Source organism: Trichogramma pretiosum, unplaced genomic scaffold, assembly GCF_000599845.2.
Source record: "Trichogramma pretiosum strain Unisexual culture from Peru unplaced genomic scaffold, Tpre_2.0 scaffold22, whole genome shotgun sequence".
Lineage (NCBI taxonomy): Eukaryota > Metazoa > Arthropoda > Insecta > Hymenoptera > Trichogrammatidae > Trichogramma > Trichogramma pretiosum.
Window position 1 is genome coordinate 1,154,778 of NW_019640932.1, and position 560,248 is coordinate 1,715,025.

The following is a 560,248-nucleotide window of genomic DNA, read 5'->3' on the forward strand; positions in this document are numbered from 1 at the left end:
CGAAGTGGTCATCTGGACGTGCGATTGCGCGACGCTTACATATACCGCGAGCAGATGACAATTTATATCATGTGTATTTATAGGCGTCGTAATATTTAAAACGAGCGAATAAAATGATCAAAGGCAATCGAAGCAGCGGTCGAAACGACTCCACTACATTTCGTCGCGCGCGACAAACTTCTTTATTGTCTCCACGCTACACAGCTGCAGAGAGCCCTTTACATTTGGGAATATAAAAGCCGCGTGCGCTCGCCAGGCCAGCCTGCGCTGCAGGCGTGAGTTTCTGGAGTTTTAAAGTGCCTTTTTCCTTCTCTTTTATGCACACGAGTGCGCATCGCGCCAGGAATAAAGTAACTTACCCGAGCTATATATAATACCAGGCTTCAAGAGTTCGTAGATCTCTACGTATAACATGTACCTGCGGCTCGGGCTTTTGCTTATAAGTAGCAAATGTGCGGCCTCTATAGCATCGCCTTCACCGAATGTTCTGTTTTTTGTTTTTGTTTTTTAAACTTTCATCGAGTACTCAGCAGTGCACGAGTAATCCGTCTCGATGCCTGGAAACTCGATGCACAGGGCTAATTATTTCGGGTGAATTTTTTCGTTGCCCATCGAGCGCAAAAGCTCGAGAATATAGAGTTTTGCAAAAATCGCTCGGTGACACACTTTATAAATATCGTCCGTTACTGACCGTACGTAGCGTTTAATTCGCTGCACGAACTGCTGCTGTGACTTCTCTCGTGCTAGCGCTGACAAAACTTTATTTGCGAGCTGCAATCTGCGAAACAAAAATTTAAATGCAACATCCTCTGCTGTTAATGCTGCGAGAGCAGGGCTAGTTGTGGAAAACGTGACTTTTCTGCCCGCTTGCGTCCAATCATATATAATGTGCCTACCCGGGTTTACTGTAATTAATGGAAATTCAAAAAAACAAATTACGAGTATCGTAGGCCTACGATGAGGAGCGTGTGCGATTGCATATATACGCACCCGCAAGCACGTACGTACACAACGATCAACTTGATCAGCGGACGGTGAACAGATACAGACACAGAGATGCGAGAGTTGGAGAGCTTTGAGTGTAGAGAACTGCACACAAGAGAGAGAGAGAGAGAGAGAAGCAGAGGTAGAGGGTGGCATTATCATTGGTGCGCGCTACAAACATTGTTCGCGCTTATAGCCTATGGAATGCAATCAAAGGTGCGCTTTATTGCATAAGGAGATTAACTCGAGTCTGCTCTGGTATGCCTTTCGTGCGCTGCTGCGTTTCATGCAGCATGTATGAAGCTCGATCTTTGTCACGGCGACAACATGACACAGCCGAGGCGCGCAACCGGGTGACGTTTTAACTATTTACTGTTTTATCGCGGCGACGAGTCAGAGTTGTCGTGAGAGGCGAGATGAATAACGCGTCTGGGTCTATTTTTTTTCAATCTCATTGTCGGTGCATTTTTATGCGAGCTCTTTTCGACATATGCTGTGCAGCTGGTACATCATAGATGTTGGTGAAAATAAATTTTCGTTTCATGAGGTACGAAATATTTCCAAGGGGGAAAACTGTGATGCAACTCCATCTCTCCCAAGCTCGAGAAAGCTTGCACGCTATTTAAAAACTTACCGATCAGAAGTTCGATCCTATAATCTCTCTCTCTCTCTCAAAGCATACTGACTTACGTTTAATAAAACTGAATTATTCTGCAGGTAATCGGAATCTTCCTTATGGGTAAGATCAAAGAAGCGAACGCTCATTTACGGAGTCGGAAATTTTATTATAAACTTCATATTCCTTATGTACATGTTAAATAATTATCTATTTATTTTAAAATAACTCATACTCGCTTAGATTTTAATGATTAAAAATGCCAATTTTTGTTTAAAGCCCGTAATCTTAGAAATAAAAAAGTACTTTATTTAATAACGGTATATAATTAAATATTTCATCCAACACTGTTAGTGATTGTTCGTAAAGATAGGCAAGTTGTGTAATATATAATAATAATAAACAATGTAAAATAGTTAAACTAATGTAATGGTAATCAAATACTTTTGAATGATACTTTTTTGTCATGTTCTTAGCCGTTGTAAACAATTTTACTTCATTTTCAATAAGAAAACTAGTTTGATTTATAATACTCTCGATGTGTAAGACGTAAAATTGTACATTAACTCGAAATTTTTTAAATTTTAATAAAACAAGGGCAAATTGTTACAGAAATATTTCAACTCTACAACAAAAGTAAAGTATTCGCCTTGTACTTCACATACAATTTATAGAATGTTTAGGAAAATATATAATCATTATGATGATCGCAAATGATGAAACTAAAAATGCGTTTAAACAAAGCTGCGCATGAATAATGACCACTTACAATGAAAGGAAATAAATAAAATCCTTACTTTACTAATAAAATGTCGATCAATTATTTAACCTGTAACTATACACAATTGATACGTAAATTTTTTTCATGTCTGATTGAACATCATCTCATTGTTGCGTATATTTGTATATAATGTCGATGAACAAAGTTTCTGTTACATATTACTCAATAAATTAACATCAAAGATATCAAAAAGATGCATAAAGCAGAAACGTTAGAAACAGCTTAAAGTTAAATACGTATTTTACAAAATTAAAGTACCTAATCTCAAATGTAGGTAAGGCATACTTGACACAATTGTGCGATCATGAAAAAAATCATATTTTCAAATGAAAATTTATCGCCATTAAGGGATTAAACATTGAAAGATACATTAAATCTGGGCCGTTCATGGGGCTATTACTTCTTACTCAATACTAAGATACAAATAATTGCAATGAAATTAGAAGTCAATTTCAATTATATAAATATAATTGTAAAATCACAATCATTATCGTTCATTCAGTAGATACAGAAATATATTTCTTCCGTAACACACAAATATTCAATTTTATGATACACATATATTTATATATTTACATATATAAATATTTTTGCAGTCAAATTAATTTATATCGCCTGATAAACAATCTTTCATCGAAATTGCATTGCATTTAAAAAATGTATAGTGTGTATTTGGAGATTGCAGGATAAGTAATATATTTAAATCAAATCGTTATCATATTCATATATTCTTCGGTATAAGAATAATTTTTTTTAAATTACAAGGTAAAAACGTGGTAAATGTAGATTTGTATAAGCTCAATGGTTATAATATATATATATATTAAGCTGTATGGCTCAATAAGTTCAGGGGTTTGAATGTGAAAATGAGAAATTAATATTAATTTTAGTGATTAAGTTACGTCAAATTATTTTCTACAAAATAATTTTTCCGTTTCATGAACCAACTTTGATAGTTTTATCTAAGCGGATATCGAAAAATTTTAAGGTAAAATTTCCATAAAATAAAAGATACTATATGTATTTTAATATGTACAAACTTTATGTTTTTTAACTGAAAAATTTAGAGTCTATAGGCTTTCAAATCAACTTACAGCTTTCGAAGAAGGCACATTGTAATTATCCGATTAAAAGTACAAAATTGAACTGAATTAAAAATCGACCTATCCTGCAAACTTATTGTGTTTGTAAACAACAAAATGTCCTTAAATGATAATTTACATAAGGACGCACCACTTTTTAGCTGGGTCTACAGCTTCAACTGGAGCTGATTCAATACTTTGTTTTTCGATTTTACAATTGAAGGGTGAAGAAACTTGCGCTGGCTTTCTCGGACTAAATGGATATTTGAGAAGCTCGAAAGACTTATTCAAAAAACTGCCGTTAGAATCAGCGTTCTCAATTTTTGGCTTTTTGGAGCTTGGTAATTCATGCACCATCTTGCGTTTTCGGTCAATCGGTGTTCCATTAAGCAACGATGCAGCTTCTCTGGAGTACGCTCTACGCTCGCGAGGCGTTTTATTGTCAAGTGTGGTAGCATCTTCAGCCAAGGAGATATTTGAGGTATTCACAAATAGTGAGCTGTTTACTGGCGAGTCACGCATGTTTCGCATGCGAGATAGAGACCTCCTTCCAGATATTGTCCGAAGAGTTTGACTGAATGTTTCATCCTTGTGTTTGTATTCAGGAGCCTTTGGTTCCTCACTTTTCTTTTCTTCATCTTTCTTGTCTTCTTCCTTCTTTTCTTCCTGTAATTGATAAAAAATAGAGTATTCTCCAAAATTTTCGAAAAGATTGAAAGTTACAAAAGTTAAAGAAAAAAGTGGGAAAATTAAATAAAACAAAAATTCGTACACTTGGACTCAAGTTCTCCTTTGGACTGGTTTCGCGTTTTTTTACATTGTTTATACATTCCCTTAGCTACATTTAAAAATATATTAATGGATTATAATATTTAAATTACCCTAGTATTAGTATTTTTAAATAAAATTTTTAAATTTTGATGATAGAACAAAAAATTCTTACCTCTGGATCTTTCAGGCAATCTTTCAAATTAACTTGCATATCTTTCAATTCTATTTTAGGAACCTCTTGATTCTCGTCATTTTTTGAAATTTCTTCTGATTTGGTTTGTTCAGATGTTGTAGAATCAACTTTAACAGGGGATTCACTACTTGTTTCAATCTGAGTTTTTTGTGGTTCTGCTTTTTCCACTGACTCAGTAGTTTCAGCTGATTCTGTGGGCTTATTTGGTCTGTCTTCTTTACCACAAGCGTCATCAACTTCTAGCTGTAAAGCAAAATCTTCTTCAGCCATGTGGAAGCTGTCAGCATTCATTGATTGATTTATTGAATCTTCATTTCCATTTTGAGTGCCATTTCCATTTCCTTTCTCATTATTAGTGATCATTTCTTCTAATGCACCGTTACTACCATTTAAGCTATTTGTACTCCCATTTTCTGATTGAATAGTTTCATAAGTACTGCTTATATCAATTTCTGGGTATTTCATTTCAATTTTTTCAATTGAGTCTTTATCAAACTTGTTATTTCTTTCCAAGTTATCAGTTTCTGGCTTCATTTTGAGTTCTAAATTCTTAACTTTAATGGTGCTGATTGTTTTTGATCCTTTGTTTGAATTTGTTTTGTTTGCACGACTTGGGGATTGGCTCAACCCAACATTAGGTGTTGCTTGAGATTTAGTCTAAAAAATTAAAAATGTTTGTTAGATGACTTTGAACTTAAATTACTCTTTGATAAAGTAACACTTTTTTATGCATGAAATTTGGAACTCTCATATAAAACATGAAAATAGCAAACATGTTTTATAATTTCAGTTAATAAAACAGTTTGTTTTAATTGAAAATTAATACTAGAAGATAAGAATTTTAAAATTTTTTTTATAAAATCAGACTGTGATTTTGATCAAGTTTGAAGTGAGATAAAATATTCCATTTTTATTTAAAGCCAAGTTTCATGGAAAATTAATTTTAATTTCACCTTAGTACTGCTTGTTTTGGTGGATGATGGCTGTTTAGTGGCACTTCCACTAGCTTTTAATCTGCAACAAGAATATTAAAATCAAATTAGTACATCTTGCTCATTGATTAAAAGAAAAGCATTTCGTTGATTTAACCAAAGATAAAAATAACCAGAGGTAATGAGAGGCATTAAATACACAATTCTTTATTAAATTTAAAAGTTTCAAATGAAAATGAATGTTGAGAAAATATTGTATGTCATTAAGTCTTTTCAATAAAACGTCAATTGCTCAAGTTTTAAAAAAGACTTGTTACACAATCTTTTTAGAGAAAACATAAATAAACATTAAATAAAATCATTAATCACAAAACCACAATAATGAACACAAGTTATTACATTAAAAAAAACAACATTAAAAAACACACTGGATACATTGATTGGACTTGGTAATTGACTAATTGAAGGAACAAACCTGCTTGAGGTAACAGACTCTGCTTCTGGAGAGAGATGTGAGGGTATGCTGGTTGATTTGTTTCTGCGAACAGATTTTAGCCTCTCATTGCCCCCAGTGCCCGAACCATTCTTAGCTGTAGTTTTACCCATGATTATGCAGGATTGATTGCAAAGCTGTGTTACGAATTATGAAATGTTTTAATAATTTAAAAAAATTTGATGGACTTTACCGATCATAAAGCAATCTTTACAAAGTTTTCAACTTTAATGCAGTTATGCAAAAGTAGACTATTGTATTAGTTACTTGATCTTGGCAAGATAGAAAGAGAGGGAGAGAAAGAGACAGACAATAATACCGACAGACAAAAAGTTGAGCATCTTGGTGTGATTTCAATACTTGATACTTGATATATGTTATGCATTCAATGCATAAAGCAAAAAATTATGCACATAACATTTAAAGCATCCGCGCAAACCGGTGGATTATTTACAATGACCCTGGAGATTATTCCGCGTCTGTGGTGCGGGCAAAAGAAAAAAACCGCGTTTCAAGTCACTGGGGGGATATCGTATTCTCGGAAAAGAAGTGCCAAGAGCAGACTATTGTCCTCGCCCGAGTGTATGTATTGCTTCTTCAAGTGATGAAGCCTATGAATGTACGAACGGTATATCCATCCGAAAAAAAATCAATAATTGCCATTACGTTATTTTTGCAGGTAAGCGAAAGTATAGATAAAACAGAGAAGAAAATAATGTTAGTTTTTGTAGTAGACCCACAAGAGGAATGTGGGTAGGATGTGTGTATAACATAAGCTTACGAGAGTAGTAAAGTTCAAAAAACTCACGTCGAGCAGAATAGAGGGAGTGAAAGCCGAAAAAAAATTTCACAAGTTGGAGGGAGAAGTATTAAGTATCACACCATGCCACCGAAATAACGATCATCGTACTCGAATAACACAGTTTTATAGAATTAATATAATATGAGCGCGACGTATGGCTCCAATCTTCACGCAGGCCATATAAAGATAACAATAATTAGAGTATATCAAAGCGTATATATGATATAGAGTATGTACAGTGAAGAGCCGAGCCAAGTACGCAACTACGTCGGGAGTTCGTCGATTAAGTACCACGGCTTGGCCGGCTCGCAAACTCGTTCATATTTATAAGTCTCAAGGAATGCGCCTTTAACGGCACTCGCACTCTCACATATATACTTGCTACACCCATACGCATCACATAAATTTATATTAGTTACAATATTCTTCCATATACGCAAATATTAAAAGCCAAGTGAAACAAGTCGAGAGAAGAGCATGGATAGATATCGGCATACCTTACAATACACATACACACACGAAGCACAGGAGAGGATTCGACTACGACTACGAGATCTCTCCTGGCGAGTATTATAAACTATAAATGCCGCGTTTTATTATAAACACGCTGCACACTGCAGCAGTAGCAGACTGGACAGTGGAGTTACGTTTTAATTATACACCGGCTATATAAGTCCGTTTGGTGCCTAAGAGACACAAAGAAGAGCACGACGCGCGCGCTGGGCCGTCGCAGTACACCATACACGCGATTTTTTACTCCTATTTTCTCTTTCTCTCTTCCTCTCCATACCCTACAGCTAGTAACTACTATATACGCAGAGAGACACGTCGTATATATATATATAGAGATAGTGTGTATATGGATGCACATACGACATGAAATTGCTTACTCGTATGTGTGCGACCATGTGTGTATATAGACGTGCGTCAATGCGTATACACATACATAGATATTATATATATTCTATACGTGCGTGCAATGTAAGTGGATACGTACGCTTGGATAATTACTCTCTGTGGGAAAGAGACGCTCTTGCAGCCTATGTGTGCACAAAAAGCGAGACAAACGCCAGTAGCGCAGATATTTACGATGCTTCCGTAAAATCCGTGCCGTTCCACTTTCTATCTTCTCCCGCTGGGCAGTGGTTGAACAGAAAAAACGTCACACTTGTGGCTGTCTCGCGCGCGATTTATATAGAAATATAAGCGAGCGACGATCGACACTCGACAGGCACTCCCTAAATTCTTGATGTTCACTGCCTAAATACTGCGCTACACAGGATCCACGTGTACGATATGTACTCACACTCTGCGTGCGCGCGACTGCGAAGGGTCTTTTTTCTCTCGCCAAAAGAGAGAGTTCACTTGTGGTACATATACGTGTAGGCAAGTTCAGCGAGATGTGTCTTCTCTATATAATACGCGTATTATAAAAGCGCGCGACTATGTGTGGTACTGTGTCCTTGAATGTGGACGGAACGAGACTGCGAAGTGCGCGATGCGGCAACTGCGGCCGGCCTCACAAGTACTCGCCGTTTCTTCTCTCTCTCTCTCTCTTCGTATGCCGCTCGGTATATGCGAACTGCGAAGCGTTGATACCGGATGCCGAGTAGATGCTCATGTAGGTTAGAATCGAGCCCCTGTAGCGAGGACAACCGGCGAGCAAAAGTTTTACTCGCGTCGTAACTCGTACTAAACGATACAAATAAACGCGCCCTGCATACCTACGTTGCGTCTTTGTTGCACTCGTGTGTCGCCATGCGAGGCCCGAGAATAGCGTACTTTTATTACGACCAAGTTATGAGTACTGCCAACTTGGAGTCGACAAAAAAGGGTGACTCAATAATCATCGAGTTGTTCTCTTATTTTGATTATTTTATAAATTCAAACGGACTATTTTCACAAACAGTCAATTTTTAATAAAAAAAACAATTGAAAACAATTGATTTTTTTCACTCTTCAACGAATAGATTCGTCGTTTGTTTACACAATGGTAAATCGGTGAGTGACATTGATACTTGGAAATTCATCATGTAGAGGGAACTACTGCCTATGTCTCTTTGCTGATAAGGCAGTTTGCGCGATATTTAAATGCCCTGTCAAAGAATAAAAAATGTTGGCGTTTACTACCAAGCTGTAAAAAATATAATCTTCAAGAATTTCACGTGTTTCCGACAAATTGTTTGAACCTGCCAAGAAGACCTTGTATGTTTCGCTGTTTAACCGGCTGCAAGAAATTGATAAGGTTTCATTTATAAGATCGCTTACACACTCATGAGATAAGTTCAGTCAATAATTAGCTGCAAATGTTATCGAACGTCCCAATAATGATTGTCATTAGCCGCGCATCACCGTACGACACGAATGACCAGTTGGACGCTCTATAGCAGCTGCAAGAAAATTTAATTCATTCGTCGGTGGAAATGTAACTCTCGCGCGAGATGTGCTCCTCTTACAGCAAGAAATATTACATTATCGGAAGCTGTGCTGTATAGTATCCACTATAACAAAGCATTACATTTAGATGATCCACGCCCACATATTTCCAATTGTTATATGTATGATATATTTAAGAGCATTTGCTCGTTCTCCCCAGTGACCTCGTGATCCTTCCTTCAAATATAAGTACACCTATGTGCGCGCGAATGATTGGACCTATGCAACGGATTATATAGTTATACATGGTGTATTAGCTTTTATCGAGTAAAATATACATATCATATACTCGCCTCTGCACATATACGAAAGTGCAGAATACACAAATTGCCCGTCTCGACCGATGCTTTTGTGTGCAAACATGGCCGCGCGAGAATATTTAGATTATCTCGTTAACAGAGCATTGTATACCAACAGCGCGAGACGCGCTCCAATTCGGGCTTGTTGATTTGCGAAGCAGACGAAAATTCAAGACTCGCAGGCTCGAGATTTGCACCGTCTACCTTGTCCATCGGACTGTGCGAATCGAGGCTTCAACAACACGCTCTCGAGGTCAACTTGTGTTCATTAGAAAACTCGATAGGTGTCTAGTTGCTCTTGCTAACGCTGCTCTGCTGCAGACCCTTCTTCCATCCTCCCCAGTCCTCGCATCGAGTGCATCAAAACATTGTGCCAGACAACTATACTGCTGTATACTCACTCGCTGTAGAATTTACCTATAGTTAGTTACTTTCTGACACCTAACCTCGAAAGTCTGCTGGCTTATTTGTGAGTTGTCTGTCAAAAAATAACAGATCAATCGTAAACGTCACGCTTGGGTCTTGTAGTAGTGCTTCTTGACGCAAAGTTTTACACGCATGGACACGAAATTATGTAGTGCGGGAAAAAAATTCGAACTATTGCCGAATAGGCTCGGACAAATACAGCAGTCGAGGGCAAAATCAAAGCGCAGATTATATTTTGATTTTTAAATCCTATTCTTAATCATTAAAAATGCCAAAACTTCGGGCGGAGCAAAATCGACGCAGAGCCGCTGCACAAGCTAGACAATCCTTTAGCAATATGTATATAAGGAACAGAGAACTCGGGATGAGTCCTAGCTTAGGTCAAAATGACATGTTTCACAAAACATTGTATACCTCTGTTGAACGAGTCAAAACTTGGGATAATTCCAGTGCTGGGCACGGAGCTGTTTTCAATTTAGAATACTCACCCGATGGGCAAGTTAAAAATTTTTACAAAAGGTTTTATTTTATCTGTAATGGCAAAAATGATTAATCTACATCATTTTTTTATACAGATCACTTCTACTAGCTGCATGCGAGAAGAAAAGTGTTTTAATGTTTGATCCCTTAAGTAGAAGATTAATACACTCTATCAACGAAGCACATGATGATTGTGTCAATGGAGCTAGGTAAAAATTTATCAATATCATTACAAATAATACAGTAAATTTTATTAACAATCTTTAACCATTTATTTTAACATAGATTTTTAGATCAAAGAATGTTTGCAACGTGTTCAGATGATAGCACAGTAGCTTTATGGGATGCAAGGAATTTAAAAAATAAAATACGTAAGTTACAAGGCCATTCAAACTGGGTCAAAAACATTGAATACATCCCAAAAGATAAGCTGCTTTTAACAAGTGGTTTTGATGGAGTTATATTTTCATGGGACATCAATAAGTATGTTACTGATGATCAATTTGAGTTTCAATTTAATAAGTTAAAAAATAATTATTTTATATTGTATAGTTTGACTGAAGATAGTTGCTTATCAACTAAAGTTTTCCAAACAAATGGATTGATGCGGTCCAGATTGACTCCAGATGCTACCAAAATGCTGATCTGCACCACTTCTGGATATTTAATAGTTATACATGATTTGAATCTAAGTACATTAAATCAAGATTTACATGGATTTAAGGTAATTTATAAAACTAATAAAAACACTAAAAAGTCATATAATATTAAATACATCTAATGTATAAATTTATAATATTGTTGGATAATTTTTTTAGCCAAATTTGTATAGACTTATGCAATTATCACAAACTACGATTCCTGTGGCTGCTAGTTTCACTCATTTGTTTTCCAACAATCGTACTCAAAATCGCCTTGAATTCGTCACAGATTTTCCGTCAGGGGACGATGCTGAAGTAATATCTAGTTTACAAGTACATCCACATGGTTGGTGTGCATTGTCCAGGAACGTCAGCTCTCAGGAAAGATCAGAGGTAATTTATGTGGAATGAATATTTGGTTTGCTTATATATATAATTTTAACAATCGTGTTCAACTTTATTTTGCAGTGGACTTGTATTCACGATATACAAGAGCGATCTACTTCGAACTTTTCCAATGGTTCACGAGACTTGGATAACTACAAAGACGATATGGATGTAATGGACGAAGATGTCTCATCACCTGCCAGTTCATCATCCCGATTCACTAATGATTTTTCTGTTGAAGAATTAGACGACAGTGTTTCGCAACAACCGTCTCGTTCTGGAATAACTTCGTCTTTCGTTATCGATACTGCTCACGGAACTCATATCGTTAGAGCAATTGATCCAAATGAAGTTGGATTTAGCTCGTCGGATGCTGGTCAACCAAATTTACCATCACGTATGAGTAATTGGCAATCTCATCAGAGACGAAATACCAGGTCGAGCACGGCAAATCAAAGACGATCAAGGACATCAGACTTTGGTAACGTCGTCGAAGTAGGCGAGTCTGGAGATCCTGCGTTTACAGTTCGGGGACATTTGAATGAACGTTTCGACGACGACGATGATGATCCAGACAGCCGCCCAAGTAATAAAATTATTAAACGGGATAATTAAAAAATCTTTATTTTAAATTACATTATTTATCGATGATTATAATTATTATTTTAGGAAGGAGACGTTCAGGACAACGACGCAATTCTCAGGGCGCTGATGAAACATCAGATAATGTCGGAGGAAGACGTCGTAATAGCTTGACGGAAAACCGCAGAATATCGTCTGGTAATGTTGAATTGCATGTAAATTCAGCCGATGTTTGGGAAGCATTGGTAGCCATACGAGAGGCAAGACTGAGACGCGAAAACGAACGAGAATTTCATCACGAAGATGGTAGAAACAATCAGTGGACAAATAGAGCCAACGGCATCAGCGTTCATATACCACGAACTTCTCACACAGTACTTAGCACTTACAATTAAATAATATATTATTTTGACAATCTTCAGAAGATAATTAAATGAGCGTTTTTGTTAAAATTTTAGGTAGTTATTGTGGGCGATAGGCGACCCCAAAATCATAATCGCCATGGACCATCCATGACGTACGCCATTCCAAGAAACCACCGAATTCACCAAAACACGCGTCGTCTCACTCATTACATCGAAGAGCCAAACGTTGGTTCGGGTTACATAAAGGAACTGTGCTTCTCATCCGATGGTCGACTGATTTGCTCGCCATACGGTAAAGGACTTCGTCTTCTCGCTTTCTCGAACGAATGCCAAGAATTGTCGGACTGCGTTCCTAACCATGGCGAGTCAGTACCGCTCCATGAAGTTGCTTCAAGTTACAGTCACGACAGCATCGTTACGAGTACCAAATTTTCGCCCAGACACTGCCTTCTTGTTTCTGGATGTCTTGGTGGTCGAATAGTCTGGTATCAACCATTGCTATAAAGACCTACTCAGCATCGATCTATTATTTTGTTTCCCTTTCTCATTTCTTTAAGAAAACGTTAAATGGATTTTGTAAATAGAACGTTGGCCGGATTTTGTACGTAAAAAGAGTTTTGATATAGCGACTTTGTAGCTAAATGTAAATCGACGAGATGTTATAATTTGTTGTTGACAAATGTTTTTTTTTTCAATTTTTTAGAGTTGTAATTAAATAAGATTTCTTAAATCATTGTTCAGTGATTTAATAATCGTAGAAAGAATACGATAAGATGTCAAGCGTTGTTCGTTCTCATTATGATGGGAATACTTTGTAAAATTGTAGCGTTTTCCCGAGCAGGAAAATATCGTTCAATAGTTTTAGCAGTCCGTATTATCAATGAAAATGACTTTTAATCTCATATTTTGAAAAGACTTAACAATTCATTATTTTCAAATAATAAGTCACAAAAATTCAAAAAATGATGTTTCAAAAATTAAATTATCGATACTATTTCAGTCAATCAATAAGAAAATTTAATATTTATTTAAATGTAGTAATTATTTTCAATACTGAAAATCAATACCAAACAAAAAATGTATATTATATCTAATTTTCACACAATAATTAATAAAGTTCCAAATGTTGCATTAGTAAATATGGTCTTCATTATAACACAAAAACAATAAACCCAAATTACAGCATTAGATCCTAACAGAACATACGCGTGACGTAATCTTCTCAATCCGTGCCACATTGGAAAATTTGTCTGTAGGAATTTCTCTCATTACTGCACACGACCATCCCTCTATTCACAGATGATAAATTCCCCCACTACTCTCTCATCCCTTAACTTCAAGTTCTATTTGAGCTCTTTTGCAAAGGCTTTAATTAGACTCCGTGGATAGCAATGCGCACACATACTTGGCACTTATCAGAAAATTGATTATTGATCATTAGTACACAGAACCTTAACGGTGTATATAGATTCGTCCTAATTTCAAAGGCAATTTCATCCAAGGCTACAGATTAACAATTTCATTTTTTTCTTGCACATATTTAAAAAAAAAAATTGTAATTCAATTAATGTCGATTAAAAGCATGCAAAATACATTTCTGTGGCAGTTTTCTCGTGAAATTATTTCGATTCCATTGAACAGACGAGTTCAATGTATATTTTAATAATGTCATGTACTCTGTCATACTTATACTACTAGAGCATGTGCATCAGATTTATTCTGTATATTGTTACAAGCATCTAATGTTCTTTGCATTTTATTAACTTGTAGCTGGTAAAAGATGTCGGGAGGGAGAAATTGTTCATAACAATTGATAATTGAATTTTTCGTTTGCCTTATTCAAAAACGTTGTATTTTTTTTTAAAGAAAACGTCATAATTATTAAGGCGCACTGTAACCAAGGTGACAAGGAGCAAGGCGAGTTTCTTTATGCGAGAACAAAGCGAAGGAGGTACTCGAATCAGCGAGACACCGATTTTCTCACTACGATGTCTGCATGCGGAACATCTTCGGCGTCATGCATGGCGTCTGGAGTACGAACATCAAAGGGGTTGGCACCTTTTACACCGACAGATATATGTATACGTATACATGAAACTCTCGAGTCTCATAACGCCAGGTCTTGTACGAGTGTCGGGCGACTTGCGGCTCGCTCGCGTGTTTGTATAACAATGGCTCTGCAAGAGATGTACGGAGAAAGATATTGGAGACTTGGTATGCTGCTTGGTAGCTCTTCAGTACATACGTATACACCAATGTAGATGAATTTGCGAATAATGAATCAATGCAAAGTTTTAGGATAATCAGTATTTTTATTAACAGTACGAATTTTTGCATTTACGTATGTACACTTGTGACAGTTATGCAAACTTAATAATTATTCGATTACATGATATTGTTATCGTTAAATGACCCAAAGTGTCATTGTTATTATGCCTATGCGATATAACTCATCTTTAAAATAACTATTTTGTACGTTACTCAAAGTTTAAAAATATCCTCAAGTTTTATTATTTTATTCTTGCACAAAAAAGATTATGATTGCTTTAAAAAAAAAACTTAAAAATTACAGGAAAATCAGACTTAATAAAAAGTATCATTACTTACTACGAGGTAATTGAATATAACAGCTCGAGTCTCGTCATGATTTTCAAGAAATTGTATAAAACCCCTATCGGTGAATAAAATCAGTAAAAGTTATCCCGTAAGTTTCAATAGTTTTTCAGCAATTCGTATTGATTTCATTGAATCTAACTTTTTCATCGGTGTTTCGTCGAAGAAAAAAAAAATTGAATTATCAATGGCGTTATAATTTTCGCCAATGTCCAACATTCAAAAACAATTCGCACTCGCCGCGGCGGCGCCTGTTCCGGTCTCAGAAAAAGCTCAAAAGCACAAAATCCCAAGAGCAAAAATGTTTAGAGCGCAAAGTAGAGGATAACGGTCAGAGCGATGTACTCGATGTTAGCTATGATGATTTCGGCGGTGCTGCTCGGCTGGGACTGTTGCTCTTTGGATTCGGATTGGCCGTGATCGTGATCCTCGCGATGCTGATGGCTGTGGTCATTTTGAGCGTCTCTCTTGGGTCTCGAAGCCGATTCCTGACTCGATCTCTCCGTGGTTAACGACTTATCTCCGTAGCTGCTCTTAGCGAAAGTCGCCAGAGTCGGTAGAAAAGGTTCCCGAGCGAAAATCTGCTCTCCGTCGTCTGATTTTCCCATGGATTTGCTCTTTTTCTTCGTCTCTTTCTTGTCCACGCTCTTTTCCGCGGACGGCGGAACGTAGACTGGCCCGAGAGTTTCGCCGATCTGTTCGCTGGCCGAAGGCGTCTCGTCGCGGAACATCAGCTCGGGCCTTTTATTTTGCTCGTGCAGCTCGGCTGTAGGTAATTTCTTGAATATGGGCTTGAAGCCACGCTCGATGACGATGCTCGACGGATCGAAACCCATGTTCTTGGTCGGAATGACGAGCGGCCTTTTGAGCTCGCCGGTCAAGCCCTCGTCCTTGATCTCGATCTTCATTTTCTGTGGCACTAGTGCAGGCACCGCTGCTGGAATCTCGACCTTGACGAGTTTCGTGGGCTTGTAATAGATCTTGGGCTTGCTCAAGGTTTGCATGCGCGACACGACGGGAACGGGCGACTTGTAGACGGCTTTCTTGCGCTCGTACGCCACCGCGGGCTTGGGAATGTAGGGCATGGAGGGCAGGGCGATCGGCGCCAGCATGGGCCTCTTCATGGACGGTTGAAAGTAAATGGGGTACTGCCTCTTTTTGCTCATCAGGATGAATTGAGGTGCCGTTGCTGGCTGCTGGCGCAACATCGGCGTTTGGCTCTTGGTCACGACGAGATTCTGCGAGCTAGCTGCTGGTGCTGGTCTTGCGCTGATGTACGATTCCGAAGTAAGTTCTGGACTCTTGCCTACTGCCAATTGTTGTTGTTGCTGTTGATATTGCTGCTGCTGCTGCTGCTGATCTGTAATAATTTTAGAGTGTTGTGATTCGGAGGCAATTTCTGTAACCGAGGCCGGCTCCGTAGCCGTTTCGGCGTTAATGATCATCTCGGGCGCTGCGCTAGACGGCGGCGCAGGCGGCTGCGGTGGCTGCTCCGATTGATGAAACACATGCTGATAGAGTTGATGCTGATGAAGTTGATGATGATGATGAGGCGCGTGATGATGAAGCAACTGATTACGGGGATCGGACGCGGGACTGTTAGCCATGACGTACTTGACGGCCAGGTATTTCAGCGGGGAGCGACGTTGCAATTTGTCAGCGTTAATTGTTAGTTGCGGATGATGATGATGAAGATGATGATTATGATGCATGTGATGATAGTTATTATGATTATTGTTATTGAGGCTGTTGCCTCCCATGTAGTAATAGAAGGCGTCTAAGAACGAGGAGGGATGGCTATGATGCTGCAGCTGCAACTGCGGCTGGTAATGATGAAGATGATGATGTTTATAAGGACCTGCTACTAGTTTGCTCGCGGGGTTAGAGCGATGAATATTGTGATGATATGGCGCGAGCAGATGGTGACCGCGCAACGCATAATCCCGGCCCAGTCCAGGATAATCCTGCTCCAGGCCTGCGAACCTCGCGTAATCCGCAGGCGAGGCTTGCGCGGGCGCAGTTACCTTGCTCGGCGCGCCGTGGACGCTCGCCTCGGTGTCCAGGTCGGCGGCTGCGGCCCGGCTCCGATCGGGCTCCGCGAACACCTCGTGCTGCTCGCTGGCCGCCGCCGAGGCCCGATCGAGGCTCTCGCAGCTGTCGTGCACGTGGATCTTCCAGCCCAGGTAGCGATGGGTGTAGCACTGCGCAGAAATTACCCCAACGTTTCAACGAATACGACTCTTAACGTTGCCTGGCTGGAATAATATGTAATATTTGAAAGCTCACGTGATAGTAAACGGTGTCCGGGGTATTCTCGTCGGGGGTCCAAGTGACGAATCCAGGCTCACCGGAGTCGCAGACCAGTGTCAAGGTGCGCTGATAGGCGCCGAAGGAGTTGAAGGCGTCGGCGAGCGGTTGATTCTGGTCCGGAGTCCATTGGCACAAGCGTCCGACTCCAGTGGGTCGTATGGTGCCGCGATGCGTCACGACTCCCGCGTACACGCTCACGTTCTGTTCAACATATTTTTCCGTAAAATTAATTATTCAACGATCGATCGAGTCAAGTCGAAAAGCGTACCGCTTTTTCTTCCGGAGTCTTGTGCTGATAACCTCCGACGGGATCGTCGGTGATGTAGAACGGATGATAGCGGGCCGGATTGGAGGGATTGTCGCCGCCCTCGACGACGAACGTGTACGTCTTGTTGCGCACCACGTGAATCTCCGGGATGAGCAGGCCGTTGATGTACCAGGAGATGCCCCAGCCGACGTGGCCGGTGATGGCCGGATAGCCGTGCTTACCGCCGGTGGGTCCCATCTGCGCGTAAAACACTCCGTCCTCGGGCTCGAAGCACTGGATCGGCGGTATTTCCCAGGCGTTGTCGGTGGGCGCCGGTGCCGGGGTCGCCGGGAATCTCGACGGTCTCACGGTCGTTGGGGTGACTTTCTGTTGATTCACCTGCTGAATAATACATTTTCAATTATTTTCGCCAAAAATCACTGCCAATGTAATTGGAAAAGAGCTTTTTCCTAGAGTCTCTTAAATGACTAAACAAGAAAGTCGTAGCAAACATCCTATGTGACACGTCCAGCTAGCATCCAAATACTCAAAGTAACTCGATCGAGTCAGGTATTTGTATTTTTGAGAATCCATATTTTTGAGTATTCGAATTTCATCAAGTTCATTCTAAACCCATGTTAAATTTGAAGGAGTGACAATCGTAACAAGACAAATAATAGCTAGTAAATCATAATAAGTATAATAGTTAGTAAAGTGACAAAAAGCATTCTACAAAACGTCAGTACACAAACAGTACACTACTCGAGTCAGAAATACCCTCGTAACAAAATTACATCGCACGTTGAATCCGTCAATGAATTTTCTTATTTTTGTTACAAAAAAAAAAGAAATTTGGACCTATCATAGAGTTTATTCGAAGAGAGAGAGAGAGCAAAAATATTTGAACCAAGTGAATTTATAACAAACCTCTTCTGTGCTCTTTTGGTCTCTCAAGCGTTGATGCTGCCTCCTTCTGGCTTGCTGTCTGGGAGGTTGAGCTTGCTGCTGTTGCGGCTGCTCCTGTGCAACTTCATCCTGATGCCTGGCCTGATGATTATTACTCGGCTGCTCGGCGACTCGCTCGCGCTGTTGGAGATCCGAACTCTTGGGCTTGGCGTTGTTATTGCTTTGCTGCTCTTGAAGCTCCGGCAGAGGACAATTCCAGGACGGTGGACGGCCAAAATCGATGAACTGATTGCCCTTGAGGTAGTTGCTGTGGAAGCTCACCTCCTGCTTGTCGTTGAGCGGTCCGATAGCCCAAATGACGGCCTGCGATCCGTTGGTGAAAATCTGTCGATCTAGCTCGTCGCTGGCCTTGAGCGGTCGTTGGTACGTGACTATGCTGAAGCCGTTGACTATGGCGGCGTTGAGCATACGCACAGAATTGGTATTTTCCTTTTTTCGTCGACGGAAAGAGAGAAAATGCATTTATAAATGTAACGTTTGAAATGAAATTCCTCAAACGATTTTTCGCTTGCGTAAGTTTATGTATGCAGCAAAGGGAGAGAGAGAGGTAAATTCCGTAAATTCAGCGAAATATTCCATTTCAATTATCGCGGTCAAGAATAAATGTGTAATATCGCATTACAAGCTCATTTCGATTCCCACCGCGAGCGAGCCAAAAGTAACATCCCAATTATTTGCTTAATGATTACAAAGGCTGATATAAACGCAAACGAATGAAATTTCGTTTCAACAAATTGCAACTTTCATCTCGATTTCCAAAAAAGGGAGAAAAAAAAAATAAACGAAACAATTTCAATGATTATATGATGTACATATGCGCGCATTGTTCGAAAGGGTTCGAAAGTTTATATAAAGATGTCGGAGCGACTCACCTGGATTTTAACATCGGGACAGCTGCCACGACCTCCGGAGCATTGAGACTTGGCGTCGAGATAGTAGTCGATCGCGTAGCCCTGAATGGTGCGCTTGTCGACCCAAGCGACGACGATGTCGCCGCCGACCATGACGCTGCGCTGCTGATCGCCGGACAAGCCGAAGGACATGTACTCGTTGTCGGCTGAGAGCATAATCAGTTTTCAACTTTAAGTTTTTCATCTCGATTCATTCGTGTATTATACCTATCGTAGGCGAGATAACCCAGTTTTCTCGTGACGCGCGATTATCGGCATTCGAGAGGAAATCGTCCACGTACATAAACGCGTATCGCCTGTACGTATAAACCATTAGAGTCAATGACGATACGCGTGTACGTCGATCGGATGAATTTTCTCCTTATTTTCAATCCATTCGAAATGGAGCTCGAGAGAGAAAAATTAGCTGCGTGCACGCGCATGAATAAGCGCGGCGAGGATCGAATCTGCAAAGGTGAAAGTGTCGCGAGGCATACGCGCGTCCGTGGCCTATACATCTTTTTCTTCCTCTCTTTCTTCCTCGAAGCAACGCACGTGCGCCTCGGTGTGTGTTTATACATCGTGTGTGTACGAAAACCGGACGTTTACATTATCGCGTGCACGCGTATAGGCGCACTTTTGCACGTGCCAGTCTGCGCTCTGGACACGTTCGATATAATATGTGTACATGTATAAAGGCGCAAGAGGCTGTGCTACGCCTTTCTCTTCATCGTTACACTGAATATGCGCGCACAAACACACACTCGCACGCATTTCGCAACTGCACCTCTCCCGACGTCTCTCGCGCGTACGTGTCTATACCGATTAACTGCGAGAAGCTCTCGGGTATAAGTGGCTCCGCGTATATCGCCAACTTTGCGCGCGAATGTCTGCCGCCGCGATGGTAATTGCGATTGCCTTTCGAGCATTGTTATAAGCGAGATTTCAGACGCGCGGAGTTTCCATTCGTACAATGCAAATCGCCTTTTTTATTCGCAACCCAATTTCTCACGAATACTTCTTGCGCTTGATTTGAAAAATCATAATCGTTGGATAAACGTAGATTCGCACGCGAATAGCCATTTCGATTATTTGAAAATTCTTAAAATTAAAAAGCATCGAGTCTAGCGTCGGATGTTTCGTAGATTATTCGCAGCAAAACTGTTGCAACCTTCTGATGACTATTAATGGCTTGCGTATGCGAACGCTTAGTTTTCATTTTTTTTTTTCAAAGTCAAGAATCGTAAATAATGATTTTTCGCATAAAACACGTTTCGCCGAGGATGATTTATAAGGAAGTTTTTCCCTCCAAATGAAGACTAAAAAGGAACAAAAATGACGCGCGAGAGAGCCCTGACAGATGCATTATGATTAATATGTACGGCAGTTACTGGCGTTCTCTAAATAGATGTAAGCTCGAAGCGAGAAATGGCTGCGCGCCGGATAAAAGCTTTAGCTATCGAGATTATCGAGTAATCCGATTAAAATTTCGACCGACGTAATTTCTCGCGATGGATATAGTCGAGTTTCCAAATCAAAGGATATCGGGGCGCGACGTACGGATGCTAATTTTTGTCGGGCATCGATATTTTCGCGATGCAGTCGCGTTCGGTTAAAAAAAGTTCTCGAGCTATAATGGACCATCGGAGAAGAAAGAGAAAAGATAAGGCGAAAATACAACGAAAATTCCATCGCGAATGTCAATATCGTGGCGCGAAGTTTCTAAGGACTGCAAAGGCAAGAGCTGTGCAGCTCCGGCGCGACGCTGGCAGCCTGAAAAACGACGACTCGGTATATACAGCGATATAGATCGCGTCGACGTAGTCGGAAGGATGCATTATACACGCGTGCATAGCTCGGGCTATATAGATGCATAAAGCATAGCAGGAATTAAGGAACAAGCGGGTGCGCGCGCGCCGCCACACCACCGCCGCGAATTCTGCTCTGGATGCATACGGAATACAGATATATGCATTATAAAGTTCGGGTGTAGTATAGTAGCAGCAGCAACTCATGACTGGAGCTGTGCAGAAGAGGAGCGCGAATCGGCTTACGTAACGGAACGAAACGATGACGCGGCGTGCAGAAATCGATATGCGGCGAAAGTCATGCAGCTGTATATATATATATCATGCAACTGTATATACGCGTATATAAAAGGTTCCTGCGTGCAGCATATACAGCTCTGGGTACGTACGTAGCAAGCGATGTGTATTATATACAGAGGCAGCAGCCGCAAGTTTGTGCCTCGCGAGGCAACGAGTGCTATATGTATACGATATAGTACTGCTCGCCAATTCTGTTGCTCTCTGCACTGCCATTGTGTGAGTGTGTCTATGCTTCTGTATACAGCACGTGTGCGCGGGCACGATATACTCGCATCAATTCCCCAGCGGTGCATGTGTACGTACGTACGTTTGCCAGCTTCGAAGGTCGCTCGCGCGTCTCGAGGTCCAATTTTTTTCGCCCTCGTCTCTTTTTGCTTTTTTACTTTTTCATGTTTTCCAATGTACGCGTTACATATAGAGACTCGTGCGCACGGGGTTGCTCTACAAAAACGCGAGCTTTTCATGGATACAATACAACGGCTCTGGCAGATCCGACGCTATTTATTGGGCCCGAGTCGAAAAATTGCGTGAAACTATTTATCGTGCTCCGATGCAGTTTTTTTTCTCTAATATCGTAAATACGGTCGCGAGAATCTCTAGCTGATACGATAATGTTTGATATTCTCGAGAAATTTTTTAATTCGATCGAGCGTGTCCGATGTGTGTGTGTGTGTTCGTTAGACGCTATCGTGCGCAGATATATCTCGTTTAATTATCAAACGAAAGTATATAAAGTATAGCAGAGCGGCAACATCGATCTCCTCGACGGTCCATTCTCGATGTATATATTCTTTTCACTTCTTGGGCTGTGGCATTTTACTCTATATACATTTACCGATATACATGGCCTCGAGGCTGCGCGCATAATAATGTACCAACGAAAATGTTTATAAACAAGTGAAATCTATTTATAAATGATTCATCATTATTTATACGCAGAGCGAGTCGCGTGCATGCTGCACTCGGAGAAAGTATCTTTCTCAATTCGAGTATGTGTGTGTGTATGTTTGCCTCGTTGTGTATACATCACGGGGCTTCGAGCCAATGGTACACGTGAAAATAATAAGAAAGCCATTATCATTGGCATTATCATAGAGTTAGCGGGACGCATGGATGCTTCTTTCTTTTCTTTGCTCTCGACAATTAAAGCTCGGCGCAGCACGTCTTGTTTCGCGAGCGCGGGCCCGCTGCTGCTGCTCGTTGTGCGAGGGGCGGCGCAACTCGAATGCAACTGCTGTGCGCAGCGATTATCGCGCTGGTTTTTCTCAATAAATACGTGCGTTTTTCTCGATACATTATATGTTATAAATTACCCTGTAATAACAACGTAAATTCCTAAGCGCGAGCTTTGGCCGATGCGGCTGCTGCTGCGTTATCGCTCGTAACGGATCGAGCAACGCTTGGGTAATTCTTAATAACCCCAAGTGCATATAGCAGAGGCTTTAATAGATATATCACGCAATATATATAGATCGGACCGGCGAAAATAGGTCATCTGATAAGTTGGAAAACAACTATTATTTCAGTTGCCTATACGTGTGTGTATGTCTATGCGTGCGAGGATGAAATTCGAGCGCGAGCTTATGGATGATTCAATATCTTGGCAAAGTTCGAAAATCGTAATGCTTGAGCGCGCGCGAACAACGTGACGCTGTCGTGCTTATATATACATAAAGATATCGCGTCGTTTATTATTGTTCACATAAAGACTCACCAAGTTTGCCGACCAGCTGCACGACGATGCTGTCCCCGGCCACGGCCCAGCGTACCTCGAACGACAGCCTATCGTCGAGTACCTCGCAGTTGAGCTTCGACTGGAACAAGAGCAACGAAGGACACATCTTTGAGTATGACGCACGTGTATGGTATATAAACACATGGCAGTGAGAGAAAAAAAGTTGGTTGCATTATGGATGTGCGCTCAAGGCGCCGTAGTATATAGGGCCAGCGAAGACGAAACTTGGCCAATTAGATCTCTCGCAGGCCAAACTTATATAAATGTCTCGGAGGGTTCGTAATTGTAGTTGCGGCCCCGGCGCGTATTATGTACGCTCCGTTATGCATCCCCCATCCATATGAACCCGCGTAAAAAAAATTTCATTGGGAAAGCTTTGTCAAAGTTTGGATGTGGCCGAGGTTTGCCAAAGTTCCGAAATGAGAATCACAGGATACATTTCGACCCACACGAGAAAGTGCGGAAAACTTGGCCAAAAATGGGAGTCACGTGTGGAAAACTTTGCCAAACATTGGAGTCTGTTGTGGAAAACTTGTCCAAACGTTGGAGTCAGATGTGGAAAACTTTGCCGAAAATTGGTGTCAAATTTTTCTACTTTTTGTACTGGCGTGGTGGGCAAAATTTTAGAAGTGTATGCTGCAATTCTCAATTTCGCTTATCGATAAATTCGAGGATTTTTACGAAAAGCAATTTTTTACGTAGCAAGGATTTTTACGATCGAGCAAAGTATTTCCGCGATGCATCAAACTCGCAAGCAAACTACCACCTTATTAGATTCACGCGGAATATTTGTTACAGTCACACATACGCATAGGGTAAATAATTTCGCGCGCGCGCCTCCAACTTAGCAATTTTTTACACTTGCACATTGCACTTTTTTACGCGAGCGAGCAGAATCTTGACGAACTGTGGTAATTTTATAAAATCACGCGACGACTTGCTCCATCGAATCTCTTACATTTAATAACATACATTCCTCATAAATTTATTAGGAGGAAATTTATTATGTTTTATTTATTAACCACGCTCTCTTCTGCTGCTAAAAAATACGGAGGTTAAACTAACTGTTTGACAGACTCATCGATCGCTTGGCTCAGCAACGATCGATTTACATAAACAAAAGAACTAGATGCCTAGCAATTAATCGTTGCTAGGCCAAGCGATCGATGAGTCTGTCAAACAGTTAGTTTAACCTCCGTATTTTTTAGCAGCAGAAGAGAGCGTGGTTAATAAATAAAACATAATAAATTTCCTCCTAATAAATTTATGAGGAATGTATGTTATTAAATGTAAGAGATTCGATGGAGCAAGTCGTCGCGTGATTTTATAAAATTACCACAGTTCGTCAAGATTCTGCTCGCTCGCGTAAAAAAGTGCAATGTGCAAGTGTAAAAAATTGCTAAGTTGGAGGCGCGCGCGCGAAATTATTTACCCTATGCGTATGTGTGACTGTAACAAATATTCCGCGTGAATCTAATAAGGTGGTAGTTTGCTTGCGAGTTTGATGCATCGCGGAAATACTTTGCTCGATCGTAAAAATCCTTGCTACGTAAAAAATTGCTTTTCGTAAAAATCCTCGAATTTATCGATAAGCGAAATTGAGAATTGCAGCATACACTTCTAAAATTTTGCCCACCACGCCAGTACAAAAAGTAGAAAAATTTGACACCAATTTTCGGCAAAGTTTTCCACATCTGACTCCAACGTTTGGACAAGTTTTCCACAACAGACTCCAATGTTTGGCAAAGTTTTCCACACGTGACTCCCATTTTTGGCCAAGTTTTCCGCACTTTCTCGTGTGGGTCGAAATGTATCCTGCGATTCTCATTTCGGAACTTTGGCAAACCTCGGCCACATCCAAACTTTGACAAAGCTTTCCCAATGAAATTTTTTTTACGCGGGGAACCAAGGTGCTATGTGCACTTTACGCTACCTATACGATATATAAACAGGGGCTTCGATTTTCATGCGAACACGTATACGTGTACGATGCCGACAGCCGACGAGAAGAGGTTACATCCAGCTGGGTGAAATGGAGCTTGTTGTTCCAGAGCACATGCTGTAGCAGTTGATATATCTGCGAGCGCGTATACGCGTCTATATACGTGTATAAACACGTATGTGCATGTTGCACGTTGTATGCAGTGCAGAAGCTGCCGGAGGATATGTACCTCGAGCTTTTGCTGCGCTTCTTGTTTAATGAAGTTTTGGTCGAGGGAGGTATAGAGAAAAGGTAAGCGATAAAGTCGTTTGTTTGGATTTTGTCTCTCGAGTTATTATTTATTACTTTTTTTTTCTTCATATGACGACGATATTTCGTATACAAGATTTCCATCATTCAATGTGTATATAATGATCGTATAACATGTGTACAATGATAATGTACAAAAATATCTTTCATGTATATATTGCGTCTATCTACTTTGGGGAAGACACGACGCGGCCCCTGGAATATTGCGGAGCTCGAGCGCGAGACGCTCCAACGGCGCGTCGATGTATTATCTATTATGGCTACTTAATCAATCTCACTACTATTATATGAGAAAACAATATTATGAGCAACAAAATGAACGGTGGGGTTATTTATTATATTGTTAGTTTTTTCTTTTTCTATATTTATGTTCCATAAAGAGCTTTGTTATTTCAGCACTGGCCTTTCGTACCTTTTTGCAAGGTCACAATCACAAACGTATACATAAATATACGAACTACATAAGTTGTACAAGGTATATATTGTTTTGTTCGTCGCGCGCAGTGTATAATGTATATGTATGACGCGTCTCTCTCTCTATCTCTCTCTCTCTCAACGTTAATCCAATAATCGATTTCTCTTATCACTATACGAGGGTGAGCCCATGCGAGAGCGAGCTTGGCCTAGGATCGATAATTAATCCCTCGAACGAGTCACCTATCGACGCTCCAATACCAGCTACTAGGCATCTATAATGTATCTCTCGCTCGGTTGGCGCGCCCCCGTGTATTAGTTGTCCTCGTGCACGCGGCGCGGCGGCCACCACGCGTATACACGGCAGCGCGCGCCAATGTGTACGAAAAGCTTTTAGCCCGAGCTATCCTACCCGCGTAGTTATACGTACGTATGTATCGGTCATTGGTGCACACTGGCCGAGCGAGCGAGCGAGCGAGCTGCAGCAGGCCACGTTCCACCATTATTATTACGTCGTACTTTCGGAGCTTTTTCCAAATAATCAACTTTGCCCCCTCTCGCTCCCACTTGGCCTCATACAGACGCACACTTGGACATGTTCATAAAACACACTGCAGCAGCTGCATAAGTACGAGCTATGGCTTTTCTCGTTATTTATATATTCATTATTACTTTCCATGCTGCTGCAAAGCGCATTTTTGAGTATTAATGGACTTTATAAATAATACTGATGTATAATACTGTGTAATGGGGCAAAACGTGTATGTTGTTATGTTAAATATACCACGACGTGCAGCACAGCTGGTTCACGATTCGCGTTATATTCCGAAATTAACGAAAAACAAAAGCTGTCTCGAAAAAGTACGGCCGATGAAACGACGAGAAACGTGTATACTTGCAAGTCGTTCTACCTAGGAAGACACGTAGTGCACGTATTTGTATGTACATGCGTGTGTGAGTTTGTGTGCGTGTGAGTGTGCATGCGCGGTGAGCTATGAGAAACTCCACCGACACTTGCTCGTTTTTGTCCTCCACTCCCCCGCAGAAAGTCCTATTAATAATCAGAGCTGAATTCTGCGGTTTCTGATGTATACAGCTTTTTGTCAGGCGCTAACGCGCGCAAACGCAACACACATACACCCCACTAAAAAGTTTGCTGCACGAGATGCATGTTTCATGGCTGCGAAGAGAATAAAAAATTATTCCAACAAGCATGAAACGCGATGTATAATCCTGTGGTTTTGTCACGCGTAAGGATTTGCTGCGCTTCCAAGCTCTGCTTTTTTGATTAATTATAAGGTTCGAAGCTGCAGCGAGCTGGACAAGAATTTTTACCACGGACAATGAAGCGAATGAAAAATTTGATTGATTGCGAGAAATTTTGGAAAAAATGCATCGCCCTTCGTTACTTGCGTAAAGCAACTTTACAAAAAATTCGTGAGTTACGCGGGAGCTTTTTCAGAGTTACAAAAAGTCCGAGAAAGTGCGCACGATTCGTGTTTGTGCGTGGATAAACAAGGCAAGATTTTCAAAGAATTTTATAATTGGAGCTTGCGCGCGCGCACCAAAGTAGCATTTAAATAAAGATTTGAAAAATAGCACGTAGCGGTGTTTTTTTCACGTTGCGCGAACGACTTTCTGTGTGAGTGGCTCATCGCGTTAACGCGTCGCTGCGAAGCTAAGCACACACTGTACAGTGCACACACGCCAAGAAGAAAGTGAGGATTTTTTACGACATACATGTTTTTTTACAGGTACGCACGCACCGCCGCGCGAAATAGGATTATAAAGCTGGAGATCGAGATGATCGCTGTCTGAAATTTTTCATCAATAAAAAATTTAATCCGTGAGAAAAAAAAGAACTGAAGGGCCACAAATGCGGTGTCGGAGTATTGGCAAAAGAAAAAGGGAAACAAAAAGAAAATGAGTACCGCAGAGAGGAGCGAAACTTTTCGCGCGCGCTAACACGTGTGTGAGGGTGTGTAAATACTCGATTCTTTTTTCTTCCTCTTGCTTTCTACGGCCGACTTTTCGTACGACGAAAAAAGTTAAAGTGTAGCGACACTTTTTTGCTCGGGCGTACAGTTGATGCAGAAGAAAGAGCTGAGCAGTGGTTGCAGCAGCAGCAGCGAGAACGGGCAGAGTTTTAGAAAATTGGATGTGCTCTCGAGAGCGCGCGCACCAAGGACCGATTGGATCAGCTGCCGCGAAATTCTCCCCCGGAAAATAGATTGCTCGGCTTGCTGTACGGATTGGCCCCCTCCCGCACCACCAGCCTGTATAAGAAGAATTGCCTTGAATGCCAAACAAGCTGGTGCGCCAGCTGCCACCTATACAGATATATTTGTATGGTTTTTCGCGCGCGTATACGCGATTTATCCGCGTACACAGCGGTGAAGTTGAAATTTTAAGGTAAATGCTTTCGCCACTTATTCGGGTCGAGAAAAGGCGAACCGGGCTACCTGCGAAGTATGCTGCACGTCTATTGTCGTTTCGGCGCATGTTTAAGAAAAAAATGTAAATATTAATGTTGAGATTAAAGTGTATCCTCGAAAATCTCCGGTATATATGTATACATAATTTATCCAGTACGGTAATAATGACGATAATACTACAAAAGGAGACGTTGGTCTGTCTCGTCCTATTACGTGGCTATATATAACTAAGGATGGGATTCCCTGTGGATCTAACGTTGCCCTATTCTATACATATACGATAGGCTAAGGCTAAACTAAGAGCGCGCGAGCGAGCGAGCGATCCGAGTCAGTGCTAATACTGAAGACGATAAGCTGTTTGTTGTTGAGGTCTGGCCGCGTTGGCTGGCTGCTGCTGCTGAAAGCGGAATCTCGCCCGAGCTTGTCGAGAAATAGTCGTCGCGGGGCTCGCCGCCGCCGCCGCCGCCGCCGCTGCTGCTGCACCGGATCGTCGCTGATAATCTCCCTGGTAATCGCCGTCGTCTTGAACGTTGGCGCGCAGCTGATGATGCTGAGCGGTATAATCGAGCGCCGGCACGATTTGCACTGACTGGCGACGCTGCAACTGGGGACGGTAAGTGGTCGGCCGTTGGTACTGTTGATATTGTTGCTGCTGTTGCAATAGTAGTTGTTGTTGCTGTTGTTGTTGTTGTTGTTGTTGTTGTTGGGATTGAGTCGACAAGTCCTGTCCCTGCCCTCCGCGCGCAACGGTCTGCAACACAAGGACAGAGACAGAGCTTTGTTAGTTTGCGTGCTTATTTTCATTTGGCGGTGGCGAATTTATGTGTAATATATATGGCGAGCATTAGTAGATGGTGTGAATGATTCGCGTGAGAACAGCAGCTCAGTCAGTAGTATGTAGCTTGTTATTCATAGATATGGATTAATCGATCGCGTAAAAATCACTGCGCCTAATCAAATATTGACTTACATCGATTGGCACTTCCACGATGCAGGGATCTTTTTTTAGTCAACGAGTCGAATGAGCGACGATATGTTTTGTCACTTTATCCAGACATTTTCCACGCGTTTATGAATATATTGTACCGTTCAACGTAGATCTGCGAGGAAGTTGCATTGTTATCCTACGTAGCGGTATCGTTGCGTCCAGATTTTCATGGGAAAAATGTTTTTCGAGCGAGTCGTGTAAACTCTTCACTTTTTGTAGCACAAATACTTTGCGGGTAATTAAGCCGGGAGAGTGGACGCGTAAATCGTACGCTCTTATTTGTACGATATTAGGTCAGATTTTCTCACGAGCATATTATATCTATGGGCGTGAAAGTCGAGAGCCCAATGAAGGGTGAACATCTAATTTTGTTTTCATTTGCCGCGCGGACATTGCGCGACGCGAAAAGTCGGCGGTGATCAGCGTGCGGTATGTAGTGCAAGTAAAACTCGAGCGCGAGCAACTTTTACGCACAATCGTCGAGCTAAATTAAAAACAATTAAGCGCAAGCAGAACAATTATTACAATTGACAAATTCCATTGTTCGCTGGAAAGTTGCTGACAAAAGTCAAGAAAAGCAAAAACTCTAGTGCCCATAATAACCATTTAGATTGAAAAAAGTTTCAGCTGCAACCACTGGGTACACCGCTCACATGATTAAGAACATAAATTTAATGTAGAACGAAAAATCGAATCAATGAACGTACATACACACATACACACACATGCAACTCATAGAAAGAGGGAGGGAGAGAGAGAGAGAGAGAGAAAAAAGAGAAATCGAAACTATGTATACGCGTGTAGTCTTGCTTACACAAAATTTATGTCTTGGAGCATTGCGAAGAAAAAAATCTCGAGCATGAATACGAAAAACGAAATTTATTTCAACTTTCCAGTGTGGGCAAGCGAAGGAAAAAAAATTACAAGGTCCAAATCGAAATGAGAGCTTGACATAGCTCTGCGAATAGCATTCCCTCCATTCGCAAAGCTATGCACAGTATAAGCGACAGTCAACAGAATTTCTCGTATGCATACGCGGCGAATCTGAATTATTAGACGTATGCACTCAACGGGTGCGCGTTAACGTTTTTTTCTGAGTTGTCGTAGCATTTGAAGCGTGTAAAAAAAGATGTTAAATGCAGAAATTTCTGGACGCTGTACTGGTAAATATTTGTCTTCTTGTAAAGTCCAAGGAAAATCTTGTTGTTATTTTTGTACAAGCACAGCGATGCTTTCTTTGCCGTGAGGAGAAAAAAAAACACAAATAATTCCGATTGAAGATGTAATAGCAACTAGTTCAATTTCTCTCTTGTTCGCCCGATAGGATCCTTCCACCTGCTTATATATGCACAAAGCATTATCTTTGATACCGACGCGCCATCCGCTAAATAATAAGAAAAGGGAGACCGGGATGAGAAATGCCTTCGGCTGCGACTGCCGAGTGCATCCATCGCACAAAGGGAAAAGGCGCCATGCCGCAGCTGTGTTTGTATCCAGTGTTGATTAGCCATTTTCTGGGTTTCTGCACTTTGAGAGCTGCTATCCGCTCTAGCTGTATATAATAAATACCTCTGTGTACGTGTTTATTCAGCCGTATGTGAAACGAGTACAGTGTGCGTATACGAGCTTGTAGTACCTGCCTGTGACATTTTCATCAAACGTCATAATTTCCCAAGGAATCAGATGGGTATTTACCAAATATTTGCGCGAGCGAGCTAGTGCTGTACCCTACGCGTGTATTTCGCGCGTTAATTAATTATTAAAACTAATATTGCTTTCGACACAATGATGGGCTTGCGATGTTGCGCACCCGTCGATCGCTGCGCTCTACGCGATATTCTCTCGCTTTGATTAGCTGCGATTCGCCGGCGCAGTAATAATGTCTATTTACGTTATACAGACACGAGGATCAACATATAGGCGCGCTAAGCTACCGTATTTGCCGCTGTGTAATTTTTAACTGTCAAACATTCGTAACCTGTGTCAATGCGACTCGTGTCAACAGTAATGAGAGAGCGAACGAGTCGCAGAGATAACAAGTATACCCAAAATTAATTGGTATTTTCATTTACGTAAATTGACGCGAATCCGAGTACTTTTGAATGCAACGAGCTTTTCGAAAATTCAAGAGAGCGAGAAAATTGCGGAGATAGTCAACGAATAAATATTCATTGATTATTTTTTCGCGTCATTTTATGAAAATTCGATTGATTCAGCGTGTCGCATCGAAGTTGCTAAAATTGCACGAGTTATGAGAAGTAAAAGAATAAAGCCGATGTATCGCAAAAGCAAGATGTGATGATTATAATCTATTTCTATATGCCTGTTGTGGCAAACTCACCTGAGGCGAGACGCCGAGCATCTTGAGCGAGGGCGGCACATTGAGACTGTGCGGAATCTTGACGTGGCCGAAATCGACGGCGAAGGCCTCGCACCAAACGCCAAAGTGTCCGATCTGATGCACGGTCAGATCATCGGGCAGCGACAGGACGATGGTTTTGTGGTCGTAGCGGCGTAGCGGCCCTACCTCGCCGTTCTCGTTGGGCAACTTGATCCCTTGGGGCGTCGGCGATAAACCAGCACCGACCCAGAACTTGGCGTCTGTTTGGAAAATAGTCGGATGCACGATGTTATTAATCGAATTATCGCTTGACATTTATCACGTTGTAACAAAAAAGCCAAAAGTAAAATACAGTGTGAGGAGTATATTAAAAATGTGCCACTATTGTATAAAGTGAAAAAAAAAGAGACTCACCAGGTGCCTCGCCATCGTAAGTAAAGCTTGGGATAAGGAGTGTTTGTGCATCAACGATAACCACAGGCTCGGAGCTAACCCCGTGTATGCCGCTCAGCTGGCCAAGTTTTTGCGGCCTTGGATAATCGAAGTTGCGGGGGATCTTCACGTCGCCAAAGTTCACCTGTAACGCAGCGGGATAAAGCAATGATTATACAGCGTACGCGCCGAGTCTTTTCATCTCCGGCTCGCGTGCTTGACGTTTTCGTATAATTTATTTCAATTTACAGGCGCAATATATTTTCATTTGGTTTAGCGCGCATTTTCAGCTACGCGAACGCGCGTGGGCCGAGGCAGTTTTTCGAAAAAATGCAACTTCCTTAATAGCGCGTTAATACTTCAAAGTCGTATATGTATTATATAAGTCACAAGAGGATGCATATGACATATACATAACGTGTACGTGCACTTAGCAAAGGCACACGAGCACACTAGCCTCGGGAAATTAAAAAGTTTTTTTTCCGCAGCGACAATATGAGTCGAGTCTTTAACGTCCACTTCGTTATACGCGTCGAGTTTGTATATGTACCCGTTACGGCATATATAAGAGCCAGCTTGCAAACTGCACACTGTTATATACACCTATTATGTTTAGCCCGAGATGCTTTTCGAGATGAAAAAATAAAAGCGCTACGAAACTTGCACGCTTATCGTCTCGCTGTGACTCGACTTCTTTTACTTCGCTTAACCGTCTCCCCCTCTTCTCTTATACTTCCATTCGCGCGCGCATACTTAGAAGCGTTTAGATTTTATCGAGTGTTGAGCTTTTCTCTGTACACTTTTCATCGATCATTTTACTTTTTATTTTTTTTTTTCGTGCACGTAAATGTTCGCGTATGTATAAAAATGTAACGAGCGAGACGTGTAACGTCAAAACGAAGCGGAATATGTAAAACTGGTAAATGGCTTGTACTTGTAATGATAATCTCATACTCACAGCGTAATCATCGCAATAAACGGAGAACCATTTGATGTTGGCCAAGGTCTTTCCCTCGGGTAACATCAACGTTATGTCTTTCTTTCTGTATCTTCTCAAAAGGTCGAACCTGTAGCGTATAGCGATATACTCATGAAATTAAAATGTTTTTTTCAACCATCTTTTATTTCTTATCTTTTTATTAATTTGTTTTGTTAACTTAAATTAGTCGGAAAAGCTCTCTTTCTATATGTTAAAAAATAGTGTAAGATCTTGAGTCAAGAAAGAATTAAGAGTTCTTGGGCTTAAAAGGACAATACGAAGTGGACACGATAAAGTTTAATTGTTAACGATCATTTTTTTACTAAATAAATTCAAGCAAATCATCATTTTAACACACTTTTAATAGGTCATTTTCACAGTCGCTAGTGGTCACCTAACTGATTTGCCTGGAGGTAAAATAAAGTAGGTGTTACGGCTTACATAAATGAGAGACCTTCTTTTTAGTTGTTTTTAATTCTCTACTTTTGAAATGTATAAAGTCAATCATGATTATTCAATCTTTACCATAATCTTTTTAAAATTCGTGCTTTGTCTTTTATAATTGTTTTAAGTTTGCCACTTATTTGTATCAAAAAATTGTCAAAAAAGTTAATTAATGGTCATGTATTTTAAAACAATTCATATGATAATGTTTTGGTTGTAATGACATTATTAATGTTTACCATTTCTACCAGGTTTAAAAAAACTTTTTATCGGATAATTTACTTACGTTCCACGTTCGTCTCGTACTTTGAAACCATTGGTTCCGACGGATTTTGAATGTCCAGCATAGAACCATGCGGCTGAAAATGATCAAAAGTAACTTTCATGAGAACTTTCGTTCTGATGTTTAAAAACAATTATAAAATTCTCGGAAGGTGATATATTTTGGCGCTCAATATCATATATGTGATCTCGCTTTTATTTCTTTCGGCAAAAACGAAAGTTACTCGTCCAAAATCGTAAACAAGTTATACACGCGTATGCGTCATCTTCTCGCACAATCGGCGCGCGTGAATAAAAACTGAGTGAAAAAAACAAAACTAAAAAAAAAAAAAAAAAAAAACAAAAACAAAAACTTTCAAAAATTTAAGCATTGCTATAAACTATCGTGCGCGAGAAATAAACGAAAAGTCTACGGTCACGCTAAGCACGTCGACGCTGTTTTTTTTTATCGGTAAGATGCATTTACAAGCTAGTTATGTGTCTCGTTGGCGAACACGTGTACGATATATGCTATATATATAGCAGTTTATACGTGCACGCGCACTTTTTACGATACACACACGGCGAATTAAAAGCGCGGCGAAAGTTTAGCGAGCCAATCGGTGCAGTCAGTGGCAGTAGCAGCAGCAGCAGCAGCAGCAGCAGAGTCGCCTTTGCAGTTTTTGCTTTACAGTTAGAAGACCAAAGTGTCTTGTAAGTGTATAGATATACATAAACACAGTCGCGATGAAAGTTGTGTACAGAGCTCGCTATATAATATAATTTTTTTCTCTCGAGACATGCACACCCATTCACACGCGCGCGAGGCGTTGGCTATTTACGTACTCCATATATATTTAGCGGCAGTGTCTCGGTATCGAGCCGCGAAAAAAAGGGTTTCACTAATACGTATACGTGCATAAATCGGCGCGATGCGATTTTTAATGGGAGGAAATTCCTGTGCGAGCGCGCGCGTGGCGACGGCAATGCATCGCCGGCTGCCGCCGCGCCGATATATATGTATGCATGCGAGGAGTTTCTCTTCTAAGCCATAGCTAGTCCAAGTAGTTTACGTTGTACGTATATTGGATCAAGGTCAGGGGCGTTGGTTCGGTTTGGTGCTGCTGCTGCTGCTGCGCTCGCGTTTTCAGTACGTATACGTATATCTCATATATTATATGCGCACGCTCTCGATGCGACGTAAACTGCGAGCGTTAGCCCGCGCGCGCAATTCCTCTTATCGACGAGAGCGAGTACGTACGCGGATGGATCAGCTGCACGCAGATCCGCGAGGAATTTCGCGAGAGAAAGTTGCGCTGCAGTTAAACGTACACTTACAGGTGCGTTTATATTTTCGTATACCGCGCGCTCACGATGCCAAATATTATATACTTTAGTCAGACGTTACCTGGTCCTTCGCCGTCGTAGGTGAAGTCCTTGATGAATAGCGTCCTCGCGTCGACGGCGTAGACTTCGCCGCTAACCCCGTGCTCGAGCTCCGAAAGCTTGCCAATGAGCTTCCCATAGTAGGCCGACGAGGCGGCTGCGACTTCGCTGCATTGTTCTGTAATTATCAAACAATATATACATTGTGTATGGCTCAGGCGTCTCTAATATATCCTGCGCAATTTTTCCTTATTTATTTTTCTCTCTCTCTCCATTTTTCTATCCTATTACTACGATTTTATCGGTTAAAATAACACGCTAATGTACTTTTGCTTATGGGTGCATTATAAACATTGTTTATATAAGCACAGCTATAACGCAGCCGGCAACAACTTGATGATGGCTCGGACTGCAACATCGCTCAGCGATGCATCGCACGCGCATATAAACGAACTGAGAAATTTATTGTATACCACACGATTTTGTAATTATTTTTCTCTCTCTCTCTCATTTTATACGCTCCTTTTACCTGCGCCGTGTTTTGATATTCGAATGCCGATAGCGCCGTTCATCGAGATTCGCATTTTATTTAAATTACCTGGCTATTAGCTTTATGTATAATTATATCAAATAATGAGGATGTCGTTATAATCGCCCGCGATTTGTACGTATATTCGTTTTCTATTGAGACATTTTGCGCTTATTGCGATTACAGGCGCGCTTATTAATCGATGTCGAGTGTAGGCATGATATAACCACGCGTGCATGTGTGTGTGTGTGTGTGTGTGAGAGTGTGTGGTTCGCAATGTATTAAAGTGGGTTTGAAAAACGACGAGCACAGCTTACAACCAGGCGCAGAGAACGAGAATTGGAGTTCTCGTTACGTCCGACGCGAGATATGGATGCGGATAAAAGGAGAAAGGAGAGAGAGAGAGAGACGACGACGACGAGAATATCACGGGATGAATGAGGGATGAGATACGCGTCGGCATTTGAAAGGAATAAGAGAGAAAGAGAAAGAGATATGGGCAGGACGCGAGCTGTGGCGAGGGTTAATATAAACCCGCAGGTCGGCTGCGGGGTATACGACGAGAAAAGCCATCTTCGCCGAGCGCGCGCGCATATCCGTGGATTGCGAGAGATGAATTTCAATGTTGCAGCTCTCTTTCTGCCTTAGCCTAGCCCGCTGCAGACTTCTCTGCAGCCGTGCGCCAGCTTTTATTAATATCGCCTCGCCGCGAATAAGCCACTGTACCCCGAGAGTCGGTGTAATGGCATTGCTATTGTTCACCCTGCAGCAGCAGCAGCAGCAGCAGCAGCAGCAGCATTAACAGCACACGAGCTGCTGTGCGTGCGATAGTGCAATTGAGGGAAAAAGTACACAGACACGTACATACATGTGCACTAACGAATTTTCGGAGCAGCGAGTTATACCTCGAGCAAGTAATGCGCCGGCGGCGAGATTAATGTACGCCCGCGCGCGAGCGCATGTATACGCGGGTAGCTAAATTGCTACCTCAAATAAAACCAGATCAGGATGATCTTATCTATATAGAGCCATTTGTTAAGGTATTCTAAAAGGCACGTGTTTACAGCGGAATAATAAGGCGCGCACTGCCAGCTCGTTATTTATTTATCCCAACGTCGGCTATAGATATATGTAATAAACACTATCTAATGTCGACGAGCCATTGATGCCGTCGAAGCGGCCACGACTCCCCGCGGAGCGCGCCAGAGCTCTTTTGGGGGCTTTCTTTTCGTGTTTTGCACTCGATACACTGCTCGTTACCCTACATTTTACTTTTACACGCGCGCGCACATGCAGTACGCATATTTTTTGATTTTACCAATCGATAAAGAGCTTAAAAAGAGAAAATTATCCCTTTTTCTCCATTGTCTTTTTTCTTTCTCGAAATTTCGCTGATATATTAGCAGTTTGTCGAGTTGACCATTCCTAATTCATAAGTATTTATTTATTAAACCAAATTAGTTGGAGATTAACATTTTGGATCTTACAAGCTAAACTGGATAAAATGCGAAATCATACAATGACATTTAGGCAGCTACATAATTTCTGCTAGAATTACTCAATATTAATGAGGGCCTGATGATTAAAAAAATGGCTATTTAAAATGTTTCAAAATGCGTTCTCGTAAATTGGTTTGTTTTGGCGATTATTTTGTGACATTTATGTTTAAAATATTATCCATATTTTAAATTTCTTGAAAATGAAAATTTCAAAGCTTAGCATACAAGTATTAACGGTAATGTTAAAAAATGCAATATAACATGATCAAATTAGTTAACGTTTAAAAAGTAAAAAATTACTATTGAAAGTGCGTTTTAATATAGCTAATTAGCAATATTAATTAATTCATAATCTAATTAGCAAGAATTTTTATTGTCAAAAAACAGGTATGAAATTGCTTAAAACCGAGGAGCAATAAATGTTCATTTAATATATAATGAATCGTTACACTTTTGGTTATAGTATATGTCCGGTTCTAATGGCTCTTTTATGCCCAAGAATTCATTCGTTGGTTAAAAATTGGCTATAAAATGTTGAGAATTTCTAACAAGGCTAAGTCGGTTATTTATCCAAAAACAAATCATTTGAGTTAATGCAATTGCAGAATGCAACCTTGGCATAACAGCTACTCTAGATTGGTTCATTTTCCATCGCATATCCGCTTTGATTTCTACGCGCGTACTGTGCGACGTATCGATCCTTATAATACAAGATTGAAGAGGAGGCCGCTCAACGTACATATCGCCGAAGATCGGAACCGTTACAATTTATACACAACAAGTATTTTAGAGTATATGTATAGCAGGTATAAGATTTTGACGAACCGTAAGATCGAGCGAGACATTGACAAATGGCGACGATTATATCCGTAACAAACGACGCGATTCACGTGCGCCTATACCCGTGACTATAGCGTAAGCGAATGCGACAGGTAGCACAGCGAGACAACAAATGCAATTTGCGAAATCATCTCGCATAGGCACATCATTAAGTCGAGCCGGTGTTGTGCGGCGCTCCATGATTGATTCATCGGCTTAACTGTACATCGCGTACACTACAGACTCGAACGATATCGCGGACAAAAGTACGCGCCAAGTATTATTACGTATATGTATCGAATTATCCGTACGGCTACTACTTGCCGCTGCCACATGCATACATAGGGATCTCGTTACGGGGCTCGGACAGTCCATGTACGAATATCAACATCCACACCACGTGCTCGCGTGGAAGTTATAATGATCGATCGGGCGCCATGCTATATACAACTACGCACGCACCTGGCGATCTCGCGAGCCGAGCTACTCACCGCGAGCCTCCATAACTATCGATGCGTTTCTGCGCCGAGCGTATAATACGCGAGGAAACCGTAAATCCAAACGGTACGAATTAGCGCTCGGTATACGCGCCTCTCGTTATTACCTTGGCTATGGACGAAATGTATCCCCACCTCTATATGTATATAATGCAAAGATATATGGGCGAGCGCGGAGCTAGTATAATGCGAATCAAACTGCTACTGCCGCTGCGATCCTCATCTTCGAACTATATAGTCGCGCGCTCCGGAATGCCAATTGGGTATTTGCATTGGCCGCGAAATCGCGTATGTGTACGTATGATACGTGCGAGAGCCTCGCATCGCGCAGTTGACCGAGCGATCGATTTTCAATAGCTCCTCGAGCCTCTTGTTTTTCCGCTAAATACCCATGCGAATGTCATTATTTATAAGCGATCGCTGCGGCCGATAATTAGTCCGCGACACTCGTGCAATACACGTAGACAAAAAAAGATGAGGCAAACTCGCAATCGAATCTTCCAACTGTCCAATAAAATCGTTTTAAAGTAGTACGCGTGTACATCGGCTATAAGCGCACATTGCCGATGTAAAATTTATCCATCGTTAGTTTCGTCACGCGTGCAGTGCGTGCATATTATAAAAAAAAGCCTCTATCGAAAGGACGCTCGCGTCCCTGAGATATTAGCGAGCGGCCGATCGTCTATATAACTGGATGTATGTATAGTTATTGTAAAGAACTCGCGTATATATAATACATTACAAAGCTCGTGAAGCGTCTTGGCTTATAATTGCCGAGCGAGTGTCATCGAACCCGCTCCTCATCAGCATTGGACTGCCTCGTGTCGTACATAATAGCGAGAGCTGACGCGCTTTTATACCGCCGCGTCAAAGAGAAAGCGCCAGCTCGCTGCGGTGATTCGCGCGCACTCTTCGCGTCTATGTAATACATACACATATACGTACATAATATATAGAGTCCTCTCATTTGTACGCGCTTAAAGCCATTATAATATTATAAGAGAGAGAATCCTTTATACACGCGCGTGTGTGTATGTGTGTGTGTGTGTGTGAGTGCAGTGCGTCGTCGGGATCGCGAGAGGAGAGCCTCATATCCTATGTTGCAATTGGAAAAGAGATCCAGCGGCGGCGAGACAACGACCACGACGACGCGATGACTCAATACCTTTTGTTGCTGCAGATCCTTTTTCTCCGCGAGATAATGCGCTCGCTGCACTAGTCTATGTGTCTATACTATAAAACGTGTGCATATATATACGTGCGAATAAGGCCGTTTAACATCTCGCGAGCCGCTACCATGTAGCTGAGCAAATATTCCGCCAGGATTATACAAGTATATTTTCATGTATATTATATACATTTGTGCAATGACTCTCGAGGTGTGTTTCTTTTCTATGAAGCAGATGATTGATAAACCGCGACCGATTCAACGCGGTCTTAATCGCGTGTCTACACCTGCCGTCGACGCCGCCACCGCCACTTTCCATCCTTTTCAGCGTTAAATGACTCCGACTGCGGAGCTACTCTAAAGGATTCGCATGAAATTAACTGCGAACCGTTGAAATCTCTTTTCGAGTCAGCTCCTGACGATTATCTCTTTTTCTCTCTCTCTCTCTCTCTCACTCACTCGCTTGACGCATTTGTCAATCAGCAACATTGTACATCTCGCACGCGTTGCGTAAAATTAGAGTTTTAACCGCAAAATCGCGCAAAACCGCACCAAGACTCACTGCAGCGATTCCTCAAATTATTATTACACACATACTAGTTCGCTGGCTCGCATCTCAGCATCGAAAGCAACGACTCGTGCGCTCGTTGCCTTACTCCTCTTAAAAACGCATTACATGTATACGCAAGAGGCGAGAGAAATGGAAGATAACGGACGTGGCCGGACCCCGCGAGCAGCAGCTCGAGCTTCTGTGTCTGTAGGATAGATAGCAGCAAAGTTAATCAGCACGCGGCACGTGCGCCAGATCGTTTGCCTTCACGCTCTTATAACAATTCCTCGTTATGGATGTTGCGCGCATACACAATACAACAGAATGCAGCCACAGCAACGTCAACCGTACTCGCGCGAGGCTTTGCCCAAATTTAACGCTCATTTGCGCCCAATAACGCTTTCAATTTATTCATTTGTTTATTTTTTTTTTTTTGCTTTTTTTTTTTTTTGACAACAATTCGAAACAATATTAATCAACCAATTTATCTTCGGTGACGCTTTGTTTAGTTTCCTGCAGTGTACTTCATGTATATATAGCTCTTTCACTGTGACAGTGACAACTGACCGGGCGTAGACGAAAAAATATCCCCGAAAAAACTTATAGCTGGGCTATTTTACGCGAACAACGAGTTCAAAACGTGATTAATATGACTTTTTCGTGACACTTTTGTTGGAAAAAAAAAATTCCGCTGGAAAAAAAAAAAAAAAAAAAATATAATTAAAGAATCAAAGATTTCTCGTTTCAGACAAGGTGTCAACATTATAAAAATAAAAAAACATTTATGTGAATTAAACTCCACTTTAGATTTCGAAAATTAAACGACAGATATTGGTTGATTTTGCTAAAATTACACCCGATTACAGCATTATTTAGAAAACTTCAGAGGATCGGATGCTGCTACTGCACTGCATGTTAAATAAAGAATGAAAATCCAATAGTGTGGTTTAACAGACTAGCCAATTGAAATTAAAGGTCCTTTACCTCACATTCTAAAATCTGATTAGTAATTTTTTGAAATTTTCAACGTTTTTTTTACTGAATAATAACCTCCATCTAACATAAATTAAGAAAAATGAAAAAGGAAGCAAACTAATTTGTGTCCAGAGATGGTTGCTTAAAGATAATGATTTGAAAACTCAAGTTTCGAGGATGAATGTAAAAATGAGTCTTGAAAAAATTCACCCTCATTTTCTTGCACTTTACATCCATCAAATGCCATTCCTTTCTTATCCTTCGATCATCTTGCCGGCACTCCGAGCCCACTCTAAAATAGCTTTCCAACGTATAGAAGCGCTCATGAGCACTTGACAAAAGCGACGATTTGCCCGCAGAAGATGAGAATTTTTTTGTCGCAACTGTTCGGCCGAGCGCGAATAAAGTATATAATATCGCATAGAACCAAAGCAGAAAGAGTGGAATAAACAAAATGAGCCTAAATTGCTGGGCGCTTTATTGCGCTATCGCAGTAACGTGCGCGCGCGTGGGCACTTGAAAAAGCCACACGTGAGCCGCAAAGTGTGCAAATTACGAGACGTCGATGATAAGGTAATTACGAGAAAAAAAAATGTCAACGCGACTTATCGATTGAGCAAACGTGCTCCTTCTTAACGCAGTGGTTTTCAGCTACCGTATACAACTATAATCATTATGATGATCCTCCGCTTTATCTGTGTCGTCGCAAATCTATCATTTTTCTTAACTAGTACTTTCGTAAGTAAATATTGCGTCTAGCTGAATACGAAAAAAATGCTTATTCATCGTTTTTCTCCATATAATTTATTATATGAATAGTTTTTTTTGGAAATTAATTATTTTGAAGAGGATATTATTTTGTTTTTTAAATCTTCTCAAAATTATGTAAACTTTCATCATTTTTTATTGTTCACTCTTGATAGTTTTGTTTATAGTTTTTGACCATTTACTCGTAATAATTACGATTTTCAATCCGACACGATAAATTCGATTAACGTAACGAAATCAATCATCTTGCGTTGAAATAAATGAGGTAAGAGATTGATTTCAGATTTTTTTATGTAATTAGGTCATTCGCGGGTTATTTCATTCGAAGATTAATATTGCATTTTTTTAAATTAAACTTTGTCAAAACGTCGTTTGATCTTTATACATGCAAACTCGTTTGAAGTCATTTTCCTTGCGATCTCGCTTGGAAGAAAAAGTCGTCAAACATAATATGTAACAGGTTATTTATTTTTCAGCCGGATCAGTTATACTTTTTCTTTTAAAAATCATATGATTACATGGCTGAAGCAAGTACTTTAATCCTCGAGGAACACAGACCACAAAAACCATTGCGAACGCACGAATTAAATTCATAACTTTTACATAAACGACGAAAATGACTGGTTTCACTGTCATTTTTTAAAGCAAGTGACTTTGAAAGTAAACGGCTCTTCCTTATTTATCTATGTTTCTGCGCCATAAACTTATGTAAGTTCAATAACATTCATCCAATATAGTTATATTATAAAACTTTCTTTATTGTTAGTAATAAAATTTGACAATTTTTGATATTGCAAATTGTTAGCTCTTTTCGACAAAACATTCTAGCAAAATAAAAATAAAGAAATAAATATATGAAAACGCATAATTAGTTCAAAATCACAGATGAAAAAAAACGGAAAATGTTTTAGTGAACTATTGCACTCACGATTAAATACAGCAACGAAAATTGTAAAGAGCACCAGGCCGGAGTAGCACCAAACCGGTGAAGGTGATCGCTTCATGGTGTCTCCTTGGTCACTGTCGCTGCTACCGAGTACCGCGTATTCTCCTGGGACCTGTCTCCCTACCTTTCTCTCTCTCTCTCTCTCTCTCTCTCTCTCTCTCTCTCTCCGCGTGTGTATCATGGCAAACACGGGGGCCTCCTGCCCTCTTTCTTTTCTCGCGTAAGCGTCTCGCAGAATCCTCTGCGCTATACGCTCTCTTTTGCCTGCCCGCGTATCTCCGTGAATACTTTATAATGCGTACTTGTGTGCGTGTATGTATCTTTCTCCATGATTCGCACGTAATTCGAGTTTATAGATATTTACACGCAGAAGTTTACACGACTGAAATGTTTCCTTTGTAAACATTTGTAATGCTTGACAATGGAGGAGGGAATTTGGTAACGCTTTTTTTTTAAATATGTACAGTTCTTTCCAGTTGTTCAAACTTTGATAAAAATAATATGTATTTTTCTTTCAAGGCTAATCTAGCGATATTTTGATAGCTTGACGCTTTCGAGAGAAAGATATTTTTCCGAAAAAAAAGAGAGAGAGGCATAAAATTTTGTAGAACTCAGCCTCTTTTTCAATAATAATTTTCATTTAAGTAGCATATGTATCCTGTCGATAATTGCGGTGTTATTTGTGACGAGCGCAGCGAGAATGAAAAAAGGCGTACAGCCGTGAAAACATGAAAGTAGCAAGATCCATTTTTTTTCTCAATTTTTTCGCCGAAATGAAGGAGATGCATAATTTGCCGTGCGTCTATAATGCTTCAACAAGAAAGTAAACGGCCTTGCCTGATGCAACACAGCAGCAGATAGCTGCACGCGCGCTGCATCTGCATAGAAACTTTGCATTATACGGGCCGTTTTTGCGCAGAAACGAGGAAGTGCCGGTACGAAAAAAAGTCGTTCTGCTTGATCGTATAATGCCGTAATACTTTGTTTTATATACAGATGAATCGAGCAGCCGCTGTTCTTACCGCGTGCATGTACAGAAAAACTGTTTTGTTGCTTTAGGTCAGTAGGCGATTCTTATACGTGCTCGACTTTTATTGCACCACTTTATTTCGCTCGACGAAACAAGCTAGGAATATTTTTTGACTCAATCAATGGCTGAGATTCTCCTCGTTATACAGACTTTAAAATGTAATATCAGGTTATTTTGCATAACTTGTTTTTTTTCGCAATACGTATTATAGCGCACGTGTCGAGAAAAAAATAAATAAATAAATAACGATCCAATCGCGCGAGCCCGTATAATAGACATCATCATGTGCCACCCGCGCGCATGTCTATATTTGCACGATAACACGCTAGCAGCGTCCAATTCATCTCTCGCTCGGGCACGAAGCGTATCATCTGAAATCATAATCTCGCGTGTTACACGCGCGCATCACTTTCGAGCTGCGTTGCTGGTAGGGTTCACCCACTTGCCCAGCGATCCCAAACGTAACTGCACCATCATCATCATTCATTAAAGCCCTACCGATGCGTAATATGAAATTCTGCACGGAGAGCCGTTTACGGAGGCGTTAACTTTTACTTTTGTCGACGAAAAAAAGCGAAAGTTCGTAATGTGTGCGGGATGGATCGGTAAAAGAGCCTTGAATCCATGTCAGTGAGTTTATAGTATTATGATGCTCTTACACTCAGCTTCAACGCGACGAGCAAAGTACAAAATACAAATAACACGTCAAGGATAATTCATATAGTTGCATTTTTTGTAATTATTGCATGATAAATTGCATCTCAAAAGGCGCACCAGTAAATAATGACAACTGCGAATTTTCTCTTTCCAATTCACAACTTTGGTTTGTTACGATAAATGACTTATTACTCGACGTAACTTTAATTGATCGTTCCGAATCCGAAGAAATCGCAGACCGATAGGCCTCGCGTTGACGAATCTATAGCTAAATTATGTTCACAGAAATTCGTGGAAACCCCAAATTTTATTAAAATTTTAAATTTTTATAAAAAATTTCATTATTATTGGTGAAGAAGTTGTCACTGTAAAAAAATAAAAAAGATTGCTGATGTTGCCATTTACATATTTTAACAAACATCTTCACAATGTCAAATATTTGTTGACTATTAGTAAACGTGATTATTGAGTTAAAACTTGTAAAAAATTTTTTTTTTCAATACTTACTCTTGTACCTTTTCTAGTTTAAATATTATAGTCATCTCGTAATTTTTTTCTTAGGTTTCTTGCGTACTTTGCGTACTTAAAGAAATAGAAGTACCTTAAACTTAATTCTTTTAATTTTTAATTCTAAAAAGTACTTTTCATTATATATATTTTTTTTTTTTTTTTTATGTTTTGCATGTTACATTTTTCTTTATTTTATGACAATGATCGGCACTTCATATTGAAAATAAATTTTTTCTCTGTTGACTAAGTATATTGTTAAAAATTTACCTCAATGATTTTAAAATAAAATTCGGAACTGAAGTTAGTATGAAAAAAATTGAGGATTTATAAAAACTCTTGTTACATAGGGAACTTCAATAACATCACAATAAAAAAAACTCCTGTCGATGTGTCGTTAAGGGCTGGCCTCCGTGGAGAAGGCAATGAAGAGGAGGCCAATGCAATACGATGACACACAATAACGATATACAACGAAAAAGCTCTAAACGAACTCGTCATCTCTCGAGTCTGGAAATTCGCGCGCTCTGCTTCCGTCATTTGATTGAAACTCGATGAAAAGAGTGGGGGGAGTAAAAGTTTTACCATGTTCCTGGGTTATCTGCAAAACTACTCGTCCCGTATATATGTGCATAATACATACGTATGCATACGCGTGGATACAAAGCACAGACCACTGATTGTCAGAACTGAGCTGCTTTTTTGAATTGACATTCGTAAGAGAAACAAGTGAGTGGAAGAGAGCGGGATCCAGGGTTGTGGATAGCTAATTAAATTAGATACAACTTTTATTTCGAATTTCATTAATTTTTCCATTAAATCAGTGCTGATTCATGTAAAAAGGGGGTATTCTAATTGGTTCAATTTTGAGTTTAGAAAAAATATGTATTTTGAAATTCCGATACTCGAAACAAAAAGTTAAACTCAACAATGAATAGTACAGTACCGATTCAAATATTAAAACTCCGTCCTGTGTAAAAAAATGGGAAAACTATTGTAAATCTTATCAATTGAAGTGAAGCAATATGATTCCTACAAATTTCGATGAAGTTTTTATATCATGCATTTTTTGGGTAAATCATACTGTGTGGCTGATAATATGGGGATAGCTCAATCGTAATTTTAAAAATAGGCTCATTTAGATCATGCAATGACGATTAACTTATGAAGGCTGAAACAGAAATAAAACGGATTTTTTAAAATTTTATTCTATTATTTGTTTTTCAGTAATTTCTAGATATGCATTTTGTAAATATACATTCACTTAAAAGACTCAAATACCATACACTCGAAGTTAATTTATTTTACGTAAAACGTTTCCAGGGCTAATGAGATTTTTTTCAAAAAATGCAACCTCTGAGAAATTTTGATTTGTCTTAATGTCGTAATTGAAAAGTTGATCGCCAATTTTACTTACTTTAAATCGTTACATCAGTATGCAATTATCGAAACACAGGGTACTAGCAAGAAATCATTCAGGATGAAATTTTTTTTATCCTTTTGCGCAGCAGTTACGTGGTTCGAATAAGATTTATTCAATCATATAAAATGCTCTGCTGTTGTTAGTTACACTTATTGTCATAGCAATAAGTATTTGTGGCTTAATTATACAACTACGCGATAAGACTGAAAGTAAAAAAGTTAATAATTGAGGTTCGCAATAATAGAGATTCTTATTTTTTTCATTTCACTCAATCTCAATTTTAGCTGCGCACAATGAACAAAAACTTTAAATATTTAGTTAAAACAATAGAATTTAAAAAATTTCCATTAAATAATTTGATTCCACCACAAAAAATCTTTAAAATGCACATTTTAAATATTCTAAATCTCATAAAATTAAGGATATAATGTTAATTCAGTTAACCATGCCTGTAATGGGTCGCTCTCCCATATTTATTTAATTTCACATCATGTAATACTTTCATAAAACTACTGTCGAGCCGTTTGTAATTTTAATTACTTACCTAAAAACCACGATACCCCAAAATACACAATTACGAAAGAAAATTACTACTCTAATTTCAAGTCCCTCGCAAAAATTTGTATGTTAGTAAGTAATTGGAAATTTATTAATTCTGAAACAATTGAAAAAATTGCTTTCTTGAGACAAAAAAATAAACCATTTTATACATTAAATAAATTTTATTTAAGAGCTCTCTCAATGTTAAATATATGTCAGAACACATTAAACGGCTTTATCTTAGATTCGTGAACATTCATCATCAAACGTCGATCGAACCGACGAAGGTAACAATACAAATGGCAACGCGAACAGATGCGCTCTCGAGTCAACAGGGTTCAAGTGAAAGTACTAAATATTGGTTAAAGCGAATGCGTCAATACAGGATAAGAATCTTCGCACTTGCAGAAACGATTGTACACTATGCAGTAACAGACGACTTATAAAAGAATGTGCAACTAAAAAAGAGAGAGGTGCGCAACTTTGTAAGGTCTTCCATGTGCGAGTAAACTGCAATTGTACTTGTCCGCACAGCTGTATATACACTAGGGTGTCCGTTATTTCCCGACTTTTTTGTATTGCTGCTCCCCCACTTAGATCTCTTCTATTTGATAAGACAATGAGAAAGCTGAGTTACACAGCTAAAAAAAATGGTTTTAAGGTGGCCTCAAAGCGGCTTAAAGCTTACATGTATTTTGAATGGGAAAAACTTAAAAATTTGATTCTTAGCAATGAAAATAATGTAAAAATTTTTAAAAATTTTCTAACCTATGTATTTTATGTATTTTGTAACGGGAAATCTATTAGTGACCTTGAATTTGATCTTGAACATAACGTCAAAGCTACAGTGAACCAACACGGGTTTTTTTAACGTTCCCCATTTTCGGGATGGTAGTTTGACTCGTACCTGTGGAAGAAAGCATTGTGCAAAAGCATTGTCCGAGTAACCCCAAGTAACCCAAGTAACCCAAGTAACCCAAGTAACCCAAGTAACCCAAGTAACCTAAGTAACCGAAGTAACCCAAGTAACCCAACTGATCGAGGAGAGACTAATATACCGTTTTTATTGCAAAAAATGATGTTGGGATGTTAGTTCGACTTGTACCTGTGGAAGAAAGCATTCTTGGCCGAGTAACCCAAGTAACCCGCTTAACCCAAGTAACCCAACTGATCGAGGAGAGACTTAAATATACAATTTTTATTTCCAAAAATGATTTTGGGATGGTAATTTGACTTGTACCTGTTGAAAAGATCATTTTCTGCTAAGTAACCCAAGTAACTCAAGTAACCGAAGTAACTCAAGTAACTCAATTAACTCAAGTAACCCAAGTAATCGAGGAGAGACTAATAAACAATTTTTATTTCCGAAAATGATGTTGGATTATAGTTTGACTTGTAATGGGCGAATACAGCATTCTTGGCCGAGTTAGCAAGTGCACGACTCGAAAATTAGTCGACTTTTTGTCATCGGGCGATAAACCAATGACACATACTCAATGCAACCTCTGTTACACTCTTGGATGGTTATGATCTCCTGATCAAGATTCGTGAGTGTAACGGTACGTTTCCGGCTTTAGCACCGCTTTTAACACCGGTTTCGGCCCCGGTCTCAGCACCGGTGTTGCCCTGGGGTCTATACCGGTGTTCGCACCGGTGTTACCCTGGGTGCTCACCGTGGTATGGACCCCGGCAAGTACCACGGAATCCGGAGTTTCGGACTCGTGCTTCCTCTCATTTCAGTTCGCCCCAGCATGCGTGAGATGGCGCTACATGAGACGCAATGTCTCGAGTTTGTTTAATTTCAGGAGAAGACGCGGGTGATTGATTGAGCACGGTCGAAAAAACAATCCTAGCCATTGACATTAAGCAAAATTAATTACCACAGTAGCTAAAAAGCAAGGTGAGAGTTACATACTGTTTCACGATAAAAAGGCCAAAAGGAAAAAACATTCGAAATTAGCGAAATCTTTAATCGCGAGAATGCCCCCGCTCGCGGGAGGTTAGAAAGCCCAACGGAGACGGCATACGCTATGAACAGCAACAACGATAGGAAACAGCTAAAATGACCCTGTTTTGAGTTGAACCAAGATGAATTAAACAAAACAGTGACACTGATAAATAACAACAAGAAAAAAAAGGGCGAGGACATGAATAATCGTACAACAACCAACCAAGGTATGCAAAACAGCCAAGACATGAGCGTCGTTCCGCTCTTCAACGCGAATGACGCCGGCCCATACGCGGTATGGATTAGGTCAAAAATACAAGATAAAGAACTATCTGCGCTCAAAGTAAGCCTTGTTTTGTACAAACTAGCATATACAAGCATTGAAAGCTGCACCAAGAAAATAAAGTCAAACGTCGTAGTTATGCTGAAAGACATTCAAAAAGCCAATAAGCTTATAAGGGACCCTAACCTTACCGCCAAAAACTTAGAAAGTTTCAAGCCCAAAGTCGACAGAAATCACGCAAGGCCGCGTAGACGTTGACACAGAAGTCGAAGTCTTACTAGAAAATTTACAGTATGCAAACAGATTCAAACTTATTGACTTTAAAAGATTGAACAAGAGAAGTCGAACCCCTAAAGGTGAGGAGGACAAGTGGATACCAAGCAGATCAATCCTGCTAACTTTTGAAGGGCAAACTCTCCCACGAGAAGTCTTCATTGCTAAAGTGAAATTTGTTACTGAGCCATACGTGGCTAGACCAATGCAATGCTACAGTTGCTTTAAGTTTGGCCACAAAAGACAAGAGTGCAGAGGCATAGCTAAATGCGCCACATGCAGCTGCAACAAGCATGAAAGCGAATGCACTGTGACTGTTCCTAAGTGCGTTAACTGCCCAGAAGGCACAAACAGCCATAAAAGCACTGACAAGAGATGTGAAATGTATAGAAGGCATACAGAGGTTCAAGTATTAATGGCCTATGAAGACTTGTCATACAGAGAAGCCAGAAATAAAGTATTCGGTGACATCTACTCTCATCAAAGAACAACTGACAACTTTCCAAAATTAAAAGAAAAAGCTCTGAATAGAGCACGAGGAATAAACATAAATAAGAAAAGCTTTACAATAGCAGCAGCAAGTCCAGCGACACTGACCAACCTAAATACAGAATCAAACACTAAAACCAGCACAAAACAAGATAAACATGGGTTCCACCAATATACCCATACGAAATACTGTCAATACAAGTCAGGAAAAGATTGCAGACATCAAGCAAGAAAAACTTCCACTTGAAACGAAAAACATGAAAAACAGAAATGTCAACATGAACTTCACTTCTCCTCAAAATACACCGTTTCCTACACCCACGAGGAAACCAGGCTTTTATTGCAACTAGAAAGAAAAACTACAATACACAAATCTCAACGAACTCAGCAAATTTAATAGCAATATCAACCAAATGGACACATACGACGAAGAGAGTACACTACAAGGAGCACAGAGCATGCTGCGCTTATCTCAAAGCAACGAAGCCCTGAATACCGTTCTGCTCGACTTTGATCCACACTTCAAAGAACAGGAGTATTAAACTAGTCATAGTTTATGAATCAATTCTTAAATTTTACTTATATTTATTTAATTTTAATGAATATCTCATCACCTTTATCCCGAAAAGCAGTAATAAATGCAAATCTAGGCCCATTGCTTTAGCTTCCTGCCCTTTAAAAGTGCTTGAAAAAATAATTAACAATAGGCTCCTATACTGCGTTGAAAACCAAAATCTCTTGTCAAAATCCCAGTTTGGTTTCAGAAAAAGCAGGTCCTGCTTAGACAACTTGAGTATCCTGGTGAATTATACACAGAAAGCCTTCTTCGAAGGCCAACGTGTTGTAGCAGTCTTTCTAGATATCAAGGGAGCCTATAATTATGTAGTACCAGAACTGCTAATCAAGGACCTTGCTCGATTAAACATACCTCTAGAATATCTAAAATTGTTCCAACAGTTATTGTGCAAAAGAACTTTGATTCCGACAAACCTGGCAAACCCAGAAGTAACAGAGATAGAAACTAATAAGGGTCTCCCGCAGGGATCCTTCCTGAGCCCTATATTATGGTCCATTTACACAAGCATTATTAAGAAATCCCTCAGTGACGCAGTGGAAATTCTGGAATTTGCTGACGACCTTGTGATTTTTGTAAAAACTCACGATTTACACAAGTGCCACGGAGTAATGGAAACCGTAATTAATGACCTTAACACGGGCTTAAAAATCAAAAACTTGACGCTTACGCCCGAGAAGTGCGAATTGATGATCTTTAGCCAAAAAAATTTTAATAACAGCACACTATCCTTGAAAATAAACGACACCGTGCTTAAGGGGACCGACCTGTGTTAAAAGCTTAAATTCAAAAAATAGCTATATAAATCGAAATAGTGGAAATTTTTTTTTGTGATCGTAAAATATGTTTATTAGACACCTGATTGACCAAAAAAAACTTCTATCCAAGCTCTGAAATGCCAATTACGCTTATTTTTTCATAATACTAAATATTATAATAGGATTCACTTGCCACGCGATTCTGACGTGAGCTTTTCATCAATATTGATCTATGGGGTCTCAAAATCTTCAGAAAAGTACCCTCATCCACTTAAGCGGAGCAGAATTTGAAAAAAAAAGTTTGTTTTTCTTCCAAGAGCTTTAATATGGCTGCTAGTGTTGATAAAATACTAATTTTCTCAAAAATTGGCACATTTTGACGTGTATATAAAGTTGTATGCAATTTTTCAAAATTCTGCTCCGCTTAGGTGGACGAGAGTACTTTTCTGAAGATTTTGAGACCCCATAGATCAATATTGATGAAAAACTCTTTTCAAGATCATGCGGCAAGTGATTTATAACACAATATTTCGTCTTATGAAAAAAGTGATGTAATTGGTATTTCAGAGCTTGGGTAGAAGTTGTTTTCGGTCATTCTGGTGTAGAATGAACATATTTTACTATCACAAAAAAAAAATTTCCACTATTTCGATTCATATAGCTATTTTTAGCTGAAGCTGAATTTAAGCTTTCAACACAGGTCGGTCCCCTTAAACCAAAAAATAGAGTAAAATTCTTGGGTATGCATTTAGACAAACAACTAACTTGGAACTATCACATTAAAAAAACTAAAGAAAACTGCCTCAAAGCCCTTAATATTATCAAATGCCTTAGGGAAATCTATTGGGGTGCAAGCCCCTCTACTCTCCTCATGATATACAAGTCAATGATTCTTGCTAAAATCGAGTCCGGAGGCTTTTCAATATCCCCTTGCCAAGACGATAAACTATATGAACTACAAAAAATACAAAACGCGGCCCTAAGAACTGCACTAGGTTGCATGAACAGCACCCCAATAAATGTACTACACGCCGAAGCAAAAATCCCACTCTTAGAAACCAGACTAGACTACCTGTGCTATAGATACATTCTTAAAAATATGACCATAAGAAACAGCCCCGTACTTAAAAATATTGAGGAATTAAAAGACGCAGCAGAAAATCCAATATACCAACATAACTATAAAAAATCGAGAATCATTACCTGCTTTGAAAACTGCTGGTACTATAAAGGACAAATTTTCCAAAGTAATAAATACCACAGATTCGAAACCCCCTTTAAAACATTATTTTATAAAGCACGATGCAACACGTCCTATGGTAGGAAATTACAAAATCAAAAAGACCCAAATGAGCAATTCTGCGCGAAATTCCCTCCCTCCGATAAGACCACTGACATATATACTGACGGTTCGAGAATATTACGAGATGATGAAGCTGAACCACACTTTGGGTGCACTATTTGGAGCGAAAACGCGTTTTTCCAGACTGCTAAGAGACTCCCAGACAGGTCTTCGATATTCACTGCCGAGAGCTCGGCTGTGCTACTTGCCTTGGAAAAAATAGATGAATGGCATGGGTCTAACGACAGGGAACAAATGTCTTATAGAATATTTTTGGACTCATTGAGTAATTTGACCGCGTTAAACTCAATTCACTGGTTGAACTATGAATCACCTTTGATAGAAAAAATAAAAAACAAAATTATCGAACTGTCAGGGAAAGGTATAGAAGTCGATCTGCTCTGGATTCCAGCTCACGTAGGGCTGACCGGGAATGAACAAGCCGATACGAATGCCAAAGAAGCAACAAACGCGAACTTCATAACTAACATTGTTCTTCCGATAACAGATCTATTTTATGAATTTAAGCAAGTTTGCTATAAAAATAATAATACGTGTCTCATTAAAAGCGGAGAGACCAAAGGAAGCGCGTACTTCCAAACCTTCTTTAAAGAATCACATAAAACGTGGTTCAATGATTTAAATAAACACAGAAAAGTAATTTCAACAATAAATAGAATAAGAAGCGGGCATAACTGTACGAAAAGCCACCTACATAAAATAAAAATTAAAAATGACACCTTATGTCGTCGCCCCAGCGCAGGAAGGTATCTATTTCCAAGCTGCAGCAAGAAGGATACTTACTCGCGCGCAGAGGCAAAAAGGTATCTAACTCGAGCGCAGCGGCAAAAAGGTATCTAATTCGAGCGAGAAGCAAAAAAGGAGCTTATTCAAACGAAGTGGCAAGAAAGTTTTGACGCGCTGAATTTAGGTTGGCAACGGAGCCGTAAATGATAAAATTTTGTTTCAACATTCAACATTCAACGTTTAATTCAAAGCTATATGTAAAGCCGATAACTTCTACTCCTCTCAGAACATAGAAAGTTCTCCATAAGAGGCATATTGAGTCGAAATCGCGGCGAGATTGATTTGTTTGCTCGCATTACAAATGAATGAAAATCATTACACTAGCTCACTTGTTTTTTCTCTTTTTTGCTCTAATACAAAGCACAATTTTATCATTTACGGCTCCGTTGCCAACCTAAATTCAGCGCGTCAAAATTTTCTTGCCACTTCGTTTGAATAAGCTACTTTTTTGCTTCTCGCTCGAATTAGATACCTTTTTGCCTCTGCGCTCGAGTTAGATACCTTTTTGCCTCTGCGCGCGAGTAAGTATCCTTCTTGCTACAGCTTGGAAATAGATACCTTCCTGCGCTGGGGCGACGATGTTAGTGTGAAAGAGAAGAAGAAACTGTCGAACACATTTTCTGGCAATGTCATTTGCACGACGAAGAACGAGTAAAAATGCTCAAAAAACTTAGAAAATTGCAGCCTTACGGTCCGTACTCCATCATAGCTTTAATAAGTCAAATCAACCAAAATGTAATTTATATAATCTCTGAATTCATTATTAATAGTGAACTCAATATTTGAATTTAGTAGTAAGAAATGAAACAAACGCATTGTCAACGGTTGGTAAAACAGCTTCGAACGAAAATATTTACTGATAATAATTTCACCAAATATTTATATACCAAATATTTAATTTAATTTAAGCTTATATGTACAAATACAGTAAAATCTCCCAATAGCGGACACCCAAAAAACCTGGAAAAGTGTCCGCTATTGGGAAGTGTCCGCTATTAAGAAGAGAAGGAGGGGGGGGGGGGGTTATTANTTTACTTTTATTGTTTTAATATAAAACAATAAAATCAAAAATAAAACAATAATATTATTTAATATTAATTTAAAAAATCTGTGATATTTGTTTGGATACATTTTCTCTTTTTTAACATATCTTCTAGCAATGTATCCATTTTTATGCTCGCCTCGACTCCTTCTGCACACCCCGCCTTCAGGAAAAAATGTCTCAGCATTTCTGCGTGGTGAAATGCATCCTTCAAGCATACATTTTTTATTTGAGGCTCTTCAACTTCGTTATCATCAATTAAAGAAATATCGTCACTTTCTTCGCTTAATGCATTCAAAACAATATCACGTACACAATATTAATCGATTCATCTGCAGTTTCAAGATTTGAATCTACTGTCAAAAAATTGTCTGAGTGTACTTCAAATGGTCGTTAAAGTTCTGCAAATTCTTCTAGCTCTGCGAGCTCAGGTTCAACAAAACAATTACGCACTGTCTCTTTTTTTATATCATTCACAGATGCAATTATCCATTTTATTGCATCTAGAATTGTGATTTTGGCGTTTGTTACTTTCTCAGAATCATAATCGGAATCATTATCAATAAATTTTAGGAGATGTTTTAATAATCGACGTCTATAATTGACTTTAAAATTTTTCATGATGCCTTGGTCAAGCGGTTGAGAGACACTCGTCGTGTTAGGTGGAAGAAAAATAATTTTTACATTTGTTAGCTGCATACTATCAGGGTGAGGGCCAGCATTGTCCATGAACAAAATAACTTTTCGCTTGGCATCTCGCATTTTTTGATCAAAGCTTTCTAAAGAATCCTGCATAATTATTCGAGTCATCCAAGCCTTTTTGTTATTTTCCCATCTCATCTTCAACTAAATAACGTATACTAATGTATACTAAATAACATTGTAAAGATAGGCTGTTATGTATCAAACAAAGGCCACAATAAAACGAATTCAAAAAAAAATCGAGTTTGTTTACCGGCTCGAGACTCGAATTTATCGAAAACGTATGGAGGTTAGATAGATATTGCGATAGATATTGCTGCGTCTGATTGAATTTTCTCAGCTAATATGGAAAGTTGAGCCACAAGCAATAGTACTTGAACGGCTGTGTCTATTTGCACTCCAGATCTGGGGATTTTTTTTCTGGAGTGCGAATAAGTAAAAAATCTCGAAAAATTGATGTACTTATAAAAAGAGAATATAAGATTAAGCATATACTTTTTAGAAATTAAAAACTCATTTAACCCACTACAGAATCAAAATTAATCGCCCATTACTACTTTGACACTTTTCTTAACCTTCAAAGTTCGTGGCTAACTGAACTGTTACAACCTGCTTGGATTGTTACTTGGGACAATAGTCTATAGCCAACTTTACAGTATATACGCGTAGGAAAGAAATAATGCCGCTTAATTCAAATAAACTGTACCCTGCTATATTGGCAACAATTAATTGGTATAAAAGTTTTTTTATCAGAAGGTGAAATAGGTTCATATTAATTAAAAACAAAAATATGTGTTTAGATTGTACATTTTAATATTCATAACAATACATATTTGAAAGAGAGTATTACATGTTATGTGATGTAACTGATAAATACATAATAATAGAAAATATTAAAATTGGTGATAAAAAGAAATTGAATATAAGAATAATGTACTTGCTTAACTACTTTTGGTGATGATTAATTACTCGAACTAATATCTGCATTTTATGCAAAAAAATACAAAACTTGGTAATAAATAACATAAATGTAAGGAATATCGATGTAGTTGCTTAACTACTTTAAAAAATAGTGATTAATTACTCGAAACTAATGTTTGCATTTTAAGCAAAAGAAAGGGAAACGTTCGTCCAGACGTTTCTTTTCTGATAACCCCTGACATGGATAATGATACCAAAGAAGACATTGGTCGCAACAAACCCTGTATTTTGTAGCCAAATCAGAGGTACACAGTGCACACGTCCACTCTACGCTAGCCTCGTTCTCGCGGCCATGTTGAACAACTGTTACCAATTTCGAATAAGCTTCTCTAGTTAAAAAGGGTTCAATGTATTTTAAATCAACTTCTGGATCAAAAAGGTAACAAGGTAGATCATTGATTTCAAAATCTTCTTCGGAAATCAAATTATTACCAAGAGCTTCAACTTTGAAAAATTTTTCGGAAACAAATAATTTTAAAATAGTGATAGCTTTCATGCCGTCGTCTTTTAGATCTGTAAACTTTTGACACTTGAATCGCCCTTTCTTCAACCCCGAAACAGTCGGATTCAAACCCGGAGGCCGACCTATGCCTTTAGTTAAAGGAAGCAATTGAGCTGATGAACAAGATTCATTTTGATCGGTAACGAGAGAGAGAGAGTTGATCTATAACTGGCAGACGTTGGGGCATTAACAACAGAATTCTTATGTTGCGGTTTGGGTTCAGTTTCAACGTTCGGTTCATCTAAATTAAATAAAAGTGAACTAGAGGGCATTGCAGATAAAAGTGATTTGGAGTGATTCTTTTCGGTTGAGTTTTCTTTATTAACGATGAATTCACCATTATTTTCGTCAATAAAATCGTCATCTTCGCCAAATGACATTTCTGGGGAACTTTAAGCCTCCATATTAAACTTCAATGTGATTGAAGAACGGTTGGCTTAAATACTTTATGTTGTGATCGAAAATAATCCCTAGTCCAACGTTTATCACAAAGTTTGGGCAAATAAAAGGATACCTTTGAAAGCTGCCTAATTTTAAAAATATGCTTGCAGGACAATTTCAATGAAATTGATTTACGACATGAAAAAGATGTTGCCGTAACTGAGTATTTGAAATCTGGGAAAGACACAGAATCAATAATAGACGGAGATGAATCAACCGATAATTGTACAATCTAAGGTTGCTTAATTAAATCGATTTGAGCGCAAACTAGATCGTATGCATACTGCGATCTACAAGAAAGAATCTCTAAAAAAGAACATGCCTTGCCGACCTGGCCAACCTCCTCCGAAGCCATTTCAATGGCAAGAAGAGATGCCCTTCCTGGACAACAATCTTTTTGTTGATAGTTGCAGGTAACATGACCGAGGAGGAAGTGAAAACGACGAGACATAAATCACCACCATCATCTGTAAGTGAAAATCTATCACCATCCCGGGAACTACAAGTGACTGCGAAAGATTTAAGCGCAACAGAATCAGAGTGGAATTTTCTAAAAAGTCTGTTATTCGATATGAACCTCATAGCCGGGAATAAGGATAAGCAAGAATTTCGCCTCAGAGCTATGTATCTGTTATACACTTATTGTATCAAGGACGCGCAAAATGACAACGAAAGTGAGGCCGGAGCCTCCTTAGACGACCTCAATGATCCACCACTTCCAAACAACCCTTCAATCGGAGAATCATCTCTATTCAACTTCAACAGAGTTCCATTCAACAGTTCTCTCCAGGATCCAGAAAAAAATTAAAGTTTCATGATAACTCAGCTATTCCAAACTTAACCTCATTTTGCTGTACCAGAAAGGGCGACTCACGGCTCGGAAAAGGGGGCATAAATGTGAACTTAGTACAGTGCTATAAAATGTTGTACGATACTCGTGCCATGGGGACACTTTTCGGCCCAGCTATAAAGACCCTTGCTGGGCTTGGGTCTAAACTACGCCGTGCCAAAAAGTGTTACTTATGGCACTTGTATCGTAAATAACTATTCGTACACGAAATTTTGTGTACTAAAAATTTTTCGGAAAATTACGTCCATTAACTTATTTCGAAAATTTCAATTTTCGTACCCGAAGAATTTTTCGGAAAATTACGTAAATGAACTTATCCCGGAAATTTTAATTTTCGTACACGAAAATTTCCAATTTTCTGAGTTTTACATTAAATATTTCGTAAATGAAAAAAATTTCGTATTCTATTTTCCCCTGAATAGCCTTTTCGTTTAATAAATTACTATTACAAAGCCATCAGCGTCAAAAGTATTTTTTCGTCCACCTTAATGTTTATACATGATATGTATAAGACTTGAAGAAATTTCGATCTAGAGCAAGCTTCAATAGTCGGCCGCACCGGTAAGGTTATATTGTTGTTTCGCGGATTTATCACGGTTAAACTCAATGGTCGGAGTTGCGATATTGCCGTTAGGGCGCCGTTACTGTTATTGTTTCGAAAGTATCGGGACTTATGTACGATTTTATTTTATGCATGGGAACGTTTTGAATCCATGTTATGAAGAAACTAATAAAGTTCGAATTTTAAATTAGAAGCTTTTTCCCGTAGTATCATACCCACAAAGTATTTTCCCAATTCCTATTCAATAAGTACACATTAATTGAGAGAAATAGAACTGTATGATTTAAGTAGATAATCTAATATAAATTAAAAATGTATGCATATGGTATCAAATAATCCAGAATCATATGGGTAATTTAAATTTTCAGATATGCTTGTATTTTGTGCAAATACAACAATTATTTTCTCGTCAAAGCCATGACATTATATACACGCAATAACAACAGACGGTTGGATATCTCGTTATTGTCGAAATTACGATTAGCATGCGCGTGAGTGTTCGTAAGAGATTGACCTTCTCACTGACTTCCCAACGCAGATGAGATCGCGGAAATGACTTCACGTTTGCCAATGCTATACCATCTCGGTTTGTTTGTTCTGTGCTATCTCTGCGCTGCGTTAGCATCCTGAATAAGCATCGTATTCTATTCGAATTATTTGCTTTTTGTGTACTTCCACTTTTGTTTTGACAAATGTTGATTGTTAAAAGCACGAGTGCAACTGGATCCAAAACTATACAAGGCCCAGCGAATGTTTCATTAACAACTGGACACGATGAACAATTGGAACACGTGTCATATTTGGTGTCTTACTAGAACTTCATCTGAATAAAAAATTAAGATTTTATGTATTATAAATGTTAAAAACAGCAGTTATTGATAAAATTCATCTAAAATGCATTATTTTAGTTAAAACATTAAATCACCTAATTGAGTGGAGGGATAGGGTCGATTGAATTTCGAGCATCATTTAAACAATTTTTTTAATATATATAAAGTAGGGTTATTTATAAATTATATACATAATAAATAGTTATCTGAAGAACATTCAGTTAAATTTTTCAGTCTAAAATAACGAAAAATAAGCTTGCTCCAGCAAATTTTCTCTCACAACTGAATAAAAAAGATCTATATAGCGGTGCCCACAATAGCTAAAAATCCTCTCGACCGATCCTCTTCAAATTTTTCCCACTTTTATCGTTAACCGTTTTTAGAAAATTGGACGTCAAACGGTACCTTATTACGTCGCATTAATTACCAATAATGCAGATTTATAAATGAAGGTACTCTTCATCCAGTGATAGAGGTTTAAAGTGGCATTACCGTATTTAAAGTACTTGAAAATTGTAGGCTTAACTTTTTTGATACAATTAAATTGTCATTTTCAGTTGATTTAGAATGCAATCGATAATAGCGATTTTTTAGTCATTATGTAAATGGTGATTGGCTCTATTCGGGTATGTTGAAACCACGAGAAGAAAAATAATGATTATCGTCATGGTATCAAGTCGAAAAATTAACAAGTTACCGCATCGATACGCACATAATCGCGCCTCGGTAATAAAAGTTTGATCTTATACCGAGCAGTCTGTCGCTTTGCATAAATCGAGGGATAAATATTGTTGGCGTCGTCGCGCACTATGAATTGTGCATGTCCCTATTCCTCGTAGTCAGCGCCACATCAGGAATATCTTATATGGATCCTCATTTGCATGCTAATACATATATAGTTATACGGAGCCGAGTTGAATTTTTTAAACTGTGTGGGCTGCTGCTGCCACTGCTTTTTCGTTGATTCTTGACGTGTCATCATCTGCGGTGCGCACGTATTACGCAAACATGAAAAAAGTTCGACTCGAAAGCAGCTCGTTTTCTTTCGATCATAGCGAGAGCACGTTCGGGGAGGCCTGCGAAAAGGGTTGCGAGACCGCACGCTGGATACAGAAGGATTTAAAAAAGACGCTTATACAGTGCCATGAATACTTTATGCAACGAAAAGCCTGACATGTAACTCCTGACAACATTTTTACATTATTTACGTTTTGAATATTGTATCGGGATTAAATTTTGCCCTCGCGCTACGTTATCTTCAAAAGGAATATTAATCAGTGAAAAACGCTAGATTGAGTCAAAGGTAGTTTTAATGCGGTAATTTGCTCTGAAAATCATGTAAATCCGCAATTGATTTCATTCTATGAATAAATAAAACCTGCACACGAGATAAGGCTCTTGCGTATGCAGTTTTAATGACTTCACGGTACGAAAAAATGGATAAATATCAAAACAAAATAGAAAAAAAGGCAAAAAAGGTGTAAATAGTGTGAAAATTGATTGCCATTGGTATGGCCTCTAACTGACCTCGACGTCAGACCAGTTGGCGACGGTCATTACTAACTTTTATAGCTGGTAAGTTGCGCGTGAAAAGTCACCGGTGCGCCGTTAACGATTACTTGTAAAATCGCGTGCAAGTACAAAGGGTAGCCTATCGATAGGCCGTCAAAGTTTGTTGTTAATAATATTTCATAAAATGATGATCGATATTGATTATTTCAATTTCAACAACCGGTATGTGGATGCCCGAAGAAAAAGCAAACGTTTAATTAACGCCGTTAAAAAAAACATTGTTATTTATTTTCGTATTTAGGTCGTATCCATTATTTTAATTTCAGTAATTTTTTTACGTGCGATCGACGCAACCTTTAAGTCGACTAACGTTGAAGGTTATTCGTGTAATCAGAAATCCTCAACGTTCGTTAGTTAAGAGTTTGTGGATCATGCTGGTACATTTTTTTATACAATTTACGAGTCGAAAATTTTCAAAAATAACGTCGTGTAAACTAAAAAAGGTCGTCTATTACATCAAGGAGAATACGTTTTATGTCACGTGAAAAATAAAAATTCCAGTCACATGAAAAAATTGCGCGTGTCAAGAAATTTATCTTCATGCCGCATATAAAAAGAAGTTCAGTTTTCATGGCACAAAAGGAAATTTTTACCTCGTGCAATTTTTTTATCAAGTGACACGAATTTTCACTTTGCGTGTAACAAGAAACGCATTTGAGTCGATTGATGAATTTTTCTTCCCCACAGTGTGTTGTTTGTAGAGAATTTGGTTCCCACGAGAATTCACTCTTCAGTATAATTTTATTCTCAAAGCGAGAGAAAGAGAATTTAAGAAAATACCAAATTTGAAGTTAAAGGGAAAATTTGCAAGCTAATATTTTCCGACATTAACTGAATATTTTTCTAATAAATCACATGAGTGTCTGCAAAATTGGAGTCATCTACAATCAAGCCTTCTGAAAAATATTTTAAAATTCTCAGAAAATTTGTATCTAAAAATTTTATTTCTACGTCAGTTTTCGGTATCCCCTTGTATGTCATAACGACGAAGATTTACCGTCGCTGACAAGTTCATGCCACGAAATCTGAATATTCGATCAAGTACCGCAAAACCACATTTACAGAAAGGGCTCCCTTGATAATGCTAGTGCAACTTGCGTATACGTATCCGATGGTACACGTATACACCGGAACATGTTAGCTAACTCTCATTTTGGTCAATTTAAATAGTTACTTATAAGTCTGCGCCACCAATACGGCAGTCGGCGGTGCCCAAGTCAGTCTGAAATTCAATTTTACCAGTTTTCGCATTCATAATTCTGAATCCAGTAGTCTTTTGAGCGCAGCGCTCGTGTCACATGTTATATATTACTCCGCATTCATGCCGTTCTCTTGCTCAACCGTCGTCGTCCCTGTGCTCGAGAGTCGCTTTTAGAGAGCTTTACAATTTTCTGCCCGGTAGTCACACACAACCTGCATGCACACGCACACACGCTACATAGGTAGACTTGCGGCTGGCCATGTCACTCTCGCTTCGAGGAAGAAACATGCCTCGGAATAAAGAAGGGTTTTTTTATCTCGGGTTACAAACGAGTCGCAGCTGTGCTTCAATTTAAAGGACAAGATTACATATCGTGTTATATATACCCGCAGACCGATTGGCAATTTGCAATGCCACGCGCGCCACGATCTCGACTAGTTATTACCTTGTACTCGACGTGCGCATATGTATAAACATGCAAGAGCTTGGACTGTGTGTAGGTAGCTGCGTAGATGAAATTCTCGTCTCGACAATTCTACATGTTCGTAGTTCGTACTTCCGAGAATATATACCTTTAACGAAGCTTTGTGGAAGATTCAGGATCGATTTTATTCCTGCACTGACGAGACATTCCGTAAATTATTTAACGAATCGGACGAATCTAAAATTAGCGCAGCAATATTTGATTTTCCGCATTAAAATTTTAAATTATCGTTCCTATTATTATTAGATCTGCTCGTCAGAAATAAGAATCAAGAGTTGAGAGGATGCGCAGACTACTCTCTCGGTCATGAAATCTTTTTCTACGAGCACATATACCCTCGGCTTATTTACTGGTCTTAGCTCGTTTTTCATGCTGATCTGAATTATCGGCTCATCCCTCGGTGATTCTTCACTACGTCGCGTATAATAGTTCGTCGAGCATCAAGTCAAAGGAATTCTAAGCTGAGAGATGCTCTCTCTGACATAGATAATGCTTATTCTCGCCGTGGTGGTGAGCTATATTAATGAGCAAAGCTGCGAGCTGGGATGGTCCCTGCATAACTCTTCGCGTGTATATTACGGAATTTCAGCTTACGGACTGAGGTGTACCGTCATTTTCTTTTCACAAATATTTAGTTGATGAATATATCTCTGGCTACTCGTAATAGATATATCTCTAACATTATCATTCAATCAAAAGGCATCATCGGTTATATTTTCTCAAATTTAAAAATTGTTTATAAAATTACTCAGCAGTAATTACACGAGTAATCAATATTTACAAGATTTCAATTAAATTTTTCAATTTGAGTTGAAGACCCCAATATTTAAATTGTCCTACTACTTAATTAATTTAATGAATTCTGTTTTTCGCAAGTTTCTCCATGATGAGTAATGTCGGCGTCTACGCTCGGAACAGACATCAGTCGCTGCTTTACAAAACAAGAATATAGCGTCTAATATACGTATATAGTTATGCGGTGGGCGAGTAGCAAAGTAAATTAGCATTTCGGAGCGTTTGTGTAGCAAGAGTTTGGCTAAACTAGGTCTTAGTCGTCGTCGCTGCCTCTGGTAAGGAGCTATATAAGCGTACTGTAATGATGATGGCAATGACGATGAGTTGCTTTATCGTGCCCCAACTTTTGCATATAATTTCAATGGCTATAACAAAACACGTGAGGCTGCTTACTTATCTGGAAGTGAATCGAAATATCGTGTGCTATAAAATCGGACGTGAATTGAAGGATTTTCTCGGTTGCTACTACTTAATCTTTTGCGAAAAAAACTTCTCCCTGTATCGACAGTTTTACGTGTCATATATTTATGACTCAATTCAATTCGTAGGAGCAATTGAATTTTGCGACATATATGTACGTATCAAATCGAAGCACTCACAAATCCCAGTAAAGGTACTTATTCGTGCTTATTGCCTAGATATAAGACACGTTGCAACATTTTTTTCAATACGTTACATGATATTTTTTATAAACCCGTATAGCTTTTTACACACGCATGTGTGCGTATACCTGTGACAAAATAAAATCAAAGTGAAAAAAAGCATTAAAAAAGAAGGAAGAAAATAAAATAGTGTCCGGGGAAAAGTTATAACTCGACGCCTCATGCTCATCACCGCGCTCATAATGTGGCGCGTCGATATACGGCTTTCTACCTCGCTGCGGCGGTATAGCACAGCGTATGGTACGTCGCAAGCCCTGTACCCATCCGCGCTCAGCTATACTTTTCTTTTTCTCCACGTCAAACCTCGGGGTATATACATCACTAACGCCTTGTAAAATCTCTCGTAAGCTGCTACAGTTCTTTTTCAGCTTCACGTATGACTTTTTTCTGCTGCATACGTGTCATGTACGTAAGCGAGTATATTGCTTCCCCTATAAGAAATCATCATTTTTAATTATATAATTTAAAATATACTTTTTGGGTTGAATCAAGATAATTTTACGTAAAAACATTGATCAGCGTTCCTGCAATCAGGGCGCCAGAAAATTTTCCAATTTAACGTTGCCTGTTTCACCAACTCTAAAGCTCTCTTGCTCGTATGTAGCCACACATAAAAGGCCGCTGCCAATTCATTTGCAAAAAGCTTCCTCCTAATATCATTCTACTTCTTATTTTCATGTATTAACGCTGATTGAAACTAACCAATCCCTTATTTGGAAACAAAACAATATTTTAAACTCAACTTTTTGACTATTTATCTTTTTTTTAATGATTTCCTTTTGATCAATGGATTATTAATTTTCTATTTAAATTGATAAAAAAGCAATGTGCAAAGAGTACATTGCATCTGAGACAGTTACTTGGAGTCACATAGTGGTTATAATAAATAATTTCCTCCCCTAATGCTCTTGAGGGGGAAAAAATGATGAAATAATGACAATGAGTGTCTCACATAGCTGCGTGATTAAATACGCCAGGCCTTTCGGCGATCAAAGTGTTGTTAACAGAAGCTCTACTCCCACATTACACTGAAAAAAATCTTAGAGGCAAGTCCAACAAAAGTGGACTGCCGGATCAGAAAGAGATATTTTGCTGCCACAGCAAAAAATTTAGCAAAATTTAGCATTGAAATAAAACCCAATATAATTTTGCTGTGGCAGCAAAATATCTTTTTCTGATCCGGCTGTCCACTTTGGTTGGACTTACCTCTAAGATTTTTTTCAGTGTAGGTAGTCGGAAAACGCTGTGCCATACTAGGGACTACTTCGCAAAACGGAATGAAAAAACAAACAAACATACAGACGTATATTTATTGGGAATTCAATCTAGTTCAAGAATCTGTAAACGAAATTGTCCTACGATTCTTGATTAAAAAACACGTTTTCGAACCAATCGCAGAGCTTTCTCTATGCAAAGAAGCAAAAAAGCTCGGGAAAAAAGCCAGCCAACGGCTCGTCTTACAGCGCGCGTGGCAACGCCCGCGCTTATATTATTATATCCCACACAGCTGGCCACGTGTGTTTGTGCTTTACACGAGACCCGAGCGTCGGAGCTGCACACAGGGGCAGAGCGTGTGCAGCGGTGTCTTAGATTCTCGGGCTCTCGGTGAAACACGCGTGAGGATGGAAACACGCACGTGTGTCTTTGCTTGTCTTTTGTGAATGTAAGCGCGCGCGCGTGTACACGGACGTGTATGTAGGTGTGTTTACCAGGCTTTCACTCGGCAGCTATATACCTTGTGTCACCGACGTTACTTGTTTACTCGTCTCAATGACTCTTGACCTCGCGCACGTATCGCTGCTACGTACACCAGTGACAGGGGTGCGCGGATGTTCACATGCACGTATGTGTGTATGTCAACGTAACACGTATCGTGGTACATGTAAAGCTCTCGCTCTCTAAGCGCAGAGTTATTTTGCCTTGCTACTGTCACTGCTTGACTATAATGTGTGGCTTGAATTTCGAGAAAGATGAGCAGCACGACGACGACGACGACGACGACGACTACGACGACGATGATGATGACAATTTGTTATACAGCGTAGTTACAAAGCTCCTCGACTCCGAGCTACTGGGAGCTTAAAAATTAAAAGCACACGCCGGCACAGGTTTGACGACGTAAAAGTGGAATATACTTTACTTTTGGCTTTCCCTCGATGAAGATGTATTAAATTTATATGTATTATATAGCTCGCGCAATGCAAAGTCTGCCAAGGAGGAGGACGTAATTATGCGCTCTTTTTTTCTCCATAGTGAGCTACAATATGCAGGGCTGTGAGTGTATAACTATGATGAAAAATCTTATAAATTAATCCTAAGTCTAGTAATAATAAAGTAGCTTCAAAAGACAAGCGCTAAGTACACAAAAAAGCCAGAGATCTAACAACGTCTGTTTCCAAGATTTAAATATCCTGTCCTTCAAAAGCTCCTCTCTTTCCGACCCCCCCCCTCCTTCTCTTCCTCTTCTTTTTTTTCTACATAAATCCTTGGCGAAATTCCTCAATTCCAATTCCAGGAGAATACCATTTGGCAACGGCAGCTGGAGTAGCAGTGACAGTGGCACACACAGGAAAGAAAAGAATAGAGAGCTTTTGTCAAGTGTACCTCGAATGAGAGATCCTTGGGCGTGTAAATAAACGTGGCGCAAAAGAGAGAAGAAGAAGAAGAAGAAGGAGGAGGAGGGAGAGGGTTGAGGGGGGAAAGGACCCATTGGATAGTGTGATAGAGATCTGTAAGAGCGGGGAGGGAAATGAGGAGAGAGGCTCGAGTGCACTCCGGTGTACGATCGATTTCGTTAGACGAATCTCCCATTCAATCCAGCCGCAGTTACAAAGCTCGGAAATTGCGTAATTTCCTCCCGCCTCTTCTACCAGTATTTCTCTTTTACTAGTCCGAGTGTTGGCGTGTGCATTATAAGAGAGTCGAGAGAGGGCTTATATACCTGACTCGTGCAGCAAGTGTATTGTACGTTTGCATGTCCGTGACTTCCATCCTTCTGTGTCTCGATCCTGTTGTGTATATGGCATGCTCATCCGTTTGTTTTAACTGATTTAACTGCTGCAGCTGCTGTTGCAGCTTCCAGAGTCGACCGTGACGTATGAGCGATATGCTCGCCCAGAAGGTTTTCCCTTCTCACAGCTCGCGAGCGTACACACATATTGTAACGTGCCCACGAATTATCGATCTCGCTTACTCCGCAGCTTTCTAACTTTTTATTTATATATGCTTCTGATTAATGAAGAGAAGCCCATCACGATGAACTGATTGTAATATTTTCGATGTGTAATACGCTCTCTCTCAACTCACGTGTAGCAAGCTTTTTTACATACATTTTTAAAGTATGCCGTCATTCAGTGCGATGTAAACGCACGAATCTATAAAGATTTTATAGAGTCAATGATTGAAAGCTTTAGAAACGATCGCGCTTATAAACCCTCGTTCGTAATGCTATATATGTATCATGAATCATTGACTTCAAAATCCATACAACACTGACTTATAAATTTGTTGCCCAGCATGCTATTCAAAACAATAAGTAATCTCTTATATTTTATATTTCATTCTGCTTTTGAATGATTTCGTTTTTGTTTTATTATAAGTTTTGCACAATGTTGAAATTTAAAAATAAATATTTTCTTCTGAATGAGGTGATTTCAGAGTAAGAACTCGATTAAAACTGAACTCTATTGTGAAAAATAAACATCAAGAGCAGGATTATGCCTATGAACAGTAACCGATGACCTTTAGTGTCTCGCAGTGTGGCAGCTTTCAGTCGATACCGGTAGAATTAGTAGATATATTAGTGAACAACAGCGTAAAGTTAACATGCGTCTCGCCCATAAAAAGTCGATGTCTATATCGACGAGATACCTTGACTGGTCTGCATTTCCTAATGAAAAAAGTCACTAGGTCGTAAAAAGCTCGTAAAAAGCTTGGGCAGGCGCCCGAGAAGCCAGGGATCTTTTACGAGGACCCCTCAATAGCTCTAGTCAAGCGAGACTTTGCTGCGCTAAATCAAAGATCGAGAATCGATGCACCAGTAGAGTATTTCGTGCAAATTTTCAACTTGGCAAGAATTTTTTCTAAGCCCAAATAAGTGTCGAGATAATTAAATTCACGAGGAGCCTTACCGCTAATTGGCTTACAGGTCAGTTTACGAGTCAAGTTCACGCACGTGACTCTGCAAGCTCAGAAAAAAAAGAAGACGAATTTGCAAATCGTTGGATTTGTAAATCTACAAGCTGCACGGGGTTTTATTGCATCGAGAGTTGGCATGTCTTATATCTCGTGAACGCGTGTAAATCATTGAAGCGTCGAAACGAATGGCAATTGACGAGTCCTCTCGCAAGCTCGGATGAGCCGAAAATGTCGAAAAGACGGATAGTAATATTAGCCGTGCGCACGGCAGTACATCGATGATCGCAGCAGCAGCAGTAGCAGCATGGAAGAACGTGCGAACTCGCCGGGTCACCGATATACATTCACACAGTGGCAAGCATGCTCGTCTCCACACGCAGACGCACGTATACGTACATGCATGTTAGCTACTGCTGCTGCTGCTGCTGCTGCTGCTGCTGCTGCTGGTTTCGCGCGGGGGCGCATGCAAAGCTCGAAGGGTGCACACACGCTTACAGCACATTATACACATAAACACACACACGAAGGGAGCGAGAGAGAGAGAGAGAGAGAGAGAGAAGCGCCAGAAAGAAAGAGCCAAGAACCAGCTGACACGGGTCTGCTCGGCTTTCGCCCCGCCCCTCTTTTGGGAAAGGGAGATAGAGTTACAGGGCGAAAAAGCGAGAAAGAGCGAGCTGAATATATACGTAAATGTGTGTGTGTGTGTGTGCGCGCGTGTATAAGCTCGCAGTCGTATTGGTGAGAGAGAGAGAGAGAGGCGCGCGCGCAACCCCTGCCTGCGCGTGCCGATCGATCGTCGGTCGGTCTCTGTCTCTCTCTCGCTCCTTCTCTCTCGTGCTCTCTATACAGTTACTGGCACTGCTGCTGCTGCTGCTGCCAGCAAAACGCGAGCGGCTATCGCAAAAGAGAGACAGAGAAACTACACACTGACGGCGCTGCAGCAGCCAGCCAGCCAGCCAGCCAGCAGCCAACCAACCAACCAACCAACCAGCCAGCAAGCTCGCTCGCTCGCTCGGCTCGACTCGACCGTCTGGCTGACTGTTACTGCTGCCTCTGCTGCTTATGCCTCTCTCAGTACACGACGACCGTTCGCCGCGTCAGACACACATTTAGCCGCCGAAAGTATATATCACGCCGCTTCTCTCTCTGTATATCCATTGCATTGTCGTATTCACTCGTCCGACTCCCGCACGACGAGCGACGACGACGTTGACGACGGCCCTCTCAGCCTCGCTTCACGTCCTGCGTACCCAACGTATATATAGCACATTCATATATCTATATTCGTATATCTATAGGTAGCTAACGAGCGACAGTGACACAAACCACTTCGTCGATCGCACACCTTCTATACGCTCACAAACACACGCACATACACACAAATCGAGAACACACGAATTAAGCTACAGACAGATATTTACAGACACAGAACGAGAGACAGGGAGTAAATAAAAGCGAGCTTTCCTCATTTTTTCCTCTCTTCTTTTTCATCGTCTCTCTTTCTGCAAAACTTCAATATCTGTCTGTCTTATTTCTATAATCTTCTTCGTACTCTAAATACGTTGGAGTCACAGGCGCAGATTCACACTGTATTTGTCATTTTTGTAGTATCGCGCGCTCGAGTTTCATTGAGAGCACTCGCTGCTCGTCGTTTCTTTCGTATAGCCTCTCGCCGTCATCAGCGTCGCACGTGTTGATTGCGCCCGAGCAGTAAGTGTGGCACAATGTGGGTGGGTGTATACGTGCGTGTGTCTCCGCCGTGAGGATCGTCAAGAATCGACTTGTGTGCGCGTCCGTTTTTTGTCGTCTGCAATCGGATATCGAGCAGTTTATCGAGAAGATAGAACGAAAGAGGGATAGGGAGAGAAAGAGAGATAGAGAGTTGAGGTTAGAGCCGAAGCTTGTGTGATAATACTGGTCTATGCGCGTGTACGTGCGAGCTTCGGTGCGTGAAGCTCTACGCGCACCGATACATGAATACGCACACTCGTATAGGCGCCGCGCGAGTGCAGTGTGCGTTCGTATAGCGAGAGAGAGAGAGCATAGCCATAGGTCGTTTGACCTCTGCTCCTATCTCTCTCTCTCTCTCTCTCTCTCTCTTTCACCCCCCGTTGTCGACGACGACAAAGTCTACGTGGGCGCCCTCTATAAACACACACCTTCGCGCTCGTGCCTGTATACACCTGCGGTATATATACACCTGCCCACTGCTATGCATCCCCGCAGTCGCGCCAGCTTACTCGTCTAGTATCGTTCTGTTGTTGTATTACATTCGAAGTAAAGTTAAGATCGTGCTCGATCCGACGAGTCGTCTGGCTAACGTCTGCTCGAGAGAGAGTCGCGCGAGTAGCTCCATACAAAAGTGAATCTGCTTCTGCGACACACAAATAGAAGAACAAAAAAAAAAGAAAAAAAAGAGAAAAGCACAATTTTCTTGCGCACACAGATACGGAGGAGTCACAGGGACCCATCCTACCTACTACTACTACTTCAGCGAATATTTAAAGTGAGATCGTGGTGAGAACGTGGTAGTATACACGTACGAACAATATAACGCCGCTGCACACGCGTTTATATATAATCCAGTATATATAAAAGGCGCGCGCGCGCGAGCCCGATACGCACGCGGTTGCTGCAATATCACCGTCACGCTCGCCCGCTAGCAAGCTCTAGCACGAGAGCTCCGCTGCCAGTGCTCAAAGGAGCTTGCAACACTCGCCTTCGACGAGTATTCTGCTTTAAGGTGAGTGTTTGTTGTTGTTGTTGTTGTTGTTGTTGTTGTTGTTGTTGTTTTCGTCGACGTGATCTTTACTGAAAACACTTTCTTTACTTTATAAAAGACTCTTTCTCTTCTTTACTGTTCCTTTTCATTTTTGACTCTTCAAAATATTATTCGAGCTTTAGATATATATACAATGTACTCGTGCAACCATTATGAATCCAAACTCTCTTCGGAAGCTCGTGCATATACGCGTGTGTGCGCCTGCCAACTCTCGCGCACACAGACACACGATCGGAGCTTATACAAACGCGCGTGTATTTGTACGCGAGAGTTCAGGGAGCGCGAGCGCGTCGTTGCAGCATTCGTATGCAACGCTTCGGTGCAGCTGCCGCTATATACGCGAAAAGCGTAACTTTGAAAAAGCGCACAAATTATTGACCTAGTACGTGCACTCGATTCGGATGCACCCCTCCGCGCTCACCCCCGCGTGGCCCGTCCCTACCGCCCCCGCGCGGCAGCAGCGTAGTAGAAGCAAATTAGAGAGACGCGCTATATATGTGACGGTGTGCAAATACGGCCATCGTTACGAAAACTCATGTTACTCTCATGTAAATATGCGCCTGTATTTGGCTTTTATATAGTTACTTTCTCCCCTTTGCCTCTCTCTCTGTCTCTCTCGCTCTTTATCTCGCCTCCATACAAGTGCTTGCGTATTATACGTATGTGCAAACATTTTATCCAATAACTCCAGCTGTTGCTATTTATCTCATGTTAACGAATATGCATATAAATTATTCACCGGTCCGTGCGAGCGTTACATGCGCGACGAGGACGTTTTATTTATTTTTTTTTTCAAGCCCGCGTTTGAAAGCATTAGCGCTTGCAGCTATTAATTTATTACATTTCATTTCGAGTTGATTGATCTCAGTTTCAAGTTTCTTAATATATCACTTTTATCGAAGAACGAAATTACCAAAAAAAGCTTTTCCTATTATATTATAACGATTCGCAAGATAAATATTTCAATAATTTTGTCGAGACAAACGAGGATGTATTTGTAAAATCAGAGAAAATCCCGCCACGTATGAAATTCTACCTCGTGCAAAGCTCGGTGGCAGCGCACTTGTACGTAGATGATTAATTTGCAGCGTCGTTAAATCTGAAATTCATATTTGTACTACGGCATCCGTTGATCTTCTCAGCTTCTTATGCTACCAACCTGCGCGGTGCACAATTCGTCCTGTGTGTAACGTACGGTTGCCATCCGATAATAGTGATTAATTAGCCAGGAAGTCGCGCTTAGAAATTGCACAGATCCGCGCGCGTGTTATACGTATATATAATAATGAATGAGACATTCTTCCTGCAACGTCTCTGTGGCGTCTGGATCGTTTCAATTTCCGCTAGTATAAGCAGGAGAGAACAGCTCTATACATACAACACAAGGCACTGCTGCTGCTGCTGCCAGCACGCATTTTCGAGAACGCGATTTCGCTTGAACAGTGAACTTTGAAAAAAGCCGCTATTAAAGGTTAGGTCTGTTTATGCCTCGTTGTGTGTATATGTGCTTTCTGACTTGACAGTGGGAGAGAGAGAGAGCAAGAGGGAGAGAGAGAGAGAGCATATAAGCCCCCACCTCTAGATCGCGCCGGCGCCAGGTTTCATCGATTTCGTTTGCTCACCTTCGCAGGTGCAGCAGCAGCAGCAGCAGCAGTAACAGTGAAGCACACCGGTGGAGATGCGCGCGCCGCCCCGCATAGCTCCTCTGCTTACTTGCAGAGCTTTTTCTCTCTCTCACTCCAACTTTCACTGATGTATACATGCAAGACTCTTTTCGCGCGTTGCATACGAGCGACAATTTTTTTGCTCTTTCTCTCTCCTTTTATTCGCCTTCCCTTGAACAATCGTGCGGGATTATGTGAGTGTGTGTATCGATCGCGACACGCACGTACAAAATTTCGCGCTCCATCTCTCTTTACTCTATTTCAAAGTAACTCGGCTCGTCGTTGACCATACGCTACGTGTATAGCACGCGACGTAGACCGCAGCTCGCTTTTAATCACGATAAAAGGATCCTCGTGATAAGGATTGATAAGAGCAGCGTACAGCACCCACGCATCGCTGGTCATTATTTCTAACCAAGTTATAAGTTCTCCTTCCTCGCATCCATTAGTTTATATATATCTATCCATTAATTTCGCTTCTAAAATTTCAATCTCGTCGAGGTGCTACGTCGAGTTTCTTATTTTCCAACTATTTTACAAATCTACTGGTCTGCGGTGGCTCTAGTACAGCGAAGAGAGGGAATATTTTTAAGAAGTTTTCGTTCCGAGTTATTTCCCTAGCGATATTACACACTGAAGGCGAGCATAAAACTTGTTTTGCAAAATTGTTGCCCACCTTTTTTTCTATCCCTTTAAAAATGTTTATAGTTGTGCGATACATAAAATACGCCAAAGTACACCACTAGATATTGTATTTCTCTAGAGCTTTCGGATGAGTTGATAACTTAACGCTACCTTGAAGTTCTAGATATGTCGGATGATGGAAGGTCATTAAATAAGTAGTTATTGTAATGTATCAATAAGATCTCAAGCGTGAAGAATGTATTTTAAAACGATGATTTTTACTGCAAAAAATAGCTTCAATATTTTTTGCACAAGTTATGAGCTTTACAATTTGTTTTTTTTTTTTCTAAAATCGATAATCATTTCAGTCAAAGTTGTCACACTCCCTGATTTCCGCACTGTAACCTAATCGATGAATCTTCAAACTATTAAACGTTCGGCTTTGATTCTTGGTCTGAGCCTAACTCGTTTCTACTTGTTGGCATTTCATGCATTCGTCCGCAAACGAACTTCGAACTTGGAAAAAGAAGTTGGAATTTTTTAATAAGACTGGCTCGAGTATTTTAGCACCCATACGCAGACTCGCGTGGCGAAATATTCGCTGCACATTTTGTTCACGCTGTCGCCGTCGGGGCGTACATATATAAGGGCTGGGCGAAAGAGACGGAACGGAGTAATTTGTTAGCACCCCGTTTCCTTTTGGCTGCCGCCGCCGCAGCGCGTGCGGTTTTCTCGTTTCAGTCTGGTACCTTCGTTTTGTTTTTCGGTAGTAAGGCCTGCCTCGCGCGAATAAGACCGAGCGAGAGTAGTAAATAAGAGTCCAGCTCGCTTTATTACACTGGCGAACGCGCGCGTCTGCAAACGCGTATACAAGCAGTCGACTGCTCTCTTAAAATTGCACGCTTATATATTTTTTAACAACGTTCGCTTCTGCTCCTCGTTGTCTCTCGCGACTTGTGTTATTGATCGGAATGTGTCTTTCAATTTGCCAAATGGAGCACTCGAGTATCTGTGTCAGATTTCCATTAAGTCCGAGACAGCGACGCACTCGGCGCGGTATAATATGTTTTATATTTGCCACGCGCTGTACACATCGGTGCGGGCAAGATGATTCGTAAGGTCCGAAACTTGCAAACAGCATAACGCTGCTTAATATTTGATAGTCGAAACTCTATCCGGAGGTTCGAGTCGCGCTGCTGACCTTGGCTTTTCTAACTAGCCAACCGGCTTATCGATTTTATACTGCCTCTGCTCTGCAAGCGCGTATATAACGTGTACTCGTGTGTATCCGGAGGGATAATCGAGGTTAAGTGTGCTACTCTTCTCGCGCATATACCCCAACCTTTCGCCTGCTTTTTGCGAAATTTTTTTTCCCAGGCCACGATCTGTTTCGGCTGTTTGCATTATTTGAGGTCACGTCCTGAGGCCGTCGCAGCCACCAACGATGATGCCGCCGCCACCACCGCTGCCGTCGCTCAGGCTGCTTAATGTTCGGATAATGAAAAAGCGGACGTTGCTGACAACGTCAGCGCGAACTTTTTCCTTTTTTTTCTTTCTTTTTTTTTTTAATATAGACACACTCTGCAGTGTGTTTTGTCTGGAATGTCGAGCAAAAAACTTTCGAGCTATTCGCAATTTCAAGTATTTTCGATAAAGTTGTTGGATAATTTCCCTCGAATTTAATATCGAAGAAAAAGAGATGACTCGCGATCATTTTTTGCGCTCGCGCGTGAAGCATGGTTTTTAATTAAAAATTTTAATTCGCAAAAGCATTAAGAGTAATTAAAACGTAAGAATGCCACACGTTTTTCAAATTTTGTATATATGCGCGCGCGGCCGGGGCTCGGCTAACCCAGAAAATCTCGAGAATCACATTTTCCGTCGCACTACAAGGGAAATACACGCGAAGCTTGAAAGGCTTAGTAGGATCGCTAATGACTTCTAGTGCATGATGCACTCTCCGCTTATGAAAGGTCGCGCTCTACGACGTCAATCGGCAACAAAGCGAGAAACTTTTTTTTTACGAAAACGCGAACTAACGTGTAGCTTTCTTTTATTTTGTGACGTTTCTCTCTCGCGCGCTCGTTTCTTCGACGCAGAAAAGTTTCCCAGACACGCACATTTCATTTCCTCACCGGACAATTTGTTGCTACCGTCTCGGTAAAAAAATGGGGAAAATTAAAAAAATAAAAAATTATTCAATGCCTGAATAAGTGCTGCATAGTTCCGGCAACGAAACCATTAAGGGCAGCTCGAAATTATTATTTCAGCGACTCGTTGCGCTGCGTATACGCGGAAATTTTATTACCCTTAATGAACACGGCTTTATATCATGTTCAAAATGTTCAAAATTTCGAGAAAAAACGGTGTACAGGTACTGAAATTAATTCTTGAACAGTAATGTAGCTGAATATTATATCAAAGAGGCCGTTTTCATTACAATTAAAATGAATCGAATGGTGACTAACGGTTATTTTCCGATGCCAAACAAGCGCGAAAACAAAGCTCGTATACACATAAATCCCACTGGGTCCGAGAAAAGAACCAAATAGCATCGCCGAGTGCACATATATCTTTGGACAAATACACCGAGAAGCAAGGTGGATACTGGTTACTTGCTCCCTTACAAGCCAGCTCTCGCACGATACCCACACATGCACACACGTTCGGATGACGAAACGAGTAATTAACAAGTGTGCGTGTTCGTATGGATTCGATGGACGCGCTGCTCGTTGAAATTGGTGACTTATCAGCTGGATACTATGTGATACCCTCTTGACGATCCGCTCGATAGTAGGGCTGCTGCGAGCAAGAAAATACGAGTACTATTCAATCTCATTTCTTGCACGTACACGCGTACAAGTGGCCTCACTAAAGAAAATCTTGGTCATGAAATGCTGATCGAATTAGCTTGTAATAAAAAATGAATCAATGTATGATATAAATTTTTATCGAGAGCCTTAACGCGTTGATTATCGCTCGGGATTCAGCAGCATCATTAGCTGGGGCGCACAGCTATACGTATACAGATACTCACACAGAAATGGCTGTTATGTTGGAAGTGAAGTCCGTGACCTTCGATCGACTTGGCTCGGTCAGTGGAGCGATGCTAGCGCGCGCAAGGCTGTCCGCATTTCTTATTCACAAACAAGTCGGAGCCTAGCTCGTCGACTCGCTGTTTGTATGTGTGTGCGCGCGTGTGTGTAAGTATGCAGTACGCGCCGCCACTCATCTCTGTTTATAGCTATATAGATGACTGATGTATTTGTGTCGCTTCGCTTGTCGGGCTTCCTTGCGCGTTAGCTCACAGGGGCTGCAACGAATTAGCTGCAACCGAGCTACATAACAGCCCTTTTTTTTGTCAATCTCGTGATCTCGCAAGCTGGTGAAAATAAGGATTTTCTGATTATGTGATATCAATAGTTTTGAGAAGAGGCTACGTTTCATCCCTCCGCTACTATGAACTCAAAATTTTATTATTTTTGTTGAAATAAATCTCTAAACATTAATAATTTCCTAATGACTCAAATTCGAACATTCAAAATGTTTCAAAATACGTAATTATTAATTGGCTTGTTTTTGATGATTTTTCTATTCAAATAATATTAAACACACTTCACTTTTGATTAGTATGTGTCCAGTTCTAATGGCCCTTTTATGTTTAAAAAACTTTTTCGTTAGTCATAAAATGTTGAACATTTCTACCAGGGATTATTTTTTAGCTTGTAAACCATTTAGAATTAAATTTAGTATTTATAAATAAACTTTCAAGTCGAAGCATAATAATTTTTTTTAAAAAAAGGGACGATGGAGTTCTCTTTAATTCATTAGCAAAGGTAGTTTTTTAACTGTTTAAAATTTTGTTCACATTTTTCAAACTTAAATCGGAAAAGGTATTATTTCGTTGACCAGTAAAGTAAAATTGGTTCTTAAGAAATCAAAGTCGAAAAACTGTAAGAATATGTAGCCAGCCCGAAGTAATTGGTTGTTATATACCGCGTCGCATCCGTATCATGAAGTTTTACCGAGCTCGAGAGCTTGCAGGAAAAGTGTGGTGAGCTGAAATAAGAGAAAATAGACAGAAAAGAAAACGAAGGTATATCTGAAATGTCAGGTATAGTCGCTATTCGGTATAATCGATCATTTCGTGGCTTTGTTGACGTTTACTTTACCTATATTATCCATCATTTTACTTTTATTCTACATCTCTTGTTTGTTTTGCTCTCCGAGATATCTATCCTACTTAAGTCGATAGTAGTAGAGTGCTTCTAATATTGTTGAAAAAAAGCTGCCGATTTTTCCGAATGAATGGATTTAGCGCCAAAACCATGACTATGATAATCATCCCCGATAACTTTGAACGAAAAATAGATTGGGTCGATTGAGTAAATGTTTTTTATCTAAAAATTAATGATTGCATTTTTTTGTTTCAGGTGAGCTTTCTATTTCCAATTCATTTAATCTATGGCTTGTAAGTGCTTTTTTATGTTTTAAATTTCTGCACAAAGTAGGAACTACAATTTCGAAACTTTCCTATACGTAAATCTGTGTGAAGCTATTTATTTTTATCTATATTTACATTGTACGCCGTTCAATTAGATATACTATGAATCTTCAATTTGAAAATAAAAGTAAAATAATGGTCCTCATATCTTACTTATCTACTAAGTTCATTTTACGTTTTAGCGATTTGAAATTTCCCTTTAAAATGCAAAACGTTCGGGAAAGAAAAAGAGTCAGATAAAAAGAAAGGCCAATCTGAGAAAGCGTTCCAATGCCAATAATACGAGTCCTTGTTTTTCACTTTGTCCCTTTTTTCATTACCTACTTTAATTCCTTTTCCCAGACATTGGAAAAGAAATAGAAAAAGTAAGATCGAGTGCGAAGCCGTTCGAAGGAAATAAAGAAATGCAAAAGACAAATGTGAAATTCAGTATATCGTATACACACCGTGTGAAAGTATGTACATGTATGTACGTATGTGTACGCGTGAGTTTGTGTGTGCGCAAAAAAGAAGCTGTTCGATTTCCGTGGTAGAAATTCTATTTGCGAGCCAGATTATTGTTAGTTCAGGCGAGATGCGAGACGGTCGTCAGTGTTGACTACTATATATTACATGGTGCTTATGCATCCCAGGAATATTGATTCTTTCTTTAGCCAACGCAGCGCCATATTTTGCGATTGCGAGAAAATTAAACGATATGAAGATTCATAGTATGTATAGAATTTCATTCCATCGCAATGTTTAGACGGACAGAATGCTTCATTAATGCACTAGTATAATAGGACGTCGAACTCATCGAGATAAAATTTATCTGCTCGAGCAATTGGTTATAATCTACACTGGAAATGATGTAATGAAATGCGCTGCATATCGAAACGTTTACGTATTACGTTATCGAAACGATGATGGACAATAAATATGATTAAAATATCAAAGTTGCATTTATATTGCATTTTAGTTTTCGAAACGTTTTAATTCCATTTTAACTCAATCATGATTAATCTAATAAGATTTAAAAAAATATAAGACGTTTCTCTTTCTGTCCGATCCATCTTGCATTGCTAAGTTCACAAACGCGGTTTATCTACATCGGTTAGCATCGAGGCGGCGATACAAAAAGGCAGACACTCGATCTCGTTTTAATCATTCACCGGAGATTGCCTACAAATAGTATACCCGATACAATCCGTTACGTTACGGCCTTTCTCTCCTCTTTTTATTTTTTAGAGCTTGCCCTGGTTTTTTCGCCCGCCCGATCAGTGATATTCAATTGAGTAGTCAAAATTATACAACCCATTGCACGAAGAGAAAAGAGAAAATCATGATAAGGCGCGTGTATACGCACGATGGCGGGGTACGGAAACGTTAATTAAAGTCAGTATCGCAAGATGACAAACGCACATATAATACAGCTGTGTTTGTAATCGAGTCGAGGCACGAAAGCTGTTTCATCAATACGATTTAGGGACTATTTCTAATTAGAGTCGTTCTACGAGAAGCAATGACATTAAAATTTAGCCAGAAAAATGAATGAGCCCGTGTGGGTGTGCACGACTGTTTCCATTTAATTCATAGTTGAGCATTCAAGAATAGACGAATTGAAATATTTCCTGCTGGTGGTAGTGCATCGTATCCAGCAGCAGCGCTACTATATTTTTAATGAATATTCATCGTTTCGCGATATTGTACTGTTTTGTTCTGCTCCTGGTGCCGAATCGCTACAGCTATACATAGGCGCGCGCGCGCGAGGCGGTTTGTTTCATGTTGTGCGAAAACTTCCAAACCAGTCATTGTATTACATTACAAATGCATTTTTATTCGTTAGGGATGCAGTATACGTGCGTGAGTGGGCATTCGTCTCTGACCATTTATTATAGCAAGCGTCGTTAGCACGTACCGTTCGTTTTCGCTATATACACGTAACTTGCGAGGCACTGTGCAGAGTATACGTGCAAATTTGAGATTGTTTATAACTCGATGATACGATAAAAAATTTTACACAGTTCTCGCGTAGTTTTGGTTTTTGCCAAGCGAAAGGTGGGGGAAATTACAAAGAAGAAATCGGAATCTTAATTAATCCGCGATGAAGAGTAATTAGTTCCCCTGATTGCGAAGCAGTTGTCTAGATTGTTCGCTTTTAGCCCTGGGCTTTTAGTCGATAGTCACCGTCCAAGAAAATCGGTCAGCTTGTATTTACAGGCATCACTTTTTTGCTCTTGATAAACAGAGACCAAGTTTAAACAAAAGTTAAAAATACAACGAAAAATGCGTGAAAGTCCGAGATCAAAAGCGTGTACATACGAATTTTCGTGACAGAGACACGTGTAGCTAGATCAGAACTTGAATTTTCTCCGTCGGAAAAGCGAATTTGTTCTCATGGGAATTAGTAATCAATTTAGCTGAAAAGGAATATCACTTATTACTTTTTTTTTAATGCTTTGTGTTGTCGCGTCAACAAAGGTCGTTTACGTCACCGCTAGAAAAATATGACAAAGAAATGAAATACCTTAAAAAACGAAAATATTGTCTAAGCGGACAAGCTTGTGTTTGTGACCCATCCTTTGATCTTTTTATCCGTACATACGTTAAAAGTTTGACTTCAAACGCAGGAATTTTATTAAAACGTCAAAACTATGACTTTCCAAAAATTAGCGACTGCTTTCCTCGCAAATTCTAATTCACGTTATAATTTTTTTAAACCTCTAATTATCCTTCTTGCATTAAGATAAACATTAGAAAATTACTCGTTTCATATTTTTCGATGGGTTTTCACTGGAATTCACAGTCTGTTTTAACGCGTGAAAACTTATCCTTTCAAGACGTCGTAAATCCGAGGCACTGAATTTACGCGTGACCCACATTTAAGGGATGGAATCCTATTTAGACATCATTTGCGTCTATCAAACTAAAAACATTTTGAGCATGTAAGCAGTTACGAGTCCGCATACGACGTACGGAATTCGCATGGCTTCGAAAATTCTGAGATCAAAATTTATGTTACAGTGTTGCAGTCGATGAAATGATAAAAATATTAAATTAAAAATAAATAAACAATTTTGTGTCTTGAGATATATAATTTGATTCAATCTCAAGTAATTTTCAATTGTTGCTTGTGAAAAACTTTTAAAAGTTGCAAATTTGAAAAAGTAATGAAGCATGGGAACGTTTTTGATAGTTGAGAGGCACAAAATTCTTGAATGCACAAAGAAAATAGTCTTTGCATAATGTTAACACTAAAATAAAATTATAGTACGTAAATTTAAAGTTTCACGTTGGCTCATTACGACAAAAAAGTTTTATGTGTCGCTGGATTATTCTCGCACGTATAAGTCTAATCTGTTGCCTATAAAAATATTAATAAAAAAGTTAAAAATTCAATAAAGAATTAAAATTGAAGTCTATGAATCAAAAAAATTCTCAATTATACTTTTATAGATTAAAGAAAAGGAAAAGAAATATTTGCGCGCGTTTCAAGGAATGTTTAAGCACCTGGAGCGCGCAATGGAAAAAGTTTGGACAAAGTCTATATCTCTGCTGAAGCGACTTCTCGATAAAAAATGATAACTCTTTATTTCAATTAGAATATAAACGGAGATAAAACTCGAAATGGGGGGAATGGGGCAAAAGAAGCGCACGCGGTACAAAACGAAGACCACAAACTCGGTTCGGCACAGGGTAGGGATAAAATAGTTTTTTCTGTTACTCGTTTTTCTTCCTTTTTTCTTTCTCAAACGCTATTTATCTCTCGAATACATAAGAGGACAAGGGAGAAAGAGAGAGAGATAGAGAGAGAGAGAGAGAGAGAGAGAGAGAGAGAGAGAGAGAGAGAGAGTGAGGGAGAGAGAGAGGGAGAGAAGGTAGCTAAAAACTTTTCTCATCACCACCACGTGCTAGTCTCCTTCTTTTCGCTTATTTCCTCATTCGCGTGGTTTGTGTGTATGGGTCGCTGCTGTTGCAAGGGTATGTGTAATATAGCAACTACTGGTGCGTGCGACGACACGCTTGTAGCCGGAGCCCACACAGCACCCAACATAACGAATTTATTATGCGAAAGTGTCTGACGCCAGAGCAAGTTTTTCCATCTTCTTGTTTTCATCCAAATCTACTTGGTATGTTACAACTGCCTTCGCGTGGATTTTCATAATATCATTAGCGCAGTTATGCGACTTTAGTGAAATCATTTGTCAAGCTGCGGCTGCGTGGGTTCACCATTGAAATAATTTTTATGCTTTAATAAAAGTTATTATTTTTACAACGCGACTCGTGCAAAATTATAGAAATATCTAAAATTCAGATCAAATGCCGAGTATAATGTGCGAGCATCAAATATTCATCGTCCATGTCTCGCTTACACCTTGCACATGAAAGTGTAATAGGAAAGGTCACGAGTTTCTCTTTTTGTAAATAATGCACTGCAATACTAAACTCGCAGCGACGCAGTATTTTGACCACGCGCTACCCAACTGCACATGAGAAATTGTGCAAAAGGCTTTGATTGATGACGCGGCGCGCGAGCTCTGTTCTGAATTATTTCTCGCTTTTGCTTTGCAGCGTCGCGCAACATAATTTCGTCAAAGTTTTTTCCTGCACACGAGCGATCCGGTATAGCGTGAAATTTTCAAGCTCTTTTCAAAATACCAAGGACGGAGAAAGTATTTTTCAAAAGGCTCTTGAGACTCGAAAATCGCGAAAAAAGCTCGGTTGCTGCTGCTGTAATCTTCTCCCGCTTTTCGAGGATCGATAGTACACACAAACAACGAGTTTCCAGCGGAAAAGCATCTTCGAGTTCTTCTTCGAGGCAAAATGTGTGAACTCGGAAGAAAGGAAGGGTAAAAAAAAAATTCGGCTCGAGAGTGTATGTGTGTACGAAACGTGCGCTCGCCGTAACGTGCCGCCTCCTCGTATCAAAATATTGTACCATTCCGCCCGGCAAAGTAACTCGGCTATACTATCTGCAAAGTCGAGGGCGCGCGCACAGCTGCGCACTAACGCGTCTCTGCAAGGCACACAATCACTCTGGCACACATACACACATACACACACATACTTAGAACGTCAGCAAGAGATCGGATTTTCCGATGCGAGAAGCTTCTCCTCCCCCCCGAACCTCCAGCTCCGCGGCATGAAAGAAAGGTTTTAGATTTCGGAATATCGCTTGTTTGCGGAGCACTGCGCAAAGGCGTGTATAAGACTACAAAAACTAACAGCTGCTATACGCTCCGCGATGACTTTGCTCCGTGCGGGCTTTTGTTTTGATTTCTCGCGTCACAGTACGGGTATTATGCTTTCATCAAAAACTTGAGCTTCTATGTATACGATGGGGAATATAGGGAAAAGCAAAACCTTCGCGATTTCCGCTCCGAGTCAAGTACCCAATCATGCCAAGCGATGCTGCTGCTGCTATGAGAGTATGCCCTATTAGCTGATAATACATAAGACCATGACAAGTAGACACTGTAGTAAAAAGAGAGAGAGAAAAGAAAAAATTGCAGAGAATCTGAAAGCTCCGAATTACTCTAGAGACTTTTATAAAAGTGGAAGAACTTTGGAAAAAATATCAGTTCTCAGCCGTTGCACAAGCTTTGCTTTTTCCTTCTCTTCTCCTCTTTTTTTGCCGTATATAATTGACCGATTGCAACGTCGGCTGATTGATGCGGGTTGATACTGATTATCTGCAAGAGAAGCCGCTTCATTAGTGTACCTCCCACTCACGGCTAATTGCGTCGTACGATTTAGACTCCTCTTACTCTCTCTCTCTCTATCTCTTTCTCTCTTTTACTTGCCGTCTCTATACCCGATTAATTATGAACACGCCACGCACATTCTCAGCGACGAAGCTTTATTATTATTCGCCGCAATTAATTATTTTTTACGTCCCCTTAATGCTTTTTATTTTGATTTCCTTTAATAATGAAAGCCAATGGTCCAGGGATAAACGAAGAACGTACCACTAAGCCTGTGCTATATGCCCCTGGTGTACGTCGAGCTAGATCTTCTTACGGGCTCACTAATGCAGGACATTTAAACGCTAATTACGTTAGCGCTACCTTTTAATAACAGAATCTGAAATATTTCCGCTCGCTACCATCCCTTTCTTTCTCGCTCTCTTTTTCTGAGGCTCCGTCTCTCTAAGCGAAACGAAGTAAGATTCGAGCTTGGCGCAGGTATCTGGAGTGTAAAATTAAATAAGCGTTAATTAGATTTCTATGGCGTGCTGAGTACAATGGAGTACACATCTCCCGTTGAGTAAAAGTTCGATACACATAGACCTTTATATATAGCGGCTGTGCGAGAGATGCTTGGGTCGATGCAGTACAAGCTTGGCAATTAACAAAAGGCTTGATTTCTCTTGGGAGAGGTTTCAATAAAAGAAAGGAGGAAACAGTAAAGAACAAAAGAAGTAAATTATGAAAGAAAATACGCTCAGCTATATAACATTGTCAACTCTATATGTGTGTGCGCGCGCGCATGTGTGTATATGTGTTCGCAAGCTCTTGAAATATCTATATGTAGCATGCTCATCCTCGATCCGGTTAATTGATTTTTTCAAACCATTTGCTTCGTGACCCTGCGCGCGTCGATAAGGCAATTAATTTTTTTATGGTTAATTTGTGTCCTCGTATATGTGCATCAATATCGTACATACGGTCAATAACAGTAATGCATTGCGGAAAATTGAAGTCAAGTATATTTACCTGAAGATGCATATCCGTAATACCCAATTTGATCAATTCTCATTCCGTATACTTGACGAGAAAAATAAAATAAATGAGATACATTTCAGCAGACTTAGCTTCTTTAGTATTTTCCTGAAAATTGGAAAGGGTGAAATCACTGTGTGATTCAAACTAGCTACACACACGTTTTCACAAACAAATAAACACGTACACTGCACTCACACTCAGACTGAACCAATGCCACTGCTACGAGACCGAGTGCGGGAAGAAAAGAGAAAGAAGTAGGGTTGCAAGCTCATCGATTTATCTGCGGTGAGAGCTTTTTTCAGGATTCACCCGAATTTCGGTCAGTTGCAATTTGCGATTTCGGTATACCTCTTCCGATTTAACTACCCTTAACATTCGTTACGTGGGTGATGTTAGGGCGGATTTAAACTTTGTTTCTAATGCCTATTAGAATAATCCTCATGGATCAAAACTTATACCAAACTTTTCCGATGTTCTAATGTTTCTGCAATGGGAAAGTGCATAACTTCAACCTCGTGATAGATAAATATGAAAACTCACGCGTTGTTGTGTATGAACTGAAAGTTTATCTCTTCCTCTCTACGTTTTTTCACAGAATTTTCATCGTTTATTCTCATTTCTTATTTTGTCGTTTGTAGAGTTTTGTTGTATTATTCACCACTGGACTTTTCGTTCCCAAAATGGCTCCAGCTTATTCTCTGAACATATCATTTTTAGAGTTCCAAAAGACCCGCCCTTTTCAAATCCCCTTAAATTTTCACCATTCTCAAATTTCGACTTGACTGATACGTATTCGAAAAGTAACTGCCGAATGGAACTCGTTTACTTTGTACACATCATACATTTTCTCAACTCGGTGAATGGGAAGTTATTAATTTTTTTCTAATGTGAATTCTGTGGGTGGAAACTATGCACATAGCGAATGCGATAAAATTCATCGAGGCGAGCTTTCATTTTTTTCACGCGTTTTCATCGACTACTATTTCAACGTAATAAATATTCGACGTTGGAACAAATGCGCGTTTGTATTCAAGCGTACAGCAAGTCTTTTTTGAAGAGAGAGAGAGAGAGAGAGAGAGAGAGAGAGAGAGAGAGAAGAGAGTCGGATCGAGAGGTATAGGTCCTCCATTGTGGTCGGGTTATTAACTGCGTAATCGGACTAAACCACTGCGTTGTTTGTACGTGCATGAGGGGGTAGTGGTGGTGCGTTCTGACTGAAGCCAGTCTAGTCCCCACACGCGAAGGGGAGGTCGTATTTTCAATGGGCAAATGTAGATATACGTGATACGCCTGCACAAGCGATGTTGATGAGGTCGGATGATGAGCTTGCTGCGAGCTGCTGCGCAACGCGCATATATTCCATCTCTAGTAGGATAGATATCCTCGTCCTAACAAAGAGCTCGAGCTCTTTCCCTCCCTCTGACTCTGTGTCTCGATAATTTTCAAATGTTCCGACTGTTGTATGTGCGAAACAATCGCAGTGCAATGCGGGCTTTGCTCGAAGTAAAAGTTCGGCGAGTGTTTTTTGCTCGTTACAAGACGCTCGGCTCGTTCTCGTAATAATTCATATATAAGAGGGCGTGAGAGATAGCCGATATTCCCCGAAGCGGAATTAGCTGGTCTCCGTGGTTTATTATAAGCTGGAGTTCGGCTTTTCATCCCGCGTCCGAACAATATCGTTATTGTTTACTCGTCGATAACAAAGACTGCTTGTCACCGATTGATACGTCTGGCCTCCCTTCTCTCCTCTCTTTCATTCCGCATTGAAGCATCATTGATTCGTGAGACTATTGCAGCTTTTCATCGCAGAAAGCGACGACGGAAAAAGGGGAACCGCAAGCGCGATTTCAAGTGAAAAAACTAAATACTCGTCGGATTATTATATTGCAAAAAGACCTATTAAACCGGCAACACGTGTGCAACTCGCACTAAAATTTTCAGTTCGAGTGTTGCAAATTTAATATGGTGTGAGTTTCCAAGTGAAAAGTATACTTTATGAATATTCGCTTTTAATATTGCAAAACTTTTTAATTATCCCCAAAGTATTTTTTTTGTTGAAAAGAGAAGACCTAAACATATTTTCACAATTTTAGTGAAGCAATTTTTTTAAAATATTTTTATTATTTTATGAATATTTTTAAGTAGCTCTATTATAAAGACCCGAGGGCAATTGAATATTTAAAGAGCTGCATATTCATATAAAAACACTCCTTGATTCTTAAAACAAGGTTACTCCGAAAAAAAAGAAAAAAGATCAATTCATTCGAAACTCAGCCAGCAGCAGCGTCAGGCAGTAGTCGAAAAATAAAGAAGGAATGTACAGGCTCGAAGCCATTCATTTTTACTTGTCCTTAATGTATATATACTCGCGCGCCCACCCCTTGCCCTGACCTTCTTCCTCGCTTGAATGCACACGTGCGCTTTACTACTATCTCTCGAAAAACGTCGGTGAGCGTGGCACTTGCTTACATGTGTGTTTTACTGATTTCCTACGAAAAAAAAGATGAAATAAAAAAAAACATCCCACTGCCATGAAGGAAGGTACATATTGAAAGTGGCACCTAATATGAGCAATCCAGATGAAAAAAAAAGTATATCACTCTTGTATTGCACAATAAAAAATAGCAAATTTATGATTACGAAGGATTGCATAAATTTGAACATTTTTATTTGAAATTAATAAAAAGATCTAATAAAAGTTATTTGAATGAAAAACCTATCTTTTTGAAAGCTGCTATACTACTACTTGAAAACTTATAAGTGCAAATACAGATGCTCAGTCTTCGCGAAATTGGTGCAGTCTCTAAATTTTTTTATACTTTTTTTACCTTCAAACTCTAACAAGTTGGCATTATTTAGCTCTCAGAATGTTAGCCGTTGTATAAAAACGTTGATCTGTTGACCCAAATTATTCGGCGATTATTTTTCCTCGGAACATCGTAACCGCGCTCGCGCAACAAAAGGCAGGAAAACCATTCGAGCAGCGAATTGATCAGAAGCTCAAAAGCCCCGATCAATTTGGTCGAGAGAAAAAAAAGAGCAAATGATTTCGGTTTCTCTTTTTTTTTTGCTTTTTACTTTTCATTTCTTGCTCGAGCGAGTAGTAGACACTTATTGCTCTTTAACTGTAGCCTTTCGAGCAGCCATCACTATATTTTAAGCAATCGTGGAAAAAAATTACGATCAGCTCTCAGCAGCCCAACATGCTATAGGGCAATTTTAACCGACGACTGTTGAGCGGAAAAAATTGCCTCTTCGACGCGTCCGTGTCTTTATGATTGCTGCTCTGGGATAACACGACCAGAGACATATTCTCTAAGTAAATTGCCTCGTAAGTTGACGTCGCAGCGACGGGGGGTGGTTGCAGACGTTGTAAAAAATACGGCCTGGACTAATAATTTTTAATCATTGTCTAAGCGTTTCGCGAATGTGACGCAATCTGTGTTTCTTCACTACCCTGCTAAGGTGAATGATTAAATGGAGTACTTAAGCGAATACAACGTACTCGATTGTACTTTACTAAAAGCAAGATACTTTTGAATAAGTAATGTTCTTTCATTAGCGCTAAGTATGCTCTTGAAGAAAGTTGGTTATAGCTTGTACAAAAGTCAGCATAATAACGATAATTTCGGAGCTCGAGTCTTATAAACTGCCGGGGCTCCGTCAAAAGCCCATCTAATAAAGTTTCGAAGGCGAATATTAGCGTTCGCGCGTGATTCAAAGACTTGCGGCCCAAGTATATATGTATGCATTTCTTTTTCAAATTTCTACTCCATTTTGCGCACAAAGATAAAAATTGTTCAATCTGCAATTTTCGTTCGATTGCCGCCGTATAATCGGCGCCGCTGCTACTCTATACTAGATTACTTCTACCGTAGCGTCTGTCGTCGCGTCGCGCTGATGTACTGCACGTCTTATAAGTCGCGCGCCGGTTTGAGTAATGGTCCGAAAAAAGGCACTTTCGGCTATTAGAGAGGCCTTGCCACTCGTTGCTTTATAGGTGTATATATATAAAAGCGAGGCAGAAAACGACTTGCGCCATTATCGAAGATCGATCAGCTTATGTACGTGATGGACTCTATGAAGACGCACAACCTAAGATGTCTCTCGATTCTCTACGAGCGTGCGTGAACATTTTTGCGCCGTGCCGACTACGAAAAGGGGGCGAGGGGGCTCTCTCTCGTCGAATTTTCATGCAACTTTTTTTTACGACTCAATTCTTCCTATATCTCGTGCGCAACAATAAAAACTTTTTCTCTTTTCCTACCTGTGAATTACGTACAGCAAGACGTAAACTGAATTATTTAATACAACATTCAATTGCGAGCTGGCTGGCGCTTGCTTGGTAGCAGTGGCAGTGAAAACCTTATTTTAACGAGAGCTTAGAATCGCGATGAAGTATCCAGTCATGCATTTATCATGCGGCTGCAGCGAGAAAGCTCCAGTACATTTGTGTGCCTGTTTTCTCTCTCTTTCATCCTCTCTCACTCCGGGCGAATATGACCTACGCAGCATAATTTGACAGACTCACGTGAGCGCGCATAATTAACCACCCACGAACGCTCGAGTGCATCATGCAGTCGAAGAGTGGCAAACGCAGCGCGAAAACTTCCACTACTGTGTACTGTATAATACGTACGTATGTACGTATATGTGGTGGCCTAGCCGCAGCAGCGAATTGCTGAACTTAATTGGTTTGCTAAAACGGATAGTAGAGTAACATTTTTGAATTCTGTAATGTTAGCACTACGGAGCTCTTTCGCAAATAAAATTCGCACTCGCTCCTGGATTGTTATAATTTTTTTCCCCGCATTTCAACCGTATACGTACATCGTTCCAAGATTTTCCGAATGGATGGAATAACGGCTCTGTGTGTTTTATCGCGGAAAAATAGCATTCGAATTGTAATCTAGCCTCGGAAGACTCGTGATGTACTGAGTGCAGAACAAATAAAGGGGAGAATCTACGTACTTGGACTTGACGCAGTAGAATGGCCATTTTCTTTTCCCAATCAAATATTCTCCGCATAAAAGTATGATATTTTTACGAATTCGAGATCGTCAATCTTCAATTAATAATTTTATTCAAGTTGAGAAAAGTAAAGAAATATACTTGCGGAAAAGGTCAGAAAAAATTAAAATGAAAATTCATGCTAGTCGTTAAAATAATATTGTGCCACCACACAGCGTAACTATTCATAGAATATGAAAATTTAGCTTCATTATCCTTTTTATTTTTTTCCCCAACATTTTTCACGCGTTTTCTCGTTTTTGTAATTCGTTATAACGCGCGATTTTTCCTGAAATAGAGTGGCATAAAGGTGAAAATAAAATAATATAACCGTGGAGGCATCCTGCGTGTAACACGCAAGACGCAAACCTCAGAGAATAAAAATTTCGCCAATTTTTCACTCAGCCCTTGAATATTTTAGTTTGTTAGTTAAATGTTCTAAATTATATTCTGAAAAAAACTTTATTCTTGCATATGTAAGACGAGGATAAGTAAATTATTTATTATTATGTTCATGCCCCGCTCAAACTTAGATATATATATTATATAATAATATTAAACTTGGCTAAAGTTCGTGATGAACGTCAATGTAATCAGAGGTCCTGAAAACAGAAGTCAAACTCCGAACAAACCTGACAATCAAGCCCGGGTCGTGTGCTCCCAAGCATCGGTTCAATCCAAATCGGCGCAGTGAAACTCGAAGCGATCCCGGGGTATGGTACGTAGCATCGTCTCTGTCGATTCACCGTGTGTATATATATAAGAACGGCCATTTCTCAAAGTAAAAAGCTTTGGCCGTTAACCCGTTTGGTAAATCGGTCACGTACGTATATCCAACGTGGAAATTATATCTTCGAGGCGACGTCTCAACCTTTGACTCTGTTTCGAAGCAGTTGCCGAGGAAACGTTTTTCATACGATATTCGTCCACTCACCTGTTTGCGTCTTGATTTATGTATGCTTCATAATCTCCTTGAGCCATGAAAATTGTATATTTTTTTGCGAGCTTTTTTCAAACCACTGCTTATCTTTTGAATCCTGCTTCACAAAAGATTAAGACTCAACAGTATCCCCTCTTTTATTTCAAGACTTTTCTCTAATTTTGGCATATTCTAAATATGAGGTAGTCGATTTGTCTTTTATAGCTACTGATTGGTTGGGATTTTAGTTTGATTAGGATAATTATATAATAATACAATGATTATAGACAAATTCCGTGACAGAAGTGTGCAATTTATATTTTATTAGGCATTTTGAAGTTCCTTTCGTTGGAGGACACGGATTTATAAGTGAATCTGCATTAGAATTGCTGAATTATCACGAGGAAATACGCACTTGAATGAATGGTCTAAGTGTGAGAAATGGGGTCGCAAGGGATAATTAGATTTATCGAGCCAAGAATTTGAGGCACTTTCAGTTTAAATTGAAAGTGTAAAAGAGCGTTATATCATTTTTATGCTTACTCATACATATCGATTTCAAGGTGTTCACTGGGTGATAAAATGACTAACAAGAATTGTAACTTTTTTTGTTTCAGGTAAGATCGAGTTCATTTTTGCCATTATATTTTCACATAAATATCAAAGCTGATCCGAGTTGGTAAGTGCTCATTTAGTATTATCCATCGTTCCAATAGCTTTGAAAACATTGAGAGACCATTGTAAGAGCAGTTTTTGTTGTATAGATCTACAGTCCTTTCATAATAACAAACTAGCGTTGTTTACGTAAAAATATTTTTAATTTTAAAAAATCGTTGAGGTCCAAAGCTTTAATCATTTTCGGCAAACATCCTGCATTATCCTTATCGCTCGATTTTAATTGACTATCTCTGTGATTTGAATTCCTCTTTATTTCTGCCTACTCCGAATTCATCAATTTGTCCAAAGCGAATCCCTATACTTCTGCCTTATGTCAATATTTCCACGCGCGCGCGCGAGAAACTTCCTCCCGAGCGGTATAGGTTCCATTAAAACAAAGACCAGCCAGCTGTGCGGTACGCACTCCTCGGCGCAGTGCCGCGCGGTAACGTAATACGATATTATAGTGATGTGTATACCTATGCGAATAAAACGCAAATAGTTTCATGTAGACTAGTAGTCGCTCGGTACTGTGCAGCAAGCAACTTTGGCTACCGGAATGCATTCAATAATTCAAGCCACACTCGTGCAGCTTCCAGCTGCAGCTGCGCACGAGCTCTGTGTATGCTTAGAGAAATATGCAATTTCGTTATGTGTGTGCTTCAGCCTCTCGTCTCGCGAGAAGTAGCAGTTGAACGTCTGCTTTAGTTCACTACGAGAAAAAAGAACAAGAAGTAGCAGAAGGAGCTGCGTTAACCATACGATCTTTGACATCGAAATAAGAGAGGGAAAATGTATCCTTAGTCGAAATAAAACTGCTACTGCGCAGAGATAAAACTGGGTTAACGCTTTTTAAAAATATTTTATACCCACGTCGTTTTTAAGAAAAGAGTAGAATTGCAAACGGATGATAAAGTAAGTTAATGATGTACAAGTGGATGAAGTAAGGGAATAATACTATAGAAATATTAAAAGATCTCAGAGGTCATCTTTGAGGTTTTATTTCTTTACGAACTTAAAATCAGAATTTCCGATTTTTCCTTGTGTAGGAAGTAAACGCGAAGAAACAAATGTTTCGTAACAGCTTGAATCGCTCAAAAGCAATAATGAGAACAGAAAAGGAGACTGTTTAACGCTAAAGAATCTACGAGTAAAATAAAACTGTTCAAGTACTGCCTTTAAAGAATGATCGGATGATGCAGGGTGAGGCTAAGGTAGAGTTATAGTAGAGTTAGTCTATAAGCTCCTGCATCTTTAGGCTAAAGCTTGGTTAGGTGTAGCAAAGGATTATTGGATGCGTCAGAATGCCTCGTTATATATAAGTAGAGTCAGTATAACGTACGAAAGCGCCACATCCCAATGTGAGTGCTAATCTTTCGAGATGATGTTTTTTTTTAGACTTTTAGAGACGAAATAAATGTATACATTTAGAAGAAGACTTTATATAGTTGTTGCGGCATTGATAATAGACAAGTGTGAGTGCGTCGAGTGTGTGTACGCTCGTGTGGAAAAAGCAGAAGGGTGAGCAAGGATAAGCGCCTGCGCGGAAAGCAACGTCAATTACAAAACGAAGCGCAAGCACGCGACGAGTGCATTGGCAAAATTGAAACAATGTCTGCGCGCACATTCGAGCACACAGTCTCGAGTCTCACTCCCTCCTTGACTTCCTCAACGATGAGTCTATATTGCTAAACAAAACAACACAGCTTTCACGTATACATAGTACGTTTGTGTGTATGTGTGCGTGCATAAGCGCGCAATTCGAGGCTGCTGCCACTTTATCTTATCGCTGAGCTTTCGAGCTTGCATCTGCTTGTATGCCGCTGTATGTATAAGCTTCTGCTACCCGATAGCGAGTGCGTGATAACAGCTGCTGCATGTATCGCGCTTGCATTAACACGCGGATGCACTCTGTCACTAACACTGCCTTAAAAATGGCTAAATACGTTACATTATACGGGACATAATAGCGCTGTAATCAAGAAAAGCGAAACTGCGCGTTCATACGATACTAGACGACACGGATTTCGTAATTTTAATCAACCCCTTTCCTTATTAATTAATCCTATGAATTTTCCGAACATTACTATGCTTATGTGAGTAAATATTTAAAGCCTTACGTCATCCTAAAGATTGCTATTAAATGCATAGAGTCGTTAAATAATAATGTGTGACCTCGCAAATCTTTTATCAAATAAACATTCATATATCAGAAAAGATTTATTTGCAAGCATAATGCATAATTCGAAATCATTATTTACATCCGAAAAAATGAACTTCAATGAAGTTCGAGCATTATAGAAATTCGTTACAGCAATGTGACTAAGCTAAAGCGTTATAATGTATCTCAACGACGAAACTTTATTTCACTAAGCCATTCGCCTAATCGAAACTATTTCGATTAGCGTGTCGTTAAGCAACTATCGCATCGGTAGTTGTATTCGCGGTTATTAGTTGTTCATTACCCATCAGCCCGCGTGATGAGAATTTGAAAAGCTCGTTTCCCCATTATATAACTTACCGACTGGTAAGAATATTTTTTTAATAGCTCAGAGAAAACTCAATTAAGTTTGAACAAAATGAAAATTACTGCACAAATATCCACCGCGTGCGAGCTGTATAATAACACGGAAAAAGCTAGTAAAAAGTTTCTAGTACATATATATTTCCAGATGGAAGTCTGCGCGAACCTTTTGCAAATTAAGATCGTACCTTTGCGAGATTTCCAAACAGAGCGACGCAATTTAATTCTTGAAATTTTTAACGCTCGCGCACTTCGTATTATATAATATATATTTCTGACGAAAGCTTAACCGATGTAAAAACTTATAAAGCGAGGCCGTTCACGATAGTGCATGGTCGAGTTGTCAAGGAAAATTAATTAAGACGAAAGTTCAGGACTTCTAGAGGCACTTGACGTTATATCCGCAACCTTTAAAAAGTCTGACAACTGTAAGCCCAAATGCAAGTAGCTTACTTTGTTGAATTGTATACATTTTGATCAGCAGATGAAACGAATGGAAATGGAGAAGAGTAGAGCGAAGAAATTGTGTCTGGAGTGTGCATGAGCTAGTTTTAGAGTAAGATGATTATTTCAAAACTGCTAGTCTTCAAACTCTTGGGATTGACATTTTGTAATTATTAAGAAAGTAATAATTAGTTTTGTTAGTTTTAGAGAAAATCTGAAAAATAAGAGTTATAAGATATAATGATTTACGATATTGAAGATTTGTCTACGAGACTTGTACGTCTCATCATTTGTAACTTATGAATGTCAATTTCTTTTAGGTAAATTAAAAAACAATTGAGTTATTTATTACAAAAAAAACTTTTGTAAAAAATGAATCGAAGAAATTTTTCTCATAAATATGAGCGGTTTTAAATATCGCTATTATTTGTTTGATAAAAAGTTACAACCAATGTACACTGACTGAATAAAAACTTTTTTTTTTTTGACTTTTTACCTTTAAATCAAAGATTTATGTAGATTTAACAATTTATCTTTTTTACTTATTACTTTCAATGTAAAAAAATTACGCATAAAAACTTATGCTCAGTGTCAAATACTTTGCAACTATTTTATCTGCACAAATGCTTTCATAGTATCATTCAAATGTCTGACTAAAACGAAGCTCAACTTAATTTTTTGAAAATTTGTTCAATATGGTAAACGGTATCATCATCAAAATTTTTGCTCAACATTAGTAATGGCTAGATGATCAAAAGAGATCAATGACATGTTTTAAAATACATTTCTATTAATTGGCTTGTTTTTTAAAAATTTTCTAAAACATTTTTAACGATCTAAAAATGATTAACTGTTTCGAAGAATTTGGAACAGCTGTCAACGACTTTGAGTACAATAATTCAAGCATCCACTAGTAGGTGGCGAGTACATTCAATTCTATAAATCTTTAATTTGAAAAGTCAAAATAATCGTATAAGTCAAACTACGTCCAGTCCAGTTTTAATGAATTTTTTATGTTCAAGAAACTTTTTCTTTTGCCAAAAACTAGTCATAAAATGTTGAGCATTTTTACCTGAGGTATATTCACGTATAATTAACAAATTAATTCTCATGATGAATTTTTAATTATAAAACCTTCAATTTATAAACTGAATTGCTAAGAAACTTATATCGTCGCCCCAGCGCAGGAAGGTATCTATTTCCAAGCTGTAGCAAGAAGGATACTTACTCGCGCGCAGAGGCAAAAAGGTATCTAACTCAAGCGCAGCGGCAGAAAGGTATGTAATTCAAGCGTAGAAGCAAAAAAGTAGCTAATTCAAACGAAGTGACAAGAAAGTTTTGACGCGCTGAATTTAGGTTGGCAACGGAGCCGTAAATGATAAAATTTTGTTTCAACATTCAACATTTAATTCAAAGCTATGTAAAGCCGATAACTTCTACTTTCCTTTCAGAACATACAAAGTTCTCCATAAGTGGCAAATTGAGTCGAAATCATGGTGAGATTGATTTGTTTGCTCGCATTACAAATGGATGAAAATCATTACACTAGCTCAATCGTTTTTTTCTCTTTTTTGCTCTAATACAAAACAAAATTTTATCATTTACGGCTGCGTTGCCAACCTAAATTCAGCGCGTCAAAACTTTCTTGACACTTCGTTTGAATAAGCTACCTTTTTGCTTCTGCGCTCGAGTCAGATATCCTTTTGCCGCTGCGATCGAGTTAGATACCTTTTTGCCTCTGCGCGCGAGTAAGTATCCTTCTTGCTACAGCTTGGAAATAGATACCTTCCTGCGCTAGGGCGACGATATAAGCATAAACAATATAAAACTCATTCAGTTTGTATATTATAAATGAGAATAGCAGTTATAGACGAGTAGCCGCCAGTCTAAGTCCGTTTTCTAAACTTTTAGAAAATCGCTTGGCTATATACTGTAGTCACTTAAAAATTCACAATGGCCTTTACAGAAGCAGTTGTATTGTTATCATTACAGATATGATGACGAACTTTAGAGTTCGAGGAGGCTCTAGTTATACAATCGGTAGCTGCTCAGATAAATTTGAGCTCCATGGAGAGCCCCATGATGTTGCAGCAGCATTCGCACTGAGATGGAGGTGAAGCTTTAAAGAAATCAAATTAGGTGCGAGAGACGTCTGAGCCACGCCGAGCTTTCCTCGTTTACTTCCTTCCTGCCTGATTATTCGCAAACGTTTAGCTCCTCTCTTGCTTTTCGCATTCGTGTATCTACGTGTGTTTTGCGTCTTAAGAATTAATTGTGCCAATTATTGTTGGCTTCAAGTTATATAGGTGATGATTCAGCCTCCTCCTCCTGCCTCATTGAGATGACGCGCGACCTGAATGTTTTCTTAATTTCATTCGTTCATTCCACTCACAAAAGTCATAAATACAATACATTCAAGTTTAACTCGGTGCAACTTTGCCAGCTGAATAAACAGAATCTTTTGAGCGCGCGTCGAATCAGTCGGCTTTTTTGCCCTCGTGACACGTGGCTGCAAGGTCGCCGCTTGCCTGCAGCTGGCCAGCGTAGTGTGCACCGCACTCCAAAAAGAATAATTCAATTAGATCGGAGTCTCTGAACGCGACTTGCCTCTGGCTTTCTCTTTCTTCGTCCGACATCAGGACGGAGTTTATACTCTGCTACGGGAAACTTGGACGCGACCGAAGCTGTGCGCAGTGCAGCACCAAGGAGTTGTGTGATTGCATTATTCGATCGACCATTGCCACCGACTATATACAGATACAAGGTGGAACTCATTTACCAAGTGGCGGTGCCCTAGAAAATCAGTAGCTCGATTATTGCTCATATATACATATAGAGAGGCACACTTTAAATGGATCCCCGTCGATTATGTATTATACAATACGAGCGGCAATCAATTAAGTTCGTCAAAGTTGTCGTTGCATCATTATTATTACTATATACAATTCGTCTCTTCATTCATCTAATGCCCGTCTTAGACTGTTATGTCAATTTTAATGCTCGTGCTCATCGGCTTCCTCGAGCACGAGTCCGCGTTATACGTAGCACGAGCGCACTAATGTCTTTTGGTCTTAAAGCTCGAGCATATTGGTCAGAGCCGCTGCGCAGTACACACTTGTTTGCCGTAAGATTCCGCAGGTATTAACTCGTCGACGGTCTCGGGCTCTTATACTTGCGTACGTATACGCAGCCGCTGCGTCAAGTCGACGATATATGTTTGTGAATACGCGAACGAGGATTAATTACTTTCTGACCTCTACAGGATTACCGTTCGTATTCTCTTGCACAGATCTCTCTCTCTCTCTCTCTCTCTCTCTCTCTCTGTATACTTACTTTTGTCATTGTTTTTTCAGCTCTGGGTAGCTCACGCGCGTCACTTCTCGTTTTGTGCAAGCGAAATTTTTAATTGCCGTGGCACCTGTAAGACTCGAGACTCTTCTGCTACGCGAGACAGAGCGATGAAAGCCGTGGATAATTTTGTTATTATTATCTCACGGCTAAAGCTGATTATACTTCGCTTTCGCTTTTATGTCGGTCAATAATTCATATGCCACGAGAGCTTGCGAGAGAGATAATAGATGTTTTTATACCTTGTATACTCTACATTTGAGAGTTGAATAGTTTTGAATAAGCCGAATAATCACGTATTCCTTTTGTGTCCATGACAAGTGCGTAACTTTTCGTTAATATGGTAGCCGAAAAATCTGACAATCGCGAAAGCTCGCACTTAATAGCGCGCACCTATCCACGCTTCGTATATAGTATACCGCTATACTCCGAGCGAGAGAAGAGCACACGATAAAGCAGTCATTGTCGTGCGCAGGCCGAGTTATATTGCGATGGGCGGCCTCGCGAATCACTGTCGTACGTCGTAATAAGCCATATATGCATAATCCGGGCTAGCCCGGCTTTCATACAGTTTAATCCGAAAGTCTCGTACACTCGTGAGTTTCATTAGCTTTCGAAAGCCGAGCGGCAAAGCGTTATTCACATATATATATACGTGTGCACGTTTTTCTTATACGAGCTTTCATGCCCGCGCATATTACCTGCATGATAATTTTGCGAATTACTCTATACGTATACGCGCGCACGCGTATGTGTGTATATAGTCGAGTCATTACGCGGTAAAGATTTTACGTTTCGCGCCCCGAATATAGAGATATCAAATATTATATACGTACGTTTCGCGGCGGCGGCAAAGCTCGAATCGAATATAACGAGCGCGCGAGCTGCAGCTGCGACTAATAAGTATCGATCGATCTCGGCTTATAGCGCGCCACCGTTGAAACTCTCCCCGTGCCTCGAACCTGGTCAATTATTATTTATGAGCGCTGCATCACAAATTAAAAGTTGAACTATATAAGGAACGAAAGGGAGAGAGAGAGAAGAGCTTTCAAGAACAAAGTTGACGTTGATAGATGCCGCGGTAATTCTGCGTCGCGAAGATGCAAATAAGCGCCTGCTTCCTTCTTCATCGTCATCTTCGTCGTCGTCTTCGTCGTCGTCGTCTTCATCTTCTCCCTCTTCTTCTCTCGCTCTCGCTATGAATTATTATTTACATCTGTTACAGTTCGCGAGTCACTAGCTCGCGAGTTAGCTCACGTGGTCTCTTTATATACGTGGGCGTCAAAAAGTCAACGATAAGTTTTGAATACTTTTCAAATTAGCCGCAATCTTTTGACAAACAGCAAAGAGAGTGGTAAATACAGGGGAAAATAATTTTGAACTTCACTTACGCAGCGAGCTAGTAGCCGTCCCGGAAGAGTGAAGTTGAACTTCCTTATCGAGCACCGAACAGACTCTCCCGCGCCACAGCAAACTTGAAAAATCGCGTGCGCCAGAGCTGCAGGAACATTTTCAGTAGCTTTTCATAGTAAAATTTCGAGAAATGTGGGTCTGCGCTCGCTCCAAGTTTGCTAATAGCCATATCCCGTGTCTTTGACTTTTGAATGCAGTATATCGCTTCGACTCGAGCGAAAGTTTCATTAGTCAAGCGCAGGGATCTTCTTGTCACGCAGCAACGTACCCTTCGAGGCATAATATATTTCAAATGTGACTTTAGTTGTAATAAGAAAAGAAAGAAGAAACAGAAAGTTCAGGTCCTACACCATCAAATTTGTCCAAGTAGCATAAATAGGCTGATTGAAGTACCGCGAAAATGCTCCGAGTTGCACTGTAAAGCTTCAACACCTGGACAATTCTGAATGTCACCGCATTCAAAATTCCTTTCACTCGCTCGAAGTATACGCAGTCTGTACTCGGCGTACGTAGCACTCTAGGCCAGGCCTTACAGTAATAGTAGATAGTTTCGTGCGCCAAAGTCAAACATGAGCGTAACCGAAACTCAAGTTGCGACTGGGCGCTGCAGACGTATCTTTAATTATCTCTCGGCGCACGGCGAGGACCTAAAAGTTTGGCTGAGCCATGCACTCTCTCGTGCAGGTCGCGAGTCGAGGCGTGCATCATAAGCCCGCAGAGACAGAGGAACAAGGAGCTGACTCATACACACAACTGAGGTCGTTAATATATATACTGTGAGAGCCACAGAGAAAGAGAGAGAGAGAGAGAGAGAGCACATAGCTGACTCTTTACGGTTAAACGTCGCTAGTGAATCTGTGCGGGGTGGTCTCGAGTTGTATGCGAATGCTAAATGCATACACGCATTTCCGAGTGCACACGTGAACACATAACCACGAATGCGCGCACGTCATGATTTTGTGGTCAAGGACTTAATCAAAGAAGTGCTTTGATTCGACTCGTCCAGCTCTATACGTGTACGCCTGATGATAATAACTGTTTGACGAGACTTTAGCTGCGTATACATAGCCGCGCATTAAACCAGCGCTATACTTAGCTCGGTTTATATATCATCGCGATCGTTGCCGCGCTGCTAGCTTATCAGCTATATTACCTGTCAGTGCCACTGCGCGAAATCGCGCCAACGATTTATTTTATCTCCTCGTTATGCATACGTATTTATTACCGCCCAACTCGGGACTCTGGGCGGAATCGCGCGGATAAGAATTAACGCATTAGTCGTTGCGCGGCCAACTTGTAATTGGTCTGCACGAGCATACACGGATTAATCGTACGAAATCATCTCTCATTACTGAGAGAGTGAGAGAGAGAGAGAAAGAGAGAGAGAGAAAAGAGAGAGAGAAAAGAGAGAAGGAAAATCTATAATTTTTTGGCGAGATGTATCTGAGGCGATCGAGATAAGAAGAGAGCCGCCAGCTTTTCAATTTATGCATCCCTGATGCGATTTCGTTTTCGTGTTTTGTACACTTTTCAAGGGATTTCGAAACCGTCGACGTTGCTGAGCGAGGGAGAAAATTTCATCGAAATAACGATGGTTGACAAAGGAGCGAGGAAAACAATTTTTTCGCGTTCAATAGAAATAGTTATTCTGAAATAATCGAAAAGGATCGAGCAGCTGTGGCGTTTCACAATCGACTCGGTACACACACGTAGTTTCTTTTTTTTTTTTTTTTTTTTGAACAACGAACAAAAACTTTTGAATCTCAATGCTATTGTTTTGTTGTCAACTGTCTGTTATGCTTTCATCGGAATGTGAAAATATATATGGGGTTTCATATCGTAAAATGCAACTGGGAAAAACATTCTTTATTTTTTATGCTGCAAGCTCGACATAAAATTGAGCACAAATTTATTGCAAATTTCGTTGATTACTTAATCAATTATCTAACTTTAAATGCACAGCTATTTATAACCAACGAATTTCTTTACTTGCATAATAGTTTTCGAGGTATTTTGAATTGATAAATGTGATAAAAATTTTCAAGTATGAAGTTATGACCACTGGCTCCGGTAATTGCTCATTTTGGTCTGGGATGATGCAAAGGATTACACCTAGAGTTGGCCCACTGGCGCTAAATTTTCAATTAATTTCTGCAGTCGCGAAAATTCAAAAGGCAAACAATTGAATCTCGTTTTATTAAGTAATAATTAAGGCTCCCACGTTATTATTTACCGAATGACAATTATTGCGCCGCACGAGCACAGCCATTTCCATCGCAATTGAATTTCAATTTAACATTAGTTCACGTATTGTTTGCAATGAGCTACGAGAGAATTTCCTATAGTATAGGGTACAATAAACTGGCAGCGAAGCTCGCGCCAGCGCGGGTATTTGTGCCCACGTCTGATGTACAGGAATAATGCAAATGAAACTCGAATGCTATATAGGAATCGATGTTGGATTCATTAACGTTGGAGTCAAGATTCGAATAAGGTATTTTTTCCAGAACGACTACATTCGCATCCAATTTGTCATTTTTATCGGAGAATGATATGCTATTATAATCATGCATTGCTTATGTTGCCAGCAAATTAAAATGTATTTCTATTTTGTATTTTTATCGATAAAAATATTTTTTTTTTTTTTAAGTTTTCCGATAGAGCTCTGATTCTTAATGGATTACTACGTTTTACGTGAAGCTGAGTATTTGCGAAGTACTTTTTCGTGCGGAAACAGGTATATGAATATCAGATTCTCAACAGTAAAAATATTTTAGCAATTTCACCTAATGCCTCATAGCTCCAAGATGAAATTGATAACTTTTTCACGCACTATGCTTTAATAACGTACGATGCATAAAAAAGTGATTCCCTTTTGATTCCCTTTTGATTCGTGGCCCCATCATTACACGTTGAAGTCGAGATAATCACACTTGTAATCTATAAATTTAATTAGTCGACTAATACCTACCTACCGCCTCGAACTCGCACTCGCTCTCTCTCTTGTTTTGTGTTTAACAAGTTAATTAAGGGCGCTGATTAATTGTCGCGCACAATCGATCGTAGTACGTACAACGCAAAGCAGCTCGCGCGCGTCGTTAAATCGAATGACAAACTCGTTCGCGTGTAAGCTCTCGTTCTTTTATTTTACTCTTTATTTTCGTTTTTGTTTTTCACGCTCGAATATTGTTGAGCGTTTCGTTTAATACTGCAGAAACTGCGGATGAACTGCTCGTAATGTCAGCAAGATTCGTTATTATATATATTATATATACTTGGCTCTTGCGTTGTAATTAATACAAGGCTTGCGAACTATTGTTAGGAATTTAATTAGAGAGAAGCTCGGTGAAATGAGGCAAACGCGTTCGATGGATACAACAGCATAGCAGCAGCCGCGATAATGTGTCGAAAACTGGATAATATTGTTACTGATTATTTATGTCGCAAGATAACCAATGAAAAAATGCAGCTGCAAGCTCATTTTTTCAGCACTCTAGTCGTATTATACGCGTAAAGAAAAGCTCCTCGCTAATATCGAGAGTCTCGCACGCGTTTCGAGATATCACCTGCGGAACGTTATGTATGCACGTCAAAGCTTTGAAGCAGGCATTATCTCGCGGCAGTTATCTCAAACTTTGACTTCATTTCATTCGCTGCGCGGCGCACTGTCTCTTCAAGCATATAACAACACACAGCACCGAGGCAGAGTGAATATATAGCAGCCACGGTGGCAATAGCTCTCCGTATCAGTCATGCTGTATATATATAGTACGTATATAAGTTGCCACCACCGCAACATCCGCAACTTTTACGGTTGCGCGTTTGATGCCGATTGTAAAGCTACGCTTTTACGAGCGCAAAACGCCGAGCACAGCGCGGCGCGTTGGCTATGTAACGTCCGCCAGTGGTGCAGGCGCAGGCAGTAGTAGCAATTTTTACGCTTACTTCCCTTTGAAAAAGACTAGCGGCAGCAGTTCGAGTGGTGGTGGCGAGACAGAACGGCGCATCCCTGCGAATTGTTTGATCGTTACAAACACGTAATTCAAAGTAGCGAACTGAGCTGCAGTCAACTGTAATACCGTTTTCTTTTTTTCGTTGCCGAGCCGCACCTCCATTTTTTTTCTCTCAAACTCTAGCTTTGCTTTATTTCATCTCTCTCTCTTTCTCTCTCTTTGCTGCATGAGTAGTTTTGCTTGCACCTGTTTGCTAGCCTGGCTCTGTGTGTGAGTTACGTATTTATTATACCTGTTAAGCCGAGAAGTTGGCGCTTCTAGAATCACGCGTTGCGACCCGACAGTATAGCAGCAACAGCAGCAGCAGCAGCGGCAGCGGCAGCGGCAGCAACAGCAGCCGTATTATAATTCATGTTCCGTTCTCAGGTGGCACTCGAGTAATTAATGTAATTATGCCATGTAAGAAGGGCTTCTGTACGAACTCACCTTCATATTTTGTCTAAGCAATTTTCTATTTAACTATTGTTTCGCATTCTTGCACCACAGATAATAGGCGCGAAAGCCGACAAAGCGCAACTTTGATCACATCTGCGCAGAAAAGAAGCTACACTTAAAAGTTGAATTAATTCGTACCGGAACAAGAAGCTTTTATAGGATATTTTCATGATTCACGTCGAGATATGGTAGACTTGAACGACATTACGTAATATCGATGTGGAACGTGTGCATACCGCGTCGGTCAATCGGTACTCAACTCTAGCGTATATATATCTGAAATGACCTTACAGAAGCTATGCTTATCGATAATTCGGGTAATTGAGTGAAATGAGCTGACGCACGTGCGGTGATCGTGTCAAATGCCGATTGTCTCGTAGTTGCGGACTGTCGCTGCGCAGTTGCAGTATACTCCTCTGTATAATCAATGCTTGTGTAGCTGTGTGTGTGTATAATTCATGCGAGGATTCGTTAAAAATAAAAAAAAATGCAACATGTAATGAGAGCATTGTTTTATGAATTGCAAATGTTGTGAGCATGCTTCATTTAAATTTTTTTATTTCAATATTGAATATTGACCAATCAAAAAAAGTAACCTCGACAGAATTTAAGGATTAATGACAAAAAATAAAAAAAAGCCACAAACGAACAAAGTATTACCCCGATGAATTTGTAATCCGACGCAGTTGTATCCAAGCGACGTGACTTTGCATTCAAGTACGGAATTGATGATGTCCATTTTGCGGTTAAATTCAAAGGGGAAGAATCCATGTGTTGCCGCTATAGAGGATCATTTTCGCAACTCGATTTGTGCCATTGAATATTCAGCATCGCATAACCGAGCTCGCTACATCGAAAGAATATAGCTGTCTAACCAACAGAATATATCCATCCAATTTATCCGATTCACCACCGCTGCAAATATTTATTCGCAGTGAATAGCAAATTTAATTCGACAAAGATCTCGGTGCGCCGCGAAAGCATCGCGCGGTTACATACATACATATATAATATACATAGAAAAATATATAAATAAATCGCGGGAATGGAGCCGGGCGCGTGCAATACAGTTTAAGTGAGAAAGCGAAGGCATTAACTTTTTTATCATCCTGTAAGAATCACTGAGCTCTTTAAGAATCGTAGACCCGCGCCGCGCGCTCGTCGGAGGTTGACACCGTCTAAGCTGCCGGAGTTACACCGCGGAAAATCGAATTTCCACTCGACCTTTTTCAAAAGCTTTCCTGCATCGCTTCTTTTTTCTCTCTCTCTCTCTCTCTCTCTCTCTCTCTCTCTTTCTCTTTTAGCTCCGGTATATATATACACGCGAGTAAGCTCGTCTGCGCTTGACCCTTTTCACCGACTCTTCTTTGCCGCGCGCGCTATCTTCCTCTCTTTCTTCTTACACTTTCGCCTTTATTTTATGCACGTTTGCGCGCGCGCACGCGTATTCCCCCCGGAGCCCGAGCGAGAAATCTTTCGCGCGCTCTCTACTCCGGCAAAGCTCGTCTGATTCGATTTTCAATTTTATTTTGTAAATAACAGCGGCAGTAGGAACGGCGTCGGTAAATGCATCTTTGCAGCTCATTTGCGATTACGAAAAGAGGAAAAAACGTCCTGGTCGCCGTTCGCGCGGCGTTTACTCACAGCGTAACCGAGCCGCGCACCTCTACTTTAAGTAGCTAAGACGGCCGCGCGCGCAGCTAATGCGCATTTAATGACGAGGTCTATATACGGGTAGGTAGCCACACTCTGGCGGTGGCTGCGGATGAGCATAAATGTTTTGCTCTGCTGGCTTGTGCCACCGAGCTCGAATCGTAACTTTTCTCTCCAGCGTATAATGAACTTGTTGACTTTTATGCACTTTTATGGTTTTACCGCACGTAATGGGCGCCCGAGTCACCACGAAATCCTTGCCTGCTTAAAGTTAAATTTAAATTATAAAGTTTGAATCGATCGAGCTTCCGTAATAATTGAAAGTTTCGATAAGATATCATTGACTGAAGCTGTACACTATGTGTTCCAAATTAAAATGAAGCCATTTACTTTTCAACCTAGCGTAAAACATCCTGCGCGTAGTTATTTAATGGAAAATTAAGTAAACCAATACTCGAAATGGAAAATTTACATTATCAAGTCCATAAAACGTTCTGTGCTTCTCTTTAATCAGAATATACAGGCTGCGTAGGGAGTGGAGCGAAGCGCGAAAAAGTGGCTCTTGAACAAGGCAGCAGCAGCAGCAGCAGCAGAATTTCACAAGAATATTTACGAAGGAACGAGTGCCAGTGCAAAGTGAATGCACGTAACGAAAACACGAAAAAAAAGTCCGAGTAACTTAATTGTGTTATAGAGAGAGAGAAAGAGTGAACAAGAGAGGAAGAGATGTTTAAGTGAATCGCTAATGACATCAAGTAAAGTGTTGCACCATAGCGCAGCGCCAAAGCAGCGCACAAGAGAGATGAATTAATGGTTCTGGACTTTACTCCCGCGCGCTGCTACGTTACGCAAATGGCATATATCGGCTTTTGGGAATGACTGCCGTATATATGCACACGACGACACCGTCCCTCGAGTCTTTACCCTTGCGTACATATATAAATGCACGCAAATACATACAACATGCACATACGCGTATACATACACACGCACACACACATACACGTTAGAATTAAGGATGTTAAGTATGAAGTCTTTGACAGAGCCATGCTGCAGCCGCTCGATAATCTGCTTTCCTTTAGCAGCTTCTCGTATAAATATATACACACTGGCGCTCGAGTTTCTGCCTCGCAAGAACATACTGGTGGAGGCTATATCCTTTATGTGTATACATGCATAGTAGCTATTTTACGTGCCACGTAGCGGGTCAAACGAAATACTGTTGGCAAGACGGAGGACTTTTGGCGCGTCGAGCGTATACTCTTGAACCTGCGCGTATTTGGTCTTGATACACCTAATTTCAATTTAACCCCCTCAAGTAAAGAACAACGACTTTGGAGAATAAGATCGACTAGTAAAAGTCGCAACGAACTCGATTTTTTCGAGTTTATTATTGGAAAAGATGTTGATGATTTGTGACGATTTGCACACGCTTCTCAACACTTTATTTTTATAGATGATGAAAATAAATTTTTTTAGCCATGGCTACAAGAACAAAGAGCAACGCGATTGTAACTTTGAAGAGGCATTTTTAACTTGTACCTTTATGTAGATTGGGTGAAAAATACTCGTATGTATCGGACAGCAGAAAACAAATGGCTTCTATAGGATTTGACACGGATAAAATGTGTGTATGTGAAATAGGCACGGGTCAATAACTCGTAAAAAATAGGTTTTTCGTGCTCTCTTCTCCGTGCGAAGAGGCGTGAGAACGTGTCATGATAAAAACCGATGGTTCAGGGGTAGTAAGCGATGATTGTATCATTCTGTGATTTTCTTGTATCAAAAATAAAATAGAACAACACAGTTAGGTGTTGTTATCGAATGAAAGCTTCTGTATTTGAAATAAAATCAATTTGAATGAATGTTTTCTTCTAGGTTTCGACTGCATAATTTTTTAATAAATTTTTTACTTGTTATAATTCTTTATTTAAAAAAAAGTATATATTGCATCGTGGTGATGATTTCATAACTTGGGAAAAATTTAAATAAAAATGTCTTCTCGAGTAACAGTTTAAGTAAAAAATTGCAAATTTTGAAGATATGATATTCAAATTGTCGGGACTGATGTCTGATACGCAATATGAGACCGTTTCTTATATGCAGTAAAATTATGAAACAATATCTCATTTTTCAAGATTTTGTCGCTTCAAGGCTACCCATGTGCGAGCCTGTATATGCGCAGTATACGCTCGCGTACGAGAATATTAATTCTCGAGAAAAAGAAAATGCTCGACGCGCAGTCGAGTGCATGACTGAGCTATTTTTGTCACGTACGTGTACATTACTTGCATGCTTGTCAACTTAGCACACACATGCACACACACATGCACAAAAATATTGCTTATCTAGTTTTTTTTCCTTCTACCTGTTTCGCAACAAGCTTGTAGAAAAACCGAACGTGCCCGATATTGTGTAGAGCTTTCGCGAGCTGAAATATTGAAACCATCCAATGAAATCTAATTGGATGATGAAATATTTATATATTTACTGTAGGTGTTGCTGTCGCTGATCTGTACAGTGCAGCTTTAAATCTACTCGTTGAATTAAACATCCCTGAGCTTTTCTCGTCGTGCACAGAAACGAGTGTGTAGCACAAAAAAAAAAGGAAAACGGAAAAAAGGTCGAGAAAGAAAAATAGAGGAAAATAATCTTACCAAATAAAAAAGCGTGTCGTAAAAGCAATGAAGCCACGTATTATCTAATCTGCATATTTAAAATTGCTCGCGAGACTCCTGCTCTGCGTCATCAATGTCGTGCGCGCGCGCGCGAGAAGCACCAATTTTCCCGGACACTGAGCCGCCTGCGGGCCGTAAAAAAAAGGAGAATAAGAAAGAAACACTGCTGCATACACACAGACACATACACATGGACGGACGGACGGAGAAAATATATATTCGCGCGCGCATAGTGGAGCAGAGGAGCTAGTGTAATCCACGTCAAGAGAGTACTATATAAAATCGACCGGCGCGTAAAAAACTCTCGGCAAATATAATGTATAGAGTCATGAATTTCACTACTTTAAACTTGACTTATTTTTATATAAACTTTTAACTTTATAACTCCACTTGAATGTCGCAGCAGATTTCATACCACATATTCTAGAAAATTGTATTATTTGTTGTTTTTAATTACTCAGCATGTGCTAATTGAGCACGTGTTGGGTTTACAATGTTGAAAATTAAGTTTAAGAAGAGTTTTAGAGACAATAAAAAGTAAAGGATTCTTTTTAATTAGGAATTGGATCGATGTATATTCGCAGTGTATCATCAAAATGATAATATCCACCAAATCATTTGAATCCTTGAACAAGGTAGTTTTGAACATGTGGTCTGTCGCGGACATGAATGGTCGAGTATTAAGTACAACTCTATGAGCGATTGTAATCCAAGCCAGCTGAACTTATACAGCTATCTCCAAGGAAGGTCTAAAATTGAATTTTCTGAATAAGCGATAAAGAATTAAATTTAGTTTAAAAATGTATCGAAAATAGAGGGCTTATGAGAAGTTGGAAGAAACACATTGTTTATTGAAGTTTTTTTTTAAATCAATACACTCAAAAATCAAATCTTTAATTAAATCACATAGTTCTGAGTTCTCGAATAGACTGCAGATAGAGCGAATTGCACTAACAGGTTTTTTTATTACCAGTTCGAGCAAAGCTGGAATTTCATTACGGGAAATTGAATGAATTTATCCAGGCTTTTGATAAATAGCGCGAGAGCTTAAAATAACCCTTTGTGCGCTGTGATAAAACTTAAATATAATTTATTTTCCCTTTTTTGAGCTATTCAATGCTAACTTTCATACAGATTAAAAATTGGTAACCTCAATAAAATGTTTAAGTAGTCATAACTGACTAATACTTGTATAGAATGGCATTGTGTTCAAGTTACATATAATATACTTATTCAACTGTTAGTGCATTCGGAAAAAATGAAATAATCGCTTTGGAGAAATAAAAAATACGTTCATTCAACTTTGAGAAAGATCACATTGAAAGAAAAGACTTTGCTGGAATTTCCCTCGAGGCTCGTCTTGTACACGGAGTAATGGTTAATTGTTGAGAAAGTACGCAAGGTGTTATCGATTATCATAGAAAGGCTTTTGACTTGTCATGCCTTTTATCTCAATGTTTAATAAAAGCTGAGCCCGCAGGGACTTAAGATAACTACAATAGACGACGATCCTTCATCCTTTCATTTTTAACAGATATGACCATTTTGATACATTGTATGAGTGATTCTTTTTAAGTAAAAAATTATGCATTTTTGAGCTTTAACAAATGTCATTTATCTGTTTCAGGTAAGCCCTCGCTTTATGACACTTGTATTTTGAAACGCTGCTTTTTCAAACAAAGGTAGGGAATCATTCGTAGATTTTTACACAATTTTTCAAATGATTTCTATGCTTTTAAGCATGCAAAAATAAAGGGTGGGTTCGGACTTGTGCGACATGGGTCCATTACTGCGTTCATTTATAAATGAAACCAGAAAACGAGGTTATAAGATATTATTAGAGACGCATATAAAAGGTCGAGCGATATAGTAGAGAACTTTTTACGCAGGATAATAATTTTTTCCACGTACAAAATGCAGTTTCCAGCCCCTTGCGGAATCATAATTGAAACGAATGAGCGCGCGGAACGAGAGAAACTGAAGATCTCTTGCGCGCGCGCTCTCTCTCTCTCTCTCTCTGTCAACTACTTTTTTATTGGCGATGATTCTTACGCATGTAAAATTCAAACTGTTACACCTAAGTGACTTATATACATTTTATTTTACAGACAACGATGAGCGAAAAAAAGTCAAGTGCACTAGAATTTGGGAGGGCTATTTGCTTGTCACGCGAGAGTTTCGGTAAAATGGAAATTCTGCGCGTTCCCAAGTGGCCCCTTCCGAACGATGAACGCCTCAGTTTCTTGGTCTTGCAAACAACATATCAGTCTAAATGTAGATTAAGCTCTCGGCATCAACATGCACAAATATGCAAGTAACTGCAGATATTTATGTTTCGGTTGCGTTGCGTTGTTTGGGTACGTGTGTTTATGTCCCATTGTCTTCTTCAGCACTTCATTAACTTAAAGTTCTGCGAGTTAAAACAGGACAACGCATCTAAAGGAATTCTGCAGGCAGAAAGTTCACAGTTGCGTTCGCATATAAATTTATGTGACGAACTCGTGGCACCCCCAGTTTCTCTCTTCTTATTCACTATCTCTTTCTATCTTTCCGATATTCGGGCTACTTTTTAAAACGCGAATTGATTAGTTTCAGTTGAAAAACTTTGTGTGAAAAGTTGGCTTTAGAATATCAAAGTTGAGTTGTATATATGTGAGTTTGTGTGTGTACCGGTGGTGGATTTAACTCTCGAGGATGTTCATATCGATTATGTAAATTTGTTTTCTTTTACGAAAAAATTTACTGAATTTGCGGCCAACAAGTGAAATCCGTTTATGCTGCTTTTCAATATTATTGCTCGACTCTCTGATATCAATCAATTATCATTAGACTGTAATAGTTATTAATTATTCAGATTGATAATATTACTAATAGATATTCACATAAATGAATTATTCACTTTTAATATTGCTTGAAAAATAACCCAATAATGATTTTTGTTAAAAATTTTGTATAAAAAGTACTGATAAAGAATCAACGAGCTTTTTTCTAAATGACGTCACTTTACTAGTTTCACACGGTGATCTTCTTTCCTCTTTCCGTGTCTCTGTTTTTTCCAGTAGAGAATCGATGTTGCCTCGTTTGAACGAAAGCGCCTCGAGTCTTCTTGTTTTTCTTAAAGTAGCTTTTTCACTCAACGCCATTCTCTTCCTCTTCGAGGCACTTGGAAAATGTTATTATTTATCATTGCTCGATTTTTCTTTTCGACGAAAAAGTACGATGCTGGATAAATCTCATTTTCCTTTGGTACAATTTATATCGGGTGGTGTATCGTAGACAATTTAAACGAATTCGGCGCCAAATTTTCCCGTAGCTTTTCGAAAATCCGAGCATGCTCTTCGCATATAAGCAACGTGTATATACCATAAAGCTCCGTACAATGTCCGAGTTCTGTCCGTCTGGTTGAGCAAAGAGAAAAAAAAGTATGAAAATCGCTTGTATGCAACTTCAACTTTGCATTGCACGCGAGAAAAGGCCATTGTCGCGTGGCCTTGCACACAAAAGTAAGCACATAATGCCAGACCAGCACACGCACTCACACACATACATGCATACATAGACACACGAGCGTTGGCTCGCTCGCGCGCATATACCAGTGCGAAGGTTGGCATCGATTGGCCATCGGATACAGTTATATACCCTGTATTGTAGCTACCAGCTGACAGTCGCGCGCTGCTACCGCACACATATACACACGAAGCTATGTATATCAAAGCGAGAATTGGGTTAAATGTGCACACACTGGACGAATACGCATGTATATAGTGGATATGTAGATACGCATTAGCTCTCGTGTATAATCGCGCGTGGCACGAGGATTTCTTTGGTCTCGGTCTGTATCATTACGTTTAATACGTGCTGTAATAACAATGTTCAACTGCAGCGCGCGTTAACGTGCGTCCCCACATACATGCGCCGTTTGGTCGCGCGGCGGGCCGGGTTCGAGCCCGCTCCAGCGCCTCGCGCTTCTCTCTCTCTCTCTCTCTCTCTCTCTCTCTCTCTCTCGCTCGATCGATCCGGCCGCATGTATTTATGCATGCGCGCAACCGCTTCCGCGGCTTCCCTATGTAACGCGCGCATACACACGTGAATACTTTTTGTAAAGCGACAACGACGAAAGTTGATGATAATATCTAGACGCATTTTATATAAGCCAGGAAAATCATTCTGAAATTTTTATCTTTAAATAAATATATATCAAGTCACGGAATAGGTGTTCCCTGCTTTACATTTATCGATTTTCGCGTGCAGTTGATAAATGTCGATCTCGATCTCCGACAAACAATCATAATGTGCCTGCTGCAGAACTTCGTTGTTTAATTTTCAGCATTATATACGACTGTAGCTCGGCGCGAATCAATAGCCATCGACGTACAAACGCGAACGAATATACATGTATACGTGCACGGATATCCAACAACGATCCTCGAAACTGCCACCGCCCTTCGCCATTATATTAAATTCTGACCATGGGGTTGACTCGCGCGCATATATAGAGAGCCAGCTCGACTCGTCACTTTGCTGATAAGTCATCCACCCATTGTCAAGCCTCGAGCTTAAGCTGTCGGTGACACTTTCCTTTGAATTCGCTGCTCGGCCGTATTATGTATATATAACAATGCAACCCTGTGAGCTGCAGCGCTCGCTGAATTGATTTTTTTCCTTTCATTTTCGGCTTCAACTTTGCTCTCTCTCTCTCTCTCTCTCTCTCTCTCTCTCTCTCTCTCTCTCTCTCTCTCTCTGCGTGTATAATAGAGAGTCTTGGGCGTAATACACTGCGAGCGAGCGCGAAAACGTCCATCGCGAGATTTCATTTGCAAAATGATAAAGAAAGCGACCGAGATTTATCGAGTTCATTTAAAAAAAAGCTCCTCTGCACGGTACAAGCTGCGTATAATAAACACGACCAGCCCGTAGCCCGTCTCATTTCCTCGCAACATCCTGCGCGCACGACCAAATATTTTATCAAATGCAAAAATGTATTTCAGAGCTCAATGACACACGGAAAAATGCATATTATTTTCAACAACGTTATAGATATCGGCGTACATGTATACATGCAAAGTGAATTTCAATTTACCGTGAGTGTTTATGTGTGTGTATGTGTGTACATGTCCAACTGTAAATTCTGAACAAGCTATTCACTGTATAGTTGAACATTTTCCCGAGCAATGAATCATTTAATCCACTTGTCGATGGCTGAGTGCCAAGACACAGCTTCTTCCTTTGTTCGCATGCGTGATTCAATTTTTTTTTCTGCAACGTGAATGTTCTTGCCATCAAGCGGTCATTGCCAATTTTTTTATTTTTTCTCGTTCGCGCGCGCGAACAATGGCTAACGGCTGAGAGAGCGAGAGCGAGTCGACAAACAGCAGATTCGTTATGCGAACCGCCGACACGGAAACTAACGCAAGTTTTATCTTTTTTCCCGTGTTTTCTCGATGAAAAATTTGAATGTTTTGTTGCTGCCTTTTTCCGTTGCCACCGTTGTTATACTCTTGAAACAGTGATACGCGTGTGCACACGTGCTGTATATGTTTTTGGTATCGATCACGCGCTTGCAGTATAGCCTCTCCCCCCCCCCCTCCCTTCATGCAACCCCCCAACCCTCTCCCACCTCCTGATAGATGGAATTGGAGCCGAAAGGCTAAAAGTGATATTAATAGTTTGAAAGCTCTCAACTTCGTAAACGTATACGAACTATCCGCACGCACACGCAGCTTCTGGCGACAGACACAGAGAGATGTATGTATACCAGCTTGCTGTTTACTCTATTACCGACTTTCTCACTCTATTGTACTCGGCCAATTAGTTGAAAAATATAATTTTGAGTTTTTTTCTGCCTGGTTTTATATTAGAAATGTTTGCCCCTCTCCCACTTTAAGCGTTGCAACAAATGAAAGTTATATAACTTTGCCGATCCCGAGGCGTAGAATTTCTTGCGCCGTGAATGCGTGGCAGCTCCTTGTACGTGTTTGATGAATATATCATCCACTACTGAACTTTGCTTTTGAATATAATCAGTCCTCCCTCGAACTTTTTAATTAAATTTATAAACACGTACTCTCTATGAAGTTCGCAATTCAAGATCGATAAATTATCATAACAATGTTTCTTTCGTTTAAATATTATCTCAGCTAGGAAAAAATTGGAACCATGCATATTGCAGTGTAGTGGTATATAAACATAAAATGAAAATATCTCACACCAAGACAATTTCCATTGTACATGTCAGCGTGTGAGTTGGAATCGAGTGCGATATTGCACGAAAATAATTGAAATGAGAACAAGAACGTCGAAGAAAAGGGACAACGGTATTCATTTTCACGTAATAAGAAATATAACGCGTTTAAACATTTTTTTTATGCCTCACTAGCACAATATAGACTTTGTTCTTCATTTTATAGCAAAGAATACTTGCGTAAATACTTGTTGGATTTATATTCTGCTTTAGCGAGATTTTTTTTTCTATACCTTTGAAATATGCCCTATCTTGTCGTGTACTTTTTTAATCTTAACGTAACTTCAACATTTCTCCGCTAAATTTTGTTTACAAGCTAATATATTTGACGTTTGCAACGGAGGAAAAAGTAACCCTTTGAAAAGTGACTCGACAAAGGCCAAGAAAAATAACGGATCATTTTTGGAAAAAGTGCAGCACATACACAGTGAATAGCTGCGCGGAAATTGAGAACATCGGTAAAACGAGCGTGTAGTGTCTCTGTATGTCCCAGGCCAGCGACCGAAAAGAGATTCCTTCGGAAATACGCGCACGTATGTCACTTTAAGTTTCAGCGCGCGTGTAAAGTACGGCAGCGGCGGCGGCGGCGTCGGCGGCTCCGGGCGCAAGAAACACGACACGTTTCGTATATACGTCGATACTCCTCCTCTCTTGTATATATATACGTATACAGGAATATATATGTATTATATATTCCTGGAGTGCTGCGTCATATACTTTCGCGCGAATGCCGAGAAGATGACTCTTATTTGGATCTCGCTCGTAAAGTCACTTTACTGCGCACATCACGTACATAGATATATGTATATGCACTTTATAATATAATAACGTCTATAACACAGCGCCTGATGCATCCTCGCGCGCGAAAAAACATAGTTGAAATCGGATTTTTTTTATGGATATCGATTCTGCCTCGTGTGTATGTGCGCACGCGTGGTTGAAGCGCTTTTAAAAAAGAAAAATTATATTTGAATTATACAAAGTTGCTCGGCTCTTGTTTTTTCCAATAATCGTTTGTCGATAATTATCTCTCGTCTAATTTCAACGGCCATACAGTCTGACGTATTTCCCATTCTCATGATGCACTTTTCTCCCGAGCTCACAATTTCCATCTCGTCTACGGCGTGCATGAAATGAATATCTTCAAACCCGTACTTAGCCGTAGCCGTAACGGCAGCAGCTGATGCTTCGAGTGTATAATTCAACTTTCTTCCCTCATCTTCTTTTTGTTTTTTCTGTTCTGACGCCTCTGAGGCGATTCCTCGTCATCTAGATGTGCTACTTTTAATTCTTTTGAGAGCTCGGCATCGGGGTGGTTTTGCTTTTACATCGGCAAATTGCGCGCGATGAGACGTAGTATAGTGACACTTTGCCGGGCGTGAAAATTCTTGGGTCAATTCTTATCTTCTCTTGCAACTCGCTCTCTTAATGCATACCTAAGAAAGATCATTCTCCATTATATTCAAGTAAAATATTTCTCCTCGTATCCGTACATCTGCTACCCGCCGATGGATATAATTCTCTTGCTGCTTTGTTTCAGTTAAAAAGTTCATTGAGAAATTTGCATCGAATTTTTTTATGGCTGCCCTCGGTGGCAATTATTATCGAACAAATTTATTCGAAGAGCAGTGCCAGCGAGATAGTTTGAGCGCGTATTTCAAGTGTCTCGAGTGACTTCTATTGCTGCGGAAATTTAATACCAAGCAAATATCCTGAAACTCGGTAAAGCGTACACGCGGCAACGGCTAGTGAATTTCGAACAAACCACATCGATTTCCAAAATGACCCTTACTCTCGTTCCTGACTCACTCTCTCTCTCTCTCTCTCTCTCTCTCTCTCTCTCTCTCTCTCTCTCCCTCTATCTCAACTTTTGCGGTGCTGAGAATCCTGCCGCATCTGAAGGGCTTTTATTCCTTGAGAGTTTGCAACGGAAGTGTTTTCCCCGTCAAGATCAAATTTCTAAGTTCGCTTCAGACAAGAGAGCTTTGTGTGCTTTGAATATATATCCCGGTAGAAAGAATCGTGTTGTTGGTAACGCAATATTGAGCTTTTTAGATTCAGCGCAAGCGTCGGGAAATTTTCACGAACAGCTCCGAAACGAGTTATTTGTCAGGTCGATATACGTCATTGTCGAGGTGCATCGATTAGCCGAAATGGACGGGTGCAGAAATACACTGCTATCGATAAAAAGCATTCGACGTGGGGACATCGAAGCATTAAATATTTAATGTGCACGCAAATCAATGTATATATACACATACAGTCTGGCCTCGTCGTTCTTTTTTCCGACCTTCACCTTCTTTCTTATAAATATTATTTACTCGAATCCATATCAGAAACTGCATTGAGCTTGATTCGAATACAGGTAAGTTTACTGCGTCAAGCTGAAAAGTACCTTGACAAAACCACTTTCCTCTTCGAAATTTTGAAAAAAAATCAGTTGTTAAAAATATTTATTTCGGTATTAATCAAAAGTAGAGGAAGTTTTTTCTTTTTCATAAAAAAAATTCAATCTCATATAGAAGCAATAAAGAATTAATGTGGAATTCTTTAAATTTCATCAGTTGCATCAATTTTCATTTGTGTATATCAAGTGTCTATTTGTGAATTGTAAAACTTTAATTAAATTAAATTTTTAATTATCAATTCTACAACATTATTATTAATTCTTATTCTTAGAAATGAATCTTACTGCGGCACATCTGATACTAATAGTTATAATAAAGAGCAATATAGATTGAGTGATATTCCAAAACTGCGCTTTACTTATACAATTATTTTTACTTGACTGCTTGCATATTTATATAAACTGGTACTCGCCACCTAGTGTTTGAGGCTGGCATTAATTATGATTTAATTTTCTTAAATTTTTGGAACGTCCAAAAAGTAAATTTCCAATCAAAATGTTAATATTCGATTATGAAATTAATTTTTTTTTAATTCTTTTTTGCATTAACAGTAATATAACATGCGACTGGATTTTATCCATTCCTGGTACGATTTAAATACAGAAATTAGTCAGTACTTATATATTAATTTTTAATACGATTTTCAAACTTTTACAAGGTTTCTTGTAAAAGTATCGTAAATGAAATTCAGTATCGGTTACTTTAATTTAACTTTAATTTTACATTATGTATTTAATGTACATATAAATGAGATGAATCCTCGATGCATCTTCTTAATCGAATCACAAGTAAATTTATTTTTGATTCTTTGCTAAACGTATCAGACAGGCGAAAATTGAAAAAAAAAGAGATAAAGTCACAAGCAACATACATATAAAAAGAATCGTCCTTTGCGCTTATTTTTGACGCAATGTAGGTCGGACATTAGTTGTACCAGAGGCGTTTTCATTTGTTATACATATATATGAAGCATCGATTGGTCTGGCCGTATACGCTAATTCGACTCGTGCAATCGATTCTCGCTGGCACAAGGTCCGGCGGCGGCGGCGGCGGCGGCGCGCGTTTAATATTTTGGCGGCCCGCGCCCTCTTTTACAGCGCGCCAGCGAGCGAGCATCAAGGTCTAGGTTGCTCCGAATATATATAACTACCGTGTGGTGTATACTGTGCCTTGTTGCGAAGTTATATATACATATAGATTTTATTCCGACGCCTCGTGTGCGGTCGCGGCGCATTTTTCACGATCGTGTAGCATTTGGTTCGATAAACGTATGTACAGATCGCAGGCTTGCTGCTCGCTTTGTACATTTGTAATATATATTTTATTTACGATGAAAGGTCCAAATGATTGCTCAAATGAGCTTGGTAAAATTTAATTTGAATCCATTAGAGTCGGTGAAGCTGCGCGACAAGCTCTCGAGAGGGTGACCTATTTCATAATATATTTCCATTATCAGCTGTCTCGTTTATTAACTATAAGCGATGAACGCGTTGCCCCGCGTATCGCGTACCGTTGCTATTGACGTAGCAGTCGATGCCAATGCCGCTGCAATATTACATTTTCTCTACGCGCTATATACATATTCGCCTTTACCTGTATATATGCATATACATATAGTCGAGAGTGTGCGAAAACCACCAGTACAGCTAGTAGTACTTTGGAGCAGGGCGAGCGCGCACGATGGCATTTTTCAACCGTGCGTTCGACATGCAAATTTCACGACTTTATCCCTTGGGGATGGCTGCTATATAGATATGTGTGTTATATATACGTATAAAAGCGATATCTCTTTCCCGGGGAACGCCGAATCCTTCTTTCCGCGCGAATATCACGATTTATCGCTCATCTCGAAAAGCACACCACACACTCGCACACACGTATAAAGCTTGCGGCCTTAGCGTGCTGTGCTAGCTCTGGCGTGACTAACGACGCGATGATCGCCCGATGAAGATTAAGAAGCAAATGCGCGCCGTGATTTGCGGGTGACCGCGAGAGCTGCTCTATTCGTTATATTTACGTTTTGTTCGTGTACAAAATTTGCGACGCATTGGCTGCTCCTTACCTTTTTCACGAACGATCAAACGTAAAAAAACATGTCCTTCGAAACAAGATTTTAAAAGTTTCCAGAAACATACGAGAGTCTTTATGAGTTTTGACACATTCACGACATCTGGGGGAAGCTCTTTTATCGCCATGCACTGTCAGATATGATATGTATCGTAATTGACTCTCCGTAATGTAGCGCCTCTCTCTCTCTCTCTCTCTCCGCTACGAGCTCTCTGTACATGACTAGCCATATACGTATAGTTTAACTTCTATATCGGGCTTGAAGCGCTCCACACCAGCGTCATGTGCAGAACGCAAAGTAGTTCAAAATTTGATTTCTGGCCCGAACTAAGTGGTCATATGATACGCGCACACATTTCCCCCTTTTGAGCTGAAGAGATTCGCTGTAACGCGCGGCCACTGGATTCATATTGATTATGCTGGTACATCGTGTGCATTTAAAAATTTTGACAAACCCCTCATCCCTAAAACCCTCTTCAATTCAGCACGAGTGTAGTAGCGCTCTTCCTCGAAAGCCCGTAATTAAACTCGACGCTTCATCTAGATATCGAGTACATGGCTATATAACAGCTTGCATTCGTGTAAACGAATTTCGATCAACACACCCGTTTTAGTTCGTAATTTTCTCGCGCTACACTCGCAGTGCACACATTCTCGCCGACATAAAGACGTTCGAGTGCAGAAGCACGTATTGTATTCTCATTTTCGAATCTTCATCGATCCTTTATTTTGATCAACTACGTGTGCTCGCGCCCATATACCCACTTGGACAAGCAGCGTAGTCCGATGGGGATTGGTCAAATCGGAAAATCAAATATAGGATCCGAGCTCCCATCAGCCCGGCCTAATGGCTTCTTTTCTTCCCATTATTTCACGATACAGAGGAACTTTTTCGTACTTTGCTCGGAAAAAGTTGAAGCTCAAGCTCACTTGTGTTTCGTGGGTGGGGCGTGCAACACCACACATAGTACCGCACGTACAGTAACACGTATGTACAAACTCAAAGCTTTGCAGCAGAAATCAATTAAGTTTACCGCGCACACACACAGGTCGTCGATGTGTGCCGACGACGACAAGGATGTGTGCATTTAGGGCCAGCATATACACACACACACACGCACGAAAAAGCCATTAGTCAGTGTCAGGCGATAAGTGCGTCAGAAGCACTTCGATCTTCGTTGTTATCTTGGGGTATGGGCAGCTGTATAGGCTAGTACATAGGGACTGACCTCAAGTCATGTAGCCAGCCGGGGCTCTCGCTCTCGATACACGCTCTCTCGCTTTATGTAAGCGCAAGCGAGGAAGAGACGAAGAGGGATGAGATGCTTCGGACGGACTAAAGCTTTGAAAAATGAAGTTGTCTCTCTCAACTGTATGGACTCTCTTGCTCTCTCTCTCTCTCTCTCTCTCTCTCTCTCTTTTGAGCTGGTGGATCGGGTTTTTATGTGGCAAGAAATGTTGTTCTATAAGAGAGCCGTGATATTTGTATCATAAATCCCCAAAAACAACTGGATTATCAATCATCCTCGTGATTGGGCTTGGGCGCGCGTCCGAGCCAAACCCTTTAATCACTGCCTGTGCGGTTCATTTTATGCGGCGCGTGGGCTAGCTTCGACGCGGCGCGGCTGGCCGGCCAGCAGTAGTTTAGGCACGCCAACGCGTTTTGAATATGCATGCACAGCAGCAGCGATACGTTGAATATTAATGCGCAAAAGTATAATACGCAGCCCACTCGCATACACGTATGGAAACGTCGAAGCGAGTCATGACTTTTTCTTTCCTCGCACTCGGTGTATAATAATAAGCTTCGATATTTTTCAATGTTATTATCCAAGCAACAGCTATGTAATATACATATTATCATAATATTTCTGCGATTTTGAAGCGAATGCACGTACATACGTGATCGCGTACGCGTAGCTACGAATTAATTTGCATTTAGCGCGTATACGGTCGAGTAAAAGTTGGGCGATCGCTCGTGAAAGACTGTTTACCGTAATTGGTCGTGTGTGCACGTGTGAGAAAGAGAAACTCTTTCTTCTTTTTTTAAAGAAAGCAATTAGCCGACTTGGAACTTACGGATAGTTTTTATTGGAATTTCGGCAGTGCTTTTTTTCTAAACTTTGCTCGAGTTGATCAGGCGCGAGAGTTTAACGAGTGAGAATTGTCGGTGTATAAGCTAAATAAAGAAAATCATCGGCTCGCGACTTTTCGTTGGGATAACCAGTCCTAGAATTTTACGAAGGTATACTTTTCGTTACAAAATATAATTTACATACATAAAAAAAATATTGAAGGATGAATGATGCATGAAAAATAGCATCTTATATACACGAGCTGAATAAAAATATCGAGCCTTTTTTTTCTGGCATGCGCAGTAAGAAAGAAACGATGAAAATAATCGTTATAGTGTTCCAGAACATCATCTCGATCAATTTATCATTTCCTATGCCTCACTTGACTGATCGGCCTTTTTTGTCTAGCTTGTTTTTTCTTCTAATATTCAACGGGCTCGCCAGTAATGAGCTGACAAAAGAATAATTTGTTTAAATTTTACGCAATCAATCTCAGTGCGATAAAAGACTACCGTGTTATATATATGCCCTCTGAATCGCGGATTAATTGACCGTAATGTGCTATTATATTCCGATCACTCTCATAAATCTGTGACTTTTGCGTCTAACAAACGGGAGACTGAAAAAAGTAGACACATTGAATCTATAAAAATCTTCCATATGAAACATTATTAGTATAAAAAGTAGAAAAGAGAATTTTATCATGAATTTTCTTATGACATTTTCAAACCAAAAACTGTTCAATTTTGTGAATTTTCAAAGTAATTTTTAATAAACCTCACTATTTTTCCTAAATTTTTTTGCAGTTTCACATCATTCATTCAATCTTTTATTCGATACATTTTTATATAGACCTTACCTATCATATAATTCATCTGAAATACAATTGCACATTGGCTGGCACACAGTCTGGCATTTCGTGACTTTCACATCTGGCTTTCAATTTTCTTTTTCCGCCTAGCGTCTTTTTGTCGCTTTGGGAAAATTATAAAAGCTGAAAGGAGCGATGAGTGCGCCTCGTCACCCCCTTACTCGTCATTAATTTCAGCCTACGGCGTGTCTGCTTCCGTCTTGATGTCTATCCTCGCGAAACCGCAATTTTGCTTGGAATATTTTTTGCCTCCTTGATTTTGCAACGCTGCGTCTCGTGTAATATTTCTTGGAGCATATCTCTTTTGTATTTCTGAGATAAATATTGAAAAGTTTCTCTCAAAAATATCCGTCTTGTTTCTGATATTTCATTCAAAAATCTAGTCCTTGAACTGACTCTCGGCAAGAAAATGACCACCCTATGAATGAAACATATGCATCTAGCCTGGAAGAAAATATTCATGCACGCGAGAGTAGTTACTCATTGGATTTGGAATTAAAATACGAGACAAGGTCGAAATAATCGTGCTCGTGTGCTCTCATGGGTATACGCAAGCTTAGGTTTCTAATTTTAGCTCTTTTTTACTGGGCTTAAAAACGCACGTGCACATTCATCCGGTTCCTCTCGGAGCGACTTCGGAAAATGCGGAAAAAACTCATAGCAGCAGCAATTAAGTCTGCGGAGCTCTCTTTCTCCTACTCGTGCGTTTTTTCTCTCTCTTCTGTGCATAGAATGTACAAAGGACGGAAAAAGCAACTAAACACAAAGAGGTTTTCGCTAGTATCCTCCCGAGCAGATGTTCGTTTTTTATTTATTTTTTTTTTTTTTTACATTTTTCATCCCGTGTCCTTCGCTTCTGTTTCGGACTCCACTTTGTCTCGCGGTCGGGACGGAATACGCGAATATGCGTGTGTGTGCGTACGCGCGTGGCATGAACTTTCGCGGCACAAGACAAAGCCGTCACTCTGGTGGTAGTAGTCGCAGGATGCAACTTTGAATAGCAAAAGAGATAGAGAGAGTGAGAGAGTAAAAAAAAATGAGCACGAAGACTTCTTATCCAGTAGCGCTAATGAATTTTCATACGGGTCGAGAGTAAACCAAGCTGCACGCGCGCTCCGTCAGAGTCAAAAAGTTTCAACATTTTTGAATGATTTTTTCTCTTTCTTTTTTTCGATTTTAAAATACGCCTGACGCTTCGTCGCTCATAAATACTTGCTCCGCTGTGCAAACGGGAAAAAAAGAAAAATGTAAAAAGACTGTTCAGTCCCGCATTTTGTTTGGTCGTTCTATTGTTGATATAAAATGCAGAGCCTATTGACGTTGGAGAATAATCAACATTGGAGATAAACAAAAACAATTGAACTTTGTTTCAGTAGTTTTTCGACTGTCGGAATTACTCTACAAATTAAAATTACTCATAAGAGCGCGAGAAAAAATGTTTAATGTACATAGTCAGCAGTTGATGCAATAGAACATGAGCATTACATAAGACAAAAAGTTCTCTAACGAAGACTGAGCGATTTGACGAGTTACGACGCCCTGAGGGAAAAGGTGGTAATTGTTACAAAAAGAAAAAAAAACGGAACGGAAAAAGGAAAAAGACAGTTGTTACAAACAAAGGAAGTTGGCCAAAGTTCAGCAGTGTCTCAGCTAATCCAAACGAGGATGGGTTATTGCTTTGACATACTTTTTAAAATTTGTTTAATCAAACGAAAGTTTACAACAACAACAAAAAAACGAAGCCACAAGAATACTAAATATGGAAAACCAGCCAAAAATCCACATTCGTCTCTAGTGTTTTGTACATACAATTTCGTTTACTCTAGTTTGCTGCTGCTCATAAAGGAAGTAAAAGTGTGCACGAGGCCCGTGCACTCCTTTACGGCTCCGAGATATTCGCATGCGAAATACTTTTTTGAATTTCGTCGGAACCAAAAGAGCTGGCCAGAGAGCGAGAGAAAGAGGAAAAGAGATACGTATATACGGTTGCATTCAGCTTGTCGTCGACATCTCGTGAATTCAGCTTTCAATTGAAATCCTGCTTTTTCAAGAGCATCCCGCATACACAGGCACACACTTGTACCGGTCAGCCGCGTTCGGGTTGTATCTTTCTTATAATATAGTCTTGTCATTTTGTATGATACAGCGTAGAATTCCTGGGTCACATATCGGGTTTCCTTTAGCTTTTTGTTTCGCTTTGTTTGGATAACTTTGAAATTCGTGTTTTTTATACTAACAATTGACGAGCGATGTTACTCACGCTGAAATTACTTTTAAAATCGAGATTAAAATAGGGAGCAGTTGTTTCCTCGTAAACAAATCAATTCTTCCAATCTTGAGAATAAAAAAAATAAAACACGAAATATTACATATATCTCGGACAAATCAAATTTAATTTGGGAATGAAGTACGCTTGGATTCGAAGAAATATCTAGTTGTTTGTTTTTAACTCTTTCTGCACTGGACTTGAAGCAAAGCCGAGGCATAATTCAAAACTCATTCTTGGGGAGATATACTCGAGCTTTCCTGTTCAAATTGTTTCAAGTAGCAAAGAGGATGCCGAGGTAGTATAGCATATAAAACTAAAGGCACGTGACCAAATCTACCAGGAAAAAAAGACAACGAGAGAAGAACATAGATGAAGAGAAAGAGAAAGGGTTTCTCGGCAAGAATTCAAGAATTTTCGGAGGCAATGTTACTTCTGATGACTTTTATCCAGGGAGGGATCCAGAGTTTTGAAATTGTTTTAGAAATATTTTATTGGAAAATTCATTGTAGAGATACTAACATTATCGAGTTTCAGGTGGTTATTTCTAGTTTTAATTATGCGATGATTGCCACAAAAAACTATACATATAGCTATAATAAAAAAAAAGTTTTTTCAGACATTCAAATTTTAATACCTACATGCACGAATGTGTGTAGCTTAGAGCTAAAACAGCACGAGGCATGCAATTAAAAACGAGCACTGAATTAAAAACGACCAAGCTCTATATATGAAAAGTTTCTTTTCGAAAAAAAAAGAGAAAAGAAAAGAAAAGAAAAAAAACTGTCATCGCAATTCCCAATCTAAAGCGTGCGTAGGTATTTTCTTTCCTAGTCAGCTATTATGTTTTTCTCGTATTTTTCGCGCGCGGGGCTCACCTCTACCTATAGTAGCGGAATTCCCCGGGGAGTAGCTGAGTTATTACACCTAGCCGCGTGCGCGCGCGCGAGCGAGCGAGCACTATTGTTGCGACAAGCCGCGACGCAGCTTTCCGGAGTTTCTCTTACCTTAAAGCCCGTTGTCCCCACCCCTCCTCTCTCGTCTCGACTTCCGGATCTTCCTGTTTTTTTTTTTTTTTTGCTTTCTCTCTCTTTCTCTCTCGCTCGCTCTGCCATCCCTTTTCGTGCGCGTTCACCGTTCTTTTCTTCCATTCAGTATATGCGGCCTGCACTATACATACTGCACTCGAATAAAGCTTGCTATAGAAGCTAACTTTATTTCATCATTTTTTTCCTTTTTTTTAGTCTTGAAAGTTTTTTAAGTTTTTGCAGACTGCAGTGTAGGAAAATTCTTGTAAAAAAAGACCAATAGTCTCAGTTTGTCCGATACTATACCAAATTGCTCCGATAGGACTGATATACTTTTCCCTACCTTTGTCATGATCTTTTCATTGTGAAATTGTATCCTCGTGTGAGTGTGCAGGGCCAGGACATTCTGAGGGCTAAAAGTTGCAGAGCTGGTAAAAAATGTTTTAAAATTTCCATGGCTACTGGGCGGAAGTTTGGTTGCACCTGTAGCCAGTTGGGCCACGCGCACACACACACACATATAGAAGACTCGTTATCGATACGGTAACTTCTGCAATATTCCGTGGTCGAGGCCGCCGCCGCCACTGCCACCGACGCCCCGCGCTCGCTGCAACTTTCAAACGATCAGGAAGATGTGTAATATACGTGTGCACCGAGTCCAAACCCCCGCACTCGCGCACAGACATACGGCTGCTGCAAGTCTTGGTTGGGATTATTTGCAACGTCGTTTAAAAGTTGCACTTCCACCTGAGGGAAATAATTCATCTCTGTAAATATGTACGCGTGAACTTTTCTTTCTCGTTAGTTATCTCGCGGCTAGTTTTTAGTCAGTTTCTACTTTTTTTTGGATAATGAATTAAAAAGTTAGTTTGTCGAAGTGTCCTCGGTGTTGATCCTTTTTTTTGTAAATAAACTGTAAAATCAGGATTTAACTAATCACTCCTCATCGACCTTGTGTGAAGCAAAAAAAATATCGAAGCGTGAAAAATACTCAAGCGTCGAGATACAAATTTGCAAGATAAATCGAGCGTAAATTCATCGATTTACATAGGTTACGAAATAATATCAGTCAAAATAAAGACGGATTTGCACAGCCACTGCTACTACTACTAACGCGAGTAAATTAATGAAAATGACATTTTACGCTTGACCGAACTCGACCGACAGCTCTCGGCGTCACGCGAGGCAGTGAAAATATTTGCATATTGTAAAGTTGTGCGACGCGCTTGCGTGCCATATATAGTTATATTACGCGCGTCGAACATTTCAGAAACATCCCGACACGTTCCGTAGGAGGTAATGAATTCGCTACGCTTTTCAATAAAATACTCGTTTCGCAGACTCTACTTGTAGCGAGCACACGTGCCAAGCACACGAATATTTTGCAAGTATACGATTCGCGAAGCACTACGACGACGACGTTATAATACAGCTCCAGTTTGACTATTGATTGTCCACCGGAGATCGATCGATCGAACTCAAAGGCAGCCAACAATTACGTTCAATTCTCTGCGACGTCCTCTTCAAGTTGGAGAAATGAAATTCCGACTTTTATATTGCTCGGGTTTACTTTGACCTTCGTACCAGTTTGCGGATACTTTGCGCTCGGCTTCAAAGTATGGACTCGAGCTTTTTTTTTCTCTCTCTCATTCCTCTCCCAGCGAAGTTTTGTGTATCAAGCGTCCTCGTGGCGCTTGTGCAGGCCGCCAAGTTTCGGAGCACAAAAAAAGTTTAATTAAATTCATGACTCGAGGGCGAAAGCGGAAAGCTCGAGCCCTGTCAATCATCGCACAACTTTTCTTCTCGCTGGTGCGCATCATGGGGTATAGTGTACAGGAAGAAGGAGGATGTGGAGAGTCGCTTATTATTGTAATACGCGCGGGCCGCATTGGTGTAACTGACAAGTTCATTGTGGGATAATTGCGCGGGCTATATACGATCCGCGCGCGCCAACGCAGCCTCCCCGACGACGACTATTGTAACGTGGAGGTCGAGGTGGAGCTAATAATAGCGAGAAAATCAATAAGTCTCAATTCGCATTATACGTGTGCTCTGCATCTGATTCCTTTTATGTCGCATCATCTTCCTTCTCAGGTCTTTTAATTTTTCTCTCGTCCCGAGCGCATAGCTATGTATAATGCGTTTGTAAATGAGAATAATTATTTCTACACAGGGTCACGTAAAATCGAAACGCGCAGGAATCGATACGTGCCTCTCGCTGCTTCAATTTTCTTTTTCTGTTTTTTTTTTCGTTCGCAACGCTAATGTCATGGCTTCTCCATCGAGTGTCGACGATTAAACTTTCATGGATTCTTTCAAGATCAAAAATAGAATTAACGCGCGCGCACTCATCGTCTCTATACACATATATATATATGAGCAGTTTTTTCATATATGTACAACTTTTGTGCGGGGGGTTCTCGGATCTGCCCCAAAATTTAGTATGTTATTTGGGTATGTGAAAATAGCCTTCAGGTAAATTTTTAGCCCTCTAGGGGCCTTAGGGCCCAAATTTGGGCCCCTCGAAGGTCCAAAAATAGCCGTTTTTACCTATTTTTGCGTATTATTCAAATATTTGTAACTCGGGCACCGGTGCATATTTTTTAACTCTGAGGGTCGCATTTTTTAGGTCAAGACATGTACTTTTCGTAAAAAAATTATGTAGAGCTCGATAGACCAACCCCCGGTTATGGGGGGGCAATGAAGGGGGATGAAAAATCGCAAAATTGACGTTTTTTAGCTTTTTTTGAATTGATGCAGAAGGCGACTGGATTGACGTATTTACTTTTGCAACGTCTCATTTTAAAGGTATTTTTATTACCTTTAAATTGCCGTGCGCAGAATTAAGATTGGTTCAAAAACGACGGAGATAGAGCTGTTTAAAGGTGTCAACATTATGAAAAAAGGCGTTTTTTCGAGATTTCGATAAGCTGTAACTTTTTTCTAGTAACATGAATCTCTTTGAAATTTTATGTGAAAGTAGTTGATTACATGTAGTTTGAAGCCATGTAGGTAAGGATCTTGGTATTTGCCTCTATAACCGAAAACGAGGCCCCCGAAATCCGGCACTTTAGCCCTTATATAGGCAAAATACATGTTAAATTGGGCGGCAAAACTATTTGGTAACTCCTGAAATTATCGCAAAATAAACATAAAAAAAAAATCAAAAACCCCATATTAAACGTATTTTTCGACGAGGAATCCAATGGTAACCTCGAATTTGACCTTGAACATAACCTCTAAACTATAGCGAACCAAAATTGATTTTTCGCACGGTGACCCCCTTTTTTTATTTCAGATTTGAAAAGAGCGGAAAATTTCACGTTCAAATACATATTTCGTTTTTTTTTTCAAGGTAATTTTAAGGGCCCCACAGATCAAGAATAAACTCTTTGGCTGAGTTTAATATTAGTTTTAATGGAGCCTTCATTTTCAAACTGTGGGGCCCTTAAAATTACCTTGAAAAAAAAAACGAAATATGTATTTGAACGTGAAATTTTCCGCTCTTTTCAAATCTGAAATAAAAAAAGGGGGTCACCGTGCGAAAAATCAATTTTGGTTCGCTATAGTTTAGAGGTTATGTTCAAGGTCAAATTCGAGGTTACCATTGGATTCCTCGTCGAAAAATACGTTTAATATGGGGTTTTTGATTTTTTTTTTATGTTTATTTTGCGATAATTTCAGGAGTTACCAAATAGTTTTGCCGCCCAATTTAACATGTATTTTGCCTATATAAGGGCTAAAGTGCCGGATTTCGGGGGCCTCGTTTTCGGTTATAGAGGCAAATACCAAGATCCTTACCTACATGGCTTCAAACTACATGTAATCAACTACTTTCACATAAAATTTCAAAGAGATTCATGTTACTAGAAAAAAGTTACAGCTTATCGAAATCTCGAAAAAACGCCTTTTTTCATAATGTTGACACCTTTAAACAGCTCTATCTCCGTCGTTTTTGAACCAATCTTAATTCTGCGCACGGCAATTTAAAGGTAATAAAAATACCTTTAAAATGAGACGTTGCAAAAGTAAATACGTCAATCCAGTCGCCTTCTGCATCAATTCAAAAAAAGCTAAAAAACGTCAATTTTGCGATTTTTCATCCCCCTTCATTGCCCCCCCATAACCGGGGGTTGGTCTATCGAGCTCTACATAATTTTTTTACGAAAAGTACATGTCTTGACCTAAAAAATGCGACCCTCAGAGTTAAAAAATATGCACCGGTGCCCGAGTTACAAATATTTGAATAATACGCAAAAATAGGTAAAAACGGCTATTTTTGGACCTTCGAGGGGCCCAAATTTGGGCCCTAAGGCCCCTAGAGGGCTAAAAATTTACCTGAAGGCTATTTTCACATACCCAAATAACATACTAAATTTTGGGGCAGATCCGAGAACCCCCCGCACAAAAGTTGTACATATATGAAAAAACTGCTCATATATATATATATATAATGCATTATTGCTCGAGCTGCTGCATTACACCAATAATCGATGGATTACAGCACACTTCGATAATTCGCGCGAACGAGGCAGAAAAAGCAACTCTCGAGCTATATAGTCGCGAGGCGCGTTTCTCCTTGCTGTAGGTGCTATGCATGTATATATTTTCAGCGAGGCAAGCTCCAAGGTCTAATTTGATCATCTTTTCAGCTGCAGCTGCATTTAGCATCGCGAAGCGCGGCGTTGTAAACGCACGAGAAGCTTGCGCAGCTAGCGAGCGAGCAAGCGTGGCATGTGCAAATGAATTTTGCATACCCATTACATGCAGATGCAGAAACGGGGCTTTCATGTAATTGCGCATCAAGGCAAAGTAGTTTTTTTTGCTGATTGTCGATCGATCACAACTTCTCTTTCCTTTTCACGGTGAACTCGTGGAAAAAAGACTACGTAACTTGCGACGACGTCAGGAGAGCTGCTTCAAACAGCCATTAGTAGCGTACACTTGCTCATTGAGAATATCGACGATAGTCGCGCGCGAATAAATCTGCAAAAAAAAAAAAAAGTAATGAAAGATGATCGTTGCTCTACTACCTTCATGAGTTTTTCATTTGTCATTCGGAATGGAGACGAATGTCTCCCGCTCTATACGGAAGACGCGCACGGATGTTTTTAGTCCTCGTTTGGATCATTTCACGCTGCATTACGATATCGCGCAGTATGTCGCCGGTTTTTTTCTACATACGCGTGCCGATGGGTGCCTCGATTCAAAGGCGATAACAGCTGTCATCGTAACCAGCGAGAGATTTATCTTGCGCCCTTGTGGCATATATAAATATACTCGCATAGAACACGGAGGTGAGCTTCTTTGGCATATGTAGACAAAGAAAAGTAAAGCAAAAGAAATTTCAACGACTCAATACGCGAATGTCTCGTGCAGCGTGGAATAAAAAGTAAACATTTTCGTTATATACACGGGGAGAGGGTAAGGATAAAAAATGATTCAATATCCCTTCGTGAAAGTTGCAAGCTTACATCATGCTTGACCTGATTGATTGTATTAAGTTTCCGATCCAGTTCGAGAAGCATTTTATCAAAGTCTCAGAAAGATCCTTCTCTTGAAGCGGAAAATCGGCGCCAGGCCCCTCCTCCTCCTCCAAACTCTTGCGACTGTACTAACTCGATGTATAGCCGCGTTATATACATGTTGATACACAAAAAAAAAAAATAAAAAAAAATGTAATACGATTGGAACGAGAAAATTGCTCTACATTTTGTCCTCGTTCTTCTCTTGAAATTCAGATTAGTCAATAGAATTGCTAGCTCGCTTTATGGACGTACACATATATTTTTAGCGAAGCAAGGCAATAGAAAGAGAGAGAGAGAGAGAAAAAGCCGTGAGCACTATAGGAGCTGGCTGTGATGTTAAATACACTGCATTTCGCAAGAGAGCGGGGTAAACATATCAGAGAAATTATGCGTTTTATCGATAGCTGCGGCGCACGAGCTGGCAATAATGCATTCGAAATGGTTATCAGATGCGATATTAGTAATCATATGAGAGGTAGACTTAATGAACGGTGCATCAAGATCGAGTCTGCGCGGATCGACTAGCTCGGCGGAATATAGCTGAAGAGGAGAGAGAGAATGATGCAGCAGATAGATGCGGCCGATAATATTATTATCACTAGTGTAAGCAAATCAGATCCCCGAGTTCAGCCTTGATTGCCTTTCATTTGCTTGAGAGCTGCCGTTAGGTTAAAGTGCTAGCGCATGTTGTATTTAGAGCTTGCGGTTTTTAGAAAATGAATATCGCTTTTCCAATACCTCCCTACTTTCCTCGCACCTCGTCTCTCTCTCTCTCTCTCTCTTTCTCTCTTGTGTTCTCCGAGACTTTTTAATACTCGAGACAGACGCCTGGCACATTCCTTTTTTCGCTATCCTTTCTATTTCGAATCGGTTCGAATTATGATAAATTTTATGATAATAAGGTGAACATTTTTCAATTATACGACGCTGTCATGGGCTTTTCGGTATTGCACTGGCTTTCGAACAAAACGAACGTTTACTCTTGAAACACGATTAACCATTTTCTTGGGTCCTAGTTTCGATCTCTTGGCACGCTTACCGTGGGCAGACTTAATTGAAAAGAGTGCGGCTCGTGAAACGCCGACCTCTTTCACTTGCACCCTACCATAGAGTAATAGTAGTAGTATAGATATACGCAAACATAAAATCGATGTTTGGGTAATTATTTTTCTCGCTTTACCCTCGTCCAATGCAGCATCAGCGACAGCACTCCGATTTCCAGCGAGCCCTCGAGCGTTCCTTTCGTTACATTATATGTACTTACACTTTAATCTTCCTTTCTTTTTTCCACATTGTCCAGCCCATAACGGTTGGTAAGGAAAGTTGATCATTCGAGATAATTTGAAATGGGTTTCTAGAAGCTTTTAATAAAGATGCGACTTATCATTATGATCAAATTATCAAGATCTTCGACGTGAGACTTGAAATCGTAGCGATAGAAGTGGTAGATAGAAATGAAAAAATATATCATACCAGATATCGAAAAGAAGATTCATGAAAAACATGCCATACATTTGAAATAAAAAAAGAGTTAGTCGTGCTACCGTTCAATAGACTTTTTCAATCTGTCGTCGCGGCTATGATATCGCGTTTCTTCCACTTACGCACTTCTGTATAAAAAATCAGCCTTTATTTTCACGCCTCGAGAATGCAGGGCGACCGCAGAGTGCAGCGCAGTAGTATAACGCATCGACATCAGCTACACGCACTTTACAAAGAGTACGCGCAGTGACAGGACAGATGCGACACGGTGCATGCGCGTGAATTTGCCCTTTGAATTATAAATTTGTCATGCATTTTACACGATTAAACAGCGATGAAAAACTTCGCTTCCATAGCAGCCAGGCTATTAATCATCTTATCGCCCGCAGCACACACTCCAAGTGCACTATGCGCGCCAGAGATTTATTCGACGGATAAAAATGTATAAATCAAATAAACATTTTGAGCAGATCTCACCAATAGTAAAGTACCTCGTGCATGATAAAAACACGTAGCGCAGGTAGAGGTAGTAAAATTTCAATATATGTTTAATTTAACTCCAATCTACGGTTACAGCGTGGTGCACATTATCGAATCAAGGGATACAAAACACACAATGATAAGAGCAGTACGTATGGAACATAATAACAAAGCAACGGCCCACAATACGAATATAAGCGTCACGATAAATGCAATTGACCTTCTCGCGCCCAGCAACCTTTGCATTAATTCCTTCTTACTTTGTTTTCCTTTTTTTACATCGAACGCCCCCGAAAAAATAGCTGCTCGTGGCAGAAAAGCCGCCCTCGTCGTGGGTTTTCAAGTATACAAAGCGCGGCGCGTCTCGTGTGTACGACGGCTGCATGTACGTGGCCCGTTGCCGCGCGCGCGCTTCGACTCCCGCGGCCCGATCGATGGAGGCGACGACGAAGCTTGTGTGCTTCGGCTTAACTTTTTGTGCCGCCCGCGCCTATATAGCAGGCATGTAATGTTTATAGGTCAAGTTTGAGAGATGGCGTCAATGTCGGCCCGAGATTTCTTTGACTCTCTCGCAGTGCGGTTTTGTTCGCGTGGCCGTTGCAGCAAGGATGAGACGATTCGCTCCACGCGCTTGAATTTAATAGCTCGTGGGAGGAGAGTCATTTTTTCGTACATGTGGATGTTGGGTGCGCGTGTACTAATTATTTTTAAGCTGCGAATGCCAAATCAAACCAGATGTCGACTCAGCTTGTTTAATTGGACGTATGCCTTTGTAGGCTTTGCCTTGTACGAGCGTGGACGCGAAAAACTCTGCTAGTAGAAATCGTCTTGTTTTACATTTGATGAGAGAAAAATAGGATATGTTTTATCAAAAGAACTCATGAAAAAAAAAACAACATCGATTTGCTTTATGTATGAAATACAGCTCACTACTTAGCGAGTATAATGTAAACACATCTCATTTATAAGAGAATTGGAAGAAAAATCTCGTTTGAGCGAATAGCATCGTAACTTGGCGAAAGTAAATTTTTTACGGAAAAACGAGAAAAATATTTGAATAGTTTCAAGCAAGCTTGTGACATTTTCAAATAATTTGAAAAATCAACATCTTTCAAAGACATGTTCAGAGAAAAATATTGAAAATTCGAGAGATCCTCTGACCAGTGCCTAACAGTTCTTTAAAGGAAGAACAGAACGAAGGAGTATAAAAGTAACGTACGATTAACAAACTGCTGTTAGCGCGTGACTTTTCATCGTGTTGCGAATTCTCCGTTCAAATAGACCGCACACAGACTCAGCTTTACAGACTTCTTGAGAGAGACAGAGAGAGAACCAGAAGAACGTCGCTAGTTTCTTGTAATTTCTCAAGCGCGCAGCTGCTACTGCAACATGGCAGGCAATTCAATCGACTTGTTTTTGCAAGCTCCCTCCCAAAAAAAGCCAAAAAAACCGTGGGATGGAAAGCTTTTTCTTCGCTTTCTTTAAGGATGTGTATATTTTTCTTTTCTTTCTCTCTGTCTCGAGTTTCCTATTGACAACGGCTGCCTTAGTGCTGTGCACTTTGCAAGGATACACGTGTTGCGATTAAAAAAGAAGCACCACAGGTTCTTCGTAATCATCTATATCTCAAACTTTCGTATTTCACGAGTTTTTCGAAGAATCATAAAAATAAAAAAAATACCTGACTTTTCTGTCTTGTAATAGTACCGTCCTTCATCATCGCGGCAGTTACAGCAATAATGAAAAATCGAAAGGGGAAAGAATAGCGGTGTGAGTTGGACAGCTGTCGCATTGGCCGCACGGACACGTTATCTCAATATCGCACGAGCCAATAAAGACACGATAGAGCAGTGAAGTACAAACGTGTCAGGTCGACATCTTCGACTTTTTCGTGAGAATCAGAAAGAGAAAAAGAGAAAGAGAGAGTGTGAGGAAGCAAAAATTTCCACCGAGCTTGTGAGAGACGATTCTGTCGTACAACTGTCCGACACGCACGACGTTAGATGTGCGGCATTACGAACACACTGAGCCATAAGCGTCACTTGCCCTGTGTCAGGCCAATGAAAAAAGTTGAACGTGCTACACGCGAGCGCGAAAAGTGTGCGAAGCTTAATAAATCGTGAGTTGTATGAATGTTTCTCGTGTTCACACGATAATACCCCGTTAAAGTCGCGCTACGTATTTTTTAATTAAACGAAGCAACATTATGAAGCAAAGAATTTTAGTGTCCATTATGATGCTGAAGCTGTTAATTTTTCATCGATGCATCGATCGTTTCGTTGCGTCGACAGCTTCTTTCGAGTTTCAACACCGTAGACAGAGTCCAAATCGAAAACACAAAAAATGTCTGTAACAATTATTGATTTTATCATAGCGAGAGAAGCAGCTGGCATTGCGCCAAGCATGAGCTAACAACTATTCGTATACACACAGGCTCGCGTTTCGACCCTGAACAAGAAAGAAAGTGTGTGCAGAAAGAGATGGGACACGCGGCTGGAACATGAACTTTTTCTTGGACGGGAAAGGGGGCGCTGGGAGGAGGGAAAAATCTGCCGTAGCGAAAGTTGCTGATAAACCTAGTTTATATTCCGCATTAAAAAGTTTTCCAACTAAGTTGTCATACTTAAAAGTTAAACGTTATACAGGCGGAATGAACCTTAAAATTTGCGCCTTCAGGCTCTGTGTGTCTGAAGTATTATGTATAAAGAGAAAAAGAGAGACCGACGATGCCGTATAGCGCGTATATTGTTATAAAGCTTTTAGTCTTTTCTCCTTTGTGTGCAAAAAGTTTTTTTTCTACCATCGAAAGAAGAGATCGAGACAATTTGTTGAAGAAAAAATACAATAGGCTGCGTTGATGGCAAAAATTCAAGTATACTTAGATAATGCAATTGAGCGTTCCTCACTTTAATAGAAACAAATTAGTTTTTGGAATACATATTTAATTCATTTTCCGAAAGTAGATCGAACTTTTTTGTTTTCACTATAGAAGTCATAGACATTCAAATGCGTATGTCATCGATTTTACTTTCAAGACAAGTTACCCTTAGACAACAAATGAATGACTATTATGTTACAGTCTGCATCTCTCAGTTTTTTATGACATAATGGTTTTTTATATAATTTTTATTTTATTTCGTTACAGTGGCTTCGTTGCATTAAAATATTTGATGAAATAGTTACACGGGAATGACACTCATTTGTCGCTTGGCACCTCCAAAAATTTTTTTCCGGGTTAAAACTTTAGGAAAAGTCTTTTTTTATGTTGTTTAATAACATATATTTTTTTCAGATTTTTTTGAAATACTGCCGCGCACACTTTTTTAAAAAAGTAGGAGAATGACCCATAAAGTTTTTTTAACCAGCACTTTACCTATCAAACAATTGAATAAAGAAACGAAAAAGTAACAGGCTTATATTTTAATACTAATTTTCTAATTATTTATAATAATAACGCAGTTGAACGCGATAAATATTTTTGTGTACGAATTTCCAGAGATTTCTAGGGTTATTGGTAGTTTCATATACGAAAACAAAAAATGTCCAGCACAAATTTTCCTTTGAATAACCAAACCCTTATATAACACGTAATTACTTCTATGATGTATTCAATTTTACGAAATACCACGCAACTGCGCAGGGGAAAATGCGTCCTAGTGATTTTCTTAATTAATCCTCGCTTCTCGCCCAGCACTCTGTCGATGCTATCTAACGCTATTCAGGTCATTCTGGGAAAAATATTGTAAAACGCGGGGAATATTTCGGGAAGTGCAAACATGTGTAAACAACGTGAGCACAATCATGGGTACTTCAATGTGTAAATATAGTTTATAGTTATATATATAATTAGTTATAGTTTATAGTTATATAGTTATATATATATTATAGCCCTAGTTAGATTATTGGTTGTTCAAGTGTAAAAATTTTAATTTGAATTAATGTAACGTTGGGATCATTTCTGATTACAACATTCTACCAAGTGGTCTCTTATATCACTTTCATGGGTACTATTTTCATAGTTTCTAAAGATGACTTTAGAAGCTATGAAAAAAGCTTCTAAAGTTCACCGATCGATTCCGATATATTAAACTATTAGAAAAATAATAAGTAAATCATAGACTCGAGTCGACCGGGACAGACTGATGAGTAACAGCAGAGATGAGCATGGTACGAGAAATCGCATATCTGATCATCAAGGAACACAATGGTAGTTCATCATCATCAACGCGTAAAATCATCGTATTTATAACCTTGTTAAGATTTAATAATTTTCATGGTTGAAAAGAAAGAAATAACGCCCCAGATATTCTCTCGGGTTACCGCCTGCAGCTGCTGCTGCTTCGGGCGCCACGACGTCGCGTCGCCAGAGCATCGCGACACGAGAGACAGCAGACACGCAGACCAACTCGAGGCATTATTGATCTTCCACTTTCTCTTTTTTTGCTCTCAAGCGCGCGCTTAGACTGATGACTTTAATCGAAAGCCAAACATTTTGAATGTAGTGTGTACAGTCTTGTGTGCGATCTTTGCTGACGAAACCACATTTTTCTTCAACATTTGAGAAAGATTTCTTTTACGATATCTAGAGTTAATAAAATAACAATTTTGTTAGCGTTATTCATTATGCTATAAAAACTGGTAATTCATAAGATTTTCTTTGCCAATGTTTTACATCCCTTTAACTTCATTTTTCTCATAAAACTACTACATATAAATATTTTCGTTTTTTTCCGAAATACAATGCTCAGAATTTTTTTATTATGAATTTATCAAAAAGTTAAATAAATGTACTCGCTACAAGTGAACTGCAGTCTCTACGTGTCTCAAGGGACATACATTCCAAACTTGCAAAACGAGAAAGAGAAACTCACTTCTCTCGTTTCTCTCTTCACTCTTATAGTTATCCCTCGACGTTTACGACTAACTAGTCTCGCATTTCTCTCACTTATCGTTCGCTCTGACCTGTTCTCTAAATTTTTTTCGTTTTTTATCGCGAAAAAAATGTATGGTACGAAAAAGAATTTTAGTCTCTCGTAAATGTAAAGAAATGTTAAGAAATATAAATGAGCTCAACGGATGAATAATTGAGAATAGTAATATAATCGAACAGATTTCGTCCCTACCTTAAAAAATCTAAGATTTTATTACATGATAAGGTATCTTCCATTGCACTCACAAATTTATTCATTTTACAGATACTTCTTTGAGGATCAAGTAAAAAACCAACGACAGCAACATGGCAGCATTTGTGGCGAAACAGATGGTCGGCAATAAGCTGAACGCCGTAAAAGGTAAAAAATCTTCAACATTTCACATTATAAATATTTTGAATGTATTGAAAATTGAAAACTGAGGCACAATTTGCAGCTGAAGCATCCAATCATAAAACGAAAAATTATACTTCAAACCAAGCTCACATTTAACTTTCTCATTAAAATGTCCCGAGTTTCTAATAATGAAAAATTAATGATAACCATCGCATTAAGTTGAATTCATATAAATTCATTAAAGAAAAACTATCTTTAGCGCTTGCCTAAGTTTGTGCATTGAGCTGAAGAAGATTCCGCGCGTATAAGTTCTGCAATAATAATCTGATACATTGTGAATAACATTTTTTTTAACGAAATAAACGAATCGAAATAATCCAAACATGTTTGATATTTTAAGTGAAACAGATATTAAAATGAGCTAGATTATAAAAGTATCATAAAGAGGTCAGAGCTCTTTAATTCACCCTAACGCTGCACGTTACACGAGCGCACGTACAGGACTCGGTGAAAAATTATCACACAAAAAATCCCATTCAGCCGAGGCGTTGTATAGATTTCTCTTTGATGCGTCGTGGAAACGATTGATGAGTTCGGTCGTTAATCAAAGCTCTCTTCGCATCCGGTTGTTTCGTGTGGTAGCAGCAGCTCGAAAGTGTGTCGAGCTCCAAACAAACAGAGTTGAAAAATACTTCAGAGCCTGTGAACTAATGTTTCTGCTATAAATTCTCTATGATTTTTAAGTAGAGCTCGCGATCTCTGACGTATATGAGAGTGATTTTGAACGAGCTTAACACAATGAAAAAGTTTAAAAAAGCTTTATTATCCAAAAACGTAATAAATGTTGGCCTTTGTGATATTTTGCCGGAGAAAAAGTATGCATATCCCTGTCAAAGCTCGGCTCATTCACATCAGTACATCCACGTACGCACACATGCGTGACGTCTCGTTGGAAGAATGGGGAATATATGTATTATATTATAAGGCCGAATTTTGAATGTCTAGCTCGTGGGCATGAGCGCACATTACGAGTTGAATAATAAACCGTTAAATGATCTGTCCGTTATTTGACCTTGGTGCAAACAATGGAGTCATTGATTTGAATGCAAATATAACAATGAGATAAGCGCTTTGTTGGAAGTATATTTTGAAAAACGCACAATATACATAAAAAAACAAAAACAAAAATCAATATTTTCAAAATCGAGTTACGTATAGTTCATTTAACGATGCAGTAATACAATATCGTTAGAGTTATGAGGAGCATGATGAATGACTTATAAAATTTGCCAAAAGTAACAATTCATGTTTTGTCGTACAGCTAGTAAATAACAGGCGATAATAAATAAAAAAAAACATTCACTTATTTATTTGTTTCGATTAACTTTTCTAATCAAAGAATGAAGTCAGTTTAAATGAGGTGAAAATAATTCAAGCTTTATTTTACAAATATTCATTGTATTCTTACATTCATCGGCATCTATATATACCGCATTGCATTACAGATTTGGCAATTCATAAACTAGTTTGATCGAACGCAACTTCGAGCTCTTTAAAAAAAGTTCTTGTATTAATCATTAATTGAAATTGTTCAATATGATGTTCGCTGTTTTAGTACTTCTTTTTGCGGTATTCTATTATTGTCAGGCTCAAGATATCGTTTTCCGCGATGAACCCGAATCGGACCTATGGGAAAAGACTGTTATCCATAAGTAGAATGTCGAAGAGGTAACTCATAGCTACAAATAACTATATCCCAAATATTTAACTTATTTTATTTCCTTGGCCGCCGTATAAATACACAATATACGTCTACGTGTATGTAAATAGGCCAATATGTAAGTTGATTTTGTCTTTTTATAAATTGAATTGGACATGTTTAATGATTTTCTACTATTCTTTTTTTAAAATTGATATTGTTTTTGAATGTTTGGAAAATTATTGTTGAATCCATAACATATACACGTCGTTACGGTCGATGTTGAATTAACCTTTAAGCATAAGCAATCCAATTTTTTCAAAATCAATACTTTTTAGTGAAACATTATAAATAATTGCGATGAAAATGATTCAATTTACACGATTACGATGTGTAACTGATTTCACACAATCGATTCTACATATCAAACAAAGCCATTTTTATCATTTACTCGGACCAAACATAGAATGCAAAAATCTTAATTTACGAATTGTAAAATTTTATTGCTAATATACATAAACATATCGATAATTAACGTCGGTCGAAGTTTATCTCAATAAGATTTGCGTGCAGAAATCTATAGGGTAGTCAGACCAATTAATGATCGGGTACCAGTGAATGACCATTTTGGAAAATATCATATGAAAAACAATTAAAAATATATTTGTATGTACGTTATTTAATTCTTTAGTGAACGATGCATCTTGATTTCCATATTCGATCATAATTTAACAAGGAAAAACAATAGTTATTGCACATCCAAAATTGATTATTTTACTGGACGAAAGCGGTTAATCACTGGTATAAGTACCCTATAGTGTTCAATCATTTTATTTTAAACAGATTCGCTGTTATCGTTGTTTTCTACTGAATCAATGATGAGTAAAAGGAAAGACTTTAACAACTTCAAAATCATTCTAAAAAAGGCTACGAAGTTAATTCGTAACCTATTGCATAGTTAAGTAGTCGCTAAGCTTGCTAATATCATTATGATGCAAATAATTTATTTATTTTTACTATTCGAATTGAATGAGGTCAGCTGTTCCTGTTTTACGTTCATAATTGAAACATCATATGTACTTTGCAGAATTAACAGATGAAACAAACTCTCGAAAATAATGAATTTGTGCAATGCGCATATTATGGATCACATTTACCTCATGGCCTGTGAAACGTACGCGTGAAACATGAAAACATTTGTTAAGACGTGAAAATGTGCAGACCGTCCACGTAAAATATATCGAATATCAACGATTTACAAGCAGTTGAAATGTGACTAACAATACAACAGAGCGCGAGAAATCATTCACGACTCTGGGATTTCATTATACTAACGTTAATTCTAGAGAAAGTGTGAAATTACCCGCAGCTTAAAAATTTTGACTTTGATCGGGTGTCTGATTTAACGCCGACGTCGTTCACTTAGACTTGTTACTATATACTTTTGTGGCGCTTTTCCACCACGCGTGTCTATAATGTAAGTTCTATGGTTATTCAATAAAATGAAATGAGAATTCGCAAATTGGGTGATATCACAGAAAGTATTTAGGAAAATATTTCTTTACTATTCTTTTTATGCAAAATAATTTTTTATGCCATCCAAGCCCAAGCGAACCATTACATTACATTACATTACAATAACCATTACAGCCTCGCTCTTTATAAAAAAATTTTTTTAAAGACAAAAAATTGTATAATTATAATGAAAAATGATCAAAAAGAATAGAATAAAAACAATTATAGAATTTTCAGATTTTTGAATTTTGATTTCAATAAATAAAATTAAAGAATTGATGTATTCAAAATAAAACGATTATAATGAACTTCTTAAACATGCATCGATTTCTAGAAGTGGGGTTTTTAAATTAGTATGATATAAATATAATTGTTATTTTATTTCATCGAGTTACTTGAGTGAAAATTATTTAATCGTACAAATATTGAAAATACATAGTTGAAAAACTGAACAATTTAAAGATTTAAATTGTGGATTTGGCCGTCCAATCAAATTCAATAAATAAAAATTTATCATGAAATTATATGTGGCTACAAGTTATACCCATTCTGGGGTATCTGGATAGACATGAATTGTCTGTCCTGGTTCATAATCCGGATCATCCTCATCTATGAATCGACATGAAATAACAAACTGGAATTAGATTAACGTAATATTATTAAATTTGAAACTCTAAGGAAATAAAATAAGTTAAATATTTGGGATATAGTTATTTGTAGCTATGAGTTACCTCTTCGCCATTCTTCTTATGGATAACAAAATATACTTCCAACAAAGCGCTTATCTCATTGTTATATTTGCATTCAAATCAATGACTCTATTAATTGCACCAAGGTCAAATAACGGACAGATCATTTAACGGTTTATTATTCCACTCGTAATGTGCGCTCATGCCCACGAGCTAGACATTCAAAATTCGGCCTTATAATATAATACATATATTCCCCATTCTTCCAACGAGACGTCACGCATGTGTGCGTACGTGGATGTACTGATGTGAATGAGCCGAGCTTTGACAGGGATATGCATACTTTTTCTCCGGCAAAATATCACAAAGGCCAACATTTATTACGTTTTTGGATAATAAAGCTTTTTAAAATTTTTTATCTTGCGCAGGTTCATAGTGCACTTAATAAAATTGTCTCATCTTCAATATCGAGCAGCCCCAGGAGAGCTTGAGTGACGACCACGTATTATATTCCAAGAGCACGAATTTCTAATAAAATTTTTTAATAAAACTATCAGGATCGTATTCTTCTGGCAGTTTGCATGTATATGATTTGAATTATTCTCAAGACTAGGTTTGAACCATTTCTGCAGACGACGTAACGTTTAATTCACATATCTATATACATCATGCCCATACATAGGTAGACAGCTGCGTAGCATGCTGTTTGTTATTCAATTCTCGTGCCTAAATTATCTGTATTATACGTTTGGTGTATGAAACTGAGTAAGAGAGGGAGAGAGAGAGAGAGAGAGCATAATTCACGATGCCTCGCGTCGTTTGCAAAATCAATCCCCTGCGCTCGTTTGAATTATATCGGCTGTTAACGTGATACATTTGCCGTTAATCAAGAGTCTGTAGCTTCAAAAGCTATGGATACATTGACTCGCATATACGTATAATATCGTCAGTTTCGAGTGATGCATTCACTCGTAAGATCTTCAGATGATGCGCACTACACAGCAAATTATTATTTATTGCGCATAAAAAAGCCAGCAATTTACGCATTGGCAACGTACATACCGATGAGACGATACGCGATCTTCTCGTTTCAAGGGAAAAATAGGGAGGGGAAAAAGGCATTCCAAGCGAATCGACGAAAGCTCCTCGCCACACGTTCCCTACGTACGAGAGGAGAATGTTCCTGGAGTTTCGAGGCACGCGCCTGTGCGGAAGAGACGCTACGGTGGTGGTGGCTGCAGCTGCAAGCCATGAAGCTCGCTCATCTAACGCGCGCGCGATCCGATGCGATTGTATGCGTTAGATCTGCGCTTGCAGGGTGTCTATGATGGAAACGTCGACGTTTATGCGTGTATGTGTGGCTCGTGTGTGTGTGCGCAGTGTTCGCGGTATTTCCCAGAGGGGCTATATTGAAATCGCTCGCGAGCTTGATGTAGGACTCGTACTGCGGCCACGTTGTTTCAGAACATTCCACTCCGCGAGCGTCAAGATATTCCGTCTCTCTCTCTCTACCTCTCACTCCATCTCTGGATAAAGACGATATAAATGATGACGCCACTATATTCAGCGAGACTGAAATGACAATCACGTGGTGGTTTCTTTTCTCGTCCCCCCAGCTGAAAACGACGCCGATCACGAGGCGCGGTTATAATAAACATATTCGACCGATCGACAGCTTTTAGGGAGGTGATATTAATACAAGCACGAAATAACGATCCAGTTACGCCGTAGCTAAGTTGATGGGAATTATTATATACAAGCGTTCGCACCAACTCCTCTCGTTATTCATCGATATATCACACATAGTTGTATTAGTCGCACGCTCGGGCGTGCAATGTACCGCTATGCGCGTTGGCCGCAAATGCGCCTATATATTGCATAGATATGTAGGCGGTAGCGGGGACGCAATGTTGATCATCTCGCGGCTTATATATATAATGCACTGGGACGCGCGCGACCGGCCGTTCGCGTGCGCACCTACGTACTATATACGGGTTGTTAAATAATTTTTGTACGCGTTATTGCGTCGCGACCTACTTTTGCGGGACTCTGCACGCAACGGTGCTGCAGTGCAATTTCGGCTTGGAATTTATCGCTCGTGGCTGTTCTCTCTCTCTCTCTATGTGTGTACACTACCCTTTCGCATATCGCGAGGACAAACGTTGTAATGTCGACAAGACTATATAGTTATTCGTGCGGATTGTTTAGCCGAGTGATGAAGTTTGCTTAGACGCGCGACTGCACGGATGCGACCTATTTATTTTCTCGATGATATTATCTCCTGAATCCCACGCTGAAACTACATTGTCATGGATTAGATTTGCGCTTCTCATTGTGCTTTCGGATAATAATATATTTTCTTCGTTCAAGTCAATTTAAATCAATTTTTTATTACTCTAAGAATTGTAACAACGCATAACGAAAAAATAATCATATTTAGTTCTGCACGCCCGACGTAAACCAATTGCTACTTCTATTCAAAACTTATCAAAGTGGAAATTATGTAGGTAACGCAGTTTTAAATACCAAGGAACTACCGTAAAACTCTAGGGCTAAAACGCACGTGGAAACGTTTTGCATGGATTTTTACTTTGCTGAATATTTCGGGAACTGCTACCGTACCGGAGCTAGAGTCCGTAAAACGTTTCATGTGATTGCATTGCCACGACGGAGAGTGACACGCACTTTTTACCCGCTGGCTATGCACGTCCTTTTTTCTGCTACACGCACCGTCGAGGGAGTCAACATTTTCAGCGCTACCTTGAAAATGCATTTATAATATTCTCACAGACGCATCTAGCTTATTCACGCTATAATCCTGTACTTGACAACACTCCGTCTGCTACCGATTGTCGCTGCCTTTGATAAAAGGCATATTTTCGTATAAAAATTATAATTCATTCGAAACAATAGTTGACGAAGAATTACATCTACGATAAGACCTTTTATTTAACGCGGCCTAATCAAGGATCATCGCAGTAAATATATATGACTCTGACAACTTTCAACCTTGACATTCGGTACGTATAGCGCCAACTTTGGTAAGCTCGACACAAGCCGAACAATTGAGAATGATCATTAAAAATAAAAGCGCCGTTGTCGCCATGTGTATACAATCTAAAGTATACGAGCTCAACCTTAACCGATATTTCCATCACGCGAGCTGAAATAGCCACTAGCTGACTGTTCTAGTGTGCGTTATTATGTAGCTTTAGAGGTGGTTAAAATAAAAGTGCAGGCTTTTTTTCTGCTACTATTGACGAATCGACGAAGATCGAGGCAAAAGTGAGTTATTATTTACTCCCGAGCGATAACGTCGAAAGACTCGACTTATCTTGGGCGCATCACTCGCGCAGGCTTAGGCAAGAAGGTTATAAAACTGTGTGATCTTTCGAGAGCAGAAACACGATCGATAAACGATATAACGCAATTGTCGAAAAGGCCTTTTCCAATGCAACTCGTTACATTCATTAAAGTTACGGCTTTTGACTTGGATTATTCACATTATTACAGAACATGTATACTGTATACGTGCGTTCCGGGGAATCCCTAACTTGTACGTGTCTGTGTGTATAGCTTCGAGGTGCTGTGCGGTGCTTACATGCGCAGTTAGCGCGACATTATAGGGGCCACGTCGTGATAATTAGGCTATATCGGCGACCGCACATAGCTGCAGCTCGACTGTATACCGTATATACATCCACGTACATAAGCGCGCATAATTGCAAAGCCAGAACAGCAGCTGGCACGCACCGAATGTATACTCACGCGGACCGCTCCGTAGAGCAGCATCAGCGGCACACACATGCACGGGCACCTACGGGCATATATACCCATACGCGTACCATATAATCATGTAGCTGTAAGTAATTGAAATGTCGCTCGAGCTCGCGTTTGTGGATTTCCCCGAAGTAAAATAAATCTGATTTGGTTACACGTGTAATAAGTGAAAATTCAGAAGCAGAGCTATACGTACTCTCCGCGAGTTTGCTGCGAGCTTTATTTTCCAATTTAAACTTATAATTTAGCGTAATTCGAGCAGTATAATGACCCGTTGCTTAGCTCATAAATTTCCAGCTCGAGATTTTGTAACTCGAGTCTCGAGCTCGACGTATTATTATAGGTATAGGTATAGTTGTGTAACCTCGTTGCTGCGCGACTATATACGACATCTCTATACGTATATATTTCGCGCGAGATATATCCAGCGAAACTCGTTTATCATGTCTTGTAGCTCGCGTCGGGTCCGTTTCTGCTGCTGATGCTGCTGATGCCGCTGCAAGCTGCCACTCGTGTAAGGGTGCATCTCCTTGTTGTATCGCCGCGTTCAATGGAATGCGCAAATATTTGCGTAACCTTCTGCCGAATTAAACTGGTTTATTTTATTCCCCAAATGCCCCGCGTGTATTTGAAGCCGCGTGTACACGAACACGATGCACTTGTGCTTTGTAGTAGTGTATACTGATGAACGAGTATACGCAGCAGCGGCCTCTCGGTGGCCGGTGTGTTTTTCTTTTTATTTGCTTGAGCTCGCGAAACTTTATTTATATGAAAAAAGTTCGAGTTCTGCGTGTTCTTTTTGCGCTCGAAATCATTGCCCGTTTAAATTAGCCCCTTCGCGAGCTGTTTTTCAAATAAACTCGAGTGAAATAATTTTATGCTCGTTAATCATACTACTCTTTTTTCATAATCCTGTTAGATTCGCTGAATCGTATTTTTTTTAGGGCATGTGGCCAGTCCTTTATTATCCAAAAGCTTTGTAAACCGATTTTTATGAGTCACGTGTACCGCTACCCCAAAAATGTAGGACACTTTGTATACCCACACATACACACACACGTAGACGACGGTCACAAAACTAAATTTCATCGACATTTTTAAGTTCACAAAGAAATTAATACTCGCCTAGGCGATGACTCCTCCATGCTAGGACGCGCAAGAAAAAAAGAAATTCCGGGGCGTATAAAGCACGCGAGAAAGTAGGACGTGAATTGCTGCTGCTGCGCTTCCGTTGATGGAACGCATATCGGGCCAACGTTTAAGGCAGGTTCCCATGTATTCGAGACGCTTGAGGAATTTCCGCGCTTATAAATGCGAAAGAGAGGCGAGTTTCGCGGAGCTCAAAGCCAAGCGCGTTTGACAAAAAACACGTACTGCAACTCGGAAGCAGCGCCACACACGCGCCTGATTTTCAAGGTTTATTTATTCTACGAGTCTCTTTTTAGCGCAAATATAAGAATGAAAAAGCTTTTCTTTTTCTTTCCTTTCAAGGATTAGTGCATCAGCCGGGAGCGTTTTTTCTGCCCACCGAGGAGCGGGACAAAAGCTCATCCCTCTAAATAGTTATATTCAAGCGGCTGAATGAGCGCGAGGTACTTATATACATACACACGCAGCAACCCACGTACTTTTGTGAATAAAAAATTTTACTAGACACGTGGATATACAGTTTGTGGTTGACGTCTGCGAGCGCGCGATCCCGAAGCCTCTGAAAAAATAAAGGATTCCGTGGGCGTTATTCGTGGACCCACACCTCTGCATGAAAAAAACCACGTGGCTTCGAACAGCTTCCCTTCTTATAAAAGTCACGGATCCGCGCTCAAAACATACAACTGTAGCTGCATGCTGTACTGAAAAAAGTCAAACTTAAGGTGGAAGGAATGGCTGCAAGCATTTTTCATCGTATAGTGCGCGTTTGCGATTGTACGAGTTTTGTGTTTAGAAAGTCAACTTTCACAGATTGTTAAAATTTTTCGGATATATCGAAGTAATATCCGTTTCATAAATGTGTTAGAGATGAGATAAAAACTAAAAGAGAGTAAGAGAGGGAACCAAACAAACTGAAAAATATAAAAAGAAAAAAAGAATTCGAGGCAATTTCATCAACAAAAGAATATCTCTATTAATCCGGTGGATCGTGTGAATGTACATGCACACGCAGCCACCGAAATGTCAATAACACCATTATCATTATAGTGCCAGATGCGATGTAGAAAGGAATTTGGCTATATATGCATACCGCTAGCCTGTATATACATCCTTCCGAAACCCTTTATTTCCAACCCTCGAATATCGCTCTTTTCTGCTTTTCCGTTTATCATTCAGCGCATGCGGGAAAGATAGAGGGGGAAGAGAGACAGGGAGCAGACCTAAAAGTGTCCGCTTTTACCCTTTAAATTCATTACGGCATTTTTGACGTTTTATTTCTAAACTCGGCCGACGAGCTTGTTAGATTTGCATTTTTTTTTCACGCGCTCGCGCAACATTCTTCAACGAACTATGAAATTGTTAAATTTACCATCGAAGATCGTATAAAAATAGTCTCTTCCACCCTCTACTTTGCGCGCATTCTTTGATGTTAGAAAATATGCATCTTCTCGTGCTTTTATATTGTGCGTGGCTCGAGGAGAGGCAGTCATTTCACGCGTCTGACCTATTCATTCCGTGTAGCCGAGTATATAAAAGGTGGCGGGGACGTCGACGTGAAAGAAGTAGAAAAGAGCCGCAAATGCTATTCTTCGGGATGCCGCTCGCTCGGACTATATTAAGAATTTCTCGAGGGTCTAAATGCTTCGCTTTCGCCTTCTCTTTCTTTATAATCTTCCCCCTATTGTCAGCTCCCTTTAACTCGAACAGGGAGAAAAAAATAAATGGATTGTTATATATTTTCGAGGTCACGTCCATTTTCCGTGTTCATAATTATTCGCTTATAATGAGCTCTGTAAACCTCAAACACAATGGCCGATCTCAATTGTCAAGTATATTTTTGAGTTGAAAATGATTTATATAGATGCACAACAGTAACTAATAACTACGATATAATAATGGCAAATTATAAGACTGATTCATGCCGAGTTGCCGCAACGTAAATTTGATTAGCGTATACTTTCCTCGAGTTCTTTTAACATAATATTTGCATACACATCGTACGCAGGAATCCAAGTGAATGCGGCCGAAACGTACGTCATCGATTTGAATAACAGCTCGCATTTTATTCAATCAGCTAGCGCACGTCTGTGCATATTCCCGCTATTTTTATTCATCCTAACGGAAGAAGAGATAAAAACAGACCTTGCGCTGTCGTGTACTCGCGTGCTCATAATTTGCCTATACGCAACAAATAAAAAAAAAGACCCGATCGATAAAAGTCGAAGCTTGCGATTAAATAAATATATCGTCGCTTGGTATGCGTCGAGAACCCAAAGAGAGAGAGTGAGAGCACGTACTCATACGTGGTGAATAGAAATTGCATCGATGATTTTCATTAGTCTTGCCTGCCGTGCCATTCAAATTTCTCGCTCGCTCGACACGGGTAGTAGTTATGTATGTACGATTCTTATAATTCATGATGCGACGTAACAAAACAGTCGAATGTCGAGTTCGCGAATCGCGCAACACTACATAGATCGTAGTGACATCTGTTGTGAAGCTACGTTACGTATATCGCCGCGTGCATTCAATTCGACTCGAAGAAGTTTAGATCGATCCATTTTGTCAAGCAAGAAAAGGTGTTGAATCGTGTGTGCATGTGTGTCTGCGTAGATAGAGAAATACATGTATACGCACTACGAAGCATACAAGCTCGAAAAGGGAATATGTACATGAACTGCGAAAAGACTTACGTCGTGCATTGAGCCGCCGACTGACATGTACACGTCTCGTGCGTAAAACGAGTCTACGGAAAACGCCTTGCGCAGTTCAAGTATTGACGATCGGGAGAGAAAGGGGCAAAAAAGGAAGGAGCGCAAAAAAAAAGAAGAAAAAACGCCGAGGCTGATATTTTCTCCTTGCTTGTGCCTGACGCTTTATTAAGTCTCGATTGGTCTCGTCGCGGAATAAAACGCCTTTTCCGACTGCGAGCTTGCGCGCCTGTCTCTAATATATAGTACTGAATTATATTCCGTACGCGAGATCCTTTTCTCAAATTTTTCAAGAAAGATTACGTACACGACTACGACGAGTCTTGTTAGTGACTTGAAATTTCATTTTATCGAAGGATCCTATTGACTTTTCATGGTCTGGATCGCGCTCGCGGGCTTTATTATATATAGACAGAGAGAGAGAGAGAGAAGGCTCTCCGGGCTGCTCGTCGTAGGCAGGCAACGAAAAGCCAGCGTTAAGAGGCTATTTCTCGTCTTATGGGCAAATTTACCGTCGTTTCATCGGAAGATTCGATTTCAAGAACTCTAGAGAGAGAGCGAGGATCATGCAACGCGTGCAGAGGTGGAGTGGGCCAATGATAATAGCAAAGGCGCTTTTTCAAGCGTGTGCTTCTCTTGTAGCTCTTAATAATGCGCAGCTCGCAATCGTATTATTAATATACGGCGCGCGTTGGCGAGCAATTATGTGCCTCGCAAAATATAATACATGCGTGATAGTGTCGATTATAATTTCGTTGCCGCATACACGTACAAGAGGCTACACGACAAGTTTATTCGAGACTCGATAATCGCATTCGAAAGACAGCAGCAGCAGCAGCAGCACGGCAACGACAGCGTACTATAAGCTCACGCCCGAGAGCGCCAGTAGCGTACAATAATTACGCTAAAAGCGTGAAAGCAAGCTTCGTGCGCAGAGAAAACCTTTTCAAGTAGCTCATAAACAAAGTTCGAAATTAGCAATGTGTATATAAGTATATAGCTCGTAGGCTATACGCGATATAAGGTGGCGAGAGCTGTTGCTGGGCTGCCTCATTACGCAGCACACGCGACCGATTAACGCGCGAGCGCAAGCTCGACTTTTATTAACTCGCGAAAGGGAAATTAATTGTACTTATACTTGCGTGAATATATAATAGCGCTGCGAACCTGACGAGGAGAGAGAAAGAGAAAAAGCTTTGAGGGCGTCGGTATTATGTAACACTCAGGCATGAGTTGCGGCGATCGAGCTGTACGAAACTCTCTCTACTTATTATATTTATAAATATCATGTCGAAACATTTTAACGGAGATGACGCTTGCAAGAGTTTTTTGTAAAAGGAACATCCTCGCGACTGCACCTCCCAAAATGCCTCCCAAAGGCATCAAATAGGTATCTGGAAACTAGTTGACACACCGGAATAATGTCCAAAAGATATGGAAAGACACAATGTATCCGGAATATACGTGTCTGAGGGGTGCGCAATTTATTTTTTATTGTATACACTACCACACGGTGATATGGCGAAGGTTTTTTCATTGTTGTTGCTGCTTCTCAACGCGAATGCACTCTAAAACTCGAGCGCGCGAGCATTTTTACCGCTATTATACGATGCCGTTCGCAAAACTTTGCTCGTATTCCATTATGTCGCTTTCTCTCTCACTCTCGCCCGTGCGTGTGTATGTTTCTTTATTCAAGCTGTTAATTAACAAAGTCAAACTACCCTGGGCTTTTGAAATTAACGAACTTTTACGCTTATATACCGAACCGTTCAACTGGTATTTTGAATTAACTAAAAATTCGGCGTAGAAGAGACAAATTAAAAAAAAATTGTTTTTTTTAAATTTTGTTACTTTTGCCTAAGGAAATTAATTGTGATGCACGAATAAAAATAGCTGCCCGAGATGAGATTTATGTGAGACAGAAAAAAGAGAGAGATTGAAAGGATTGGAAGGGAAGGAGCTTTATTTGGCCTTTTAAGTACTTGGTTGAAACAAACGAATGGAGGCTATAAAGCAAGAGGTGGCAAGTCACGAAAAGTCCACTTGTAAAGTCGACACAGCGTCAGGCTGAAATATTTTGTCGCTTATAAATAAATTGCACGAGAGCTAAAAATTTTAATCACTTGTTACTCATACAGCTACATACATCGTTTTCCAATTTTTATAAAAAACAAAAAAACGACAACCAAAATAACTACTAAAACGCAAGGTGTGCGTGGAAAAGTTGCAAATGCTGCAGCTCGCGTGCGGGAGTAAAAACCGACCTAGATTAAAAAAAAAGGAGAAAAAAGGAAAAAAAATTACAACGACAGAGAAGCAATGAAAACAATGCCGCTTGCGACTGCGAACGCACCGGATCGAAACGCGCTGACTCGCTTCTCTCTATATCATTCCACTCGTTTCATTCTTTTCTATACTTACGACTGTATCTAGGTGTATGTATATGTATATTGAAACGCGCAGGAAAGAGGCGACCTCGATTTTTGCTTGGTGCTTTCGTATATGAATTTCGTTCGACTGTTCATCTTTTGCAGAGCCAGACTGCGTCACTCTCTCTCCCTGTCTCTCTTTCTCTCTCATTCCGTATACTTCGATACTTCGCTACTATAAAGACTTGCTGATGCTCGGTATTTTTTTACGCTCTCAGTTATGTACGATATTTAAATAATGAAAAATCATTTGCATATTTGAGAGAGTGAGAGGAAAAACGTTGTACGTGTTTTTGCGTTGATGAAGGTAAGCGATGCTGTTTTCGCTGTGTAATAGATAATATCATGCGCAGCAAACCGTTACATAAAGCTCTACAATTTCAATATTATATACCTTGCGTTTCAATTGAAGGAGCATAAAAAATTTAAATGACATGAGCTAGTAAATCTGCAGCAATTTTTTTACGAATCGAGTGAAATGTGCCTGCGAGTGTGCATGTGGTCATTCTGCGAGAGCTGATAAACAACTTTTTAAACTTGTCAAGCTCAGCATGCAAAAGGTCATACTCAGAATAGAAAGAGAAAGCTCCCTTATAACTTTACAATAGCACAAGCGTCAGTAGAGAGTGAAGGTAAAGAAGTAAAAAAGCTACTGCGAAGGCAGAAGATTCAGATTGAAGCTCAAAATACATACAAATAATATATAATATGTTTTAGAGGAAGAATGGAAGGAAAGAATCGTTTACGCGAACTATATCGTCTCTAATAGCGTTAATCTGGCTTACGCCTTGAGTGGCGATGCTTGTTATCGTTTCGTCTCTGTTTTCTTCGTTTTTTCTTTTCTGTGTTTTTTTCACCTCGTTTCTCACGATCTAGAAAAGAGAAACGCCTTTTATCATTTTCACGCACTGAATTAATTTTCATTATCTCCAAATGCGGGGCAAATAAGCTGCTGCTGCTGCGCTACTACTATTCTGCTGCAGCGTTTTAAACTCACTCGGATAAAACAGAAGCAAAAAAAGAAGAAAGAAAACCCTATACACGAGAAGCTCTGGAAAGAGACGAGAGAGAGCCGATAAATTGCATTATCGGCGCCTAACAAGGAGAAAAGAAAAATCGAATGATCGTAATCTCGAAGAGTAGGAGGAATAGGGATTTTGTAGATTTTCAAAGAATGGGGGTAAAAAAACTCGACACATTATCGTCTAAAATGCATAACGAAATTGGACACTTTGTTAATGTTCCGGTACTCGCAGCGTAGAGGGAAAGCTTCGCTTTTGTTACATTAACTATAAATCGCTCGGATTCACTGTGTTGCTCGTGTGTGTCGACGTTATATGCATAAATTTATGCATAATCTTCATTATTGATGCATTAGGATATCCATCGAGTTCAGGAGCTTTTGTCAATATATGATCATCGAGAAAACTGATATTGTGCGGAACGTCTCCCAGAGCTCCTACATCGACATAGACGAGTGGAAAAAAAATCAAGATATGTAAATGGAAGTTGGTATTTATTTACGACGTTAATCCGAAGTCAATATATCGGGTTTTTTCACATTTTACTGATGAAGATTTGACGGAACGAATGGTAATTTTTTACAGTTTAATATCTAGTTGGAAAATATTGGTCGTATTTGTAATTATGAACATGGAATGGAAAATTACTTAAGACTAATTTAGTATGCTTTAAATTCGGTTTATTTAACAACAACGAAAGAATAATTTTTCCATGGTTCATAATTATTAAGAGTAATTCATTTTTGAGCAAACAAATGTAATTTAGCCTCTAATATTAGCACTAGCAACACCTACGGAACTGCCTGAAACCGTTTCAATTGGCCTTCGACGAGAATTTTCTGAAAATAATTTTTTTATATTTAGCATTTTGTATCTGATATTTTTAAAGTAATGTCAAACTTACCGACGACAGCTTGAGATCCAGCAACGCTACTCACACTTACAACATCATTTCCACGTGCTACTTCGGGTCTGCTACGATGCGTAGCAGATGCGATCACCACTGATTGAGAATTTTTTTGGTTTAAGATTTTTTTAAATTGATAACTAATAAATGAAGTTTATTGTTGAAGTTAAACTTACCCATTGAAAGGATTGTTAGTACAATAAAAGTCTTCATGATTGTGTTTGTATTAACTTTGATAAATTTTGTACCAAACTCAACAACTTTAATGCTCTTTCCAAGAATTTTGCAAAAATATATAGTAAGCAAAACAAAGAAACTCATCAAAATCTGTAAAATCATAAAACATGTCTCAGTGCTTTGTTCGATTGTTGAGTTTCTGTTATCGAAAATAGTTGAAAATTTACACATGAAAAGTTTTTTACTTATAATTTATCATCATTTTACGATAATAGACGTTTTCAGTTTCGCTTTTGTTCGTGACCATTGTTCGAAAAATCGCAAAAGATAATAATGTCAAAAATCGCGCAGATTTCTCGGTCCCATAAGTCCGTTGAAGTAGATCTTGCGCGTCCTTTGAGGGCAAACTTTGTCAACTCTCGGTCGCGCTAGCAGTTAATGCCACACTATATTGCGGAACTTGGTCCAATTTTCTCTCTCACTCTCTCTTGCTTCTTGGCTAACATTTCAGTTGAAGCTTTCCACGAACGGAACTTCTATATTAAGAAACGCTGCCAGCAGTTGTCTTCGTCCATTAAAACTCAATGTCATCAACGTGCATCGAAATGTACATAACGTGCAGCTTATTCATATTTACGAGCGCAAATCTTGAGGTGACCCGGGAATCGATCAAATGCAAAATGTCGATGGAAATCATGTGTATCCTACGTCATCAGCTTGAGCAGAAGCAAATAAGGATATTCTCGTGAAGAACGAGTCAATCCGTATCACCGTCAGAACACCAATGAAACTTTGGGGGTGACGTTAATATGCAGACAAAAGTCGGATTCTACACTCCCATATGATAGATCCTAGGCGGTTACATAACCAAAACTTGGCATTATTTGTACTATAAGGAATAAGTTTTATAATAATCAAATCGATGAACCGAGGAACAATTTGGCTCGAATCATCCGATGAGCACGTGAAAATCGACAGCTCATTCGGCTGCGATATGATAATTGCGGCCAAAACTCTCACACAGAGCAGCGGCATCATCGTTGTGATCTCTTGCAGAGCGTTTGTGTGTAGAAGGGAGAGAAAACGCAGAACAGCTATAGGAATTAGAAGGTATTTTGCGGTCGATTTGATCAATCAGCTGAATAAATAGAAGCTATCTAAAGCCTGACCAGAAACTCTGAATCGTGTGTGTATGTGAGCGTGTATGTGTATGCGCGCCGCTTCGCAAAACCAGTCAATATCTCTTTGGAAACTTGGAAGCTACATACCGCGCGGCCACCTATATATCGATCAAACAATGTTACATGCACATGCGAATAATAGCAGCTACACAGTACAATATTTACTGAAAGTCTAGTGATGTTTATATTTATTTAAACTTCCAAGTCAGATACTCTTTCTACGTGAAATTGAGTTTTCATATCATTCACAGATCATTGTACCAAAATAAAATGAACAATTTAAGTATCGGAATCCGCTCACGACCATCCTTTGTTCGAATCATTTGTTCGTATTTTCTTCCGAAAACTCGATCGAACGCGCCAACTTCATGCAAAGTAAGTACATTCACTCGTATACGTATATGTAGGCGAATTCCAAAACTACATCGATTAAACCCATATGATACGTCTAGGCACACATTAGAGTCAGCGCGCGCATTACAGCATCACAGAAGCAGCAGAAGCAGCTGTTATGCAAATCGATGGAGCACTATATGCTATAGACGATGCGCGCCCGTGTATGTACTTGGATGAATCTATGTGAAATCCAATGGGAAACAATTTTTTTCTGCTGTCATAAAAAAACTTGTCCCTTACAATCAAATTGTATTAATATTTTTGAGATCACGTAAAAAAGCTCTAGCACTTTTTTCCTAAATTCAGAACGGAGATAGGTTTTTTTTAGCTATTACTATGTCGGTAAAGCGTCAACTTCGGGACTCTAAAAAACATGATTGACGTTTCCAAAAAGTCTAACGAAATTTGCGGACACGCGTTACATGAAAAACAACGTTGAGTTTTTCAGTACAAAAAAAATTCTTTGGCCATTGGATTTTTTTCACAGAGAGTCGGCCACTTACAGCTATATACAGGGACGCAAGTACGCAGATCGGGTTTTGCATTCCTACACGCAGGCACACACAATGACCCATTGCTCGCGCGCACATTTGTGTAGGTGCTGGCGAGCGAGAGAGAACCGAGCTAGAGAATACGAGTAGGGCAAAACCACGTCAACAAGGCACCTGTTCTCTGTGTATATATGTATGCACCTACTCACACATACGTTACACGCATATATCCAGATGTATATGGACGCAAGCTCGCCGGGGCCGGGCTTTGTTCAACGAACCGTCAATTACACTGCGCTAGTGCCTTTAGTGATTGGTGCTAGTGCTTGGCTCTTGTGTGCGGCACTCACCCGGTGCGCAGTACTCCACTCGTAGCTCTCTTTCCCTTTCAGAGGCTCGCCCACCTCCAGCTGTTTCTTCGTGTAATAGAGATTTCGGTCAATTTTCCAGTTTTTGGCGCTTTTCATAATTTTTCTGCATCACCATCGAGGGTGCGCTTTTATTATTATTAATATTTTTTTGGTTGTTATTCGAGAAACTGAGACGCAGAAAATAAAATGAAGTCGTAGACCCGAAAGAATCATATATATGGAGCTTACTTTACGATCACTGCAGACTAATTTTATCACCCTTAACAGCCTGTCGTTTAGCGCAGTAGTCGGCTACTTCGAGTTCCTAAACTATATATACGCATCCTACCGACGTTGCCAAGTCGCCTATACACGTGACCTAAACTAGTTGATTGTTCATGAACTTAGGAAAATCCAGCTGTATATCAAAGCGCGACAAGTTCATCGATATATATGCTCTATGTGTATGATACATGAAATACTAGTAATAATAAGCGATATGTATAGTGTGCAAGCTCGTATGGAAATGATAATTCCCACGACGCGTCGATACCCGATTGACATAACGTTCTGAAATGCGGGCAATGGGTGCGGTAATTGTTAATCCTCCGTGCGAGCGAATGGCCGGAGATAAACTTCAGCATATATAAGAGCTGGCAAGAGATCTGTCATAAATCTAGCCGCTCATTGTGAAAATAAAGCGCCTCGCTCACTCTCTCGAGTTCCATTGGCTAAATGTGTATAGGTGTGTATTACGCTCGCTCACAATGTATCCTGCGATTGATAATTCACGGTCCGCCGAGCTGATTGATTGAAGCGATTCTATACAGGCTTCTGTATAGATATATACGTATATTATGTGTGATAGCTCTCGACTTGGATCGAATGCAAAAGCGTCGAGCTTTTATACACTCGTTTATATGATTGGGATTTATAAAAGACGGAAAGTTCGCGCGCCGAGGGGGAAACTCGCGATTGTTTGACTCGATGAGCGCTTGATTATTTCCATTCGACCAAGTATTATGTACCGTCCGAGGCTTTGGAGCATTATGTCGTTGCGGGATCCTGAAAATCCTATGTACACAACAGCTCATTATACCCGATGCATGTTGCGTACGCGTCTGAATGATCGATGAACTTTTAAACGATTCGATGCCGGTTATGTCCGATACTTGACTTCTAATTTATTGTCACACATGACGATTTGTCGTATCAAGTCAATTTTTAATCTTTCTTTTTTTTTCTTTCAGGTGAGTCTATGTAATTTTCTTAATTGAGGATTTTTCAACATACTAGTAGGTAAGAAAATAAAAAATAATTCACTTGTTTTTATTCAATTTGCAATTACACAAGTTTTCGACGACATGTAGTGTATTTGGAATGGAGTTTGAGTCACTAAGCAATTGTGCACAAGGCAAACAAGTAAAAAGCCCATATAAGCCAGAGAAGAAAGAGAAAGAGAAACGTCGACTAGCTCGCGATAGCCACACAGAAGGGCTACATACGAGCGAGCAAAAGAAAAGCTCGAGTTTGCCTGTACTGTATACACGCGCGTGATATTTGAGCATGATGTGTATAAGCAAAACCACGTGTGTGGCCTTAGTCCAAATCCTTCTGCGCGTATTATGAGCGGCATAGCTGGGCTCTCGTTTCTCTTTCGCGTAAAAGTAATCCGATTAAGCTTTTGTCATATATGACTATGCATATGCTGCGCCGCCCTGTGTCTATGTGTCTGTATGCACACACGCACTTGCTTATATGAGACACGAATACATTGCTGCTGTTGTTGTTGTTACGAGTATAAACTTTTCTCGTATATATACGTAAACACATGCGAGCATCTTTTTTTATAATTCTCTTTCGGTGACTACTTTGCGAATGAATGCCATGAAAAACATTTTATTCGCCATCGTTGAAAAAGTTTTATCTCGGTACCTGACTTTTTTTACTTTAGCATTTTAATGCATTTAATCAAGGCATAGAAATCTCGTTGAAAAAATTGTCGTTAAAAATTTATAAATTTAACTTTAAGATCGCGGTTAAAAGTAGTCAACTAATTTCTATACATTCAAAAGCGACAGATTTTTCAAAAAAAGCAGCTTCCTCGATCGATCAACTAATGGACATTTGATATCATTCCAGAAGAATAGTATGACGTAGTTATAGGCATGGCCCAATTATCTACAGGCACGCTCATTTCACATGTTCTTCTTTCCTATGTGTGTGAGTGTTCGTACGCACGTGCAACGTCGAAGACTAGTGTTTACAGCCCCTTAGAGATGCACTGCTAATTGCTCTATTCAGAGAAGCGAGCAAGGACTCCAAAATATGATGTTTTTTATACTCACTCACCCCATATGACGCACTTTACACAACCATAAATCCACTCGATGATCATAAAAACTTCATTTCTCTGGGAGAAATGCTTAACATAAATAAAACCCTAATGATTTAAAAATGTTTTGAAGTACTATACCATTAATTAATTTGTTTTTGGCGATTATTATTACAGCTATGCTACAAATGTTAAGCGCCTATTGAATGATAATTTCTATGTTTCAAAATCAATTTAAACCAAAAACGTTAATAGAACTTACAACTATATTACGAGTACCTTCATTTGGGAATCTTTAAGTAGCAATGTAACTATGAATGTACAGGTCAAAGAATTAAAATGTAAAGTTAAAAGGTTTTTAATTTGACTGAAATCCTAAAAACTTTTTCATGTGTTGTTCGCTGCTGATCACAAATATTGATAAGGAAATGAATCCGAGCGGGCAAAAATTAATTATTAACAATTTATCTAATTCAATCGTAATAATTAAAATTCAATGAAGATTTAAAATCAATGAAAAAAGTACATATTTAAAATTATCCTGCAAGCTAATTTAAAGTTCACAAAAAAGTTTTTTTCTCCCTTTTCGGAGATGAAAATAATCTATATCTTCAGAATTATTTTATATTTCGTTTTAGAGATCGAGGTTCGATATAAAATGGAAATGCAGAATAAACATTTAATAACGCATTGATGAAAAAAATTTTCCAGTAAAATAAAAGAATTAAACGAATAAGAACAAAAAGAGTCAGCAGGAATCAGAAAAAGAAAACGAAACTGGCAATTGAATTGAACAAGCAGATTTCACTCCATTTAATTACCGCCCGCTAGCTTCTTACGAAGTGACGGACGCACAGCGAGTAAAGCCAAAAGCTATTTTCCTCGAATACTTTTTTCCCTGTATAGAAATCGCCGATAGCAATTTTGTTATCCTCGAGATACATAATGCCTTTGTTTAGTTCGCACTATACCCTACAAAGAGAACGTCGGTGGCTTTGACTTGTCTCATTGATGCCTGATTCGATTAATTTTGACACGTCGATCACAGAAAAGAGAACAGCATATAAGCGTGATCAGTATATAAAAGAAAAATTTATGCAAATTTGCACTCGCTGCTTACCTTCAATAAATTATTGGCTTGTAAAATATTTACTTGCTCACTTTTGACGTCGGTCCAAAATTCGGATAAAAAATTAAATAAAAATGATCCGACCACTCTATCTTTTAAACTTATAATCTTCTTAGTCACGCTATGCAATTTTAATAGCCCTAGCAAAAGTCGACTTTGTCGTTACGTTTTTCGTATAGCGCTTGCTCTCGTCATTTCATTTTCCATGTACTCTGCAATTCTAATTCAAAACGATCTACATCTCACAGCACAAAGTCCCTGCGCGAAGAGCATAGTGGGTGATAAATTTTAATTTCAACTTTCTCACTGATTGACTCTGGATGATTTACCTAGCACCGAAGAATTCGATTAAATGGAGCGTAGATGAGACGAGCTATATTGATTACACGTACCCTCCATGATGTTCCATCCCTAGACGGCCCAGGAAATTTTTCCCAAATATTTTCATCACTGATTTAGCGAATATTCTGGATATTATATTGGATTTGCTGACAGCTAGGTGTCATGGAAAAGTTTTCAGTAATTAAAAATCTGTCTGGCAAAAATGCAAACTCATGACATGTGCCAAAAAAAGAGAGAAAGAGGAAGAGAGAGCTTGAAAGAAAAAATCTTCAACGGTTATTCTGCCGATCTCGATTTTTCAATTAAAATTCGCCTTGTCGCCGAATCAACGAGCAACGAGTGCAAAAATGTACGATACGCTAATTAATCTTGCCTCGACAAAATCAAAAAAGAAATATCAACTACAGGATGTAAAAGATGAACAATTTTTCGTTCGAGCAAATTAAAAGTCACCACATTTTTTCAAATAGTTTACAGGGCAAGCGCACGAAAGAAAGCTTTTAATCAAATCGCAATAAAGCTTTCACATTGTAGTCATCTTTCATGTCAGTACATGGATACGATTTCTCAAAATATTTTTCTTGTTATTAAATTCAGATTCATGTAAACAAAGAAGAATCTAAAATGCTTCAGATAAACAAAAACCAACAATGCAGAGCTTTAAAGCGATATTTTCAAAACAGTTTTAATTAAATCGATAGCGTAGAATTTCTCACACACGAATAATTTGTGTAGAACTTCGTGAGGACGTAGAATGTCATATCATCGACAAAATCCACAAATAATTTTCAGCGAATACACTCTTGATAACAAATATTAACGTTTACTTTAAAATTTGACTGTCAATGATGCTCTGGCAAAAAAATGTTTTAACAATCATTTTATAATTCAATTAGTACATTCTGGACTTTGGCCCTAGAACAACAATATTAAAACTATGCTGTAGCATACGGGTAGATCTTTATTCGTTTATACAGTTATCTATTTGAAATTATTTCATCAATTTAAAGTTGTGTTGAAACAAATTTGGAGCATTCGGCATGATCTAGTATCTTTCTTCTTTTTATTCTTCTTATTTTTCTTCTTCTTGGTAGTAAGTCTGATTGAAGAGGTAAAAAAAAGAATGCAGGAAAATGCACTTGGCCGCCGCGAGGTAAGTTTTGCTGCAACATTTTCTCTAGAAAATTGGTGGAAATTCCGGGGGCAGAAGTCGAAGTTTTAATGTCAGGGCAACAGTAAAAGTTTTTTATTAGTAAAAATTGTTGGTAAAAATGAGAATAACAAAAGGGTGATCTGCTTTTGATGCCTAGCGGTATTTGTAAATGAAGTTAAAAATGAACCTGTCGAATCTCAGCCACTTAATTCAAATTTTATAATAAAATGTATAGCATATTATCTTTCAGTGAACGCAATTCGACTATAAGTTTTTCACTGCTTTTTGATACTTTTCAAATAACATGAATTAAACTTAAGTTTACCAAGTTGACAAATAAAAGCACCATCTAAAAATATCGATTAGTTATTTAATAAAAAACATGGCCTCTCGGGCACCCCTTTTTGTTGCACCATTAAGCCGCACGTAGCCACTTTCTATTGAGATCCGTGGAGTTGGATTTTTCTTGATCGTCAAATTTAACGTCTTCCAGGATAGATTGGAAAGGATCATCCGATTGATCAGAGCGAAGTGTGTTTCCGCAACGACGATTGGACGAAAAGTAATGAAAACCGTCGGCCTGAATACGGAGAAAAGCCATCGTGAAAAAAACTGAAGGATCTCCTTCAGCTCTTTCTCCAGTTCAAATATATCCACATAAAGGATATATATACATCTATTTTTTATATCGACTCGTTTCTAGGCTATTTATAATACACCCTTTTGAACTGTTTAAGATGATAATTTGAAAAAAAATTGTGTACTTATCAACTGTGCTCGATAGGATAAGCAGAGGGAATAGGTTAAATTACCCTGTTTATTGCATATTGGCATGTTTCCAGACGCACGCATTGCGAATAAATATGCCAGATGCCACTATTGGCTCATCCAGGCGTCACGAAAAATTCGTTCGCCAAATCAATGTCTCTCGAGTCAGTAATTTTGAATGATTTTGGAAAGCCTCCCTTAACTCAGGCCCCGCTTACTTTTGTAGCCTTTGCAAAATAATGCTCAATGTATCCTTGGCATCTTGTCTGTTGATTCTAAACAGCTGTCGCACTTTGCATCTACATAATCTACTCGACAGGCGAGCAGGCTCGCCATTGGCATCAAAGATATTTGAGGAGAGCAGCAGCACGAAGCTAGCTCATTGCACTCAGCGTAAGTAAACCGCACACGCCCTGCGGAAAAAGAGAGGAGGAATGCGAAAATTCCAAATTTCAGCGGAGTAGCAAATCTTACTTTTCAATTCGTTACCTCTACGCGTCGGTATTGCCGCTGCCGAGAGGTAATGAATTACCCAGATAATGGGTAGCTCTTCACTCGGCTTGTTTTAGGTACTGAAAAGCGTAAACACACGCAGTACACACACACACACACACACACACACACACACACACACACACACACACACACACACACACACACACACACACACACACACACACACACACACACACACACACACACACACACACACACACACACACACACACACACACACACACACACACACACACACACACACACACACACACACACACACACACACACACACACACACACACACACACACACACACACACACACACACACACACACACACACACACACACACACACACACACACACACACACACACACACACACACACACACACACACACACCAACATACACCCGGCGCGTCGCAATCCAACGAGCTGCGTATACGATTTTCTCGAGGTTGAGAGGATTTTAGAGCTTCCACAGTTCAAGACTCTTTGCATAGTCTTTGATATCTTGCTGCTGGAAGTATTACTTTTGCAGCTTCTTACGCTACAAGTTGAAGTGATTTCAACTTTTTACAAGTAAAAAAAGAAAAAAGTAGGTGTATTTTGTTTCGAGAAACGTAAACCTCAAACTCTGGATAAATTTTTGTCAAACAATTGCGGGCTTACAAATTCCCATTGCCCGTACCATACCTCGTCGGTCGTTCGCGTTCTCAGCGCTAACTAACCCAACAAAAGATCTACCATCGAGTGCCTACTGTTCATCAGCGATTCAGTGCAATATAATAGTACTTCCTTTGCGCTTTAAATCCTATCGGTGCACTTGTCTGCGCTAACAGTTTCCTAAATTCCCGTACCTTTAACCTACCCTATCGGCTGCGCGCAGTGTAACATCTCCTTTGCGAAACACCACGACGTAAGACGAAATATACGTATATATAGGTTGTAGTACCACATGCAGCAGCAGCAGCAGCAGCAAGCGGGAAGGAGGAAGAGAGCGCGGAAAACTATTAAGTGGCTGCTTCCTTGGCTCTTCTCCTCCTTCCCTCCGCTCCTCTTCTCTCCTCTATAGATCGGCATCTTGTTCGTACTATATACATATATGTGTGTGTGTGTGTGTGTGTGTGTGTGCATATACGTACGTTACAGCATATACACAAGCCACCAGGAACATCGATAAATCTTGGAGCTAAGACGCGCCCGAGCTATATAGCCTACTGCAGTTCTATGCTTTGCGCTTTATTCGGTTCAAGCTGAACGTCCTATAAATTTCGTACGCACACACATACACGTATACAAGGGCGTGTGCATATAGGAACACTCGAAAAGCTCATACGGCCGTGGTCTTTCAAGTGATAAAAGTGATTTTTTTCATTCGTTGTTGTAAATTTAGTATAGCCACAAATTGCACTTAAAAACTGGTTTTGCTGCAAAAACTCGAAAAATAATTCCTGGACAATCCAGCAATTGTTTATCTTGGCCTCATTTCTCGTAGAATATGTGAAGTAATGTGCATAGAGAGCTACGTTGAAAATTATACGAGCAAAGACCATCGGAATCAGACTTCATCAGTGCGACGAGCAAGGATGACATAGAGAGACAACGGCATAATACAGCCGAATCTCTTTCTCTTTATACAACCATAGTTGAAATACAGACTTCACGAAACTGTCAAATAGTTACCTTTTCATTATACCTCTCATACTTGGCTCAATGTATTAAACTTGATGAAAATCGCGAAGCGCGATTATTTAACTTTACTATGCAAGCGTTTCCCGCGTTCGTTTCTCGAAGTACCACGTTTATTTCCAATACAGAGTAAACTCGTTCTTTTCCTTCTCTTTTTATTATTTTTCTTGTTGTAATAAAAAAATATTTCATTTTATTCTATCGAATATCATAACTTGATTAAAAATAATACATCTCGAACAACGTTGCATAAAACCTGCACGTCCTATTATCCTGGTCAACTTTTAATAAAAGAAAAATTTTCGAGAAAATGTTTTTCCCCGACCCGGAGAAGAAAGAAATAATCAAAGCGCGCGCGACAGAAGTGGGAGGAGAGAAAGAAACGGAGCGCACTAGTTTTGTGTGGTCCTTGTGCCTGCTGTTATTGTCTCACGGCGGTATTATTATATATACACTTTGCCAACGCGACACTCAAATCGGCTCAGCCACGAGCGGAAAATTGTTCTTTCTCTTTTTTTCCTCCCCAATCTCCTCCTACCCGCCAGTCTGTAAGCTGTTTCGGCTCTGCTGAGCTCTCGTTTCTCGCAAACTTGTCCCGGAAAAATAGTGTCAAGGTCTCTTTATTAAAAGCTTATGCGCCGCTCATTTTTGCGCTCGCTGCATCTGTATATCGTATAGACTGGGCCCAGGCGAACTAATCTGCTCTCGTTTTTCTCCATTGAATCTAATTGTTATGAATTTTAGTAACTTGGTCACGACTTTCATTTACTGGATGAATTGTTGACTCATTTTTGACGAGGATAATTGAAAGAATAATAGCCTGATTTCGTAATCTACGGGAATTCGTACTCGTTAATTTGTTGATTTTTCAACATCCATTGCTACGAGTGACCGAAGCTATTCAGAGTAAAAAACCGCTGCCAATGTATTGGCAAGTAGCTTCCTCATATTTTTTTTTAACTTTGAAATATTAGTATTGTCTTTTCACATTATTTTCATAATTGTAATCTAATTTTTTTCCAATATTATTGAAGTTATATTTTTCACTAATATTATAATCGAAAAGTAAACTCAGGGAAAATTCGAAAGTAACGCTTTTATGCAATTTTTCTACGTATAGTTAATTTTGGCCTGTTAAGTGTATATGCAGCATTGCGCATAGCAAATTATAGAATTGTTCAGAGACTCGAACACTCGACCTTTCAGCAGTTATCGAATAAACATTTTGTATAGCACTCTAACCCAAAAATCGCAACTTTGCCGCTTCTTTTAGGCTCTTGTGCTATAAAATATTGTCAATTTGTAACTGCGTCTTCACGAAACGAAAGCGTCTCTCAGCTTTATCGGGTTTCTCAAACAAACAATGCAAAAAAATAGTTATTTATGTAACAAGTGCCCAAAAGGCGTTTTTGGGCACGAGTGTGCGGAAAAAGACACGAGTGCCGGCTATGCCGGCACGATGGGTGTAGCACGATACGTGCTACCGTTATCGAGGAATCACTCTACACAGACATACAGCCGCGAGCACACACACACACACACACACACACACAAACGATCGGCCTCCTTGGCTCAGTGGGTATAGTTCTTGCCTGCTGATACAAGGTACGCCGTAGGGCGTGGGTTCGATCCCCACCAGACGAATATTCAAGGTTCGTTTTTTCGCCTGGTGTGGTTGAGCCTGTGCCTGAGGTGGAGCGGGTACCACTCAAAAAGAAGACCCGGGCTATGTCATCAGCCTCCGAAGCGGTAAAAAACCCCAATCACTGTGCGAGCTGGAAGCGATAGGAAAACCATAAGTAGGAGCCCGAGGCGAGGACTCGCAAGGCTGGCAATAGATGGAGCACACCACTCCCATGATGAAGTCGGAAGCGAGAACCACACTCACAAGAGGGCGCCGGATGTGAGAGCCAAGGCTCTGCTGGAGCACAGATGGCGCCTGAAGCGAGAACCACTCTCACAAGACGACAACAGAAAAGGAGGAGTTCAAAAACTCACGGAGACACACAAGGATAGCGCCGGAAGCGAGAACCACACTCACAAGATGTAGCCGTCAGAGCAAAGCGGCGGACTTGCCATCGGCTGCAGAAGCGAGAACCACACTCACAAGATGGCACTTGACAGCGAGTTCTAAGACGAGAGGCCCAACTCAGGAGGAGATGCCAGCAATGTGAGCCCACGCAATAGACGGCTCTGAAAAAGGGGATACGACAATCGCCGACGGCATCGTGCAGGATCGGAGGTTCACCAAGAAGATAAAGATGAGTCCCTGAACCCCTAATCGTCGCATATCACTATGCGACGGATGGGGGATGTATGGAAAAACAACGACTAACAGGAGTAGCAGAAATGCTCAACCAACCCCGGCCTCACCGAAGCAATGCCTAACGGCGGATACCGGTGAGTGTCCGAATGGGGTGGAGTAGAAAAAAAAAAAAAAAAAAAAAAAAAAAAAAAAAAAAAAAAAAAAACATGTGTCAGAAATTCGATCTAGTATATAGAAATATCATTAAATATACCCTATGATGATTCTATAAAAAAGCCGAAGTGGAGCCCATCACAAAGCTTCCTCTATGAGGAAGCAATATACGACCGTAAATTCTTGAGAGCTAGCCTGGCAACCAGCAAAGAGGGAATTCAGGTTTAGCATTCGAGAAAAGATTCGTTTCATCAGCTGAAACGTAACCTATGTGCGAGTGTGTGTGCGTGTGAGTGTGTATCCATCGTCTTTCGTCAAAGTCTCGCAATTCGTTTCCGGCTCGTTTAATCCGACCGATCTGGGCACGCTACGCACAGGGTAATTTTCACGGGGTGACGCCTTCGATCCCTAACGCTAGTCGCACATTATACGTATATACATGGAGCAACTCTCGTACGTAGCCTGCGAACAATCAAACGTGTTAGCCGCAGGAGGAGCAGCAGCAGCTAAATATATATAGCTGAAACTGAGCTAGAGGGTAATCGCGAGATTGCATTGGAAATTGTAATTCGACGCCGTTTTCTCGCTTCGTGTACCTACGTGTGTGGTTGAACATGAGATCGGAAGTTTACGGAAACCGGTCGCGGTGCACAACGTACTCCGCAGATTCGATTGCCAATGAATCGACTCGAGCTCGCCGTATTCTGGATCGGGTTTATTCCGACTCGCCCTCCGTGTGTCCTCGTGCGGTCGTTTTAATTTTTTCATTGCTATTCAACCGAACTGAGTCGCGGAAGCATAATTCTACACACGAAAATTAGATATTCGACTGTAGCTCAGCTCACCGCATTTACGTATAAGTGAAACGAGATAAGCACTTGTAGCGGACTAGCTGGCTCGGCCATCGTTATACGCTTGCAGTGTTCCTAAGGTATAAAGTACTCGTGTCGCGCAGCGTACATACCGAGCGATTCTCCCTCCTTTTCGAGCCGGGCTACAATAATATAGCCCCGAGAGGAGAGCTACAACACGTGTGTCTTTGCATTAAACATTCGTGGGATTTGCATGGTGCACAGAGATTTACAGTCACGAGCGCAAAACTCTTCTTCTCTGCTGCTGCTGCTGCTGCTGCTGCTGCTAGGATTTATCCTCCTTGCGTTCGCGTGTACGTATGTATCTCTATATATGCAACAGCAGTACTTTACAACTGTAGTTCGACTGCTCGACATATGTGTTGCAAACTTGAGCGCGAGCGGCTGATCCGCAGCAGTTACCCCCCGCGCCAAACTTCCGACTGTACACATTTATGCGCTGCAACGAGCGAGCGAACGAAAGCGATAAAGAGAGAGAAACAATCCAATTCAATAACAATAAGTTGATTCCACACCCACGCGCATCATAGTCAATATAGCTGCGATAAATGAATCGCTATAATAAGCGCTTGAGCCCCTAAATGCAAATTTTCGCGCATGTATTAATATTATATATACATCATAGAAAATCGAATGCCGCGCTCTATATATACCGTTGCTACTATGCTATATACAGCATAGCGATCGTGCTCATGCATTTATGCAATAAGCCCGAAATTCTATCGGCGATTTTGCGAAGGGCGCGCCAGCAGAAGCAGCAGCAGTAGCGATAAAGCCGAGAAATATGCGTGTCCATGTGCCACGCAACGAGTTTGTCCTCTTCCCCGGCCAGCGCGCGCAATGGCCACGACCGCGAAATTACTTCCCTGCACGCCTGGAGCACCCGCTCATCGTGTATACGTATGTATCATTTACGTGTTTTACCTCGCTGCTCGATTTCCGGAAAAACAATCGCCTACAAATTATTTGTCGTATCGAACCGAGTAAATCTACGACTACTCGATTTGACTCTTTACGCTTGGCCCATTTCTTTCCTTTACGTTTGCATTTCAGTCGCGATAAAATCACGTGCATAGCTCTAATTCAGCCGATACACACGATGCGCCTTTGTGTGTTTTTCCAAATGGCAAACACGCAAAACTAGCTCTCTTTCGAAAGGATATCCCCAAGTGGAATATCAATCAGGGCTGCTGATATCCGATTGTGCGATCGCGCGCGTCTTTGCATTTTTTCGCTCCCCAAGACTTCTTTCTGTATACTCGAGCTTGTGCATAAGCAACCCGTACGAAATCGCTTTGCATTTATATTGCTTTGATTTTTCTTGATCTAGCGTCGAGAGTTTCTGCCACGATTTTTTGGCTTCGAGATGCGTACGTGCATCTTTATTTTTCATGTAACTATTGTGCTGCAGTTTATAATTTTAATTATTCCGGGCACGCGTAAATTTGAATAGTAAGACGAAACCAAGTTTTTCTCAAGTAAGTGAAAAATAGTCGCGTTTCGCGTGTTGCAGCCAATAAATTTTTCAAAGCTACAGCACACGTAAAACAGAAAAGTCGAAAGCTCCTCGCGAGAAAAAAACTTTTTACTTCTACAGCTTCTTATATATCGTTCGGCGATTCGTGCAGTACGTGGTAAATACACATAATATTTCACGCGCATAGATACGAGAAGGAAACATTTTTCGACGATTCAGACAAAGAAGCTGGGAGTATACACGTTTTATAGATTGTCTGATTTTTGATACTCGAATCGTATTGCACTTCAGAAAATGAAACTTTGAAAAATTAGATTATATATATTCATGAAAACTTGATATATTTTCCATTGTTGCCGCTCTGGATCAACTTTTTACAAAAAATGCAAATTTAACATCGATAAAAATTAATTGAAAACAACATTCAACACTCTGCCGATAGTCGGAAAAATTTATAGACTTTGAGTTACGCACAGGACCTGTGCGTAGTTTTCAGAATATAATACTTTTCTTTGGAATTTTTGACCGAGTTCAACAATCGGAAAGTGATTTTTTTTCTAAATTTTTTTCTTTTCAATCCAAGTTGGCGCGAGTCGAACTTTTGTTCTCGTTGAAAAGCTGCGCAAAGTTTCCGAAGACTAAATCGATCGTTTTTCCAAAACGCGCACCAGCTCGTAGCAACTTCTAGCACAGAGAGGAGTCTCTCTTCGACTCGTCAGACTGTCGGTAATTCGGTCGATAAGAGAAAAGCCCACGAGGATAAAGCTAATAGAGGATGGATATGGAGGAGAGTGCAGTGACGAGCTTTCGGAAAACGGCAAATGAAATGTGAAAAAGTTATACGCGCGCAATTTGTGTGTGTATGTGCTGTATGTGCATTACATGATGAAGTGGAAAATCCTATCAAGCCGCTAAAAGCACATTAATCCTTTAAGTTTTCGTTGCAGGCGCGCGCAATATTGTGCAAGCTCTGCTCTCGTGAGTGTGCGTGTGTGGGCAATTCATCATGCGTTATCAAATCGCGATAAGCCCAGTAGTGTATCATTTCGTTGGGCCAATGCTTCGCACGCTCGCTTCGGCTCGAGGCTTTAATACGGCGGCGCAACACGCGCTTTTGGATTTACGCGTTGCGACATACTCTCGAATTTACCTTTGCGTATATGTACACTGCACAATATATGCGAATGCATAAACGAATGCGGCTGCGAGTACGCTGCGTTTTCGTAAATGTGCGCGAGTGGGCGTTTGTGTGTAAGGGCATATTGTCGAGCGAATTCGAGCGTCAAATCTTCGAAATGTGTCGTGTTCCACTGTTGTGTGTGTGTGTGTGTGTGTGTGTGTGTGTGTGTGTGTGTGGCCCCTACGCCATGCTGCATGCAGTGAATGTATATTGTGATGGCTCAGACGCTTTCGTATACATATACCAAGTGATGAATGTAACCCGCTGAAACTGTTGCATCCGCAGTGCAGCACCCGAAATTGAGGCTGCAGACTCGTGCGAAAGCTTAATCCAGAGTTTTCTTTGATGTAAATTTTACGTAAAAATCATATCTTTCAATTGATTCCGCTCCAATAATTCTTGATGTATCCGATCTTAACTTACGTCGTGAAAGATCAACAGATTACATTTGAAAGAGCATATTTGGACACACTCAACCACTCAGTAACCGAATGAAATCCAAAGTTGAGCAAGAAATACAATACCAACGTGGCTTACTTTTATTAGCACTAAGTTCCCATTGTCCGGCAAGAAAAATCAGACATCCTCGAGAAACTTTTGTCTGGAAAAATAAAAGTCAGCTAGCAGGCAACAGTGCGAGATAGCGAGCATTTTGCTTTCTCTCTCTCTCTATATTCCCTCTTTGCTCGAGCTATACATATATATCATAGACTTGAAAGACTTAGTGCCGCGCAGCCAAGCAATGCAGCCTTCCGCTCGACTTGATTTTTAAAGCAGAAAATTTGCCGATAAGCTCGCCAAAGCATCGATACCAGAAACTGACCATTTGTTAGAGGTCGAAACTTTGCTCGCACGCGCCGCAAAGTTCCTGCTCCACCTCCTTTCCTCCGGCTTTCTTCCTCTCGCGTTCGGCAAATGAGGCGCGATCGCACGGTTAAAGGAGCTGCTTTTGTTTCTCTCTCGGGCGGGAAAAGGGAAGAAAAAAAAGCGACGACCTCGAAGCTCGCTCGTTGCTCGTCGAGGAAGAATTGAAATTTAGATTTTATCAATGATTGCGCTCAACATTGGCTTATTATAAAAATACATCTTGGAAAAAGTCAGCTGAACACTCTGTTTCCAAGTGTACGAAACAATCTTATCCTATATACACTAATTTAATTGATTCAGCATTTATAGTATAAGCAATTCTGCTGTAATGTATACGCGAGAATATATAAATATATATATATATATATAGTTTATATTGTTGTAGTCTGTATAAGCAAAGTCATTCACTCGGTACATTTAACAGATGCACATTGTGCTCGGCGATGTATGTACTCCGCGATGTAGCTCTCCTGGTAATGGGACTCGCAGCAAATTGCGTAGAAACTCCTCTGTATGACGCATATACACATCGATAAATATACAATTATCTTTCGACATAGGTGTAGCATTTGGGATAGTTCAAAATGTACATTTGTTATAGAACGTATAAGAGAATGCGAGATGCTAAGTAACTTGAAAAATCTTATAACTTTCGTTCGCAGTTGCGAATTCGGTCGCATAAAATCCAGGAATTGGGAAAATTGTGGTCAGACCCTAAATTCATTTTCGGGAATGGACGATGCAGCATCTGACATGTATGCTTTGGATCCTATAGCACTCCTCTAGTCCAATGAAAATTTTGAAAAAAAATTCAAATTTACTGCAGATATAATAAGGCATTAAAATCCAAGTAAGCGAATTGGAATTTGATTTACTATATTTTTACATGAAATTTTCATTGAAAATTAATGTATAAGAGCTAGTTTATAATTTTTATAATTTGTCAAACAATGCCAGATAATGCACGTGAACAAAAAATAGAAGTTTTGAATATAGAAAATTATAAATAACTGTTAAAACGTAAGGGTGCACTTGAAGAAAGTTTTTTCCATCATGTATATAAATCTAATTTTATGTAAGAGAATTTACAAAAGTGTGATCTGAATCAAATTTGAAGAAATTTCGCATTAAATTTTATGTAAAAATTCGTATTAAATTTATTATGAAAAAATATCAATTCTATTTGAATGATTTTACATTAAAATGAATTCATCTTTGAGGAAGAAAAAAATTCCTTCAATTTCACATTAACTTGAATGTAAATATTTTTAATCGGAGAGAAATTCTCGATGCTAAACAGAAACTAACTGTGCAATCTCGTCAACGAAGCCTCGCGAGAGCGTACAGGTTGAAAACACTCGTTGAAAATGCTTGAAATCGAGCAATTTTATATGTCCCCAATGCTCAGCATCGTCTTTTTTTGCCAGCAAACACGGTGCGCAGGGCGAGGGCAAAAAAATCATTTGCCATGCACACGCACACATGCGCCCGACACAGAGGCACGATTTTTTTTCCTATGTCGCGCTGCAAATGCGAATTTCGTGTCGTGTATGTATAGGCGCGCAGCGCGAAGCTATACCGAGTCACGCGTTATACGCCAGTTATATATGTATAACGAGAGACGCGCAGTCAGGATCGAGGAAGCCATTTCTTGTTTATTCAGCAAATGGTTTTCGTAGAATATAAGAAATCGTTATCGATAATGCGATATCCCACGGATAAGTTTTTGCTTTTTTAGCTAAAAAAATTTCTCGCCTACATTAGACTCCTTCTAGGATGAACCGCATGACAGCTATAGCCAAATATATATGGAACCAACGAAATTGATAAAAAAAGAATTTTGCATGATCTGTACTGTCTAGCTGGCAAAATTCTTATCGGGCAAGGGTTTACGTCCCGTAGATCGCAGCTCGTTTCAGCCGCTTGTGCGTACAATCCCGCCCCCCCCCCCACACACACACAGGCATATTTTATGTTGTTATAGCAAGCTTTGTGCTTTGCACGAGGGCGACATTCGGCCCGAGCTTCATTCTTGACACTTCTCGTTGTGCCAGATCGCGCGCCCGGCTGCGTATATAGCAGAGAGCGAGTGCATTTTTATATCGCTGCCTCGATAAATATATATATATACGCGGCACATAATACACTACGTACATAAAAGAGTGATATTTTATTTACTGCTGCTGCTGCCACTAGTACTACTACTACCACTGCTGCGACGTGGCAATATATAGCTCGTTTTTCATCATCAACGTCTAGATGGAAAAATGACGAGCCGGTCGACATTAAAAGCCTTGGATATTTTTAATTAATCAAAGCTTTTAGTGCGAAGAAAATAAAGAATGTTCTAATAGCGCTCACACACACACACACACAGACATACACACACTCACAAACACACATAGCACGTTCGCATAAGCGCTCGCAGTTCAATTATAAACTTGTCCAAGATATTTCCTTGCATCGCACTTTGCACGCAGCTAGTTTAAAAAAAGCGCACATTAAATTAATTATATCCTTGTTTTAAACGTTTTCCGGCCGCGAAAAGCTTGAGGTAAAATTTCAATATTGCATCTTTTATATAAATGGTCTATAAGCTGCGAGGGGGCCGCCGCGTCGAGTAAATTGTCATTAACTGTATCGACAAATTGTCGTCGCGCTGTAGCTCTCGCGTATATCTTGAAGGAATAATCGAGTTTGGCCGATGGGCGTATTACCTTAACAACACTTACAATGATCTTGTATCATCAAATTATAACATCATCAGAGGACCGGAGTTTATTTTACAAAGTTACGTGCCCCGCGCTTATTAATTTCACGCGTTACTTCGGATAAATTGCACCGAGCGAGCTGTTACTTTAGAAAATCCATTAAGCTCGGATCATCGAGACTTTATATCTGAGCTTTTTAATAACTTGAGAAACTTTTGGCGCAACGCTTTTAAATTTTGCAAAGACTTTCGTACGAATTTTGAAAGTGTGTGAAATCTAAAATTCTCCACGCACGAGTCGCGGAATTTATCATCTTTGATTAGCGTAACTTTTTCAAGTGAGTTTTCGATACTATATGTAAACAAGACTTTTTCCCCCATCGAATTCTCAACTCCGAGAGCGAGACAAATGCGAAATCAGGTTTAACGCGCTGCGAGTACACGACGATGAAACGTTAGCTCGTTATAATAAGCGTGCAAAGAAACCCTACTCGAGAGACTCCTATTATATGACCGCAGTATTATAATCTCTCTCTTGGCTGGAAGACTTACGTGATCGCCCGCTCCGTTGCCTCTGCTTTGGCCGAGCTTCGCGTCGCGAATTAATAATCACCGTGATTTAAGTAATTATACATGCGCTCTCTGAAGAAATCCATGTCTATGCCGAGGGTGCAGAGCTTGTGATATAAATTACTCACGCGCGATAAATATAAAAGAGCCGATGACGAAATTCAAAACGCGCAAAACAATGAGGCACCTACGCTTGACAAGAAGGTGTACAAAGCTCTCTAATGCAAGCTTGCGCCGAGTATAGCTTTGTGTAATTGAATAAGATAAGCCGGCAAATTCGCTCATGAAAATCCGAGAGAGACAAGAAAGTATCGTCGGAACTAATTGCGCGAATCACAAGCTGGTTACTGCTCGTACAAGCGTGTACGCGATCCGCGAAAAAAAAGTACGAAAGAATCAAATTTTGCTGGTGAAACGAAGGTTAAAGTGGCAATATAGTTTTGTGTAGTGCAGGCGTACGGAGAGTGGATAAAAATCAAATTAGCCGCGCGCGGGAGCGACTGGCCCGAAAAAGGGCAAGATAATAAAAGTTTTTTTTTTATATACGTTGTACTTTTTAGCTCGCAGCAGCTCGTGCACATGTGCTGCACGTACGCGCGTGTGTGCATTAAGGTATAACGTAATTACAGATATACATCAAAATATTTAAGGCGAGCCCGAGCGCGGGCGGGAGCTGAAATTGCAATTTGAGAAAGCCTCGGCCTCTCGTGCAACTTCCTCTTTTTCGAGCGCGCCCTCGTGCGCTTAGTATTCTCTCGCCCCCTCGAGCTCTCCGGTCCAAATTCACGCGATTGTGTGCAGTTGCGAGAGTGGCCTCTGGCCTCGAGATATAATCAAGCGTACGATCGCGAAACTCGCCCCGCACTACGCCATACAGCATTATATATAGTTGCGAATAATGAAAAAAGCAAATGTGACCGTTACAAATACATATATTATGTTTTAAGTAAAAAGTACATGGATATCATTATGATAAAGGCTTTGAATTCGGGATCTCGCGAAATAATCGTTTGATAGTACAGCAGCTTGTTGTCTTGTCTAGTGTTGCGCGGCGAAGTCTTTTAAATACACATAAGTGTAGTCGGGTTATACACCTGGCGATTATACTTACGAGAGAAAGTTGCGCGACGGCGGCGACGGCGCAGTATAACCCGGGCTATACGAGTGCACACATTGTCATGGTAATTACCGTTGACGCTTCTCTCCAGGCTCCGGAGGAAGATGAGCTTGTATTATATCGTCACCCACTCGTAACTTTTGCCTCGCTCGCTACTATACGATATACCAGTGCGACAAAGTTTGTTACAAAAAGCTGGGCGTTGTTCATTGACAACGATACCGATGAAGGGTAGTATTTAAAATAACACAAAAATGTTAATTACAACGAAATATTTCTTATAATAGTTATTTATGTAACAAGTGCCCAAAAGGCGTTTTTGGGCACGAGTGTGCGGAAAAAGACACGAGTGCCGGCTATGCCGGCACGCAAAAAGCTGGGCACGTGTTACATACTAGTAATTTTCGATACAAGTGCCATAAGTAACACTTTTTGGCACGGCGTAGTTTAGGGCCCGAGCGCAGCGAGGGTCCTAATAGCTGGGCCGAAAAGTGTCCCCTATGGCCCGAGTATCGAACAACGTTTTATAGTACTGTGCAAAGTTCACATTTATGCCCCCTTTTCCGATGCATAAGTCGCACTTTCTGGTAGCGCGAAGTGAGGTTAGCGCACGAGCGTATGCGAGTGTGATGCGAACGCAGCCACGCTACAAAAACACCCAATATAAACGCTATAAAAACACCCACTCGTGCCGGCATAGCCGGCACTCGTGTCTTTTTCCGCACACTCGTGCCCAAAAACGCCTTTTGGGCACTTGTTACATAAATAACTATTTCGTCATACTATTGCATAAAAGTAATATATTTTTATAAAATTTCGAAAACTGCATTCAAGTGCAATGAAGTGCATTTTGAATATTAAACAACATAATCAGTGTAGCGTCCACCCCCAAACTACATGTCCTAACAGTTTCAGACCGATTGAATTAAAACTTTTCAAGTTATCGAGTGACGGCGAAACACTCGAAAATTAGGGAATACAGCCGTGACACGACTTGGATGCAGCACTCGGCTAATTACATCGCACACGCGCGATCACTCGGACAAACTTGTGTATTTATCTTTGCGATGAATCGCCTTTCCTGTTCGAGCTTTCCTCGATAATATCATTTCCGCAAGTAATTGGCACGCAATCGTGGCTGCGGTGGCCGACGTATAAGTATAATAACGACGAAAATGTCGCGGCGCGAATACTCCGATCGAAATCTAAATGGCAGAAATCGAATTCCGACCGCTACGTAATGAACCAATGTGTGCGGTATTTTCGAGCCTCCATACGTACAACTTAGGATTCGAAAGCGCACGGTGCAGTGCGCGAGAAGTACGTTAAAGAGAACCGAACATACCGGAGTAATATTGTATATAATACGAATAGAGATTTCGAAATCGCGTAGCTGTAACTTTTAATGGAGGGTCATAGACAATATTTAGAGCTTCCGAATTCTCGTTTGCGGCCCGGAGCAAGCTGTATGCGTTGCTGTAACTCTTGCACATCGTAATACGCGTATACGGAGAGACGTGGCTTGCGAGCTATTGCGAAAAAAAATCGTTCGGTCGCTATATGTTCTGTATGAGGGCGAAAATGGCTTCATTTTTTTCCCATAACGGTATAATAAAAGTTCCCTGCTACGTCGAATTTCCTTTCTATAAGAGCCTTATAAAGCTTGTTCCTCATCCATCCTCGAATGTAAAATAAAATGTATCTTTTTCTGTTTCAGGTGAGTCGCGTACGATTGGTCCAGCAAATCTTTCAAATAATTCCCTCGCAATCGTAAGTTTTATGATTCGAAAATGCACTTAGTTGTAACAACTCATTAACGAAAGGCGTTGCGATAATTGCAAAAACGAGCAAAAGCCGCAAGGTTAAATCCGCTTTACATTGCTATATAATGCACTGTGCCAGGTTAATCGAAATCTTTCTCGCCATTCTACCCAGCCCTCATTTATCTCACGTGCATTAACAAAATTTTTCGTTCTCCCTTGCGTGCTTTTAATCGGCACTGTTACTCGGGCTAATCCGTCTTTATTCACACGAGAAAATTGCACTACCTAATAGCGAAAAACATTTTAAAAGATTTTCATAGCTTAAAATATTTTACGAAGTTTTTCTTCATATTCCTCAATTTTGTCACTATCATGCAAGCATTGATTTAATCATTTTAAAAATATTACATAATTTGAAATATAAGTTAATAAATGTAAAATTTTAATATAATATCATAAAGCATTCTAAAATATTAGAATAAAGTATAAGTAGAAAATGTTTGATGAAATTTAAATAATAATCTTCTGAAATGTGTTGTTAGGAGTTATACTACTAATGCTTCTCGAAAAATACATAAAATATTATGTAAGCATGAAATAAAAATATATTTCTTTTCGCTGATAGTTACAAGAAAGAGCTTAAATTTTTAAAATGGAATTTTGCTGTGCGTGTGCTGAAGTTCATTTTAAGTTCAGAATTTCAGTTCAAATAAAAAAACCACTACCAAAACATTGGTAAAGAGCTCCTTTATAAAAGTATCACTCCTACTTTTGCCGATTGTCGATTGAGTTAAGGATGAAGTCTGAAAAAGTTTCATTTCGGTTCATGTAATATTTCAAAAGTTATTAAGATTTAAATATATTTTTTTCTAATCTTTGGAAGGTTGAAGTGATTCATTGAAGTGTTACGGATTTTTTAGAATGAGCAGTGGAACTTCAATTTAAGACCAAAAACCAAATTTTCCTACGACGCGTCGTCCAGTTCCAAATCTCATTTTCGAACCTATCACATAGCTTCTCCTATGAGGAAGCAATACACCTGTGTATAAATGAAGATAAAACACGTTAAGGGTATTCATTTATGTGACCCTCTATGTAAAGTTCGTTTTCTCCGATATACTGACAGTGATGTCTGACCACACACGTGTGCTATACGGGTGGCTTAACTCTAGAAATCTTAAACCAAGTCAAAAACTCTTTATCGTACCGTTACGGTGGCGCCTGTTGGATAAACGTCATTCCCCATTATGATGCCAAGTCGCGTACGGGTGATCTCTTCAACGATATGTGTATAACATAACTCATTTGAAAATATAATAAATCTTTCTGGCATTGGTTTTCAGCAACTTTAACGAAATGAATAATGTATAATTTTACTTTCATTATGTGAGAAATGAATGAAGGTAGAATAAACATTTACTGCGGTATTTACTGAAGCATATCAAAATTGAATGGAATTTGGAAAACACAAAAAAAAATATTTTCATACAACAAAATTTCAATGATTTACAAAATTATTAAAAAAAAAAAAAAAAATTTCATTATCAATTGAATAAAAATTATGTGGCAATAATTTTATTAAAAAATTACTTAACTTCGATCAAACAATTGATTCATTAGGTGATAAATGTGAAAAATATTGCAACAAGATATATATTTTGGTCACCAGAATGTTTATGGTTTATTTTTTTATCTCCAGATGACTGCTCTTGAAAGAACATGAGCTCTTTAAAAAAGTTAATTAACAAATACCATAGCATAGATTTTTTCATTACTTAAATGCGATTATAATTAAAGATTGAAATCATGGTTAAATTGAAAAAAATGTTAATACTGTTATGATTGTATTTTGAATTCGAATTTATAGCTCGTTTTTACAAAAATGAATGATCATACATTTAAATCACGATTGACAATAGAAGTAATTGAATTTTTTTCTCTTTTCATTTTTTTTCTCACAGTAAAATATAATATCGCGTATGAGCTGATCCAAAGTCGAGATAATCTAGAAATCTTTTGAACTCGAAACGTATGAACAATGGACTTCTGAATGTTTCAAGGATTTAGACAGTAAATTAATCAGATAGCTCGGGTGCAAGCACAAAGAAATAAATTTCGCAGTTACATTACGAGTCGTCTATGCTAATCAAGTGCAAATATTTAGGGCTTATAAATTTTGCGAAAAACGCCCCGGACTTTTCCACCTCGCGTGATTATTTACGATTACCCGAATTCAGGTATGCGTGAAAACTTTGCCGTCTATTATTTTTCATGCTTTTTCGAAAATTTATATAAGCACAGTGTACTTCGCGGTTTTTTAAACGCGGCCGAGTCACAATTGTCGAAAAATAAACTAGCTGAGTTTCGCGGAAAATATAAGTAACTTCTCAAGTTCGAAACTACGTTAAAAATTCGCCGGATTTTATTCGACATGTACGTGGTACGGCTGTGCAGTTGCAAGTTTTAAAGGGATTTGGCGTGATTTCGAAACTATATAACTGCGGGTCATCTTAATCCTCGCGTTTGCACCTATACAAAAGCTCTGCAAACTCCTCTCGCCACGCGCTTACGACTTATTTTTCGGAAAGTCTGCTTGGAAAAATTTGCAATTATAAAAAATCCTCTGGTAAAATAATGCCTAGAAACACACGCATACACATACATGTACATACGGTCCAAGAGGACTTGTTATCTCCTGCGAAAAATAACAGATGTGGCAACAAGGCGAGCTGTACGCCTTCCAGCCAGCAACTACGTATACATTTCGATTGTTCCTTTTACGATCTCTGCACGAGCTTATTTTCAATCCATATCTTGGAGCTTGCACCAGCAACCGGCAGGCTTTTTTCTTGCGGTTCCTTTTTTTCTTCCGCGGTTAGAGCCGAGAATAGCTCTGAAAAAGAAGTAAAAAGATAACGTACATATATGCTGCGTTTTAGAATCGAGCCCGTGTGGCACAAGCGCATTCGCTTGAAAATGTACAGCGCACTGCAGCGGAGAGCAGCCGCAGTCCAGGCCTTATACCTTCTTCTTATCCGCCTTCGCCCCCTTCGAATTTATATCTAGCTGCCGAGTTTTTTGCAGTATTCGCCAAGGTATACGAGCGCTTTCTTGCTAAAGCTCGTCGGGAAAATAATGTCACTACCTTACCTTTTGGTGGCGATGCGTTGCCATTGACCTGGACGAATGATTGCCACTACTAAGGCAAAACATCAATTTTACTCCCTTATCCAGGTTAAATCTTGAACGTGGAGACACCAGATGGTCGGTGTGGCGGATTTTTTTGCTGCTTAACGAGACGAAAGTGCGAAATTGGCCGTAACGTAGCTCGCGTTAATCTGGATAAAAATCCAAAATAGCTCCGTCTCGCTCTCTTGCACGCGATGCGCCAATTCGTTGTAGTATTAACTGCCATGGACATGGAAGGCGCGCTTATGTAGGCAGTGCGTCTCGACTCGTCTCTCTTTAAGCTCGAGGCAGGAGAGCTGCTTCGTGACCTTAATCCGACCTAAAGCTCGATGCTTAGTTCGACACTCAGACTTGACTCTTTCGTTTATTTTTTTTTATACTTTTCATTCAGCGCGTTCATCTCACTTTGGTTAGCTTTTTACACGTATACATTCGAAAAACTGCATAATGTAACGACGTTAAGGCGCCTTTTCTATTCGTATTCTCTTTTCAGGCGGTGCTACGGTGCAAAAATGTTTTCTTCGACCTCCTCACGGATCGCGCGGTATAATGATCCGCAGCTTCTGGCCCGATGCACTACTTTTTCAATTATAATCAAAAGAACTGCCTAGAACTGAAATCCCCCGAAGGAATATATAGCTCTTGCGCAGCATTGATCGCTTTGTTCGCAAGCTCGCATATAATAGATCGCGCGTTTGTCAAACTCGTGGCGAAGCTTGTGGCGACAGGTGTAAAGGAAAAAAAGGAATACTTTTGTAATTACGCCAGAGAAAAAATTAGTCTTGAGAATCTCAAGTGAACGCGATATTTTACAGGCCGCCACATGTGAATCGTGTCATGTATACTGACGCATAAACCTCGAATTCGCGTACCAAGAGAGATGACAAAACAGTTGCGTACAGCAGCGATCATGCGTACACATATGCGAGATGTAATTTGCCAGTCGATATCAAGCGCAGCTTTGTTGGTTCTACCTGCTGTGATTACAGACATCAATCGTGCGTGTAAAGGATTTTGTCTGCATTGCAGCTTGCACAAAGCAATGACTGCATTGAGCAAAGCTTCGTATGTTACCAAGGTACAACTCTCTCTCCCTCTCTCCTCATCGTCCTCCTCCTATTCCTCTTTCTCTCAAATTAATGTATATCCTTATACGTATTGTTTTTATGTGAAAACGCGGTCAAATAGTATAATATGCATTCTTATATGAATATTAAAAAAATTACTACGACACTTAATAAAAATGGGCCATTTAAGAATTTTGTTAATATAAAAATAATTTTTTCAATCATCTGTTTCTAAATATCACTATAACACATTGAAGGATTTCAAGTATAGTATAATTTAATCTATACATTTTATAATCTTATTTTATATAAAAGTAAGAAATTTCATTACTGTAAATGCAAACTAATCGTTAGAAAATCCTTAGCTAATTTAAAAACTAAAATTCAAAATCTCTCGCTCATACGCCTACGTACTTTAGATCTAGTAGTAACATCCTACCAAAAGCCTGGAAAGGTGTTTACGCAAAACTACTTCCAAAGTGTACATGTACTCGCACACCTACACAGTCATGTGCACACACGTACACACACACGCATACACGCTTATATCGATGCGGTGGTTTTAGATTTCCACTTGAACGGTTTCTTCCATGCATTGGTTATCCGGTAAAACTTTACCCACAAGTAGAGGTTCGCCTGCACACTTGACTGCACTGGCCGCGCGGGCGGAAAATAAATTAGCCTTTACTCTACTCTTCCCGCGTATAGTCGATTTAAAATAGTTTATCTATTTGTGGAGCAAAAGAGAGAGAGAGAGAGAGAAAGAGAAAAGAGACGCAATGCACGATAATAAAATACATTCTCGTGTCGACTTTTACGCAGCGGTATATGAGAAACAGTTGGTCAACGACGCAGCATATTGTCGTTTATGGCCACAACGCGTGCACAAGCATAATATATAATATGCTTTCCAGTACGTAGCAAGCCTGCCGGGGCCGCCGAAGTTTCGCTATATTATGATGGCTAAACTCTCATAATCTACCGAGCACGCGGCGATGCAATTCGGACGTTCTCTCGCGCTGTACGTGTGTAACCGGGGCTTTATATCCCCCCGTACTTGCTCACTGCTGGGAAGACCCATTCGATGTAATGTCGCAGACGGCAATACCGTAGTTGGCAATCGACCACCATTGGAATTCGAGACTTGCAACCCATTGGTCGTTCCTTAAGCTCTAGCCGCCGTTTGCTTACTATATATTATTGTCTTGGCAGTTTTCGGTCGCTTCTTCCTTATTCATGAATGCTCTGCATAAGGATCGTTTCTTTGATCACAAGACTGAAAAGTTGAACATTTTCCATGGGACTCGGAAAAAAAACTCGACGGAATTTTCTCGGCTAAATGTGTCACCGCTCGAGCTTTCGGATCTCCTCGAGATGAAACGGTCTTTACCAACGTGTATAGAGACTCACGTAGGTCTAGGTATACTTACATAGCAGCGAACTCGACTCGCCGCGGCAATTACGAGGCGGTAAACTTTTGAGAAGAGTCGAGTGGTCGTTTTTTTTACGTCCCTTTCAGTTCTTGGCTCGCACGCTATATAACGAAATGTATATAGCACAGTGCGGCACATATAGTAAGTAACAGAGGTGGTCTTCGCGGCCCCAACTAGAAAGCTCGAAACCCGGTATAAAGCATCCGACTTTTAACCAATTGTGTAGCTGTTTCGGCCGAGTTTCCGACCTATACCATTTAGACGGAGCATTGGATTTTCTTCTTCTCATTCTTTTTTTTTTCAACTACTGCTACACGAACGAGAGAAAGAGAGAGAGAAAAAGACTTCGGGGCTACCGAGATAATTGCTGCGATGCAGAATCAGCCCAGCCGGTCAAGCCTCGCTCTCTTGTCGAATGTAGTTCGCTGCGCCCAACACTATTTCCACCGGCCGACGGCAGTAATGTACGTTGCGACGAGCTTTCCGTTGGACCCAGGTCAGATTTACGCGGAATAATATATCGCTCAGCTGCGCTCATTGTCTGTTTTCTCAATTCCTCTCTCTCTCTCTCTCTCTCCCTCTTTCTCTTTCTGTCTCTCACTCGTTCGCATGAAACTTATCCGGCGTATCTTAACGCCGCGACAAACTACCTCGAGTCAAAGATACGCCACTGCTGCTGCTGCTGTTACTTCCACGAGTTTCTGCGCAAACAACAAAAAGCAATTGCAGCATCAACAGAACCCCCGTGTGCCTCGTTGCGACTTGCGTTCTTGTGTGAACGTGTATGTGTAGAGTACATACTCACAGACACACACATACACATGCGCATAATACGTACTCGTTGGATACTTCTCTCAAGCCAGCCCGAGCAGCTCCTCCTTCGTGCCGAGCAGCTTAATTGTATAAATCTACAACGAATTAGCGCCTCTCGAAACTACCGTCGTATAGCTATAATACCCTTCCCGTGCAAGCTGCCAAGTCGTATAAATGGGAGCTTGACGAAGCTACTGCTGCTGCTGCTGCTGCTGCTGCTGCGTGTACTGTACTGTGCTGAAAGCCGACTTCTCAAGATTATCTTTTCTTTGGATTCATGCGTGTTTCGATTTTTCTTCTTTTTTTTTCAACAAAAATTGTCTGGATATTCGTGGCATTTTGAGTTTATCAAATTAAATTTCCCACGCGCGTGGCATGAAAAACACTCGAGGAAGAGTATTTCTGCTTACACGCTATGTGCACAAACTATGATACATCATAATCTATGCAGCCACGAGAGTTGTTTGTGAATATTCATATTATAAAGTCCGTCGCGCGCAATAAGGCAGTAATTAAAGTCGCAATTAAAATAACTCGGGAGCAAAATGGTATGGGGCGCACACGATGATGAAGCGCAAGCGACAGAGCCGCTCTATACATCCCCGCAGCTCCTGTAAATTACACAAGCGTGTCCCTCGGTCGTTGTTTTTTCTCCCTTCTTTTCCAGCCAGTCTTTGAACCGTACCACCTCCGGTATATATAATATATTGACGCGTTTTAAATTAATAAATGCCAGGCAGCTAGCTCGTCGCGTATACGCACGCGCCGGGACTGATATAATCGATCTTAGTTGGATTTTCCGCACGCGAGACTGGATCGCGACGTGTTATACAGTCGAGCCCCTGCGCGACGATGTATTATACGTATAGACAAGCCTGCGACCAAGCTTGGATTTATCAGTAAGAGCAGCAGCGTCAGGCCATGGACGGCGGCGCGCACAATGGGCGGCTCCCGCCCGAATCATTCGCACTACGGCACATACAATCCAGCAGTGTGTCCGTTTCGAGAGTCAGCCCTGCGGAAACGCGATACGTATACACTCCTCGTACCCTCTCTCTCTCTCTCTCTCTCTCTTTCTCTGCACTCAACCCTCCTCGTATTCTTAACGCAGTTTTGTGCTCGTAAAATTTGACACGCGCATCCTAAATGCCTCCAGTAAAATCTAGGTGCTAAGCTCTTGCGCCAAGATCGACGGGTATACTGTTTTTCCTTGCGTCAAATTCATTACACGTCTCTCACGTGTACTTGAATAAAAAAGTAGTATTACCAGCAGTAACGTCGGTATATCGAGCGTTCGATCAAGCATGAGAAACCGCCACAAAAATGATTTCTTGGGTGAGCGGCCGCTCAACGACCTGAGCGTCGTCGAGTGAAAAATCGAAAATGACCAACGCACACGCTCGATGCTCGTGTCGCGTTTCGTTCGAGGGCATGCGGTATACGTTTCGTAGGGTATATATGGGGGAAATCATCTCAGTAAAACGGTGGAAACGCGCAGTTCTCGACACATAAATAAGCAGTATATTTACTTTAATTCTGCGTAATTTATGGCACCATCAAAAAGCTGAGGAAAGAACGCATCGAAAGCATTATCAGTTAATTTTTTCTGCAAGACTTTTGATGCATTTCGGAAGAGTTGGAAAATGTTCTTTTTGGGCATTTTACGCGTTTGCGTGTACCACTAGAGCAAATTAGATGATTCTTTCCATATACGGCAGAAGCGTTGCAGATGTTCGATCGCGCGTAAGCTTGCACCATTTATTCCGGCCAGCTCTGACAAGACCAGACTCCCGAGAAACTATATATACCGCGTGAGCGCGCCCACTTCCGATTTAACAGATTGTGCATTTTCCTTCCAGCGTATATACGGCGCTGGATCAAGCTCGCACGAGCTCGAGCTTTCTTTATTCTGGGAATTGTCGAGATCCGTTCATATTTTCAAGAGACGATTGGCCTTTACATCGTTTTCAATTATTGTCGTAGCATTCGATATACCATTGATTCGCAGGCAGTTGTTTCAATAATTGTTACAAAGGAAAAATGTTCAAGAATAAAATGAAATAACGCATTTGAGCAGTATCGACAAATACTCACTGCGGCAGTTTTCCGCAGTACTTGGAGTTTCCTTTGGAATTAGCTTCTCGTTAAAAATTCCAAAAAGACATTGCTACACGAGGATCGTAGCGGTGCGTGACGCTCCCCCTCTTTTGCGCACGCACCCTTGTACACGAGTAGCTGCACATCTGCAATCGCCGCAATGATCCTGGTAAATGCGGCAAAAAGGGAGTTAAACGTATCGCCGTATAACAGCTGCAGTAGCAGCAGCAGCAGCAAAAGCTCGTATAGGTCGAAAAGCCGCTTTTTCCTGGCGGCGCGTACATATAGCTGTACCAAGTACGTATACGCGCGCGAGAGAGAAAGAGAAAGAGAGAGAGCCGGAGAGACATGCGCGTGGCTCGGGAACATCCGCAGTGCTGCATTTGGCGTCGTGCCAAAATTTCACCTTATATACGACTGGAGTAGCAGCAGCAAAAGCAGCAGGGGCAAGATTTCGTATATTATGTGTGTGTGTGTGCGAGTGCACGCGTGCGTGTGCGCAAGGCTCAATTAAGTCACGTTGTCGCCCCGATGCTCCAGGCCGCGCAAAGCGGCACGTGAATTCTAAAGCTGCAGATCCAGGGAAAATCACGCGCCCGCGCGCGCCCTTGCACTGCTCGCAACGATCTGTATATAAAGACGCGCGAGTCTGCACGATTTTCCTCGTGCACCGAGTGTCGAATATAAGGAGCGCTGGATTAAAAGACGAATGAATTTCGAGAGCTCTCGAGTTTGTATATCGGATTGTGCGGGAATCGTTACGCATCCAAACTTCGAGCGAAATTTTACCGCTCGATTTTGTACCTGTGCACCGCGTATAGAACGAAACGTTTACATTTTTTTTTCCTCGGCCCTTTTCTCACCTGAAGCTAGATTGCAGCTAGTCTCGAAGTGACGAAAATCCAAAAAAAGGAAGAAGAATAGAAGTTTGTAGATATTCTTTCGACGTTGGAAAAAGAAGGTTCTTTTTCTTGCGCGCGTCACGTGCGACGCGAAGACTCTCGGTGTGTTAGCCACCTATCGATTACCCAGATCGTACGCGTCCAGCTCGTCGCGGACCTCGAAACTACTATGTATATCGTGGACCACGTCAGTGCCGTCAGGACAATATTCTATATACAGCACGTATATGTGTATGTGTGGACTATAAAATATGCGCGCGTGACCGATACAATAGGGATTTTTTCCTTGCTCGACGATTAAAGGCCAGTTCTATTTTACTACGTCTTTAGCACTGCATTATCACCAATAAAACTGCTTCAGATTTATATCTTGCGAGTTGCGATCGAGGAGTTGATGAATTTTTCCCCGAGCTACGTTACACACTTATATTATATTGAGTATTACGGACGCAGAGCTCGGTGTACATCATCGTAAAATCCTCAAGCCAGCAACGATATTATATACATATACGTTACACACTCGACTCGAGTCTCTTTCTCATCTGGTCGACTCGGCGCAGCGTTATAATCTATGAATGTCGGGGCGCGCAGCTCTATACCGTACAACTCAGCTCAGCACACGCGAGTGGCTTGAGTGAGTTTGATTGTAAGCTGCCTCCGAACGGTTTAATGCTGATTTACGAGCGCGCGCGCGTATAGGGCGGCTGCTGCGTGAGTGGACTTCCGGCCGATGCGGGCTATTAGCTGCTGGCCTGGACTGTGCGCGCGAGCTACAATGGAGAACGAAAGACGAGAAAGAGGTGTACGGAGCGAGCCGAGGTGTGCTGCCACGTACACGCACACCAGCTCTCTGCTGCGTACGACTATACCTTTTCTCCCTGCCTGCTCAACGAGAGCAGCTCCGTTACGTGAGCCGCATGTGTACCGTCGAGCGCCCGAGTTCACGAGTAAAAACAGCACTTTTGCCGAGAGTGCCACCACACATACATACACTTCGCATATACTTGTACAGTCATCCTCCGATAAAATGGAGCTTTATACTTTGTGTGCGAGTGCGTTGAAAAAGAGCTTGCTTTTCTGCTTTCTTTGCAGCTCTCCCTCTCTCTCTCTTTCTCTCCTTCTCTATCAGTCACACTAGCTACGCGCGAAAATAGTCAGCAGATTCGATAGACACTCTTCGCGGATTCTCGATGCTCAGGTATATGGACAGTGTCGCGCATGTTTACGCATACGAAACATTTTGCCGAAACATTGAACTGATTTATTAAATGCTTCTTCGAACCTTATAGATGAAGTATGTAAATCCATAGTTATGATTGCAAAGTTTAGGAATATAATATAAGTCAATGAATTGCGTCTCAAAGTAGCAAACTAATGGATTGAAACGAGACAACCATATTAACTCTACCGGTTACTCATACAAGCTTTTCATCGAATGTATAATCAATTACGGAAAAAAACAATAGTACAGCGAACGAATAAATAAATCACATTCGAACTGGCTGATCTACAGTGATTTACCGTTCCGAAGCGCGTGTGAAAGGACTTTTATACGAAAAAAACACAACGAATAAATGAAATTTCGACTCATTCGAAGCGTTGAACGAGCTTAAGAAATAAAAAAAAAGCTCGGCAATCGCATTTTTCCGGCGTTGCGAGCGTCGAAGCGTTGGGCTACATCTCTGCTGCAAGATCCCTTTTTGAGGGGGGGGTGCAGGCGGTGGTGAAAATCAGTATAAACGCATTTGGCACTACTCATTGGGCTATTTTTCTTTTTTTCCGTCTCACTCTCGTGCATTTACTCGCACGGCTTTTCAGGTTTTATCAGCATCGTCTCGCTCGCGCGCAAATATCTATACACGAGATTCGGCCAAATCGATTTACGAGACTGCACACCGCTCTTTTTACGATCCTGCTACGACGAGGACCCACCCCCTTCACGTTTCTGCCGTGTACAAATTTATATATCGCGCGACGTATATCGCTATTGCGTAATAAAATTGGCAAAATACAATTTCAAACGGCTTGATTTTTGTATTATTTCACAAAACACGGGGGCGTTCGGCGAGCGATCGGGTCTGGAGCAGAGACATCATCTCCTTGCGAGCCAAGGACTAATGCTCGGATCCCTTAAAAGCTTGCTCTCGTCCTTCGCTGTATCTATACGCGCGCACGGAGCATAAAATTCAATTTCCAAATGCACGCCGAGCCTTTTATTACGCGAGACACAATTTCTGGACAATCCTCTTTGAGAAACAAAAAAAAACACAAGAAGATAAGGAAAACACCAGCGTATAACGGCGCAAGGCAAAAGTGCGCAGCTCGTAAAGTTCGCGCCGTGCGACTGCTCGCAGCGCGTACATGTATACGTAAGTGCTCGCCGATGGCCGCGACGTTAACGTCGCAGCGTACCATGCCGAGTTATAATGTTAAACGACGCCGAACATACGTGTGTGCATACATCGGCGTCACAAACAACGACGCGCGACAAGTTGAGCTTTCCCCATAAGGCTGTAACGTAACTGTAACGGCCGTATGTATGTATAATAGAGTGGACTCGGTCCAAAAGTTGATTCGATGTATTTTTCTCGTCACCGATTTATTACTTTGTAGCTGTATGTACGTGCGCATTTTCTTATTCACACGATATACATATAGTGGTCGAGGCGATGGTGCGACGGCGGTGACTGCCACATGATTAAGAAATTCTGCGCGTGTCTCGCGTTCGTGAAGTGCCTTTCCAACGCCTACTCTTTACATAACGTCGGCGAATATGCACTATACTTGGCGCTGCAATTGCAGCCAGGGACTCTATGAATATTAAAAGATGAACACGCACACAGCTATGGGCTGCACCGGCGGGCAAGAAATGGAATGGCAATGCAATATTTTTATCTTGCTGCGCCCCTGTTGGTTGCGTATTTTCAATAAAAGCCCGAGCCAAAGGAAAAAATGCAATATAACTTTGCTCTCTTTCTCGATTTCTCGATTTTTCATCCAATAAAATGCATCCGATGCACGCATATATCGAAAACAAGTTTACAGCGCGACGTCACGGTGCGTCGATGGATGCGATAAGTCGTTTATTGTCAAAGTTGTCGTTACCGTACTTTTTCGAAATTTTTAAAACGGCTGCCGCGTACCGATATATCGGGAGCCGAGCCGCTTTCGAAATTATCAATTCGATATTATACCTCCAGCAATTACCAAGTTATATCTCGAGCTAGCACTTCGATTGAGGCGCATAACGCCATAAACAGCTATATGCGCGCGCTATAAACACTGCGGGAGAGACAAATCGATGAAGCATTCAAACATCGCATGACAGCGCGCGCGCAGGAGGGTATTTTTTCGTCCTCGGCTCTAGTAGTAGATAGTAGTGGTGTAGATAGTTGAGCCCGAGGCGCGCCGGCTGATAACTGCGCGCACATCGCAACCCTCGAGGAGGATGACGACGACAACGAGGCAAGAGCAGCAGCAGCCCCGTGGAGAAATTCTTCCGAGTTGAAATGACAGAAGCAGTATAGAGCGCCTGCCCGCGCCTACGACTAAGCAATTCAATTGCAATTAAGAACAAGGAAAGACGCTTGCTTGTGTGTGTATATATATATATAATAGCTCAATAGGAACGCGTTACGACACGTCTCGTCTCTTTCTTCTCTCTCTCCTCTCTGCATTCATATAGATATATAACAATACACAAGGCGAGAATGACTCTTAAAGTATTCTCCCACTCTATATTATAGACATCGGGGCAACTGCAGTTGGTATGCCAATATAGCCTTGTGTCATTCCAATCTTCCCCAGAACGCCGCTGAAACGACTTCTTCTTCTTCTTCTTCTTCTTCCCTTTTTTCTTCCTTGGCTCCTTCTTCTTTTTCTTCTTCGGCTCGGCACTGTCTACGCTTATTTTCCTATTATTTTGAATGGTTGCCTACTGCAGACCTTTTTTTTTCACTTCCTTACTTTCTCGCGCCCGTGCGCGCATACCGCAAGGAAATAGAGAGGTGTACCTGCTCGAGACGCGTCTCTTTGGGTATAATTTGAAGGAAATCAAAAAATTCGATTATCAATTGGAGCCAGTCAACCGGGAAGAATATCGAACGTTTAATAAAATATATATAGAGAGCAAAACTATCGCGCTACGCTTCGACGCGCCTAGATCATCTTCGCATTGATGAAACTTTGTAAATATACACGTAATTGAATAATTGATTGGCTACACTGTAGAAGGTATTACCCATCGCGAAGGGGTGCCGCTCGTTCGCCTGTGCTCGTCGAGTAAACATATATAGCTTCCGTTCAATCAGTCTCGCGCTGCGGTTGCTGCTAATTTTTGCGGATTTCGTTACCCCCACGGGCTTTTCGAGCTCTCTCTTTCTCTCTCTCTCTCTCTCTCTCTCTCTCTCTCTCTCTTTTGCTTACTCGCGGAATTGCCGAGTTGTGGCTTTTCAATTTAACCGCTAAATCTTTTTTTTCTTCCCACTCTCTCTCTCTAGGTTCTCTACTATGGCACCGCTTGCTACCCCCTTCGGTAGTAATTAGCCTTAATTAGAGAAAATTGACGATAATGACTTTTTGCCTGAAAAGAGATAGAAAGAGGAAAGAGAGAAATTAATTCTAGAGAAACTGCACCACCTGTAAAGATTTAAAAACTGTTCTCGACGGTATTACAATATCGCTTGTTTGAGCCACTGAGCAATGATTAACTGCTAACGAAACTATTGTTTTTCCGATTTTACGCAGCATATAAACGAGCCGAAAATTTTTTTTAGTTCAACTGTCTGCGAGCAAATTCTGCAAAGTTTCATTTCATATCGCTTTTATTAAATACTACTTTAAATTTTCCACAACCGAATTCAACCTCAAGTTTCATAAATATATTTTTAACTTTTATACATTGCGGGGATCCATAATTTGATTAAAAAATCAATTCCAATTACTTTTATCGATGAGAAACATTTTTCTCGGGCTGATGAATAATTTGAAGCTTTTTTTCTTATTTTTTACCGCAAGTTCGCTCGGCAATGACTTCAATCCATTACCTCGAATGCAGCAGCAGTAGTAGCGCCATCAGCCAAGCTCACTATACTCGCTTCACTTGACACCTTATACACGCACGGCAAGGCGCAGCAGCAGCAGCTAGTGTAGAAAAATCACCGGCGATAAGAGCGCGACGCAAGCAACTTTTAAAATTCGAATTCGAAATTTATACGCACACGTTCTCTCTCTTGCTCTCTTGGGCTATCTCTCGCTCGGGCAGCAGAAGCTCGCTCGCCTCTCGTGCTCACTGAATCGCGAAAGTTTCTCGCTGTATACGTATATACGCACAGCAGCAGCAGCACGCCTTTATAGGTGTATGTGCCTCGTGGAGTTAACGTATAAATGTATACTATTGTTGCCTTGCATTATTCAACATCGCGTAAATTTATCAAGCTCCTAGTGCAGCAACTGCTTTTAACTTTCATTTACCGGGTATTTTTCTTACGTCGTAAACAAAACCCCTTTTTTTGCGACTGTTTGGTAATCTGAGAAAGACAGAATATTTCCTCTATACCTAAGATCTAGTACTGTATAGTTACAGATATTGCTCGATCGACTATTAATAATGGTAAAATGTTGAGGAGAAAAAAAGGAATGTAAAGAGGGAGTTGAATCATACTTTTAAGAGCCTGGCGTCGTGCCATGCCTCTTATTCAAACAGCTAAATGCACCACGGCCAACTGAGAAAATATATATCATTCGTCGTTATATATTATGATGCTATCATTCGGCGATCTTGCAATTTTCCTTTTTTTTTTGCTTTTAGCTGCTTGATGTACCCGCATGTTTTATATATCGTCGCTTTCTCCTCGGACAAATTAATCAATACGACACTATGGTGTAATTCAATTATTTCCCCTTTTCTCTTCGAGAGATCTATCGAACACGAAAATAAACATCTAGTCGTCGAAACTGTTTACGATCCCCCTTCCATCAAACCCGTAAAATGAACGTCTGTACACACGTCGAAGACGTTAACCGCGAGCACATAAATATTTCATAAGACCGAAGGAGGAAATGAAAAAGCTTTTCATGCGACAGCAGTACTCGACAATGTTTAAGAAATTAACCAGAGGAATAGATTCTCGAGGTTCGTGTTAGATGAGATTGCGACTGATGAAACGTTTATTTTTTATCACCCTATGCACGGGAAAAATTTATTTGCGGGTTTCATGCATATGTTGATAAAGCGACAGTAAGTAGTAATATCAGTGTTTGGTCAAACACTCGCTCTTTGATTAATTTTGACGCGTACACACTCGAATGAAATTACATTTTTTTAAGAAACATGTGATGCTGAACCTTGCAATTACGTACGGCTATATCTGATCGCCACTAGAATTGCTCGCGATCCCGAGATGAAAAAAGTGGGGGTTGGGTACAGAATACGAGAATGACGTCGATAAATCATGCCTTGTTTAATAAATATAATATGGAGTAAAATTGCTTTCGATCGTTGCGTAACGGGCGTCGCGATCGCGCGCAAGATTCGGCACAGAGCCTCGTAATAGAAAGTACATACATAGAAACAATGCAAATTCCAGGAGCAGTATAGCAGTGGCAGACGAACCTACGCAGAGGCGGATATTCTAATCCCCGATCGAGAAACAATTTAATTATATTCCCAACGCGGAGCAGTTAAAGACATTCACGCGCGGGGGAATGAAGATCGAAGCTGCGAATGGCAAGCAGTGCAGCAATACTCGCGCTTATAGGCGATCGCAATTCTCGGAATGTGGGCATTATGTATTCCGGCTTGATTGATCGCGCATCTAGGCAGCAGCAGCAGCAGCAGCGAGTTGGCGCGCGCGCTCATAGTGATCGGCGATGAATGGCAAATTGAACGATATATAAAATATGTTTTGTATATATATCTACGTATCAATTTGACATAGCCGAACGTGCGCGAATTCGATCGCAATATCACATTCGAGCGCATACCTCGACTTATGTATATAGTATGAGAAATTGATACGAGTTTCAAAAGCTGGCACTCGCGATATCTATGTTCATTACGAGGAGCTCCTGTGAGGGACATAGAGAGGGAGCGAGCACGAAAAGGTGTAAGATTGCTTACAAGTGATGCGTGCGACTGTATACAACGCCCTGGTGGTGCTCTATCGATAAATTATGTAAGTCGAGAGAAATTGGGTCGACGTATCATAATGATCCCCAGCGTGCCCAAGCCCGCGTCATCGCTCGTCTTGTGTCACACGAGAAATTATTTTTCTTCCTCGGCCTCGTCAACATCTAGCTCTTACTCGAGCGCCTGACGACGATCTATCTGTACTCGGTTGCTCGTTAGAGTCGCGTCGACTAATACTCACGGAGTCGCAGGATGTTGCTTGCTGGCATATATACTAGCTATAGCTGCGACGAGGAAAAGACGATCCTATTAAGTACATAGACAAGTAGCTTCGTGTATTATATAAATATAATTTATAAACGTTGGGAAAAATCTCGCTAACCGGATTACTATATTTTTCTTCTCTCATTCTGTGTTGCAGGTAAATTTAACAATCTCCGTTGTGCGCGCATCGCGTATGACCCGGGACGTTCTCGTCCCCCGACAGCAGTCGACTCGTATGAAAAACACGTAAGTCACAAGTTCATTTATTACATTTATTCGCTGCAGTATCATGTTATATTGTTGACGACATATGGAGCAGCAAAGAGAAGATGGCAAAAAAAGTTCATTTGAAATGGTCGGGGGCTGCGAGCTTTTTTCACTCTCGCGTGCTGTGCTGAGCTCGGTGCAGCCGCGCGTCAACCTTAGTTGTAACTGACGTAATATATAATACATCGTTCTGCGAGCTGACTCGTACTGCAGCTACCTTTATACAGTGAACAGCTGGTGGCAGCTGTGTAACGCGCGGCGCGCAGGTAGATATATATCCAAAACAAACGAAGCTCGTGCTTGGCTGCACGAGATGCAGCAAGTGGCGTGACGACGTCCCGGCGATCCCCTGTCACTGGGCGACATAATAAAACTTACAAACGAAAATTTTGCGCCACTGCACGATATACACACGGGGAGTAGGTATGTGCGAGTACTGGCCCTCTTGGATGTATAGTAATATACATATATAGGTGCACCAGGCACGGAAGTAGTGGTAGCAGCCCCTATCCGGATAGATCCCGCCCCCCTATATAGCGCTCTGTGCCGTGCAGATGATAAAAGCTCTCTCTCTCTCTCTCTGTATTCTCGCGCAAGCGCCTCGCGTGGCCGCCCCTTCGCGCCCTCTCGTCTACCTCTATGCATGTACGTGTATGTATGTAGTTACGAGCGTGTGTGTGTGTACGTGTGCGTTTGCGTGCAGCCGAGCCAGCGCGAGCGTAGGCAGCCGATGTCCGCGGCGGTGACGGCGGCGGCGGTGGCGGCAACGCGAGGCGTCTTTTCAAGCGTTGCAGGCAGTAGCAGCTCTGCGTCGACTGCAGTAGCAAGTCGAGGCGACACACTGCGGACTCGGAGTCTCGCTGCTTACGCGTCTCCGGAGTCTCGATTCGCGCTGGTGACTTGAAGCGCTGAGAGCTGCTTCGCCGCCTGCCAACCCGTCTTCTACGGCGCCCAACAACAACAGTAACAGCAACAACAACACACAGACCCTAAGCAGCCATGAACATACTCGGTAAAGTGTTTGTTGCTTCTTCGTCATTTTCTTTTTCTTTTCTTTTATTTATTGATTTTTTTTTTTTTTTTTTTTTTTTTTTTTTTTTTTTTTTTTTTTTTTTTTTTTTTTTTTTTTTTTTTTTTTTTTTTTTTTTTTTTTTTTTTTTTTTTTTTTTTTTTTTTTTTTTTTTTTTTTTTTTTTTTTTTTTTTTTTTTTTTTTTTTTTTTTTTTTTTTTTTTTTTTTTTTTTTTTTTTTTTTTTTTTTTTTTTTTTTTTTTTTTTTTTTTTTTTTTTTTTTTTTTTTTTTTTTTTTTTTTTTTTTTTTTTTTTTTTTTTTTTTTTTTTTTTTTTTAAATTCTTTCAATTTTTTGTTACGTTAAAACTCACTTGTTTGTACTGTTCTGTGTGTCTTTACGTTGCTTGAAAGTTATCAAGCTCGATATTTCACACCCGTGAATTGATAATCGCTCAACGAATTCAACGAGTCCCATACCGGTATCGAATAGAGTGCACGTGTGCGAGGCTGCGGCGAAAAAACGATCTCGAAGCTCGGATTTATTCAAAAAGTAAAAAAGCATCGTCGAATTTCCAAGTGCTTGCAGTACATCTACTCCAGCGAGTGTCTGTGTGTGCTTACAATACGTATATATGTATCTGTATTTTGGTGTGCAAGTGTGTTGTATATAACAATGTCAGCAGCGCCAATGGCCTTGAATGTTGTGCTCGTACATACATATTTCGTTTATGTAACACTGCAGATTGAAGCGGCATTCCTTGCTTTGGACGCTCTACTTTGGGATTTATCTATGATATATATTTTAACAGTTCCAAAAAAGCTTGGATATATTTTCTCGAATCCTCGAGCGAACCTCATCAATTATTATACCCCATAGCATTTCGATTTTTGCGAAGCTTGCGTGTAGTTTTGAATCTTTCAGAGCCATCGAAATTTCGTCGAGCGAATAGCTCTCTCTCACACACACCCTGTGCGATCATCAAAAGCGAGCTTTATTTACTTTGGGTTTAAAAGTGACTGCGGAATAGGGATAGCCCGCCCCGCGCCCGCGCGTACCGCTCTGAATAATAGATGCAACGCGCGCGTCGCAAAGAGCCAAGAGAACACCGTGTCATGCGCAGTCCTCCTCCTCCTCCTTTTTCAAGCGAGTGAGAGAGAGAGAGAGAGAGAGAAGTCGATGCCTCAACCGATTCCGGATGACTGGATGTGTCAATTGGAATTGGGAGCATCTTTGTATATAATGCTCGATTTGCGTCGTCGAGCATCATATCGTACATAGCTAAACTTTTGCGTCACTCGCGTTTACGTGCGAATACATATCCGAGCAATACGGCTAAATTTAACTAACGAACAAACCTCATTGGGGATATGCAAACAAAAGAGACACTCCGACGCGACTTTACAATGACAGCGCGAGCGAGAACTTTTTGCTCGCGACGCGGACAGATACGTTAAGACAATAGCCGGGGAAAAAGAACGAAATATAACTGCTATGGCGCGTCGTATGGCAACTGTATAATGGAACTTTATCAAATTGTAAGCGATATTTACTTTAGCGAGCTGCGAGCGCGAGGATCGTATTATATATCTTGACTTTCATTAAGAACGCCACTTTCTTTGCTTCATAACAGTCTCGCAAAAGTAGATGGAGAAACAGGCTGCTCGAATAGTTTTTGCAACGTTAACGATAGTGTCAACCTTGCATATAACGCGCAACAGCGCTATCGCAAACGCGAATAAGATGTGTGGGTGTGTGTGTATTTTTTTTTTCGATGAGTGAACGCACCCGTCAGTCGTAGGAACAAAAATGATTGATATTTGCCGTACGTATACGTATCGCCGCGAGGCAGTTGCGCATTGGCAAATCTCGAATGCTTCGAATTTTATGCACGATCACACACGCGCGCGTTCGTAGACGCGAGTTCGCTTTGAAAATTTACCGATCGGTCGGTTGTTCTTCTTTTTTCTTTTTTTGTTCGATACGCTGGAAAGAGCTCAAGATTTATTAACCGAAATACGTTATCGTTTTAGCAAATTTATTGCGCCGCGTACTCGATGAATCGCGAAGAGACCATACATTTAATAGAAGCTAACAATGAAGGGTATACGATATTCGACGTTTAATAGGATAATCATAGAGCACAATAGGTAGCCTGAGCGTAAAAAGCTCTTATCGCTGCTTTCAAGAGCTTGAAAGGGGCATTTTCGAAGGAAAAACCTACACACGGCGGAAAAACACGTGCGTATGTGTTTACACAAACAACTGACGTAACACAGGGTAAAAAAGGAGATGGGTGGAGAAAAAGTGAGCAAGAGAAAGAGAGAGACGAGGAGCAAGAAGAACTTACACACACACACACACACAGATATATATAATATGTTGACGAAACAGAAGGAGGGAGCGCGCCAGAATTTCAGTCGAGCGTCGTTGCAGCGCAGATGTATGTTTGCAGTGGCAATCGACCATGCCACTCTTGCCTGCCAACAACTGGTGCTACTGCCGCCGCCGTTGCTCGCGTGCTCGTATATATAGAAACTGGCTCTCGCCTCGAGGACGGAACGAAAAAAAAAAAGAAAAAGAAAAAGAGCGAAAAAGGGTTGAACATGCACAATGCTCGACGCGTCGTCGCCCGTTTTTTTCTCTCTTTTTTATTTTCTTCGAGCTTCGACGGATTCGTCGTCGCATCGTTAATAGCGTACGCCGTATGCCGACTTCGCGGATTGCCACGCTAGTATAATAGTAGCGAGCTCGAAACTACTAAAAACTGCGAACTTTAAAAAAAAAACACTTGTTCTCGAGCGCAGTCTATATCTGATAAACGATAAAATTTTCGAAGAATCGTGGAATGGCCGCGAAAGAGCCTGTATCTCTCGCGACTGTGCGTAAAAAGTGCTGAGCAACCGCCTGCATACATACATACGTGTGCGTTCTTATCTCGAGAGTCGAGGAAAAAGAGAAAATGAGCTCGAGCTATACGTATACATGTGTTATATGCGCGCGGAATACGACGACGACGACGACGTTCTCGGCGACGCAGCGATTCTCTTTCTCTCGAGCTTTCCACTTGTACAATGTAGACGTAAAAGCATATAATGTGCTTATATATTCCCCTATATACGTTTGCCCGGTATGTGTCTCTCTATACGCATTAGAAACTCGCACTTTTTATCTTGCGATATCGATAAATCATCATCTTTTTTCGCAGCTTTTCGCAGTCACAAAAATGAGAGGGAATATCTCTTTCTCGGAAGAGAGAGAGAGAGAGAGCAATATATCGCGCGCGTACGCGAAAAAAGCAGTACGATTTATTCAAATGGCATTTGGCCCGAGTTTTTCTTTCGCTGAATACTTTAGAGTATACGCAAGATGCACTTGTAATATAACAATCGTCTTGCGTTGCATTATTGTATATACCGTACTCGCATCGGATAATATTGTCATTGCCGGATCGTCTCTGCACTCAACACGAGATGCAGAAGCTGCAGAGCCAATGAAACGAAGTGAGCGAGCGACGGAGCATAGAACGCGGCCGGTGACACGAAATAAAGAAAAAAAAAAAGAAAGCAAAAAAAAATGAATCACAGCGTCGACTGTACCGCATACTTTCTCTGCATAAAAACGCGATTAATAATGAAACTAGTCCACGCGTGTGTGCGGGTGGCTCGTATAGCGAAGCGAAGAAAAAAAAAGAACTGTGTCAGCGTCTAACCGAACTGCACCCGAGGACGGTATACACATATAAAATTGCAGCGGCGCACGAGCTAAGTCGTTGGCTCATATTTCCAAAGTTTAGCTTCTAAAGCTCTACGCGCGTCGAGCGGCATTATGCGCGATGGCTAGAATTCGAAAAGTGCTACTACTTCGCGCAACCTGCAAAACGATTCATTATCTAGCTCATGTATAGCCGTGGATCATTTCGAAGTATTAATACCATATCGGTCGCTGTCTATAGATCGCGAGATTCGTTAGGAAAACGTAAAGTAATATCTTGCATAATTTCGCACGTATTTATTTCTATAGCTCGGTGCTAATACCGTCAATGTGTGTACGTCTCCTTTAAATCTGCCGTTGACAATTAATTACAGAGCTCGCCTCAGCAAATAGCGAGCCCGACGCTTTTCTTCGGAATGCCTGAAGAAGAAACGATCATGGTTATTATTATCAGGCTCGTAATGCCAAATGATATTCAGCATTAAGCGATGGAAAAGTGTGTATTAAAAGCCTCTTATCGTTGGCCACGAGCTCGAAATAGTCGTTTCTTTGATGGTGTTGTACGCATCCGCAAATACATATATATGCGCTAGTTTACAGGCTGGCACGTTAGTAGCGCGCGGGGCCAGCCCACACACAAAGGATTGAAATTTTATGGACCAGTCGTTTATCGCGTAATCCTCGGAATACATGCGCTGCGTGGCCTATAGGCGGTACGTACGCGCGCGCGCGAGCCCGTACACAGATGCGCTCCACATTCATACGTGTGTGCGTGTACATACATACATGTACGTGTTGTTCTTAATGGGCAAAACTATTCGGGCAAAGGCATATAGTTCGGGCTCCTCTTTTGGGGCGCGCGAAGCCGGAGCTCGACGGCGCTGCTGCTGCTGCTTTACTGCAACTCGATTATAATTATTGTACATATCTGCGCCTGCGAGCGTGCGAATTTCACGGAGCTTTATATAACGGCGGCAGTGGTGGTGTAGGCGAGGGAGGCGCAATTTTGAATTTTCATTATACAAGCTCGCGCGCGCGCGGTGCAGAAATGGTGTTGCGTACGTGTGTATAAGCGAGCAAAAGGCAGGGGCGCCAGCTACATATATGTAGCTGCGCTGCAGTAATAGCCCCAGCACGTGAGAGAGTGGCTTTCTTGTTACGTAATTCGATGAGAAATTTTCGGCCGGGGCTACACCTATGCGTACTCCCTATATACCACGGCTTGCGTGCAGAGCGAATTTTGGGGGATTGTGCTCATTCTAATATACTACTAGCTTCTGCTCGCCTCGGCGCGAGCCGTACATACGTTCGGAAGCTCCAGTTTTCTCTTTTGCCCTGCGACATTGTAACGAGTTAAAATCTGGCTCGAAACCTTTAGCATCTCGACGATCGGGAAAAATCAATACGTAGATTTGGATTGAGCGAGCTCGTGCGATAATCTGACGCGTGCGTAAATTAAGATTTTTCGCTTGGACACCAACATTGCTTAACGCGCAGCAGTTGGCAGCTCGCCAAGCTCGAAAGTTGCAATAAGAGAGAGAGGGAGAGAGAGAGAGAGAAAGAGACCAAACCTCGACGTTATCGTCCAAGTATAAGCGTGTACTATGGACGGCTGTACAGTGTGCATCTCGTGTGTATGTAGCGAGCCACTGCAGACGCGTCGCGTCTCGTGGGGCTTCGCGCGCTCGACTGCCGCTGCTGTGTGGAGTGGCCGTCCTCGCCTTGTGTACAAGCGATATATACACGTGTATATATCTATATAAGTACATTCTCTCTGCTGTCGGTGGTTTCCTTTTGGTTCTTCGCTTCGAACCTTGGCCTCAGCGCGCGACGAGTCTTCTCTCTCTCCATGTCCCTCGACTTGGAGTACTCGATCGAAGTGTCGAGTGTGTCGGTTTTTGGCACCAGTAGACTTGCTCGCTCACTTACTTCCTCCTCCTTTCCTCTCTTTTTCTCTTAGCTACACGCCCTCTGAAAATTTTAACGAACCTCCGTGAAGATCGTTAAATTTCGAGATTTTCAAGTAATTCAAATAAATTCAGTTTCGAGAGGGCCATTACTTAAGATCGATTTTTGCCCTCCGCCTCCTGCTCTTGGCTCTCTAGATATTATATATACGTACGGAGCTATTGAAAATGATGAAAAAGTTTTTCATTTGCCTTTGATGATTTATCAGGCTGATATATTAGAGCGGTGAGGCGCAGGGAAAGAAGAGAGCTAAGCCCGGAACCGCTCTACATGGTGTAAGCGCGCGAAAAATGTTTTTCTTATGCAAACTCATTCGCTCATTAAAAAAGTTGAAATCTTGCTGGGAAAGAGAAAGAGAGAGTGAGCCAAGTCTTTCTCGAGCTTTTTCATCGCTGCTTTACAAATGCGATTAATGCGGCTTAATCCCTTAATTTTTCAATTTTTATACTTAACACGGGCCGCGGTACCTGCGCGTGGACTCGAGCGCGAAATAAATAACGCAAATACGAAACGCTCCTCATTATAAGCGTCCGCTTCGAGCTTGCAACTGTCCTTACCAGAGAGAGAAATCGACTGATTTGCTTGGCTGCATAGCCACTGTTATACATACTATATAGCACACACGAAGCTTTGGACGATAAGTGACTGGTGTACACACTCGAGTACATGCAGTATAGAGGCGCGAGAGAGAGAGAGAGAGAGAGGGGTCAAGGTGCTCGTCCACACACTACAGTATATAATTGGCTCGCACGCGATAGGTCTCACTTCATTATGCATGTATCAGAGTTCGAATACGTGTGTGTGATACCGTATGCGATCGTGCGCGTACATATACCATATACGTACATGTATACTTCAGACCGATAAGTTTTCTACGTCGAGCGCTCGAATTTTATTTCAAGCCACGCGCGACGCGCAAATCTACTTTGCATGTATGTATGTGTGTATGTGCAGTTACCACTGCGCACCTACACTATATCATGTAAAACTGCTGTAATTGCTATACTCTGAGTTATTTTTAGAAATCCAGCTCTATTTATTTCGAGATTTCCCACGCGAAATTATCTGCTTCTGCAGCGGACGCCTCGTTTCCCCTCCTCCTTTTTTTTTACCCCCAAAAGTACTTCTTAATGAAAGATGTGCAGTGCTGCTCTGCATATATAGATGTATATAGGATTCCAAGCCCTTGGCGCCCTGTAAATCATCGTTTAAAGGCACGAAGCTCGCGAATAATGTAAACGCGCATAAACTTGGGACGCTAGGTGCACATAGTTGATGTAACGGGACCGCAGCAACGGCGCAGTTGCAGCTCCCTTATTATATAGATATGAATATACCTTGCCTCTCGCGTGCTTTACATGAAAAACGCATTAATCGGCCGTGTTCAAATGTTTAACACGAATATCAGTACTGTAACTTTGCCAATGCAAGTCGTGTAGGCGTTTCGCGATAATTTACGCACGATCAAGGACTACGTTTCAAGTTCGAAAAATGCTGTGAAAAGCCTTACAGGCGATAATAATACATGGCAGTCTTTTCTTCAACTGTTATCTATGAAACTCAAGCGTATAACGTTAATAATGCGAGCACCAAATTTCGATACGTCTTTCAAATATTGGGACACGAGATTTTTTCGTCGAATTTGGGCCAATAACTCGTGCAACTTTTCTACACGCGCGGCTCTGCCGTTTTGTTCGGATATGTTGTAGGTCTGAGGGCTGTACTGTTATGACTATGAATAAACAAAAAGCGTCACACGTATGAGCGTGTCAATCCCTCGATAATTTCGTACTACATGGCGACGAGTCCACGTGCGAGAGGAGCTGTTCGGTCGCAGAAAACTAAACAAGGGAAAAAATGGAATAAAGAACAACGCGCCACGCGTGACACGTCCGAAATGTGGAATTGGGTATGTGACGTTTGACGCTTCACAGAAAAAAATATTGAAAGGCAAAGGGACATTGGAGCACATAATGCAGCCTCCTTGCAACATTCCATTATAAGATCGATATATAACAGCCGGATTTTCTAACGTGTGACTTTTGAGGTTTAATGTACTCGCAAAGAAAGATAAAAAGAAGGTGCCTGATTGATTTGTTTTCGTAAACGTGACAAGAAGAGCGAGTTCAGGTCGCAAGATTTCTCCCGAGGCATACCGAGCTTTCACCTGCGTGCTAATGGCACCGTGTTATTCAAGCCGCACGATGATTCGCAAGCTCACACGTTTGACCCCGAGGACGGTACTCTCTGATGGGTCTCGAGTAGTAAAATAATACTAAAAAAAACACTAGAACAGAAGCGAAAAAAAATGAAAATACAACTGGCAGATAATCTTGCGAAAAATACCTATAGGCTGCACAAGTGCAGGAAATTTTCGAAGCTTTACGGGGAGAGAAGAAAAAAACGTAAAAAGTAAAAATATATTCCAGAAAAGTGCGCTGTAGAGTTGCGTTATACGGTATATAGTCAAAAGTAAGTTTCGAGAAAGAGAGAGAGAGAGAGAGAGAGAGGAAGAGAAGCCCCCAAAGAGGGAAGCGCCGCAACCAATAAGGATAAAAGAGTGTATCCAAGTTTGGCTTGAGCTTCGTAAATAATTCAACTTTTCAAGAAAATACACTCACCATAGTTTCGTGTAGTGAATATATGTATACATTCTCGCATAGTCTTCGGGTAATTTCAACGATGGTCAAGGAAAAAAAAAAGAGTGAAAAGAAAATTTGCCGTGAGAATTTCTGAAAGCATCCTGTTTGCGGAGAGTCGTTCAATAATTTTACTATTTTTTAAGCGTTAATGTTGCTCATAAATGTATATACGGAGCATGGCAAAAGTTTCCTTAAAACTTGGCCGAAGAGCTTCTTCTTTCTTATTTTTTCCTCGCCTTACCCCTCGTCTTCTCGGGTGAAAAAGTAACAAAGAGCACGAAAAATTTCCATTATATTATCATCGAAATGCTTGAGTAGCTGCGCCAAAGCTTCATAGTCGCACTAATCAAATATACTTACCAGTAAAGCAATGAATTTGCCGAGTACCGTCTTCGATGTCAATATATACCGGTACTTTCTTTATCTACAAAAAGCTTCAGCGTGACAATCTCGCGTCTTCGAGGCAGAGAAAATTTCGCCTCTTTTCTCTGCTGTGTATATGAACTAAAAAATATGTTCTCGTCGACTTTGCATTTTTTCTCTCTCCCTCTCTCTCTTTTTCTCTCATCCGGTGCAATTAAGACTTGCTCGCGCTACAAAGGAAATTTTTCGCCAGGCGTACGTGACGTTATTGCACACGCGAGAGACCCACCAACTCAAATGAGCGACTCGTGTGGGTGTATGTGTGTGTGCCTTCTTTCGTTCTTCGTTTACCTGCGAGTATGACCCCGGTCACGTGTCTACGTGTACAGTACACATATACCTTATATACCGCTTGTAATTATGTAATAGCGTGTCATTTCAAATTTGAGACTTTTTCGAGAAAAATAACAACGTAAATTCAGTCGACGCTGCTGTTGGGCGCCTAACTTCCTAAGGAGTACCTTTTAATTAAAGCAATTTTTATGCAAATTACTATGTGACTGAAACGAGAGGTCGTTGCCGTTTCAAATGAGCTTTTTTTCTAAGTCAATTTTATCACATGTTTACCCGCTATATTTTAGGTTATTAACTGAATCAGCATATCTAATGATATTTTTCTTTTCTCTTTTCCAGGTGAGTCGCTAACTCGGCCAGAGTAGCAGCGCACGTGAGTCGAAAGAATATCAAAAAGAATCAAGCCCGACCGAGCTATGACTAATTTACATACGTTTACCTTCATATTGCAAAAATTTTGAATTCATCGCTAACAGATTAAATCGAAAAACGAGCTCTTCATCAAATCTTTAACACAATTTTCAAACAAACCACACAATATTCATTCAAATTATCGTTACCCTGGTAAAATTCATCAATATTTAATACCTTTTTTTTACCGACGAAAGTTTCTGGAACATAAAAGGGCTACTAGAACTGAACGTATACTTACCCTAAGCGTAACGTTTTTTTTAACATTTTATATACATAATAATGCTCCACGTTTATAAATTGTCTAATGATTATTTTTTGACTATAAAAATTCTTGCTAATTACTATTTGAACACTTCTTCAATAGTTACTTTTTTTTTAACATTTGATATTTATAATGTCAATTAAAGTCGTTGATTGAAATTAAATACCATTAACATTTACTACACTTGGACATTTTTATTTAGAATTAAATCTAACTACGATCAATTGATAAAGGCTCACGCCATCTAGTGGTAAAGATTTCAAGTGATATTATTGTGTTTAAAGTGGTTAAAAACTGGTCTCAAATTTTTCATACAATAAAATTGTCATTTTAACAGAAAAGTCTCCAAAATAAGCCAATCAATGCAAATGTATTATAAAACGTTTTGAATGGGCACCTTTCGGTCATAAAGTCATTAATGTTGAGCATTTTTACTTTGGTACGCTACTGAAACATAGTAAAATATTTAACACTGAAATTGGATCAATTTAATGGAAATTAAAATCTTAAATCTAGTTACGACTAAATCTAATTTTACATATTTCAACGAGTTCTTCTAAAAATAGCCATCAAAGTGACGCTTTGAGAATGATTCTGAATTCTCTCCTCGTGAAAACATCGATTTATACGTAAATTGTAATGTGGCTCTTTTTCAATTACTCGCAAATTACAGCGAACGTAAAATTACTCCGAGTGCGTCTTTGGAGCGAATTAAAAGCGCACAGCTCTGACCACGTCAGACGCACAAGGAGTTCCAGCGATTGAATGACAGGATTGTTTGTAGCGCACGCACGTGGACCTTTTTATAAACCGAGACTCCTCTTCCAAGCCAATATTCCTTTACCGATGTAGCTTTGCTCGCGAGAGCGGCTGCACGCGGCAATTACACGCTTCCATGAGCGTGTATACACGGAACATAACTGACTGTGCGCAATTCGTTTTTTTTTTCTTGCGAGCTGAGTTGCTCTGAGTTACAAAAGCAGTACGATAAACCAGTGGGTTGCATAAGCACACCGTCTGTGAAACAAAGCACAGAAAGTTCAAATGGAAAAACGAGCTGTGGTATAAAAAATAATCGGATATCTCTGGTACTTTAGATTTATATTCAAAAATATACGAGATATTGCAAAAACGTGCGCGTGTATTTGTGATCGCTGCAGTAAATGCGGGGGAAACCCCCGTTGGGCGCCATGCGCGCACATGTAAACGCAATAGAGGAAATCACTTCCATTCGTTTTCCGGCGCGATCCAACTCGACGGGAAAATTGCAAGATGCATCTTCCGATGAAAAGAAACGCAGCACACACGCTTAAACAACATGCGATTTGCAAGGAGAAGCGAGTGCAGGAAAATCTTTCGCTGTAAAGAGCTGCTTTTTCATGTGGCACGAGCGCTAAATTGAAGATTTGCATTCGTAAAGTTCTATTTGCGTAGCGAGCATGCATGGCGAGACAGTATTAATCTTAAAATTGAGGTCGCGAATGTACGTACAAGCGAGAAGTAAGAAAAAATAGTTGATCCTGTCTCGTGACTTGAAAGATTTACGACTGCATCAATTTAAAAGTTTTCTTTTTATTTATTTTGGCTACTTAGGTCGGTTGACCGCGTCGGCTGGAAATAAAGCTCGATACACGAACGCAAAATCGGTAAAACCGCAGTGCAGTAGTACAACATAATAAGCTAGCGAGAGAAAGAAGCTCGTCAGAGATAGCTCATACACGTTGGCGGTTTCGAGTAAAAATCCCGGAGGACGTTTCGTGATTCTTTGTGCTCTCGCCCATCCATGTTAGAGGCTGCACACGTGCATCGAAAATTCCGTGATTGGCTGTCTTTTTTTTCTTGCACGCTCGCGTGTACTCTTACCGATGAGAGGAGAGAAAAAAGAGAGGATAAAGAAGAAAAAGAAGAAGAAACGTCGCTTGGGATCTGAGAATACCTCGTGGGTTCGATTCGCATCTTTTATTCATATAATACCGCTGCCGCGCACGCTGCGGTTTTCGAGCCTGACTTACTGCAGCGGTAACGTCGACCGAGCAAATCTTCGCGATGCGTCACGATCGAGGCCTATGATTCGCGCGCAAACGTCGAAAAATACCCTGGAATAACGTATACCAGGCTGCATCACTGCAGCGAGCAGCTGAGCTCACTCAACCGGCTTGAAATAATTTTCAATTTCCACCCCCCCCCCAACCCTTGGCTTCCTGCTGAAGCATTTACTAATATGACGCGTGCATATTCGAGTCGACGCAATGTTGACTATATTCGTTGCAAGCTCACAGATTTTATACCTAGCCTACATAACGTACTACATGTGCGAGCAGAAGCAGCGGCAACAGCTGAACAAACGCAAAGTTTCAACCACTAGTCAACATTGCAGTGCTGCTTGCCCGCGGAGGATTATACGCTGCCTGCCATCGTATCAATTTTCGCGCAAATAAATTTTTGCAAGCTCGCGCGACTTTAATTTCACGCTTGGACATTTTTCGGGTCCAAGGTTTGATGTATATAGGTGGCTCATTCCGCGGCACGTTATATATGCGCATCCGTTACGTGTGCAATGTTAATTTCCGACTCGAATATTTTAATCTTGCAAAAGTTTGTTTACCGCGTATTACTGCGCTTGTGTGTACACATTTCGCGCGTCCGCGGAAAGATTTTTGAGATTTCTAGATGCAATTACACGCGTCTTTCCGTAAGCTAATTAAACTTTTTATCGGATCCAAATGATAAATTGGCGATAAGTGTATTTCTTCGGCTATATCTTGACGAAAGCAAAGGACAAAAAAAAACAAAAAAAGCATAAAAGAGATAAAAGCAATAAGCCCAAAGTATTATTTCAATATATAGCTGCGGTGCTCATAGCAGGGTGAAATCGCATTATAAAGCACCGCGTGGGTCACGAGAGTTTAGAAGGCACGAGCAACGCGAAAAGACAAGACGTCGACAAACGAGGAAACAAAATTCAAGCTGCACGTAGAACTTGGAACGAGACGACGACGACGACGACGACGACGCTTCTTGTCGTGGAAGCTCTTCTTCGCATCTCTCTCTCTCTCTCTCTCTCTCTCTTTCCATAAGCAAATTGATATAGAATGGGCTGCTAATGGAAGATGCGCGCGCGAATCGTGTACATATATATTTTCTTCTTCCTCTCTCTCTCTCTCTCTCTCTCTCTCTCTCTGAGCTGGCCTATTGAGCTCGTCTCGCCCTTTTCGATGAAAAACATATACGCACAAAGACAGACAGATTTGATTTAATATTTTACCGCGCGTTTATTAAACCGAATAAGAAGTTGTTTGAACTTTGATTCAAAAGGAATATAGAGATGATGTTCAAGCGAAGATCCGTAATAAACGTTTCAGACTATGAATTCGATTAGACGTTATTTTTCAGTTTCTGCTGAACTCCCACAACTTTCCTAGTTGATTTCTTTGACTTCTGGACACACACAAGGATAAATCGCTCGTTCGAATGAGCTTTATTCATTGGTCTTGAGGCTTTTTAATTAGAAATCACGAATGTTTGATTGTCCGATACTACTGTAGCATAGCCTCATTAAGTAGCCCGTCAACGGCACAACGATCTATTAGCTGAAAACTGAATGCGCATGACGAGCACGATGAAGCGTATTCGACTCTTTTCACTGGCCGCGCAGTCTCCCATGAGTAAACACACAAAAACCGATCCTGTTTTTTGCTCTACGGCTCTCTCTTCCTCTCACTCTGTACTCTTTTGTGCGGGCACCGCTTAATTAAAGGTTTTCAACTCAAAACCGTCATCGTGAAATTTTAATTTCGCAAAATGGAGTCGGGTGATAAATTGATTCTGTTACGACTGGCGTGCTAACACACACGCGCGCGCCTGAGCACACTAACAACACTCGGTTTGCGGCTCTTTTAATCTCTTTTTCTCTCCCTCTCTCTCTCTCTCTCTTTGCTCTATTGCTCGCATGTGTGCACGCATTTTTATGAATTTGTAATTTAAGGGCTCGGGGGCTTTCAGAAAAAGGATTTTTTAAAGCTAAAATATTTTAGAGTTTATACCGTTTCAGTCCCGAAAAAGGTGTAATATGCAGCAACGAAAGTGAATAAAAATAATATAAATCTGCGTGTTGCGAACATTGCGAGCAGCAACGCGCTGTTTTTCGCAATAAATAATGCAGAAGAGCTAGCTGTGCGGTAGGAAAAAAAGATTTTAAAAATAAATCCTCGACTGAATTTGACCGAATTAAATTCATCCGGTGCATAATTCTCAGGTGCTTCGCTGATGCAGATATTAACTATATTCTTTTTCAATTACGAGCGTTAGTTACTCGAATTTCATGATAAATAGATTTTTCAAGCAAAGAGATATTTTCCATTATGAACCATCGATGCGCCTATCAAGTACGTTTATTGAAATTTATCTAAAGCCAGAATTATAACAAAGAAAATAACTTTGAGAATTGAAGATAACATAGAATATATAAGGTACGGCTGAATATTGAATAAAACTCTGTCAGGGCTGCTGCTGCAGAATAGGAGCTGTCCTGGCATTCAGCCTTGAATGTACGGATTGAAGAGTAACTCTATCGATCGAAACGGGCTCAAGTTTTCTCAAAATGCACCGAGACGTGAAGTTGATTCGGTTCGTTAAGTTTTCTCGTGTTGTGCCTATACATTGCGCACTGAACGGCGCGAGTGCTAACAAAATATTTTCGAATTAAGGCTTCTCGCCTCTCGCGTGCATTGTATCGAGCACTCGAGACTTCCATGATTGGGCCGTATATATTCTCCGATCTTTCTTATTTTTCAATATTTTTAGCTCGATTCAATTAAAAACGGTGGAGCGAGCCACAGGTGTCCAGGCCACGCCTTTGTCTGTCGTTTATAGACGATTTTTCTATTTTCATCGTCGCACGCTCGCCGCATGTCGCGAGATTTCCGCACGGGTAGGGAAACGAATGACGTTCGCGCGCTGAGTGGGTTCGATTTTCTCGAGCAGCAGCGCGCACGGAAATGCTAAATTGCATATTCACGTCGCAGGGAGAGAGAAAAAAATAAGAGAAAAATATACGTTGTAACGTCGTTAACGACTCGTTGCAACTTGCCTCTTTTTTCCAATATGAGCCTCGTAACAAGATCCTCACTGAAGCAGCGAGCAACAGGGTCTGCAGGCTTAATTATTAAATACATTTAAATCGAAGATATATCAATGTCTCAGCGGTAGCAGTAGTAGTAGCAGCAGCACCAACAGCAGTGATATCAACAGGGAGAAAGAGCTCAGAGCTATGGTATAGCCATCGGCTGCGGGAGGTGGAAGAGCCATCAGTGGCAAGTTAATCTTGCAGGAAACTAATAAAACTTGGTTAAGCCCGAGCAGTCTGCATATAGCTAACTATGAGAGAGGACTTGGTCGGCGAAGCCTCGCGGGAAAACACGTGCAGGAGAAAGAGAGAGAGAGAGAGAGAAAGAGCCGAGAGACGAGAGCTGCATCTATTGCACTGCGGCGATGTTGCTCAATGTTGCTCGATGCCAGAGCGGATCGTCGGCAAGTGGTAAAAGCACGCCACGACTCGAGGCTACTGTAAATGGCCGGCACGACATCGGCTATTTCTTTTCAATTCCACTTTTACATCTCCCGCGGCTTTGTCGTTATGATATTATAAAATTTTGCTCGTTTAGTCGCGAGAAAAACGCCAGAGATGGAGTAAAAGTTGCTTCGCGAGCATCGCCTTTCGCGCAAGTTGGAATTACGAGCGAAATATGTATAAACTGCTTATCGGCGCGTAAAAAGCAAAAGCTCGTCACGTACTTGCTTATTGCAATTGCGAAGTACTGCGAAAGCGGCGTAGAGCAGGGGGAGTATCGATGCGCCACAATATCGGCTTCGTTACGCACTTAACCAAGCGAAGACTCGCACTAATTGATCCGATCGAGAGGGCGATATACGTTCGCAGACGCATCTGTGTTTCGAGCCCGCAACAGCGTGTACTAAGCTGTATGCGTAGACGATGTAAGCATAAGCAGCGATGCACTCGACAGGTGAGGCGAGGAGCAATTTCCAATTGCGCCACGCTGTAAAGCTGCTCTCCAACGTATTATACAGAACGATAGGAGCTGCTGTAACGAGCGCTGTTATACGTATCGACATAATCGACGTTCACTCGAGCCTCGAATATCACACACTGTATGCACTACGTGCTCTGGCTCTAGCTGGCTTTGAGTAAATTGCTCGCTCGTGTATCAAAATATGCTATTGGCCCCTTTTGACACTGCACCGCGCTTTCAGTCGAAAACCCTCTCTCTCGCTCTCTCTCTCTCTCTCTCTCTCTCTCTTCTTGAACTCGAAATGCAAAATCTAGAGCTTTTTTGCGCAGCAAACAGATTACGTGCGATGTGCGAGTTACAGTACGTCGTGTGCCATAAACCACGTCGAATGTTGCCGATCAAAAGTTCTTCCCTCCGGACTACTTCTCTCATCTCGTGTATGCCGCCGCCGCCGCCACTCAACGATTAGCTGCTACACACATTTGAGAGCAAAAAAGAAAGAGAGAGAAATCTCCGACGCACCGATTGCCCTCGGGGATAAATGCAGGGCTGGATCTGCTGCCGTGGCTAATTCCGCGTGACTAGCCAAAGAGAGGCTAAGAGAAACTGAAATCCCCAAAGTTTTAAACAGAGCCTGACTCCTCGAAATAAGTCCAAAGAACTTCCGAACGACCGACGCATCCAACTCAAATTATCAACTTTTGAGCTATGGCGCGAGATTTTTCTGAAAATTGCCCTCAAATTATTCTTACATTGTTTTTCGTGTTTTCGGCTTGTCGGGTGTAAATCAAAAGTCGCTCGTTTAGCTGCGTTTTCTTTCCTCCTTCTCTTTCCTTTTTTATTTTCTTCGAACGTGCACCGAAAAATCTCCCTCTCTCTCTCTCGGAAAAGTCTCGGGTGCAACTTCCCTATAATTTCTCAAAAGGCCATTAATACACTTCCGCCTTTCCGTTTCCTCCTTCTCTTTGCCCCCCGCACGAGAGGTGTACTATCCCAGACATCTCTCACCCTTTATTACTCGGGGGCTGAGCGTTATACGGCTGGAAAACGAAAAATCGAGCGGACTTGGCGGAATTTCTCACGTTCTCAACTGGACTTGTTGGAGAAAAAGAGGACGGGACGAAGAGGAAGAGAAGGAGGCTATGTGCGCTCTCCCCAAGAAAGATCATTACTAGAGTATGTCCCCTGCGGGCAAATGTCTATTATGAAGCTCTCTCCGAATGCCTTTTGCGCGATCGAGCAAAACTTGAAGCGCAAAGAGAGAACTCGAACCGTCGAAGAATGAAAGAGGAGGATATACGAGCAAAAGAGGAAAAGACTAGCCACTGAAGAGGAATGTTCGCTTCGGGACAAATTAAAGACGTGGATTACTTTACAAGACCGCCGCACGTCGATTAGTTGACAAAAGAAATCTTAAGGTTTTTCGTCATTAAGTTTTAAGCGACTCTTGAAAAGTGCGCCAATTTCGTTTAATTCATCGTTCGGCATCGTATAGCAGTATGTTTACGTCTGACTGAACACCGACTCGTACTACTGATTTATTTGTTTTCTACCGCGTGTGTCGACGATTTTTCGAGCGCGGATCAAATCGACGAAACGAACCGAGTTAGCTGCCACTGTATGTATACAGCACACACGGGACTGCAATATATATCGCGTGCACATAGGTGCTAAAACGCGGATATACATATCGCGCGAAGCTTATAATGTATATCGATCGGGCTTCCACGCGAGCCCGACAAATACAAACAAAGCCATTCATCTTGCATTGCTCTCGACAAAAAAAAGGAGACCTTATCCTTGACTCTTAACCTCGAGCTCGGGCGCGCATGGCCTAGACCAATGTCACTCTGTCAGTTGTGCCAAAAGTAAAGTAGCCTCTTGATATGTATATAAAAAACTTACGTAATACACATTCAAGTACAAACATATAACGAAAAACACTCGTACAGATATAACGCGCGGTTGAGAATTTGTAGAGCTCTCAAGACGTTGCGAAGAGAGACGCGTCTGTCTCCGATGACAATATAATTAAATATGTATTTGAACTTGCAGATGAAAAAAACAGAAGAAGGTGCTAATAGCTATGTCCATGTGCTTTGTTTCTGTTAAACTTAGGGGCGGTAGGCGGCGAAGGCGGTGACGAAGATGACAAGGAGAAGGAAGAAGAGGCAGAGAGGGAGAGGCAGGAGGCCATCCGAGAAGCCGAGGAGCGGCGAAAGGAGAAGCACCGAAAGATGGAGGAAGAGCGAGAAAAGATGCGCCAGGAGATCAGAGACAAGGTCAGTATGTTAAAAAGAAAAACTTCGATGTTTGTTTTTCTCATGTGGCGTAGCCTTACAGCTCGCTCGTTAAATGTCATGTCTTAATCATTCTCGTCGTCGGCTGCGCCGTGCGCGATTCTCGCTATAGCCCGGTATACGATATGGATAATAAATGTTGACATAGTGACGAGTCCAAAGTACAACAGCTCCGACACGCTGAGCACACCTCGAGCCTTTCGTTCGAATTTATTCGCGCGACAAAATTAAGTAAACGTGTCCAGGTGAGATTTAGTCATAAATCTTACCTTGAGCCGCACCTTATCCCCTGAATCAGGTGTCACGTTGGTTTTTTTTCCTTTCCTTTTTTTTTACACCGGCTGCATCGCGTTACGTTTATAACTCCCTTTTGCCCGTTTTTATGTGCTCGTCCACTCCCTTATCACTGCATCGATTTTTATCGCGCGGCTCAACTCAGCTTTCTCTTTCTCTCTCTCTCTCTCTTGTTATTTTCTGCAGGGCTTTTTTCTCTCTCTCAATCTCGCGCGCAGGGCCAAGATTTATGACGTGGTCTATTATTTGCTCTGATTTTTTTTCTTTTTTTTTTTCATCGAGAGAGAGAATTTTTAGTCGTTAGTTCGTAAATCATAAACGACAGAACTGAATAGCAAATGCTCGTATATATTTACGGGAGGAGGATGGGAAAGCTATATCCGCGAAGCAAAGTAAGCGCTTTATACATCCGAGCGGTTATAAGCGCGGCCGCCGTCGAGGCTTTTGGCCCGACAACAACTGCCGCGTAATGCGCTCGAGAGCGCGCACATACATGGTTCGTACACCTACCACTACACCGTACAGCAGCAGCAGTAAGTCCGTGTAACAAGGCAACGATTTATTTTTACGAGATTCGAGCCAACGGCATGATTTTTTTTTTACTTTCATATTATATACACGCGCCAAAGTAAAAACCACATGGCTGGCAAGCTCATACGATGTATATATAGAAACTGATGCTTCGCGTGCAATTATTCGCGGTAAATGCTCGGGACGATTTTTCCTTTTTTTTCATCCCTTTTGTTTTCGTCCAATGAGAGAATGGAGAGGTTTCGCGTTTAATTCGTCCGCGCGTCGAGGCCGTTGCGCGCGCGAATGTTGTGAAAATTGTCGTAAAACGGCACCACACCTCTTACGGCTCTGGAAATAAACTCGTAGCTGTTAACTTATTGCCCAGCGTTGATTGTCTTTGCGTTACCTGCCTCTCGCTTTTCCCGCGCGATACCCGTGATCATTACATTGTTCTCGTAAACGTTTTCTCTAATTCTGTGTCACAGTGAATGAAAACATTCATTCGCCGAGCCGTCGTCCTTTTAAAGTTTCAACAAATAATTGTATCCGTCGCGTGATTATGAACCAACAGCTCGGATGACTGTCATTGTGGATGATCGGTTGGCATCCTTAATCGAGAGAATATCACGATCTAGAGCTCGCGGGAGTAACGCGATACTAACTCATATTCATAAACATGTCCGTGGTTATCAAAAGGCATGAAGAGCGTCCGTGACTCGTAAATTCTCAGGACAATCGAAACACTGCGCTCCCGGAGCACTACTACTACCACTACTACTATAGCACCACTAGTCGCACCCGTGGAACGCCCGCATCCAAAAAGCCAGAATGGCTCTGGACACATCGGCGTGACGTACAGGCAATACAACTCGTATCTAACGATCATATCTAACGAACTAATGTCGGTTATGGCTATACGGCAATGCTTTTCGATGCTGCTGTACCGCAGGACGCGCAGGCAAAAGCTGACTCCATTATGACGCTGCATCAGAGTCATTTTTGAGGTGAACCGCACGATCTATAACTTCCAATAAACGCGAATATAACCGAACGTTGTTACAAGATTTACTCTAAAAATTCAGATAGCTACGGCCTGCAGTAGCGCTTTTCATCCAATAAACTGACCTACTATTTTTTTTTTCCTTTTTTTTGAGCATTCAAGTACGCGTATACTGAAAATAAAAAAGAAGAACAAGCGTAACAGCATATTTCCCTAGGCGGTAATCTGCCTAAATAAACAAAAATATTTTCTATCAAATATCCAAACGCGAAGTATTAATAAACGCGCGAGCGAAAAAATTATGAGTTAGCTTCGCGTGTTTGGCCATTTTGTAGAAATTCTTCCAGCGGTACATACGCGTATCAGCGTAAATAAGCTTGCATAGGAGGTAAAGATAAATTTCCCAATAATATCGAAGCGCGATAGCCAACCGGATAAATATAATTGATTTCCTCGTGTGTAGACGTCAGAAAAAAATTCACATGAACACAAAAAAACGTATTAAAATTTTTTTTAATTTTAGTATGATTATAAAATTTTTCCTGGAGTAATTATATCCGCAAAGTAAGTGGAAAAAAATGTTCGAAACCACACGCATGATTAGCCAACTCAATTGATAAAAGATCTTTCTTGTTCCCGGTAATGCCTTGAAAGATCAAATTCAATGAGATCTCAACGTGATTAGCAACAATTATCCAAACGTCCTCGATATATAACAGAATAATCAACATGCGATCCGTAAAAGATATTTTTATTTTATTTTATTTCAGGAAAATATATAACGTCATAACATTTAATCCTTGACAATACGCACGCACTCACCCATCGGAATATTGAAAGCTTGCGAGAGCTTTCGCTTGGTGGCTTGCACGAGCCTCGCGCGCATCCGTTGCGCTTGGCAACGAGTAATGTACAATATTTTTCAAATTGTAACGGCATTTCAGTTTTAAATCCACCGCCGTCCGATAAAATGTTGCGAAGAAAGAGGAAAAAAAATTCATGACCCATAAAGTTGTGATGTGCGGCACGATGGTCGATTCGTATAATGGATAGCGCGAAGCCATACTCGGTACAGAAGAACATAACCAAATATATATATTTATCCTTCGAGGTCGTCAGTGTGCGTATATACTCATAGATTCGTCGGACGATATGCGTGCACAGCGTTTATTTTTTGGCATTTTTTATTGAATTTTAATGAAAAATATGGACCTTGTCCGCGTTGCAACGCGCGCTTGACACGTGAACATCGATGGCAGCGGCGGTGGGCGAGAGGAGAAGAAGGCTAGATCAAATGGAACGAGAAGTTATGCGATTGGACGTGTGAATACAACGGCAATATCCCTCAAAAATCCCTTTTAACTCCGCGCGAATGATTGCCGAGCCGTATAATACGGCTTCGGGGTCTGCGCGTGCGTAAGCGCGTGTGTGTTCGTGTGCGTGATGTGCGGCTATTATTGTCCACTTTTTACCTTGAAATTCTTGCTTTGGAACGTTTGAAATTCCTTTTGCTTTTGTTTTTTGCACTTTTTCAATTCTGCAAAAATTGTCGTGTTTTATTTTCTCAGCGATCTACCCTGGCTTACAAAACTGTAATTCTACAGCGACCAAATTTGGCTATCGACACACGTCCGTAAGCCATCGAAGTCGTAATCGTGACCGCTTTCACTTTCCTGCGGCAGACCAGTATCTATTGGCTCGAAGTGAGCAATAGTATCGTTGTAAGGATACATATAGGAAACAAAACATTTCCTCAAAACTTGATTAATCGACATTTCATAAATGGTCGATAAAATATATTTTCAAAATTTGAAACATACCGAAACTGAAATTTAAAAAAAAATGTCAACGTCAGAGTGAGGGAGAGAGCGAAAAAAACCGAATTAATTCTTAACAATGCTTGCGCTATGCTTCCGCCTCAATCTCTACAACTGGCAGAGAAACAAAAGGGGTCTATATACTGCGCGCGGCAAAAGCTCTTCCTAGCGACCTTCGAGTGTGTCCTTTGTCTTGGGCTACACGTTACGTCGAAACACACTGCAGCCTTCGAAATATGCTTTGACAAAAGACAACAGCAGAGCAAATGAATTGTTTAACCGGCTGTGTTTGTTCGCGAAAAAAAAGTACACAGAAGATGAAGTAACAAAATCGCATTTACATGGCACAGATAAGCAGCGTAAGTGTGTATGTGTATATGTGCGCGTTATCCATTAACCGATTTAAGTTAACGCATGAAAAAGCTCGCATACGCACGCGCGCTCGCGGCATGTCTCATCGATGGCGAGAGACGGAGAGAGGATACCTTATTGAATTCGAACTTTGTAACTTATTCACAATTTAAAGTTACTACACTCGCACGCACACAGTGCACAAAAGCTCGAAGCTACAGGGTCGAGTTTGTCGTGAACTTTGTGCGCTCGTGCACCTTCGAGTTCTTAACGTGCGCCCCTGCAGCCTGGCCGCGTGTACTCCCAAAGAGAGAGAGAGAGAGAGACGACAGTGACGACGACGACGACGAGGACGAGCTGCTGCTGCTGCTGCTGGTCTTTGTGGGCGCGTACATGATGCAAAGTTGTAAGCAAGCGAAGAAACTCTCACTGGCGCGCATTGCATCGCGCGGGCACAAGCAAACTATCCGCAAAACGTGAAAACGTGATTCCGTTAAATTTCGGTCAACTATTTCGTCTTTGGAATCTGAACCCTGTAGCGACGAATAAAATTAAAGAATGATTGATGAAATTGCGCTCTTCGACACTTGATTTTTCAATTTTACGTGTATCGCCAGTAACATAATCAATCCTCGCAACACTGCAGCCAAAAAGGACCAATGAAAAATCGATTTTCATCTAAAACGCGCGCCTACGTAGCGGTATAGCAGTAGCACGGGTCGCAGTAGTTTGTGTGCGTATATATGACACAAGCAATAATTTTTTAATTAACGTCATAGCGCGCGTTCCGTGTATCGAGAGCCGACCGAGAAGAGAGAGAGAGAGAAAGGAGCAGCAGCTCCGATAATTGATGAATAAATTATCGAGGCAGGCGCGAAGTGAGCCGAGCGATGATCGATAGTCTTGCCGCAACTATATAAAATCAACCTCTCATATCCTCGTTCATTTTTTTTCTTCTTTTTTTTTTTACTTCATTCCTTTTCGTCAATTAAAGTCCGAATTCCCTAACGCGTAGAATTTCCGCGCACCACCGAAGCTACCAGAAAAAGAGAGAGAGGAAAAAATTATCGGGCGTATATTATACCTACCGCAAGTCGGAAGAATTCCATATCTAATGCTCGATGTTGGTGATACTATAACGATGAAAAGTACCTCGTCTTGTTAAAGTAATATATACGTAATGGCCGATTACCCCCTCGGATATATGCGTGCTTATGCGATTCACCGTTGTTATACACGTTTTCTTGGCTTGTTGAAACATCGTCATCGTCATCGTCGTCGTCGTCGTGAAGCAGCTTTTGCGAATGACCCTCCTAATCGTTATAAGAGTTAACTCGGTATGTAAGCGTCATGCCGCAGCTATATAGGATACAAGAGAGCATATGTGCGCGCCACTTTTGCCCAGGCGCGCGTTACTTTATGAAAATGTGTCCTCCTGCCGTCGGCCGGGCTCGCGTCGACAGCTGAATTCCCTCCCGCTTACATTCCGAGCATTTATTTGATTCCCGTAATGGAGCTATACCTACTAGCGACTAGTGTATACGGCCCCTCGCGCTCGAAACGTATAACAAATGTATATATTCGTTGCCGAAGCGGCACATACATATCTGTAGCGCGAGCTTTGAAACTTTTTCAAAGGTAACCAATAAACCTTGAGAAGTTTTTCCCTTTTTTTTATATACGACTCGCAAAATTCGATAGTAGAAAAGTATCGGATAGAAAAAAATACCTGCCGAGTTGGAAGCCGATACGTGCGGGGGTACACTGAAAATTCAGGTCAACGTGTGTGTGTGTGTGTGTGAGCATCGCAGCTGCTGCTGTTTCTGCCATGCTGCTGGATACTCGTGCGCTCCATTAGCTTTTTAGCCTTAAAGATATAGTCTTTAATCAACGCGAGCCTTTTTGAGTATTCAAAGCGTTGCTTCGATTTCCAGCGCTAGCTCTTTTTTTTCGCGTCATCGTCGTTGTGTCGTATGCTCAAAAAGTGCAAACGAATCCCAACGATTTTTCCCTTCTTCTTTTTTTTTCTGTACTCCCAGCTAAAACGAGCGCAACGTTGTTTGCTGCAGCACGAAATTGTTTCATTTGTCATAGTTAAACGACGCCGACGATGTTTTTGCGCTAGACACTATACGATGATCCGCGCGCGCACACACTATAAGCTTTCTTTCCTTTGTTTTTTATTTTCCTTTGGAAATCACGAGGAATTTTAATTAAAAATACTACGTACGTTGCCCTCTCTCGTTCTCTCTCTCTCCTTTTTCCCCTCGTATAAAGGACAGCACCTTTCAACATAGCTACATAAACGTGCAAAATAGGAAGCTTGAATAGCTCGCATATACGCACAGATTGTTACACGCGCGTCCAGTAGTGTAACGATAACAACTCGATCTGTCTCGCGAATGTATAATCAAAAGTCAAATGTAATGTCGAGGCCTCTGAATAATGTTGGTTTCGATCCCTGCATCTTATTGCACGCGCAGATAAACAATTCATACCACCGCTCATACTTATATAATTCATTTCAATACATTTATAGAATAAAGTTTTCAATTTTCTGTGCCCGTGATTGACAATGTATTTTGCTTTTGTGTTGCAGGTGAGTTGCCGAGTGTCAAAACTTTCTTATTCATGCCCGAGCCATCGGAGCTTCATGCACCAGCTGTAAATTACACCCAAGTCAAGTGTACATATATCATGACACGAATATATACACACGAGAGCACACGACTCAGAGAGTAAATACTGCCACGAAGAACGTCGAGATGATTCAGCTCGGTTAAATGTTGTAGTAGCGTCACATGTGCAGAGACTCGAGCCTCTCACTCACTCTCTCTCTCTCTCTCTGTTTCTCTCTCGCTCTGAGCAAACTTGCAATGTATATACACGGGTTTATGCAAATCATCAACGAATCTCGCTTGAATTTTGTAATCGCGTACATAAATACACTCGCACACACGTACACCCACAAAAACACGTGTCCAAAAAAAATTTCAAGATCATTGCGGTTCTCGGTCGAACGATAGGGCTCTGCACGACTATATAAAGACGAAAAAGGTGTGGTAAAAGAATATATACTCCAGCGGCCTCTAAGAATTGCGACTGCTGATGCTCCTGCTGCTACTACTTGAGAAGAAAGAAGTCCAAACTTAACTGGGGTCAAATTGACTCTAGTAGGGAGTCCCTGCATTCAATATGGCGACTTCCTAATAGAGTCAGGCTGACTCCTTTTGAGAATTTCACCGAGGGTCCTGGCTGCGCCCGACGCCGACGACTAATTATACAAAAATAATTGAATGGAACTCATTGTATTATTCATACTTAATTTATATTTTCACTTACGCAGCGAATGCACATATAACCATCTCTTTCCCCTTTCATCACGGTATATTTCAATTTCACACAAAACTAAATTCTTCATCGCGCGTTGCAACACGTCGCACAATATACGCAATATCTCAGAGCAGCGCGTGAAAAAAAAAATTGGAACGAGAGATACGCACACACAAAAAAAAAATCGCTGACAAAGACAGCTGATATACGCGGGGGGTATGTGGGTAAGCTGACAGTTCTGGAAAAAAAAAATCCGCAATGCAGACGAATTTTTACGTATTGGGTTGTTGATCTCGTGACTGGCGATATACAAATTAAAATCTCTCCTCGGCACAGGATGAGCGTTCCATATAATGAATTGAATTTCGGATTGACCTGCGAGCTTGCGAAGTAGGTACCTCAGTAAATTATATGCGAAAATATATGTACAGAGAGAGAGGGACGCGAGAGGAATAGCGTAACTACATAAACAGTATATACAGGTGCAGAAAACCTCGAGTCTTAGTACGTATACAGTCGGCAAGTCTAACTATTGGTAAACGAGCCTCTATGCACAGAGAGCACATAGAGAGTCGTCAGGAGACGCTTGAAGTAAACGTGCGAGCGAGCGACGATATAATATGTTGTGTACAAGTGCGGTAATAGTAGTAGTAGCTTCAGCGGTTAACGAGCAATTTGCAAATAACAACTGGCGCGCGCGATCTCAGTCGAGCGCAGCAGGTATACACTTGCACCGCGCACTCGCATACTCTCGTTTGGCACACACGTATACACACGAAATATGTGTATAAAGCTCCGAAGTAAAAGAGAGAGGGAGAGAGAACGTCATACGTGCGCATACGCAGCGCAGTCGTGGCATTTGCATGTGCACAGGCGACAATCAGGCTGATTGTAGCAACTGCTCGACGCAGCTCGCGCGAATACTAATGAAAATTACAGCGGCAAGCAGTGCGGCGTGCGCGTATCGCTTTATATACATATGCGAAACATTATATATAATAATCAACAACAGCGACAACAACAAAAAATTCGATTCCCCCGCAAGAATACGAAGCGCGCGTTGATGTCGTGTCGAGCGCTCGCGAGCTTTCGTGCGATCAACGGCGTTGCGCGCGTTGAAAATGCAAAATGTCGCACTCGTCGCACAGGCGCGCCGATAAGGATCGTCGTCATCGTGACGTTATCGCGCGGGCAGCTCGATGATACGTGTAGTACTCGAGTCTCGTCCGGCGGCTGACCCGCGCCCCCCGTGCTTCGTGTCAATTTGCGTCCACGGGCCGCGCGCGCGTACACACTAGTGCTCTTGCGGAAGAAGAGCATCCGATTGGAAGCGCGTCGATCGTATGTAGCATGGATATACGTACGGTTGAGTGCGTGTGTACGTGTGCATCGAAACCACGGACTACACACGCGTACAGTCTCGTGAACGTCGCTGTCAATCACACATCGAAATGTATAACGCGGCTCGCTGCAGTCGATCAACCGGTCGCACGCGTATATACCTCGCGCACGATTCCCCCCCCTGCTCTCGATCTCGTCTTGTCCGCGGCAGCGGCGCATCTCCATCCGGACGAGCGTCCAGCAAGAATTCGAGTGCAGCCTCTCTCCCCCTCTGCTCCACCGATGCGTGTGCTCCGACGCCCGTTATGTATATATAATATTCGCACAAAGGCAAAGCCCATACACGTCGCGAGCCAGCGAGTCCACTCGATGAACGCCGCGATGCTGTTATGATCCACGAGGGGGATCAGAGAGAGAGAGAGAGAGAGCTTAATTAATACACACGTACGGGCGAGACACACTTGCTGTCTATTTCACTCTGTCGCTATTTCGTTCCTCTCGACTCTCTCGCGCGCTCTTCATTTCCGACTTTCAAGTGCGATTGTGATACGCGCGTGCGAGACCGATCCATGTATCCTTAGCCAAACGTCAAGCCGAGAGATAATTCATAACATGCGTACACGTGAGCTAGTGCGAACAAATACAGCGCGAAATTTACAGATATACACGATTATACAGCGCTGTCGGGGACGAGTCATCCCTCATTGATACCATAAAGTTAAATCGAAATAATTCGAGTAAATAAGGAACATCGATGACAAAAGTATTTTACGTAACTCTTATTATACGCACGTTGACAAGATGCAAGAGTAATTTGCGACGCGACGTTGCATTTAGCATAGTATTATGAAAGCGAGGCAGGACTTTAATGTGCACGCGCAGCTACTCATCTACAGGCTAGAGTTGGCTAAGCAGCGGCAGCCATCGCCGCACGCGACTGCATTATCTCGTCGAGAAAGCTCCACTTTCATCGCGCGCCCACGCGGCCCTCGACAGCCGTGCATGTGCTTGCTGCCGACTGCAGTCGACGATTTACAATCCACGATATATAAATCGCGTAGTACGTTCCGCATAATCGAGTACTACTGCTGGTTACGCGCTATATACGTATGTATATAATGTACACGAGAGAGAGAGAGCTTATAAATCCGCTCGTCGAGCGCATCTACTTTACGTTATGGCTCGAGGATCCATTTCGAGTGTATATACGCTCTACGCAGTCGAATGACAGTTTCGAGGTTGTCGTACGTGAAACTCTGCATAATGTCTCTTTCTCTATACATCTATATACCTCTCTATTCATTTCTGCTGCTGCGAATGCAAAGTTGCAAGGGTGTGCGTGTGTGTACGTGCCACAGACCATTAGGATTTGTTATTGCAGAACTTCGATGTAATTTGTTTTCGCAAGTTATGTGACCAGGAATGCGCGCGTATACGCGTGCCGAAGCAAAGTTCAAAGTTACATAATAATTATCTGTATGTGTTATCGTGTAACCTCATCTCACACTTCACTATAGTAATATATTATATTATATTATATACTCATGCCTATATAAAAGCTGCGTCGCACGCACGAATACTATTTAACTTCGGACCCTCGCGTCCCACGTTTGCTTTGACATTTTTCAGTACAACATAAAGAAAAAAGAGGAGGTGCAAGAGATACAGCAAGAGGAGCCGAATCCGCTTATGCGCAAGAAAAAGACGCCCGAAGAGCTGGCAGCCGAGGCCGAGGCGGAGGACGAGGACGAATTGACGAGTGAGTTTATATTTATATAACGTGTCTTGGCCCATCGACCATTTCGTCGCAGTCCAGATAAAGCAAAGCCACGCAAAAAAGCTCGCGTGAAATATAATCTATATAGAAGCCGCGCGCGAGTCCGAGTTTAAAAAGTATATACGCTCGAAGCGCGCGTGGCACGATATTATATTATAGATATACGTAGAATACGTGTACACCGCAGCTATGTGTGTATAGGCAACGCGCGGCAGCTCTAGATTGGCAATATGTGATTTATGCGTTATACGGGTCGTACGTGACGCGTTAAACTAACAACCGCACACACACACACACACACGCGTGGGCCGATCGATGATGGGTTAACGAGCCGTTCGCGAGAAATCAAATAGGCGAATACTGCAGTGATATCGCGTCGTTTTACCTCTCTCTCTTTTACTCTCTCTCCATCCAGCTATATTTCCATGGATTCCCACGACTCTCGAACCTTAGCATATATAAAGCCCAAAACGTGCGAGGAATCGCTTTTAACTAAATACGTGAACGCGTTACACAAACAGTCCTCTCTCGCAGTCTGTTTCTGTACATCGCGCTCCCCTTTCTCTCTCGTTTTCGTGAAAAAAAAAATCGATCAAAAGAATAACTCTACCCACCGACTTATATCTAGCCACGTCGTAGTCCTCGGTGCATTTTTTAATAGACTAATTTATAAATTCCTTGAGGGGAGCGACCCCGCTTCATCACCTACATACATTCATCGCTCGTAACTGCAAAGTCACTCGTGATACAGTCGACGTCAATAGAAATTTATGGACATATTCGCGACGGTTCTATTGCGGTTTTGCGCCGCCGGAATATCAATCGGCTCTCGAACGTTTGGCCCATCCGAACTCGAGCATCATATACCACATGATATAATATTGATCGATCGAACGAATGCAAGCCTTTTGTTTTTCTGTCCTCTCTCTCAACAGAATTGAAAAACACGATAACGACGCAGGTTGAAGAACTGAAAACGCAAATCGAAGGCAAGTGCAGCCTGCAATGAGTCCAGCCGCTTGTTCAGCAGCGCTCGTGCAAAACAGCAGCAACAGCAGCAGCAATAGCAGCAACAGCAGCACCAACAGCAGTAGTTAAAACCTCCTCCTGCCATCGCCGCAAGCTCACGACAATGACGACGACGACATCGCTGAAGATTAGGTACATCAGTGTCGGAGCTAATTAGTTATAGAATGCGCGAGATGAAGTTAATAGTTAAAAAAAAATTGATATTAAATAAATGAACACACCGACACGTTACACAAAAGCACTCGACCCTATAATGTAATAATTAATCTAGAGCGACTCTTCAAGAGGATTAAATTCATCTTGCAACAGAGGAGGAGAGACCATCGATGCGGCACACGACCCAAACAAGCTTTATCCATTTTTGCAGAGACATGCGGATCGCTTCGTTCGTCAAATAAAATAATGAAAAATAAATTTAAAAAAAAACTCAAGTGCCATTTCGACAAGTTTAAGCAAAACAAAAACAAGAGAATAGCGAAGAGTATTAACGAAGAAACTGAAAAAAATAGTAATAATTTGTGGTATTTGAGGCAATGTTAGAAAAAAAAACGTTACAATAAATTAGTTGTCACCCAAATGTTATTCGATTAGAAAAAAAAACGACCTGCACTTATAAAAAAAATGTTGTTACACCCGCGCGCAGTCGTAGAAATGCTTTGCTTCGACCGAGGGGATTATAACATTATTTAAGAACTAACGAAACGACATCTTGTTATGATGACTAAATCCATATGCGACGACAAAGAAAAAACAAATAAATGACGATTAACCATGTATATATTATAAAAAAAAAGTAATTACGCGTTCACACGCTATAAACAAATTGTAATCGCCACCGGCCACGAAGAGACAAACTTCGTTTATGCCAAAAAAAAGTGAATGCTGCAAATTTATAAAGACAAAAAATAATTAGCCATTAAGTTTCTATAGTGATGGAGGATAATGAACATTTTAGAAGAAAACGAACAGGTGCGCAACACACAGTAACGAAGCTATTATGATAACGTATTATACATAGTTGCTAGGTGCGAATCGAATTATAAATATTATTACACGGGAGGAAGAGAAGACGTCACATTAGCGTTAAATAAAAAAGTGTGATAGCTGTTTCGGTAATATAATATATTTCAAGCATTATCAGTAACTAACGAAAAGAGATGAAATCAGCAAGTGAATGCAAATTGTTCTTTTCAACTTGTGTGTTTGTGTTTTACTTGTATATACATAAGTTACATAAAAACCAGACTACGTGTGTCAGTAACTTTTATTTTTCCCCCTACAAATGTGGTTCGTTGTTCTTACAATTATGACTGTAAGTATTATTGCTATTATAAAAAAAAAAGAAAAAAAAAAGATAAACGGATTTAACCCACTGTGAGATAAAGATTAAGAGAATAAGAAAAAGTTATTAATTGAATAAAAATACACGTAGCTGTAATATGAGTGTATGTGCGCATCGATTATATAGACCTCAAATACGCGCTCGAAAGTTTGTAAAAATTATAGATGCGAATTATTTGCGCGCAAAAAAGCCTTCGATTTTCTCAAGCGATGATTATGGTGGTGATGTTGTGAGCGAGTTTTACTGGTGATTGAGTGAGAGAACAATTAGTAATCAAAACGAGCGGAGCGCATCGTGTAAATAAAGTTTTTTTGTTTTCGCGTCATCAGTGCGGTGAAAAAAACATGTTGAATTAAAAAAAAAAAATAAAATAAAAAAAACTGTTGTTACACATACACCGAGGTGATCTAATAAATATTACTAACGATAATCTTGAGATTTAAAACTTAAGAAGTTTCGTCGAGGGCAGTTTCTCTCCGCGTCGACCGCATATTTTGACCGATGTAAAACTTGATCATTGCGACCATGCGACGATTTTATATAAATATAAATGAACACAACCCCGCTTGAACAAAAAAGCTCTTGTACGCGCGGAGCAATGAGAGAGGCGCAAGCTCGACGCGTTGGGAGAGTTTAGCCGAACTTTGTTGAAAGAGAAACGTCGGATATAAACGGGCGGCGCGTCGTATGCAATGCATATGCGCGTCATCCAACCACGTTGTTATTGTTATTGTTGAATATTTATTAAAAAAAAATATTAGCCGTGAACGATTATAGATAATGATAGTAAGAGACGCGTTTCTAACGCGACGTCGCGACTTCCGTAAGATCTTGTTACAAGTTCGATTTTTTTCTATAAAAAATGAACCCGCATAAAAATAAATAAATTAACAGACGAAATTGCTTTAGAGCCTATTTGAAGTACGTTGTTGCGAGTGCACGAATTCCCCCATCTCGAGGAAAAGAAGATTCAAACTCTATCTCTGTCTGAGTCTGAAAATTATACGCGAACTTTGGCGTTGCTGTATCGAGCGTGTTGTTCTAGAGCCTGAAACGATGAAAATATAATTGCCTTCCGATGTACTGCATTCGCGAGCATTACTTTAACATTATAAAACGGGAAAGGCTGCACTCACTTCGAAAGTTGTTTTTAGCGCCCCCTTTTACGGTGATTACGTAAATATAAAACAAAACTTATAACTTGAAAATTATATACTTGTCAAAAAAAATGCGCGAGCCAACCTCTCGAAGAAACTCGCTGCCGTTATGTGCTCGTAAAATACAAATGTACACACGCCATTGATAAATGCAAAAGTACTACTTTCTTAGACGAATTTTTTACGAATAAAAAAAACGAAAAAAAATAAATAATGATACTTTCGAGTAAACGTTACGCGTTACGACACGAGTTATTTGAAAAAAAAATCGTTAGACAAAAATGCGGTAATGAGTTCTTTAAAAAATAATGCTCCCGACGCATCGAGCGATTGCCCTCGGGCCCTCGAAAATACACGTAGAGGCCGTGAAAAAACGTCGTCAGCGGTCTTGGTCAGGAAGATCAGAGTGACTTTAGGTTTGGAGACGCACGCGCGCGCGCATGCGCAATCCGGTATAAGCGGGCAAAAACATTTGTTGACAAAAAATTAATTAACGTTTGAAGAAAAAAATAATCATTAATGAAAACTAGTTCGATGTTGTAAGTATATATTATTATACATATATTATATAAGCCCTGTGCAATAAATTAGGCGTGTACATGCGCGCGCTCCACGAGTTATCGGGCGGCTTTAATGGTTCTCTTGAGAGCACCAACTGCCGGCAGGTGATGCATGCCTTATACATAAAATATTATACATATATACATATATAAATAAATAAATACACACGTATATGTATGTATGCGTATACTCACGTGTGTATGCACGTATGTGTAGATATTTATAAATATATAAATTTTTAGTTAAGCTATACTATACGATACATGATGAAATACGACGACGATGATACACACGGCGATATACAGTTATAAATACACTAGTGCATAATCCACACACACCCGTAAACGTTTCATTGACAAAAAAAAAACAAAAATTAAAAGCCATTATGAAATACATATGATGATGTTATATATATACAAACGAGTTCGAGTGGACGTTGTTAATTGCTGCGTGTGTTCTTTCGGGTACGATTCTGCGAAAAGTGCAAAAGCCAACCGGGTTTGTAAAAGAGGTAAAAAATAAAAACATATGCGTCGATTGCGACTATCTCTGTCAGTTTGATATATGCAATTGTTATAAATGTATTAATATTAAAGTAAATTACAGTCACACACTTACACGAGACACACGCGCACAATATAAATTACCCGAGTCATTAAACGCGTTAGAATTACAAAAGAAAGAATAATAAAGTGATAAAATGAATTATTTCCATAATTTTTTCGGTTTTTCTCAAGTGATCAATGCAGATTAAGTAAAACTAAAAACAAGTAAATATGCTTTTACACGTTTGTACGGTCAGTGTGACATTTGATATATCGAGAAATCAATGATAAAAATTTTAATAATTACGATTAATATTAAATAAATAAAAAAAACTGTTAAAAGTATCCCTGACAAAAATCGAATTTGGACAAACGTAGAAAAAAGTGACATCCACACACACACACGCACATATCCTCACTCACAGCTATAATAGCGACTATATTGAAAGTGTTCATCAACGGCTGTAATAACTGTTTATACCGTAGCTCGAGTTGGATCGGCGGTTTTACGAGACGGCGACGACGTATAAATGAGATTCAAAGCGGCAAGTATCGTAGCGCGTTACGACCTCGAAATATTAAAGTTAATGCAGCTCAGAAAACCTCTATAGTATTCTGGTGCGTGTAGTTAACAAAAAAAGTATAAAGTTTTTTCTCTACCGATAAATCAGGTGCGAGTGCAGTGCGAGACCACGACGGAGGAAAGAGACCTGTGCGAGGCATAGCGACGTACGATGGCATACATAAGATTAAATGATTATGAGGAAAACACATGTTAAACATTTGAAACACACTCAACACACACCCACACGCGGACTCTGACAAAATTTGAAACGAAGTATAAGAAATATTAAGTAATATACATAATAGTAAGTATATTACGCGGTATACAAAGCTGTTTTTTGTATGACGATAGAAAAAAACCGATGGTAAACACGGATAATATGTATTTTTTTATTTCCAATCTACGTGAAGAAAAGTAACAAAAGAGAAAAATCCTTTCCGATTTATAAACATTGACAACAATCGAGTGCGAACGTACAGGAACAACAACAATCAATAAAGTCGAATATTACCCCGAACGCTTTCCACAAAAAAAAAGACACTCTATATATTGTGTGCAGCTCAGCAAAATCTTTCTGCTTTGACGCGTCGATTGTGCTGCTTTATTTCTATGTGTTGCTTCTCTGTCTCTCTCGCTCTATATATCGAGTATGCACTTTGTGCCAGAAAACTAAAAACGAAATATCCCGGGAGATGAGAGATCTGAGTAATTTCAACGCTTCAGTAATTACCATTCCCATACCGCAACCTGGATCATGATTTATATCGATCTTATTGTTAGTTATAAAACAAGAAATGAATTCAAAATACACGCTCACACAGATCAACACATGTTGTATTTACCATCGAAATCCTGATAGTGAATTTTTTCTAAATGAATGTGAAAAAAATATTACGAATAAGTATTACATTGTAAATTGAATTGTTATTCACTGCAGTTATTATATACGAGGTAAAAAAAAATTGATGAAAAATAAAGTAACCAATAAACGTTTGTAAAGTGCGAAAAAGCTTCCGTAGTTAAACCAGTGTCGATAAAATGTTGAATTATAGAGATTAACAAATGTGAACGTAGATTTGTACGAAAAAATACATAAAAATACAAATAAATAAATGATGCTAAGACAATATGGTTCGTTAGATAAACGATAAAAGTGACAGCCAATTTTGATGTTCGTGAATTAATGAAAAATTTTTAACACTGTATGGATTTTCGAGGGTTTAATACACGCAAACAGTTATATAATATTTGCTCGACATTTCAAAAAAAAAAACAGCAAAGTTTCAAACTATATGTGCACTCGTTTCATCAAAATTTAATTTAAAAAATCGTATTAAAACAATGTTAGCATACAAAAGAACTTGTTTCTTACACTCGAATGTGCACCGATATAAATCTACGAGCTACTGCACTCACACAGCTTCCAACTCGAAATCGATAATACTTCTCCACTGGAATATAACTAATCGAAGATTTTTGCATTGCACCTCTCTGATTCAGACTAAACTAATTTTGCCTCGATAATACGGACCGCTCCGATCAAAGTGTGCGCCATTAATCGATCAAAACCGCCCTTAGTGTCTTAATGTAGTTCAGATCGACGTTATTTAAACTCGCTTTAAAATTTTCCAGTCTCTCATTGTTTCCATAAATCTCCTTCTCAAAATTGAAGACAAAAATCGCAATCTGAAAAAAGCAAAGCGAAAAATGTTTTCTCGCGTTCAAATAGAGCTTTCCTCTTTCACTGTCTTTCTCGCGAACGCGATTGAAATTCAAGAAAGCATTAAGCGAAAAAAATCTATAACACACTGATAAATGACTAAAAGCAATGAAAAGCGCGAAATAGCCTGCTGCTTTGTAAAAACACAAAAAATATCGATGGTGAACTATATAATAGTTTAATCTCTCTCGTGTCTCGATGTTGCATGCCTCTATTAAATGTGCTTATTACTGACTGTCAATTTTTTCCGAATGAAGAATGGTGAAGGAAGACTTCTTCATTGAAAAAAAAAATAAAAACTCAATTACCGTTACTGCTATTGCTGCTTTGTAACTTGTCGTCGTTACTATAAAATGAAAAAACCGTATGTATACTTAACGAAGCTCGGTCGGGGAGGCGAACTCTCCAAAGTTATCCGATCAAATTAATGAGAAAAAAGCGATACACGCAACGTATATAGAGTGAGAAGTTTTAATCGTTAGTAGCCTAGCTTATAAAAACAAAAAAAAACAAAGTTACAGAGAAAACGATGGGTATATATAGGAGTTGACGAAAAAAAATCCCGCAAAACTTCTAAAACAAACAAAAATACAGTGATGAAAGAGGGGCTCGCTCTGGCAGCCCTTAGCATATCAGTAAATAATAGTTGATTGTTCGGTCCTTGTTCGCGATTGCTCCGATGTGACACAGACCTACTCTCAGATGCATATTTTTCTAACGCTACACGCAGTTTGCTAGATAAAAAAATTTCCCCGGAGAGATATCGTAATGTATCGCATACATGAACGTTTATGTATTTTTTCACGATTGGCCAAAGGTCTTATTTGATTTGGACCTGTGTAAGATTGCTTTACTTTCATGAATTTACACTCAAAATTGTTCGTAACTATTGACAAAGTTGGTAATTACAATTGGTTTGGTTCGATAGCTGTATTCGTCATTTAAAAAGTAAATCAAAAGTAATAAGTTAGAATAGAGTTGATGTAAAAATACAAAAGGTCATAACCAAAACAGAGAACCAGATCTATAATAAGAAAATGATTCCTCATGGTACCAAATTATACTCGCGAAAGTAAGTAAGCAGTTGCAAAGCGATTATCATAAGAAGAATAAATAAAAAAGAAGCCTATATTTTGTTACGCGAACAGTTTGATGAAAAAAAAAAATTAAAGCTTGCAGAATTTACGGGGGTTTCAACACTATAAAATTAAAGTGAGAAAAAAAGTATATTATAATCGGTATCGTGGTGTTGAATCGAATAGTGACCAAAAATTTACACAAGAGATCAATTCATTGATGGCCGTTAAAACCACTCGTTGGATAACTTTGCGAGATTAACGTTACGAACGCCGGCTCGCGCTGTCTATATCTTCTCTCTATTTCTCTATCTCTATGAAAGATAAAAAAAATAAATGTAATCAATTTTTTCTATATGGTGTAAGATGTCTCCGATAGATGCGATGGGTGAAGATGATTCGAACGATACGTATACCTTTTGTTGGACAGCTCTCTATTTCTCAATTTTTTCTTCTTTTTTCCGTTAAACAAAACGATCGTGTTATTTCTAATGAATTCGAGGGAAAAATCTATCTTTGTCGCTTGATTTGACGCGTTTTTTAATAATGGACAATATAGTTTTTAGTTTTGACATTTTGCGAAGTTTATACGGAATATTATTATGATACGTTGCATTTATTTGTGTATCTGATGGATACTTTTTGCCGGTCAATCGATAAAGTATGCCATAAAGCAATTGAGTGCATTAATATTTATATTTTCATGAACGATTGATTTTTCACTCAGATTACTTCTGTCCAAAACTTAAACAAAACTGTATTCTGCCGACGAACGAAAAATCCAATTAATAAAAAATCTATATATATGTATACAAGAGAAACTATATATATTATGTATATTCAAGCAAACCGATACAAACAATATACTTGAAGTCAATTACTCCTACATTATATTTATTATTATGAAACAAATGACAAAAAAGGTTTAAGAATTATTACGGCGAGATTGTAAATTTTGAAGAAACTGTAGAAAAATGGATTATTCTTGAGTGTAAGAGGCACGAACGTTGAAAGAAAAAAAGAGAGAAATCAAAATATACCAAAAGTTGAAAATATTTAAATTTTTAGAGAGAACAAAAAAAAATTCAATATGAATATTTATTTATGACGAATTGAAATTACAAATGAAATTCGATTGTTATTCAGAAATTAATTGTACGTTTGTTTGAAGCGCGAACTTATTACCAATACGCCTACACAAGTTGTTCGAGTCAAAATTTAAAATTATTATCATTGCTACAATTACAACTACTACTTCTCTTGCTATACTACCACAGCATAAAAAACTCTTGATGTTTTACTTAAAAACAAATCTAGACAAAAAAACACAGATCTCTCTTTACTTGTGTCTTCAATGTTTCTATATGCATGTGTGAAAAAAAATTTCTCTATAGCTGAAACGTGTAGTGGACCTAGTTTTCGACTGTATGCTCGATTTTAGCCGGTAAAATTCAGATGAATTTTTGACGAGTTACAAGTATATATAACAAAAAAAAAAAAAAACAAACGATACACTTTTGTTCACTGCTGCACTTTTGACATGTTCGCCGCTGCTAAACCTCAGTCGAGCAAGGCAACTGATTTTGATTTTTACACGAATCTCAAAATTACGCATGTTTTTTTCTATTCTAAAAACAATTCATCTGGATTTAAATCTACGAGATAATATTCTCTGCGTTTCCTCGCGACTTTCTGGCGAAAAATCGAAATGAAATTAACAAAAAAAAACACACAAACAAATCTTAGCAGTGACATTCGTCTGTATATCTTTAAAAAGAAAATACATTATTTATTGATGTTGTAAATAATAAAAAAAATAAAATGGATTCAAGTAAAGATTGAAGAAAAAATCGTTAAAACAAACTGTTTTTCTGTCAATTTAATGCATGTCCCGTTTACTACTTAATTTTCATTTTCACCACTTCGAAATTATTTACGTTATACACTGTTATACCCAACCACCTTATACCCAAACACCATGAAATTTCCATACAACAATATTTATCATAAATATATAATTATAATCTCAATGAAGCTATGTGCAGAGAAAGAGACTTCGGATGTGCTTCTGCGATCATGGCTTGTCGCAAAACTATCTCTGGCAACACAACTTCTACTACTGTCTATGTCATTGTTGTGCATATAATATATGTGTGTATACATGTGCATCGCTGTTGCTCTAATTTATTGTTCACGTACACTATATCACTGTTGTTTCTCGATGCTTCTAGACTCTGCGCTTTTCTTCTGCTGCTGCTACGATATATAAGTTAATATACGTGTGTAACGTAACAAATATAATAATACATCAAGTACAGACTACAAATTACTCGTGAGTATGGTTGTTGCAAGAAAAAAGCACTGAAGAACTGTGCATTTATTGAAATGATACGACAAACCCACTCACAAATTGGTACAGTTATAATTTTTATTTTCAAGTATACTTGAAAAAATATCGGATGCAGATATAATAATGACTCCGAAGAAACGAGCGAGCTTACGCGTTGAATCCTTTTTTTAACGATAACAAACTATTTTTGATTTCCATCGATTCTTTGGAAAATATTTTCGTACATTAGCATAATCCAAAGGAAGCAATTACATTTTTTATGAAACTCGCCACGATGGTGTATAAAGTGAGATATTACACGACCACCGACATGAGAATCAATCGAAGTATGCCTCGTAATGAAAATAAATATCCATGAATTTAATCATCGTTAAAATGATAGTTTTTACTACTTGTAAAAGTTGCAATGGCTTACAGAAACATATTTTCTGATTTGAAGTTTAAAAACGTTTTTATGGAAATGAAAAAGTTGCGACGAACGCTGAGACTCGTCACCCCAACAATCCTGTTATTGCTGATTTCCATCGGCTTTCGCTTTTATTCACGATTATCTAAACAAGACAACCACATCGAAACAACGACGCTACAAATTGAAGTTATAAGATTAAATTAACTAGTTGATAAAAATATTTTATTCATAAAGCGTAGTTGAAAACTACTTTTAACCTTTTATCCTACCGCTGTTAAGTAAATATATTGATTGATTTTAATTTCTTTCTTGAAAAAAAAAGCGTAAAATGGAGGAATGTGAATATCTTAGAATGTCAAAAGATGATGTGCTTTGAGGTTTATCGGCAACGAGATTCATTTTTTAATTAAAATTAATCACGATAGTTGTTTGCAAAAAAAACATAAAACAAAAAGCAATATCATTGATGCCTATACATATAGGGACAGTCCTAAATTTTTTTACCCCAATGAAGTAAAAAAATAAATAAAACTTGGAAGGCAGCGTTCAACGTTACAAAATTCGACAGATTAGCACATGATGAAAGATCCATACCCAAATACAATTAGATCTGGATTTGGAATGATCTTTGACACCAATTATAAAAAGCAAGAAAGTTTAATCCCAAAATAAAAAAGTAAATCACCTTATTTCCTTCGATTACTTTAAAAATAACACAGGTGCGTACTACATGCAACATTCACATACTGTTCACGACTAAATTTTACGAAATCGTTGAACGACATATAGATTTTTAAAAAGTCGATGATTGTTAGATATGTATAGAAAAAATGTAAATTTAAATTCTTCAAAGAAAACTAAAAAAAAACTGACGATATACAGCCCACTCGACGACGCGCTCGGATTGTCAATAAAAAAAAATATAGAACTTTCAATGTGTCGAAACGTGCTTGATCGACTAACAGTTTGTTGCTTCAGAAAACAGGTAATCAAATATTTAGCATTTTTCAACGTGGCATTTTCGAGACCCAAATTGTGATTTAGTAATAGTTAACGTAAATATACTATGAATATGTCTTTTAAAAATTATATTAATTACTCTGATCGTTAAAAAGGCAGATCGAATGAAAAACGAAGCAGCAAATGTCTTGGCGTTGTTTACCTCGTAGTTAAAACTTTTTAATGCTAAACGTATTGTAAGCACTATTGTAATATTAATTGACATCAATAAGAGTGCATTTAAAGGTTTAGTTTATGCAATATACGCAAAATACATACGTTTATGATATTTAGTTAATATCTCTGTAAAAAATAAAATAAAAAAATCAATGATGTTATTAAATATTTCACAATTAATTATAAATGTTCCCAATCCTGTTTTTGTAGTTCGCTCAACTACGTTCGGTATTGGAAAAAAAACCATAACAACAACAAATGATTGTAATACCATTGAGCTCGCGACTTATATCTGTGCAGTGCCGAACGAAGCTCTGCTGAGCTTGCGAAAAGGTGAGTCGCGCTTCGACCTAGATTCCTCGCGAGTCTCTTACGATTAAGCAAAATACCAATGTCCAAATCCACGGGGCAGGTTTTGTCAATCGTCGTTGTTTCTTTCTTTTTTTTTATTCGTTTTCGACAATAGCCTTCGGCGAATTATCGTCGACAGTTGTTGAACGAACCTCGAGCGTCGAACACGCGTTCGATTTTTTCCATGCAGCTTGTATTATGTTTTCATTTTATACTTTGATAATTAACATTAGTCGTTAAAGTTTAGTGCTTATATAATGAGCGGAAAGGCAGAAAGGGTAGCAGTTCGCAATTGTGCGACAGCGTTGCTGCTGGCCCTATTCACAGCTACGGCAACAACGACGGCGGGAGCAGCCGCAACAGCCGTTACAGAGGAGCTGACACTGAACGTGAACGTCAAGAAACCGCTCGCGGTTGTTAGCGACAAGTTCTTGAGCATAACTTTGGATCCTCTAGTACTGCTCAATGCCGATACTCTTGGGTAAGTTGTGTGTTGCTGTCTGTTGCCGCATAAATGCGCGGCTGTAACGAGCCGTGAATTCATGCGCGTGTACTGTTTCGCACGCTCAAATTTTTTCCTTTTTCTCCACCAACTTGCCTCCTCCTGATTATGGCTCGACTCACAGCGACGTCGAAAAGAGCACGAATTTGGCGCAAGCTCTGGCACCGGCCTACGTGCGAATCGCAGGACCACGCAGCAACTTGCACGTTTTCCAGGGCAACGCGGGGTACCAACAGGACAAGCTTCCGAGCTCGAGTTTCAAATTCACAGGTAATAAAGCGGTAATCGATTTTTCTTCTTTTCTCGCGGACATAAGGTACAATGCGTCGTGCGTTGCTATTATTTGCCGTCGATGATCCGGACACGATCGCAAAAACCACGAGGGAGTCATCGGAGGACAAAAGCGCGTCGCAACACACGACGCACGTATAAGCACACGATGCACAGCGAGAGAGTAAATGTTCAGTAAAGAGCAAAGTTTCGTCGAATTAGATTCGCCTGCACTCTGGGATAGCAGCAAGCCGCAGTGCATACCTGTGTAGCTCGTATATAGAGTGCCCGTAAACAAAGGTGAAACTGCCATCTGCAGTACTCTAGTGCCGTTTGTATGTGTGTGCGTCTACTCTCGCACACTTTCTCTCTCTCTCTCTCTCTCTTTCCGAAATGGGTGTAACAAATGCCATTGGGATAGAAGGATTCGTGCTCCATAATTACACCTATAAAGTTTGCACGCCGTTATCGATTGCCATGGCACACAATGCACTACTGGAACACCGGTGGCTACACAGAAAAAAAAAGTTAAGCACTTACTCGTAAATTTTTTCACGCTTTTTTCTCCTCTGTACAGACAAACAGTGGACCAGCGTAAACGAGTGGGCGAAAAAATCCGGCCTCGAACTGATAGCCAGCGTGGCACCTTTGCAGCCCGATGCAACCAAGGCCACGGCCTGGGATTCGCGCAACGCCCTCGAGCTCATAGCTTACAGCGATCGCATGAACTACAATACCAGCTGGCAAGTTGGCTACGGTAAACTATGCGCCCCCTGTTTAATGCGTTATAATACAAATCGAGATTATCTGCGAATATACGAATAAAAATATCGTGCAGAATGCGAGGAACGCTGCGATATGAGCGGCGGCGAGCTCGGTCGTTACGTGCAACGTCTTCGCAGCATGCTCGACGCCTTCCCGAGATACGCGGCCGGGTCCGTTGTCGCGGGCCCCGACATAGTCGCCTACAAGACGCGTCAGCAGCAACAGTTCCTGCAGGACTTTTTCTCCGTGGCGGCCAACGCTCTCAACGTCGTCACTTGGCATCCGTGAGTTTTGTTTTAACGATGCTGCGCTCGTCTCGCTTTAACGAACGCTATTCGAACGAAAAATAAAATCTGTCGTTCTGTAGGGAATTCGCGGGAGTCAGCATAGATTCCGACGGCGTGTCGATGCACCACGACAATCTAGCCGCCGACAAGGACAGCTTGTATCGATTTTTGGGGCGGCACCTGCTTAAAAAGCCCCTCTGGATTGGTGAGCGATGGCAGTGTATATCTTTCGAACAAAAATATTATGCAATATAAACGAGAATTAATAATTTTTTGCAGCCGAATCTCGCCCGGAAGACTGTAAGAAACAGTTCCTCGGTGCACTCGTGTGGACGAGACGTTTGGGTAATGCAGCCAAGTCGGGAGTACAAGTCATCATGAGACAACCCGAAGATTCGGATTTATTTAAAACATCCCCAGTACGATTTTTTTCTCATATCAATACTTTATTACTAAAAAAAACTCAACAAAATTAACCAAATATAATTTATAGGATTATTGGGTATCGGTACTACATAAAAAATTAGTTGGACCAGAAGTACTCGATGCAAAAATTACTTCTGGTAATAAGACTCACGTGCATTTTTATTGTCAGTGCACAAAAGCCTCCGATAGATACGAGAGAGGCTCTCTCACGATATTTGGCATTAATTTGACACCCACTAAAGTCACAGTCAATCTCAAAGGATTCAAGCCGAAACTCGTTCATAAATATATTTTATTGCCTGGCTACGAGGCCGAAAATAGGATGTTTGTCGAGTAATTATATTCACTTACACTTACAATTTAAGTGTACGATTCCATCACTAATTTAATTGTAATTTTTAAGATCTGTGCTTTTAAACAACGAGCCATTGAATCTCGTCGAAGGAAAAAGATTACCCAATTTTCAACCCGCTATATCGAGCTCAGAAAAAGGCGTAAAAATACGTCTAGCTTCGGGAGCTATAGGATTTTGGGTACTACCCGACATTAAAGTAAGTTTAAATAACCAAAAATAGTGAAGTATCATATTAAAAATTGTGGTTTTTTTTCACAAAAATCAGATTAAAGCTTGCATGGGTACCGAAGATGAATCATCTCACAAAAACGAGATGAAAAGAACTCCCGATCGCCTAATAAGTCCAGAGGTCAAAGAGGAAAATGAATTGGATGACGACGAGGGAATTTTAAATTCGACAAGCATAATTTCTCTCGAAGAAGCTAAACAATTGCCGAGATTTCAGCAGAGGCGATCAGCCATACGGCGTAATATGAAACAAAGAGAACTGGAAAAAGAAAAAGTAGATAAGGTTTTGCGGCGAAGAGATTATCAAATTCCAAATTTAAAGGTACAGATGGAAACTTGACTTTCTTCCAAAGTTCATTATATATAAATAATATATTTATAAAAATTGTTAATGTATTATCAGAGTGGTATCAAGCGAGCAACTGATGATGGCAGCGACGAAGTAGATGAAAGTTTGGAAAAAGACGTAGAAGGCATGGACTCCGGAGAAGTTATTCGAGCCAAGCTTCACAAGTACAAAAAACGTTTGATGGAGCACGAGGAGAGAAAAAGGCAGCGCGAGCTAGAGAATTTATCGAAAAAACGCAGCAGCGAGAAGCAAGAAAAAGTAATTCAATTTGTAACTTTATCACCTTTTTTGTCACATTTTTAAAAATGCTATAAAGCCTAAATTTCCTTCGATAAAATTATAATTATTTAAGTTTTTTTTTTCATATTATTAACTTTAAATCTGATCTAATTTCAAAATTTGTCATCAGGCCCAGGGCATGGACACGGAGAAAGTGATCGAAGCTTTGACATTGATATCCAAAGTAGAGAATGCAATGAAGAGTCTTGAGAAGGAAGCGGGCAGAAGTTACGAGCTCGCCACCCCCGTTGCTGCTGCCGCTCCAACTAGTTCGAAACTAAACTCCAAAGGTCAAGATTTGCTGCTAGAGGAAGTACTCAATACCGAGAAAGCCAAGAGAACCAGCGTACCAGCGCAAATCGAGGAACAGCTCAAAGCCCTTTACCGATTACTCTCCGACGAAAATGGTAAATTACACCGTTGATTGATCACCATGAAATACGTCTACAATTTGGTAGCAAAAAAAATTACATCATTTTTTGTTTTGTAGAAGATTCACAGCGTAAAAGACGAAACCTCGATGAAGCTTACAATCCGTCGAACGATCAATACGTGTATCAATACGCCAATCCGTATCCTGGGCCTGTCTCGAAGTACGAGCAAGCAAAGGAGAGATTTTTGGAACGGCGCGAGGAAAGACGACAGCGCTTTCGCGAGAGGCAAGAGATGAGGCGAGCGTCAAAGGAGCCCAATTCCAAGAAAGAATCGTCGATCGATGGCGTCACTTACGTTTATCCGTCGCAAGTGCAGCAGCAGCAACAGCAGCCGAGCTTGGCTTACGCGTCGCAGTCTATGCCGGCTTACAGCCCGGCTTATAATTATCCGGCAGTCGATCCCAATCATCCGCAGTACGCTCAATCGCAGCAAACGAGGACGTTTTGGAAGAGAGAAAATGCAAATGCCGCTGCGATCGCGCCGCAAGAAATTAGCGATAATTCGAGAGGTAAGACAGAAAATTAATTTTGACATGTGCGTCAGTGTGTATACTTAATGTTAATTTTATTACAGGACTAAAGTCAGATAATCCAGTTGTTGATGCAAACAAGAATGGGACGAAAGAAAAAGCATTGGTTAAACTTATCAAGTATTACGAGAAGCCTCCACAAGAAAGGCAATATGATTTGACTGAATTGAAATCTCAGCCGCAAGCACAATATCAACCCCAAATCGTGTACCCTCAAACAGCGCCACTTGATCAGTCAGGCAAAACACAAGAATATAAGCCAACCAGCGTTGCCCCAAACATCCAAACCGAGCAGCCCGCTACAACCACGAGTGATCGATCGAAACGACACATCGCTGCTATTGAAGAACTATTAAATAAAGAAATGCTATCGGAAGATACAAACAACAGCCAAGATTGTCAATGTCGGGTGATTCGGGGAAGCGAAAATTGCAAAGAGTGCAATAATGACCCAAGATTTAGTTTTCGACATCCTTTGCCTCAGTTCGATAGTATGGAATCACATTATTATCGAAATCCATTTCAAAGGGGTCGCTTTAAAAGACAGATTATGAACCCCTACGCGATCCCGTATTATACCGATGGATTTGGCGCAGATATGATCGAACCGGAAGCTGTGTACAGTATTCAAGATCCCGTAGAAAACAGTGAAATTTCGCAAAATGTGCCTGCGGTCGAGAGCGACGATTGCGATTCAAACGAGGCATCCGAAGTCATGGATTACGCCGTTTCTCCGCAAAACCCATTTTCTCCGACGCCGACGCACGAAACTCAAGCCGACATTGCTCCGCCCAAAGCAATAGAATCAGAGCAGAAGTTTTTTCTTGAATCCGCCCAAGAGTCAATCGACGCAGACAAAGAAAAAGAGGTTTCTAATACCGATATTGCCACCCCGAAGCCTAGCGATGGCTTTGAACGCCCAAACGCGACTTTTGACGAACACAGTAAAATTACTGAACCCGATAATGTTAAGGTGGATCAAATTCAAACAACAGAAGCTCAATTTGTTGCTCCAGACGCGATTGAACAGAGCTCTGTTAAAATCGAAAGTTCTACAGCCGAAAATTCGCCTCAAGCGCTCGACAAGTCAGACGTCTACGCAACTACCATTGCAGTGGAGGAAACTCAGAAAGATGACGTTGATACTAAAAATAAAACTGCAAATGTTACAGAAAACCCTACAACAGAAAAAAAACTTACGAAAAAAGAAAGTAAATTGACCACCGCTCTTGGCCTGAAAACTCCTGTACAAAAATTGATGAATGCTGAGCTAAAAGCAACATCGTTGAAGCAAAAGCCTGGCGACACTTTGTCAAAAAACAGCTCGTCGAAACCAGCCGATTTCGTAAAGACAGCTTCGGGAAAGGTGAGTGTACGATCCGAAGCATTAGCTGCACTAGCCAAAGAAAATGAAAACAAGAGGCAAAAAAAAATGATCGAGAGATCCATGAGGGCGATAGATATTGAAAGAGCAAAACTTGAAGAATTTCAAAAGAAACGTCACGATCAATTGGAACGATTAAAAATCAAATTGAGAGCAAAGCGTGACAAAATGTTGCAGCAATACAAAGAAAAGCTCATTGAAGCTATAATAGAAAATTCTGATTTCGAGGATCACAAACTTCAACGACGAGCCACCGATGAATATGATTCAGACAGAAAGGCAATCGAACGACTCAAAGATATGTCATTCATGAAGTACAAACCTACGCAATATTCAGATCTCGAAGATGATTCCGATGAGATAGACTTTTATATTAGCTCCTTAGATAAAGTCAAGCCTCGAAAAAAACATTTTCCAGAAACCCTGCAGGAAACCTATGCCGATGAATTCGAGCAAAAGGAACAATTAATTGTCGATGGGGATAGTGAACTATCACTTGAAATCCCCTATGAAGAACAAGATTTTAACTCACGATATTTGACACAAGCTGATCAAAATCAAGAACTGCAAAATGATGATACCAATCATGATGAAATTCGAAAATCTAAGTTAATTAAAAGATCTCATCATGACATGCCAGAATATGCTGGATCCGAGTCATTTGATTCGCCAAAAACACAATTTTATAGATACGATGAAGATACAGCTCGATATAAACGAGAAGCATCCCAAGATGTGAAAACTGACAGTCCATTAGCATTTGACTTGGGCTTTGGCAATTCTAAAATTACTCGAAGAAAAGTCGATAATACTTTAAGTGAGTCTCTTAAAATTATTTATTGATCATGTCGAAAAATTGTCCTGGAAATTGATATATTTTTTTCAATCACAGCTCATAAGATTCATAGCAGAAAAAAACGGAGTACAGATCAACAATTTAATTCTGAAGTTACAAATATTCATAATAAGTCATATCCAAATAAAAATATTAAAAAAGTATATAAAAACCATATTAATTCTGGTAAAAATGAAAAATTAGCCAAACTCAAGTCAAAACAATTATTCAATATCTATTCAAAGAGACTAAAGAGATCGGTTGAAACAATCGAAAATGAAAATCACTCGAATTCTGTAGGAAATTCGATAGGTCGTTCTAATGATTTGGAATTAAATGCCATTTGGCAGAATATTATGGAATTGCAGAGAGATGAAGATTTAATTCGTGAATATGACAATCAAACAAATGATGCCGAGAAAAAACAACTCAAAAATTTGTCTGATATTGAAGAATCGACTACAGTAAAACCTTCTAATCCAACTTCGCAAGCCAATATAGAATCTCTTTTAGTAGATTCAATACCTAAAATACAAACTGTTATAAATAGCGAATTGAAAAAAGCAAAAAATATTACTGGTTCTTTTGAAAGTTTCATTGAAAATTTTGATGAAGCCATAGAAAACTCTGAGCAGACCACTTCTGATTTAAATAAACAAGACTTTGAAAACAGTTACATAAATCAAAAGGTCTTTCAATTTATGACTGTCGGAATAAAAAAGTTTTTTGACTTTCTTCAAAACTTTACACAAGTTGTAACACAAAAATAAAATAATACTTTTTATCCTATATATTAGAAAATTTTAGGTTAAAATTTTATACCTCATAAAATTAATATGTAATTGAATATGTATGCCGACATTTTATATTTTATAACATTTGTATTATTAAATTTTAACTACAATAAAAAAATTGACCACAAATAAATTTGTGCTTTCTCTCTGACCAAAAATCACCTACCATATAAAAGAATTTAATTTTTCTATTATGTTTCAAAACTTATGAAATAAAAAGTAAATAAACTTAACAGCTGCAGTTAATCTTTTTTCTACGCGAATCACAATATACAGGCATCTTTTCATTTCCATTCAGTAATAAGTGTATGTAAACTATGATATGAAAGTTCTGTAAATAAAACGTACATTGGCTGTATGAATAAAATTGAGAATACAAATTTACTACTGTTTATAAAATATTAAACCGATCAAAACTTTTAATTGTTCATTGATCTTCTATATTATTATTCATTGATCTATTGTTTAATTGATACTTCGAACAGAATCGTAGTTAGCAAACATTGCGAAATTTTTTTCTTTCGCAACATGATTTTTATGATTATGATGTACTTTCTGTCAAACAGCCTTACTTTATGAGCTCAGTAGTTTAAGAGCTTTCGTGTCGTCAAGTCGCACATTGACCGAATCGCATTGTTCGCTTTAAAGATTCTGCTGATTTTTTAATTACGATGAGAAACTGAGCTGAGTGAACGATTTTTTTAAGCATGGAATAAATGATGGACGAAAATTATCTGTCTTTAAAATGTCGAATAATTATTCAGTGCGTTTTATCATCATTGGGATCTTAATCTTTAATTTTGCAACGCGACTACACTGCTTCCCTTTCAAGTAAGTACATTAGTAACTGTATTTACATTATTGAGTATTAATTACAAGGAAATTATTTTAAACGAGAAGTTATCTAGAATACAAATTAATCGCTTTTTTTATGATATAATGCAACTTATAATCACTTATAAATCTAATGCGTCAGCAATTTAAAGCTCATTTTGTGTAGCTATATTTTAACAGTAGCCTCTTTGTATTTAGCAGGCTTACGAACCAATATAATAACAATAATTATATAAACTCTAAAATAATTTTAATATAAGAAAGAATGTGTATGTAATAAAGTTTTATTTTTTAGGGAAGATGTAGAATCTAATAAAACTAAAGTTCAACAAGACAAGAAAAATACCAGCGGAAAGATTACAAAGAATTTGGAATATATTATACCATATACAAATATTGAAATTTCTGGGAGTAATGAAGACTTTCAAGCGCAATCGTTATCCAAAGTGAGAGAATTTTTAACCCAACAACTAAGTAAAATGAAGCGTAGTCCAATATCGGCTGGAATTTACTTAAAAAATGATGGTACGCTAATTTCTCGCGATTATTATCCTCAGTACATCATGTCTGATGACAGTGAGGAGAAAAATCAAAAAGAATTTATAGATTCTACGGAAATACAATTTGAGTGTGTTTGTGACGATGACAGTACGGAATGTCAAAAATGCATTCAATTTGAAAATGAGAAAAGATTAAAAACTTTAAATTCGAGGAATTTAAATCTCCATTACTCGGCTCCAGATACTAAAAATAAAATCAATCTTCGACAAAGTCGAACACAACCAATGAAAATAAATATTCCTTTTACAAAAAATATTATGATGAAGGGTAATAATAATAAAGGTATAGAATCGCAGAAGTATTTATTTCAACCAAACGAAGAGACGGTACTTCAGTCACATGAAAATGATTTTTCCAGCATAAACTCTCCGTCACATTCCTACGATAAATTTATAGAAAATAATCCAGTTGCGAATTATAAAAACAGCAAAGTTCATGATAACATTAAATTAATTGCTCCAAACAAATTGTCCAAACATAAAGTATATGAGAATCCTATTTTTCGAACCAATCAAGGATCAAAACCAGTAAATCCAAGATCTACGATCACGGGAAGTGCAAGTCAAGTAAATAGTGAAGAAGACCAAGATCAGTTCGATTTACAGGCTTTCATATGCAGTATAATAAATTGTTTGGCCTATGGTAACAAATTTAATTCGAACTCTAAACTGAATAAAAATGCTGCTGTCGATAAAAAGATACCAATTAAAAACCCCGCTACTTCGATTGATTGCTCTACAACGACAAAAGCACCAACAATTGATGTAGCTGAACAACCAAAAAATGGCTCAATAAGTCCCGAAAAAAATAAAGCTAATTATAAAAGTCGATATTTAGTAGATATTAAACCCTTGACTTTGGACGATATTGAAAAATATAATTTATCTGAACCAGAAATAAAACCTGAACAACCAACAAAAACTGTGAATAATTCAAATGCTGAACTTCAAAATCAAAATAATAATACATCTTCAAATGAAACAATCCAAAACGAAGGTGAAAGGTTAAATAAAATTATTGCAGAGAATACTATAAAAAAAATAATCAATAATTTAGTGCCCGGTAAAGCACAAGATCTACTTGTTAATTATGCTAACGAAGAAAATTTACCGGAAATCGTCAATACGACAGAGGAATTATTGCCTGAAATTCCAAATGTTCCAGTCTTGAAAAATCTTTTTGCTGTACCCGAGGTTGAAAATATGATTTTGGATGCAGCTAATGGTTTAATTGGTCAATTACTCGATAGGCCTGTAACGAATGAAATGCAAAATTTGATCAAGAATACATTGCACGATATAGTTGAAACTATACCTTTTCGAACCAACGTTGAGTCTTCGCAAGGGAAAAAATTCAAAAAAAGTGTGTGGAACGATGAAGTGAAGGGCTTTCACGGCAACAGCACGGACGAAAATACGCCTCCCAGAGAAGTTTTCGATATGTTGACAGACATTTTAAATAAATCTGAATTAGGTATATCTTCGGTCGCTCAGCCAATTGCCCAAAACTTGATAGTCAAGGCTACAAAGTATGCTCTCGACAAAAAGCGTGGAGTAATCGATGAATCGACAATTGTACAGGCTTACAATTTGCTCGTCAAACCAAAATATCAATTAAATTCACAGTTCAAAAATTATCCTAATGATCTTAGTCCTAACTCTAGCTATGTTGGAGCTCCAAAACTATTGGATCAAAAGATTACTCAACCAAAAAATCCCTCCAATCCTGATAACGTTCAAATCAACTGGCCAGAATCGATATTTTCAGACAATAGCGAAGATGACAAAACAATTCCTCTAACACCAATTAAAGAAAATGTTCTTACACAGAATGGTTCATCATATACTATCGAAAAACCTTTGCAAAACGAATATCAAGAATATGACGAAGACAAGAAGAAAGCTCTGGTCGAGAGAATCAAACTTTTAACAAAAGACCAAGTTACTGCACCGACTGATAAGAACTCGACTACCGGTATAGGATTCAATGAGCAATTGAAAAAGGATATTTTAGATAAATTTGAAGAACAACACCCGCTCGATAATGATAGTAAAGATCCTAAAAAACAACCAAATGTAACCGTTAAAGAAGGACCGGATATTGATCAAGAAAAAAAAACATCTATTTTGGATAAATTGAAGAAAATTAATCCTCAAACCGTTGAAGATAAGGTACCTGGAATCAATGATGTCTTAAAAAAAGCTATTGTAAAAAATTTGGACGAACTACTTAATGTGACTACCATTAAACCGGAAACACAAAATCCTGGCAATAGATCCGAAATAGATTTCGAAAATTCAAAAATAGTGGCTCCAACAGAAATGGAAATTATACCAGCTGCAAGCATGAACGAACCAATAAAGTATTACTCAAATGAAGGTGTTTTGGCAAATTATCAAAAGTTACATCCTCCAGCGGATGTTCCAGTTAAACAGTCGATCGACAAAGATTTCGCAGGAGAATCAAGTCAACTTAGTAGAATGACAGTAGATCCTGATTCAGAATTGGATGAAATAAAAACGGATTCATTAGAAATTGACCGAAAAAATATTTCAGCCCGAGCTAAACTTCCTTCATACATGGGTAAATTAGTACCCATTGATATGAATAAAAGCCTTAAAATTGCACAGGGATCAAAATTGGAATTCATTGGAGATGGAGTTCGCTTACCTTTGACCGTGCGCCGTATGTCCGACGGAAGTTTTACTTTAATTTTAAATGATGATTTGATCGATGCTGATACTAACATTGATGTTTCTTTAAAATTAAAGAGGCAAATAAATTCGAGTAAGTAAAATATGATAATTAAACAAATTATAATTGACTTGTATAAATTTAACAAATCATGCATTTCTGAATAGTAGCCCAAGTGAATACGACTGGAAGACCCCATGAAAGATTAAAAAACCGGAAAAAACGTGCTTATACAGAAGCTGATTGGGAAAGGAGCCAAGAGGAAATAAAAGATTTGTCGATCGAGGAAATTCAATCCAATCAAATACCAAAACCTGATGTTGATTTTGTTATTCGTAAAATGAAAAAATTACTTCAGAGCCTATTAAGCATGACGAAGAAATCATCGGCACGAACCGAACCGATCATTAAAAAAGAAAAATATCGATCCAACGATCGTAAAGACTACTATCGGTCAGTCAATTCCAACGACGACACTATCGTAATTGTTAAATCGCCGTCTTTTCCTATCAAAGTAGCTTACGATAAACCTAAAGTTAATCTTTTTCAAAAATTACGTGAAAAGCGACGACAGGTCAATCATATTCCCTCGCAACGATTCATAAAACCCACACTCAGCTATCAGCTGAGTAATCCATTTAAATTATTCAATAGCATTGAAAAGTGGAAGCATCCAAACGGATATACCAAGGATAATTACATGTATCAAAAAATAGCCAAAGACGACCCGATCGTGGGTACGAAGACAGAAGTAGTGCAAGATGTGCTTCAGCTTGTGAAAAATCTCGCGATCAATGTACCGAAAAAAATCAATCATAGCACTACATAAACATTATTCAGCATTTTAATTTAATTAAGTCTACAAGATAGATATCAAAAAATATGATAATTAATACACAATTATAATAAAAGAATTGAGTATATTTTCTATAAGTTTCGGTATTAACTTGTAAGAGTATGCACGAATCAATAAAAAGTGAAAAAAGTGTAATTTGTTCAAATAATTATTTAACTCGTTAACCTCACCTAAAATATATTCGAAAGCAAATTTTAATCTCATTCGCGTACGTACTGAGCGTCACATAACAACTGTCATGTTTTGACGCAGCACAAAACCCACCCATTGTTTTCTGCTACTCCCACGAGCAGTGAATTCTTGCCGATAGTCGCCGAAGCAGATATAATACGATGCGTCAGTTGTACATAGAAATATTTACCTTGTAGTTCGTGTCAAGTGTGTATCTGCTAAGTATCCGAGTTTGACATCTCGTAAAAATGGGTCTTTTTGGACGATCGCAAGAGAAAAATCCTAAAGACATGGTGCGTAACAGGCATGAATCATCACGAAATTGCATTATTGAATCGAAATTTTTGTCCCTTTAAATGTACAGGTAAACGAATGGACGCACAAATTACGAAAAGAAGGTTATCAGATAGATCGACAGGTTAGAGGTGAGTCATTCGTGCAGATTTAGAAAAGATAAAAACCTGGGTGATATCTTCAAATAAACAAACGACGAATTTGGGATTTCATTCTTTTTAACAATAATATTTAAAGAACTAATTACTGTCATTTTCCTAGTAAACCAACTTCCTTCCACATTGCATTGATAATTTCAATTGTTGCAGCAATACAAAGGGAGGAGGAAAAAGTTAAGAGATCCATGAAAGATGCAGCTAAAAAAGGAGACAAAGATGTTTGTAAAGTTTTAGCAAAAGAAATCATCAGAGCAAGAACTGCTTGCAATAAATTGCATACATCTAAAGCTCATTTAAATTCCGTTACTTTACAAATGAAAAATCAATTAGCTACAATTAGAGTAGCAGGCTCTGTTTCTAAATCCACTGAAGTTATGCAAGCGATGCAAGCACTGATTAAAGTACCAGAGGTAGCTGCAACAATGAGAGAACTTTCCAAAGAAATGATGAAGGCTGGTATCATTGAAGAAATGATGGATGAAACTTTGTCTTCTATTGAAGACTCAGAGGAAATGGAAGAAGCAGCAGATGAAGAAGTTGATAAGGTACATATTTTTAAATTATTGTGATTGTGTAAAAAGCAAGTATTTACTTAAAAATGATTATCTACTCATATAGATTCTGTGGGAGGTTACTGCTGGACAAATGGGGCGTGCACCAGATGTTGTTACTGATACTCTTGGAGCATCTACATCCAAAGAGGAAGCTGAAGAAGTTGATGATGATAAAGAGCTTGAAGAAATGAAAAATAGGTTACAAAGTCTTCGTAGTTAAATTCTAAAACAAAAATTGATCCAAACAGTTTTTTTTTATGCTCTGATTTACTTAAAGATGCAACTTTTATTTCTATTTTGATAGCTAATAAGTCTCATAAATAATAAGGATAGCTGTGAAAAAATTTCACCTGCACTAAAGTATTAAATACTAAAGTTGTTAAAACGTCATCTTAATTTAACTCAGAAGCATACTTCACAGCCCTGTTTGGATTTTTCAGTGTAAAACATGAAAATATTAAAAATGCAGCTGCATATTTATATCCATATATAATTCAATATTATACTAAAGTAATTACATATTGAGTCTTTGATGTCTTTTTATATTCATAATTTTCAATTAAAGCAGCAAAACATAAATTTATACAATAGCTTTTGCAACTACTTCATTAATTGCGAGAATCTACTCTGCAGTGACAGATGAGTTTTACTCACAAATGTAAATATTGTACATGTATACTCGCTTTTTAAGTACACATAAAACATAATGTATAGGAAAGATTTATTCAAAGATTAATTTTTAATATATTTTCAATTGGAAAATTGAAAGAAATGTAATTTTTATGAATATTTCATTTTAACAATTTTAAAACCAAAAATAAATAAATAGATACTAAATTTATATTCTGCAAATGTTGGTTATATATATTATTTTTAATCGAAATAGGGTAAATAAAAACAATAACAAATTTTGATGAACATTCCATTGCTTAGAAATGAATATACTTTTTAACAAAGCTTCTGTTAACTTACAAATAAATCGTTTTTCAGTCTCATTTATATTTTTTTACATTAGCATAATGTTTCAGTTTCAGTCATTCACTATTACAATTTATATTGATGAAACTTTAACAATATTGTGTTACATACTAATAAGTAAACTTTTGCAATTTTTTTGAAATACTAATAAAATAATTATGCTCATGCCATAACTTCTCATACTCAACAGTTGAATTTTCATAAAAAATTACTTAAAAATTTTTTAATATACATCTTATGTTATGTATTTATTACTCATATAAATCTGAATGAATTGAACTATTTAACAGTAACTTTTTATTTCTTATGGAAATGATCACATTTGAATTGTGAAATAATTCAGTTTAAAAAATTGTCTTATAGTTTAACAAAATATTTTTTAAAGTTATAACGATTCTATAATTAAAGAGTATCTATTCGACAAATTATTCATTGATACATGTTTCTATATTATTTTAGTCATCAAATAGATTCTCTTTTAATATTAGCATTTTTTCATTATATCATTTTCATTCGTTCAAAAATTAAATGCAATTTTTGACAAATAATAATCATGTTACTCCTTAAAATTTGACTATAAAATATAGTCATTGCTACTATTCATTCTAAAAAAAAAATATTCATAATTTATCAATCACCATATTAACTATACCTAGTTTCACTCGTGCTTTTGTTTTTTTTGGTAATCTTTTCAATAATGGTCTTATATTTAAGTAAAAACGTCTTAATTCGCGGTGTATAGGCAACAGTATTTTTCTACCTTTGGTAGTTTTTTTAGATTTCCAAGGAACACTACTATCAACGACATCTTCACTTGCTCTATCATCAATTGTTTCCTCTGCAACCGATATTGAAGTTTCTATTAATTCTTCATAATTTTCATTGTATGTTTCTTCTTGGCATTGCAAAGCTGGTTTAATTATTTTTTCTGAATCAGTTCCATTTTGAATCTCATTTGGAGACAATTCATTTTTTATCGCAACTATTTCATATGGTTGAATTGTAAGCGGTTGCAATTGTTTTGGCGTCATTTCTTGATCAGGTATTACAGACATTTTATTTTGGTCTGGTAAGTTAATTTTTATAAGTAACCCTGGAGGAATACTTGCTAGACTTTGAACTGGAATTGGAGCTCCTAATTTTGAAATATCACCTGAAAACGGTACTATAACTTTGTTTATACCTTGAGAAGCTGTGTTTACAACATTATTTGAAATAGAAAAAGAGTTTAATTGATTATTCATTAGTTTCCAATTATTAACTGATGGAATAGGAAGTTTTTGTGTTATAGAATGAGCAACTGAGTCTATTTTTGGTAAATTAATGCAAGTTGGTCTCTTTGATTTCCCTCTTTTTTTAGCCAATGGTGCTGGTTTGACTTTAGGATCAATTTTTGGCTTCCTACTTGATACTAAAGGTCGTACAACTTTACTTGTCTCTCCTTCAACAACATTAGAAATGTCCGTGGAAATACAAATTTCATCTTGAATTCCTGATCTCCAAATAGTAGGCACTGCATCGCAAGGTCCATTGCTATTGAAAAAATTTTGACCAACTTCAAAATGAGCAGAACAAAGTATTAATTTTCTAATTTGATTAGGAGACATTTTTAATATGTCTTCCCTTCCTAAAAATTGGCACCATTTTAAACACCGTCCAATTTCATAAGCAGGAAATGGATGAAATTTGTACTTTTCTTTTTTATTTTTTGGATCATTTCTTAACCGACCACAAGCTGCACAAGCTTGACTATCTAATACAGTTGCAGGCAAAGGGTCCAATAATATTTCATCTTCTTTAGATGAATTAAATAATATTCCACTTTCAATAGCATTAGTAACAATAACTTCAGTTTCAAAGTCCATTTGTTGTTCTTGATACTCATCTGGAAGCCTTATATTAGGAACCGCTGATTCAGTGAGTCTATTGCAAAATCCAGGCATAAACTGAGTTTTATCAAAATGTTTTGAGCATATATAACAGTACATTATTTCTTTTCTTGTAAGTCTGAAGTAAGAATCAACCCCAACAAAATCTAACCATTCCAAACAACGAAATTCTTCACCTGGAAAATGATGAAAAGTTGCACCATCATTTTCTGGGCCTGGTGGATCTTTGCGAAAGCGACCACATAAAACACAACCAATTTTATATAAACTCTGTTTAGGATCATAAATACTGGGCACAGCTGCAGAGTTTAAACGATCATTAAATTTAGTAACAAAATCAGAGGGTTGAAAATGTTTAGAGCAAATCATTCTCTGAAGAAGTTGTTTCTTTGACAATGCATATAATTCTTCTCTACAACAAAACTCCAGCCACTTTTTACAACGAGACTCATCACCAACTGGAAATCCGAAAAATGCATAATCTTCTAATTTGTTGTTAGGATTCAAACGAGAACGACCACAGACGACGCATGGATGAGGCATGTTTGAATTTTTCTTCTATATGATGAACAGGTGGTTTATTAATTTTTTGTTTACATTTGACAAGTTACTTTTACCTATAAGAAAAAACTGGTTTTTCGATGTGAAAGAACGTTCATTTGGTTTTAACATAACTTTTGAAAATTATCAATACCTAGCAAAGTTTAGAAAAGTGTAAAAAATTAATTCGATAAATTAGCTGCATCCCCTAACGAAAGTTGAAAGAAATCCTCAAGGTTGTCTTTCTATCTGAGAACAATACATTTTCTGCATTGGTCTTGATTAATTGTAAGCTTGTAGGTTGTATCGACTAATTCAATGATATTTATTATTTTGTTGGTGTATCACTCGAAAACACCGATAGCAGAGTAACGAATAACGATACCAAGGTTATGATTATTTCATTATCTATATTTTGAATTGTGAGTTTGATTGCAAAAAGTTGGCTAACGTGGAAATTCAAATATTTGCTCAAAAAACAATTCAAGAATTGTAAGAACTTTCTATATTCTACCTACAAATATAGAGCATTTAATAATTTTATTTTTAATATTATAAGTTTTTCTTTTACCGGATAAACTGAATCTGTTTTTTTAATAAGTACATCACTATTACATTTTACATTACATTACAATTACAATCAGCACTGCCAACCATAAGAAATTTGAACATTCGTAATCTGTTTCTGATTATGTGGATGACATTTCTGTGCTGACAATTTCTTTCTGCTCGTCCACGACTGACTCCGAATCGAGCGTTTGTTTACATTATGCGTTCAAAGTAATTTTATATAGCTTTATAAAAAATTAAAGTTCAATTTCAGTTAGAATGGCGTCCGAAAATTCAAGCAACCCTTACGATATTAATGGGTCTAATTTTAATTCCGAATTGTACATTCAAAGATTATTAAAGGTATAATCATCAAGAATCAATTTGACTTCAGCTTCACAACATACCATATGTATTTTTGCTTTTACTTATAGGAATGCAGTTTAAAACAAATAATGGATCATGAAGCAGATACTGTTTTAGATACACAAACTTTACATTCTGACATGCAGACATTGGTGTATGAAAATTACAATAAATTTATTGCAGCAACGGATACTGTTCGCAAAGTATGTAATTTATTATTTATCAAGTACTACTTTTACTGAAAAGTACAGCATGTTATATATTGCATTATATGATTTATTACAGATGAAATATGATTTCAACCAAATGGAAGAATCAATGGAAAAGCTGGAAAAAAATATGGAAAACATTACAAATTTATCTGAAAAAATTACAGAAACTTTATTACCTGATAGGCAGAAAGTTATCAAGTTATCATCAACTCACTCACTTTTGAAAAAACTACAATTCATTTTTAAATTACCAGAAAATCTTAAAGAAAGAATCAGTGAGGAAAATTATAGTAAAGTAAGTTTTTCTTATACTTTGAATTTTACAAAAACTGTAATAAAATAAAATATTTCTAGGCTGTTCAAGATTATTTGAATGCACAGCAAGTTCTTAATCAGTACGGTGATATGCCATCATTTCAAGGAATTCATAAAGATTGTGAAGAAATTGTTGAGGAATTGAAAACAAAATTACGTACAGAATTTCACAAAAGTGAAGCATCAACAAAATCACTAACCGAAAGTGTTGATTTACTGTTGCAACTGAAGGAGCCAGCAGATTTATTGTGTGAAGATTTTCTTTCTCATGCTGATGTACGACTAGCAAATCAACTAGATTACCTAAAAGATATGCATGAAAACGATGTTATTGAATTTGTTGATTTTGGAAGTAATGGTTTCTTAAGTGATTTATGCTTGGTTGTAGCCTCTTATAAAGATATGTTTATGAATAGAACTCCACAAGATGTTCATGAATTTAGTGATGATTTTGATACAAAGGCAATATCACGATTAAATACTTTTGTAATGAACAATATGAAAAAATATTTTGAATTGGTTGCAAAAAGAGTAGATAATGTAGCGGACACTGCAGTACTTGTCAGAGCATTAGATCGATTTTATAAAAGATTGCAGGCTATGAATGTTTTGTGTGAAAATACTGATTTTGCAAGGTATGGAAAATAATTTGAACTTGTAATACATTTGAATCATCTATATTGATATATTTTTTTAGGACTGGCACAGAAATAGTAATAGCTGCTGGTAGACGGCAATGCAGAAATCATCTGTCTAACTTGAAACAACATTTACACGAGACTTTGGCTAAGGTACGTCAAACTTTAGCATCAAAAGTTTCTTCAGACACTGATGGAGGTTTACCAGAACTACAAGCCATGCTCACTGTGCCAATTATTGAAAAAGTTAAAGGAGTTTTACAAGATCTTTTGGTTTGTTAATATTTTTGAATGTAATTTTACCAAAATACAAATTTGTGAACTTGTAAAACATGATTATGATTTGACTGCAGGTATTCCTTCAACCAGAACTGTCATTTGGGCTGAAGCCTCAATTTTTACAACGTTTTTGCGTCGATGAAGTTCGAGAAGGTTTAGTTGTTGGATTTTTACATCACATGACAGCTACTGCAAATGGCTTTTGCACAAATTTGGATACTCCAAAGTTTCCTGCAACATTGCTCCTGCTGTTGAGTAAAATGTGCCTCGAGTTTAAAGACACCAGTGTACAATATCTAGTAAGTATTGCTGGGAAATGATATCGACTTATTTATTTTACACAGATAATTAAAACATCAATAATGCAGTTAACATCAACGGACGATTTATTCAACATTGAAGAATACGCAGTGACCAAAAGTGATCTGACCCTTCATTCGGAAATCAATGAAAATTTCCAAAAAGCAGCTCAAGAACTACTTAATCATTTCGTTAGGCTTCAAGGCTTGAACGTCTCGCAAATGCTAAGGAAATCGGTGGAAACGCGCGATTGGCTCCACACCATCGAGCCACGTACCGTCCGAGCCGTAATGAAGCGCGTCGTCGAGGATATCACAGCAATAGAGGCTCAAGTCACTGTGCTTTACGACGACAACGATGGCCAAATCGATCGCAGTAGCGACAGCAGCCGAAAGACTCACAGTGTCTCGAGACATCAGTACAGATCCAATTGGTCCAGTTACACTCCGAGCCATTTGGATTCCTCGTTTGTATCCAACATTCACAAATTATTTTCCGAACGAATCGAGATATTTTCGTCGGTTCAGTTCAACAAAGCTTCGATCTTGACGGGGATCATCAAGATCAGCTTGAAGGTAAACAGGTTTTTATTTAACATTAAATTCAAATATTAATCAGAATTTAAGGATTTAAAGGCACAAATGATTTATAATTATTTTATTTGCCGTAAGTAAATTCTTTAGATTTAAACTATGATTCAATATGTTGCAGACTTTTTTGGAATGTGTAAGACTGAGAACCTTCAGTAAATACGGACTACAGCAGATACAAGTAGACACGCATTATTTGCAGTTATATCTTTGGCCCTTCGTTAGCGATGAAAAGTCAGTGCACAGGCATAATACTATGATACATCATTGAAAATGGTTTTCCGAATAAAAAACTAAACGCAACATCATTCGTTTGTTTTACAGTTTGGTGCACTTTTTGCTGGACGAGATACTCGGCAGCGCGGTGCATCGTTGCCTCGAGCCCGTGCTGATGGAGCCAAGCGTCGTTGACATCATCTGCGAGAGAAACTAATGCGCTCCACTCCAGCGCGGTTTCGCATTCAATTTTCAATTGGATAATAATACGTCGTTCAGCTTCGTGTACATGCGTCTGCGTGTGTGTATGTGCTTGTGCACGACGACGTCCGAGCGCGACGATGAAAATTAGCGTATTTTTCTCCTCTCCGGGTGTGCGTCTATTACGAGCAAACGAGCGAAAGAGAGAGAGAGAGAGAGAGAGAGAGATAGTGAGAGAGAGGATAATATATATAAAGAGCTACTTGCGCATGAAAAGGACGGCTCACGATTTTGCTTTGCGCCGAGTTTGTGTTGTGCACATATTATTCATTATATCCCAAGAGGCCCCAATGAAAAAGGTTGCAGCTCGACGACCGGATGCCATGTATAATTGTTAATTCTATGAGGACAGAGATACGCACCGTGAACGGGGACTTTTCGAGATCGTTTGACCATTGACCTTTGTGTGCAATGTACTGCTGCTACTACTGCCTCTGGCTGTATTAGCTGACTAGCCAGATGCTTTGATACAATTTCAAGCATGTTGAAAATATCGAATGAAATTGATGTACATATACTGTTGAATTGGCATATTTCGATCGTTGTAATAAAGTATTAATTATTTTAAGATTTGTCACGAATAAAGTTTTATCGTCAAAGCCACGAATAAATCCAAAGTATTTTTTAATTTAAACAATTAATCATTCCGGGGATAGAGCAACATCGAGAAAGATTGAACGATTGCAAACAAACACACGTGCGAGAAGATGCCCGCCACGCCCGTGAATTCGCTGCCGAGACGCTTCGAGACGACGTCGCGCGGTGTATAGAACGCGAGAAATATGTGCGCGGGGAGGGTCATGCTGCCGGCAATACGACGACTCATAAACGGAGCTATAATAAGTCGGGCACGAGACGCACATCGCGGCCCTATATCATCGATTTATGCATCAAGCTGTAATTAGATTTGTTACAACGTCGAAAAAAAAGAGCGAAAAGAAAAATCGGTTGCGTGTCATTGAAGAAGTTCAACGACTCGGCAATCAGCGTTGTTACATGTGGGATCTCTGGTAGCACGCGAGGAATGCCACGAAAACAACGACTTTTTCGTGGCTTAATTTTCGACTTCCGTTGTAGGAAGATCGCGATAAACGCATGTCACACTGCGCCGACGAAGGTCCGCGCAGCAACAGCGCGCATAAATACAGGCAAGTGTCCGCAGCATCCGGAGTCAATTGGAATAACGCAAAACATGACGATCGTAGCACATTTTTCCAGGCTTATAACTATTAAGTGACCCGAGGATGTCCATGTAGTCGCGAGCGAACGTAAGCGAACGAGTCAAAGAGGAAGAGGCGAGCCGCCGCGAGAAACCGAGAAAATGAATGAATGGGTGACGAACGCTCGAGATATGCCTTGTTGCGTATTTATACGGCGAGATAATACAATTATCATCGAGCTCGTCGAACGCACGACATTTTTCAATCTCATAAGCGTCGCAGCAATAAGAAGTTGTAAGTAAGTAAGCAGCAGCTCGAGAGTAAGAAAGAGCAGCGACGCACGAAAGAGCGTTTAATAATAAGCGAGCTGCAAGATCTGTAAAAGGGTCCAACGTCGATTCAGCCCGCGTGGCTGGAGGAAATCTTGGCGTTGAGCGCGATCGATTCGGTTGCAACGTACACATATAGCTGCCTGCAGGCCCTTACAGATGCGTTACAAGTATAACAGCGCGACACGTCGAAAGAAAAGGTCGACAAAAGGGGGGGGGGGGGCAGGGNCAAGGGGGGGGGGGGGAGGCAGGGGAGAAGGGCTCGCGAGCGGCGAGAGTCAAATAGCGGAAATGCCAATATTAGTTGCAGCTCGACCCGTATATATAGAACATTATATGGCTCACGAGCTCGACACTCTTCGAGCGAGCCGCGCAATGTGGCACACACGCATCGATACGCATATTACGAGCGCAATAACGATCTCGTACACGACTCCGGATATGCTCGTCGCGCGTACGTATAACAGTCGATCTTTTCGCCTTGAATTTCTCGATGGACGCAGAGTCGATTTTCGGGCATTTTTATCGTGCTGCAAAGTGTCAGCACGACGTTATAAGCTGCGCAACGCCCATATCGAACAAAAGCCCCAGGATTATGCGTGCGCGGCTCGCGGGACCACGATGCACGCGCTCAACTATATACATAGGTATAAAATAATCGCCCAGTCTATTATGTATGTTAGAAGTAAAGTACGCGGGCGATGCATGAGGGTAGTAAAATCGTCAATCAAAGCTCTCTCTCTTTCTGCTGCTGCTGCTGCTGCTGGTGGTATTCCATTGTTCGGCAATTCGCGCTATTATCCATCAATTCACGCGCAATCTCCTGGTCCATTTTCATGATTTCGCTATACGTGTGCGCGCGTATTATAAAGCTAGCACAATCACGCTTGCACATACGAGCGTCGCTGGATTAATTTAAAGCCGCGTTGTCGCGGGAGCGAAAATATTTGGAAAAGTCGGTTACAGGACGGACTCGTTTGGAGAAAATGTGATTCGTGTTGCGGCGACGATGCTGATTACGATATAATAACAGCTGCGAGCTTACACGCGCGTTAAATATTATAGATATAAGAGAAAACGGCACGAAACGCGGTGTGGCACGTTCGCCGAATCGAATTTAATCAAGTTAAATAGAGTATATGGTAACTGGATGAGGCGATGACGAGCTAAACGCGCGCGAGCGACACGGCGATGATTCAACCGAGAGCAGCGCGCGCGCGACAGTCATGCAACAACGTTTTGAACGAACGCGACCGCTAACGTTTATAATAGCGCGTCAAACAGCTCCGAAGTGACAAATATACATAATAACGTATACGATGATACACCTCCTTCCTCGCGCGGCCGAATCATGCCCCGCAGTTTTCAAAGGAAGCAATTGCGGCGACGTTGTTGTGTAGGCGATTTTTATCGGCAATTAGCGATACTCGTGTATGCGCGTTGTAAACGCGGATCGACGCGAGCTTTGTGTCACATACGCACGCGGTAGCGTGTATAAATGCAGATTCGACTGGACGCACTGATTTCAATTGGTGAATTGATTCTAAAGCTCGGTTATCTCGTGCCTCCTTCTCTACAAGCACTCGTTAATGCCGAGCCTTCCTCTCGCGCTCTCCCTACATCGGGGGAGCCGACTGCGAACAACAAAGTTCGCGGCGACTCGCGAGCTCGAGAGAGGCTTTTTAAAAATAAATCCCGATCCATTGTTGCAAGCTGCGCGCGAGGGCCGATCGACCCCCATCGGCTTGAAAAATCCCCAAGATCTTGCAGAGCTCGGGCAGGTATGCTCATAAGAATCAAACAGAGAGAGAGAGAGAGAGAAGGTATAAATATAGACCGAATTGCGAGTCGAGCCATGTACATAATGTACGGTGCGTGCACCCGCAGCTTGTAAAACGGAAAACGTGGCGGTGGCGGTGGCCGGTCAATCAAGAGGCAGCTCTGCGTATAGTATAGCTCGAGAGCTGCGCGCACACATAAGCTGCAGGCAGGCCCGCGTGCACGATATAGCTCTCTCTCGCTTCGATCGCCGCTGTTGTCTGGATTGGCAGCTCTCTGTGTGTGCAGCTGAATGAAGCCTGAATAAATGCTGTGCTGCTGCTGCTGCTGCCGAGAGCTAGCTCCTTTTTCTCTCTCTCTCTCTCGCTCGTACTTGCGTAGCTCGCGCGCTTGTGTCTATTATATATCTGTATATGGGAACTGCGGCGGGGGCATATAACGCGTACGACGCGCACGTTGTAGCCCCTTTGGTATCTAAATTGTCCAATCGGTTCTTGCGCGAGGAGGAGGCTCTCTTTTTCTCTCTCTCTCTCAGCGCCTCGGTCGTGTGCGACTGTGTGCGAAAATACGTATACGTACAGAACGACTCGTTGCGACCAATTACAAGAGCAGCCGCACTATATTAAGCCAATCAAGGCTACTTTATCGCTTCAGTCGGGCTTCAGCTCTCGAGTCGGCCGCGCGGTCAAGCTCGCACACTCGTTCTCGGCTCGTATCTCTCGCACGCGCGAGCCCCGCAGCTTTCGCCAGTCAGTCAGTCAGTCAGTGCGACGCGGAGCGCACACGCAGCGACGTATCGTCGTCGGGATTGGCGCCGATCTGTCTTATTCTATACGCAAGCTCAGCAACAAGTGCCTCCTTCGAACTCGAACGCAGCGTGACACGACGTCTTGTCAAATACGATGATTTATCGCGTGTCCACGCCGGCCGCGTCCAGGTGACAACTACGCTATCGAGTGACTGACCCCGGAGTGGCCAATATCTACGACCCACGAATTCCTTGACTCTTCTCGCCATCGTCGCCGCATCTACATCGTTATCACGTAAGTCTGCAAAAACCAACGTCTCTCTTTGCAAAATAACGTCGATCAGCGAGCGCAGCTGCTGCTATATACCGAGCTGACAGCGCGTCTCTCGACTCTTGCTACCGCTCTACGCGTTATATGATAATGCACCAACACACGCGCAAACACACGTTCGTTACGATAAAAAGAGAGAGAGAGAGAGAGAGAGAGAGAGAGAGAGAGAGAGAGATGCCTAGCGTATTACGGAGGCAAAGGTCAAGCGATTTCCTGCCATTGTGGAATATCTACTCGTGTTTACTCGCGCGCGTGTTCCTATGAATGTGCTTCTTTTTTTCCTTCGTTTCTTTTATCGAGCCCGCGAAAAAATATTAAAACTCAAAAGGAATCACTTTATTGTATACTTCTCTCGCTTCCCCGTTTTCGTCGTCGACTCGACTCCGCGCCGATTTCTGTATTATATATATGCTACATGCGCCATACAGTACAAAAATCCATCAAGGACGCCACTGTTTCAAATTCACCGCCTGCGCAGCACCAGCAGGCCGATGCTGAGCTGCCATATAATATGCAATGATATGCGGATTCTTGGAACAACAACAGACTTGCGGATTGTATTATTTTACTCCTTTCTTGTGCTCGTCGTCGCAGCTTGCTCGTATTTTACGCTCTTATCGAAGTATGTATAACGTCCGTAATCGCGTGTAGCGAGGGAGAGAGAGAGAATAAAAAAACATAAATAAAAAATAAAAATAAGTGAAGCGCGAAAAACTTTCGAGTGCTTAGAGTTCGTGCGTTGCTCGAGAGATAAAAGCGAAATAAATTCAAAATCAACGATAGCTGCTGCCCGGTATTCACAGTTAGATTTTATTCGGGCACTTTTGTCCATACGCCAATGCGCCGTTTTCGAGTGCTGTAAGCCGTACTGCTCGAAAAACCTCCCAAATGAATTCGAACGAGATATATACGTCCGTTTGATTAATTCATTTGGACGAGAGAGAGAGAGAGAGAGAATGAGAGCTCGATCAACGCGCCGATTCGCGTACAGTGCACAATCACGAAGCGCGAAATCGACGAATATTTCGGGATTTATTAAAACAAGAGTAAAAAGAGAAAGAAAGTAATGTAATCGCGCGCCAATATTATCAGGACCGCAATGACGAGTTTGATAAATCGGCGAATAAAATTTATTGCAACGCGACGATCGATGAACGAGAAAACACTCGAGTAAACAACACTTCGGGTATTGAGTGACTTTATAATCTTTACTTCGCTGGCGGATAGATTTAATTATCGCATTGTATCAGGACCTCGGTTTCGGAGCAACTAGCAGAATTTGTACCGAAAAATTGTCGACATCTATTTTACACTGGTGGAGTTCGTACACGGAACTTGGAGCGCGTTAACGTAACCGAGAGCGCAAAAATCTACTACATTGTGTTTACACTGTTAGTACATGCCTGCGAGTGTGCAAGCAAGTAAGCACGTGGGTTCTTCGTCTCGTGCATAGACTACGATATATCCGGCGCCGATGGGAACGAATTTGTACGTTATTTTTTATGGCAAACCGCGTGAACTCGTGCATAAGCTTCGGTTCCTTTTTCTCTCTTTCTCTCTCGGTTATAAAAAGCGATAAAGTATGACAGGCCGGAATATCAATGAGCAATAATGATATATTATAAGTAGAGTCAATCTTTTTCTTCAATGAAAAAGTTGGCAGTGGTCGTCGTCGCCGCGTATAATCATCAAACGTATATGATACTTTGTTCCACGCTCGCTGGCTTGATTTATCATCTCTGCCTTCTTGACCCGGACGGCATAGCCCGAGAGAGAGCGAGACGGAACGAAAGAAAGAAAGATAGGGATTACTTAAGCTTGGCCAAGACGGACGAAGAAGGAGAAATACGAAGCGCTCGCGCGACAGAAAGAGATTGTTTTCGAAGCTTTTTATTTATTTTATTTTGTCGTTATCCAAGTGCTTGGCGCCCACTGCTAGGGTATCCTTGGATGCCAATCAAACGAGCCAATTGTCTCGTTGTGGCTGCACGTATAACACAGAAGCAGCTGCCGCAGCCGCACGAAAAATAACAAAAAAAAAGTCAGGGATGTATGTGTGTGTGTGTGTGCTCGGCGAAGACGAGGTGTCGTCGCGTCAGCGCGAGCATCCAAGTATACTTCGTTGCGCGGGTGAGCGATAATCTCTCTTTCGTACATAAATATATATCGCTCGAATTTTCAACGATATGCGCGCGGATCTTGAAAAGTTTCTCGAGACTTTACGTACATCACACTCGCACGCGAAGCTTCCATTCGATTTGCAAATCAGAGCCGGCGCGCGTGGACGTTCGACGAACGCGCAGAGAGCCAACGAGAGCGAAGGAAAAAAAAGGGAGAGACCGAGAGCATTGGCAGCATCTGCTGGAAATAAAATTTTATCTGAGCCTTCGTACGCGCCACATATAGCTGTACAGTTTTATACATGCGGATAAAAAAGCATCGCGTGCGTAAATACAGTCGGACTCGTGTGTGCGTGCGATATAGGCGATACGTTTTTCGCTCCATAGCATCCGAGACTCGAGCTGCTTGCTTATGTATATAATATACAATATATTGGCCGGAGTCGTGTTGCTGGCGTTGTCGCTAATATATGCCATGCATTATTTGTGGGTATGTGTGTGTGTGTGTGTGTGTGTGTGTGTGTGTGTGTGTATAGAGAGCGTTGGGATCGTTGGACACACACTACTCGCATCTGTATAATGTCAATCCGCCTCGACAGTTCTTTGGTCAAGTTTGCCCGTGAAAGAAGCTTCCTTGTGCATTGGCTCGGCCCGGAGAGGAGCGTGCAGAGCTCGTTCGACGATCGTCCGACTTTTCTCTCTCCGGCATCAAACATACACATTCGATGCTACTTCCTCGACTCCTTTCCGATAAAATTTTCCTATGCGTAATAGAGAATTACACCGGTATACGGATCGTGAAAAAAAGGGTCATCAATCTCAATTGATAAAAATGACTTTACTCGAAATGATGTCTGTCTCGTTTTGTACGTCGAGCGCGTAGCCGAGCCACCGCGGGCCCTCAACGTGCAACTACAGCTCGGATCGTCCTGTTTCCCGGCTCGCGCTCATTGAATAATTTGCCCGCAAGCTCGAGCACATGCTGGCTCTCTTTCTCTCTTACCACTTCCTAAATAAATTCCTCAATTAGCTGCATTGAGAATGTATACATGTGTACAATACGTCCACGAACATTATACAGGCCAATTCAGCGAAAATTATCTCTCTCTCTCTCTCTCTTGCATTGGCAACGGACGGTCAGACCGAGCTGCGAGTGAATATACATACGTGCGACTCATTTTCTCTCTTTTCTTTACTGCCTCACACGCGCTATGCTGCTACTCGTTCGGCACGAGGATATACACATTCGTAAATACATGCGTGTGACGTCATCCCGCATAAGGGAGACCTCAATCGTTTCATGCGAACTCGACACATGCTCTCGCGAGCACAGAACGCTCCTTGGTTTACCACTGCCTCTGCTGCTGCTGCTGCTGCTGCCACTGCTGCATCAGCCGGGCATCTAATAATATTTTTATTTTCTCTCTCTTTCTCGGTCGCTGAAGCTTCGATTCGAAAATTTGATGCAACTGCGATATAAATTATAAACAATTCTTCGCACTTTGGCAGCAATTTTTCAATTACTCGAGTTGCAAAGTGTAAAAAATTTTCCTCGGAACTGAGACCGTGCTCCGGGGATCAAAACTTCTTTGACTCTTTCGTATTATGTGTAAAATATAGAGATCGTTTACGATTGGTGTTATAGGCGCTACGCCATTATGCAAATCTGAAAAGGTCCGCGCCCGAGGCGTACAGCACGAGCGAGATCGACTTTCCCATATATCGTGTGATGCGTGTGATTCACAAAAACAGACGCGCCATTCATGCTAACGTGCGACACTACAAAGAAAGAGAGAAAGAAAGAGAGAATCTCATCGGGCGCGACGTGATGTTTTCGACGTCCAAATTCTATCTCGCTTGGCCTTTGACTTTTCATCTTTTGTTCCGGGATGTTCGTGCGTATTATATTATGTAGCATATATTAGATACCGATCTCGCTTAGCTTTTTTTTCTCACGATCGTTTCGACAAAAAAGGAGCTGTTGTTTGTCAATTTATACATGCAAGCTAATCATAATCGATACGAAAAAAGTTTCCGAATTTGATGAATTAACATTCGTGTTTTAGGACCGATGAGGACGAAAGCTCCGATCTGCAAGCTGCGCCGCAGCAACTCATAGGAGCAAATTCTCGAGCGGAACAATTGGATCATCGATTTTCACAGTTTTCGTTGGAAAAAAAGAAACATCTTGGATCGTGTAAAGCGAAAAGAAGCGAACCAACGGCTTAATCGAGCAGATGAAAATGAACTTTCAGACGAGCGTAGGACGAAGATAAAAAAATGCCGCTTGGCTCCCGATGAGGCATACATGCCAGACGCGCAATTACCTGCTACTTAATGCTCCCCCTCGACGCAGCATGCACGCGTATATGTGTGCGTGCGTGTGCATGTGCTCCGGACTAGATGTGCGCGCAATTATTCAATGTTTCGTGTCCGGCTTGTGTAGGAGGATTTCCTACTCGACGCGCTCGACTCTCGACTCTCGTGCTCCTCGTCTCTTTTCAATCTCCCCCGGTATCCGCGTGCTTATGCTGTACAGATAATTCCACAGCTGCCAGCGATGACACGCTTTTTCACGAGTGCGACGCGCGATAAGCTCCTCTTCTTCGGGTCTCGTTCCTTATTATTAGTACCTACCTTTTTTCTCGCTCGATGCATTGATTCGATCTTCCCAAGACTCGATCTCGCTCCTCTTTGTAAAAACGCTTGATAGCTAATTTATTTTTTTAACTTACAGTTCATCCAACGAACAGACCGTAGATTCGCCAGAAGGAGTTTCTTGCGCATCCCGAAACAAGCGGAGACGATAGCGACGATCACAATCCTGTCCTGTTCCTAAGTACTAGTGCCGCAGGAGTGATTATAAGTTTGATTACGAAATGTTCAGCTTCTCCTGCTGCTCGAGTGCTTATCAATGGGCCGGATCGCACGACGATTTCATCGACATTTTGCATCTTCAGATTCTTCAATGTTCCATACTATGTTGAATACTTGATTCTTCTTCTCGTTTACATAATGTATTTCATGTAAAAAAATAATAGTAAATAATAAATGAATTATTCGATAACACGTTCGCACGATGAAAAGTAAATGATGAAATTAACTAAAAGTAGTAAAAATAGTCAACAATGTGATTTTTGTGAGCGTTTTTATACTGATTGTCAATTAAATACTTTACTCTCGATGACTACTAAGCTAAGCTGAGATTAAGATTTATTTAGCTTCTCCTGACTATATGCATAAGTAACTTGCTGTTGGTATGCGTAATGATGTTGTAAAAAAAAAATTAAAAAATGCATCATTTTAAATTTCATGATTCTCTGGCTTAATAAAAACTCCTGTCCCTCTCTTTCCTCGACATAATTTTTCACTTGACGATAATGATTGCCATTGTAGGGCTTAATAAACTATATCAAGCTCAATTTTTCAATTTTAAAATCTAACTCCCTTACATATGGTTAGTCATGTAAGATAACGAGACTGAATCAGTGTCCTGAAAGTGATTTTATTTAAATTACATTACTGAATAGCTTGTTTCGCGTAATTTGCTATTACTTAACGAAACAAAAAGTATATGACCAAATTAAGAAAGATACTCGCTAGTTTTGGATCGGATTCTGTGTAAGCTGCCCGCATGTTTCTGCCTTTAATGAGATGTCAATAATCAAGAGAAACATGATTGTTCATTGAATGACATCGACGAGACGCAGTCAAATAAAGCCAAAAAATCCATCACGATTACGATCGTCTCGCGGTACTGTCGAGTCTGTTCGGTGCAGTGCTAGTAAAATTTTACTTTAACCGACCCGTCGCAAGAGTCGAGAAAAATCGGTAAACGAGCGGCACGATTTTCTCGAGTGGCCGAGATGCGATGGATTGTTCACGCTCAAGTAGCAATACACCAGGATCGTGCACTATCGCTTCGAGACGCCCAAGTATGACCCAAGTTACAGAGACAGGAGCTGTTCGAAAAAGCACGTCGAGGTGGTGCGCAATAACCTATGCTCGACATGTAACAAGAAGTTCGGCTTCAAAAAAAAACTAAAGAAAAATGTGGCCAAAATACAAAGAGGATTTTGGTTGGAACTCAAGCTTATCATGTAACATAGTATCATAGAAATAGACGTTTACCAGCTCGTTTTGACCAAATATCGGAAATTTTTCTATACATGCATGGATCAAAATTATTCGTGTTCTTCGTTAAACTGTTGATTGGTTCTGTTACAAAAATAAGACCGAATATCGATTATATATCTTATTTCTGTCTTTTGATTTGCGCAAAACAAAAAGAATTTGGAGGAGCTGGGATTTGAACCCAGGACTTTCAGCATGCGAAGCAGACACTCTACCACTGAGTTACACCCCCGGATAGTATATTTGCGAACAGACAACTACAAATTTTGCGCTTGGACGATAGCGACATCCTCAGGAAACGGCCGTAATCTGAACTACACTGAAAGAGTCAGATTCTCACAGTAGTTCACATACGTCCGTTATGTATTTATAGCGCTAACATCCAATATCACGACTTCTATTATGAATCCAATGTTTAGCATCGAGCAGACAACGCAACTAACACTTCAAGTTTGTTGACATCGGTGAAAGCCGAATAGAGATTCGCGAATATAACCTACCAAGTGCTCCTTGCATCTTTTTCCTTTGAAAAGTTTTTGTTAACAATTAAAAAATGTCGAAAGATAGTTCAGACGAAGGAAAAGAAGAAAGGCCATTAGTTGTCAAAACGGCAGCTGATTTGCAAAGACTGAAACTCATGAAACTTATGAAAAACCCGGTAAGTACATACACAACAACCTTATGAAATTGATTTACTCAATTCTATCACCATTGATCATCATCATTCATTTTTCAATTCTTGTTTTAGGACAAGCCAGTTATTATACCCGAACGTCCAAAAGGAAAGAATATCCCAACAGCACCGGAGTTCGTACGAAATGTTATGGGTAGTAGTGCAGGTGCAGGTAGTGGTGAATTTCATGTCTACAGACATTTAAGGCGGAAAGAGTACGCTAGACAAAAATGTATTCAAGATCAAGCATACAGAGTAAGTTTTATTCTTTTGCAAGTTTTTAATTGTTTTTCAAATTGAGTTGAATTAAAATTGGTTACAAAAAATGCAGGAATCTCTCGAAAATGAGTATCATCAAAAATTGGAAGAAAATAAAAGAAAAGCAGAAGAAGCTACTGCAAAAAAACGAGCCAAAAGATTAAAACGTAAACAAAAGCTCAAGGGAAAAAAGAAATTCAAACCTTCTAAGGATACAAGTCAAAAATCTGGAAATGATAGTGAGTCAGATAATGAAAGTTCTGAGGAAGAAAGTGAAGATAAAGTTTTAGAAAAAAAGAACAACACGACAAATAGTAACAACAATTCAGACGACGACAAATTAAATAAAAATATGGATGCAAAAGAGGACCAAGTAAGTGCTGAAAAAGAAATTGTTAATAGTGAAGTGGTTGCAGAAATTGAAGAAAATGCAACAAATATCAACAAAAACCTTGATAGCAATACTTTGGATGAAAAGATGGATACAAAAGAAGATCAAGTGAATGCAGATAAAGAAATTATTGATAATGAAAAAGTCCAAGGAAATGAAGAAAATACTGCTAGTGAAAACAATTCTGACAGTGATAAATTAAATGAAAACATAAATGCAAAAGAGAAAGGAGTAAATGTTGAAAAAGAAATTGTTGATAGTAAAGTAGTCCAAGAAAATGAAGAAAATACAACAATTATTTACAAAAATCGTAATAGTAATAATTGTGATGACAAGATGGATACAAAAGAATGTCAAGTAAATGCTGCTAAAGAAATTGTTCATAATGAAGCCACTGAAACCACAAAGCAAAATGAAAGTAGCATTTAAATCTGATAAAAATAATAAAAACTGTAAATACCGCATTAATAAGTACAGAAGAGATGAAAAATCAAACTTTTATAATAAACTAGAGTTGGTCAGTAGTACTTAAAATGAATGAGAATGCGAATAAGTAAAAATTATATTAAGGAGATATGTAATATTCAAAGTATAAATATATATTTATTTAACAATTTTAAGCTTTGATAATTTATGTAAAAAAATTTCCTTTTTCCATCAATTAAGATTGATATAATAAATTACTTCGTAATAATTACAACTTATTTTTATACATAATGCAATTTTTAGTTAGGAGTTGATGAAGCATCCACAGCAACAAATCTTTCATTTTTTTCAAAAAATCCTAGCAATTTTACAACTATATGTTGGTCACTAGATTTTGTACATTGCTGCTTTAACCCAGTAAGATAAGTTTTAGCCTTCATCAAAACAACAGCTTTTTCTGGTAATACATTATCCTAAAAAAGTAGTCTTTTTTTGAAACAGTTACACAGAATAGTAATATTTAAATATTTATTTGCTTACATGAAAATTTTGCATATATTGTAGAGCATCATCATAATGATTTTCTATTTCAAACCATAAAGACTCCAAATCACTAACATCAATGAAACAAGCCAAATGACATAGCAATAAGCAGAACTAAAAAAAAGTATAACTTTGTATGTGATTATTTGTTAAAATTTATAAGTTTTATAAAATTTATACAGACCTGAACAACTAGTCCATCTTGGTGAACATATTCTGTGTAATGTGGTACATGTTTTGAATTTTCAAAACCTAGCATAACACTTTTCCAAATATTTACCAAGTATTTTCCAAATGATTTACTTGATGTTAGAGCTACTGCAGCATTAATTCGAATTTTAAAGTTCCGAGTGTTGTACAATAAATCACATAAAATAGGAAAAACTTGTTCCTATAAATGGAATTAATTAAAAAATATTTGTTCAAATTCAATTTTGATAAATTTCATATAAATTTTCTCAACTTACTTCCCACAAAGGTGGTAATACTTCATTTGGTTCTCCATTTAGAGCATTTCCAAGCGCTCTACATGCATTCCACCTCACCTAAAATTTTTCAAAAAACATGAGTATTTTTTAATCAATTTTAAAAGTTTCAAAAGCCTTAAAATGACTTACTTTACTATCCGTTGAATTTTTAATGCAATCTAATAATGCTTCAAGTCCAGAAGCAGTATCAGATATTACTTCTTTATTTTTGCACAAATACAAAATACTACCAATTATTCGTACAGCATTAGAACTCACTTTATCACCGTCCTTGCATGCTTTCAAACTTACAATATAAGCTTGAGGTAAAGCTATTTTCAATGAAATGGGTTCTACTTCTGGATTTTTTCTAGAATTATAAGTTACAAATTATTCATCAGTTTATTATTTGTTTAAAGGAGCAATAAACAAGAAGCCAATAAACTCACTCCCTTCTAATTAGACAATCAAAAACTGCTGCTAAAGTCCAAATAGCTTTGAATCGAACAGGTTGACAACGATCGTCATAGGCAGCACAAGTAATTTCAATCACATCCATTAAAAAATTAGTATCTTCTTCTAAATTTGGCGTATCTACCAAAGCTCCTAAAGCTCGAATACTTTCAGCTTTTACATTAGATGATTCATCTCTAGTTGCTCCCAGAAGTCCAGAGATTACTTTTATTGTTTTGTTGCGCTAAGTTTGAGAAAATCCAAAAAATGTATAAAATATTTATTTTTTATTTTTTGATCATTTTTATAAACTATTATACTTACACACTCCAATATTTCCTTTGTTAAATTTCCTAAGCAGTCACAAGCAATCTCTCTAATGGAAGAATTATAATGTTGCAACAATGATAAAATATCATCAAATGCTATATTCCAAAATTTAGAGGCTAAATCAGGTTTGGATTTGTATAAATATCTTGAAATATTTTCTACAACACGACAAGCATGAGTAGCTACAATACATTCAGTCTCTGTGCTACTTATTTTAATCAATTTTGGAACAATTCGATCTAAAAATGGAATTATCAAGCTGCTCACATTGAAAGCCAAATTCCCTAGTAATTTCAAAGATTGAACTTTTATTTGTTCATTGGCCTAAAAAAAATTTTTTTATTTCAACTGAAATTTAAGTGAAATTTCTAAGTGAACTTACCGCAAGACTCAAGTTAAATAAACAATATTCAACCAAAGCACTAATCTTTACTTGTGGTGCAACATTTTCTTCATTGACAGTTAAATCAACATTATTTATGTCAATTTCATCAACAATTTCTTCAAATCCATCATCAAACATGTCAACAAAGTCAGAGTCTTCTTGTTCACACTCAGAATTAGAATTCTTTTCCAACCTGTTTTCATCAGTCTTTTCTAATTCAAAAAAATGTTCTTCTGCTTCATTCTCTTTAGGAGTATCTACTACCGATTTCACGCGATTTTTAACAGGTTTTGATAGAATAGTCATTACTTCTGAGCTTATGAAATTAGATAATGTCAATGCCTCAAAAACTGCTAGTGCTGCAACTTTTACACAGACATCTTTATGAAATAAAAATGCTTGACAATGTCTAACTAATTTTGTAACTAAACCAGTTTTAAGTTTAGTATAAGGTGTTGCTTTAGCTAAAACAGCTGTACACTTCAATGTTTGTATAAGTACTGTATTACTTTTTTCACTACTTAATAATAATGATAATGTATTATGTAATTCTTCAACAACAGAACCAAGCATTCCAAAAATTGTTATAAAAGACAACTGTTCTACAGTTTCAGCATGTATGAGAAATATTCTACCGCCAATCAATATATTATAGAAAACAAAAAGAGCTACTTGTCTATTCTTTTCTCTTGTCTCCAAAAGAATATATTTGGCCAAAGTTCTTTTATTAGTGGTTGAATTACTGACAACTAGCTGTGGCCAATAATTGAAAAAATCTCTGTGTGATGTGGTATCAACTATCATCCACAGTAACTGTATAATTTCATAACGTACTTGCGGTTTAAGCATAGCTGCACTCTTAGTTTCAGTATCAGATGTTTCAGACTCACTAGAAGGCATAAGATTAACACTGTTATCTATAAAACCTGTTTCTTTGTCTTCAAGCTTGGTAGTTGAGCGTTTACATTTACGAAAACCTTTTTTACCAAAATATCCCTTTGTTTCAATTTTATATGGTACTTCTGGAATATCCAGAATAGATGGCTGTACAATTTGTGACTTTACATATGAATATCCAGTAATACCATAAAAAAGATATGCTTGTACAACACCCAAAATTTTTCCTATCATATCCGTACGATCAAATTCATTTTTTTCATTCAGAAGAAATTGTAACATTTTTATAGATGTAAGTACAATCTGAAAAAGAGTTTCTAGCTTTAGAAAAAATACAGTTTATTAAGTTTAAAAAAATTACCTTATTGAAATTAACATCATCAGTTTTTTTATATTGGATTTCATTCAAGCTATTGAAAACGATGTTACATATTTTTTCTAAATATTCTGATTTTATTTTACTTTTAGATTTTTCATTTTTTTGTAAAACAATTTTCAAGCAACCTAGAGCCAGAAAATATGTACTAGTGGCATTTTTATTCCTTGGATATACATTTTTTATGATGAAAGAGTTGTCTTGTAACATATAATCCAAATCCTGCAATGCATAAATCACATTTACAATGAAATTAAATTCAATATTATCTTTGGCATCTTAACAACAGGTACCTGTAATATTGTATCAAATGAAGTTATTTGCAATAAACTTTGGAAGGCTAAAAATAACTCTAGTGATTTAGATTGTGTGTGTCGAAAGCCTTTCGTTATCCATTGTTTACAAGTGAAATAAGTACAATCTGCCATTATGAAGTTGCACTTGACCAAGTTTTCTAAAAATCGAAAAAACTCTCGAACCAAAGGATCATCGCGTGGGTGTATCGACGAGCTGAGTTTATTTAACAATGAAGTAACAATCTGAAAAGAGAAAAAAAAGAATTACATTCGGTTTTGGATACTTCAGATACTGTTCACTTACCGTTTCGTCTTCCACGACCATATACACGTAATTCAATTGATTAAGGCTTTGTAAATTAAGGTACAACAATCGTTTATCGCAAGGGTGATTTTTGGTAATGCAAAGAATATCGTTAACCAGACGTACGAACGTGTCTTCCGCGGTAATACTCTTAACTACGGTATCCATTTCCATTTTTAAATAAATGAAAAGTAGAGTATAATTTTCAATTAACACAGTACAACAACTAAAACCGATTACTAGATACAATTTCACTGCTCCGGTGCACGTTTACATTATCATAACAAATAATCGATCATAACCTCGCAAGCTAATACAACGTGCGACCTTGAAAGGAAAATAGCCGAGCTTATCCCCATAAAAGGCGACGATAGCTTGCGAAACAATAATGTATGAAATCTCGTAGGCACTCGAGTTATGAGATGAAGTAACAAACTTTATTGGAAATGAAAATTTTCAAATTAAGCAAAGTTTTTATTTACAATCTAAGTGCTATGTACAGTTTATTATTAACTTTGACCAAATGCACGCAAATCTTTTCCGTGAAGCTATATTTTTCCTTCGTCGGGATTCCGACCTTCTTTTCTTAGCTGCTTAGTGAGCTCCGACTGCTGCTCCAGTATGTAAATATTTTCAATCTTCCTTCTTCGCTGTCGCTCGAGATCTTTTATGACCCCCAGATGAAGGTTTTCTCTGAAAAAAAAAATCACATTGAAACGGTATTATTCTGATTTATATTGATTGCCATTAAAAAAGAAAGGATTATCATTCACCGGTCGGATTCTTGCTTGTAATGTACATAAATAATTATTCCACCAGAGATGCCAGTGCACAAGGCGAGAAAAGTTTTTGAAGTCATCGACATGTTGAATGGAGTATTTGCAATTTTACATTTACAATTGCGAGATGTGTTTTTTAGATTGACAGCTTTTATTCTGTTGCAGTGTCGACAGTTGCAACGAATGTGCCATGCTTTTTTGTCGGCGTCTTCTGCTAGCTTGTCAGCGCGCGCAGGTGTCGCAATTCAAAAATCGAAACATGCATAAATATTCGAGGGAGTTTTATGAAATTACAATTTCAATTTTTCGTCAAGCTTTTCTATTTAACAAAAAAGCCACGCAATTTAACCAAGGTGCAATCCATTCTTTTCAATTGTCGTTTAAAACAATCGCGTTGATTCCTCGAAATTGCTACAATCGTTTTTCAAGGATGAAGCGCTAGCGGTGTTGGGAAACGTCCAGCGACATAAACATAGCAAATGAAATTTCGAGAAAGGACGCCGCACAGTTAGATCGCGAAAATTGCGAAAACGAGCCTTCTTGTACTGCCTAGGCTCAATAACATGCTTAGTATATTGAAATAAGAATATATTTATGTATAATTTCGCGAATTGAAATAAAATAATTTACGAACTAATTGAGTGAAAAATTTTATCATTGACCGATAAAAAAGCTCACAGCTGGCAAGGATAGGCGATAAAACGAGGCGCTATCATTCCAACGGCTGTGCGCCAAAGAGGATGAAAATTCATGGCAAAAATCGATCGTTTAATATAGGCGTGTGTCAGTTCGACACAGGAATCGAGGCGTTTAGTTCCGCTGCGAGCAGACTAGTGTCGCTGATATGTGAGAAACTCGACTTGACTTGTATGTATATATAGGCATCATCTACACACGCGAGAAGACCAACAACAACAACAATAACAACTCCGCCCTCCTCTGCTACTGCTGCTGCTGGGCGGCGCGCGTATCAATCTAGGCTAGCGCGCGCCTCCGCTGCTGTGTGCACTAGCAGTAGGCCAGGGCATCGCTCGCTAGCGTTCCGGTGGCAGTTCATTCGCGGCCAGTCGACGGGTCAACCCGGTCAACCGCTTTGCGCTTTCTACTTATATAAATATATACACACACGCACACAGACACAAACACACAAACACACCTACCCGAGTCTCTCGTATGCACGCTATCATCTATCTCTCTCACTCGGCTCTTTCTCTTCTGTCTTTTCACCGAGGTTCTCTTTTTCCTCTTCTCCTCCTCCTCCTCCTCCCCCACCGCCCCCCTTCCCATGTGCATCAGCAGCAGCAGTAGCAACAGCAGCAGCAGCAGCAGCAGTAGCAGCGCAGTGCTCGCGACAGTGCATACATTATAATCGTATAGTGCGATTCACGATGTATACTGTGCTCGCCGTCTCGTCGCTCGTTTTCGCTCGTGCGTGCGCGTAGCGACAAAAGCAAAATAAAAAAAGAACGAAAAGAAAAAAAACATAGAAAAGACAAGAGGTGTCGAGGCCGTGCGACAGCCGAATGAGTCCTCGCGATTGTTATTGTCGCAGGAAATACGTCAAGCGCTCCGAAAGAGCAGCGACACGAGAGTCACGTCGTCGAGCATGGGAAATCGAGAGGAGGAGCAACAGCAGCAGCAACAGCAGCAGTGATCGCAGTGCAAGATTATTTTGCCACGGTCTTACGGTCGTCGGCCGTCCTCCGCGATTCCAACGTACCTGTATAACCTCTGAAATCACGGAGAGCGCAGTGTAATCGACACCGCAATTATTGGTGATGATAAACCGAGTCGAGAAATAGCGCGATAGCAGCAACATGCCTTGCTTTACGGACGGCAAGCAGCAGCAGCGACTACAACAACAACAACATAAGTACCAGCAGCAGAAGCAGAGGCGTCTGCTTGGCTCCGAGCCCGTCGTCTACCTTTCGAACGCCAAGTAGACGAGGCTCTTTCGCGTTTCTCTGTATAGGCGCATGCGACGTCTAAGGCGACGTCTGCGAACGCAAACAGCGCACGAAACAAATATATACCCGAACTACGTTTACAGCGGGAACGAGTCGGTTTGCCGTGTTCCTGGAGCCTCTATTAGCGCTTATTTTCGTACTATAATAAAACTCGCGTAATTGCGATATATTGTGCGTAAGGTGATACACGATACAACCCGGATATTACGAAAGGTAAACACGGGATGGACGCGTGTTCTGTGGCTTACGCGAAATAGGCGCCTAGTGCAGTGCACAACAACAACGACGACGACGACGACGACAACAATATTTATAAGGAAAATTGCGTGAATACTGTGGTGTTAGAGTGTCAACTTGTGCGTGTTTGTGTGTGTGCGTGTCGTGGTCGTTCGATGATCTCTTGAGTGTTGTGACTCGGACAGCTCGAAGACTGTCATTTACTCATCGTCGGATCTGCCTAAAGTGCGTACCGTGTGTCTCTCTGTCTCCGTGATAAACACACACGCACATACGGCATACGGGTCCGGTCGGCCGTTCTCGCGTTTTTCGTGCGCGCGAGGGCGTACATACGTACGACGACACAATAAAAACACAGTATAATAACAATATAAAAAAGGAAGCTATCGGCCAAAGTCAGCAGAATGGCGGACCTCGAGGCCGTGCTGGCCGACGTGAGCTATCTCATGGCGATGGAGAAGAGCAAGTGCACGCCGGCAGCCAGGGCGAGCAAGAAGATCGTCCTGCCGGATCCAAGGTTCGTCTCCATTTTTATTAACGTCATTATTTTAAATCTCTCTCTCTCTCTCTCTCTCTCCCTCTGTGGTGTACCGCTGCCACATTGGCAGAGCGAGACCGATTATATTACACGAGCTTTTTCGCTCTGGAGCTTTTTTTTCTCTTCACCTTAACCCCCCTCGTTGTACGTATAAAGTGGAGTCGGTATAACATATAGCTATAGACCCAGTGTACATGAAATGCGCTCGAGAAAACTCCCGACTCGCTATTGTAGAGATCTTTACAGGTCGAGCACGAAAGCTTCGCCTTCCTCTCTTTCTCTCTCAGCTGCTCGCGTAGTCGCGCGACTCGTTCATTCATATATAATATATATCATTACACTTAAGTACATGCATCGTGCGTGGCCCAAAGCGCGGCTATTTTCGACCGATGATGATGATTCTCTCTATATATACTCGCGGGCCGCTCTGTGTTACGATACATATTCACGATCGCGCGCGAATACACACACACGCGCACACACACACACACACACACACGTACGGCAGCGCGAAACGCGCCAGATTGTTTACATAAATGCTTGCATATAGCTCGCCAAAGTACCTGCGTATGTGTGAGTCGAGTAAAAGAGAATTATACATCGAGACTCTTTCCTCTCTCGCGTGGATTTATTCGACCTTGCCTGCATAGCGAGTAAAGTTAAAAGCCAGCCAGCATCGGGCCCGGCTTTTGAACTGCACCTATATCTGTATATATACCCGAAAGAGAGAAAAAAAATACATGCCTCATTATTCAAAGATCGACTCGACCCTGACATTTTTTTCTATTTCATGTACCTTTCTATCTATATAATAAGTCGCGCGGTGTGCATGCGTCGTCGTCGTCGTCGTCGTCGTTGGTTGCGTGTGTGCTGCTGAGACGACGTGCTATTTCGGTAGCGCGCGCGCGACTCCATCAGGACGTTGGCACTCGAAGAATCTCGATCGAATCTCGAGAGCAACGTATATATCAATGTCAAAGCGCGAGCTCGATGTTTATTTTTCTCTCTATCTCTCTCCATGAGAAAAGAAAGACCTATACACCTATACGTACGTAACTATCTACCTCTACATTGGCACTTTATTTTCTTTCGATTCCTCTTGATTTTCATCGGAAATTCGATAGGTGAATCGGTTTTAAAGCGACTATATCTTGCTGGCACTGTATGCACCTCTGTAATGCGGTTACAACTGCAGCTTACACAAACACGCAGCTCGGCAAGCTCTCGGAGTATAGTCGCTCGCTCCATTGTTTCTCCGCGTGCAGCCAGAGACTATTTCAAATGGTAATCAGGCTGCAGCATAACGGAGCACGGGGGCCGCAAGCGGATTGATTAGTTTATTAGCAAATCGCTTGATCGGATCGGATAGTCAAATAAACAGTGCGTATATTATTTAGGCAAGTCGGTGCCTGGCTCGAGTCAATGACTCGGCTGCATCTTGCATGCGCGCGTGCGTATATACGTGGCTGTGCGCGGCCGAACGGGAAAAAAGGGGGATACGTTCTCGCAAGCTCGAGGCTCGCTTTTGTTCGTCATCCAGAGGCAGGCGATCGGGCACGTTCCGCACGCGCCATACAATTAAAACTAATGTTTCTTTCAAAGCAGCTCGCACTTCCCAAAATTGACTCGCTACATCATATATATACGTACGCGTATAAATACATCACTACGTTTTGTTCGACGTAATAATAATCATTAGACTAACCGATCGCTCGACTCGACTCAACCGTTCGCCCAAGCCATACTTCAAAGCTGCTTATTTTCGCGCGCGTTTATCGGATAAACTTTGCCGAGGCTAAAAGTAAAAGTTTAGTGATCATTCGTTAGAGAAAGAGAGAGAGAGAGAGAGAGAGAGGAGAGGAGAGTAAATACGTGCTGCTATGGGTGTGTAGAGCGAAATATTTTGGGCAATAGGCAGTTTCTCGCTCGTCAAACTTTGCCCCCGAGCTAAACTGCTTAAATATAGATAATCAATCCAACGAGTTATCATCTTTTTTTTCTCGCCCTCCAAGATCTATTGATTATTCGCTCGATCCACGTTTGACGATGCACACATTGGCTCTACGCTAGTTTTGTAGGTCGCTTGTATACATGATGTTTTTAAAGTCCATTACAAGCTTTATAGAGATGACCTTTCTCTGCAATATTAGCTTTCGAATGAAAAAAAAAACCCATTACACGTGTTGTTTTAAGAGCTTTGAGAAATTAACCGAGCTACGAATTGATTTAATAATAGTCAATTACAATTTACTCGTTGTTGTTTATTTTTACTTCAGCTCGAATCTCTAGTACTTCACTTTGATGAAATTAGATTGCCTAACGAAGTTATAATTTCGACGTTAAAAGCAAGAGCGCGTGGGTAGGGAAAACGGCCGATTCGAATATTCTTTGGACGCGAGCGTGTGCCTGAGTTTACAGAAACTTTTTAACGCGTGCGGCAAGCAAAGCTCTCTTTGTTTTCAGTCCAGCGGCTCTTGAACTGCTTTTGTGAAAAATTGCAAGCTCCGAGAGCGGAGAAAAAAAAAGTTACCACCCCTCGCGTACGAGTGACACAAGACTCGCGCTGTAAAAGCTCGTGCGTGCACGTGTAACTTGGACGTAGCACACATAAAACGCTGCGTAGAAAGTTCCTATTAAAGCACGTCACTCGCAAGGCTGGCTTGGCTACCGCGCGAGCATATAGAAGCGCATATACATTGTTGCAGTATGTATATACATATATGAGTAGAGAAAGTAAATCGAGCAGATAGAGTTCCGAAAAAAACTTAGTCGCGTGTTTACAAACACACGCGGTAGTCGCGCACTTGCACTGGCTGCTACTGGACTAGTGCGCGCGCAAGCTCCTCGTTTGTACCTCCTTCTCTCTCTCTCTCTTTCTCTCTCGAGAAAGCCGCCGAGCAATGCACACAGGCACAAGTATAGCACGAGGCACACGCGTAGAGGAGGGCCATACACAGTGTGCAGCTGCAACGCCGTTTTCTGCCCTCGATTTATAAACAGCTAGAAAGCAGTAGCAGCAGCAGCTAGTAACGCGAGCATCCGAGAGTATACATGAGCACATGTTATATGCGCAGTTAAAAGAGAAAGAGAGTGAGGCGACCACGCGCGAGGCTGTGCTTGCAAGTCAAACAGCCGCGCACTAATGTTGCTAAAAGCTTCGACGTTCTCTGACTCTCGACTGATTTGCTCCGCAGATGTATCGAGGCCTATGTGTCTATGCTCAGAATTTCCCTCTGTAGCGCCTACATATATCTCTCTTCTCTTTCTCTTTGTGTCTCGAGCTCGATGTACGCTCTCTGTGCATGTACGCTCGTGTTTTCGCTTGGCTTTCGGTATGTTTCTCTTGCCCTCCCTCGCCCCGACGCGCGCACGACGCAAATACGCCGAATCGATATACATTATTATGTAAAGGACATAAGGCTTGTTAAAGTCTAATGAGCTTTTCATTCGCGTCCTCTATTTGATCGACCTCGTTCGCACAATAATCTACTTAATTGATCTAAAAAGTTTTCGTAAACAAAACACGATAGATTCTCCCGCTCCTCGGCTATGTTTACAAGTGTATTGTGTTTGCACGCGTTCAAGCTGTCGGGAGCTATATACGCTCGCTTCGAAAACATTCGAACAATACACGCGAACGGAGATCATCGAGGAATAATTGCGCTTAACGATTAAAATCGAGTTAAGCGTACGCGCGCGTCCGAAAAAATGTGCCAAACGGATGGCGGGCGTCGTACACTCGTTGCGCGCAAAAGCTCGCCGCTGGCCTTTAATGAAATAGCTGAAGCGCGCCCATACACATGTGTGTTCGACGCGTGATGCACATTTAATTAAAAACGTCGCGCGCGCACGTCGAGGAACAAGAACGCATATATCATCGTACTAATTACTTAGCGCAGCTTATAGACACGGTGGCAGTACGCGTTTTAACCTACGAGCTCGGGTAGCGCGCGTGGGATCATCAAAGAGCTTTTCGCACTTTGTCAAATATTTCTATGTAAGAATCCATTCAAATTATTCCTCTTACCTTAGCGCGAAATTAATCTCGCTCTTCCTTCTTTTCCGTTTATATTCCCGCAGCATTGATGGGCGGAGAACAAAGAAAAAGCTTCCACCGGCTGACAGCTAAAAAGTACAAAGTCCGATTTGTTCGAAAATCTTATCGCTCTTACTTTACCTAACTTTCTCTCTCCCCCTCTCATCCCTTATCTGTGCATTTTCAATTATTTCGTGGGAGAAACTCGATAAAGCTCATCGATGTATCAGTGCTCTGCGCGTTTCTCTCTCTTTTTCTCTGTTGCCTCTCTTTGTTGCGTGTAGGTGTATCCGACACAAAAAGAGATTTTGACCAGTTCCGCGCGACTACGAGTGACCTAGATTTATCATCGAGGCTCGTTTTGTGTCGCCGTGTGTGTTTCTGTCGGATGCGCAAATTCCTGCTCGCGATCATATTTCTTATCTTTACTGCAGCGCGTACGTACAACAAAATCGAATATACATATTCGAGCCTGAGTTATTATCGCCGATGCATTGCGCGTGGCTGCGTTTATATATTTTCTGCCGCGCAGCTGCTCTGCTATATAACGGATGAAACTTTCCATTGTCCACGTGCTGCGTCAGTAGCAGAGACAAGAGCTCTCCGATGATGCAATGAAAGCCTATTTGTCCTTTTCCTACCTATACACTTTGGCGAGCCTTATCTTAACGAATTGATCCAAAATAGCAGCACTTGCTTACGCGCAGCTGTTCGTGTGTATATGTTTGCCCCGACCCGAGCTTGCAGCGACGCATTAACCAAGGCACAATAAAACAGGCTAGCTCATTGCTTATTCATCGCATTGGAGCGCCGTGAACTATACTCGCGCGACGAAAATCTCGCGCTATTGAAAAATGCACGACGATCCCTCTGTGTTATCGGCTCTCAACTGTCGAAAAGCTTCGATCTGAAAATCGAGGCGCAAAAGCATTTTAAAAATTTCCGTCCGTCTTATAACAGAAGCAGCAGCTTGCGTTGCAATAAACCGCTGCCGCGATCACGTGAACGAAATATGTGCCAGAATATCGTTCGAACCGAATTTGCTTATCATGGGTTTCGGCCGCTATTCAGATAAACATCAAATAGTGATTCTATAAACTGGCTGCCGATCGTTATTTCCAGAAAACAGCTGTCGGCCGTAGGGTGCGCGCGCGCGCGCGCAACCGAAAACGGAAAACAATCAGGCGCAGAGATTTTGCAGCAAGTACCTTGTTACGTATCGATTGATTCGGGCTTTTGCATGTACTATAACCGAGACGAACACACGCGATGCAACACAAAAAAAGAAGAAGAGGCGTTTTTTACATAGCGAACGGAGAGCGAGCAGGGAAAGAGCATTTGAAAATTCCGAAGGACATTTTATGCAGAGTCGTGAGCGAGCGCACATACATGCATCCAAAATGTACTCGACCCCAAAAATTCGCTGCCTATGTTTGCGCGTGAATAATCGAGTTGGACATCACCGTACCATCGAAAGATATAGCTCGATAGACATTTTTGCCGTTCGCTTCATCTGTATTTATACGTCGCTTAAAGTGTAGGTAAGAAGAGTTTATTCCCTTCCTTTACCCACACTATTCTTCTTGCGGTCAACATTTTTTTCTTGGTAATTTTCCCTCGGAAATATTATATCTCATTCGAGTAGCTTGTAATACGTCGACAATGTGTCGTGGGCTTACTATGGTTGTTTTTCTTTTCGGTGCTTGCGGCGGGCTTTTTTCTCTCTTTCTCTCTGTATATATATATATATATATATATATACATATCACATTCGTCTTGCGCGCTTCAGTCAACACCTTGACTTTCATGAAACTACTTGCAGTTGGAACAATGTCGCAACCATCGAAAGGTCTTCAGAGCCGACCTGGATGGAATTCCTCAACAAAAAAGCCATTTTACCGAGTGTCCATCAAGCCGCGCAAGCACAAAAGCTCAACTGGACAATACCGCCTTGCTAAACAAAATTTCTTATTTCTTTGACTGCAAGCGCGTTCATGTGGGTTGCAAACGTGTGTGTGTGTTATATGTGTTCATACCGAGTGCACGACCCAACGAGTCATTTCTGCAAAAAGAACAGCTTGGAATCAATTTAATCAAGTTCAAATACAATTTTACTTTATCACGCAGTAATGGCTTTCGTCGACCCCAGAAAAACTTTTTTTTTTGAAAAAAATTGAAAAAAAGCTAGCAGCTATACACTACTTTGCTTTTAAAGAGTGAATTTTTTCCTTAATAGAATTTAACTCTAGCAGTAATCAGGATAAAGAATAACATTGTACGGATATATCAGGGCAAACCGATTTAGCGCAGTTGTAGAGTACAAAACCCATCGAGAATTACCTTCGGGGTTGAAAGTCAAGGAAAAAAAAAGCTTGCGCGACTGGAGCAGTTTATCATACGGGTAGTGCTCGAGGGATGTTGCATTTCTCACACGCCACGCAAGCAAAAGTACAAGCGATTCGTTCAATTTTTCAACGAAAAAAGAGAAAAAAAAGCGAGAGAGAAAAGTGCTCTGCACGATTAATGAGGTGAATTATTATGAAGCGGTTTTTCTATAAATTATTCGTTCGCGAACCAGGTCATTCGCGTGCGCAATACAAAACTTATCGATGTATACTTAACAAGACAATAATCTGGATATACGGCGAAGAAAATATTTTTTTCCTCCAAATGGTTGACGAAAAATAAGACGCGTTCATTTTTTCTTCCCGCATCCTCATTACGGGTTAAAAAGACGTCACACATTTCGAATTTGAAAAAAAAGAGAGCGACTCTAATACGACACACGTACTGCTCTGCTACCGGTATCAACTTGTAAAGGAGGGCTTTTCGGCCGCCCTTTTCCCTCGATGCTCGTTATTGTGGAATGTGGTGGTCTACTTTAAATAAACTCGCAGCCTGCTGCCACCCGCGCTCTGTCGCTGCCACCACTGCTCTTAGAGACATTGATTTTTCCCTCGAGCATTTCGCCTGATCGTAGATTTACGAACCTATATTTTCCTCCTTTTTTTCTATGATAACGAGAAAAAAAAATTGTTTGCCCTCGCAAAAAAGGGATCAAAAGATCAAAAGAAATGAAGTGCAATATTAAAATAGCGGAAAATTTTTTTATTCAATCAATTTTTCTCCACGTGCAAATGTTATTCTAATTGAACAAATTTTCAGCGATCTCTGATGCCCGATAAAACGCGATAAAATAGAAATACGCAGATTTTGTTACGTTATCTCCGAGTCAACGAATTTTACTCAGATTGAAAAAAAATCGAAAAAATCAGCGCCTAGGTTCAACAAGTACTGAAATTGATATAGCAGCCGCAGTAGCAAAAAATGGCAAACAATTAATCCTCGAGTTCGCACTGAATTCTATTATTTTTTTGTTTCCTTGCTTTCGTTGCCAAGAGAGACCTGCACTACCAGTGACGTAAAGTATTTCATCGCGGCTCTGCAGCGTGTTTATTAAAAAACAGGAGTCGAATAATAAAAAGTTACATGATTTTTTTCTCTCCGATGCTCCACCGCGCCGCTGCATATCGTCATTTTGAGCAAAAGTTTGCGCGCACGGTAGTTTTTTTTTCTGCGCCGAGCGCGCAATTTCGCCACTTTTTCGCAGAAAGCTACCTTGGTTTTAATAACATCATCTATATGGAAATGGGTATGAGCGTAGTTTAGCGAGGAGAGCTCAGTCGCGTTTATAAATGGAAAGTGTTATTGCGATAAAAAAAGTTGTGCGTCGATCGATATCTTCCTTCTTTTTTTTTTGCCTTCCTGTTCGCATCGGTGCAAGTATAGCGTCTCATCTTCACAATCGATGCCATTTGTATGTGTGTTTGTATACATATGATTCCCAAGAAAAAGCACATTACGCGCAATGCGCGTACAGTTTTATTCTTCGCGCATTTTATTCGGCTGCGCGTAATAAAAATCGAAAGTACGCAAGACAATGTCGCGCTTTTAAACGCTCGCCTTGGCGAGTTACGACGCTCGTGCATTTCTCCTCGTCTTTTGTCTTTCTCTTCCTGGCATCGCCGGAAAATTCGAAGCGAAAGTGGCAGCGCGGGTAAAATCGAGAAAATTATCCGAAAATCAGAGCTGACAGGGCTGGAAGAGTAAAAAAGTACCCAGGAAAAGAGCTGTTTCTCGTGTATCAAAGTGCAGGGCGGCGGCAAGAAGAGGCCTCGCAAGCTTTTTTCTCTTCGAGTGCAGTAGTCTCGTTCTATGCATGATATATATATATATAGGGCACTTGCTGTAACTCTTCTCTATACGGCTGCTTAAAGCCGAACGTAAAAAATACGTTCGAGCTTGCACGACCCAATAAAAACTTGCGCGGACGAAATTTCTCCCGACTGACTTTGATACGTCGGACGAAGAAAAATATATATACGACCTGGCTCGGTTAATTTAGAAGAACAGGGAAAACTTTTCTCACTCTCTTATTCTTTTCGTCTTCGTATTCTTTCTTTTTTTCTTCAACTTTATTCTCACTTTTTGGTATATATTGTTTCTCTTAATTGAGTTGTACTGATCCAAAGAAGCAAAAAAAGCATGAGGAGAAGAATAAGAAAAAGAAAGTGAATCAAAGGATAAATAAAATCGCGGAAGAAAAAACTTCGATGACCTTGTTTTGTTTCCGCCTTCGCTACTGATTTGTCTCGACAATCGATTTTTCACATAAACTAGAATTTTTGAAAGATTTACTTCAATAATAATTTTGTTATTATCGCACAGAAATCGTTACAATGGAAAATCGAATAAATTAAGTGAAAAATCTTGAAGCCTGTTGGTTTTAAAATCGAGTTTCGCCCCCGACGCGATTAGTTTTACAAATTAGATTTTTAGGGACGCAAGTCTGCCAAGGTGCACAGCCCATTTGCTGTAAGTCACTGTTGCGATAGCCCTTACCTTAGACCGATATGGAATTCATGAATCAAAATTGATGACTAGCCGTTAGAGGTGAATATTTTTCATGCTATAATAAATTCAATTACACTTACGGTTTGTATCCAACGTCATATTTTCCACGAGCTCGGCTCGGAGCGTGATTTACTAGCAAAAACACGAGAATCGTAAATTCCAGAGAATATTTCGATCGCAAAGGTCCAGCATGCGCATTCGAATCGACCATCGTTTGGTGAAATATTCATCATAATACACAAGTAGTTTCAACTGCTGGCCTGTTAACTGGTCGCTCGATGCGCGCGAAGCGACGTCGTTGTCACCGCGCGTATGGCTATGCGTGTATGTGTATGCGCGCGTGCAATGCGAGTGGAAAAGGTCAGCCATAGTAGACATACGAGGCACGAAAAAAAAACCGAGAGATATCGGCTCGTGCGTCAGCAGACCGAGTAAGAGAGAGAGAGAGACAGCCGTGTGCGTGACGATGTTGATGTTGGCTAGACTAAGTGCAACCTTGCGCGATCCTCCTCTCCTCTCTACAGCAGTGAACTCTACTATACAATATCATACGGAACTGTGACATTTGTGGCTCCGAGCGATCGCATTTTCTATTTTACCATATTGTATCATGTACATTTATCGAACTTATCGTTTCGATACATCTGCGTGTCTCGGTTCCGGGTGGTTACCATAGCTTATAATTTTGAGGATTATACGCGTTGCCACGGCGCTCGGCACCACCTCGATAAGGCTGAAATAGACCAAGGCCGTACCCAGAATGAAATAGCTATAAAGTGCGAACGTGGTTGTAGTATTATATAGTCGATCGATCATGGCGATAGAGGATCGGATCTTCCTGAAAAACGAACGCTTTTTTTATATTATATTATATGCATTGAGCAAAAAAAAAGAATTCTTAGCTGACGAACGATGCGTGATGCTTTGATTACAGATCCGCTTAAGGAGGTTCGATAGCACTTTCAAGGGGCAGGCGGGGCGAGGGGGTCGCCTATGCTTATACACGGGCACGAAGTAGTGATACCAACTCATGAAAACAAAATATTATTAGCAAAATAGCATGCAGCGGCTGCACGGCACTTATAGGCGAAACTGCTTAACTTCTATCTCGCTGAAAAACCCCCTAAACGCACTTAAAAAAAATATGTGACTTATGATTTCGATTGGAAATTTCCTCAGCTTTCCGATGATGAAGTCAGATTTTCAAAAATTTTCCATTTTCCACGGAAAATTGTAAAAATAAACTTTTAACATTAAATATCTCAAAAAGCGCATTTTTAAGATTTTTTAAAGTAGTCTCAATCGAAAGCTGAGGAAATTTCCCATCGAAATACCTATTTTTCATAGAGTACATTTTATTTTTACTAGCTGAAATACAGCGATGAACGTGTAAAAACGCGACATTTCGGCTCGCGTGGCTCAGAATCTCACGTTTTTAGACTTGTTTATTGAGCATTCGGTGTTGTAAAACGAGTCGTTTTTTTTTTCAAAATGATCAATACCTTCTTGGCTTTCTAAAAAATAGTTTTTTTTTTATTTCTTAAGACTAATTCGTTTGCATAATGCTTTTTTTGTGACATTGTTGTAACTTTCCCCATAAGACCCATGTATAAGACGTCGTTTTTGATTTTTTTTTTCTCGAAAACTAGATTGTAGATCAATCTAAGATTTTAACAGTGCATTCAGTTCTTATCAAAGATTGAAATAAAAAAGTTTCAGGCGTTTCTAAAGACATGAAGTTTACTATCGAACCTCCTTAAGATGCGGGGTGACTCATTCAAATAAAAAAACAAAAAAAAAACACCGTTAAATCGCTACTCGCTGCACTGGCTGCTTTGCAGGCGTATTAATCCTGGGCGAATAAAAAAAAATACAGTATACGCGTATATGCGTGTGCTTTTCACGCTCGACTAGCCGCGCTTCGGTTTTATCTCTTTTTCTGGCGTCGTGCGTTTATTTCCGCACTGAAGTTCCGTGGATTTTTTTTCATTCCGGTAAAACGCAGTTTAATTTCTCCTTCCGCTGGCCTAGCTACGCATTTGCGTTTCTTTATCGATTTATATTCATTAAGTTATACGCTTGCAATGGCAGAGGGGCACAGCTTTTTTCATTGAGAAATCAGCTTTGACGATCCACCGCTATACGCGCGAGACAGAGAATAAGAGAGGGAGAGAGACAGGGAGAATTAAACGAGAAAGCGCAATTGATACTCCGGTCACGTTCTAAAACCAATACGCGCGAGTTCGCTTCGCATATAGTACCCGCGCATGCATGTACAAACGCAGCTGCAGGCGCGCAAGCCTCGATCGAGCAACGGTTTGTGCCAGGTATTGGTCACATATTTATATACCAAAATGTGCGTGTGCGACGAATGTCGCGCGTAATGCCTCGAATGAATTATTTAAACCATCGGCAACTCGATGATCGTAGCCGAGCATACACGCGTTCATATATATGATTGTGTCGTTTCAACTTTCTTCGATGCGATCGTATTGCAACTCTGTTTTAGAACTCGCCAAGCGTGAAAGCAAAATTCGTCAAGGTCGCTTCAGCTAGCCGCTGTTATAACTCTCAACGTGTTTCGACTAAACATCGAGTAGAAAAAAAACCCGACGCACGCATGACGTAATAAAGTGGAAGAATTAAAAATTGCAAGTCGCGACGTCGGTTTTCGAGGAGAGCTCTTATACTGCGATCGAGTGTCTCAATTGACGATTAGAGGCAGTCGCATAGTGTACACGCGTCGATATCACATATATACATTACGTATGTCGTCGTTTTACTCGATGACCACATACCCAATACATCATTCAATGCATCATCTCTCTCCCTGTCTCTGCTCGAGTTTGGTTGGATTAACAACGACGTTTTGTTCGCATAATAACTATACACATCGGTCTCTTATCGATTTTCAATCTAAATCGGAATTACTTACCCTATACAATACGTATAGCCGTCGAGGTCGAAATCGAACATTAGATTCAGGCGTGATAAATAATACATCGATGTATTGCTCAGCATACATGAGAGAGAGAGAGAGAGAGAGAGAGAGAGAGAGAGAGAGAGAATTTCGAAAATTGGAAAAGCTTCGCCACGCAAAACGTAACTGCAGTAGCGGCAATAGCAGCCATATAGCATCACGAGTCCGAGGCTATTTTCATCCCGCGTGGTTCGCGCGAATACATATAGCAGAGACCACACGACGTGCCTTGCTGAGCTACACTTGACTTCGCATAGCTTTTTCCGCGTTCGCTTCTTTAGCTTCTTTAAAAAGTCAGACGTTGTGCCCACACACTCACACGCACTCACGGAAATGCGTAATGTTTGATTCATTCGCGCAGCTTTTAAAGTTTGTCGCTCGAGCAGCGAGGAACATCTTTCGTTGCATTTTTTGCTAGCCAATTGGCGAGCAATTGTCTCGGACGAAATTTTCTTTACTGTAAACTACAGAACGAGAGGAAAAAATGTTATCGCTCGCGACGCTGTACACATATAAATACGTCGCATCCCGATGAAAAAGTATTACAATACTCATGAGATGAGAATAAATAGCTGCAATTACGTAGATTGCGCCGCATCCATCATTTTAACGAGTCCACGCGTGTCGAGTCTCGTCCGCGTGCGTTGTACACACTTGATGAAAAAAGAAAAAAAAAACAAGAAGCGCGCCCGCGCGACGCTTTATCATTAGATAGAGTGAGAGAGATAGAGAACAGAGAGATACGCTGCTCCACACACGCGCACACACTCGCATTATACACCCGCTCGGCAAAAACTAGGTGCATTTTGTAAAATGACTTATTGCCGTACGATGTATATTATGTATGTATAGTCGCGCACGTGCATATGCTGCCCGATCTCTCACCGTCGGCACGCCGTACTTACGTATACACAGGCGAGCTTTATATTGTACAAAAACCTACTACTGCGAGCTAGGCTAGTAAAGCTCGGATTCGATTCAATCGAACTGCTGTTTTTCCGCCCGTATATAATAGTGCCTGATACAAGAACACGTCTTTCTCTCTCTCTCGCTCGCTCTGCGGACGACAGCGGTGTAGCACTAGCAGCCATGCGGCTCGTCGTTGGCAATCTAATTGAAGCGCCGAGCCTCAATTACGCTCGATGAAATATTAGCCGACCAGCGCGCGCGAGCGGCTCTTTTTCACTCGATCTTTCCCGTCGACGACGACACACACATACACACACGCACACACGCACACATAGACGCGTATAATGGAGTCTCGCGTTGCTGCGTGTACCTTGCACTCCTCGTTCCAACGCTGCAGCCATGGCTCTTCGTTACGCTGCTTATTATTCTCAGCAGCAGCAGCTGCTAGACGAAGCAAAGCTATACCGAGCGTTGAGTCGAATACGTATGAATGCAAATCGAGCTTTCCCTGCGGTCAATAGGCTAATACATATTTGTACGTAAAAGAGTGCCTATATACAGTAATGTTTGATTGAACATGGATATTTCGACCGGCTACATACACTATTTGACAATATCATCTGTCGCTCTATCTCTCTCTCTCTCTCTCTCTCTCTTGTATATTGGCTCTTGAACCAAATTAGTTTCCGTTGCCGCGTACATATAGCCAATACACGATAGAGCCGACGATTCGACATCATCGTCTGATAGTCGACTGCTGCGTGCTGATGGCTCAATTAATGTATTGCGAAGCTCTATGCGCTCGAGCTCATCTAGCTGCATGGAATAATATCCTCGCCAGCCGCGTGTGGCACGTGTAAATGAGCAATTCTAAACATCTTCTGCAAAATTCGAGGCTAAAATCGGGATGGAAATTTTTTTATTTTTAAATCTGTGTAATAGAAATTGAGGTCCTAAAACGTGTAGTAATACACGAACAATACCAATCTTTATAGATACTTTTTCTACAGTGTTCCCATAATGGACTTCCCTGGTAAGAATGCTCAACACTTTATGGATGTATAATATGTCACTTTTTTTCATGATAATTTTTTAATTAAATAAAACTCGCGCGAATTATCTTTTAAACGCTTTTTCAATAGTTTTTTTTTTATAATGTAGATGTGAAATGAAAAAAAACAAAGAAAGTATTTGTTAATTTGAATTTAATCATATTATCGTATGAATTTTTATAAGTGCAAAAAAATTAGCGAATCGAAACAGATTCTGAAAAATTCAAAATGTTGAAATTAAAAAAAAAATCAATAAATTCCTGATTTTTATATCTAGTTCAATTAAAGTATTTCTAAAGTATTTAAAAAAAACTATGAAGAAACTATTTTTTAAAATCTCAGCGTGATTTCCATTGAGTTTGTTCATTCATTCTATATATTTTTGAGACTTTAATGAACAATTACCATCGTCCATTACGCGCGTCAAAAGATTAATGTTTCAATCGCGATATTAGCCTCGAATTTTGTTGGTGACTTATAAGAATTGACAAAGACAGTATTTGCAATATCGAATGCATCAATGGAACATTACGATTCGAACGCAGACGAATTGATAGATTTGATCTTGGCCTGCATGTTAACTTTTACATGCAAGCTGCTGCTACTCGCTCGAACAATTCGACGGACTATATATCGGGCAGGGAATCGCGCAGACGTCAAACTTCAAAAGCTCCGCTGCTCACGTAACTGGCTGTGTACGTTATAAGATATCTTTCAAGAGAGAGCGAGCGAGCGAGAGAGCACGAGGAGCCTTGAGAGTAGAGCGGCTGCGACGAGTAATCCACAGCTTCGACAAAGAAGGGTAAAAGGATCGCACCCCTCTCTTGCTCTCGCACAACATCATCATCTTGATCCCTCCTGGACAAATGGCGAGCCTGCGTGCGCCTTGGCCAAAGCCGAGCGAATATAATTGGCCGCCGCTGTCGAGCGCTCGATCGGTAATAGTGTCAGCTCTCAACATATATGGCACGTGTACTAGCCAACACGCGAGTTTTGCAGTAGCAAAACACACCCATTCGCACACAGACACTGACACGCGACTCGTTTGCGTTGATGATCCTCGAACGTGCGCGCGTGTTTCTCGGCTAATTGATCGGTCAAAGCCCATCGATGCGCTGTGCTAACCACCCCTCCCTCCCCTTCACCCGCGTATATTCTCCGTCTTATGTGTACCAGCTTGGCTTGTTTATATTGAGATTAGGTTGCTGCGTGGCTCTTGGACAATTTTCCACCCCGCACTTCTACACCTCTCTCCAGCTCTCACTTAATTGCTTTACCTTAGGTTGCTTAAAAATCAGTAAAAAAGTTTTTAGCTTCTTCGAGTCTTTTATACGTGTATTGTATGTACTCAAGATAAGCTTGGAACGATAATGCCTCCAAGACCGGATCTTATAAAACTCGAACTTACGTTTATGACCTTTTTACGCCCATCTGTGCGGCATTAATACTGCGTTATATTTTATTTCAATGCAGATAATGCAGCGAATTTCAATTTGTGCGTATATTCATAAACTCGGACAAAATTTCGACCGAAGGTTTCGTCGAATACGTTACTTTTCTGCTCACCTTTCCAACAAATGAACTCCTCTCTCCAATTGAATATTGAAAATTGTATACGTGCTCGATTGAATGGTCTCGATCGCCGTGGAAGAAAATATATTATTTATATACATGTATTTTGTGTGCGCTATGATTTACTCGAGACTTGTCAATATAACAGCGATGTATCGAGAAAAAATATGTCGGTCATACATATAATAGCGCGTTTCTTTCCGTTTATTGACTCGAGCATCCAGGCATCATTAAAAACCACAGCATAATAATGATCTATTAATAAATGACATTTCTTCGTTCTCTCTTACTCTTCTCTCTTTTCCTTCACTTCTCTTTTTTAACGATTTTTTTGCAAGCTCGAGTTCGTAGCAAGAGAGAAAATATCGATTCTACATATGTACATCTAAACACAATCCTTTTATTAAGCGCGATGACGACGAGGAGAGAGAGAAAGAGAGAGAGAGAGAGAGAGAGAGAGAGAGAGGAGCAGACAGAAACAGAAAAAAAACAACTTCATTCAGTCTAATTCGGTGAAGGACAGACACTTGTTACGATTCGCACGATCACGAGCTTTTGCGAAACAATCAAAAAAGTACGAGGCGAATCTCGGTTTTATACACTTTTGTTTTCGTAGCTGCGCGCGCGCGAAAGTTATTACTCGAAGAAAGAAAGAAAGAACGAAAAAACGAAATGTCATCCTCGAACGGAGTATTATTATTATTATTATCTTCGGAAAAAGTCTTTCGTGAATCTTACGAAGTTGCTCGACAATAGCCATTATTAGTATATAGACGAGAGACGATAAAAAAAAATCAATCAAGTAGCTCATAAAATTAACGCGCGATGACAAAAATAAAAATAACGAGCTAGAATTTCGCGCACGTGTGCATCCATCGATCAGTTAAAGATATAACTTCGCATTACATTATTACGTATTTACCAATATATCAACTATCTGCGTATCGATCTTTGACGTGGGTATCGCCTCGTTATAAACCCGCCCGGCTGCCTGAACACCTGCACGGGGCCGATAAAAAAGTCACTTCTATTATACAGCTGTAATAGATAAGCTTTTTTTATACGTATACGCAATTTCAATTTATCCATTCTTTCCACGTTGCTGCGCCCTTTTAGCACGAGTTAGTCCCTCTTTCTCTCTCTCTCTTTTATTCGTAAACGAATCGGCTTAGTGCGTATAGTGCCCTCCTCGTGCACCAGAAACTATTCACACGCGCATATATAGAGAGGGAGAGAGTATACGGAAAAGCTTGCAAATGGCACATGATACTACTTTGAATTCCCGATTCGGAGTCGTGGAAATTCGCGTGAATCTGAAACAGCTATAGGCTACTTCTATTTTGCTTTTTTTTTTTTTTAGTAAAAAGTGAAAAATTACCCTTTTTTCCAATGCCGCGCGCGTCGATTCGTACTTTTAAAAGCTTTCGAAAGTGAAATGAAAAAATTACTCGTGTCCGTTCGAGTGGCAGATTCGCTTCCCTTTAATGATATTCACGAGGATTCTCTCGTGCCCTCTATACACCCGCGAGAATAGAGATACGGATCGAGATTTCCAACTGATAGCATTTTCAAGTCGAAAATACTTTTCATTCGAGTTCCCTTTTTTTTTATGAAAAATGCTACGTGGTGTAATGTACCGAATAGTCAGTCATTTTACATCGCGATTAGTTACGTAGAAACTTTCCCAGCTTTGATGGGTTCCTGCGCGAGTTGTTGCAAAGCGTGAAATTTCAAATTCGAACATTTCCATACTTCCGTCAACTCGTGCGTCGTCATATAGCTGCATTTATCTTCGACTCGTTTCTTTTTTTCCTGTTTTTTTATTTCATAATATTATGCGAAGACGTATCGTACATCGAATCTGAAGAAGCGGATATATGAGATAAGATGGCAAAAGAGGGAGATAGGGAGTGAAAATTGCAAGGCGAGATATCTGCAGCTTTACATGTCCCCGAACGCCAGTACGTCTGTACAATATATTCGGCGAACTTTCAATGTTATCAGAAATTTTAAATTAAAAGTCTCGATCTGTATATCCATGGGTAACTTTTTCCAACAACTCGCAGGCACGCAGGACCAGGACCCGAGCCTTCAAAAACTTCGTTTATTATACCTTTTTTTCGCTTTAAATCATATTCGTCTGCATATTCCGCTTTTGGGAAAGAGCTTTTAGAGCATAAAAGCTTCGAGTTTTCTCTCTATCTCTCTCTCTCGTGATATTTTCTCACGAGATGAATTTTCGGAATATATGCGCGCAATGCTGTCCGGGATTGGCTGGCGCTGTGGGTATGTGCAAACATACATATATAATAAAGAGGCACTTTTTTTGCATCCGTGAGAAATTGTTCTTGGTCGTCGTGGCGGCGTTGTCGGCGTCGGCGGAAATTGGACTCGTGTAAGCCATGGACATCTAAACGGGTCACCTTAAAGTACTCGCCTACATGCGGAGCAAGCGCGCCGCGCGAAGCGGGTCGAGGTAGTAGTAATACGTGTAGCTACATAACGTAACGCGCATCGATTTTTACCCTCCGCCACGTATTATATACTTTTTTAGCGCCGAGCGCTGTTGGGTATAATGGCTGATAGTGCAGTAGCTCGTGCGGCGCTTCGTATACGTATACCTGTGGCTGCTCACTTGCTCCTTTTTTTCTTTTTTTAAATAAAAAAAAAAAAAAAAAACTAGATGAAAGTATCTATTACCGAGCGATTGTGCAGCCCCTCCGAGGGCAAGAGCAAGTTTCTGCATTTCCTCTCGGCTTACTCCCTCTCCTTTTCTCGAGCTTACATGCGCGCCAAGTTCACGGGGATGAGAAAAATTACCTGTATACACACGCACACACGTCTCGAGTTACCTCATTCCTATTCCGAGGAGTGCGAATACACCGGCGCTGCTAACAATAAAAATTCGCATAATTAAATTTCATAACAGTTTCTCGTTTTTCAAAGCAGCATGACTTGTCTGACTGAGAATTTTTCTTTTCCAGGTAAGCGTTAACTCTGACTGCTGCACACGTATGTAGCGCGTGTGCATATGCTATACACCGAGAGAATCCGTTCCTCGCAAAGCCGAGCTTTTGGTTCCAGCGATATGGTAAAAATGTATATTATATGTATATTTTTTTTCTACTGAATACTCCCCTAACGCGCGTCAGAACAAATACTACAAAGCAATTCGACTGTGCATACGCACACGCGTTAAGTACAAGCATGCAATATATACAGAATTCATTGACTTTGTTCTACATTTTACAGTTGTCTATCCCTCTCTCTCTCTCTCTCTCTTTCTGTAGACTCACAGAAACAAATGCAATACGCTACATGCGTGCATACACGCTGCAGTAAGCGCGCATCAAAATTCTACGAAAGCTTGCTTTATTCGAATAAAAGGCAGGTGAATTGAAAAATAAATTCTCCCTTATAGCATATGCGTATATATTCTCTCTCTCTCTCTCTCACTCTCTCACTCTTGCGCATGCCGACGTTGTATCGTAAAGCAAGGCGTAGTTTCAATTTCCAGCTCTGAAATATTCTCGCACGTGTTCTTTTAACCCAAGTTGTATATAACGCGCATGGAAACGTACATTTTTTTGCTCGTATACGTATATCTCGCTCTTCTCTTTTTTCTGGATGCCGCGCGTATATATAAAACAACGTACGTATCATTGTAACCGTTTTCTATATGAAACGTCCGCCGCGTTATATGTGAAAAACTTTTTGTGCAAAACTGTCAAAGTTGCCTGTCGCGCGGGTTATAATCGCTCTGTCGCTCTCCTCGCTCTGTAAAATCGAAACTTTTTGACAATTTTTCCCCCGAGATATTCGCGTGTACTTATTACCTTGATTTTTTGCTCTCGCGAAATTATATTGCCGGAGCTTTCTGCTCGCGACGTCGTATTCGCGCTGACCTAAATAAATGCGCGCGATCCGCGAATATATATATACGCACACAAGTTTCCCAATTTCCTGCGCAAGCTTTCATCCCCAAATTATATAGATATTATATATATCTGATCTTGAAAAACGGATACGCGCACGGTCGACTCGAGAGAAACTTATTACGCGCGATGGAGCAATAGCTGCGACGAACCTTTTTTCGACAAAGCGATAAACTAGCTGGTCGCGAGCATATTATAAAGCAGTACGCGCTGCACAAAAAGCTCCTTCGAGAGCGCATATAAAGACGCGTGTGTGTGTCTACGTCTGTCCGACTGCCTCCGCAGGTGAATAAATTGAACTCGATCGAGTAAGAGATAATGTTTCTTCAGCGCGCCCGGTGGAACGTTGTTTCGCGCGCGGGCTATAAATTAGCTCGACAAATGATAAATTTAGACGCTGCTGTACGATCGTCGCTGTGCTTTGTAGCCCGCGTCAGCGAACAACTCGATTAGCTTAAGCGGCTGGCAAAACCAAATGGCGCAAGTAATTACTCGTTTTTTCTTTTCTTAACTCGTGTAACACTCAACCAAACCGCAGTAATTGAGAGCTTTGAGAAATATTTTTAAAGCTTCTTATTTCAACGTACGTTTCACGTGCATCCGATGCCCGCAACGACGAGAAACTCTTATATAGATCGCTAATTTTACCACCGCATTCTCAGCGTGCGCGCTTGGGAAAATTGATATTCAGCTTAGTTGGCTTTATCCGCGAGCGAGTATTACAGTTGGAAGCAATCCATAATATAATCCGCGCGCTCTTTGCTCTAAACTCGGCGTTTATGCGATCCGATACACACACTCCTGTAATAATCGAATGAATAAGTCATTTTGTTGGAAATCGCGCAGAAATTTCGCGCGCTTCATATCGCATCATCGAGATTGCTCTCCAACCGATATACCGACAACTTCTTCGACAAAATTGTTAATGAGACCCAAGACCCAGTGTGAATATTCCCAAGGTGCACTCAGGCTAGGGCGCGTGGCCGGGCTCTACATCTAGGTGGTATAACTCCTCTTGTTGATTTTACTCTGCGAGGTAGTTAATCCAGGTCAAGTTAAATCCAAAGTTCGATTGGATTCGCTCGCTTGCGCGCGCACGGCAATGTAAGTTGAGCGACAGATTTTGTATGCCTTATAATTGCAGAAGAAAATACAGGCGTCTCTGTGGATCTTGTACCACTATTTAAAATGTTATACATGCATCATAATGCACGATCATTTTTTTTGCCCACAAGTAAACAGCATCTCCTCGCGAGTCGAGCTACACAAACAATGTCTGCATTCGAGGTACATACACACGCGAATTTTGCGAAATCAGAATTGACGTCAGCACGAGCGCGATAACGGGATAACGCGCGCACGCGACGGTGGCGGCGGATAGCAGCATCGAGAGAGTAGAAGCGCGGCAGAAAACCGGAAGAACTTTGATAAGCTACTTTGGCGCGCGACTCGTGCCTTTGAAAGAATTTTGATGAGTCTAGCGGGATTTATTGCCCGCATTGCCCATTGTTTATCGAAGCTATTGTACAGCGGTTATATAGAAAAAAACGCAACTTTTTGACAGTGAAGCATCGCACACTTGAACTGTATTGTAGCAACCATTTCGCGAAAGTATATACGTCATACTTGCATCAACATTTTTCTCTCGGCGTTCGATCGAAGCGCCATACAGTCAAATAAACTCGGGTCATGTAAACAGATTACGCCGGCATTTACCTCGTACGATACATTTATTACTATATATACAATATGATGCATCGATTAGCGGACGCTGGAAAACAAAAAATTAACAACCATTGTTTCTCATCGATGATTTAATTCGATTTATTTTGGAACGCTTCAATATGATGAATTCTATATAAACAAAGAAAACAAAAATAAGTGTAACAAACTTATCTTAAGAACACTTTCGAACATTTAAAATTCTTCTGCATTGTGCGCAGTTTATGGTTGAAAAAATAAACGCAGTTGCTGGTGCGACATCCAATGCGCACATAAAAAAATGTACATTTGAGCAAATTAATGAATTAAACTTTCTTATTAATTTCAATTGTAGGATTATATTTGTTGAATGAAGAAACTTGGGAAATTTACACAAACATCTAGGACGAAGTTTTTCCTGTTCCTATACTAACGATATTTATCAAAGTTGAAGTTTTTTTATTTTTTATTTTTGAGCTGCAGCTATTTTTTACAGTATATGCTCGTTTTATCGTCCGCACTTATGGTTATCGCAATGATGAAGCTATCATGAGCTCTGGTCTGCAGCCGCCAAGCAAATAGAACCTAAATCTTTATTCGGTAGATACTTGACGATCATTTCACAGCAGAGAATCGGCAGCCGGCAGTGCAATAAAGTGTAAAAAAATTCCCGTGCCCAGCGTTGAAAAAATCCTCTTGACATTACCTCGTACAGATGATTAGCACAATCGTCAATAAGCTCGAAGGGGAGCACGTATATATTTTTTTCGCGATGAAAATTGTAGTAGTCTGCATGCCTCGTTACTTTTTTCGCTTGTTCGGGTCCTAACTGGATAAATTCGTAGAGCCAAAATTGCGGAGTTATAGCTATTTGATTCCCTTCTATCTCAAATTGTTTGTTACCATGCCACCAATCTTCAAGATTCACGCACATGTTGAAGAATCCGTGCTTATTAAATAGCTTCATAATCGTCATGACGTCGCTCCGGTTCAGCTCGTATCCTTTTTCTTCAAGGCGCTCCACGATGGTCAGAACTCCAGAAGCCAGTTCCAATGCAAGATCAGATTCAGACATTACAAATCTCTTGCCGAAGTAACTCACATCGGGAAAAATGAAGCTGGACAGATCAGCACCATGATCCAAGAGTATACCGACCACATTTGGAAAAACATTAGCTACCGCCCATTGCAGCGGTGTCCGGCCCGACTTGTCCCGGGCGTCGATCTGCACGGTTTGATGGATTTCGTCGTTAATCTTGAAGAATAGTTTGGCCACGTCATCGGCGTGAAGCCTCTCTTCCCATTCGCCGCCTTCGTCGTCTTCTCTCTTGCAAATAACATGCAAAGGAGTCAATCCTTCCTTGTTGGGCAAATTCGGACTGCGCCCCTTCTTAACAGGAATTCGATTACTCTCTCTGTGCATTCGTGCGCGGATTGCAATGCTTGGTGCAATATTGTATTACCCAATTTGTCTTGGGCATCGAATTGCACCAGAGGAAGTTTTTCTTTGCTTATTTTAAATAAAAGTCCGACATGTCATAATTGTCAAATTCCTTGCCAATAATGTGCAGAGGGGTCGATCCATTCTCGTCGGCCAAATTCAAATCAGCGCCGTATCTCAGCAGCAATTCGGCCGTCTCCTCGTTCTTCCATTTCAGAGCACGGTGAAGCGGTGTGTTACCCCACCAGTCCTGGGCATCAACCTGCACCATCTGATATAATTGTTTATTGATCTTGAAGAATGTCTTCACAATGTCGCAACCTTCTTCTCTCTGACAAATAAGGTGCAGAGGAGTCACTCCGTTCAAGTTGGCCAAATTCTGATCTGCGCCCTTTCTCAGCAGCAACTCGGCCACGTCTTCTCTTTCGTTTTCTAGAGCAAAGTGTAGCGGCGAATTGCCTGATTCTGCCTCGAGGAATTTGACATCTTGCCCGAGCTTGAGATAAGTCTTGACGACGTCGTAGGATCCTGCCGCGCAGCCCACATGAAAGTGCGTAAGGCCGCCATCATCGGTGTAATTCACGTCGAATCTGTTGTAAATTTCCAACAAACTGTCGACGACACAGAAGAACCTGCACAAATACAGCCAATCCGCGCAGGCTACACTGTCGTTTGTCGGTTTGACTGCGCGGTGCGCAGCAACTCGCACGAACACGCGCAGAGCGAAAGAAACAAGTGACTGGTACGACGTCGCAGCGTGAACAACAATAAAAGTAGCATCATCAATTTAAAATCATCGTTCCCCGCGCTAATACATGATTTGTTTTTCAATTTATATAACAACAAATAAACGTAGAAAATTCGAAAAATAAGAAAATGAAAGGTAAATATTTAATCTTTCGAAGGAATTAATTTTTTTATAAAATGTATTTATTACGCTCGCACCGTAGCATCAAGTTCACAGTTAGCTGTTTGTATGTATAGGGTGGGACATAATTCCGTTTTTATTTTTTTTTTTCTACTAGTTAATTGCTCGAGTTTGCAAAAAGCCAAAAAGGCTTTGAGTTTACGCGTCAAGCGAAAATATAAACATGCTTGTACGCTTGCTGTTGACAAGTCGTTTATTTTGTCGATTTGACTCTCTTTTCCCGCTAAAATGTCGAAGATATTTTTTTTCGCCCTTTCGTACTTTCACGTGAAAGTATTTCTTTACGTATGCTCGACGAGTTGGGTCTGTACTATTTGCTTTGCAAAGCGTCATTCGTTCGCTACACAGGTGCACGAGACTCTCTCCGAATTCCAAGACTCGCTTACCTTTGCTCAAGGTACTTCTTAATATGTGTACTTTCGCTTAAAAAAAATCGTACCCTTATGTTTACTTAAGCACGTGTAGAATTGGTCCCGAACGGCAACAATTGATGTACATCGAAAAAAGAAAACATCACGATACCCCGGAGCAGAGAGGAAAAAGCCACGTGTATTATTACGCGTCAAGAGTATTATTATTATTATTATATTTACCTCGCTGTTAGAAGTGTGGCTTGCTAGGATTCCGAGGAAACGTGTGAAATGAAAGGGACAGGAAGCACTCCAGTGGTCCGGCTTCATGTGTCTTGTGGAAAACATTCGAGCTTTTTTCTTAGAAGAAAAGTAGAAACTCCCCCTTGACAATGGGTCAGGAGGGAAAAACTTGTCGCGCGAAAACGAAGCCACCCGACTATTATTTCGTTATCCATCCGTGTAAACTTACACAAATAAATGGCAAATTCGCTAAATGTGACTGCTTTGAAAATTTGAAAATGAATGCACAGCTTTGAAAATTTCGCATTTTTTCAAGTACATCGAAAGAGGCAAAAAACATTCACCGTAATCGAATTGTAACGATGCCTTGCGAGTGATAACGATAATTATAATGTAACCGTATATTTACATGTAAGGGGGAGAGGAATGCTGCAAATTAAACGGTTAAAAAAGTTGACACGCAAAATGTACGATAAGAGACTCATGGTAAAGAACTGCATCTCAATACTTCAGTTATGAATGGGTTAATATCAATTAAAAAGGCGCGTTCTCGCGGTACCACAAAGTGGTCACGCTCTACAGATTTGTCCATATATTATACATAATGCACATTGTGAATAGGCGTCTCGAACAAAGAAAAAAATTCCTACATAACGAATAGTGCTGCCGCTGCTCGATCGTGTGTGACCTCAGAAACACGTTGTTGTCATTGTGCCCTGCTTATACGTTCGTGAACATAGGCGACCCTTCGTGCATTTATGCAGAAGTGCACGCGTAAATACATACTTGCACATACAGCCATATTCAATGTACAATCGACGGATGTCAATTTGTTTGTTTGCACGCACTCCAACACTTTGCCGTTTTTATACCACGAGTCTAATTCAATGCGCTTCGCGCGACTATAACTGTCTCGTACTTGAAAAAATCGTAATAATTTTACCTATGATAGTTTCGTAAAGTAGCCATCGTTCAGCCGTGGAAGGCCCGGGTGGGATCGTGGCGAGTCAACAGAAAGTCAGTGGGTAGATTTGTTTTCAAGACAGCATCGTATCCCCGTTATAAGAGTCAGCCAACCAAGCCTCCGAATAGAGAGCAGTATCGCAAAAATTAAGAGCCGTTTGAAGCAGAGGAGTCTCGTTTGTTTCGTATTCAATCGAATCGAAAATGTTCTAAATACACTGCATAGACGCGTTACGAGTGTATCGGGACAAAAATGAAGCCAGTAGAGTCCCGATGGTAGTCGGCAGTGTCTATACACGCGCGCACAAGCAGGACAGTGCAAACGAGAGAATCAGGCCTTTAACAATCAAAGGATGGCAGGCAGACGAGCATGAAAGCAGATTTTCAGGCCATCTATGAGAGCAAGCGTGTAGTTTCGAAGATAGTCGACGATGCTGTCTATAAGAGCTGAGAAGAAGATTAGAGTACAGGTGAAGATTCCCGTGTTACGTCGGAACAAACTTCGTGGCAAAATAAAGCAACGGAGGTAAAATAAAGACGCTCTATCTTTTGGAAATTGCTGTCTTGTTTTCAAGCAGCCTCTTTTCTCCCTCGCAGCCGGCACAGTCGGGATTAGCGAGCAGGAGCGAGACCGAGCGAGAGCGACTGTCGTCGGCGCACGTAGCAGCGCGACATCAATATTTATGTATTATACACTCGAGGGAGGGTCCAAAAAACGACAATTTCGTCCAATAAATAACGGAGATATCCTCTAGCATGGTCAAGTCCTTAACGGAATCTCCATTAGAACTTGCGAACAAGTTTCTAGCCCTCCCCTACACACAGCAGCAAGTTTACGTAATCAATTTGCCTTGCTACACTATGCTGCTTGCCGCTCCGCTGAGTGTTTTTGAGTAAGCTCCTTGGATCCCAAACAACTGTTCCACTTTTCGCAAAAAGCTCTACTATTTTAGAGCTGCAGCGAGTGAGCGCAAAATACCATGTAAGACTCCGTACACACACACACACGTATGTCGTATATATAATGCCCTTCTATCCTTCCCTCTCAAAGTGCTCTATTTTGCTTGGCTAGGCGGCCAACGTTTCTCAATCACAATCCTCATCTCCGCTTCTCTTCCTTCTTCCTTATGCCATATACCACTATGTACGGGCCAGCTGCCTCGCGCGCTAAAACTACCTGTACATAAAGTTCTCGTGTAACCACGCGCGCAAGCACGAGGATCGATGGACGTATAATTGCTCGCTATGTTTCAAGAATAGAAAATAAATTTCCTACTTTTCGAATAAACGTGGCCTGTTATTTTTACTTACCAGTAGTGGCACGAAAAAAAAGAAGCTACGGAAAAATATTCCTTGACGTAGCTGCGCGCTATCCGAGCTTTTATAACGAAGTCTAAAAGTATACTCGCGCAGTGCTTGCAGCAGCTCTCGAAGTTGTATTAACTCGAAGCGACAACGAGCTGATGATGCTGTATATAGGTGCTCGGCGCGCAGCTGGCACTAGCAAATACTATCTAGCATGGCAATTGTCTTTAATTTTTTTGGGTATTTAAACGACGGGCTCGCCGTTAAATTTTCCATTTTTTCCCCGCTACGCTTCATCCGTGAATGTAATATAAATTACGATCTTACCGATTTCACCGTGCGTACAATAAATTACTCGAACTCGGCCCCCTGTGGCAGTGAACATTCTCGGTAAAATAATGATCCTTTGATACGTACATTACTGTTGTTTGTTTTTTTTTTATTTTTTTCGCGTGACCTACATCCTCCGGTATCACACGTTAATTACCATTCCAAATAATTTATTTCATTGAAATTCATTTTATTGCGCGCGACACACAATAGCTTTACATATTTCAGTGAATTACTTGAACATTGTGCAGCAGCAGCAGCCGAGCTGCTATTTTGGTCCAGCCGAGTGAAATATTATTCCCTGTTCTTCCGTAGGATTACTGGACTCGCCGCTACTAGACTTTTCATTCAAAAAATTACACGAGCTATAACTCGTGTGTCAGGCGTTCTTGCATACAACCAGCCCGCGTGTAAACGAAGAAATAAAAGTGCTCGTTTCGACGATATTTGTGCATCGTCACGTTTCGATGCAAATTTTTGATAAACAAACCCCCGCACGCGTTAAAAGTTAACGCGATAAAAGAAAATTGATTGATGCGAAATTGTTATTTTTGCGCGTGCAGATTTGTCTTAATCGCGTCGGTGCAGCTTTGTGTGCGCGGCTGCATGGGCGGTCGATTGACTTGTGTGATTGGCGCGTGGGATGTAAAAAAAAAAAACGAAAAAAACTGAAAAGAAGCTCTCTCTCAAGCTCGACTCAATGGAAGTTTATATGTACGGACAGCAGCAGCTTTGTACGGACAAAATGAAGTCCGAAAGCATTATGAATTCATGTCACGCGGGTTTCAGCCATGTGTTTGCTCTTTCTCTCTCTTCTTGTAGACAAGGTGGCCATGTAGTCGTCTCTCGCTTTTTTTTCTCTTCCCTGGTTGCGGTTATAATGTGTAAACCCATACACGGAACTGACTTCCAATTTCGTATATATATATATTCTTCCCGGGCTTTCTATAAGGAAAAAAACGTCTTTTTCCACCGATTCGGGAAAGAGAGATGGGGAATCGAGGGTTTTTCGCTTGAATATGTGATGGATCGTGTGCACGAACGAAAGAGCTCGAGACGTGTACTATGCATGCAGTGCGATGAACTCGAGTGCTGGCATATATCTATCTGCTGCAGAGTTGTGTTGAGAAAAAAAATTGGTTTCTCTACGTCAAAGACCCGCACTATGAGTCCCTTTGCTATATTGAAATGCGTGCACGAACTTCAATTTGATTTACGGCCTTGTTTTTTTCATTAAAACTCCTCGCTGTATGATTCTTGCGCTTCGTTATTTTTTATCATTTTCTTGTTTCACGTTTCACACAATTACTCATTAGACGAAACTTCTTATTTACGAAAACATATTAATTTTGTTCGATTTTTGAGAATCAATTGTGTTTCCATTCGTTCAATTTTCAATTAAACTTTGCGTCGGCCGCCACTTTCTTTCTCCTTCATTCTCTTCTTGCGCGCAGATCGCATCGTAGAAAGAGAGAAAGAGAGAGAGGGAGATCCTCGAAATTGGTTAGAGATAGAAAAACGAAATTACAAGCAGCAGCAGCAGCACACCAGGCCAATAGTTATGTATAGAGAGTGAGAGCTGGAGGACTATTTCCTCGCTTCGTGTGCTCTTATCCGATAATTACCACGCTCTTTTTCCTCGCATCGAGGCAATCTCGCACTCGATATGAAATTCTCTCGATGAATCGTATACTATAGCTTTTCCTTTTTCCTTTCTTCATTTCGTACCCCTTGATTTATCGACGCCCCAGAGCTTTTCTTCAACACGACGACGACGACGACGACGACAGCTCGTGCGGCGATCCTGCTTCTTTAATCTCAAATGCTCTTAAGGATATTATAGCTGTATAGCTAGTTGGCTCGAAAAAAAAACTTTAGTAAAGCGATACTGTTGCCTCGCCGAAGCTGACCGTCGAACGAGAAAGCCTCGAAAATATCGAATATATTTTCCGGCACTTCATTATCTCGGTTTGATAATTTATAATTGAAAAATTGTCACGGTTCACGGATCGTAGCGTGGGCGATCGATTGTCTGATCATTAACGCGCGTGATCATATTCCTATGCCGCGTACAAGTTCCGCAGCACTCTGTATCAAATTTTCAATTATTTTCTCAATTAAGCGAAAGGCTCGATTTGCGCGCGCTCGCGCGTAACCACATGGCTTTTATGGCACTCGCACGTGCATGATCAGCAGCAGCATCAGTGTAATATTTATTTATAAATACGTCAGAGCGATATAAGACAAGGTAATATAGCGAAGCTAGACAATATCAGTTGTTTTCGGTGCGCCTCGGCAGCGTGCATACCGATGCGAGTCGACGCGTACCTAAGTAGATGTAACGATGTCGAGGGATATAATGTACATGTACGGCGCGTAGCAGTATAGCTAGTATAACTTGGCAAACGCGTCACAGACTAGATCGAGCCGAAGATGCGCTCGCGATCTATAGCGTGTCTATGCGTTTGTTCGTGTTCCTGTACATATGTGTGTATCTATGTCTGTGTTCGTGAGTGTACAAGGCAACGTAGGTACACGATTATTCTAGAAGGAGCAACAGCAGCCGCAGGAGCGAGCAAACGTCAACGTCAGTAAAATTAGTCTGTGTGTATATAGGTAATTCGCGTCGTGCCGCACAGCCAAGGATCCTTACCGGCGGCGGGGAATATTGCTCGTTCACATTTATGCGAACGTATAAGGGAGCAATTTTATAAATCAGCGGCCAAATTCAAGACTAAAATCGCTCTGGAAATATTTGTCTTTTGGCACGTGTAATGAACGTTGATTATTGTTCATTAAAGTTTTAAAATACGGAAAATTGCATGAAGAATGACAATTTTCATGAGTATGTTTTACCCATAAGAATCAATTAATGCAACTATCTTATTCCATGTTTAAAAAAGCCGAAAGAAAAATAATCTCAAATTAAAAAAATGTAAATGGTGTAACTTTTATGAATGTTAAATAAATCATACATGCAATAATTAACATTCACCAAAAATGATAATATTTGAACTCTTTTTTTAAATCTTAGTACGGATTTCTTCGAGTTGAGAATTTTCATCGTTCCTGGATTTTTTTCAAGTTTTTGGAATCTCAATATACAATCATCAACATTCCTTACATTTTACTTTATACGCGTTTTAAAAGACAAAAAAGTCAATCACGGTTACTATAATACTTTATGCAAACAGATATGATACACTTTTTGTCGTAAATGTTTTTTTTCTTGATGCAGGAAGCTTGATATCTTCAGTGAAAAATTTGAAAATGTTCAATCTGCGCGATCCAAGTTTAAAATGTATTATTTGATTATTTATGTACAGTGTTTTCCTTTGTACACATCTTTTTCACTCATTTTAACTTGGAATAACAATTGGTTTCGATCGAAACGTATACCTGTATACCTATCATCAAGTACTACTTCGAAATGAATGATAATATAAAATTTTAATTTTCTTTTACGTCAATCAATTTGATTTTTCGCAACATGCAGGTTTCCAATGCATCAACTAGCTTATTCATAACGATAGAGGTGCATCACGCTCATCTAGAAAGTATGTCCACGGCCAGTATATAATCTTATGAAAAAACTGCTGATGTAATAGATGACATCATACACAGGTACTCAGCAGAAACCCGTTGAATATTAGATTACATGCGTAGTTAATCGAGCATTTATTAAATCGTCAAAGGTATCAGATATTAGATCCGTGGTATTAGTTGTACTCAACGCTCGTGCTCTAACGACAGTTCTTGTCACCTATTCAAATTTTTACTGAAGTAGCTAGAATTATTTCTGTAATATCTTCAAGTCTCATTTTTTACAGTAATAACATTTTTTGGTCATGTATCATACATAGTTATTACAGAACAGTAGTATTGATTTGAGGAAAATTATTGCAAGGATTATTTTTGTACTTTGCAACTTTTAGGTGTTCTGCTTTTATTAAAAGTCATTAAATTATTTTTCTTACTCATAAGAATATGCTTTTCTCCATAAAAGTATAATGTGCAGTAACGCGCACATCTCTCGACACCAAGTGGAAAAGGTGCGAACTTTTTTCCCAGCATGAAAGCTATACGCGTTGTTTTTGTATATGAAGCGCTTGGTCAGTGACGAAATTTCTCGCTATCACAGTTATTTACATGAATATTAATATAGAAGAGCAACGCGGTCTGGACACGGAGGCAAAACATAATTAAGTTTGCATGCGAAAGCAAAGAATCTGAATGGCTGAGCAGCCAGTGGTTATCAATTCACGAGATATATCTCGTTAGAATGATAATTAAATTAATAAGCGATAAACACGACTACGAGCTGATCAGTACTTGATAACGAAATAACCAGATCGTCACGCCAAGGATGCGCGTGGTAGGTAATGAAATGTACTTGTTTAAAATGTTTAAGAGTGCCGATAAAAAAATAAGACTTGTATAAAAGTATCCTATTGAAAATTCTCCGATATTGGCCGTTTAATTTTTAAATGTATTTCTGCTGTTACACTCGCATGGCTTCTTTGTTATGGATTGTGTTGATACACCATCACTGACTAAAATGAATAATATAAATCACTTTATCAAGTAACCGAATCGTTAGAGAAAAAAGAAAAAATAAACATCACTATTCGTTACGAAAAAATACATCACATTATTTTTCCAATCGATTGAATGGCTTCAGACTCGAGAAAAAAAAAGAAGAAACTTCGTAAATTTTATTAAAAAGTAGAGCTCTCGGCCGAAAGTATATCGAATTTCCAAAAGTTAAGGCATTTATGGTCCTCTTGTGGGCGCTAGGAAGTACCATGCCATTTATTTTCTCGTTTACTAGACGAAACTTTGTGCACTATTTGCTTGAACTTTGGCAATTAATACCTACACAAAATGTTTCTTGTTTCAACACTAGAGCCAGGTTGAATTCCTGCTATGCGAGTCACAAGAGAATATTTTTCGCATACACGAATCCGTAAATCTAGTCACATCTGACCGTAAATATCAAAACTGTTCAACGTACGCAGCTACAATGCATATCTCACTTTGTTCCTATTACTTTTGGTACGCGACACAGTCTATTGATTGAAGGAAAAAAAGAAGGAGGATTCATTACTTTTTTGCTAAATAAAAAAGGGTGCTAAATCCAGTGAAAGAAAAAGTGCGTGAAATATGTCCTTATACCTGTAAAAAGGTAAAAAAAGGAAGAAAGTAAGAAGTTGACAAGGAGATCATTTGACTCGTTCATGCTTTTTCAGCTTATCTTTTCACGTTGACTACCAAGCTTTTTTCTCCTTGCTTTTACGAATCCGTAGGATTTTTTCGTGCACTGCAAGGATTGAAAATTAAATGATAATAATTGTTAATATTTATCTTGTGCAACAGCACCAGCAAGCATTACAGTGCAAGGTATTGTTGCAAGCTCGACTTCGAGCTAAGACTGAGCTTGCATCGAGTCTGGAGGATTCGCCTAAGACGTGTATATCACATCTAGTGTCAGGTCGCTGCACGTGCGTTTACTCTTATACACGCATACACGTACACACTTACACACACTCACACCTGATACACACTCGCCTCGCAGGGTGGGAACAATTTAATGAGTTTTACTCGAAAAGCATCCTGTTTTTTACGAGCGCTCGCTCTCGCACATGCGAGTTATTACTCTCTTTATTCTTTTCTTGAAAATATGTATGCGAGCGTTTTCCTCGTTGCTGACTGCATAAGCCGGAGCTGTGTATAGTGCGCCACGAGCTGTACGCAGGATGAGTTCGCGAGATTTAAGACAAGAAGAAGCGCTAATATATATACTGGGGTGTCCCATATTTACCAACTTGCATAAAAACTCGCTCCTAAACTTTTTTTTAGTTAACTCGCATCTAAAAATGAAGCAACCCTATAGCTAAGACCCTTTCGTGTGAACATTAAGGAGATTGCGCGAACTCGACACAAGAATCAAATTTTTAAACTAGTTTTGAAACTTGTACTAAATATTTCTCTAAAAAGCTTTACGTCAACCTTTTGATGTTTTATTGAGCACCATAGAGAGCCTTTTGCAGAAATGTTCATAGCAAAAGTTTCAGAAAACAAAAAGAAAATTTGATTTTCCATAAACAATTTCTTAAGTTTGCGGATGTTGAGAAGAAAAATCGAAGCACCACGCGGCTTTACTCAAGAATTTCATATTATTATTTTTGAATTATATATCGCGCGAGACTTTTTAGCACGATGTATACTGCGACGCCACCGCGTGCAATGTATCGTGACTAACGACACAAAACCGCGCGCTAGCTGAACCTCAAGAACTCGGCAGCAGTAGCAGCGGTGGCACTGAATTTGACTTCTAAACTTCCAATCTGCTTGTTCCTTTCCTTCGGTTTAATAATTTAGATACGCGTGCATTATATGCACTGAGTAACGGCGTGCCCACGTCGTCGTCGTCGTCGTCTATGCAGGCTTCGCTTCGCAACCATCAAACATTTACCCGAGCGAAAAATTTAAGCATGATGCGGCATCGAGCTTATATATCCATGGAATGCATCAAGCTTCCAACGCATGCACTTGCACAAAGCTTGCGAAACCCCTCCTCGAAATCTTCGGGACTCGATACTGCCAGTAACCGCGGCGCACCTGGAACTTAAGGCTGCACAATGGCCTGCAGCCTGTGACAATTTATGGTTATCGTGAGATTATTATTAATTGCTTGGTGTGGTGAATGGGAATAGAGACTCAACTGCGGCTTATAGCTTGTTGATATTGAGTCATTATGCGTTGCACGTGAAACTGCTGCTGTTGAGCACAACAGCCAACAAACTACTCTTGCATTGATTTATCGCGTCCTTACTTTCTTTGGGATCTGTACACCCCCCGTGTTTCATAACTCTAATTTTTATTTTCTTTCTTTGCCCTGAAATTCTATTCATAACCTTTGCATAATAATTATTAACACGATGATGATAACATCTTGTATTTGTTTCCTTCAATTTTCGGGTTCGTCGAGAAAAAAGAAAAAAATTTGAATGAAAAAATATTTGATTTAATTATAAATAGAATGAATAATTTCCCGACAGTAGAGTGGGAAAGAGTAAATTTGTAAATACGAGTGGTCGAATTTAATTTCGCTAATGTATACTTATGATCTCATAAGATACGTCTGACCTAATTCAGAATCTATTTACTCGACTTTCCGATAGGAAACCTTTTGCCAGTTTTTAGAGCCACCCAGCGACGCTATAATGCGCGAGAGCATATTTTTTCCAGCAAAAAAATTTAGCCTCAAGTATCATTATTTATCGATTTTCTCCTATCGGGCCGTCCCTCATATACAAGTACCTAAAAACGAGCAGCACCTGTAAATTTAAACTGTCTGGCCGTGTATACCGATATTTCAGGGCCGAATGCGCTTACATTCAGAGTCTTTTCTTTTTTCCGAGTTTGGTTTGCAAAACCGCAAATATTTTTCGAATGCGATCTACCCCGGGAGCTTTTACGAGCAATAAAAAATCACTGTATATATCCCGTTGTGCTCTGATACTATTATATAATGAATTATGCAGCAGACTCGGCAACGCACAAAGTGCGAAATTGCATGAAGATTACCTAGCGCTCGTATATAAATTCACTTTCTACAAATCTGAAACGATAACGAAACTCTCGACTATACTGCATATTCTCAGGGAGTTATTAATTTAAAGCTCCTACCAATGAAAATAAAGCTCAGTTATATATTTTATAAGCTTAGGGCACTGACGCGTATATACATTTTCTCTATGAAATTTACCCTTTTCGATTTTCACGAGGTAAAGAAAGAAAATAAAAGAGCGCAACTCACGAAGCGACGGGCATAAAAAGGCCAAGTTTAGCAAAACTTGACTCGCTTTTTGTCATGAAAAAAAGGACAAAACGGAAGAGAAAGGAGAAATTACAAACGCAATCTTGCCGTTGCAGAAATATGCGATAAATCGGATTTTAAACTTTTTCTCGGCCATCGCCGTCATCCTCGGTGGCAGTTGTCGCATTGAAGTAATTTTTATGTTTCCTACAGACTTTAGGCTCGGTCGAGCGTAGTAGCAGCTTGATGTAATATTCCGAAAAAGACTATAAAGAAATTCCAGCGCTATCGTCAAAACGGGCACCGAGCCGTGGATCGAGTCAATTTGTACTGCGAAAAGAGATCGAGATGACTTTTACGGCGAAATACACAGGGGAATTTATACGTGTACGAGTTAAGTCTATTCTATGTTCCATAAGTCGCCCTGTGCGTGTAATGTGATCGATATTTATATATTATGTAGTCTGAACGTGCCATTCAACTACCCAACGCAGGCTTTTTTCAAACTTTTTTCATTTTGGGTTTCGAAGCTCGTCGCATTGTCGATTATTATGCTCGTGGTGTACATGTATTTTGAATTTCGTGCAGTCATGCATATTCGCTGTTCGTCGTAAAAGTTTTCGAGTATTGGAAAGAAAAACGCTGACAAGCATGTTCCTTCTATTTTTACTCAGCTAAGAACAATCACGAGCAATGAATGAACGAAAAATAAAGGAGCAACGAAGACAGCCTCTCAGTATCGCGATGTTGACTTCAAGCAACATTCTTGTATATGAAATTCAGATATGAATTTTTGGGTTGGGTTCAAGTTTGGATAAAAAATAGACAAGTAAATAGGGAGTAGGCGCATGGATAAACATAATATTTTATGCTCTTTCTGTTTTTTTGTGTGAAGCTCGTATACGTAACGTCGTTTCTTAAAGCTGTAAAGAAAAGTATTTGTCTTCTTTTGATCTAAAAATGTAGCCTTATGTAGCTTTTCCACAAACAAAATCCAATAGCGGGGTGAAAGTTCCAAAGTTGTTCGGAATCGACTATAAGTTGTGGGGTCAGATATGGTGTATGTGAGTGCGTACGTCGGCGTATAATCTTGTTGATTTCGCAAAGAGCAGGCATCACAACTATAGAAATCCCAAAATCATAAAACCCAAGTAACCCAGCCACACGATGTAGCAGGCCGGTGATTACTCATATCATAGTGATTTCAAGGTCAGTAATAAAAGAAGAAGAAGCAGCAGCAGACAGTAGCTGATCAAAGATTCTCTCGTGCACTGGGCAGCAATTTTATTCTCTCGCCGTGGGTGCCTGCAGAAGCAGAAGCAGAAGCAGCAGCAGCAACAGCAGCGGCAGCATTAGTAGTAGTACAGCGCATGCATAATGCATGCACAAATGATAAATCTGCATACACCGTGCAAGTTATATGGGCGCAAGACTCGGACGTGTAGAGAGCGGAGTCCAGCTAGAATTTGAAATTATACGCTTTGCTTATATACGCGTACAACTCGCACATTTCCAAGTGCGAAGCCAATTCTACAGCTTGTGCGTACATGATATAGCGTATATATGCGCACAGCAAGAGGATTCGAACGCGCATACGCAATGGAAAGCTGGTGGGCTGCGCACATCCGCGTACGATATATAGATTCGCGCGCGTCCGCACATATTAGGCGCACGACTCGTACTACACGTACCCTAGCACAGCCGTGGAAGTGACCGCACGCCTATAGATAATCGTGCGTACATGCCCATCCCATATAACATTTTTCATCGTTACAATATCGATAGCGTATCGTGAAATATCAATACTATCATCAGAATAATATTTCAAGATAATCATGGAAAAATTGTTTGGCCGCTTTGATTCTATCGTAGTAATATTACCTGTAATATCGACTTAATATTACAATTATATTGGCTAGATATTTTAGTTGTAATGTTTTAATATTTACATAAATACAATGAAATATCTCAGAAATATTTTCGTTTTCTTTGGATAATAATTAGGTGATATTGTTCAAATGTAAACTAAATATTAAAAGGAGTTTAAATAATGTTTCCAGGCCATTGTAACAATATTTTGTCATCATTAACAGGTATTACAGTGATAATTTCTTAATATAACAAAAATGTTGAAGCGATTGAGCTAAAATATGATGTAAATATTAAAATAATATACTCAAAAGCTTCATAAATACTCGCACAATACTAATCGAATATTTATCAGTGATATATTGATATTAATGTTCAATTGAATGAATATATTAAGACAATGTTGCAGTACTCTCATATAGTGATGATATCGTTAATAAAAATTATTGTAGAAATTATGTCTGGAACGTGTACTGATTGAACAACTCTATTGTAAAATTTCGTGTCAATGTATTTTTATCAACTCAAAAATAAAATCAAAAGCTTGGCTTTGATATTATTAAAAGAAATGAAAAGTTAATGCACGAACACTCAAGATTACAAGTATAGAATCATTAAATCAGCACAAGTACAAGGCATTGGCACAATAATTTTTATACTCTAACATCAGAAAACATTAACAAAATACTATAATTGATCACTAAACTATGACTACAAAACTGAAAATCTTTATAAACTGCAACATTGTCATTTTACGGGTAGTAAAATGAAAAATAGTTTTGAATTCAGTAAATTCTATTTATTTGTGTTGAATTTATCATTTTGACAATGTTTAAACATAATGATGATTTTTTCAAAATCTAGATATGTTTAGTAATAGTGGTTTTTAAAACATTTTTTTAAATATTTAAGTTTCTAAAACAAAAATTATGTTAAGTCAGTAAAAGCAGTTAACTCAAAAGAAAATATGAAAAAATGAAAATTTTATTTCATTTTTCAGTTGACCTTAATGTTAGATAACTAGTAGTATCGACTTATTAGTCTTCGTTTTTATTTTTCTTTTCAAATTTCTCGTTGCCGTCGTTTTCTTCAGTTTTTTGATCATTTTTTTTCTGCCGAAACGGTGCATTGGCTAACCAGGATCCAATTTTCAATTCAACTGCAGTTTCTGTTGCTTCAGGGAACATTTTCATGACAGCAGCTAAAATAAGAACACAATCATTAACTATCATATGAGTAAAATAATGTAAAATAGAAAATAAATATAACTTAGTTTCTTACCTATAATACAGTTAGACAATACAAAAGACGAAAAAGCGGTTTTTTTTTGTTTCCCTTTGAAACTAAAATTTTTAGCTAGCTGGTCAACCATGACTCTGGCTAAAATATTGTTGGTAAGCGTAGCAACATCTTTTCCTCCTCTTCTGGCAAGTAAATCAATCTACAACGATAAGAAAAATTAAATACTTCTTAGGAAAATACTGCAAAGCTTATTAATTTATGAAAAAAGGTGTTTTTACCACTTCTTTCTTGATATTATTATTTTCTAGCAGTCCTTCAAATGCTGATAATTCTTCTTCAGTTTTTAAAGGAAAACGCGAGGATAAATCCTTCTCATTTGAATTTTCTTCATTCTTATTACTCAGAGAAACTTCTTTTAATTGTTCGAGAATCAACTTTGGAATATCTTTTAATTCAAGTAAAATCCTATGAGTTTTTTTTGCATTTTCTTCTTGCATTTCTACAAATTTAGGTTACATATAAATGTTAATTTATAGATCGAATAGTTAACTTGAATATAAAAATACTTACGGATGATATAGTTCAATTTATCCATAATATTATAACTTTCGTTGGACTTGACCTTCGGCTTCGCGATATTTTGATTTGAATCTAAATCATTCTGTTCACGATCAACAACACGGTCTGACTTCAACTTTGGTATCGGCTTAAATTGTGGCAAAGTCGACGCTATTTTTGTTACTGATAACTGTTCCGCTTCTGTATTTTTCATTGGTGGCAGTTTTTTTTCATTTTTTAATCTTTTTTCTGTGGTCTCATCTTCATCTTCATCATCACTTGAAGAAGATATTACATTTTGTTTATTGGAACCCTTATTCAATTGAGTTGATACTTGAGTTTGACTCTCCTCATTTGATTTACTATCGTCCTCACAGTCTGTTAAAGCTACTGCTAAGGACTCTTTCCGCATAGCATCTTTATAAGTAGCTAGAAATTGTAGAAAAACATTAAAAAATTACTCGTATATTAATGAAAGATCGTTTCTATTAATATATGTAATGTTAAGGATTACCAGCTGTTGAAAAAATACGTTTTACTTCGTATGATGTCCAATCATCAGTAGGCTTATGCAGTTGACGAACAGCTTTAGAAATTTCATCTTTTTTAGTACTCAGTGGATACTGGCAAAATTTTTTAGAATTCGACAGCCACAGAGACGGAACAGCCATTATGCCGTCTTCAAATTCCACGATGCTCCACATATCTAAACATAAAAAAAAAATAAATAACTTGAGTCTCAAAAGCAGTTCAAACATTACTTTTAATATAATTGTCAAGTTAGGTCACTCTGTACTATGATATTCGATGCCTACTAACTATTTTTATCGACTAAACTCTGGGTTTGGGTCTATATCACAACTTTTTTAAGTGGAAGTAAGGAGCCAAGAAAGGAGATTTTTTCGATCGATTTTGTATTATTTTCAGAAGTCCTAGTTTAAAATCATGATAATAGCAATTTCTATGTATATCTTATTATTTCTTAACAATCAGTTCACGAGAGAGATCGATCCGATCCGATTTTTGTATACACTGCAGAGATCTCGAGGCGTAATTATCTAACGCAAGAATCAGCGCGACTCGGATATTATATACACCCATTATAGAGACAGGCTCTCTCGCGAGCACGCATAAAAACTAAAAAAAGTCCGAAGTAAGATCATTGTTTTTCGATGGCTCGTTACGTTAGCATTGGGTAACTCTATATTTTCAAGTGACAAGAGAAGAAAGAAAGAAAATTGTGGAAAGTTACGTGTGTATCGCGCGCGCGCGTAGTTAGGCCAAGCTTGGATGTGGACGTAAGGTTTACCGGCATACATTCCATTATTCGTCTAGAAGTGACCTATTTGATTCATCGTGGATTTGATTGGCCGTTAATTTTCTTTTTCGAAACTGGTCGCGCGCGACAACTTGCTTGAAACTTTATTTGTCGGTACAAAATAAATAGAAAAACTGCTGGAATCGTTTTCTCGTTTGTTCGATCTGTGTGCCGGTCGGGAGCTAACTAAACTCAACGGGTTGTATCATCCAATAAGTTACCGAGGCTGCGTAATCGATTCGACACGTCGATCAGGGATATTGTTTTGTTTACAACAATTATAACTGGCTTTCTCCTCTCGAGTGTCAACTAACTTTTCGTATCTTCGTTACTTACAAACCGAAATTTAACCAAAATTTATTCATTCGAGTCGTATGGAGGACGTGCTAACTTCGACGATTCGCGACTGATAACATCCTACGCAACGGTCAAATTCTGATCGGCGCCATTTTTCAGCAGCAATCGGACCAGAATCGTTCTCGCTCTCCATAGCTAAGTTTAGTAGTGTTGTTGGCCTAATTGTCCCTCGCGTCGACTCGCACCGGCCTAAATCTCTCGTCGCAGAGCACCAGCACTATCCGCGCCAAGAACCAATCGTTGCCCAATTCCTAGCAAATCAAGTGCAGCGGAGTCTGCGCTGCTCGTCGGCCAAACTCGGATTTCGCTGTTTTCCAGCAGTAGCCTCAACATACTTCGGCGATCGATGCATAGATCTCGGTGTGCAATTACCTGACGCAAGAATCAGCGCGACTCGGATATTATATACACACAGTATAGAGACAGGCTCTCTCGCAAGCACGCATAAAAACGAAAAAAAAGTCCGATATAAGATCATTGTTGTTGGGGGCTCGTTAATTTAGCATCGGCACACTGATCGAGTCTCGTGTATGTGTGAGTATACGTGTTGCAGTTCAAGGCCCTCGGCGCATACAAACGAATACAGCAGCCTCGTCATCGTCGTATGCGTATTACACTTCGATACGGACATATTCGAATCATGCAGGAATACGACACGGACTATCGGTAAACACTGCGGTACACATATGCGCGCCTTAGCTTACTTGAATTTCTCAATGTATATATAATAAATTCTCATGAAACAATATGATTGTAAATTCAAACTCTCACTAATATGACTTTATTCAATGAATTGTAAAGCAGATCCAAGAGAAAAAAAGAAATAAATTCAATAAATACCTTCTGATTTTCCAGTTGCCAAAGCCAATAGAGGTTAGATTGATCCGCGGCGGGTCTCGACGCTCGCACTGGTGTTGAGATTCGACTGATTCTCCACGGAGATTCGTTGTTTCTTTCTCGCTCTCTTGCTGTGTCGAGTAACAGAACGTCCCGCTTTGTCTCGCGTCGTCCTACAAGTCTATGCGTGTTTACGTGCGTTCTTGCGAGGCGAGCTAGATTGAAATGCCGTACCAACTACCAAGAGTGAGTTCGCTCCCCTCTACTGCGTAACACAATCGCTACGTATAGTGTTGGGCACTCATACACTTGACTCTTTACAGCGTCGTGTGTCTCGGTCTCTCTCTCTCTCTCTCGCGCTCGCTCGTCGCGTTCGCTTGTCTCACTTTGTGTGTTCGTGTATCTTGCTCGATCGAACTGCTCAAATCATAGCAATCTGCGGCCGAACTAAAACAACGGTATGACTGCCGGGCATGTATAGTCGTACTGGTTTATAGTCATTCGAGTCGTACTTCTTTTTTGCAAATTTGTACTCAAACTTTTAATTGATTTTTTCGAGACAATAATTGGTAAGATAAATGTTATCGCGTTTAGCCTAAAATAGGATATTATAATAACAATATGATGAGAAATAAGTAGTTGAGCAAAAAATAAATTTTTCCAGATATTTTATTATTGAATGATGTCGAATCAAAATCGGAAACTCATTTATTCACAACGAACCAAGAGTCGATTGGCCAAAGAGGCAGCAGAAGCTGAATTAAATGCCATTAAGCAGAGTATTTATAATACATCTCAAGATCGTTCGAAAGATCCGTGCGAAGATCAAAGCGATTCAAGTTTTTCAAATTTTGATTATAATTATGATCTTTCACATAATGTCATCGATGTAATTGAACTTGATCAAACTGTTCATCATGATAATTCGCATAGTGTCATCGATACTGATCTTGATCATTTGAACAACCGAGTTTTATGTGTTTATAGTGCTGAAACAGTTGATGAGATCTGTGATGAATCTGACATTTTAAACGACGATTTCGAGTATCGCTACAGTGATANGCGATATTCACTTAATAATTGTAATATTTCCGAATATTATTTTGATATTTCGATGCTTTCACAATATCGGTGAAATATTAAATGCTATATGGGATACTTCTATTATGGATGCTTGGATATAGCATAAGCCACGATGACCTACATACGTAAGAGAGATAAGGAGACGGATTCGTAGAAGGGTATTTTTTTTCTGTTGATATTAAACGCCACGAGGTGCAATATACAATTGAAGAATAAATGAGCATTTACATAAAAGAATGTTTTTACAGCTAAATGCAATGAATACAATTTACAGGTTAAAATTTAAAGTACAATAAGTCGTTTTGTAACTTTATGTTGAGAGTACAAAGTGGCGTATGCAAAAGCTCATATAATGCCGACGACTATTACTGGTCAAAAATACATTTTTCGTTAGTTAAAATCTCACAGAAATATAGCAAATACAAATGAACGAGGTTTTTCGCAACCTTGTAAGGTTTGGCGAGACAATAATGCAATGTGGTATTTTAATTCTTGCGATATCGCCCAACAACTTCGAATCGTGTACTATCTTATTCGATGTATAGCGCAGGGCGAGCGTAATATAACCGCCGACAGTGACGGAGTATAGGAAAACTCGACCGTGCTGTTAACGCCCCTCCGTATCGTTCGTATTAAAATGTAAAGACGTTGATGTAGTACTGCGTTAGCTCCAAATTTATCCTGCATCTGAAAAAGTGTACGTTTACTCTGGAAAATGTACCAAGTCACGACCCCTCGTTACGCGACAGTGCCGATGAAACGCTGCAATTTTAAGCTACCAATTACTCAATTTTCAATTTTGCAAAGCAATCGATTCGCACCCTCTGATCATTTCACCTTGATACGGGCTTTACAATCAAACCTAGAGTAATACACAGTAGCTCACACTCAGGATTACAGAGCTTTTTGTATCTGCTACGCGGCCAATATGATTGGTCTCGCGCGCGAGTATGTCTGCATCGTGCTATATGTGCACTGATGTATGTGTGCATGTGTGGGTCACGTCACGCGTGCCCATTCGAAATGCTATATCTATTTGTGAGCCGAGAAATCCCCTTAGTCGAGTACAAGCAAAGGTTAAATCCTCTTATAGAAATTATACGCTACAACAACCAGCTCGCTTGTGCCTTTTGCATTACAAATCCTAACGTGGCATACGTCTGCTGCTGCACATGCTCGAGCATCATACCGAAATTGAAGCTCTTTTGGATTATATTTAGCTTTTGCGCTTATCAACATCTCAGATATTGAATTTTTTTTCATTCGTGAATGAAATTGTAACATTTAATATGGACGCAGGATGAGATGAAAAATCATGATAAGCTATTCGATTCTTCATCCTTGAATCTGAACGTGAGAGCGCGGATATCGGGATTAATTTAAACTCGAGTTCGATATTCGAACCATCGCGAGAGATCGTATGGGCAAATTAAAAAATTTGACACTTTTGCAGCGCGATGTCGCGATCTTGTAACAACTATGAATGTACATATATCGTGAGTGTTGTAGCACAAACGCCACACAGTTTGGAGAGAGTATCGGGACGATTTTCGGAAAACGCGACAAGTGTTGGCGCGCGCGCCGCGTGACTCGCCTATTCAATGTAACTCGCATAGCTTTTCGCATCAGTCTTCAATATACATATAAACGTGTAGCATCCGCGCGATTGATGATCGATTGTTTGGCTATTGAATTACCGAAGGATACACATGTGCTTGCTGCTGCTGCAGCTCGATGCAGTCATATAATCAGTACTGCTGAGCTACATCGTCATTAGGATTAACCTACTTTGACCGAGCTTCGCGGCTCGTTATTTGTTTAATGTTAATTCGCCTCGTCGAGCTATTGGCGATCGAGCAATTTTCATTTGGGCGAGAGAAAAGTTTCGAAAAAAAAGTCTATTACTAAAGCCGCTTCGGCAAATTGCTTTTATCAAATTTCACCAATATCATAGACGAGAGAGAGAGAGAAAGAGTGTGCGAATATAACCGGCGAAATTCGAACATTTTTGACCAGATTGATTGGGGAAAGCATTTTATAACAATAAACGCGAATGAAAAGCTCGGGTTTTTTTTTTTTTTTTTAATTTATTTGCACATGCGCAAAAGTCTATATTGCTCGAATACATCCATGCGAAAGCTCACCACATCAGTCACGGCTATTATCATTTTCTACCCGCTCAATCATCCCGATTAAGGCAGTATCAAATATAATGAACGGTTAAGTAGTTGCAGAATTGCACGTAAGATGCTTTATTAGATCCATTTTGAGCCCTTTTCCTATAGTAGTATTATAAATTTTGTATTATGCTACTTAGAGAATGCTACATTTTATTTTCTTTGATAGCAATTACGATTCCGGCTCTCTTGTCCGCGCACAAGTTACTTTGGAAGTAATAACCACAAATTTTGCTGATCGATAACGAATGTGGGAGGTTCGCAGAATGTAATTGTAAGCGAGAGAATTGGTCCTTTGGAGAAAATACGAAAGAGCCGAATATGCATAAATTAAACGTACCCGATAGAACCTTCAAAGACGCGCAATTTATTTCTTCTGTGCCGTTTAGTGATTTCAAGCCACCTAGACACCTACAGCATGGCATCCGATTAATCAAGCTAAATTGAAAAAATAAGCAAAGCAAACGTCAACATTATCTTTTCTCCACGCATCGTATCGTATCGTAGTTAACTATTCGTCGAGTTGGAAAGTTATTTCTGAGATATCATATTTCTTACTGTACTTGCTCAATGACTATATTAACTTTAAGTTTATAAATGCATAAAGTCAAATACTTTACTGTATTTCTCGCTTTGAGTGATTTACTCGTGCGATTTATTTGAAAACCCTAAGATATATGTTTTATTTACAATTCAATTAAGAGAGTTCAATTTGATTTTTTTGCACCACATCCCCATTCTAATACGAGAAAGTTTACAAGTACGATTCGCGACGAGCATCAATATTAATCGCGAGCTGCGGGACGAGCAATGAAATATTCAAGCTGTTATCAGCGTCACGAGGCGGATCTTGGCGGACTTTGTGACAGACAATGCGCACGACAAATTCACACTTTGAGTAAACTCGAGTGAGCTTTAATTCAGTGTAGCAGCTATATTATATCATATTATTACGTATACCATTTGGCCTTAAACACCAGCTCTTTGGCATTGTATTCTGCGAGGAGCTCTGCGATAGCGAAATAGTACATTGCGAATGATCCGTGCAGTATTATTATTTGTATATATAGCGCTCGCAAAATACGTCGCCGAGAAGGGAGCCTTTTACAGCTTCAAGCATAAACTGTGTGTGGCAATTTATACCGCGCAATGTGCTTCATCTCCGCTCGAGCTAATGCACAATGCCAGGAGTATACTCAAACGATAAACGTTGAATATCTATACGTTGTACAGGAGCTATTGCTTATGCGAGCGAGGAGGAGGAAGAAGCGATCTTTTCCGGCCTGAATTACCATCATACAGTCGAAATGTCAATAATTTTAGTTCAGCGAGCGGGTCGAGTAGCGTTCCATATAGCATCTATGTATATTATGCCGAATTCCAAGCGATCGAACATTCATTCGAGCTTTTCTCTCAAAGTAAATAGCAATAAGCCGCCGCCGTCGCTGCTTCTCTGTATAATACGCGGCTGAAAAGAGTTTCACCGAAATATTTGCATTTCGAGACGAAGTAGAGAGAGAGAGAGGGAGAAAATTCAAGAAAAGTGGGAAACAGAGAGAGGGAGTGCGAGAGAGAAACTAGCCCAGAAAGGCAACATCAAAGGGTAAAACAGAAAAGTCGCAAGCGCGGAGGAGGCTGCGCAGCCGAGGCATTTTCTGCTATACTATGTATGCACGCGAGCGAAATCTTGAGATGAGTAGGAGGAGGCTATGTGGGCGAAACACGCGAAAGACAATTTTCTCTCTCTCTCTCTCTCTTCTCCTTTCAGTAGTACTTGTCAAAATTCCTGCGGTATTGTAGCTTGGTTTAAGGGCTGCAGCTTTGCCCCGTGAAATTTTTCCCTAACATTTTAGGTCATACGCGCGAGCACCCGCGAAAAATATTCGGAGAAGCTGCGGGGCTTAATTAAATAAAACTGCTTAATTGGAGATGACGATGAATTTTTTCCCACTACGTAATTGCAATTCTCAGGAAAATTAAAGCAATTTCTCTTAATATTTACTTCGGCATAAGAATAATGAATTCCAAAACGCAATCGCTAGAGAGCTAGGGATTCCAAAGCTCACGTGAAAAAGGAGAAAACTTCAAACAAGTTTTTCGAATTCTCGTACACTTAATATTTCTCTTCTCCAAGCCACTTGAAGCGAATTCTTTCCACGCGTTCTGTTAGTTGGAAACGATCGGTGGATACGCTATCGAGAAAGATATTCAGCCGTGTTTAGCTAGAGAGAATGCGTTTGAAAAATCGTCGACAAATATGTGCCAAACGCGAAATTTTCGGCTAAAGCTACTTATTATAATGAGAATCGAGTGTCATAAGTCAGCTGGCTGAGGGCGACGCGAGGAGAAAGGGAAGGTGGCTGAATAGCTATGTGGCCCCGAGCCCTCGGGGGTGTATAATGCACGCGGTACAATGAGTGCAGCGCGCAGCTCTTTACATCGGGTAGGTTGGCACTCGCACTCACCGACACACACACACACACACACTCTCTCGCATATATACGCGCGGGCATAGAAGCTCTAGCAGCCTCTGTATCCATCACTCGCGAGTGGCTCACGTGCACCGCCTATATACATATAGATAATATATTCAACGTTCCATTAGCGGCTTTCAGCAGCCGCGTTTTCTCTAGCCGCACTGTGCCATGCCTCTGTTCTTTCTCTATCTCTCTCTTTCTCTCTTTCGCACGCCGCATCACGATAGATCCCTTTACCCTATCTTCGGCTAAACAGGCAGCGGCAGTGGTTTACGCATACGTATATAAACTGCTTCGAAAGCAGTTTTTCCCCAAGATTTTACGAGCTGTGTGCATCCGCGCGAACTTTTATCGTGTCGCGAGAAGTGATATTATTTATTAAGCTCATAGTTTGGGTGGAGGCAATGGTGGTGAGCTTCGCGGCCATTGGAATGCAACAAATTTATGAATACCTGATTCTCGAATCGGTGACTGGAAACTTTTGAATGAAGCTGCAGCTCGAGCTTTTCTCAATTTCTCGGACTATATGTAATAGAACTTTGTGCAGTTCTTTTTTTTTCTTTTCTTTTTTTTTTTTTTTTAATTAAACAAACTCGGTTGGCCAATCCTTTGTAGTTTTACTCCTACGTCCCAAAGGAATTTTGGAGTCGACTCCAGAACCGTGCTATTTCTCGGCGAAAAACTTTTCATGTGGCAAACTGAATTGGATTTTAATTGCAAAAATCTTACTCTTATCTGTCTTTTAACGCGCGCGCACATCCGTTCTTCTTCCTTAAGTTCGTTTATAATACGTAACTGTCAAAGTTGTGAATTCATTAAAAGTTTTTTTTGCACTTTCATCGCTAATTTTCATTCCGTTCTCGCCCTTTTTTCCTTTTTCTTTTTTTTCTTTTTTTTTGTATTTTTTTCATTTCAAGTTCGTCGAGAAGTTAAATTGTAAGAGAACTACTGCTGCTGCGATTACTTTTAACGGCGAGAATGAGCTTCCTCTTTTTTCTCGCTCTATTCCGCAGCAATTTGAATTTCGTCGAAAAGCAACGGCGGCTAGTTGTAGCAGCAGCAGCAGCCCTCTCGTGACGCATATCTCGCACACGCGGGCGCGTGTATATTTTTACACTATAGAGCGTTTGTAAAAAAGAAGGCGCTGATTTGCCTGGATAAAAATGGCTCGAGCTTCGAGGGAGCTTCCCAGAGCCACGTAACGAGCCAATACACGCACGTACACGCGCATAGGGAAGGACTTGATTGATCGACGCGAGAGTAGAGAAGTAGCCTATACCATGGTCAAGCCCTCCATATATATCGCGAACGTTTGACACGTGCACGCACCCACCTATACATATATGTACGTTTTAATGACGGGCATCGAATGTGCTGGAACACTAGAATTTATATTATATATCAACCAATATATATGGCCGTTCGTCCATTGGTATAAAATGCGAATATTCATATGAGCACGTGAATCATCCCAGCAAATGCGATAACGAGAATCTCTTTTTTTTATCTGTTCGCAGCGTCAGGAGCGTCATGCACAAGTACCTTGAAAAGAAGAACGAGGTGAACTTCGACAAAATATTCAATCAAATGTTAGGTGAGTAAAGCTCCTATTTATGTATATCACATAATGTGCACTTCGATGGAAGGCAGAGCGCGCGCGTCGCAGCAGCAGCAGCCGCTGTCAATTTATTATAACGAAACTGCGTATTAACGGAGAGACGGGGCGCGCGATCGTAAAACTTTATATAATATATATTTTCTTCGAGGCGACGAGCAAAATGAAAATCCTGAAAGGATTGATACTTCCACGAGCCGTATAATGTATGCCGTAAAAACGATAGAATATACATATATAAATATATCGGGACACTTGCGAGGCGTAACTCGATGCTTTTATTAGGGCTCGAGGCTAAAGTTTATTGAAATTGATAACTTGCCACGTCGCTAAACTTTGCACCGCCGCCATTCGCAATGTGCATCCTATATACATAATAAATACATAAATATGTAATAATGTAGGGCGCGTGGCAGCGACGAGAACAAAAGTAGCTCGCCCAAGTTTACCCGCGTCCCATAATGCGCGCTGCAGTTGCCGCGCGCGATCGACAGGCTGCAGCTGCCGCCGCGTACCGTGTGTCTGCTCGTTCCAATGGTCACTTTTGTTATCGCAGCGCAGTCGTTGCAGTCGTCCGCGAAGCAAATGCGCCTGCTGCCTGTTCCACATTACGTGCACCAGTCGCGTGCGTCACATAATGTATCTGCGCGCGGAGAAAAATTAATAATACAAATATAATATGACTCTTGACTCACGGCGATGTTTTTTCCGCCTCTGCTTTGCTTTTTTCAGGATATCTTCTTTTTAAGGATTTCTGCGAGAATTCATCTGACGAGCCTATACCACAGCTCAGTTTTTACGAGCAGGTACGTACCTATATCTATTTCGCTGCAAGCTCGCGCGATGTAGTAGCGCACAGTCTGCGCTAGCCCTTCGTAAATATAAAAGCTCACGTGGCGATGGTGGCAGGCTGGCTAGCTGGCGGCAGCAGCCCCATTGCATTTATGTCCGACACTTAAAAGCATCAATGTGAAAGCTTATTTACAGCCTATGCGCGAGCTGTCGCGTGTAACTTTTAATACCGGCGGCCCCTTGTTTTCCTGCATGTCCTAGTGACATATATATTAGTCCCGCCACGTGAGCGCGATAAACATTGAATTTTCATTGCCATTTTACGGCTGATCGAATAACAGATCGCGCAGAATTTTTTTGCCCGCGATTTATAACGAAAAACGAAAAACCAACTTGAGCAGAAAAATTAACTGCCCTTCTTTTTTTTTCTTGGCAAAGATCAAGGCGTACGAAAAGCTCGAGTGCCCGGACGAGCGACGTAAGCTCTCTCGCGAAATTTACGACAACTACATTATGAAGGAACTTCTGGCGCACGCACACGTAAGTTCGAATTTCTCTCGCTTGTCCCTCTTTCATTCTTTCCCACATTTTCTTATAATTTTCTTTTCAAACTAAACAGTTGCACATAATCACTTGTCTTGATTAAACCACTTCATTCTTTTATATTTTACCGTGTAAGACTTGTCATACACAAGACGTCTCGCACAACCATATATAATTGCTTTTGTTTCGCACCAGATACGTGACCCCTAATTGCGCCTTATTGTCCCTTGTTCGCAGGCATACTCCGAGGATACGGTCGCACATGTCCAGGATCAGCTCATAAAAAACGAGTATCCCGTTAACTTGTTCGAGGTGAGCTGGTGGCAATCTTTTGTTCTTTTACTCCTTAACCTGTTTTGGCTCACAAAGGCACGAGCAACACGACTGTATTCGAGGCTGCACAACTAACTCAATTGACGTTAATAAAATATCAGACCTCTGCATGTTTTCAAAGTTCGAAAGCTTTTACTTTCGATGATGATTTTCAATACCGCTTAAATACTGTTAACATTGTAAAATTGTATGGCCGCTCTTTTGAAACTAAATTATAAATGTATCAGCGACCTTGGAAACGCATCGAAACAGGCTATAATTATTTTAAAAAAATATGTAGGTCTCGTATTTTTTTAAACGTCAATCGCTTTAGTTGTACATCCTCGAGGGGAGTCGCGTTGTTTGGATCGTTCTGGGTCGGAACGGGCTAACAAGGAGAATAGCCCAAAATTTAGTCAGGCACTGGAGTGGTAGCTGGAGATGATATTCATTCTAAGTACTTGACTTTACTTTTAATATGAAAAAAAAAAATTTCTACAGCCCTATATCGAGGAGATTTTCAATCACTTAAGAGGCGAGCCTTTCAAAAAGTTCCTAGAGAGGTAAGTTTTTTCTTGAAATTTGCCGCCCACGAGACAAAACTTTTCTCCGATGACTCGAGAGCAATTTTTAGCGTCTGTATTATGTATAAATCTCGAAAAACTTTTTTGGCTCTGCCTTCATAAATCCGCAACTCTCGAGGATCGAATAATAATATTTCGGTCGTATGAGCTATAGAGATTATAGAAATTTTGCCCGCATCAAAGCTGCTCGTGAAAATGCGCAACAAATGGAGCTTTATGTTCATTATTATCATTATTATAAATTCTTCATGTTTCAGCGATAAATACACTCGCTTTTGCCAATGGAAAAACCTGGAGCTGAATATCCAAGTAAGTACACCGAGTCGACCAGCAAGTTTATAATCCTTTTCGTTTTTATAATCGCGACGAAATTCCTTTATTCGATCGAATAAAAATGAGAGGGTCGGATGGGTTTTGTGTAAAACGCGTAAAAAAGCTGGAAAGCAACCTAAGCGTCATGTAGGTCAGTTCGCGTGCGGTCGTGATTATATGAATTGGTGATAGAAATAAACGGACATTCGCTCGTCGTCGCGCTCATTCGTTCGATCCGCAGTTGGACTCTTTAAACGACAAAGTTATTCGGTTTTTATCGAGCTTTGCTATACGTCTCGCACTCGTGGCAATGTCACGCGTATACATAAATGCTGCAACGCGGAAAGCCCGAGCTCGTGAGTTATTTAAGCGACGCGACGAAAGAGCATTAAAAATGAACAAGAAAAGAAATAAAACGAGAGAAAGTGGCGTATAATGGATTAACATTGTATTTGTCGCGCTTCAGCTGACGATGAACGACTTCAGCGTGCATCGAATCATCGGGCGGGGCGGCTTCGGCGAGGTCTACGGCTGTCGCAAAGCCGACACCGGCAAAATGTACGCGATGAAGTGCCTCGACAAGAAGCGCATCAAGATGAAGCAGGGCGAGACCCTGGCCCTGAACGAGAGGATAATGTTGTCGCTGGTCAGCACCGGCGTCGACTGTCCCTTCATCGTTTGCATGACCTACGCCTTCCACACGCCCGACAAGCTCTGCTTCATTCTCGACTTGATGAACGGCGGCGATCTGCACTATCACCTAAGTCAACACGGCGTCTTCAACGAGCCTGAGATGAAGTTTTACGCGGCCGAGGTGATACTCGGCCTAGAGCACATGCACCGCCGATACATCGTCTACAGGGATCTCAAACCCGCTAACATACTGCTCGACGAGCACGGCCACGTCCGGATATCCGATCTGGGCCTGGCCTGCGACTTCTCCAAAAAGAAACCACACGCCAGTGTGTGAGTACACGCGACCTTTGCTCCGTAACGACATCTTTCCTGCTCGAGCGCATTCCTCGATTGACGCTTGGCTTGATTTTACAGAGGCACCCACGGCTACATGGCTCCAGAGGTACTGTCCAAAGGCACTGCTTATGACTCGAGCGCCGACTGGTTCTCCTTCGGCTGTATGCTCTTCAAGCTGCTCAAAGGACACAGCCCCTTCCGACAGCATAAAACCAAGGACAAGCACGAGATCGATCGGATGACCTTGACCACGGTAAGAGTCGTCGCGACTAATGATCGTCGCCGGCATCATTAATCTGCATCGAGCTCCAATAATCTCCTTGACTGTTTTTGCGTCGAGCAGAACGTAGATCTGCCCGAGTCGTTTTCACGGGAGCTGCGCTCGCTGCTCGAGGGGCTGCTCCAGCGAGACATCGCCAATCGGCTCGGCTGTCGCGGCGCTGGCGCCGACGAGCTCAAGGAGCACCCGTTCTTCGCCGGCATCGACTGGCAGCAGGTCTACCTACAGAAGTACACGCCGCCCCTGATACCACCGCGGGGCGAGGTCAACGCCGCCGACGCCTTCGACATCGGCTCGTTTGACGAGGAGGACGTCAAGGGGATCAAGCTCACCGACGCCGATCAAGACCTCTACAAGAACTTCCCGCTCGTCATTTCCGAGCGGTGGCAGGCCGAGGTGGCCGAGACCGTCTTCGAGACCATCAATAACGAGGCCGATAAGGTATCGAAGCGAGTTTTAATACGTTACATGCATGCCAAGGCGTGTAGGCCAATTTTAGCTTGCTGACTCACTCGCTGCTCACTCACCCACTCTATCTCTCTCTCGCTCTCTTTGCAGGTGGAAAACAAGAGGAAAGCGAAAAAAGTCCGATTCGAACCGGATGAAAAAGGTAAATTGAATGGCTATGCTGTAGTACTGCTGCCTACGCCTTGTATATGTTACGTGTAGTGTAGGATGCGGGAAACCCTCTCGGCTTGATGAAATTACGGAGCGACGCGCGCGCGAGAGTTTCTCACTGTTGACATAATTCGATTTACCTCTCTCTCTCTCCCTCTCTTCCCGTCCGCAGGTTCAGACTGCATATTACACGGCTACATAAAGAAGCTCGGAGGTACGTTCGCGAGCGCGTGGCAAACTCGCTACGCCAAACTTTATCCGAATCGATTAGAACTTCACGTCGAGTCATCTCCCGCCAAAACCGAGCTCATCTTTTTAGATACGGTAAGATCTTCGATGCACGCACCTACCTTACGACCAAACTCTATCGAGTTTAATATTTATCGTATTTTGATCTTGTTTTTGTTGCACAGGTCGAGGAAGTGAGCAGCGACTTGCAGCTCATCAAGGGCGAGCAGTGCATAGTCGTTCGAACGAAAGACACCAAAGCCGTACTGACAAATCCCGTAAGTGGCTTTCTGAAACTGAGTCCCTCGAAAAAAACCGGATATACATATTACCACTTCACCACCCTTTCTCAGGACGAGATCAGCCTGAAGGAGTGGGCCATATCGCTGCGCGCTGCCCACAAGGCCTCGATGGAGATGCTCGGCAACATGGCCAAGAAGGCGGGCAAGATCTACGGCACTGTGGGCGACAACAGCGTCGTAGCCGCCAGTCAGCGCTCCACCAACGGCAACTAGCCCCGTCAGCCTCTTTGGCGCCCTGGCTTATAAATACTATAAATACTGTGTACATCCTTTAAATGTGTCGATATGTAATGCATGAAAAATAACACGAAAAACACACAAACATGACGTAGACACGGAGCTCCTATAGTGCTTGGAGCTCTTTCGACATGATATAATAATTATTATATATGAAGCCCCATACTGCCCCGTCAACGTCGCTGCTTCTCACGACCGACGCAGCGAAATTATTATATTACATTATAATTATTACACCTTTTTTTATACAACTCGATGAAAAAAAAATATAGAAAAAAGTCATATTTAATTATATAACATATACGGAAAACGACTCTATAAAGTATCTACATTACGATAGTGTAGCTGTAAAACCATTTTATTATGGTAGATGGCTGTTAAGGCGAAAAATTATATTATATATAAAAGTAAAAAAATGTAATCGCGTGTAATGTACGGACTCGGAAATCCGTATTCATCTCTGTAGAAAACTCAGCGAACTATAAAATGTACTAATATTCAAACGAGAATTTGTATACTCAATGCCCTCTCTTCATTTTTCCGCTTCGTCAGAAGATTTTCTTCGTCTCGTGTACCTCTCAACCGCGATTGGGAAAAAGCCGATCGAAATGGCGCTTGTTTTGCATTAAGTTTTCTTTTGCACTGGGATGGAGGATCAACTTAGTGCTTTCTTTGCGCGATTTAACTTCGGGCCTTTCCGGCGATCTACGTTCAATTATAGCGAAACCAATTTTATTTAAGCTACAGTGACTGTTACACAATTTTGACAATTTAATACTCGTTTCTTTACGATTTGAACGATGCATGTAAAAATGCTATATAGATGCAATCTGATTTTTTGATAAATTGAATACTAATCAAGCATCCTGCAAAAAAAGATGCAGATAAAAAGATGCCAAAATTCATAGTAGTCCTTAGGAATGAACATAGTGATTGGAATTACTTAATGTAATTTATCGTTATTGCTGTAAAACTCGTTTTCTGGAAAAAAACAAGAGAAATCGCGTGGAACAAGAGACATGCACGTGAATATAACATATAGAGTCTCAGCGATAGTCATGTTTTAGAGTATTCACAGCTATGAAATAAAAAGTGATATATTTATAGTTTAGTTAAGCTATTACCTATTTACTTGTACTGAATAATATAAAATCCTGAAGTCTCTTATGAAAATTTTGCGTACCACAATTATAAATTCAGTTGCAATTTTTCAATTGCATATTTTTTATGGGTCCATAATGTGGTATTTTCAATTTTCGAATACTTTAAAAGTAAAAAACTACTCAGATCGTTGAAAAATACATTCTACGTACAAATTCAAATTGAGTACTCAAAAACTCTGCATTATATTTCATCTTTGCTCCTTTTATATTCCTGCGGCGAATACAAGTACGATACATTTGTTATAAACATGCGGGAAAAATGATAACACGAGTAAAGAGAAGAGAAATAACACAAATATTGCAATTTCATTATTTATAGTCAATGAAGCAATTACATAGAAAAGAAAAATACCTAAAAGCCAATGGCAAACTACAAGTCTTCGTACGTTGTAATATTGGCTAAAGTCGGTAAATTAGCTTTTCTTACTCGTTCGAAGGGAATATGTATATAATACAATATATACATGTGAATTTGGCATATATTTATGTGCAAAAGACTCGTAACTTTATTGTATTATGTGTTATAAAAATACGTAAAATTAAAAAACTATAATTATATAAAGTATAAATCAAAGGAACAAATATAAAACAAAACTTTTGTAACGCAACGTTTGCTAAAATCTTTCTTGTACTCCATCACTGATTGTCTCGTTTCTTGCTATATATCTCTTCTATACAACACGTAAACAAGAAATCTTTCTTTCGGACGAAAAAAAAATTGAACATATATTTACAAGGTGCGGAATCCTCGTCAAAAAGATATATGCGCATATAATATACAAAACCTGAAAACATACTCATGAATGGAACGATTTTGAAAACTAGAAGACAGTTCATAAGGAAAATGAAGTATTGCAATGAATTCATTGTGCGCAAATTATACACAAAATTATATTAAATTATATATAGATACGCAAAAAAGTATAAAACAACTATAGTGAGAGAGTCGTAATGAGAGCTCAATTATATTGAAGATATAAGAGATATATTATCATGATTATCATAATTATCAATACATTTGTTTCAATTTTTGATCATCTTTATTATTGTTATTATTATTATCTTCAATAAATAATGATAAAGGCGATTTCATGAAAAAATATATATTAATACATAAATAAATATATATATAGATAAATTATATATACCCATAAGAAGTGAATGAGCGGAAAAGTTATATGTAAATGAAAAAAAGCTTGCCCAGGTGGTAAGGAAAAAAGTATGAGCACATGGTTCCGAATAATAGTAGCGTTAAAAACTGGACAAACAATTTAAGCGCGTCTATGAAAGCAGCCCTTTCGTTGATGTTGTTGTTTTTAGCGTCGCGGCCATTATTCCGTAAGCACTACGATAAATGACCGATGAATGTTATTTGTAGTATTGTTTTTAATATACTTTCGTCTAGATGTTTGTAAGTAGCTCGTAACAGTTAGTCATTTATTGTTTAAGAACCGAGAAAAAAATCATAATGTTCAGTATAGTATAACTTCTAATTTGATACGTTTTAAGTATGAAAGTCAAACGCAAAGACTTTGTTTCGAAAAAAAATTTCACTGTCGGAGAAGTTAAAAAAGAAAAAATGAAAAAAATATAGAACAAATGTATATATTGATTTTATTGATACTGTATACAACAATGATAGATCAGGTATAATGTTTTGATATATTTTTTCTATATAAGTGAGGTGCAATTAATGACCAAAATTATTTCCGACAAGTTATTCGTCAATTCGTCATTATATATAAATATATAAATAATTATACAGATGAAAATGAACACTGACACACACGCGCTCAATCTTAAATGGAGGAAAAATAATTAAATATGCCAGTATTCGTAGAGGAATTTCATTTCAGAACTCAAGAGAAACGAAAAATAAATCGATTTTTTAATTTTTTAATTATTGTCTCGTAAAATTTTTACTCAAAGCGGCACAAGTTTTGTATGACGTATAGTTAATTATACTGAATTATGAAATTTCAATCAAATTATTGAACTACAATGAAAACGCGAAGAAAACGTCAACATTCATGGGCACATACACATACATGCAACACACACGCATCGATATCGTAGCTTTAAAGAGAAAAAAGTATGTGTTGTGTAAAATGATAACATAACATTGTGTTAATTTGAATAAAATATTTATTGACTACAAAGAAAAAACAAAGTGTAATAAATAACGATATGAATATAAACGATGATACGTGAAAATGATTGATGTCGATCGTTATCAATTTCATCCCATTCACATTGCAATATACATTTATAAAAATTGTTTTCACTCATTAGGCTGTCACTAGCTATCTCTTATGAGCCTGAGCAGCTGGACGAGCTTCGGATCGAGCTTTACGGCGGCGATGCGCCTCTCGAGCATCTCGAAATCGGCCCTCTCGAGCCAGGCCGGCGGATCCTGATCCCTCGGAGGCAGCTGGGGCAGCAGTCGCTCGGCGAAGGCGCAGAGGCCGCACCAGACGCGAAACTCGAGGCGCTCCGTGTCCGGCTCGAGGCAGGTCCGCTCGATGAAGGCCTGCTCGGAGGCGCTGATCTCGCGCCCGAGGACGTCGTGCAGGGCCTCGGGCAGCACCGAGGCCAGCAGGTATCGCGGCCCCGTCAGCGTCTCGTCCTTGTGCTTGTTGAAGGCCCTGCCGTAGCAGAGTCGGCGCGCGTCCGAGATGTGCACGTGCTCGCTGAGATAGTCCAGGGGCCGCAGACCCACGAGGGAGCGACTGTCGAGCAGCTGGAATCTCGCGCTCTGCCGGTAGAAGAGCCGAGCCACGTTCTGAGTGTTCTGCAGGATGGGATTGGGACGCGGTGGCCAAGCGCCCACCACCCCCGCCGCCGCGGCAGCGAGGCTCGAGGAGGAGGATGCGGCGGCGGCTGCGGCGCGAGCCTCGTAGCCACCGGTGACCCGCAGAGTTTCCTCCAGGGCGTAGCGTCGCTGCAAGTTCGCCCGCGTGTATATTTCTCATTCGTACGATTCGATAGCTCATCGTGGACAAGTCTCACCTTTGCGTTGAATTCGCCCTCGACCGTCTCCTGGTCGAGCTCTCGACTGAGTGCCTTGATAACGTCGGGCGGCAAGAAGCTGGGCGGCAGCTCGCGCTTCGCCGGCGGCCGGGTGTCTTTGTCGATCGATCCCTGCTTCGAGTCGTCGAGTTTCGAAGCGACGCTATTGTGCACGGGCCATTGAAACGCGTCAAAATTATTCTAGCTCCGTACAGTACAGGAATCTCTTACTAATAGGATACTCACGGAGGTCTGTTGGATTCGTCGTCGCACTGCGAGACCTGAGTCTCGAGCGGGTCCGGCAGCTCTCGCACCTCGGTCTGCTGGCCGTAGATCGAGCCCCTGCGACACTTGCGCTTCTTCCGTCTGAGCTTGCCGCGACGTCGCATGGGCTGCAGAGCGCCACTGGGTCCTCCGGCGCCGACCTCGTCCGGGGCGCTGTCCTCCTCCTCGTCCTCGTCCCCGTCGTCTCCGTCGTCCAAGTCGTCCTGGCGGCGGCCGAGATTCGTGGGGGCGCTGCGCGTCGACGCGGCGTCGCTCACCTCGATTATGGGCACCGAGCGCACCGGCGACGACGAGGCGGCCGTCTGGCAGAGTCTCTGACGTCGCAGCGAACTGCTGGCTGCTGTTTTTTTGCCGCCTGCAGGCCCGAGCAGGGACGACGATCTGCCCGTGGACAGGGCAAACTCGCTGCTGCGACGCGAGCTCGGGATCGGCTCGAGGGTCAGCGCGTGCCAGCTCAGCGTCTCGTTGTCCTGCAGGAAGTGGCTGGTGGCCCTGAGATCGAGCACGAGGCTGGTTCTCTCCTTGGCTGCGGCGACGGCGGCTGCTGCCGCTGCTGCTGCTCGATCCGGCGTCTCGGCGAGCGAGCTGTCCAAAGCGGACTCGCGAGCCGAGACGTTTGGGCTTTCGGCCAAGGCCAGAATGCAGCAATCCGGATCATCGTGAGAGTCGTCTTCGCGATCGAGCGACAACTGCATGCCTCGACCTTCGCTCGACTGTACCGCAATATTAATTTTACATCCTGTTAGATTTTTACTACTTTCTTTTGCACCCATTGTATTTTTAGCTACGAGCGAGTAGTTTCATATATTATTGTACATTTGCAAAATCGTCGCCAACGACATAAGCCATCAAACTTTATATCTCTATCGTGTTTTCGTACACACATTTCATTTAAATTTTATCGGTCAATTTTTATTCCAGCGTTAATATGTTTACGATAATGAAATAAGCCCGTCACGATGTAAATTATTTGCCTAGCCTGTTGTCGAACTTGCCGATTTATTTTTATTCGCTCGTGGTTTGTAATACGAAACAATCGCACTGCGTGAGCTATGAGCAGCATAGTGATTATGTTTGTGGTAGTAAGTGCGCATACTATAGTACAGCTATGACAATCGACGGTGTCAATTAAATTGTTAGCTAGGCTTTATGCCATCCCGTTGCTTTGCGTGATGATAATCCAGCTCCAAGCTGTATATAGATACGTATTTATATTATAAATGGCATGCGCAATTCTAATTGGACTGGTATATCCGGTGCACCACGATCTATACACCGTAATAATCGTTTGATGTCATTTTGTAAATGCTTACACAGAGACCTGTAGCATATCATGGTATAAGCCGTAGTTATAGATCGAGCTCGTGGTTCGTTTGAACATCGAGAACGATTGAATGTGCAATCAGTGACATGCATAGTGTCGACAACGTTTTTTCGGGATGAAACTATGTACGAACGAGTAACAAAGTGATCTAAAAATCATGATGATGAACGGTTGAAGAAATCTCGACTAAATCTCGAGACGAACTGGCCAAGTATGTATTGTATCAATATCGATTTAACGATTTTTGTGGATGATCCAGTTTCGACTTTTTGACACTTGCTTAATGAACCACAGATGAATTTGAGCATTTTTAACCGCTAATTTCTAATCTAACATAATCACGCTGGAACTACTCAACGTCTTTGCCAACATTAATTACATGTACTATAGTCGAACAATTAAATGTTTCAGTGTCTACCTCGATTACCCACACCCGTCCCGCATCAGAGTGCTATAAGAAAGTTATACACATTTGTTTGTTACGTGATAAAAACATATCTTTTTTTTTAATTATTTTGTTCGTTTGCAGATGTTGTGTGGAAGTATCATTTATGGATAATTATTTATAGCTCATGATTTGCCATCAATCGTTGACAATCATAATAGCTGCGACTCACCAAAGTGTCTTTAGCCCTCCGAACGACGGCTTTAGCCTCGCCGTCGGCCGGGTGATTGCACAGCACCGAGCAGCCATAGTGATAAGGATTGTAGAGACCGGCGAATGGCCGAAGAGTGAACGGGGCTGGCACGCTGTAGCCCAAAAGCTCGATTTTCTATTCGCCACCGAGACAGAGTAAAAAGAATAGAGTAAATTAATTGAATGTGAAAAATGAGCTAAAAATTTAAAAAAATAGTAATAATAGTAGGGGCAGTTATACCTTGGGCTTGGGTCGTCGAACCGGTCGAGTGCGCGCCGCGATCAGACCAGTGCTGCTGACCGTCCTAGGCATGATCTCCGACTACGACCGTGCGTTGTGTATACCTATCCACCTCCCGGTGAGTTTAAGGGCACGCGTCGCGCCGCATTCCCTTGTATAGGTCTGCCGCGTTGCCCTTGGCTACCGATTGTTCGATCCGCACGTGCCCGCGCCAACCCGAGACGTCCGATCTCCCACACATACCTATGCAGTAGCAGCTTTGCTCTCTCTCCCTCCCTCTTTAGCCCAATGGTCGACAAAAACTTTTTTCTCTGCGGCCTTGTCAAAAATTCGAGAAAGCAACAATTCGCTCGCGCGTGGCCCGGGCCAGAATCAGTGTCTATCATCCGCCGAGACGGGAGCGCTTTAATTTGCTGTTTCAACTCGATGTGCGGGCTTGTTTCGATACGCGATAGCTATGTAGGCTCTTTGTGTTGCAAAGTATTCGGATTGACGTTTTGATGTTTAATCATGAAAGTGCGGCGTGCTGCTACTCTTGCGAGCTTAAACGATTGGCGAGAGTTCAACGAAAAAAAAACGAAAAAAAACTTATCCATCCACTGAACGCGCCACACTTCGAGTGCTTTTAATCTAGTTTATTCGTTGAAAACTTTTTCCCCAAAATCGAGGGTCGAGAAAGAGAGAGAGAGAGCGGGTCTACACGAGCTTTTTTCAAGTAGTACACATATCATCTCGGATTGAGACGTGCTATTATAATGATTGAAGCGAGTTAAAAATATGCATTACCTACATTTCGCGCGATTAATCGATGCCGCCAATAATGATGCAGAGGAACGTGTGCAGCAATTTTTAAAAACACGATACTTCGGAACTTTTGTTTCTACTTCAAAATTCAAGGTCTGCCAAATCGTACAAATGAAATCAAACGCCAAAACAAACAGTCACAAGAGTTTTCGATTTGAGTAAATGACACGTTAATTAGCTCAAGTAAGTCTAACAAGCTATCAAATCGCGTCCTAAATATTATTACTATCGACGTTTTTAATAAAATACACATATTTTTAACGATTTTTTGTCCAAGACTAATCATTTAATTGTCCTGTACCACTTTTAAAACTGTACATCATTTTTCATAATTATTTTCAACACTAGTTCCATTAGAATAGTAGGTAAAAATCTAAACAACATTTATAAAGTAAGCCATTTTTCTGAGTGGATTAATCCTTGAATACTGATTGCACTTTCTCTGGCCATGGTTTTTCAGGTGTGTGTCCTTCATATTTGTCTTTGTACTTCAATCCAGTGACAAGTGTTGCGCTTTGGGGAAAAGCAGTTTTACCACCAAATAGATCATCCGCATCTGTGAGAAAAGACAAAATTGAGTAATAATTCAAAAACAAAAAAAATGAGTCTTACTTGGATTAAAGCGATGGTAATTTTGCTCTACGTGTAAATTTGGTGGAACTTCCATATTTTGAAGAGCTTCAAAGGGTGTTGTTGTAAATACTGGTGTTTCGTAAAATTCCTTTAAATCACCTAATCATGCAAATCAACATTATTATAAATAAAAATAGAAAAATTTCAGCAGCTGATTATACTTTACCAACTGTTACAATGTGACACAATTTAGAATTGTGAATAAAATAGTTGAATTCCTCGCCACACTGATTAAACAACTCAAATCTTTCATTCAGATCCTTGCTTAGTTTTGTGTTATCAAAAGTCTTAATATTTTTAGATTTTAGTATTTGATTTATTCGTTCGGTTACATCTGCAGGTGGTTTATAGGGTTTATTAGACCGTAGAAATCTGCAAATTAATATAATCATGATATTGTTTTTATAGATTAGAACGCTAATGCATTTATATTAATTAAATCATTCAAATGTAACTTATAAAGCAAAATAATAAATTAATTGAATAAATAATTTATCAGTCAAAAAACACAAGTGACAAAAATTAAAAAACTATCTAAAATTTCTTAAATCTATCTATTAAATCATACACTTTACATAAGTTCAAAACTTTTGAAGCAAATGAATACATTAGAGCTACATTAGTGCTACATGGTCTGAATCAATTACTCATTGTCAACTTACCCCTTGGACTGAATGGAATCCATAATAGAAGCAAGGGTCGGTTTGGGCTTAGGTTTCTGTGCCGGTTTTCTGTCACTTTTTTTACCTCTTCTGAATTCCATTTGCATCTGTAGCAAATAAAAACAAATCAAAGAGGTTATGTGCATCATTCAGACTTTTGTAATTCATGACAGATAAATTCAGTGCAACGAGGATGTTGATGTAACTAACCGTGCAACGAGCCAGGATCGTCGTCGGCCTGGCGACGAGGCCGAGTTGAAAAACTTGCCGTGCGATCGCTGCCATGTCTTTATTAATGATGTTTACTATCTTCAAGGTGTGGACTCTGGCCGGAGCATGCAAACTAGCAGCCGGCTTCCGTCTTGTGCGTCTGTGTGTCTGTATTTCGTTGAATGATAATTGCGGAGGTGCGCACGATTTAACAGATTTGACAACTTGAGCTTACTATAAGATTCCAAAAATTTTTATTGTAAATTAGTCCTAGTTTATTTATAAATTCATTTCGTTTTATACGTTCTATCTTTGATCCCTTCAAAAGTTTAGGTTTCATTATGGCTCATTTGAAAAATTAAACGTTTATTATTTAAATAGTAAGACATGAAAAATGTCTTCTTGACTCTATAAAAGTTTAAGCGTCATTCTTTTTTCAAATAAATAATAAAGCTAAAAACCTGATTTATCGAAATGAAAGTCGATCCAACACCTACGAGAAACTTGTGCAAATACTAAAAAAACTACTCAACAATTTATTTGTTTATCGGTATTTTTTCATATATCCACACTATTTATTAAATTTATTTTTAACGGTAAATTTATTTTTAAAGTTATTTTTAACGGTAAGCTTTTATACCTGGAGTGAATTCGTTATTAGATAGCAACTCATCGGTGCACGATGATTGACAAGTGCTGCCCTCGCTCTGTAAAAAAGCTCGCGCGCTTCAATTGCTCTCGTATCGGCACGATTATCCATTACATTGAGTACGTAATCGTTAATGTTCGTAAATTACAAGAGAGAATACGGAAGTATATGAAGTCAATAGATAAGAATCGTGCCTGTAGCGCGAATCTATCTCTCATGCGAATTACTTTGTCAGTTGCAAATCATCTTTCGTAATAGCCAAAGACCGGCCTTGAGGGATTTTTAATGCATTCGATGAACATTTGGAGAGAGGACCCCTGGAAGTTCGAAGCAAATTTGTCCGTGCGATAAGAGGATTTTCAGGAAGCTTTGCAGTTTCTGTATCGGAGTCTTGGCGACTCTTGTATCTATTTTCAGGAATCTGTCAGAATTCGAAACTCGGCCATTTTGCAGTTGAATATAGGATGTATAGCGCCGCATTATACAGCACATTGTACACAGCCAATATCATAGCTATGTAGGTGCACACTGTGTAGTAACTGCCGCGCGCATAGCGACGCTGCTTATGAAAACTAGCTCGTTTCAATTCCTTTACACAAGAAAAAGCATATTTTAAAAAATGGCGATTTTATTCGAAATTTTGCACGGCGGAAGATGTATTAAAAAAGTAGTAAGCTTGAAAGTGTTGCTTTTTGCTTCGCTAATACACTGTCGTTATTTATATGCGAGGTAGCCGATAAAACTTAACGATTTGTACAATACTCGTAATGTGTAACAATTTGTACTCATAATGGTAAATTATACCAAAAAATCAAGAGAAAACGCGAGGATGCTAAAAATATTAGTATCCAAACATCCCTAGTACATCATATTTCTGTTCATGTATCACTTTATGTTTAAATAGAGAAATATTTTGAGTTTTTTCAAGGTATACTGAAGCGCGTTAGTTTTCCACGTAAAAATTGCCTAGTTTTCAATGTCAGTTTCGAAAAAAACTATTTTTCACGCGAAAATTGATAAAATTGTAGTTTTCGTAGGAGGGCTGAAACGTGCTAACTTTCATAGTCAGCGCCCATAGATGCATGCAAAATTGCGGCGTTGTAGCGGCTGCACGACGACGACAGAAGAATAGCGACTCGCGGAGAGCCCATTGCCTGACCTATGCATGTGTGTATACCAACGACAGAACGTGGTGCAGTCAGTCTAATGTAGTTACACAGTGTTCGGCAACTCAAAGTTTCGCCCTCTCTTTCCCTCTCGCAGGCTGCTTACATGGACAGAGTGGGCTGGCATGCCGCACGCGCAGAGAACAAACGCATCGTCGTCGTCGTCTGTCGTCTACGTGCCGTACCGACCACATACCTATACCTAATAGGAGCAACATTCGCGTTGGCGTATACCGTACTACCGTACAGCAACTAGCAGGCTATATAATGCTCGCGACTGTATAAATGTGTGTGTGTGTGTGTCGTCGGCGGCGACGATGCGATCAAGGCAGTGCTGACCTCTTTGACGAGAGCCGCGGCGAGAAGGCGAATCTCGGCGCCTGTGTGTTTTATAAGAGAGCAAGAAGCGTGCACATAGTCATACGACTGATAGTTCGAAGCATCGCCAAAGAGGCCAATCGAGCGCGGTGTACTTGGCGCTGACGGGCCGCGTATACCAACTCTCGCAAGCGCAGCAGCAGCAGCAGGCAGCTCTCGTCGCTCTGTCGTCGTGTGCGCGACGTGCGGCAACAGCGAATTAGATTTCGCGGAGCGCGGCTGTGAGCGACAAAAAGAACAGAGCGAGAAAGAAAACTGCTCGCATCGCACGTACTCTCGTCGGTGCATGCACAGTATAACAGTACGCGACGGTCGCGGCTCTGTGCGCGCACACACACAGACAGACAGACACATACTCTCTCTCTCTCTGTATTATATACACACGCACGGTGATACGTACCGCGAATACGGTGTGTGCCTCTCTGGCCAGCTAGTAAAGAGAGAGAGAGAGAGAGATACATTAGAGGAAAGTTACGCCGAGAGACTTCGGAGTGCGCGAAGTGAGCGAGCGAGAGAGAGAGAGAGAGGGAGGAGAACGCGGGGCCAGACTCAAACTGCACAGCACACGCTCTCTGCTCTGTTGTTGCTCAGGCACTACAACATTATACCAGTGCTCCGTTCTGCAGCCCGATTTCGCGACTGTGCAGTGCGCGACGACGACGACTAGTGCGTCCGTCCGCGTGTCTGTGTCTGCGTCTCCGTCGTCGCACATACATCGTCATCCGTGTTGTTGTCGATCGTCGTCGTCGGCCCGTAGTGCAACAACGCGCGGGCCTTCACAGTCGAACGTCAACGAGCGACTAACGATTTCTCAACCTCTGAACGACGACGACTACGACACTGCTACATAAACAGCGGTATACATTGGCACGCGTCGTCTTCTCCATATCAGCCGCAATCATACATAAAGTTTCGACTGTGTTTGTGCGTGTGCGATTATGTGAGAGACTATCTCGACTGTCTTCATAATATGTACATATACTCGAACTGTGTCGCCGTGCGCGCTGCAGGTGTATTATAATACACACAACGCGAAAGAATAGTAGCGGAGCGCGCCTGCGAAAACTGCGCTACGTTTTTCAACATTGTAAAAGCTGCGTGCAACGGTGCTTGCTCGCTCGCTCTCTTTCAGCCGCAGCAGCAAGTGAGCGCGAGTCGTGACTTCGCAGCCGTTGCTTTTATACAACTTTTAGTATATTATTATGTATCGTACAGTGTTGCGAAAAGAGCGGCTGCAGTTTGCAATATTAGGAGTTTAAGAGGCGTACGAACAGCAGTGTGCGCGGCGAAACCAATAACATAATTTAGCCAAGGAAAGAGAAAATGCTCGAAACGGTCGCGCTCTCGATGTGTTGATGCAGCGCTGCTCCGTTTTGTTATACTCATTATAGAGTCGACATAAGGATTCGCGCAGTTGGCGAGCGATGCCCCAACCGCCCCCGCTGCAGATCTCTACTTGGTCTCTCTGGCGTGCAGCAGCAGCAGCAGCGTATAACTTACGGCTGCAGCAGTAGCAGCAGCAGCCACACAGCGCCTGTTATATACCGTGTGCTGTCTTGCGTCCGTGAGTGCGCGTTGTGTTGTATATTCGCAAAAGAGACACACAGTGTGTGCGCGAAAGAGAGAAAAAGAGAGAGACAGAGAACGTTGAGGCCGAGCCGCCGGCCCCCCACCGAACATAACCTTATATACCGTAAGAACAACCCTGATCTGTAAACTACTGCGGCCCCGAGTCTGCGAGCGAGCGAGTGTGTGCACATTATATAGATTCGGAACGGAGCGAGCGAGAGAGAGAGAGAGAGCGAGCGCGCGCGCGTCTCAGCTCGCCGCAGCCATCGCAGAATAGTTCGAAAACTGCTCTCTGCTGCTTTTCTCTCGGATTACGCTCGGATGACGAAGACGGGGCACGACGCTTCGTCGCCGATGCCGTTCGCGAGTGACACGTCGCAGAATATCTATATATTTAACGCACGCGTTGGCAATATATACGCGCTGCTGCAAGTGTTAACAAACAACCACTGCTACTACTAATACTGCTGCTACTACTACTGCAATAATAATAATAATAACAACGCTGGCTCCGTCCGTTGAGCGTAAGCGTTTGAAAGGAAGAAAAAGATAAGGAAAGTTCAATCGTGTGTATGGCTAGAGTCGCCGAACTTTGACAGCACAGCACAACGTTTGATTATTATATATATAAAACTCGCGCGAGGCTCGGAGCGTTGCTCAACAACCGCTCTCGCCCGGTCTGACTATAATTTGGAATTTTCGGAGTCGGAAGAGGAGCGCGGCTACGTGTGCTTGTATATAGTTTAGTTGGTATATACAGCCGCGACTGCCGCCGTCACGCGAGCGCCAATACTCTACGAGTGTAAAAGAGAGAGAGAGAGAGAGCAACTCGACGACTCCTGGGCTGACTAGCTGTCGTTTCGGCCGCTAATCAAAAGTGCTACTACACTGCCGCAGCGTGTTGTGTGTATGTGTAAGTGAGCGTGTGTGCCGCTCTAACTGCCGTGTGCCACCGATATCTCTCTCTCGTCGTCGTTCAGTGCTCGTAATCTGCAGTACCTCTTCGTGCAATTAGCAGCCCGTGCGCGCGTGAGACGGCCGCGAGTGTCTCTGTTGGTGTCTGTGTGTGTGTGTCTCTGTGTATACTTCTCTTCTGTTGGCATATCTGTTTCTTATTTTATTCTTTTGATGTTTCTCTGTGTACGTGTCGAGTGAGTGCGTGCGTGCGTGCTAGCCGTGATCATCGATATCGATGCCGCATATATGCATCTCGACTGAGAATCAAAGAGAGAGAGCTTATGACAAAGTGTAAATCGCAGCAGTCAAGTGCAACGATTCGACGCGCAGCAGTGTAACTCCGCGAGTGTCCCTCGTCGTCGCCCGCGTTTCTGCGCGAGTGCGTGCCTGTGTATGTAACCGGCGCCTCCAAGTCCAGAAGGAGGCGCTACTGAAGACGATGACGATGGGGTTGGAACCATGACGCACCCTTCCCATCAAACCAACGGCGCCAGCTTGGAGGACTGCCACACCAACTTCTTCGCTCTAGTAAGTCAAATATTATCATTTCTAGTGTAGAGAAAAAACGACACGCATCGGTACATTCCTATGTTACTCGTCGTGTGTGCGCCGTCTATTTCGCATTTACGTTCGTTTATTTTATACGCGCGTGATGTTTATACGGCGAAGCCAGCACAGACTCTATACGTAATACGTTACAAGAGTTCTGCTTTTCAGCGATGCCATGTCACACGGTTTGCTCGTACACAAATAATAAAATAGTATACAAAACGCCTTGGACTCGGTTTCGCGAACTCTCGTTACCGACGCAGCAGCAGTCGCCGTGGTTGCCGTCGTCCCCGTGTCGAAGTGAAAGCTTGATGTAAAAAAAAAGAGAAAGAAAAAAAACACGCAGCTTTATTATATAGCAGGCGTGTAGTCGTGAGTAGTATATACCCTACTCTCTGGTTTGCTCGCTACTTTGCTCAATCGGCATTCGTATTCAACCCTATCTTATATCTATACGTACACACGCATACTGAAACACAAATACGCACACATCCGCACACACTCGTACACCTTGGAATTGGAAGTTGGAGTCGCTACCTCGGCCCCGAGACTCTGTGTGTATATATGTATCCAGAACCCGAGTGGGGGGAGCACGCCAGCAGGAGAAACACAGCCGCAAAGAGCGAGAAAGACACACGCGGAACGGCGAATGAGAGAGAAGGATGGTTAGATACAAGTTCACAAACTAACGCGGCCATGTTTTCGTATAACGATATATGTATACAAAATATACACACATACGCGCGCGTACGCGCACACTTTTATTTACAATTTCTTGCTGCAGCGAGCAGCTGCTATTGTTGTTATTTATGTTAACTGACTGACAATGTTGCCGCTATGCAGCTTCTTGTTTTTCGACGATAACGATAACTACAGTGACGTTAGCGTATCTTGCTGCAAAACTAGTTGCATATTACGATCGCGATGACGTTCGCGACTACATGTTGATGTTTTAGTTACGTTGTATAGCTTGGTATGGGAGACAGAGGAGACTCGATTAGGCGGCTCGACACCCTTGCGCCCGTCGTTAGCCCAACACATTTTCGGAGCAACTCCAGTCTTTTTGTGTATACTTCGTAATTTGAGCAGCTAGCCGCCACCGAGTGCACTCGTACTCTCTCTTTTTCTCTTGCTGTCTGTCATTCATGTATCGTACAGGGAGAGAGTATTTTGAGGTTAAAGTCGACGCGTTCCTGAGTGGATTAGCAACGTCGCTCCGCACGCTGACACTGCGCTCATCTATCATGCTCGACTTAATTAGCCTTTGGCACGATCGGCGTAAACTGCAATCGTATAAGCGCAATTAAGACTTTCAGATCTAATCGTTCGATCAATTCGTATCTACGAATCAGTTTCCTTTCGAATCTAACGGTATATCTTTTTCAGTCCGCCTCGGTATCGTATTGCTCAAGATGACTCGGTTCATCTGTTTCTCCGGGTGAGCAGTCATCGTATAAAAACTTAGCGATTTGTCGTCGTTGGTTGTCGCAATAAGCCTGGGTCGGCACGCTTGAGTGCAATTTCGGAAAAATCCAAGGCTTGCAACACGTCCACTGTAATACAGGGTGCTGCTCATATCATTAGCGGTCGGTGCACTTTGTGCCCACGACTTTTCATTGATTATGTGCACGGCCTCGACAGTATTGGTTTGTCGAGAGATAGCGAGTTTAATTGTTGGTAGAGTTTTGAATCAAAAACCACAATATTGTTTAAAGTTGGAGTATCGGCAGCGTATACATCCGAAAAGGTTACCGCGATAACAGTTAAGTTGTGCGCACAACTGTACCCGGACGTCGTTACATAGGAAATAAATCCTCCAACGGTTTGTTCTCGCGCACGCATCGTGAATGTTTTTGCACATCACTTTTAGGTGCGTGCACAGAAGCAAAATATAATTCGGCATTGCCCGCGACTCGCAAAGGCCCCCCCGCGCGAGAAAGCCTCTCGCGTGAACGGCATTTCTTGGTTGCCAAGCGAGGAGAAGATCCTCGAGTCTCGAAGTAGGACACTTCCCCCATTTATGTACACATGCAGACGTCAGTGGCAAAAGCAGCGGCCAAATTGCGTGTGTTGTAGAGTAGTCTTATACATATATAGGTACAGACTACACACACTGCGAATACATCGCCAGGCTCCTCTCTCTTATTCGCCTATGCATGCCTATTCCTCGCCTTATAAACTCGCTCGCAGTTGCCGCATGTATTATATACTTACACACGCTCTCGATTTCCCTTTTCTTCGAGCGTGTCTAGTCTGGTACGCTGTTGCTGTGTTCAAGCTGCCTCTGCTTGAGTTTGCGCCCCCACCGGTCTGCGCCACTTTCGTGTTTTATATACTCGACTTTTGCGCAAACTATCTATATCCTACGAAACGTTGCAGCCGCACTTGGTTGTTTTTATAAATGCATCGCGAAAGCGCCCAAAAAAGAAATCGGATGCATCGAAAGAATGCTTGATTCGCGCAGCACTTTTTCTCGCTTCTTCTTTGCTTGTTTGCGTCGAGATTTACGTGATGTAACGTCGACTGTTATCTTTTTCGCGTAATTTTAAATATCCTTCTCCGGTGCAATCGATGAAGAAATTTCCTCGTATTGTTTTGATAGTTCGTACATTGAAGGAGAGTCAAATTCTACGCCAATGGAGTAAAGTCGGTATCGCTTTAAAGAGCCCACTTATAGAGAGCAAATCGAGACGTGCGGAATTTTCAAGAGCTTGGCATCTCAATCGTCGAGAGTTACTCTTCCTCGAGCAAAAAGGGGATACGCGTGCGAGGAAAATAAGAGAGGCGCGGAGACGACGTGGTTAGATCGGGTTCGAGTGAAATTCCGAAAAACAAGCGTGACTCCCGCCGCAGAGCTTGTGTTCTATCGCGCTCATGCTGCGCGAAAAAGGCCTCAGAATTCAGATAGTCACATTCCCGTGCGGCGCGCGCACGAGCCAGCGCGAGTGCGAGTGAGAAAGAAAGAGGCGGGAAAGAGGGAGATCGCGCGCGTGCAAGAGAGCGAGCGAGAGAGAGACACTGGCGGGTCAGTAACCCGCTGAGGCGTGCACACGCACACACATATAAAGAATCGCGAGAGAGAGAGAGAGAGAGAGAGAGAAAGAGCGAGAAAGAGCCGCCGCTCGGCAGAGATACGACTATACACGGAGAGATGGAGTCGAGCTGCAGGCGCGAGTGTGAACGTAGCTTTATCCTGCCTGGTTGTATGTGCATAAGTTGCTTCGGCAGTGCACAATAGGAGAGAAGAGAGAAAGGAAGGAAGGAGGCTACGACGACCAAGTTGAGACTCCTTTTATATTCTCTTACGCTCTCCGTCTTGACTCTCCTCGTCCTCATGTACATGAGTGTGTTGTACTCTGCGCGTTGAGCAGGACATTATATATGTAATATACGAACGAACGAACGTACGCGAGCTCGTTTTATTTCTCGCACACATTCCGCGCGGAGCGCGCGCTAAGTGTTTGCTTGGCGACTTGTTGCTGACTCGGCTCTCCTCATTCTACTCTTGCTGCATAAAATCTAGCGCCCAGCCTCGATCTCCCATTGTTTTTGCTTTCGCTAGCAGCTACGATAGGCCCACGTAATAATATAAACGACTATGCGTAAAACACCTGAGCTGTCTGTAATAGTGGCTGTATATTCCCCAACGGAAGTGGCCAATGGAAGAGCTAAGCAGCCAGCATGACTAATTTTTCGAATAGAGAACGCAGGCGTTAAAAGTCAGACTTACATACGTTTCGCTCGACTCGAGAGTGAACGATTGTAGAAACGCATAGAGATAAATACTCGGGTCTTTGCTCGTTCCGAACGAATGAAATAGAATATATCGAACTTTGAGAAGCAACCAAACGGTAGTTATTCTCGGTACTATATAGGCTATATAGATCAACCCCCCAGAATCACGCCGCGCACGCACACACACTTAATACAAACAACTTTACGCTCATAATGAGGTGTAAGAGAGAAAGCTGCACGACGTACGCCGCACATAGCCGGTCGTCAATCTTACAAACAGCCGCAGATTGGGAAAAGCACAAGAAAGAGAGGAAGGAGGCAGAAAAAGAAAGAGATTACACAGAATATACATATAGCATAGGCGACTAGCTCACGTGCAAAGAGATTCTCGAGAGAACATATTGTGGGAACACTTAAGCCGGATTCACATTCGTGCGGCTCACTGGCCCTTAACGTCTATATGTATGGCTACTCGCTCGAGTGCTTAGGCTCCGATTTTCTCGTGAACATATCAGCATCGTACATATTCCAGAGTCGCGTGTCTGGGTTAATCCTCGGAACGCCGAGACGATCGAGTGAGAGATCAAGAGAAACGAGTTGTTCGCAGCCTACGTCCCACGCGCCGAAAAGCATACGTCTGGTGCGCCGCGTTTGCAAACAGTCGCGCGTTTTACCTGCATACAATAATACCAGAGAGCGCGTTTATTGACGGAGAATCGCAAGACACACCCATGTGTGTGCAGCCTACATTGTACTCGGGCATTTCTCCACATAGCATGCACTTTCCGCTGGCTGTACGTATTTGTATGTAACATCGGCAGCGCGACGACGACGACGATGCAGCCCTAAGGGGCAAAGGACGCCCGGTGCGCGCGTGTGCACCTTTTCTCTCCTCCCACCCGTAGCGCCGACTGCTGCAGCGCGCTGGTATAGTACTGGAATGCCGAAGAGCGCACATAGTACAAGCACTCCCCCTACTAACGCGCGAGTACTTCACGCTCTCTCTTCTCTGTGCAGTGCCTATATGTACTACAGAGCGGTGCACTTAATCCTCGATGCCTTTTTTGCATCCTGTCTTACCGAGCTTCTCCCAGCTCTCTCAACAGGTTTGAAAAGCGCCGAGAAAAATTTGTCTGCAACGAAAAGCCGGATGATTTTTTTGATATCTGAAACCTGCGAGGGTTGCGGTGATCATCGATTTAATTACAAACCAATCTCTGTCGATTATACCTAATCGAACAGCTGCCGTCGATGCAAATTTGCTCGTCGCTAGAAATATGCAGCTCGTTCGAGTCGGCTTCGAAGCTCGAGACGACTGCTCCTTGTGTTTTCCTGCAAACTTATCGCTAATTTGACGCTCGAGCGGCTCGCGCGCTCATGTCAAACCTCGCGCCACAGTTCGGCCAGATAAAATCTCCCACTCGCTAATTTTGACGAGGGATTATTTCAGAAGTAAGCCATCAAACCGGCGCCTCGGGAATTCTTCTCTTTTTGTTTACGTCGGGTTCGCTCGAGCGATGATTACGTCGACCCACTGACCTATATACAATGCCAAGACCTCGAGAGAGTAAAAAAAAAAAAAAATACTTAAAAAAATAAGAAGAAAAAACTGCGCCAAACGATGGGATAAATGATCGCGATAATTTTTAGATCTACCCTTGCGCATCAATTCCGTTGTAAATTTAATCCCATTTCATATTCGCGATGACGCAACAATAGGCATATAACTCGAGCAACTGCTGCGGCTGATGTGTAATAACGCGAAAGCTCAAACGATCGCTTGGGTTAGTTACCTTTGGCTTTATCGTTGCGCTGCCTTCAATAGTTAAAGAAACGTTGAAAGAGTCATGAGCTGCAGCAGCGAGTGTCAACGACCTTTTCCGGCGCCTCATTTGAGCACTCGCGCAAGCGCAATCGACGTCTGCTGCTGCTTCTACCGTTGCTCAGCGGATTCAGCAACTGCCCAGTGGGTGCGAGATTGCGCGAGAGTATTCTGAGAGCGAGGGAGAGAGAGGACGACGGTGCGTCGGCGTTTTAGGAAGGGTAAAGGGCGTTGAATTCGGTGAGGTCAGCGGGCCACGCCAGCGATATTGCGCCGCTATTATTCCGAGCGTGCCGGCTATTATCTCGCTGCGATTACACCCTAGTATAGGTGTAGGGTAGCGATAGGGCTTTAGCGCTTTTCAATTTTTCTGCTCAAGCGCTGAGTACCTAGCCCCCCTTTCTTTGCTCGTGCTAATTGGATCATTACAATTGGAATCAATGAATCGACAATCGTGGCAGAAGGAAGAAAAGCTTCCTCAAAGCTTGGGCTGCATAAAATACGGACGCGGTGCGCGCGCTCGCGTGGCCCCCTGAAAATCAGACCTATAGGCAAGCAGGCAGTTGGCGGGGGTGGCTTATAGAGACGGTAGCAGCAGTAGCAGCAGGGCACAACGCGCGCACTACGTTGTACCTTCGCATACCCTCACACATATGCGAATAGTGCGGACGCACACACCATCGATCGCGCGCGCACCAGATGCGGTGCGGCAGTGGCAACGACGCATCCTTGCTCTATAGATATAATGCGCGAAGTCGAGCACATAGAAAACTCTATAGGTAAATTCGTCGCCATCGCAAGCGTCCTTGATGCCAAATGGGTAGAGGCTCGGACGAAGTTTGATTACATTTGCTTTGACGACGCGGTGGAACAACATTTGTTAACTACCTTGAATAATTCATATGGCTCGGTGATTAATTTCTCGTACGATCTGCTTCCTATGGAACTGAAAAGCAAAATAAAGAGTCCAACGAATTTATTCAAAAAGTAATCCGCTAAAATCTGTCTTCGACGTAAGAAATCGAGCTTTCGATTCACGTGTAAATTAAGTCCATGACACGTTCAAACGATAATGCGCGGAGCTGTTTTCATCCTCATTTTCCTCTTTGCATTCTATTCGCCTCGAAAAGATCAAGGCGCAAGCACAAAATAGGAAGGAAAGCACGACGGTGGCGTCAAGAATCCGCAGCGAGTAAATATATATCGTTGCACAGGGTTGTGCTCAGCGCCTTGTATAGCCGCACCACGCGTATACGTATTGATTATTTTTCGCAACACGCGCGTCAAAGACGCGTGCTAGTTTCGTTAACTTGCACGTACGCGCAGTTATCTTTTGATGCGACTGATCATCGAATCGATGTTTATTTTGCCAGTGCAAGTCGCAAAGCTCATAAGCACCGACAGATACCACCGACAGCACTCGGCGAATCTTCGTTTCTCGCGGACTCGAACGGAAAAGTGCGCCGTCGCCACGGTCGCTCGTTCATTTGCATACCCTTGAGCGTTATTAATAAATCCTCGTAGAGGACGCGTATTAATAAGCTTATCCGCCCCGACGCGATAATCCGATCGATTAATCAATTCCCACCTAGTCATTCACTGTTTCGCGAATGCATTATGGATCTATTATGGTAAATAGCGCGAGAGTAAGACCATCTCAAAGGTTGTGTCGCGCGTTGAATCGCTACCGCGCGCCCGTGGCACTATTATCAGGCAGGGATTGATCGTAATCCGCGAAGCGACGTGCAGCTGAGCGTCCTGCTGCTTTACTTAAAGCACGTCGAGCGAGAGATAGACGCGATTGAGATCACCCCTGCAGCGCGACAGCGACAGCTCATTATGCATCGATATATTTTTGCCGATCAATGACGCGGATCGATAGGTCGGGGGCAGTGCCTGTTTGACTAAGCGCCTGCAGCGTGCTCGCACATAACCGCATGGAAAAAAATCAATGACGAGTGCGCTGGCGTTAATTAATTATGCCTTGGTGCGCATAGTAGTACTCTTAATGCAATTTCTCCATGTACGTGTGGGAAAATCTGATCTTTTTTTGAGATTAATTGAACTTATTCACGTAGAATCAACGGCAACCTGTTGCACGATGCGTTCGCGCGCGCGCACGCAAAATCTTTTCATTAAAGTCTATCAATCCACGGTAGATAGACGAGTTGGATAATTATGTATGTCATGTGTATAATACGCATCATCGCTCGTTAACGCGATAAGCCCTCGGTATTTAGCCGAGCATAATTCGGTCTTTGATCATTCGCTTTATACTAAATGCTTGTTCTCTTCGTTTCACAGACGGACTTATGCGGCATAAAATGGAGGAAGCTGGTGTGGGGCGAGTCTGCGGGGAGCTTCGGCGGCGCCCTACTCGAGGACCCGGTGCTGTCGAGCTTCTCGCGCTGCCTCGCCGGCGACATACTGTGCGTCTGGCGGCGCGTCTCGCAGGCCTCTGCCCAAGCCCAGAACCAAGCGACGAATCTCTTCGACCTGAACGCCGCCATCGCGCCATCGCCGGCGCCGCCGCCGCTATCGCTCCAAGCGGCCAAGGAGCTCTGGATATTTTGGTACGGCGAGGAGCCCGATCTCAGCGGCCTCGTGTCGCCCGAACTCATCGCTTGTGGTCAGTATTTTGAAAATTCTAAATTCATTCTCGCGCATATTGCTCTTTTTATGTGTACTCGGCTACGGTCACTCGATGTCGACTCCCTTTGCACCCAAAGTCATTTCTCCGTCGTCTTTCTTGCTAGGTTTCTGTCGCCGATTCAATGGGCACAGCTGACGCGTATACATGCCTATTAAAGGAGACAGACGAAGCTTTGGCCTTGGTATATGCGCGCGCGCAAATAGGTATGCGCTTCGCAGTAAAAACAAGTAGGTGTCCTTACGCAAAACACGCACCGCTATAAAGTAACACTCGACGTGTTTGTAACACACGCAGAACGTTTGTCGTTAGAGCTAAAGTGTGCGTCGTGTAAGCGTACTCATTGTAATCCGAAATAATCGCGCAGGAGTGATTTTGCTATTTTCACGAATGATGCATCTCGCAACCCGTGTTCGAATACGTAAGATAAATAAATATATCGTATTTCAGTCCGATTCCGATTATAACGTTGAACGCATACAACTTAATTGGCTTATAAGACGCACCGTGTCGGGCCCCGCTCGCGAATTCCGAAGCAGACTCGTCACGAGCAGCTTCGAAGGCGAGCGTATACATATATGTGATAGGTAATGTTGTAAAGCATTAGGCGACTAAACGGCCTTGGGAGAGAGAGAGAGAGAGAGAAAGAGAGAGAACCGCGTGTGCGCGCACTCGGAGATCGATAAGCGGAGCTGCTTCTCTGCATAAGGCGTCACGAGCGGCGGCGCGATGACGGCTCTCCTCTGCTCGTTGCTCGCCCCGCACGTTATACATACGTATAATACGTATTTACAGAGAATTGCCAGGAGAGAAAAGCCGCGCGTACAAGTGTGCGACGACGGGCTCGTTAAACGCTCTCGACGCGGTCGTGTCTCTCGACTCCTCGAATTTCGACGGCTCGACGGAACCGCCCTTCTTGTCACGCGTATTTGCACGCGCCGCCGCCGGCGAAGGGTGCCAAAGCCGACCGAGCGTGCAGCCATACTCGTATAACGTCGCTCCGTTCGTATTGTAGGCCGGCTGCGCCCACGCCGGAGCTCTTCCCTGTGCGCGCGCGCGCGCGACAACCAATTAAGCATAGCCAGCCTATGATGCGGCGTGGCTGGACGCGCGCGTTTTTCTCGCGCGCTAAAAAGCTTCTGCTATACAGTTCGACGTGTTTACACCTACCCTCTCGTCGTGGAAAATCCGAGCTTCGAGTTTATTCTACCGTGTGTTTATATATGTTTATATACAAGCACGCGCGCGCGCAGGAACTAGATTGTGTCGGCACGCGCGTGCCAACGAACCCCCCGCGTGTAAAAGCGCAGGCGCATACTCCGGATAGAGACGCAAAACGTATATTGTACGTGTGCACGGGTACCTATGGCTACGCGGCTAATGCCTCCGTTACAATCGCTTAAAGACGGCGCGATTATATAGCCGCAAAAATACATTCGAGTGTTGGCGTTGACGGTATTCTTTCGGCCGACCCCCCTTTGCGCTGCACTCACGAGCTCATCGATACTCTCGACTGCGGCTAGCAGCATATTGAACTCTACTTTTGTTTAGCTATGAAAGCTCGCGGTGCGACGCGATCTCTCGTTATTTTGAAATGATTTGTATAGCGATCGGTCGCCGGCTTGTCGTTCGACTTGATCGTTCGACCGGAACACACAGGCGCGTTTTATTGTACGCTTGCAATGTATCGCGCACGCGAGAGCGCGTAAAAACGTGCATTTTGCCACGCACTGCACTCGCAGGGGCACGTGAGCGGGGAGCCGGAGAGGTCCGTAAGTAGGTCATTGTCAAACGAGTGAAAATTTAATCGGCACTCGTACAATACACCGTGCACGCGTACTCGCGCTGGAGCCATCCTTGCTGTGGATTTTTCGAGGAGGCGGGGCATCGCTCGCCTCAACGATTCATTGCGAAATCGTCATTGTTGTCGTCGCTAAAGCAGCGGAGGCAGCCACGACTAGGCGTATCGTGTCGGTTTATGCATGGCTGTGTGCGAGAATCCAACAGCCGAAGCGGCGTAGCAGCGTGCCGAATGCAGTATCGATCGGCAATATCGTACGCGCTAGAAAGAGAGAGAGAGAAACGACAACGACACGTGAGAGAAGAGGCGTTCATATGGCGCGCAATGCACACGCAGGACACGAGCTGAGCGCACACACACACACACGCGTGAAGCAGGCAAGCATGCAAAAGCGCTTCGTTCGTTCCGCTCGCCGTGGCTACGGCAAACTTCGATCTTCAGCCAGCGGTGAAGTTTCAAGTTGGCGCCTGCGCTCCTGAGCCAGCCTTTGTTTCAAGCATGGCCACACGCGCGCATCCCCCGCTTACATACGCCCCCGCACTCCGGCGTGTGCGGCACCCCCCTCCCCCTGCCGTTAATGGCGTAATAATACGCTCTCGAGGGCAGAGATTAACCCTCCATTCAACGATGATCGCGGAGACGCCGCTTTATCAACCGACCCCGCTAACAAGCGTCTCGTTGAGCTGCTGATGTTTTCCATGGGATGATGCTCCATTTGCTCGCTCGACTTATCTTTTCGAGCAATCCATGACCTTTAAAATTTGAAATTTGTTCAACACGCCTACTGAATTTTGAGCTTTTAAAGCTCTTATCTTTTACCGACATAAATTAGAATGAATATAGTCAGCGTTATTTTTTGATCGTATGTAATTGACTTATCATGCGTACATTGTAAACTATACATCTCGGGGTGCATGACGACTTGTTGTTCATTTGAAATTCATACTATTCATTCGAAAGCTCCGTTAAGGAGCGCGCAAGCTCGTTGGCCGATTTAACAATGATGTTTTCCTCTGTCCATTACAGAAAGCGAACAAGGCTCATGGGAGAGCGGTCTTTCGTACGAATGCAGATCGCTCCTCTTCAAAGCCCTTCACAATTTGATCGAGCGCTGTCTGCTGTCCAAAGATTTCGTACGACTTGGCAAATGGTTCGTTCAACCATACGACGGTTTTGAATCGCATCGATGCTCGAGGTAAGTTTTCGCATTATGCATTCGCTACGTTAAGCTTCAAAATAGTTGAACATTACCGAAGTAAACGATTTCTTGTCCTCTTGCAGCAGTCACCTGTCATTTTCGTTCGCCTTTTTCGTGCACGGAGAGAGCACGGTATGTGCCAGCGTCGACGTTAGGCAGCACCCAGCCGTGCGGCATCTCACGCGGGCTTTCTTGCAGCGCATCCAAAGCTCGCAATTGCCTGCCAAAGGTACATGTTACTTTTGCTAATATAGCGTATACTCGACGGTACTCATCCCCCTCGTGATCTATTGCAGTGATACTGGCGCCGTACGGATTGGCTGGAACGATGACCGGCCAAGTGGGCCGAGTCGATTCGCAAGTGCTCGACGAGTGGAAGCACTTCTATCCGATCAACAGTGCCTGCCTCGAGGCGGGTCTGCCGAGCCTGGTCGAAGTGCTGGTCGGCGGTGTGCGTATGCGCTATCCGTCTTGTTACGTCCTCGTCACGGACATGGACGAGACGAGTCTGGAGTTGGCCGGGCTGCCACTGTCGCCGCCTACGAGCCCGGCCAGTTACGAGCATCCACTTAGCACACAGAGGGATCTGGGCCCGGCGACTAATTTGCCCGAGAGGGTGTGGGCCGAGTGCGTGCTCGGTGCCAAGCTCGACGACGGCGACCAGACCAGCTGGAGCTTCGTCGATCCGACACTCAAGTCTTCCTGCAATTGTTCCAAGTAAGTTTTTCGACGCCTCCGTCGTGAACCATTTCCCGTACGCTCGACGCGCAAACAGTACACTCGAGCGTTAGGAGATAGAGCTCTCACACGAGCATACATGTTTTATTATTTTTCACAACTAAATCATGTATTTTACTCTTGTTTACGTTTTTGCTTGGTCGAGATCGGTCGAGAGATTCACCTCAGTCAATGCGGTGAATACGACTCTCTCGACTCGATTTAGCGGTTCCTTTAAAAAACAACTCTTTCTTCTCGAAAAGTAGTAACGATTCTTTTATCATAATTTTTTTCCTTTCGTTTATTCGTTGCTCTATGAATGAATAAATATTGTAAGTAAAAGTTATTGTGTGTAGTCGAATACCTATAGTAGCATGCAACGGTTCTTGATAAAACTTTAACTTGATAATCAAGTTTATTTTGTTGTGTTTTTTCTTACTTTTGAAAACGATTTTAAAATTTCACGAATAGTAGGTTCATGATATGCTATATATGTATATCAGTAGTCCTTTTAGATGCCATAACAAGTGCGCCTTGATTATGACTGATTATTATCATTTTATTCATGTAATGCGCTTCTGTATCAAAATGATGTACATGTGAAGAACATAGTGAATAAAACTAAATTAATTTTGCATGAATCACAGTTGACAATTTACCGCATAAAACACACTATAGCGTTAGAAGAAAGACATGAATGGAAAGTCGATCTAAAAATAGATCTTATATTAAATTAATCAATCGAATAAACACACTTCAGGTATAATTCGTAAAAAATAAACTCACATTGATAATCGTACGGGAAAAATTGAATTCTCGGATTAGTATGAAAAGAATCGCAAAAAGCGTTATCGAGTGGCGTATTAACGCTGGAAATAAAATCGCGGGTGCAAAACAATAAAGACAACAACATCGAACGAACGGCGTATGGCCACTCGATTTACAGGTGCACGACCAGCAGAACATCCGGTGGACAGCGAATAAGTGCCAGTCGGCGACCCACTGTGCCCTTCCACCGAAGACACCACACGAGCAACCTGGAAGCTAAAGCAAATCCTAAATCGACTTCGAAAGCCGTGGCTAACACCGCTGCCGCCGCCACTGCTACCTCACAAAATCAGCAGAATCATCCAAGTAATACCCCGAGGTGGGTAAAACGAGCCTCCAAACTCGACGGGCCACTAATTCGTATTAATATAACAGCTGATAATGGTGCCTTTCTCACATACACACATTATGATTCATTGCTCAGCGATCATCGTTACTTATAGCTCTTTTTCGATGCATTTGTAAATATAAATACACGAAAAATGTCTTTGTTGAAAACGAAGCACCTTTTGGTCGCACTGAGAACGAAGTTCATCCATCAGCAACCGCGCGTCGATAACACAATTAATACATATGCTTTCCATCCAAACTCATTAACGCATTGTCAGTGCTTGTATGATTGAGTACTACGTGTACGTATTCATCATAGCAAAAAGCTTTTTTCACTTTTCGTCAGGATAAGCGAGTTAGTAATAATAAAACCTGCCTACCCACTCATTTCGTGATAAATGAAAAAATAACATTTTTACACTTTACTAGGCATTAATAAAAATACTTACAACTAATGCATGTATATTATTTGATAAAATAATAAATTCTGTATAAATTCACTAAATGCTATCAAACATTATTTGTCCTATGTTCACTGACATCGCTATCATGACTAATTAATTTAGTTAGTAATTAAGGTGTCACATAATTGTTGAAAGCTCACCTTCTTGGCATTGTGATCATGTACGTGCTTGAGTGTCTAACATCAAGTGGCTTAAATTGTAGATTAATACGTAATTAATAATCTTTTTTTTTATTATTTTTCATCTTCACTCGTGTGCTTTAAGTTTTATTTTATTTACTTTGCAAGTATTAACACTTACTATTGCATGTACTAGATTTTTCTATCTATTTTCATACACAAGTTGAAAGTTTGAATGGAGTGACAGTATAGTATATCTTTCATATCAGATTTTGGCAAACATCTACCTCTACCAACTAATCTTAGTGTAGATATGGGATTTTCATTAACGATTTGATTTTAAATTTAGATTAATGGTCAGTAGAGTGGACAGTATGAAGACGCCACCTGACAACAGCTCGACTTATCCTGTGGGCCCACCGACCGGAGGTGACTTTGCCCCTGTGACCTCTGTCGGCTCGCCGAGCTCGCCAGTGCCCTCGCCCATGCCAACGCCGCACTCCGAGCCTCCCTGCAGTGTACCTCCGACCGACGTGAATCAACAGCAGGGCAGCGTTCCGGGTGCGTCTGGCATGAGTCCGCAGCTTCAAATGGCCGGCAGCAGTCAGCCGCCCAGCAGTGCGGCTCAGCCACCTTTGACGCCGTCGCAGGGCCCCAAATCGGCCGGTGCTACGCAAGAAAATTACTCGACGACCACGAGTAGCCAACCGGCTTCTCATCAAGTGACGAGCACTCCGCCACAGCCTTCGCTCAAGAGACCGCTGTTGTGCTCGCGTGATTATGAGGAAGACCTACTTGCGGACGAACAGCAACATCTTCCTTGGTTGTACGACTATTCGACGCAAGAAGCTTGGCTCAATCATCCGGTCAAGCGGATAAAGACGGTCCCAACAGGACCAGTGATTCCATCGAAAAACACGAGCCTTTATCCTCCGACCTGGACCAACGTAGACAACGGAGTTGAAGTCGGTAGCGGACAAGGCCAGAATCAACCCATGTCCATAGAAATCAAGCAGGAGCCTGGGCAGCCAACTGTAAGTATCTTTGAAACAATCAAGAAATAAATGTTTTCCGCGCGCGTTCGAGGCGACAGAGTTTAACGCTAATAGGACGATGATGATGATGATGATGATGATGCGAGAGAGAGGCAATTTTGTCGTTGGAGTGGAGGCATTGGAATTTGCCCAAAAAGGGGTTCCAGTTAACTAGAGAACACGTTCTTGCAGGGCGACTGCATGGGCAGCAGACCCGATCCCTACGAGTTCGACGCGACCGGTGAGGAGACCGGCGTCGACGGCCTGAAAAGGCAAAGGGATGACACGAAGCCGAGCTCACTGTTCACTAGTGAAGGCCTCCAGGCGTCTTATAAAGACTTAGATCAAATTTTCGACAATTCCGATCCCGATACTTCCAGCGACGAAACTGTAAGTTCATCCATCATCACCCACGTTCCGATCCTCTCTATCACACGCTCCACATCCGAAAGTTGCCGCCTTCGTTCTGTCTCTCTCTCTCTCTCTTTCTCTCTCTCCATTCAATTTTTTAAATCCCAATGAGGTCTAACACCATATGTAAATTTTTACAGAATCTCAATCAACTGCAGATGCAAACACCGCCGGGATCTAACAAGTCTGCAGCGGGCATGTGCGTTGGCGGAGCGAACAACAATCTGGAAAACAACATCAATTGCCATATGGATAATCGGCTAGATATGAGCTCGGATCGCTCTAATTCAACGTCGAATTCCATATCGCAAAACACCAGTAACAGTAAGTTGAACTCGAATTCATCTTACGGACGCAATGTCGGTGTTCTACGTCCGGAAGAGCTGTCAAAAATGTTCCCAACGCCACCCTCGCTGGAGCACAATCCTGTTGCCTCGCCTTGCCAATTGAGCGACCCCAGCCTCGAGCAAACTGACTTGAGCCTGGGGCCGAGGCAAGTCCAGAGACATCTGCCTGATATCTATCCTAACATGGGTTCACCGCCTGAAGAAGTGATTGACGACTGGTCTTACGTGTTTAAACCAGTTACTATGAACAAATTGGTAGGCTCGTCAAAGTACGCGCCACTTACTAATCTACCGAGCCAAAGCCTACCTCCAATCACTCTGCCACCTCACTGTGTTTATAAAACATCATGGCAGTGTAATAGTTCCAGTGCCAATCAGAGGTAAGTCTTCAAAAATTTTTTTAGCTCAAGGTTCGTAAAATAACAGTCATTGTTTCAAATAGCCAAGAAAAGCCTTCTCAACCTACGAGGCCAAATTCAGTGATGCAACAACAACAACTGCAGCATCAACAGCAACAACAGCAGCAGCAACAACAACAGCAGCAGTTATTACAATCCCAACAAACTCCTCAACTGCCATCTCAGACTCAGCTACAACAGCCTCAGCATTTCTTACCGCAGCCACAAACGCATTTATCTCAGCAGACATTGTTGCCAGCGAGTCCTGCGTACAGGGGTGGTCCGATGCCAGGAGTACGTCCTCCACCACCTCCTTACGATCAACCATCGCCCGCTTCAACTACATCATCTTATCTAAATAAGAACCTCAATAGCATGGAGCCTGCGACTCCTGGTCCACAACGTGCTCCTGAATCTAATGCCCTTGTTGTCAATATACTTCTAGGCGATACAGCCCTGAATATATTCAGAGACCATAATTTCGACAGCTGTAGTTTGTGTGTATGTAATGCCGGGCCAAAAGTGGTCGGTAATATTAAAGGCGCGGACGCTGGAACCTATCTGACTGGATCGTGGGCTACTAGTAATGTCTTCCAGGACGAAGATCCCATACGCTGCAGCTGCGGTTTTAGTGCAGTGGTGAATCGCCGTCTTGCTCATAGAGCAGGTTTGTTTTACGAGGACGAAATGGAGATAACTGGAATGGCTGAAGATCCAGCAGAAAAGAAGAAAGGATCGTTAGCATCGATAGCTTGTTGCAGTGATGTCAAACCCAACGAAAGTAGCGAAATTGATTTGGTGCCTATTTCAGTGCTTGAACTTCTCCGCGAACAATGTCTCATAGTTCAAAGTTCAGCTTCTAGTTTATATCGAGCAGCAAGGTTATACGCTACAAATCGTGCTTCATCTAGTTCTATGAGCGTAAACGCGCTCGAATTTGGTGATGGCAACGATCTCAGTCTTGCTGCAATTGATCAAGGAAAACTTGATGGTCGGTTAAACATTCGATTATCAACTATTAATCAAATCAATCTTTTCTTAATCTCATAAAAATATATCTTTCGTCGTACCAACAGATCGTACTCCTGTAGATAGAAATCAACGCGTATGCGGGGTTCATAGATGGATGTTTCTACGAGCTAAGGGTCCTCAGTGCAATGGAGACATCGTGCGTATTATGAAAATGGTACAGCCTCTACTTCAAGAAGCAATTCAGCAAAAAGCTACACGTATGTGGGATGCCCCTTACACGGTACGAATTTTGACTTGGAGGGGTTTCCACCGATTAGCAGGTCGTGATACGAAGGATCGCTGTGAACCACAACCCGTACCAGCATTGATTGTTGGTTACGATCGCGATTGGCTTTCGCTGGCTCCTTACGCTCTTAGTTATTGGGAGAAGCTTTTACTCGAACCTTATGCTGGGCCACGAGACGTAGCGTACGTTGTACTAGCACCTGATAACGATTGCATCGTTGGAAAAGTTAAAACATTTTTTAGAGAATTATCCACTACATACGAAGTGAGTTTTTAAAGTAGTTTTCATACTTTATATTTTTTCTTAATTTGTAATCAACATAAATCATTTAAAGATTTGTCGACTTGGTAAGCACGTTCCGATTGCCAAGACGGTAAGAGATGGCATAATTAGAGTAGGAAAATCGTCTAATGTGAAATCGCCAAACAACAATGCAACGAATGGAAAAAGTCCACCCATAGACGATTGGTTTAAGCTTCTTGGAGATAACCGTATGGGCGAGTGTCTTAGGTTGTTCGCCCAGGCCTGCAATCAACGGCTAGCTCCGTATCTTACTCAAATGATACAGGAACGAAGCCTATTCGACTGCAGTGATACGAGTCACAAATCAAATCAGCCAAATACTAATGTATCTGACACTATGCCTCCCACTCCTGATGGTACGACTAGCAAGCCCGAGTCTGTTGGTAAGTTGGCATGTTCAGGACCAAGTCGTAGAATTATTTTTGCCCATTTTATTTACTCGGTTTTTTTGAGTATTTTTTGTGAATTTTATTTTGCGATTTTTTCTTAAACTTGTCAGCTGCGAACGATATTTTTGTAAGAATACTATTTATATTATCTATTATTTTGATTGCGTAGAGGGAGAAAATGCACGTAGTGAAACCCCATCAAATACGACGCCTAACGCCAATTCTACGTCTGGAAATCCATCATCGATGCAATCGTCTACCGCTGGTTCGGGACAAACTAACATTTCTGGTTCACAACAACCATCTCAGACCCAATCGCAGTCGCAATCGCAACAGCAACCACAGCCACAGCCGCAGCCACAACAGTCTGCTCCAGCATTTGGACCAGACGAGGAAGAACACGAGTTACCTTCGATTGTTGTTTACATTGTTGAACCGTTTTCCCTTGGTGCTACTGACTGTCCTGATAAAAGAAGACTAGCAATATTAGCTTTGTTAAGGGCCTTTGCTACTGCGGTCGCCAGTTTGCCTGAGCATGTCAGAGGCTATGTTAATGTACAGGTGAGTTAGTTCACTTGAAGTACAACTTTGAAAAGAGTTTCAACAACAAAAACTTACTTTTTTTTTTCTGTAGTTAATATCCATAGAAAGTATTATAGAGTTGGGTAGAGTACGAGAAAGGCGAAAGATTCAAGATGAAATGAGAGCGTTGGCGTTAAACGTGTTTTTGCAAGGTCGACGATTGCTTTCACATCATACGTCAGTTCGAAGTCTTACAGGTTTTGGAACTGCTGCTGCCGCCGATCTGTTTCTTAAAAATAAAGACGTATGATAAGATTTTTTTAATAACAATTTATGATAATTTACGATTTCTAACTTTTATATACAATCAATTTAGGACCGCAATCGTTCAGCGGCAAGACTTTATGCTCCAGCCTACGTTTTGGCACCCTTACGTTGTAAAAGTGAAGCCCCTGAATCATTCGGAACAAGTAGTACCGAAGAATGTTCGGTTCTTTATCTTAGCTACTGCTTGAGTGAGGATCAATCTTGGTTGCTTGCGGTAGCTACGGACGATCGAGGAGAAATCTTTGAGACCACTATCATCAATATTGACATTCCTAATAGAAAACGTAGGAAAAGAGCATCGGCTCGACGAGCTGGTTTACAGAAACTTATGGATTTCATCCTTGGTGTTATGTCACAAGGCGTAAGTGATATTATCAATTTATGTATTTTTTAGATTTACATTAAAATTTTTAAAATGATTAAATGTTAATAATTTTAAAACCATTACATCAGGTTCTGCCATGGCGTTTAGTAGTTGGCCGAGTTGGACGCATTGGTCACGGTGAATTAAAAGGATGGAGTTGGCTCTTGTCGCGCAAATCTCTTCTTAAAGCATCGAAGCATTTAAAAGATATCTGTGGTCAATGCAATTTGCTGTATCCAGCTGCATCGCCATGCGTTTTGAGTGCTTGTCTTGTTTCGTTAGAACCAGACAGTTCGCTTAGGATAATGGCCGACCAATTCACACCTGATGAGCGTTTTAGTCAAGCGTCGGTTAATTGCCAACTTTCAACTCCTCAAGATGTGACTTGCACTCATATACTCGTATTTCCTACTTCAGCAACTACTACGGTAAGACACACTTAACCATTATACGTCACTTAACATTTTTAAATGAAAATTCCAACAAAGAAGTTGATTAAATTTTGAAATTGTCATTTTAGTCATCACAAACGACTTTTAACGAACAACAAATAAACGATCCAGAGCTGGGCGATGACGAATTATTCTCGGCTTTACACGATGATTTACCTGAAGGCATGGAAGGTATGACTGATTTCAATGACATTTTCAATGTGTGGCCAGATCCTGGGGCAGCAGGAGGACCGAGTCCCGGTGCAAGTCCTCGTAGACCTGAGGGTTCTCCTTTAGGTGGCGAAGGCGCAGGATCGGGTCTAGGTAATCACGATGGATCCGGCAGTCCGTTCCCAGGCAGCAATACACCTAGGGTGAGTCATACAGTTTAACTTAATTTCACTATACTTAAAAGTAGTATGAATTTGAATAAATAAATATACGACTACGCTTACTATAATGTTATAGGCCGGTACAAACGATACATCCGAAGAGGTTGGACAACTCTTACAGCAACCTTTAGCCTTGGGTTATTTGGTATCTACGGCACCAACGGGACGTATGCCATCTTGGTTTTGGGCTGCTTGTCCGCATCTGGAAGGAGTCTGTCCAGTTTTCCTTAAAAATGCATTACATTTACACAGTCCAGCAATTCAACAGAACAGTGATGAGCTGCTACAACAATCTGTCACCGTACACGGTCTTGATTCTCACTTTACAACCGATGTGTTGAGGTAAACTCGATGATTTTATGATTTATGCAAATGGTGTGAATCGAGTTTTTGACCGTAAAACTTCAATTTTAAGATATGTACTGGAAGGCTACAATGCACTTTCATGGCTCTCAGTGGATGCAAACACAAAGGACCGACTGTCCTGTTTACCAGTACACATACAAGCGCTGATGCAGCTTTATCACGCGACAGCAGCCCTCGTCTGACCCCCGCCACGGGACGATTTGTCATCAGCTTCTCTTCCTCCGTCTTCAACACCACCACTATCATCTTCCGAAACAAGTGCTCAACTAGTACAACAGCAGCCAGAGCAACAGATACTTTCTTCTACCAAATGTGCATCCGTTGTCGGCACTACGCTAACACTGCGCACGACCCTTGAGATTATTGTCTAAGCCGCTGCTTTGCACATTCTTGTTCGTATTTCTATCAGTCGTCAACTCATGTACATGTTACTCCCAGCTGATGAGCGTTGCAGTTAAATGTGATTTGTGACTTATTGCTGAAATTTGAACTGAGCTCGACTGAGTTACGTTTTCAACGATCGGTCGTTAATGTAATTTTGTGTGATAAGGGAAAAAATTATAATTATAAGATTATCTTTTGAATGAACGAACTAAAGAGCTGCGATACAATAAGTGGGATAAATTAGTTTTTAGTTTTTATAATCTATTTTTAGGTCCGAGAGAAACAAAGCTTCAATCGTTCGCTCATAATTTTACAATTTCCCATGATTTAATTTTATGACATGTATTATGTTAACATTGATGTAGTGATATACCACTGATAGAAATTATACGTACAAGAATGTTCTAACTGTTAATCAAAGTATTCATCTAGATTGGTGATAACGACGTTCACAAATATTAATAATAATGATAATAATAATAATAATTAATGATATGAAGGAGAAACACGTTATTAACATTAACATACTCATGAATAAGCGGCAGTGGGACCCACCTCGTTCCTCCCTTTTAGTTGAAAAATAGATAATTTATTATATATAATGAATGAGAATTCTATATTAGGCGAAAACGAGGACGAAAGTGAACATCTAAGCACAAGTTCCCTTTACACTTTTTCTAACTAATGCTAAACATTGTAGGAATGAAAATTATAAACTACATTTGTGTTCTTAGGCAATATTAGTATAGTTTAATAAACAATCGTGTGTGTGCGTGTATGCATGTGCGTATGTAAAATGTGACGAAAAATCATTGATCATCATAAATTAGTATTAATTATTGAATTGATTAATATACGGCAACTTCAATGAATCGTTTAAGCTTGAATACTTGTTATCTCAAGTAAAACATGTTTGGAGCATCTATTTTGATCAACGTATATTCACTTTTGTGTGTAAATGTTGATAGCTTTTCATCTTATTTGAAATCGTAAGTAAATATACGAACTGAAAAAGTATTAAAAAATTGATCAAATGATGCTGCAAAAAAGTAGCAAACAAGAGTAAACTTTTGTTTGCAAACTTTATTATGTCGTTAGATAGTTCAATTTTAATGATAATAAATGAGTGTGGGTAAAGTAAAACTAATTACGAGTGAAAGATAAAAGGAAAGCATGTAAGAATCTAGACGGTTACATATATCCAAATGTTTTAATTGTAAATCTAGTTTTTGTACAAAGCTTTTATTATATTCATAGTAATGGAGTAATATATGATAATATTACGTTGTTTTTTAATTTTATATAGGAAAATATTAAGAGGTGGCATCTTCCTTAATTCCTCCTGCCCTTTCTTATCTATTTACCAAGAGAACAAAGTATAACTGCGAAATGACGTCCTGATGATTTATTTTATTATAAAATTTTGTTTGTAATTTTCATGTAACTATATTTCATTATTCATAGCACATCTTTGATGCAGGCAAATTATTTTTTTATTTCAACTACGAATTATAATTAGTAAATTCATTTTCACGCGAGAAAATGGGTCTCTGTTATCATGTTTTCAGACCCTTAGAAGTCGCGTATTGGAAGTAATTTTTATTACAATGTTTTTTACGTAAAATATCAAAATGACTAGATGAACAGGCTTCATATTTGGCATCTTGTGTATGCCTGTAATTAATGCAGTGAAAAATATTGTTTTAAAAATTGTAAATTATGTATAACAGCTCAATGTTCGAATCAAAAAGTATTCAGTTTTTGTAAGAGCAAAAGCATTTAGATGGGAAAATCGTATTTTCCAATAATGCCATTGTTTCGATAAATTTATCGATTATCGATGACAGCATCCTGTCTGAGAAACATGGATATAAATTAAATCTGATGCAATGAACTGACTGATATATAGCAAGTATCAAAATTTTTTGTCAGTCCCATAGTACAAAGATGTCTTGTATATAGGTAACCTTTCATTCACATGCCCTCTTGAATTGGTTGACTCTACTTAGATAATTAAAAAACGATAACGCCCTCACTCACTTTGTATCTATAGTATTTAAAACTTGGGTAGTGCGTCATTATTGGGATTATTATTATTATTACTATTATTATATTAATATTATAAAATACAATTTTATGTGTATATAATAATAATTATTAATTATATACCCATTCTGCATTGAAAATCAAAATTGTTTTATTACTATCACTTCCTTTTATGTATAGTATTATAACTTTCTGAATTGCAAGAATTATTGCTAATTAATATTATTTCAGAGTTCAACTTTTTTAAATAATGTTAGTTTAAATTTTTTTTTCAGAAAAAAATTATTCGTTAGCAAGTAAATAAATTATCCACAGTTTTTATTTACAATTTATTTGGAAAATAAACATAACTACAGTTTATTTTACAGTTTCATGGCAACGATTACCGTAAGTAAACATAATAGTACTCGAATATAGATAATGGAACAAAATTTACATCTGAGTCCATTGTAATATTTTACTTTCATCGTGAGTACGTGACTAGTAAATATATGACATCTCGATTCTTAAATATCTATGCTTAGTCTATTCATAATTTTCGGTCAAATGAATAGTGTTTGGCAAATTTTTAGCGTTTACGAGAAACCATAATTACAGTCACAATTAACGCCAAAAAAATTATTTAACGCGCACATTTATACGGTCCAATCCATAGTCAGTATCTATTATCCATAGTACTATCATTCCTAACAAATGGTAACGACTCATTCATATTTAAGCATAGCTTTACTTAAACCTAAATTTTAATATTTTTTTATTGCTATTCAAACCGCGATTATCATGAATATCGAATATTTTACTATACATTCATTGTCACACCTTTTTCACAACATTCTATGCTGCTTTGGCAAGCTAATTTTAACGCAATTATAGTAGAGGATTGGAATGTCTTTATTAATACAAATAATGTATAAAATTATTTTTTACTTGCGTGGTCTAATTTAAAAATAGATATAAACGTCATCCGTAAAAAATTTTTAAATACTCGTACAAAACTTTTACAAATTGATAATAACACGTAGAATACAAAAAAAAAAACTTCCTCCAAATAAAAATAAAATTTTTATTTGAAAAACGCAGTTAAAAATCACATAAAAGCCCAGCCCAGTTCGTAACTTTCAAAAAGTACTCGATCGCGTTTTTTACGCCTGAGATTCTTATGATTTTGAAGTATCAATGTTCGTGAAAGATGCAGCAAGACACATTGATGAGCGTCAAATATCACAGCGATAGCGCATTAAGCTTACGATGAAATTTCAAATAATTATTCATCGTTAACTGTTTATTCAATCATATACGATTAATCAAATAATCGTCGAGACTAGATTCGTTTGATATTAAATATTTCAAACGTTATCGCAGCGAAACTTTTTCGTTAATTGTCGTAGTTAAAAATGTAAAAGATATTCAAATTTAATTCTCTACGCAAATTTACTCTGGTGTAAAATCACCTATCATTTATGAAAGCTAAAAAACACTGTTTGAGACTTTACACACAAGTTGACATTAAACAGTGTTTGCCAAAGATCTATTTTCTGTTTTTCACTACGTGAAATTTGGTGTCTTAAATTACTTTGTAAAATAGATGGATTTTCAAAATTTCTTATATTATATAAGATTTTTTTAATCCACAGTATTACGTGTTTAATAAGGCATATAGACCCAGACTTTGTGTGAGTACGACTAGAGATTTGATTAAGGAATCCACCATCATCGAGTTGTAGGTCGATTGCTACTAGAGCTTTCAGTGCTAATTTCTTTGGTCACTCTATTAATGCCATACGGTCTAAGATGGTAAATCAAGTATTCTAAAACATACATCATGTTCGGACTGACGTAATGAAAAGATACTGCGCTATCGGAGCAGCATTCAAGACCATCCTTCGCTTGATAATAGATGTATTTCCAATACCAAAAGTCTTTGTCAACGTGATTCGGTATCAAATGATGCTCCGGTATAAAGGGAAAGAATCGACCCCTACCCAAAGGGTCTCTCGTATCCATTGCCTTGACGTTAACGTTCTCGAGGCACTTGCCCATCTCCACATCCTCAGAACCATCGGCATCCGGGCGACATAAAGTGGCATTGGGCAAGCCGAACTCAGCAAATTTGTCCAAGGCCTTACGGCTGAGCACGTAGCCAGCTCCGCCACTCATATAGCCCTGCTTTACGAACGGTTTGAAGCGGCACCCAAAATAAAGCGGATCCGAAGGTGAATACGGCGACAGCATATATCGTAAATTTTCCACAATTACGTATCTGAAAAACGATTATTACATTGTTTTCTCCGTTCACGTATTTTCAAGTATATTTTCAATTTAAATTATATAATTGCCCGTACGTATCATCATCTGCTTTGAGAAACCAGTCGGCTTTATCCTTATAATTGTTATAAACGTATTTGAATGCTTCTTTGGTTTTTGCCCACAGATTATTTCTACCTTCTTTTACTGGCAACACAACGGTTGGTAAGCTTACATCTGAAAGACAACGTTATTTATGAACTCTGCGCTTCCGTTTGCTTAGAACAATATGATGTGTAATGTACACCAAACGATTAACAAATACCGATAAAAATAATCGTTAGAATGAATCACATGAAAAGCCTATTTATAGTTGTAAATAATTCACGATATTGTTGAATCATTTCTAAATCAAAATTAATGTTGTAAGTTATCGAGAAATTAGTTTGATTTTTTACCGAAGCTGAATTGTAAATATGCGAGTCGTAAACATGAAGATTCTTTTATAGACATTACCTTCTTCTGAACTCATGAATAAAAGAATGTTGCATCGTTTTCCCCATGTCGCTTTTACGTGTTTAGCTTTGGTTTGATGATTCTTTGGACCCGTCATAATCCAACATAAGACTCGTACTTTTTCGGCCATTTTCTGTGCCACTTCATCTTCTCCTTTGTGAAAATCTTCATCATGTTTGTGAAATGAAACTTCTACATCTGGCCCCACCTGGGATATTTAAAATTTGAGTTAACTCAATTCCTTAATCATATAATTTAATTTATTATCAATTATTACCTCATGCTCCAACTGTGAATAATGGTGAGGATCTTTGTATGAACTTGACGGCAGCCAGTTAAAAACATTTGGTACATCCCTAGCGGCTGTGAATAGAAGACATGCTGATAAAAATCCAGAAATTAATCCTGCTGCTAAAGTTAAAACCAGACGACTGTTTATCCTAGAACTTTTTGTAGGGGCCAGCAGCATTTCTTAATGTAAGTTATATACAACGTTGCGATGACAGAAGTGTTGAAGATCTACAAACAGTCAGCATACCAGCATTAATAAATTTAAATCCATCAATAAAATCCATAAATAAAGAATTTATGTATTATACTTAAAGATTTCTAAAATTTTAATTAATTCAATACAAGTTGCAGTAACAATGAAATTTTATGAGTGAATTTGATAATAAATGTATAACATACAATACTTACACTGAATTTTGATGGTTTGATAAATAAACATAGTGAAGTGTATCATCAAATTACAAGTGTTTTTCCATTAAATGGTAGGTGAAATGTAAACTCAATTTCTTGAGACCATGGAATGTATTTTAGACATGTCTAGAATGAAATGAAATAAAAGTTAGTATTAAGAATGGAGTCTGATTTCATTATATGTGAAATGTGTGTTCCATTAAAATGCTGAGTTTGCAAAGGAAGTTTAGGGTAAATCATGATAGTAAAATATCACTAAGATAACGATAGCATCATTTTCACTTAAAAAACCAGAATCAAATGAATGAAATAAGATATGTTGTGCCTGCTGTTAATTGGCATTATTTACTGAGGCAAATTAGGCATTTAAAATTTCAAAATGATACTTTTGTCATTAAAGATTTCCTTAGACAACAATCAGTAAACTACAAATCTGAAATGAGCAAATAATAGCTTTTTAATTTTAATCGAGTATTGTACTGTACGCGCTAGTTAAAAAAAAAAAAAAACAAAACAATATAAGATTAAATAAAACAACACGAAGCAAAGCACAGAGTAATGAATTTATATCGCGACCAGTGCGACTAATCTGACAGCAATGACAACAAAACAAAGACATCCCCTGTGCAATGCCTGCTATACGATATATATAGTCCGCGCAGCTGTCTAATGCGGCGCGTATCAAATCATCAGTTATGCGTACGTTTACTTACTTGTCACGATGGAAGTGTGTTTATGAAAAGGCGAAGGAGAGCGCCGAGTCGAGAATCAAGCCAGGCACACGCGGCAACGCAAACTGCATGCAATATGCAAGATGTAAAAGCCGAGAGAGGAACTTGAGCACAAGTAGCACATCTATAATATTATACAGAGGCCGCAATACGACGATCGCGCGGACCGGAGCTGTATATAGGCGCACGGCCAGGCAGCAAACGAGTTCCGCGGGGAGTGTACACACGCCGACTGTGGCGAGACTCGGCCGCAGCAGACTCGTTAAGCTCACTGTGCGCGCTACACTTCTTACCACTTGCTGTCTACTACACGCCTGTGTTATGGAACATTGTTAACCCTACCACTTCGAGTGCTCGAAGAGCAAAACTCGCGCGAAACACATCGACGGTTCGTAATATGCAAGAATAATCGTCGAAATTCGTGACTTCTCTTCGTCAGCAATTGGCACGTGCGCCAACGATAAAAAGCCATCGTAAGACAACTCGAGGAGTTGCGTTACCATATATATATACCTATATATCATGTTCATGCTCCGAATAAAATTCGATCGATTAATATGTTAATGGCTCGGCTCAAGCTCGGCTCGTGCGGTAGCAGCAGGTGTGGAGACACGTACAAACGCACACACACACAGGTCGTACGTATATTTTTTCTGACGCGGGGCTTAGATAAGAAAAACACCACGATGCCATGATTTGTATCGTGCGCCCGCGCATGATTTACCAAGAATTTTTATGATAAAAATAAAAAAAGTAAGATTCATTCGAAAGCAAGAAAAGAACACAAGTACATTTCGATCTGTATGAAACAGACAATAAATCGGAGTTATGCGATTGGCATTGCATTTGCAACACTCGGAAGACGCTGGAGACCATTTTACTACTTTTAAAACGAGAATAAAAAAAAAAGAAAAATAATACCTATAGATAATGAACGGCTCATGTTCTTAAGGCTCCTCTATACAGAGAGACAAATACCGACATACCGATATTATTTTGTACCCATTTTTTTGTATTTTCTAGACAACCGTTGAACTTGAAACTTCGTGGGAGTGATTATGAAACTTATAAAAATGTGCCTCTGGAGCCAGTTTTCAATAAAATGCTTAATAAAATCATTTTAACTAATTGTTTGAGAATACGTTACTTTTTAGGTTATAAAGGGGGGATAATAGAAAATCAAGTTTGTTTGAAAGTACCGGTCATTTAATTGAAAACTGGCTCCAGAGGCACATTTTTATAAGTTTCATAATCACTCCCACGAAGTTTCAAGTTCAATGGTTGACCAGAGAATAAAAAAAATGGGTACAAAATAATTACGTACTTGTTATCGACTGAGTGTGTATAGAGGGCCCTTAACGAACCGTTCCGTTGGAAATTTTTTTTCAGATTTTTATCATCGCAGATATCAAGGAAAATGTGTCAGAGGCATTTGAAGAAATGTCATCTTGCACAACGGAGCAGGGCAATGTATAGAAAAGGCATCGGTGCTTATGCAGAGCCGTCCGAATGATAGGGTAAACGAAACGCGATAAAGCACACTTAATTACGAAGCCCAAAAGCATCGTCGTCCGTGTAGTGTACTTCCTTTCGTACTATTCCGGCGCATAATGTATCAATGCCGTGCGCCTTACATACACGCCTGCCGCAAGCATCGTAGCGTGTTTTGCTGAGAAAAAATGTTCCCGACATGACCCACAACTTTGCGCGCGCCAGATAATGTATACAATTGTCTCGAGTATTACGTAGATTATATATACGTATACGATCGGAAAGAAACAACAATCGCTTGTTGCATAGTGACGCTCGCTTATTGTACGGTTGTCACAGTTAACAGCTGCTCCTATATCCCATTGTAAGCGCGAGTCGCGGTTTATTTCACCCTTATGCTCGCCCTCTGCTCCTATTTTTAAGGGTACGCCCATAGTAATGCTTTGGAGTTATATTCCTGCGCGCGTAGTCAAGTTATTTCTAAGCGCAGTGTTGTTCCATAGACCGATAGACGCGGCGGCTGGTGTGTTCTCGCAAGCCCTATAAAAATACTCTCGAGCACTCGGCTTCAATTTGAATCACCCTTAAAATAGATATGAAAAAGCAATTGTCCACGAGGTCGTAGGCGTTTTGCATTGCAACGAAGAGAGCTTGCTGCAAAATATAACGCAAATATTATAACGAAAAGTAACGAAAAGACAAAAGAAGCGCAACCGCCACGCCGAACGACCGATAAAGATATATCTCGCTCGCGATGATTATGGCACGAGCTTTTATTGTCGTTGAAAAATATGAGCGAGCGAGTGCGCGCGGCTTCCTCGGACCACGCGCTCGTGTGCATCTATATCTCGGCGCTGATGCTGCTACTGCATGACGTAAACGTATAAATAGTTACACTTTTGAAGCGAAATAAAAAATACAATTCCGCCGCCGCTGCCAGTACTTAAGCTCGTTTATAATTGTGCGATCTACGACTGCGATAATTTGCTTTTACGAAAGTGACATTTTTCAAATAAAAATTTTTCGCTATTCAGAACGTCGAACTATCGAGCTACCAACTTCAATCTCGTAAAAATCAATTATATAAGTGTCGCGATCGCGATACAGGAGCCTTTGGTACAATATACTTTTTTATTTTTTCGTATCACTTATTTGATCGCCTGTACACTTCACTGGGTCGTTGCACTCGGAATTGATTGATTTGACACTGGCAAGATGTTGAGCTCACTTTTCATATACGGTAAAGTGAGTCAGAAAATGATAAGGAAAAAATTTAAGCAAAATATGAATAAATTCAAAACGACATTTTTTATTTTATTATTTTTAGGTACTGGGTTAACGAGTTTATGTCGTGGTTTTTTTTTCTTTGATTTGTGGCTGTAGGTAATTCTAGGAGTTGCACGCGTGTTTATGTGCGAGTTTATGTATTTACGCGTAGATTATTACGAGTGTTGAGATTTCTAGCAGCAATGCTTGGCCTGGATTGGTTAAATTTCTTATATACAATCCATACACTGTTTCATACGAATGTTTTTGTTCATTCAAAATCCATATGTAAAATGAAAAGCACTTAACAGATAATAATTGTTTATTTTTCATTTTCTCCATAGAATCGTTATTTAAATTAAAATCGAAATAATGCCTCGCTTACTCCAAGTGATATGCGTTTTATTATTGTGGAAAATTATCATCTCATCCTTAAGCTGGTCTTTTGTTTTTCTTCAGTTTTGGAAGGGTAACGAGAATACATGTACATACGAGCAATTGAGATTTGTTGTGTTGTACTTGCACGCACTCGCGCGCATACCAAGAACTTATATACAGCTGTTAGCGACTAAATTATGAGAACGAGCACCGGCACCAAGAAACAACGTAAACGATGAAAAAATGTAGACGGCGACAGTTTTTCCAACGCAGTCGTGGCTACAAGACACTGGACCACAGGCCGCTGATAGCGTGATCATCGTAACAAATCGTCATACATTTTAATAAATTGTAATAAATCGCAATCATGGAATCGACAGATGGGTCCGATAATTTTGTCATCAACCGGTCAAGTGGCGAGGGCCGTCATTCAATGACGCGAGGACGTTTCAAATTTCGAGCCGCGAGCTACGATTGGCGACTCAAATGGAAGACCCTGGCCGTGACACAAGCGAGAACAGGTATCGAGGCACGTCTCCAGGATGAAATGCCCAACGCCAGCCTCAAGCATCGCAAGTGGCTCTCCCTGCAGATGGCTTACTATCCGGGTAAGACCGGACGGGGTCCTTTCACGCCTGTGGAGCCGAGGCTGAGCGTACCCTCGCCGGCTCGACCCGATTTCAGCAGCCCCAGCCGCAGCATCGGCGCTTCCGAGGCCTCCGGCGCCACCTCGCCCTGCTATCTCTTCAAGGACTTGCCTCGTGATTCTACGAGTAAAACTTCCTCCAGCTCCTCGGGTTCGCTAAGAGTCAGTGGCTTTGCGGGCACTTCGACGCCTAGGGATCCGCATCTGGCTCACGGTCAACATCGCCACCCACCACCCTTCGGCTTTTCAAAATTGAGTTTCGGATCTGCCGATGGATTCTCGAGATACGAAATGTCAAGCTCAGAAAACTCAACTGAAATGGTTTGTATGAAACAAAAATGAAAAAGCGCAGATCAGAAATTATTTTTCATAAACATTTCCCGTGAAGAATATAATATGTTTTCATTTTAAAAACCTTTGCCATTTAGCGAATGAAATAAAATGATCAATATGTTAAAACTATTTTTTTTCATTTCAAGCCTGATAAGCTACAACTCGTTTTTCAGTTATTTGATATTCGATGTTGACCGAATTGATTACATATGTTTGTTATTCTCACTTAAAAGTGACGTGGGATTAAACTGAACAGTTAAAAAAAACGAATATCGCGATAAAAAAATTAATTACAGCTTTGTCGACGTCAGATTTCGAGTAATTAGTTTTCAACAAATATGAATTTCTCTCGCAATTGACAACCAACTGCAGGTCCACTTAAGCAGTGGAATCCACCGAATCAAAAATATCATATACTTTAACGGAAAAATGCGTTTAAAAAAAATCTCGGTTCACGTACGTTTTTGATTTTCCTATACAGACGCAAAGATTTCGCCTTATCTGCCGAAAGTCAATTGTGAAAACAAATAAACTGTCTTAATAGCTTTGAACGGCACATGTGATAGTAGATGAGATGATATCGCGTTTGCTTACGGTTCTGATTACAATATGAATAAACACGTGGTTTTGAAATTTTTTATGAGTAAAACAAAACTTTTTTTTGAAGCGTAAAACATAATGCCCTATTTTTTGTGTGTTCCAGTGATGAGCTACGGATTCAGTAGTATCTACAACTAACATGATAAGACAAACACTCGTTTCAAATACTTAATTATAAAACTCATTATTTTTTGCATGATTAATTTTGCATGTTTGAATAAGAATTATAAAAATAACAAAGTTTTTTTGTTCTATTTTTTTATTTTTGTTGTTAATTGTTAATTTTTTGTTGCTTATAGAATCAAACAATTAACGAAAAAATATTTATATTATTTATGTAAGATTTAACTAAAGAAGATACCACATGAGATGTGGGACACTAATTTGCCAGAAAATTTTTTAGGGACTTCTTATAGAGAGAAAAACTTGCCCACATTTCTTTTGTTTCAATGGGTTTGAGGAAAAATATGAAAAATGTTTTTTTATTAAAAAATTATTGCTTTTTTTACGTCGAAAAGAAACGTGAATGAAAAAATGGTCAGAATAAAAAAGTATTTTAACTAGTCAACTATCTATCACGTTTTTCTAGATGCCTTGGAATATTTCTGGCCTTGGTAGGAAAAACATCTACTTCAGACCCCTGAAAATGGATGACGTTTGTCCTTTGACACTACGGAAAAGGGCGTACCTACTCTTTGAATGATTTTAAGATTTCTTTGTCCATAGCATTTTTTCCATGAAATCGTGCCTTTTCGAAATAAAAAATTGCAATAATTTTTAAATAAAACATAAAATCACACTAACATACAGAGAGATAAACATGCAGACATGCAGTACTAGGAGATCTCGTGAAAATTTTCAAGCAATTCGTTGTTCCGCATTTCATGTGGTCTTCTTGAAGAATACGTGTTAATAAAATTCACCTTATATGTCATTGTGTGTGCTGTTTACCTATACCTTTAAATCACATTCAATATCTATAAAAATTTTGTCTCTGTATCCACATTCATAAAAAAATAATCTGGATGCTTGTTGTTATCTCGACAAATAATAATAACTTTCGGCACCGTCACGTCGGTCGTTGATTAAAAGAATATGTCAAATTTGAGAAAAATTACAATGAACCATTAGTAAAATATACTCAATTTTATTTTCAAGATCGCAATTTTATTCGAAGTCTACGTTTGAAGTATGGGATTTTGGTGCGTATCGTTTTAATATGAAGGGATAAAAGCTCTCTCTCTCTCTCTCTCTCTCTCTCTAAGTCTTGTTATGTCAATCAAATGCGTTTCAATTAATCAATCTAATATTGTACATCGACATTCCAATTTTTATATCTAAAAAGTTGCTAAAATATGTAAATAATTTTTTAAGACAATTGTATTTCAAAAGTGCACACAGGGTTCGCCCTAAGCCCAATACAGCATCTATCTATCTACCTATCTCTCTCTCTCTCTTTGTAAGAAAGTAAAAAATATGAGTACTTTTATATTTCGCGCCTAAATTAACTCATCCGATACCACCGGCGCCACGGTATATTTCGGTCATAGACTATAGCTCACTGAAATCAACGTTGCCGGGCTTAGCCCGTTTCTCTTGCTCAGCACGTGTACCATTGAAACACGTGGGTATTAACAAATTGTTTCAGCAAATTTAAACAGAAAATTAAATAACGCAGCAAGATGGGGAGGAAAGCCAAGTATAATGAGATGAAAGAAGAGAAAAAAGGCGATAATCGCCGAGCAAAAAAGCGACAGGAATTGGTGTTGCCAGAAAACTTAATAGGTTAGTATACAATAAATTATAATATTTTTAAATGATTTCTCACCCTATTTTAATTTTATCAAATGATTTATAGAGAAAAAAACCGATAAGTTAAGTCACAGGCAAAAGCAAAGAGCTATTAAAAGGAAAATAAAAAAAACCGAAAAGAAAGAAAAGAAGCAAGCAAAAAAATTGAAATTATTTGAAGTAAGTATTATTATGGTTAAAATAGATCAACAGTTCAAAATTTTTTCATGTCCTTTATTTATGAAATTCATTTTCTTTGGTTCGATCAGAAAGAGCCTCCAGCAAAAGAAGATGAAGATCAAGAGTCTGATGAAGACTTAGATGAGACTGAAGATGTTTGCAGTGGTGATGATGCCAGTGGCAGTGACGACAATATGAAAGACAATTTTAGTGATGTTGATGAAAATGAAGATGAAGAGGAAGAGGAAGTTGACAGTGATGTTGATGAAGATGAAGAGGGACTTGACAGTGATGTTGACAGTGATGAAGAAGATGATGACAGTGATGATGCTGATGACAAAGAAGATAATGATGATGATGACAACGATGACGATGATATGTTGCCAATTGAAAAAGCAAATAAGAGGTTGAAAAAGAAACAAGCTGAAGAAAGGTAATTCCACTTATTTTTCTCATTCACTGTGTGTTAACAACTTATAACATTTATGATATATTATTTTAGAAAATTAGCTGAAGCTGAAATGAATGAAAGTATTGCTCATCGTCAAGAGTTCACTTTCCCAACTGAGGAAGAGCTGAATAACCCAACTGATTTAAAAGAAGTTCAACAAAGAATTCAGGATGTTCTTATGGTGCTATCTGATTTTGCCAAGTTCAAGAGCAGTGATAGGTAAGTTGAAATATTTAAGTAAAATTCTATGTACAATATCTTGAAATTTGAATTTTACACATGTCCTACTTTTAATTTAGGTCAAGGTCAGAGTACGTAGATTTGCTAGAAAAAGATTTATGCACTTATTTTACATACAATTCTTTTTTGATGAAAAAATTGATGCAAATATTCCCATTGACATCACTATTGGAGTTCCTTGAAGCAAGTGAAACTCAGAGACCCATGACCATAAGAACTAACACTCTGAAAACTAGAAGACGTGATTTGGCTCATGCTCTTATAAGCAGAGGTGTTAATTTGGATCCAATTGGAAAATGGACAGATGTAGGTCTAGTTGTATATTCATCCTCAGTACCTGTGGGAGCTACTCCGGAATATTTAGGAGGTCACTATATGCTACAAGGAGCCAGTAGTTTCTTACCAGTAATGGCATTGGATCCTAAACCAAACGAGAGAATCCTCGACATGTGTGCAGCTCCTGGTGGAAAATCATCGTACATTGCTGCATTGATGAAAAATACTGGTGTATTATTTTCAAATGATACCAATAAAAATCGTACCAAAGCCATTATTGGTAACTTCCATAGATTGGGTGTTAAAAATTCAGTAATTTGCTCATATGATGGAAGAAAAATCCCTTCGGTACATATTTGCATTCAATATTTTTTTAATTTAAGTTAAATTTATTATTCTTAAAACAAATGATGTAACAATGATTTTATTTATTTTTTTTTAGATAATTAAAGGATTTGATAGGGTACTTCTGGATGCGCCATGCACAGGTACTGGAGTCATTGCTAAAGATCCATCTGTCAAAACAAATAAAGATGAAGTAGATGTACAAAGGTGTTGTACGCTTCAACGTGAGTTACTATTAGCAGCTATCGACGCCGTCAATCACAAATCAGAATCTGGAGGCATTATTGTATATTCTACATGTTCTATACTACCAGAAGAAAATGAATGGATCATAGATTATGCTTTAAAAAAGCGCGACGTTAAATTAGTATCTTTACAGGAGGGATCTAAGCCAATAGAATTTGGATCAGAAGGTTTCACTAACTTCAGAAATCTTAAATTCCATCCTTCTTTAAAAATGACAAGAAGGTTTTATCCTCACATCCATAATATGGATGGATTCTTTGTTGCTAAATTGAAGAAATTTTCAAATAACAAAACCAATCAAGCATAAATAATGTTAATTTTTATTAATCTGTATATAGTTTAATAAATGTGTAAATAGTTTTTAAATTACTGATAATCTCTTTAAGTACTGAAGTATATTTTTTACCATCCCAAAAAATACCAATTGTCCAAACACAACGTATGAAATGTTTGAAGCTAATAATTATCTAATGCGAATGAATGACTTAACAATTTTCATCAATATTAATTTTTTACTCATATTGTGATCAAGGTTCCATGTGAAAACGATGAAAATTAAAAGTTCATTCGAATGTTCGAGTTAACCAAATTAGTTCAAGCAAAAAAGGCTTAACTCTTACTTCAGTGGAGGTTGGGATCAACTGAACTTATATTTAATAATGTCAATTTTTTTTTCAATTTTACTATTTTACTATTAATTTAAAAAATATTTGAAACATCGAAATCGTTAAAAAAAAAAGACCGAGACGACAAAGACGTTTCACGAAATCATGTTCGCGCGTGTTTTCAAGCAGACAACACAATTTATAAATTTAAACTTGAAGGGCAAACGGGCAACCTGCGAGTAGCAAAAAATGAATTTGCGGTCAACCGGCGTCCGGCAGTAACAAGTTGGCTCTTGCAAAGAGTAGTCACTGCATACCGTTTATTATAAGTACTATATAAGTGTAGTAAGTCGCTAGTTCAATTGACAAAGATCACTAAAAAATTTTCGATCATGGATTGGAATATTAGTTTTCCAGAACATATAAAAGAACATCCTCTTATTGCAAATATAAAAATACAATCTAAAAAAAATGAAGCACCTGATTTGATTGACATTATCGTATCGAAAGATTCGGGCCCAACTATAAACATGGATAGGACAGAATTAATGTCCCGAATTGATTGCAAGCCTTTCAAAGAATTCCAAATTAGGCATCGAAAAGCAGCTTATTTTAAAATGTTTATTGGTCGAAATGTAACGAACAAAGATTATTTTGTCAACAAAAAAGGTGTGCAAGAGCCCAAGTCAAGTCCATACCAATATCATCCGAATCAAATTAGGGATTGTTTCGATGTGATTATGCATAAAATTATTACGACGCGGCTTTACGGACATCAACGTAACAAAAAAGAAATTTTGAAAAATTTTAAAAAATTTTTACTCAATGCTAGGACTGAACCATTTTCGTTATCACAACTGGTTACACATTTTAAAGTAATATGAACTATTCATAAAGTTATATAACAATTGTCTTTGATACTATGAGTTAAATATTTAAACAATTGCAGGTTGAAACAGTGCCATGGCTAATGAATATTAAAAATGAGAAATGCAAACGTTCAATTTTTGGAAAATTTGTAAAATGGTTATTTCATTATTTTCTGTCAATTCTGAATCATAGTTTTCATTTTCATTACATCAAGGAAAGAAGAATTTACATTTATAAAACAAATTGGCGTGAGCAGAAAAAAAAATTTGTCAAAGATATGATTATTAAAAATCAATTGTTACCAATCATGGATTTTAAAGAACAAGTTAATTGTCATCCTCTAAAGTTTTTATCTAAGCCTGATGGTTTAAGATATATTATGATGCAACAGTGAGCATTAAATTAATTGAAACTTGCATATTTGTTATAAATTATATAATTCTTAATATATATTTTTTACAGGTATGACTTGGATCGGAAAGATAAACTTGTGAAAGTAATGGCTATTTTAAAGTATGTGTACAATGTTTACTTAAGAAGTAGCTGCAAAAGCGTGGCAAATTTATTTGAAACTCTTGGTAAAGAAGAAAATAAAACACAAGTTTATTTGATAACATCTGATATAAAAAATGCATTTGGTTCAATCAAACAAAGTAAGAAAGTTATTATCATTACATTTAAATTACTTTTAGATGTTGGAAAAATTAATTCAAGTTATGATATCTTTTAGCAATATTATATGATGTTATAATTTCTTTGATTCGAAATCTACCTGACGTTTTATACTTGAAAAAAAAAACCATTAAGAACAATGTGAGGTACCGCTACATGCATGCCGTAGATAATTCAAATAGCCATGAATACATAACTATCAATAGAGATGAAATTTGCACTGAATTATATAGAGTCATTTTTGATACAAAAGTATTTTTATAAGCATTTTATTTTTCTTTTATCTCACATAAATTATAAATATTTATTAAGTGGCTCAACTGTTTTAGTGTTTGATAAACAAGAAAGTTTACATTTTATGCCATGGCATTGGTCAAGGATTAATGTTATCATCCATACTATGTGAAATTTATTATGCTTCAATGCGTGAAAAATATTTATCTCCTATGGAACAACCTGGATCTCAGCTGTTTATGTATGTTGATGATATGATGTTTTTAACACATGATTTCTCTGTTGCAAAAATGTAAGTGTAAACCTCTGTTAAAAAGTTATTTTTAATCAAATAAACATTAATTTTTCAATAATTTATTTAGATTTTTAGATAGAATAATGAAAGGTATTCCAGAGTACTGTTGCTTTTTTAATAAACTCAAAGTGAAAAAAAACTTTCCACTAGTTGATGGAGACAGTGTGTCTACATCAATTTCATTTTTAGGATGGAATATTGATTGTAGTACTCTCTGTATTGGTCCTGATTATCCCAATACAAGATATACTTTGAAGTACAATAGACTTACAGAACTGTAAGATATGAATGTAATTTTAGATTAAATCTAATATTATTTTTTATTAAAGAATGTCTTTTTTCAGTTCATTTCAGAATAAAGTTCGTCACACTTCTACATTAAAGTTGGAAAAAATTATGTTTAGTACAGAAATTAATAGCGAATGTCAAATTCTTAAAAATATTCAAGCTGTATGTACCTTTCAAGCTAATCGTTGCTTTACTTTACTACGCTGCTTGAATACAAATGTTTGTGGAGATATTTTATCAATGATAACTAAAGTCAATTCCAAAATTTCTGGAAAAATTTTGAAGTATCAAAATTTAGGTAAGAATACTTAAGATTTATTGAGATTTTAAAATTGAGTAAAGATTAAATGCATTTTTCATTACTTACAGTTAAAAAGAGAACATTGATGTTTTGTTTTCTAAAAGCTTTATATGGAATATTTAGAAGTCAAAAGCACTCTCACCATGAATTATTCAAACAAATAGAAAAAAGTATCAAACAGAATCCTATTCATAAAAAAAATTTGAAATCAAAATTTTTGGGATCGAAGATTTCAAAAAGAAAACAAAAAAAACAAGGCTAAAAAAATGTTTCGTTATAAATTATCAATTAGTATAACTTTTCGACCTAAAAAATAAACCTTTTTTTGTAAAATTCCATTTGCTACTGTCTTCTCTTCTTCATTAAACTCGAAAATATGAATACATAGGCATCAGGCACTATTTTATTTGGGCGCTTGCGCTGCCCGTTTGACATTTATATTTTTGTAGTCTGCTATCGTTGGATGCAACTTGCGCTTTGCACTGCAGTCCACAGATCATACAGTACACGCCAATTGCCAAATCCTAGCAGATGGAACAGGTTACAGTGCGCTGCGATGTATCTGGCACCAGCTGTTAACGTTTCTTATCGACGCAATAAAAGCCGCGATGTAAATTAAGCTTTACTACAGTTCTGTGCTACTTACATATCTATTTAACATGTTCAGGCATTGACAATTTCATTAAATTCTCGCCGATCTGTAGTCAGACTATCGATTAATAAATCATTTGTCCGTAAAGATAATAGCGCAGGTATGATCTCCATTTATCAGTTCATGGCAATTTACAAACTATGAATTATGCAAGACACAATTTGATTCAAGAGCTACTTTAAATACCTAAATGGCATCCACTAGTAGAGAACCAGATCAAGAGCCTGAACTATCATCATGGGGTGCCCTTCGAGAAATTTGCAATACCTGTTTGGATTACTTTTTTACTTATCAAGACGAAAACAGTTTAAGAATCAAAGGAGCACTCCAAGTTATAATTGATACTCTGAATGCAATAAGGCCTTTGTATAATGAAATTACAAGTATAGCTCCTCGATTTGATTATGATGAGAATACACCTGGTAATGGCTACAGAAGTTTTTTATTTTTGATTGACAAGTGTATATTTCATACTACTGCCATATGCCAGGAAACTTATAACCAAAAGGATTCTATGCTCTTCAGAAAAAGCAATTATATGAAGTACTTTCATAATTTATTATGAAAATTTGATAATACATACAAAACATGATACATATTAATCAATTTTTCAGGGAGATAGAAGCGTACTCGCAACTTCTAGCTTCGCTTGGTACTTGTTTACAACATATGAAAACCTTGTATTCTTGGAGAGAACAAACAGAAGATGGAAGTTATTCTTTATTTCCTTCAGATGAGCACAGTCCGCAAGAGCTTCTTAATCAGGCTGAAAATATTAATCAGTATTGTTTTTATGGTAGATGTATAGCATTTCAGGTATTTATTTTAGTCTGAATCAAATGACAAAAAAAGTTTATGCTATAATTTTTACAAAATTATTTCTCTTTTTATGCTAGTTCTGTGATAGTTTGAGAACCATCTTAAAACTTATCTCAGTAGGCATGGCATCATTCAGTGAACTTTATTATGCGAATGGCACTTTGCTTGGAAGATGTTCCAATTCTCTTCAATATGTCATGGATCCTGAAGCCAGAGCCCGAAGAATAGTAACGATATCGCAACACGCTGATATATCATTTTGCAAAGCATTTTGGCACTTGAACGAAAGCGGTAAGTTGGCATGTATGTCATTTTCTCCAAGTAGAAATGCATTAACAGCTTGTTCATTTAAAAAAATATATTTTTAGACTTGCTGCTGAGCTTGCCGCAGATGGTGATGCCTACTTTGGCTATAAATCAATTGATATCCATACCACCAGAAGAGCTCAAATGCCCCACACTCAGCGGTAAAAGCGTCCACATCCCCATACCAAATAGTCACATCGGCAAGAAACCTATACACGTACGATTGTTAAGCGCCAAACGTAGAATAGGCATGGTAAGTAGTAATGTCGATTTTTGTTTTGCTGCGGAGTACCCATTCGTAATAATTTCACCGTTCATTATAAATAAAATTACAGGTGGGTTCGGGCAGTAGCAAGGGTGCACTGGCAGAGGCTTCGGACTGCCTGCTCATTCATTGCCACGGCGGTGGCTTCGTGGCGCAGAGTTCGCGATCGCACGAGGCGTACATGCGCACCTGGACGGCCGAGCTCGACGTGCCGATCCTCAGTATCGATTATAGCCTAGCGCCCGAGGCACCCTATCCTCGTGCCCTCGAGGAAGTCTTGTACGCGTACGTCTGGGCGCTGCAGCATGCTAGCTCGCTGCTCGGTAGTACTGCCAAAAAAATCATCTTTGTCGGTAGGTATCAATTTGAGAGTGCATTTTGCCGCATTCCATATTTTCACGTTAATTGAATTTATTCCCTCAGGTGATTCGGCGGGAGCGAATTTGAATTTGGTCACAACTCTGCGCTGTCTGGAGTTAGATATAAGAGCACCCGACGGTATTTTCATGGCTTACACTCCAGTACTCGTCGAGTTTGTGCCCTCGCCCGCTCGTTTATTGTGCCTCAGTGATCCTATTTTGCCTTTTGGCTTTATGATGCGATGTTTGAAAGCCTATGCCGCTACCGATCCCAGGACAGCGGAAGACATGTAAGTTAGATAATGCACGATTTCGGATTATTGATATTACTGTACTTCTTTTTCATTAAATTTGTCTTACCACAGAGAGAAGGATATACCAGACGAGCTGATTGAGCTGGACCAATCAGAAGCGGAATCCTTTGCCGAGGTGAGCGAGAGCGATCTCATAGCTCTCGCCTTGAGCCCGAACGACGACGATAACGACGACGACGACGACAGAAATGAGCAAAACAAATTGCCTTCGCTGCCTTCCGACTCAACTCTCAATTCTATGAGCTTGACCGAGGCCGAGGATGGATTGGAAGCCACTGAGAACTCGATGGAAGAGACCAAGTCCCAGGAATACATAAGAAAGTTTTTGGACATGTACAAGAAGTCGCGGATCGGCTCGTCCGTGCAGATGATCAACGGAGCCCGAGGAGACGACGAACAGTCGAGCAACGGCACTAGCAGCGCCAAGCCCTGGACACTGTTCCGCTGGCAAAAGAGCAGCAAAGCTCCGACAAGACGCTTAGAGGCAGAGCCAGGAAAGAAGCCTTCCGAGGAATTTGTTTTCTCCGTACCGAAGGATCCGCGCTTGAGCCCCTATCGGGCCTCCGAAGATCTTCTCAAGAGACTACCACCCATCAAAATGCTTGTGAGTTAATTCTTGCAATTAATTTCAAAAACTGGAGCCTAATTACTCTTGTATTACTTTTAGAGTTTATATCTGGATCCGTGTCTTGACGACTGCGTGATGTTCGCAAAGAAACTCAAAAATTTAGGCAAACCAGTTTCTCTAGATATTCTGACTGGCTTACCCCACGGCTTTTTAAATCTTTCTGTCGTTAGTATACATCTACTATCTTTACCTAATGATAAATTAATTTGTAAATCTTACTAATTAATTTTTATGCAGGTTTCCAAAGAAGCGCACGAGGGCTCGTTATTGTGCGTTAAAAGAATATCTGAACTTATTAACGAGACGTAATTACACTTGCTGAAAAAGTTAAGATTATGATATGCCGCCACGAAAGTAATGAAATCCAATTTTTCCTGAATAATTATCGAAAATATTATAGCTTTTGAGAGATATTATATTCCAATGAATGGCAATGAGTGACTTCGCAACTATTACTTACGATCAGTCGTCCTCCGGGTTTAAGGAGGTTTTTTTGATGAAGAATTTACACGTATCGCTTTCATGAAGTATTTTCAGCTTTTAAGCATTTACACGTACAAATTTGTAAATTATTTTTCTCATGAGAGCAAGTCGGAAAAGGGAAGTATATATATATTGACGGAGGTCTAAAAGAAATCTCAATTATATTTTTTTACTGCAATAAATAGTGAAAGTTCAAGGATTATTCTTGTTTCTTTTCAATAATAATTTAAGCATTTTAAATATATTATTTTGTTAATAATTTGCATAAAAGATAAAAGTCCAAAGAAAAAATATCTTAAAAAATGTTATATTTTTAGTATAATTTTTCTATTTTTATTGATAATTATCAAATTATAAATATTATTTTCAAAATCATCAAGTTTTTCAAGTAGCTGAATTTACACTGGTATTATTCTTTAAATTAGAAATTGATTGTAACTCTAAAGTTGACTCATTTTTACAGTTGGCGATGTACTGATTTTTAATAATAAATCAATATATCTATATCTATATATGTATGTAAAAATAAAACAAAACGAATTGTTAATAGCATATTAAAAAAATCTATTTACAATCTTGAACCCCACAACAAATTTTAATAAAGATTATTATCTTTTATTCAATTTGTACAGTAGATGGTTGGTTGTAAAAATAAAGAATGGTGAGATGATGATAAATGGCCTAGACGCTTTTGGTAAAATGATTCAATTTCTACTGAGCAGCTGGGGGATTGTGTGTTCGCAGTGTTTTTTGTAGAACATGTGCATCTGCTGGTTCAATTCTTTTGTAATAATACTTTTTTGTTTCCACAATTTCAAAGCCAAACTTTTTATAGAAATCTATAGCCCCCTCATTGTTTACTTGGACATGTCTATAACAATAATAAATCATTAATTCAATGGTATTGAGTGATATTTATACTGTAATAATGAGTACTGTATTATACTCACAAGAAAATTGAATCAAAATTTCCTTTTTTTTCAACATAGTCCAGAACATGTTTAACCATTACTGAACCAACACCAAGCCTGCGATAAGCATACAAGCATCCTAGTGTCATTATATACAGTCGGCGTGAGTTTTCTGATGTATCAACTCGACAACAAACAGCTCCAACCTGGTCATAAAAAAAATTACATTAGTAATGCCAAAAATATGATACTTGTTTATTATCAACTTACAACAACGTCATTGTAATAAGCTATTTTAGCTAGCTCGCCAGCTTCCAAAACATCTTTGTAAAATTTTTCATTGTAAGATACAGGAAACACAACTTGATTTAATAATTTCAGTTGCTTTATGTTGTGGGGTGTGACATCACCAAGTTCAATTTTTGCTCTGAAATGAAATTTTATAAAATATTATTAACTTGAGGTTTTGCATGCATAAAAGTATACGCGATAATCAAGTAATAAAAAATAAGCAATAAAATTATGACGTTATCTTTTTAAATGCATTTGCTAAGTTAATTAGGTAAAAGCATTGTAAAGATGATTTTTGTTTGCAGTGCAAGGCCATTTAAAACAAAGAAATTGTAAAACAATAATATTTCAAGGACTTTGTAAATCAGCATAGACTGCAGTTACAATGGTTTGTTGAGAAAACGATCAAGACATAAGTAGCATTAGAAAAAAATGGAGATGAGTACCAATTGTTGTCTTGACTTAGCACATGCACCATGCATAGTGCTACTAGTAAACAACGCAAAAACTGAGGACTTTGTAAAGGTTAATTCAAAGTTTGGTGCTAGACTTTAGAAGCATCTACATCGTTATGCATGATTCAACATGCATACCAAATAGATGTATTGCTTGTCAAGCGAGTACAGCAGAGCAGAAATAATTTGATGAAACTTGTGACCAAAATCTAACCTGAACTGTGAGACTCAACCAAGATTTAGTCGAGAATGTAAACTCACCGAGTCATGTTTTTTTTTATTTTTCGTGGATTCACGTGCGAAAGTGACTTGAGATTGTACACAGAGTTGCTGGCGCGCTTTTGGCGGTCGATTAACAATCGAAACTTTTCAGTCAAGAGTTTAACGACCGCGAGGACGGCGTATCGTTCGGCAGCTTAGATGCTTATGCCTCTCGACGAGAATTATTGTTATAATGATGACTCGTCGGCGGGTCGTTTAGGACGCGTCCGTACAGAAACACGACTGAGACAGAGGACAGCAGACTAGACGAGAGCTGCGGCACGTTGTTCCGTTCTCTTAGGAGCTTCTCAATAGGCCGCGCGCGGACGCACACGGACAGAGAGAGAGAGAGAGCCTCGAGTCATTCGAGTAAGACCAAAGAAGATAGACACGTATAGAAGCCCAGAGCTTAACTAAAAATTGAGGCTGGCTCATATGATACCAAAACCAACTTCAAGGGGGCGCGGCGAGCAACCTAAGCCTGTAATGTATAACCAACATTTAGTCTCTTAGTTACCAAAGTCTTCGTGGTCGAGTGGTCAAGCGCTCGGCTTCGTCTTTTGCGTCGAGCGGTCGGGCCTTGGTTCAATCCCTGGCCGCAGATATTTTTTTTTACATTTTTTTCTCAAATTACAAAGAATAAAGTAAGGATTTCGCTTCTAGCTAATATTGCTTATAAAATTAAAAATACTCTGATAAATTTATTTATTAAGGGTTTTTTTTAAATGTGAAAAATAATAATCAAGCGATACGGTCCATTTAAAATTGGAGTCCGAGATATTTTCATAAAAAAGAAACTTCATTTAACGAAATTGACACGAAATTTTTTTTCGAGGCGTCTAAATATACATTAATTTAATTTAATTTGCGTTTGAATTAAATGTGATTTTTTATTTTTTTGTAGAAAAAAGAACATGAAAAAAAACGTTTGATTATCAATGCAATTTTAATTTTACGACCAATATGAGCTAAAAACGAAATCCTTACTTTATTCTTTGTAATTTGAGAAAAAAATGTAAAAAAAAATATCTGCGGCCTGGGATTGAACCAAGGCCCGACCGCTCGACGCAAAAGACGAAGCCGAGCGCTTGACCACTCGACCACGAAGACTTTGGTAACTAAGGGACTAAATGTTGGTTATACATTACAGGCTTAGGTTGCTCGCCGCGCCCCCTTGAAGTTGGTTTTGGTACCATATGAGCCAGCCTCAATCGCGCCTATAGTTCTGTGCTTCTATACGTGTCTATCTTCTTTGGTAAGACGTTCTTTTTTGCAGGGCGCGCAGACGACGCGAGCTCGAGCTAAAACCTACCGTAGCGAGCAAAGAGCCCTGCAGCACCACCGAGCTGCAGCTAGCAGCCATCGGGCTACGAAATTTTAATGAAATCGCGGCATGGAGCGAGACTCGAATGTCGCGTTAATATTCAGATTAACGAGAAATTATCGTGTTTCAGTGTCCAAACAATTCCTTGTTTGCATAAGACGAGAATAATTGAATTATTTTTATTATTAAAAGTAACAACAAGGCGGTTATCTTCGTGAATGCCTAAATTTGCGAAGAAAATTTGAAAATTTGGCTAAAATTCGTCGAGTGTTTGGCACGAAGTCGGCAATTCATCTTGATACACGAGCAAAATATAATTACCTGGCCAAATAATTGCGTAAAAATCATATGCAAAGGAAGTTCAAACTTATAAATTGTTTTGATTGAAATATTGTGGTGCTTCTTGAGAGGAAATTGCAACAGTCGTAAGTACGTGACATTTGCTCGTGCCGAGTCGGTGAACCCAAACAATAATTTTTATTGTTATTCATTGATGCTCAAAACGTAGTGTATTTAAGCCGGAGCAGAGTCGATGAAAAATTGCAATCAGACTCGAATCTAATTCGCTGCTAAATCGTCATCATGTCCATCCGATCAGTAATCGTCTTCTTTTCTATCGCTCTGTAAGTATTAATCATTATATATTATTGAATCTCTCAATTTTGATACGCATACTACGTCACATTTTTTTTTAATCCTTGATCATTTTACCAGGTGTAGCAGTGGAATAATCAACTGTTTATCGTTGGATACGAGCTCGTTGGTGTCACCGATGACCGAAGTTCTGAAACTCGAGGCCAACATAAATCACACCTACGTCGAGATGCAGAGCGCCGCGGAGAGCCTGAGAAGTCTCGAGGAGCGCAGAGACGTCTTGGAAGGACAGCTGAACGAGCTGGCGGATCTCGTGCAGCGCGAAGTGAAGCGAATGGAAAAACTCGAGAACGATCTGATCGTGCAGATGAACGCGAGACACGGCTCGGCCAGCGACATTCAAAAGCAATTGTTCGACGCTTTGAAAGCCGAAGATGCCGCAAAGGCGCTTTTCAATGAACAATCTTACAAGCAGTATTACGATCGACTGGACCATTATTGTTCCCGCTCCACTTCGACCTAGTAAAAGTTGTTTTACTAAATAATTATATTGTTGAAATTAATTTTCTGCCGTAATTGTCGTGATTTTCATCGAGGTGAGCGAGGCTAACACTTTCACGGTGAAATTAATTCCAGGATTGCTACAGGGCGATTATCTTAAATCTATTTCAGAATTATTATGTTGCATAATACATTCATTGAAAAAACTACTAATTATATTATTCTTAATTAATTGTAAACTATGATGGTAAATATATTTTGTTATAAAATCAATTTACATAGTAAAAATTTCAATTCAAATAAAGTTTTTGAATTATCCAAGTGTTTTTTATTAAATTATCGTTCTTTCTGCATAAAAAATGGTTATTGATGCAGAGCAATTTATACGTTTGCCCATTTTCTTTTCGCTACCTTGGTATAGCTAAGCGTGTTGACTGTTTAGATTTTTTTTCAATTCCATTCGAATTGCTGATCACTGAATAGTGCAAACAGCAAAGCTTAACTGCGGGAGTGCGGGAATCCTTCAATCGCACCGTGCGGGAATCCCTCAATCTTCGTTGAACGGTTCAAAGTGGAAGGAGGAGATCGCACCCTTAAATGAACCAATGACAATCAGCAGAGCGAACCTTTTAGGTTTCCCCACTCATAGTCTTCTTCCAAATTTAACTGAATCGATTCGTGGACCAGTTGCCAGTTGACCACTGAACACTGAACAGCGAACAGTCCAAGTAACATCACTCGCGATCAATATTGCGCAAAGTGTGGGAATCCTTGTTTTCATCGAAGCCATTTTCATTTGTTTGCTAAAAGTCTACGAATTTTTTGTAAGTATTAATATATTATATTATGAGTGAATTACTCACCAAATGAGTATGCAAAAATCATGCGTGAAAATCAAAATGAAAAATTTAGTCGTAATGTAGATTTATTTTTATGACATTTCGTTCATTTTTTGAGACAGTTAAAATTTAATTTTATTCGATTAACAAAAATTTGATCATACTCGATATTGATATTGATACTTCAACGCAATTTTATCAATTATCACGTGAATATATTTTTGTTCGTCAACAAATTGAGACATTTTTTTTTAAGTTCAATAATTTATACAATACGTAAGGTTCTTGCACCAAATTTGTCCGTAAATAAACATTAAATTTAATTGATTGTAATTTGAACACCTTTTTGTGCACTCCATTTCATGTTTAACCCATTAACGACCAAAATGCTTGATTTTTTTGTTGGTTTTCGCTGCGATTTTTTTTGTAGTTTTAGACCTTAAAAAAATTTCGCAGGGACCTATTTCGATGTAAAATTTAATGCCCTTTCAGAAACTGAGCGCAAAATTTTGATTTTTTGCGTAATAAAAAAGTTATAGCTACTTAAACAAAAAAAAACGTAAAAATTTTTGCAAAAAATCGAGTTTTCGATTTTTTTTCGCCATGTTACCGGTAAGGAATCACGATATAAATATGATCAGGGGTGATCACGACTATCAAAGTATCTCAGAGATTTTTTGTGGAATTTTTGAACCACTTTTCAAATCTTCGTTCTGTGCACTTTTTCTCTAAATTCAATAGTTTTCGAGTAAAAATGGGTCATGTTTTATATGAATATGAGTTATTTTTTGTTTGAAGTAATGGTTCGAAAATTCCATAAAAATTCTCTGAGATACTTTGATAGTCGTGATCACCCCTGATCATATTTATATCGTGATTCCTTACCGGTAACATGGCGAAAAAAAATCGAAAACTCGATTTTTTGCAAAAATTTTTACGTTTTTTTTTGTTTAAGTAGCTATAACTTTTTTATTACGCAAAAAATCAAAATTTTGCGCTCAGTTTCTGAAAGGGCATTAAATTTTACATCGATATAGGTCCTGCGAAATTTTTTTAAGGTCTAAAACTACAAAAAAAATCGCTGCGAAAACCAACAAAAAAATCAAGCATTTTGGTCGTTAATGGGTTAAAACGTTTTTGTTCATCAGGTGTTTTGGAATACATTGCTCATTGATTGAACATGGATAAAAAACAGAAAATGCTGGTCTTTTTCATCATACTTTTGATTCAATCAACTAACGGAGGTCCAGTTGTTGGCTCAATGCTAATGGCTGGATGTGTAGCAGCGGCAGGGGCTTGCTTCGGTGCAGCAGGTTTCACCTTTGGTGCTGTTCCATTGTCAGTGACTGCTGCTTCGCCAGTATTAACTGCGTGTCTTGCTACCTATACGAAATGTATAGCTGTAGCTACAGCTTCATTTGCTGCTCCAACATGCTCTATTCAGTAGTAATCAATCAAACATTTTTTTTTACTTTTTTTTAAATTAAATACTCCTTCAATTTTTAAATATTCTTTTTTTAGATTGATACAAAAATGTACTTTTTTCTAAAATATTTCCAAGTATTGTTTAAAACACGTAGAAGCTTCGATTCATGTTTTATACCAAATAAACTTCTGTAATAAAATCAATTATATCCGAGCTGTATTTTATTTTAACAATAAACCTCAGGTGCATGGATGTTAATAATTAAAATGATCAATAATCCAATTTTAAATTTAATAATAATCTCATCATATTGTTTGAAAAAATAAGAATTTTTGGAAGATCGATTTTCACTCGAAAACTGCTAACTACTAAACTAACTAACTACTAACGAAAACTACTAACTACTAACTACTAACTACCAAATATTTCATTATCCAAGTTTAAGAACAATCTGGACGATCAGTTCGTTTTCGAGTTTTATCATTCGAACACTTCACTTCGCGCTACTTCCAAAACGTCTTTGCGCTCCTTGAGGCTTCTCAGGTTCTCCGTGACTCATCCCTGCGTTCATAATTTTTTTCTTGAATTCATTGTCGTTAATGAATTGTTAGCTCACGCCAAAGCTCATTGATCCGTGCCGATTTTCATAACGAATTTTCATTCATTAAAATTTGCAATCAAGTTGAAAGTTATTATCGATTTAAAATGCGTTGAAAAATAGATTTACAACATTTTCAGCACGGGTTCTTTGAATAATTTTTTTTCTTCGTCGTCAAAATTTCATCTTCACTATTAGTGTATCATCATAATACATTTTTATTATCTGGAGAATTACACTCACATCTAATTTATGCTTATAAATAACAGAATTTTATTATCTAAACTATACAACAATTATTAGTGCCTTTTTCAGAAGACGATTCTCACCATACAAAACTGTTGTCAACTGCATTTTCACTTTTCATGTGATTGATTATTGATTGCAGATAACTAAGAATAATATGCTCGCTGAATAAGAGTTTATGGATTTGAAAATATGGTGTTAATAAGCAGCGTCCTAATTGTTCGAAAATTCACACGATTGTGTTTTTATTTCTTTTAAATTTTATTTTTCCACAGACCGAATATAATAAATCAGTGGATTTATTTCCCAGTTAAATTTGAATAAGTTGCTAAAATTAAATGAAGCAGGTAATAAACATTTTTTAAATGTTCTTCGGGGAGTAACGATACGATTATGGCATCAAATGTATCTCAGTCTCGAGATGAGGAGATAATCGTAATTGTTAGTTAAACTTTCCAAAAAATTGTCTGAAAAAATCGCTAAACCATTCGAATTTTATGTTACTTGAGAATAAAAAAATTGGGACTAATCATAACATTTTCGGAGCTTAGAATTAATGTCCACATGCGAGACGAAGCTCGATTATCTTCGTTTATACGGGTCCCAAGATAACGCGGCTTTTAATGTTTACTACTGGAGGCTTGCGTGTTATAGTATTATAGCAGGCAGTTTTGCTAAAAGTCGCCTGATGCTTTGTTGGTGCTTCTCGCCACGGGGAGCTGTGCGGTGTGCCAAATCATATACCTACGACTGTGAGCCGATCATCACAGCAAAAAGTTCACGTCGCTACATAACCTCGCTTGAAGGCAGACGCCGACGACGCTGCTGAGGCTCGATTATATTATTACGTATACGCGAGCGAGAGACGAGAGATTTACCGTAGTGGTCGCTTTTGTCAAACGCATCGAAGCCAGGAGACTGTCTTGTTGTGGATCTCTCGTGGAATCGAACTATCTATGGTAATTATTTTGCCTCTTTGTCATTGTCGCAGTTCGCTCTCGCTAATTTTCCGTTTCCTCCATCTATGAGATTATCCGGCGACGTCTTTCTTTTTGCACGTGAGAAACATATACATATATACGTGAATACGAAAACTACGTGTGCGTGTGCACTCGCACAAGGGGTGGACTATAACTATAAGCAGTTATATACACACGGTAATATTCTATGACGCGTGTATCTTAACAGGTAAACACATTTGTGTCGCGCACGGACCATTATTTACTCGTCTTTCTCTGTTGTGATTATTGGCATATGCGCGTATGTGCATTTTATCATTGTTACGACAGAATTTATCTATATTTCTTTTCTTCTTTGCATTCTCGTACGACCAAGTGCTTGTCCTAATGTTGTTGCTGCGTTCGTGTATGTGTACGTGTGCGTGCTGGTACTCGTTGGGGGTGGTTGCTGGATTAAGAACGACTCGTTTGTGTTTGGAGCTGGCTGTTGAATAACTTTAAAACGTATACTTGGCTAATGATTTTACCCGCTTAAAATTAATTACTTCGTCCTTTTTTTAGAATCGTTGATACAGAAAACTTTGTGTTATTTTCAAGCCTTCAATCGCGTTAATTCTGAAACAAGTGTATTCGATTTACTTTCTCTTTATAGTTGTTTCATCAGATCAATTGGATGAGTTAATGTACTCTTTAAAATTTGTAAAATTACGCGTTTTACTCGAAAGATCGCAACAAATTACTATTTGTGTCATTTGCGTTGAGATACATTTTTTTTTATTGATTTCAATGTAAGAACTCTCACATCATGATTCTGTTTTGTATTTCCAGGAAATTAATTAGATGAGAAATATTTTTTGCAATTAAATAAAAAAATTTTCACACAAGATCAAGCATAAAAGTGCTTAAATTCTTAGAACATTGAGAGTATTTGTGCAACGCATCATCAAAATGAAATGAAAGTTTCAATTACGTCATGAAAAAAATTAAAAGTGCTGTACAGAAGGTATGTTTGTAATTTGACTTAAAATATATCAAATGATGAACAATCTGTAAATTGATTATTTTTTTCAATCAAGAAACCTAGTCTTGATGCACTTGAATTGATGAGGTTCATTTGAAGAATTATTTGAGTTATCGACCAACCTGAAAAGTACAAAAAATGGATCCTGTACAAGAGGTACGGCAATTGGAAATGCTGTGTAAACAGCTCTATGAGTCTCAAGATTCAGCTCATAGAGCAGAAGCAGAAAAAGCACTGGTTAATTTCCAGAATGCACCAGATACCCTAACAAAATGTCAAATGCTTCTTGATAGAAGGGATTCAGCATATGCACAACTCTTAGCTGCTACTACTCTTACCAAACTTGTTTCACGTTCTGCTCAGGGTTTGAGCTTACAACAGAGGCTTGACATTAGTAAGTACATAGTTGTTAAAATGAAATTACATGATGTCAATTTTGAAACATGAAATACAATTGTTCAATACAAAATTATTAATTAATTTTTTTTTTAGGAAATTATATTTTGAACTACTTAGCGACTCAGCCAAAATTGCCTAGCTTTGTAATTCAAGCCTTAGTAACCCTTTTTGCAAGAATAACAAAACTTGGTTGGTTTGATGTGGACAAAGATGAATTTGTTTTTCGAAATGTTGTCAACGATGTTTCCAAGTTCCTTCAAGTTTGTAACCTTAACTGTAAATTAAATAACCAAAAGTACTTTATTACAATATTATTCTGTTCTATTTCAGGGTTCAGTAGAGCACTGCATGATCGGGGTACAATTACTCTCCCAGCTCACTTGTGAAATGAACCAAATATCGGAAGCTGATGCCAATCGATCCTTAACAAAACATCGTAAAATAGCAAGCAGCTTCAGAGATACCCAGTTATTTGAAATATTTAGGCTATCTTGTTCATTACTAGGAACTGCTCGTGAAAACTGCAAAAATTTGAATTTTAATGATGAAGCACAGGTAAAAAAATATTTCGTATAATATAAAGCATCTCATACAATTTAAACTATTCTTCAAAATGCTTAATTTTAGCATGGATTGATGACCCAGTTGTTAAGACTCTCACAAAACTGTTTAACTTTTGATTTTATTGGTACATCAACTGATGAAAGTTCTGATGATCTTTGCACAGTACAAATACCAACAAGTTGGAGACCCGCATTTTTAGATTTTGCAACCCTTAAGCTGTTTTTCGATCTGTATCACACATTACCAAACAGCTTGTCGTCACTTGCTCTCTCTTGTTTAGTTCAAATTGCGTCGGTTCGACGTAGCTTATTTTCTAACTCAGAGCGGGCAAAATTTTTAACACACTTGGTCAATGGTGTAAAACATACCCTACAAAATCCTCAAGGCCTCAGTGACCCTGGAAATTACCATGAGTTTTGCAGACTTCTAGCTCGATTGAAAAGCAATTATCAGTTGGGTAAGTAGCTTTTTTAACTTTTATTATGTAAGTAACTGATGTGAAATGATTATGTTATTTTTAATTTTATCTAGGTGAACTGGTTATGATAGAAAATTATCCTGAAGCTATACAATTAATAGCTAAATTTACAGTTCAAAGTTTACAAATGTGGCAATTTGCACCAAATAGTGTACATTATCTGTTGAGTTTATGGCAACGAATGGTGGCTTCAGTTCCTTATGTTAAAGCTACAGAACCTCATCTTTTAGAAACTTATACCCCAGAGGTGACAAATGCTTACATCACTTCTAGACTTGAATCAGTGTCTGTAGTAGTGAGAGATGGTCTTGAAGATCCCTTAGATGATCTTGGTATGGTTCAGCAACAATTGGAACAACTTTCAGTTATCGGTAGATGCGAGTATCAAAAAACATGTACTCTTTTAGTACAATTATTTGATCAAGCTGCAAGAATATATCAAGAATTGATGTCTCAAAATAATGCTCAGCAAGTAGATGTTTTGATACAAGAGGGACAACTTACTTGGCTTGTTTACATCATTGGTATGCATTCTTTATTAAATTTTAATTTTAAACCATATATAAAAAAACTTAAACGTGTTTTTTTTTTGTCAAAATAGGTAGTGCCATTGGCGGTAGAGTGTCTTTTAATACCAATGAAGAACACGATACTATGGATGGAGAATTAGTTTGCAGAGTTCTTCAGTTGATGAATCTCACTGATTCTAGATTGTCTCAAGGAGGTTGTGAAAAGCTCGAACTTGCTATGTTGAGTTTTTTTGAACAATTTCGGAAGATTTATGTAGGGGATGGTGTTCAGAAAAATTCTAAAGTTTATAGACGATTATCTGATGTTTTGGGTTTGAGCGATGAAGCCATGGTTTTGAGTGTATTTATAAGAAAAATGTAAGAATATCATTATTTAATGAACCAATTTAAACAAATTTAACTATTTTTCATTTTTGTGCAGAATAACTAACTTGAAGTATTGGGGAAGAAGTGAGCAAATAATTTCTAAAACACTGCAACTACTAAATGATTTATCAGTTGGTTATACTTGCGTGAGGAAGCTTGTTAAATTGGAAGAAATTCAGTTCGTTTTGAATAATCATACGGTATGTACACCCAAGTATATAAATATGAAAATATTTTAAGTAAGAAAAAAATTAATTCTTGTCTTTTCCAACAGAGCGAACATTTTCCATTTTTGGGTAATAGTGTCGCCGTGACAGAAATGCGTTGTAGGTCCATGTTTTACACATCTCTTGGTAGATTGTTAATGGTTGATTTAGGAGAAGACGAGGAAAGATTTCATACCTTCATGCTTCCTCTTACAGGTATACATATAACTTGTAATTAATGAAAAAATTTAAAAAGTTTAAAACACGTTATTTAAAAATATCTATTCTCAGCTGCTTTGGAAAGCCTGGGACAGCTAATGAGAGCTGCTGATACTCCCTTGTTTGCAGCTGAAGAAGCTAAAAAGGCTTTAATTGGTCTAGCAAGAGATCTTCGAGGCTTAGCATATGCGTTTAATACTAAAACATCTTACATGATGCTGTTTGATTGGATATATCCCAATTACACTCCAATTTTACTGCATGCCATTGAACTTTGGCACTTTGAACCTCAGGTTACCACACCAGTGTTGAAATTATTTGCTGAACTTGTTCAAAATCGTAGTCAACGCCTACAATTCGACGTATCGTCTCCAAACGGTATATTGCTATTTCGCGAAGCGAGTAAAGTTATAAGCAGCTACGGAAATCGCATTCTTCAAATAGAAGTTTCTAAGGATCAAATTTACCCGCTAAAACTGAAGGGTATAAGTATATGTTTTAGAATGCTTAAAGCAGCTCTTTGTGGTAGCTATGTAAATTTTGGGGTCTTCAGACTTTATGGAGATGAAGCATTGGATAATGCTCTTAATACGTTTGTTAAACTATTGCTGAGCATATCTCAGAGCGATTTATTAGTAAGTATTAGAGAGAATATTAATTAAAAAACCTCATTAATTATCACACAGATACACGAGATTTCAAAAATATTTATAACATGTAATAATTATCTTAATTTGTTATAGGATTATCCAAAACTTTCGGTGACGTACTATGGGTTGTTAGAATGTTTGGCACAAGATCATATGACATTTTTATCAACCCTTGAACCTCAGGTTTTCCTGTATATTCTCTCCAGCATTAGTGAAGGCCTTACAGCACTAGGTGCGCTTAAAGACTCCTATACAGGTCTGTGCGGTTGACGAAAAGATTCCCACATAATAAAATGATTTATCATTTACATTGTCGGCCATACATTGTCGATATTTTTTTATTAATTGTCGTGTGTATTACAGCCTCTAGAAAGTGCTTGCAATTTTTTATTACATCATTCATGTTGATACATTTTGAATAGATCAATTCATAATTTTAGATTCATCATATATCATTTGTAAATTATTTTAATTATACTACAGCTACAGTTAATTCACTTTTTGAATTGGCTAACTCACAAATATACCTTCTATGCATTGGTTTTGAAAAAATATTTGATATTTTCAACATTCGTATTAGTAGCAAAGAATTATTTTATAACTCAATAACAAAAAGGTGAAATTATTTGTCTCTTGCATGTAAAGTCTAATTAATTTATTAATTCACAATTTTTATTGCTGTTCCATGAACTTAGTTTTATTCATTAAAGTTCAATACAATTCTAATGCACAAATAGATGTTACACGCATATTAAATTGTTTTATTATAAAAAAAATAAAATAAATAAGTACAGAAAAAGGTTCAATAAGCGTATGGAGGATCTTGGCTCTCAGCCGCACAATTGGCCTATACTAATACCTCATTATGAGTATACTTATTTTGTTCATTTTTTATTGCATGGCTTAGTCATAGTTTTGTCATAAAATCATACTTAGCTTCCTTTAAATGTATCAAATCCTAAAGAAAATACATGCATGTAAAAATTGAACAATTATTCAATAATTTATCTTCTTCGAAGATGATTATACTTATTTGATTTTTAATTTCAGATACTATGATCTGTAATGGTTGTTGTATAACTCTAGACCATATCGTTACCTACTTATTTAAACAACTTTATCAAAAAGGTAGGTCAATGTTCATACAATAATTGATAATTCTGAAATTGAACTATTCATTTATTCTATTTTTTTACTAACATTACAGCAGGAATGTATAGTGGTAAAAAAAATTCTGTTACACAGAGTGGTGGGGACTTATTTTTACAAGTTTTAAAGCAGCGTCCTGAAATTCTACAACAAATATTAAGTACTCTGTTAAATGTGATAATGTTTGAAGATTGTCGAAATCAATGGAGTATGTCTCGACCCTTATTGGGTCTTATACTCCTGAACGAAGAAGTAAGTCTTGATAGTTTTCAATTTTATCAAGTTTCTAAATTAACTTGGAAAAATTTTTTTCTAGTATTTTAATCAGTTAAGAGAAAATATAATCAGAAGTCAATCGGTAGACAAGCAGGCTTCTATGGCTCAATGGTTTGAAAATCTTATGGATGGTATCGAAAGAAATTTACTAACTAAAAATAGAGACAGGTAAACCAAATCTCAACTTTCGAAACGTGTTAATACAATATACAATTTTTCATAATTATCTATTTTTTTCTAGATTCACGCAAAATCTCTCAAATTTCCGAAGAGATATAAATGATTCGCTAAAAGGTCCGCCTTCTATGTCTGCGTGTAACCAAGCCATGCTGGCTCATCTCATGATGACTTCGTAGTGTCTTCACAGTCATATTTGTCACTACAAACTGTCCGCCTTGTTATTTACAGGTGCTTTGGGCCGAGAGCCTGCCAAATTGATACTTGATTACAATGCTGATTATATAGTTATGATGAAAAATAAAACTGATGACACAGCTTATAAGACTATGGTGATGATGAATGCGTGTATGCGCGCGTGCAAGATGAAAGAAAGGATTTTGAAAATAAATTAATCTACAAATATCAGTGAGATGATAAATTAAAAAGTTCTATTTTATTTTTTACCGTAAGTTCTTGACTTACATTATGCGGTCACAATGATGGTTGAGTAAAAAATTATATATGTATGTGTGTGACAGATTTTACATTTAGACTGTTATTTGCACTTAGCCCCTGTTATACTGCGAACTAATTTCCGCAATTTTGCGCCTCAATAAAAAAAAGAAAATATGAAACAATTTTGTACTTCAAAGTCGTTGACGCAGCAATAATTTTAATGTTTTAGCACGTGTTTAATAATAATCCTTTCCGATTTGAGAATCTTTAAAAATAAGAAATTATTGAGAATATTCTAATTTCATAGTTATTGTTATTCTCTAATTCAAATGACAAATTTATTCTTATATACAGTTTTGTGGTTTTGCTAAAATAAGATGGAAATAAAATTTTATAGTTTCACTAGACTTTCTTATCAGAAAGTCGAATGTGTTGAAAAACAAATATATTTGACCATGATTTAAAAATACTCAAAAAGTATGAAGTGGAACTTTTTATGCCTTTTATATATCAATAGTTTTTATTGAAAAGTGAATATTTGTAGTTGTTTGAGTGATGAAAAATAATTTAATAACGGGAGTAACTGTGTGAAAAATTCATGACATGCGAATTCATTTCAAAGTTGTTGATATAAATGTAATTATCGTTCAAAAAAACCATTACGAGCAATTTGTGAAATTGTAAATTTGAGTCTTATTATATAGCATGAAGGACAACGGAATGAAATGAAGTTCGAGAAAATTATAGTTTTTATATACTGCTCACATCACAATGACTCATGAAGTTTAAATTCAAATACAGCTTTTGTGAGTCTTTTTTTGTGTGTATCAAGCGTCAATTCGGGCTATTGACATTGATGCAGTTGAAAGCAATCCTAGGGTACATGAATTTCTAATCAACTCAATAAAATAGTACATTTTCAATTTGTCGTATTGATTTAGAGAAAACGTAAAATTGTTCAAAAGTTAATGAAAAAACTATTAAATGAAGTATGAATGTCTGATTTGTAAAATATCGAAGACAGGCTAATATTGAAAATTTTCTAAATTTTTTTTATGATTATTACCCTATATTTTTAAAAACAGTTATGTAAAAGTCTAAAACACATTAAAACGAAGACGTAAATTTACAGAAAAATATTCAATGAAAATTTGGATAACATGTTTAAAAATTTTCATTTTTAGATTGTCTTCGGTATTTCCTCAAAAGTATAAAAAAAAAATAAGAATGAAACATTTTTTAATGCAATTGGTAAATGATTGCTAAATGAGTAATTTTTTAGTGTAAATCAGATAATCATGGTCAGTGACAAATAAGACGAAGTGCATGTTAACTTATGAGATCATTGGAATACCATTAATAAAGTTGTAGACTTCCAGCGTTCCAGCGTTCCAGCGTTGATGTAAAAAGTGCGAGAAATCTTTGTAAGGTTGATATTATATTATTAAAACGAATCGATAAGAGTACATTTTAGTGATCAAATCAATGAGAATTTTGATATATATTGTTTTTCAATTCTATTGACTACAAAATAAAACAAAGAAGGACATAAATGACCTTTTTAAAAATGATTTGTTATTCTTTGATAATTGATAAAGTGATATGATAAAAATAAAGACGTAATAACAAGGTTGATATGAATCAAATATGTGCTTGTTTACTCAATTTTAAAAACCATAATTTCGTTTTATTGAAACACTAAAATATATTACATTAATTAATAAGCGTAAAACAGTAGCAATTCAAATAATACTGAATATGACGGAATAGTTTAATGCGATTGACTAGAATTAATCCCTTGGAAAAATAGATATTACACTTCCGAGTATGAATGAAATGCGTAAGACATCATTGGAATGGCTGGATTTTTATTTTCTTCGTGTATTGATTTATTTTCAGTCTTTCTCATATTGTTTCCACTGTAAGCAACACATTTCAGTTGCCACTCGCCAATATCTTCGTTCCAATGAACGTATCTCTCGATGAGCGTTTGATACTGTGGTGGAATGTAAGTTTGTGAGATCACCTCTTGAAGTTGTAGTTCGCGTCCGATACTTCGGACTCCTTCCAATAGGCCTTCCATTTCTCGCTGATGCTCTTGCTGCAGGTCTGATAGCTCAGCTTTAACGGACAACAGCATTGCATGGATTTTTACTAATTTTTTGGATTTGCCTACTGCTTCTTCTTGAAGCGACGAGTACTTTTCTTCAATATCGATTCTCTCTGCTTCTTTTTCTTCAATGGCCTTCTTGAGTTCTTCTTCTTTGCGCTTTCGCTCTTCCAGCTCCTTGGCCGATTCCGCTAAAAGGTTCTCTTGAGTTTCAGCTTTTTCTAAAAGATTTTCTCCTCCTACAAGTATCTTTTTTTGCAAGTTTTGTATTTTTTCGCGTAATAGAGCTTTCTGTGACTGAGTTTGTTCTAACTCCATTATATCTTTGGGATTTTCTTTTTCTAATATCTTTTGTAGTTTATCAGCTTTTTTGTTTTCTTCTTCTGGATCAATTTCTTCAGCTTGGTCTGATTCTTCATCTGACTCTGACACACCACAACCATTAGTTTCTAATTGCTCTCTGAGCTGTTCAATTTCAATTTGAAATTGTCTTAACAGAGCATCTTTAGGGTCTTCATTTACTCTAGCATGGTTCTTAATATTTTTGGCTCTGTTAGCATACCTAAGTGTGCTGATGGTTTCATCATAATTTATATCAGCAGGACTTATATTAGCACACATAAGGGTCTTTGAGTTACCACCTAAGGAATCTTGTAACAATCTTGTGAGTTTAGAATTTCTATATGGTACATGTGAGCTTTGACCATCGACCAGAGCTGAAATAACATTTCCCAAAGTAGACAGAGAAAGATTGATTTTCGCCGCTTCTCTAAGCCTAATTCCACTAGTCTTAGCTTTGCTCTGTCTTTCTGACCCAGCCAGGTCAACCAGATGCAGTTTACCCATTTTCACATGTTGCTGACCATCTTCTCCAATATTACTAGACTCAACAGTTATAGTAAATATAGCATGGGATCTGGAACTACAAGAGTTCATTGCAGTTGCTCCAATGACCCTGTTTTTGTTACCGATTGTCATAATCCGATCAAGATCATCTGCGTTGTTCACAACATAACCACTCAAATCTTTGACATAAACACCAATGTCGGGTCTCTCTTTGACATCTAACTTTTGATGCAAATCTTTTCCCAGCAAATCTCTGATTTCTTCATTATACAGTTCCAAGTAAGTAGCCCTAACGAGAAACTTTTGATTCTCATCGGCCTTTGCAATGTGGCCAAATATATGGGCAAACGAGTTGGGTATTATACCCCTGAGTTGGGGCGAAGTTTTCGTACCAGTCATGGTGTAAGTCTTGCCAGCTCCGGTCTGGCCGTAGGCGAATATCGTTCCATTGTAGCCCTGCAAGACTTTGTTGACAATGGGCCTAGCAGTCTCGTTGTAAATGTCGACCTGGGTAGACTCGGCGTCAAAGACGGCGTCGAATACGAAGACCTTGGGTGGCTCCTCGCGGGTCGCGTTCGGATTGCGCACGGTGATGACATTGTTGAGGGTGTCGATTTTGATGATGCTTTGACAGTGCTCGTCGATCTCTTTGCCGCTGACTGGCCTCAGCCGCACGACCACGCGCACGTTCTCGATCTCCTCGCTGCTGTTGGACTTGGTCAATGCCCGAGACGCCGGCATGATTTTCTATGTATACACGACACAAACGTTAATAAAATATCACAATCCGTTTGGCCACGTAGAAAATTTCGCAGCTTGTCTCGAATCCGCGATCTTAAATACAGGCCCGCACGAGGCACGGACCTTTTTGTTGTGGCAATGAACAATTGGCAGACAAGAGTTGCCTAGGTAGCAGGTGTACCAAGAGCCACCGTAGAGTATAATGAGAATCTGCCTACCGATGACGAGTCATGCATGCAGTATTATTATATCGCGTGCCTGTCAAGCGCCGCCGCACACGCGACGATAACATTGCAGCAGACGACGTTACGCTGCATGAAGTTGCCAGTGAAGAGGGGGCAGACTCCGAGATCGACGTTTAAAGGTACGATTCTCTGTTTGTTTACCACTGACTCTGCTGCTGCGCTGCACAGTTGCGTCAACCCCACCGCACGACAACGTGCTACGCAGACTCGAGAGAGAGAGATACAAAACAGAGACGTCATTGATCGCCTACGCTCAAATGCTCGTGCTTCTGTGCAAATGTATAATGTCATGTAGATAGAGTACGCGGCTATCCTTGTCGGGCGCACAGACACGCGCGCGAGCTCGCGTCAACTGGCTGGCACGAGCCACCGTGCCAATATAAATATATACCTATACGGTATCGTGCAATACGTTCGGTCGAAGCCAACTTTTTCACTTTGTTTAAATTTATTTCGCTGTTATACCACTGCAGCCATGCATCGAGGCACGCCGAGCTGCTGCTGCTCTCGCTCGACGTCGCATCGCCGCTTATACCCAGAAGGTCGGAGCTATTGCCCGCTTCGCTGCTGCAGTGATCATGACAAGACCGACGCGGAGCTGTCATACTACTACTGCGCTCGTGGGAGGACAATTTGAGCGAAAAAAATGCCCTCCTCGCCTCGTTCCTGCTGCTATTGCTCCTGCTTCTAAGTGACTGCAATTCGCAACACTACAGGTGACTACAGGTGGTTTTATTACAGTGAAAAACAACTTATTTTGTCGCGTCGTAGAAGCATGTGTGATTTTCATATAAATGCCGGTTCAATTGGCTTGGATTCGAAAATTTTAAATTGTTTGTAAAACAAATGCAGATTTACAAAACCAGCTGGATAATTGGCGATTCGATCCACGCGTCATGGAGCCCATCCTCGGACACGCGTCGGACTCGTCGAAGGCCGATCTGGACTCGATCGTCTCGACGGACTCGCTGCAATCCTGGATGGAGGAGTTCAGGCTGCAGCACGACGAAGCCGCGTCGAGCCTCGAGATCAACGCCGGCGGCGACAACTGCGACGTTATGCAAAAGCTGCGCAGCCTCGAGCTGGAAAACGAGCGCCTCGGCGTGGAGCTGGCCTCGTGCCGGCTCGAGCTGGACGCCAAAAGCGCCGCCAATCGGGGCCTCAAGGCCAAGATAAGCGAGCTCCACGTGCAGGCCCAGGACTCGCTGCAGGAGCGCCAGAGGCTGCGCAACTTGGCCAAGGACGCCGAGTGCAAGCTCGCCGCCGCCGAGAACTCGACCAAGTGGTACCAGGCGCAGATGCACGAGGCCCAGGCGCGCTCCAACAGTCTGCGGATCGAGCTCGACACCTATCAGAGCATGCTCAGGCAGAAGCACCAGACCCTGGTCAACGTCACGGCCAAGTGGAAGCAGCTCAACGACGACTATCTCGTCGTGATGCAGAAGCACCGCGCCGAGAAGGACCAGCTGCAGGCCGAGATCGACCAGCTCAAGACGAGGAAGTACAGCTGCTGCAGCTGCGCCCCGAAGACGGCGACCTCGATTCCGCCGCTGCTCCACGCGGAGCTCTCGGCGCGCCTCCAGAGGTCCGAGGAGGAGCTCGAGGAGGGCCGAGCCGAGCTGCGGGCCCTGGAACAGCGGCTCACCGGCCTCGAGGTCGAGCGTGTCTCGAGCGAGGCCTCGCTGTCCGAGCAGCGCAAGCTCACGAGCGCGGCCGAGGAGCGCTGGAGAAGCTCCCAAGCCGCGAGGGTCCAACTGTCCGAGGAGGTGCGCGAGCTCCGACTGCAGCTCGAGACGTCGCGCTCCGAGGCCGCGGTGGCTCAGGGCGCCTTGCTGGCCGCTCAGCAGGACAAGGAACAGGTGCAGGGGGCCATCGAGCAGCTCCAGGCCCAGCTGACCAAGATGATAGCCCAGCACAGACTGCTGAGGAGTCGCAACGCCGACTTGGAGCACAAGCTGACTCGGCTGCAGGGTGCTTGCGACGATAGTCGTCGGCTCAGGTCGCTCTCCTACTCGGCCAATGCGTCGCTCTTCAAGAGACTCCGACAGGAGCGCAGACGAGCCTCTGCTCTTCGGCAATTGTTGCTCGCGGCCCAGCCACCGCGTCAACGAGCTCGTTCCCTTTCTCGACAGGTACGTGTTTATTTATCTTCGGCTTTGGCTCTGCGATTCTTTTGATAATAAATACAAACTTTGGCCCATGCAGGAATCGAAAGAGCAAAACCCGAAATGTTTGGCCTCGTCCGAAGAGTCGAGCATCGACGAGGGCTACGTCGACAACGGCAGCAACCTCGTGCATTTTCCCTTCGTGCCAATGCCGTCGCCGAAGCCACTCGATCCTCAGCTGCTCGGCACCATCAATGAGCTGCTGGACCGTAGCAAAGACTTCTGGCAGCCGGTGAATAGCAGCCTCGACAAGTTGCGACTGAAACTCGAGCCCGCCTTGACTCCGGTGACTTGAAGCGCGACGCTCTCTTGTAAGATGGAAATCAAGAAACTTTGTTAAGGTCGACGCAACGTTAAAGCCGATCGAGTTTTAACGATCGCGAGGGGATGAATTGAAACTTGACAAGTAGCAAAGTAGAAATTACCCCTGGCATGGTGTACGGTGTCAAAACTTCCCCCAACCTGTGTTCCTCAAAGAGATCTTTCTAGTTGACCCATCTGTTTTTTTATATTCTGTTGATCTATAAATGAATCGTGTCAAAAGCGGCCAAATCTTCGTATTGACGAATTACCTTACAGTATAACTCATATGCCAATTTTACCAAAACTTTTACACAGTGTAAAATAAGAATAAGATTGTACAATTTTTATTTGTATAAGTGAATAGTCAAATAAGCGGCCAACTATTGTGCGATATTTCACGTTTATTTAATTTAAAATTTGAGTACAATGAAGATTATTGATTAGATTAACAGTATTAACTTACAAGATATATTGTTAACTGTTATAATGGCTTTCATTACGTGGCAAGTATAAAACATATGTCAACTGCATCAATTCTTTTTTATAACTTTTGTGCCATACAAATGTAGCATATGAAACATTTTCTGTATAACAATTTAGTTACAATAAATTGTTGTGTTGTAAAAAAAATTACAAATTCCAGGATATCAAATATCCCATCGATTCTTAATCTTAATACTTAAAGAAATAAAGCACATCTTTGCATACCTAAAATTTTAATGACGTAAATTAAAATAAATAATGCGTATTTACAAATAATTGACAAGGTTTTGTATCAATTTAAATTAAATATAATAAATTCATTTTTGTATTATAGATCAAGTTTAGTACTGAGAGTTCATTACTTCTTAAAAATTTCATTTTTTTCTACATGAGATTAAATTCTGTTACTAATGATGAGTAATATTTTATATTTAGTTTAATTTTTCCATGTTTCAAGCAACATGTATAGCTTAAAAATGTATTTAACTGAAATTTTTTCCTAATTTTGGCAACATTCATGGTACGGTATATAATATGGCAGTGCCTTGGAGCAATATACATTAACTACAAATTTCATTTAATCGTCTATTTCCATTTTCTAAACCTAACAAGCTCATATGGTCTGTGAGAAAATTATAACTAAAAAAAATTATACAAGAAGAACCTAAATTTACAAATCAAATTCATGTTATGAATTTGATAAAGTGATTATACTAAATAATAAATATATAATATTTTTTGAAAAGGACAGATAAGTATATCACAGCATAGCTTGAATAATATAAACTCAAGAGAAAACATTCATTTCTCTGAAAAACCAACATTAACTGCTTCATCAGTGATGTCATTCATTATGCAATGAATAAAAAAGCAGTTAAAACAAACTTATATGTGATGTTTGTTTTAAAATGAACTATTGTAAAACACATCTTTTCCAGCAGGTGTAAAAATGATGATATATCATGAATCATTTTATTTGAATAGACTGATTTTCATCGTTATGTGTAAAAAGTGTACAAAAAGTGTAAGTTTTTCTCCCATTTTGTACAACAAATGAGCCACAGGAGTGGTATTCAATACACTACCGAATATTTGATAATATCATATATTTGCATGCGACCAGCAGGTAGGTTATCAAACTGATTGAGTTAGTTTTAAAATGATAATCTCAGGAAATTGAAAAACTATGAGTCCAGTATATGGGTCAACTCACATCAGCTACTTTTGTTGGAAAAAAATAGCACCACTGTTTAATATTATAATTAAAAATGAATGGATAATAATTATAATTGCAAAAATAGCAATAATAATAAGTAATATCAACACTTTCCATATTATACACCGTGACGCATTTAATGCTGCTGAAAAGTAATACCTATAATGAATTCCTAAGCAACGATTTTGAGTGTGATAATGCAGATGCTCGATTGCTTAAGTTAAAATTGCTTGAAATAGAGAAGTGGATGAAGAGATTAGATAGAGCAATGATATACACTCTAATAAAAATATTAGTGAGTTGGTGTATAATAACAATACAGTTGAGCTCCAATTGTCATCTGGAAGTTTGGTCGCCTTGACGAATACGCTCAAGGTGTCGACGTACATGACCCTTGCCCCGTCCACGATGATGATTGCGTCCATGATGATGGCCATGATGATTTTGACGAGAATTGCTATTATGGTTGTTATGATTTTGAGAATGATGCTGCTGCTGTTGTGGTTGCTGCTTTGGTTGCTGTTAAAAATAAACAAAATTCAATAACGAGAAAGAAAAATAGTATTGATTGCTACGTGACTTTGATAGCTAACCACAGTAGCTGAATTGTTGGAGGTTGTAGTTACACTGGTACTAGCAGGAGTTGGCCGCTCATCAACAGGATCATCTTCCGTAGTAAGGAGAAGTTTTGATTCTTCTGCCTCAATATCAATAATACCACCACGACTTTGTTGATAAACATAAAGTTCAGCCATTTGACGCTGCATCTCTTGCAACTCTTGAGTCAGTACAAAACCAGTAGCAGCCTCAACATCTAAAGGAGGTGGTGCACTAATAAGACTAGAAACATCACAGCTAATTGGTTCACGACATACTGCACATAAAGCCTAAAAATATTATTTTCAAAAATTAAATTTCAGTCTAGTCACAGATAATCACTTTTATGAAGTAATTTATTCATACTTGAAACTTATTAGTAGCATCTTTTTGCCACAATGGCAACTTATCCTGCTCTTCGTTGTAAGACTTTTCTGAAGCAACCACATGAGCAGCTAAACAATGTGAATGAAAGTGGTGGTAACATTCAGTTTTTGTAAATTTATCACCATCGCGAAAACCATACAAACATACAGCACATTGACCCGTTGGGAGATTACTCGTTGTCAAATGCTCTCTTACAAGCTAAAAATAATAAAAGTTATAAGATAACGAAAACATTATTATGCCCTAACAAAATTGATTCCTGTATCATAGAAACATTTTGTTTTTCAAATTTTTTTTGTGATTTGAGAATCCAAACATACCTCAATCAACTCAAATATGACAGGTTGACCTATAAAATCTTCACACTTGGCATCGACATCTTTTTGAATTTTTTTAACAGTGTCTTCGTCTAAACCCCTAGGATTTCTCAAACTCACAATAGGTTTAGCATCAGGATAGTTTGGTACAAGGGTAACATTTAATTTTACACAAACATATTGAGATTCAGAGTCTTCTCCAGTTGACGGGAATACTAGTGCTTCAACTACTTCGGGTTCACCCCTAAAAAAAAAATAAAATGAACATTACTGATGCTAAATGTTTATCATGACCGTGCATGTAAATACGCTGGGAGAACTTTAGAAAATGTAACGTGCCCCTCACCTGTCATTCTCGACGATTCGTAGTTCATCGTCTAATAGGATAGCTTGTAACGCCTCGATCTCATCCGTCAACCTGTCAAAAAAACCGAAGACAATGTCAAACTCACTTCAATTCCAATTTGAAGGCGTAATTTTATTAATAAAAATGATTACCTTTCATCCAAGATCGACATTCCGCGTTTATTTATCAAAACTGTCTGCACACGATGTAAAAGAAGAGACTGTGTTGACGAAAAATATGAAGTGAGAAAGCGTTCGCAGACGGTTTTTGGCTCTCACTGCTAATGCCGCGGTGTATAGCCTGCTACCGATTGTAAAATAAGAAATGTGTGAACACGATCACTGTATTTTAGAGGCAAGCAAACATCAAGAGACTGCGAGTAGTTTGTGTTTCATTATTGATTTCGCGGAGACAAGTGCGAGACCGGCAGACGGCTTACTTGCCAGCGGAGTAGCTTATGTTTTATGCCGTTATGCGCAGAATTCTTCATTTGCAATATTGTGACGCAGTCGCTAACCGCGAACTAGTCGGTGACGCAATGCATTTGTTCGAAGTTCAAAAATCAAAACTGACAAAAACAATTATGGGTAAAATAAGAACCTTTTGAATTTGATAAAAAAATTTTATTATCGTTCGATTTTTCTAAAATTTACTCAATAAATTATTTTTTATATCTGGACTGTCGAATATTTCCAATCTATGAATTTTTTGAGCTTCATTTCGGAATTGTTCAATGGTCAGGTTTGTTTTATCAATAACTTCTTTTTTACAAGGATCTATATTATCTGGATACATGGAATCTCCTGGTAGTAAATGTACTGATCCATTTTTTAGTATAACACTCATCTTACAAAGTTTGAAAATCAATATTAATAGTAGTAAGCAAAAATGTCTTTCAACATTGTTTTATTGATTACTTACAGGTAAATTTCGTTTAATTTCTCTCTTGGATTTAAGCTCCATTGCGTTCAATAATTCGTTTGAATTTTTATATTTTGACATTTCAATAGCTGTGTACTGTTGAGGAGGTGGTAAAGCACTCCATATAAGGGGATTTTCCATCATTTCTTTTGGCTCAATCCACTGTGGGCTCATTATTTAATTTCAATTCTGTTTTTTAACTTTAAATAAATAATTAAATACTTACAAGAAGTTCTTGCATTTCTACATAATCAAGATTACTATCTGGAATTTTGGATAACATTGTAAAAAAAAATACTGCATCAAAACGAGCTTGAAAAAACGTTGGAGTAAGCCAATTGCTCCATTCTTGGAGAGCCCATAAATTTGGATGACATTTGAAATTTTCGCACATGTTGAAAAATTCATTGGCATCATTATGAACTTTCTTCTGCCAAAAATTCAATTCCTCTTTTGGAACTAAAAAAGATCAAAGCAAGTAAATACAAAACTTGCAAAACTTTTGTACATAGTTGAATTATTTAACTAACTTTGTAAGTCACATGGTTGGATTGGGAGCTCACAGTGATCTGATGGTTTTTTACATATTAGCACCCCACATTCTTCAAATGTTTCTCGTATTGCACTAATCCTCAGGGAAATTTGTCTAGGTAATTCGTGTTTGACTTCCCGAAAAATTTCTAATTTTTTTGTAGAATTTGTAAACAGTGAATCAAAACTACTTTTGTTACAACCTTGATTCTCAAAAAGTTTCTGCCATTTTAAATGACCATCCGCGGGTTCTATTAATCCTCCAGGATATACGTAACTTCCAGGAAATTTTGTATTTGGATGTCTTTTAAGTAACAGCAAACTGTAGTTAAACTGAATAATAAAAAAGCATTTGTCAAATATTTAGAAATTTAAGTATTTTTTAAATTTATGTTCCAAGAACTTACAGAGCTTTTGACATTTAATCCTTTTTGAGCTGCTAGTATTAGACAAGCTGATTCTTTCCAAGCTTTCATTTTCAAAAATATTAAACAAATTATATAAAGTACTACTTAATCCAATTTATTTTCACAAATTTAAAAGTGCAACAAGCAAGTTTTCAACCAAATAATTCCTCAGGTTATGTTGCTAAAAATTATGACTTTTGTGCCTTTTTTTTATCTAATTGGCTTACAAAATAAATCAATAAGTACCAAAAATATAATTGATATTAAGATTTAATACATTTATTTTATAATTAAAAATGTTAGTTTTCTCTCAAATAATTGAAATGATTTAATCAACAGCAGAGAATTAAATGAACAACACTTTGATGTTACAGTAAAAAGAAACTGATAATCTGTACAGATGTTGGTAATATGACTAGCGATGCTTGAGAAAAAGATAGCATGTTCATTGCCATTAACAATAATTGAGGAGAAGAAAAAGTTTAACAGATGGCAGCACTTTGTTTAATTGCACTTTCATAATAATGAATAATTCACATCAGCTGTCTGCATTCTGTCACATCAATCAACGGTATTGAAATTCACTCGTTAAAAAATCGCTACCTATGAGTAAAATTCTTAATTCTAATTATTTTACAAGACTGCACAAGAAGTTGTAATGCCGGAGGCGCCTGTCTCTTAATTGGATTCCGTTCACATCAACTCTTGTTGTCGCTGTCTTTAATGTCAGTTATTTTTTCATTTCTCGCTGCCAACATGAGCTCGTACAACTGGTGAACTTGCTCGTCTCGCATTTTGTCGATGAGCGTCTCGTCCAGAACCTGGCCCAGCGGCTTGGCGGTCTTCGGGCCCCTCAAACCGAGCTGCTCCGACAAATTTATTGCGTAATCCTGTCGAGCGATCAAAAATGTTTTGTTGAGCGTAATGCCAAAAAATGTATCATCATCGCACGAGTAAACGCACGGTGCTTGATAATGTAATTGTGTAAGCATTGGGTAGCAGACGACGAGGGAAGCAAAGCGAGCAGAAAACTTGGATGTCTTACCGCCCATTCGTTGAGAAAAACATTGGCCTCGGTGGGACCGCAGTCTTTGTGTCGTCGAAACTCGTCCTTGACGTAGACGTCGCCGAGTTCTCGTATTTCGTCGGGTAGGCCGCGATGCAGCCTCAGCACCATCTTGTAGAGCACTCGCACCCTCTGCAAATGCGTCCAGGGCACAGCAGCTTTCGTCGTCATTGTTTTAAGTTGCACGGCACGATTAAAGGTCCTCGTCAAGTACGACATTGTGCAAGCGGGCCACGTAAATATCGGTATTCCTTATAACTTAATAAATCGATGACTTTTATGTCATAGTGCAATAACACTGTGTACCACACTATCTTACTCGTAATGTTGCGCGTTTCGCTGTTATACAGCGTGTATATATGATAAGTACAGTAGGCACGCGCGATGGCACATGCTCTCTTCGTCGAGCGCGCGAATCAGCTGGCGAGGGGCTCGATGCGTAGCCACGTGACTCGGCGGCATTTCAATTTCGGACGCGCAAAGCTCGCTTTGTAGTAATTGTGTTCCTATTAAATGAGGAAAATAGCGATCGAGTCGGATAGTCGATGGAATCTTTATTGTTACGCTCGATCGTTCACCTAATGGAGCACCGATGGAGCTACGCGAGCTACGTATGTGTGTAGGAAAATTGGCAACAACAATAGCATACCATTGTATACAGATCGCGAGAAGATGTGTCAGTTAATTTGGGCCGCGCATCGCGTTCGGTCTCGTTCGTAATAGATAGAAGTGAAAAATTTTGATCCAAGTACCACACAGTGAGGACGCCGCGCGTTGAAAACAACGCTCTTATATTAATATACACAGAATCGAATCGATTTCACAATCGAGGATATGCATTCCCGGCGACTAAATAATGCCTCACTGCTGCTGTTCGCCATCCTGCTCGTGGTACTGGGCACGCCCGGCGACGCCTGCATAACGCGCAGCGGCCACGAGGGCGTCTGCAAGAACATCAAGTACTGCCGCTCGATCATGAGGAAGCTCATGATTCACCCGTCGAGGCGGGTGCTCGCCGAGCTCCGACAATTCAATTGTGGCTTCGATGGTATGTATACAATTCTAATGCGCGATAACGCAAGTACGCGTCACTATATCGTGGCTTGTTACGAGAAAAATCATCGAGTGCGCAGGCATGGAGCCGATGGTCTGCTGCGAGAAATCCGGCAACAGCCACGAGATCTCTACCTCCACGACGACGTTGACTAAAACGACAACTACGACGGCGACGACGTCGACTACGCCAAGGCCGAGGCCCGAGTACCACGAGGAGCCAAGCCGACAGATGCCCGAGTACGGCGCGAGTTCGATCACGGCCACGGGACAGCAGGCAAAAGCTGCGGAGCGGCCCAACTCGAGAGGCCACATGCACCCGAACGCGCGACTGCTCGATCATGAGCTGTGCGGCCGATCGCCGGCCCTCGCGAAAATCTACGGCGGCAGCGAGACTCGCCTCTTCGAGTTTCCCTGGATGGTCCTGCTCAAGTACAACGACTCGTCCAGTAACAAGTCCGGCTCGGCCGCGGATCCGGAGCCCTTCAAGTGCGCCGGCACCATCATCAGCCGCAAGTACATCCTCACGGCGGCCCACTGCGTCGCTCAGCTGCCCAGTGAGTCTTTTACCCCTGATATATCTGCCTATATTTTTTTTTTGTATCCGTCGATCTTGATATTTGTCGATCGTTACAGATCTGAAACTGGCCGGGGTGCGGATCGGCGAGCACGACCTGTCGAGCGAGATCGACTGCGAGAGCTACGGCAACGACTCGGCCCTCATCTGCGCCAAGAAGTATCGCGAGCTCGAGATCGAGTGGAGCCTCGTGCATCCGGCCTACTCGCAGGTCACCTGGCAGAACGACATCGCCCTCGTGCGGGTGCGCGGCTCGATGAGCTTCAAGCCGGCCAACGTCCGGCCGATCTGTCTGCCGCTGGACGAGGCGAGCTCGCGCGCCCTCGGCCCCACGGCCCTGGTCACGGGCTGGGGCTCGACCGAGGCCACCTACCCGACCACGACCTCGCGCCTGCGCAAGGTCAGTCTGCCGATCGTCGACACGGACAGGTGCCGCAAGGCCTACTCGGACCAGCCCTTCATGGAGATCAGCGCCGAGAGGCAGCTGTGCGCCGGCGGCCAGGAGGGTCGCGACTCCTGCAGCGGCGACAGCGGCGGACCCCTCCAGGCGAGCGGACCCTATCGCGGCGCCGACCGGACCATCCAGCACGGCATCGTCAGCTACGGCCGCCAGAGGTGCGCCATACCCGGCGTGCCGGGCGTCTACACGAGGCTCGCGCCCTACGTCGACTGGATACTCGACAACATGACCGAGTAAAAATAATAGATTAACGATTTTTCGACGGCGCTTATGATTTTCGATACTCTGTATAATGATGCAGGTCGATGGAATGATTAAGCTCAAGACTTCCGCGCTCTCTCGTGTGCGCGTAAAAACGACGAGTATATTTTAATTAAATTAATTGTATTTTAGTGTTTAGCTGTCCCCCGTTCGTATGAAACATAAAAATACCCGGAGCTTATAAATACTATTTATATTATATAATACATAGCCTAATAAAGCGTCTGTGTGAGTGTGTGTATGTGCGTGCGTGTGCGTGTGCGTCTGTATGTATGAGTGTGTATATATATACCCACACATGCGCGCGCTGCCCAGCAATTATATATGACATGTATTACCGGCTACAAGCAAGCTCGTGATACACGTGCTCATGTATAATCTGCCTTATAAACTCGTTTTTATTACTTTCACGAATTACGTTACGAATGTAATTTCGCGCGCATCCGATCGATATACATAATACTCGAGCACCACGAGTATCGATTGCGATCCGTTTATCCTTACCCGTACCCGAGGCTCCGGATACGATTTCTCGCGTGTTATCGAAAGAAAATTTTTTTATTATTCTCAAGACTCCAGCATCGTATGGAAGTATTGTGCGCTAGAGCGAATTAATCGGATAATTAATTTGCGTTTGATTTGAAGGGATGAAAAAAAAGAAAGAAAAGAATTGAATTTGTACATTGGAAAGTGAGTAAGATTACTAATTACGACCCGAGCTGGACGCTACACGTTCCTAGTTCTTTTTTCTTTTTAATTTTTTGTTTATTTGTATATTATCCGACCGAAGATAGAGAGCCCGCGCACGCCCGCGAGGCTCTGACATTATTTAATCGAATCGTCGAGTAATATAATTGCTTAGCAATTTAATAAGAAACGACTTATTAAATAATCAGAGTTTCGCGCTCTTCTTTTTTTTTCATAAAATAATTGTATCGAGCCCCGAGCGATAAAAATGTCTATATTATTTTATATCTGTGAAAAAAGTACAAGTGTCAATATTCCATTCTCAGGTGAACTGATAAGAAAAAAAGTCAGTGTTTAATTGTTTGCCGATCGAATACTTTTCTCGTCACCCCGAGACTAGTTCCGGCTTTCGATATATTGTTAATTATGTTATCCATTAAACATCTCGATCAGTAAGAAAAATAACAAATATTGTAAACCAATCGATTGCTACATATTGTGTGTTTTTCTTACTATTCTCAATGCGAGGATCGTAACTTCGAACCTTTTAATTGTAAACCCCGATGGTAAAGCATTATTGTATAAATGTAAAAAGAGACAAAGGGAGACAGAAAAAATTATGAGTAATAAATCATCAAGACTTTGAACATCTTTGAAAATTGATTGTACAATTTTTATTATCATGAGTAAAAATAGCCACGTTCATTATATAATATAAAAATAATTTGTTTTGTTTCAAAGCTTAAAAGATTCGCGCGCAATAATGTGGTACGTCCTAAAGTTTGCGAGCTTGTGTCTTTTTTTTTGTTTTTTGGAATCCGTGTCCGCCTAAAATAAAAGCAACCGTCATTTGACCACTGCGCAGCAATTTTTTTCGTTGTTGCGTAAAATACATCGAGTTTTGTGTTTATATACAAAAAGTGTCTATGCATAGCACGGATAGTATGCGTATGTATACATTTAAACATATAAAAATGAACAGATACACTTGTAAATATTATATATGTAAACTGTACAGACACATACATAAGCATATGTCAGTATTTATATATATATATTATGTGCGTGTAAAACTGGTAACGCTCTCAATTGTCCTCCGGCATCCTAGAGTTTTGAATCTCCTAAAAAGTCACAAAAAAAATTTAGATACTGGATTCAAACGCAAGAAAAATATCGATGGACGAGGGAATTGGTCATTACCTTGCAACGGCGCTCGCCGAACTTGGACCAGAACGTCACCGGGCACTTGGTCCTCTTTCCAGTCTGTTTATTGAAAATCGAGCAGGCCTCGAAGGGTGGCGAGTAGAGGTGCAGCGACACCGCCGGATTGACCGTGCTCGCGTTTTCCACTCGATGCAGGCCGATCGAATCTGCGATCCAATTCGAATCGATCGATCAATCATTATTGAGTCACGAGATACTCGTTGAGATTAAAAGAGCGAGGCCTTACCGTTTATGTAGGTAACTTCGTTGGTCTTATAATTACACCTGCCGATTTCCTCGAGCTCTCCCAGGCATGAGTCGTCGTTCTCTTCTTCCGTGGAGCTTGACTTTGGCCACTTGTATTTGGTCTGCGCGCGCGGAAGAGTCAACAGAGGTCCGTGTCAATGTCAATGTCAAACTATCGTGATTCAGACATTTATATAAACACACAGATGCATAGTTACCTCGCAAAGTTCACCCTGGAGGATTTTCATGACGCAGTGAGCGTCCGCGTGATCGTGAATGGCCGAGCCGTGACCCTCGCCCCAGCACAGCACCATGAGATTGAACTTGCCGTTGCCTTCGTCGACCAGATTCCTCGTGTACCTGTGTGCCGGTCAACAATCGTCATATGCCATTATAAATGTATATAATCGATGTGTCAAAACTTTTGCCCAATCTCAATTTTCAACATTGCGCTCGCGCTGTTTATGTTTATCGCTTTCAGCCTTGGCGTTACAACGAAAGAAAGAGAGAGAGAGAGAGACCTACGACCTCAAGCGCAGAGGCTGCGCACGAGCTCGATTCATCATTACGCGACCGAGAGCGCTCGCTTTTAATTTCGAAACACTTCCATTCTATACTGTGTGCGCGCGCGATAATCAATCGTTTATTCTCCTTTTTAACCCGCTGCTGCTGCTACCGCCACCGAAGATAAAATAATAAATTTGCATAAAACGATAAGAGATCGACGAGCCATGATGGAATTTTTCGCAATGCCATTTAATGCTCGTTCGCTTCGTCAATGATTGACCACAAAAAATATAATTATTTCTTTTTTTAAAGCAAAATCCAGGAATCCACCGATCGATATTCAAAATTATTCGCTCGTCGTGTTACTGCTGTTCGTAGCCGAAATTGCACGTGAAAAAATTGCCAATTCTCCTAATCGAAGACTTTTGAAACATTCATCCGGAATTACATCAGCGCTCGCGAGTGCGATTTCGTTTTCTCGGTTATCGCTTCTTGCGTGCATAGTGAAAACATCGCGTCGATGTATAATAGCGCTCGATCGAAGCTATGTGCGTAAAAGTGCGCATTTTCCAGACTCGCGCGCCACGTTGTTTGTATGAAAAAACGAGAGAGCCGAAATCGTACATCGCCTCGGATTCAATTGTCTCCGCGCGTATTTTTGTTTTCGTATATAGCGATCGAACGATACGCGCGATCTATTTGTACGAGAAATGCATCCTGTTAGGCACGTGAGATATTCCGCCGAGCCGATTAAATTTCAAGTGTCCATAGTACTCGTATGCAGGCTTTTTTCCGCTCGATTCGAAGGTGTGTGCTTGCGATGTGTGAAGAGAGAGATAGATAGATAAAGGTGCGATAAATCAAGCTGCTTTTCCTTCTATGCAGTACGTGCGCGAGGCTGTATAATAATATACTCGGGCGCGCGTGCGTCCAACAACATGTCACTTTCTTATCAGCAATTCGAGCATCCCAAGATCGCCCGAACAAAATATTATCTCCGATTTTTATGTGGAATCTGTGCTTTTAGCATAACAATCCGGTCGCGTATACGAATCGGTCACTGACGCGAGCACATCTGCGTGAAATCGAAATCGGTAAACAACAACAACAACAACAACAACAACGGCAGCAGAAACAACAGGTTTGTTCGTCACGGACTTGGTCCCATATAGTTTTTGGGTTGAAAGACACAACTCGTGAAAGGCACAAGAGCAGCTCGAAACGCAACGCAATTAACCGATAACCCCGCTGAACTCGAATCAGAAATCGAATTCTCGACCAAGCCGTGTCTGCTGCCGCTGCTGCTATAGTGTTAACGAAGAAACAAACTGACAGGGAGCGCGATTTTTTGCACGAATACTGGAATGCGCTCATGATCCTCGTGCATATAATTACATGGCTGGTACACGAGGAGTCGAGTCAAGCCGTATATAAATCCGCCAACGAGGCATTTGACAGGCAATAAACAGCGCTACCGTTACTCCGCAGAGGCCCGAAGAGTTGTTTGACCGATGGCCTCCTCCTCGTCTTACCTCTCTCTTTCTTTAGCGGGCCGGACGTCGATAATATCATTCTATGAAAAAGATGTGCTTCTTTTCTCTCTCTCTCCTTCTCTCACGCGCGAGACGGGGCACGTGAAAAAAAGTGGACACGTAAGTCATGTATATTATACGTATAAAACACGAGGCACGACAATCTCTCTTTAATCCGAGCCCAATTAAGCTGGTGAAAATCTCTAAACGAACTTTCCATCGCGCGACAATTCCGCTATGTACACGTAAAGGTAGCTGCGGCTGCATCGTATAATACGCTCCGATGAAAGCTTGTACTGCTCTCCTCCTTCCAAGTGTATACGCACACGCGCTCGCCACACTCGATTTGCGATCGATACAATAGTTCCGGCCTTGTGGTACATCGACACCCGAAATATCGTCCTTATCTTGTCGATACGTCAGCTCGATTCACGATACATGGATCGTTCGATAAATTGAAAAAAAAAGTAATAGAATATAATTATGTGCGTCTGCTGTGCCCACCTGTAGCGATCGAACTTGGCGAACTGCCTCCACTCCTGGGGATTGCTTTTGTACGAGAACATGAGGTCCTGCACGTGGTCGATGTCGACGTCGTTCGTGGCGAAGGCCTCGTGCAGTCTGGCGATGAGCTGCTGCAGATTCATCGGCTGGTCCAGGGCCCTCAGCTGGGCCGCCTTGTCAACGAGCACCTGCACGCGGCTCTTGTCCGCCGTAATCGTCACGCCCGAGCTCGTCCTCGCGTCCATTGTGAATCAGGCCCTCTCTTCTCAAAAATTAAAACGACAAAATGATAGATGCGAGCTGGGGCCAGACTCAAGTTCGCGAATCAATTTGTTTTTCGCTCTTTCTCGAGGCAGTAAAAATAAAACACGCGCAAAACTCGCTGGCCGTCGTTCGATAACAGTCCCGATCTCGGAAAATCGGTATGAAGCAGCTCGATACTGGTAGATGTTGCACGCTCGAATCTCTCTTTCAAAGTGGAGGACCACAACTGAACTAGCGGCCAGAATCTCCGTCGGCTTTGTGATTATGCCACACACATAAACGGCGCGCGGCTCATTCGCTCCGGCAACGCGATCCACTCGCACACGCACACACGACTCCTTTCCCCTACTCAAACTCCCTACACTGGCATTCGAGTTATATCTCGAAGCTCTCGATCGCGGGATATCGGCGTGGTCAGCTCGGATTCTCTTAGCGAGTAGCACCTCTGTGTGCCCGCCTATAAATGTAAATTACCTCGATCTGCCCCCTGCACGCGTATTATTTTTTCCAACGTTTTTCCTGATCGCCCCCGCCCACGCGCTCGATCTTTCTGCACCTGGCATACATACGTATAACAAACGAAATTTTTCCGTATCTATTTTTTTCATCGATCGAGATAATCGTGTGCGCTAGCTCGGGGCTCGTATTATATATGACCAGACTTATCGGATCGCTCTCGCACGTTTTCGATTTCGTCTCTATTACGAACGAAGGCCGCGCATCTCTCCGTGTAACCGCAATCATCAAATTGAATTTCTGAGAGCAACGAGAAGGAAAAAAAGATGAAAATAAAAAGTACCACTCACCACGCGTCGTCTCCTAAAATCAGCTGAATTTTGCGTCTCGATACTCGCGCTTCTGTATAAAATATTTATATAAACTTTTTCTCTTTACATGAACTCGAGCGTCAGATGGGTGCGAACGGTTCTTGCGTTCGACGGCAAGAAAGACATCAAGATGCACACGATGATTACCATGTATAAAGACACCATCATAGAAGTCGCGATGAATGCATAGTAAGCTTCCATGGTACTAATGATGTTACTCGAGAAAATACACTGTTATATAGTTGTAAATTGATCGAAGCTATTAATTATGGTTTTACACCGTGCTTGTGACTGTGTCGATCGCGACACGTACTCTGTCATTGGTCTCATATGAGAGAGATCGGATGTGAAATCGTGCTGTTTGTTGTCAGTTTATGTAAACTATAGTTTCAGTGGGCTCGCTATTACTGTAACAGGGTAACAGATAATTTCGCTGATTCAAATTCGTATTCTCTAGTATCAATAAGTTTTAATCCATCTCAGGCCTACGGGCTTGACATTGTCCAAAATCCACAGGCTCGCTCGCTTACTTCGATACAGCTCTATGCACAGACGCGTTTGCGATGCGCATCTATCATCTTGAGCGGCGACTCGGCGTTGCAATGACAAACGGCGACTTTCTTCGTCTTATTATTCTGCTTCCGAGGCGATAACGATTCTTCCACGATTCTGACGCGTTGGTGGTGGCGGTCGCTCGAGATCTTTTTATCGTGTAAAAATCGACTAGCTTCTATTAGCTGACGATTGTTTATGCGACGGCAGAAGCACCAGCGACGTTTTCTCGGGTATTCCACGGCTTTCGACGAAGCTTCGCCTATGTGACAGCAGCAGACTTTGTATCGAATGGCTTTGAAATTGCTAAACGAGCCGATCAAAGAGTCTTCCTCCAGACCGTAAAATCCCTTACGTCTGATTTTAAATGTACTCGTACCTCCTGCACAGAAGTAAATCAAATAATTAAGTAATTAAATATTTTTTAGCTCTATGGACTTGTTTTTACCTGCGGGCTTTGACGATAATTTATCGGGCATAGTTTTGCAATTTATTGCATTTTGATTTTGAAAATTTTTTTTCACAGTATTTTCATTTCTTCCAAGATTTTTGTTTTTCCTAGTACAAACACAATTGACATCCCAATCACGCCTTTGCTTGTTTTTAAGATAAATTCGATTTACAGTCAATTTCGGGACCGATCCTTTTATTTTCACCTGGTGTAACTTATTTAGTCTTGGTAAGTTTAACGATTTTTTATACAAGTCATCGATCAAATCGTCCGCATTAACTATAAATGCATCATCTTTTCTCGATACTATCCTGTGATTCGCTTCTTTTTTCTTTTTATTGCGCAAACAAACTTGACATGATTTTTTCGGTATGTTTTTGAAATGAAATTTTGTATCGCACCTGACTGCATTGTCGATCTTATTGTGTCTGCTGTACAGAAAAATATCACAGGTTTGATGTTATTTTGTTATGTTTCTCCTATTTCATAGTTTCACCTGTTGCAGGTACATATTAACTTGGATTTTTTTTTAGTTCTGATTTTCCTGGAGGGGCAACAGCAAATTAGATCATCCTTTCGAGTGGAAAAACTTGAAATTTTTTTATCTATAAAAGCAAAAATATTCACCATGACTTATATTAGTATCCACACATTTATGATACGAGTCAACTCACTATTTTCTGAACAGTTTTGTTTTTTATTTTTTTTATTAGGACACAAACATTTCGACACGGGCTCGATATCGGTATTACAATCTTCATCTTTATCGGCTGCTTGTGAGCAAATGTAAATATTTACGTTTCCTCTCACGCAACGATGGGTACATCTGCTTCGAATTTTTTCATTCTCGTATCTAACAATGGTTTTATAGACCATTTTCGTTATCCTTTCAATGATATTAAAGTAATTAATATGGAAAACACGTAAACTGATAGAAATAATACCAACTGCAAATTTTTCGATAGGTTATAAGTCCAAATGACGACGATCTATGCCAAAGTGTAGGTTAAAAGTCGATATCATCTGTGTATGCGTGACACGGATATTAAACATTTACATTATTCCATATCATCGACCCATTGAATGAAAAATAAAAATGTTCTCGGTCATACGTTGTAGTTTGGTCGTCGTTGACGCGAGCCGCGCTCGAGCGCTCGAGAAATTGCCAACAACAAACGCTCAAACTCTTCATTTTGTTTATCGAGAGAAGTAGCGTATAGATAAATACTACACTCGTTCGCGGTAGCTTTGCGTTGTTGTACATATTTATTTATGAGGTCGTCGTGCCGTAAGCGGACGCGCGCGACTCGAAAACTGCATGCGTCGCGGATTTTCGATTTGCGCTTCAAAGTACAACTCAGAATATATGTGGCGGTACGTGTTTTCATGAATAAAAACCAACTATCGACGGTTTATTGACACAGAAAGTAAATGACATTAGAATGCGATAAACTATGATGTACATAGACGAACAGAATAACTACATTATCAAACGTTACGACGATGGCCGTTGCGTAGCTTCAATCGCTATCTTCGCGAATACGATCCTTCAGCTGGATCCTCATGCCGTTACTGCTGCTACTGCCTGTAAGCTCCGGCTGGGAATAGAAATTGTTGCTCGTGCTTGGACGATCCATCGCGGTATTGACTTGGTCGCTGATATCCGTAAGATCCATCATAATCGAACCGAGTTGTCCGCTGGATACGATAATTGGACAGTCGAGAATCGAGTTGACATCGGCGTTGCTCGATTCGTCCCTGATTATGTTCGGTTTCGACGTTTTTCTCGGTGTCTCGCTGGAGACCGAGGAGTTTGTCGAGGATTCCGATTCCGACGACGATTCCTCGATGCTCGGACGACTGATTTTTCGTGGCTCAACGACATTTTCCGAGACTGTAATTTTATATAAAAACGAGGATAAATTGGAGATTTTATATGATTCGAGGACATTTCGGAAAAATCATTCGCCATTTTTTACCCGATGTATCGTCCGATGTTTCCATGATAACGTCGTATAACGAAGGATTTGTCGATTGACTTTGAGCATCGCACCCAGATTGATTAGTCGTGCCGGAAGTGAATGTACAAGAACTCTATAATGGTAAAAAAATTGATAACGAGCCAGTTAAATAAGCCAGTTTACTAAGTATCGAGTTTTCAAAATACTGACATCGTGGCTTTCGTTGATGGAGGCGCTGCACCTGTCTCTGGAAGGATTGCTATCGGCCGAACACTCCGAGCTATCGCTCAGCTCGCTCGGGTCAAATCTGCCCTCGAACGCATCTCGGGGCGAGTACCAAGAAGAGCTACTCTCGTTTATCTCGTAATATTTTGTATCGCTGCAGACCCTACGTAAATGTCTGCAAAATTCAGAGATTATCATTGACTCGAATTTTCATTTTTTCAAATTACCGATCTCATTCCTACTTGGGTATTTCTTGCGTTCGAAATGGCTCAAGCTTCTGTTCGTATGTACTCCGTTGATTCGATCGACGACGAGACTTTGGTTTGCTGCTCGACGAATCCCTACACGAGCATGATAAATTTCGTTTTGAAACTTTCTTTGAACCATCGGATCCACCGCGATGTCTTAATTGCTGCGACTCGCCATCCCGATCGATGGTTGACGAGCATCGACACTTGTTCATGCACTTCAAATTAATATCCTTGTTTTTCTTCTTCTTTTTCTTCTACAAAATCGATCATTCGAGAATTAGCTATCGTTTCGAGTAGTCGGATTAATCGACTTACCCGAATGAACGGAAATATTTTCCTGATGTTGGGCAAGATACTTTTGAATCCAGTTTTACGTGACTTTTTCCGCTCGCTATCGCGATCAAAGAGTAATTCGTCATCGGAGTATTTCTCCTCCTCAGAAGCCAATTGGGCAGCGTCTTCCTCTTGGCGATTTTCCTCCTCGGAGTTGAGCGATTCGATGCTCATCGGGGCCTGGTCGTTGCTCACCTCCTCGGTTGGCCAAGACTCCGTGTTGGCGATCGAGGTGGAATCGGTATCTCGTAATTGCTCCCTCTTTGCGACGATACCGAAGCAGGATATGCGCTGGTCGCTGTCCGATGACTCGCTCATGGACAAGTCGAAAATCTGTTTAACGACATTTTCAATCCATCTATCGAAATTGCTCATCATAGTAATTATTGTAGTGCTGATAGTACCTGCATGGTAACATCGTCGCATATCGTTTGAGCTTCGACGTCCTTGAATTTAGTTCTTAGAGGAAAAGGCGATATTTCAGATTCATCGTCTTGATAGCCTTTTCGGTAAAATAAAAAATGATTCTTTATTTTTTTTCATTTATCATTTTGGATTTTATAGATGATGTTGATTATTGGTGAACCAACTATAACTATGTTTGTCCAACTGTTGCTTTTTTAAATGCGTCAAATCAACCTGATCGTCGGAAGAATCTCTGTTGACGAAGGAATATGAAAGAAAGAAAAGGCTCGGTTATTTATCATTGGAGGGTAGATGCGCCCGAACGCGAGACTTGCCTCTCCTCGCTGAAGTCGCTCAGATCGCCGTAGTCCAGGGGCGACATGCACACGGTGCACATGCGCCTGAGATCGCGAAAGCAGTGGGCGCAGTAGGTGCCGACGCAGCCGGGCGTCGGGCAGCGCACGTGGGGCGCCGACTTGTCGCGCTCCGGCTCGCCGCAGAGCAGACAGGTGGCTCGCTCCTTGACGGGCCAGATTCGGCCGAGGATCGGAAAGACGGCCCAGAGACGCTCCCGCAGGCTGACCTTTTCCACGGCTCCGCCGTCACCGATGCCGAAGCGACGGCGCAACTGTCGACGCGCGAACTTGAGGAAGGAGCCGCGCGATCGCAGGATCCGATTGTAGAGCCAGACGGCCCGCTGGCGAGCTCGCTCCGGATAGTAGTAGTTGAGCACCGTGTGCCTCAGTCTGAGGCCGTAGGGCTCGAAGAGGGCGACGAGCCAGCAGAAGAGCACGAGCACGCCGATCTGCGCGTAGGCGTCGTAGTCGGGCCGCTTGGGCACCGGCAGGCAGGGCACGCCCTCGATCTCGGAGTCGCGTATGCGCGGCGTGAAGGAGCGCGCGAGGCTGCGATAGACCTCGGCGAGGAAGCCCCGGCCCTGGACGCGCACCTGGCCGGCGAAGCTCGGCTGCTTGGCTCGGCGCATCCGCTGCCCGTGGCGGCTGATCGTGTCCAGCAGCCAGTACAGGCAGTAGTCGACGAGCATGTAGACGGCCAGCTTGCAGCTCGAGGTCGCGAGGAAGACGACGGTGCGGCCGAGGCGCCTGCGCTCCGACTGGATCAGGAAGAGCGAGCCCAGCGACGTGTACTTCTCGCGCTCGCGCCTGTTGAGCGGGAAGATGGTCTCCTTGTCGAGGCGAGCGCGCTTCGCGTCTATCTCGCGCATCAGGCTTGAAATGTAACGATTGTCGAAGCGATCGCTGCTCAGCCACTTGTAACGATAATAAATTACCCTAAGCAAGGACGAAACGATCGGAGGATGAGGACGGGGCAGCAAGGCCGCATTAGCTTATCCGCTATAGATTACCTGAGGCACAGCACGAGAAAGAAGAGACTCGTGAGCAGACTGACCCAGTCGATGAGGGAGAAGAAGTGGCGCGTCTTGTCCTTGATCTCGCCCGAGATGTTCGAAGCTATCTGGCCGATGCTCTGGCTCTTGTTCGTCTCGAAGTGGAACGAGTGCGAGAACTTGATCTTCACGTAGAATATGAGCTTCATCTCACGCGCGAACGTCTTCAGCTCTGATGCAACGTTTCAACGCGCGAGTCAATGAGCTCGAATGCATTTACAAGGAGAAAAAAAAATAACGAGAAGAGGAAACGAACTTGCATGAACCACTCCGACGATCGAGTCCGAGACGTAGGAGACGAGGCTGCAGACGAGATCGAGCGGCTTGAGGGCCACGCAGACGGTCCTCGGCAGGTAGGTGAGATTGCAGAGGTGCTCGAGCACCGAGCCGAGCTTGGACCGGCAGTCGGCCTCGGCGTTCTCGAAGATGCGATTGCAGCGCTCGTACGGGGTGCCGAACTTTTTGTTGCAAATGCGCACGATGCTGCCCAGCCACTCGAACACCGACTTGATGATGCGTACTGCAAATGCATGTGGGGTAATTAAAATGTAATGCTCCGAATGAAATCTGGATATAAAGCCTAGGATACTCACGTATGCTGAGGACGAGCCGCTTGAGGGCGACGAGGGTCTGCTTGATGCGCCTCACCACGGCCTTGATGGACTTGACGGTCTTGCTCAACGAGTCCCTGAGGGCGAGGAAGGGCTGCTTGATGAGATCGATGACGGCCTGGACCGTCTCCTTGAGCAGCTGCTGACCGCAGGCCAGCGACTCCGAGAGCACGCCGATGTTGTAGAGGGTGTTCTTGGCCGGGCCCGTGAGCGTCAGGATGAAGGCGTAGGCCATCATGGCCTGGCGGCCGCGCTTCGTGAAGAACTGCGGCAGAAAGAGGAAGACCAGGCAGCGCACCCGGCCCGAGAAGGCCAGCCCGAGGCTGAGCAGGAGGCCGAGCACGGAGCAGGCGATCGTCGCGGCGATCACACCGAAGCGCAGCTGGAACACGAAGAACAGGAAGAACAGGTAGGTGAGCAGGACGCCGAACAGGAAGCCCAGCAGGCTCGTCAAGATGTAGTTCTCGAGGGTGCCCGGGCTCTTGAGGGCCCGGTAGAGACGACCGAGCAGCGACTCCTCCGGCCAGCAGGACAGCGAGCTCAGGCAGTCGCGAGCTTTGCGCTTCAGTCTGCCAAGGAATTATAACGTTACAAAAGGGAAACGACGAGAGCACACGAATGACACTTACTCGAGCTTTTTTCGGCGGGCTCTCTGCCAGAGGGACAATTTGACCTTGACGCCTCTGGAGAGCTGTATGGAGGCGAGCTTTTCCTCCTGGTAGCGGACTCTGCGATACTTGAGCCTGTGAGCTTTGACGACCAATTGAAAGAAAGCCATTGTGGACGTGTTTTTGGTGCACGTAGCTTGCGACGCTTGCGAGGTTATAAACAGAAAACCATCCTACGACGCTTTTTTACAGTTATTTCAAATACCGCAGGAAGGAAAGTAGTTGATCGTTGACGTATCGATTTCTACGAGTGGGGATCGCCGACACGTGCCTGCAACTATTCAATTATCGAATTGGGACGCGGTTCATTATTTGCGAGTTATATACCAGCTGAACTTTTTAGACCTTTTGAAACTTTGTTTATAGCTTCGCCAGTAGGCCGATGCACAGCGCTTACGATGCCGACTGCCGACAGCCGAGCTTGCGATCCTTGATTTCGAGGATAGCTCGTAATTACGATCAACGACGATACGTGCGATGTGTGTTGCATGATTACACACTTTGTACGATATTGCGAGGCCAAATTAATACAGTTTGTTGTTTCAATAGGTAGGTACGAGCAATAACTTTACGAATGTGTCGCACAAGCTAAACGTGACACTTGAGATGTAAGCACAAGTTGTTCCGCTGCTGACACGTACCAAAACTTATATACAGGTAGTAAATGTTTGTGCGATACGATAGAGCTATACATAGACGCGGAGGTGTATAATATAACGTTGTATATAAACACACGCGTTATATATCGAGTGCTCCGTTCTCGCTTCAATCTCGCGCGAGGCTCGCGGTCCGCGGAGGCTTAGGTCGACATCGGCACTCGCGAGCTACATATAGGTAGTTGCTTCGGTTCAGTCCTCGTGTGTAGCCTGTGCTGTGTACTACGGCGCGCTGCCTGCCGCCGCTGCTGCAGGCCGCACGAGAGCCGAGAGGAGGTGGGAGTGCGCGCGCGCGCGCAGAAACGGCACAAACTCCAGCCAGCAGCGGCGGTTGCGAGTCTTTGGCAAATACAACACGACTGAGAGCGACTTTAGTCACTACTCGGGATTCGAAGCGGTACGAGCGCGTGCGTATATAGGCGTGTGTATACAGTTCTGCAGACAACACCACTGCGTGCTGCATTATATACTTGCACACATATCGCGCGCGTACGAGTGCAATCCTCCGTGTACAGCAGATCCTCGAGATCGTCCTGCGCGACGACCGCGTCTTGTTGTGTTGTCGGTGTCTGCGTGCCTTTGTGTCTCTGTGTGTGTGTGTGTAGCTGTGCGAGTCGCAGTGCGATTCTGTGTCGTTTTCTGGTGTTTGGCCTCAAAGATAAGATCATGTGCCGAGTGTCAAGCAGCAGCAGAAAAAGTTACCACGTGGGACCAGTAGCAGCAGTAGCAGTTGTGGTTGCGTTCTTTGACGCGAGTCGACGGACGACAGCTTCGAGCCAGATCGCTTGAGGACAAACACCACTGTAAACATGACGACCAACGAGCTCTATGTCAAGGTGATTGCACGGATCGCTCTTACGAATGTCTCGAAATCGTCTCCCGATATCCTGCATTATTATTAGCTCGTCGCACGTACACACGTATCTTTTGTCGCTCCCCCACCCCCGTCGTCGGTATGCGCGGCTGCCTGTTATTCCTTTGTATATGCCATCTCCACCACCCGAGTTCAGCTGCTATATGCGATCTTTCCGCTCCTTCGGGCCTGTGTGTACTGTGCGGCTTGCTCCTCGCGCCGATTGGCACATTTCGGAGCGTTAGCTGACCCCGAGCAGCGCCTTTGTGCATATACGCGACGCTATATCGCGATGTATGCGATCTTCTTCCGTAATTTTCCAATGCCGATCGACGCCCCTGTCCTTTCTCGGCTGTTATACATTTTTTGTCTTTTATCGAATTTCTTGTACCGGCTCGTGTGACTTTTTGCTTTGTCGTTTGTTGATGAGCAGAAGCTCTCGCAGCTGTCGCCGAAGATGCTTGTTTTTAAGCGCTCGACGCGATCTAACGCAAAAACGATCGTCGCATTGGGTCGCGCAGCGCGATAAGATACACTTATAACGTACAATAATAAATGCGAATTTCACGTTCTTCCGCGTTAAAAAAAAGTTAGCGATGCGTCAGCGCGATTACAAATTATGACAATCGGCTCTCTTTCTCGCTCTTTCTCCGTCTCGCTCCCTCTCGCTCCGATAAGAATTGCCGCCAGGTAATTTATGTCTTCATTGAACACGACTCGTTTTATAACAAAACGTCATTAAAAGTCGAGCAATTACTGCCCGCAAAATTTCGAGCTACGAAGTAATAATGCGACGTTTCCTTCGAGTTGTATCGAGATCGCAGATCTCTTCGATTTTGTACGATACGTGCTCGGTCATTGTTGTCGCGGATTTGTAGGCCACGTGCTTCTGTGTATACAACGTGCGAAACTGCAAAGGTTTACCGTATGCACATATAGACCTACCGGCTCTACTCAAAAGAGTTGACCCGGTATGCGGGTTTAAATGGGTCACGGTTACTTGTAATATATATATCAGCGTGAATATGTCCAGCTCGAATTTATTCACGAGTCAGAGTTGCGCGTTTTTTATCGACGATATAATGATAAAAAAGAAAAGAATCAACGAAGAGGATGATTTTGATCGCAGCCAAGCTGATCGATCGCGCCTACTATTCACGAGTACATTCTCTCGTGTCATTCTCCGTAATATAAAATACTACTAAATACCTTCATGTTGTATTTTTGTCCGGCGTGTTATATACGTACTATCGGACACGCGTGACTAGCTGATTTAGCGCAACGATACATGCTCGTACTTTGTACACGGAGCTAATTAATGACCTTACGTAGCGATTGATCCGAGTCTCGAGTACATACTCTTTCACATACGCAGAGGGAGAAAAGAAAGAAAAGCCATTGAGCTATTAAATTCGTGTGCGTACCGTATAACGTATCGTATAATTGGATATAAATACAGAGAGGGTTTCCCAGCCGAATGCAGCACGAACTGCCTTCGCATAATCGAACGATTTGCTAGCCATTTGACAGCTCGTATAACCGAGCCTGCCAATGTTTATCGTATGTCTACTTGCAGTTTTCGCCTCGTAATTCGCTTCCCCATTAATGCGTGAAAAAGTTGCTTACGATCGGACGCAGCTGCCGGTGTCGTCGTCGTCGTCGTCGAGACGTCATCGCAATTTTCCAGAGAGCAATGTGAAAAATCAATATCGCCACGCCGGGAGGTGGTGTGTGACGCGCGCGACGCCTACGCCGGCCTGCATCTCTCGCCTATTATATATAGATATACAAATACAACGTGCACATTGCTCTTTATGTACATTTTTCGATTGGCGTTTTAATACGAAGCTTGCGCGCGTGGGTGGGTGGTCGAAACGAGATGCTGCGGACAATTGCTATTATCGAATCACGAGCGGCGGCTGTGACCCGCTCACAATCGCAGCTAGCGGAAGAAACACGAGCAGCAGCACACATTTCGCGTTATCCATTTACAGTCGCGCGTCCTGCACCGCTTATCTGCGCCCATACGTCTATATACGCGCGCGCGTGTGTATATATGCGCAGTTGAGAAAGCAGAAAATAACTAATGACACTTAGCCCAGAGGTTTTATCGGTTTGAGCATATCGTGTGTGCCGCTTATATGTAGCTCTGCAGCAGGCGAGCTGTGCGCGACCGTGGCAAAATTCGTATGTGATATAATGCCGCGCGGTGAAAGTCCCTGTGCATTTTACACCCGCACCAAGAGAGCTGTACTCTACAGCAGCAGCTGCGGCTGCTATCGATGCAACGTATGACAGCTTGGAAAAATTGCCCTCTCGCGCCGAACGAGCTTCTCTTTGTCCACCAGAGAGAGAGAGAGAGGTGCTCGTAAAGTAACAGCTGTTAACGGCGCTCACATTTTATACGTACGGAATCACGTGCGTACGATTGAATTAAATTTGAGAGGCAAGATTTTAGCATACGTCAGTTGCAATACGATAAAGACGGATCGATGGTTCGAACACACACTTTCTCCAAATGCTCGGGATACGTTTTGACGTTTTTTGACACCTCAACGAACGACCGATTTCAAAGTACGTCATTCACGCGCATCGGTATCAAAAAATGCTACCGGTTTAATGAGCTTATATTGACATAACGATTCAGGAGCGATCGTTTGCATTATATCATACATATTATAACTCGATAAAACGTTGGAGCTCGGGGCTATTTGGCACACGGTACGCTGACCTGCACACATATATTGTAAATAACGCTGAAGTTGATACAGCCTTAAGGTTTTTTACCGATCTAGTTTCCTCTCGTTGCCAAGCATGATTTACGAATTTTTCGTGTGCACGATTTTTATAATAGAATTTCATTTTTTCCACGCAAAACTAGCTGATGCATAAAAGTTTAAAGATACGAATGTCAATGGGAAAAGCCAATGGGTACACATATAATGCCGATACTCGTGAACGTTCTTTTTACCATACTATATCAGGTCCATGTATCGTCAGCAAAGCTGGCTAAAGAGCACAGAATCCCATAAAGGTCGAACATGCCACAAACGAATGCACGCCATACGTTCGTACAGATGTGTGTGTTTATGTGTGGGTACATGTTCGACATGATTTCCTAGTGGTGCTCATAACGATAAAATTTGTATATAAGGTATACCGCGTGGCGCACAGCTAACTCTGAAAGCGGAGAAAGAAACAGAGGCAGAGCAAGAAAAAAAGAGAGAGAAAGAGAGATTGAAAGTATCATGCACGCTGCCATATAGTTTACGGGGATATACACGGGAGTAAAAGGTATATGTATCGCAGAGCTCGTGGCAACAGCAGCACAATTCGAGGCGAAGGTATACGCTCGCACACATACTACACATATATACAATACGAAATATGCTCCGATCCGCTGCGAGTTGGCCAGATAAATACAGCAGAGACCAATGGCTCTATTTTCTCTCTTTCGCTCTCTGCACGCGGAAGCCGACGCGAGTCGCGCGCCTACGGATACCTTATATTATACGAGTGTCCGTCCGCGGCTTGAAATTCGAATGCTATATACATATATCGTATAAGCTCGACAAAAACGTCGCGTTAGCACATGTGAAGGCTCGCGGGAAAAGAAAACGTCTGGGGAATATAATAAGTCTTGAATTCTCGAAAAAGCTATGCGCGCTCGCTTATACACTTGCTTACTATACGCCGAGGAGAGAAGAGCGGGCGCGCTCGCGGACTAGGAAACAATTACCTCGAGCTACCTGGCGTAATAGACTGTACAGTAAAAGACAGCGGCGGTGGCGGCGAGGGTCCCGCTATACTTGCGTCTCTTTGCTATTCTCTGGGATATATACACGCGTTTTTTTTCGTTCCTCTTGTAATACCTAGCGGTCTGGCTCAAGGGCTGGGCATCCAGATCTCGCGCATACCTATCCACATATCATGGCAACAGCAGTCCTCTATACCGCGTGTGAAACTTGCCTCGCTGCACCTATATAATAATACAGCCGCTTTAACACTCGGTTAAATTTCATTTCTTTTTACCTCTCGCCCTGCGGACGTTGCCGCCGCTGATCATCGATACAACACGTAACGAAGGCAGCCATATCGACGCTGTTAAGGAAGAGTAGCACGTTTCTATACATTTTTAAATGTAAACGTGCTAGTCTTCCTTAACAGCGTCGATATATACAATTTGCGGTCGTTGCATCGGGCCTTGCAACATCCTCGATGTCTCGACCGCAGGCGCCCCGTACTTTTCGTATATAATGTAATGATGCCGTGTTGCTACGGAGCTATATTTCCATTTGGGCTCTGAAACCTCGTCGTCGACACGAGGCGAACGATTGATTTTTTCGACTCGTGCCAAAGCCATACATCGCAGATAAAGTACTGTGTATGTGCTATTGCAAAATCCAAGAACGACCGATAAGATTGTGCTTGGTACACGATCGTCGACTCGAGTTCGACGACGGTGTTATAGTTGTGATTGTAAGTATACGCGTGCCGAATTATAATCCGACACTTGGTTTGTAGGGATTACGTTCGAAAACTCGGAAACTGGAAAATTCGGTAGCGCGTGCAATAATTACAGTCGCGGAAAACGAGAAATAATCAGCTCGCTCGCGTTATAATACGAGCTAAATCTTACTGCATGCAGCTACTTTTTAAGTGCCGCGAGTGGCTCGAGATGAAAACGCGCTTTTATGTACCGTATAACGTATATATATGTATGTATACGCGCCATGCGCACACGCACTCAGCTAAATTAAAATGATTGTTAAGAGATAATAGCGTGGAGCAACAGTCGAAGAATAATCCGTGTAAATAACCGCTTTAATAAGTCACTTTCACACACGTTTGGACGTGCGTTGTGAGCTGCTGCTGCTGCTGACCGACGAGAAGAAAAGCGCACCTAAGGCGCATAAACGGAGTGTGCGGCGCCGCGTGCTGCTGCTGTTGTGTGCTGCTAGCTTGATCCACGCAATATTATTACGAAAGTGTCTATATTCGACGGTCGAAGCGTGAATGAACCAAACATACGGTTTAAATAAAATATATCAAGTTTGTTATCAATAAAGTTATTTTGAAATTTTAGCGCCAGTGAAACGTAGTCATATGCATAATATTTTGTATATGTTACTGTGAGATAGTTTCACTAATTTTTATGTAACTTTATTAATCATTTTCTTATCAATTATTATGAACGAGAATAGAGTATGCTGAAAAATATGATGTAGATGACTTTGGATGACGTCTATGAACAAGTTGGAGCTTTCGCATATCATAAGCTCGTAAATAAATCACGTTTTTCGGGTACGCTGTGGCTGCCGAATATATAGACACTCTCTATTATTATTATATTTCAGCTACGATGTGTAAGCGAGCGATGAACGTGCGTGCGTGTGGTGCCTCGCGGTGCAAGAGGTGCACACTGCAGTTACGCGTCGTGGAGCTCCGTATTAGCGTCCGTACGCACCGGCGAACTTTCACGGATTCTGAACATATTTGTATCGCGAATAATAATATACATTTACATCTCGCGCTCCGTAAAATCAATCGTTCGCGCAAATCGGCTTCTCGGGAAATGTCTTGTGACAACTCGCTCATATAGTATATCGCGCAGGCACTCGGGGCGGAGTGCAGTGACCTGACGTCGAGCGATTTGGCCGTCATCGTCATCGTCGCTGTCGGCGCTCGTACCTATTGCAGCTCGATCGAGCGCGAGTCGCGGAGCGCTTCGGACGATCGACCATCCCATCGCGATTATACGATAATCCGGGAAAAGAAGCCTCCCACCTCGCCTGCAGCGATTGCCGAGTTTATAACCGCTCGGAAGCCTTAGGATTTACATCGGATTTCCGTCAACTTCGGCCTGGCCAATGGCTGGCTAAGGCTCTTGTGCTCTCATGGTTTTTTGCAAATTGTACTTAAACGCGCTGATTTTTCTTTATTTTGTATTGTCAATATAGGTCAAAGTTAAGACGTCTTTTTACTTATATCCACCTTTTCGGCAGCCGTCAATTTATAGTCTTGAAGGTCGTATTGGGCTAATAACATGCTAGCGAGCATTACTGTGGATAATGCATGTGACATTATTGTATTAGAGCGCGTGCGCTATTCTCTCTCCATGCAATATTGTTCTATTGCAGCGCGACAGATTCATGCATGCGAGCTATAGGTACGGTATCGTTGCGCAACGATCGTACGTATATAAACAAGCACTAGTTTTTTTTTTCCTTTCAATGCAGAGCGGGTCGAGTATATATAAACATATTTCACGGACCATATGATGATGAAAAAACAAAAAAAATCGTAATATACGCTAATGCGAGAGAAGCCGATTAGCGCGGCTATCGACTATACTCGTTAAATCCAATAATCGCTGCGCTATAATAAACGAATATATAATTAAATACCTCCTACCCGCACCCCCGTTACCATATTCAACCTTATAGCTGCTATGCTTTGCGCGCGAGTAACGTGGGAATCGGCAATTTTTTTTTCCTGCAAATCAGTTAGGTATAATATCGGTTGCGGCTACGCGATGCGTGTAACGAGCCAACGACTGCCATGGCGAGCTATGATGCGTGTCGTCTCTCTCTTTCTCTCTTTTTTGTGCTCTCTTATACGTTTCGCTATTGCTTATACGGCCATTTGCACCTTCGTTTTTTTTCTCTCGTTCCATCTTCCTCTCGTTTTTTTCATTCCATCTGTACAGTATGTATCACGTAATTGGGTCGCGAGGTTGCGCATGACTTGGCCAATCATGACAAGTGCAGCGACGATCTTGGATATATATTATTGTAATGCATTATCTGTGCAGCGCTCACGGTACGGAGGCCGTGTGGTTTCTGCGATGTGCCACTGTGCACGGCTCGCTCGATCGTGTCTGGCTTCGCTGCACACAGCATTGCAGGCCGCGTCGGGCAAATTTGTTATATATATACAAATGCTCGGAGACTCTCCGCGACGAGAGCGAAAGTTGTGTTATTGTCGTTCCGATCTCGTGTGTGTGTGTGTGTGTGTGTGTGCGAAAAAACCGATGAAGAATCTGTCGCAATGCCCTGACTAGACGTATATTATGCGCTCATGGGGGCGCTTTTGTTTCGGCGCGTGCACAAACGTTCTTCCGATCCTTTATATTATATTCGTGCTCGCGAACTGCTTTGACTGCCTGATATGGCGCTTATATAAAACGTGCCGCGTGTATTATATATGTAACAGCTCTCATTGTCGACTCGCTCGACTCTCTCACTAAGTCACAATCGAGATCATAATACACACATACGTGTACACAAGCATGCTAAGAAATAGCTCTCGGTTCTTTCTAGACGAGCTAGCGAATTTACGTGTTGTAATGTTTATTGTTTGACGCGCTCGCGCGCGTAAGCGGCTTTTTTCACTGGAAAGCCCATCGCGTAATTGTACCGGTGTACCTGCATACGCGTGCCTAGTGCACCGACATACATGGGAAGGAGTCGTAATACTCGCTACTGTGGCAGGTAATATAGAAAACGAGAGCTGCGTACGCGTCGGACTACTTGCTGCGACCCATAGCTATAAGCTGGCGCGCGTCTTTTCATGCTAATGCGCCGTAACCCGACTCTGACGCCGTAATCGTTGCACAACTCGAGCTGCATATATATCTGCGTATTTGCGTGTATGTATATGGTGTTTTAACATTTCCGCACGCACCAGCTGTAAGCAGCAGCAACAACAACACAGGTTTACCGCTTCGTTAGCTCAAGATGCACAACCGAACCTGCGTATACGATTACTGCGCACGACGCAAGCCCTTTTGCGTGGACTCACGCGCGAGATCGGCCATCGCGATCGGTAACGCTTCGCAGCTCGCAATCGGAACCAGCGATAACCCTGGCACGCATCACGTATAGCCAAAGCCGATGCGATATGCAAAATCGACGTAGCCGCGCACGTGCGATATTCCGGTTCTCCTAAGCGGAAAAACATACGTATAACGACAACAGCTATACACCTAGCGTATGGGTCATTGTTTTAAAATGTAATGTGCGCTCGTCGACGCGCCGGAATAACTAAAAAACTGCCTAGCTCTTCGGCTCGCCTGTATAATACAAAAAGTAACACGGCCGAGTCCCGTTATTACGAAACGATGGCTTCTTCTTCTCGTTCTCGATCGTATCCGATTCTTTCCCAACTTTGAGCCACGCCACCGACGCCGCTCGCGAGCTTTATTCCGTTCAAATCTCATGTACGAGGCACCATTCAGTACGCAAAAATCCCGAGTGTTTTGTTTACATTTTTACGTAAGCGCTCGCTTTAACAAGAGAGGATTCCTGACGCGCATCTTTTCTACTCCAAAGCCTTCGCTCGAACACCGAACGATCGCTGCGCCATGTCGAGTAGTTTTCAAAAGTACGGAGCAAGCGGCGATCGTGCACGATGGAAAATATACATAAGGAGCATTGGCGCGCTCTTGTAGTTTTATACTTATTGCCAACTCTTCATGCTGCACGGCGGCGGCTTTCGTTTTCGCGCCGGCTAATTCCCATCCTCTATTACTGCATAGCGCGCAATGACATAATCGCTCGAGGGAAAGAGTATAATGTTTATATGATTATTATTCAAGTAAAAGTTAGACGCGACTGATGCGTGTATTAAAATCGCTCAATTTTGTTGATTATCAAGAGAAGCGGTAGCACCTACAGACAAAATATAAAAAATGATCGAGTCTATTACGTATAGCGTAGAAATTTTTTTTGCAAGTAATTTTGGTTTTGGGACCTTTTTACCATGTACTACAAGATACCAAAATCGCGCCCAGATCGGGAATATACGTGCGCACGGTTTTATAAAAACGAATTATTTTGACCCATAGGTTAAGATTTAGAGATTATTATTTTGACATAACAAAATTATTATTTTTATGATGAGAACGAGGTATAAAAACTCAAGTGTATACAAATACTAAAATCGTTATGTGTAATTTCTTGCACTCTACATGATAACTTTAACAACTTTTTCGAAAAATGCCCTCGATGTTGTCAATTAAATGTTGCAAATGTCGGTAGTTTCCAAAATTTTGTCAATGGATCGCACCCCTCTTATTCTTTCGATAATTTTTAAATCAGCAGTTCCACTCTTAGAAATTGTATATCCCATAAGATATTTCATGTTCTGTTTTTCGAAGCAACAAAATTCTTGAATAATCGCTTTCCCGTTTTCCTTCTCCACGCAATTGAAGCTACGGTATAATAATATCGAAGTACACAAATTGAAATTCACGTATCCGACGATGAACTTGCAAATGCAAAAACTGTTCAATGGGATTGCGCGGGCTTATACTACGGGCACCCTATCACGTTCGTATATGCAATCATTGTGCAGCATCGTGCACGCGTATACAAAAAACCGCCGAAGGAATATGATTTGCTGGCGTTGCCCTTGTGATTTTATTGTTGCTTACTCGGTATTGCTTTATTGATTTTTCACGTAAAAAGAAAGGACGAGGAAAACATCGTCGATCGCGCACGTACATTTCTATATATTATTTATAGTTCGAGACTCTGATCGGCTTGGTCTCTCGAGTTTTGAATAGAGAGCGCAGTGGCAATTGTAAACATTATAATTGTTTCGTCATAAAGCCGACGTCGCGCACGATATTTATATATAACAACGATCGCAACGAGCACTTCCGCAATATAAAATATAATATATACAAGGCTTGACTTTCCTCGAGCTATAAAAGCGTCGATGCCACCGCGTACCCACTATTTATTATTATCATTATTTCTTCTTTCATCGTCTAAACATTTTCCTCTGCAACTCATAGCAGCTATGTATATCGTTCGATCATGACGATCGAGACTCGCGCGTCGCGATCGAGTCGCGCTCTGCGGAAGAGGAACATCATCGCATGTGGCGCCAAGTGTGAAAGCCCATCATCGGCACGTACATATATAATGCAATGCAGTATTCGAGTTCTCGTTCGCGCAAAGCCGAACCACGCGTTCAGAAAAGAATGGACTGACGCTGCTGCAGCGATTAATATCTCTCTCTCTCGGTTTTCCTAAGCTCGGCTGCACTTTCTCGCGACTGCAGCAAACGTGAACTCGCGCGCCCGAGTGCGCCTCCATTTGGAGCGAGCTGGCCTTATCAGCGCCGAAACATCTTTCCTTCTCTCTCTCTCTCTCTCTCTTTGCTCGACATGGTCCACGGATTGCCGCCTGCACCATACATAATGTACACAACGTATATAAATGTGATATAAAGATATTCCGCGTACTTTAGCGCACTGTATAGAGCTTGTTTTTACCTCGGTATGACCTTTGTGCATATGTAGGGCGCCAGAGTATGGTTCCCGCACGCGGAACGAGTCTGGGAGCTGGCCATCCTCCTCGAGGACTACGAGCCGAGCCGCAAAAGTCTCAGGCTCCAGCTGGAGGAGTCGAAGCAGGAGCGCAGCGTGGACATCGCCAAGGACGAGGATCTGCCGCCGCTGCGCAATCCCGACATCCTCCTCGGCGAGAACAATCTCACGTCGCTGTCGTTCCTCCACGAGCCGGCGGTGCTCAACAATCTGCACGTGAGGTTCCAGCGGCGCTGCATCTACACCTACTGCGGCATCGTCCTCGTCGCCTTCAATCCCTACAGCGAGCTGCCGATCTACGGCAACGACACCATATGGGCGTACAGGGGCCAGGCGATGGGCGACCTCGAGCCCCACATATTCGCCGTGGCCGAGGAGGCTTACACCAAGCTCGAAAGGTAACGACGCGTTGTATAATTTCGATCCGGAACATTTCAAGCGACGAGTTTGACGACGTTGCAGGGAGAGCAAGGACCAGTCGATAATCGTGTCGGGCGAGTCGGGCGCCGGCAAGACCGTCTCGGCCAAGTACGCGATGCGCTACTTCGCCACGATCGGCGGCTCGTCCAAGGAGACCCAGGTCGAGAAGAAGGTGCTGGCCTCGTCGCCGATCATGGAGGCCATCGGCAACGCCAAGACGACGCGCAACGACAACTCGTCGCGCTTCGGCAAGTACATCGAGATCCAGTTCAACAAGGCCTACAACATCGTCGGGGCGAGCATGCGCACCTACCTGCTGGAGAAGTCGAGGGTCGTGTTCCAGGCGCCGGGCGAGCGCAACTATCACATCTTCTACCAGATGTGCGCGGCCGCGCGCCGTCTGCCCCATCTGCAGCTGCTCGAGCTCGGCGCCGAGCAGCAGTTCCACTACCTGGCCCAGGGCGGCAGTCCCCACATCGACGGCGTCGACGATCTCCGCTGCTTCGACGAGACCATCACCTCGCTCACGGTGCTGGGCTTCAGCTCGAAGCAGCAGGACGACGCGCTGCGAATCCTGGCCGCGGTGCTGCACCTGGGCAACGTGAGGATCGAGCGGGCCGACGCCGAGAGCTGCCACATCTCCTCGGCCGACAGGCATCTGCTGGTGCTGCAGGAGCTGCTGGGCCTCGAGGCGGCCCCGATGCGCAAGTGGCTCTGCAATCGGCGCATCGTCTCGATGCGCGACGTCATCGTCAAGCCGATGAACGCCCAGGAGGCCCGCCGCGCCCGGGACGCCCTGGCCAAGCACGTGTACGCGCGACTCTTCAACTGGATGGTCGAGCGCGTCAACGCCAGCCTCGAGTCGCCGAGTCGCGGCAGTCAGTGCTTCATCGGCGTCCTCGACATCTACGGCTTCGAGACCTTCGAGGTGAACTCGTTCGAGCAGTTCTGCATCAACTACGCCAACGAGAAGCTCCAGCAGCAGTTCAATCAGCACGTCTTCAAGCTCGAGCAGGAGGAGTACCTCAAAGAGGAGATCGAGTGGACCTTCATCGACTTTTACGACAATCAGCCCTGCATCGACCTCATCGAGACCAAGCTCGGCATTTTGGACTTGCTCGACGAGGAGTGTAGGGTGAGTTGTGTTAAATTGTTAGTCGATCTGCCTGTCTTCGAGTTGAAATTTTATTATTATATCCTTTGCAGATGCCCAAAGGCTCGGACGCCTCGTGGGCGGAGAAGCTTTACGCCAAGTGCGGCAAGCACAAGCACTTCGCCAAGCCGAGGTTCGGCACGTCGGCCTTCCTCGTCGATCACTTCGCCGATCGAGTGCAGTACGAGACGAGCGGCTTCCTTGAGAAGAATCGCGACACCGTCGTCGAGGAGCAGATCGACGTGCTGCGCAACGCCGACAACTCGCTGCTCAAGAAATTGTTCAGCCCCGAGGACGAGGACAAGGAGCAGCTGGCAGCGCCCCAGCCGACCAAGAGGATCAAGGTGTCGCCGCACGTCAAGCCCGTGGCCAACAAAGCCACGAGCGCCTCGGCCGCCAAGAACCGCAAGACCGTCGGCTCGCAGTTCCGCGACTCGCTCAACATGCTGATGGGCACGCTGAACGCGACCACGCCGCACTACGTGCGATGCATCAAGCCCAACGACACGAAGCAGGCCTTCGAGTACAATCCGCAGCGGGCCGTGCAGCAGCTGCGAGCCTGCGGCGTCCTCGAGACGATTCGCATCTCGGCCGCGGGCTTCCCCAGTCAGCGCACCTACGGCGACTTTTTCCAGCGCTACAGGTGCCTCTGCCACTTCAAGGACATCAAGCGCGACGACCTGCGCGAGACCTGTCGGCGCATCCTCGCCCGCTACATCAAGGACAAGGACAAGTTCAAGTTCGGCAAGACCAAGGTGCTGTTTCGCGCGGGCCAGGTGGCCTACCTGGAGAAGCTGCGCGCCGACAAGCAGCGCGACGCCTGCCTCATGATACAGAAGACTGTGCGCGGCTGGGTGGCGCGCAAACGCTACCGCCAGCTGAGGCGCTCGATCCTCGGCCTGCAGCGCTACGGTCGGGGCTTTCTGGCGCGGCGCAAAGCCCGGGCCATACGCAGACACAGGGCCGCCACGAGGATACAGGCCTGGTACAGGGGCTGCGCCCAGAGACGCAAGTACCTTGGCATCAGAAAAACGGCCTTGGGCTTGCAGACCAGAGCCCGAGGCCTCCTGGCTAGGAGGAGGTTCAGGCACATGCAGGACGTGGCAGCCGCGACCAAGATTCAAAGGTGAGCTTGATCTCTGTTTACCAGCTGTAGAGTATGTGCTTTTTTTTTATAACCATATGTCCTCGGGACTATCTCGTCGCGCAGGTACGCACGCGGATATCTGGCGCGACTGGCCTGCAAGCGGAAGCTGGCCAAGATCGTGCTTGTGCAAGCCTGTGTGCGCAAGTTCCTGGCCAAGAGGCTGTTCCGGCGCCTGAAGACTGAGGCGCGCAGCGTCGAGCACGTCAAGTCGCTCAATAAGGGCCTCGAGATGAAGATCATCAATCTCCAGCACAAGATCAACGAATTGGTATGCCCGCGAGTTGGCCGAGTCACTTCATGGCCTGCCTTATCTTCGAGCTTATATCATAATGTTATTGTTGCTGTCTTTGATCCTATTAACTTTTTTGTTGTTCATAACTTATTTGGTTTGATCTAATTATTATTAACGCTTTTTGAAACGTACTTGCTATAACTCATTCGCCTCAATGTTTAATCTATTATATCATTTCACGTTGCTGGCCTTTTAGTCGATTTAACTCTGCTTGTTTGGCTAAAACGAATCCCCTAATCTTGTAACATTCATAAAACTTTTTTTGTTTTTTTTTTCAACTAAATTTCATCTCATTTCCAAACTTTTGATACTTACAGAGTTATGCCTGCAGATCGTACATTTACTTTTAATCCTTTACTGCTATTAGTTACCTGTAGAAATGATCCTTCTAAACGTAGCTTTTTTTAATACATTTGTTAAATTAATGTAGATTTTTCGTATAAATCATTAAGCCTATGTAGCCACTAACTAGCCGTAGTTAAATCGATGAATACATTAACAGTATGAAATTGTTGTAAAAATGTAGCTGAAAATTAATCAGAAGCCTCATTATCCTGTAGTAAATATTAAAAAATTGTTGATTCGTTGATGAAAATTCACTGGCCCGTCTTCTCGTCACGTGATTATGGCGTGTGCTCGAGAGGGGTCAGTCGAAGATAAGGCATACGCACGCACGTAGCCCACCACCGGGACAGACTTACCGCCTCCCTAAAGCACAAACCCATCTGTCCGCTTTGCAGACGAAAGAAAATCAGCATCACAAGGCGCTTCATCTGGAAGTGGGGGAGATGAAGGCCAAGCTGGAAGGCCACAAAGCCCTGGAAACCGAGAACAAAAAGCTCAATGCGATCCTGATCGAGAGGGACAAGGCCGTCGTCGCTCTGCAGGCGAGCCTGGACGAGGCGCGCCAAGAGACGCTTCGGGTCTCGCAGAAGCACGAGGCCGTGGTCGCGGACAGAGACGAGCTGGTGCAGAAGCTGCAGCGCGAGAACGAGCTGCTTCGCGTCGAGCTGAGCCAGTCGCAGACCGATCGGGCCAAGGTCGAGAGGCAGGACACGGACGACGACGAGCGCAAGCTCGCCATGTCGCGCCTGGCTCGCGAGAAAGACCTGCTGCTGTTCGAGCAGGACGAGGACAAGACGGCCTATCAGAGGCTGCTCAAAAATTACCACGATCTCGAGCAGAGGAACGAAATTCTGGAGCAGAAGCTGGCCGTTTACGCGCCGGGACATTCGAGGACCCTGAGCAACGCGTCCAGCGGAAGCGGGCCGAATCCCATGATCGAATTGCCACAGGACGATCACAATATCGTGAGTACAATTTTTAGTTTCGAATTTCGAGCTTCCGAAAGCGTAACACTGACCGTCGAACGCTTCGTGCAGGATTTCGGCTACGGCTCCGTGCGCTCGAGAACGTCGTCGAGTGCGCCTTACTCGAGGCTCGAGACCATCGACTGGAATCAGCAAAGTCAGCAAACGTCGCTTCAGCGTCACTCCGAGAGTCCTCCGGACGGCGTGAAGTCGCCCAGTAACGGAGAAGTTCCGAACAACACCAACCACGCGCCGGTCGACGTCGGCCTGGTGCTCAAGCTCCAGCAGAAACTCAAGGACGTCGAGAAGGAGAAGGGCCGGCTCATTCGAATGGTCGAGGGCTTCGAGAGGGTGGATAACTTCTTGGATGAACAATCGACGGCTCAAGACACATTCAGGGTAAGTAAAACTGTTGGTGAGAAATATCGAAACTAGACGGCCTTACATAAAGCTTACTTCCGAAAAACAGCTGAAGGAGCTGAAAGTGGAGAACGCCCAACTGAAGCGTGATCTGGGCATGCTACGAAAGAACGTGGCCGAAGCCGACTCAACGACGTCGGTTCCAAAGACTCTGATCGGTGAGTACCAAATAAGTCTAAATTACATTGTAAATTTTAACCAACCACCGATCTTGATTTGAGAAAAGTTTTTTTTTATTTTTTATCACTACTTAAGAATCAATTGTTTAAAAATGTTTTCCTTTTATCAATTTACAGAGCAATTCACGGCCCTGCAAGAGGAGCTGGAATGCAGACGCGAGGAATGCATCAAGCTGCGCAGCAAACTGGCCGAGAACACGCAGCGCATGGCCGAGGGCGACAGCATCATCGACGCCGAGCTCGAATTGGCCTACGACGCCCAGAAGAAGATCAATCGTCAACTGGAGAGCGAGCTGCAGGCCAAGGAGCGCGAATGGAAGCAGCAGCGCGAAGACTGGCGCGCGGAAATCGACCAACTCTACGAGAAGGTGGAGCGCCAGGAAAAACTCGTGTCGATCAACCTGAGCAAAGCACCGCAGACGCCGACCGAGGAATTTCTCCAGTACGAGATCACGAGGCTGACCGCCGAAAATTTGGTACGTTTTTCTACATTTTTTCCTCTCTTCGACTCTCCCTTTGAATGAGGTACGAGTGTGTGACTGATTCGATTTCCGATTTTCTAAACAGGAGCTCCAAGACAAGTACGATGAAATAGCAACCGAAGCACGAAAAATGAAAAAGGAAATCAAGCAACTTCAAAAGCGACTAAAGGAAGGCGGCCGTAAGTAAAATGCACCTCAAACGTATCTATTTTAAAACGCATAGAAGATGGTAAATTAATTAATGAAAATTCGCGTTGAACGATGTAATTGTTCTTTTGTAACGCTTACCTCCAGTCGACGTATTCGCAGACGAGTACAAAACAAAGGCACGACCTCGTGCGAAGCACAGGCACAAAGCCGATGGTGAGCCAACGTTTTTCAGTGCTGATGAATCTAATAATCATCCCAATGCATCGAATCGTCCATATTACATCTCTATCGTTACTAAACACAAAAAATATATTAAAAATGCGTGGCTTATAAAAATTGCATCGGTTGCAGTTGCGGAAAGCTCGAGCAACGACGCCATCAGTGGAATCGTGTCGTCGTCATCTTCGACGCGCCGAGGATCGTCGAGCAACGCCGACAGCGTATTGCCAGCGGGTATGATTCGCAAAAAGGAGCGCGACTTCGAGGGTATGTTCGAATTCAGGAAGGAGGACGTGAGCCTGATCGCGCGCCACCTCATCGCCGAGCTGAATCCGCGCACGGCCATCACTCTGCTGCCGGGTCTGCCGGCCTATATACTCTTCATGTGCGTGCGTCACACCGATCAAGCGAACGACGGCGACAAGCTGCGGGCCCTGCTCACGGCCTATCTCGACACGGTCAAGAGGGTCGTGAAGAAGCACAGCGACTTCGAGGTCAGCGTGCTCTGGCTCAGCAACACCCTGAGACTGCTGCACAACATGAAACAGTACTCCGGCGACAAGCCCTTCCAGCTCGGTAAGTTACATTTATCGGCTGAATTATGCTTGGAAATATTCGGCCGTGACAGGATCGCTGCTTTTTTTTACAGAAAACAGCCCGCGACAGAACGAGCAGTGCCTGCGCAACTTCGAGCTTGGCGATTTCCGTGTCGAGCTGAGCAACGTGGCTTTCTGGATCTTCAACAACGTCGTGGACCATCTGAAGGAGCGCGTCCAGCCGATGACGGTGCCGGCCCTGCTGGAGCACGAAGCGATCGCCGGCCTGGACGCGAGCAGACCGCGTTCGAGCTCGACCACGGGCCAGGACGCCGAGGCACTGAAGCAGCGGCTCAATCGGCTCATCGACGAGCTCACCAGGATCCTCAAGCAGCTCGAGTTCCACGGCATCGATCCCGAGATCTCGGTGCAGATATTCAAGCAGCTCTTCTACTTCATGTGCGCGAGCGCGCTCAACAATCTGCTGCTGCGCCACGAGCTCTGCCACTGGACCAAGGGCATGCAGATCAGATACAACCTGAGCCATCTCGAGCAGTGGGCGCGCGACTATCGCCTGGTGCCAGCCACCGACGCCCTCCAGCCCATCGTCCAGGCGGCCCAGTTGCTGCAGGCGCGCAAGAGGGACGAGGACGTCGACGCCGTCTGCGACATGTGCAGCTGTCTCAGCGCCAATCAAATCGTCAAGATACTGAATCTGTACACGCCGGCCGACGAGTTCGAGAGCCGCGTGCCTCAGTCGTTCATCAACATGGTGCAGATCAAGCTGCAAGAGCGCAAGGAAAATTCCGATCAGGTGAGCTATATATACCCTTTTCGAGGCTTTGCTTCTTATGCGACTTTTGAGCGAATCGTAATGGACCGATTTTTTTTCAGCTCCTCATGGACCTCAAGTTTGCCTATCCCATCAGGTTCCCGTATCATCCATCCAACATTCGCTTGGAGGACATCGAAATACCAGAAGTACTCAATTTACCCATGCTCAAGAAAATCTAATGCACTTCGAAGACTTGATATTTGCTTAGAGTATAGCTAATTTTACACTGTATTAGCTCTGAATAGAGAGTTATCGAATTTTACGTCGGCGCAAATTTTAAAATGTGATCCGTGGTCAAAACCCGAGCTTTAACTTGTTATATGTATTTATAATCGATTAAAACGGCTGAAATTGTATTTGATAAAATATAAAAGGAAATGTGCATATTAATGACGTGGCAGAAAGTGAATGCTTTTTATTAAACGTCAGAGTACAAATTTATATTTATCTTCTTGAGATATCTTGCAAATGGCTTAAAGTGATCAACTATTTTGAATGTGCCTGAGTAAAAAAATACAGATCTCTAAAGATAAGCTCATATATTTTCTATTCAAGTACTATTTAAAGAGCGTCAGAAAATCCAATTTTGAGAAAAAATGTTTTATATAATACTTTTCCAAAATTACTCATTGTACTAACGGTTTATAAAATGAGACATTTTTTCGGATTATGTAAGGTCGACTGTACAAAGTAGAATATTAATTTTACGCACAAAATTCTATGTCGAAAGGTCCCTCTTCTCGATAAAAATGATGAATTTTAATTGATGAAAAATCTAAATTTATAACTTTCATAATTTCGAAAATGTGAATTCGATGCCTAAACTAAATTTTTAGGGCTGTGCTTTCGTACGTTAATCATGTATAGTTGTATAGATTTATACATTTTTGGAATCTAGCATTCTTTAAAAATTGTTATTGTTTATTTTGAATCCCAGTGGGAGTAAAATGTAGTTAATTCAAAAGTACTATAACTGTACACACCATTAGAAAAATATATTGTACAAATATATAGTATATTCATACGTTTATTTATAAGATTTAAGGGTCATGTATATTTTTTAAATCAAAAATTACCTTTTTTGATAATTTGAAACGTAAAAAGATGTATTTATTTTCGCACAAGCTAATTTACTTAGTGCCATTGAGTGACGCTTTTCAATAAAAGCGCTGAAAATTTTTCTTCATTCGACACTTGCCAAACATTGTTCATTATGTGCCGTTTAATTGTACGTATTAAGAAAAAAATCGAATGTAACGAACATGTGCCTATTTTAAAATAAGTTTCAATAAATTAGCAACTGTATTGGAATTATTTAAACCTTGTTTCAAGAACTTTTCTACTATATGAATAGTTCAGTAGTACATTAGTGAACGATCTTATCAATAGTAAGTTTCGCTACAGGAGTAGCGAAAATAGATAGATTCTATATTGCACCTTGACTCATTATTGGTGATTATTCAACGAAAGAAAAACAAAATTGTCAATTTCATAGGATTCAAGAAATTTTGAAAAACTAAATAAATATTGTTTCGAGTTTTTTTATTGTAAAATTCTTATAAGTGAATTTTTTAATTTTCATGTTAAAAAAATGGTCAGTTCATAATCAGGACTCAGTTATAAACATGAAAAAATATTCTATTTCTATGTTCAACAATTAAATTGGTATCAACACTCAATTAAGAAATATCTTTCTTTAATATCCAGCAGCATCGGCTGGCGATCGGATGTCATCGATTTTCAAGATCATTTTCACTAGCTGTGTTGCCAGCAAAATTTGTTGAGTTTTGCTCTTCAACGATTCGATGACATTTTGAACTCTCATATCTACAAAAAGAAAGTAATTTGTTAAAACAGCGATAAAAAAATTAATAATGTTGAATCATAAAGATATCAGTACATACCCGAAGTTCCACGGTTCATGCAATCGATACCAATAGCCGGGTTTTTGTCGGCAAGCTGACGTGATTTGATTTCAGATAATGCGCTGACAGAGGGTAAACCACTGTTCTCAGCAAGAGCCATTGGGATGGCTTCTAAAGCATCGGCGAATGCTCTGAATGCGTATTGTTCAAGTGAGCTGATCTTATCAGCGGAAGCAGCGCAAGCAAGAGCACACGAGATCTCAGCAGCACCACCTCCATACACGATTTTTTCATTGGTCACCAAATTACGTACGGTGCACAAAGCGTCGTGGATGGAACGTTTGGCTTCTTCAACAATCTGAAATGATAAAAAAAAATGAGTTCCAAATTTGAATCAAAAATTGAAAAAAATTTAATTTTTTAATAGTAAATATGTAGAATTCAAGTTTAGCTAAATAAAGTAGATGAGCTATTTAACTAAATTTAAAACTCGAATTCATTGATTTAGCAAGGTGTCTGAACAATTAAGCACATTGAAGGTACCATTGGAATTCTCCTTGCACAGTTAAAAAAGCAAAACAATAAAAAACCTTACCATTTTGTTACCACCACGGATGAAAATTGTAACAGCTCGAGAATTTTTGCATTCTTCGATGACCAACATACGGTCTTTTGTTGTGCCGAAAGTCAATTCCCTGACAACTCCAGCATAACCAAGTTTTTCAGGGGAGAGTTCCTCGAATCGTGGTACGATGCGACCACCAGTAGCAATGGCAATCAACTGTACATAAATAATTCTTTCATGTAGAAAGTTATAAAAGATTTTATTACGTGATTTAAGAAAGAAGTAATTACTTCAATTTCAGGACCTCCAACCCATCTAACAGCTGGCAATTCTCTTTGCAGAAGAAGATGATTTGCTTCATCATCAAAGCCCCATTGGCAGATAGCTAAGGTAGCTCCTGCATCTTTAACTTGGTTTACCATTTCAATGAATTTTTCTTTCTCATACTCTCTCAATGCTTTGTAATCTTCCACTGAAGTAACATCGAGCTTATGTTTTGTTTTTGGCTTTGGTGGTTCAAAGGGACATGTCAAAATAGCTAATTTAACTTGTTCCAATCGCTTAGGCATTTGAGGGTGACTGAAGTCTTTGTCAATTACAACTCCTCGTACAAGCATAGTATCCTCTAAGCGTCCACCAACTTTGCCTTCAACTTTAATAAGTTCAAAGTTAACATCACGAGATTTAAGGTCTGCAACAGCCATCACAGCATTGACAGCAATTTCAGCCATTTGTTTGTGACACTTATTGATACTGCAAATTTAAAACAAAAAATTAATATTGTTCATATTTATATAAAAATTTGATTACAATGATTAATTTGAAATATTGCCCTCAGCTCTCATAATCTTTGATCATTGGAGCAACAACAGAGAATTTTTTTCTTGTAGTGAGAATATATTCAATTGCCACACCTTTTGAGGAGAATAAAACATTTTCACATCTCTCTCACAAAAAATCTGTGGTTAAAGAAGACATTATCATAACAATACTAAAAACCCTCAACCTCCTCTGCGCAGATTTGTCATCATTGGGCAAAATACAGTTTTGGAAAAATATTGGATTTTAATACAATATATACTTGCATTTTGGATCCAAGGGTAGTCATAGCAACTTTGATCAATGGCTCTAAATTGTCTGGGCTAACAGGGAATGCTTCTGCTATTTCATTAAGATTTTCAATTGCACACTGCGCTGCCAGTTCATATCCATCGGCGATTCTGATGGGATGAATGCCTTTGTCTAACATTATTTCAGCTTGCTCAAGCAAGGCACCAGCCAATACAACCACTCCAGTGGTACCGTCACCAATTTCATCGTCCTGCGACTGTGACAACTGTACCATGAGCTTAGCGATTTCATGGTCAACATCCATGTGTTTCAAGATGGTGGCCCCATCATTTGTAACAGTGATGTCTCCATCGCTGCTCACCATCAACTTATCAAGACCTTTTGGGCCAAGAGAAGTTTTGAGTGTGTTGGCAATGCTACGAGCTGCCGTAATGTGAGACTAAACAGAAATAAAATAAAATATTTGAATAATTCATTTTACATAATTAAAAAAAAAAGTGAAAAATAACTTATTTATGGTATTAGTGATATTTAAGTAAAGTATTAAAACTTCAAGGATTGCATATGAATTACCCTGAATAAATAAATGTATGTTGCTGGGAGTTGTGTGATATATTTAGGTACGAGCAACATCATCAAAATGGTCTTTGGAATCATTTCCAAATATGGACATTTCTCAAAGACCGAAAATATTCAAATTGTTCGGACGATTATCTTGAAATTAATTTTTAGTAACAAAATCATTGAATCAACAATAAATTCATAGTGAAAAATTCATTCAGTTCATCACGGAAGTATATGAAAAAAATTCACGAGAAATTCCATCTCAATGGGGTCCGCCATTTTCCCATTACTCACGTGGACTCTAGATCTCGCAATTTCATGGCTTTACAGTGAAAATTTCTTTTAATCATAATTTTTTATTCCCGTAAACATTAGAAAGACATGAGATTGAGAATAAGAAATTATCATAAAAGCATAAACTGTTCAATTGGGCTAGGCATAAACGTTGATGAGTATTTGCAAATTATAAAGAGGTTATACCTTGATGGCATCATTGCCGGTTAATCTTTTCTGCTTATCCTGGTCGCGCAAAATGATAAAGGGCCTGCCGTACTCATCGAAGGCGATAGAGCCCGGAATAGCCGTCATTTTGCTTCAACTTTTGCCCTCAACTGATGCGATTGCAAAAAAACTTCCTCTTACTCGCCCTTGGTAGAGCGGCTGCGTTGCTGTTTGCTCGACACGAACAACGACGACTACGAGGGAGAAGAGCCATGACGATGTATTCGACTGCGCTGCGGTCACCGTTCGAGAAACGGCCTAAAATCGAAATATACCCGTGTAGTCGTGTAAGGCTTGGCTTAGACACAAGAGCTGTATGATGTGGCGTTCAGCGCTAAAGCGGAAACGCGAGCGATATCTCGTGGCATTTGATTGGGCGTGCGGGAATTTTTGGAATTTGAATGAAAAGGAGTCGAATTTTGAATGATAAAAATATTTATTACAAATAAGTTAAATATTATAAATAACTTTGATTCACCTGAAAAAAGCTTACAATTAATTATGGTCAATATTTCAGTTCTATACATGCACAGTCCTTAGTTGTACGCAATAAAATCGCAGAGAACTGCTTTACTTTGAATTATAAAAATTGTGCTGGATAAACATTTAGTCAGGCTTGAAAAATATCGTTATTAAGACTACAACGCCGTACGAAACTTTCCATATACTGAAGAAACGTATAAAAACGTTTCACTCTTAGAACTTTTTTATAAGAATTGAAACATGCATTTATTTATTTTTATATTCAACAAATTTAAAAAATGCTTTGAAGAATGAATTTTTAAGTGATACTCTTGTAAAGATCAATTAAAATTATCTTCGGAGGAGATTTAAAAACATCTCGTTATTGTAGCAATTACATTTGAACGTTCAAAGAAAACAATTAACTGTAAGATTGAATATTTACGATACATGTAGTCAATTACTGTTTCATTGTTTTGTCGGAATTGTTTTCAACTAGTTTATCATCAAAATTTCAAGTTAAATTCATTTAATTTGAAAAGATGATTATCGCATTTATAAAATATATGGTATGAAGTAAGTTCATATTTTTGCGTTGCTTCAAATTTATAAATTATACAGTAAACGATTTTTAATTATAATAAATTTTTATGTACACTTTTTTGGGCACGATTTACTCATAAAATTGAAGAAACTCATTTAAACAGGTACTGTTTACACAAAGGAGGACAAAGATTTTTTGAAAGGAGATTTGAATTCGACGGTCAAATCAAATATGGATATTTTCACAACTTTTTACGTTCAGTATCAAAAATTTTCTTAAAAATACTTCAAACATTCAACTGTTACTCTCAAATTATACTCAACCATCGAATTCTCCGTCACATCTACTATCTTTGTTTAAAACTATCATAATATCACCCACAGCAATAATGAATTTCAAGTTACTGCATAGAATTTTCTTATTAGAAATCGCATTGATTTTATATAAATGATTACTTTCACATGTATTTGGAAGTCTAATAATAATTGGCAAATGCAAAAACTTTTATCATCATTTTAGTGTCATCAAAAACTGTACCCAAATGGCATGACTCATTTTGTTCCCTCCTTTTTGTAGATTGTTATAAAGATAAATACTATATGAAAACTACATTTATTTAATAGCTATTTCAAGTGGAAACGCGTTAGAAACAGTATAAAATGGACAAATTGATTCTGTTAAATTCCTTTTTTTTTTACATTTTTCATATTTCACTTTGCACTTGAGAAGTTTACTCGAGCGTGACTTTTTTAAATTCAGGTTAGACGCAAATTTTTTGTACGAATTTCTCAAGTTTAATTTTATAAACAAATATTTATGTGTAAATAATGATACGGATTAATATTTATTTACGTACAATTATATAATATATGTGTATATCTCACTAAATATCAGCTTATACGACAAGAACGCTTAAGTCATCAGCGCTTAAGAGAATGACACTGTAATTATGTATTATAAAACGATCAGGCGTAGAGAATATCAATATAAGAAAATAATAGATAGTTGTGTGTGTATACAATAGCATTTATCGCAGATTCAATTTTAAAATTCTACCGAAAGTTGGCAAATGCTCTGTCGGCTCCTTTACTTTTTTTCCTCTATCATCTTTTTCAGTCTTAGCGATAAATAGCAACTCGTTCGATGTAAGTTCACGCGTAATCGCCTACTTTATTATGCCATTAATCCGTTAACGCGGTGTTTTTCGGTACGTAGAGTTTTTTTACGCCTCTCCTCTCAAACTATTGCTATCCTGCTGCTGCTCAAGTTCTCGTCTCTCATTCGAAGGTGATGCGCGAAACCATGAGGCCTCGCCTAGTCAGCCAAACACTGCAAAATAAATTTCTGTCATACATTGCGGTTCTTTGAACGAAGGAAAAAATTGATATAATCTCGCGATATGACTCACCCAATGCCAGTACCAATGATGAGCGAAAGTATGTTCGTCAGAAAGAGCGTGTAGATAACTTCTTTGGAAAATAGGCCGTTCTTGCCCACCTTGGCTGTCCTTATGCTGTATGTTTTTCGCCTACCAACCATTCCGAGTGCTTGTTTCAATTTCAACTCCCTTTGCGGAAAAAGAGAAAAAGACTAATTAATATGAAAAATATCGATGGCTTTCGATAAGAGGAGAAAATATTTACTTTGGTCCGCTCGTTTCCATTTTCGTGTTCCAATCGTAAATCCAGTCGGATCCTTTGTCAAAGTCATCCTGAAAACAAAAAGAAAACTCTTGTGAACATCGATTGCTGCACTCGAGGCACAGGTGTCGAGGCGAGCTTTTTTTTTCACGCAAGCCAAGAAAAATATATACGCCGGGCAGTTTACGGACGCATGACGATCGACGATGATTCAGCCGTAAAACAATGCACGGATTTTCGCAAGAAAGCCCGGCGGTCGAACGGCGCATCATTGTGCATATAGGTATACATATCGCGCGATCGCGCGGACACAAAGGAGAAGAGGAGCGGAGAGGGACGGCTACTACTCTCCGCTGCCGCAACGACGCGAATCCGTTACTAGCAACGCACGTTTATCGCTGTCGCGTGCGTGCAAAAAAACGCACGAAAATAGAACGAGTAAAAGGCGAAAGATGGAGCACGAGTTTTCTGCGTGGCTCGCACGCACCCACATATAGTATATAAAAATGAAGAGAGACTCGTGAAAAGAAAGAGTCGCAAGCTTTCGGAATAAAAGCTCCGAAGCGCAATTTATCTCGAGGCCTTGGTATATTTACAGCTAACCAGAAGACAACGAAAAGTATACAGCGCGAAGGAGTGGAGATAGAGAAGCCGCGCTGCGGCGAAATCGTAAAACAAGAAAAGAAAAAAAAGAGTGTACGGACTCGATATCAGCAACGAGTGTATAGTCGATTGGGGGGAACGGCGCTGCTTTATTAATAAACACGATCGGCGGGTGCGCTGTTATTTTTCTTAGCGTGCATTAATCGTCGACAATGTCAAGTATATGTGCCGTATATAAACGTGTGTATATGCGTGGGTGTGCGTAAAGTCTAATAATTCGCATGCGGGGCTTCCGGCTGAGATTCGAAAAATGTCTCGGATCACTTTTTGGGCTGCGTTCAATTTAGATGTTTCCCCTTTGGCGCGCGCCGCCCTTATTATTATATTTATACGTGTACGTGGCCAAGCTCGAACGAGGCTCGTCTCTTAATACATCCAATCAAGCGGCCACAACGATCCTAATGAATAAATTGAGTCAAAATTCATTGGCTTAATCCGATCGCATACGGCGATACGGGCAAATCAAGACGGCTTGATAATGATCTATACGAGTGCAGCAGCAACGGCAGCGGCATTAATAACACAACGAGGCATGAAAGAAATTGCAGAGTCGCATTGCAGCATCGCGCGCGCTGCACTAGGCCAATTGCGCATTTTCGCGTTCGTCTCTATATATACGCCAACGGTTATAGGCCGAGCGCGCGTATCACGAGTATTATATGTTTGTATAGTATGTATAGTAGCGGAGTGCAACGAAAAAATCGGCGTCACGCGATATATCGATGTTAGATCGAGCGTCTACGTGATAGGCGGCAGGCGTCGCACGCGATGCGCCGTCGGTGCGGACGAATAGCGCGACGATGTCCCGCGAGCGCTGCAGGAGACGCGTCTGCATTATACCCCACACTCGTACACAACTCGATCGCAGGCAGTGCGTCGTCGTAGTCGTGCCCGAGAGTGCCAAGGTCTTTTACACATATACAAGTCCATTAACATTCGACTGCGTTTTCGCGGCAGTCTGACGTATTTGGCGACTAGAAAGCATCATCTATTGCGCTGTTGTCGCCGCCACACGACGACCCGCAATAGATCTAATAACATGCATAGCGCACGTTAATTTTTTTTTTGTTCGCGCTCATCGCTCCGATCGTCGCGCTGCTATGCAGTTACGCCGCCGCTACCACCGCTGCGAATCAAAGACTGCGAATTTTTCGCTCACGTGTATCTCGGCCGCGTGTAAACGCGAGTAAGAGAATCTACGCAGTTACGATAAGTATCGCGTCACGCGAGATCAAACTTCTTTACGACGAGGCGCGCGCAAGCACGACGATTATCTTGATGCGGCGAGGCTTACCATTATAGCGAGCGAGAACTCGTCCTTATGCGCTTTGCATTCGGACGAGAGCGTCGTGCCGTATCGCTCGTTTTTGAATGCGTCTATACTGCCGAGAGGTCAATGAGCCGCTCTCTATCTCGCTCCGCTCCGTTCGATTTTTTGAGAAAAAGTTGTGCGCGCGATCGACACGGTCATTTGTTGTCTCGAACGACGAGGGAACGATTAGCCGATGCGTTTCCTTTCGTATCTTTATATGCACATATATATAAACGAGTAATTTAAAGAAGGAAAAAGGAAAAATGTCAATAGCCACGGACGAGAATGCGCCTGTATGCGTCGCAATTGATGAACAATGATTATTCGTTCGTACGTTCGTTCTTTCGAGAGAAGAAAATATTGACGATCCGCGGCGAACGACGTGTCATGAATCGCGCGATGCGCAGTTTAAATGCCACGCTACTGCGCGCGATCGCGCGACGAACTTCTCGAGTTTGGAAAAACAAAAACACGCGCGAGAACGAACTGTTTACACACGTTCGCGCGAGCGCGCCTACCCGTGCGTTGCAGCTCCAATTCGGCGCAACTGTTGTATGTGCACATCGCGTCGCGTCGTTTCTCGGCGTATTTTTTTTTCTTTCTTTTTTATTCATTATTTACCTGTATTCGTACATAAAAATCGACGTCGTGCTGTTTTATACACCTAAAAATATGCCTGCACTTGCGAGTCGCGAGTTTTACGCGTAAATGGAATTAGCAAAGCAAATTTTCCGTGCATATTATACGTGTGTATTATATGATGTACGCGCGCGAAACGCTGAGGCCGAGAGCCGACTGTGTATACATTTCTATGAATACCGTGGCGATTGCTCGAGCTAGAATAAATTGAGCCGAGCATTCTGCGTGCTATGTGTGCGTATCCGTAATATTAATATTTTAATTATTCGCTCAACGAGGCTAAAAGACGCGCGTTTAGACGAGCTTCTGCGAGTTTTTAGCCCGATTAAAATGTTCCGGATGTAAGACAATTTCTGTATCTGGGATATAAGCTTGCTTGCTGTAATGATCGGAGTAAAATAACAATTAAGAAACGAACCTTGTGATTGGTGTGATTGATGTAGACTCCTTTGAGCTCATCCTCCGTCGACAATTCGTTGTTGGGACTGTTGGGAGGGCTCTTGGGACTGAAACGCACAATCGTTCAAAGTTACAAACAAATCTAAAGATTGTCTCATGTTTGATATAAACAACGGGTCATTTTTAACCTTCGTACAATCTATATTATACGTGCATAGCGGTGACGCATTTACGAGACAAAAAAAAGCGAAATAAAACTTACAGTTTGATAGAAGCTTAAAAGCTCACCTGTCTCTCGGTGTGTCGCGCCTCGAGGAGGCCAGGGAGTGCCTGGCGGACGAGTGGGTCGAGTCGCGCTGGGCGTCCCTCAGGAGTCGCAGGTACTCCTCGCTACCGCTGCCGAAGGGCAAAGGAGTCACGCGGTCGACCGGCGTCGGGCAGACCACCCATGACTCTGTGAAACAGCAGAAAAAACATCGAGTTACTCTCTTGACGGAAATTTAAAATGTCAACGTCGGAGCAAATGTGTTAATGAGGCATGAGCTTTTGTGATTGTATAAAAAAAGTGTGCAAAATCGATATATTCATGGAAGCGGCCGCCGTCGCGCGCACGGGAGTGTACACGCTAATTTTCGCTTTGTCTCTGCCCCTCACTTTTCATAAAGTAGCTCTTCCACAGCGGTATCGCAAGCTCGGATGACTCAACTGACTCGGGTGACGGGGCGGTAGGGACGCCTGCTGATCGCATGATATATCACATGAAAAAATAAAGAAAAAAAATCGTTATTTGCTTGCCTCGTGAAAAGTGGTTACTAAGTACTGCTTAGCGGGAGGGGGGAAGAGGATAAGTAACGATATAGAATAGCTGCTCGAGCTGCGCGTAATAACAATCATCGATCGGCTTCGTGGAAGAGTTACTTTTTTTTCGAGGTGTTATGCGGGCCTGGAAAAGCTCGCGCGCGCGTACGCATAGATCGTTTCAACGAAACGTTTAACGGCGCTCGATACATGTAGTCGACGGGGTCGCCGCGGCTCGGAAACGAATAACAAAACGGAACCATGAGCGCGATCGCGACGCAACAGCTCGACGATTACATCGACGTGCCAAAGTTGGCGTGACGTGGCCTCTGAACAGCAGCAGCATTATTACATATTATAATGCACGAGCTTGGAGCCTCTGCAGAGTAGGCACGACGACGCTTTGCGCGCTCACAAAGCGAGGCGTTCTTATGGCGCCTTATTGTATTAGAGCTACAGTGGTGAGCAAGAGCGAGAGAGACGTTGCGTTAATGCGCCTGCCAAGTGCACTTTGCCGATGTGCAGCCGCCTAGCCAGCAAGCCAGGCTACATTATAAGGCAGGCAAGCGATCAGCGCGGGCTTTGTGTTGCACCCACGTTATTACACGACTTACCGCAGTTTGTACGCCACTCGGCTCGGCGCACGCCTATCGCAACAAATATATTTAAAACTCGTCCTTGGTAGGTGACTATGTATGTATTATAATAAGTAATATCGTCGACGCGAGGTAATCCGAATCTCAGCCTGAACGACGCCAACTGCAGTGCTGAATTTCATCCGATTTATTTGGAAAGCTCCATACCGAACTCGAGAGACTTTGTTTTCCTCCTTGACCATGCACGACGACTCGACCGTTCTCAAACATCGCGAACGCCTCCGTCGAGGCAACAAACGCCCAACGAGCCAGCAACTGTAAAACGCCTTCGTAATGAATGTATCGAATTGTTCGCTCGAGCTTGACCACGTCGATACGTGTATCATATGCGATACATAACAACGCGCACTCGCATAATGCTGTAAATAATGCACGCGCGCCACAATGTGAGCGAGCAGTTGGTTAACGTCGTGTTACGTACTCGTATACGTAGTGTGTAATGTATCTCGGCCTTTGATAGCGCCTATCGAACCTAAAAATAAATTGTATACACGATACAACAACGAGAAGCCGATTCACGCCCCTGTCGTTTATCGGCAGCTATCTCTTCTCCTCGAGCCTCTTCTCGAATTTCTCTCTCTGTTTTTTGCTCTCCCGTCCCCTGCGTGCGAGCGAGAGCTCCTCTCCTTTTTTTTTATACAACGATTGCGAGCGAACGATCGCGCGATTGCAAGGCAAAAAAGCCTCCGACTCCGAAACAATAATATTATTGACAAATAAATACGTAGGCATTTAATGCGTTACGTCAGATTTGTATATCATGTATTAATACAATATAAAATAAAAACAAGCGAGGGGCTTAAAAGAAGAGTCCGATTAATCAGCACGCGCGCATTATAATAAGCTCTAGTAAAAACCTGTTTCTGATAATCTTTGTTTACAACTTGTGTATATATTATAATGCGATGCAGCAGAGAATCACGCACACATGAGGCAGAGGCGCACGCGTGCGCGACACAGGTCAGTGCAGGAAAGAAAAAAAAAGGAGAGGAGAAAAAGTAAATCATACGATAAGAACGTAAACATTAAGCGCTCGCTGTAAAAAGCGAGAGAGATGTAAGTGCATAGAAGCACTGATGGTAGCGCGGGGCAAGTTGTGAGAAATTTTCGTAGCCTTATAAAGTAGCAACAGGCGTTTTTATTGGTATAGCTCCGGTTTTTTTCAACTTGGATGTGTCGTGATGTAATGTTTGTTTATTGCAGTTTCGGCATGCTCTATTTGACTCGGTTGTTATTAATAGGCTCGATCGAGCATCGATAATTCGATACGTTTTCGCGATAAGTCGTATTACCTGCGCTTTATTACGCGCTTAACGCGTACAATATATCCACATAGGTAGGCGCTTACGTGTATGTACGTGGGCGAAAGCGCAATGGCCGCGTATAATTTCTAATCTAATAAGGTAGCGAGGAAACAAAACAAAACAAACGTCGTTGTGTACAGTGAGCGAAAATGATGTGTACGTGCGAGACGAGAGCGATGGCGATCATCGCGTATAGTAAAAGAGGACGAGAGAGCGAGCGCGGCGGCAAGCGAACCCCAAACAAAAGACAGCTGTTCTGTCTTGCGCGCACGACGACGCGATGATGACGACGACTCCGATCTCTTGGCATCGTTTTGTCCTCGTTTACGAGACTCGAGATTCTACAGCGAAGATGAAAGTATAACGAGGCGAAATCGATCTCGAGCTTGTACGAGAACGACATCGTCATGGCCACGGGGGCCGACGAACCTGCGACGCAAAAGTCTCTTACGCGCGAAAAAGAGAGCGTTGTATTGTGTGTACGATTGTTAGGTATAGCGTTGCAGGCGCATGCCTGTGTTTACACTCTCTCGCTCGGCTCGTCTGGCTCTGCAGCTCGTTCGCGCGCGCGGCGGGGAATGGCTCTACACGAACTTCCATGTATACATAAAAAAAAAATCCTTATACGATGTAGGTAAACATCGAGCAAGCCTATACGCAAAAGGCACGAATTATGTACATGTTGTGTATACTTGGGGTCGACGCTGATTCTGACAGCTGTCAGAAGTGCGCGCACAACTCAATGCATACGAACTCACCTCCGAGCGTCTCGTCCGAGGCGAATTTGGCGTTGTTGCTCGACATGTTGACGTACGCGGCTGTCCGGTCACTGGATCGGAGTTAAGACGTGCCCGTCGAATATGCACACGAGCAGTGTATATTCTCTCACTCGGCCCCCGAAGAACGCAGTACAAAAGCCCAGCGCTAATTTGTATAGCGGCTTGTACTGCGCTGTAGGATGCAGCCAGTGGCAGCAGCACAGAAAGAGAGAGAAGCCACTAATGTATGTATACAGAGATGCGATGCGTTGTCCGGTCGACGGTGCAGCACTTGGCAGGCCAAGCGAGAGAGCCTCTCTGCCTCCTCGTATAATCGCGCTCTCTATATACTCGGCTCTCCCTTGCGTGCTACTCGATGTATATAAGCTTGTGTGTATAAATGCGCTATGTGAGGTATACTGCACTGTATAGCGAGTCCGAATAGTGCAGATATATAGCAGCAGCAGCAGCAGCAGCCCCGCGCGATACTCTCCAGAGTCTCTCCGGCAGGGGCTCTCTCTTTCTCACTTCTCTCTATATAATGTTTATATTACGCCACACGCAGGCGCGTAGCAGCTGTCCTTTATTTCGACAATCGACGGGACAACGACAGGCGCTGATTTTTGCTATTCCTCCGCTGTGTAGCTGCGCCTCGCGAAGGAGCTGCTTTTTGGGCTTTTGGCCCTCTCGTTGCGTACGGCCAACTTTTACGCGCTGAAAACGGAATCGATGATTGTTCGATGCCCTCTTGAAGCTTACGATGGTGCACTTGCGGCTGAACGAACGGAGCGAGCAACAAGTGCCTCGGACTCTCGCTCTTTCACTCGATCGACGCAGTTCACAAAAAAAAACAACGAAAAACTTGAAATGCCGCAGCGGACTGTGTGAGATGCACAGATAGATATAGGTATTGGCTAGGGGCCAGATGAGCCTCTCGTGCAAAAAATATATCTCTTATCCGTACGGCTCGTGAGCGGATCGCGAACTGCGGAGTCGTCGCCTCGGCCGCGCTTACTAAGTACTGCGCTGTGCTTTGTTTTGGTTGTGCACGCAGACTGGCAGTTCTGCAGCGCAGCGCACGCACACACATGCACACACACAGGCAGGCACAGGCAGAGAAACGTCAACACGGGCCACCGCACGAGCAGAGAGAACTCGCGTATATAGTATGTGTCGGTTCACTTTTTAGCACGACAGAGTGGGGGAGGCGGTTTATGTACATACATTACTTTAATACTAATACTACTAAACTTTTGCGAACAACCACCTCCTCCGCTCGCGCACACCACCACGGCGTTCGCGGTTTATAATATACGTGCACGCATATACTTACTGACAATCGATGATCAAATGTGTATATAATGCGCAAACAATGAATTCCTTGCAGTTTATTACAATAGCTGCTAATATATTTACTATAGCGTCCGATATGTATACCTGCATGTGTGACATACTTCAGTAATGAGTTTCTGTGATAATGTCATTTCTCAACACATACTCGATTTAGCTACTCATTTTTGTTGTACTATTTTACTATGTATAAAATTAAATTTTTTCAGCGGCTATCGTGACTAATCGTGCTGAATTTTTGCTTTCAACGGAAAAATGTTATAGACGCGTACAAATTACGAAATCAATTGTCTGCCGGCCGTTATCCACGCTCGCGTCGTTCCTTATTCCGTTCGAGCGTTATTATGGACTCTTAATTTTTTTAATATACCGTTATCTTGTTTTATTCTCGATTCAAACGGTTATAGGGAAAACTGCTTTGCGCCTCGTATTATACTTTACGCCACTGCGTTACCACGTTACATCATTTCTCCACTCCGGGAAGCCCCATTTCGAGCATGTACTCACTCGCCTCGTGAACACAGGATGATGAAAGTTTTCAAAACGACAGCTCACATTCGAGCATTCCGTCGTTGAGGTTTATAAAAAATAACTTTCTAGTCTTTCAATTAATTACAGTAACGACGTCGAGGATGAATCATCTCTCGGGGGGTTGTAAAAATCATTTAGCCAAAAGAGGTCGATCTCGCTCGAACAACGAAACGTCTTTTTGTCATACTCGTGAATGAAAAAAGAAAAGCTCGAGCTGTGCGTTAGGTGTACAGCATTAACGAGAGAAAAATTAGCGGACTGAGACACGATCGAATGAGATTTTGGCAAGATATCGACGGGTTGGTGGCGTACGCAAGACGTTGACGCGTCTGCGGGAACAAAGTGTATTATAGTTTGCACATGTCGTGCCGAACAGAGTTGAAAGACTCGCGCTGATCGCGCGACGACGACAACGGCGCGTCGTCTCGTATTCTTTTATCTTTGCGCTGCAACTTTTTTCCCGAATCTATTTTTACGAACGAAGAAATCTTGACTAATTGATCCGTGACGTTGAATCTCGCGCGTTTGGCGCAGGTACATAATTAGCAGAATTTGGCTAAAGCTCCGAAACGCATGAATTTTCAGGAATCGAATTTCCGGTATGGAGTGGCCGGTTAATTGTCACGAACACTCGCGAGTGCAATTAGCAGATTTTAAAATTGGCGCTATCGCGAATAAAACTGACCGGTCAATCGCGGCGTCACTGCGAGCGCAAAAGAGGTGCAAAAAGTCGAGCTCTTCTCCCTCTCGATTCACGATCATGCGGGGAAGCAATAACACGAGAGAAGACAGTAGCACGGAGAAGGGAAAGGAGACGCTGTTGTGTTGTATGTGTGTTCGTTTTATATATGCTGAATTCTATATTTTGCTGCGCTTGCCTGCTGGGACTGGTGCGCGCATACACGCGAGGTGGGAAGCAATATTTGCGACGCAAGTAGGAAACCGAACAACGAGGCAGCAAAACTGAGGCGTCACTGCTCAGTGCTCCGAAACAGCTCGAGTGTTCGTCTTTCTCTCTCTCTCTCTCTATTGCGTTGACGTTCCTCGCATTATATTATATACAGATATATATTTATATATATGTACGTGCGATCAGAGTAGTGTCGATCACGTTTCACGAGGATATCCTTCGCGAGCTGCAAACAGAGAATAGGCTACGACGACGACTGGATAAAAGGATAAAAGCAAAGAGAAGAGTATACGCTTTGTAAGGAGAGCCGTTGTAATATAGCTTACGATTCTTGCGCCGCACTCGCAGCTCACAGGAGGAGGCTCGTTCCGTACTATACCTGCCCTACAAGTTAATTTTGGTACACTTGGCGATTCTAAATCGCAAACCGCTGCTGATCCAATCGATTACAAGGTAAGCTCTTCGCTAACTTGCCGTTTATTTTCCGCCAACACGGCTCTTTAATAAGCTGCTCGCTAGCGCGTTCTCGGCCCTCTCCTCTTTATTAATCAATCGCAATATATTTTATACCCCGGGCCAATTTTTCCCATTGTTCCTCTGTTGTATGCGTGCCTGACTGGGGGCTACTGGGTGTCACCTCAAAAGTCGGCAAACCTTATGTAAACAAGGAAAATACGAACAAACAGTGCGTTACATTCGATCACAATAAGGGGGTGGGAGCGAGCTGCAAACTGCAATTGGGATCGCGCGAATTTGCTGCTGCTGCATACGCAGCATATAAGATGGCTGCGCTCTTTCTCTCTCTCTCATTCGCGCGATACTTGACATTCGTCGATTCCGCGAGTCCGTTCGCTCGGCTCGTCGATTGATTTCGCGAGCGATTCTCGAGCTAATTGTCATTTTTCCCCTCCTAGTGCTGGTAATTTTGTTGTTTGCACGACACCGAGACGAGCTTGTGTACTTTGTGCCATATTTATAATTATCATATACATAATGTATACGTATACACAAGGCGAGGAAGGAACTGCGCGATTGTCGATGCTATGTATATGTTGGCCTCGGCTCGCTTATGTGCATCGGCCTTTCAAATGTACCACACGGTGGACTATAACCGCACGAGTAACCCATACAAATTTCTTAGCGGCAGTTTTTCTGCCGCCACTCTTTCTCTCTCTCTCTCTCTTCTTTTGCCCTCTTACTCGAAATTTAATTGAAATTCCCTCATTTGCACATATGCAAGGCGAGCTCGGTCGAGCAAGGCCATAGCGTATAATCGGAGTCGAGTTTATCTGCTGCTTCTGATATTCTTCTTCGCTGCTCGTCGCCAATGCTTGGCACGCGCGCCAACTGGCTACCGTCTGTACTTCTTGTTTGTAAACAAAAAACCGCTTACCGGCTCTTTAAAATGTGCTTTAAAAGATGCTCGACCAGTCCACGTAACAAACATGGTCGCTGCTCGCGGCATCTTTACGATAGATATACTGTTTCTTGAATCGGCAACGGGCGAAAGTATCAGGGCTACTTAGTAATTGCACTTGAATGACAATCGACGACTGAATTTATCCGGCTGGCCGACGACGTCGTGTCGCGTCGCTCGTTGTGATGCGCCTGTAGCGGCTCTCGAGTCGGTCATCGGCTGAGTCGAGCCGACATCGTCGGCCGCATTCACCGCACCGTTATGACAACGTGACAGTTCACGCGCGCGCGCTCCGAAATTTTAAACCCGCTCTTGGCTCCCGGCGACATGTCGTAGAAAATTCTCAGTTTTACCTTTCAAAGCTTTCGGGTCTTCGTTTGCCGAATAAATACGGCATAATATACATAATCGACGACGCTTTTTACACTCATCATGAAACATTTGCTGCTGCTCTGCGAAGAGGTACGCTTCTTCGTCATTATTGGCGCATCCTCATTTTAACAAATATATAAAGATAAGCAGATATTTTTCATGTTTTAGTTGGTATCGCCCTTCTGTGTTTTCAGGTACCATCTGTTGTAGTTCGTATGGCATATTTTTGAACATTTTAAAAAGATCAAAAATAAGCGTGCCGACAAATATTCATTTTGCAGGTTAGACTTTAGTGTAAACATCGATCTTTTAACAATGTGATTTTTATATAACTAGATATGTTCGTTGTATGTAAAAGCCTCAACAATTTTCCGTTGAAACAGTTGTTATTTTAACTGTTTGAGCGACAAAAAGAATAAACTATGAGATCATTCTAAATATTAAACTGCTACTCCTTTAATCCGCCGTTTATTGAAATGTTGAGGTATCATTTTTTTTCAACGTTTAATTTTTCAAAACACTTGAACTTACCGATAAGTTTTATAGCTTATGAAATTCTTATTCAATGTATTTTCCCACTTTTTGCAGTTCAACCAAGCTAGTGTAATGAACATGAAAATCCACGCCGCCCCTTCAGAAACTGGTTGTTACGGACTTGAAATTCCTTCAATGGACTTCGTTTATGAGGGTTCAGAGCCTGAATCTGAATCGACTACGTCTGCCACACCGGACAATGACTTTTCAGATTACTTATGGATGGCAGATGAAGAAGAACACGACTCGAACGTACGCTAACGTTTTAACATTATTAATGAAGAAAAAAATGTATATCAAATTACTTTAAACTAAATCTGTCCACAGTTTATGAGAGATTTAGAGGAAAGAGAACTAATGAGGGTTTGCGAGGAGCAACACAGAATGGATCAGTTACAAGATGAGCTGGATAACGCGTGCGAGAGTATAGAATTGAGCGCGCAGCTCGATAACTTAAGAGTCGATGTCGACATTGTAAATGAGGTAATGAACACCGTATGGTACTAGCGTTTTCACCCTCTACCATACTTAAAAGCAGTTTCTTCAAATTGTTAAATAATTGTATTTTTCAGAGTACACTTAATCCAGAAGCGGCTGAGTTTGTTCCAAACTACAGTAGTACGCAAGAGAGCAATTCTGAGTCGTCGTAGAAGTCCCAATTTTCACTCCTTACTTTTTATAAAAATACAAAAAACAAAAAAATCCATTATACTGGCATGTGTAGAATATAAAATTATCGAATGAACTTCCCATAATCGATAAATGATTAGGTACACATACGTTAACTGTGTAAGATCAAATTATAATAGATATAAAACTAGATAAAAGAAAAACAAAAAGTGCAAAGTAGTAGTCATATACAAAAAAAAAACATAAGATGAAAAAAATCAGTTATAATGCTGTCCGATTTATATAATTAATATAATATGTATATTATTGATAATGAAGAAACAGAGTGAGAAAGCACGTGTTGTACATAAATATATTTGCTGTATTTCATGAGCAAAAAATTTGTTTTACTGTATATTAATAGTTTATGAATAATCATGGGAACATTTTTATCAATTGAAGGACTTAATAATTCCTTAATAAATCAGAATTTCAATCATTAAATTACGTTTTTGTTCAATTTGCATCGGAAAAAAACAATAACAGAATTTTTCGTCAAGTTAAAAAAAATGCATTTTACTAGATTCGTAAATCGAATGTTGCTTTTTTAAAAGCGCTTATTCTATTCATCTTGAAGATGTAAATACGAGTTGAAGATTAAAATAAATTGTATTATATTTTCAAGACTTACGAGCCTCGCTTGTTGAACGCTAGTCTAGTCTTATGAGATTTATACTCAAAGGCAATCCTGTTATGACTAATTTAAATTTTAAATAAACAACTTTGATTATTCTACCATCTTTAAGCTCAAAGTAAAGCAGATGACACGTGCAAACAAAAACAATAAAAATAGCTATATAAAAAGATATGTAAAAAAAATTGTTTTTAGATTTTTAGATTTGTATATTTGGATATTTATACTCGAAAAATTGAATTTATAAGAAAGTGAGTATAGTATTATCCAGTAGATTTCTAATTTAGTTAAGGTATCAATTTCGGTAAAAGTGTCTATTTGAAGTGATGCGTTGACTATTTTGTACTTATCTTACATCTCTATTTGAATGTCTTCAATTTTTAATATCACTAATGATGGTTACAAGAAAAATGTACACTTTGAATATTTTCACCAATTTTACATTTTTACGCCAAAAACCTCTCACAAACGATTTGAAAGTCAATGTCATCAGTAATTTTTCGTTACAGACCGAAGAGTCTTCCTTTAGGTTTAAAGAGACTCTTAAACTATAATTTTACAAGTTTTCTTTTTATACACTTTTTTAATTAATTATGTAATTGAAGAAAAATACCATACGGTACTAATTTCATTTGGCTACTTATTATTACTGTAAATGGTGCTTGATTCATGAGAATTTAAGAATGGTATCAAAGCTGAATCTCTAAATAAAAATATACGTACTTTTGGGTAGAAATATTTTCCTTTAAAGCTGTAGTAAACCATTTAAAAAACTCTAGTATACATGTTTCATTTGTTTATTTCACAGACGTAAATATTGATACTGTTTTCTACTGGCTTAGATTCGATCATTTTTGTCTGTCCAAATGATTTATAAATTGATTAATGAAAATAATCAGAATAAAATCTTGACCATTTGTTAAATGTCTAACAAACGTTCTTATCACTGTAATTTGAAGAAATGCCCGCTGTTTGGTACAATCTAAATGTAAACGCATATACCACCTCATAATTAATTATATTATTGATTATAATTTGTAAGTCAAGCCAAGTATATAAAACGTGTAAATTCATCACATACAATGTTTTTTCACTAGTGTTAATTAACTGATTTGATATCGTTTTTGTTGTATGGATCGACAAAGTAAGTTGAATGTGAGCGTAAAAGCAAATACGTTTATTATTTGATTCTGAAAATAATTTTGGGTATAATAATTTATGATTATAATCAATAATATCATAATTGTAGCAGTTAAAAGCGCGTTTAAATGTAAAAATGTATAGCAGATTAAATTGTACAAAAAACAATGGTGCGCCACAAGAATTTTTGAGTAGTAGAATCACTAAATTAGCGGTTATTATTATTATAACTAAATGTATAAATTTTATGAGTTCATTAAATGTTGGAGAGTGATTCAAAGTTTTAAAAAATGTAATTTTATGAAATTCGAGTACAAAAGTATATAAGTTCAAAATGTAACTAATAAGTTTAATGAGTTAATTTACATTTTACTAATTGGTAACTGAAGAATTCAACCGAGTTATAGTTACAGTTTTACGTTGGATACGTAATGATGATTTTTAATAACATTTCATTTTTTATATTTTTGTCATAAATGATGAATTGAGAATGAAAATACTAGATTAATAATGTCATTGTTAATATTTCATTGAAATGTTTGCTTTAAGATGTTCCAGATAATCTCTAAGTTTCAGGATAAAAAACTACAGCATTTTAAATTATCATTATTTTGTTTGTAGCATTTAAACGACGGCATTATGCCAATAAAAAAAAATAAAAAGACTACGCCAAAAACTCAATTTAAGATTATTTTATTTTTGAACATAATGTTTATAATTATTCTTTAATGGTATTTTCAAAGATCAATAAGTAATACACACTTTTTTTTGATTACGTGTAAAATTTTATTTTTTTATAATATTGTGTAGTTAATAGGAAATGTTACATTACATCAACTTAAATTTTTATATTGCCTTTTTAATAATACTTTTTTTGAGCATGTTAAATTAAAATTGAATTTTACTTTTCAAGACATTAATGTTTGCTTTATACTATGATGATCATCTAATTAAAAAAATGTTCAAAGCGTTTTTGAACAAATAATTTATAGATTAAATATGGAGATCCTTAATCTATAAAAGCTCAATTATGCACTCAAAGATTTAAAATGTTTTATCAAACCAAGTAATTCATAAATAAATCATTTTTAGAAATACAAATTTCTAAGAGCACATGCTTAAAAGTGATTAATATTGATATAATAATTTTTTATTTCAAAAAATTTCGATTACACTTGATCGATTTATATATTCCCATAAGTATAGTTACAATTAAACTTATCATACAATTTAATTACTAAATCGTGTTCCTTTTTTTTCAAGTATCATTTTGTTAACTTTTTAACACAAATCGTTATAAATTCATGAATACACAGTATTAGGTAAAAATTTCAAAGTATAAAAAGTATAAAGATTTTCATTTGAGTTATTTAGAATTTCGTGTGAAATATTAAAAAAAAATTGATAGTTTGTATGAGTTTTCATTTGCGATGGTATGCATTAATTTAAAATAAAACATTTTTAGAATACTTTAAATGGAAATTGTTAGTGTGCAATTACATATAAATAACAAAAATAGTGCTACTTAACTATTAAAATCTGGTAGTAAAATTCAACTTGTTTTGTATAAATTCAATTATTTAGTTGTTTTAAATTAATACACTTACATAATAAGTTACAAAATTTTTTTGTAAAAAGCAATTGCTTCAAATGGATACGTGCAAGAAACACGTAAGTATATCGCCTCTTTTACCTAAGACTTATCGCTCAATGCATCGATTATTATCGCATGAAGAATCACCAATTTTTAGTTTTTCGCCCTTCATTTATATAATATAAAAATTTATCAAAAAAATGTTTCAGTCACAAATATGAAGATTAAATGTATTTATATACAACCCTTCAAGTAATCGATACTTCATGATTGGCAGTCTCTTGTACTGTATGATTATATTAGATTACAAGAAAAAAATTTTGTTGAAGATTGATACAAATAAAAATATATATAAAATTTAAAAGATAGCTCGTGTAATCGTGCATTAGATGCACGAATGAGTTCCTGACGCTCTGCGCGTTATGATTACATGTTTAAACACTTTCGGTTGGACTCTGGAACTCGGAAAGCGCATGAATGGGGTTTTGAACCTTTTTCTGCGAGCCCTTGCGTACTTTAGCGCGAACTTCTTCTGGGCGTTCAGGGCGAACGAGTGGTTTTTTCTCTGGTGCTTTCATCTTCCATACGACGATTGGAGACTAAAATGTGAAAATTCATTTAAAATATTTGGGTCAGTAGAACGTTTCAGTAGATACAGAATGTATATTATTTTCAACGGTCTGAGTTTAAAATAAGGTTTTCTCTTGTTATAATACGTAATCATTTTCAAATCGCATACTTACGGTCTACATATTCCAAATACAAGGTTAGCAAGCAATAAAAAGGATTTATTAGCTAAATTCATTTTTAAAAACTCAGATTTTAGTAGTTATAAGGGTGCTGTGCACGAATTATTTTTAAATTATGTTCTCATGTATTGTCATTAAAGCTATTTTTATTAGCAAGCTTTGAAACATTAATACTATTGAAGTATGCATGTGATTATTGATAGCAAAGATCGGTGTCAATGATCAATAATTATATTAGCTGTGTTAGTGGCCTGATTAGTTTAATTAAATAGTATAAATACAGGTATATTGTTGCAATGTGTAAATATGCGAACGTTAGTTCTAGTTAGACAGCTTATTCATGTGCACTTTTAATTTTTATACAAGTGATACTGAATAAGTAATAGATAAATTATATGATACGGGTAAGTAGAACAGGAGCGGATCTTCCAGACATTCATTTTTCTCTTTTTCATTCTCGCCAATAGTCTACAAACATTGGAAGCCCAATAATTGTTTATTATCAAATCATACCTTTCTAGATACTTGCTTACTCATCAGTTTTATTAAGAATTATGGAATGATTTTATTGTTTAAAAGGAAATAATAATAATAAATAATCGAGAAAAAACTTACCGTAATGGTGGATTGTCTGGGATACTTAGTACTGGCGACGTAAGAACACTTAACAGTAAGAACGACAGCGTTCATTAAATTTTTAGCTGCTTGAATAAGAGAAGTGGCACTGTCTAGGCCTGATACGATCAGTTCACCACTGATATTCTGCACGTCCGCTTTGACTTTGCTCGTGATGTTCATCTGGTGGCAATACAAAGCTATTCTTTGCAAGTATGCGATAAGATCCTTCTTCGTTGAGCTCTCAGGACACTGATCGGCAATTTGTCGAGTAAGCTTGTCAAGCTTCGTACCGTATTCAGAAATTTTCTTTGCAGCATTGATGACGTCCATGGTGGTCTTTAAGGGGCCACGACCACGAGTAAAATCCGTCATTTCCATCATGATCATGCACATATGTTTGGCAAGAACGATAATATCGTTGCCGGCATCATCCCATTTGGCAACTTCACGATCAAATTTCAATTTCTCACTGCGGAAATGCTCAACTTGTTGAAGAATTTTTTGTTTATCCTCCTCGGTCATCTTACGCATAGCTTCACGAGCCGTGGTTATACCGCTGATCTCTGGATACTCATCAACACCATGTTCGCCTGTTTGGGCGCTTGACTTGCTGCGTGTCTCTAATGTGTAGTGCTCATCCAGCTCAACATCTTCTGGGTCTAAATCTTCATCAGCCTGTAAAGTAATAAGGAATAAAAGAAAATCAACAATAAAAATAAGCTTACGAAAAAAATACCCCTGGTACGCACCCTATTCATGAGGACAGCTCGTCTGATTTCCCTGACACCGTCGTACACGAGCCTGGAAGCATCGATGAAATCGTTCTCATCCACGTCCTTTGGAGGTGTACTGCCTAATGCGTCAACGGCCACCTCAACTCTCTGGGCAAATTTAGGCATGACCTGCTCTCTGAGAACCTTAACAGCCTCGAGCACGCGCTTAGTGTAAATGCACGGCTCATAATTGTCCATCTCAGCCTGGACGACGTTGCAAACTCTAGCGGAACGACCACGGATCGCTCCAGCTGTGCGATCCAGAGTGTCAGCGTCTCCCTCTTGCAAAGCTAACACGCATTTGTTGACATCTTCGAGAATATGATTTTCTGATACTGCGAGAAAATCATCTATCGTCGTGATGTCGTCCACGGCTTCAGTCAGAACACGGACTTGATTCTCCCAAGCTTGACGGAACACCTCCATATTATCTTGAGCTACTTTGGATCGTGGACGTGCGGCTAAGACGCGCGCCGCATTGATTACTTGAGGGCAGAGATTTTCTATTTGAGCCGCAGCGTAGCGTACCATTTTCACGCCATCTTCGTTGTTGGACATACTGCATACTAGATTTGCCACCTACCACAAATTAATTTGGTGAGAGTTCATATAGGAAATTTAGCAGTAAGTTTGCGGGCTTACCTCGACCAATTTGTTTGCGTGTTCGGTGAATACGAGGGCATACTCTTCGACTTCTTTGTCTCTACCGTTGCGAGCGGCTTCAATCAAGACCAAGAGAGGAACACTCGTTTCCAAGAAGCTATCGGAGACGTGATCGACCACGGCTTTTCGCAAGTGTCTGCGTAAGTCGCGGGTCTTTTTGCACATATGGTCGATGGCTCGTTCGAGTCCTTCAGACTGTTCTTCCACACCCATCTAAATGATAAAAACATGAAATTTGAAGAAATATTTATGATCTCTAAATTAGAACACTCAAAACTTTAAAACAGATTTTCGAACTCATGGTTAGTATTCTTCAATTATAGAATCAGCATAAATAATAGACAAATTAAATTTTTTTTGTTCAAAAATAAGTCAACTATCAAGTTTGCAAGGAAGTTTCATTTTTATATATCTTAATAATTTTGTGCTCATATAGTCGTGTTGATTAACTATATTTACTGGAAATCCAAAAGTGCAAACGTTACAGTGCGGCATTGAAAAACAAACAAAAGAATTGCATTAAGAAATTATTTTAGCTTAATAGTAGTCAAAACGCACAAATTTTCTTAAATACTTTTCAAATTAGTGAAGCATTTGCACATAAAAGAAGTTTGTTCTGTTGAAATATACTTTTAAAATACACTCACAAACTTCACAACACTTAAGGTATAAATCATCAAAAACGTAGTTTGGGTTACAATTAGTTGATGAGGAGAATATAATTTAACAATAAACGGGAAGTACGGGGTATTTGAAATATTTACCCTTCTACCAGCACGAGCCAGTTGTAACTGTCAAGAGTTAAAACAAAAATAAAACGAAACATTGTAATAGATTGCTTAAAAATAAGTTAAAAGTAGAAAAAATTAGATGCTTTCTGCATGGTTCTCAAGCTTAAATTATTCAATAGATTTTTATTGCAAAATTGTAATAAACTGTAACAAATATCAAGTTTCGAAAATCATTAATGAACATTAAAGCAGCTGAATTTATTTGAAATATGGATTAAAATTGACTAAAAAAATAAAAAGCACTCTATTAAAGTAAAAAAGTTTCATCTTTTTGAATAAGAGGTAACAAAAGGAATACTGATAAGAAATTATTTGATAAAAGTATATACTAACGTTCTTCATGTATTCGCTCAGCAAATCTTGTAATGCCTGTCTTACAGCATTACATTCAGCAACGATTCTTTCTCTTCTGTCATCTCTCGTGCACGAAGAATCGGCCATAAGCGCTGCGCCACTGATTATGCTCTCGAGGCGTTCCTCCAAGCTTGGTCTGGTGCGAACTTCGTTATAAGCCAATGGATGCATGACCATACGTTCATCAAAGTCGTCCAACGCCGCGGCTAATTCACCCGGTCCGTCGTAAGGATGTTGGCTATCGCTTGGAATCTTACCTTGCGCGACGTCGTTTATCGTATTCACCGCTTCACATACCTGCATGAGTAAAAAAATTAAACTGATACATAATGGTTTTTCTTCATCCACACGCATATGTGGGTTGCGCGCGTTCTACGTGCATGTGAAAAGCACCTAACAAGTTTAAGCTTGTTATAGGTGATTCTTTTAGTAGGGGTTGAGTATTGATCTATTGATTGAAAATGTGCAATGAACATGTATTACTCTGGAAGCTTGAATGTGTATGAATATTTTCATTAGTTTTACATGTATGAGTTACATGTATGCGTTAAATGTATATGTTAAATGTATATGTTATTATTGAATATTTGTATCATAGCTTTCATTAATCATAAGTTTTCTGCTACGAACCTGTTTTAATACGTAGTCTCTATTGGCTTTTGCAGCAGCTAACTCAGGATGTCTGACATAAACTTTTGATGCTGTAAGTAACATGGTAGAATGTTTCTTTAGAACTGCCCTTGCAGCAGCAAGATCATCTCTAAGTTGTGGATCTTTAAGTTCTTGTTGACGTTTTGCAGCTTGGTTCATAAGTTCAGAAGCATTTCTACCAAATTGTTTGATATTTTCTATCAATTCTCCTTGGGATGAAGCATTTTTTAATTTTTTCAAGTCATCTTCAACAACGTGTAATGATTTAAGTAACAAATGTACATCAACCATATCAGCAAGAATGAGCAAACGTGTAACAGCTGAGAGTAGGTTACGAGCTGCTCGTACCATATTGCCTCTTTTTAATGATGAACAAGGATCTTCTGAAAATTCTCTGAAAATTGTTGATTTTTTAAAATAAAGATTTGAAAACTAGAATTTATTTTAGTAAAAATAATTCATTTTCTTTACCTGGCAGCAATACTCATAGTGGATCCAGTTTTTTTAACTTCATCAACTGCACTCAGCATCTCATCGGTAATATCAGGATTTTCATAAGCAATTTGTTCACCTTTTTCAATAAAATTGTCTGTAGCTTTTTCAACAGCTGCAACAAGAGCGCTAGCTCTCTTCGACTTGCCTTTTTTCTTCTTGCTTGGTCCTTTTGTATTGACCAATGTTGTTACTTGTAGAACCAAAGGCTCTAAAGTTTTTTCTACAGACATGGTACGAATTTCTAAATTTTTGGGATCCCATTTTAAAGTTATTGGCCCGTAGTGGTCCGACATGTTTGCAGTGTCACTTAATATTCTAGCAAAACAAAATTATCACTTTAATAAATTTTCCTGTCCATAAAATATTTAATTGTCAAATAAAATTTTTTTCGTTATTTTAATAGAAAATAATTCAGTTTTTTAAATCTTGAAATTAAAATTTTTAGAAGCGATTGTGTTTAAATCTGATTGAAGAATGAAATGCTAGACTTTCCTAGTGTTAGTTTACTACAAATTGCGAACGACCATAGGAAAGAATGCAGCAAACACGAGATAAGTATTGTACTTTTCGCTGCATTAACAACGCCTCTCCTTGCTGGCACTCATCAGAAAGTACAGTGTGTATGAGTCACAGCAACATCGTAAATTTTTCATCAATTAATCATCGATGAGAAACAGATGAAAATGAAAGTAAAGACAAGAACAGAAAAATGTTATACAAAAAAAATTCATTATTTGCAATGAGTAAATATAACATTCGACATAAGTATATGACAGTACTCGTATGAGGAACACCCAAAATTTGTTATGCTCTTACGTCAAGTGAAAATTCTCATGTTACATACCTTCATGTAAATTAAAACTGGGCTTTACAAGCGTCAAACGCTTTTTTCACCTTTGCGGAAACTCAATTTCACTTCTTTTATTCACACTGCGTAAACTAGTATTGGGTATGTTCAACGGGGAAAAAGGATGGAACGAGAGCTACGCTACGGCCTGTGGCCCCGATCTAACGGCAACTAAGGTATACTATACCTATATAATGCCAATCTCAGTATGACTGTACAATACTACACTTTGTGATACAGCTCTGCTAACTCAGCTAAGTAGAGTATGTACCTATAACACACCCTTCCTTACTCATTCGAGTTGTTGACGTCACAATACGGAGAAGTATATGCTCGTCTTTATTTCTCCTCGCGTTAAAGATGTTGACATAAGGCAGGTTATTCGGATATGTACACTACTTGTAGATTTGAAAATAGAAAACAACGTAAGAAGTGAATTACGATGATATAGCGAATAACTCGCTCAACTGATACTATTTTTTTTTATTTATTATAAACAAAGAAATAATAATAATCAATTTTAAGATGTTATAAAAATATACATTTATATATACTTTATACATTTTTGCTGTTTAAAATCTCATATCTCATCAACATAATCACCGTGGTTTTTACAAAAAACAGTTAAAATTTTAAAAAAATGATCTTTTGGTTTTACATGAACATTATTTTAAATATAAACATACATTGACTTTTAACAATTTTTTTTGTACAAAACTATTTATAAACTGATCATTTCAAGTCAGTTAAAAAAATTTTTTTTATAGTATTCAAGTTCTTCAATGCTATCCTTAATGTCGCCTAGTGCTCTATGATCACCTGTTTTTCTTTTTTTTTTCTTCTCAACTTTTTTGTTCCATCGTCTACAACACAAAAACGATGATACTACTATAAAAATATGCTCATAAATAGTGGAAGTGACAAATTTTATTTCACTAACTTGGCTAATTCGTTAATAGATGCAACATCAATAACATCTTTTCCTAAGTAATCAAAAGCTCTTGGCATATATCTTTGAAGGAAAGCTCTGTCCATATACAAGCAATTACCTGCTAATGGACATGAATTAGAAGGTACGTATCGCTTGAAGAATTTTATTAAAGCTTCTTCTGCCATCTCTTCATCAAAAACTGATTTAAGTGATTCATCAATCAATCCAGTCTGTAAGTTTTATAAGTTAATTTATCGTTTATATTGTTGAGATATAGCTAAATAAGTCACCAAGTAGGATTGTATACTTTTGTATGTTGTTCCTGACACCAAGGAATCATGCCATCTAAAATAGCTTTGGGCTGATTTATAACAACTTCAAATGAATCACTAATAATGTTCAAATTTTTATCAGTTATTACACTGGCAACTTCTAAAATCCTATCTTCAATGAGATTGAGACCAGTCATCTGTGAATGTAAATAAAACAATATCAATTTACATGGATGTAATAAAAACTTAGCTGAAAATACAAAATTGATATAAAAAAACTAGCCTCAAGATCAATCCATATGATGTGGTCTTTACTTTGCACCATAGGTTCAGCTAAATTACAGAAAATTTAGTGATCAAAATTAAAATTGTTACTCATTTTGAAAAAGTAAAAAAAAGGTGTAAGTACCCATTGTTGCTTTACATAACTCTTTGCACTTGTACAAATTATAAACAATAAATTTTTTGAGACGAAAGCCAACTTGAGATATGGCGAAGCTACTGCTCATCGTCCAAGGCCTTGCTGTATGTACAGCCGACAGCAAAAAGTGCGGGCAAATAATAACAATACAAATAATGTATACTGTATAGGAGCCGGTGTGTGCGAAGTACGTATAATATAACGCTTAGTGCTAAATGTTTACACACGCGAATTCGTGAAAGCTCTCTCTCAATGGTCGGGGATTGGTATTTCGCGACTGACAGTCGTCATCGTTGTTATGTATCACGCGGGTCGTAGCACCTAGAAGTTAAAACACATCAATTAATTCAACCTGTCCGATAACTCAGGGTGTATTTCATAAACTGGGTGTATTTTAGAAATAGTACCATTGAAGCCACTATAGGAGCTAGATTACGTGAAACAGTAGCAGAGTCGACTGCTTATTTTGACAGTTTTACGACAATCTTATAGAGTGATAAAAAATAAGGTGCATATTTGACAATCAACTAGCTCACATTGCCTTTTTTGTACAGCGAATTCGAACTTGTAAATTTTCGACTTTTTAATGTCGATAACAATTTATCGAGTAAAATTCAATATTTCTTGACGGCATTGACGAGTACCACTTGGTATCGTGACGACACAGCATGAACATAATGTACCGTACTAGACATACCGCTCGGTCGCAAAAGTTGCTTTTGTTTTAGGCGTAATTTTAGTGATTGTGCTCCGCGTTGATTTCAAAATACACTTAACAATATAGCCATGTTATAAGCGATCGTATGCAGTCTACGCGCTCTGCGCAGCAGACGACAAGAATTGTAAAACTTAAAGTCATAACAAAACAATATACCATAGTTATCACGTTTATCCATCTAATTACTGCTCAATTCGAATGAGAGTCAAATCTCACTCTATAGATTAAAAGCAACATGAAAGATGCTGAAGATGATTTCTGTAAAAGAATGCGAAAAGCTACTAGACAGGTTCATGCAATCAGTGATGCACTTGTAAATGCGAAATTAGCGCTAGGTAAATTAACCTAAAAGGATCATATTATTTATTACGACATTCTTTACAACATTTGTTAATGCAACAAATCATTTCATAGGACTATCAGATAATCAAGTGTGGGCTGATGGGTTATTAGTCTTTTATGAAATTTTTAAATTTATGGAAGAAGCTATGTTCAGACTAAAAGATTCTCCTGTTGGGCTTATGTATGTAAAAGGACTTGAACGCACTGAGGCTTTTGAAAAAGATTTAGAGTATTACTTAGGCAAAGATTGGAAAAAAACATATCAATCAAGGTAATATATAAGTTTAAAAGCGGTTCGGAATATAGTCAAGATTGTAATAAACAATAGTATAATTATATTTCTAGGAAAAGCGTAACTGATTATTTGAAAAAACTGCAAGAAGTAGAGCGTTCTGATTCGATACTTTTGATTGCCTATATTTATCATCTGTATATGGGTCTCTTAAGTGGTGGAATGATTTTACGTAAGAAAATGATTCTAAAAAATAACTTATTTGGATCTTCCAATTTTCAAAACGGTTACAATATAACAGAGTTTGAAGGAACAACTGTTCATCAATTGAAAACACATTTACGTTTTACCATAAATAAAATTGTTTCAGTATTAAGTGAAGAAAAGAAAGAAGAACTGATTAAAGAAAGCAAAACTGTTTTTGAACTAAATAATAAAATCATAAAAAGCATTAAAATTCCATATGATGCTATTATAAAAAGTGTACCTGTTATTGTTTTTGTAGTTGCTTTAATGATTGTAATAATGCTGCAAATACTACGGTAAAACAATAATTTTTGACAAGTAAATGTATAATTGTTACATGTATATATTGAAATTTTATTTTTAAAATAAAAAGTACATTTATAATTTACTTCAAAGCTAATAATCATGTAAATAGGCAAATTTATTAAATTTAAGTCTATGCAAAATAAATGATGAGTATATTATTCACACCAGAATGGAACCATTCAAATTGTACACCCAACAAAATAAATATCTGCCCAGTCTGTATCTTCACTTGCTACGATTCATATTGTTTAGTTGGTTTGTTCGTAGACACGGTTTTCGAAAAAATGTTAAGCCCCAAAGTGATTCTAAAAGTTTCTAGAAATGCTTCAACACTTCAATGATTTTATAAAACATTCTCATAAGAAAAATTTCCGTCGGGGTTTTTGCATCAATTCTCCCGAAAATTGATTCCCTGAATAATTAATTGCCCGAACGTTTTGAACGTTTTGATGAATGATTTAAATTCAAAAAATTTTTTTAAATATGCATTTTTAATGGCATCATAGTTTTTGAGTTATATGCTCTTCATCGATAATTAATACAAATAAAATAAACTTATTCCATATTGTTAATCTTTCAAAAGACTAAATACATGAAGGTTTTCAGATAAGACTTTTATGATAATGTTTTTCCGCATACGTTGCCTGGAAAATGTGTGAAATAAAAAAAATTCAATGCACGTGGTTATAGTCATATTCCAATGAAATGAAAATCTATGAGATATACGGAAAGACCTTTCTTTTCAAAACAAAATTGACTCTTACATGAATAAATAAAATTAGCTTTTGATAGGATTAAAATAAATTTACTGTGATTGTTCGATCTTTTATATGACTATCGTTTATTTTGTCACAGCAACTCCTAGGGCAGCCCGACATGGTATCACTTAGTCCGGTTCGCGGTACTTCCCCCGAAAATTGATTCCCTGAATAATTAATTGCTCGAACGTTTTTGGTGCCTGAAAGAATTATCTTCCAAAAAAATTGAAATTTTTCTCTATTCATCGACCCCCATATGCGGCGCCATCAATCACTTAGGAGCCCCACTTTGCTCAAAGGACACTTCCATACGTAAGTATTTATCTTCTTTGGACTATAGTGTATCAATTGAAAAAAACGGAATATTTTCAATTTTTAAAAGTGGGTTTTTTCGCGATAACTTATTCAATTTTCATCGGATCTTCATAAAATTTACTGTGAATACGTAGCACAGCTCTAGAAATCAGTAACAAATACTATCCAGGCGCAAAGGTTACTCTTTAGTAGGAAAATATTGAGAAAACCATTAATTTAGGCAGAAAAATATTACGATTTGGCCTAATTCAGTTCCATACGCATTGCCCCGCCCCTTTTTTGGAAAATGGAATATTTTCAATTTTCAAAATTGCGTATTTTCACGATAACTTCTTCAATTTTCATCGGATCTTAATAAAATTTACTGTGGATACGTAGCACAGCTCTAGAAATCAGTAACAAATACTATCCAGGCGCAAAGGTTACTTTTTAGTAGGAAAATATCGAGAAAACCATTAATTTAGGCCGAAAAATATTACGATTTGGCCAAATTCGGTTCCATACGCACTGCCCCGCCCCTTTTTTGAAAAATGAAATATTTTCAATTTTCAAAATTGGGTTGTTTCGCGATGACTTTTTCAATTTCCATCGGATCTTAATAAAATTTACTGTGAAAACGTCGCACAGCTATAGAAATCAGTAACGAATACTGTCAAGGTTCAAAGATAACTCTTTGTTAGGAAAATATCGAGAAAACTATTAATTTAGGGCGAAAAATATTACAATTTGGCCTTATTCAGTTCCATAAGCATTTCCTCGGCCCTTTTTTGGAAAAAGGAATATTTCCAATTTTCGAAATTGTGTTTTTTTGCGATGATTTTTTCAATTTTCATCGGATTTTCATAAAATTTGCCTTGGATACGTAGCATAGCACAAGAAATCTGTAACAATTACTATTCAGGCGCAAAGTTAACTCTTTAGGAGGAAAATAGTGAGAAAACTATTAATTTAGGCCGCAAAATATTACGACTTGGCATAATTCGGCTCCATACGCATTGCCCCGCCCCTTTTTTGGAAAAAGGAATATTTCCAATTTTCGAAATTGTGTTTTTTTGCGATGATTTTTTCAATTTTCATCGGATTTTCATAAAATTTGCCTTGGATACGTAGCATAGCACAAGAAATCTGTAACAATTACTATTCAGGCGCAAAGTCAACTCTTTAGGAGGAAAATAGTGAGAAAACTATTAATTTAGGCCGCAAAATATTACGATTTGGCCAAATTCGGTTCCATACGCACTGCCCCGCCCCTTTTTTGAAAAATGAAATATTTTCAATTTTCAAAATTGGGTTGTTTCGCGATGACTTTTTCAATTTTCATCGGATCTTCATAAAATTTACTGTGAATACGTAGCACAGCTCTAGAAATCAGTAACAAATACTATTCAGGCGCAAAGGTTACTCTTTAGTAGGAAAATATTGAGAAAACCATTAATTTAGGCAGAAAAATATTACGATTTGGCCTAATTCGGTTCCATACGCATTGCCCCGCCCCTTTTTTGGAAATTGGAATATTTCCAATTTTCGAAATCGTGTTTTTTAGCGATAACTTCTTCAATTTCTATCGGAACTTTATGAAATTAACTGTGAATACGTAGTACAGCACTAGAAATCTGTAACGAATTCTATCTCGGCGTTTGGTTAACTATTTCCTGTAGGAAAAAATTAGGTGACAAATCAGGTGACAAAATCATGCCAAGACATTAGTTGTGGAGTCACCTGATATCTCATCTGATTTTTGATAAAATGATTGTATTTTATGTGATTTGAAGTTAACTATGAGTAATTTTATGTTAATTCTCCTTGTATTGCGTCCACGTGGCATTATTCAGCAAAACTACCTAATTTCTAACTGGCCAGAAAAGTATCTAAATGCACCTGGCCGATTCTCTGTCAAGTCAACCGGGCAAAATAATTTGATAAAAAAAAGTTACGAACCAACTCACAGTATTTCCTTGTGGATTGCCGATTGTCAGTGCATAATATTTGGTTTTTCGTTTCGCCATAATCCTCTTCATTAGAACACATATCAAAAGGCTTTTCTTTTATTATCTAAAAATCGATAAAATTAAAAAAATACCCTTAATTATTGGGGATTAAACGATAGTCAGCGCCATCTGTAAATTCAATGCGGTCGTCCCATAAGAACCTTAGTACCGCCTGTAAACTGTTTCAGCTGGATCACAGGCGGTCCTAAGGTTCTTATGAGACGACCGCATTGAATTCACAGAGGGCGCTGACTATCGCTTAATCCCTAATTTCGTTATTTTAATTTGAAAAATGACAATTACTCATCAGCATAGTTGGTTGTATCACTGGACTTCATTTTTTTGCAGTGTAAGATTACTTGATGAATACATTTTGTTTTACGAAATGCAGTTAAAATTAATTAGCATTAAAAATTATGAAATCGAAATGAAGACGAGTCTACGCGAGCAGAAGAAGCAGCCGAGTGACCTCGAAGTGTTTACAAATACTTAACTGGAACAGAATGGAAGTGTATGGAGCTAGAATGCTTTATGAGGTTTTTTTTCATTTTCTATGAAGCAGAAGGATTTTTTAGACAAAATGGGCTGACTAAGATAAAACTCGAACGAAATGTGCTTTTACTTATGTTTTTCTCTACAAATTTCACAATACTAACAAGGGGTTAAGCTATAGGTTTCAGAAAACTATTTACTGTGGTTCAAGAACAATTTTTTGTAAATCAGTTTAAAAAAGTATTTTCAGCGTCGAATTTTTCATAATACAATAGGAAAATATTCGCTGAACATCGATGTTATACTCATATATGTTAGACAAAAGAAAATCAATGAGGTATACCTAAAGACCTTCTTTTTCAAATCAAAAGTCTTACATGAATTAATAAAATAAACTTTCGGTCGAATTGAAATATATTTACTACAACTACATTCTTTTTTGTGTAACTAACGTTGAGCACATCAAAGGAATTTTCTTCAATTATTCTTTTTTTTTAAGTATAAAGTTTAATACATTTTATGGTCAACGTTATTATTAAGTTTTACGAAACAATAGATGATAATTGTTCAAAATCTATTTCATGGAATTTGAATAATTAAAAGTTCAAAAATTGTATTAAAATGACTGTAAGAATGTTTTCAAATGTTAACAATAGGGAAATGATTATGATTTTTACGAAAAACATTTTCCACTACTCCCAAAAATTGTGAAGATGACTTTTATATGGCCTTATCAGGACATAATGGCAATGATATCTCTGGATTCATAAAAGATTATTCATATAAAATAATATAATTAGCAACTATGTAGATAATTTTCATATTTCTTGTAACTTATGTCGATATTTGTTAATTTACTGTTTAATTGTACATTAAAGTTTTTTCAATAAAATAGTTCACGATTAAATAATAAGAATTGATTTTATGATGTAAATTTATTATGGTATTTTTTCATATATTTCAGGTCTTCAGAACATGCTCCAATCATATTTAGTGCTTGGCATGCGCTACGATGCGATGTTCGTTAAAAAAACATCATTCGCAGTAATATTTGATATTCTACTTATTACAAAATTATACTCACAATAGACGTTATGCTAACAAAAGCAAGTACTATTTCGCGAAAATTCTCGAGTAAATAGGTATTTTAAATATAAAAGTATTAAATGGCAACTAATATGTAACACATTTATCAACTGCGGCATAATGCGACTAATCTTTACTAATGGACGACGTAAAGACTATTTTGAAACTAGAACAGTTTTTTTACACGCACACTTATTGGCTTTTGATGGCGTTTAAATTTATTTTTTGGTGGCCTTACAGTGATTATAGAGTAAATTTTGCAGGTAGGACGTGCATCATTATGAATTTAGTTTTCATTACGTACGCCATGGTAAAGATACATTCTTTTATACTTAAACAAATTAACAATTCGCGCATCTCATAATAAATAAAATAAAAACGTATTCAAGATCACCTGCATTAACCATGAGATTTGCAGCCCATTAGAAACCGATCCAGTTATTTTATTTGAAATGTTATTTCAATTATTTATACTTGTATCTTTATTATTGTATTACCTAATAGGAACGATTTACAACAAACAGGTAAAAGTAGATTGTTCAAATTTATTTTATAATCGAAAAATACAATTTAAAAATGATTGAATTTTATTTTTAAGCTTCTTGTTTGCGTGCACACTATTTATCTAAATTATGAGAATGAAAATAATTTAATGGAAAAATATTCGTGGATAAAATCATTGAGAATCTGTTATGAAATGTGGATCATAGGATTCTGTAAATAATATTACGTAGATATTCATTAAGATCATTTAATTATTACATCCTTTTTTCAGGTTTTATGTCTAGCTTATATTTTGCGTTTCTTTATACTCCTGTTGTTTGGAATTTGGTAGCTTATAATAAGAAAAGTCCTATTATATATGCCAAGTTCTCTGTCAATGACGATGTGTACTACGACTATATATTTATTTATGAAACCGTAAATATTACTTTCATGGATTTGTTTGGAAGCGGATTACTGGGCTCATATATGTTTTACAGTTGTCTCATATTTATGCGATTACACCATACGAAGTACGAAAAATTTATTGATAATTTTATTTTTCATCATTTGAACATTCATCATATGAATTTTAGAAAATCGATTGAAAATATAAAGTTGGATATTATATTCGATTTAGAAAGCGCCGAAGAAATTCAAAAGAAGTTGATTAAGTGCGTAAAAATCCACCAAATGAGTATTCAGTTAAGTATTATGTAATCGCTTAATAATAAAAAATCAATTTCCAATATACGAATGAAAAAATTTCAGATTATTCGAGATCGCAGATAAATATTGTCGGCCAATTTTACTTCACAGCCTTACTCTCAATCTATTGTCATTTATTATACTGGGTTATGCGGTAAGATTAGGATGCAACAAATAAAACAATGCAAACAAGAAACAATATCTTTTTCTGGCCCTCATATACTGTGGCTGTAATTCTTTGAAATTTTGATTTTTGTAGTCAGTGACTATGTTCGAAAAAGGATTGACTGTGGATGCGATAAAGATGTATTGTGGTTTCGTTGGAACCATCGTGTGTACTGCTATAACCTGTTTTCCAAGTCAATTATTAATTGATGTTAGCAGCGATATTGGACTCGCTTGGTGAGAAATAATTGAAAAATAATTAATTTTGTACTTTAAAATTGTGTATTAACAGTTATTTCAGCGATTGGTATCGGTGGAAAGCCAAAAGTAGATTAATTTTTCTTTTAATGATGAAAAGAGCGAGTAAGCCATGTGCTTGGAATGCTGGACCCTGCGTAGTCTTACATTTTCAAATAGTAAACTTTGTAAGTTTAAAGATTTTTAATTTATTTCGATTAAATACTTATGGTATGAAAAAAAATTTAGGTTTTTAAAACAGGACTGTCGTACATAACGTCAATGATATCTCTGTACTCATAAAAATTTTTAATAAAAGAAGAATAAGATACTTGAACATGCTTGAACTACGTAAAAAAAGAATTACAATTTATTAAAAGTAGCTAATTTTAACATTGCTTCGGTAAAAGATTCCTCTAATGACTTTGCACAAAATTAATAAATAGTTATTTATGCAACAAGTGCCCAATAGTACATTACTCGCTACTGAATTACTTAATTACTCGCTACGCTCGGGCTGCAAACTGACCCTCTTGCAAGATAGACAACCCCCCGCCTCAGTTACGTATATTATTTTTCATCATCGAGTAGAAGTCGATTTTAAGATTTTTCCACACGGCGCAGCGTGCCCCGTTATTCGCGGATTCGGTATTCGCGATTTTCCGTATTCCCGGTAACCCTGTTTGTGACCTCACTTCAGTATTCGTGGTATTTTGTTTCCGTATTTGCGGTTTCTTCGCTCAGAGTTAACCTTTTTCGCTCATACATTTTAAAAAAAGATTTTTAATTTTTTTTTAATTATGACTCGCCCTTAAATTTCTAATTTAAATAAGCATATAATATAGCAATAAGAAAATTGTAAGCTAATAGAATAAAAAAGTGCTGAATTCGGTGGAAGAAATTAAAATTTTAGATGCTTCTGAAAATTATGTTAAACAATTTTGAAAAAATTTTAACATCGCTCACTCAATATCTATTGTTGATGAAAGTTAGAGAATGATCAAAAATACAACGTTGAATAATGAATGGAACAACCTTTTACCGGAACTAGTTGAGAAAAATCAAGTGTCTGAAATTCAAGGTCATGTGCAAGAGCAAGTGATACGTGAAGCTGTTAACATTGCAAGAAGTTTTGGTGGAGAAAGTTTCAGTGACTTGCAAGAATCCGAGCTTTTTGATTTGGTATCGTCAACTGAAGTTTTAAGCGTCGCCGAGATTGATGCAATCGTACAAAATGCAGCAGCTGAAGAAGAAATGATTGCAAATGAAGAACCCGAGCCTGTTCTTACTGCGAAAGTAGTTGGCAATATTTTGGCCGATGCAGAGTATCTCATTGAACGAACATTAAATTACGTCCCAATCATGACTCGAAGCCTTCAATTTAGACAAAATATCGAAAAATAATTAGAGTGTTATAAAAACTTGTACAAAGATCATTGCGAAGAGCAAAACACTTAATATTTAACTACAAAATAAAAAAATATTGATCAAAACTTCACTCAAGTAGAAAAGAATTTTATTACAAAACTTTTGAGACCTAAAGGATGCAAATTGAATAAATATTACATTCAAAATCGTGCCATCATTGACTTAGAAATCACAAGTCAATATTTATGAATCCTGGATGAATTTTAATAATAAGAAGAACTAGACATATTTTTTGTTATAAAAGGACCTATAAAAAAAACATATTTTTACATCTGAAACAAAAATTTTAATAGTAATCCTTAATTTTCATGTTTTTCATTCATAGGCATATTTATGTTTTTTCATTTATTTTTATTTTTACTTTTCAAATGAAGCTATAGTTTTTCTGAAAAAGTATAACATCTTTGAAAGGGAAAGAATTGTTGATTAAGTCAAATAAATTTTTTATATGAATTTTCATTGTTTAAATAGTATATTCTTCAGTAGTCGAAAACAGGAAGAGCATGGTCGGTACTAGAGATTTTACCCTGCGCCGAGTAGTTTCGAAGAAATAAATTATTAAAATTTCCTCTACTTTTCGTGTTCTAAAATCAAAAGTCAATAAAGTAATTTAAAAAACTGCAAAAAGAAAGACTCTGTACATGTAAATCATTCATGAATTAATTATATAGTGTTGGGACTTGGGACTGCGAGGCCGGGGGTCAAGTCTACACTAGCGCGTAGTTGAGATCAAGAGCGAGAGATGTCGTTAGTCTGGCGAATGCGCCAAGGGTTCAATTGTGGCAACTTTTTTGTTGCTATTTGCTATAACGCAGTGGCTCGCCAGTCGCCACCGTCGCCGCCGACGCCGCCACAGCCTGTCGCAGTGTAAGTCAACGACTCGTGAGCTATAAAGTTCGCATTCGCGGCACATAGACTCGGCGTGGATTATATACATATATACATACGATATAAACATCATATTGTTATTATTATCATTATAAGCTGGTGCGCGAGTGAGGCCAAAGCGCCTGTAAGTAGCGCCTCCACCGTCCGTGAATACAGTTTCTCTCCAATAGCTTAAAGTAGTCGCAGATACCTTCCTCGCTCGTTTTACATGCGGATTGTGCGGTGTGACAGAGCAGAGCAGCAAAGCAGAGCAAAGCAGAGAAAGAGAGAGAACAGGCGGCCCGGAGTTGACGCTCTCTCGAGTCTCCCTCGCATACGCAGCATAGCTGCCGGATTTGTTTGATCGTTTCATCCTAGGTGCGCTATTGCTGCACCTAGTGCACTGTCTGTCCTGCAATCGAGTGCATGTGTAAAAGTCTATGTGTCTCGGTGACTGTGCGTGCGCGCGCGTGTGTATGTGTGTGCAGCAAAGAACTGCGAGCTTTTCAAATAGTCGAGCTGGCTCGATGAAGTCTCTCTATTCCTCCAGTTATACGCTTGGAAAGGCGTAGTCTTGTCCGACAAGTCCTCGGACTGCGAGGACTCGCATCTGCAGAGCGCGCGCGACTGCACTGCGGTGTCATTGTTCGTCTTCGTCGTCGTCTTCGTCGTCGTCGCGTGCGGCTCGAGAGTTGAGCCTTCCAGTGTGTAAATATGTAGATACATGTGTGTAGGTGTCTGTGCACATATTTATACACGTATATATCCTCTCGGTTTTTCTCGAGAGCAATGTGTCCGGTGCTTTTCTCTGTGCAAATGATTATGCGTGTATGTGCGATCAGTGCCGTTAGCACGGAAGACGAGCAGTAGCACGCGTGTAGCATTATATCGAACGAAAGAAAACAAGAAACGAGCTCGGGATCTGCTAACTCGAATCCGAGAGAGAGACACCCGCGACAGGCCAACGACTTCTCAACTGGAGGTGAGTGTATTTATAAATAAAAAGTAAACATGCGTCTTGTAAGCTCGATGCTGCGCGGATGGCTGCGTGCATCGGGTTCTTCTCCCGCACGGAGACTCGCTCATCGAACCTTTAATAGTATACACATATTTCGCAGGACATGGTGCAGTTTGCTACACAGATATAACAGTGGCTAGCTTACAATCGATTGCTTGAGTTATTATATACGTGTATACATAGGTATATTAAGTACACGGTCGCTCGACTGCGCTGCTTCTAGTTATTTGTTGTCGCAGTTCGTCGATGCGATTTATTGGGATGCACGAATGTTTAAAACGTTAATGTCGCTTCTAGGTGGATGCGCGCGTGCGATGCTAATAGCCAAGCGGCGACGGGGCGCGGGGGTGGTGCAGATGTGTGCCTCTCTGCGGAGCGATGCTCTCGATGGCGTGCGCACGAGCTCGAGATACGCGTTACATCGTTATAATTTTCAGCGAGCCTTTGTCGGGATAATTTGGGGCATGCGGAGATACGAGGGGGGGAGGGGTGCAGTTGCTGCGCGACGTGCTGGGCCTCTCGCACATATTCATCGTCGCTATCGGTCAGCTGATCTCGTCTGCGCGACGGTAAATATACATTACATGCTAATCGGGCAAGCTGTATAGCGGTGCGTCAACCTCGAGCGAGACGAGACTTTGTGTCGAGATGCTGCACGCGCGAGTTCTTCTTTTTCTTCGTGCAGTTTGTTCATAAACAAAGGCACGCGCTCGTCGCTCTGCGGGAGTGCACGGCGAGCGCGTGCGTCCAAGCCGCAGCAGCTTGCACGTCGGGCCCCGCATAATGCATCGTGTATTAAGTATGTATACGGTACACAAAAGCGGCACGGTCGAGGCATGGACATAATAATATATTATATATACGAATGTGTATAGCGTGTACGTATAAATATAATGTGCGCGCACACGCACGTTTTATACATATTATGCGTGTTACGTTTGCAAGGCGCAGGACTCGCGTGTGAGCAGGTATATTAACAGCGAAGCGTCGTTTTTGCACGGCAAAAAGCACCTTCGTCTACCTTATATTACAGCGCTCTGAGCGAGCTGCTGCCTCGCACATATTATGCATAAATGATGTATTTTATAATTGTGTACGGATTAGATCGCAGCTTATACGTAGAAAGAAGAAAGTATAAGAGTCCTACTTAGCACAGCGTGTTTGTGTACGTACGAGTCTCTCTTCTTTCTCTTTTTTCTCTCCTTCTCGAGGAGGAGTATAGTAGCCGAGGAATAAGAGCTTATCCGCGTTGCGTGCTCGATTTTTTGCGCTCTCGTTCCTCCGCACAAGCTCGTATCCGCGCCATGTGCACATGCACGTATACCAATACACGCACATCTATGTAATGCGCGTGGTGTTTTCGCACTCCTGTTGGCTCTATTCGACGCCCTTCTGGCGACGGACTCACGCACAGGGATCAGCAGCACCAACGCGGCGTCGACAAACTCGTGTATCGTATACAGCATTTCCACCCGCAGACAATGAACTCTGAAATCGCACTTTACGTTTACACGTATATCTATCGTAGAGGATGCGCCGTCGAGCGCGCCTATGTCACAGACATATATAGATAGTGTGAGTTTCTATTTGGAGACACCGCTGCGTTGGCCACTCGGTATCTGGTATAGAGAAATCGGCCGAGAAAGAAAGAGATGTACGTGAAAAAACGCAGATGCCACAGCACAGCTCGTGTGTGTGTATCTGCGTCGCCAAAACTTTTGTGTCGTTGCTGAATTATTTATACGTATAGTTTCCGAGTTCGCGTGTACGGTATAATGTGCTGCTGCGAATACTTACTTCGCGTATCACGGCTAGTTCTGTCAACAAAGAACTTAGCTGCCGCTTGGGTAAGACGAGCGAGAGACGAAGTAAATATAGACATATAGGTATAGGCTGAGAGGAGGTGCGCATCGTTGCTAAGGCGCGCTTGTAAGCCGCAGCGCAGGGCATCGATTGACACAGCTTGCGAGAGCGACTCATCGATTTCGCAATAACGATATCGATTTTGTCATATTTAACCACGCTCCTGTTTCACTTCATATATACGCTGCATTTAGGATTTGTTTATGCAAGCGAAATTAATTGAATCAAGTATAGCTGCTATTCGCGTAGCTCTTGAACGTTTTCAAGCTATTTTTGTTATATAGAGATACGAATCCACGCGTTATATTGTTGGATAAAAATGTGTTTGTAAACAAGCCGACTATCGCATTAATGCTAAATAATGTTTACAAACGGGAGGATACCCATAGGCCCATAGGCCGGACGCGAGGTGACAAAATGCACCGAAAGTTTCGCGCCTCAAAGGTCGAAGATCCGATCCGGCTGCAGTTTTCAAGTGTCATGCATCTCCCCTCCGCACGTGAACTTTATACCGTCGCGACAGAAGAAGAAGTGCAGGACGACTTTCTATAATGTATATCTCGGCACGAGTCAACGAGGGTGCCCCGCGCGCTCTTTTACTTTACGCAGACTTGCCTCGGATTATTGATTTTTACGCGACCGGCTCTCTCTCTCTCTCGTCGCTCCTATTTCTTCGCAGTCTATATTATGTGTGTATATGCCCCTACGTTTACGCAACAGCGTTTATATGTGCCGAGGCAAAATGCAATGTATACGCGTATGAGGGGCAGCCGGCGCACTTTTGCGTCTTCTGGTTATTTTCTGGGTGCTCGCGGCGCGGAAGCCGGAAACGGGCCCGGCATCTATCGCAAAACTTTGACAAAACTTTTCTTTCTTTTTTTCCGAGTTTTTTTTTTGTCATACGAGATCGGTCCAAAGGAAACAACGGGCAATGGCCACGCGCGTCGTGCGCGCAAACCATTCGACTCCCGTGCAGCGTACGACTTTGAGAAAGTTACTGAGCCGGGCCATGCGCAATCTAAGAAACTGTTCCACTTCTGCGAAAAAAAAAACTCGAAAGTCAGTTGACGGCGGCGACGACTGCGACGACTCTGTATAGCGTCGATCGATCTCAAACAATTATCGCTGCGCACGACGTGCCGCGAGCCACAGCGCCGCGCAAAAAATATATCACTCCTCTGCGCCTTCTTTTTTAATAATAACACATTTTGCTTTCGTTCGTCGTTTAGTGTGCCACACCGCCTGCAATGTGGCATGCACGACGAGAGATGTGTATACGCGTGAGCGTGACGACTGACAAAAGATTTACTCGAGCGACGGCGGTGGCGGCGACGGTTCGCGTTTAGACTATTATATACTTAAATATTACACGAATATATACATGAGGCAGACGGTAGCGGCCTACTTCCTGCATTAATAGTGGCAAACGAGAGCAAAGATTCGATTTGCCTGCTGTATGTAACACAGCGATTGCTCGCTTCCAGTGAAGCTCGAAATCCAATCGCGATTCTCGCTCATTTGTATTTTTCTGTTCATTGACCTTTTTCATCTCAGCCGCTGCTCGCTATATAGCGAGGGCAGCTCTTATCTTCTAATAAACTTTATCGCGCCTCTTTATGTATGCAAGACGTTGTTCTAATACCGTAATACAAAAGGACTCGCTGTCCGATCGAAGCACTCGAGTTCTTTGTGTAAGAACGATTATTATTATTTAGCCGACAGAAGCAATCATGAATTGGTTGACATCGTAATGATTTAATTACTATTATTATTATTTTGCTTACGTTGACTTTTTCTCAAACGATGGCGCGCGGGCACTTCTCGTGGCGCGTACGATATACAATATTTTTTTTCGGTTTCTCTGATCGCAATTCTTATTTGCATAAATATAGCCGAGCGAACTTTTTTTCGGGACGTGTGTGTAATACCAAAAGCGATGGTTAGGAAAAGGAAGCGAAGCGGGAGAGTAGAAAGAGACTTGTAACTCAACGAAGAACACATAAGTAGGCACAGAGGAGGCCTCCTGCCGTGGGATATTGCTCTATGTCGACGTCGCTGTCGCCAACGTTTAGATTTTTTTTTCTTTCTCTCTCTCTTTTAATTGCTTCCCGGCTCAAGGCAATGTTATTTTTTGTGTGTAAGTCACGAGAGACGATACGATATTATATCGAGATAGATAGAGTTAAACGGAGTCCGCATCGATTTCCATGATATTTCTCTCCGACGCAAAAGAGTGAGAAAGAGAGAGAGAGAGAGAGAGCGTTTGAGAGAGCTGTAATTCGACGAAAACCACTCGACACACAGGCACTTGTTACTTGTACTCCTCTGTATATTTATTGCCGTAATTTTTTTTCACGGTGAACATCGACAAGGACAATATCATAGTTTCACCTCGACAGAGATATCGGCTTTATGAAGCATCGATCGACCTTCCGCGGGACAAATAAACGACGGGTTTTACTGCAGCAGCAGCAGCGTCGAGGCGCGTTCATGCAGGCGAGTGCACTCGCGCGTCAGTGTCTAGTATAATATATAATATAAACAGTACTGCATCGTGCTTGCGGCGCTTATAAATACGAGACACTTTGTCAGCTATCGAGGGAAAAGGAATTAAAAATAAGTCGCCTCGATTTCCCATGGCGTGAATATGAATGGGCATGGATGCTGTCTAGCTTGTATTAGGAATTGATTATTAATTAAAGGCACTGAATGGTGCAGCGCGCGCACCGATGCGGATATATACATGGCCAATATAAATATATATCTGTAGAAGTTCGTCGTTGTAGATCGCGTCGAGACGAGTCGGCACGTGTGTGTCGGTTGTGTCTATACAATCCCGCACACACACATGCGTACCTACAGGCATAGAATTTCGGAGTCGAGATGTTGGCGTCTCGCGAGACGGAATCGCTCTCGGGCGAGACAGATAAAGATCACATCCCGCTAATTCGTCTCGCGATATGCAATGTCTTGGCCGCTTTTATCCGATACAATAACACGATTATTTGTTTGTGTTTTGGTCCCTGTCCGCCGGCGCAGCCAATATTATCGAAAGTGAAACGATCGCTCGCTGCTTCATATTATATTGTACACAGAGTGAAAGGTGCCGGAGAAGCATCGACAGATGCTCTCTCGCACGCGCACACAGCTATTTTATATACCTATATATAGTACGAGTACTTAAAACGCTTAACGCGGCGTCGGCGTCGGCGGCCCACAATATGTTCGGCCCACCGCCGCAGCCGATATGCCTTACAATTCACGATCGTCCAGATGGCCCGTGACTCTGGCATACAGCGCACTCTCCTTACTTTTATATATAACATAAACGACCGCAGCGGCAGTTCCGAGAGTACGCGGCATCAGGCTCGCGATGGCTTTGCCCGTAAACTCGCTCGTGCGCCTCGTAAGTCAGAGAGAGAGAGAGAGAGAGAGAGAGAGAGAGAGAGAGAGAGAGAGACGATAGAGAGAGCGAATTGAGCCGTCTCCTACGCGCGCCCGGGCGGATAACCACACTATGTTGGTACACAGGCGTTAAATAGACTGCATGGCCACTTTTACCGAGTCATTGGCGCCTATTTGCGCCTCGCAGTCGATCTTTCCTACAGCTGCTCTGTACAGCATTTTTTTACGAATAACTTCAGCTAATATGTTAAAAATGCTGCGTCTCAATTAACTTCAACTTCGTTGTAATAAACCGTCTTCTCATAACGATTTCGTGAATTAATGAAAACTCATCCATGATACATGACCTTTCAGGTACTCGGTAGCTCTGCTGTGACTAGCAACTTCGCCACCTCGGTACAGAGAAAGAGATAGAGGATAAACGAGATGGAGACTCGTCTGTCGCAGTCGTGAGCTGAAAACTTCCTCAGCTGCTGTGTGTACATCCGCGCTTCCGAAGGAAGCGGAGCGCGAAGATTATCGGAGGCGAGTCGCAGTCGTAACAAAGACCGACGCAAACCTATTCTACGACCAATTCTCATCATGGGCAAGTGCTGCAGCAAGCGGCCCGAGCCGCAACCCATCGGTAAGGCGACAACCGATTTTTACTTTTACCGCCCAGGTATGCTTTTATTTAATTTTTTTTTTTTTTTTTTTTCGATTTCGTCTTTCATTTCGTAATTATTTTTATACATTGTACTGTCCACTTTTTTGTTTGATCATTGTTCCTCTATTCGTTTTTTTTTTATTTTTTATTGAGATGACAAAACAGTATAGCGATGCAGCAGCTGCAGGCTGGTACATAGGCGTAGAAAATTGGGACAATCGCGGTAATAAAGTTGAAAAAAACACAAATTAAAAATAACACCACGCTTTTGCTCAACGGAATCAACGACAAGTCCGCTACTTAAATTTCAAACTTATAATAATGACACAAAGTGTGTTTCGCGCTCGCAGTTGCGCTTCCCATACATTTCTCAAAATCAGGCCGCACAGATATCGCTGACAATGGATGCAGCAGCAGTAGATATCTCTGAAAAATTATTGAAAAATTTTGTTAACCAAATGAAAATTTTTGTTTTTTTTTTGTGGCGATTTCTTTTCAGGTTACAAAAAAGCCGAGGTCGGTCTGAATTCGAAGCACAGTAACGGGGGTTCGCTCGACCGCTACACAGCCGATCCGAATCAGCGTGGAGGACAGGCCCGAGCGGACATTATCCGGCCTAGACCGACGCCCTGTAAGCAGCTGCATCTGCCGACGTTACCTTTGGCTGCCGCCACTGCCCTGCACGCCCGTAAAAACGCCTCGCCTGCCGTTGTTCGTCCCAATGCATGTGTGTAGCTTTTATTTTGTTAGACCAGCTCCTATAAATATATACTACTAATTTTGTTTGCCTATACCTTTTTTTTCTACTTCATGTCGACGGTTTATACATAATGGGTATTCGCGTTGTGCTGCGCTTTTGAGCTCATTCGACCGATGTATTGTCCGCATGAGTTCGGAAGAGCCGTAAACGCATCCATTATACTCATGTGTTAAGTTCTAGGTATCTCTATATTTTAGCGAGTCATCGATCATGGACTCGTTTTTTATGATAGTATCAAAGTTCGAATTTAATATTTATCTTTTACCGAACAACATAAAGGTTTGACGTGTTCTCCCATTTCATGTTAATATGCATTATTGTTTCTCAAGCTACCTTTTTTATCATTTCAAGTCTTAATTAATAAAATACTACTGTAGATATTTATTTACATATTATATGTGACCATTCTATATCTACTCAATGTCTAGTTATAGTTGTATTTAGAGTCCGCATGCCTTAGAGTAGATTTTAATATTGAGAAAAAAAAGAGTAGACAATCGGAAAACGTATAGAAAAAGCTGTCAAGCTGCTTATATATAATTTGCTCGAGTCAGCTCGATGTAAAGTAGATACTCCCTGCTTTGCCGTATCTCATATGTGTACGCGCGACGAGCGATAACAAATGCTTCGGCTTTTTTTCTTTCTCCGTTTTATTTCTAAAAACAAAAAAAACTAACTCGTTGTCCGTTGCACGACACACACACACACGCACAGCGCACGGCCAACGGATCAACAAGGTCGTGGTGGCCATGTACAACTACACGGCGCGCGAGAGCACGGACGTGAGCTTCGTGAAGGGCGACCGCATGGAGGTGCTCGACGACTCGGAGCACGACTGGTGGCGGGTGCTGCATCTCACGACCGGCGAGGAGGGCCTCATACCGTTCAACTTCGTCGCGGTCGAGCGCTCGGTCGAGAGCGAGGACTGGTTCTTCGAGAACGTCTCGCGCAAGGAGGCCGGCAAGCTGCTGCTCGTCGACGAGAACCCGCGCGGCACCTTCCTCGTGCGCCCCAGCGAGCACAATCCGCGCGGCTACAGCCTCTCGGTCAAGGACTGGGAGGAGGGTCGCGGCCATCACGTCAAGCATTACAAGATCAAGCCCCTCGACAACGGTGGCTTCTTCATCGCTACGAATCAGACCTTTCCCACGCTTCAGGCCCTCGTTTTGGCTTACAGCAGTGAGTACCGTTTATTACGATATACATCGTTCGTGCATTTTATGTAGGATTTCGCGCTAATCCATCGACTCTGCTCGTCCCGTCTCAGAAAACGCCTTGGGCTTGTGCCATGTGCTGTCCAAGCCGTGCCCGAAGCCACAGCCCGAGATGTGGGATTTGGGACCGGAGTTGCGCGACAAGTGGGAGATCAATCGCAACGAGATCCAGCTCATCCGCAAACTCGGCCACGGCAACTTCGGCGAGGTGTACTACGGCAAGTGGCGCAACAAGATCGAGGTCGCCGTCAAGACGCTGAGACCCGGCACCATGTCCTCGGAGGCCTTCCTGCAGGAGGCCACGATCATGAAGCAGTTCCGTCACCGGCATCTAGTCGCTCTCTACGCCGTCTGCTCGAAGCAGGAGCCGATCTACATCGTCCAGGAGTACATGTGCAACGGCAGTCTGCTGGACTTTTTGCGCACCGGCGACGGCAAGTACATGCAATTCGAGGATCTCATCTACATTGCGGCTCAGGTGGCTTCGGGCATGGAGCATCTCGAGAGCAAACTGCTCATTCACCGAGATCTGGCGGCTCGCAACGTACTCATCGGCGAGAAGAACAAGGCCAAGATTTGCGATTTCGGCTTGGCCCGGGTCATCGAGGACGACGAGTACTGCCCGAGGCAGGGTAGCAGGTTCCCCGTTAAATGGACCGCGCCCGAGGCCATCGTTTATGGCCGATTCAGCATCAAGAGCGATGTCTGGTCTTACGGTATTTTACTCATGGAGCTCTTCACGTATGGACAGGTGCCCTATCCAGGTATGTCGAGTCAATGAAATTCCTTCCTCTCTCTCTCTCTCTCTCTCTCTCTCTCTCTCTCTCTCGTCAAACAAAACTAATTAATCCCCCATTCTTCTCGTTCAAGGTATGCACGGCCGCGAGGTTATCGAGCAAGTAAACAACGGCTACCGAATGCCAAAACCAGTGAACCATCCGCTACCCGACACCATCTATCGATTAATGCTGCAGTGCTGGGACGCTGTACCGGAGAAAAGGCCGACCTTCGAGTTCCTCAATCACTACTTCGAATCGTTCAACGTTACCAGCGAGATACCGTACCTGGAGCCACCCACGGACTGATACATGGCCCATCACGCGCACGTTGTGCCGCATCATCATTATCATCCACACAATGCTAATTGTGCCATGGAATTTTACGGCATCTACTGCTGAATCGGCAGTAGCACCGTCGCCGCCGCCGCTGCTGCTGCTGCTTCCAGGAGCTTGATGAACGTGAAAGACTCGACGCGTTTTTAGCTCGACGCGCGTATGCATGCGCGCAAAAATCATATGCATACGTGTGTTCGTGCGGTGCTTCGTGTCCGCGTGAGGGCGACACGACAATTCGACACACAGTGAACAGTGATCAACGATCTCCAAAAGACTACCTCGTACCTATGTATAAGACTTGCACGCGCCTGTGATTTGCGGACTCGAACGATAGCAGTTTGCGCGGGTAAACTGCCTTCGCTTCACTTTTTATAAAGTTACTAGGCATAAGGCTGCAAGCGACCGACGATGATTTTAATTAGGTAATAACTCGATTCAAGAGACAATGTATTATTTAGCCGCGATGCTTACTGCGTATCGACACGGTAAAGTGCTGACCCTTCGATCGTCGCATCTGGCACGTTAACGTTTTTCATGGTGCGCGACTGCAATTATACGTTAAAAATTTGTCTACGAAAATTCATACTTGCTGAGTCAGTACGAATAATGGTATTTGAAAGCATTTGTAGAGTAAAAGTTGAGTATTCGTTCATAATACTCAAATTTCAAGACTTTTAAAGGGTGTCTATATTTACGATGTAAAACAGCGTTTAATGAACCAGATAATCATAGAACATTTGCAAAAAGTCTATTTTACCAGTGGACAATCTGCAATGTAGAGATATTGATGCAAATTTATCTAATCATATGTATAGGATACGTTTATCGTTGTGCATTTTTTATAAGTCATTAATTTAAGAAGTTTTTATATGATTTTTCTTATTTCGCTGTGATTCTGTTAATTCATTATTACTTCACAAGACTTTCATTTACGAAAAAGTTGTAACAATTTTCTACTTTCTACATTACGGTTTTTCTTGTTTTAATTTTTTTGTACAAAATCTTAAGCGCTTAAGTTTATTTTGATAACTTATGATGCATTAGAATCGTACTTCAGATTAAATTAAAAATAACTATTTGTCAATGTACGTATGACATACCATGACATTGCCATTGAAATGAAGACTTATTCATTTTGGAGAAGAACGTTGTTACAATTATGTAGAAATCACTGTAAATGGACACAAGTTACTAAAAATATTACAAAATTACTTACATAAATAGTTTAGAAACGTGAAAACTAGATATTATTCGTACAAAACGTTAAATTTCTTACTCGACTGTAAGATCGAGATAACAGGTCCTATATTGAAGGTTACTAGCACAAAAATATCATCTTTTTCCAGTTGCGAGCATTCTATTTCTTACTCAAACTAATACGAAGTATAAAATCTTTCAAGTTTAGTGTTTCTATAAAATCAATACAAAATATTCAATACGCGCAATAATTTTTTGTCAAAGTTAAAATTACAAGATTTGTAAATAATTTTTAAAAATCATATAACCGTGTCCAATTATGAGAAAAAAGATGTAAATGTTACTTGAGAAATGTTGTTGCACTTATTTTTCAATTTGGTAAGAAAAGTTAATACCGTCTATCTTTTATAATCTAATAAAATAAAATTCATTTGCCTGTCGAAGAAATATTTTCATGGATAAAATCAGATTGTTTATTTAATCGTTATTACTAGAGCGATGAATAATCTGTGTAATATAAAAATTTTCAATAACTATGAAAATTTCACTTGTTACAAAGTAAAAAAAATAATAGTTGTCAAGAAGAAAAATAAATTTTGCGATGCTAGCCATTTACAAAAAAAGTATCGATGGAAAAACTTCATGAATAATTAAAATTGTTATCATGGAAATTGTTATACAAAACTGAAATTTCAATTCACTATACACTTTTCCATGTTATACTAACTCTTTGTTGCACAAATGAGGACTTATTACACTACTCTTCATTATTTTTGAGAACCGTCAATTAATACTTTTCCTTGTAAAAAGTTTCTGTCAGATTATCAGATATTATAAACGAATCAAAAAAAAATATTCCTTCAGTTCCATTAATTTGTGAAACAAAGAGTTTAAACTTGAATTTGGAAAAAATGAAGCGACTGATCGCAAGAAAGAAACATAAGTATCCGCGTTTCAACATTTTTAAAAGATATTATAAAAACATTATTGTGTAGCTAAAATTGATGAAATAATGATGTGTCTAGAGTTATAGCCCATTAGTCAAGGGGCACATACAAGACGATGCCTTTATACTCAAACGAACAAAAATGACTGCCATTTGATAAAAATTTTAAATACTAAAATTTGAAGCATTTTTAATAGATCTATTGCAAAATTCATCAATTCTTTGATAGATTAGTGTCGTTATGTATAAAAATTATAATTTTGTGCGTTTTTGGTTTGGCTTTCTTTTATAATTCACTAAAAAGATATGGCAACTTCTGGGAATGAAATCTTTTATACCCGATTGATTCCCTTAAAGTAATGAAACTTATCACTTAATTTCAAAGTTCACATTCATCGAAGGCCTAAGGCTTAAATACTATTTAAAGTTATCGAAAAGATTAAACTTTGCGAGTCTCAAGAAGTTTTTGAAAAGCATACACATATGATCACTCATAGCATTACTCATTTTTACTACACATCTCTCCGAAGAGTAAAGACTCGCTTTAAAGTTAAGGTATCGCAAGATTTGCCAATCGTAATGTTTTTTGATGTGAAACTACAAATTCGAAAGTTTTTTCAAAGACAAGAAGCGAGGTACATAAGTTCATTACAAACTAAAAAGATACTATTTTTGCTTGAGCCAAATAAATAATAAAAGTCTTGTGTGCGCATGTCAGTGATATTTTCGTCCGCAAAAATGTCGATATGAATAGTCTAGAGCTGTAAACGAAACGACTGTCTAAACGAGTGAAGATGCTCGTTGGGATGTACGTATATTTACATCATAATTAATTGATCGTTTTTTCACCTGCTTCAGGTGATATCATTTATAAATAGTCTAGTACTTATAAATTTCTGAAAATATAGAATAAGTATGTACATAGATAGAATTTTATAATTAGTCCGTTTTCATTTGTTATGTTGACCCCATTGTAGTTAATTTTTACGGCTTCACATAGATGTTATGCGTATGCCTTATAATGGGTATTATAAAGTTGATTTTAAAAAATGCAATTCATCTTTCGTTCTCGTAGAAGGTCTCGTATGCTAAGTAAGAATGAATAAATGAAAATTCGACATGCTTCGACCTGCAAAAGGAAACACATTTTAATTAAATCAAATGCAAGTTACCATTCCATTAAAAAAATTAAGACACGAAAATTGCGCAAAAACTAATGTTGTAATGTGAAAATAAATTTGAAGTAAACTTTGTCATGAATTTCGACTTTAAAGCAATGCAGATATTTTAGTTTTCGATTACTACTGCGTCTGCGTTTTTAATACTTTTTACATTCTGTTGGTGATACTAATGTATTTATAGTACGAACTAAACATGATGTATAGTTGATGATCAAGGTTAACGACTAGAAAAAAAAGCGCGAGAAAAAATAGAGCTATTTTTTTGAAAAACCTCTTAATAATATAATGTGTTAATACGTTGCAGTTAATAAGTGCGTTCCAAGAAAGTTAATTACTATTTTCATTTGATTTTGTCGAAATTTTGTTGTTTTTTTTTCATTGTGTCATTAGTATTGCTGTGAGCGTCCGATAGTATGTGATACTTTTAAAACGAGAAATGGCTTGAGGTTCAAGTCACCAAGATATATGCAAAGAATACATAAATACTTTGTATGCACTGATAACACGTTATGAATATCAATCGGTTTGAAAAAAAGGTTTGAATTAGTATGTATGTATATACATATATATTATATATATATATAACAATAAACAATATACCAATAAGTAGATGCAATCATTGTCATTTTTATGTACCAAAGTTCTTTTTTATATTTTTCATTTCAAATTAGATTTTTAATTGAATAGTGCAGTAAAAAATATTATAAGCATTTGGAGATATGAATAGATTACGTATAATAAACATGAAAAAAAAATATACTTACGCTTCATTTTTTATACCTTTTCTTTTCCAAAGAATATTAAAACAAAAATATTTATTTTCAATCAAGGTAATTGAAGGAATTTAAAAAAAGTTTTTCCCATTTTTATATGATTGCATTTAAAAATTTTATTCTCTTCTTTCTCAAAACATACATATTTACAGGTGACTATAAAAAAGAGAATATTCGTTAAAATGTATCATATAATAGGAATCAAATCAAAGTCCAGTGAAGATTTTTTACAAGTTGGACTTTTTTGATTATAGCTTAAAAATTTGATTGATGCAAATACTAACAGTGTATAGAAATTTTCTTCATTAGTATGACTTTAACACATTCATTCACGAATTTTAGTCCAGCTAATTAAAACAAATACATAGCTGTGGATGATAAGACAGAATTTTCTTCATCTTTCCGAATTTATGCAGATAAATAAACAGTATACCATACAGTCTTTTCAAAACCATGAATTGCATTGAATCAAAATATACTGACTAAATTTGTTCTTAAGATACATAAAATATAATTTAATTATGAAAAATATCTCTTATAAATCACAAATAATGAATAGAAAGAGTCGTATTTTTCTAATGATACTAAAATTTGTGTTTTCAAACTAGTATTCATATAGATTCAACAATTGACTAAACACAACAGTATTCTACTGTAAACGCTCTCCAGAATTAGACAAATTTGCACATGAAAAATGTCGTTTTATAAATAAAAATTTTTAAAATTTTCTTCAATTCATCCTATTTTACTTTGGGATGTCAAAAGTAAAGATGAAAATTTCGATAATCGTTTGAGACTATTACTAAAGAGTTTTGAAAATTTTTACATGGTGACTTTTTTTTAATGTTTTTGAACATTATTGAGCTGTTTGCAAAAGAAGTTTCCAAAAGTAAGTTTAAATAGTTGTATTTTTACCGCGTCTCTGCCTTGATGTAATTCAACATAAGAAGGTTGAACAAATTTTTGAAAAATCTCATAACAATTAAGATCTGCGTGTACCGAATCTTTTTCTAAACATTAATGTATAAAATATTCATATAAATGTGTTGAAATCTTCACTCCTAAACATACATTTGTTCAGCCATGAAAGACATTTTTTTAGGTATATGAACATATTCATCAAAATAACAACAAAGTTCATATTCAGTTGTTCCATCACTAGCTAATGGTAGTCGAGCTTGGGCAGAGCACGAATTTGGCTGTTGTTGAGGATTTGGCATTGTACTTGTACCATCATTAGTTCTTTTAGCAATTGATGGTGCAGAATTGGTGCGGGGACGTCGAAAGCTTGGTGCATTATATTTATCTTCAGTTTTGTCTGTAACTGTTACACACTCTTTAAAATCTTTGGAGAGAGAGCCTTCACCAAATGTCTTTTCTTCATCATCTGACTTTCTGTAAAATACAAAGATAGTATAACTTTAGTTTGGTTGTAAATTCTCATTATTAGAAATTGTATTTATTCTAAATTTTAATTGAAACTAACCGTGTGAGACTAAGCGAGCGCGTCTTGTCTAGCAAGAGCTTAACATCGTTACTTTGCTTTAGATCAAGCTGAGCTGCTCGCACAATTGGTTTGTTTGTTTCAGTGGATGATGAATTTGAGCAGACTGCTTCCTCTTCTTCCTTCTGCTTTTCATAGTTTCTGCACTTTGCACGCAAATCCGTGAGGGGGCTATTTTTAGATGCAATGGGGTCTGTCATAAAATTACTCCTTGTTTCCCTATAATTGAAAAATATCAAAATTGAAAAACTGTACTGTACCAATAAAGTAAGTTGTATTTAACTTTAAAAAAAGATCAAGATCGTGTTCAATAAAATTGAATAGTAAGTTAATAATAAGCTCATAACAAGCTCAACGTATTGGTAACGATGAAAAAGTTTGATAAGCAATGTAATTAAACAAGTTTGTATTGTATCATGAAAGGTTATGTTATGTTTTTTTACCTTATACGACTACGTCTTTTAATGGTTCTGTTTTCAATGTGTAAGTTTTCCATTTTATTCGATAATTCTTGATCGGTTTTAATCCTTTTCAACAGGTCCCCGACCACTCGCGCTTCCATACTAGTGTCTTCGGGCTTGCATGTTTGGTCTGCGACAACTATTTGCTCGGCGGGCACTAGCTGTTCTGGTTGATTAGCAATCTCTGGGTCGCCTCCTTGATCTGGTACCCGTTGCACCGCTTGTTCGGCGACCACCTGTTCCGGTTGTTCCTGTGGCAGGGCTGGTTGTTGAGAAGCCATTGTCAGAGCAAACTGTTGTAGCAAACTGTCTGGATCTTGCGTCAGGCCAACAATTGTAAGCTTTTGACCTTTCGAAATCTCAATTCGGAAAAGTCACGGTCCAGCAAAGAAAAACAGGACTACGCGAACCCAATTTCAAGTCAAACAGAACGCACTTTGGAACTCTCACAGTTCGAGGTTCACTTGGGATGAAACACTGGTTAATGTAGCACTGAGAAACGACACAAAGTTCCACGCGGTAATCATGGACTAGGATTCATAATAACGAGCGCGGTCATCCCCAATCAGGGCTTTTTCTTGTCACGCATGTCCATGCGAGTGTTTCGAGCGATTGAAACGTAATGCGTCGCCGAGACGAAAGCAGAACAATCGAGAGCCTGGCTGGGCCTCATAGATCCACGCTGTACACACAGGCACAACACGTCACACGCGGTCTGTCAACTCGGCCGCTTCTTTGCTATTGCGCTCGAGACTGCTACGCACCAAACTTATGCTATTACGATGCGAGAATCGTTCGATTCCGAAACTTGGAGACTTGACAAGGCTCGGAAAAAGTCGTTGTCACGTCGCGCGCGACATACACAAAACACTGGTGTATATGGTATTACCGCAGGCACGCACGGCCGCTGCAGTGCGATCGAAAATTAAACGAGAATTTCGCGTGATCGAGATTGTAGAAAACGGGGTGAGATTTTGACGTTAGCTGCTCTCTGGCTGCTACGTAGTGCTGCTTGCTATATGGCAACTGAAGCGCCGAGTAAATAAACAGACGGATCTCTAAGCGGCTGCCATCTTGGCATACGTCAACTGTATGGGTGAGCAGACGTGTCCGTGTGTGTTTGTGTATACGTGTATGTGTGTGTATACGTTATACGTATAGCCTATAGTACACTTATCGCTGCAGGTCGCAGTATTGCCGAGATGGCGGGAGACGACGACTAACACGACGACGGGTTCGGCGGCCCGAGGCGCGAGCGGGGAGCTTAAGAAGAAAAGAAAATTCGAGGAGTGGGAGGAGACGCGAGGAGAAGTCCACGACGTCGACGACGACAGTCTACACGAACACGACTATATAGTTTTACGCTAGTCAGCGGGGCGCACGGTCAGTTTCGTCGCATTTACAAAATCATACGACAAAGACAAGACGACACTGTTTACAGCGCCACTGGTGAATAGAGTCATGAGGCTACATATATGTCGCGCGATATATACACAAATATAGTCCGTCGTAACTCCGTATTTGACTACTTATTTAATCACGACTTGCATCGATATTAACTTGGCGCGTCTAGACTATAATTTGTAAATATGTATAAGTAAATGCCGCATGCCCCTATACGGCACGTGTGCATTGTCAATTGCATGGGCGGTTGAACTTCTTTCATTCATTGAACCGAGTACGAATACCAAATTTTCAAAGTTTACAACGTTGACTACTTTTGAATTTGAAACTTGCATTGATTTTTCTACAGAGCAATGAAGGTTGAAAATGTAGAAATTGTTTATGGCCTTTTTATGATACCATAAACAAATAATTCATTTTTTATGGCTCTAGGTGGATAATTTTACATACTTAATCGAATCTTTCGAAAATTTCGAGGTGCTTGCATATTTCTTACATTGTTTGGAGTTCAGAGCAGTCGATGCAGCCGAGGACTTCTGATTCAACCTAATTTTCGTCGCTCGATATCGAAGTAACCTCCGATCAAGATTTACCACTTTCGTACTCGAAATCGAAACAATGCCCGAAAGAAACGCCAAGGTAAACTTCCATAAGATTCGTAGCCGTTGCGCTGCAAAGAACGCGTCAACAATATCGCGCTCTCATACGTACAAATCGTGGCAAGAAATGCAGGAAAACGGGCGAGGCGCGAGACGATCGCGGCCGCATGAGCGCCGAGGAGCTCGGCCGCTTCGAGCCCATGGAGCTGCGGGTCGAGCAGGCCGACACGGCGATCCTGCTGCTGCGGAGCCCGGAGCGTCCGGTGCTGCTCGCGGCCGCCGCGGCCCTCTCGGCGTACGGCGCTCGGGCCCGGGGCAATCTCGCGACCCTCTTCGAGCTCGACGTCGTCGACTCGCTGACGGCTCTGCTGCGCCACGAGGACCTGTTCACGCGGAGATTCGCCCTCAAGCTCCTCGCCATGATGTCGGCCGTGGAGAACGTGCAGGATCACCTGCTGCGCAGCGACGGGTACACGCGCTTCTTCGTCGAGACGATTCGCCACGGCGAGCCCGAGACGCAGAGTTTCGCCGGCGCCGGCGCGGACGACGTCTTTCTGCAGGAGTTCGCCTCGCGCATACTCGCCGAGCTCACGAGCGATCCCCGGGGCTCGGCCAAGCTCGTGGCTCTCTGCGACGACGCCGAGTTCTTGCTCCACAAGCTCACCGATCCCGATCCGGATATCAGGAAAAATTGCCTGGAAATCATCTGCAACGTCACGAGAGATCTCTTGGGATTGGATTTTGTCGTCAAAGCTAAAGTATGCGAACGCTTGGCGATTCGAGGAACGATTCTGTTCTATTCGACGTCGATGTTTTTTTCCTGCATTTACAGAATTTCGCGTTCGATACGTTTTACAAACTGCTCGAGGAATCCTATCCGATAATGCAGGAGCTGACGATCGACGCGATCGAACGCTTCGCGATGCACTCCGCGGACGAGGAAATACAGGATCTCTTTCGCAAATCCGACGGTGTGATGCGTCTCATCGACATTTTAGAAGTTAGCTATTGTATCGATTAAGCGTAATCATATAACAAAATTCTTGGAGTTTATGGCTAAAATCGCGAATAAAATTATTTTCCTCGCTTGACGCGTATGGTGGATGTTGATAGTTGTCCAGAAATATAGGAAAGCACTGAAATAATGGAAATATTGATAGGTATTTTGTTTATTGTTGCGTTCCAAAGGACCAAAAATTTCGCGCTACTACTTATTCCATGATTAATATTGTCTAAATATCAAAGGCAAAAACAGAACCAGAGAAAAGTTTCGTAAGATGTCTAAAAAATCGAAAGCGGAATAAGTAGTCAAAATAGTTGTTGCTCACGCATTTCCCCTTGTTTCGGAGATCTCAAAGAACAAGCATATGAGTCCATCAAGTAATCAAAGTTTCATTCGTGATTTCAGTCTCGAATTTCAAGGATTTTCTAACGAATTACTCGTGTACGATATCGATCGAAGATTACTAATTTTCACGTGCCACGTTGTAGAACGACGAGTGGCAGGATCTGTACCTCAAAGTCCTCGGGGTTGTTTGCGCGTGTAGCTGCAACGCCAAAACTGCCGAAGCGATGAGCCGAGGCGACGCGATAAAACGCATCTACGACTTCGCGGAGGCACATCCACGAGATCACGACTTGAAGCTCGCTGCGTTCAAGATATTGACTCGCTTGGCGTCCGATGCTACGGGCCAAAAGGTACATCAAATGCTTTTCCAACTCATAACTTTTTCCGCTGAAAAAAAACCATAAAAGTTCTTTACGAACGCAGCTAAAATTCACTGGTATTCTTCTTGTCTAATTAAACTTGGAAAAAAGTCCTGAAAGTAATCGAAAAATGCGTCCGTGCAGCGACGTAAATCTTGCAACGCGATAATCGAGCTGCGCGCAATTTTTATACAGGTACTGCACTCGATCGGATTCATCGAGTTCATGTTGGAGTATTTACAATTGAGCTCGAGCAGCACGGAAGTTCAGGCCGAGGTGTTTCGCGCGGCGGCCAAGCTGACGCACTACAGACCAGCCAACGAGCAGCTGACTCTGGACAAGTTCCTGCCTCACGCGACGAGTTGAGTAAACAATGGAATTCGGTTGGCTCGATTTTCAAGTGACCTATATGGGCAACTGTGTGTGTGTGTGTGTGTTTTAGAACTTCTGGAGAATCCGCGCGCTCAATGGGACGAGATACAGGCTTGCGTGTTTGCACTGAAGGAGCTCTTCGATTCGACCTATCAGAATTGCATCGGCTTTCTCGATGCGCGAGCTCATGTAAGTTAATCTTTACCAGTCCAATTATAAAGAAAGAACAACGCGTTACAAGGATATTATTAAAAACCTCGCACAGGTACTGCTGATTCGTCTGATAGAGGCCGAGGCGGCACCGATGGAAGCGCGACTCGGCGCCATCGAGGCGATCGGCGCGCTGACGAATTACCCGAGCATAGCTCGCGACCTCGTCGACCGGGATCTGTTCGCGGCTCTGCAGCGCGTGCTCCAGCCCGAGTCCGGCGAGGTGGCGCCGGCCCCGGACGAGCTGAAGATCGCCGCCTGTCACGCCCTGGGCCGCTTCCCCGTGAACGAGGAGGCGCGCCTGCTGCTGATACGCGTGCACGTGATGCCAGCCCTGCACGAGCTCGTCCTCGAGGAGTCGGAGGCGCTGGCGGTGCGCGACGCCGCTACCCAGCTCTGTCTGCTGCTCTGCAATGATCCCATCATCGCCAATATGTGCACCCAGGAGGGCTTGCTCGTTCAGTAAGTAACTCGACTGCTTCGAGCATCCAGAGTCGCGGCGAGTATTATAGCCGATCGGTGTGCTCGACAGCATGCTCAAGCAAAAGTCCGCCATGTCGAGGCACGTGCCGAGCTGGCCGTGCGTCATCGAGAGCCTCTTCGCCGCCGATCTTTCCGCCAAGTTCGCCTACTACGGCAGATTGACCCTCGGCGACGTCACTTCCAACGGATTCTACCTGCTTCGGCGCAGTTCCTGCCCGTAAGACCCACTGCCCATAGGATTCGCAACACTTGTATAAAGCACCGCATGTATGTACGCAGTTTCCCGGTGCTCGAGGACATATTTCGTTTGAAGCTCTGCCCGCTCGAGCCCATCTACGTGGTGAATTTCGGCGAAGCTGACCAGACCCGCAACGACGACTGTATGGAGAGCAAACTCGCCGCCTTCGAGGGTGAGTATTCGTTAAACGCTCTATCAAGGAGTAAAATCATCAAGGAGCATTGGTATGCATTGGTATCGTAGCCGCGCGTAAATCGATGCGCCGCGAAAGTCAGCTCAGAGGCATAAGGGTTTCCGACGCCACCATCGACGCCTGGCTCCAGCTCAAGTTCGGCCACTTGCAGTACGATCCCGTTCTCGTTGGCCATCTGAACGTCCTCAAGGCCCAGCTCTCGGCCATCGAACATCGCGGACAATGCAGGTGAGTCATTTGCTCTTGACTCTCGACCCTCTTGATAACTTCAAAAGTTAACTCGAAGGTAATCGTTTTCTTTCGGTACTTTAACAGGTCACCGATCCCGGGTACGGTCGAGGCTTCGAAGATCGCCAGTCGGGCTCAGTTTCTCGGTGTCTTCGTCGCTCGTCAATTGTCCGGGCCTGATTCCACGAACAGCGGCGGCGGCCTCGACCAGCAGCTCGAGCTGCACCTGCACGAGATAAAAGCGAAAATCGAGACGAGCGTCGTATCGCTGGGTATGCTGAAGCTCGGCTCCTATCTCGAACGAGCTCTCATGTTCAAGGCGTTGGCCGATCAAATCGGTCTGCCGGCTGCTCTCGTGCGCGGCACCTACGGCAGATCTTGGATCGAGATAGCCGTACCCAAGGTAGCTTGAGCTATTTTTCTGCAATTACAATACGGTCCCATAATATAACGAGGACTTTTCTCTATTCTTGCCGACGCAGATAGAGAACGCCGCAGAAACCAATGAAGATACGCAGCAGCATCGGCGACGATCGTCGAGGCCGATAATCGATCTGTGCGACAAGTTTCTGCCGACGCGCTATTTGCGAGAAAATTACGTCGTCGACTTGATGGACGAGCCCGGCCGGCTCATGCCCATCGACGGCCTCGAAGCCAAGGTCTATTGCTCGGGCGGTAAACCCGTGGACACGGCTAGCGGTTGCGCAAAAATCAGTGTGTAGTTTTTGATTGGAAAATCACTCTGCCGTATTTATTGCACATGTATGTTACAAAAGTAAATATCGTCGATTCTACAAAATTAAAGAAGTAAGTTTAATATATACAATTTAACGTTTCACTTATAATACACATATATTTTATATGATAATAAATTATTCGCATTTATAAATTGTCGTTTGTGAAACGACGGCTGAATATAGACTTATTAGACATCGTTTATACGTGCATTTCTCCACAAATTTCTCTGGGTGCTTTTGGCGGTACATATATAACGTGTGTCGAGGCTGTCGCGGTAAGAGGTCCTCCGAGTATTAGATGAAAAGCTCTCCCTTCAACGCACAGCTCTCGTATCACCGCCTTTTAATTTCCTGCGCTCACTGAGCATATGTTACACGCGTCAGCTGTACAAATGAATGTGATATATGTGTCTGTGCAGGCGCGTTTGTACATGCACGAGCTTTAATGCAAAATGAACTTTAATCGAGAGAGCGAAATGTTTCGCTCATAGATGCGAAGAGTGAGACGTTGAGGTTGTCGTCGTTACAGCTCAGGCGGTGCGTGACTTTTCGAGTCGACTGTGGAAGAACGAAAAAATTGGACGCCAGATAAAAGAACAAGAAAAATTTAGCCATTTAGTTGTGGACTTACTCGGTTACCGAACCTCGTTCGGTCTCGGCGTGGCGCAGCAGTCTCAAAACGTCCTCGAGCTCGCGGCTGGTGCAGGGAATCAGATTAGCCACGGTGTTGGAGTCGGTTCGAACGGTTGATGCAGCATGAGTTTCCGCGGACACCGGAGTCACGGACAACGACGGCGACGGCGACGGCGAGAACTCCTCCTGATCCTCGTAGCTGCTGTCGTAATCGTTGGTCGGCGATTCGTCGTCGTTGGTGCCCTCGCTGTAGAGCTGTACGATAATATAGATAGATATACAGTAAAGGAGAAGAGAATTTCGTACACGTGATTTTGATAAATGGATTTTTTATAGCCGATCGATCTCGCATTATATTGCCGCCGGCGCGGCAATCGCGAGAATTCCGACGCATACGCGCTGCAAGCTCGAAATAAATCAAGCTCGTGGCTCGGATGTATATGAGTATATGTAGAAGAGGAAAAAAAGAAAAGGCTAAGAGGTGCGATCGAGAAAAGAAATTCCTCAACAATGGCAATTCTTCTTTACTTCTCTTTTTTTCTTTTATTCACTCTTCATTCAGTCGCGCGCAAGCTGCTATAGAAAGTGAAATTCCGAAAAGCAGCCGAGTCTCATTGTTCTGGCGCGCTATAACGCTTGCACGCTCTTGCATGTACTTTATGATGCAAATGGAAGGCGTCGATAAATGCAGCTTTATGTAATTCGATTGGCGAAGGCGAAAAAGAGCCGCATCGAAAATTAATTATGGATGAGTTTGAAGCGAGGTGAATCGGGGCAACGATCTTTTTCTTTTTATAGAAAACAACGCGTCGCGCTCTTGACAGTTGTAGTACACGAATCCAAGCGCTCTTTTGTGCAAGCTCTGAATGTGTATACAGCGAATTGTTTCGCGAGATATGACCGAAGAAATAAAGCGACCAACTGCCTGAATAACCATCCGTCAAGCGAGAAAGAAAAGTGGCGTTCGTGGCAACGCGCGTCAATGTCGCAGGCGCTGCGACACGTGATGCTTATATTGGTACGAGCGTCAGATTATCAAGTTTTGTAGAATTCAATTGTTATCTCGTTATATAAATATGAATATATGGGATGATCTTGCAAGTCAAACATAAATCACTAAGTATCAAAGACTTTGAGTCCCAACATGAAAAAAATTGATGTTTTTTTTACAATGAAAATCACACCAATTGTTGGAAAATTATACTACGTGGTCAAAATATATACTTTTTATGAAGATTGATTCAATAGAAACATTTCCTCTGGTACTCAATATGAATAATTATCTAACGATCAACAGATTACAGTTTAAAATGTTTTATAATGCATTACTATTGATTGGCTTGTTTTAGCCAATTGATTTTTTGTTAAAATTATGTTATAAATTTAAAGCACATTTTAAATCACGTAAAAGATTCAGACCAGTTTTCAATCACTATAAGTACGATATCACTTTAAGCGTCTACCACTAGATGGCTAGTACCATTATTTGTAAATCTGCAAGTGGAAGAAAAGAAAAATAGTTATATATGGCAGAGCACTGTGAGGTTGCTAATTAAGTTTGAGAGAGTAGCGTTTTGCAATCTAAGTTACTTGAAGACTCTAGGAAGTTTTGAATTTTGAAACACTTATTTGGAATTCAGTAAAAACAGTTGTTTTTAATAAATTCGACGTAATTATATTTATTTTTAAGTACAAGCAAATGTTATTAAAATTAAATCAACATATCGAATTTCATTGACGTTTTACATTGTCAGTAAAGAAAATTGAAAATAAATGTATATTGAACATGTATTTGAATGGTAACATCCACGAATTTCATATATTCAAAAAATGATCATTAAATGTCAAGAAAAGCAACGTTACAGCTTAGGTCAGTATATTACAAGTTCTGATATCCCTTGTATGATTAGAAATTTTTTCGTTGGCCATAAGCTTGTAACATATTTTTAACATATTAACATAATGAGATATTTTTTTAGACTTATGATACTCATTATTTTGATTTTAGATTCCTATTTATATTTCTCTCGAAGAAATAATATTTACAATTTTTTGTTGTCAAAGTAAATATAGAAGACTACGTGGACAGTGGCAAATTAAAAATTCGAGTATTTACTAAGGGCCATAACGAATTGAAGTAAAGTTTAAAAAATTTCAAGATTATTATACTCGTGAACACACAATGGGTATTTCAATTTTATCCAACGCGGTTGACGCGACACAGCCCATATACACGAAATAGTCGTTATATTTATGTCGAGGCGCGCTGACTGCAGCTTGACGCGGACACGCGCGAGCTTTTTCCCTCGGCGCACGCACGTATATTTCGTATTATACGTGCGTTACGTAGTGTCAGAAAGTATTTCTCGAGACTATAAAGTGGAAATCGTTGGCTCCGAGCTCGCGAAGAGTCGAGTTGCCTGCTTATAGCGCGCGTGTCACAGCAGCAGCCTGGAAGAGGGAATTAAAGCTCTACTGCTACCGATGCTGCTTCTCCGAGATATTGCATTAGAAAGTTGCTAATGAGCTGCGTGCGCGTTTAATACCCCTGCCCAAGCGTGCACCAACAAGTTTTGCACATACGTGTATGTGTACTGTTATAGCAGCCGTGCGTGGCTAGAATAAATCGCATCTGCATATAATTTCGGTCCGTTTAAACGCGCCCGTATATAATAATATTGAGATGTGCTTTAACGCTTGCTAATACTATATTTACGAGTAATTGGCTTTTTAAATCGCCCTTTGAACTGCTCAACACACACACATACACACACATACACTCACACATACGCACACACACACGTGTTATATGTATAGGTAAATTCATGAATCTGTCCAAAGCGCGTGCACCCAATGAAGACTAGAGTTTCGCAGTTCGCTTGTATTGAAAAGCTCGTACGCGATGATACGGAAACTTTTTCCTTTGGCGCATATAAAGTGTATATTGATTCACCAGATTTATACGTGCGCTACAGTTAATACGCACGCTTGAATTGAAACGATATTATATGCTCTCGTGCGCAGCACAGATATGTCAATTTAGATTGAGCGCGAAAAGTTCCAAGCCGCGAAAGCCAGCCTGTTACGTGTGTGTTTTTTTCGCTTGGAATTCCATCGACAATGCTGATAATACGACTCGATACGCTTGTACTTTGTGCGCGTGCATGTAGGTCTACATACGCGTCAGTTGAAAATCGATATATACTCCCTTTGCCAGGTCTTATAAGTGTGACATCGATTGAAACTTATTCGACGCATTTTTAAATAGCAACATTTTTCGAATGATTTACATTCTGTACTTCACGATATGGATGCGTGCAGATAGACATTGAAAACATTTTTACCGAGGTCAGAGGGGGGGAAAAATGGAAAAAATCGTAGGCAAGTTCAACGGCGTGTCGTTACACGTGAGGTTTTACCAACCTGTTCCTCGAAAGCTCGCAACTCGTCCAGCAGATCTTTTTCCAGCAACCGGTGCTTCAGCGTCTCCACGTCGCTCCTCATCGCCTCCAGAGCCTCGAAGTTGTCCGCGACCTGTCTCATTTTCCAGACTTCCAAAGCCATACAGCCCAGCGCCAAAATTAGCGCCAGGCAGCTGAGAAACGTTTGAGCGCGACAGGCGCGACGATGCCAGCAACAATAGAACCCGAGCGAGGATCTGCCACTGCTCCCGCTGCTACTGCTGCTTGTACTGCAGCTGCCATTGTTGTGTTTATTGTTGCTACTGTTGCCGTTGAAACCTTGCTCCAGTTCGCTCGTGGAGATGTTGAGATTTTCGCGCGAAAAATCCAAAAACGAGCGTGACTCCTCGCTCTTGGCGCAGCGCTGGGACAGGCTTTTCTTCAACAGCTGTGTAAGTGAGTGTATGTGCAGTAGCACGTACATAATTTATGAGAAAACGATGAATGAACGAAGAGCTTGAAAACGTGCGTCATGTAACTTACAGCGTGCGGCTTTTGTTTGAATCTCGAGGCTGCACTAGCATCGTCGTTCGGAAGCAGTGAAGTCATTTTGTCACGCATGAAAAGCGCCTCGATGAGCTCAGTCAAATTCGTTCCTGCTTTGCGCTGCTTGCAGCATCCAAAAAGAGTCAATTTTTCAATTGCTCATCATCATTCTCCCGTGGATCTGAAGTAACGTGCAGGAACAGATAGTATCTACGAAAATAATCACTTTTGCATGCAAACTTTTGTGGTGAATACTATGTGACAACGACGAAATAAACGCGACGTAAACTATAATTTTTGTGCAAGTAGCTTCCAAAGACTATAATAATAATTTGCGGTAAAAAAAAATTCACTGTAATTTTTGTGAGAAATATTATTTAAATTTTCCTGCCTCTAAACATTATTATCTGAAATATTTACGGCAAAAAAGTTTTACTTGTGTTAGGGCAAATGATAATTATTATTCATATTTTGCCCTATAAAGTACTGTACTTTAAGCGTTTTAATTGAAATTATTGATTTGATCGATTTGATTAATGCACTTTGATTTTTATTAAAAACTAATGTTTTAATAATGATTAATTTTGTGCGTTAATTGCTAAAAAATTCATGAAAATTTAATCATAATTAATTCCAGCTTACACCGCCAGATGGAGAATATCTTTATCTAAAAATTTGCAAGTGACAAAATCAAAATATAATTTATAATCGAAAACAATTTATTCAGTTCTTGAGTAAAATTTTACTATTTCCTTATGAAACTTTATGAATTTTATAAAACCTTCGAATTTTCATTTCTCACTGAGATACAGCTCTTTTTGTAATCCATTTTTTTGTGGTAATATTCGGAACTAATCATTTGAGCTACAGCTCTCAGGTAGAGTTCACTTCTTTAGATGGTCGAATTGCAACCCCGGCCGAGACGATTAGAGCCATGGGTCGCTCTTGATAAGTAGTTTTATGATGGAAAGTTTCCTTTACTTTCAAACACGATTGTTTTTATGTTTTAAAAAGTAATTGCGTTTGTTGGTGAAGCGAGAAAAAACATGTTAAAATGTTTGTAAGCAGCATAGGCATAAGTATATTTTTGTTGACAGCATGAAGGCGGGCACACGCGTCGAGACAATCAAGTTTTCATCATAAAGACGATCAAAGGTATATACGTACACACGATAGTCGCGATACTTGTCTCGATGACTGACCTATATATTTGTATATAGAAGTCGTCTCTTCTCCTCATGCAAGCTCTGCTCTATACGCGAGGATAAAAAAGGCTCGTATAACTTTTGCGAGTCATCGAAATCCCCGTTCGCGTTTTGTATAGGACGTGCCACGGGCAAAGTTTGAGATCCTCCCTGCAGGCTAGATTAAAGACGCTTCGAGGCTGTAGCAGCTATATGTACCTGCCAGGCTACCGATGTAGTAGTAGTTTCTGCGGCTTTTATTTGACCGTTCGCGCGCGCGCGCGCGCGTACACGGCAAACGTCCGCTACCACCGCCGGCTCACAGAAAGACCGAAACTCTGCGCGGTAAAGGTAAATAATTGCTCTTTATAGCCTCGGTCGCGTGTACATAGCTCGCGTATATAGTTCCGGGTAAATAGAGCCTTTCTGTCGCGGTATAGGACGAAGATTTAGGGATTCTACCGAGCTGAACAGGATCTTTTTAAATGACGCAACGAGAAGACGCGGAACACTTTTATCATATAAATATTGGTGAAGCGTAAATTTGATAGATTATACCTGCGAGAGTAGTGATATCCAAAGCAGCACAAATTTTTCCTCTAATCAGGTGTGCGTGAATCTACTTCCAAAGCAATCATGGTCTCGATCGAATGTAAAATTTTCGTTACTCCCGAATCACAAATATATATGACATCCACCATCGACGCATGGCATTGCGCCAAATTAGATATTTATTTATGAGCTCGGCCTTCCGACAGTCCTATATATTCACGCGCACTCCAGAAGTTAGCCCGGCGGCGGCCACGAGTCAACTGGTTTGCTTTGCGCGCTTACGCCAGACTATATAGAACCTTAGGAGCTGCGCCGCGGGGATGCAGCTACATGCAACAAAGACAGAGTATCGCGCGCTCGCTCGAAATGATGCCGCGCAGAATAATTCGTCACACATGCCTCGTCGCGATCCAAATAGCGATGAATGAAAATTGACGAGGTAGAAAAAAAAGCAAAGAAAACGAGCGAGGCAAATTGGAAAAGCCAAAGGGCGCGTGTGCGCGTATCCAAGGGGCGAATGACAAAACAACGAAACGCATTATCTCTCTTTATCCTCGCATAGGGCACCTCTGCTGCAGTCGTGTAGCGCGCAAACGAACTCGAAGCTGCCTATACGCAGATACGAGAGGGAGAGAGTAGAGTCGAGCTGCGTCGAGAACGTCGTCTGTGTGGTCATATCGCGAGCGAAAGCTACACGAGCGCGCCATGCATACCTCTCGTTTCCTTGATTAGAATCTGCTAATTATACTGCGTAGCTAGAGGGAGAAAAGGGCCAGAAAAAGCTTCAACTGCTTCTGCTGATGCTGATTTCGCGGAGAGAAAAGCGCAGAGTTTGTATTATAAACTCAACGCAAAATATACCTATTTACTATTCAAAGCCTCATAAATGCAATTCGCCTCGTTATTCTGCTTGTACCCGTAAAAGCTTGCCAAGACTTTTTAATGAGTTTTTATTTGTTTGTTTACTCTTTTTTCCCGTAAATCTGACCAATTTCAGTTTAGGCAACTATGGTTTCAGCACAGAGTCCCTTTGACGCAATGAAAAAAATTACTAAAATTGTTTTTTATTTCGTGGGGAAAAAGTTCCGCTCACCGAGCGATCAAGCATGATAAAACTTTGAGCGACTCGAGTTTTTAACCATATGCGATATACATTATTATAGCAACAGGTACGTATCGTGCCAGTTAGATCGATTAGTTAAATAAAATTTTTCGATCGTCTCGAGCTTACACGTAGGCATGCCCATTTTGTATAAAGTATTCGAACCAGTGCGCGGGCTTTTTTTGAAACGAGTGCAAATTTTCACGGGGCAAAGTTCGACCGCTGCATCGAGATGTATTTGGCGACACACATTCGTACTCCTCTCAACGAGTAGTTGTACTATGATCAGGGTAATAAAAAGTTGGTGCTCTTCAATACACTAAATTATGCCGAAGAAGTATTGCGTGTCGAAAATTGGCATGACTCGGTTTACCCTCGGGTGAGCATTCGCGCGCGCGTTCGCTACGACGCAAAAGTTGGTGAAGAATCGATAAGTTAAATTTTTTAGAAACAAGCATTGACTCCAGTCATTTGTTTATTTAGCAAGGATTTATATCATTAGTGTATTTAGGCACAAGTGAAAAGCGAATCGTATAAGAGAAGTAGTTGTAGGACCGCCCGCAGCAGGTAATACACACACACACATACGTCCGCGGTCTCGACGCGGAAAGTCGAACGAACTAATCTGCGGAAGAGCCTTCGGGCCATTACGATTACATGTGTGCAGGTGCAAATGCAGCTATACGAGCCTGATATAAACGCACACCTGCGCGCAGCGCTACGGGGCTGCAGTCTGCTGCTGTCTACGCACATACGAGCTGCTGCTGCCGGATGAATGCGCCACCGACTTTGAGGTAACATTCGTGGATCTCTCTCTCTCTCTCTCTCTCGAGCAGCAGCAGCAGCTCGTGTGCACGTGATGCGCGCGTAGGTAAGCCATAATTGTACACGATACACACAGACACAGACGGAGGCACTCGCGCGAATAATAGGGCCAAGTCGAGTGTAGACCGCCGCAGTCGTCGAGAGCTCTACAACCTACCTACTATCTAGCTACTACTATTCCCTTGATTATATGTACCGATTGTTCGGGCCAATATTGCCGCGTTCACGGTAGCCCGAGTAAGGCGTTATTGTTCCAACGGCTCTCGCAGCTCGTATTATATATATAGGCGTCGTTCAATCATACACATACCTATACCCACAGTTATAATTCTGCAGACGGCATTTTCGAATTTCCCGACTGATATCGTACGCGTGTCTAATTGTTTCCAGCCACGACGAACCCTTGTGACAAAAAAAGATCTTTTATTTGTTTATAGATCACAGAAAGTAATTAATTGCATCTATATACTTGCGGAACGACGTCGAGGGTGCAGCAATCGTCTCGCCCTCGTTATTCCGTTGCTTCGTCAAATGAGTATTAATTATTTTTATTCAATTCGAATCGAGTGACTCCTCGTTCTAGACAACAAAAATAAGCCGGGGCAAACACGCGCATTTGCACTTTTACGCAATAATAAGTGGATGCGCGCGTGAACGACTCTTTTTCTTTTTTCTTCCTCTGTTTTTTCCCTAATCGAAAGAGTCACGCTTCGACCTGCACCGCACGTAATCCAATATAGCGAGAGTAAGTTTTTTCGTGGAAAGAAAACGACGTTACATTCATTAAAGACAGAGACTGTCCTGAATACGATGCTCCGAAGATGTTTACGAGTGCCGCGGATCATCGCCGGATCCATAGGTATAATGACCGAAGGGAAAAACGATATTCGCAGAAGGCGTATAAAAAATCGTCGATTAACGCGGCGCGAGAGACTTTTTACGATCGCTCGAGTCGAGTTCGTTGATCTTGGCGTTTGCCGTGTCGCGTACGTGAGTCACCGCGCGCGCTCTTTTGCACATTATTATATCATCTGCTGTAATCACTGGTCTGTTAGTCATTACTTTTTTACGTCTTTTCGCGCCTACGAGACGATCGTCGTCGAAAACGAGGAGGAAGCTCGCAGAGATTTAGGTCAAATTTCGCCCGAGCCCTTTCGGGATCAATATTAATGCGCGCCGTGTTCAATTACTTCGAGAAACTGCTAACTGCGGCGTACGAGATATACCTGTGTGTGTATGTGTGTGTATGTAACTCCGAAGAAGGAACGGAGCGCGCGAGATCGCAAGATGCATATAGGTATGTGTAAAGCTCCTCCGTGCAAGCTCGTCGTCGTATACACATAGATACGTGTGACTTTTCGAATTTGAATTTCTCCGATAGTGGCCCGAGCAAAATTCCTCGCGAGCGCGCGCAGACATCACAGAGACATGGCTAATGAACTCATCTTCATGTAAATCGAGCACACATAGCTGCGGCAACGGAACACAAAGACTGCAAGCGCAGAGCTTCGAGCTTCGTGAATTGCAAAATACGTCCCTAATATTTCGCGCTGTTTCGCGAATCCATTATGGTTACATCGCGCGCGCGAATTTCGATGAATTGAATTGTAGATTCTTCGATTTTACGAGCTCGGCGCAATTCGTTTTTCCAGTCGAATGTAAGATCGTTGTTTCGCGCTGCACGCGCAGACCTGACGATTGATGTCGCTAATCATTGGGAATCACAATCAAAGCCGCCGTGAGTGGCTTAAAGAACGAATGAACGCACTAGCATTGAATCTTGAAAATACCAGCCGAAAGCTTAGGTGCACACCGGTATAGATACCGTATGCAGGTACCTTAAAATATCGCATTTACCGTAAAATATTTACTAAATTTAGCGCCCGCTCGTTGCCACCATATTACTTTGCAATTTTTAAAGGGTAATATAAAAATATACTCGTTTAATTAAATTTAAAAATACTTGTCTTTTTATTTTTAAATAAATGTAAATTTATAAATATTGTATAAAAAAATCAGTCTTTACAAATCACAGTGCAAGTTGTCGAAAGCAGTACTTCTTCACATCGGAAAAAATTAAGTACTTATTATTTATCACAGTGGAGATGAGAAACTTCTTGAGGAACCCGGCTTCTGCATTGATTCTTCATTTTCACGATTTCAGGTGGTTGTCCAGTCTTGAATTTCAATCCAAAAATAGTTGACCTGATAAAAGATGATAATTTTAAATATTAGTCTACAAGTCGATGGCATTGCCTAATGTTAGAACTGTCCTAATTGTTTTAGTTTCATTTCATTGCTATATTCATCCTTCGTCAATTCTTTTTTTTCATTTGACTTTTTGTTTAATTGTAACAGAATGTAAGGATATGAATTTTATTTACATTTTTATCGTAATTACACAAGAAAACTTTTAGCCAATTATCTAGAAAGTCGTATCCTAATAATTTTTGTGAGTATTGTCTACTTCTTTTATATAATGCATAACGATTTTCTAGTATGATTGTTACTTTAGAAACAGTTTAAAACTTTATGTTAGAATCAATTTCCAAAGCCTAAAAATACATAAGTGAAATATTTGGCTTGTCATTTGTGAAAGCACACACTGAAAGATACGCAGTGATTATTTCATTTTGCTTTATGCTTTATCAATCGATTGAATATTTCTAATTATTTTTGTGCTCATTCTTATATTACAAAGCAAAACGTTTTTGTTGTCTCAATTTTTTACATTGATAGTATGTACTTTTTAATTTTACTCACCTTCGATAAATTTGTGATTCTAGATGGAGATATATTACTCTCATTTAATATAGTGATACATACGAGCTTTGACTTAATTATATCCATTGGTATTTTAATTGAATAAATCATTATTAGGCTATAAGGCTGTATGGACAGCTTTTTGAATTTTTAATCTACGCTGAGCCATAATCATATTTCAACTTTCAATTGAATTTGACTTAATATGTTATTGATCATTCTCGTATAATTCATATGAAATTACTTTGAGATATTTCATTGCATTTTAAATAGTGAAATTCGCATTAACAAATTTGAATTTTTTGCAGTCATCCAACCATTTTTGTGTTGTTATCTTTATTTATCTTTTGTGGATGTAAGATTTGCATGATCTTATATCTTTGAGACCCACTTGTTGGGATGTATGTATCTCATTCTCGAGATAACATCAACTTGATGCCTCTGAAATAAACTTAATTCATTTAATTGCCAGCAGATTAATAATTTGTATTCTTTTGATTGCACTTCCAACATCATAAAAAACTTTTTAACTTTTCATTTTAATTACAGAAAAATGTATATATGAAACTCAAAATTGCTACAACAAAAAACTAAATTTCATAAAAAACGTTTTCAAAAATAAATAATAAAATGTATGACAGAAAATCAATTGCTCAAATGAGTAATCATTTCATTATACCTACATTACGATTTAAAAATTTTCATACTAAATGCTTTGAAATCAGTTTATGATTCTTGAACATTTTTTTCAAATTCAAAGCCGAATAAAATTCTATTATACAAATTAGGATTGTAAGTCATAGATGAATGAAAAACTCAAATAAGACATGCCTCATTTGTAATAGAAAGAAACATTCATTGGTATCTGAACAATACTTACAAGTTTGTATGATTAGTTTGAAAGATGTTTATACCAACTATTTTGCTGCTTATCACTTCAATTTGATCATCTTGAAAAATTTAATACTACAAATTTTGTACAAAATAACTAAATCAAGTTTTAATCAAGTGATTGGTTGATGAATTTCTACTATGAAAAACTTGTAGCTTTTTTAAATTGTAAAGTAATTTTCTGATTTTATTCAGTTTTTTTTTACATTTTTTTGACTGGATTTTTTCCGTGGTTTAAATGAGAGGAGATACATAAATTAATTTCTTTTCCATCAATTTAATTCCTCTATAATTTGTATTTATAGAAATTAAAATTTACATGATACTATTAAAAATCAGTTAAATGATAGTGTACTGCACATTGAATATTTTCGTAATCAATATAAAATATTTAGAATCTGCCTCAATTTTCAACTGCTTAAAAACTCATTGCCTATCTTACAAAAAAACATTCGCAATATTTTGTGATTTTTGAAATTATTTATTTAGGTAAAAACCAACTTTTTGGTACTTGATGAGAATTTGATTTTTTCATCAATTTTTCTACGCAAAATGTAGAAGTACAAACACTTCAATGTAAGGTAAAAATTTCATCAACAAGATTTATTTTTTTAAATAAATAAATCATGTACATATATATTTTTTATTATCTGGATTTCAATATTTGAATAGCAATTATAGTAAATTGACAAGTACTACTGCTACTAACTGCTTGAACTAATGTACACTAAGTGTTGTTTTATGTATCATTTAATTATAAAAATGTAATAGTGATAATAAATATTTATTTTGTTCTAAAATTTTGAATAGTTATCAAATATCCTAGCGCGTGACAAACACAAATAAATCCCTTGTTTTTAATTATTTTACAAATCAAGTTCGTTTCTTATTTTAAAAACATTGATGTTAATTATTAAAAGATTATAAAAAAAATTGTAAAAATTGTTGCCACTCGCGAGGAATACTGTAATGTACAGCCCTAATGACATTTAAGAATGAAGAAAAGTGATAATATATTTCATTTGCTCAAAAGAGACTATCAATAATTGTTGTATACAATTTCTTTTGAATTCTTGTGACATTAAGTCTTTTAACTCATTATTCCCTATATATCAAATGAGCTTTTCTGTGACTTACAATCATTATTTTGTTGTATTAGTTGTCTATTAAAAAATAACATTATAGAGATCATTGCTAGCATTGTATGCTTGCTCACAATGTTATTTGTTGTAGTGTGTCTCAGTATTGTTTTAAGCAATCAAAATAAAATTGTTCAAGTTGGATATTGTCTTTAAAATGTTAACTGTAGTTATCAAGCTTTCATACATTCATATTTTATTTACAAAGCATATGATTTCATTTAAAAAAATCTCACATCTCACTTTCTTTTGTCTACATACTTAAGAGCAATCATCAAACATTCATAAAAAATGGGTTTGAGCAAAACCCATTGAGATTTGCTAATTTACGGTTTTATTTTCGCAATAATTTTTTGGATGACAAGTACTGTGATATGAACCTAACATAAAACTTAGATTTTCCTATTTATTCTAAGAAGTCGACACAACTAAAAGTAATTTTGCATTTTTGAGAATTTAAAAATTAAAAAATTTTATCTTCATGACAAGCAAAATTACTATCAGCGATGTAATACGCAATTTTCGAGGTAAGGAATTTTCTTTGTTCTTCAATAACAGTACTCACCATTGACAGAGACACCAAATCGACTCCTTAGCCATCTCCATGAACAGCTTAATCTATATTTATCACAATGTAATTATGAGTTAAGTCAACTTTAATTCAATCAGAATAACATAAGTAAGACAATTTATTTCACTCACCATGAGATGGTAGATTTGGTTTTATTTACTTAGTTCGCTCCATAATTCATGGGTGTATAGTTAGTATTTTGCCCCTGATAATCATAACCTGAAGAATAATTATAGTAGCCGCTGTCAACTGCTTCAGGTTGATATGTGGCTGCATATGTATCTTTTATGAGTAAATGATAGATTTTATATTGACTCCTTGTGGATTCAAATTGAATTAGTTATAATTTTATATTTACCTGGAGCAGGTGCTTTATAACCATAAGGATCTGCATATCCTGGATTTGCTACTGGTGGGGCACCATATCTGTTGTCTGGGGGTGGGGGAGCTGGTGCATAACCCTAGAAGAATATTAAGCAAGTTAGTATTATTTTGTTTCATTTTTTTCTGCTATTAAATAGTAGTTACACATACAGGTGGTTGCGCATACTCTGGTGGTTGCTGGTAATTTTCATAGCCTTGGTAGCCTTGTGCATATCCTTGCTGGGGTGGATAACTAGCACCATAACCTGGAGCAGGTGGTGGAGGAGCAGCATACCCATTACCTGAAGCTCCGTAACCTGGAGCTGGAGGTGGAGCATAACCATTTGCTGGGGGTGCAGGTGGAGCATCAAATCGTGGCCTCTTTGGTGGCCCTACAGAGACTGGTGGTCCACCTCCTCGCTTTTGTGGACCTCCTCGACCTCCCATACCTCTACCACGGTCACCATTACCTCGTCCACCTCCCATAGGTCCTCCACGAGGTGCACCTCGACCACCACGACCACCTCTATCACCACCACCAAGGCCGCCTCGACCTCTGAAACCACCACCACCACGTCCTCCGAAATCGCCACGACCTCTACCTCTAAATCCACCTCCGTTACCACGGCCTCTGGGTGCCCCTGGCGCTCCTACTCCACCATTGTCAGGTGGTCCTCTACATAAATCAATAAATAAAAGTTTTAGAAACATACATAGAAAAATATAAGTATTTTCATAAATCACAATTTAAATTATGTTCACAATTTGATCCTGTGAAAATAATTGTAATAAATTTTATTGTGTTCGAATTCTTATATTTAGAATAAAAAAAATTTTAATTACTTACCCAGGGGGGAAATGCCCACCACGTCCTCTATTTGGGGGACCTCCTCGACCTCTTCCACCAGGAGGACCACCTCTCATTCCACCAGGTCCTCCTCGCCCTCTCATCATACCTCCTCGTGGGGGGCCTCCTCTGCAATGAAGAAATATATTAAAATTAACATATAATTTAAGAAACTTTAAAGTTTGGCGATAAATTTTTTCCATAAACTGAGACTAATTTTATCCAAAGTTGATTGTACCGAGAATAATGTCTAAAACTCCAAAGACCATCGTTATAAAAACACAAGTTTACTGCAAGTTAGCACCCTTAGATTTAAAACATTACACCACCATGCTCCGTCTCTTTTTAACCCATGCGCAAATGAATGTATATGCTCTTGATCGATTATCTCTCGGGGCGCTACTTGCAGCGGCGCTTTCTCAAGCTATTTTACGGTGCATACGATGCTATTTTGATGACGTAAAAAAGTGACTAATAATTCTAATGGCAATTATGATGGTGAAAGCTAATGGGATGATTGTTTTGTTACCTGCCGCCGCGGTCAAATCCACCGCGTCCCCGGGGTGGACCACCTCGTCCACGAAATCCACCGCCTCCACCTCTAGGCATTCCGGTTGGAACAACGTCAGCCATGGTTGCCTTCGCTGATTGACCCAAGTGCAATAATTTCGTTGAGTTATTTCTGTAACACAAAATATCCACGAGTCTGTGTGAGAGAGAGAGAGAGTGCGACAACACACACGGTTAATGTGCAAATAGGAGCAACTAAAATATTAAGAGTCGGTCGATAGCCAGCGCACCCACACATGCACGCACGCACACAATTTGTCGTCTCACATAAGCACAGGCACTAAATTGCTCCTCGCTGACGCTGTCACTCGATGATTTTTACATACACACGACACGCGACGAAAACAGTAATTTGCAAGTATACAATGAGCTGCGAGCGGTTGATTGACACTTTTATAAATAATAACGTAAACGTGAACATGATGAAACTTACATTAGAACGGGCAATGTAGCTGAGCCCGCGTTTAGCCTAAAGATAATACTGTTGTGATGTCGTTCTGTTTTTAAAGAACGGGCAGCTCTTTTTTGTAGCCGCACAAAGCACTGCTCCAAAAGTCTCAACCAAAACTGTGTAGTGTGTGGCAGTGTTGAACTCACGCTACACAGCGATGACGAAGATGGACGCCGGCCGTGAAACGGAAGCTTCTCACGTAGGCTGCGCGCGCGACGAGCCGCCTGCGAAACCTGGCAAAGTAGGAGTAGGACTGGGGCTCCCTCTTTAGGGCGGACACAAGTACTCCACTAGACTTTCTATTAAAGAACGAGCTGTGTACTCGCTCTCGGAAAACTTTTGCCTTTAAACGCGACAGATTACACTTATGTGTTATAGGCGTAAACATGTTTCTTTTGAAAATTGTTTGGTATATGGCAAGCTGCGCAACGAAAGTTTGAACGATGCGCCGTAGATAAAGACTCGAGCATTCGATTTAAATGTCACAGAAGTTGGTTATTTTAATGAGGCTCGATGATTAAGTTATCTAAATACTCTATTCTAATCTTGACTTGAGTCTTATCAATTTGAATTGTTTCTCTGTACCACCCAATTTAGAGGCAGGTAAAGTTTTAATCGCTGATCGTCTCGGCGTGTTAGAAAAATCATAGTGAAAAATTATAAGAAGTATCTTGCAGCCGCGAGGAAACATTTTAATTACACTTGCATAGTTCTAATGATAATTTAATAAGATACTTCAAACTGATTTCGAACTGATCGTCTCGGCGTGTTAGAAAAATAATCGTCAAAAATCATAAAAAGTATCTTACAGCTGCGAGGAAACATATTAATTACACCTGCATCGATTTAATGATATTTTAATGAGATACTTCAAACTGATTATTTCCATCAGCATCCAGCGATGGAAAATTCATTGAGATCAGTTTCGAACGATCATAAATACTACTGCCCCATTGCACATTCTCAAAAAATCATTCGTAACGGTGAAAGGTTCATAAACAGGAGTATGCAGAACAGACCTTACTATGTATACTACTATGTTTGTATGCTCCGAAACGAAAAACCGTTGATGTTACGTTTGAAGTAGCGCACATTTGCCTCCACTTGCCACGCAATACTCATCATGTTACACATGAAACGACAGTTTCCTGTGATTTCAAGGCTTTCGCTGAAATCTAGCATTGCATGGCATAGAACCGTTGGGCTTCATGATTGAAACTCCGTCGAAATTTACGAGGAAAATTAAATTTCGACTGTGCCCCATCAACGAGCGTTTTAAATACCCCAAGTATTGCTACATACATGGGAAAGAAATCGATCGAACTTCTTCGATTCCTCGTTCAGCTCAATTTGACAGAACTGCTGCGATTGAAATCGTACAATTTTACACATTTATTGTAGAAAGTTTCGAAAAGATATTATTGCTAATTAAGTACATTCACAACGTATGTACACCGAAGCGCGTGTGATATATTTACGAAGCGACTGTGAAAGAAAAACAAAACAAAAACAAATCTCTAATGCAGTCGGAATATTTACGCGCAGAGGTGGCCGAGTCTAACCAACGAGGCAGCCGCATTGAGCAAAAAAGTCAATGGTAAACAATTCAACAGGGGAGTGTTTCTGCTTGTAAATTGCAACACTAGCTCGCGATCGAGCCCTCTCATATTATACAACGTATCGTATGTAGCAGACTCGTGTGTTATTGTGTGTACCGCACGATATATCTATATATCCATGTATAAAGCGGCAGACAGTTCCTTCAACGCTTCGCGCACTGCCATTTGGCGAGAGACGTCACGTGGTAGCGCTGCCGGCAACCGGCTAGGGTAGGGGGCTCGAGTCGGCATTTCAAATTTTCGAAACGGTCGCCTCTCTTCCATCGCTGTGTAAAACCAAAAGAGGAGCCCGCTCTGTGTCTCTCTCTCTGCCCTATACAGAGCATCATATGTGCCTAGGACCAACTACACAAATTCTGTATTTGCACGCGTTCGACACAGAGACAGTGGCCCGCCATCGCCTTTAGCAGCTCTGAATTGAACGTTCATCGTTGCTCGAGTAGACGAAAATCCACGTAAGATTCGGAATCATCGCGAGCGAGCGGCCCACAGGAGTGCACCGACCTAGGGGGACTCGTCGAAACAATCGTTCCACCATCGCGAACGAGGCCCTTCGGAATCAAGGTTTGAGCTGTTTTCATCAGTTGTGCTTCTGCGTGCGGTTTATACGTGCAACGTTTTGAAATAATGTCGAAAGACAAGGATGCCATCGAATGGGTCATACCCGATCCAGTTTACGACAAGAACACCAACAAAAGCTACTTAAAGGGCCGATTTTTTGGCAAGGTTCGTACTCGTTCTAATTTTTATTATTGATAAAAAATGAATTGTTTATTCTCCATACCATATCGCTCATACGGGATTGTTTACTAACGTACTTTTTTTTTGCGATCTGCGCGCACTACATTTTTTTTGAGAGAGAGGTTGGATTTTAGGCTCTTTTCGCGCTGGCATTGATTCATTGTTCCATCCGTATGATTTTGTGTTTATTCAAATCTACAGCAAGTTGTCAAGTATTATTATCATTTTGAACAGTAAATTGTTGCTGAGATGTTCTAAATGACTACTTTTCCTATTCTGTTCTATCTATTCTATTAGAGTTTAAAAGTCAAGCAGAAGTGTGTTGATACATAAAACTTAACTGAGTATTCTTATTCAGATTACTGAAAATCCTTACGATGGAAATTCAAATATAAAACAGTGATTTCTATTGCAGGGAGGATTTGCAAAATGTTACGAGATACGAGATTCTCAAACACAGGAGGTCTTTGCAGGAAAGATAGTGCCAAAGGCTCTGATGACCAAAAGCAATCAGAGAGAAAAAATGACCCAAGAGATTGCTATTCATAAGAGTTTGAACCACAAACACATAGTTGGCTTTCATGGGTTTTTTGACGATAGTTATAATGTTTACATTATTTTGGAGTTGTGTAGAAAAAGAGTAAGTGAATAATATTTAAATTAATTCAATTACTGTGTATAATTATTTTGATAACTATTCTTTATACTTTTCTGTGTTAGTCCATGATGGAATTGCATCGAAGAAGGAAAGCTCTCACAGAGTGGGAAACCAGATATTACATGAAACAAATTTTGCTTGGTGTGCACTACTTGCACAACAGGCGCATTATTCACAGGGATCTCAAACTTGGCAATCTTTTTTTAAACGATGATTTACAAGTTAAAATAGGAGATTTTGGTTTGGCCACCATTCTAGAGCATGATGGTGAAAGAAAAAAGTAAGAAAATCTAGAATTTGATTAACTATTATTCAATTAATTAGAATTTTATTTATTTAAATTTAATCAAATTTTAATTTTTGACAGAACTTTGTGTGGAACTCCTAATTACATTGCTCCAGAAATTTTGACAAAAGTAGGTCATTCCTATGAAGTTGATATTTGGAGTATTGGTTGCATTATGTACACACTCTTGGTGGGAAATCCACCATTTGAAACAGAGAGTTTAAAAGAAACTTATGCAAGAATCAAACAAGTTAATTACCAAATTCCAGCTTCAATGGAAAAGACTGATGCTATGAATATGGTATCAAGCATGCTGCAAGGAAATCCCGCAAAACGACCTAGTGTAGCTAGATTACTAAAAGATCCATTCTTCTCTCATGGTTTTATGCCAGCTAGTTTGCCATCATCATGCTTAACAATGGCACCTCGTCTTGATATGCTTGAAGCTCTTGCTCGTAAACCTCTTGCACAAAAGGATATGAACAACAGTCCACAAGTTGATGAAATTAGCAAACTGCAAAGTCCGCGAAAACTCAAGAACTATATGAGCAATGCCCAAAAACAAGAATTACACATTGAAACTATGCTCAAGAGTTTACAAGAGCAATTAGGGAACTTGTTAAAAAGTAAACCTGGTCGAAAAATGGGTGCTGTAGGTGAGATATTTTTATTAATATGCCATCGTTCCTCAGTTATTTTTATATGCATAATTTTTTTTTATATATATTTTTGTTGATTAAATGTATTTTATTATTGAAATAGAGTATGAATTCAACTACATAATGAAATTAATTTTTAGATGACATGACCGATCCCGACGCGCAACCCTTCTTATGGGTCTCCAAGTGGGTCGATTATTCTGATAAATATGGATTCGGTTATCAACTTTCTGACGACGGTGTAGGCGTTATGTTTAACGATGGTACTCGTATCATTATGTTAGCAAATAATTTCAATATTCATTATATCAATCAACGAGGAGAAGAATCTTACTATACCGTCGATGATTCCCCAGCACATCTTGAAAAGAAAGTAAAGTTGTTAACCTACTTTTTGCGATACATGAACGATCATTTACTAAAGGCTAGCGGTCCAGTTGTTGTAAAACAAAGTGACTCACTGGCGAGACCTCCGTATCTGCATGAATGGTTTAGGACACCAACTGCTGTTATTATGTTACTAACGAATGGCGCTCTGCAGGTTTGATTTTTAAATTTTATTTAAATTTAATTGTACAAAAACGGTGCAATTTTTAATGTGCAATAAATTTTGATTTAGATCAATTTTGGAGATCATACAAAAATCATCTTATGCCCTCTTATGGGTGCTGTTACTTACATTGATCAAGAAAAGAACTTTAGGACGTACAGATTTAAAACGATCAAGAAGTACGGCTGTTGTGCTGATCTCGCCAAATGTCTAAGTTACGCTTACGGAAAAGTGACTATACTCACGACGAAGTCTTATCAACGATCGGTTGCCGCTCCTCAACCAATGTAATATTTGCAAATAATTTCGATAACGACAACGTCAGTCGAGGAAGGGCTTTTCAAAGTGGCTGCTGCGTGTAATTTAAAAAAATTAGCGAACTGAACTTACAATTGTCGAACTGCTTTGTTAGGTATCTAATAAGAGCTGTTAAGTTTGACTCAATTTTTACATAGGCTAATAATATTCAACGATTTTTTAGAATAGCTTTATTTCTGAAGAAAACGAAAGTTTTTTTAACTCTCTGAAGTAACTTCTTTTTTATGAAGCTACTTTGAAAACCAGGACAACGATTCTATGATACTTGGAAGTTTCATTTTTAACATAATATTTAATATTTGGCTTGTTCCGTAATGTCGTGTCTCACATCGTTTATGCTCACTTGTAACGTGGTTTTGAAAAATATTTTTGATAAACAGTAGCACTTACATTGATTTTAGATTCACTAAGTTGATATTTAAAGGTAAAATATTTGTTGTTTTTGTGAAACAAGAGTTCATAACGCTTTTAAATTAAGAAAGATAACGAGGTGTTTTTTGAAGTATATAATGTTTAAGAATACTTCATTAAAATATTTTACTAGATGTGGTTCACATACATTTTAAGAAATATTTTTTCCATAAATTCGAATTGTGCAAAGTACAACAGAATTTAAAACATTTTTCAGTAAGAAAAAAATGATACAAATTTTACCGTTTATTTTGACTGCGATTTGACTGATTCAAATCAAAGCAAGTTATTAAGTTAAGCAATAAAACAATTAAAATAAAAAAAAAAAAATAGAAATTTGCAAGAATTATGAGTTAAGTACTACCTATTATAATTTCAATTCCGGCATTTGTGTACATATATATATTTACTGAACAATTTTTTATTTCAAAATGTTAGCCTCGAAGATTTGATAAATTCTAAGGTCGCCAGAATCTAAATCATACACATCATTATAATGCATTAAAAATATTTTCAGTAATTCAGCTTTTTCAAAAAAAAAAAAAAAACAATGAAATTTAAGTTGAAGTAAAACAACTCTCATGTATTTAACGAAAAAAAACTTGATCTGTTTTTAAAATTCGATATCCGTTAAGAATCTGAAATATCTTAGTGTATCATAAAAAGAACACATTTTTTACTATTTTCGCTATATAGTGCATCCTTTTCATTTATATATAATTTTAAGATAATTTATCTGCAATTTTTTATTCAATATGTATAATTTGTGTATGACTAAGTCTGTACAATAAAATTTATCTTATTTTATAAACGAAGAAACATGTATAGATAACGGGGTTGATTTGGGTTAACGCACTTTACTGCAGATTATGTAAAAGGATATTACGAAGCTATTTTATGCATTTAATGAACTACAATAGATGGCGATCAGCAGTATCAACGTATGAGGTCGAAATCGAGTCGTCGTCTTTGCCGGCGGATTTTCCGCACTTGTGCACCGAAGAATAAATCATTGCTTGCACGATAACGATTGTAAAAATAGCAGATCTCCTAAAGCTCGATTGCGAGCTAGCTGTCAAGAGGCGTGTCGGCTCGTCACGTATCGTTACAAAATAACGAAATCAATTATTACCCCGATCCGTTTAGCGATATTGTACACATTACATATATAAATGAAACATTGCGTAGAGAGATGGCAATGCGTTAAAAAGATTGCGCAATCGAGCGCACGCTATACAAGATCATCGTCGTCGTCGACGTCGTCTACGCTGCTGCATCGTCATCGATCGGATTGTCTGCTGAAAATAAATATAATCACACATTGAAAATGTACATAGGCAGATCCAGCGCGCGGCACACGGATACGCGGTAGCGCACTCGCACACACCGTAGCATCTATTCTCAAATGCAAAGAAAGCAGGAATAAAAGGGAGCTAGCGAGAGAGGGAGTCAGTAATACGCGTATACGCACGATTCGCGAGTGCCGACAAGTCGAGAGCCTTAAATATTTGTTGCCGACGAGTTACCATACTATTAAAGCGCGCCGCACCAAGTTATTAGTTAGTCGATCGTTGGCTGCCTCTAAGTCCACAGCTCTCCTACTCTATCTATTATTAATAATCGATTGTCCTTCGACGTTCGTGCTGAACGTATCCTAATAGGTAAACATATAATATTAATTGGAACGCTCTCTTGCTCCGTCTCTGTTCTCTCTCTCTCTCTCTCTTTTGTATACAAAACAGAGACGCGAAATTTCGAACGCACTTTTACTCCATTGGGCCGCGCGCGTGTCTCGTGTGTTGTCAGACGCGCATCAATATCGTCTGCGATTGTTTTTCAGTGCAGTACATAAGCTTGCGAGCTTCCGTATAATTGTCAACACGCGCGAAATAATCTATTTTCGCCTCCGTCGCCTTTCGTACATACATACAAACACATACGCACAACGCGTCTGTGTACATCGCGCAATAAAACATAGTTAAAACTTGTTTGATCAGTCTAATACAGAGAATGCTGCACGATCGTAGCGCGAGGCACACTATTATACTGCCGCACAGTGATATTTGATAAAATAAGAGAAAAAAACGTGTTCGCGACTCTTCGTCGATCAGTCGTCGCGGAGAGCACATCGCCGCGAGCAATTCAACGGGCCGCGCCAGTCGACGCGCAAGTATACATAGTAATACAATTGTTGCCGCCGATTGCAAGCTACAATAGTTGCTGGAATTTGTAATAAACTTGAACTTTTGTGCGCTTACATCACAATTATAATTGAGAAGCGCGGGGCGCCAAGCGGGCGATCGCCAAGATAAGAAGCTTCGCAACGATACATTATCAAACTAAATCGAAAAAGAAGACTTTCGATAAGGATCGCGTGCTTTCGGTTAAAAAATTCAAAAATAAAATAACGAGCCGTTTCGATAATCAGTGATATAATATTGCAAGTGTCAAGAATCGTAGTCCACTGTACGGTCGCTCGTTGCCCTGCGCTATCGTGTATTCTATATGCAACAGAGAGCATTTTCGAATTTTTTCAATCGTCAAATTTATATAGTGCTGCGGATGTTTTAAAACGGTTTTCAATTTTTTGATTATTTTTCTTGTGGAGGCGGCCGCAAGCAGATGCATCGCACGTGCCGATCTACCAAGAACATGTGGAAATAGACCAGAGCGCTGATATACAAGAAGCTAATTCCACTGCCAAGGTTGGTGCAGACTTTGATTCTGGAGCCAATTTCATGTGTGTCGGGAGAAAAACACCTTGATCGTGTACCTTCATCGACTGGACCATCGTCATGGATGCAACCGGTGCTAATAATCTGGCAAACCCGCGAGAAAAGGCAAATCCTTTTTCAGTCGTCTTTTGGTGGTAAGTAAACATTATTAATCGTACGGTATAGCGTGCATTCGAACGATAGAAACTTTGCGCATCTGTATACGAATGTCCAATGTCCAGCGAAACGCGAGATCGTCGTGCATATGTACCAGAGCTTTCTCCAAGTTTTGTTAAACTAACGTCGCGCGACACTGTAATATGCTCGCATATACGCCTACACCGAAGAAATCGATAAACTTTTAATTTAAAGCCATCCGATCCCGAGTGCTATTACGATACGGCCGTGTAATTAAAAGGCGCGTATAGTGTCGATAGCGCGATGGAAATCTCTCCCGCGGCTTATCGTCGGTATCGGGTGCGTAAAAAGCAGTTTTACCTTTTTACACTTATTTAACTCATGTTTTTCTTTCCTAAGTGAACGTAATTCTTACGGTTTATTGCTTTGCAGTGATAATTGAAAAATAGTCGATGGTGTATGATCGGTACATCGATCGTTCCTATACGAAGACTATCTCTAAAACATAAAATAATCTCTCTTTCGAAAATGCGGAAAAGAAAATCTTTCTTTTGAAAATGCGTTCAAGAAAATCTCTCCAGAGAAAGAAGTTTTCATGAAAAATTTTTTTTCTTGAATTAGAGGGGAAAAAATATTTGGCGAACAAGCCCAGGGAAAATTTGGGGAAAAATATAACAGTTTTTCGTTGAAAAGTTGAAAATTCTTCTTGAAGAATTTCTGTTGAATCTTCTCCGCAATTTTTTCGGAGAGATTTTCTTATCCGAAAAATTTTTAGAGGGATTTTTTAATCTCGCTACCATGTGAGATTGTCTTTGTTAGGACAATCGATATTATCGAGCTTTTTTATGAAATATTAAATCATGCTAGTTAGTTATCCGTTAGAATCTCGCCGAGCTTAACGATCTTACAAGTACAAAAGTACTTTGAAGTATTGTGTTCCAAACCAGTCCTTGAATAATCAAACCGCATTACAATTATCTCGCGTATTTTTTCTAGTTGGACGTTGCGGCTGTTCAAAAAAGGATACACAAAAATTCTAACCGTCGAGGATCTTTACAACCCATTGAAAAAGGATCATTCGACGTTACTCGGTGACAGATTGGAAAAGTAAGTTCCTGTAAATTTTCACGCAACTATTACCGTAACAGTAGTCGTTATTAACAACTCGATTACTTTCATATAGACAATGGAACGTGGAACTGCAACAAGCGAAAAAGAGGAAGAAGCAGCCGAACCTCTTGAAAACGATGTTTATGGCGTTCAGGGCGGAGATCTTCTTCATGGGCTTTATTCACGTGATGCTCGAATTTGTGTTCAGGTATAATAATGACATATAATTCAAAGTAAATTGCAACAGAATACGAAACGATTTGGCGTTACTTTTCCGCAATAAGTCATTGTCGCACTCGAATCGCAACATTGTCAATATTAGTGCTGGGCGTTTAATGTCACCGACTTTGTTGTTAATTGTGATGCAGATAAATTGCGGGCATGTGTGCGCGTATCACGATAGCTCGAAACTTTAAGTTTTGCGAGTTATTAGCCTCGCGTAGGACTCGCGCGAGCAAAGATAATTAATGATAATCACGCGCGATGAAGCACGTTGCGCGAAATAATATCATAATGTACACGCGAACGATGATGTTGCAGAATGTGTACGCCGATACTTCTGGGCTATCTGCTCAAGTACTTCAGGCAGAAGCCCGAGACGACGACCGAGGAGGCCTTCATGTTCGCCGGCGGCCTGACCGTGGCCAACTTCCTCACCATCCTCTCGACCAATCATCTACTCTTCTTGGCCTACCATCTGGGCGGGCGCATTCGCATCTCCGTTTGCTCCCTCGTCTACCGCAAGGCCCTCAAACTCAGCAAGACGGCCCTGGGCGAGACGGCGCCCGGCAAAATCGTCAATCTCGTCGCGAACGACGTCAATCGCTTCGAGCTCGTCATGATATTTCTGCACACCATGTGGAGCGCACCCCTGTCCACCCTGATAATCGGTTACATCCTGTACACTCAGGCCCATTACGCCGCTCTCATCGGTATCGCCGTCGTGCTCACCGTCGTGCCCATACAAAGTACAAGAAATAATTTCCATTTATATACAAATAATACCGATTTTCGCCTCGTGATAACGATTTCTTTTGTTTCTCGTGTGCAGTCTATACGGGCAAACTGTCGTCGATCTATCGGCTGCGAACGGCCATTAAAACGGACGAGCGAGTCCGCCTCATGGACGAGATCATCTCGGGCGTACAAGTAATCAAGATGTACGCCTGGGAGAAGCCTTTCTGCGCCCTGGTCGAGCTGGCCCGCCGCCTCGAGCTCAAGGTCGTGCGCAAGAGCTCGTACCTGCGCGGCCTCTTCATGACCTTCTTTCTGTTCACGACTCGCATGGCCCTCTACTGCACCATCGTGTCGAGTATCTACTTCAAAGAGAGCCTGACCACCGACAAGATCTTCGTGTTCGCCTCCTTCTACAATCTGCTCTCGAACTCGATGTCGGCCATGTTCGTGCGGGGCTTCGCCGAGCTCGCCGAGTGCAAAGTCTCCGTGTCGAGGATACAATCCTTCCTCATGCTCGAGGAGTTCGATCCGGAGAACGTGACCCACTCAGGGGCTGGTGCCGACGCTGCCGACTCCGCCATGAGCCCCGTCGACGTCAAGTTCATGGCCAAGGATAAGGCGGATAAGGGCGACGACGAAAAATTGGCCAAAAGTACCTCGGAGAGCGTCCAGTAAGTTTGACGAACTGCAGCACGCGTCAGTCGTGTTTGTTTTATTATTCATCGATATCGTTTGTATCGCCTCTTTTTCTCTCGTCGAGTGCTCTTTTTTTATATAATTATACATATACTCATCGAGAGGCTCGCTCAGGCACACGCCGCAGCGCAAGCTGTACAAACTTCCCAAGAGAGTCGCGTCATTTACGACTTATCGGAGACTATCGACGATGTCTACACGAGATAGGACGAAAATAACACTCGCTACGCACATATTTGCAATTCTATAATCATACACACATGTTGCTGACCCGAACTTTCTTCGGTCGATAGAATCGAGGACGACAGATACGCCGTGACGATGAATCACGTCCAAGCCAAGTGGTATCCGGAGAAGTCGGACAACACCCTCGACTCGATCAATCTGAAGCTGGAAAAGGGCAAGTTATACGCCGTAATCGGCATGGTCGGCGCCGGCAAGAGCTCCCTACTGTCGGCCCTGCTGGGTGAGATCAAGCTCGTCTCCGGCAATGTCAAGGTCAAGGGTAAGATCAGCTACGTGCCCCAGGACGCCTGGGTCTTCAATTCGAGCGTCAGGCAGAACATCCTCTTCGGCCAGGAGCTGGATCTGCAGCGCTATCAGAGGGTCGTCAAGGCCTGCTCGCTTTACAAGGACTTTCATCAGTTCCCGGACGGCGATCAGACCATCGTGGGTGAGAGAGGCTGTTCTTTATCGGGCGGTCAAAAGGCCAGGATCAACCTGGCCAGGGCCGTCTACAGACATGCGGACATCTACCTGCTCGACGATCCTCTGAGTGCCGTCGACGCTCACGTGGGCAAGCATCTGTTCGACCAGTGCATCAGGCGTCATTTGATGGGGAAAACTCGTATCCTGGCGACGCACCAGTTGCAATTCATCAAAGACGTCGACGGCATCATACTGCTGGATCAGGGCAAAATTCAGTTCTACGATGATTATCATCAGCTGTTAAACGTCTATCCCGAGTACAACAGTCTGATCGCTTCGGATAATCCTGAAAATCCGGACGAGTTCAACGTCGAGAAGGTCGAGCTGAGAAGACGATTTTCTTCCACTGGAAGCAGAGGAGGAGTGAGTATTATATAAAATCATGAATTCTATATAAAAACAGAGTGAAAATGACACGGACGATTTATCTGTTTTGTTGTGGTTGTTGAGCGCAGTCTCGGGTATCGATATCGGATGGCGGAGGCGACTCCGAGAGCGAGGACGTGAAGGACGAGGAGGCCAAGAAGTTCGGTGACACGATCGAGGGCACGTCCAAGGGTATGGTGAAGGGCAGCGTATTCCTGCAGTACTTCCGCATGGGCTCGAGCTTGTTCACCACCGGCCTCATGGCCGCGTTGTTCATCGTTACGCAGCTCTGCGTCAGCTTCAACGACTACATGGTCCCCTACATGTAAGTAAATAATCATCATGACGCAAAAAGTCGATGTCACAAAAAATCCAGCTGGATAAAAAGCCATTATTACTTTCTGCCTACGCAATATATAGTACATCGATCGAAGAGGCGCGTCAGGAGCGCACGACGCAAAACGCGTCGAACAGCAGCTGGAGCCGGCCGGGAGACAGCTACGACGACGGCTACTACACGACCGAGTTCTACGTGTACGTCTACACGGGCCTCGTGCTGTCGATCTTCGTGATCGGCCTGTGTCGCTCATTCGTCTATTACGGCATCTGCATGCGGGCCAGCGAGCGACTGCACAATCGGGCCTTCTACGCGCTCATGCGCACCTGCATGCGATTCTTCGACACCAATCCCAGCGGCCGGATCATCAATCGCTTCTCCAAGGACACCACCGCGACGGACGAGCATCTACCCAAGGCCATGCTCGACGCCGGCCAAGTGCTCCTCTTCATCGCCGGCGCCATGATTCTCACCTGTATCGTCAACAAGATCTTCCTCGTGCCGGCCGCGGTCATAGCCCTGGTCTCCTGGTGGATCAGACGGGTGTTTCTCAAGACCAGCAAGAACATCAAGCGGCTCGAGGGAATGAGTAGGTTTCGAGGCTCTCACGTGCAGCCTGTATAATGCCGATCGGTTTCCTAATTGTATTTCACATTCGATCTTCTTTTTTTCTGTAGCTCGATCTCCAGTCTTCACTCATCTGAGCGCCACCTTGAACGGCATCTCGACCATCAGGGCTTACCAAGCCCAATCAATCCTCAAGCTCGAGTTCGACAAGTTTCAGGACGTGCACACCTCGTCCTGGTACATGTTCACGGCCACGAGCATGGCCTACGCCTTCGCCCTGGACCTGTTCACCTTCAGCTTCGTCACCTTCATCACGTTCAGCTTTTTGATCTTCAAGGAGCAGTTCGACAGTGGCTCGGTCGGTCTAGCCATCACCCAGATGATGTCGATCGCCTCGCTCGTGCAGTGGGGCATGCGCCAGAGCGCTGAGGTGACCAATCAGATGATGTCGGTCGAGCGGATACTCGAGTATCTGCAGATAGCGCCAGAGAAGAATCTGCGCGATCAGGGCCAGGCCTCGCAGAGCAAAAAGAGTAAAAACAAGCCCGTGCTGGCGAAGCTGCTCAATGTGCCCGCCCATTGGCCGAGCTCGGGTGCCGTCGAATTCAGAAACGTCTACATGCGTTACGCTCCAGAGGGCGAACCCGTTCTCAGAGATTTGAGCTTTTACATCAAAGCGTCGCAGAAGGTATGACGCGTGATAAATTTTAAACTTGCCGAATGGAATCTAAGTCAAGCCAACTGTTGCAGATCGGTATCGTCGGGAGAACCGGAGCGGGCAAGTCCTCGCTCATCTCGGCAATGTTTCGGTTAGCCGAGATCGACGGTATCATCGAGATCGACGGAGTCGATACCGGCAACATCGCCGTGGAGGACTTGAGAAGCCACATATCGATCATACCGCAGGATCCGGTTCTCTTCTCGGGCACGCTGCGTCGCAATCTCGATCCGTTCGAGGAGTTCGAGGACGAGGCGCTGTGGCAGGCCCTCGAGCAGGTCGAGCTCAAAGATTCCGTTGTGTCGACGGGCAACGGCCTGGACAGTCGCGTGCTCGACCGAGGCGCCAATTTCAGCGTGGGTCAGCGTCAACTGGTTTGCTTGGCCCGGGCGATATTGAGGAATAACAAGGTTCTGATGCTGGATGAAGCGACTGCCAACGTCGATCCTCAGACCGATGCCCTGATTCAGACGACGATCAGGACCAAATTCGCCAATTGCACCGTTTTAACGGTGGCTCATCGGCTTAATACTATCATCGACAGCGACAAAGTCTTGGTCATGGATAAAGGTCAAGTTGCTGTAAGTACCTCGCACCAGTAGTACATTGTTGCCAAATTGCCAATCTCTTTATTCTCTTTGCAGGAATACGATCATCCTTACAAACTATTGGAGAACAACGACAGCCAGTTCAATTCACTGGTAAGAGAGACCGGCGACGCCATGTACCAGCAGCTCTTCAATCTTGCCAAACAATGCTACGAGGAAAAGTATCCCGATCAGCAGCGATGATCTAAAAAAAAAATATTATGTTCACTTATGTGTAAATACAATTATCATAATTTTCTGTTCATTTAAATGCGACGGGGTTATAATATCGTCACTATGTGACGACTTTACTTAATTATCAGTCGTTTAGCTCTATAAGTATTATAAATAATTATGCTGACGATTGTCAAGCTGCGATAGTAGCCGTTTGAAGCGCTGCGCGTCGAGGAGACGACTATGCACTGCAGCTATACACGACGTTCTTCTGTGTACTACCTCGTGATAGACTCGAATTATACATTCTTACAAAAGTTGACATTATTATATTTTTTAAGTAGCATATTATAATACATAAGAGTAAAAAAATTAATATTTTGTTAGCAAAAAACTTCTCGTAGTCACGATTATTGAAATACTAGCGACCCCGTCGTGGCTTCGCCCACGTTCAATTTTTTCAACAAATTCGACTGCTTAAAAGATCTTAAACAGGTCACGTCAAGTGCGTAGTAGGAAATCTATGAGTTGAGTTCACACACTTGTAAAACTCGAATAGCGTAATAGCACATGTACACGTCAAATACAATGTATTCCGATTCACCGCGTGTAAAAAAAACAACTGCTTTCGGTCTTTTTTATAACCATTAACCGTGCAAGGGGCGAGCGAGCGCGCAAAGTGGTAAAATACGAAAAAAATTCTGAACTCAAAAATAAATAAGCAAATAATGGTTTTAATATGATAGAAACCTGCGCAGTGGTATAATAAATATGTGGTAAAAATTTCAAGCCGATTGGACAAATAGTTTTTGAGATCATAAAGGACAAACAGACACCAACTTCGCTTTATATATATAGATAAAAATAAAAGAAAGCATGGATTTGATGCGTAGATTTTCAAAAACTATGCGAGAAAGCGAGTCTTTTGTTCATTATATTTTTATGGTGAGTGATGTATTCGCGTTTACGCAGCTTATCTTTATTTTTTAAACATTTCTAGCGGATGACTCTGAATCTGAAAATTTGGGAAATTTTTTTTTTCATAAATTTAAGGCTAATTAAATATACGTAAAAAGTTTCATTAATATATGTCTTTTAATTCTAATGAAAGTAACCTTTTGAAAAAAAACTTTTTTTGTAGTCAGGAAGTATGAGGTCCCCTTAATTAGGCACTTGGATATAACGGCATTATTCAACGACCTCGTTAACACTACTGTCTATATTTTTAATTATTTCTTTTGTACTATTTAACACTGGATATTCAATTGACTAAACTATTGCATTACACGGGACTATATTTTTAAATATTTCTTTTGTGCAGTGTAATGCTGGGTATTACCGAACGATACGCTTAGACTTCGATCTCTACTAGAAGGTGCTATTTATACTTAATCTTCAAAATGATCAAAAAATTAACTGAAAAGTTTACAAAAATAGATTACGATAATTTTGAAAATTATGATCCTTTTCTTTTTCTTAAATTTATGTATATATTGTGCGGAATTTGGCCATTGGACAAATCATACTATCCCAATTATGCGAGGAAAATTATTCACATTCTACCAAGCCTTAGCATGACGGGGATTTTTCTTATCATGATGAGCGCATTTTTTTCACCATCAGTATCTACAGAGGACTTCATAGAGTATATTCATTTACTATGATTATTGTCACTGTCTCCTTGATTTTTAAAAAATTTTAAACCAAGGAGATACTTCTATAAGGAAATAATGAAGAAAATAAAGACCCATAAATTTTTTTTTTAAGAATCTTCAGTCTTCAATCTGCTGCAATAACAGCATTGACAAGAATGTATTTTTTGTTACTGCGAAAGTAAGTAAACCCTTAAGTAACGTATTATTATTTTGAATATTTACTTAAATTATCATTTGTTAATTGAAAAATATTTTACAAGGCCGCAAGTCTATTCTATGATATATCACACCATCGAAATGGAAACGAAAGGACCAATCCAATTATTGAGCAAAGAGGAATGTATAATAATCAATAAGTGGAGAATCATTCAGGATTTTTTGACCAAGATGTTGAGTGTGGGTTATTTACTCGGGGTAATTTTTTACTTGATCCCTCCAGCTTTTTTCAGAAAGCTGCCCTTTCCTGTTTTTATACCAGAAAATTTATGCACAGAGTAAGATCTCACTTAATGAATTTGATAACCTTGATTAGATAATTCGACTCTCTCTGAAAAAAAATTGTTTTAATCAAAATTTTAATCAATTAATTTATTTCTTTTCAGATGGTAAATTGTTTTTGGAAAAAGGAAATTGAAATAATTGTTTTTCGAGACACAAGTTTATTTTTGATAAGTTTTATCAAATTTCATTTGAAATATTGTATGTTGAAAATTTGAAATCCTCTTCGGCCGATAGGATTCTCAGATAATAATTACACTTTTCATAAAAGTAAAAACTATTTTGATAGATATTATTCTTATAAGACAATTTTTAACTTATATATGCGAGTAACTTACTCGAATGATAAAATAAGTTTGTACAGACTTGTCCTCAGGAAAAAATCCCTTAATTACTTTTCGTCAACAAACGAAATTTTCTCGAAAAAATTATTGACAATTAAAAAGTTTTGTAATATTTGCACGTATGAATATGATAAAACATTTTAAGGGTACAGATAATGCTACTTGAAAATAGGAAAAAATTGTATTCACCATCCTTTGAGTAAAAATGATTAATCACTTTTTAGGTATACTAGATTGTATATTATAGAGTGCATAGCAATCTTTCTTTCCTGTCCGGCTTGGGTATCTTTGGATCTTTATTTGTGCATTTTTTTGTGCCAACTCTGCATGCATTTAGAATTGGTTTATGCTGCTGTCCAAGATCTGCGCGGCAAGGATAGAGCTACCTTACACACCATCATTCGGAGGCATAGTAAAGTTTTGATGTATGGCCAAAAGTTGTGTGAGGTCGTGCATTATATTTTTTTCGCAATTTGTTGCTCTTACGGATCATTTTTGATCTTCGGAACAATAACTATAGGAGAGGTAATTGCCATTTCATTGATAAAGTGTACAATTTTGAATTATGAGTAAATAATAATAAACCCTTTCAGTCCCAAACGGACACGATACCACATATTTTTTCAGGTTCAATCATATTTACGGAACAAATGTAGCAAATAATTTTTTATAGCACTGCGTGGCATGAGTCGACATTTATGACTCGGGAAAGCATTATAAAATTAAGTATGATAATTGTGCTGTAGGGGATACTTTCTGACACTGTTATCATAAAGTTCTGCGTTGTATATGAGTAGCGGCGTGTCATTCATCACGTAGTTGATCTTGCTATATTTGACAGAGAGAGCGTGTGTTTATTCAAATTTTCACAAAAAAGTACATTCCTCTAAAATTTCAATTTAGTATCTTAAAAAATATTCAAATTACACTAGACCCAATCTAATTCTGTCCGGTCTAACAGAGTAGTGGAGCGTGCATAAGCTTAGGAAATTCCGGCGTTCCCCTGGACAGAATTGGATTGGGTCTAGTGTACCTTAGGTGTGTCTGATTTTTCGAAGTTGGCATTTTATTGCATAGGATATCTTAGATCGTTAGTGCATTATGCCTTTTTGTGCACAGATTTTAGTGCGCGAAACCGTCATTGGTTCACCGATTTATTTCTCAAAGTTGATTACACTTGAAAAATATGTAGTATCGAATCCATTCTGGGCTACAAAGTTTAAATATAGCAATAAAATATGACGGTATAGCAAATTCTATCTCAAATAATGAATGATTGTTTGCTCAAAGTATAGTATAAAAAAAACTCATTTACTGTACCCAAACAGTTGAGTTTCATAGTCTATGAACATTGAAAATTTTTATTTCATTAAAAAAATTTCTTACTGCATAATTTTTTGATCAATGAAATTTTTTGATTATCTTTTAATTTTCTTCTTTCGGAGTAGTTACTCCATTGTGGCATTTTCGAGCTGTGAATGTGCTCTGGAATAAAATTATTTTTTTGTGCCACCCCAACCTAAACTAACATTTTACTCCCGCTGCGCAAAACCAAAATGTTACTTTAGGCTGGGGGATTCACAAAAAATTGTATTTGCACCTATGTAGCGAAAAATGAAAGTCTCAGAGCACGTGATTATCAACCTCGGCTTCGCCTCGGATGATAAATTACACGTGCTCTGAGACTTTCTAGTTTTTCACTCCCTAAGTGCAAAATATACTATTTATTTTGAGTTAGCTATTGGAAATGAAATTTTCAATAATTCTTGAATAATTGAATATATATATATTTTTTTCAGATAAGCTGGAAAACTCACGGAGCTTTGGCTATTAAAAATATCGTAACGTTGGTTGTATGTTCTTCTACCATTTATTTGATATGTTATGTTGGTGAATTATTGCAAGACTTATCATCTCGAATCGGCGATGGGATACTTTTAGATAATTACGCCGAACACGGATCAAACCGAAAGTATTTGAAGGAATTAGAAATTATGAACGATCGATGCAAACTTAGTTTAAAAATAGAATATACGCCAAACATGATAGTCAACATGAAGTTATTCACTAATATTATGAATTATGTAGTGTCAACCTACATATTTGTGAACACAATGTTCGTGAATCCTGTATAGTCGAATGTCGTAATAATAATTTATGAGCTACTCGATTTCATTGAGGCCGATGAGAGACTGTTATGCAAATTTCCAATGTGAAGTAATGTCTTTATTTTTATGCAGCCAATTATTTAGATGCTGACGCAGTAAAGTATTGTATACAAACACGATTGATAAAGTTTGAAAAAGATTCACATCCCATTTTTTGCTTTCACAAGATTGAAATCAGTATTGTAAGCACTATAATAATATAATTATTGTAGCGATTCAAAAATAAGTCTTGGCGCATTCAATAATATTTTTTCACAAGTATTGTAATGAAATTCAACGAATAAAAGTTGTTTTCATTGTCTAACTTTATATAGTTTATTGATTTTAATACTTAAAACGGGACGTTTTGACCCTCGAATTAGAAAGTTCTATGAAATTTATTAAATATCATTTGGTACAGGAATCTCCCCGTATTCGCGGACAATTCGTTCCAAAAAGGTACCGCGAATACCGAGGGATTCCTGTATTCTAAAAAATACGTTTTATGGTAAAAAATAAAGTTTAATAGTAAGTCGTTAAATCATGCTTATGGTTGGGGAGACAATTAACATTTTTCATGTAATTCCAATAAAACTGCAAATTTGTGCAAAAATTCAAACATATATTTGATTTCTACACATACTACGTATGTAGTATAAGTAAGTTTCAATACAATTTTATATTACCAAAAAAGTCACTTAAAAACGATGAACTTGCACATGTCGAGAATTTTCTTTGTCTTGATATTTTTTCTCTGAAGTCATTTTTTTTTTGAGATTGAAAACAGAAACGATTTTCAAATAAATAAATAACATTTAATAATCGAGTATCGGGAGACACGAAGAACAATTTTTCGACCCGAACATAAGATGAAGAATATTTTTCATTTACGAAAAACAAAAGAAGAACAAGAATGAGAAAACAATAGCACGTGCTCAATTACCCTATTTCCTCAATTTTGTTATGTATAAATAAAATGATAATAGTTTTCTTTTTAGTTTTAATTTAAATGCGGCGAGGTGATAATATCGTTACTGGGTGACGACTTTATTTAATTATCAGTCGTTTAGCTCTATAAGTATTATAAATAATTATGCTGACGATTGTCAAGCTGCGATAGTAGCCGTTTGAAGCGCTGCGCGTCGAGGAGACGACTATGTACTGCAGCTATACACGACGTTCTTCTGTGAATTACCTTGTGGTAGACTCGAATTATACATTCTTACACAAGTTGTTAACTTTTTTTTTCTTATATAATATAATAAGTTATTTAAAAACTATAATACAGTTGATAAATGAATGTTTTGTTTTCAAGAAAAAAACTTCTAAAAGTCATGATTATTGAAATATAAAAATATAAAAAACCATGGATTCGATACGTGTCAGTGACATTCGAAATCCACGTGAGAAAGCGAGTTCCTTGTCCATTCTACTCTGGTGGTGAGTGATGTATTCGTGTTGAAGCAGCTTATCTGTTTAAATTTTGATAATACAATTGTTACCATACATAATTCCAGGTGGGCCATCAAACCGTGTCGAGCCATTTATCAAAAAAAGTTGTCTGTCGATAATCTGTGTAATCCTTTGGAAGAAGATCGGTCGAGTGTATTAGGCGATCGATTAGAAAAGTAAGTTTTCTAGTTATTCAATGTTGATAGACTCTGAACGAAAAGACTCTCCGTATTAAAAAGCTCTTTTATTTATTTGAGACAGTGGAACGCAGAATTGCAGAGAGCGACGAAACTCAACGCACGACCGAATCTAGCCAAATCAATCTTTCTTACCTTTCGCAAAGAGATATTCTGGCAAATTTTTCTTCAATTGTTTGCTGGCTTAATTTTAAAGTAATATATTTGTCCTTTTAAAAGAAAATATATAGATAACGTGACTTTGTGAAACTTCTCAGATTATGTCCGCCTCTGCTTTTGGGCCAGCTGATGTTCTACTTCACCTCGGACGCCTCGATGACACGCGAACAAGCACTCGCTTACGCTGGACTGTTTTGCTTGGCGAATTTGGCGAGTATTCTCAGTCTGAAGCACTACAACAATCACAGTATTCACACGGGCATGAAAATTCGGGTGGCGATCGTTTCGTTGGTCTACAGAAAAGTACGAAATCGAATATTTTCACTTTACATAGAATGTTTTGGTACTAGTTTTATTACATTTTTATAAATATGCATCTTTATGCAGGCGCTGAAATTGAACCTAACAGCTTTGTCGAGCGAGACATCTACTGGAGCTATCGTGAATATCGTGGCCAACGACGTCAATCGGCTCAACCAGGTGATGATTTACGTACACTACATCTGGTCGGCACCACTGTTAACGATCGCCGTTTCCGGACTCGTTTACGTCCAAGTCGGTTTCAAGCCTTTGATCGGCGTCGTGGTTCTGATAACTTTGGTCTTCATTCAAGGTATATAAAAATCCAACCTCGAGCTCTTGCAAACCTAAACTACCTATACTGTTCGTCGAATCCGTAGTTTACACGGGCAAACTATCGGCCGAGCAGCGTCGCGAGACGTCGTCGAAAACCGACGAGCGAGTCCGCCTCATGGACGAGATCATCTCGGGCGTGCAGGTCATCAAGATGTACGCCTGGGAGAAACCGTTCTGCAAACTGATCGAGCTGGTCCGTCACCTCGAGCTACGAATGTTCCGCAAAACTTGCTATCCTCGCAGTTTCTACATGACCTCGTACATCTTCGCCACTCGGCTGTCTCTGTTTTTTGCCCTCGTCCTCATGGTCTTCACGAATGTGCCACTCGTGCCGCGAGAGATCTTTCTCGTCGCCTCGTTTTACAACGCCCTGGCCGACTCGTTGATCGCCCAGTTGGTGCGCGGCTATCCGGAGATCGTCGAGAGCTCGGTGACCGTCGCCAGAGTGAAATCGTTCCTCATGCTGAGCGAGTGCAAGAGGGAAGACAATGTCTATTACATCAAGAATATCTCGACAACGAATCGGAAAAAAACCAACGACGCTGTTTTCAAGTACTTATACATCTGACTTTCTGATATATTAATCGTCACTTTTTGACTAGCAAACAGATGATATAATTTTAGAATTGACGTGGATAAGTCCATCATCTTGAAAGACTTAACGGTCAAGTGGCGAGCAGAAGCACTGAACACCATCCTCGAGTCGGTAAATGTAGAGATGGACAACGGCAAACTCTACGCAGTCATCGGTAAAGTTGGCTCGGGTAAGAGTTCGCTTTTGGCCGCTATCTTAGGAGAGACGCATCTTGTCGACGGTTGCGCAATCGTCAATGGGCGATTGAGCTACCTGCATCAGAACTCATGGGTTTTCGCGTCGACGGTCCATCGAAACGTCGTCTTCTGCGAGAAAGTCGATGAACAGAGATACAGGAGAGTCATAGACGTTTGCTGCTTGAGCCAGGATTTCGAGCAGTTTCCCGAGGGCGATCGCACGGTCATCGGCGAGAAAGGGGTGTCGCTGTCGGGTGGCCAGAAGGCCAGAATTAGTCTGGCTAGAGCGATTTATCGACAAGCCGATATCTACCTTCTCGATGATCCTCTCAGCGCTGTAAAGTTTCAATTTTTTAATTATATAGTTGTACAGAACGCACGTCGTCGACTCGAGAAAAAATAACTGCATTCGCTGTTCAGGTAGACGCCAAAGTGGGTAAACACCTGTTCGAGAAATGCGTGCTCGGGTATCTGGCGGGAAAAACTCGAGTTCTGGTACTGCATCAATTGCAGTACCTCAAAGACGTCGACGGAATTTTCCACGTCAAGCAAGGCAGAGTCGAGTTCTATCCGAGCTGTCGAGAGCTCGTACAGGCCAGACCGCATTACGCAGGCTTCATCGCCGAGAACGTCGACGTCGCGGAAACGCCATCGATCGAGGATACGGTACCTCAAAAAGAGCTTCGCTCAAATTAATTGCGTTCATTAATTCATTCATAAAAACAACTGGATCATGTTTTTCCGTGCAGCTTCAATTCGACGCGAACGACTCCAGCGAGAACGATGAGAATATCAAAAGTCGGGCGAGAAAATTGGGGGACATGATGGAAAAGAACCCCGAAAGTTCCAGTACGGAGTCGCGCCTGTACCTGCGTTACTTTTCCCTTGGTTCTGGCACGTGTAATCAAATTTTTTTAATCGTCATATTCGTATTGAGCCAAATTTTCATCAGCGCGGGGGATTATATGGTAGCTTTGCTGTAAGTCGAGATGATCGCTTTCCGTTATCGAGCTGGAGAGATAAGAGAGTTTAATCACCTCGACGAAAATATTATACCGAGCGCAAAAAATTTTCCTAGATCGAATTCGAGAAAGCTCGTCGAAAGCAGCACTCGAGCCTTGGTCTACGTTTACGCGGCCTTGATCGTCCTGACCGTCGCCTTCAGTCTGGCTCGTTCCCTCTTGTTCTTCTGGGCTTGTCTGCGAAGCAGCGAGGTCCTGCACAGTAGTGCCTTTCGAGCCGTCGTGCGAGCACCCATGAGCTTCTTTCATTCCAATCCGAGCGGCCGATTGTTGAATCGTTTCTCCAACGACATGGGCTCGGTCGACGAAAATTTGCCCAAGGTCATGCTCGACACGGCGCAGATATTCTTGTGCATGCTCGGCGTCATGCTGGTCACTTGCAGCGTCAACGCGATACTCGTCGCGCCGGTCTCGATGCTGCTGTTCCTTTGCCTCTGGCTGAGGCGAACATTTCTGGTCGCCGCCATGAACATGAAGCGTCTGGAAGCCACGAGTATATTATGAAAACAAAATATCCTTGTATTCGTTTTCTATTTCACAATGGCGAATGGTGTTCGCAGCGAAATCGCCCTTACTGACGTATCTCAACGAAACTCTGAACGGGATATGCACCATCAGAGCGGTAAAATCAGAGGACACTTTGAAAAGAGACTTTGACCATTACCAGGATGTCAATACGAGCGCTTGGTACATCTGCTTGAACTGCACGTTTCTCATTAACTTCTCCGTCGAGTTGATCGTCTATGCGTTTACGACGCTAACGACGTTTGGATTTGTTCTTTGGCGCGATCGTAAGTGCGCCGGTCCAACATTGGAATGAAATAATTAAGAAGAAAAAAAATGTTGCAGATTTTAGCGGTAGCCAAGTGGGCCTGGTTATCACTCAGATGATGTCGATCGTCGTGTTCATACAGATCGGCATGCGCATGAGCTTCGAGTCGGCCAACGAGGTGCTATCGGTCGAGCGGATTCTCGAGTACGCCAATGAGAAGCCGGAGGCAAATCTGGGCGACGCGAATAATTCGTCGGATAATTCATCGTTTGTCCCGTTGCCCAACGATTGGCCAAGTCGAGGTGAAATTCGTTTCACAAATGTTTTTTTGAGATACGTTGAGCACGGCAAGCCGATCTTGAAGGATATAAATCTGATTATACGGCCAAGAGAAAAAGTGAGCTCACGCGCGGGTGACTATAATGCTGCGTCGATTTTAAAGTTTTATTTTATGCAGTAAAATAAAATTGGCAGATAGGAATAGTCGGGCGGACCGGAGCAGGAAAGTCATCTCTGATCGCGGCTCTGTTCAGACTAGCCAAGATCGAGGGTGTCATCGAGATCGACGGAATCGAGACCGGCAAAATATCCCTCGAAGATCTCAGAAAGAACATCTCCATCATCCCGCAGGATCCGGTTCTCTTCTCGGGCACCTTGAGACGAAATCTCGATCCGTTGAACGAGTTCAGCGACGACGAGCTCTGGCGAGTCTTGGACGAGGTGGAGCTTCGGGGCAAATTGGCTCTCGACGGCAAGATCGCCGACAAGGGCAGGGACTACAGCTGCGGCGAGCGACAACTCGTCTGTCTGGCTCGGGCGATTCTGCGAAAGAATCGGATCCTTCTGCTGGACGAGGTCACGGCCAACGTCGATCCTCAGACCGACTCGCTCATTCAGAGGACGATACGCGAGCGACTGGCCGACTGCACGGTGCTGACGATAGCGCACAGATTGAACACCGTAATCGACAGCGATCGAGTCGCCGTGATGGATAACGGCTCTCTGTTGGTAAGACAAGCACTCGCGGGTGTATTATCGATATTTTTGTTGAATTTTACCCGTGACCCGTCGTTAACGTGAGGCTCGATTTTCGACACCTTCGTTTTTACTTATATGATCGTAGGAGTTCGATCAACCGTACGCGCTGCTTCAGCGGGAGGAAAGCCACTTATCTAAGCTCGTCAGAAAAACAGGTGACGCAACGTTCGATCGGCTCTTCGAGCAGGCCAAACAATTTCATTCCAAGAAATTATGATACTATACTACGCTGTGATGCACGATAACGATACACGCTTCGGCAATATATATGCAGGCGGTGCAGGCTGTTAAATTAAAATAACATAAGTGTAATGATCGTTGCCAATTCATTCGTATTTATCGAGAAGAATCTGATGAAAAAAAGTGGGCGTGCCCCCAAGCCTCATAGTGTAGAAAAATTCAAAATCGCCATTATGTAACATTTACATAGATATGTATAGATTATGTACGAAAATATCTGAGGTTTAATTATCCAAACGACGATTTATACTACCAAAAAACAAAATTGATTGTGAATAAAAGATAAGGCGCCAGCTATACGTATGACATCGAGTTCTAATTTTGATAAAGATAAGAGGTTCATGAAATCTGGAATCTGGAAACTATATTACACCGTTGGGAAGGAGAGAAGCTCTGTCGAAAAACTTTTGTCGAGCATCGCGATAGTTTGTAACAGTGAGCCACGAGGGGACGTCGCACCCGGTGTGCCAAGCAAAGCCTATACCAACTATAATAACTTCGGGATTCGCGTATATAAACCTTAACTTTGTAACATATAAAAGAATATAAAGACAAATACGAGCGATAGAAACAGAATGAGCGAGTTAACGCGATTGTATTATTTGCTCTGAATTAGTCGATAAAATACGAGAAAAAATCCATTGACTTCTTTGGCGCGGAAAAAAAGCTGCTCTCTCTCTCGTGCGCGCCGCTCTTATCGTTTCGCGCGACTGTTCAATTAATAATTATTGTTACATATATATAACGAGCGCGCTTACGCCGACTCGTGCGACGCGAGTGAACCGCTCGTCCGAACGCGCGCGGCTAATGTGTAACATACATCGATCTCCTTGAAAACGCGAAAAACGGCCGCTTAAAGTGTGCCTACTTTTTTTTCTGTTTTGTTTATTTCCTTAACCAAGTGACAGTTATGGAATCGAAACAGGTGAATTCGTTGCCTAATCCAAGAGCTAAAGCCAACGTAGTTTCCGTCTTGCTTTGGACGTAAGTGCAAATTACAACCGGCCGCGTGTGACAATTAGTAGTGCTCATTATTGTTTTCTTTTTCTTTCATTCACAGTTGGACCTTGCGCTTGTTCAAAAAAGGCTACTCGAAAGTGCTCAAGTTCGAAGATTTGTACGTAACGTTGAAGGAGGATCGCTCGAATTATTTGGGCGACCGATTGGAGAGGTAAGAGATCGAAGCGAGCGCGTACTTGTGTGTTTTCAATTATTTCAGTTGTTACTCAACTGTTTTTTTTTAATCGTTTCGTATCAACGTTTAGCCAGTGGAGTGCCGAGATCGAAAAGTCGAAAAAGCGTAAAAAAGAGCCGCATTTGCTGAAAACCATCCTTCTTACCTTCGGCTGGGAGATCTTCATTCTTGGCGTACTAAATGGCTTGCTCGAATTTTTCTTCAAGTAAGCACAATCAGATACTAATATCAAGAAAACATAAACAAGGAAACCGGAGTTTTAATTAATTTTTGTTGTCATCGATTTTGGTAGGCTCGGCACGCCGATTCTTCTCGGCAAGTTTCTGCAGTACTTCAAGAAGGAAACGACGACGACGTTCGACGAGGCCCTGACTTTCGGCCTCGCCTTCACCCTGACCAACTTCCTGACGATCCTCTCGACGAATCATGTGCTCTTCATGGCGGCGCATCTCGGCGGTCGCATACGCGTCGCTGTTTGCTCCCTCGTCTACCGCAAGGCCCTCAAACTCAGCAAGACGGCCCTCGGCGAGACGGCGCCCGGCAAAATCGTCAATCTCGTCGCGAACGACGTCAATCGCTTCGAATGGGTTATGACGTTCATCCACATAATGTGGAGCGGTCCGATCTCCACCATCATCGTGGCCTACATCCTCTACAGCGAAGCCGGCTACGCGGGTTTGATCGGTATCGCCGTTCTCATGTCGACCGTCCCCATACAAAGTAAATGATCTAAAATTTTAACACGTAGATTGTAGATATGCTGTGCATTTCAAACGATTATTTATTGTTCTACTCCATCAGTGTACTCGGCGAAATTGTCCTCGAAATTCCGCGGCCAGACCGCCATGAAGACGGACGAACGAATACGTCTGATGAACGAGATCGTCTCGGGCGTGCAGGTCATCAAGATGTACTCGTGGGAGAAGCCGTTCTGCGCCCTCATCGAGCTGGCTCGTCGCCTCGAGCTCAACGTCATACGAAAGATCGCCAATTTGCGCGGACTCTACATGACCTTTTTCCTGTTCACCACTCGACTGGCCCTCTTCTGCACGATCGTCTCGATGGTGCTGTTCGGCCAGTCGCTGTCCGCCGAGAAGGTCTTCGTGTTCGCTTCGTTTTTCAACGTCTTGGGTGACTCGATGACGTCCATGTTCATCCGTGGCTGCGCCGAGATCGCCGAGTGCCGAGTCTCCGTGGGCAGAATACAAAAGTTCCTCATGCTCGACGAGTTCAGACCAAAAAACGTCAATCGCACGGAGAACCACGAGAGTGACAAAGACCATCGCGATATCGCGCTGAAGGTCATGAAGAAACGAGCGGCTATGAGCGGTGACCAACACGAGGCAGAAGAAACCGACAAGTACCATAAGTAAGTTGCCATTTTGGGAGTCCAAACAAAGTTAATATTTTTACGGAACTTTTGATAAGAGGGTTATCACGTGAGAGACGAGCAATTTTAAAAGTGAATTATATTTTCGCAAATAAATGGGAGGATTCGTTTAGTATTGTAACAGGATTCATCGAAGTTAAAAGTGTTGTGTACGACTATGAGCTTTGTACCAATAGATGGAGTACTGTAAATCTCCAAAGTCAAAAAATTTTCATTGGGTATATGAACGGAACAATTTCACCAGACCGAATAGAATCGCAAACATATTTTCTGCAGCATGATTTAATATTTATTGTGCTGCAGCGACTGGAGTGAAATTCTATTGGATCAACCTCACTCGATCGTCATGAAAAACGTCACGGCCAAGTGGACACCGAACCTGTCCAATCCGACACTCGACTCGATCAATCTGAAGCTGGAAAAGGGCAAGTTATACGCCGTGATCGGTACGGTCGGCTCCGGCAAGAGTTCCTTCCTGTCGGCGATCCTCGGCGAGATCAATCTCATCGAGGGCAGCATCGACGTGACGGGCAAAGTGAGCTACGTGCCCCAGGACGCCTGGATCTTCGGCGCGAGCGTCAGGCAGAACATCCTCTTCGGCCAGGAGTTCGACGCGAAGCGCTACAAGAAGGTCATCAAGTCCTGCTCGCTGAGCAAGGACTTCGAGCAGTTCCCCGAGGGCGACCACACGATCGTGGGTGAGAGAGGCAGCTCGCTGTCGGGTGGCCAGCGCGCCAGAATCAATCTGGCCAGATCGGTTTATCGCCAGGCCGACGTCTACCTGTTCGACGATCCTCTGAGTGCCGTAGACGCTCACGTGGGCAAACACCTGTTTGAGGAGTGCATCAGCCGACACCTGAAGGGGAAAACTCGTATCCTGGCGACGCACCAGTTGCAATTCGTCAAGGACGTCGACGGCATCATACTGCTGGATCAGGGCAGAATTGCCTATTACGAGGATCATCATCAGTTGCTCGAAGCCTATCCCGAGTACAATGTTCTGATAGCCGGAGAGAAAGAGGAATTCGAGGACGACGACGCGTCGAGCCAAGCCACTGAACTTCGACGACGATTTTCCTCGAGATCGGGAAGTATGGTAATAACGTTTCGGCAGCTAATTCATTAATCACTCGACTAGACCCTTCTAAATTAATAAGAACTTTATGTCTAGTTGTGGTCCAAATCAAAAAGCCATCAGAGTTAGATACACAACAACAAAACGCGTAACAATTTTTTTCAACAATTTATAATTACCTAATGTTACACGTTTTTTTTGCTATTTAATGACCATTTTTGGCTGTATAAAATTCATGCTATCTATTTTACATTATATTTTATATTTTTATTTTTTTGTATTAGTAGCTATAAAAGATGCCAAGCCCGGCCACTTTTATTATCTGTATCTATTTTCATAGTAACATTTTTGGTAAGCGGGTCCCTTGGTATTATTGGAGTAATATACTTTTTATGCTTTGTCGCTTGCAGAAATCAGAATATTGAATCCATATTAAATTAAAACCATATCTTGACTTATACAATTATTTTGACTTTGCCACTTGTAAATTTACAGATATAGGTATTCGCCATCTAGTGGTGGAGGGTTAAAGCAATATCATCTCACTTAGAGTGGTCGAAAACGGGTCTACATTTTTTAAAACATTTAAATTGTTATTTTCAAGACATTTAAAATGCACTGAGTATTCATAAGAATTCAATTAATGGTTATATATTTTAAAACTTGTGATAATGTTATTTTTTGGTCTTATAAGTTGAACATTTCTACTAGGATAGTCGAGTGCAATGATTGAAAAAAAAATTTACATTGAATACAGATTTAATGTAAATCGGTCAATAATCATAAAGATTTATTTAACATTTCATTCAATTTTAACGAAAATGATTTTAACGTTATTCTTTGAAGCTTCAATGATGTCTCACCTATATTTTTTTCGTGTAGATTCGCCGATCCGAAGAGACCAGCATAATCGAAGACGACGAAGAGGAGAGAAAATTCGAGGACATAATCGAGGGAACGTCCAAAGGCCTCGTCAAGGGCAACGTTTTCTTTCAATACTTCCAAGCCGGCTCCAACGTATTCGTCATCCTGATCATGACTGTGCTGTTCATCGGGACCCAGATGCTCGTCAGCATGAACGACTACTGCGTACCCCTCATGTACGTCGTGAATCCGTCGCAATTTAAATAGCCAAGATCATTGAATGTCACGATATGTTTTTTTTTCATATACAGAGTGAGGGCCGACGAATCGAAAAATCAAACCAGCTCCGACGAGATCGAGGACACGCCCAACGATGCCTTTTTCTACATTTATCTCTACACGGGCGTGACAGTAGCCGTGTTCGTGGTCGGTCTCACGCGCACCATCGTCTATTACAGTCGTTGCATGCGCAGTGGCGAGGCCCTGCACAATCGGGCCTTCTCCGCCCTCATACGCGCTCCCCTGAGATTCTTCGACGACAATCCGAGTGGACGCATACTCAATCGCTTCTCCAAGGACACGATCGGTATCGATGAGCTACTCACCAAAGCCATGCTCGACGCCGGCCAGAATCTGCTGAACATCGCCGGAGCCCTCACGCTCACTTGCATCGTCAATCAGATCTTTCTGGCTCCGGCACTAATCATCGCCGTCATCTGCTATTGGATCAGGAAGGTTTATCTGAAGACGAGCAAGAACATCAAGCGTCTCGAAGGAATGAGTGAGTACTCGTATATAAAATATAAATTACGAATTCCAACGTTTGGATCGAAACAAAAAATTGAACGATTCATGCGATTGCAGCGAGATCTCCGGTATTTACTCATCTGAACGAGACCTTGAGCGGAATAGCGACCATCAGAGCCTACGAGGCCCAGACCAATTTGAAATACGACTTCGACCGTTTCCAGGATGTACACACGTCCTCCTGGTACATGTTCGTCACGAGCAGCTTCGCCTACGCCTTCATCTTGGACATGTTTACCTTCATTTTCATCACCTTGACGGCGTTCACTTTTCTGATGCTAGCCGATCGTGAGTCGTCCTTTCAGTACAATCATTACCAAGGCTAGTGGGTTTTAGTACGCAAAATACAATCATAAAACTATCGATTTGCAGAATTCGACGGAGGCCAAGTCGGTCTCGCCATCACCCAGCTCATGTCCATTGTCCTGCTGGTGCAGTGGGGCATGCGTCAGAGCGCCGAAGTCACCAACAATTTGATGTCCGTCGAGCGGATACTCGAGTACACTCAGGTACCGCCGGAGAAGAATCTGCGCGACAAGGGCATCTCTTACAAGTACATGAAAAAGCACAAATTGATCAATGATGCCGATGAGCCTAATCTGGTTCCTTTGCCGTCGAATTGGCCCTCCAAGGGTACCGTTGAATTTGAACATCTTTACTTGAGATACGCCGAGAGCGAAGATCCTGTTCTCAAGGACTTGTGCTTCTTCATCAACTCATCGGAAAAAGTATGGGATTTAATAAAGTTTGAATTTTCCTTTGTCATACTTATATTTTTTTCTCTTTTAACAGGTCGGAATCGTTGGAAGAACAGGAGCAGGAAAGTCTTCGCTCATTTCAGCTCTGTTTAGGTTGTCACCATTGGAGGGTACCATCAGAATAGATGGGTTGGATACTGGCACGATAGCTCTAGAAGATTTGAGAAGTCACATATCGATCATTCCGCAGAATCCGGTGCTGTTTTCAGGCACCATCCGTCGTAATCTGGATCCGTTCGGCGAGTTTTCCGATCAAGCCTTGTGGGACGCTTTGGAGCAAGTGAGTTATGCGAATGTTGGAGAAAAAATTGATGAAAATTCATCGATTTTGAACGCATAAATCGATCGTTAAAAAATGTAAATGATAGGTGGAGCTGAAAGAATCCATCATAGCATCTGGTGATAATTTGGACAGCAGAGTGTTGGATCAAGGAGCGAATTTCAGCGTGGGTCAGCGTCAGCTGGTCTGCCTAGCCAGGTCAGTCCTGAGAAACAACAAAGTCCTGATGCTGGACGAGGCCACGGCCAACGTGGATCCTCAGACCGATGCCCTGATTCAGACGACGATCAGGACGAAATTCGCCAATTGCACCGTTTTAACGGTGGCTCATCGGCTCAATACCATCATCGACAGCGACAAAGTCATGGTCATGGACAAGGGACATTTAATCGTAAGTATCCTGCATACAAACGTGAGGATTCGAAAAGAAATTAATTTTTCAACAAATTTGACTCTTGCAGGAATTCGATCATCCTTACACTCTATTGCAAAATGAATCGAGTTTGTTCAGAGCACTCGTGGCCGAAACCGGCGACGCCATGTTTGAACAACTCTACCAAATGGCCCAAAAAGCTTATGAGGACAAGGTCAGAAGTACTTCCTCAACGGAGCAAACGAGATTATGATAGTTATAAAAATTTATAAAAACCTCATGTAATATAATTATACTTTTAATACAGTTATTTAATATATTTATTTTTAAGATTACACACGATAATTGCTAAATCATAATGAAGTTTTATGTTTTAATTACGACTCGTATCTTTGACTTTTCCCCCCATAATTTTATTGAGAAACGCTTAGCTTCTCGCTTATGTATGTTTGTGAACGTTCAATGATCATGTTAAAATAAATTTTTATCAAAATTACCTAAGATATGGTGAACGAACTGAGCATATAATTGAACGATTAATTAATTGTTCGAGAAATTATCGCTGAAAAGTAAAAATGTGACAGCGAAATAGTTAAAACTCCGATAAAAAGTAACGTTTATGATAGCGAATTGTATGCTTTTTTTAATGAATGAGTTGTTTAAACTTTGCGTGGTACATATATTATTTTATTTCAAAAAAAACTTTATCGTTCAATTAAAATTGTCTGATCAATCATATTTTTCTAAATAAACGTATATCGATCATATAATTGATATCTGCGAAATCAATTATAATTGTATAAGAGAAAACAAGATTAGTTTGAAAAAGATTATAAAAGAGGTTCAAGATTGGACAACATGTATTATTTGCTAGATTGCAATCAAGTAGAATACATTAGTGATTATTTTGCTAAGTAAAGAGCGTTAAAAATAAATTGAGCGTGGAAAAAATTATTCAAGTGCAGTAATTTTTGTTAAAATTTTTATCTAGATGTTTTTTTGGAGAGAATGTAAAACATTAGTATCTTTAATAAGTGTAGTTTTTTAAAATTTGATAACCTATATATTCAGTTAATCAAATTTAGCCTAATAATAAATTAATATAGATATTAATTTGTTCAATAGTTGATAATAAATCACAAATTTATACGATTATTGTAATAATTTTTTGTTAATTATTGTGTTGCCACAAGTATATCAAAGGGGACATTGTATAGCTAGCGTAAAAATACACACTTTCTAATTTATTTCCTGAAATCGATCAAAACATTATTTACAAAAGTGTATTAAAGTTTTTGCATAACATCCCGTTGAATTGATAAAAATTGAAATGGAAATTTTCATTTTTACACAGCAGTTTATAGTACTTCTCAGAAATAGAAAACAAGATACATAAATGACTAAGAAAAGGTGGGGTTTGATCGATAGATATATTATTACAATATTAATATAATTTTTATATAAATAACTTTTTATCGGATGAATTTCGATTTGACTTATGAGTAATAATTACGAGTATAAAGAATTAGGGAACAAACGAATTTTTTGCTCTATAAAATTCACACATCCGTGCTGTTTTCATGATTTTTTGTGAGCACAATTAGCGTTACATTATTGTTGTTGAAATTTCATCATCTTCGCCTTTGAAATGAGTTCTCGGGGCTTTTCACAATATGTTGGGACGATCGACACATGTGTGTACTGTACGCGACGGTGTTTAAACAACTGAACGACACAAGTTGTAGCAAAGTTACGAATACATTTCGGCGCGATCAGAGCCACGATTAATTTAATTTTGTCTCGTTCCGAGCAGCTTTTATTATGATATAGCACGATGAAACGAGTGACGAAGAAATAACGGCAATAAAGTGCACCTTATGAATGATGACAAGTGTCAAAAGTCCGAATTCGATAAAGGGCCATAAACGCATAAAACACTCGAGTCGAAGCGAATCGGCTCAACGATACACTTGTGTCGGACGTAAGTCGT

At 40.3% G+C, this 560,248-nt stretch overlaps 48 protein-coding genes and 1 non-coding gene across 81 annotated transcripts; 25 read left to right on the forward strand and 24 right to left on the reverse strand.

Moving 5' to 3' along the window:
• Positions 1–1,888: 1,888 nt before the first annotated feature.
• Positions 1,889–8,215, reverse strand: LOC106648797 (probable serine/threonine-protein kinase ifkB). Of its 2 annotated transcripts, XM_014365892.2 has the most exons (6): positions 7,652–8,215; positions 5,835–5,989; positions 5,381–5,441; positions 4,407–5,084; positions 4,236–4,301; positions 1,889–4,129 (listed from the first exon to the last, which is right to left on the reverse strand). In XM_014365892.2, the coding sequence occupies exons 2-6, from the start codon at positions 5,963–5,965 to the stop codon at positions 3,599–3,601; spliced, it is 1,467 nt and encodes a 488-aa protein (XP_014221378.1). In that variant the 5' UTR covers positions 5,966–5,989; positions 7,652–8,215; the 3' UTR covers positions 1,889–3,598. The 2 variants fall into 2 exon arrangements, with proteins under 2 accessions (XP_014221378.1, XP_014221380.1); XM_014365894.2 differs by lacking the exon at positions 4,236–4,301 and having other exon boundaries at positions 7,652–8,211.
• Positions 8,216–9,280: 1,065 nt separating this feature from the next.
• Positions 9,281–13,199, forward strand: LOC106648816 (DDB1- and CUL4-associated factor 10). The gene is made up of 8 exons (XM_014365923.2): positions 9,281–10,310; positions 10,391–10,504; positions 10,581–10,778; positions 10,848–11,019; positions 11,114–11,329; positions 11,405–11,909; positions 11,993–12,279; positions 12,364–13,199. Exons 1-8 carry the CDS (start codon positions 10,084–10,086, stop codon positions 12,772–12,774), a joined length of 2,130 nt encoding a protein of 709 aa, XP_014221409.1. The 5' UTR covers positions 9,281–10,083; the 3' UTR covers positions 12,775–13,199.
• Positions 13,200–14,798: 1,599 nt separating this feature from the next.
• LOC106648745 (protein Skeletor, isoforms B/C) lies at positions 14,799–35,654 on the reverse strand. Its single transcript, XM_014365823.2, has 13 exons — positions 35,600–35,654; positions 35,093–35,248; positions 33,710–33,782; positions 32,959–33,067; positions 31,983–32,145; positions 31,569–31,828; positions 23,119–23,218; positions 19,279–19,463; positions 18,526–18,835; positions 17,462–17,823; positions 17,170–17,394; positions 16,290–17,084; positions 14,799–16,211 (listed from the first exon to the last, which is right to left on the reverse strand). Exons 1-13 carry the CDS (start codon positions 35,652–35,654, stop codon positions 15,189–15,191), a joined length of 3,816 nt encoding a protein of 1,271 aa, XP_014221309.1. The 3' UTR covers positions 14,799–15,188.
• A 33,549-nt stretch (positions 35,655–69,203) lies between these two features.
• On the forward strand, positions 69,204–225,740 carry LOC106648895 (complexin). 5 transcript variants are annotated; one of them, XM_023457782.1, is made up of 6 exons: positions 69,204–69,468; positions 70,660–70,956; positions 137,227–137,322; positions 212,729–212,883; positions 223,180–223,309; positions 224,263–225,740. In XM_023457782.1, exons 3-6 carry the CDS (start codon positions 137,268–137,270, stop codon positions 224,334–224,336), a joined length of 414 nt encoding a protein of 137 aa, XP_023313550.1. In that variant the 5' UTR covers positions 69,204–69,468; positions 70,660–70,956; positions 137,227–137,267; the 3' UTR covers positions 224,337–225,740. The 5 variants fall into 5 exon arrangements, with proteins under 5 accessions (XP_023313550.1, XP_014221529.1, XP_023313549.1 ...); XM_014366043.2 differs by having other exon boundaries at positions 69,210–69,468; positions 212,720–212,883; XM_023457781.1 differs by lacking the exons at positions 69,204–69,468; positions 70,660–70,956 and adding an exon at positions 109,207–109,267 and having other exon boundaries at positions 212,720–212,883.
• Positions 225,741–232,930: 7,190 nt separating this feature from the next.
• On the forward strand, positions 232,931–243,078 carry LOC106648894. The gene is made up of 15 exons (XM_023457780.1): positions 232,931–235,590; positions 235,851–236,089; positions 236,235–236,380; positions 236,958–237,137; positions 237,219–237,429; positions 237,513–237,637; positions 237,712–237,851; positions 237,926–238,191; positions 238,262–238,409; positions 238,479–238,763; positions 238,845–239,048; positions 239,200–239,476; positions 239,560–240,012; positions 240,078–242,234; positions 242,310–243,078. The coding sequence occupies exons 2-15, from the start codon at positions 235,866–235,868 to the stop codon at positions 243,020–243,022; spliced, it is 5,529 nt and encodes a 1,842-aa protein (XP_023313548.1). The 5' UTR covers positions 232,931–235,590; positions 235,851–235,865; the 3' UTR covers positions 243,023–243,078.
• Positions 243,079–243,648: 570 nt separating this feature from the next.
• LOC106648746 lies at positions 243,649–248,245 on the forward strand. 3 transcript variants are annotated; one of them, XM_023457722.1, is made up of 4 exons: positions 243,649–243,877; positions 244,176–244,789; positions 244,850–247,228; positions 247,303–248,245. In XM_023457722.1, the coding sequence occupies exons 1-4, from the start codon at positions 243,792–243,794 to the stop codon at positions 247,962–247,964; spliced, it is 3,741 nt and encodes a 1,246-aa protein (XP_023313490.1). In that variant the 5' UTR covers positions 243,649–243,791; the 3' UTR covers positions 247,965–248,245. The 3 variants fall into 3 exon arrangements, with proteins under 3 accessions (XP_023313490.1, XP_014221310.1, XP_023313489.1); XM_014365824.2 differs by having other exon boundaries at positions 244,176–247,228; XM_023457721.1 differs by having other exon boundaries at positions 244,176–247,228; positions 247,306–248,245.
• A 44-nt stretch (positions 248,246–248,289) lies between these two features.
• On the forward strand, positions 248,290–249,961 carry LOC106648860 (charged multivesicular body protein 3). The gene is made up of 4 exons (XM_014365997.2): positions 248,290–248,455; positions 248,527–248,587; positions 248,765–249,159; positions 249,233–249,961. The coding sequence occupies exons 1-4, from the start codon at positions 248,411–248,413 to the stop codon at positions 249,386–249,388; spliced, it is 657 nt and encodes a 218-aa protein (XP_014221483.1). The 5' UTR covers positions 248,290–248,410; the 3' UTR covers positions 249,389–249,961.
• A 105-nt stretch (positions 249,962–250,066) lies between these two features.
• Positions 250,067–253,041, reverse strand: LOC106648825. Of its 2 annotated transcripts, none has more exons than XM_014365940.2 (2): positions 252,730–253,041; positions 250,067–252,652 (listed from the first exon to the last, which is right to left on the reverse strand). In XM_014365940.2, the coding sequence occupies exon 2, from the start codon at positions 252,576–252,578 to the stop codon at positions 250,767–250,769; it is 1,812 nt and encodes a 603-aa protein (XP_014221426.1). In that variant the 5' UTR covers positions 252,579–252,652; positions 252,730–253,041; the 3' UTR covers positions 250,067–250,766. The 2 variants fall into 2 exon arrangements, with proteins under 2 accessions (XP_014221426.1, XP_014221425.1); XM_014365939.2 differs by having other exon boundaries at positions 250,067–252,665.
• Positions 253,042–253,104: 63 nt separating this feature from the next.
• Positions 253,105–256,906, forward strand: LOC106648830 (vacuolar protein sorting-associated protein 51 homolog). The gene is made up of 9 exons (XM_014365944.2): positions 253,105–253,487; positions 253,559–253,693; positions 253,776–253,997; positions 254,057–254,652; positions 254,715–254,928; positions 255,009–255,233; positions 255,303–255,809; positions 255,946–256,058; positions 256,149–256,906. The coding sequence occupies exons 1-9, from the start codon at positions 253,404–253,406 to the stop codon at positions 256,255–256,257; spliced, it is 2,205 nt and encodes a 734-aa protein (XP_014221430.1). The 5' UTR covers positions 253,105–253,403; the 3' UTR covers positions 256,258–256,906.
• Positions 256,907–266,927: 10,021 nt separating this feature from the next.
• LOC106648817 (uncharacterized protein F37A4.2) lies at positions 266,928–268,814 on the forward strand. Its single transcript, XM_014365924.2, has 3 exons — positions 266,928–267,560; positions 267,651–267,830; positions 267,907–268,814. Exons 1-3 carry the CDS (start codon positions 267,456–267,458, stop codon positions 268,651–268,653), a joined length of 1,032 nt encoding a protein of 343 aa, XP_014221410.1. The 5' UTR covers positions 266,928–267,455; the 3' UTR covers positions 268,654–268,814.
• Positions 267,063–267,134, reverse strand: Trnaa-cgc. The gene has a single exon. It is a non-coding gene; the product is annotated as a tRNA-Ala (tRNA).
• Positions 268,815–268,875: 61 nt separating the features above from the next.
• Positions 268,876–273,198, reverse strand: LOC106648793 (HEAT repeat-containing protein 6). The gene is made up of 11 exons (XM_014365886.2): positions 272,702–273,198; positions 272,395–272,640; positions 272,087–272,323; positions 270,826–272,028; positions 270,438–270,767; positions 270,110–270,357; positions 269,811–270,030; positions 269,661–269,738; positions 269,378–269,584; positions 269,191–269,307; positions 268,876–269,123 (listed from the first exon to the last, which is right to left on the reverse strand). Exons 1-11 carry the CDS (start codon positions 272,873–272,875, stop codon positions 268,950–268,952), a joined length of 3,234 nt encoding a protein of 1,077 aa, XP_014221372.1. The 5' UTR covers positions 272,876–273,198; the 3' UTR covers positions 268,876–268,949.
• On the reverse strand, positions 273,155–274,739 carry LOC106648794 (protein PET117 homolog, mitochondrial). Its single transcript, XM_014365887.2, has 2 exons — positions 273,475–274,739; positions 273,155–273,394 (listed from the first exon to the last, which is right to left on the reverse strand). Exons 1-2 carry the CDS (start codon positions 273,564–273,566, stop codon positions 273,250–273,252), a joined length of 237 nt encoding a protein of 78 aa, XP_014221373.1. The 5' UTR covers positions 273,567–274,739; the 3' UTR covers positions 273,155–273,249.
• A 43-nt stretch (positions 274,740–274,782) lies between these two features.
• LOC106648977 (G protein-coupled receptor kinase 1) lies at positions 274,783–329,925 on the forward strand. 2 transcript variants are annotated; one of them, XM_014366213.1, is made up of 14 exons: positions 276,089–276,201; positions 324,139–324,215; positions 324,969–325,042; positions 325,467–325,568; positions 325,809–325,883; positions 326,385–326,446; positions 326,725–326,776; positions 327,246–327,745; positions 327,830–328,004; positions 328,095–328,472; positions 328,590–328,641; positions 328,822–328,973; positions 329,063–329,155; positions 329,231–329,392. In XM_014366213.1, the coding sequence occupies exons 1-14, from the start codon at positions 276,089–276,091 to the stop codon at positions 329,390–329,392; spliced, it is 2,067 nt and encodes a 688-aa protein (XP_014221699.1). The 2 variants fall into 2 exon arrangements, with proteins under 2 accessions (XP_014221698.1, XP_014221699.1); XM_014366212.2 differs by having other exon boundaries at positions 274,783–276,201; positions 329,063–329,925.
• A 1,724-nt stretch (positions 329,926–331,649) lies between these two features.
• Positions 331,650–336,147, reverse strand: LOC106648748. Its single transcript, XM_023457795.1, has 6 exons — positions 336,076–336,147; positions 335,808–335,970; positions 334,280–334,657; positions 333,835–334,213; positions 333,589–333,751; positions 331,650–333,520 (listed from the first exon to the last, which is right to left on the reverse strand). The coding sequence occupies exons 1-6, from the start codon at positions 336,145–336,147 to the stop codon at positions 332,879–332,881; spliced, it is 1,797 nt and encodes a 598-aa protein (XP_023313563.1). The 3' UTR covers positions 331,650–332,878.
• A 986-nt stretch (positions 336,148–337,133) lies between these two features.
• Positions 337,134–338,895, reverse strand: LOC106648871 (39S ribosomal protein L50, mitochondrial). Its single transcript, XM_023457740.1, has 6 exons — positions 338,846–338,895; positions 338,385–338,618; positions 338,175–338,281; positions 337,679–337,884; positions 337,492–337,611; positions 337,134–337,435 (listed from the first exon to the last, which is right to left on the reverse strand). Exons 2-6 carry the CDS (start codon positions 338,457–338,459, stop codon positions 337,293–337,295), a joined length of 651 nt encoding a protein of 216 aa, XP_023313508.1. The 5' UTR covers positions 338,460–338,618; positions 338,846–338,895; the 3' UTR covers positions 337,134–337,292.
• Positions 338,896–340,818: 1,923 nt separating this feature from the next.
• On the forward strand, positions 340,819–366,477 carry LOC106648961 (mediator of RNA polymerase II transcription subunit 13). Of its 2 annotated transcripts, none has more exons than XM_014366188.2 (19): positions 340,819–343,631; positions 351,514–351,838; positions 354,687–354,855; positions 354,942–355,087; positions 355,155–355,575; positions 356,522–356,722; positions 357,666–358,350; positions 358,543–358,740; positions 358,902–359,488; positions 359,551–360,497; positions 360,583–361,028; positions 361,099–361,423; positions 361,626–362,017; positions 362,091–362,282; positions 362,355–362,666; positions 362,759–363,097; positions 363,190–363,474; positions 363,569–363,834; positions 363,908–366,477. In XM_014366188.2, the coding sequence occupies exons 1-19, from the start codon at positions 343,563–343,565 to the stop codon at positions 364,038–364,040; spliced, it is 6,438 nt and encodes a 2,145-aa protein (XP_014221674.1). In that variant the 5' UTR covers positions 340,819–343,562; the 3' UTR covers positions 364,041–366,477. The 2 variants fall into 2 exon arrangements, with proteins under 2 accessions (XP_014221674.1, XP_014221673.1); XM_014366187.2 differs by having other exon boundaries at positions 340,820–343,631; positions 361,099–361,450; positions 363,908–366,476.
• An 837-nt stretch (positions 366,478–367,314) lies between these two features.
• On the reverse strand, positions 367,315–370,752 carry LOC106648807 (glycoprotein-N-acetylgalactosamine 3-beta-galactosyltransferase 1). Of its 2 annotated transcripts, XM_014365909.2 has the most exons (6): positions 370,464–370,752; positions 369,748–369,876; positions 369,326–369,567; positions 369,049–369,256; positions 368,631–368,769; positions 367,315–368,548 (listed from the first exon to the last, which is right to left on the reverse strand). In XM_014365909.2, exons 3-6 carry the CDS (start codon positions 369,515–369,517, stop codon positions 367,999–368,001), a joined length of 1,089 nt encoding a protein of 362 aa, XP_014221395.1. In that variant the 5' UTR covers positions 369,518–369,567; positions 369,748–369,876; positions 370,464–370,752; the 3' UTR covers positions 367,315–367,998. The 2 variants fall into 2 exon arrangements, with proteins under 2 accessions (XP_014221395.1, XP_014221394.1); XM_014365908.2 differs by lacking the exon at positions 369,748–369,876.
• Positions 370,753–373,405: 2,653 nt separating this feature from the next.
• On the forward strand, positions 373,406–375,344 carry LOC111693323. The gene is made up of 2 exons (XM_023457747.1): positions 373,406–374,583; positions 375,299–375,344. The coding sequence occupies exons 1-2, from the start codon at positions 373,984–373,986 to the stop codon at positions 375,299–375,301; spliced, it is 603 nt and encodes a 200-aa protein (XP_023313515.1). The 5' UTR covers positions 373,406–373,983; the 3' UTR covers positions 375,302–375,344.
• A 1,403-nt stretch (positions 375,345–376,747) lies between these two features.
• Positions 376,748–379,042, forward strand: LOC106648749 (probable 28S rRNA (cytosine-C(5))-methyltransferase). Its single transcript, XM_014365826.2, has 6 exons — positions 376,748–376,980; positions 377,054–377,166; positions 377,256–377,599; positions 377,669–377,836; positions 377,917–378,481; positions 378,576–379,042. Exons 1-6 carry the CDS (start codon positions 376,878–376,880, stop codon positions 379,029–379,031), a joined length of 1,749 nt encoding a protein of 582 aa, XP_014221312.1. The 5' UTR covers positions 376,748–376,877; the 3' UTR covers positions 379,032–379,042.
• A 3,339-nt stretch (positions 379,043–382,381) lies between these two features.
• Positions 382,382–386,017, forward strand: LOC106648819 (hormone-sensitive lipase). Of its 3 annotated transcripts, none has more exons than XM_014365930.2 (10): positions 382,382–382,741; positions 382,813–383,184; positions 383,256–383,457; positions 383,538–383,751; positions 383,829–384,019; positions 384,102–384,384; positions 384,455–384,680; positions 384,756–385,308; positions 385,372–385,497; positions 385,570–386,017. In XM_014365930.2, the coding sequence occupies exons 2-10, from the start codon at positions 382,832–382,834 to the stop codon at positions 385,639–385,641; spliced, it is 2,220 nt and encodes a 739-aa protein (XP_014221416.1). In that variant the 5' UTR covers positions 382,382–382,741; positions 382,813–382,831; the 3' UTR covers positions 385,642–386,017. The 3 variants fall into 3 exon arrangements, with proteins under 3 accessions (XP_014221416.1, XP_014221415.1, XP_023313529.1); XM_023457761.1 differs by lacking the exon at positions 382,382–382,741 and having other exon boundaries at positions 382,921–383,024; positions 383,102–383,184; XM_014365929.2 differs by having other exon boundaries at positions 382,382–383,184.
• A 383-nt stretch (positions 386,018–386,400) lies between these two features.
• On the reverse strand, positions 386,401–388,099 carry LOC106648872 (probable N-acetyltransferase san). Its single transcript, XM_014366014.2, has 4 exons — positions 387,734–388,099; positions 386,997–387,153; positions 386,766–386,932; positions 386,401–386,686 (listed from the first exon to the last, which is right to left on the reverse strand). Exons 1-4 carry the CDS (start codon positions 387,739–387,741, stop codon positions 386,527–386,529), a joined length of 492 nt encoding a protein of 163 aa, XP_014221500.1. The 5' UTR covers positions 387,742–388,099; the 3' UTR covers positions 386,401–386,526.
• An 897-nt stretch (positions 388,100–388,996) lies between these two features.
• On the forward strand, positions 388,997–390,395 carry LOC106648886. Of its 2 annotated transcripts, XM_014366032.2 has the most exons (3): positions 388,997–389,486; positions 389,566–389,680; positions 389,772–390,395. In XM_014366032.2, exons 2-3 carry the CDS (start codon positions 389,640–389,642, stop codon positions 390,172–390,174), a joined length of 444 nt encoding a protein of 147 aa, XP_014221518.1. In that variant the 5' UTR covers positions 388,997–389,486; positions 389,566–389,639; the 3' UTR covers positions 390,175–390,395. The 2 variants fall into 2 exon arrangements, with proteins under 2 accessions (XP_014221518.1, XP_023313509.1); XM_023457741.1 differs by having other exon boundaries at positions 388,997–389,680.
• A 3,589-nt stretch (positions 390,396–393,984) lies between these two features.
• LOC106648909 (exportin-7) lies at positions 393,985–400,872 on the forward strand. 4 transcript variants are annotated; one of them, XM_014366065.2, is made up of 16 exons: positions 393,985–394,220; positions 395,049–395,223; positions 395,297–395,635; positions 395,734–395,900; positions 395,971–396,195; positions 396,268–396,661; positions 396,736–397,206; positions 397,284–397,569; positions 397,634–397,778; positions 397,853–398,000; positions 398,076–398,638; positions 398,747–398,909; positions 399,704–399,781; positions 399,861–400,054; positions 400,119–400,246; positions 400,320–400,872. In XM_014366065.2, exons 3-16 carry the CDS (start codon positions 395,380–395,382, stop codon positions 400,432–400,434), a joined length of 3,333 nt encoding a protein of 1,110 aa, XP_014221551.1. In that variant the 5' UTR covers positions 393,985–394,220; positions 395,049–395,223; positions 395,297–395,379; the 3' UTR covers positions 400,435–400,872. The 4 variants fall into 4 exon arrangements, with proteins under 4 accessions (XP_014221551.1, XP_014221556.1, XP_014221555.1 ...); XM_014366070.2 differs by having other exon boundaries at positions 393,987–394,220; positions 398,747–398,885; XM_014366069.1 differs by lacking the exon at positions 393,985–394,220 and adding an exon at positions 394,432–394,449.
• A 1,025-nt stretch (positions 400,873–401,897) lies between these two features.
• On the reverse strand, positions 401,898–404,411 carry LOC106648910 (kinesin-like protein KIF3A). Its single transcript, XM_014366071.2, has one exon. It carries the CDS (start codon positions 404,388–404,390, stop codon positions 402,507–402,509), a length of 1,884 nt encoding a protein of 627 aa, XP_014221557.1. The 5' UTR covers positions 404,391–404,411; the 3' UTR covers positions 401,898–402,506.
• Positions 404,412–404,676: 265 nt separating this feature from the next.
• LOC106648911 (early endosome antigen 1-like) lies at positions 404,677–409,097 on the forward strand. 2 transcript variants are annotated; one of them, XM_014366072.2, is made up of 4 exons: positions 404,677–404,754; positions 405,109–405,351; positions 405,488–406,767; positions 406,841–409,097. In XM_014366072.2, the coding sequence occupies exons 3-4, from the start codon at positions 405,532–405,534 to the stop codon at positions 407,093–407,095; spliced, it is 1,491 nt and encodes a 496-aa protein (XP_014221558.1). In that variant the 5' UTR covers positions 404,677–404,754; positions 405,109–405,351; positions 405,488–405,531; the 3' UTR covers positions 407,096–409,097. The 2 variants fall into 2 exon arrangements, with proteins under 2 accessions (XP_014221558.1, XP_014221559.1); XM_014366073.2 differs by lacking the exon at positions 404,677–404,754 and having other exon boundaries at positions 404,770–405,361.
• LOC106648914 (E3 ubiquitin-protein ligase RNF25) lies at positions 407,485–410,960 on the reverse strand. Its single transcript, XM_014366077.1, has 6 exons — positions 410,602–410,960; positions 410,450–410,521; positions 410,107–410,347; positions 409,766–409,984; positions 409,396–409,689; positions 407,485–409,321 (listed from the first exon to the last, which is right to left on the reverse strand). The coding sequence occupies exons 1-6, from the start codon at positions 410,619–410,621 to the stop codon at positions 409,139–409,141; spliced, it is 1,029 nt and encodes a 342-aa protein (XP_014221563.1). The 5' UTR covers positions 410,622–410,960; the 3' UTR covers positions 407,485–409,138.
• Positions 410,961–411,057: 97 nt separating this feature from the next.
• LOC106648915 (nucleoside diphosphate-linked moiety X motif 19-like) lies at positions 411,058–412,477 on the reverse strand. The gene is made up of 5 exons (XM_014366079.2): positions 412,309–412,477; positions 411,901–412,234; positions 411,597–411,829; positions 411,371–411,532; positions 411,058–411,295 (listed from the first exon to the last, which is right to left on the reverse strand). Exons 1-5 carry the CDS (start codon positions 412,375–412,377, stop codon positions 411,092–411,094), a joined length of 1,002 nt encoding a protein of 333 aa, XP_014221565.1. The 5' UTR covers positions 412,378–412,477; the 3' UTR covers positions 411,058–411,091.
• Positions 412,478–412,565: 88 nt separating this feature from the next.
• LOC106648917 (succinate dehydrogenase assembly factor 3, mitochondrial) lies at positions 412,566–413,749 on the reverse strand. The gene is made up of 2 exons (XM_014366082.2): positions 413,354–413,749; positions 412,566–413,198 (listed from the first exon to the last, which is right to left on the reverse strand). Exons 1-2 carry the CDS (start codon positions 413,591–413,593, stop codon positions 413,007–413,009), a joined length of 432 nt encoding a protein of 143 aa, XP_014221568.1. The 5' UTR covers positions 413,594–413,749; the 3' UTR covers positions 412,566–413,006.
• Positions 413,750–414,048: 299 nt separating this feature from the next.
• On the forward strand, positions 414,049–415,956 carry LOC106648913 (serine protease 7-like). 2 transcript variants are annotated; one of them, XM_014366075.2, is made up of 4 exons: positions 414,049–414,422; positions 414,508–414,984; positions 415,064–415,235; positions 415,323–415,956. In XM_014366075.2, the coding sequence occupies exons 1-4, from the start codon at positions 414,209–414,211 to the stop codon at positions 415,699–415,701; spliced, it is 1,242 nt and encodes a 413-aa protein (XP_014221561.1). In that variant the 5' UTR covers positions 414,049–414,208; the 3' UTR covers positions 415,702–415,956. The 2 variants fall into 2 exon arrangements, with proteins under 2 accessions (XP_014221561.1, XP_014221560.1); XM_014366074.2 differs by having other exon boundaries at positions 415,064–415,956.
• A 1,112-nt stretch (positions 415,957–417,068) lies between these two features.
• Positions 417,069–421,791, reverse strand: LOC106648916 (cysteine dioxygenase type 1). The gene is made up of 6 exons (XM_014366080.2): positions 421,475–421,791; positions 420,405–420,666; positions 418,080–418,221; positions 417,863–417,983; positions 417,613–417,782; positions 417,069–417,533 (listed from the first exon to the last, which is right to left on the reverse strand). The coding sequence occupies exons 2-6, from the start codon at positions 420,647–420,649 to the stop codon at positions 417,498–417,500; spliced, it is 714 nt and encodes a 237-aa protein (XP_014221566.1). The 5' UTR covers positions 420,650–420,666; positions 421,475–421,791; the 3' UTR covers positions 417,069–417,497.
• Positions 421,792–421,913: 122 nt separating this feature from the next.
• On the reverse strand, positions 421,914–422,844 carry LOC111693320. The gene is made up of 2 exons (XM_023457713.1): positions 422,496–422,844; positions 421,914–422,429 (listed from the first exon to the last, which is right to left on the reverse strand). The coding sequence occupies exons 1-2, from the start codon at positions 422,524–422,526 to the stop codon at positions 422,038–422,040; spliced, it is 423 nt and encodes a 140-aa protein (XP_023313481.1). The 5' UTR covers positions 422,527–422,844; the 3' UTR covers positions 421,914–422,037.
• A 1,174-nt stretch (positions 422,845–424,018) lies between these two features.
• LOC106648751 (DC-STAMP domain-containing protein 2-like) lies at positions 424,019–428,470 on the reverse strand. Its single transcript, XM_014365829.1, has 12 exons — positions 428,322–428,470; positions 427,675–428,261; positions 427,338–427,601; positions 427,040–427,253; positions 426,009–426,965; positions 425,859–425,926; positions 425,673–425,770; positions 425,251–425,601; positions 424,927–425,189; positions 424,670–424,859; positions 424,478–424,592; positions 424,019–424,392 (listed from the first exon to the last, which is right to left on the reverse strand). Exons 1-12 carry the CDS (start codon positions 428,468–428,470, stop codon positions 424,019–424,021), a joined length of 3,630 nt encoding a protein of 1,209 aa, XP_014221315.1.
• Positions 428,471–429,237: 767 nt separating this feature from the next.
• On the forward strand, positions 429,238–448,665 carry LOC106648967 (unconventional myosin-Va). Of its 2 annotated transcripts, XM_014366197.2 has the most exons (14): positions 429,238–429,852; positions 440,182–440,606; positions 440,671–441,763; positions 441,835–442,907; positions 442,992–443,196; positions 443,961–444,530; positions 444,603–444,929; positions 445,000–445,108; positions 445,247–445,605; positions 445,697–445,790; positions 445,906–445,974; positions 446,113–446,556; positions 446,630–447,330; positions 447,411–448,665. In XM_014366197.2, the coding sequence occupies exons 1-14, from the start codon at positions 429,826–429,828 to the stop codon at positions 447,528–447,530; spliced, it is 5,616 nt and encodes a 1,871-aa protein (XP_014221683.1). In that variant the 5' UTR covers positions 429,238–429,825; the 3' UTR covers positions 447,531–448,665. The 2 variants fall into 2 exon arrangements, with proteins under 2 accessions (XP_014221683.1, XP_014221684.1); XM_014366198.2 differs by lacking the exon at positions 445,906–445,974 and having other exon boundaries at positions 429,239–429,852.
• Positions 448,666–448,876: 211 nt separating this feature from the next.
• LOC106648968 (T-complex protein 1 subunit epsilon) lies at positions 448,877–452,157 on the reverse strand. Its single transcript, XM_014366199.2, has 6 exons — positions 451,897–452,157; positions 450,867–451,291; positions 450,072–450,534; positions 449,812–449,997; positions 449,256–449,574; positions 448,877–449,178 (listed from the first exon to the last, which is right to left on the reverse strand). Exons 1-6 carry the CDS (start codon positions 452,002–452,004, stop codon positions 449,048–449,050), a joined length of 1,632 nt encoding a protein of 543 aa, XP_014221685.1. The 5' UTR covers positions 452,005–452,157; the 3' UTR covers positions 448,877–449,047.
• A 177-nt stretch (positions 452,158–452,334) lies between these two features.
• LOC106648785 (BCL2/adenovirus E1B 19 kDa protein-interacting protein 3) lies at positions 452,335–462,117 on the reverse strand. 2 transcript variants are annotated; one of them, XM_014365872.2, is made up of 7 exons: positions 461,093–462,117; positions 458,231–458,311; positions 457,865–458,030; positions 457,596–457,683; positions 454,567–454,634; positions 454,332–454,490; positions 452,335–454,252 (listed from the first exon to the last, which is right to left on the reverse strand). In XM_014365872.2, exons 1-7 carry the CDS (start codon positions 461,136–461,138, stop codon positions 454,201–454,203), a joined length of 660 nt encoding a protein of 219 aa, XP_014221358.1. In that variant the 5' UTR covers positions 461,139–462,117; the 3' UTR covers positions 452,335–454,200. The 2 variants fall into 2 exon arrangements, with proteins under 2 accessions (XP_014221358.1, XP_014221359.1); XM_014365873.2 differs by lacking the exon at positions 458,231–458,311 and having other exon boundaries at positions 461,093–462,116.
• A 1,663-nt stretch (positions 462,118–463,780) lies between these two features.
• On the forward strand, positions 463,781–469,330 carry LOC106648958 (polyadenylate-binding protein-interacting protein 2). 2 transcript variants are annotated; one of them, XM_014366179.2, is made up of 4 exons: positions 463,781–464,336; positions 466,261–466,458; positions 466,534–466,689; positions 466,779–469,330. In XM_014366179.2, exons 2-4 carry the CDS (start codon positions 466,279–466,281, stop codon positions 466,854–466,856), a joined length of 414 nt encoding a protein of 137 aa, XP_014221665.1. In that variant the 5' UTR covers positions 463,781–464,336; positions 466,261–466,278; the 3' UTR covers positions 466,857–469,330. The 2 variants fall into 2 exon arrangements, with proteins under 2 accessions (XP_014221665.1, XP_014221666.1); XM_014366180.1 differs by lacking the exon at positions 463,781–464,336 and adding an exon at positions 465,858–465,953.
• Positions 469,331–469,783: 453 nt separating this feature from the next.
• On the reverse strand, positions 469,784–476,415 carry LOC106648957 (catenin alpha). The gene is made up of 8 exons (XM_014366178.2): positions 476,182–476,415; positions 475,314–475,652; positions 474,822–475,236; positions 474,171–474,488; positions 473,026–473,259; positions 472,360–472,962; positions 471,608–472,285; positions 469,784–470,842 (listed from the first exon to the last, which is right to left on the reverse strand). The coding sequence occupies exons 2-8, from the start codon at positions 475,628–475,630 to the stop codon at positions 470,678–470,680; spliced, it is 2,730 nt and encodes a 909-aa protein (XP_014221664.1). The 5' UTR covers positions 475,631–475,652; positions 476,182–476,415; the 3' UTR covers positions 469,784–470,677.
• A 467-nt stretch (positions 476,416–476,882) lies between these two features.
• Positions 476,883–478,304, reverse strand: LOC106648835 (oligoribonuclease-like). Its single transcript, XM_023457723.1, has 6 exons — positions 478,216–478,304; positions 477,797–478,129; positions 477,671–477,720; positions 477,423–477,584; positions 477,125–477,345; positions 476,883–477,047 (listed from the first exon to the last, which is right to left on the reverse strand). Exons 2-6 carry the CDS (start codon positions 477,894–477,896, stop codon positions 476,927–476,929), a joined length of 654 nt encoding a protein of 217 aa, XP_023313491.1. The 5' UTR covers positions 477,897–478,129; positions 478,216–478,304; the 3' UTR covers positions 476,883–476,926.
• Positions 478,305–478,455: 151 nt separating this feature from the next.
• On the forward strand, positions 478,456–479,815 carry LOC106648834 (heme oxygenase). Its single transcript, XM_014365952.2, has 3 exons — positions 478,456–478,861; positions 478,941–479,139; positions 479,214–479,815. The coding sequence occupies exons 1-3, from the start codon at positions 478,762–478,764 to the stop codon at positions 479,644–479,646; spliced, it is 732 nt and encodes a 243-aa protein (XP_014221438.1). The 5' UTR covers positions 478,456–478,761; the 3' UTR covers positions 479,647–479,815.
• Positions 479,816–488,159: 8,344 nt separating this feature from the next.
• Positions 488,160–499,942, forward strand: LOC106648804 (tyrosine-protein kinase Src64B). 3 transcript variants are annotated; one of them, XM_023457751.1, is made up of 6 exons: positions 488,160–489,161; positions 494,820–495,126; positions 495,611–495,838; positions 496,586–497,050; positions 497,139–497,849; positions 497,956–499,942. In XM_023457751.1, exons 2-6 carry the CDS (start codon positions 495,048–495,050, stop codon positions 498,168–498,170), a joined length of 1,698 nt encoding a protein of 565 aa, XP_023313519.1. In that variant the 5' UTR covers positions 488,160–489,161; positions 494,820–495,047; the 3' UTR covers positions 498,171–499,942. The 3 variants fall into 3 exon arrangements, with proteins under 3 accessions (XP_023313519.1, XP_023313520.1, XP_014221391.1); XM_023457752.1 differs by having other exon boundaries at positions 495,611–495,742; XM_014365905.2 differs by having other exon boundaries at positions 494,820–495,090.
• Positions 499,943–502,398: 2,456 nt separating this feature from the next.
• On the reverse strand, positions 502,399–505,577 carry LOC106648828. The gene is made up of 3 exons (XM_014365943.2): positions 504,245–505,577; positions 503,784–504,020; positions 502,399–503,692 (listed from the first exon to the last, which is right to left on the reverse strand). Exons 1-3 carry the CDS (start codon positions 504,541–504,543, stop codon positions 503,359–503,361), a joined length of 870 nt encoding a protein of 289 aa, XP_014221429.1. The 5' UTR covers positions 504,544–505,577; the 3' UTR covers positions 502,399–503,358.
• A 707-nt stretch (positions 505,578–506,284) lies between these two features.
• LOC106648752 (armadillo repeat-containing protein 3) lies at positions 506,285–510,517 on the forward strand. The gene is given in 11 exon segments (XM_023457796.1): positions 506,285–506,305; positions 506,391–507,023; positions 507,098–507,265; positions 507,757–507,963; positions 508,168–508,333; positions 508,415–508,575; positions 508,610–509,016; positions 509,087–509,254; positions 509,317–509,447; positions 509,519–510,099; positions 510,179–510,517. Coding segments are annotated over 11 exon segments (2,883 nt in total). The 3' UTR covers positions 510,419–510,517.
• Positions 510,449–516,982, reverse strand: LOC106648869. Of its 3 annotated transcripts, none has more exons than XM_014366009.2 (5): positions 516,756–516,982; positions 515,011–515,194; positions 514,490–514,915; positions 511,065–511,321; positions 510,449–510,991 (listed from the first exon to the last, which is right to left on the reverse strand). In XM_014366009.2, the coding sequence occupies exons 2-5, from the start codon at positions 515,086–515,088 to the stop codon at positions 510,964–510,966; spliced, it is 789 nt and encodes a 262-aa protein (XP_014221495.1). In that variant the 5' UTR covers positions 515,089–515,194; positions 516,756–516,982; the 3' UTR covers positions 510,449–510,963. The 3 variants fall into 3 exon arrangements, with proteins under 3 accessions (XP_014221495.1, XP_014221493.1, XP_014221494.1); XM_014366007.2 differs by having other exon boundaries at positions 515,011–515,223; XM_014366008.2 differs by having other exon boundaries at positions 515,011–515,238.
• Positions 516,983–520,708: 3,726 nt separating this feature from the next.
• LOC106649001 (acanthoscurrin-1-like) lies at positions 520,709–526,480 on the reverse strand. Of its 4 annotated transcripts, XR_001339291.2 has the most exons (8): positions 526,254–526,475; positions 525,780–525,932; positions 525,251–525,379; positions 524,575–525,079; positions 524,399–524,501; positions 524,172–524,322; positions 524,035–524,087; positions 520,709–520,881 (listed from the first exon to the last, which is right to left on the reverse strand). XR_001339291.2 is itself a non-coding variant. In XM_014366262.2 (7 exons), the coding sequence occupies exons 2-6, from the start codon at positions 525,881–525,883 to the stop codon at positions 524,201–524,203; spliced, it is 951 nt and encodes a 316-aa protein (XP_014221748.1). In that variant the 5' UTR covers positions 525,884–525,932; positions 526,254–526,474; the 3' UTR covers positions 522,801–524,087; positions 524,172–524,200. The 4 variants fall into 4 exon arrangements, 3 of the variants coding, with proteins under 3 accessions (XP_014221748.1, XP_014221747.1, XP_023313488.1); XM_014366262.2 differs by lacking the exon at positions 520,709–520,881 and having other exon boundaries at positions 522,801–524,087; positions 524,172–524,310; positions 526,254–526,474; XM_014366261.2 differs by lacking the exon at positions 520,709–520,881 and having other exon boundaries at positions 522,801–524,087; positions 526,254–526,474.
• A 1,662-nt stretch (positions 526,481–528,142) lies between these two features.
• LOC106649000 (serine/threonine-protein kinase polo) lies at positions 528,143–532,064 on the forward strand. Its single transcript, XM_014366259.2, has 6 exons — positions 528,143–528,616; positions 529,047–529,271; positions 529,352–529,569; positions 529,657–530,231; positions 530,375–530,775; positions 530,854–532,064. The coding sequence occupies exons 1-6, from the start codon at positions 528,518–528,520 to the stop codon at positions 531,073–531,075; spliced, it is 1,740 nt and encodes a 579-aa protein (XP_014221745.1). The 5' UTR covers positions 528,143–528,517; the 3' UTR covers positions 531,076–532,064.
• Positions 532,065–533,057: 993 nt separating this feature from the next.
• On the forward strand, positions 533,058–541,302 carry LOC106648995 (probable multidrug resistance-associated protein lethal(2)03659). 2 transcript variants are annotated; one of them, XM_014366251.2, is made up of 12 exons: positions 533,058–533,174; positions 534,122–534,382; positions 535,362–535,472; positions 535,549–535,683; positions 536,016–536,443; positions 536,527–537,103; positions 537,422–538,199; positions 538,292–538,527; positions 538,623–539,128; positions 539,217–539,794; positions 539,857–540,405; positions 540,469–541,302. In XM_014366251.2, exons 2-12 carry the CDS (start codon positions 534,309–534,311, stop codon positions 540,613–540,615), a joined length of 4,119 nt encoding a protein of 1,372 aa, XP_014221737.1. In that variant the 5' UTR covers positions 533,058–533,174; positions 534,122–534,308; the 3' UTR covers positions 540,616–541,302. The 2 variants fall into 2 exon arrangements, with proteins under 2 accessions (XP_014221737.1, XP_023313504.1); XM_023457736.1 differs by lacking the exon at positions 533,058–533,174 and adding an exon at positions 533,302–533,742.
• Positions 541,303–541,430: 128 nt separating this feature from the next.
• Positions 541,431–545,507, forward strand: LOC106648996 (odorant receptor 85b-like). Of its 3 annotated transcripts, none has more exons than XM_014366252.2 (7): positions 541,431–541,530; positions 541,907–542,230; positions 542,353–542,418; positions 542,501–542,734; positions 542,843–542,845; positions 543,307–543,607; positions 544,882–545,507. In XM_014366252.2, exons 2-7 carry the CDS (start codon positions 541,986–541,988, stop codon positions 545,215–545,217), a joined length of 1,185 nt encoding a protein of 394 aa, XP_014221738.1. In that variant the 5' UTR covers positions 541,431–541,530; positions 541,907–541,985; the 3' UTR covers positions 545,218–545,507. The 3 variants fall into 3 exon arrangements, with proteins under 3 accessions (XP_014221738.1, XP_023313510.1, XP_014221740.1); XM_023457742.1 differs by lacking the exon at positions 544,882–545,507 and adding an exon at positions 543,710–543,762; XM_014366254.2 differs by lacking the exon at positions 541,431–541,530 and having other exon boundaries at positions 541,803–541,960; positions 542,209–542,230.
• Positions 545,508–546,550: 1,043 nt separating this feature from the next.
• LOC106648753 lies at positions 546,551–559,450 on the forward strand. The gene is made up of 27 exons (XM_014365831.2): positions 546,551–546,669; positions 546,747–546,857; positions 546,939–547,073; positions 547,136–547,340; positions 547,425–547,650; positions 547,718–548,225; positions 548,298–548,781; positions 548,865–549,110; positions 549,194–549,423; positions 549,523–549,959; positions 550,027–550,257; positions 550,316–550,635; positions 550,713–551,246; positions 551,362–551,487; positions 552,346–552,500; positions 552,577–552,687; positions 552,782–552,916; positions 553,004–553,431; positions 553,513–554,080; positions 554,405–555,197; positions 556,059–556,276; positions 556,352–556,821; positions 556,905–557,135; positions 557,220–557,575; positions 557,640–557,885; positions 557,974–558,276; positions 558,347–559,450. Exons 1-27 carry the CDS (start codon positions 546,596–546,598, stop codon positions 558,509–558,511), a joined length of 8,046 nt encoding a protein of 2,681 aa, XP_014221317.2. The 5' UTR covers positions 546,551–546,595; the 3' UTR covers positions 558,512–559,450.
• Positions 559,451–560,248: the final 798 nt, after the last annotated feature.

Excerpts from the sequence above, each read along its gene's own strand:
- LOC106648917 (XM_014366082.2), bottom strand. The coding sequence starts at position 413,593 with ATGTCGTACTTGACGAGGACCTTTAATCGTGCCGTGCAACTTAAAACA. Across the intron at positions 413,199-413,353 it reads TTTTTCTCAACGAATGGGCG|GATTACGCAATAAATTTGTC; the intron begins GTAAGACATCCA and ends ATCGCTCGACAG.
- LOC106648895 (XM_014366043.2), top strand. The coding sequence starts at position 137,268 with ATGGCAGCATTTGTGGCGAAACAGATGGTCGGCAATAAGCTGAACGCC. Across the intron at positions 212,884-223,179 it reads GCCAGGAGATCAGAGACAAG|TACAACATAAAGAAAAAAGA; the intron begins GTCAGTATGTTA and ends GACATTTTTCAG. Across the intron at positions 223,310-224,262 it reads GGACGAGGACGAATTGACGA|AATTGAAAAACACGATAACG; the intron begins GTGAGTTTATAT and ends CTCTCTCAACAG.
- LOC106649000 (XM_014366259.2), top strand. The coding sequence starts at position 528,518 with ATGTCGAAAGACAAGGATGCCATCGAATGGGTCATACCCGATCCAGTT. Across the intron at positions 529,570-529,656 it reads CATGATGGTGAAAGAAAAAA|AACTTTGTGTGGAACTCCTA; the intron begins GTAAGAAAATCT and ends AATTTTTGACAG. Across the intron at positions 530,776-530,853 it reads TAACGAATGGCGCTCTGCAG|ATCAATTTTGGAGATCATAC; the intron begins GTTTGATTTTTA and ends ATTTTGATTTAG.
- LOC106648817 (XM_014365924.2), top strand. The coding sequence starts at position 267,456 with ATGTCGAAAGATAGTTCAGACGAAGGAAAAGAAGAAAGGCCATTAGTT. Across the intron at positions 267,561-267,650 it reads TGAAACTTATGAAAAACCCG|GACAAGCCAGTTATTATACC; the intron begins GTAAGTACATAC and ends TTCTTGTTTTAG. Across the intron at positions 267,831-267,906 it reads TTCAAGATCAAGCATACAGA|GAATCTCTCGAAAATGAGTA; the intron begins GTAAGTTTTATT and ends CAAAAAATGCAG.
- LOC106648860 (XM_014365997.2), top strand. The coding sequence starts at position 248,411 with ATGGGTCTTTTTGGACGATCGCAAGAGAAAAATCCTAAAGACATG. Across the intron at positions 248,588-248,764 it reads GATAGATCGACAGGTTAGAG|CAATACAAAGGGAGGAGGAA; the intron begins GTGAGTCATTCG and ends CAATTGTTGCAG. Across the intron at positions 249,160-249,232 it reads CAGATGAAGAAGTTGATAAG|ATTCTGTGGGAGGTTACTGC; the intron begins GTACATATTTTT and ends CTACTCATATAG.
- LOC106648886 (XM_023457741.1), top strand. The coding sequence starts at position 389,640 with ATGTCCATCCGATCAGTAATCGTCTTCTTTTCTATCGCTCT. Across the intron at positions 389,681-389,771 it reads GTCTTCTTTTCTATCGCTCT|GTGTAGCAGTGGAATAATCA; the intron begins GTAAGTATTAAT and ends TCATTTTACCAG.
- LOC106648915 (XM_014366079.2), bottom strand. The coding sequence starts at position 412,377 with ATGAAAGCTTGGAAAGAATCAGCTTGTCTAATACTAGCAGCTCAAAAA. Across the intron at positions 411,830-411,900 it reads CCAACCATGTGACTTACAAA|TTCCAAAAGAGGAATTGAAT; the intron begins GTTAGTTAAATA and ends GATCTTTTTTAG. Across the intron at positions 411,533-411,596 it reads TAGAAATGCAAGAACTTCTT|TGGATTGAGCCAAAAGAAAT; the intron begins GTAAGTATTTAA and ends ATGAGCCCACAG.
- LOC106648828 (XM_014365943.2), bottom strand. The coding sequence starts at position 504,543 with ATGGCTTCTCAACAACCAGCCCTGCCACAGGAACAACCGGAACAGGTG. Across the intron at positions 504,021-504,244 it reads AAAAGACGTAGTCGTATAAG|GGAAACAAGGAGTAATTTTA; the intron begins GTAAAAAAACAT and ends TTTCAATTATAG. Across the intron at positions 503,693-503,783 it reads CGCTCGCTTAGTCTCACACG|AAAGTCAGATGATGAAGAAA; the intron begins GTTAGTTTCAAT and ends TGTATTTTACAG.
- LOC106648957 (XM_014366178.2), bottom strand. The coding sequence starts at position 475,630 with ATGTCGGACCACTACGGGCCAATAACTTTAAAATGGGATCCCAAAAAT. Across the intron at positions 474,489-474,821 it reads GAGACTACGTATTAAAACAG|GTATGTGAAGCGGTGAATAC; the intron begins GTTCGTAGCAGA and ends TTACTCATGCAG. Across the intron at positions 472,286-472,359 it reads GAGCTGTCCTCATGAATAGG|GCTGATGAAGATTTAGACCC; the intron begins GTGCGTACCAGG and ends ATTACTTTACAG.
- LOC106648748 (XM_023457795.1), bottom strand. The coding sequence starts at position 336,147 with ATGCCTAGGACGGTCAGCAGCACTGGTCTGATCGCGGCGCGCACTCGA. Across the intron at positions 334,214-334,279 it reads CCCGAGCTCGCGTCGCAGCA|CAGCCAGCAGTTCGCTGCGA; the intron begins GCGAGTTTGCCC and ends GCAAAAAAACAG. Across the intron at positions 333,752-333,834 it reads GACGAATCCAACAGACCTCC|CGTCGCTTCGAAACTCGACG; the intron begins GTGAGTATCCTA and ends CGTGCACAATAG.
- LOC106648749 (XM_014365826.2), top strand. The coding sequence starts at position 376,878 with ATGGGGAGGAAAGCCAAGTATAATGAGATGAAAGAAGAGAAAAAAGGC. Across the intron at positions 377,600-377,668 it reads AAGAAACAAGCTGAAGAAAG|AAAATTAGCTGAAGCTGAAA; the intron begins GTAATTCCACTT and ends ATATTATTTTAG. Across the intron at positions 378,482-378,575 it reads ATGGAAGAAAAATCCCTTCG|ATAATTAAAGGATTTGATAG; the intron begins GTACATATTTGC and ends ATTTTTTTTTAG.
- LOC106648834 (XM_014365952.2), top strand. The coding sequence starts at position 478,762 with ATGAAAGATGCTGAAGATGATTTCTGTAAAAGAATGCGAAAAGCTACT. Across the intron at positions 478,862-478,940 it reads AAATGCGAAATTAGCGCTAG|GACTATCAGATAATCAAGTG; the intron begins GTAAATTAACCT and ends ATCATTTCATAG. Across the intron at positions 479,140-479,213 it reads AAAAAAACATATCAATCAAG|GAAAAGCGTAACTGATTATT; the intron begins GTAATATATAAG and ends TTATATTTCTAG.
- LOC106648816 (XM_014365923.2), top strand. The coding sequence starts at position 10,084 with ATGCCAAAACTTCGGGCGGAGCAAAATCGACGCAGAGCCGCTGCACAA. Across the intron at positions 10,311-10,390 it reads TTAGAATACTCACCCGATGG|ATCACTTCTACTAGCTGCAT; the intron begins GCAAGTTAAAAA and ends TTTTTTATACAG. Across the intron at positions 11,910-11,992 it reads TGATCCAGACAGCCGCCCAA|GAAGGAGACGTTCAGGACAA; the intron begins GTAATAAAATTA and ends TTATTATTTTAG.
- LOC106649001 (XM_014366261.2), bottom strand. The coding sequence starts at position 525,883 with ATGGCTGACGTTGTTCCAACCGGAATGCCTAGAGGTGGAGGCGGTGGA. Across the intron at positions 525,380-525,779 it reads GGATTTGACCGCGGCGGCAG|AGGAGGCCCCCCACGAGGAG; the intron begins GTAACAAAACAA and ends TCTTCATTGCAG. Across the intron at positions 524,323-524,398 it reads TTATAAAGCACCTGCTCCAG|ATACATATGCAGCCACATAT; the intron begins GTAAATATAAAA and ends TACTCATAAAAG.
- LOC106648996 (XM_014366252.2), top strand. The coding sequence starts at position 541,986 with ATGATCAAAAAATTAACTGAAAAGTTTACAAAAATAGATTACGATAAT. Across the intron at positions 542,419-542,500 it reads TATTTTTTGTTACTGCGAAA|GCCGCAAGTCTATTCTATGA; the intron begins GTAAGTAAACCC and ends ATATTTTACAAG. Across the intron at positions 543,608-544,881 it reads GAACAATAACTATAGGAGAG|ATAAGCTGGAAAACTCACGG; the intron begins GTAATTGCCATT and ends TATTTTTTTCAG.
- LOC106648825 (XM_014365940.2), bottom strand. The coding sequence starts at position 252,578 with ATGCCTCATCCATGCGTCGTCTGTGGTCGTTCTCGTTTGAATCCTAAC.
- LOC106648797 (XM_014365892.2), bottom strand. The coding sequence starts at position 5,965 with ATGGGTAAAACTACAGCTAAGAATGGTTCGGGCACTGGGGGCAATGAG. Across the intron at positions 4,302-4,406 it reads ATTGCCTGAAAGATCCAGAG|CTAAGGGAATGTATAAACAA; the intron begins GTAAGAATTTTT and ends TTTTAAATGTAG. Across the intron at positions 4,130-4,235 it reads AGGAGAACTTGAGTCCAAGT|GAAGAAAAGAAGGAAGAAGA; the intron begins GTACGAATTTTT and ends TATCAATTACAG.
- LOC106648871 (XM_023457740.1), bottom strand. The coding sequence starts at position 338,459 with ATGGCAGCGATCGCACGGCAAGTTTTTCAACTCGGCCTCGTCGCCAGG. Across the intron at positions 338,282-338,384 it reads CGATCCTGGCTCGTTGCACG|ATGCAAATGGAATTCAGAAG; the intron begins GTTAGTTACATC and ends TATTTGCTACAG. Across the intron at positions 337,436-337,491 it reads TTACCATCGCTTTAATCCAA|ATGCGGATGATCTATTTGGT; the intron begins GTAAGACTCATT and ends CTTTTCTCACAG.
- LOC106648910 (XM_014366071.2), bottom strand. The coding sequence starts at position 404,390 with ATGCCGGCGTCTCGGGCATTGACCAAGTCCAACAGCAGCGAGGAGATC.
- LOC106648807 (XM_014365908.2), bottom strand. The coding sequence starts at position 369,517 with ATGCTGCTGGCCCCTACAAAAAGTTCTAGGATAAACAGTCGTCTGGTT. Across the intron at positions 368,770-369,048 it reads ATTCATGAGTTCAGAAGAAG|ATGTAAGCTTACCAACCGTT; the intron begins GTAATGTCTATA and ends GTTGTCTTTCAG. Across the intron at positions 368,549-368,630 it reads CTCAAAGCAGATGATGATAC|ATACGTAATTGTGGAAAATT; the intron begins GTACGGGCAATT and ends ATCGTTTTTCAG.
- LOC106648914 (XM_014366077.1), bottom strand. The coding sequence starts at position 410,621 with ATGTCGATCTTGGATGAAAG. Across the intron at positions 409,690-409,765 it reads ATGCTACTAATAAGTTTCAA|GCTTTATGTGCAGTATGTCG; the intron begins GTATGAATAAAT and ends TAATATTTTTAG. Across the intron at positions 409,322-409,395 it reads CCAACAATTCAGCTACTGTG|CAACCAAAGCAGCAACCACA; the intron begins GTTAGCTATCAA and ends TATTTTTAACAG.
- LOC106648785 (XM_014365872.2), bottom strand. The coding sequence starts at position 461,138 with ATGTCGAGCAACAACGCCAAATTCGCCTCGGACGAGACGCTCGGAG. Across the intron at positions 458,031-458,230 it reads GAAGAGCTACTTTATGAAAA|AGTCATGGGTGGTCTGCCCG; the intron begins GTGAGGGGCAGA and ends GCTGTTTCACAG. Across the intron at positions 454,491-454,566 it reads ATGGAAACGAGCGGACCAAA|GGAGTTGAAATTGAAACAAG; the intron begins GTAAATATTTTC and ends TTTTCCGCAAAG.
- LOC106648911 (XM_014366072.2), top strand. The coding sequence starts at position 405,532 with ATGGAGCCCATCCTCGGACACGCGTCGGACTCGTCGAAGGCCGATCTG. Across the intron at positions 406,768-406,840 it reads CTCGTTCCCTTTCTCGACAG|GAATCGAAAGAGCAAAACCC; the intron begins GTACGTGTTTAT and ends TGGCCCATGCAG.
- LOC106648804 (XM_023457751.1), top strand. The coding sequence starts at position 495,048 with ATGGGCAAGTGCTGCAGCAAGCGGCCCGAGCCGCAACCCATCGGTAAG. Across the intron at positions 495,839-496,585 it reads CGTTGTTCGTCCCAATGCAT|CGCACGGCCAACGGATCAAC; the intron begins GTGTGTAGCTTT and ends ACACACGCACAG. Across the intron at positions 497,850-497,955 it reads TGGACAGGTGCCCTATCCAG|GTATGCACGGCCGCGAGGTT; the intron begins GTATGTCGAGTC and ends TTCTCGTTCAAG.
- LOC106648869 (XM_014366009.2), bottom strand. The coding sequence starts at position 515,088 with ATGCGTGACAAAATGACTTCACTGCTTCCGAACGACGATGCTAGTGCA. Across the intron at positions 514,916-515,010 it reads TCAAACAAAAGCCGCACGCT|CTGTTGAAGAAAAGCCTGTC; the intron begins GTAAGTTACATG and ends TCACTTACACAG. Across the intron at positions 511,322-514,489 it reads TGCGAGCTTTCGAGGAACAG|CTCTACAGCGAGGGCACCAA; the intron begins GTTGGTAAAACC and ends ATTATCGTACAG.
- LOC106648968 (XM_014366199.2), bottom strand. The coding sequence starts at position 452,004 with ATGACGGCTATTCCGGGCTCTATCGCCTTCGATGAGTACGGCAGGCCC. Across the intron at positions 451,292-451,896 it reads CCGGCAATGATGCCATCAAG|TCTCACATTACGGCAGCTCG; the intron begins GTATAACCTCTT and ends ATTTCTGTTTAG. Across the intron at positions 449,575-449,811 it reads TCCGTGGTGGTAACAAAATG|ATTGTTGAAGAAGCCAAACG; the intron begins GTAAGGTTTTTT and ends TTATCATTTCAG.
- LOC106648819 (XM_014365929.2), top strand. The coding sequence starts at position 382,832 with ATGGCATCCACTAGTAGAGAACCAGATCAAGAGCCTGAACTATCATCA. Across the intron at positions 384,020-384,101 it reads CCAAACGTAGAATAGGCATG|GTGGGTTCGGGCAGTAGCAA; the intron begins GTAAGTAGTAAT and ends ATAAAATTACAG. Across the intron at positions 384,681-384,755 it reads CCCAGGACAGCGGAAGACAT|AGAGAAGGATATACCAGACG; the intron begins GTAAGTTAGATA and ends GTCTTACCACAG.
- LOC106648794 (XM_014365887.2), bottom strand. The coding sequence starts at position 273,566 with ATGTCGATGACTTCAAAAACTTTTCTCGCCTTGTGCACTGGCATCTCT. Across the intron at positions 273,395-273,474 it reads TACAAGCAAGAATCCGACCG|AGAAAACCTTCATCTGGGGG; the intron begins GTGAATGATAAT and ends TTTTTTTTTCAG.
- LOC106648967 (XM_014366197.2), top strand. The coding sequence starts at position 429,826 with ATGACGACCAACGAGCTCTATGTCAAG. Across the intron at positions 443,197-443,960 it reads AGCACAAGATCAACGAATTG|ACGAAAGAAAATCAGCATCA; the intron begins GTATGCCCGCGA and ends TCCGCTTTGCAG. Across the intron at positions 444,531-444,602 it reads CACAGGACGATCACAATATC|GATTTCGGCTACGGCTCCGT; the intron begins GTGAGTACAATT and ends CGCTTCGTGCAG.
- LOC106648746 (XM_014365824.2), top strand. The coding sequence starts at position 243,792 with ATGTCGAATAATTATTCAGTGCGTTTTATCATCATTGGGATCTTAATC. Across the intron at positions 243,878-244,175 it reads CTACACTGCTTCCCTTTCAA|GGAAGATGTAGAATCTAATA; the intron begins GTAAGTACATTA and ends TTTATTTTTTAG. Across the intron at positions 247,229-247,302 it reads AAAGAGGCAAATAAATTCGA|TAGCCCAAGTGAATACGACT; the intron begins GTAAGTAAAATA and ends ATTTCTGAATAG.
- LOC106648909 (XM_014366065.2), top strand. The coding sequence starts at position 395,380 with ATGGATCCTGTACAAGAGGTACGGCAATTGGAAATGCTGTGTAAACAG. Across the intron at positions 397,570-397,633 it reads AGTGTATTTATAAGAAAAAT|AATAACTAACTTGAAGTATT; the intron begins GTAAGAATATCA and ends ATTTTTGTGCAG. Across the intron at positions 398,910-399,703 it reads GCTTAAAGACTCCTATACAG|ATACTATGATCTGTAATGGT; the intron begins GTCTGTGCGGTT and ends TTTTAATTTCAG.
- LOC106648958 (XM_014366179.2), top strand. The coding sequence starts at position 466,279 with ATGAACATGAAAATCCACGCCGCCCCTTCAGAAACTGGTTGTTACGGA. Across the intron at positions 466,459-466,533 it reads AAGAAGAACACGACTCGAAC|TTTATGAGAGATTTAGAGGA; the intron begins GTACGCTAACGT and ends ATCTGTCCACAG. Across the intron at positions 466,690-466,778 it reads ATGTCGACATTGTAAATGAG|AGTACACTTAATCCAGAAGC; the intron begins GTAATGAACACC and ends TGTATTTTTCAG.
- LOC106648835 (XM_023457723.1), bottom strand. The coding sequence starts at position 477,896 with ATGAGCAGTAGCTTCGCCATATCTCAAGTTGGCTTTCGTCTCAAAAAA. Across the intron at positions 477,721-477,796 it reads GTTATGTAAAGCAACAATGG|CTGAACCTATGGTGCAAAGT; the intron begins GTACTTACACCT and ends TCTGTAATTTAG. Across the intron at positions 477,585-477,670 it reads TCATATGGATTGATCTTGAG|ATGACTGGTCTCAATCTCAT; the intron begins GCTAGTTTTTTT and ends TTACATTCACAG.
- LOC106648995 (XM_014366251.2), top strand. The coding sequence starts at position 534,309 with ATGGATGCAACCGGTGCTAATAATCTGGCAAACCCGCGAGAAAAGGCA. Across the intron at positions 539,129-539,216 it reads CAAGCGGCTCGAGGGAATGA|CTCGATCTCCAGTCTTCACT; the intron begins GTAGGTTTCGAG and ends TTTTTTCTGTAG. Across the intron at positions 539,795-539,856 it reads ACATCAAAGCGTCGCAGAAG|ATCGGTATCGTCGGGAGAAC; the intron begins GTATGACGCGTG and ends CAACTGTTGCAG.
- LOC106648894 (XM_023457780.1), top strand. The coding sequence starts at position 235,866 with ATGAGCGGAAAGGCAGAAAGGGTAGCAGTTCGCAATTGTGCGACAGCG. Across the intron at positions 238,410-238,478 it reads GGGTACTACCCGACATTAAA|ATTAAAGCTTGCATGGGTAC; the intron begins GTAAGTTTAAAT and ends CACAAAAATCAG. Across the intron at positions 239,049-239,199 it reads GCAGCGAGAAGCAAGAAAAA|GCCCAGGGCATGGACACGGA; the intron begins GTAATTCAATTT and ends ATTTGTCATCAG.
- LOC106648753 (XM_014365831.2), top strand. The coding sequence starts at position 546,596 with ATGGATTCGATACGTGTCAGTGACATTCGAAATCCACGTGAGAAAGCG. Across the intron at positions 548,226-548,297 it reads ACCAACGACGCTGTTTTCAA|AATTGACGTGGATAAGTCCA; the intron begins GTACTTATACAT and ends ATATAATTTTAG. Across the intron at positions 548,782-548,864 it reads TCGATGATCCTCTCAGCGCT|GTAGACGCCAAAGTGGGTAA; the intron begins GTAAAGTTTCAA and ends TTCGCTGTTCAG.
- LOC106648961 (XM_014366187.2), top strand. The coding sequence starts at position 343,563 with ATGACGCACCCTTCCCATCAAACCAACGGCGCCAGCTTGGAGGACTGC. Across the intron at positions 359,489-359,550 it reads AGTTCCAGTGCCAATCAGAG|CCAAGAAAAGCCTTCTCAAC; the intron begins GTAAGTCTTCAA and ends TGTTTCAAATAG. Across the intron at positions 362,667-362,758 it reads TTGGTGTTATGTCACAAGGC|GTTCTGCCATGGCGTTTAGT; the intron begins GTAAGTGATATT and ends CCATTACATCAG.
- LOC106648830 (XM_014365944.2), top strand. The coding sequence starts at position 253,404 with ATGGCGTCCGAAAATTCAAGCAACCCTTACGATATTAATGGGTCTAAT. Across the intron at positions 253,998-254,056 it reads GTGAGGAAAATTATAGTAAA|GCTGTTCAAGATTATTTGAA; the intron begins GTAAGTTTTTCT and ends AAATATTTCTAG. Across the intron at positions 255,234-255,302 it reads ACACCAGTGTACAATATCTA|TTAACATCAACGGACGATTT; the intron begins GTAAGTATTGCT and ends TCAATAATGCAG.
- LOC106648793 (XM_014365886.2), bottom strand. The coding sequence starts at position 272,875 with ATGGAAATGGATACCGTAGTTAAGAGTATTACCGCGGAAGACACGTTC. Across the intron at positions 272,324-272,394 it reads CATTTGATACAATATTACAG|GATTTGGATTATATGTTACA; the intron begins GTACCTGTTGTT and ends TATGCATTGCAG. Across the intron at positions 270,768-270,825 it reads TATTTAACTTGAGTCTTGCG|GCCAATGAACAAATAAAAGT; the intron begins GTAAGTTCACTT and ends AATTTTTTTTAG.
- LOC111693320 (XM_023457713.1), bottom strand. The coding sequence starts at position 422,526 with ATGCCCGATAAATTATCGTCAAAGCCCGCAG. Across the intron at positions 422,430-422,495 it reads ATTATCGTCAAAGCCCGCAG|GAGGTACGAGTACATTTAAA; the intron begins GTAAAAACAAGT and ends ACTTCTGTGCAG.
- LOC106648751 (XM_014365829.1), bottom strand. The coding sequence starts at position 428,470 with ATGGCTTTCTTTCAATTGGTCGTCAAAGCTCACAGGCTCAAGTATCGC. Across the intron at positions 427,254-427,337 it reads CGTCGGAGTGGTTCATGCAA|AGCTGAAGACGTTCGCGCGT; the intron begins GTTCGTTTCCTC and ends ACGTTGCATCAG. Across the intron at positions 425,771-425,858 it reads GTTGGACAAACATAGTTATA|GCTATCAAGACGATGAATCT; the intron begins GTTGGTTCACCA and ends TTTACCGAAAAG.
- LOC106648913 (XM_014366074.2), top strand. The coding sequence starts at position 414,209 with ATGCATTCCCGGCGACTAAATAATGCCTCACTGCTGCTGTTCGCCATC. Across the intron at positions 414,423-414,507 it reads ATTCAATTGTGGCTTCGATG|GCATGGAGCCGATGGTCTGC; the intron begins GTATGTATACAA and ends TCGAGTGCGCAG. Across the intron at positions 414,985-415,063 it reads CTGCGTCGCTCAGCTGCCCA|ATCTGAAACTGGCCGGGGTG; the intron begins GTGAGTCTTTTA and ends CGATCGTTACAG.
- LOC111693323 (XM_023457747.1), top strand. The coding sequence starts at position 373,984 with ATGGAATCGACAGATGGGTCCGATAATTTTGTCATCAACCGGTCAAGT.
- LOC106648977 (XM_014366212.2), top strand. The coding sequence starts at position 276,089 with ATGGCGGACCTCGAGGCCGTGCTGGCCGACGTGAGCTATCTCATGGCG. Across the intron at positions 276,202-324,138 it reads ATCGTCCTGCCGGATCCAAG|CGTCAGGAGCGTCATGCACA; the intron begins GTTCGTCTCCAT and ends ATCTGTTCGCAG. Across the intron at positions 325,884-326,384 it reads ATCCCGTTAACTTGTTCGAG|CCCTATATCGAGGAGATTTT; the intron begins GTGAGCTGGTGG and ends AAATTTCTACAG.
- LOC106648745 (XM_014365823.2), bottom strand. The coding sequence starts at position 35,654 with ATGCGAATCTCGATGAACGGCGCTATCGGCATTCGAATATCAAAACAC. Across the intron at positions 35,249-35,599 it reads AATATCAAAACACGGCGCAG|AACAATGCAGCGAAGTCGCA; the intron begins GTAAAAGGAGCG and ends TGATAATTACAG. Across the intron at positions 23,219-31,568 it reads TGCTCGGCGTCTCGCCTCAG|TCGAAGCTCAACTGCGAGGT; the intron begins GTGAGTTTGCCA and ends CTCTTGTTCCAG.
- LOC106648916 (XM_014366080.2), bottom strand. The coding sequence starts at position 420,649 with ATGGACGCGAGGACGAGCTCGGGCGTGACGATTACGGCGGACAAGAGC. Across the intron at positions 417,984-418,079 it reads TCCAGGGTGAACTTTGCGAG|ACCAAATACAAGTGGCCAAA; the intron begins GTAACTATGCAT and ends CCGCGCGCGCAG. Across the intron at positions 417,783-417,862 it reads CGAAGTTACCTACATAAACG|ATTCGATCGGCCTGCATCGA; the intron begins GTAAGGCCTCGC and ends ATTGGATCGCAG.
- LOC106648872 (XM_014366014.2), bottom strand. Across the intron at positions 386,933-386,996 it reads CTTATTACAATGACGTTGTT|GTTGGAGCTGTTTGTTGTCG; the intron begins GTAAGTTGATAA and ends TTTTATGACCAG. Across the intron at positions 386,687-386,765 it reads AATTTTGATTCAATTTTCTT|ACATGTCCAAGTAAACAATG; the intron begins GTGAGTATAATA and ends TTATTGTTATAG.